The sequence below is a fragment of the Salvelinus fontinalis genome, chromosome 17 (genome assembly GCF_029448725.1).
Source record: "Salvelinus fontinalis isolate EN_2023a chromosome 17, ASM2944872v1, whole genome shotgun sequence".
In the NCBI taxonomy this organism is placed as follows: domain Eukaryota; kingdom Metazoa; phylum Chordata; class Actinopteri; order Salmoniformes; family Salmonidae; genus Salvelinus; species Salvelinus fontinalis.
The window spans coordinates 45083098-45649821 of NC_074681.1; the positions used below are offsets into that span (position 1 = coordinate 45083098).

General features: G+C 42.2%; 8 protein-coding genes across 13 annotated transcripts; 4 read left to right on the forward strand and 4 right to left on the reverse strand.

Moving 5' to 3' along the window:
• Positions 1–29637: 29637 nt before the first annotated feature.
• basp1 (brain abundant, membrane attached signal protein 1) lies at positions 29638–74842 on the reverse strand. The gene is made up of 2 exons (XM_055867577.1): positions 74565–74842; positions 29638–33589 (listed from the first exon to the last, which is right to left on the reverse strand). The coding sequence occupies exon 2, from the start codon at positions 33579–33581 to the stop codon at positions 32895–32897; it is 687 nt and encodes a 228-aa protein (XP_055723552.1). The 5' UTR covers positions 33582–33589; positions 74565–74842; the 3' UTR covers positions 29638–32894.
• A 27220-nt stretch (positions 74843–102062) lies between these two features.
• Positions 102063–365036, forward strand: myo10 (myosin X). Its single transcript, XM_055867578.1, has 41 exons — positions 102063–102477; positions 172596–172694; positions 217699–217857; positions 249233–249420; positions 272795–272929; positions 276408–276532; positions 277039–277052; positions 277264–277348; positions 287283–287386; positions 287991–288120; positions 289447–289565; positions 291107–291253; positions 292260–292360; positions 292621–292687; positions 293152–293244; positions 295916–295984; positions 299781–299863; positions 300192–300300; positions 300724–300804; positions 317182–317306; positions 322025–322139; positions 328173–328279; positions 333803–334018; positions 336992–337031; positions 337306–338307; positions 338518–338638; positions 339274–339517; positions 341336–341435; positions 348082–348171; positions 348618–348673; positions 351074–351216; positions 351390–351581; positions 355502–355659; positions 355861–355984; positions 356360–356657; positions 357747–357954; positions 358215–358351; positions 359804–359924; positions 360142–360633; positions 361039–361230; positions 361441–365036. Exons 1-41 carry the CDS (start codon positions 102457–102459, stop codon positions 361549–361551), a joined length of 6321 nt encoding a protein of 2106 aa, XP_055723553.1. The 5' UTR covers positions 102063–102456; the 3' UTR covers positions 361552–365036.
• An 18579-nt stretch (positions 365037–383615) lies between these two features.
• Positions 383616–392666, reverse strand: znf622 (zinc finger protein 622). Of its 2 annotated transcripts, none has more exons than XM_055867581.1 (8): positions 392559–392666; positions 391910–391975; positions 391056–391637; positions 390583–390858; positions 389389–389551; positions 389040–389155; positions 385512–385655; positions 383616–385056 (listed from the first exon to the last, which is right to left on the reverse strand). In XM_055867581.1, the coding sequence occupies exons 2-8, from the start codon at positions 391959–391961 to the stop codon at positions 384923–384925; spliced, it is 1467 nt and encodes a 488-aa protein (XP_055723556.1). In that variant the 5' UTR covers positions 391962–391975; positions 392559–392666; the 3' UTR covers positions 383616–384922. The 2 variants fall into 2 exon arrangements, with proteins under 2 accessions (XP_055723556.1, XP_055723555.1); XM_055867580.1 differs by having other exon boundaries at positions 390583–390861.
• Positions 392667–407497: 14831 nt separating this feature from the next.
• retreg1 (reticulophagy regulator 1) lies at positions 407498–475005 on the reverse strand. Of its 3 annotated transcripts, XM_055867582.1 has the most exons (9): positions 474737–475005; positions 473249–473367; positions 465992–466022; positions 422881–423007; positions 422505–422589; positions 416579–416701; positions 416414–416484; positions 411642–411765; positions 407498–411456 (listed from the first exon to the last, which is right to left on the reverse strand). In XM_055867582.1, exons 1-9 carry the CDS (start codon positions 474859–474861, stop codon positions 410927–410929), a joined length of 1335 nt encoding a protein of 444 aa, XP_055723557.1. In that variant the 5' UTR covers positions 474862–475005; the 3' UTR covers positions 407498–410926. The 3 variants fall into 3 exon arrangements, with proteins under 3 accessions (XP_055723557.1, XP_055723560.1, XP_055723558.1); XM_055867585.1 differs by lacking the exons at positions 465992–466022; positions 473249–473367; positions 474737–475005 and adding an exon at positions 442548–442808; XM_055867583.1 differs by lacking the exons at positions 465992–466022; positions 473249–473367; positions 474737–475005 and adding an exon at positions 438979–439357.
• Positions 475006–489941: 14936 nt separating this feature from the next.
• rnf182 (ring finger protein 182) lies at positions 489942–493685 on the forward strand. The gene has a single exon (XM_055867786.1). The coding sequence runs from the start codon at positions 490148–490150 to the stop codon at positions 491009–491011; it is 864 nt and encodes a 287-aa protein (XP_055723761.1). The 5' UTR covers positions 489942–490147; the 3' UTR covers positions 491012–493685.
• Positions 493686–509776: 16091 nt separating this feature from the next.
• ranbp9 (RAN binding protein 9) lies at positions 509777–531716 on the forward strand. The gene is made up of 14 exons (XM_055867586.1): positions 509777–510359; positions 515841–515952; positions 516474–516526; positions 519599–519766; positions 520355–520377; positions 524116–524300; positions 524556–524668; positions 524983–525091; positions 525382–525536; positions 526914–527070; positions 527655–527776; positions 528148–528299; positions 529777–529888; positions 530640–531716. The coding sequence occupies exons 1-14, from the start codon at positions 510143–510145 to the stop codon at positions 530768–530770; spliced, it is 1809 nt and encodes a 602-aa protein (XP_055723561.1). The 5' UTR covers positions 509777–510142; the 3' UTR covers positions 530771–531716.
• Positions 531717–535271: 3555 nt separating this feature from the next.
• On the reverse strand, positions 535272–544230 carry nol7 (nucleolar protein 7). Its single transcript, XM_055867590.1, has 8 exons — positions 544015–544230; positions 542060–542120; positions 539087–539142; positions 538960–538985; positions 538731–538839; positions 538177–538298; positions 536279–536356; positions 535272–536080 (listed from the first exon to the last, which is right to left on the reverse strand). Exons 1-8 carry the CDS (start codon positions 544200–544202, stop codon positions 536007–536009), a joined length of 714 nt encoding a protein of 237 aa, XP_055723565.1. The 5' UTR covers positions 544203–544230; the 3' UTR covers positions 535272–536006.
• Positions 544231–550427: 6197 nt separating this feature from the next.
• Positions 550428–563153, forward strand: epdr1 (ependymin related 1). Of its 3 annotated transcripts, none has more exons than XM_055867587.1 (4): positions 550428–550957; positions 555511–555715; positions 556417–556625; positions 560361–563153. In XM_055867587.1, the coding sequence occupies exons 1-4, from the start codon at positions 550441–550443 to the stop codon at positions 560549–560551; spliced, it is 1122 nt and encodes a 373-aa protein (XP_055723562.1). In that variant the 5' UTR covers positions 550428–550440; the 3' UTR covers positions 560552–563153. The 3 variants fall into 3 exon arrangements, with proteins under 3 accessions (XP_055723562.1, XP_055723564.1, XP_055723563.1); XM_055867589.1 differs by lacking the exon at positions 550428–550957 and adding an exon at positions 554526–554614; XM_055867588.1 differs by lacking the exon at positions 550428–550957 and having other exon boundaries at positions 555307–555715.
• The last annotated feature ends 3571 nt before the right edge of the window (positions 563154–566724 follow it).

Genomic DNA, 566724 nt, shown 5'->3' on the forward strand with positions numbered 1-566724 from the left:
GTTGGAAAGACACCTATTTTTATCAAAAGCTATTCATAAACTTGACTAAAAAAATAAAAGTTGGATATCAATTGAAAGACAAATTAGTTCTTAATGCAATCGCTGAATTACATTTCTAAAATTATCCTTACTGTGCAATACAGGGTTCGCCAAAGCGAAGCTACACAAAACAAAATGGCGATATATGCGTTTAACATTTTTCAACAGAACAACGATTTATCATCATAAATAGTTCTTACTATGAGCTGATCTTCCATCAGAATCTTGGGCAATGTATCCTTTCTCCGGTCTAATCGTCTTTTGGTCGAAAGATGTCCTCTTGTCCCGTCGAAATGGCCACTAACGTTCGGCATCTACAGGAAAAGTGTCCAACTCTTCAAAGTGCGTCACAAAGAAATGCCTCAAAATCGCACTAAATGGATATAAATTGCTATAAAACGGTTTAAATTAACTACCTTATGATGTCTTTAACACCTATAACGAATAAAAATATGACCGGGGATATAGAAGTGCCTAAACCAAAGCTTGGAAGGAGGCCAGTCCGACGACCACTCTGCGTCTAGCGCACTGTTGAAAAGGACGGTCTTTCCGCTCCAGGGTCTATTTATAGAGCCCAGATTGCGCAATCCACTCCATTCAAAATCTCCCCGCTTACTGACATCTAGAGGAAGGCGTAGGCAGTGTTTATAGCATCATAGCATTCACAGGGACTTATGAACTGACCTGGGAGCAGGGGCCAAGAGTTCTGAAATCTCACTCCCTGTCAGGAAAAGTGCTGTAGAATGAGTTCTGTTCCACTCAGAGACATAATTCCAACGGTTATAGAAACTAGAGAGTGTTTTCTATCCAATAATAACAATAATATGCATATTGTAAGAGCAAGAATTGAGTACTAGGCAGTTAATTTGGAGACGAATTTATGCTAAGTCGAAACAGCACCCCCCATAGGCTCAAGAAGTTAAGACCTTGAGCGTGGCTGAGGTGCACCCATGACCAGCTCTGAAACCAGATTGCATAGCGGAGAAGGTACGGTGGGATTCGAAATGGTCGGTAATCTGTTTGTTGACTTGGCTTTCGAAGACCTTAGAAAGGCAGGGTAGGATAGATATAGGTCTGTAGCAGTTTGGGTTTAGAGTGTCTCCCCCTTTGAAGAGGGGGATGACCGCGGCAGCTTTCCAATCTTTGGGAATCTCAGACGATACCAAAAATTGTCCAGATTGTCTAGCCCGGCTGATTTGTAGGGGTCCAGATTTTGAAGCTCTTTCAGAACATCAGCTGACTGGATTTGGGAGAAGGAGAAATGGGGAAAGAAAAGGCTTGGGCGATAAGATTTTGTTCTTATTAACTGACTTGCCTAGTTTAATAAAGGGTAATTAAAAAATGTAAATGTAAAATGACATGGTGTGCTCAGTCTTTTTATTCAACACATACAGTGCATTCAGAAAGTAGCACTGGCTGGGCCACTCAAGGACATTCAGAGACTTGTCTCGAAGCCACTCCTGCGTTCATTTTCCCCTCAATACTGACTAGTTTCCCAGTCCCTGCTGCTGAAAAACATCCCCACGGCATGATGACAGGTTTCCTCCAGACGTGACGCTTGGTATTCAGGCCAAAGAGTTCAATCTTGGTTTCATCACACCAGAAAATATTGTTTCTCATGGTCTGAGAGTCTTTAGGTGCTTTTTGGCAAACTCCAAGCGGGATGTGATGTGCCTTTTACTGAGGAGCGGCTTCCGTCTGTCCACTCTACCATAAAAGCCTGACTGGTGGAGTGCTGCAGAGATGGTTGTCCTTCTGGAAGGTTCTCCCATCTCCACAAGGAACGCTATAGCTCTGTCAGAGTGACCATCGGGTTCTTCTTCACCTCCCTGAGCATGGTCCTTCTCCCCCTATTGCTCAGAAAGAGCTGGCCACCCAGCCTAGGAAGAGTCTTGGTGGTTCCAAACTTAATCAATTTAAGAATATTGGAGCCACTGTGTTCTATGGGACCTTCAATGCTGCAGAAATGTTTTGGTACCCTTATCCAGATCTGTGCCTCAACACAATCCTTTCTCTGAGCTCTTCGGAACAATTCCTCCGACCTCATGGCTTCGTTTTTGCTCTGATATACACTATCAACTGTGGGACCTTAAATAGACAGATGTGTGCCTTTCCAAATCATATCCAATCAATTGAATTTACCACAGATGGACTCCAATCAAGTTATAGAAACATCTCAAGGATGATCATTGGAAAAAGGATGCACCTGAGCTCAATTTCGAGTCACAATACAAAGGACCTGAATACTTGTGTAAATAAGGTATTTCAGTTTTTTGTTTTTTTAACACGTTTGCAAAAAATTCTAAACCTGTTTTTGCTTTGTCATTTTGGGGTATTGTGTGTAGATTGATGAAGATTTGTATTTTTTTTCATCCATTTTAGAATAAGGCTGTAACGTAACAAAATGTAGAAAGAGTAAAGGAGTCTAAATACTTTCCAAAGGCAATGTATATATTGCAATGTACTGAAAGATGTATACAATTTTGCACACAGCCATGCAATCTCCATAGACAAACATTGGCAGTAGAATGGCCTTACTGAAGAGCTCAGTGACTTTCAACGTGGCACCGGCATAAGATGCTACCTAGCCAAAAAATTATTTTGTCAAATTTCCATCCTGCTAGAGCTGCTCCGGTCAACTGTAAGTGCTGTTATTGTAACGTTTAAACGTCTGGAGCAACAATGGCTCAAAAAACGGGACTGCCAAGTGCTGAAATTGCTAAAAATTGTCTGTCGTCGGGTGAAACACTCACTACTGTGTTCCAAACTGCCTCTGGAAGCAACGTCAGCACAAGAACTGTTCGTCGAGGAATTCATGAAATGGGTTTCCATGGCCGAGCTGCCACACGCAAAACTAAGATCACCATGAGCAATGCCAAGCGTCGGCTGGAGTGGTGTAAAGCTCGCCGACATTAGACTCTGGGGCAGTGGAATCGCTCTAGAGTGATTGATCATGCTTTACCATCTGACAGTCCGACGGACTAATCTAGGTTTGGCAGATGCCAAGAGAAAGCTACCTGCCCGAATGCATAGTGCCAACTTTAACTTTTGCTGGAGGAGGGATTATGGTCTGGGGCTGTTTTTCATGGTTCGAGCTAGGCCCCTTAGTTCCAGTGAAGGGCAATCTTAATGTTACAGCATACAATGGCATTCTACACGATTGTGGCAACATTTTGGGGAAGGCTTGACAATGCACCTGTGCACAAAGTGAGGTCCATACAGAAATGGTTTGTTGAGATCGGTGTGGAAGAATTTGACTGGCCTGAACAGAGTCCTGACCTCAACCCCATCGAACACCTTTGGGATGAATTGGAACGCCGACTGCGAACCATGACTAATCAACCAACATCAGTGCCCGACCTCACTAATGCTCTTGTGGCTGAATTTCCTACAACAATGTTCCGACATCGAGTGGAAAGCCTTCCCAGAAGAGTGAAGGCTGGTAAAGCAACAAAGCGGGGACTAACTCCATATTAATGCCCATGATTTTAGAAGGATATTTTTGACGAACAGGTGTCCACATACTTTTGGTCATGTACTTATATTCCGGCCTCGTTCTGACATTTCTTGATTTACATTTTTGGGGATTGTGTGTATTGTTTTACATTGTTAGGGATTACTGAACTGTTGGAGCTAGAAACATAAGCAGTTCACTGCACCTGCGATAACATCTGCAGAGTATGTGTAATATTTGACTTGCACATCCTTATGTTATTGAGAAAAACGTGGCAATACTTTCACAGAATGCACATAAAGGAAGATAGTTCCTACATGACGAGTGCCTGATTTGTTATCCAACTGACCTTGTGTCCTTTCTGTCATCCTGTGAACCCTGTTCATTGCTACACTCATCTCTAATGAACAAGAATGTAAACGCAACATGTAAAGTGTTGGTCCCATGTTTCATGAGCAGAAATAAAATATCCTTGAAATATTCCAAACACAAAAAGCGTATATTTCTCTCAAATTACTGTATGTGCACAAATTTGTACACATCCCTGTTTGTGAGCATGTGTCCTTTGCCAAGATAATCCATCCACCTGACAGGTATGGCATATCAAGAAGCTGATTAAACAGAATGATGACTGCACAGGTGCACTTTGTGTTGGGGACAATAAAAGGCCACTCTAAAATGTGCAGTTTTGTAAAGCCACACAATGCCACAGATGTCTTACGTTTTGAGGGAGTGTGCAATTGGCATGCTGACTGCAGGAATGTCCACCAAAACTGTTGCCAGAGAATTGAATGTTTATTTCTCTACCATAAACCACCTCCAACGTTGTTTTAGACAATTTGGCAATAAGTCCAACCGGCCTCACAACCACAGGCCACGTGTAACCACGCCAGCCCAGGACCCCCACATCCAGCTTCTTTACTTGCGGGATCGTCTGACAACAGCCAAAAGGACAGCTGGTTTAACTGAGGAGTATTTATATCTGTTATAAAGTTCTGATTGGCTGGGTCTGGCTCCCCAGTGGATGAGCCTATGCCCATCCCAGGCCCACCTATGGCTGCTCCCCTGCCCAGTCATATGAAATCCTAAGGTTAAGGCCTAATGGATTTATTTGAATGGACTATTTCCTTATATGAACTGTAACTCAGAATGCCAAGAGTGTGCAAAGCTGTGATCAAGGCAAAGAGTGGCTACTTCCAATTTGTAAGTCGCTCTGGATAAGAGCGTCTGCTAAATTACTTAAATGTAAATGTTAAATGTAAGAATCTCAAATATAAAAAATATTTTGATTAGTAAATTTTTTTGGAGGGTCTACAAGTGTCACGGTTTTCTAAAGTAGAACCCAGAAGCAGACCAGGACAAGGAGAGCAGGACGAAGGTGAGTATTTATTTACAAGTTTAAACGTAGAGGTAGAAAGATCCAGGTGGCGGAGCGGGCAGTGGAGGTGAGTTGATGGGAGTGAATAGGCAGATCCAAGGGAGTAACAGAAGCCACTGACGACCAGGCAGGAATGGGGTGAGTGTTCCGGGTGAATTACTGTAGACAGAACAAACAGAGGTAAGTTCAAGGCAAGCAAGACGTACAAAACAACAAAACAAACTCTTTCAAACTGGAGGCTGATACACTGGCACAACATACTGTTCATGGCTAACGATCCGGCAGGGAATGGATGTCAGGTCAGAGCTTATGAAGTGGAGGTGTGATGATCAGGACCAGGTGTGCAGATAGCTGATGGGATACAGGTGCGGGTAATCAGAGATCTCCCAACTAGCTACGTCGCCCGGTAACCAGACAGGGTGCGTTCTAGGACACCGGAAAAACACTCCAGGACAGAACACAGGCAAAAACAGACTCAGGAAGCGGGATTCGTGACAAGATTGTGTAATTCATCGTTTTGATGTCTTCACTATTATTGTACAATGTAGGAAATATTCAATCGTTTTTCTTTATTTTGACTGAGTCGGAGTGTCCAAACTTTTGACTAGTACTGTAGGTGTAGGGTTGGTTTCTGGTGCAATTTCTTATTTTTTCATGTTTGTATCACAACTGTGACGTAATTGAACAAACAGTACCACACAGTAGGTGGCGGCATGCACAAAAAAAATGTGTGAATTCCATGACACCAAAGAAGAAGAAAGGCATTATTGAATCTCGATTTTAACGGGTGTATGGCGCCTGCTAGATAGACACAGAATTATGATCGTTTTCAACCGTTCTTTAACCATTCTTTTTACCGCTTCATTTCATCCTTTTTACCTTGATAACTTTTTACCTTCAATATCAATTGGAACCTGTCTATGCATACTTTCTTTAACCACTCATCAACAACGAACTGTGACAAACCTGGACATTCTTTTTGTGAGTAGCATACACTAAATAGGATTTTGTTGACACCAATACATTATACAGGTATATCATGCCTTTTCTTAAACATACAGGATAAAGAAATATGTAAACCTGTAAAGTGTCTAAAAGAAATGGTCCTTTTTAGAATGTTGGGACATGTTTGATGCCACTACAGCCACCATCACTCTCCATATTCCCCTTATAGTGGTGATATAGCGCCCTTTATCCTCCTGCTATGGTATCAGTCATGGATGTGTCAACGGTTTCCCTTTTTTCTAGTACGGTGGATGTGCATTCACTCTCACAGTGAGAGAATGAGTTAGTGACTATGAGTAAAGCTGTTACCAAAGCCACTTATACCTGTAACGGTAGTCCTCCTCCTCTTCATCCGAAGAGGATGAGCATGGATTGAACCAAGGCGCAGCGTTGTGAAATGACATGATTTATTTAAGACACGACAAAACAACGAAGACAGAAAACGAACTATACTTAATTAACTAACAAAATAACAAAAACGAATGTGTAGACAGACCTGAACTATACGAACTTACATATAACACGAAGAACGCACGAACAGGGAAAACTAACTACACAAAAAGAACGATGTACAAACAAACCGAACAGTCCCGTATGGTGCGACAAACACTGACACAGGAGACAACCACCCACAACGAACACTGTGAAACAACCTACCTAAATATGACTCTCAATTAGAGGAAACGCCAAACACCTGCTTCTAAGTGAGAGCCATACCAGGCAACCCTTAAACCAACATAGAAACAGAAAACATAGAATGCCCACCCAAACTCACGTCCTGACCAACTAACACATACAACAAACTAACAGAAATAGGTCAGGAACGTGACAATACCACCCACCACTGAGACCTGTATGCTCTAGTCGGCTGGCCCTCGCTACATATTCGTCGCTAGACCCACTGGCTCCAGGTCATCTATAAGTCTATGCTAGGTAAAGCTCCGCCTTACCTCAGCTCACTGGTCACGATAACAACACCCACCCGTAGCACGCGCTCCAGCAGGTATATCTCACTGGTGATCCCCAAAGCCAGCACCTTCTTTGGCCGCCTTTCCTTCCAGTTCTCTGCTGCCAGTGACTGGAACGAATTGCAAAAATCGGCTGAAGCTGGAGACTTACATTTCCCTCACTAACTTTAAACATCAGCAGCTAACCGATCGCTGCAGCTGTACATAGTTCATCTGTAAATAGCCCACCCAATCTACCTAACTCATCCCCATTTGTTTTATTTACTTTTCTGCTCTTTTGCACACCAGTATCACTACTTGCACATCATCATCTGCTCAACTATCACTCCAGTGTTAATCTGCTAAATTGTAATTACTTCGCTACTATGGCCTATTTATTGCCTTACCTCCTCACGCCATTTGCGCACATGTAGACATTCTATTTTTCTATTGTGTTATTGACTGTATGCTCGTGTAACTCTGTGTTGTTGTTTGTGTCGCACTGCTTTGCTTTATCTTGGCCAGGTCGCAGTTGTAAATTAGAACTTGTTCTCAACTAGCTTACCTGGTTAAATAAAGATAAATAAAAAATAAAAAAGCATCTGCACATAGCAGTAAATATGTTTGAAGTAGCCTAACCCAGTGGTTCTCAAACCTCTCCTCTGAGATCCACAGACATTTCACAATTTTTTGTAGCCTTGAACTAGTTCACCTGATTCATCTAGTCAAGGGCTTGATGACAAGTTGAATCAGGCATGCTATCTTTGGAATCAAATACATGGAACGGCTGGTTGTTTCAGAGGAGAGGTTTGAGAACCACTTGCCTAACCTATCGGAACTATTGTGAGTCTCTTCAGAACTTAGTGGGTGACATTATTACAACAAATGAAAAGGCTCAGCTGTTGTCCAAATAGACTTTCAAAGGGTGTTTGGATTGGAATAATTTTGTGATTACATTACGTTTCGGTTTAATTCTAAAGCATAAATGATCCGGTCTGCTAAGTAAATGCCAACACAAGTCCCTTCTGACATTAAAATCAGTGAATATCTATGATACCGTAGTTTTGAAGAGTCCCTATTACTCTATGGGTCGATTTCCCAGCACAGATTAGGCCTACATTGAGAAGGATGAAAATTGAGGTTGATGTTTAGACTTAATCTGGGTCTGGGTAACCGGCCCGATAACGTGAGCATATCTATGTGATTTACCTAGTGTTTCATAGGAAATTGTATGGTAATAGGCACTTTCTGGTACTTGAAAGAATTCAACATCGGTAGCTACCTGGTGCCAAAATAGTGCCCAGTTGTGTTCTCAATTAATCAGATTGGAACAAACAAGTAAATCATAGATTATTACTGTGTAAATAATATTTTACCATTTCATTTTTCCAGAAATATTGCTCTGAAAATACCTAGTACCTAGTACTTCTGCAATACGAGAAAGTCTTAATTTATTGTATACAATTCTCTAAATGGGTGATTATAGTGACAGTACAGTTAACAGCACCATATATATCAAATACACATTCAGTGTCTTTAATACGGTAAATATAGTCTTTCCACTCTCTCTGTTTAGAGAGAATTTCTCCTCCTTGCAGAACTGCCTCAGTGACAGCCTATCACGCCAGTTTACATCACCACATCGCTATGGCAACACCATCTCGCAACAGGCCGAGAGGGGGTGAGTATGCGCTCAGATCAGTTGCCAGGGAATGAACTCACTCACCCCATCAAGTATCCACAGGTCCGTAATAGGCCCTAAATGTCGATCTGCATCCACTGATCTCGGATCAGCTTGTTCTGATAGACAGGATTGGAGGTGCACCTCTAACGCTGGTTCAAAGTCAGTGCTCGTGGTCGTGGGTAAGAAATTCCCTCTTTCATTCATGTACGGCTGCACAGCTGGGCCTTTTATTTTTATGTCAAAGATGATCTGTCCTTATGTGGCTAAGCTTAAGTCATCCCTGTCCAAATCAAAATCAAATGTATTATGATCAATGGTCTCGGAGATGCTTTATGAACACCAGGCCCAGAACTTTACTTTCCTTAGTGTGTGTGTTTAGAGACTGAGGTGTATTTCATGTATAGATAGGACACATATGGACGACAAAGGGATCTCTCTATTGTTACGTCTCAGGTGTGAACACTGTGTGCGTGTGAAAAGCACTTTATGCGAAAAATCAAAGCTCACTGGCTCAAGCACTCTAGTCTTTGCTGTGTGTGTCCTTCGACTCCTTAGCAGCCAGTGTACACACAGACAATTCTTTCTCAGCTGTCATTTTGAAATACAGCCATTTCCAGCTAAGGAGTTTGCCCCAGCTCTGTCAATTTGGGAGTTGTCAATTTGGGGGTGGGGGGTGGGGGGGCACTGATGGTAAGTTTCATAGGAGGCAGCTGTTGGTGTAGTGGCAAGGCCTTGAGCGAAGTTCAGTGGAGTGCCCTGCAGTTATTGTTTCAGAGACATGTTCAGTACACAAATCCCCCACAATAGCACACACACTCAGATGCCATATCTTCTCGGTGTCTTTGCACTAGTCAATTTAATCTTTTGTGTTTTTCATAACCTTACTGTTGTTTAAACATATTATAGATAGATATACACTGCTCCAAAAAATAAAGGGAACACTACAATAACACATCCTAGATCTGAATGAATGAAATATTCTTATTAAATACTTTTTTCTTCACATAGTTGAATGTGCTAACAACAAAAATCACACAAAAATGATCAATGTAAATCAAATTGATCAACCCATGGAGGTCTGGATTTGGAGTCACACTCAAAATTAAAGTGGAAAACCACACTACAGGCTGATCCAACTTTGATGTAATGTCCTTAAAACAAGTCAAAATGAGGCTCAGTAGTGTGTGTGGCCTCCACGTGCCTGTATGACCTCCCTACAAGGCCTGGGCATGCTCCTGATGAGGTGGCGGATGGTCTCCTGAGGAATCTCCTCCCAGACCTGGACTAAAGCATCCGCCAACTCCTGGACAGTCTGTGGTGCAACGTGGCGTTGGTGGATGGAGCGAGACATGATGTCCCAGATGTGCTCAATTGGATTCTGGTCTGGGGAACGGGCGGGCCAGTCCATAGCATCAATGACTTCCTCTTGCAGGAACTGCTGACACACTCCAGCCACATGAGGTCTAGCATTGTCTTGCATTAGGAGGAACCCAGGGTAAACCGCACCAGCATATGGTCGCACAAGGGGTCTGAGGATCTCATCTCGGTACCTAATGGCAGTCAGGCTACGTCTGGCGAGCACATGGAGGGCTGTGCGGCCCCCCAAAGAAATGCCACCCCACACCATGACTGATCCACCGCCAAACCGGTCATGCTGGAGGATGTTGCAGGCAGCCGAACGTTCTCCACGGCGTCTCCAGACTCTGTCACATCTGTCACATGTGCTCATGTGCTCAGTGTGAACCTGCTTTCATCTGTGAAGAGCACAGGGCGCCAGTGGCGAATTTGCCAATCTTGGTGTTCTCTGGCAAATGCCAAACGTCCTGCACGGTGTTGGGCTGCAAAGCACAACCCCCACCTGTGGACGTCGGGCCCTCATACCACCCTCATGGAGTCTGTTTCTGACTGTTTGAGCAGACACATGCACATTTGTGGCCTGCTGGAGGTCATTTTGCAGGGCTCTGGCGGTGCTCCACCTGCTCCTCCTTGCACAAAGGCGGAGGTAGCGGTCCTGCTGCTGGGTTGTAGCCCTTCTACGGCTTCCTCCACATCTCCTGATGTACTGGCCTGTCTCCTGGTAGCGCCTCCATGCTCTGGACACTACGCTGACAGACACAGCAAACCTTCTTGCCACAGCTCGCATTGATATGCCATCCTGGATGAGCTGCACTACCTGAGCCACTTGTGTGGGTTGTAAACTCCGTCTCATGCTACCACTAGAGTGAAAGCACCACCAGCATTCAAAAGTGACCAAAACATCAGCCAGGAAGCTTAGGAACTGAGAAGTGGTCTGGGGTCACCACCTGCAGAACCACTCCTTTATTGGGGGTGTCTTGCTAATTGCCTATAATTTCCACCTTTTGTCTATTCCATTTGCACAACAGCATGTGAAATGTATTGTCAATCAGTGTTGCTTCCTAAGTGGACAGTTTGATTTCACAGAAGTGTGATTGACTTGGAGTTACATTGTGTTGTTTAAGTGTTCCCTTTATTTTTTTGAGCAGTGTACATATTACAACACATACCCAATTCTGGCCAGGTTGATAAGCTTAGATACAGTATATGGCAGTGGCAATATGAGAGTTTCAGTTCCCCACCATAGTCTTCATAAACACTCATATTTTAAGCATGCTCTAAAACTAATTTGCTTCCTTCAGTGTCATAAAACACAGCTTGGTCTTTGTTTGTTTGGTCTTTGTATGTTAGCTTAAGTGCTACACCAGAGATTCAAGTCATCTTGTGTCCCAAGTCTGAATCAGTCCCTTTATTTTTGTTAACTTAATGAAGTTGAACAAACATATCTAGAGTTGTAGGCCTGTTGACAGCAAGTCCGTTTTTTGGGGCTTGGCAACTTTATATTCCATTTTGTTGGACTCGAGCAATACATTTCCACGTGTGAGATGCAAGTGTGTGCTTTTACAAACATAGTTCACTGTTTTATCTTTTGTTTCATATGTAATGTGGGTGCTTTGGTGTGTTTGGATCCCAGGAAGAGTAGTGGGGATCCCTAATAAATACAAATACATGCTTTCTCGTATCACTAGAATGGGAGCGAGAAAGCATGCGCATGCTCGAACACAGAAAAGTATCACTCAAGTCCAATAAAAAGGAATAACGTGGCAAATAAAGTAAGGAATTACACAATGTCATGTGTACAACATCTAAAGACCTGCATCACTATACTGAGAGCTTTGCTGTTTCTAAAAGGACGTATGTGGGTGTTTTTGGAACTGTTCGTCATGTTTATCAGTGGCGCCATACTGCAGAACGAACAATGAGGCCTGGCCAAGTCTATTGCGCTTTCCGGTCTAAATCAGTCCGTGATAGGAAAAGAACCAGGGGCCATATGTATCAAGCGTCTTATAGTTGGAGAGCTGATCTACAGGATCAGGTCCCACCTGTCCATTTTATCTAAAAGACAAAACTGATCCTACATCAGCACTACTGAGACGCTTGATACCCAGGGTTGGGTAGATTACTTTCTAAATGTAATCTGTTACAGTTACATGTTGGAAATTGTGATCAGTGTATTTTTTATTTTACCTTTATTTAACTAGGCAAGTCAGTTAAGAACAAATTCTTATTTTCAGTGACGGCCTAGGAACATGGGGTTAACTGCCTTGTTCAGGGCCAGAACAACAGATTTTTACCTTGTCAGCTCAGGGATTCGATCTTGCAACTGTTCGGTTACTAGTCCAATGCTCGAATCACTAGGCTACCTTCCGCCCCAAGTAACTTTTGGATTACCCATACTCAGCTACTATTAGATTGCTATCCCCTAAAGAGGAATTAGAAGACAAAAATGAATATTACCAACTGAATGACATCTATTGCAGGATAAATCAATGTTAGTTTACATAGCTGGCCATAAATGAATGTTGCATTTTACTTAAGTAAGCTTCTTCTAACCCATTGCTTTCTACTATAGATATTATTAGGTTATTTCTTTACATTAAAAACCAAAGTCTGTCAGATTTCCAGTCATTCCAATTAATTTAATACCGATGGAACTTTTTTCAAAAGTATTTGTTATCGGATTGCAATATTTTTACTGGTAACGTAACGGATTCGTTTTTTGTTGTTGTAATCTGTTACCTGTAATCCGTTACTCCCCAACCCTGTTGATACCTATGGCTCTAGAAGTATAACTGGATTCAAGGGCCAGATTTCAGTAGCCCTAGTATTATAGAGTTCTAGGGAAGTAGAACGCTTCAAGTTCCTCTGTGTACACATCATTGACTGTCTGAAACGGTCCACCCACACAGACAGTGTGGTGAAGAAGGCGCAACACTGTCTCGTCAACCTCAGGAGGTTGAAGAAATGTAGCTTGGCACCTAAAACCCTCAAACTTTTACAGATGCACAATTGAGAGGATCCTGTCGGGCTGTATCACCGCCGGGTATGGCAACTGCACCGTCCGCAACCGCAGGACTCTCCAACGGATGGTACGGTATGCCCTACACATCCCCTGGGGCAAACTACCTGCCCTCCAGGACACCTACAGCAACCGATGTCTCAGGAAGTCCAAAAAGATCAAGGACAACAACCACCCGAGCCACTGCATGGGTACCCTGCTACCATCCAGAAGGCGAGGTCAGTACAGTACAGCTGGGACCGAGAGACTGAAAAACAGCTTCTATCTCAAGGCCACCAGACAGTTAAATAGCCATCACTAGGCGGCTTCCACCCGGTTACGTAATCCTGCACCTTAGAGGCTGCTGCCCTATTTACATAGACTTGAAATCCCTGGCCACTTTAATAATGGAACACTAGTCACTTTAATGTTTACATATTTTTGCTTTACTCATCTCATGTACTGTATTCTATTCTACTGTATTTTAGTCTATGCCACTACGACGTCGCTCGTCCTAATATGTATATATTTCTTAATTCCATTCTTTTCCTTTTAGATATTACTACACTGTTGGAGCTAGAAACACAAGCATTTCGCTACACCCGCAATAACATCTGCTAAACATGTGTATGTGACCAATACAATTTGACATCAATAACATATACTGATCTCCAGCAGAGCTCTTGCCTGGTGTGTACGTCTTCCTCGCTAATACTTTTCCCTACGTCCTAGCTTTGAAACTGAGAAAAAGAGCCTCAGTAAGGACCTGCTCAGTCAGTCAGCTAAATGACATGGCTGCTTTGAAACTGCTCTCCACCGTCGCTCATGTTGCCTTCAAAGCACAGACACATCAGGGAGAAAAAGGGAACCAACTCCTCTGTGAACAAGAAAAAGAAGAGACTGAAGGGGTCCTCGGGAAGTGAAGGAGTAAAATGGAATAAAATAGCCTGTTTCTCCAGCTGGTTTTGAGATTTCTGTATTTGACATTCCGTTGAGGTCTTTGATTGCATTTGCAGACACTACAAGGGCTTCTGCCATGGGGGTTTGAGGCTTGTAGTCACATAGGATGTGTCCCAAAGGTCAAAACCTGCTGTCTCGTATCATTTCAGCATTTGTATTTCTGGCTGGTTATAGTCAGTTTGAGCTGCAGTCATTTTACAACTGAATAATTGAACAGGAATGATTTGTATCGTACCGCTTGTACCACAATGAATCAGACCGTACTTATGGTTTGGGAAAGAGGATTCAAACTGGGGTACCCGGAACAGTGTTGAATGGGCAGGTATGGTTTGCGAGTCCATCAGGAGTGATTACACGAGTGATTCGGGAAGGAGTGGAGGGGTGTAACAGAGCTGACGTGTGTGCATGCGCACGTGCATGTGTTTAGGATCTAGATAAGGATAAGCTTCAGCATATAGACAGTGAGCGCAACAACTGCACAATGTCAATGAACATTGTCAATTCTGCATCAGACATCACATAGGCTGTGTCCCAAAATGGCACCCTATTCCCTATTTAGTGCAGTACTTTTGACCAGGACCCACAGCCTAAACGGATGTTAACTGCTCCGTGATTAAGAGCTTGATTTACTGTCGTCCTTTCCTGAGAGACAGAGAGAGAAAGGCAGACAGAGTTGTCAGTAATCTACCTCCTGGCGAGGATTTTTCTCCATCCCTCCTGCATCCTCTCTTTTATGCAACAAGGGAATAGTAATTATTGCTGGAATGCCTCATGCTAACAAATGGTTGCTAGGGCCTTAGAATCTCTGGGACTGTTTCTAGGAGCCAAGGGGAGTCAAACCTAACCTCCTTCGTAAACTAGTCAACCCGCTCATCCCAGTGCCTATGACACATACAACGGGGGCGAGATGTGTTCCATAACACTAGTAGAGACATGGGGTTTGTTGACACAGACTAGTGTGTTATACAGAGAATTCGGAAAGTATTCACACCCCTTGACTTGTTCCAAATGTTGTGACGTCAGTCTTATTCTAAAATGTATTAAATTGTTTTTTTCGTCATCAATCTACACAGAATACCCCATAATAATAATGACAGTGTATTTTATAACAATTTTTTTTAATGAAATATACATTTACATACAGTACCAGTCAAAAGTTTGGACACCTACTCATTCAAAAGGTTTTTCTTTATTTTTACTATTTTCTACATTGTAGAATAATAGTGAAGCCATCAAAACTATGACATAACGCATGTGGAATCATGTAGTAACCAAAAAAGTGTTAAACAAATCAAAACATATTTGAGATTCTTCAAAGTAGAAGAATCTCTTGCTTTGATGGCAGCTTTGAGGGAATGCCACGAGTGTGCAATCAGCTTAATGAAGTAGTCAACTGGAATTCATTTCAATTAACAGGAGTGCCTTGTTAAAAGTTCCTTTGTGGAATTTCTTTCCTTCTTAATGCATTTGAGCCAATCAGTTGTGTTGTGACAAGGTATGGGTGGTATACAGAAGATAGCGCTATTAGGTAGAAGACTAAGTCCATATTATGGCAAGAACAGATCAAATAAGCAAAGACAAATGACACTCCATCATTACTTTAAGACTTGAAGGTCAGTCAATCTGGAAAAGTTCAAGAACTTCGAAAGTTTCTTCTTGTGCAGTCGCAAAAACCATCAAGCGCTATAATAAAACTGGCTCTCATGAGAACCGCCACAGGAAAGGAAGACCCAGTTACCTCTGCTGCAGAGGATAACTTCATTAGAGTTACCAACATCAGAAACTGCAGCCCAAACAAATGCTTCAGAGTTCAGGTAACCGACACATCTCAACACCAACTGTTCGGAGGAGACTGTGTGAATCAGGCCTTCATGGTCAAATTGCTGCAAAGAAACCACTACTAAAGTACACCAATAAGAAGAAGAGACTTGTTTGGGCCAAGAAACACAAGCAATGTACATTAGACAGGTGGAAATCTGTCCTTTGGTCTGATTAGTCCAAATTTGAGATTTTTGGTACCAACCGCCGTGGCTCAATGAGACGCAGAGTAGGGGAACGGATGATCTCCGCAGATGTGTTTCCCGATAAGGAAGCGTGGAGGAGGTGGTGTGATGGAGTGTTGCAGGTGACACTGTCTGTGATTTATTTAGAATTCAAGGCACACTTAACCAGCACGGCCACCGCAGCATTCTGCAGCGATATGCCATCCCATCAATTTTAGAATAAGACTAACGTAACAAAATGTGGAAAAAGTCACAGGGGTTGAATACTTTCTGAATGCACTGTACCTAAGGCCAGGCATTTTGGTTGTTTTCTTTCTACAGCGCATTTTGATCATCTGACCTCAAGGCCGATATCAAGGCCGATATGGCACCTTCTCATACCATGTGTGAATTCATTATCACGTGTGAATAACATTATCCTCTAACATAATTATCAAATTAGTAAAAAATAAATTCCCAACCATGTCGATTGACTTCAAATGAAATGTTCTGCCGACAATTCTCATCAGCAGCCTACGCTTTAGCCTAATGCACCAAATTATTAGCCTATTTTAAGGACATTATCAACATAAATATGACCTTATTCATTGTCTGTTATCAATCTTATATGGGAATAATAGGCATTCTACTGTATCTAAGAAAATGTAGCCTATTTCCTAACAAAGTGGACATTTTTATTTGCTATAGAAATACAAAAATACAAAATAGTATTATTACATAAGGCGGAACCCAGATGCAGATGGTTGGAGTCTTACAATATTTATTAATCCAATAGGCTAAGGCAAGAGAATGGCCGTGTACAGGCAAAAGGGTCACCAAACTGACCAAACTGACCATCCTACCAATCCTCGACTTCGGTGATGTCATTTACAAAATAGCCTCCAAAACCCTACTCAATAAATTGGATGCAGTCTATCACAGTGCCATCCGTTTTGTCACCAAAGCCCCATATACTACCCACCACTGCGACCTGTACACTCTCGTTGGCTGGCCCTCGCTTCCTACTCGTCGCCAAACCCACTGGTTCCAGGTCATCTACAAGACCCTGCTAGGTAAAGTCCCCCCTTATCTCAGCTCGCTGGTCACCATAGCAGCACCTACCTGTAGCACGCGCTCCAGCAGGTATATCTCTCTAGTCACCCCCAAAACCAATTCTTCCTTTGGACGCCTCTCCTTCCAGTTCTCTGCTGCCAATGACTGGAACGAACTACAAAAATCTCTGAAACTGGAAACACCTATCTCCCTCACTAGCTTTAAGCACCAGCTGTCAGAGCAGCTCATAGATTACTGCACCTGTACATAACCCATCTACAATTTAGCCCAAACAACTACCTCTTTACCTACTGTTTTTATTCATTAATTTATTTTGCTCCTTTGCACCCCATTATTTCTGTCTCTACTTTGCACTTTCTTCCACTGCAAACCAACCATTCCAGTGTTTTTTTTTTTAGTTTTTATTTGACTCGCTGTGTTGTACTCACTTCGCCTCCATGGCCTTTTATATTTTTATTTATTTATACATATATTTGTTTGCCTTCACCTCCCTTATCTCACCTCACTTGCTCACATTGTATATAGACTTATTTTTTTTTTTTCACTGTATTATTGACCATATGTTTGTTTTACTCCATGTGTAACTATGTGTTGTTGTATGTGTCGAACTGCTTTGCTTTATCTTGGCCAGGTCGCAATTGTAAATGAGAACGTGTTCTCAATTTGCCTACCTGGTTAAATAAAGGTTAAATAAAAAAAATAAAAAAAATAAAAATAAAAAAAACAAGGGAGGACGAGTTGTGCGTTCCGAGCTGCCACAGTTGTACTGCGCCGTTATTTACCTTCTTGTGGCCAGCCGGTTAGCTTGCAATATTCTTGCCATTCTCCTTCGACCTCTCATCAATGAGCTGTTTTTCATTGTTGTGTATATCCATTGTTTTTTGTGAAAATTGCTTAAGTTCAATAAACTTACTTGGGGATTATTGATATACAGCAATATTCAAACCTACGTCAAATTGAAGTCAGGACTGAAACTGAACCACTCATGAACACGTAAACACCTCTTGGAAAGACATTATGGTGTGTTTTTGGCATTAAACTTTTTGTAATTGTCCCCTGAAAAGTATAAACTGTATCCCAGGATAAACTGTATCCCAGGATAAAGGTGCTAGTTAGTACCAAAAAAGGGTTCTTCATTTTGTCCCTGTAAGGGAACACTTTTTTGGGGCTAATGAAAACCTTATTTTGCTTCTTCGAATAACCATCCGCGGAGGGTTCTTCATTACACTCTAAAACATTGAAGTGAACATGTGACTCTTCAGGAAACTAGGCATATGTCGTGCGTCACTATTTCACAGGAGCGCCATTTGAATGTCAACTTTTTTTTTACAGAAATGCCTTCTGGAACATGTGAACTTTCATGTGCCTTAATAACAAACATGTATGCCATCTGTAAATACGAATAATTGTTAAATTACGAGCCTAGTTGGTTTAGCAATGGAAAAAGTCAGCAACCTTCCATGATTAGCTGAGATAATGAGTGGGCTGGACATTCCGAAAGATGAATTCTGATTGGTCTGCCATGTAGTGGCTTCTGTCTATAATATGAGCTGGTCAGTATGTGTAGATAATCATTTCTAACACAGATTTTTTGAAAGATTTCACATAGTAGAACTGCATAAGTGTTGCTCTCCAGTTTCTGGAAGTTCTGGCGTTTGATTGCAAATATGCAGACGGAGTCGAAAAGAACACAAGGCTCCGGATTACATATTCAAACTAAGGGCAACCATGGCACCCGTGACAGAGATGGAGAAGTGTCCGTCCATGTATATGTGTAGGCGAGTCCAGCTAGCTACCTTTTTCAGATAGTACATGGTCTTAATTTTGTCAGAAAGTCGTTTTCATTTAAAGTTAGTGTACTGTTTGCTAGCTAGCTAATGTTAGCTGGCTGGCTAGCTAGCTAACATTATGTATATTATCTGTGTAGTAATATTATATATATTAGTAATATTATAATATATCTCAGAGCCATTTGCATTGCTAGTTATAGCCTAATGTTAGTTAGCTAGATAACATTGAACCTGATTGGTTAGCTACCTGCAGATTCATGCATGGTAGTAACATTATAGTTGGGATTATAGTTCATTGTTTAGCTAGCCAGCTATATGTCTAAACAAAAGACTCCACTTTGCAAGTAACTATTTCAATAGAATGTTTGATTTCACTGCGACAACTGTCGATAGACGTAGCTGGTAAATTCGCTCTAGCTATCTACTCCGATTGTGCCAGAGCGTGCCAGAGCGCAGAATAACTTACAAATTTATGAACGCTCAAGACCCGTTGTCAGTAAAAGTTGGCAAAAAAAATGTAATTAATTTGTTGACAGCAGCACAGTTGCTCTGGATAACATAAAAACAGCCTAACCAGCTCTGCTAGGGTGAGTAAAATGGTCAGAGTGAGTTGTTCTCTCATTTGTGTCTGGAAGTAGCTAGTAAGCTAGCCAACGTTAGCCAGTCAGGTTGGTGCTTGACTTCTGTTGTTAGGTCAGAACACTCGGATCAACCCTACTTGTTGCACAGAGCTCTGTGTGCTCTTCGAGAGTGAAATGCTCTGATTTTACGAACGGCCAAACTGACAAGTTTGCGTACGCCCATTGAACACTCTGGCACTCCAGATTAAATTTAAAAACACACCTGTAGTATAAGCCAGACTTTAGTCTTGAAATATTTGGTTGTTTAGTACATAGCCTCACATGTGAATCAATAAAGATATGGGTAGGGCTAAAGCTTAAAAGGGTGTGAACGATGCTGAATGGGTGTAGATGAGGAAGAGCTCTCCGGTACGTACCAAATAATTCAAGGGTCATTTTCTCAAAAGTGAGCTCACGAGTTTATCAACATTCAAAGCAGAACTTCCGGTTGAGCGCGGAAGAACTCGGTTTTGTTGTTTTGACAAAGTTTGTCGCTTGTTGTTTTGAAAGTGTATTGGAAAGTTCTAAGTAGCTAGCTAACTTTTTAGTTTGGATCCCGCGACATAGTTGGCATCAGTTGATGGGACTGCTCATCTCTGTCCAGTGATCCTGCCAATGAAGGACGGGTCTGAGGAGCTATTTGGGCTTGCAGCTAGCGGGGTTTTCTTGAGGGCTTCAACGCCATTGCGGCTGGGACCGCGGATTGTCCCAGTTTTATGGCTGTCTAGATCCCTGCTATTTGTTGTTTTCAATCTTCTCTGTGACCTGCCCTGTCTGGAACTGAGGAGCAACAGCGTAACCTACATTGCTAGCTGACATGACAAAGACCAAAGCCGGCAGGAGTACCATTGAGGAAAGTGGTGTCTCTCCATCACACATTAAGGATATTTTAAACAAACAAAAAAGAGTTCTAAACTCAGCAAAAAATAAACGTTCTCTCACTGTCAACTGCGTTTATTTTCAGCAAACTTTACATGTGTAAATATTTGTATGAACATAAGATTTAACAACTGAGACAAACTGAACAAGTTCCACAGACATGTGACTAACAGAAATGGAATAATGTGTCCCTGAACAGAGGGGGGTTCAAAAGTAACAATCAGTATCTGGTGTGGCCACCAGCTGCATTAAGGACGGCAGTGCATCTCTTCCTCATGGACTGCACCAGATTTGCCAGTTCTTGCTGTGAGATGTTACCCCACTCAACCACCAAGGCACCTGCAAGTTCCTGGACTTTTCTGGGGGGAATGGCCCTAGCCCTCACCCTCCGATCCAACAGGTCCCAGACGTGCTCAACGGGATTAAGATCCGGGCTCTTCGCTGGCCATGGCAGGAAATCACGCACAGAACGAGCAGTATGGCTGGTGGCATTGTCATGCTGGAGGGTCAGGTCAGGATGAACCTGTAGGAAGGGTACCACATGAGGGAGGAGGATGTCTTCCCTGTAACGCACAGCGTTGAGATTGATGCTGTCATTGCAGGCATAGGACTGAGCTTGTTGTGATACGACGGACCCTCCACCTCCAAATCAATCCTGCTCCAGAGTACATTGCAATTTATTGCCCACATCTGCAGTCCTCGTGCCTCCTTGCAGCATGCCTAAGGCACGTTCACGCAGATAACCAGGGACCCTGGGCATCTTTCTTTTGGTGTTTTTCAGAGTCAATAGAAAGGCCTCTTTAATGTCCTAAGTTTTCATAACTGTGACTTTAATTGCCTATCGTCTGTAAGCTATTATTGTCTTGACGACCGTTCCACAGGTGCATGTTCATTAATTATTTATGGTTCATTGAACAAGCATGGGAAACGGTGTTTAAACCCTTTACAATGGGTTTAAAAAAAGTTATTTGGGTCCTGAAAAAGGGTTGTTTCTTTTTTCGCTGAGTTTACAAGCAGTTGTTACAACAAAAAAATAGCTGTTTTGTACAAATACTGATGGATTCAACTAATAAAAGAATGGACGATCTGACCAGAGAGGTCTGCTCGATGAGTTGAAACAGGAGAACGGCAAGATGACAGCAATCTGTAAGTCATTGAGAGAGGACATCAGTTCTGTATGTGAATCCATGATAACAATGACGGATAAATCAGATCGAGGCGGAATCAATGCGGAAAAACATGGTTGTGGACGGAATTGCAGAATCCTCATGAGACCTGGACGGAGTCTGAGGACAAAGCGAGGGAAATGATCTCTGAGAAATGAAAGATGGACCACATTAACATTGAGGTGGAGCGTGCCCACAGGACTGGAAAACCCACCACCGGCCCAGGTGACAGGCCGATAGTGGTCAAGTTCCTGAGGTTCAAGGGCAAGGTAGCTGTTCTGGAAAGAGCCAAGAACTTGAGAGGAATGTATATCTTCCTCAACGAGGACTATCCTGAAACTGTGCGCTAGAAGAGGAAAGAACTGTCCCCGCCATGAAAGCTGCCAGAGCAAGTGGGGACATTGCAACTATCCGCAATGACAGGCTCATTGTCCACCCTCCAAAAAGCCTGGAGGGGATGAGAGAGCCATGGATTCGTAGCTTCAACCCTGCCTCTCACACACACACATACACCAATTGATTAATGGACTGCTGAATGTAAATATTTTTTTATCTTGCTTTGTTTGCTCTTTTCAGTATTATGACTATCTCTAATAAGATACCAGGAAAGGGCTGAAAATAGCACAGATTAATATATGTAGCCTTAGAAATAAGGTTCATGAAATCAATAACTTGCTGACATCAGATAACATTCATGTATTAGCCATTTCTGAGACTCACTTAGATAATTCATTTGATGATACAGCAGTAACAATACAAGGATATAACATATATAGAAGAGACAAATGCTTATGGGGAAGGTGTTGCTGTATATATATATATATATATACACATACATACAGTGGGGCGAACAAGTATTTGATACACTGCCGATTTTGCAGGTTTTCCTACTTACGAAGCATGTAGAGGTCTAATGTTTATCATAGGTACACTTCAACTGTGAGAGACGGAATCTAAGAGTGGGCCAAAATCCCTGCTGCAGCGTGTGCAAACCTGGTCAAGAACTACAGGAAACGTATGATCTCTGTAATTGCAAACAAAGGTTTCTGTACCAAATATTAAGTTCTGTTTTTCTGATGTATCAAATACTTATGTCATGCAATAAAATGCAAATGAATTACTTAAAAATCATACAATGTGATTTTCTGGATTTTTGTTTTAGATTCCGTCTCTCACAGTTGAAGCGTACAGTATTATATAGAGCCATTATTGCATGGAACTATATACATTCTGTCATTTGTCCCTATGGAGGAAACCTTTTGGGTGCCATGTAGAACCCTTAGCTTTTTAGTACCTTCTCACAAGGAACCCTAGGTGGTGGGTGCTTTGTTTTCGCCCTGTAGGGGAACCCAATTGGGTTCTGTGTGTAACCGGTGTAAAATAGCTATCTAGTTAGCAGTACGTGCTAATAGTGTTTCAATCGGTGTCATCACTCGCTCTGAAACCATGAATTTGTTTCCTTTGCTCTTTGCTTCATTTGCTCTGCAATGGCTGTGGCTTTTGTGGAGTGATAGGTAACAATGCTTCATGGAAGGCAATAGTTGATGTGTTCATTAGCAAATTTGGGGGCATGGTTTAAATTATTTATGCAAAACATTAGTGGAAGTGTTGTACGAGTTTAAGTGTTTTAACCATTATGTTGATAAAGGTTGAGCACCTCATTTGTCCACTGCCAGTTATACAATCTTTGTAATCGCTTGTGTCAATCAAGAGCTGCACTGTTAAGGGGTTACTATTGGTAACCAGGAAGTTCATGATTATTTTTAAATAATTTACTGTCAGCTTGCCGCAAGTAATTATTGTAAAATTGACTAACTTTCTGTAGCTGATCTGTCACGCTCACTGATTTGATGGTGTGGTAGGAAGGTCAGTTTGCTGCCAACCAAGGGGTTGAGGCCAGGTGAGGCTCACCCAAGTGCTCACCACAAAGAATTCTTAGTTGCTGTCAACAAATATCTTGTAATCAGAAAAGTTCAGTGAAAGTACAGTTCGTTACTGGCTATTAAGTTACTCTGAATTTTACAATAAATTACTGACAGCTAGTTGCCAGTTAAGTAGCGCAAAATTCACAGCAACTTCCAGGCAACTAACTGCCATTAAGTTACTGTGGAATGCACAGTAACCTCTTGACAGTGCAGCTCTGTCACATGCTCTTACAAAGATGGTAGAACAGACAGTGTTAAGAGGTGCTCAACATGACAACATAACCATCAACCACTTAAACTGGTACAACACTTCCACTGACAGCTGGCACAAAATGTAGTAACTTGTTTTTGCGGACCAAACATTCACTGCAACCAATAGCCTGTAGTGTTCGGTAAAATTACAGGAACTTTCTAACAGTGTAGCATTTCATGGCATAAAGGATAACATGGTAGAGATGTAAAGGACAGGATGCTTTATCACAACCATCAAAGCAGTAAAGAACATTTGCTGACATAAAAACCATTTGATGGAAATGGTTACACATATCACCCATACCCCTGAAAAAGAACCCCTCAAGAACCTTCTTTTCGGGGTTGACATGTGGGTTTCCTCTAACTTTTTACCTGGGTTTAGCTCCTTTCATATTTATTTTGATCCTAACAAACTCCCCAGTCCCTGCCTGTGACAAGCATACCCTTAACATGATTCTGCCACCACAATAATTGAAAATAAAAAAGGTTTCACATCAAACCTGTCGTTTTTCATTTAAGCCAAAAATGTAATTTCTTTGTCGTGTTGTCTTGCAGTATTACTTAATGGCCTTGTTGCAAACAGAATGAATGATTTGGAGTGGATGTTTTAACACAGGGTTTTCATCTTTTCACTTTGACATACAGGCCAGTAATGTGGATATACAAATAATTTGTGACATTGTGATTACAATAAAGAATGTAAACAAGATGCTGTGTTTTTATTTACCGTAGTGATGGACAGCTGGAGGCATTTTGTATTTTTTTCATCAACATCTTTATGCTTTCGTTAATGAAATAACGAGAAAAAAATACATTCAAAATGTAGATGTTTATTTAAACAACATTTTAGTTGCACTTCCACCTAGCTCCACGACCACGAGTAAAACCTTGCTGAGATGATCAATGTATTTGTTACATTGTTGTATCGTCAATTTCTCTAGCTAAAATGTCCTGATGGCATTGACCAGTTCATCTTTGCTTGTAGGCTTGGCAGAGTTACGGATGAATGTTTTCAGTTGATGCCAAACAAGTTCAATCGGGTTTAAATCAGGAGACCTACATGTAGAGTTAAAAAAAAACATTTTTAGATATACTGTAGGTCTTTTATTTGGTTCCTCCTTGGGAGCAATTTCCAAACGCCTGAAGGTACCACGTTCATCTGTACAAACAATAGTAGGCAACAAGAAACACCATGGGACCACGCAGCCGTCATACCGCTCAGGAAGGAGACGTGTTCTGTCTCCTAGAGATGAACGTACTTTGATGCGAAAAGAGCAAATAAATCCCAGGACAACAGCAAAGGACCTTGTGAAGATGCTGGAGGAAACAGGTACAAAAGGATCTATATCCACAGTAAAACAAGTCCTATATCGACATAACCTGAAAGACCTCTCAGCAAGGAAGAAGCCACTGCTTCAAAACTGCCATAAAAAAAGCCAGACTACGGTTTGCAACTGCACATGGGGACCAATATCGTATTTTTTTGGGAAATTTCCTCTGGTCTGATGAAACAAAAATAGAACTGTTTGGCCATAATGACCAACAATATGTTTGGAGGAAAACGGGGGAGGCTTGCAAGTCGAAGAACACCATCCCAACCGTGAACCACGGGGGTGGCAGCATCATGTTGTGGGGGTGCTTTCCTGCAGGAGGGACTGGTGCACTTCACAAAATAGATGGCATCATGAGGAGGCAAAATTATGTGGATATATTGAAGCAACATCAAGACATCATTTACATTACATTTTAGTCATTTAGCGGACGCTCTTATCCAGAGCGACTTACAGTAGAGTGGATACATTTTATTACATTTTACATACTGAGACAAGGATATCCCTAGGATATCCCTAGGATATCCCTAGGACATCAGTCAGGAAGTTAAAGCTTGGTCGCAAATGGGTCTTCCAAATGGACAATGACCCCGGGCATACTTCCAAAGTTGTGGCAAAACGGCTTAAGGACAACAAAGTCAAGGTATTGGAGTGGCCATCACAAAGCCCTGACCTCAATCCCATAGAACATGTTGGGCAGAACTGAAAAAGCGTGTGCGAGCAAGGAGGCCTAGAAACCTGACTCCAGCTCTGTCTAGAGGAATGGGCCAAAATTTACCCAACTTATTGTGGGAAGCTTGTGGAAGGCTACCCTAAACGTTTGACCAAAGTTAAACAATGTGTGTAATAACGTTGATAATTAAATAAAGGTTAAATAAATAAAATAAAAATGGTGTACCAAAAACGTGAATGTGTTTTTGCAGAGCAAAAAAAAGCAGTTCGTTTTGCTAGAATGTGTACACAGCATTTGCAGTGTTGGAGTCACTTAATTGATCTACCGTTTCTATCATAGGCCACTGTAATCGATGGGGGCTCAGGGCGGCACCATTCTGCTCATCTGATGAAGGTGCACATGGATCAGATTCAAACTTTGAAGACCGAGTTTGAGTCATTGAAGGCAGACCAGCATAAAGAGAAACATTAGTGGCTTGCGAAAGTATTCACCCCCTTGGCATTTTTCCTATTTTGTTGCCTTACAACCTGGAATTAAAATATATATTTTTGTGGGTTTGTATCATTTGATTTACACAACATACCTACAACTTTGAAGATGCAAAATATTTTTTTATTGTGAAATAAACAAAAAAAATAATATTCACCCCCCAAAATCAATACATTGTAGAGCCACCTTTCTCAGCAATTACAGCTGCAAGTCTCTTGGGGTATGTCTCTATAAGCTTGGCACATCTAGCCACTGGGATTTTTGCCCATTCTTCAAGGCAAAACTGCTCCACCTCCAAGTTGGGTGGGTTCTGCTGGTGTACAGTAATCTTTAAGTCATACCACAGATTCTCAATTGGATTGCGGTCTGAGCTTTGACTAGGCCATTCCAAGACATTTAAATGTTTCCTCTTAAACCACTCGAGTGTTGCTTTAGCAGTATCCTTAGTGTCATTGTCCTGCTGGAAGGTGAACCTCGGTCCCAGTCTCAAATCTCTGGAAGACTGAAACAGGTTTCCAATCAAGGATTTCCCTGTATTTAGTGCCATCCATAATTTCTTCAATTCTGACCAGTTTTCCAGTCCCTGCCGATGAAAAACCATGCCTACAGAATGATGCTGCCACCACCATGCTTCACTGTGGGGATGGTGCTCTCGGGGTGATAAGAGGTGTTGGGTTTGCGCCAGACAAAGCATTTTCCTTAATGGCAAAAAAGCTCAATTTTAGTCTTATCTGACCAGAGCACCTTCTTCCATATGTATGGGGAATCTCTCACACGCCTTTTGGCAAACGCCAAATGTTTGCTTATTGTTTTCTTTAAGCAAATTGCTTTTTTTCTGGCCACTTCCGCTAAAATTCCAGCTCTGTGGAGTGTACGGCTTAAAGTGGTCCTATGGACAGATACTCCAATCTCCGCTGTGGAGCTTTGCATCTCCTTCAGGGTTATCTTTGGTCTCTTTGTTGCCTCTCTGATTAATTCCCTCCTTGCCTGGTCTGTGAGTTTTGGTGGGCGGTCCTCTCTTGGCAGGTTTGTTGTGGTGCCATATGCTTTCCATTTTTTTTATAATGGATTTAATGGTGCTCCGTGGGATGTTCAAAGTTTCAGATATTTTTTTATAACTCAACCCTGATCTGTACTTCTCCACAGCTTTGTCCCTGACCTGTTTGGAGAGCTCCTTGGTCTTCATGGTGCCGCTTGCTTGGTGGTGCCCCTTGCTTAAGTGCGTGTGGGCGACCGCAAAATGTCAGATAAAGCATATACTCTACAGTACTGTATTTCTTCATCAGGATGTTTTCTTCAGGATGTCATCTTAATGTTTTCGTTAATAAAATAATGAAAAAAATTCTGTTTCAAAATACAGATGGTTATTTAATTATGGATCCATAACGATTTACTATGGGAATAAATATCACTGAATGACAGAAATATTGGAACAAAGTAGGTTAATGAAGGTAAAGAAATAGTTGCTTACTGGAAAATACTTTTTCAAAACACACAGACACGTTGTACAGCGCCATTATGGCTATTAACAGGGCAATAGACTTGCCTAGGAGGAGGGTGGGGGGGAACTATATCGTCAAATGTATTTCTTAGTTAGGTTGGGTGTATCACAACCGGCCGTGATTGGTTGCAATTTCAGTTTAATCCACCAGAAAAGACAAAACAAATAATACAACAAATATTATGGTTAAACTCAAATATACTAATTGATCAATTGGAACCTTTAATATGTGGAACGGGGAAAAAAGCATTATTATTAACCCTGTTTTTCACAGGCTGTGAGTGTTTGGCTGGCCGGGATGTCGTCCAAAAAATAGGCAATGTGGGCTAATGTTTTCTCTCCCTTTAAAAATAGAAATAGAAATTTTGGCCTTTATAAATATTATTTGGGCCTTTATTCAGATTACAATCGCTCACTTTTGTTTTTTTGGAAAAAAAATAATGTCCAAAATATCATTATATATTGCCTGAAACTTTGTGCAAGACAATTGATCAGCATTAAAGACTCCGCTGCGCCAATCTAAGCCACTGCGTCGCAGTGCAAACTGTGTTGCTACAGATGCTGGTTCGATACCCGTGCCGGCCACCACCGGGAGACCCATGAGGCAGCTTTTGGTTTCTCTCTCTCCAAAACCATAAATAAATAATTCCAAATAACAAACTGGATTTATTTAGTCTCACCCCATGTTCAAGAATGGCCTTTTCTCTAGGGTAAATGATAACGAAATCTCCAAAATATCATTATTTTTTAAACAAAGCAATAATAATAATAATACAATTACATAAAAAATAACCTGAATTAGGGCCAGACTAGTTACCAAAATTCTCACATTGCCATTGACAGTTTTTTCTATTGTCTCTTTTTGGTCCATTTAGATTGTATACAAAACAAATGTTTAAAAAATGGCTAAAAATGTTCATGTTTTACTATGACTTGTAGGCTCCTAAGTGGACCATAAGGTTAAAACCAAACCAAATTGAGAAGACTAAAAAACAATAAAATAAAAAAGTAACTCCGTCAGAGTGTCTCTTTTAGGTCACTTTCTTTTAGGTCTCCTTTTGAGGAGGGTTAGAATTGCGACAAAAAAAAAAACAAGAATCGACAGAAGAAAGTTCATTTGTAGTTCTAAACATATTATTTCGGGTGTTTTTTACTCACTTTGTCTTTCCCACGACGTTATTCCTCTCTCCTACAGCATCCATCACAATTACATGCACATGGCCAATTATACAAATCAGGTATTGACTTCATTTAGCGACTGTTAGAACAGCCAATAGCTACTTTCCTTACTGAGGAGTTGGCATCACTGGTCACGAGAGAGGAAAGTAACAACGACGAGAGGGATAGAGACAGTTCGTGAGGTAGCTCTACCCAATTGATAGTTTCAGTAGTTCGTAATAAGCAGTCTCGTAAGTATGCCTTATGTACTTTGAAGAACTAGTAAAATTATCTCTGCAGCACACTTAGGAAGCTACTAGCTCAAAGACTGTACAGTATGGGGAGCACAGAGATGGCTGGCTGGCTGCTAATGCCCGAGCAGAGATGAGATGACTATGGAATTAAAGATAGTCTTTAAATAAAAGCAATAAACACAACTGAAATATTTTATTACTTTCGTAATTTCCTATTTTTCTGTTGATGTATATGTCCACATTGGTAGACAAGGGAAAGTTAATGTTTTTGCAAATTAAATCTTCACTATTTTGGGCTATGGAATTTCCATGAAAAAACTCCTAATGATTTAAAAAAAAAACTGAAATCGAAAACTATGCTTATTTTTTAATAACCGAAACGACCTCAAAAAGCACTAATCGCTCAGCACTATAGGACAGTGTACCTAGATAGGGAAGGAAGCAAAGCTGCTAAGCAAACAGTGACATCCGTCATATCTACAGCCCAGGAATTATACACAGCAAATACAGTAGGTCTGCGGTCAAAAAGTTGTTTCATTGCTTACTTAGCCTGAGCAGAACTAAAAGCTTGAATGCAAGTGTCAAGCTCTCTCTTTCCAAGCCCGACGCCAAATACTGATCAGACAGAGACAGTTCAAAAGGTGAAGGCAGGCCCGATAGTATTTTGAGTTGTGACAAAGCTGAAAAAAAAAAAAAAAATGGGTCTTACTAGAGGCCTGAAGTTTCAATCAATTTCTTCAATTTTATTACTGCTGCACCATTTATACAAGTACATATCATTTGAATGCTTACATTTTTATTTTACTTGGTTTGAATTAGAGGTGTTGTGAAGATAGCGGTAAGACATGGAATGAAATATCAACTGTAATTGCCATGAATGCAGACTTCAAAAAAGCTATTTTCCACTTCACCGAAAGACAGGACTACACAGGTTTACCCAACCACGGACATGCAATTACTTTGTCAAGAGAGGAAGAGACAATCCCCCAAGTGACACACAACATTCTCGCAACGTTTCTGCTACGTTTCTACATTGTTGGGCAAAAATAATTGTTGTGTGTCAACTGGGAGAAACTGACCGAAAGGTACTGTACTCAATGAATGAATGAAGTGAATAAATCTACATATAAAGCACCAGTTAAAAGTTTGGGAACCCAACTCATTCAAGGGTTTTTCTTTATTTGTACTATTTTCTACATTGTAGAACTATAGTGACGACATCACAACTATGAAATAACACATATGGAATCATGTAGTAAGCAAAAAAGTGTTAAACAAATCAAAATATATTTGAGATTTGAGATTCTCAAAGTAGTCTCCCTTTGCCTTGATAACAGCTTTGCACACTCTTGGCACTCTCAACCAGCTTCATGAGGTAGTCACCTGGAATGCATTTCAATTAATAGGTGTGCCTTGTTAAAAGTTAATTTGTGGCATTTCTTTCCTTCTTAATGTGTTGTGTTGTGACAGTGGTATACAGAAGATAGCCCTAATTGGTAAAAGACCAAGTCCATATTTTGGCAAGAACAGCTTAAATAAACAAAGAGAAACGACAGTCCATCATTACTTTAAGACATGAAGATCAATCTGGAAAATGTAAGAACTTTGAAAGTTTCTTCAAGTGCAATTGCAAAAACCATCAAGCGCTATGATGAAAGGACCGCCAGAGGAAAGGAAGACCCATAGTTACCTCTGCTGCAGAGGATAAGTTCATTAGAGTGACCAGTCTCAGAAATTGCAGCCCAAATGCTTCAGAGTTCAAGTAACAGACATCTCAACATCAACTCTTCAGATAAGACTGCGTGAATCAGGCCTTCATGGTCGAATTTCTGCAAAGAAACCACTACTAAAGGACACCAATAACAAGAAACTTGCTTGGGCCAAGAAACACGAGTAATTAGACCGGTGGAAATCTGTCCTTTGGTCTGATGAGTCCAAATGTGAGATGTTTAGTTCCAACCGCCGTGTCTTTGTGAGACGCAGAGTAGGTGAACTGATGAGCTCCGCATGTGTGGTTCCCACCGAGAAGCATGGAGGAGGTGGTGTGGGATTTGCTGGTGACACCGTCAATGATATATTTAGAATTCAAGGCACACTTAACCAGCATGGCTACCACAGCGTTCGTTTGTGCTTAGTGGGACTATTTTTGCTTTTCAACGGGACAATGGCACAGCACACCTCCAGGCTGTGTAACAGCTATTTGACCATGACGGAGAGTGATGGGAGTGCTGCATCAGATGACTTGGCCTTCACAATCACCCGACCTCAACCCAATTGAGATGGTTTGGGATGAGTTGCACTACAGATTGAAGTAAAAGCATCCAACCATGTGGGAACTCCTCCAAGACTGTTGGAAAAGCATTCCAGTGAACCAGTGAAGCTGGTTGAGAGGATGCCAAGAGTGTGCAAAGCTGTCATGAAGGCTGTTTGGCTATTTGAAGAATCTCAAATATAAAATACATTTCGGTTTGTTCAACACTTTTTTTGGTTACTACATGATTCTATATGTGTTATTTCATAGTTTTTGATGTCTTCCTTATTATTCTACAATGTAGAAAATAGTAAAAATAAAGAAAAACCCTTGAATGAGTAGGTGTCCAAACCTTTGACTGGTACTGTATACCTACATATATGATCAGAAAGAGGAAAAATGCATGGTGGGTGGAGATGACAAGATTAGAGACTCCCTTCCTTGTGCGGGTTTCTTCCATCTTACTACTCGAACATGTCACATTGTAGCCATGGTTACAGGGACCATGGCAGCTTGAGTAGGCTGTAGATGCCTCATGCAGTATCATTAATTTAGAACCCCCATCCCCAGACAACACTACTACTGTTGTCAGCTGGGCACAATCCCTTTTTAGAGTGTATATGTATTGCACCTTTGTGATATAGGCTGAGAGCCATTGAGTTACATTGCTTAAAACACAGTTGATATGTCTTATTTTTCAATTGTAATAAGATACAGTGGGGGGGGGGGGGGGGGTAAGGAAGAGAGAGACTATGCTGCAGTCAGAGTGGCCCAAAGGGACTGAGAATTCCCGATGTCTGCGAATTCAGAGCTGGAACGTCTGAGAACAATCTACAAAGCTTTTCAGGATTTCTAGGAACATTTAAGAAATGCATCAAAAACGGTCCTGATCATCTACAACTAATGTTTTTCTTAGAAAAACTAAGAAGGCAAAAGAATGTTGTAAAAAAAACAACAAAAAACTTCTTAGGGCATTTTCATATGCCTAAGAATGCATCGACATATTGTACCTCTAGGAAAGTCTCAGAATTTCCAAAGTACCTCCAAAGTACCCCACAGGCATGAACCTGTGGGGAAACAGGCGGCAAGAAACTGAGTGACCATATACAGCACGAACAACCCAAAAATACCAAATAAACTGCCGACTATGGGTACAGCAAAGGGAACTCACTTGGCGCCAAAACAGACGTGCCAGGTACGGTAGCAGAGAACACGGCACTCTGGAGAGGAGCGAGTTTGGGGCATGGGGGAGGGGGCGAGTCGAGGATGGGACAGACAGAGTGCATGTCCAGCTGGTAAATAGATTCAACCCCCTTTTTCCACTTGGTTTTCAGACATCAGCAGCACACTGTCGAGGGGAAATGTACGTGTATGGTTCCAGACTACAGAGGTCTCAGAGGACTGTGAGCGAGATGAAGGCGGAGAATGCTGAATCCCAGAAATGGATGGGGGAAGGATGCTGTGGAATGGAGGGGCATATGGCTGACACAGACTTTTATTTAAGTTCAAATACTACAGCAGAAAAAATAGAATAACCATAACAATAATAGTAATAATAATCATCGGCATCAGCAGCATCATCCTTCTCAAGGTTGTCACAATCCTCCTCCTCCAACAAATCATTATTATTATTATATTAATATGGGTGGGCTATTTTATTAAATTCTTTCTCTATTTTACTTCATTTTTGTTGTTTAATGCAATTTATTTTCTTAAAAGAGGTGTCCATTAATCTTGAACTTCTACGGTTTGATCCTTGCTTGGAACTGGGGCCTCTGTGGCATTGGCCTCCTTGACCAGTGCAGCAGGCTCAGTGGCAGCCAGTGGTGCTGCTGTTGAACTAGCAGCTGGGGCCTCCTTGGCCGGGGCTGCCGCTGCTGCTTCTGTGGGCTTGGCCTGGGGGGCAGCGGCAACAGGGGCCGCCTCGGCTTTAGCCGCTGGTGCTGCCGGGGCCTCAGTCTTTTTAGCGTCGGCCTCGTCTTTGCTTTCAGCCTGGGCTGCGGGTGGTGCAGGCGCCTGGGCCTTGACCTCTGGAGCTTGGGCAGCTTCCTTAGTGGAGGGGGCTGGCTCTTTCGCAGGGGCGGCTGGTTTCTCCTTGGCTTTGGGGGCAGGGTCGGTGACTTCCGCAGCCTTAGACACCTCCGCTTTGGGCTCCGCTGCAGGTTTTTCCGGCTCCTTGGCGGGAGGGGAGGCACCCTTTTCTTCCTCCTTGGTCGTCGTGGTATTGGCTGCGGGCACATCCTTTGTGTCATTAGCTACCTCGGTGGTCTCGGCGGGAGCAGGGGCATCGTCCTTTTTGTCGTTCTGAGGTTCGCTCTCCTCGGCTGTTGCGCCCTCTGGTTTGGCATCCTTGTCCTTGGCCTTCTCATCGTTTACATTGTATCCCTTCTTCTTTTTGCTGAGCTTGCCTCCCATTTTAGTCTCTGAAAGATCAAAAAGAGAGGAATTAATATAGACTTTGGAAAAGCTTGTGGTGATATACTGATGCACTGCACTCTGGTACTCAGCATTGATGTACCAAGTACGATGTATGTACATGTATTTCGGCAATTACAATACAAGTCATGAAAAATTAACAGTTGAAAGCAGTACATTATGAACCAACGGAAGGACGGATTTCTAAAAATCTGCTGCAGCAATGCTTAAGATTTTTCACAATGCTACTGCCTGCAAACACAAAGGTTGTTTAGCGTTGACTGTTGATCAAGAATCAGGTCCCCCCAGTCCCTGTAATGTTATTTATTGAGATCTGAAAGGCAAAACTGATCTTAAAATCAGCACTCTTATTCTGAGACCATTGCTATACGGCCACTGATCCGCATGTGGCTACTTCTACCTCTCAGTATGCAGACAGATTTTTTTCAGCAAGATTCGCCTTACACATCTAGACTTCACTCGCTTCATATGTGCTAGTTACATCCATCTCAAAACATCACTGTCCCTTCATTGAGTATGCAAAAAAGCACTCCCGTCACTCAGACGCCAAGAGCGAGTGGAAATTAAAATATATATATCTTACTCCTAACAACTTGCACTCCTATTAAATAGCCCCTTAAAGTCCATCTGAAGATTATTGCAGCCAGCTAATGGAATTCTCAGCAACAGATGATGCAAAGCTATACATTCCTCATGCACACATTCAACCCTTCGTTCATATTGGTGAAACACTGATTCAGATGACTGGGGAGCGAGGGAGAAATTTCTACTACAAATACTAATAAACATCTGCCAAGGTGTCAAGTTGATGACCAACCTTCTGTAGTACCAACGGACTTGAAACTCCTGTCATGAAACTGCAATTATACTGTAATAAGCATGATATAATCGTTATCATGCACAGCCAAGGAGGCTTAAGTCTATATTTATTTTCTAATATTGTACAATATTGCATGTGGCTTCCATGGCAACTTCATCAGCTAATAACATTGCTAGACTTAGTGATCAGTGGCATTGTCATGACTGTCTGAAAGTCAGTTGTCAAATCTTGACTAGGAATGCTTATGACGCGTTACATCATGCTAACAATGTCAAAAACATGTTTTTAAAAATGGTGGATGGTCCAAATAAAGGGTTATTAATACCTTTCCATTGAACAATGAGTTGGATTTGGGATAAGAGGGCACTTCAGGTAACTCCTCCTCTAACAATTGAGTTATATAAGAAGTCAGACAGTGTCTGACTAGTGTCTGACTTGGCTTCTGCTGAACACATACCTGCAGGCTCTTGGCTCTCTCCATCTATTATAACGCAATTGAACCTGAGTGACCATCTGCCTCCGCTACGGGGAAGAGGATTTCTCAATACCTGTATAACAAAATGTATCCAAATAGTGTACATCCATATGCACATCCAATAGACCTAACAGGTTCCGAGTAATTTATATATATATATATGACAGAATATTATATAGATATTACATATTATATAGCAGAGTATTACATAAATTCTCCACATCACAGTTCATGTAGAGAGATACAAAGACACTATGATGAACTCAAAAAGTGTTTAAAAAGCCAGCTGATTGATGAGAATCAATCGATATATCGACCAATATATGCATCGTCCCAGTAGGGTAATTCATTGTGCAGCCTAGAGGTTTCAAACACTTTACAAACTCTTGACTGAATAACGTATTTCACAGTGTACTGGTGGAAAATTCAGTTGAATGTGCACTGTGCTTCACATCAAAACTGAAGACGTTGAGAGGTGTAGACAGATGTTTAAGATATGTGGCCCATTCGCTAAAGGCCCATGAATTGTGATGTAACCTCATGTTAATCCATACTCCTATCCCTAAGATTTCACTGTCATGTGAATTGCTCTGAATGTCTACAGACTCCATACCGTTCCTATCACGAGTTATTACAGATGACAATAGGGACTCTTTTCTACCCTGTACCATTTGACTGGCAGCCTGTGTGGCCACAATCCCTGACAAACATCCTCACACACAATGAATCCTCTTCACAAAGACACAGTGGCTCTCTGCAGTACATGTGGTTTAGTGTCTGCAGGGGCTGGAACCGGACTGAGGGAACCGCTCCAATTCAGACACAAACAAGTCCATTTAACCTGCAAACAGCAGCTACTACATACGGATCCAAGAGAGATCGGACTTGTTCAGGTATGTAGTCACTGTTCACGACCGTTCCTCTATGACAGAATTTTGTCATGGAGCCATAGAAAATGCAAGCTTTGTCTTTAACTACAGGGCTCAGCAAATTCTATTTCCATTGAAATTAAACCAATATTTCATGGTTATTTTTGACTTAAATTTGGTTACGTTACAGCCTTATTCTAAAATGTATTAAATAGTTTCCCCCCTCATCAATCTACACACAATACCCCATAATGACAAAGCAAAGCAACTTCTTCCATTTAAGAATGATGGCGGCCACTGTGTTCTTGGGGACCTTCAATGCTGCAGAATTCTTTTGGTACCCTTCCCCAGATCTGTGCTCTGACATGCACTGTCAACTGTGGGAACTCAGAGACAGGTGTCTGCCTTTCCAAATCATGTCCAATCAAGTTGTAGAAACATCTCAAGGATGATCAATGGAAAAAGGATGCAGCTGAGCTCAATATCGAGGCTCATAGCAGAGGGTCTGAATACTTATGTAAAAAGTATCTGTTTATTATTTTAATACATTTGCAAACATATCTAAAAACCTGTTTTCGCTTTGTCATTATAGGGTATTGTGTGTAGAATGCTGAGGATGTTTTATTTTAGAAAAAAAGCTGTAACATAACAAAATGTGGAACAAGTCAAGGGGTCTGAAAACGTCCGAAGGCACTGTATATATACACAGTACCAGTCAAAAGTCTGGAGACTTACTCATTCCAAGGTTTTTCTGTATTTGTACTATTATCTACATTGTAGAATAATAGTGAAGACATCAATAATATGAAATAACACTTTTTGGTTACGACATGATTCCAGATGTGTTAAACAAATCAAAATATATTTCATATTTGAGATTCCTCAAAGTAACCACCCTTTGCCTTGATGACAGTTTTGCACACTCTTGGCATTCTCTCAACCAGCTTCATGGGGTAGTCACCTGCAGGTGTGCCTTGTTAATAGTTAATTTGTGGAATTTATTTCCTTCTTAAATGAGTTTGAGCCAATCAGCTGTGTTGTGACAAGGTGTGTGTGGGGGGGGGGGGGGGGGGGGGGGGGGGGGGGGGGGGTATACAGAAGATAGGCCTATTTGGTAAAATACCAATTACAAGAACAGCTCATCTAAGCAAAGCAAAACGACAGTCCATCATTACTTTAAGACACGAAGGTCAGTCAATATGGAAAATTTCAAGACCTTTGAAAGTTTCTTCAAATGCAATCGTAAAAACTATCAAGCTCTTTGATGAAACTGATTCTCATGAGGACTGGCACAGGAAGACCCAGAGTCACCTCTGCTGCAGAAGATACATTCATTAGAGTTATCAGCCTCAGAAACTGCAGCCCAAATAAAACGCTTCCCAGAGTTCAAGTAACAAACATCAACTGTTCAGATGAGACTGCGTGAATCAGGCCTTCATGGTCGAATTGCTACAAAGAAACCACTACTAAAGGACACCAATAAATTAGAGACTTGCTTGGTCTGATTAGCCCAAATTTGAGATTTTTGGTTCCAACCGCCCTGTTTTTGTGAGACACAAAGTACTTGAACGGACGATCTCCGCATGTGTGGTTCCCACCATGAAGCATGGAGGAGGTGTGATCGTGTGGGGGTGCTTTGCTGGTGACACTGTCAGTGATTTATTTAGAATTCAAGGCACACTTAAGCAGCATGGCTACGACAGCATTCTGCAGCGATATACCATCCCATCTGGTTTGTGCTTAGTGGGACTATCATTTGTTTATCAACAGGACAATGACCAGACACATCTCCAGTGTGTAGAGCTATTTGACCAAGAAGGAGAGTGATGGATTGCTGCGTCAGATGACCTGGCCTCCACAATAAACCCACAACACAATTGAGATGGTTTGGGATGAGTTAGACCGCAGGGTGAAGGAAAAGCAGCCAACAAGTGCTCAGCATATGAGGGAATGCTTTCAAGACTAATGGAAACGCATTCCAGGTGAAGCTGGTTGAGAGAATGCCAAGAGTGTGCAAAGCTGTCAAGGCAAAGAAAGTAAAATCTGAAATATATTTTGATTTGTTTAATACTTTTTTGGTTACTACATGATTCCATATGTGTTATTTCATAGTTTTGATGTCTTCACTATTATTTTACAATGTAGAAAATAGAAAAAATAAACTCATTAATGAGTAGGTGTGTCCATATTGTATAATATATATTTTTTACTTAAAATTAGTCATTGATTGTCGGAAATTCTCACACACACACACACACACACAAACACTTACAAACAAACAAAAACAAAAAAACACCCCAAAACTCTATATGAATGACCACTTAGTGAAAGTGCAAGTATTTTGTCTCTGGAATCACTGCAAGAACAAATAGCAGTTAACGTCAATCAGTTTCAACTTCCAAGTCGTGAGTACTTGAGTCACCACATATAAATCTCAAAATGACCACCGAGGTCAAACAGCATCTGTTATCTACCAATTGATGTCGTCCTCATTTCCCTCATCTGGAGGACCAATGTATGACAAGCATGGTGGTTGAAAGGGTAGAGAGCAAATCTTTCCTTGTGTCAAGTCTTATACTCAAGGCGCCATTTTAACAGCACAAATTAGCAGCACTAATGTCATATGACTGCATACTACCCCCCTTCAGTGAAGTAGTGGAATTCAAATCAAGTTTATTTTATATAGCCCTTCGTACATCAGCTAATATCTCAAAGTGCTGTACAGAAACCCAGCCTAAAACCCCAAAGAGCAAGCAATGCAGGTGTAGAAGCACAAATTGTATTTTAAAACATTTTATTTTGTGATGTCCATGGGTGTCAATGATTTATGAATGTTTAGGATGTAGCTAGCTGTGCACTTAACTATTGTATTCCAATCGCGTATTGAAAATAAATGCAGCGCTGAGTACTTTGAAGTGAGTTGATGTGTTGACATAGCGTCCTGTTTCATACGGTCACAGGGATATTGAAAAAATTGCATATTTTATAGGAAGGACTAAAATGTTGAAAAAAACATTTCCTAAATGTTTAACATATTTATGTTTTATTATATCCTTCTCAATGTCTAAACCTGAAAAATTATTTATACATGACAGGGAACTTCTTACAGGTATTAATTCCTTATTAATGTCTTGTTACGGGCTTATTCGTGCCTTATAACACATTATAAACTGTTGTTGGCTGTGCCTTTCGCTGTCTTTATCTGTGACAATACTGGTAACTTCTTTACACATAAATGCCTTGTTAATGGATTATTAAGGGTTTATTCATGCTTATAAGGCCTTATAAACCCTTGTTAGCATGGAACTTTGGTGCCTCATTGTGTCTGTGCCTATTGTATTTCCCACAGCACTGTAACATGACTGGCTCATGGTCATGACAGTAGCGTAGCCAGACAGGAAGGGAGGGCATCTCAGGATGGCAGCCTTGACCTTCAGTGTGTCATCCTAGACCACCGGTGAAAGGAGCCGCCGCCCCAGCCTGCCACGGCCACCGGATTACTGAGACCTCTGGGCCTCCTGGAGAGAAGTCCATCTGCCCAGTACCAGAAAGAAAGGAGGAAGGAAAGAAAGGGGTAAAGAGGAGAGAGGGACAGGGAAGCAATAAGGGAGATGACAAGAAAAAGGGAGACGGTGGAAAGTGAGGGATAGAGAAGCAACAAAGGAGCCAGTACGGAAGAGAGAGTGAGAGGAGGAAGAGGGGAGGAAGAGACCAAGCAGTTAAAAAAGAGAAACAGGTAAATGAGATGCGGACAGAAACAGTGTGAAAGATGGACATTGTGAAAGGAGACGACGAGAGGGAGAGGCGGCAAGAGAGAGAAAGAGATAGGAGAGAGGTTGATATGATTGCAAGGGACAAAATAACAGGAGAGAAAAGATTGTCCTAATCAAGGAAAAACACTATCCAACCTTAATGCTGAATCACCATCTCTGGAGTCTTCTGCATATAATCCTCAGTGAATACTTTAGTGTATACTGTAGTACACTGTAGTATTTACAGTTGACTATGGTATCGATACTGTAGTAAAAGAAAACTGTAGTATTTACTATAGTGTTTTTGTTTTATTATCTGACACACATGGAATCTTACTCCTTCAGGAAACCTACTGGAGTAATACTAATAGAGCAAGTTTTCCATTACCTGTAGGTAAGTAGGACTGGGGTCAATGGATAGTTCAGCGCTTCTGCTCTTTTCTATATACTGTCTGGAACACATTAAAGTCTACACTTGGCATGTAGGTTTCTCACTTATGGGTGGCACAAATTACGATAAGGGGAAGGGGAAGTATATATGCAAATGTAGTACTGTAGGATTTGCTATAGTTAAAGTGTAGTGTTTTTGCAGACAATAGTGTTTGTGGGATATTACTGTGGTATTTACAACAGTTTTTTTTTCTTCAGATAATATGTTAGTGTTTACTGTAGTATTCTACAGTATAGTACTAGTTTCTATAGTAGGTACTACACATGATTGAGGAACACTACAGTGTGTAGTATAGTATTCTACAGTTTACTATAGAATTCTATAGCAAGTACTGTAGTATTCTATGATATTTTCATATTGTTTCTGGTCCATACGGTTTGACCGAAAGTGCATTACAAGGAACGCTATTTTAAAAAATGGTTAGGCAACAGGGATTTTGATCCAGGAGAGGATTGAATGTCTCAAGACTGGGTAACAGTGTTTTTTAGCTAACAGTCCACTCTTTGCCACTCCATGTCAGTGCCAAAGAGATTGGTCTTTCGGCAATCTCAACGTTCAATATACACCTGGATGAACGGCGGAGTTACTCGTCGGTTGCTTGAAATACAGAACCGTCAAAAAGTATTCATACCCCATGATTTATTCTCAATTTAGTGGTGCTACAGCCTGAACTAAAAATGTATTAAATAAATTTAAAAAAACGTTGTGTAAATATCTGATTTACATAAGTATACACAACCCAGAGTCAATACATTAGAATCACCATTGGTGGTGATTACAGCTGTGGTTCTATCAATTTACGCTTGATCGGAAAATGTGGTCAGAGGCTCCGTATGAAGGGTGTGACGCTATTGAGCAACCTCCGAAGACATGCAGAGGCCAAATTGAGCTCTGTAACGCATCTCCGTGCACCTCCCAAATTGTGTAACAATGCGGAGGGCTCCGTATTTACATGATTGGTTGACTGTAGGTGGGGGCTGGAGGTCCTGTATAAACTAACTCATTTCTGTGACAACTTCCTTCACAAAAGCTCTGCCCAACAGCTCTGTGCTGCTTCGCAAAGCACACGAATTATGAATGCCCTGACTTCTGCAGTTGCCGCATCACCTTAAATGCTGCACAGCCAATGCAGACGTCATATTGACCATGCATAGCCTTTTATGTCTCTAACAGCTTTGCACACCTGGATTGTACAATATTTGCCCATTATTATTTTCAAAATTCTTCAAGCTCTGGTAAATTGTGACCCGATTCAGGAAACTAGTATATTCAAATAAAATAGTTACATTATGAGCCTAGCTGGTTTAGCCACAGATCAAGTGAACAACTTTCCCGCTAGCCATGATTGGCTGAGATAATGAGTGGGCTGGACATGCCGAGACACGAGTTTGGATTGGTCTACCATATAGCACGCGTCTGTCTATTGGAGCTGGTCAGTATGTCTAGGTAATCGTGTCAAGTGACTTTCTTATAAAAATGTATCGCGTAGTAAAACTGCATAAACCTAATGTTAAAGTGTAATGTTAGCTAGCTAACGTTAGCTGGCTGGCTCGCTAGCTAACATTAAGTGTATGTTCTACACTTTCTGGAGGACCGAGTTTTGAAAACAGCAGAATTCGAGAATGATAGCTAAGGAGATGGCTATCTACTCCGATATCAGACCACGGGTAAGATAGTCTAGCTAGCTACATTTTTAGATATTACACATTTCTAATGTGACAGAAAGTGGTTTCATTTCAAGTGTACTGTTAGCTAGCTAACGTTAGCTGGCTGGGTCGCTAGCTAACGTTATGTGTATGATCTTATTCTTTGTATCTCAGACACATTTGCTAGACTAGTTATAGCCATAGAACCTGGTTGGTAAGCTACCTTCAAATTCATGCTGTCTAGTAACGTCATGATTTGTGAGTATGGTCCATTATTTAGCTAGCTAGATGTCTTAACAAAAGACCACTAATTTTGAGAAAGTATTTTCATTTCAAGTTAGGGTACTGTTAGCTAGCTAGCTAACATTAGCTGACTGGCTCACTAACTAATGTTACCTCATGCGTAGAGATTCATTGTTTACCTAGCTAGCTACATTTCTTAACAGACTCTCATCTTAGTGTGCTAGAGCGCAGAATAACTGATTCATTTTAAAATCGCTCAACACCTGTTGAATATCTCCAGTGTCAGTAAACGTCGGCAACAAAGCGTAATTCAATTGTTGCCAGCAGCACTGTTACAGTCACCAATGCTCTGGATAACATGAAAAAAGCCTAACCAGCTTTGCTATGGCGAGTAGAATGGTCAGAGTTGAGTGTTCTCTCATTATGTGTCTGGAAGTAGCAAGCCAATGTTAGCCAGTTAGCTTGGGTGCTTGACAGTAGTTGTGAGGTCAGAGCTTTGGGAACAACCCTACTTATTGGCCAGAGCGTCCAGTGTGCGTTCTGAACGCAAAACCACAGATCGGGCGAGTAATGTTCAGTGAGCTGTTCTCTCTTAGATGTCTGGAAGTAGCTGGCAAGTTAGTACAGAACGCACAGATCAACTCTTAAAGAGATGGGTGGGGCTAAGGCTTAAGAGGGTGTGAACAATGCTGCATGGGTGTAGACAAATTAGGGCCCTCCAATAGTAGGCCAATGGTAGTACCAAAATATTTAAAAGACAGTTTTCTAAAAAGTGAGTTAAGTTGATCAACTTTCAAAGCATAATTACCCTCCCATTGTTTCCTCAAATGCAGTGTATGATGTACCATTTTGTAGCTCTGTCTCTACTTTTAGCCAATGTAAGAATACAGAAATTGAAATGATGCTACATAAGACCAAATCCAGGTGTTGAGTAACAATTGGCTGTTGATCATTGCTAGACAACCATTTTCAAGTCAGCCCATAGATTTTCAGGCAGATTTAAGTCAAAACTGTAACTCGGCCACTCAGGAACATTCACTGACTTCTTGATAAGTAACTCCAGCGTAGATTTGGCCTTGTGTTGTAGGTTTTGTCCTACTGAAAGGTGAATTAATCTCCCAGGGTCTGGTGGACAGATGACTGAACAAGGTTATTTTTGTTGTTGTCTGTGCTTAACTCCATTCCGTTTCTTTTGTATCCTGAAAAACACCAGTCCTTAACAATTACAAGCATACCCATAACCAATGTTCCCTTTTACGGGATCCGTAGCGCAGAGAAGTTAACACATTGTTATGGATGTATCCAAATAAATGTCACTAGAATACAGCTTGAACAAAGGCAAATGCGTCTACTTTGCTGTTATTCTGGCCTCACTTTTTGACGTGACTAAGTTAGCCGTAGTTGGCTAGCTAGAAAGAAAGGGATAAGACCGTTTCCAGCCAGTATGGCAATGGAACATTTAGAACGAACGACTGGGTTGCGTCCATAGATACAGAACAAAAAGGCAACTGGGTCGCGTCTCTAGCAACCGAACCTATAGAACGAACAACCAGCCAGCTTGGGTAGCAACCCTAGATGTGGCAACCTTCTTGTGGAAGGATGAAATAGTATGAATAAATTCATCAAAATAATGTTTTTAATAAAAATGTTAATATGTTGGTAACCCGTATAAAGTGACAATGCCCTCAGTCTTCTCAGGCATTATCACTTAAATGACCTTCCCAACCCGGGTTGACTTCAAAGTGCCAATGGAAACAGGGCTTTATTGCACACAGAGTGAGTCCATGCAACTTATGTGACTTGCTAAGCAAATTTTATTATTTAGGCTTGCCATAAGGGGTTGAATAATAATTGACCCAAGAAATGTCAGGTTTTTCATATTTAATTTGTAAGAATTTTGAAAAAAATAAAAAACACACTTTTGCATTACAGACTATTGAATGTACGCCAGTGACCAAAAAAATCTAAATGTAATACATTTTTAAATCAGGCTGTAACAACAAAATGTGGAAAACGTCAAGGGGTGTGAATACTTTCTGAAGGCACTGTAACATTCATATTTTCCATGACAATAGGTGAAGCTTCAAATATAATTAGAATTAATACAAAGTCAAAAATAAACATTTAGCTGTTAGCTAGGCAAGTTGTTGTAATTTGAGGGTTAAAATCAAAGCAAATAGGTTTTGTGATTGGAATTCTAGTATTATTTAGTTTGAGACTTTGAACATGAGCGAGCAACTTTTGACAGACTGGTTTCGTTTGGACAATCAAAAAATGGTTGCTTAGCAGCCAGAAACCAACTTGTTCTGTGAAGAGAGAAAAAAGTGATAGAGTTCCAAATATTTGGATAATGTTGTGATTGGAGGATAGCTGTGAGGGTTATCGAATCAGGATCAACTCCACTGTTCCCCTCGAGCTCATTAATGATAGAATGTTCATATTTGAAGATTGCCAGTCTGTCTATGGCAAGGAGTGGCAAGGAGTAAAATGTTAGCGAAAGAATGGTTAGATTGCGCTCTGATCGAGATGCGGCGACATCGTCGAATAAACGCCTCGGCTGAAGGCAAACCCAAACTGACACTTGAATGGCGACAGTTCAGTGGACGAGTTCGGTAGTGTGTTGTGAGCATACTCTGCCCAGACGAGGTACTTTCTCCAGTTGCTGGTCTGGGTGGAGACGAAACAGCAGATGAACTTCTCCAGCTCCTGGTTGGCCCGCTCAGTTCGCCCATTCGACTATGGGTGGAATCCAGAGAGACTCACTGACACCCCCAACAGGGAGCAGAAGGCTTTCCAATACCGTGCGACAAACTGGGGCCCATGATCCAAGACAATGTCCTGGGGAAGTACGTGTAGTCGAAAGACATGGGTAATCATGAGATTAGCTGTCTCCTTCGCCGAGGGCAACTTGGGTAAAGCGATGAATTGGGCTAAATCCTGATTGCTAGTGTTATCAGGGACTCAAGGTCCTCTCCCAGTTCCCGAGCGGCTAGTTCATCCTTGACGGAGTTAGACAGGCCCTGGTGGAAGGCGGTAACCAGTGCCTCAGTATTCCACCCACTCTCGGCAGCGAGGGTGCGGAACTCAATGGCGAAATCAGCCACTGGTCTGGCCCCCTGGCGGAGTCTTAACAGTCGTCCACTGACTGAAACAGGTGGTCGAAGACTCGACACTACTCGTCAGTGAAGGCTAATATGGAGTTGCAGGATGGTGGCTGCTGTTCCCACACAGCTGTTTCCCATGCCAGGGCCTTGCCCGAGAGTAGAGAGATGATTTAGGCGATCATGGCCCGATCGGTGTGGCACGAGGAGGACTGTAGCTCGAACACCAGAGAGCACTGAGTGAGGAAACCCTTACATCCTCACGGGTGGCCTTCATACCGCTCTGGGGCTGGGATCTTGGGTTCCCGGTGCAGGTTCCCTTGAGGAACTACGGCGACACCTGTAACACTGGGCGATGAGACTTGGGCATTGGCTGCTCCTGGGTTGGGGGCGTGCCGTGGTTGAAGGGAATCAGTAAGTGCCTGGAGGGTCTCTGTGATTTGGAAGAGTTGTTTTTGCTGCCGTCCCAACAATGCTCCTTGATGGGTTATGATGTTCCTGATCTGGGTGATCTCGGCTGGATCCATGTTTTGGACAGAAGCTTGCTGTGACATGATGGGGTTGCAAACCAGGTGCAGAGAATGGATCAGATGAGGAATCAATGGTTTAGGATCAACGGAAATACTTTACTGAAAATAAGGTAACATAAGGATCACAGTAACACAGAAAAAAACAACAAACACTAGAAAACTTACTCAGGCGACAAACGCACAAATGCGTGCGTGCGTAGGTGTGTGTTCGTGCCTGCTTTGTGAATAAAATATACAATTAAATGCAATGTAAAACATCAACTTTCATTACTATAGATAGCACTGTTCAAAAAGGGAATATTCACATTCCGAATGTATAGTTAAAGTGAATATGCATATATGACAACAGAGTAGCAGCAGCGTAAAAAAGAGGGGCTGGGGGGGGGGGCGGGGGGGGGGGGGGGGGGGGGGCACACAATGCAAATAGTCCAGGTAGCCATTTGATTACCTGTTCAGAAGTCTTATGGCTTGGGGGTAACAACTGTTGAGAAACCATTTTGTCCTAGACTTGGCACTCCGGTACTTCTTGACATGTGGTAGTAGAGAGAACAGTCTATGACTGGGGTGGCTGGGGTCTTTGACAATTTAGGGCCTTCCTCTGAACCGCCCGGTGTAGAGGTCCTGGATGGCAAGCTGCTTAGCCCCAGTGATGTACTGGGCCGTATGCACTACCCTCTGTAGTGCCTTGCGGTCAGAGGCCGAGAAATTGCCGTACCAGGCAGTGATGCAACCAGTCAGGATGCTCTCGATGTTGCAGCTGTAGAAACTTTTGAGGATCTCAGTGATCAGACACTGTTGTGTCATCTGCAAACGTAATGATAGTGTTGGAGTCGTGCCTGGCCATGCAGTCGTGGGTGAACAGGGAGTACAGGAGGGGACTGAGCACGCACCCCTGGGGAGCTCCAGTGTTGAGGATCAGCGTGGCAGATGTGTTGCTACCTACCCTCACCACCTGGGGTGCGGCCCGTCAGGAAGTCCAGGATCCAGTTGCAGAGGGAGGTGTTTAGTCCCAGGATCCTTAGCTTTGTGATGAGCTTTGAGGGTAATATGGTGTTAAACGCTGAGCTGTAGTCAATGAACAGCATTCTCACATAAGTGTTCCTTTTGTCCAGGTGGGAAAGGGCAGTGTGAAGTGCAATAGAGATTGCATCATCTGTGGATCTTTGGGCGGTATGCAAATTGGAGTGGGTCTAAGGTTTCTGGGATAATGGTGTTGATGTGAGCCATTTCAAAGCACTTCATGGCTACGGACTAGAGTGCTACGGGTCTGTAGTCATTTAGGCAGGTTGCCTTTGTGTTCTTGGGCACAGGGACTATGGTGGTCTGCTTGAAACATGTTGGTATTACAGACTCGGTCAGGGACATGTTGAAAATGTCAGTGAAGACACCTGCCAGTTGGTGAGCACATGCCCGGAGCACACATCCTGGTAATCAGTCTGGCCCCGCAGCCTTGTATATGTTGACCTGTTTAAAGGTCTTACGTCTGCTATGGAGAGCGTGATCACACAGTCGTCCGAAACAGCTGATGCTCTCATGCATGCCTCAGTGTTGCTTGCCTCGAAGCGAGCATAGAAGTGATTTAGCTCATCTGGTAGGCTCGTGTCACTAGGGAGCTCGCGGCTGTGCTTCCCTTTGATTTGTCACAGTGCCTGAAAAGAACAATAACCAGGTATACTATTTTTTACTTAAAAAGTTTATAATTTCTAGTGATATTGCATTTAAATAACTAACAACAAGTTGGATTTCCGTGACAATTTATTTTGTAATGGCTTTACAAAAATATAAATTTTATTTTTAAGAAGCTATAGAAATATCTGGACAAATGTGTAAACGAGTCATGTGCAGTTCAAACGACTCTTATTACTGACTCGAGACTCATGACTAGTTTTTATGAGTGACTTGTTCATTTTAGTTATTCGTTTGACCTGCTAGTGCTGGCCTACAGCAGGATTAATGCATGCCCCTCCGGCTCAGCTGCTCCAGAGATGTACTCCGACCACATATGCACGCAGGAAAATAGATCATGAGCATAGAGAAGATAAAGACATGTTTCGAGCTGATAATTGATCTCATGGTGCAAGAATAACTACAATTAATTGATTATTGAATGTTATGATAGACACCGTTTTATAGAACCAAAACATAAACAGCCCAACAAACTCGAACTCGAGAACAAACCATTTGAAACTGCAGTCAAGCAATGCATTCTGCCAAGAGTTGTTCACAATCTAGTCCGGTTGCGGCCACAACTAGACCTCGTTTCAAGTGTATCAAGAAATAATATTTTTTGGTGTGCCTAGCAATCAACAAATGTACATTGTTTAAAGCACATGAATCGAATGACAGCTCTAATAAGCCCCCTATGGTGAACGACATGTGAACGAGAGGCCTGTAGAATCATGACTCTTTCGAGTTTTCAGTTCATCATTCCCCGGTAGGGGGTCCTGTGTGCTCTGGGCATTACTGACTTAAACAAAATGAGTTGAAAGATGAGTTATTTTGACTGAACGTGTCGAACAGATCTGAGTCAGTAAAAAGAGGTGAATTTCCCATCACTAGTCAACTTTTAAACCATTGTCAGCGTGGCAAACTTCAAGAAGGACCACAAGCAGTTACATACTTGCAAATGACCTCTCGTGCTCCAATTCTCTAGACTTCATTACCATTTAACCAAGATTAGTTACCAAGTATCTATGGCGATTTCATGAAAAATCCAGTAGAACGCCCTCAGTCATCGAGAACTATCCACAGGACACACAGGCTATTTAAATGTGTAATGATTCAACTCAAACAGCGCTAAGTTGTTAAAGACTGGACCGACCATTTGCTCGTATTTAAAAGGGATAGTACTTTGTTAAATCAGTCCACCGTTAATATAATCCCCAAAAGTGTAGCATGTCAGCAGTCAAGTTTGCGATAAAATAGTTCCAGTACAGAGCAAAGAGTGGACTAATGAACAAAGTACTTAAATTGATCTATTCCGTGAACTACTCCTTTAAGGTTAACGCTGATGATGCAAAATTCCAGAAACCTTTCCCAAAAATCACAGGTTTCCTGATATCTTTGTTGGAATATTCTTGTAATCAAGATGGAATAAGCATCCTACAAGCAGGATTTATTTAACATTTTGCAACCCTATAAACCAGTATTATCCATCATGTATCACTGAAAAACACACTGTAATGCCTAGGTTTTTTTCTGCAGAAGGCACTCTGGTTTTACATGAACTTCCACTAATCAATCATGACTTTTTGTAGTTCAAGTCCACCGTCTAGTATTGCTTAGACATTGAAAAAAGGAGAGTATTTTCCATACTGTGCATTTAGACTGTGTCAACTGCTTGTTTTGGCCCAAGGCCTTACACACACACACACACACACACACACACACACACACGCCCTCCCACACACACAAACATGCGCAAACACACAGACATACACACAATTTGTTGGTGTTTACTGGATCAATTCCCAAATTGACAGAGCTGGTGCAAACTCCTTAGCTGGAAATGGCTATTGATCAAAATGGCCGCCGAGAAAGAATTGTCTGTGTGTTCAGTGGCTGCTTAGGAGTCAAAGGACAGACTCAGCAAAGACGAGAGTGAGCGAGCAAGCTTTGACTTTTCGCTCAATGCGCTTTGAGAGCTTCGGTTTGAATGCGAATTCACCCAAAATGCCAGAAACAAATGGCAAACAACAAAACGGGAAAGCAAGCAACAGAAGGGAAATGAAATACATGCACTAAAATCTCAGTCCCGCAAGATACTGTGGCATTTCCGTTTGAAAATCCTTTCCCTCTAGACTTGTCAGCGTTCTAACGTCCATCCTCACCAAGCTGGCATAACCTTGCACGACCACCATAGGAAAAAAGACCAGTCATACCACAGATCCACTACTATGCTTATTACCATTACAAGAATGCCAGTGCAGTAGGTGATAGCCTAAAAGAGAATCAGGTTGCTGTAATCTACAATGTTTGTCATTAATAGTTCAGCAAAACTTTCCTTGTATTCTGGAATGATAGAGAAATTTCCATGTGCATTTCATCACACTATTATACACTTTTTACATCTTATTTGGTGTGCTGTTCACAGGTTTGACATATAGGCCAACACTTTACATTGAATAGTACAGATATTCCAACCCAACCGACATTCAGAACACACGCAGAAATATGTCTAAACACTTTGACAAAGTGAGCACTTCAGAGAACCTCATTTGACATCCCATCTTGGGTTATTGTGAATTTAAGCGAGCACTCCAGGCGTCGTTTCCCCTTAAAGTGGGGGAAAGATTTCAGCGTCGCGCTACGCTGTCTGACACATCCAGGTCAGGCTTTCAGGGCATTTAAACTAATGGACAGGTGTAATCAAACCTCGGCAGCGGGATAACAGCATATACAAAATATTCACTAGACCTTGTAAGGGCTTGAATCCACAAGAATGCAGATATTTGTTGCACTATTATCGCTTCAAGATTATTTTAGTGTATTGAGGTAATACATGACAATCATTTGGACACAGGCGGCGCAATTTTTTGGGCACCTTGAATGGCTGAATAGGGCAGACATTCAGAAGAACTAACTTAGGTTTTTATGCAAAGTCAGTTATGGTTAAGCACAGAGTTAGCCATGAAATAGAGCAGGGCCATGTCTGTGCAATTAGCCACAAAGTACAAACATCACACTGTAACAACAAGTAACCTCAATGTGCAGCAACCATATACAAACGTAGACCCAAACGCCAAATACTGTCAATAGAGCATAATCACATAGGAACGGTAGCGTCGGTAATGTATTGAATTCCGTATCAAAGTGTCCAGTGACACCCAGATAGGGACAGGATTGTTCCGTCGTCCGCAACGTCTCCTTTAACACTTCAGCAGCTCTCCTGTTCCACGCTCCTGAAGCTTCCAACACATCCGAGGGCTATATGGTATTTACGACCCCCCCATACCAAACCACACAACCATCTACTATCCTTACAAGCTGGACTAATCAGCTGTGTCTGACTATAACAGTGAGTGTTCAAGAACTCAAAATCGGAGATGGTTTGCTTTTCACTCGTGTGATTCATTTCCTACAGCAGACAATGCGGTGGATTTGGAAGTAAGGCTGGTTAATGTATTGTGATTTGATAAGGACATGTTGGATGGAGGAAACACTTAGTTCCCATTAAATGTTATTTTTCTTGAACTTGTAATGCTACAGATATAGGATGTTAATTTGACCCGTTTCTCACAGCAGTAAAAAAAAAAAAAAAAACTGAAACTATCGTAAATGGGAATTATTGTGTGGATTATAATTAAATGAACATTTTTGTAGGGGATGATACATTTTTAGTTAGGGCTAATCAAGTCTGACATTTTAAAGTGGAAATCACAAACTTTTGAAGCCTTTAACCTTGAACAAAAGCAACTGGCAACACTGGTTGGCCATATTTTTTAATAAAGTTTCCAGAATTTTTACAACCCTGGTCTGAAAGGTTCTTGCTTTTTTTGGTGGGTAGTTACAGTGACTATAGTGTCTCTAAACCAATGCTGTCATTTAAACCCATGTTTATATATGCACACACACAGTACATTAAACACACTCGTGTAACAAAAGCCATAGACCATATTTCATTTAACCTTTAACTAGGGTGATTATTATTTCACATAGGAATTTAATCACATACTCCGACACATTATTGCTCCTTTAGTGCTACTGAGCCATTGCACATTTGAGGCCGTTGTTGACACCTTGTAAAACTGGCATCACATGCACCGTAACTGCGCTAACAAAGCCAGAATGGCCACCCCTAGGGAGCCATCACCTGTTCAAATGACGCGCCTCAGATGGTGCATCTTCTGTGTAATGGTCTAGCTCCAGGACACACAAAGGGACTGATCCTCAGCCTGTATCCCAGAACAAGGCTTTGTACCGGTGCACGATCCAACTTGCCTACTGGGTCTCCTGGGGATGGTACAATGTTAATGATGTCAAAGAGCTGAGGCATCAAGATGGTCCTTCACAGTTTAACTGTGCCAGTTATTTGTATCCTCCTACACCTTTAAACTGAGATGACACATCCATTCGATTTAAGCTCATGTCAATTCAGGAAATCGATTGGCATATAGTCTCGATCAAAACTCTGATCAACACCATGTCAAATATTACCTCCAAAAATCGATTCCAGATGTCAGCCATTTCTAAAAGAATGTATGCAGTCTAGAAAAGAAAAAGAGCTCCTGTAGGACCAACTATGAGCAGAGCTGGGGAAAGACAAAACATATCTGAGTTGCAGGCTAGCCCTCTATGTATGTCAACTCAATAGGCCGTTTGATCCATCTTGTAGGCTTGGCACAAAGCATAAGTGGGTTGAATGATCGACACAGAGCTGTCTGAAACCAGTGATAAGGTGTCCATTTTGAACAGGCGAGTGAGCTTACTGCTGTGCTCATGGTCAAAATCATGTTTTCAATGCAACGCGCACATTGAGCAACACAATTTATGTATTTTGAAATGTCATGTAACTCCATTTTATTCTGTTCTTCAGGGCATCAGGTGCACAGTGGTTCACATCTAGAACCAAACTGAGTCCAACTAAATTGACCTGTGGCCTTATTTTATAATTACAATGTATATTAAATAAGTATTTATCGCAACTTTTCCATTGGTATTAGACATAATTTGACATGTTTGACCCCTCACCCATACACAGCCCTTTCTTTTAGGTTTATTGGATCTTCTCTGCTTTTGTTCTATAGATAATAATCTAATATTGGCCGTTTTCGAGATTCCTTGGGCTGGAAGGAGAGGACTATCTCAACTCTACAAATGGGTGGTCAATATAAAAGCCTATATGACAATCTTTGAACAACGAAATCCAAGTTCACTTTGTGAAAATCCTGAACGCCTCGAACTGTGTTTTAGATTTAAACAATGCTCTGTGCATTACAACTCAAACATTTCAGAAATGCATCAGAAAAGAGCTGGAATAGATCATATGAACACAGTCAAACATCATGTTTGTCATCCCCCCCATGACAATGACTTTGACCTCCAGAACACAAATCAAGAGATCACAAAAAAGAGCGCACTTAAGGCAAACATGACCTGTTAAGATGTTAATGTCACTTTGCTGTAGGGAGCAGATGTTCAAATCTCCCAGAGTCAATAGAAAATGTACACTTGAGAGCAGGAGGTGGAGCGCAGAGCAGCCAACTTATCTTAAATACACACTATAGGAGCAAAACTGCCTGTCCATTGGTCTCTAACTGTATTGGTATAATGGAAGGCATGAGTTGCCTTCTCCCGAAATGGCACAAAATTCCCTATATATGGGCCGACCAACCAGTGCTCCCGCACTTTGGCTAACCGGGCTATCTGCATTGTGTCCCACTCACCAACCCCTCTTTTACGCTACTGCTACTCTCTGTTCATCATATATGCATAGTCACTTTAACCATATCTACATGTACATACTACCTCAATCAAATCAGCCTGACAGGTGTCTGTAAGTAGCCTCACTACTTTTATAGCCTGTCTTTTTACTGTGGTTTCATTTCTTTACCTACCTATTCTTCAACTAATACCTTTTTTGCACTATTGGTTAGAGCCTGTAAGTAAGCATTTCACTATAAGGTCTACACCTGTTGTATTCGGCGCACGTGACAAATAAACGTGATTATATATTACAGTACTTTTGACGAGGGCCCATAGGGCTCTGGTCAAAAGTAGTGCACTATGTAGGTAATAGGGTGGTTGAAAGTAGAAATTACCCAAGGCTTTATCGATCTTTGCTGATGCTGCTCCACTGATTAGATGCTTCTTTAACAACGTTGAAGCAATTCTCTGTGCGATTGCTTTTTATTAACTTCTTATGGCTGCAGGGGCAGTATTGAGTAGCTTGGATGAAAGGTGCACAGAGGTGCCCAGAGTAAACGGCCTGCCCCTCAGTCATAGTTGCTAATATATGCATATTATTATTAGTATTGGACAGAAAACACTCTGACGTTTCTAAAACTGTTTGAATTATGTCTGTGAGTATAACAGAACTCATATGGTTCTACTTCCTGTTTGGAAAAATCTACCAGAGGCTGGTAGATTTACAACCAAGCTCCCATTGAAATTACAGCGAGATATGGATGAGTTTTCACTTCCTACGGCTTCCACTAGATGTCAACAGTCAATAGAATTTTGTCTGATGACTACTGTGAAGGGGGGCCGGATGAGAGGAGAATTAGGTCTGCCATGACCTGACCATGCACGTTCACATGTGAGGGAGCTCTGTTCCATCGCTCATCTGAAGTGAATGTATTTCTCCGGTTGGAACGTTATTCAAGATTTGTTAAAAACATTCTAAAGATTGATTCAATACATCGTTTGACATGTTTCTATGGACTGTTACGGAACTTTTGGACATTGTCAGCTTTTAGGTAACGCGCTTCCCTGGCGTTGGATGTGTTTAAACACGCTACAAAAATAGCTATTTGGACATAACCGAAAAAAAGGAACATTTCTTGTGGAAGTGGGAGTCCCGGGAGTGCATTCCGACGAAGATCAGCAAAGGTAAGTGAAGATTTATAATGCTTTTTATGAGTTTTGTTGACTGCACAGTTTGGGCGGGTAACTGTATGGCTTGCTTTTGTGGCTGAATCCTGTTTTCAGATTATTGAATATTGTGTTTTGTCGTAAAGCTTTTTGAAATCTGACACAGCGGTTGCATTAAGACCAAGTGTATCTTTATTTCTATGTAAAACATGTATCTTTCCTCAAAGTTTATATTTCTGTTATTTGACGTGGCTCTCTGCAATTTCTACGGATATTTTGGAGGCATTTCTGAACATGGCGCCCTTGTAAACTGAGGTTTTTGGATATAAATATGAACTTAATCGAACAAGACATATATGCATTGTTTAACATGAAGTCCTATGAGTGTCATCTGATGAAGATCAAAGGTTAGTGATTAATTCTCTATTTGGGCTTTTTGTGACCCCTCTCTTTGGCTGGAAAAATTGTTGAATTTTTATGTGAGTTGGTGGTGACCTAAATCGTTTGTGGTGCTTTGCCTGAAAAGCCTATTTGAAATCGGACACTTGTGGGATTAACAACAAGATTACCTTTAAAATGGTGTAAGACACATGTATGTTTGAGGAATTTTAATTATGAGATTTCTGTTTGAATTTGGAGCCCTGCACTTTCACTGTCCGTTGTCATATCGATCCCGTTAACAGGATTGCAGCCATAAGAAGGTAACTACTTCACAGGAGAGCCATTTGAACATAAACTTTAAGTGTTGCTCTCCACTTTCTGAAGGACCAAGCTCTCCACTGAAATCAGTGGAATTAGAGTATGATAGCTAAGGAGATGAAGAAAACACCAGTCTCCGGATTTACATCTTCAAACTAAGGGCAACCGTGGCATTCGTGACAGGCAGAAGTGTCCATCCATTATGTATACAATTGTCTATCTAGCTACATTTTTAGATATTACACATTTCTAATTTTGACAGAAAGTTGTTTTCATTTCAAGTTAGTGTACTGTTAGCTAGGGAGCGAACGTTAGCTGACTGACTCGCTAGCTAACGTTACGTGTATGATCTTATTATTCGTATCTTCAGAGCCATTTGCTTTGCTAGTTATAGCCTAATGTTAACTAGGTAACATTGAACCTGGCTGGTTAGCTACCTACAGATTCATCTAGCTACATGTCTTAACAAAAAGAGTCCACTATGCAAGTATCCATTTCAATAGAATGTCACTGCGACAACTGTTGATAGACAGAGCTGGTAAATTCGCTCTGTCTATCTACTCCGATTTCAGAGCACTCGTCTGAGTGTGCCAGAGAGCAGAATAACTGACAAATTTACAAACGCCAAACACCTGTTGACTATGGCCGGGGTCAGTATACATTGGCAAAAAAGCGTAAATTGTTGCCAGCAGCACAGCTGCAGTCAACAACGCTCTGAAAAACATAAAAACAGCCTAACCAGCTATGCTAGGGCAAGTAAAATGGTCAGTGAGCTGTTCTCTCATTTGTGTCTGGAAGTAGCTAGCAAGCCAGCGAGTGTTAGCCAGTTAGATTGGGTGCTTGACTGCTGTTAGGACCGAATGCTCAGATCAACCCTTAAAACTTCTTCAGGATCGGTGGGTCCCTTGCGGGACGTTGAGCTAACGTAGGCTAATGCAGTTTGCACGAGGTCGTAAGTAACAAGAACATTTCCCAAGACATAGACATATCTGATATTGGCTAACTGCACCGTCCAATATAAAGTAGCTATTACAGTGAAATAATACCATGCTATTGTTGGAGGAGAGTGCACAGTTTTCATGTTCAAAAGTTATTAATAAACCAAATTAGGCACATTTGGGCAGTCTTGATTCAATTTTGAACAGAAATGCAATGGTTCATTTGATCAGTCTAAAACTTCGCACATACACTGCTGCCAGCTAGTGGCCAAAATCTAAATTGCAGCGGGGCTGGATAATACTGGATAATAATAATAATAATACATGATGGCCTCTTGCATGTCAAAGATGGTACAAAAAAAAATACAAGAACGGTTGGTTTTTTCTTTATATTATCTTTTACCAGATCTATTGCATTATATTCTCCTACATTCCTTTCACATTTCCACAAACTTCAAAGTGTTTTCTTTCAAATGGTACCAAGAATATGCATATCCTTGCTTCAGGGCATGAGTTACAGGCAGTTAGATTTGGGTATGTCATTTTAGGCGAAAATTGAAAAAAGGGTGTGAACGATGCTGAATGGGTGTAGACAAAGAGCTCTCCAGTATGTGTACCAAAATATTAAAAAGGCCATTTTCTCAAAAGTGAGGTTACAAGTTTAGCAACTTTCAAAGCAGAATTACTGTCTCACTGTTCCTCAAATGCAGTGTATGCTATACCATTTTGTAGCTCTGCTTTTATCCAATGTAAAAAATAAAAAAATAACATTTCCAATTTTGCTACATAAGATAGAATCCTAGCGGTCGGTCACAATGTAAACACTGTTTGAGGCACACTTCTGTAAATCTCAGTCACAAAATGACTGCTCCAATAAGCCCTCTATAGTGAACGAGAGACTTGTCAAATCAGGCGTCTTTTGAGTTTAGGTCATTGTTCATAGAAAGGATTCAAGATTTGTTATTTTGACTGATCGTGTTTGAAAGGTCCGAGTCTGTAAAAAGAATCGAGCTTCCGATATTATCTACACATACTGTTCATATGAAGCATGTAAGTGTATAAGTATTGCATATCATCATATCATTTATGTATGTATGTATGTGTGTTTGCACATGGAACTGCATGTATGTATGTATGTGTTTTTGCACATGGAACTGCATGTATGTATGTATGTGTGTTTGCACATGGAACTGCATGTATGTATGTATGTGTGTTTGCACATGGAACTGCATGTATGTATGTATGTGTGTTTGCACATGGAACTGCATGTATGTATGTATGTATGTGTGTTTGCACATGGAACTGCATGTATGTATGTATGTATGTGTGTGTGTTTGCACATGGAACTGCATGTATGTATGTATGTATGTGTGTTTGCACATGGAACTGCATGTATGTATGTATGTGTGTTTGCACATGGAACTGCATGTATGTATGTATGTGTGTTTGCACATGGAACTGCATGTATGTATGTATGTATGTATGTATGTATGTATGTATGTATGTATGTATGTGTGTATGTGTGTATGTATGTATGTATGTATGTATGTGTGTATGTGTGTATGTATGTATGTATGTATGTGTGTTTGCACATGGAACTGCATGTATGTATGTATGTATGTATGTATGTATGTATGTATGTATGTGTGTATGTATGTGTGTATGTGTGTATGTGTGTATGTATGTATGTATGTATGTATGTATGTATGTATGTATGCATGCATATATATGATAAAATACAAATCATTTTAGACCCCAGTGTCATCTATTGGCACCAAATCAAAAACAAACCCACTATATTCACAATATGTCTAACGTTCCTATACAAATTATATATACACACTGAACAAAAATATAAACGCCACATGCAATAATTTAAACGATTTTACTGCGTTCCAGTTCATTGAAGGAAATCTGTCAATTGAAATAAATTCATTAGGCCCTAATCTGTTTTTAATTTAACCTTATATTTAAACAGCGAGTCACATTGAGATTAAAAATCTATTTTATAAGAGCCCTGTATACACTACAACATATTGTATAACACAATAACAAAATAAACATTTAATAAAAGCAATCACATTCAACTACATAGAGGTCCTCAATCAATAATTTAAACTGCCTGAGTGGCAGTTAACTCTGCAGATTGTTCCACAAATTAGGGGCAAAAAAAAACAAACAAAGACTTTCCCAAATCTGTGGAGACTGAAGGGATCTCTAGTAATACGCATTCCTGAGAACGGGTTTGGTAACTTATGATTCTCAACTTCATTAATGAAGTTACATATGGAGGCAGTCTCTGTAAGAATGCTTTGTAAATAAGAGAATGCAGCTCTCTTCTTACAGACAGAGAGGTCCAACCCACATTTTTATACAGACTACAATGAGTCCTAAAATTGTCACCTGTGATAAAACGTATTGCGGAATGGTAGACTGTGTCCAAAGGTTTCGAAACAGAGGTTGCCGCATGCATGTAAACAATATCACCAAAATCCAATATAGGGAGAAGCGTTGTTTGAACAATCTTTCTCCTATTTTCAATACGGAGGCATGATTTATTTCGATATAAAAAAAACAATATTGGATCTTAGCTTCTTAGTCAGATTTTCTATATGCGTTAAGGACAACGTGTCATCAATCCAGACACCCAGGTACTTATATTGAGAAACGAGCTCAATTTGGGCTCCATTTGTGGCGCAAATATGCAGGTCCTCAGGGTCAACATTTCGTGACCTAGAGAACCGCATGAGCTTGGTTTTACTTGTGTTTAACACTAATTTAAGATGTGTAAGTGATTTCGGAATTGAATCAAAGTCTTGATGAAGTTCACAAATGGCCTGCTGCACCGAGGTGGCACAGGACCACAAATCCGTGTCTGCATAGAGATGAATGTTACAAGTATTAACGGTGTTTCCTATGTCATTAATATGTAAGGTGAACAATAAATGGACCCAAAATCAAACCAAGGAACACCTTTTTGAATGTGAAGAAATTCAGATTTAACCCCATCTGTTAAATCTGTGTCCTGGCGCTAAGATCATTCTGAAACCGTAAACAGGCTGTATATCCCAGGCCTATTTTTGATAACTTCTTCAGCATAACAGAATGATCAGTGTCGAACACATTCGATATGTCAATAAACAAGGTAGCAAAGATCTTTTTAGCATCCAAGGCATTGACAAGATCATTAACAACTAGCCTGGCTGCTGTGATAGTAATATTCCCAGGCCTAAACCCTTATGGCTTTATATTAAAAATACAATTATCAGATTAAAAAAAGGAACAAAGTTGTACATTAGCTAGGATTCTTGAATCCTTGGTTAAAGAAGGTAGTCTTGAAATGGGGCAATAGTTGTCAAGATCGTTTGTAGCTCCACCCTTATGGAGTGGCAGCACATATGTGGATTTCCATGCTTTTGGAATACTTCCTGACAACATTGTTCAATAAAAAATGTGGACTACTGAGCCAGCAATAAAAGGGAGCTGCACACTTAAGTACACTAGGCTCCAAATGAATTTCCGAAAAAATCAACTCATTATCATTCAATAGATTTTCACCATCAACATCCAAACTACTCTTTTCAAGAGTTGGCTTTGAAATACATAACCCGCTGAGATAAAATGGTGATTAAATGCATTAATGATATCAATTTTGTCAGTAATAGGGCCAGAATCTAAATACATTTTTGGGGGGGGGGGGGGAGAAGAGACGACACCCCGTAAGCGACATAACAGCTTTCCAAAATGTATCTGGGTTCCCTGTACGTTCAGATAGTGTATTAACATAAATCAGATTTTGCTTTATTAACTAGTTTTACTGACAGAATTCTCAAAATAGCCTGACTGTTCCCCATGCAAAATTAAAATCTCCAGCGATCAACACCTCTGGGATAGTAAAAATGGCAACTAAAATCAGTGAGTTTGTTCAGTACACACTTCTTGTCAGAGGGTGGACGATAGATTCCCAAAAAATGTTTTAACCCAACTGAAGACTTAAAGCCAACAATTCAAATTGTTTAGGAATAGAGGTAGCCTTTAACAGACACAGAAAGAAGATTATTTGTGGAAATAGCAACACCTTTGCCTTTCGTATCAGGCCTAAACACATTGTAACCATCTATAAAACCCTGGACTCTGAGGTTGCTATCAGTTAACCAGATTTCAGATTTCTTTAAATATCAGGGTCTGCCTGAGAGGGCCAGATCTTGACACTATCCATTTCATGTAATAAACTATGAATGTTAAGATGTAAAAATGTCAAACATTTTCTGCATTTAAAATCAGTTTCAATAAAAGTCAGATTACTTTGAGATTTCAGGAGACACAAAGATTGGATTACACCTATTAGGGGGGAAAAACTAAGTAGGAATAGCAATCAGATACAACATGTTGAACTCCCATAGTGACCAAAGAGAAGATGGTAAAAACTGACTTGCATATAATGCTAATATTGTCCTCACATTAATTTAGTAGACAAAGAACCTTTCCAATTTGACGACAACAGCCGGGAGCCATTTTCACCTAGGTGAATTCCGTCTTAGAAAGTAGCCAGGCCTATTCCAGAGTCAAAATTGTCAATGAAGGACATGCCCTAGTCCTTGGTCAGGTGCATTAACCATGGGTGAAGACACCAAAGACGGCTAACAGACTCCTGCAATGGCAAGGAGATGGAATTGGGCCCGAGACAATTAGATGTCCTGCTAATTTCTGAGCATTCTCCAAGAGCTGTAAGAATTTGTCTCTTAGCTTCACAGATTTCACACACGTATGCAACGCAACTGTTTTCAGAGCAGGAATCTGTTTCTTGACTTCTGATACCTCCAATACCCTAGCTCCAGGAAAACAAAGTGTACAGGTATTTCAGACTTCCAACAATCTAAACATGGAGCTTCCCATAATGGTTGATGGCTGTTGTCCATGTCGAGCCGGAGCCCTCAGCATAACCATAGCCCCACCAGGGGCTCCTCTTAACTCGCCCTGCACAAATGACAGGAATAGCAGAGCCCGCCGTTGACCCCGGTAAAGCAGAACCCACCTTACACCCCGGCGATGCCATCACAACGTTGGCCGATACGGAAGGAACATCCGACGCTACATGAGAAGATGGCGCCGGGACATCAGGCTCCAGAGCAGCGAAGCTATTCGATAATGTCGGCAGCCCAGTCAGGAATCCCGTCACCGCAGTGGGCTCAAAGAGGACGACGCCACCCTTGACTTTTGATGAATGATGACGTGTGGAGTTGCTTGATACACAGGAATTTGGCATATAACATTCAAACATAGGCTTAGGCCTAATGATAAAACGGATGCATTTGCTGTTGGTAAGATAGCAGAATGTAGCCTTATGTGTTTATTCAATTGGCCTAAATAATAATAATCATATTGCAAGACATGTCTCTCCTTTGACATGACTGGTTTATTCCCACTACACAAATAAAAGGCCACCATTTATCTAAGTAAATAGACTTTTAGTTTATTTAAAATATTTGACAGTATGGATAGGCTACAGTATTGTGTGCAAGGAGCATGACATCATAGCCTATTTAACAATAGAGCCTTTATCAAGGCAGGAGATGGTGTTTCTATCTCTTGTTGAACAAAATATTGAACAATTTTGTGTGGGCTGTAGTGTGGATGTAGCATGTATGGGCTGTTACATATACTTTAAAAAATTGTCCGAATAGACAATCTTGAGGAATGCGCAGCCAGTGTTTGGCACTCGCTATAGGCAAAATGATTTTCTTTTTTTTAATGGAAAAAAATTTACTACAAAAAGAAACATTCTGCCTATACCTCTACAGAAAATGTCAAATTTGCCAATTGCGCTTTCTCTTAGAAACTGTCATGGCCCAGTTTCAAAATCTCCAAATTATATAGCAAATGAGGCAGTTTTGTTACCATAAAAGGTGAGTGGAAGGAGTTTCAGGCGGGGTTGTAACGTTTGTTCAAGCCCACAAATATGGTATGGCTAGGGCTGTTGCAGTGACCTTATTACCGCCTCACAGGAAATTCCACATGACTGTTGAGTCCCGGTAAACTCCATTTATGCACTCTGTACATGTGTTGGTAGTACCCAACTCGCTAGCAACTGTTAGAGCGCTGAGTACCATGCCATTAGCGAGCTATTGTCCCTCTATCCACTGACATCAATGCAAATGCAATCGAAAAATCACATCAAACACTTATGATCAAAACAGTATCATAAAAGAAGTTCAACAACAGGTTGAAACTGAGTGGGAAATGAACAGTGCTTTCTAAGGTGATGATTAATTCAAAAACACCCATACGCATATTAGAGCTTATGCATACGCATAGGCCTATACAGTTGAAGTCAGAAGTTTACATACACCTCAGCCAAATACATTTAAACTCAGTTTAACCATTTAATCCTAGAAAAAAATTCCCTGTCTTAGGTCAGTTAGGATCACCACTATTTTTAGAATGTGAAATGTCAGAATAATGGTAGAGAGAATGATTTATTTCAGCTTTTATTTCTTTCATCACATTCCCAGTGGGTCAGAAGTTTACATGCACTCAATTAGTATTTGGTAGCATTGCCTTTAAATTGTTTAACTTGGGTCAAACGTTTTGGGTAGCCTTCCACAAGCTTCCCACAATAAATTGGGTGAATTTTGGCCTATTCCTCCTGACAGAGCTGGGACACGCTTTTTCAGGTCTACCCACAAATTTTCTATAGGATTGAGGTCAGGGCTTTGTGATGGCCACTCCAATACCTTGACTTTGTTGTCCTTAAGCCATTTTGACACAACTTTTAAGTATGCTTGGGGTCATTGTCCATTTGGAAGACCCATTTGCGACCAAGCTTTAACTTCCTGACTGATGTCTTGAGATGTTGCTTCAATATATCCACATAAAATTTCGCTTCCTCATGATGCCATCTTTTTTGTGAAGCGCACCAGTCCCTCCTGCAGAAAAGCATCCCCACAACATGATGCTGCCACCCCCGTGCTTCACGGTTGGAATGGTGTTCTCTGGCTTGCAAGCCTCCCCCATTATCCTCCAAACATAACGATGGTCATTATGGCCAAACAGTTCTATTTTAGTTTTATTAGATCAGACCAGAGGACATTTCTCCAAAAAGTACAATCTTTGTCCCCATGTGCAGTTGCAAACCATAGTCTGGCTTTTTTTATTTATGGCGATTTTGGAGCAGTGGCTTCTTCCTTGCTGAGCGGCCTTTCAGGTTATGTCGATATAGGACTCGTTTTACTGTGTATATAGATACTTATGTACCCATTTCCTCCAAGTCCTTTGCCGTTGTTCTGGGATTGATTTGCACTTTTCGCACCGAAGTACATTCATCTCTAGGAGACAGAACACGTCTCCTTCCTGAGCGGTATGACGACTTTGTGGTCCATTGGTGTTTATACTTGTGTACTATTGTTTGTACAGATGAACCTGGTACCTTCAGGCATTTGGAAATTGCTCCTAAGGATGAACCAGACTTGTGGAGGTCTACAATTTGTTTTGAGGTTTTGGGTGATTTCCCCATGATGTCAAGCAACGAGGCGCTGAGTTTGAAGGTAGGCCTTGAAATACATCCACAGGTACACCTCCAATTGACTCAAATCAGAAGCTTCTAAAGCCATGACATTTTCTGGAATTTTCCAAGCTGTTTAAAGGCACACACAACTTATTGTATGTGAACTTCTGACCCACTGGAATTGTAATACAGTGAATAAGTTAAATAAAATTGGTCTGTAAACAATTGCTGGAAAAATTACTTGTGTCATGCACAAAGTAGATACTATAGTTTGCTACCAAGAAATTTGTGGAGTGGTTGAAAAACGAGTTATTGACTCCAACCTAAGTGTATGTAAACTTCTGACTTCAACTGTATATGAGCCCAAGCCCCCACAAAAAAAACAGAATTAAAATAATGATTGTCATTATACAATACAGCCTACCACATATTACACACAGCATAAATATGTTTTTAAAAAATGTTTTACGATGTCTTTGGGACATTATTGGTCTAGCCTTTACTCCAAAATTAAACACATTCTAGTAATCGCCTTTGAGTGTGGACTGTATTATTACTGGATGGACTGGTTACCTTCCGCTACGGTCCAAACTTTCTAGCCATAAGTCTGGAAGAGTCTTGACCCTGCCTGCCTTTGAGGAAAACTGCCTGTGGTTACCTAGGTTACACCAGTGGTTCACTGCAAAAACGTCACCTTTTTCAAACGCAATTTTCTCTTTGTCTGCTGGGTTTGTCAACTACAACATGTTACGGGTCGTACAACATGTCTAAATATCACTACTACGCAGCATGACGATCCTAATTGCGTTCTTGCATTGCATTTTTGCGTAAGGTACACATTTTTCTTCAGGCCTACTGCTTTTATCCACTAAAGATGTGACCGAACATCAATCGATAGGATCTACAGAAGGAAAATAGAGTTGTACGGTACGTTCGCAATGTTTGCGAATTCAGGGTTGGATTAAATCTGTACCACTGATGTTCGGCGTGATTTAAATTTAAAGGCAATGTTCCCGCGTTAGCACATTTTTCATGGGAAAAGCTGCATATGTAGGCTCAATCGGATAAGACCTTGACATTTCGATCGCACAATCTGTAACGCTTCCGCGATACAGATTGAGTCGAGCCCTCACTCTTAAAATAGCACATCCCGCACTACCCTCTTTTTTTGAATATCAATCCCTTAGGCCTGTTGCCTTTTAACCCAAACTAAAGCTTTGTTTATACCTGGCGCTAACATGCATTCCTTTGTCCTGATCTTGTCCACATTCTGGTTGTGCCCACATTTTCATGTATGCATCTATACATGCTAGATGTCCTGGTGCCTCCCTGTACGTAAATTATTTGACGGATATTCTTAAAAATGATACTTATTTATGTCATAAGTCAATGGTGCCACCTGTCAATGATTTTAGAAAGCGGGATAATGATGATTTAAATGGTTTAACTGTCTACAATGTGTGCCTAACTACATCTGGAGGTAGTTAGGCACAAGATCAGTTGGACAAGATCAGGACAAAGGACGCATATTAGTACCAGGTATAAACGGGGCTATAGACAGCATACCCCCACCCCACTTCCTTCTCTCATTCCCTAGACATTAAAATAAAATGTGCTGCTTTGTTTGTGGACCTGTCAAGAGCTTTTGATATTTTTTATCATGCTACTTTATTGAATAAGTTGTCCTTGATAGGCCTGAGCTCTGAGGCCTGTTCATGGTTTCATGATTATCTGAGTGACAGAACGCAGGCTATCGTGATTGCTGGGTTTAAGTCCTAATTGCTTGAAGTACATAAAGGTGTTCCACAGGGGGTGATACTAGCACGTGTTTTTTTTCACTATTTATATAAATGCCATTGGTCAATCTGCAACAATAAAAAATAAAAAAATAGCGAATTCTACTATTATGAACGCAATTACCCTAACTGCTTACCTGTGACAAGGCTACAGTCCAATTTTGCAGGAAGCCCTTACTGATTTAAAACTCTTACTTAATACGTGCAAAACTAAATACATGTTGTTTTCATGTTCTCATAAGTCGTCTCAGATGGATTACATCTTTACTCATCGGATGGTTCTATAAATCGAACGAGTCCCTGCATACAAATATCTTGATATTTGGATTGACAATGATTTTTTTTTTTTTTTTTTTAAACATACGATTGAGCTTGTTAAGAAACTAAGTTTTAAAGTGGGCTTCATTTACAGAAACAGATCTTGACTCTAGTCAACAGGAAGCAGATCAACCTTTCTACCTGTTCTTGTTCATACTGACAAGTGATACTATTTATCAATGTGCAGCTGCCTCTACTCTTAAACCCTCGGATGCCGTTTTACTACTCATCACTATATTCTTTACCAAAAGGTTGGCTGGACCTCTGAAGTCACGTAGATCACATCATTACGCACTTCTGGTTTACAAAGCCCTGCTCCACAAACTTTCCGACTTACCTAACGTCACTGTTAAGATGTAAAATCGTTCACAGGGTTGGTTAACTCTGGAGACTCCTTTGGTGTCTAAAGAGTTACGTAAAGCAGCCTTTAATTTCCTTGCACCGTACTACGTGTGCAATGATCTACAATACACTTTAAAAAGGGGAAGAATTGGTGCCTCTAAGGACCTTCTTACTGTGTTTTTCTGATTGTATTTTGCTTTTCATGTGTTGTGAATAATAATGTGTATTCAGAACCACATTCCTATAAAGCTTAGAGAAGATCTCATGTTAAATACTGTCAAAGTAATATGGCTACAGGTTCATCTGGGAAGCTGCTATCGACCACCAAGTGCTAACAGTTAGTATCTGTATAATGTGTGTGAAATGCTTGACAATGTATGTGATACCAACAGAGAGGTATATTTTCTGGGTGATTTAAATATTGACTGGCTCTCAAGCTGCCCACTCAAGAAAACAACATCAAACTGTAACTAGTGCCTGCAACCTCGTTCAGGTTATCAGTAAGGGATGTTACAAACAGCACAGGAATGAAATCAACAACATGTTCTGATCACATCTTTACTAATGCTGCAGATATGTGCTTTAAAGCAGTATCAAAATCCATAAAATGTAGTGATCACAATAGAGTTGCCATGTCTAGGAAAATCTAAGTTCCAAAGGCTGGGCCTAATATAGTGTACTTATTCTATGTTGATGATGTAAAGAATATTTGCTGGTTTGTGGTGTGTAATGAGGAGCAACCAGACACTGCACTTGACACATTTATGAAATTGCTTATTCCAGTTACTAATAAGAATGCACCCACTAAGACAATGACTGTAAAAACTGTTAAATCCCCTTGGATGGATGAGGAATTGAAACATTGTATAGTTGAGAGGGATGAGGCAATAGGAATGGCAAATAAGACTGGCTGCACAACTGATTGGCAAATGTACTCCAAATTGAGAAATCATGTGACTAAACTGAATAAAAAGAAGCAACTATACTATGAAACAAAGATCAATTTTATAAATAATGAGGAAAACCTTTGGAGCACCTTAAATTAAATTTGACAAAAAGGCAAACTCAGCTCCATCATGCATTGAATCAGATGGCTCATTCATCAAAATCCACAGATATTGACAATGACTTTAATTATATTTTTTATTGCCAAGATTAGCAAACTTAGGCATGACATGCCAGAAACAAAACGCTGAAACTACACATCCAAGTTTAACTGGTCAAATTATGAAAGACAAGCATTGTAGTTTTGAAATCAGTAAAGAGAGAGTGGAAGAGGTGAAAAAAGTATTGTTGACTATCAGCAATGACAAGCCACCTGGGTCTGACAACTTGGATGAAAAATGAATGAGGATAACACTCGGACAATATAGCCACTCCTATTTGCCACATCTTCAATCTAAGCCTACTAGAAAGTGTGTGCCCTCAGGCCTGGAGGGAAGCAAAAGTCCTTCCGCTAGAATAGTAAAGCCCTGTTTACTTGATCAAATAGCCGACCAAAATCAGCATGTTACCCACGCTTAGTAAGCTTAGGGATGAAAAAATGGTGTTTGACCAGATACAATGCTATACTACAGAAACAAATTGACAGACTTTTAGCACCCTTATAGGGAAGGACATTCAACAAGCATGGCACTTACACAAATGACTGATGATTGGCTGAGAGAAACTGATGATGAATAGATTGTGGGGGCTATTTTTTTAGACTTCACTGTGGCTTTTGACATTATCGATATGGCTTTACACCCCATGCTATATTATGGATACACAGTTACCTGTTTATTAATAGAACACTGAGGATGTTCTTTAAAATGGAAGCCTCTCCAACATAAGAGTCAGGTATTCCCCAGGGCAGCTGTCTAGGCCCCTTGCTTTTTTCAATCTTTACTAAAAACAGCTGTCTAGGCCCCTTGCTTTTTTCAATCTTTACTAAAAACATGCCACTGGCATTACTAAAGACATGCCACAAACAGATCCTACAGGCTCTAGTTTTCACACTTACACTACTGTTCAGACGTGTGGTCTGGTGCCACAGAGGGACCTTGGAAAACTACAAATTGCTCAGAACAGGGCAGCACGGTTGGCCCTTAAAAGTACACAGAGAGCTAACATTAATGACATGCATGTCAATCTCTCATGGCTCAAAGTGGAGGAGAGATTGACTTCATCACTAAAAAGTGTTGACATGCTGAATGCAGAGGTGTCTGTTTAAACTACTAGCACACAGCTCAGACACCCATACATACCCCACAAGACATGTCACCAGAGGTCTGTTTAAACTACTGACTGTGAGGCATGCAGTACTACATAGAGCCATGGCTACATGGAACTCTATTCCACATCAAGAAACTGATGCAAGCAGTAGAATCAGATTTTAAAAAACAGATGGAAATACACCTTATGGAACAGTGGAGACTGAAGAGACACAGGAACAGACACACACACGGACATTGTAATATTGCTGTATGGTGGTATTATACATTTTTGTATTGTAGATATGTAGTGGTGTAATAATGTTTAACTTTTGTTTTACTAGCAGCTAATGGGGTTCCCTAAAAAATACAAATATTTTACTGTGTATATGAATGTGTAGTTTAATGTATCTTGTGGTGCTATACAGGGCTCATCTGGAAAAGAGACCTTTGTCTCAGCATTGACTCCCTGTCAAAATAAAGGTTATAAATAAATAAATTCCCTGTACCTCTGTCTGTCTGACTGGGCTGGTCCTATTAAGACAGCTTCTCATTGACCCTTTCACTGTGTGGTTGAGTGGGCAGCATCAGGGCAGACATGGGCAAAGCCACAACACAGTGGTCAGGTATGCACAGAGTGGCCAGGCAGATAGGGGAGGCGCTGGGAGACCGGGTACTGTCCTCCAAACCCCCTGCTACAGAGGGGTCCGGACACACGCACACTTTCTTGTTAACACAGATACATTAGCTCTCTCTCAAAGCACACAATGTGCATGTTGGGGTGAGTGAGCATCTATAACCCCTGCCCCACACACAATTGAATGTTTTTGACAAGCCTTCGATTCCCCTCTTGCCCTATAAAAAAACCGGTGAGAAAATGACTAATATTCTCTTCAGCACCCACTCTTGAACACACACACTAAATGAAAGCCGACTTAACTAGGACTCAACGTTATCCATCATATCTTACATGATGTAAGCCACTGATCTCTCTCTCTCTCTCTCTCTACCTCTAAACTAGGACCAGATTTGCTAAGCTTTTTACCGAGCATTTGCACCTTGTATTTTCAGAAGGGAATAAGACATTTGGTTCCACTTGATTTGGATCATCCATCTGTAGATGCTCTACACACATCCAAAATGGGACCTGCATGGCTAAAATTAGGTGGGCCTGCCTACAATGCATAGATAAAGGGAATGTCAGCTCACTGTTTTACTCTCAAACTTGATATTTTATTAAAGCTTTGGTGACTAAGATGTATTTCCAAGCGGTCTCAGGAGCCAAACCCTTTATCGACAGTCTTGACTACTTTGCGATTGCATTGGGCAGACAAAAAAAAAGCCTTCATTGAGGAGAGGGGAGGCTATGCTTGGTTTTATAGAAAATAAAATGAAATGTGAAAAAAAAAATGTTTTTAAAAATGAAGTATACAGGCAACGAAAGCACATTAGGTTACTCCTATTCCATCTGCATATGGGCACCGTCTCACGGCTGGATAGGCTGCGATTACGCTGTCAAAATCCATGCTATAACGAACAGCGTTACCACTAAAAGCAGCGTTTGGTTGGTCTTTAAATACCCATCAGCGCTGCTTGAAATTAGCACTTTGGATCATGTTTAAAGGGCACACCTCAAATATTTCCACCCCGCCCATCTGAGCGCAAGCAGGCTGATGTAAGACAGGTAAATTACCAAACCTGGCATTAGGGCTGGAAAATGCCAGTTACATGACGATTGCAAAGTAACGTGCATTTGACACTAGTGCCGCCTTAATGCCAGACGAAAAATAGAGCCCATAGTATGTAATGATAAACTTGTCACCAAATGCAGAGCAAATTTGGCTGAAAGTTAGGCTCTATCTTGGATATGGTCACATCAAGGTATCTTGAATTGGTTTGATGGTATGCCAATTCTGGCTGCATTAAATAGCATTGTCAGTTTGTATTGCAGTCATGATTTCTTGGCAGACAGGGTGTTGTGTGACAGATGGTGCTCACAGTATAAAGACTGGGGACGAGGAAATGTTGCGTTGCCGTTATATCTGAAGCATGACCGTATTGGGCATAAAACATACACTACTGTTCAAAAGTTTGGGGTCACTTAGAAAGGTACTTGTTTTTGAACAAAATAGCAAACATTTTTGTCCATTAAAATAACATTAACATTGTCCATTAAAAAATAACATTGTCCATTAAAAAACACAGAACACAGGAGTGGTGGTTGCTGATAATGAGTCTCTGTACGCCTATGTAGATATTCCATATAAAAAATCAGCCGTTTCCAGCTACAATAGTCACGTACAACATTAACAATGTCTACACTGTATTTCTGATCAATTTGATGTTATTTTAAAAAATGGACAACAAAAAAAGATCTTCCAAAAACAAGAACATTTCTAAGTGACCCCAAACTTTGGAATGGTAGTGTATATATTTTCATTGTGTACTTTTCATTTAGCCATTTTGCAGGAGAAGGGAATCATATTGCCTATAGGGTACGATAAGTGCAGGATACTATTTGTTCAATTGTATTTTTTTTATAGATCGAGAAACAAACATTAAATGATTAAATACTCCCTATGATTCCTAGTAAATTCTAAGGAACCCATCCCATTAACTGTAAAATGGTCTAATGTAGTAGTCAAAGGGCCATTTTATATTATTTCAACATTGGTTTGGGATTTTTGTTTGGTCTTTATTTTGTCAAAGACTTGTACTTATCTAAATGAATATACTTACATTCTGCCTATTTGCATGAATCCCAGCCAAAAGCTAATTAGAGGTTTAGTGGGTGCGGCTAGAGTTAGCAGTGAGGGCAATGTCCTGAGCACCTGTCTACGTTCCTACTACATTCTCTGTACCCTCTGTCCAAGTGTGCTAACTGCTTGGTTTTTAATTAAAACAGAAACAGTATTATGTGAACGTGAAACACATAATCCCATTCATTGGCAGTTCAACAAAGAAGCCATGTGTGTTAAATTTTCTGCTTCCACCCGTGGAACTGGATCCCTTAAATAAGACATACCATTGCACTCTACCGGTAACATCAAAACCTCAAAAATAAATAAGATCATATGCAGCTAGCCATAAGCTTACCACACCATTCCTGTATTCGTAATCATTTAGTCTACGTTGCAACAGTTTTCACAATTTATCAGTAACGTTCTCCGTAACAGTTAGAAATGTTTTTCTTGCTATGAATATGATATGTGGTTATTTATCTACCTTAGTTGAATGCACGGACTGGAAGTCGCTCTGGATACATTTCTGCTAAAAGCCTAAAAAGTAAATGTACTCTTTCAAAGCATGCCGAGTATTATTCTAAATGAACTCACCCCCAAACAAGACCACATTTGGTCTGCCTGGACTCCAGGCCAAATCTGAACCAATCATAGATTAAGTACAATACAGTAGAGTTTACGTCATAGAGTACAGTCAAGTAGAGTGGAGTTCAGTACATTACACTGAACTTTACTATACTCACACTTAATTTACTGTATGAACATTACTGTACTGTACTCCACTGTACAGGGCCCAGTTTCCCGATAGCGATGGATCTTAGGCTTACGAGTGTTTTAACAATGCATCTTGCCTACAATGACTGAATATGTAACATGCATTTCCCAAAACACCACACAGATAGTGACCATTCTAAGTGCATCGTTGGAGCATATGTCGATACTGACAGGGTCTCTCTTCAGCTTTCTCAATTCAAATCTTACCTTAACATTAGAATTATTTCACAATACTGATGACAGATCAGCTCCTAGAGAAATATTTCCACAACAGTTGCAAATATTGACCTGGCTTATTCTAATGCTTACCCAATAAAAATGCATTAAATCACAGTTTTGGCACGTTAGGCTACACATCATTAAATATATTGAGACAAATTACAGACAGTAGCCTAGCTTACAAGTAGCAAAATAGAACTCGACTGAACATGAAATGTATTTTAATATAATTAAAATAGCCTACTGTTTATTTTAATGCCGTCATCTCAGTTTTCATTTAAAGCATTTTTTTTTTAATACTTGTTTGTATCAATTGCAAAGACATTGGCAACTTTGTATTTGCAGTCAACTTTGTTCTGAAGTTATCGGCGGTCACAGATAGAAAAATAAATCAAGTGACACAGGAGGGTAAAACAGTATATAACAATGCGCTGTGCATCAAGGTGTCTGAGGCAGGCATTCGTTTGCGTTCATTTTGAAGTGCAACGTTAACGCTGGTTCTGGGAAACAGCTCGGAGATTTAACGATGATCCTACGAAGGTTCTAATGGTGAACTTAACATGCTTTTGGGAAACCGGGCCCTGAACTATAGCCCTTATATCAGTGTGAATGCTATTGTAAGTAATAGCATGGCTTCAATGTGGAGTGCAAATGGGTTCAAGTTAACCTATGTAGGGATAGGTCTACATTTAGATCTTGTTTCTGTAAGCCATTTAACAAACTATAAAACGGACTAACATTGGAAATGGAGTTGATTCCAAGGAAATGCATAAAAGGCCGTAAAAACACAACCTGAAGCAACCACTGAACAAAAATATAAACATGCAAAGTGTTGGTCCCATGTTTCCTAAGCTGAAATGAAAGATCCCAGAAATGTGTTTACATCCCTATTAGTGAGCATTTCTTCAATATAATCCATCAACCTGACAGGTGTGGCATATCCAGAAGCTGATTAAACAGCTTGAATATTACACAGGTGCACCTTGTGCTGAGGACAATAAAAGGCCACTCTAAAATGTAAACTTTTGTCACACAACACAATGCCACAGATATCTCAAGTTGAGGGAGCGTACAATTGGCATACTGACTGCAGGAATGTCCACCAGAGCTGTTGCCAGAGAATGCAATGTTCATTTCTCTACCATAAGCCACCTCAAATGTCATTTTAGGGAATATGTCAGTATGTCCAACCGGCCTCACAACCGCAGGCCACATGTAACCACGCCAGCCTAGGACCTCCACATCCAGCTTCTTCACCTGCCGAATCAGGAGGGGGGGAGTATTTCTGTCTGTAATGGCCTTGATTTGGCCCAAACATAGACGTTTATGTTTCACAAGTTTTGACAGCACAGTAGATCACAGCAGAGTACAGTATAGTGAAGTACCAGACGGCTGTGGAGTTTGAAATTAAGGCCGGATCCCAATCGGAAAATAAATTATTACTTTGGATGTTGAAATCAAAGCCAGGGTGGACAGACCAAATTTCCAGATCAAACTTTGGATGGTGCTCACTAGACTATAGCTTTGTTTATGGGATGAGTTATTCAGCCATAATTTCATAGCAGCATTGAATAGACATCAGGTTGCCTTCAATGTATAGCCAATTCCCCTCCTGCAGATGTAATGATGATACCCAAATGATGCGTTAAAATGATATGCATCCATAGCAGAGCAGTTATTGAAATGCATTATGCTGCTTCTTGACAGGTGGCTTAAGTATAGGCGACAGTGTAGCTTGATGCAGAAAAAAAAATGCATTGCCTACAAACATGCATTAAAGCAAACCGAACACTAGCTATTTTTATTGTCATTGAATAATAGCCAAATGTTTAGGTCATACATTTGATAATATAATATGTCAATACGAAACGTCTCATTCCCGCCCTAATCACTGTCGTAAAAAAGAAGCCGTGCACATTCTCACATCTCTCGATTTTCGAAATAAAGTAGTCTTTTAGGCTATCGATAAGGATACCGAACTACGGGACAGCCAATTGATAAGCAAGGTAGAGAATATCATGCATCCAGCAATCCACACCCTAAAAGCAATGCGCATGCGTCCCAGCCAAACAAAGGACTTGGCATTACCAATCGAAGTTTCACTCCAACCCAATAGTATTTGAGATGTAATTGCAACGATGGACACTAAAAACGATAACGATATTTTACTTATTATTTAACCGAATCAGATATGATGCTACATATTTTAATGATGCTAAAGAGTCTTGCGAAAGGATAAGCGCTCTAGTAGCCTACACCCCCCCCCCACATCACACATGCATACAAGAACTGAGCATCTCCTATTTGTGCACATTCAGATGAAACATGATATTAATAAATCAGTCACCTATGACATAATTCCGTCGCGTTCAGATGATAAGACTGTGTGTGTGTGTGTGTGTGTGTGTGTTACATGTAGCACAGTTAATGTGTCACACCTCCATACACAAAGAGGTGGGGCAAAGAACCTTATTTCTGGAATTACTATAATTTCCATTTGGAGATGTTCCGCAATCTCTATAAAATTTGGAGTTTCTGTGCATTTGGTCAGCCTAAATTGTGATATTTGTGCATCATTAGCACACAATGTTTGTAATTAGTCATATTTACTTTTAAAGAGCTCATACATCAATAAACTACACTATTATCAAGACATGTAAAATACTTGTATGGCGGAAAAGGTCCATACTCCACCAGACATTGTGCACGAGAAAGAGAACACACCCCTTTATAGAATTGCATAGAAGGGAAAACGGACAAATTATGACATTTCCATTGCAAACAAGGTTACTCATACATTCTTAGGATTTTTCCACATAAATCATTGTCAAGTCAATTTGCTCAGAAGTGCTCCTTTTTTGTCAAATACACACCATTATCCAACGTGCGCTCTAGCTATCCAAATGGATAGGTGAAAAGCACAAATCTACACACCCAGAAAATAAAACGCTTTAAAAAAAGCGCACTTGAGCAATTGTTAATTATTTTCAAAAATAAATCTTCAATGGAGTAATTCTTACCGTTGACAGTGAAGTTACAAAGCCCTCCTTTCAGTAAGTGTGTTTTATCAAGCGGCTTCGCCTGTGCGCGTGGTAGCTTGTGCCTATTATGGTAGTGTTCTGCGTGGCTCACTCTGCATTTCCCTGGCGCCACGCGCACGTACACGCACGCACACGCACGCACACGGTTCACTCCATTCTGGCGATCATTTGGGCGCGCGACGCTGCTGAGAAGTGGAGGGCTGATCTACAAATGGCTAAAGGGGCTTTCACATGGGCCACGATAAACAGCAATTGAACCGCGAGGCAGGCATTCGATTATGTGTAGAGACCAGCGGTCCCGGTTGTTATCAGCTCGAATGTCCTCGTTAAAACATTGGTTGATTGGTTTACAAGATGCACTCTGCTCATTGGTCAAACATGCACAGCACCTGCTCTTGACTTCACCTAATTTCATACTTTGGAGCCTAGAGTGCTGATCCATTAGCCACGTCTCACAGGCATGAGAAACACAAACCACACTGCTTGTAAAACTGCTTGCGTTTTTGGGCAGCCCTCTGCCCTACTCCCAATGATGTCTGTGAAACCGTTGCCCTTACCACTGCCCACCTGTAAGCTCTTTACAAAGCCGCTTACACAGCCCCCTTAAACGTGAGCTTACACATCTTGTACAATTATCATCTTTCATTCATCAAATCAAATGTTATTGGTCACATACTCATATTTAGCAGATGTTATTGTAGGTGTAGCGAAATGCTTGTGTTCCTAGCTCCAACAGTGCAGTAATATCTAACAATTCACAACAACACACACAAATCTAAAGTAAAGAATGGAGATAAGAAATATATAAATATTAGGAAGAGCAATGTCGGAGTGGCATTGACTAAAATACAGTAGAATATAACACAGTATATACATATGAAATGAATAAAGCAGTATGTATTAAAGTGACTCGTGTTCCATTATTAAAGTGACCGGTGATTCCATGTATATGTATATAGGGCAGCAGCCTGTAGAGTGCAGGGTTGAGTAACCAGGTGGTAGCCGGCTAGCGATGGCTATTTAACAGTCAGACGGCCTTGAGATAGAAACTGTTTTTCAGTCTCTCGGTCCCAGCTTTGATACACCTGTACTGAACTCGCCTTCTGGATGGTAACATGGTGAACAAGCCAAGGCTCGGGTGGTTGATGTCCTTGTTGATCTTTTTGGCCTTCCTGTGACATCGGGTGCTGGAGGTGTCCTGGAAGGCAGGCAGTGTGCCCCCGGTGATGCGTTGAGCAGACCGCACCACCCTCTGGAGAGCCCTGCGGTTGCGGGCAGTGCAGTTGCCGAATTTCTTCAGCCTCCTAAGTGTAACAGGGTTGGTTATGTTTCCACTTGAATCTAAAGAAAGGTGTATTTAATGTTCAAGCATTCTTATTGGTTGGTTCAACTCTGATGACAATAAGGGGCGTTGTGATTGGCCCCGTATGTAGATAGGGGGAGATCGCGAACGTCAGGTCTTCCCAGTATGAAAATGTGATGCAAGGGGTAGGTCACGTTCTATATACTGTTTTATAATTTCTATTTTACAATGTGAACAAGTTTGCTGTACATTACTGATTTATACATGTGTGGGTATATGGTACCTGTTAGGGATTGAGGGGCTTTCTGGGATGTGCTTTGGCATATGATTGCTGTAACTAAGTGTGTTAGCTAGTATACACCGACGTAATGGTCACATAAGCCCACTGCTAACACAGTTGTCTTCATGCTACAGATTTTGTCATCGACAGCCATCAATACCATTAAGCCCTGCACAACTAACGTGCTGTTTCCTATTTAACAACAGGTATTTACACATGTTTCATTTTGTATTGTATTTTTGTATTTTGTTCGCCCAGTATGGAAATGTGATGCAAGGGATTTTGCCATCGGCAACCATCAATACCGTTAGGCCCTGCACAACTAATGTGCTGTTTCATATTTAACAACAGCAACAGAAATAAATTATGCTCAACTGGGACCACTGGCTGATGTGATTTATTTGGACAAAACACAATGCAAGGAGAGTACGAATTACATCTGTTACATAAGGTTGAAGAGTACGACCCTGCCTCACACAGGAAGCGGCGCAGGTCCTAATCCAGGCACTTGTCATCTCCCGTCTGGATTACTGCAACTCGCTGTTGGCTGGGCTCCCTGCCTGTGCCATTAAACCCCTACAACTCATCCAGAACGCCGCAGCCCGTCTGGTGTTCAACCTTCCCAAGTTCTCTCACGTCACCCCGCTCCTCCGCTCTCTCCACTGGCTTCCAGTTGAAGCTCGCATCCGCTACAAGACCATGGTGCTTGCCTACGGAGCTGTGAGGGGAACGGCACCTCAGTACCTTCAGGCTCTGATCAGGCCCTACACCCAAACAAGGGCACTGCGTTCATCCACCTCTGGCCTGCTCGCCTCCCTACCACTGAGGAAGTACAGTTCCCGCTCAGCCCAGTCAAAACTGTTCGCTGCTCTGGCACCCCAATGGTGGAACAAACTCCCTCACGACGCCAGGACAGCGGAGTCAATCACCACCTTCCGGAGACACCTGAAACCCCACCTCTTCAAGGAATACCTAGGATAAAGCAATCCTTCTGCCCCCCCCCCCCCCCCCCCTTAAAATGATCTAGATGCTCTATTGTAAAGTGGCTGTTCCACTGGATGTCATAAGGTGAATGCACCAATTTGTAAGTCGCTCTGGATAAGAGCGTCTGCTAAATGACTTAAATGTAATGTAAATGTAAGAGGCGCTGTTGCACCTTCTTCACCACACTGTCTGTGTGGGTGGACCATTTCAGATCATCTGTGATGTGTACGCCAAGGAACTTGAAGCTTTTCACCTTCTCCACTGCGGTGCCGTTGATGTGGATAGGTGCCTGCTCTCTCTGCTGTGTCCTGAAGTCCACAGTCAGTTGTTTCGTTTTGTTGACATTGAGGGAAAGGTTATTTTCCCGGCACCACTCCGCCAGGGCCCTCACCTCCACCCTGTAGGCTGTCTCGTCGTTGTTGGTAATCAGACCTACTACTGTTGTGTTGTCTGCAAAGTTGATGATTGAGGTAGAGGCATGCGTGGCCAAGCAGTCATGGGTGAACAGGGAGTATAGGAGGGGGCTGAGCATGCACCCTTGTGGGGTCACTGTGTTGAGGATCCTAACTTCACCACCTGGGGGCGGCCCATCAAGAAGTCCAGGACCCAGTTGCACAGAGCGGGGTTCAGACCCAGGGACCCGAGTTTAATGATGAGCTTGGAGGTTACTATGGTGTTGAAGGCTGAGCTATAGTCAATGAACAACATTCTTACATAGTGTATTCCTCTTGTCCAGATGGGATAGGGCAGTGTGCAGTGCGATGGCGATTGCATCGTCTGTGGATCTATTGGGGCGGAATGCAAATTGAAGTGGGTCTAGGGTGTCAGGTAAGGTAGAGGTGATATGATCCTTAACTAGCCTCTCAAAGCACGTCATGATGACAGAAGTGAGTGCTACGGAGCTATAGTCATTTAGTTCAGTTACCTTTGCTTTCTTCGGTATAGGAACAATGGTGGACATCTTGTGTCTGCGACGTGGCTGGTTATCCCTTTGTAATCCGTGATTGTCTGTAAACCCTGCCACATACACTACCGGTGAAAGTTTTTAGAACACCTACTCATTCAAGGGTTTTTACTATTTTCTACATTGTACAATAATGGTGAAGAAATAAAAACTATGAAATAACACATTTGGAATCACGTAGTAACCAAAAAAAGAGTTAAACAAATCAAAATATATTTTATATTTGAGATTCTTCAAATAGCCACCCTTTGCCTTGATGACAGCTTTGCACACTCTTGGCATTCTCTCAACCAGCTTCATGAGGTAGTCACCTGGAATGCATTTCAGTTAACAGGTATGCCTTCTTAAAAGTTAATTTGTGGAATTTCTTTCCTTCGGATCTGAACCTTTTTAACATTTTCGCCTGCAATGACATACCCAAATCTAGCTCAGGACCTGAAGCAAGGATTTGCATATTCTTGATACCATTTGAAAGGAAACACTTTGAAGTTTGTGGAAATGTGAAATGAATGTAGGAGAATATAACACATTAGATATGGTAAAAGATAATACAAAGGAGAAAAAATACATATTTGTTTTGTACCAACGTTTTTGAAATGCAAGAGAAAGGTCATAACGTATTATTCCAGCCCAGGCACAATTTAGATTTTGGCCGCTAGATGGCAGCAGTGTACAGTTGAAGTCAGAAGTTTACATACACCTTAGCCAAATACATTTAAACTCAGTTTTTCACAATTCCTGACATTTCATTTCAGTAAATATTCCCTGTCTTAGGTCAGTTAGGATCCCCACTTCATTTTAATAATGTGAAATGTCAGAATAATAGTAAAGATAATAATTTTTTTCAGCTGTTATTTCTTTCATCACAATCCCAGTGGGTCAGAAGTTTACAGACACTCAATTAGTATTTGGTAGCATTGCCTTTAAATTGTATAACTTGGGTCATACGTTTCGGGTAGCCTTCCACAAGCTTCCCACAATAAGTTGGGTAAATTTTGGCCCATTCCTCCTGACAGAGCTGGTGTAACTAAGTCAGGTTTGTAGGCCTCCAGAAGACATTTCTCCAAAAAGTACAATCTTTGTCCCCATATGCAGTTGCAAACGGTAGTTTTTTGGGGGGCGGTTTTGGATTGGTGGCTTCTTCCTAGCTGAGCAGCCTTTCAGGTTATGTCAATATAGGACTCGTTTACTGTGGATATACGTAGATACTTTTGTACCTGTTTCCTCCAGCATCTTCACAAGGTCCATTGCTGTTGTTCTGGGATTAATTTGCACTTTTCGCACCAAAGTACGTTCATCTCTAGGAGACAGAAGGTGTCTCCTTCTTGAGTGGTATGACGGCTGCGTGGACCCATGGTGTTTATACTTGCGTACTATTATTTGTACAGATGAACGTGGCACCTTCAGGCATTTGGAAATTGCTCTCTAGGATGAACCCGACTTGTAGAGGTCTACAATTCTTTTTCTGAGGTCTTTCTTTTGATTTCTTTTGATTTTCCCATGATGTCAAGCAAAGAGGCACTGAGTATGAAGGTAGGCCTTGAAATACATCCACAGGTACACCTCCAAATGACATCAATTAGCCTATCAGAAGCTTCTAAAGCCATGACATCATTTTCTGGAATTTTACAAGCTGTTTAAAGGCATAGTCAACTTAGTGTATGTAAACTTCTGGCCCACTGGAATTGTGATACAGTGTATTATAAGTGAAATAATCTGTCTGTAAACAATTGTTGGAAAAATTACTTGTGTCATGCACAAAGTAGATGTCCTAATCGACTTGCCAAAACTATAGTTTGTTCACAAGAAATTTGGTTGAAAAACTAGTTTTAATGACTCCAACCTAAGTGTATGTAAACTACCGACTTCAACTGTATGTGTAAACCCTGGGTGTCGGAGTGTGAAGGAAAAAGCGCAGGAGCAGCAATTGCAAAACAAATGCTTTTTAATGAAACAAGGACAAACTAGGCCACCTTACTAACACACTGGGTGTACACTAATAAACTACCCCAGACACGTGGGGAATGAAATAATGTCCAGAAACATGAAGCACAAAACCAACACCAACTTACATACAAACAATCCCGCACAAAGAAACGTGTATGCCGGCTGATTAAATAAGCCCAACTAATTAACCCTCATACAAAACAGGTGCGCCCAATAAACACATTGGGAGGGGGAGAAAAGGATCAGTGGCAGCTAATAGGCCGGTGACGACGACCGCCGAACGGGAAGGAGAGCCTGCCTCGGTCGAAGTCGTGACAGTATGTGCAAAGTTTTATGCCGATCCAATGAACCATTGTATATCTGTTCAATTTTTTTTATCAAGACTGCCCAAATGTGCCTAATTGGATTATTAATAACTTTTCAAATTCATAACCGTGCACTCTCCTCAAACAATAGCATGATATTATTTCACTGTAATAGCAACTGTAAATTGGACAGTAAAGTTAGATTAACAAGAATTTAAGCTTTCTGCCAATATCAGATATGTCTATGTCCTGGGAAAGGTTCTTGTTACTTACAACCTCCTGCTAATCGCATTAGCCTACGTTAGCTCAACTGTCCCACGGGGGACCCACCGATCCTGTAGAGGTTTTAATACGTTTGAGCCAATCAGCTGTGTTTTGACAATGTAGGAGGTATTGACAAATGGTATACAGAAGATAGCCCTATTTGGTAAAAGACCAAGTCCATATTATGGCAAGAACAGCTCAAATAAGCAAAGAGAAGCGACAGTCCATCATTACTTTAAGACATGAAGGTTAGTCAATACGAAACATTTCAAGAACTTTGAAAGTATTTTTAAATGCAGTCTTAAACACCATCAAGCGCTATGATGAAAATGGCTCTCATGAGAACTGCCACAGGAATGGAAAACCCAGAGTTATGTCTGCTGCAGAGGATAAGTTCATTAGAGCTACCAGTCTCAGAAATTGCAGCTCAAATAAATGCTTCACAGAGTTTCAAGTAACATACACATCTCAACATCAACTGTTCAGAGGAGACTGTGTGAATCAGGCCTTCATGGTCAAATTGCTGCAAAGATACCACTACGAAAGGACACCAATTATAAGAAGCGACTTGATTGGGCCAAGAAACATGAGCAATGGACATTAGACCGGTGGAAATTTGTCCTTTGATCAGGAGTCCAAATTGGAGATTTTTGGTTCCAACCGCCATTTCTTTGTGAGATGCGTGTGGGTGAACGGATGATCTCCGCAGGTTTTGGTAGGTTTTAATAGTCACAGTGGGAACAACATCCGCTATGCACTTCCTGATGAACTCAGTCACTATATCAGTGTATACGTTGATGTTATTCTCAGAGGCTACCCGGAACATATCCCAATCAGCGTGATCAAAACAATCTTGAAGCATGGATTCTGATTGGTCAGACCAGTGTTGAATAGACCTTAGCATAGGTACTTCCTGTTTGAGTTTCTGCCTTTTGGAAGGGATGACCAAAATGGAGTAGTTTTGCTCATACCTAGTCCGACTCAGGAGGCGTGTACACCATCCACCGTTTCTGAGTATATTACTCGCTAATGTTCAGTCTCTGGACAATAAAGTAGACAAGCTCAGGGCAAGGATCTCCTTTCAGAGTGACATCAGGGACTGGAACATACTCTATTTCATGGAATCATGGCTCAATACGGATATACTGTCCCGGTCCATACAGCCAGCTGGGTTCTCAGTTCATCGCGCCGACAGGAATAAACATCTCACCGGGAAGAAGAAGGGCGGGGTGTATGTTTCATGATTAATTACTCATGGTGTAATTGTAATAACATACAGGTTGGCTTCTAAACAAGTTGGACAAAGTGGGTTTGGTGTCAGTATTATATCTTATTGACTGATGGATGGCTGACTTTTGTCCATTTCCAATAAGTTTGATGAACCATCACCTAATGGACAGGCTGAAATCAACACTGAAAGTGTTGGCAAATGGTGTCACCATATTCTCTAGGCCGTGCTGAGTTCAAGGAGATGCCCCACTTGACCGTAGCTCGCTCGGTCTGACCGCAGCGACCGAGCAAATAGTAGGCCCGAAATGAAGCCTGACTAGTAGTGATTTAATGATGCTTTAGACATATTGTGACCTCTGGGTCACACAGAGACACACCATTTTCGATGGGCTCATCATGGGGGGGGGGGGGGGGGGGGGGGTGGGGTGGATAAAACACAGAGTTATTATAGCTGCGCGCACCGGTTCATGTAGTCTGACACATCCAAGTTTCTCTTTAAGGATAACATGGGTTCACAGGTTATGCTCTAACTCTGCTTCTGTGCAAAATTCCTTTTGCCACATGGTCAGGGTCACCTGTACCTCTACAGATTTCAACATGAAAAGATTGAATGGTCCCCTTCATATTCTAAAGGGGAAGTATGAACTTTACCATCAAATAGGGCTGAAATCCAGAAATGGGCAGGCTTAAATCATCACAGAAAAAAATGGCATCACCCTAGTCTCTAGGCCGTGCCGAGTTCAACGAGATGCCCCACTTTACCATAGCTCGCTCGGTCTGAGCGCAGCGAGCATGCAAACAAGTAGGCCCACAATGAAGCCTGACCTAAATTTGAGATGCTTTTGGGTGACAACGGCAGAACCGTTGAGGCTAGAAACACAATTCAACAACAGGAACGTTCCTAAGGTCCTCCCAATCTGCGCAAACCTAATCTCGACTGTGTGGAATTAACGCTTAAGAGTGAAAACAGGGTGTTTTATTCTAACAGTTTACATTGACATCTCTCCCCATAGGAATACATTGCCTCCTCCCCTGACTTCAACCTGATGCCTATGTGGGTTATGATTGCCATATATCAAACTGTCTTCAATGACAACCCATCAGGCCACTCTCAGGATTACCTGTGTTGATTTTAAGCTTCCTGGAGCAACCGGAAGTGGTTAAATTGACCTAAAAGGGGTTTTGATTTCACAACCTAAGGTTAGTGAAAAACACTGCATTCAACCCACTCTAAATCAGTCAGTTCTTAACATAAAGCCTGCCCCAAGGAGGATATGTGTTTACTTTCAGCTTCCTGTGACAAACGGGTTCATAGGAGCTGTTTCGAACGTTTAAAAAGGTCACATCTTTCCAAAATGTCATATGTGTGATTATGAACTGTAAATCAGTAATTTCTCCTATGAATGGAGAAATTACTGATTACGGATGGAGTGACACAGTATGGGGCTTACAGACACACAGATCCTGCAATAGTTACTGGCGTTCGCGTCCACCTCGTCCACTTGCAATATATTCAATACATTTTTAACGCCGCAAAAATGACAACATTTAGAAAAGTCCCAGAATCACAAGACGCCTCGGCCCATAGAAAACGCCTCGGCCCATAGAGACTGACCCTAAACGTTTCTGTCCGATAACTCGTTCAAGGACCCCGTAGCATCCCCCGAAAGACGTGCATTTTCAGCACTAATTAAGGTCACTGCTCAGGCTCCGAATGACCTATCGAGTCGAAACATAATGTCAGAACTGGACCCACAGCTCGAATGTAACTATGTTTTATGTGTTTTTTTATGGTTTTAACTTCTTGCGACTACAGGGGGTGCTGTTTTCTCATTAGCATAATTGCATTACAGATTAAACAGCTTCCTACTAAATTCTTGCTCGTACAATATGCATATTATTACTATTATTGGATAGAAAACACTCTCTAGTTTCTATAGGCATTGGAATTTTGTCTCTGAGTGGAACAGAACTCATTCTACAGCAATTTCCCTGACATGGAGTCAGATTTCACACATTTTGGCCCCTGATCTGGAGTCAGTTTAAAGGCCACTGTGAACGCTATCAGGATACGGACACTGCTTACGTCTTCCCCTGGATGCCTTTACGTGATGACGATTTGAATGGTATCGATTGCGCAATCACAGCCACTATAAATTAAAAAAACCTGTAGGTAGGAACTCTTTTCCAGATGCGTCGGGCGCGCGGTGGACACCGACCTGCTCTTTCTCCAAGCATTAGTGTAGCCAGTAATATTTCTCAGGTCATGTTTTTACTCGTTATAGGAGTTAAAAACATCATAAGGTAGTTAATTTAAACCGTTTTATAGCAATTTATATCCGTTTAGTGCGCATTTTGGGACATTTATTTCTGAGACACTTTGAAGCGCCGGGCACGTTTCAAGTTCATGCCGAACGCAGTTGGCATTTCCACATGGCAAGAGGACAGCTTTCGACCAAAAGACGATTAGACCCAAGAAAGGATTCTTTGCCCAAGATTCTGATGGAAGAACAGCTCAAAGTAGGAACAATTTATTATGATAAATCGTGTTTCTGTCGAAAAATGTTAATCGCTTATGATGCCATCTTGTTAGACGTAGCTTCGCTTGGCGCAAACTGTATTGAAAAGTAAGGATAATTTAAAAAATGTAAATCAGCGATTGTATTAAGAATTAAATTGTCTATCAATCGCTGTCCACCCTATATTTTTTAGTCACGTTTATGAGTATTTATGTATACGACTAGATCACTGTCTAATATGGCGCACGACATTGTCTGACCAGCTGGGCAACTTTTGTCATTGTCTAACCACGATTTTGGTGGCTAAATATGCACATTTTCGAACAAACTGTATATGTATGTTGTAATGTGATGTTACAGGAGTGTCATCTGAAGAATTCTGAGAAGGTTAGTGAAAAAATTTATATATTTTGGCGATGTTTACGTTATCGCTCTCTTTTGCTAGAATCAATGCTCTGGTAACGTTTGCATATGTGGTATGCTAATATAACGATTTATTGTGTTTTCGCTGTAAGACACTTAGAAAATCTGAAATATTGTCTGTATTCACAGGATCTGTGTCTTTCGATTAGTGTATGCTGTGTATTTTTACGAAATGTTTGATGATTAGTAATTAGGTAAACACGTTGCTCATTGTAATTATTCTAGTCCATTTGTGATGGTGGGTGCAATTGTAAACTATGCCATATACCTGAAATATGCACTTTTTTCTAACAAAACCTATCCTATACCATAAATATGTTATCAGACTGTCATCTGATGAGGTTTTTTTCTTGGTTAGTGGCTATCAATATCTTAGTTTAGCCGAATTGGTGATGGCTACTGGTGTTGGTGGACAAATAAAAGATGGTGGATTATGCTAATGTGTTTTTAGGTAATAGATGTACATCTTTACATATTGTGTCTTCCCTGTAAAACATTTTAAAAATCGGAAATGTTGACTGGATTCATAAGATCTGTGTCTTTCATTAGCTGTATTGGACTTTAATGTGTGAAAGTTAAATATTTAAAAAAAAAATTTTTTTTGAATTTCGCGGCACTGGTTTTTCAGTGGGAGGGGGGGGGGTGTGCCGCTAGCGCCACGCTGATCCTAGACAGGTTAATGATATTTAGATGCTACTATTTAATTGTGACGCTATGCTAGGCTATGCTACTCAGTGTGGGGGGGGGGAGGGGGGGGGGTGCTCCCGGACCCGGGGTAGATACTCGTGAAAGGTTAAACCTGTTATGGCTGCACGCTGAATATTGAAAAAACTGGAAAATGTGTGCACATTTTCAAACGGCCTCCTAAGAAACTTTTTATTTTCCAATATGCATATATTTACTACTGTTGGATAGATAACAGTCTGTAGTTTCTAAAAAGGTTTGAATTGTTTCTCTAAGTCGAACAGAAATATTTTTACAGCCATTTTCCCAGCCGAATTGAGTTTCCCAAAATGCGATGTGTCTCTTTAAGACCTTCTCTATAAAAGGCCATTTGACTTAGGACCATAGGGACACGTCAGAGGCGTACCTCAGACTGTAATGCGGAAGTGAGAATTGAAAGGGGTCGAATATCTCGTCCCTGGACTGAATAACAGAACTTCTTGTGAGACATGCGCAGTTAAAATAAAAATCCGGGCGCGAAGGATAATTTGATCTCGGCTTCTGGAACAAGGTAGGTTACTTTGAATATGATGCCTGACTACGATATTATTTGCTACATGTCACAAAATCATCCTAAAGGTTGTTTTTTCAATATACTTTAATTATATTATTGCAATTTATTCTGGACTTTAGATGTGAAACGACGGAAGAATTTTTTGAAGAAACGCTTTCTGGCGCAGCAATGCTACCGTGCTAGCTAACCAAAGAGGGGAATCCTTCGTTCTGGAACCCAACTAAAGACTCTACTGGACATTGGACCCCGTTACAACATTCTGATGGAGTACCAAGAAAGATAAGACCCAATTTGGGATGCTTTTTCATATATATGTCGAACTGTTGAATGCTAACGCTGCTAACTATGCTAGGCTAGCGCTTGACTAGAATCAATGCTGCCTTATGCTAGCTTATGATGTTAGCTAATATAACGATATATTGTGTTTTCGCTGTAAAACACTTCAAAAATCGGAAATGTTGTCTGTATTCACAAGATATCTGTCTTTCATTAGTTATCCACCATATGTTTTTCTGAAATGTTTTATGAGGTGTAATTAGTAGCCGACGTTGGTGTATGTATTTTCTCTGGCTACTCCCGGCTGGATTCAGACTCTAGCTATGTGTTAGCATTTTTGGGTAGCATCAATGTAAAACAGATTTATAGCTAAAATATGCACTTTTTATGAACAAAACATAGATTTATTGTGTAACATGTTATATGACTGTCATCTGAGGTCGTTTTTTCTGGGCTCTTTAGGTTGGTTTTAGTTTATTTCGGTTGGTTGTGCATGCTACTTCAATCATAATTCATACTTCATAATCATAATTCATACGTGTCTGTCCACTTTTGTATTTGGTGGTGAGCTAACATAAATATATGTGGTGTTTTCTCTGTAAAACATTTAAAAAATCGGACATGTTGGCTGGATTGACAAGATGTTTATCTTTCAAATGCTGTATTGGACTTGTTAATGTGTAAAAGTTAAATATTTTTAAAAAATAGATTTTGAATTTCGCGCTCTGCAGCTGTTGTCATTTTTGGTCCGAGGTCGGGCTTGCACCCCAAACAGGTTAACAGAAGGCGCTATAAGTTGTGGGCCGGCTTGGAGTTTGGTGTCAGTATGATATCTTACTGACTGATGGCTGACTTGATGGCAGTATAATATATTGGCATTGTACATGTTATATTGCAAATGGACAATGTACATTTCCAATGTATTTAATGAGGGATTTTCCATCATCAAATGGACAGGCTGAAATCAACACCAACGAGCGATGGAGAGGAAGCTGCACCCGGTAAATCACCTCCCCTACCCTCTCCAGGACGCTGCAGGGTCCCACCCAGTGACTGTCCAACTTGGGGCACCTTCCTTTTTTCCTTAGGGGGCTGTAGACCCAGACCAGCTCCCCAGCCACAAAGTGCCTTCCCCGGGTGTGCACGTCATAGTTCCTTTTCTGCCTCACACCAGCTGCATTCACCAGCTGCTCTCTGGTGAAGATGTGGGCTGTCTCCTGGCGATCCCGGTGTCTCCGGGCATACTCCGGCCCCGGGTGAACATGAGGGCTATCCAGGGGCCGACCAAACGCCATCTCCGCAGGGGTGCGGATCTCTCTCCCCAGCATGAGGAGGGCAGGCGTGCAGGAGGTGGAGTCTTGGACAGCAGAGCGGCATGCCATGAGGACCATAGGTAGGTGCTTGTCCCAGTCACGCTGGTGTTTGGCAGAGACGATGGCCAGCTGGCTGTCCAAGAGTTTTGTTGAAGCGCTCCACAAGGCCACCACTTTGAGGATGTACTGCGGGTCTTGTGCATACCCAGCCTCTCACACATGGTGGCGAACACACTCAAAGTTTCTTCCTTGGTCGCTGTGGATGGACTCCGCAGCTCCAAACCTACTGAACATCCCCGCTGTCAAGGCGTCGACCATGGTCTCTGCCTCCTGGTCAGGCAGAGCATAGGCCTCGTGCCATTTTGTGAAATAGTCCATGGCCGTGAGCACCCAGCGGTTTCCACTGTCTGTGGTGGGGAACGCCCAACTACATCCACTCCCACCCTCTCCATGGGAGCCCCCACTGGGAACTGTTGGATATGAGCATGAGAGCGGCCTGGGGGACCCTTTCTTGCTGTGCAGTTGTCACAGCAGCGGCAAATGTCCTCCACATCCCTCTTGTGCTGCCCCCAGTAAAAGCCCTGACGGAGGCGGCGCAGTGTTTTTGTGACCCCAAAGTGTCCAGTCCCCACCCCCCCATGAGTACTCTGGAGCACAGCCTCCCGCAATGCTTTTGGGACCAACACCTGCCACCTCTCCTCTCCCGTAGCTGACTCCTTCCATGCTCGCTGTAGCACGCCATCAGCCAGCCGCAGTCTCTCAAACTTTGACCACAACTCTTTGGTCGCGAGTGAGAGCGCTGTCACCTCTTCCCATGGTGGCCTCACCTGCGCCTCTACCCACTGTATCACTGGCTGTAGGTCTGTGTCCCGTCTCTGCTGCTGCCTCCATTAAGCCACGTCGACAGTCTGCAGCTCACAGCAGACAGGCCCGCTCGCCCGACACACTGTGGCACAGACCCCCTCCTCTGCACACAGCTCTCTCTCTCGTCCCTTTCTCCGCTCGCAGTGGCGGCAGCAGTACAGGGCCGACGGGACATGGCGTCGGCGTTGGCGTGGCGTGCCCCTGCCCTGTGCACCACTGTGAAGTGATACGGCTGAAGCTCCTCCAACCAGCGTGCCACCTGCCCCTCTGGCTCTCTGAAAAACATGAGCCACTGGAGAGCAGAGTGGTCAATCCTTACAGTAAAGGGCAGGCCACCCAGGTAGTACTTGAAGTGTTTGACGGAAGCCACAACAGCCAAGAGCTCCCGCCGGGTGACACAGTAGCGGCGTTCATGTTTGTCAAATGTTTTGCTGAAGTACGCCACCACTCTCTCGCCTCTCCTCAGCCTGATCCTCCGACGTCCATGCCCACGCACCTCCTTGGCCATAATCGTCCCCTACCTCCACTTTCACTTTCGGATTCCCTCGATGCATTTTCAATCCTCGTTCTCACCTACGGTAGCTAGCCACAGAAGTCAGCTAGCTAGCTGGCTAACTTTTATCAACGTTTTTACTTCTGACACCAATGTAATGACCTGACTAGATCATGAAGTAACAATTGTCCAGACAGAGGATTTAGTTTACGAATTGACGGTTTATTAACCCAACTTTACACAGGCTACTGTTTGGCCGTAGCCCACGCTAAATAAATGAAAGATACCCCACAAGCCAACCGTGATCTTCTCGTGTGAAGGTCAGATGTAAGAGAAAGAACAATGGCTAAACCTGGTCTTAACTTCCAATGCTCCATCCCCCTGCCCAACCCCCCTCCACGCCACTCCGCCAACCACCAGGATGCCCGGCATCAGAACACTCAGGCATTCCCGTGATTGGCAGATAGCAGGTTGATTGGCATGCCGGACCCCGTGAACACTGGTAAGTACAACACAGCCCAATAATAGCCTAACACATAACACACCGCTGTCTGTGCGGGTCGCTACACAATTACAAATTAATTAAAAATGAAAAGCTGAAATGTCTTGAGTCAATAATTATTCAACCCCTTTGTTATTGCAAGCCTAAATAAGTTCATGAATCACATCATTAGTTGCATGGACAGACTGTGTGCAATAATAGAGTTTAACATGATTTTCATTTCATTTCTGTACTCATGCAATTATGCACATGCAATTATCTGTGAGGTCCCGCAGTCGAGCAGTGAATTTCAAACACTGATTCAACCACAAAGACCAGGGAGGTTTTCTAATCCTTCTCAAAGAAGGGCATCTATTGGTAGGTAGATTGGTAAAAAAAAAAGATATACATATTGAATATACCTTTGAGCATGTTGAAGCTATTAAGTATAATTTGGATGTTGTATCAATGCACCCAGTGACTACAAAGATACAGGCATCCTTCCTACCTCAGTTGCCAGGGAGGAAGGAAACTGCTCAGGGATTTCACCCTGATGCCAATGATGACTTTAAAACAGCTTTTAATAGATGTGATAGGAGAAAACTGAGGATGAATCAACAACATTGTAGTTACTCCACAATACTAACCTAAATGACAGAGTGAAAAGAATGAAGCCTGTACAGAATAAAACCAAAGGAAACCTACAAATAATAACTTAAAACACAAGGCCAAATATACACTGTAGTTGATTACCAAGAATACGTTGAATGTTCCTGAGTGGCCTAGTTACAGTTTTGGCACAGCTTGAAGAATTCTAAAAAGAATAATGTACAAAAAATATTGTACATTCCAGGTATGCAAAGCTCTTAGAGACTTTCCCAGAAAGACCTTCAACTGTAATCGCTGCCAAAGGTGATTCTAACATGTATTGACTCAGAGGGTTGAATACTTATGTAATCAAGATATATTAGTGTTTTCTTTTTTTTTCTTTTTTTACAAATGCTATCTGTACCTGATGTGTGGAGGAAGTAAGTTGTCTGGCGTGAAAGACTCGGAAACAAGAGCAGACCCAGATGATCTGAATGAACGCACATTTAATCCCCCCCAGGACGGTCCATTTACTTTGTGGTGTTAAAATATATGCTATGAAATCCTGCGATTTCATTGGGGCCGTTCCCCCTGATAGCAAATAGCTGACAAAGCAATCCAATGGCCTATGAGCCCATGGAGGCGGAGCCGCCTGGCAGTCACTGAGGGGCAGAGTAGTAACTAACGAAACAGCTTGTTTTTAACAACATATCTTTGAAACATGAACATTTACACATTTTCCACACTTTTATGAGCAATTAAAACATAATCCATTAATTATATAATAACTATATGTTTTTTACAAAAATGGTTTTACTTTTCCAATGACGAGTGGAGTGCCCTTATGGTGGGGCCCCGCTGGGTCTTGGATGTGTTTTGATAGATGATGTTACCATAGTCCAGGAAGCAGCAGTTGGGTTACTAAGGTCTTTCTAATGGATACAGTAAAACAATTCTTAGATCTGTATAGTAACCTAAGCTTACAGTTAACTTCTTATGGCTGCGGGGCAGTATTGAGTAGCTTGGTGCCCAGAGGTGCCCAGAGTAAACTGCCTGCTTCTCAGTCCCAGTTGTTAATATATGCATATTATTAGTATATTTGGATAGAAAGACCTCCAAAGTTTCTAAAACTGTTTAAATGATGTATGTAGGTTAAACAGAAATTATATGGCAGGCAAAAACCTGACAAAAAATCCAACCAGGAAGTGGGAAATCTGAAGTTAGTAGTTTTTCAACTCATCGCCTATCGAATACACAGTGGGATAGGGGCCATTTTGCACTTCCTAAGGCTTCCAATAGATGTCAACAGTCTTTAGAACCTTGTCTGATGCTTCTACTGTGAAGTGGGGCCGAATGAGAGGGGATTGAGTAAGGTCTACCATGAGCTGAACATGCGCTGACCATGCGCGTTCATGTGAGAGCGAGCTCTGTTCTATCGCATTTCTGAAGACAAAGGAATTTTCCGGTTGGAACATTATTGAAGATTATTGAACATTATTGAAAAACATCCTAAAGATTGATTCAATACATCGTTTGACATGTTTCTACTGACTGTAACGGAACTTTTTGACATTTCGTCAGCTTTTAGTGAACACGCTTCGTGACTTTGGAGTTGTTTACCAAACGCCCGAACAAAAGTAGCTATTTGGACATAAATGATGGACATTACCGAACAAATAAAAATTTATTGTGGAATTGGAATTCCTGGGAGTGCATTCTGATGAAGATCATCAAAGGTAAGTGAATATGTATAATGTTATTTCTGACTTCTGTTGACTGCACAATATGGCGGATATATTTTTGAAACTTTACTTGAAGGAAAAAGGGGAAAAGCAAGCCATGCAATAATCTGAGGTCGGCGCTCAGAGCCCAATCAAGACAGATGAGCTAATAGGTAAGAAATTCTGGTTAAAATCATAATCTATATCTACTGGCTCTTGAATGACATGGTCATTTAGGATTATTTGATTAATTTAAAAAAGGGTGTGTGTACTGGTAGCAGAGTCAGGTGCAGGAGAGCAGAGAGTTGTGAACAGGCGCACACTTTATTGAGGCAGGAGAAACCAACAGACGGACGCCACTGCGTCAAAACCTCCAGCCAATTGGCACAAGTGCAAAAAGCGCAAACAGTCACAATAATTATGTTCAAACAAAATAAACATACCTCGTGACAAAACACGGAATATTACGAACACCAGTCTGGCTTGTCAAAATTGACATGTAACACAAACAATTCTACACAAGGACATGAGGGGGAACAGAGGAATAAATACATGCAGTGTGATTAGGGAATGAAAACCAGGTGTGCAGGGAACAAGACAAAACAAATGGATAAATTAAAAATGGAGCGGCGATGGCTAGAAAGCTGGTAACGTCGACCGCCGAACGCCGCCCGAACAAGGAGAGGAGCCGACTTCGACGGAGGTGTGTAGAGACCGTGTGTAGAGACGGACCAATGGCGCAGCGGAGGTTGAGTTCCACATCTTTATTTCTAAGTGAAACTTAAGCAAAACAGAAACAACAAAACATGACTAAGTGATGCACAAAACACAAAATAGTATCCCACAAACACAGGTGGGAAAAACAGCTACTTAAATATGATCCCCAATTAGATACAACAATTACCAGCTGCCTCTAATTGGGAATCATACAAATCACCAACATAGAAAATAAACTTAGAACACCACATAGAAATAAATAAACTAGATCACCCCCAGTCACGCCCTGACCTACTTCACCATGGAGAAACAATGGCTCTCTATGGTCAGGGCGTGACACTTTCACTGTTCTCCAAGGTCCATGTTTATCACATACCTTTGTGAATTCAGTGGGAAAGTAAGCCCATGTATTTTAATCAATTTGGGTGGTGCTTTAGGTATCTTAATTTTCCAAACACAGCAGATCATTGAAACCGCCTGGAGGAACACCTGGATTTCTAATCCTGTCAGGAAATAATCCTGTCTGTAAATATATAATTTTTATATAGTGTTTAATAAAGAGCAAGTTACACAAGAAACAGACTCTTAGTATGCTGTCTCAACGTAGAACTAAGAAAAGCATAGTACCGACGTGTTCCCTACACTAAATAACCTTATTTTTACTTGCAGATTTTTTTCCCCCAGAAATGACCACTTTGGAAGAAAAGAAGCACATCTCCCCACACTCGTGAGCAAAAGCATATGTTTGTCTGAAACACAGGATTTGTGTAGTGTCATGATATACTAAACTTCCAAAGTATATCTTTAAATTGTTTGTGTTTTAGTACTATATCTCTTGACACAATGATGAAAATAATCATGGACTCTAAACCTTCAAGCTGCATACTGGACCCTATTCCAACTAAACTCCTTAAAGAGCTGCTTCATGTTCTTGGCCCTCCTATGTATGAACATAATAAACAGCTCTCTATCCACCGGATGTGTACCAAACTCACTAAAAGTGGCAGTAATAAAGCCTCTCTTGAAAAAGCCAAACCTTGACCCAGAAAATATAAAAAACTATCGGCCTATATCAAATCTTTCATTCCTCTCAAAATTTTTAGAAAAAGCTGTTGCGCAGCAACTCACTGCCTTCCTGAAGACCAACAATGCATACGAAATGCTTCAGTCTGGTTTTAGACCCCATCATAGCACTGAGACTGCACTTGTGAAGGTGGTAAATTACCTTTTTATGGCGTCAGACCGAGGCTCTGCATCTGTCCTCGTGCTCCTAGACCTTAGTGCTGCTTTTGATACCATCGATCACCACATTCTTTTGGAGAGATTGGAAACCCAAATTGGTCTACACGGACAAGTTCTGGCCTGGTTTAGATATTATCTGTCGGAAAGATATCAGTTTGTCTCTGTGAATGGTTTGTTCGGACAAATCAACTGTAAATTTCGGTGTTCCTCAAGGTTCCGTTCTAGGACCACTATTGTTTTCACTATATATTTTACCTCTTGGGGATGTCATTCGAAAACATAATATTATCTTTCACTGCTATGCGGATGACACACAGCTGTACATTTCAATGAAACATGGTGAAGCCCCAAAATTGCCCTCGCTAGAAGCCTGTGTTTCAGACATAAGGAAGTGGATGGCTGCAAACTTTCTACTTTTAAACTCGGACAAAACAGAGATGCTTGTTCTAGGTCCCAAGAAAAAAAGAGATCTTCTGTTGAATCTGACAATTAATCTTGATGGTTGTACAGTCGTCTCAAATAAAACTGTGAAGGACCTCGGCATTACTCTGGACCCTGATCTCTCTTTTGACGAACATATCAAGACTGTTTCAAGGACAGCTTTTTTCCATCTACGTAACATTGCAAAAATCAGAAACTTTCTGTCCAAAAATGATGCAGAAAAATTAATCCATGCTTTTGTTACTTCTAGGTTAGACTACTGTAATGCTCTAGTTTCAGGCCACCTGGATAAAGCACTAAATAAACTTAGGTTAGTGCTAAATACGGCTGCTAGAATCCTGACTAGAACCAAAAAATGTGATCATATTACTCCAGTGCTAGCCTCCCTACACTGGCTTCCTGTTAAGGCAGGGCTGATTTCAAGGTTTTACTGCTAACCTACAAAGCATTACATGGGCTTGCTCCTACCTATCTTTCCGATTTGGTCCTGCCGTACATACCTACACATACGCTACGGTCACAAGACGCAGGCCTCCTAATTGTCCCTAGAATTTCTAAGCAAACAGCTGGAGGCAGGGCTTTCTCCTATAGAGCTCCATTTTTATGGAATGGTCTGCCTACCCATGTGAGAGACGCAGACTCGGTCTCAACCTTTTAGTCTTTACTGAAGACTCATCTCTTCAGTGGGTCATATGATTGAGTGTAGTCTGGCCCAGGAGTGTGAAGGTGAACGGAAAGGCTCTGGAGCAACGAACTGCCCTTGCTGTCTCTGCCTGGCCGGTTCCCCTCTCTCCACTGGGATTCTCTGCCTCTAACCCTATTACTGGGGCTGAGTCACTGGCTTACTGGTGCTCTTTCATGCCGTCCCTAGGAGGGGTGCGTCACTTGAGTGGGTTTAGTCACTGACTTGATCTTCCTGTCTGGGTTGGCGCCCCCCCTTGGGTTGTGCCGTGGAGGAGATCTTTGTGGGCTATACTCGGCCTTGTCTCAGGATGGTAAGTTGTAGGTTGAAGATATCCCTCTAGTGGTGTGGGGGCTGTGCTTTAGCAAAGTGGGTGGGGTTATATCCTTCCTGTTTGGCCCTGTCCGGGGTATCATCGGATGGTGCCACAGTGTCTCCTGACCCCTCCTGTCTCAGCCTCTAGTATTTATGCTGCAGTAGTTTATGTGTCGGGGGGCTAGGGTCAGTTTGTTATATCTGGAGTACTTCTCCTGTCTTATCCGGTGTCCTGTGTGAATTTAAGTATGCTCTCTCTAATTCTCTCTCTCGGAGGACCTGAACCCTAGGACCATGCCTCAGGACTACCTGGCATGATGACTCCTTGCTGTCCCCAGTCCACCTGGCCGTGCTGCTGCTCCAGTTTCAACTGTTCTGCCTGCGGCTATGGAACCCTGACCTGTTCACCGGACGTGCTACCTGTCCCAGACCTGCTGTTTTCAACTCTCTAGAGACAACAGGAGCGGTAGAGATACTCTTAATGATCAGCTATGAAAAGCCAACTGACATTTACTCCTGAGGTGCTGACTTGCTGCACCCTCGACAACTACTGTGATTATTATTATTTCACCATGCTGGTCATTTATGAACATCTTGGCCATGTTCTGTTATAATCTCCACCCGGCACACCCAGAAGAGGACTGGTTCCTCTCTAGGTTTCTTCCTAGGTTTTGGCCTTTCTAGGGAGTTTTTCCTAGCCACCGTGCTTCTACACCTGCATTGCTTGCTGTTTGGGGTTTTAGGCTGGGTTTCTGCATAGCACTTTGAGATATCAGCTGATGTAAGAAGGGCTATATAAATAAATTTGATTTGATTTGAAATTAGAATGACCGCAATGTATTAGTACTTGCTGCATGTTTACAATGCTCTCCATATGTATTTGGACAATGATGCTACATTTTTTACTTTGTATTTATTTGCCTGAGTTTCAATGAGGGAAAGTCTGCTTTTGTTGATTTGTATGTTTTAAATGTGTTTGTACGGGGTGTGCGAATAGTTGACACCTCATCGACACCTTAATTCAGGCCTAATATATGGCTAATAGGACATACTAAAGGCCTTGTTAGCTACAGTGCCTTCAGAAAGTATTCACACCCCATAAATTATAACACATGTTGTTGTGTTACAGCCTGAATTCAAGATGGATTACATTTTTTTTACCCATCTACAAACAATGTGCCATAACGACAAAGTGAAAACATGTTTTTAGAAATGTTTGCAAATTTATTGAGAATGAAATACAGAAATATCTAATTTACAGAAGTATTCACACCCCTGAGACAATGCATGTTAGAATCACCGAGTCTTTCTGGATAAGTCTCTAAGGACTTTGCACACCTGGATTGTACAATATTTGCTCATAATTGTTAAATTCTTCAAGCTCTGTCGTTGGTTGTTAGACATCTTGCCATAGATTTTCAAGCCGATTTGTGTCAAAACAGTAACTAGGCCACTCAGGAACATTTCATGTTGTCTTGTTAAGCAACTCCAGTGTATATTTGGCCTTGTGTTTTATGTTATTATCCTGCTGAAAGGTGAATTTGTCTCTCCGTGTCTGTTGGAAAGCAAACTGAACGAGATTGTCCTCTTGGATTTTGCCTGTGCTTAGTTCTATTCCATTTCTTTTAATTCCCCATTGTGTGTAGGCCAGTGACACAAGATCTCAATTTAATCCGTTTTCAATTCAGGATGTAACGCAACAATGTGAAAAAAAACTCAAGGGGTGTGAATACTTTCTGAAGGCACTGTATACTTTTGCACCTTAAAATAAACTGCTACCCATAATTATGTTTTTGTTCAAACACTGCATATTGATATTTTGAATCTTAGCTATTGATATACAGTAGATATATTTCCAATGTAAATTGTATATCCTCCACTATAAATTTGCTCATAGTCTCCTATGATGTGTAATTGTTCTATCTTTTCTGTACCTATGTGTATATACTGTATGTAGACTATGTGTAAATTCCTCTGTCTTTATTTATTGTGTCTTTATATTTTGTCTATTGCTCTCTGCACCATTTCACCAAGTCAAGTTCCGGCTATATGTAAATGTTCTTGCCGAATAAAAGTGATTCTGATTCTGACTAAAGAATGTATATTCAACGTGCTTAAGTGTTGTATTTGTTTCACTGTTTTAAAAGAGAATAAAAAACAGTTATTTTATGAAAAATAAATTCATCAAATTGATAGACCAATAATTTGCATAAAAATGTATGCCATGCACTATGAACAAGAAACGTATTCGATGCATTTCATTGTTAGTATTCTGATTGGCCAATAGATGGCGATTCATACCATGCCATGAAACCAAGTAAAATTGTCCATTGTTAACTGTAGTCTGTAACACATGGCTCTCCAACCCTGTCCCTGGAGAGCTAACTTCCTGTAGGTTTTCGCTCCAACACCAGTTGTAACTAACCTGATTCAGCTTATCAACCAGCTAATTACCATGTGGGCTAGATTAAAGTTGGCGTGAAAATGTACAGGACGGTAGCTCTGAGGGAACAGGGTTGGAGAGCCCTACTGTAACATGATTCCCCTTGAAGCCAAGTCCAAACAGATACACAGAGCAACATTTGGAATATCCTATATGTAAAGAATCTTCATTTTCACATCACAAAATGAAAAGTGAATGTAGTCGTACATAGAATATGGGGGAGGGGGCATGAGCTCTGGGGGCCAATGCGACTTTCATCAATGTCTATTTTTGTTGTTGTTAATAAATAATTTAACTGATTGAAAGCAAGGAGATATCGGTGAACAAATTCCGTGGTCAGGCTATGAGGCCAGTACAATAAGTGGTGCTTACTCAGATGTTCAAAACGTAGCAGACCAAAAACCTAATGCTCCTTTGGTAGTTCTTTATGAGTTTTAGTGTAGAAAACGATCTCTCCGCAGAAGCGACAGTCGTAGCAACATCAGGGAAACTGGGCAGAAGGGAGTGGTGCAAATACAGCAGTTATGCAACATCTTTAATTGAGCCTCTCGCATTCTCCTTATTTGGCAACCTCACCACATTACGGAAAGAGACGAACTGTATAGGAAGTTCTGGGACAGGTCGTCTGGAAACTGGACAGCCAATAAATTGGTAGATGCAAACAGATGATCATCTTTAGCGGACAACAGTTCTTTTGGGCTCAAACAAAAGAAAGCAGTTTACAATTTTGATCATACTGGTAAACCAGCATTTGAGTTGTGGTTGCAATATCAACAAACCCTTATCTCTGGTGCTTGGCGTGCATAATTCAAGACTCATTTTAAATTGTAAGCAGCGCAATGGACATATAATGCACAATGTCTCAGAAAAGACTGTCTGGGTTGGTAATACTCAGAATGGAAAACAGTCGGGCTCGCAACCTGGACCTGCGGTTGTGAGGCTGGTTGGATGTACTGCCAAATTCTCTAAAACGACGTTGGAGGCGGCTATGTTAGATTAATGAACATTCAATTCACTGGCAACAGCTCTGGTGAACATTCTTTGAGTCAGCATATCAATTACACGCTCCCTCAAAACTTAAGACATCTTTGGCATTGTGTTGTGTGACAAAACTGCACATTTTAAAGTTTACTTTTATCATCCCCAGCACAAGGTGCACCTGTGTAATGATCATGCTGTTTAATCAGTTATTGATATGCCACTCCTGTCAGGTGGATGTATTATCTTGGCAAAGGAGAAACGCTCACTAACAGGGATGTAAACAAATGTTGTGCACAAAATGTGAGAGAAATAAGCTTTTTGTGCATATGGAAAATTTCTGGGATCTTTTATTTCAGCTCATAAAACATAAGACCGATACTTTACATGTTGCATTTATATTTTTGTTTCCTGTATATAGTTATAGATGATAGGCTATTGCATAATCTAACAATAGTAAACTAGTGTTTTGAGGGTGGACTGACTGTATTTTTTGGCATTAGTAGACTGGTTTTACACACAACAATCTTTTGAAACCTTCAAATAGACTAGATACTTGCCTGGCTACCCAAACTCCTTGCTCCAGCCAAACGCTACACCACACCCACAGACTTTAGTTTCTTCTCTGCAATGAGTCTGAATCTGAGTACCCAGAACGCAAACACATTCTAACCGCTCTGATTGGTCCCAGAAACCAATGGGTTGAGCCAAAGCCAGAACACACGTGTGTAAAGCAGCATTTTGAAAATTGGTCATTGCCTTTGATTCTCTAATTGGTTAGAAATGATCCAATCGCGGATGACTTTTGTACAACACACCTCATTTTGACATCACCACAAACTACTTAAATTATGTCAGTCTCAGACTGAAGTATGTAGCGAACATAGAGCAGCGGAAGAATTCAGATTGAATTGTCAGGCAAACTAGATGCATAAAGTGCTTTCATTTCTAAATTGTAAACCAGATACAGTATATATACAGTACCAGTCTGGGTACAAGTTTGGGCACAGCTACTCATTCAAGGGTTTCTCTTAATTTTACTGTTTTCTACATTGTATAATAATAGTGAAGACATCAACACTACGAAATAACACATACAGAATCATGTAGTAACTAAGAAAAGAGTTAAACAAATCAAAATATATTGTATATTTTAGATTCTTCAAAGTAGTCACCCTTTGCCTTGATGACAGCTTTGCACACTCTTGGCATTCTCTCAACCAGCTTCATGAGGAATGCTTTTCCAACAGTCTTGAAGGAGTTCCCACATATGCTGAGTACTTGTTGGCTGCTTTTCCTTCACGTTGCGGTCCAACTCATCCCAAACCATCTCAATTTTGTTGAGGTCAGGTGATTGTGGAGGCCAGGTCATCTGATGCAGGTCATCACTCTCTCTCCTTCTTGGTCAAATAGCCCTTACACAGCCTGGAGGTGTGTTGGGTCATTGTCCCGTTGAAAAACAAATGATAGTCCCACTAAGCGCAAACCAGATGGGATGGTGTATCGCTGCAGAATGCTGTGGTAGCAATGCTGGTAGTGTGCCTTGAATTCTAAATAAATCACAGACAATGTAACCAGAAAAGCACTCCCACACCATCACACCTCCTCCTCCATGCTTCACGGTGAAAACCACACATGCGGAGATCATCTGTTCACCTACTCTGCGTCTCACAAAGACATGGCGGTTGGAACCAAAAATCAAAAATTTGGACTCATCAGACCAAAAAACTGATTTCCACCGGTCGAATGTCCAATGCTCATGTTTCTTGTCCCAAGCAAGTCTCTTTTTCTTATTGGTGTCCTTTAGTAGTGGTGTCTTTGCAGCAATTTGAACATGAAGGCCTGATTCACGCAGTCTCTTCTGAACACTTGATGTTGAGATGTCTGTTACTTGAACTCTGTGAAGCATTTATTTGGGCAGCAATCTGAGATGCAGTAGAGGTAACTCTGGGTCTTCCTTTCCTGTGGCGTTCCTCATGAGAGCCAGTGTCATCATAGCGCTTGATGGTTTTTGCGACGGCACTTCCGAATTGACTGACCTTCATGTCTTAAAGTAATGATGGACTGTCGTTTGTCTTAAATTATTTGAGCTGTTCTTGCCATAATATGGACTTGGTCGTTTACCCAATAGAGCTATCTTCTGTATACCACCCTTACCTTGTCACAACACAAGCGATTGGCTCAAATGCATAAAGAAGTAAAGAAATTTACTTTTAACAAGGTACACTTGTTAATTGAAACGCATTGCAAGTGACTACCCCATGAAGCCTGTTGAGAGAATGCCAACATTGTGCAAAGCTGTTATCAAGGCAAAGGGTGGCTACTTTGAAGAATCTTGAATATAAAATATGTTTTGACAGTCGTTGGTTACTACATGATTCCATATGTGTTATTTCATAGTTTTAAAGTCTTCACTATTATTTTACAATGTATAAAATAAAATAAACTTAGAATGAGTAGGCGTGTCCAAACTTTTGACTGGCACTGTATATCTGGAAATCCCAGCTCGTTGGCTATCTACCTAGCTATGTTTCAAAACAATAGGTGGTCATTGGACCAAGACACTATCAATCAAGTGAATGCTGCTCGTCCATTGGTGCGTAATGATGTCTGATCTTCATGGGCTAATTGACATGTTCTGTAGACAAAATGTAACATGGAATGATGAAACATGTTTAGTTGCCTTCTACAGTGTCTAAGGTTTGCACAGAAACCAAACTTGACCGGGTTAAGATTGTGAGGTTTCTGGCTGAGGATAGCTGAACGGCACCAGAGTTATTAGCCTCTCACTTTGCCAGAAGAAATGCAATTCTAATCATAGCTAAAGCATTCCTTTAAAACGTGCTTTTTTGACATCTGAAATCCAGGAAATGGCTTCTTGATATAAACTGAGTGGGACAGTGCAGGAACTCATCATTGGCAGATATCAATGGACTGTCCAATGGCAGGCATCAATGGGCGTTTCCTGATATCAAGGAAAGCCCACATCAAGAAACGCCCCAAATTGTGGTCTGCAATTGCACTATATTGCAAAGTCCTACTGGGCAGACTTCAATTCAATGTCTATTTTATGTTGATACAACATAATGTCATTGAAAAGACGTGGAGACAATAGTCACTCAACCAGTGTGTGCCCAGTGCGATAGGCCTATGTCAGTTTCCGTTTCATAAGATGATTGTGAGCTGCACACTCCATTATTTGATTACACGCGATGGAATCCATGTGCATATGCCTATTGCCTACTTATATAGAAAAACTCAATTGACATAGACTGTTACTTTTTCACACTGTTTTATTTCACACTATTTGAAAATCTCCGCAGCGGCAGTCCGCAGTCAGGTTTCAAACGTTAGGCTACTTTGGACGGCAGGCGGGGGAAGAGAGGCAATCCTGGGGTGAGATTTACTTTACCATTCAAACCAGTGCTGGGTGGAGCTACAGTATCTACGGATGGAGTCACTCCAAACTTGGCTCGCCAGTCGCCACAAATACTTTACTTAAGCAAGTTGGACTATTTACCAATGTGAATGTCCGGCAGACAAAGTGTCCAGGTGAACAGCATTTGATCTCCCTCCATACTGAGTTTTATCGCGCAGCAAGTCCCGTTTTTCTCCAATATCGGAAGACTGATTTTTATTTTATTTTAAATAACAAATGCTGATTTTCCTGGAAATGTAATCTATGAAACAAAGGCAGAAGTTGCAGGCGAATTGATTCCTTTTTTCCCTGTCCCGAGAACTATTGGAAGAGATGTATTTCTGATCATGGACTAAACAAGATGCATTTGCCCTGTACATCAAAACACATGTTTTGCCTGCGCGATTAGCATACAGAGATCCTTGTGGATTAATTTAAGGACGATGGATAATTTTTTCACCGAGGTAAGTTGACTATTAAAACTTTGTTCTAATAAAAACGCATCATTGTTGGTTAAAACAAGTCTGTAGTAGGAATTATATTTCAAGAAAGTGATGGGAAACAACTTTAATTATTTTGGGGGGGGCTGAAAGTTGATGCCATGTAACCTATAGGAAAAATACTTGTATTTATGCGCTCTAAGGAATACGAATGAATAGCAATTTTTCTTATTTCTGTAACGTCGTTCCTTTATAATGCAATAATGTGAGAGAGTTCATCAAACAGTGGGTCGTAACGCTAGCTCATAGATTTATGCTGTGTGTCAAATGCTTCTGGATAAAACAGGGGTTTGGACCTTTTCCAAGTAGAACTCTGGCATTTCCGTACCTTCGTTTTTTCACGTTTCCTCCTCGAAGACATCCTGCGAAAGCTAATAATAGAAGCAATAGAATATGGATTCAACCTACACCACTTGAGTAAAGGGAAACTGTAATTAGCCGACAATTAACTCTTGTTGATTTGACAATAGGCATGCATATTTATAGCCTATAGAAAACCCAAACACTATGATCCTCGTTACTACGTCTGCTTGTTATTACAGTTTAATCATGTTCGTTAAAGAACTGATAATGCTTTATACCTTTCAATATTTTCAATATTGTTATCCCACAGTTGCTATTAGCTTACTGCTCTATATTGATCCTCTTCATAAAAACCTGAGATCTTAAATGGGATAAAACATGGGATAAAACACAAAATGCTTGTAAGTTTAACCTGCATACAAAATGATCCAGTGTTAAATCAACACTGATGGTGTTCAATTCAACATTGGTCCAGTGTCTACACAACACGTGTGGCAATAGGCCTAGCTGATTATTGAGATGATTAGCAATGCATCTAAAATATGTGTGTGAAAAAAAACTGTGTCTTGAGTATCATTTGAAATGTTGAGACAAGAAGAAGGGGAGGGGTGTGTTGCACTTTAACCGTTCGCTTTCTCGGTGTGGAAACGTTATTTGGAGAGTTCAGAACCTGCTACACTTATGAAAAAGAAGTTTTGATTTATTTCATACCATTTACAAGTTTGGTCAATTTGTTCATTGGGTTTTGTTTGTGCGCAATCAGCATGTGTCTTGTTTCTCTGTCCTCTTAATGTTGACAGAGCATGCGCAACTGAGCACACATAGAAGTGGGCTAACTAGCCTGCTGCGCACAAATGTAGGGATGTCTGATTTTTGAGATTCCTTCTCAGTAATTTTTTCTTCATCCATTGTGAATGATAATACAGTGCCTTTGTAAATTATTCAGACCCCTTGACTTTACATTTTTTTTGGTTACGTTACAGCCTTATTCTGAAACGGATAAAAAAAAAAATCCTCAGCAATCTACACACAATACCCCATAAAGACAAAGCAAAAACAGGTTTTTAGAAATGTTTGCAAATGTATTAAAAACAAAAAACAAATACCTTATTTACGTAAGTATTCAGGCCCTTTGCTATGAGACTCGAAATTGAGCTCAGGTGCATCCTATTTCCATTGATCATCCTTGAGATGTTTCTACAACTTAATTGGAGTCCACCTGTGGTAAATTAAATTAATTGGACATGATTTGCAAAGGCACATACCTGTCTATATAAGATCTCACAGTTGTCAGAGCAAAAACCAAGCCAAGAGGTTAAAGGAATTGTCTGTAGAGCTCTGAGACAGAATTCTGTCGAGGCACAGATCTGGGTGAAGGGTACCAAAAATATTCGGCAGCATTGAAGTTTCCCAAGAACACAGTGGCCTCCATCATTATTAAATGGAAGAAGTTTGGAAGCACCAAGACTCTTCCTAGAGCTGGCCGCCAGGCCAAACTGAGCAATCGGGAGAGAAGGGCCTTGGTCAGGGAGGTGACCAAGAACCCAATGGTCACTCTGACAGAGCTCTAGAGTTCCTCGGTGGAGATCAGAGAACCTTCCAGAAGGACAACCATCTCTGCAGCACTCCACCAATAAGGCCTTTATGGTAGATTGGCCAGACGGAAGCCACTCCTCAGTAAAAGGCACATGACAGCCCGCTATCAGTTTGCCGAAAGGCACCTGAAGACTCTCAGGCCATGAGAAACAAGATTTTCTGGTCTGATGAAACCAAGATCAAACTCTTTGGCCTGAATGCCAAGCGTCACGTTCTGGAGGAAACCTGGCACCATCCCTATTGTGAAGCATGGTGGTGGTGGCGGCATCATGCTGTGTGGATGTTTTTCAGCGGCAGGGACTGGGAGACTAGTCAGGATTGAGGCAAAGATGAACGGAGCAAAGTACAAAGAGATCCTTGATGGTAACCTGCATCCATGTTCAGCCTGGTGGCCTTCAACAAGTGAGATCCTAAGTGAATATGTTATAATTAAAATTAAGTTAAATTAAGTATTTGATGAGGCATTATTTTGAGGGCCTAGTTTTACACAAATACAGTGGCCTGAAACTCATGGTTTTCAGGGATACGAGTCACATTATGATGGCTTGCAAAGTAATGTGTAATTCCTATTGGAATCCAGCCAGTGGGGATATCCAACACTTTTATTCACCCGCAGCCTACATTTAGAATGGCTGCCAGGTTGAAAATGATAAGATATGAGACTACCTAAACCATTTAATCTGGAAAAAACATTTCCAAGTAACAGATTGAATTAGTTTTGAAAAATGTATGTTATTTATATTTGAGTAGCATATGATTAATTAATCAGTCAAAGTACATGCAAAAACATAGATATTGAAACAAACAATTCTAATGAACATCCTGCAATAGAACATGCTGGGAAATATGATAATGATGGTATGGATGTCATAAGGTGAATGCACCAATTTGTAAGTCGCTCTGGATAAGAGCGTCTGCTAAATGACTTAAATGTAAATGTAAATGTGTGGTTTCGGTTTAACACGGGTTATTAACAGCACAACTGATGTTCTTTTTAACCAATGAGTGTTAATTTAACACTTAAAGAGTTAATTTAATACCTGAATCAACACGAAAAAATGGGGAAGGGTACATTGAAAAATCAGCACTAGGTAACACTTGCTAATTTGCTGTGTGAGTCAGGGAAATACTGTGTCGAAACCACAGTGTACATACAATTTTGGTATTTATTAGGATCCCCATTAGCCACTGCAAATGCATCATCTACTCTTCCTGGTCCACAATGACAGTTGATTTGTGATACCTGCATGATGAAAAGAACACCACTCCCTTTTGATGATGCAGGTATAAGCTCCACCTGAAAAAGTGTTGATGTTTGAGTCACACCTGAATATCACTTTGCCCCAAGCGGTTATTGCACCACCACTGACAGTTGGGAAAGTTGACTTCACCTATCTATCTATCATTACGTATGATGTGTTTGTTTATTGGCGTGGGTGTGGCTGAATGTGGCTGAATATCATTTCAAAACCCATTTCCCCCTCAGGTAGAAAAGGCATGATCATTACCATAATCAACCAAAGTAGGCAAACAAGTAGAAGCAACAGTTCGTTGATATCCTTGTTGCATGACAACAGGACGATCGCCAAGGATCTAGAAATTCTGAAAAACAATGAATATTTCTCATTGCCAGAAGTAGGCAGGCTCACACAGAGTAGTCTCAAATATCGGCCTGCCTGCCTTTATATCTCTCAGTTAATCTCTGCCTGAAACAAAGCCCCCAGTCTTTAAGGAAAAGGGCATTTGACAAGGAAACAAACTCGCTTCCAACCAGTAAAGGTTGTGCAGAGAATGTAGATTAGCTTATTTCCCAAAGGTAGATACATATAGATATATCCTTTTCGGTCATGATGTTCAAAAGTCAAAACACTGACTGGCTTCGAGGTTGAGTGCTCATTCATTTAGTGGTAATAGACGGCACTCACCACTGGCCATTTTATTGTACGTTTCCATAGATTGGTAAGATAACATTCACAAGTAGGTTTTCCTGTAGACCATGGCTCATTTTTAGTAGCCTACAACCTTATCCAGTGGCCAGTCGGTCTTGACACAGCAGAGTCAGACGGTTCAATGTCTATCAGCACTGTCAGTTGAATGGGCTTGTGTTTATTTGAACTGCTGTGTTGTGAGCGGACTTGTTTCAAGATAGCTTAGGCAGACTTCACTTTCCACCTACAGTACCTTCAGAAAATATTCCTATCCCTTGATTTATTCCACATTTTGTTGTGTTACAGCATGAATTCAAAATTGATTCAAATGGATGACACACAATACCCTATAATGACAAAGTGAAACATGTATTGAAAATGTATTGAAAATGAAATACAGAAATATTGCATTTACATAAGTGTTCACACCGCTGAGTCAATACATGTTAGAATCACCTTTGGCAGCGATTACAGCTGTGAGTCTTTCTGGGTACGTCTCTAATAGCTTTGCACACCTGCATTGTACAACATTTGCCCATTATTCTTAAAATAATTCTTCAAGCTCTGTCAAATTGATGGTTGATCATTGCAAGACAGCCATTTTCAAGTCTTTCCATAGATTTCCAAGCAGATGTAAGTCAAAACTGTAAATCGACCGCCCAGGAACATTCTGTGTGTTCTTGCTAAGAAACCTTGGCCTTGTGTTTTAGCTTATTGTCCTGCTGAAATGTCATCTCCCAGTGTCTGGTGGAAAGCAGACTGAACCACGGTTTCCTCTAGGATTTTGCCTGTGCTTAGCTCCCTTCTGTTTGTTTTTTGTATCTTGAAAAACTCCCCAGTCCTTAACTATTTCAAGCATACCCATAACATGATGCAGCCAACACTATGCTTGAAAATATGGAGAGTGGTACTCAGTAATGTGTTCTATTGGATTTTCCCCAAACATCACTTTATATTCAGGGCAAAAGTTTTATTGCTTTACCACATTTTTTGCAGTATTACTTTAGTGCCTTGTTGCAAATAGGATGCATGTTTTGGAATACTTTATTCTGTACAGGTTTCCCTTTTTTCACTCTGTCAATTAGGTTAGTATTGTGGGGTAACTACAATGTTGATCCATCCTCCGTTTTCTCCTATCACAGCCATTAAACTCTGTAACTGTTTTAAATTCACCGTTGGCCTCATGGTGTAATCTCTGAGCGGTTTCCTTCCTCTCTGGCAACTGAGTTAGAAAGGACGCCTGTATCTTTGTAGTGACTGGGTGTATTGATATGCCATCCAAAGTGTATTTAATATCTTCACCATGCTCAAAGGGATATTCAATATCTGCTTTTTTTTCTTCTTCTTTGTGTTTGAAATGTTCTGCTTGACTGAGGGACCTTACAGACAATTGTATGTGTGGGGTACAGCGATGAGGTAGTCATTCAAAAATCTTAAACACAATTATTGCACACAGAGTCCATCCAACATATTATGTGACTTGTTAAGCATATTTTTACTCCTGAACTTATTTAGGCTTGCCATAACAAAGGGGTTGAACACTTCTTGACTCAAGACATTTAAACTTTACATTTTTAATAAATGTGTAAAAATGTCAAAACTATTTCACTTTGACATTATGGGGTAGTATGCATAGGCCAGTGACACATACACATTAATCCATTTTAAATTCAGGCTGTAACAAAACAAAACATGGGGAAAAAGTAAAAGGGTGTATACTTTTTGAATGCATTGTATCAGGTCCAAGGCTACCTGATGTGTCACTAATAACACTAGCACTTTACTGGTAGAAGTTTCCCCCTAGTGCAGCTCCGGGTCAACTAGGCTGATTTCCCCTATGCAAATCTTAAACTGAAGAATGAAAACTGTTAGAAAGTGAAACTACATCCTGGGCACTGAGGGACAACTTTATTCTACACTTGTGGCAGGTCTGTGGGACTGAGTGCTGACATGACCAATGGCCATTTGAATCATGGAAGCATTTTTTGATAGATACGGTATGTCTCAACATTTGAAACCCATAAGAGATTTAAGACAGTGTCAGCTCACTTCACTAAAGAGGGTTTCTTTCATATCATTTTATCAGTATAACTATTTTGCGAGGGTACTTCTTGTACAGTTGCTGATAAAACGATCATCGGTGATCGTTAAAAAAAAAATCTCAAACACCGAATATACTCTTTCAATGCATCAGTCACTTATTGAGGACACTGTGACCTAACTGTTTCATGAGCAAAATATGTTGAGCCTCTGTGAATACAACCTCGTGAAATCATTCTAGAATACCTCTGCTTTGCAGGCTACTCCCATAGCCCGCAACTGTCTGCATTTCTCATTAAGGGCATAAAATATAATAGCCTAATCATGATGTTAATAGTGTTACCACAACAAACACAGTCTATATACCCACATTATACTGAAACGCTCTCATGATGAATTCAAAGCAGCAGTGCTGTGTTAGATGTTGAAGTGGCTTTCTTTCTTCCGGCTTCTTCAAGGGTTGAAACATGACACCTGTGAAACGGCTAGATGGAATTTAAGATCTTGCAGATTTATAATTTTGTGCTCAGCTGCCTTCTTTGTCTTCTATCCAATGCGGTTAGCGTGTATTCCTGTTCTTACTGAACATGTGCTTAGTCTGAAGCTTCATTATGTGGACAATTGTCGAGATTAATTACAAGTTAATAAACTGGACACAAGACAAACAGCCATACAAGTGAATATTTGGGAACACTTAACTTGACGGGTACCTACTTATGTACTTCATAACACAGTTATAAACCATACATACCAGCATTCATAAGCAACAACTGCAAGGCAACAATGGCAAAACATAACAAAAATATCAACTTGGTGGTTGTTGGCTCAAGTCGACATAAGCACGTGTGAAACTGCTAATGAGTGTGGTATGTATGGGTTATTAATGTGTTACGAAGTAGGCTTGTAAAGGTTTGAATGTCAGGACATGAAATTTGTTGGAGCATGTACAGTTGAAGTCGAAAATTTACATACACCTTAGCCAAATGCATTAAACACAGTTTTTTTTTACAATTCCTGATATTTAATCCTAGTAAAAAGTCCCTGTCTTAGGTCAGTTAGGATCACCACTTTATTTTAAGAATATGAAATGTCAGAATAATAGTAGAGAGAATTATTTTTTTCAGCTTTTATTTCTTTCATCACATTCCCAGTGGGTCAGAAGTTTACATACACTCAATTAGTATTTGGTTGCATTGCCTTTAAATTGTTTAACTTGGGTCAAACATTTCAGGTAGCCTTCCACAAGCTTCACAGAATAAGTTGGGTGAATTTTGGCCCATTCCTCCTGACAGAGATGGTGTAACTGAGTCAGGTTTGTAGGCCTCCTTGCTCGCACACACTTTTTCAGTTCTGCCCACAAATGTTCTATAGGATTGAGGTCAGGGCTTTGTGATGGCCACTCCAATACCTTGACTTTGTTGTTCTTAAGCCATTTTGCCACAACTTTTAAGTATGCTTGGGGTCATTGTCCATTTGGAAGACCCATTTTCGACCAAGCTTTAACTTCCTGATTGATGTCTTGAGATGTTGCTTCAATATATCCACATAATTTTCCTCCCTCATGATGCCATCTATTTTGTGAAGTGCACCAGTCCCTCCTGCAGCAAAGCACCCCCACAACATGATGCTGCCACCCCCGTGCTTCATGGTTGGGATGGTGTTCTTCGGCTTGCAAGCATCCCCCTTTTTCCTCAAAACATAACGATGGTCATTATGGCCAAACAGTTCTATTTTTTGTTTCATCAGACCAGAGGACATTTCTCCATGTGCAGTTCCAAACCGTAGTCTGGCTTTTTTATGGCGGTTTTGTAGTGGCTTCCTCCTTGCTGAGCGGCCTTTCAGGTTATGTCAATATAGGACACGTTTTATTGTGGATATAGATACTTTTGTACCTGTTTCCTCCAGCATCTTCACAAGGTCCTTTGCTGTTGTTATGGAATTGATTTTCACTTTTCGCACCAAAGTACGTTCATCTCTAGGAGACAGAACGCGTCTCCTTCCTGAGCGGTATGATGGCTGTGTGGTCCCATGGTGTTTATACTTGCGTACTATTGTCTGTGCAGATGAACATGGTACCTTCAGTCATTTGGAAATTGCTCCCAAGGATGAACCAGACTTGTGGAGGTCTGCAATTGTTTTTCTGAGGTCTTGGCTGATTTTATTTTGATTTTCTCATGATGTCAAGCAAAGAGGTACTGAATTTGAAGGTAGGCCTTGAAATACATCCACAGGTACACCTACCAGTTTCATGAAGTTGGCCTTTGACAATTTGTAACATCTGAAACAAAAACAAGGGTCCTGTCTTAGCACACTTTTAGGAGGGTTGTATCGTATTTCGCCCTTCATTTTAGTGCATGTAACCCTACCAAATTAAATAAGGAAGAATCTGTGAGCCAGCCAGTCAGTCAAGTTTCTCCTGAAAAATGGCTGCTGGATCATTTAACACTTTTTCACGCCACTCTTGAAATAACACCTCCTCAGGAGGCAGATATTTTGGATCGAAGCCAGAACAATGTATCTCGAAGCGTTTTCTCCGCCCTGAACCGACAGAGTAAGGTCACAGAGCAACTGTGACGGTGACAAATTAAACATGATCCAATCCTGCATCTCCTACGAACTGATTGAACCAACTGTTTACATACCCAATGGCTTAATACACTTTTGGCCAAAATCTGCTCCCTTTTGGAGACAGCCCCCAAACATCCCAAATACAAAGGTCAGTGTCCACAAAATTCCTCAAAGTCTTTTGACTTTACGGTTTTCTAGGTTAATCCCTGCTTCAAACATCACGATACAGCTCAGTATGTAGATCTCTATAGCATCTAGACTGGGCATGTCTTCACCTCGCTGCTAACCGTAAGGATATACTCACTGAGCCACTGTGTGTTTCTGTTTACCATGTCAAGGTGTAAATTAGTGTGGAATATAAACCACTTTTACCCACACTCTTCAGTGCGGATGGATGAGCTTGAGAAAAACAATCTGGGTTGTGTTCATTAGGGCAGGCAACAGAAAACATAGAGAACTCTTTGCAATGTAAAACAAAAATGTGTTTCTTATTTGACCATTTCAGGTAGTCCCTCCCTGTTTCGCATTCTTTTCCATTTGGTATGCAATAAAAAAAGGCCCAATTTCCTGCCTGATTGCTGGTAACATTCCATACGGCTCTGAAACATCTTACCTCTACCGTCCTCCTGCTTGAGTCAATATGTGCGCCTGTATACAGGCCATGGTTGTGTTCCATCACTTCATACTTCATAACACATACTACTTTTGGTTCCTTGTCACCTCTTTGCATGTTTTTGGTTCACGCATTTTTTTTGAGGTTTTTGCGATCAGTGGTGCAGCTTTTTTGATTCATGATATTAGCTTTGCTTCTTGTACGAAAATACAGTTATGCAGTCTGTTGTCTTTAGTACAGAATGCTGAGGATACCCACTGGGCACAGACTTCAATTCAACGTCTATTCCATGTTGGTTCAATGTAATTTCAATGAAATTACGTGGAAGCAATCTTGATTCAACCAGTGAGTAGTCACTCAGTAAGCTTTTTTTAATGTAATATCCCATTTGAAAAAAAATGTAAAGCTTTTCAGCATAAAATACATAAGCAATATATCAAAATCATCAGGAGAAATAGAAAATGGCTTCCTGACACTAATGGCTCCTGTTGGGTCGGTGTTCCAGACAGTCTAGCTGGTCAATTATAAACAGCATAAAAATATCTCAAACGTACCGTGTTTCATTTATGTGCAGTGACAAGCTGTCTCCTATATGCGGTAAGAGCTACTGAACAAAGAAAAGCCCGATGCATTTTAACCTTGCCTTTTTTTTACCAACTGCTTTTATCGTTCATCGTTCCGAGCAGATATGAGGTGTGATTAAAGTACTTGTGAATGGTCGAATTGGTTTCTAGGTTATGCCTAGTTTTATTTATCAACTGCCCCTTCTTACTTTTTCTATAGAGAGATAAAGACACGAGGTGAGATCATGTGGGAGTTGTAAGATGGATTCATGATGGATAAAAGCTTGTCTTGTCTGGACATTCTGTTTGATTATTTAGTTGTATTATCTCCTGGTCATGCAACCCTGTTACGGTGGAGGAGCTACTGGACTTTTTCTCTAAGAGCACTACTCAACTGCTTAATGATTCAACAGTTCTTTTTTTTTTTATACACGCTGTTGGGAAAGCGTTTAATGTTAAGCGTTAAAGGCTTAAAGGGACACTGCGGGATTTTTGCAATGAAGCCCTTCATCTACTTCCCCAGAGTCAGATGCATTCACGGATACCATTTTGTATGTTCAGATAGTGAGAGAGTGTGGCAGTAGGAAAGATAGAGGTTGTGTCAAAAGGCATTAGGCCGGATTTGAAACTATGCCAATACTGCAGATGTGTGCCAGAGGCTGCCGCGTTACAGCCAAACCAGCCAGGTCACATGATCCTTGTTCTATTTGCTGTGGGAGCTCCCTTATCAATGACATACATTGTGGTTCGAATGTCGTTGTAAGGTCAAGGCGATTTAAGAATGTATTCGCTCTTTTCCAAAAGGCAAGGGCTTCTGTTCCTAGGTTTTAATCAGCCATTTCTATTCAACGCCAAAATAGGTTCCAACTCATATCCAAAATGTCCATATCTTCCAATAAAAATACTTGCGAGATGTATTTATTGCAACTATCACACATTTATTACTCACAGTCCTAACGTTAGCCACAACCAATGGGAATGTGTGTCGTGTACACGAATGGGTTATAAAGAAATCAAATTGTGTAATACACATGAAATGCGTTGTGAAGAAAATTGTGTAATACTTTTTCGTGTGCCTGTCAAGAATTTTGAATAAGTAATTAGTGTCATTTCAAAAAAAGCTGTAATAGTGTGTTTGGGTAGATGGGTACGTTAGGCTTTGAGGTGTTTTTTTCATGAAACTAAGGACATGAGGATCCGGTCAGGTAAACAATCTTCAGAGGTTGTTTATACGTCGTCACCCGAGTGATACCTCACCACTTCTGCCAACATTATTAGCAAGACTACGAAATGGCACTCAGTGCCTTGAAACCGTTCCAAAAAGGCTATGAAGTCATCAGATGACCAGGGTCATATTCACTAGAAGTGAAATGGAAGAAAACAGACAGAAATGGGGAATGAATACCTGAACACGTCCATTGCAAAGTGTTTTGCTCCGGTGTGCACTAATGAATTACGACACAGATTTTAAACGCCGAGAGGGTTGGACTACCTCCCATTTTTTTCTCGTCTTCTTCACATCGCTGACTGAACAAACAGCATTGAGACCAAATAAATAACTTTATCTTCGTTGTTCAGTCCGTTTTTAGTATGTCCTGCCTAATGCCATAGCTCAATGTAACAGATCACGGTGTCTTGAGTATAACAAGGGTGACTCTTGTTACCACTAGAAGAAAGCCAGAAAGGGAAGCCGGTATTTACATTCACCCCCCCCCCCCCTCCCTTCTCCTGCATTTGCCCTTCTCCGCTACAATTTTGCAAAACTCTGGATATCCGCACCGGGGGACCACAGCTGGCCAACACATGGCAACACTGGCCTCAGCTGCCAGTCTGTAATATACACACGCACACAAACACACATGGAAAGTAGGTCAGCAAGTCTTTGAGTGTGGGGCCACCGGTTGCTAAGCGAAGGGGCAGAACGAACCCTGATGACTCGGTTGCGCACGATGCGTACAAGGCAAGCAGGTACGAGCTCCATTAAGGATGCAAAAAGACAATACAGACTCAAACTTGAATCAATGTTCGATAACAATGCTCCCTGTAGTCCCCACATCAAGGTCTGCATGCCATACACAGTGGACCAGAGTCAGAGTGTGAATTATACTGTGACATTCAGGGGGTCTCTATTTTTTGGGGGGACCTCCTATGTAATTTTGAATGGGCCTGATAGTAAAGACATGTCATATAACTGTAAACATTTTGTATTAGATTTTAATTGGGCAACAACACAGCCAGTCATGATGTTTTCATCTTATTGTCAAACAAAAAACTTCACAAAGTAGGCTACCTGCGGATGTTTGTCCACCCCAAATAATAACCCCCCCCCCCCCTCCCCTCGGGCCCCTGTATATTCGCACTCTGCACTGGACCCACTCCATTTTGCCTACAGCTCCAACAGATCCACAGAAGATGCCATGTCCATTGCAATTCACAATGGCCTAACTCCCCTGGAAAAGAGGAACACCTACTGTATGTGAGAATGCTGTTAATTGACTACAGTTCAGTATTCAACACTATTGTTCCCTCCAAGCTCGTCACCAAGCTCAGGGCCCTAGGCCTGGAGACCACCCTCTGCAAATGGATCCTGGACTTCCTGACAGGCAGACACACAGGCTGTGAGGACTGGCAACAAACTTCTCCTCCACACTGACTCTGAACACTGGGGCCCGTCAGAGATGTGTCCTCAGCCCTCTGCTATACTTCCTGTTCAGCCACGACTGTGTGGCTAAGCACGACACCAACTCCATCATCAAGTTTGCTGATGACACCACGGTGGTAGGCCTGATCACTGACAACGACGAGGTAGGAGGTAAGTGAACTGGCATTGTGGTGCCAGGACAACAGCCTCAACGTCAGCAAAACAAATGGGTTGATTGTCGATTTCAGGAAGCAGAGGATAGGATACGCCCGATCCACATCCACGGGGCTGCAGTGGAGAGAGTCAGTGGTTTTAAGTTCCTTGGCGTCCACATCATTAAGAACTTGACATGGACCAACAATACCACCACCAATTTTCAGACAGCTAAAAACAATTGCTATGCCTCCGGATCCTCTCCAAATACGTCCGCTGCACCATCGAGAGCGTCCTGACTGGCTTTATCACGGCCTGGTACAGGAACTGCTCCGGTCTTGGATGGTCTTTGCTCGTGAACTCAGACAATACGCCTTGCCGTGCAGAAGTCCTCAGTGAGGTCATCGGACATAAGTCTAACTTGAAGGCTCTCTCTGAGTCCTCTAATGAATTTGGTCGAGAGGTACTGAGCAGAAATGTTAAGTTGTACAGTATATTCCATTTAGCAGACGCTGTTATCCAGTGGTGTGTGAATATTTTTTTTTTGTATGGGTGGGCACAGCGGTAATCAAATCCACAACCCTGGCTTTGTGTTTGCCAAACGGTAGCAACTGAGCTACACAGAATCATCACAACTTGCGCTTTCGTTCAGTGTTCATGTTAGCCCTGCGTTCATTGAAGTTTCTTTTTATTCTGTTCTTTTCCCCAACAAAAATTGCCAGGGAACAAGAACAACATTGTCTTTTGTCTTTATCCAGTTGCAATATGTGTTCCACGGCTGCCATGAAGTCTCTGGCTCAGGTGAATCATACTGTACTGTCTCTGCATGCAAAGCAAGTACTGCTGATTTGTGTTTGTTTGTAGCTCAGTTGGTAGAGCAGGGCACTTCTAACACCAGGTTAGTGGGTTTGATTGCCAGGACCACCCACATGTAAAATTTATGCACGGATGACTGTAATTTGCTTTGGATAAAAGTGTCTGCTGAATGGCATATACACTGCTCAAAAAAATAAAGGGAACACTTAAACAACACACTAACTCCAAGTCAATCACACTTCTGTGAAATCAAACTGTCCACTTAGGAAGCAACACTGATTGACAATAAATTTCACATGCTGTTGTGCAAATGGAATAGACAAAAGGTGGAAATTATAGGCAATTAGCAAGACACCCCCCAAAACAGGAGTGATTCTGCAGGTGGTGACCACAGACCACTTCTCAGTTCCTATGCTTCCTGGCTGATGTTTTGGTCACTTTTGAATGCTGGCAGTGCTCTCACTCAAGTGGTAGCATGAGACGGAGTCTACAATCCACACAAGTGGCTCAGGTAGTGCAGTTCATCCAGGATGGCACATCAATGCGAACTGTGGCAAAAATGTTTGCTGTGTCTGTCAGCGTAGTGTCCAGAGCATGCAGGCGCTACCAGGAGACAGGCCAGTACATCAGGAGACGTGGAGGAGGCCGTAGGAGGGCAACAACCCAGCAGCAGGACCGCTACCTCCGCCTTTGTGCAAGGAGGTGCACTGCCAGCGCCCTACCCGGGAGGGTACAGGCCCACCCACAGACGATCCCGCAGGTGAAGAAGCCGGATGTGGAGGTCCTGGGCTGGCATGGTTACACATGGTCTGCGGTTGTGAGACTCATTAGATGTACTGCCAAATTCTGGAAAACTACGTTGGAGGAGGCTTGTCTGGCAACAGCATTGGTGGACATTCCTGCAGTCAGAATGCCAGTTGCACACTCCCTCAAAACTTGAGACAAATGTGATATTGTGTTGTGTGATAAAACTGTAGGAAAACTACACCGGGTGGCTTTTTATTGTCCCCATCACAAAGTGCAGCTGTGTCATGGTCATGCAGCTGTGTCATGGTCATGCTGTTTAATCAGCTTCTTGATATGCCACACCTGTCAGGTAGATGGATTATCTTGGCAAAGGAGAAATGCTCACTAACAGGGATATAAACAAACTTGTGTACAACATTTGAGAGAAATACACTTTTTGTGCGTCTGGAACATTTCTGGGTGTAACGGGTTTCTAGTTCTTCCTCCTCCTCAGACGAGGAGAGGAGAGAAGGATCGGAGGAGCAAAATGCAGTGGGTTGTGAATACATACTGAATTTATTGAAAGACGAAAACGAAAACACGAAAAAACACTTGAATCAACTACAAAACAAATAAACGATGTAGACAGACCTGACTTGAGAACTTACAAATAGACGAAGAACGCACGAACAGGAACAGACTACATACATGAACGAACAAACCGAAACAGTCCCGTGTGGTGCAACATACACAGACACGGAAGACAATCACCCACAAACAAACAGTGCGAACAGCCAACCTTTATATGGTTCTCAATCAGAGGAAAACGTAAAACACCTGCCTCTGATTGAGAACCATATAAGGCTAATTACAAGTGACCTAAACATAGCAACACAAAACATAGAATGCCCACCCCAACTCACGCCCTGACCAACTAAACACATACAAAATAACAGAAAACAGGTCAGGAACGTGACACTGGGATCTTTTATTTCCCTTTACATGTTGCGTTTATATTTTTGTTCAGGGCCCCCTTGGCTAATACACACACACTTTTGTATCCTGTCCAGACACACATGCACACCACTGCTCCTGACTCTGTTCCGCTATACCCGCCATTGGGACACACAGACACACACACACACACATGTTGTCCAGACTATACATGCACTTGCCCACACTCACACACCCGAGGGCCTAGTCTCACTCAACACACCCTGGTTGACAAATATTGATAAACACTCAATCATTTTTGCATTTCTGCAGATGCAGCATGAGGTGGCCCCCAAAATGCCTGACCAAAAATACATGCAAAAACATACTCCCTTTTCTATGTAAACTGCATATATGACTTAGCAAGCACATCTGAGATTACAGCCTTGGCATTTGGAGTTGTTTTGTTCAAAGTAATTGGTATGAGAGAAAACCAAAATGGCAGCTTGTCGATTTAATATTCTCTCCGATGAGGAGGATGAAGGCAGTAACACCATTCCCGAGTCCAAACAGGAAAACGAAGTAGGATTTTAATCTTCACTTCAAAGCCGTTGGGGTTTTCAAAAGTTTTTTTTTTTTAATATTTTTGTTTGAAATGTAGGTTCATCTTTCTTATGCACAGGATAAGCGGGTTTATGTTTTAGTTGGGCCTAGCAAGGCTCAGAACTTCTTTTCTTCTCTGTTATTTCATGTGGCTGTCTTGAAATGAGATGCCAAAAGCTTCTTAACCTCTTCGGTCTCCCTTGTGCTTTCTAGCGAAGTTACGTTATTGACACAATATTGTCCTGAGTGGCTCAGTTGGTAAAATCATGGCGCTACCAAGGTCGTGGGGTTCAATTCCAGCAGGGCTCACAAACACGTACTAAAACTGGATGCACTCACTGTAATGTGAATTGGATAAAAGAGCCTGCCAACTAGAATAATGCAGAAATGGATTTATAAGACTTGAAACCCTGGATTATTGGGAAATTACTATGTTATTTATATGTACAAGACTGCAGTGATGACCATTTAATATTGTGTCAAGGTCAAGGCTATAGCGTACAACCACAAACACCTGTTTTCTACATTGCTTCCAAATGTACCTCCCAATGAACATTCTGGGGGGAGTAGAGGCATTTGTGATTGTTTTAAGAGCTTAGATTATTTTTGGATTGGTGCACAGAGAGGGATTTGATCTTTTTTAACACTTTAACATTTTGTAATAAGATGTTTTAATTTGATTTATGGATTACTTTCAAAAGAAATATGAGGAAAATGTATAGGTTTCATTTCTGTCGAGTAATCAGTTGAGATTGAACATAAAAGATCAAGTTAAATGCTGCCTTTAAGGAGCCTCATTGATGATAATTCACGGTTGCAGCAGAAAAGAAATACCGTATCACGCTGTTCCAACAGCTAGAATGTAGCTTTGTGTTCCTTTGACAGCAAATGCATTGTACAGTTCCATGACATTTGGAGACATAAACTAGGTTTCCATCCAACTGGGGGCAGATTTTCATGTGACTATTCTAAAGTCTGCATAGAAAGAATATGTGCATTTTCCCACCAAAAGGTTTGTTTCCGTTAGTGATGTACAGTTACGCGTACGATGCGTTGTCTTTGAACAAATCTTTTTACTGACTCGGAAGAGTCACGATTCCTTTTTTTCTGAGTGACTCGTTCAGTGTAGTAGTTCATTTGACCTGCTTGGCTACAATGAGTGCTCCAGCAGGATTGATACATGCTCTGTCTCCTCCAGTTTAGCGGGCCACAGAGACGTTCTCTGACCAACCACTGTCATATACGCACAGGAAAATAGATTATCTTGCTGCAGGCAGTATAGAGAAGAAAAATTCATGTTTACAACTGATCATTGATCGCATGGTGCAAAAATGAATGCAATTAATTGTGTATTGAACATTATGATGAACACAGCTTTGTCGAACCAAAACATACACAGCCTCTGCTCAACTTGAAAACTAATAGTTTGGCGGGCTGCAGCTCGCAAATTATATTGTGCTTATCATCACCCTCACTGCAGTCAAGCAATAGATTCCGCCAAGAGTCTTTCGTAATCTAGTCCGGTTCTGGCTACAACTAGACCCAGTTTCAAATGTGTCAAGAAATAATTGTATTTGTATGCCTAGCAGTCAACAAATGTGGCCTGCATTGTTTAAAGCACATGTTTACAAGTCTCAGCCACAAATGACAGCTCCAAAAAGCCACCCAATGGTGAACGAGAGGCTTGTAGAAATGGGATGACTCTTTCGAGTTTTCAGTTCATTTTCCGCCGGTAAGGGGTTCCTGCGCGCTCTGGGCATTACTGACTCAAATGAACGAAATGAGTCGAAAGATTTGTTATTTTGACTGAACGAGTCAAAAAGATCTGGATTCCCATAATTTTGGCAGATTTGCTTCTTTCTGCTTTGTTATCTCACATTTTAGAGTAGAGTTGCAATTCAAAGGCTCAGACACAAGAGGTATGTGGCAGGGTCTACAGTCAATCACGGATTACAAAAAGAGAACCAGCCCCGTCGCGGACCAGGATGTCTTGCTCCCAGACATACTAAATAACTCCTTTGCTCGCTTTGAGGACAAAACAGTGCCACTGACACGGCCCGCTACCAAAACCTGCGGACTCTCCTTCACTGCAGCCGACGTGAGTAAAACATTTAAACGTGTTAACCCTCGCAAGGCTGCAGGCCCAGACGGCATCCCCAGCCGCGTCCTCAGAGCATGCGCAGACCAGCTGGCTGGTGTGTTTACGGACATATTCAATCAATCCTTATCCCAGTCTGCTGTTCCCACATGCTTCAAGAGGGCCACCATTGTTCCTGTTCCCAAGAAAGCTAAGGTAACTGAGCTAAACGACTACCGCACCGTAGCACTCACGACTACCGCCCCGTAGCCGTCATCATGAAGTGCTTTGAGAGACTAGTCAAGGACCATATCACCTCCACCCTACCTGACACCCTAGACCCACTCCAATTTGCTTATCGCCCCAATAGGTCCACAGACAACGCAATCGTAACCACACTGCACACTGCCCTAACCCATCTGGACAAGAGGAATACCTATGTGAGAATTCTGTTCATCGACTACAGCTCGGCATTTAACACCATAGTACCCTCCAAACTCGTCATCAAGCTCGAGACCCTGGGTCTCGACCCCGCCCTGTGCAACTGGGTACTGGACTTCCTGACGGGCTGCCCCCAGGTGGTGAGGGTAGGTAACAACATCTCCACCCCGCTGATCCTCAACACTGGGGCCCCACAAGGGTGCATTCTGAGCCCTCTCCTGTACTCCCTGTTCACCCACGACTGCGTGGTCATGCACGCCTCCAACTCAATCATCAAGTTTGCGGACGACACTACAGTGTTAGGCTTGATTACCAACAACGACGAGACGGCCTACAGGGAGGAGGTGAGGGCCCTCGGAGTGTGGTGTCAGGAAAATAACCTCACACTCAACGTCAACAAAACAAAGGAGATGATTGTGGACTTCAGGAAACAGCAGAGGGAGCACCCCCCTATCCACATCGACGGGACAGTAGTAGAGAGGGTAGTAAGTTTAAGTTCCTCGGCGTACACATCACGGAAAAACTGAATTGGTCCACCCACACAGACAGCGTTGTGAAGAAGGCGCAGCAGCGCCTCTTCAACCTCAGGAGGCTGAAGAAATTCGGCTTGTCACCAAAAGCACTCACAAACTTCTACAGATGCACAATCGAGAGTATCCTGTCGGGCTGTATCACCGCCTGGTACGGCAACTGCTCCGCCCACAACAGTAAGGCTCTCCAGAGGGTAGTGAGGTCTGCACAACGCATCACTGGGGGCAAACTACCTGCCCTCCAGGACACCTACACCACCCGATGTCACAGGAAGGCCATAAAGATAATCAAGGACAACAACCACCCGAGCCACTGCCTGTTCACCCCGCTATCATCCAGAAGGCGAGGTCAGTACAGGTGCATCAAAGCAGGGACCGAGAGACTGAAAAACAGCTTCTATCTCAAGGCCATCAGACTGTTAAACAGCCACCACTAACATTGAGTGGCTGCTGCCAACATACTGACTCAACTCCAGCTCACTTTAATAATGGAGATTGATGGGAATTGATCAAAAATGTATCACTAGCCACTTTTAACAATGCCACCTAATATAATGTATATGTGTATAGTGTACTCTATATCATCTACTGCATCTTGCCATCTTTATGTAATACATGTATAATTAGCCACTTTAAACTATGCCACTTTTATGTTTACATACCCTAAATTACTCATCTCATATGTATATAATGCACTCTATACCATCTACTGCCTCTTGCCTATGCCGTTCTGTACCATCACTTATTCATATATCTTTATGCACATATTCTTTATCCCTTTACACTTGTGTGTATTTGGTAGCGGTTGTGGAATTGTTAGGTTAGATTACTCGTTGGTTATTACTGCATTGTCAGAACTAGAAGCACAAGCATTTCGCTACACTCGCATTAACATCTGCTAACCATAACCATGTGTATGTGACAAATAAAATTATTTTATTTTATTAAAGAATGGTTGCTATTAGTCCCCCTGTAGCACTTTCCCTGTCCAACAATCAGACATTCCAGCCTTCTCCCAAGTTGCTTGTAAATTCGCATGGATACACCCTACATCTGCATTCCAGATCCACTACTGATACAACAATAGACTCAGCATGCTTCAGTTCGGTTGGCGCCTATTAGGGGAACCAAACGAGTGTGCTTGTATACTCCCTTAAAAGATCTTTGCTTGGAAAACTAGAAAAAAGCAGCAATAGTTCTGTTTGTCCATTTTGAGATGCTGTAGCTGGTAGACACTTCCTCAAAATAGTCAGAATGAATCTAAGATAACTCGCGCAATTTTACATCTTACTAAGATGTTTGGTGTAGTATTTTCTCAATGAAACAATGTGCATGAAAATGAATTGTTTCTCATTGAATGACGACAAAGACTTTATTAAAAAATCCCTTCTGTTGCCTAATCACCGACGAAGGGGTGTAGACTTCTGCTACCGACTTCGGCTTGCCCTCCTATAAAACGTTGTGTGCCCGATCAGCCTAAAAAAACTTACCGAAGTCCAAAATGAACAATAAATTCACAAATTGTCGTCATAATACAGTATATGCACAAACTCTTCCAAACTGTTTCGGCTGGGAAGCTTGCCTTTTACTTAGAATCCCCAGGTCCCACTTCGAACTAAACATAACTAATGAAGGCTTTATGGAACATTCATAAAGTCTTCATAAGCACTACATAGATGCTTCACCAATCATTTACATCTGTCTTTTTGATAAATGCGACATAATATATTTGCCACCTTTTATATAACATTATATTTTCTTCAAATTATTTAGGTAGTATCCTTATATGCCTAATAAAGGGTTTATGAAGGCTTCATTTAACATGGGACCTATCACTTGTATGAGAACATATGACCATGCCTTTGCAAATATTTTTTTTTTTAAAAGACCATGCCTTTGCTATGGCAAACATCCAAGAGCCTGTTGTCAGGAAGGGTATGTGAGACTGATACCTGTAGTGGTTGTTGTCACTGAAAGCGCCAAGCGTTTTCTGATAACCTGATCAAAACAAAAGCTTGATGAGCTCATCGACAGCTGTTTCCTGTGTTGAGGGGAGTGTAGCAAACCCCTCTAGCTGCCCCCGCCTCCTCTGAAACCAGAGCACAGTGAGTGACACGATGCCCCTTGACCCTTCCACCCCCTTACTGTGTTAATAATTCAATCATGCCAGGTGTCTCGACAATGGCTCCTGGGCTCAAACTCATTGTGTTTTTTTTTAGGACTGTACTGTGAACCTTTTTGGTCACGATTTACATGAACTGTATCTTTATAAAGCATAAAGGATAGAGTTAGTGTGAATCATTACCGCACCTTCTTATGATGTGTTATGCCTGATAGAAACGCTCATTTCACCTTTTAGATGCAGTATAAAACATTATAAAACATTATATGGAAACAATAAGACACGAGAGGCCCCTTAGCTTTATTCAGGATATACACATTACAGTATTTACAAAAGTATGTGGACACCCCTTCAAATTAGTGGATTTGGCAATTTCAGCGTGTGTAAAATCTAGCACATAGCACAATCTGCATAGACAAACATTGGCAGTAGAACGGCCTTACTGAAAGCTCAGTGATTTTCAACGTGGTCCATCATAAGATGCCACCTTTCTGCCCTGCTAGAGCTGCCCTGGAAAACTGTAAGTGCTGTTGTTGTGAAGTGGAAACGTCTATGAGCAACAACGGCTCAGCCTCGAAGTGGTAGGCCACACAAGCTCACAGAACAGTACCGCCGAGTGCTGAAGCGTGTAGCGTGTAGAAATCGTCTGTCCTCAGTTGCAACTCTCACTACCGGACTATGGAGCAGTGGAAACGTGCGGTCTGGAGTGATGAACCATCAAACAAGCAAAGCGTCAATGCAGGGTTAAGATTGAATTCTACTACACCGGCTTGAAAACTATTACGTACTACAAAGGGAAACCTCAGACCTGAGCTGCCCAGTGACGCGAGTCTACCAGACAAGCTAAATTCCTTTTATGGTCACTTCGAGGCAAGCAACACTGAAGCATGCACGAGAGCACCAGCTGTTCTGAATGACTGTGTGATAATGCTCTCGGTAGCCAATGTGAGCAAGACCTTTAAACAGGTCAACATTCACAAAGCCCCGGGGCCAGATGTGTACTCATACATTTTCAACCTCTCACTGACTGAGTCTGTAATACTTACTTGTTTCAAGCATACCATCATAGTCCCTGTGCCCAAGGAAGCGAAGGTAACCTGCCTAAATGATTACCGCCCCGTAGCACTCACGTCGGTAGCCATGAAGTGCTTTGAAAGGCTGGTCATGGCTCACATCAACAGGATCGTCCTGGATACCCTAGACCCACTCCAATTTGCGTACCACCCCAACAGATCCACAGATGACGCAATCTCAAATCGCACTCCACACTGCCCTTTCCCACCTGGACAAAAGGAACACCTATGTGAGAATGCTGTTCATTGACTACCACTCAGCATTCAACACCATAGTGCCCACGAAGCTCATCACTAAGTTAAGGACCCTGGGACTAAACACCTCCCTCTGCAACTGGATCCTGGACTTCCTGACGGGCCGCCCCCAGGTGGTAAGGGTAGGCAACGCTGATCCTCAACACTGGGTCCCCTCAGGGGGGTGTACTTAGTCCCCTCCTGTACTCCCTGTTCACCCACGACTGTTGGGCCAAACATGACTCCAACACCATCATTACGTTTGCTGATGACACAACAGTGGTAGGCCTGATCACCGACAACGATGAGACAGCCTATAGACAGAAGGTCAGAGAACTGGCAGTCTGGTGCCAGGACAACAACCTCTCCCTCAATGTGAGCAAGACAAAGGATCGTGGACTACAGGAAAAGGCGGGCTGTACTGGAGCGGGTCGAGAGTTTCAAGTTCCTTGGTGTCCACATCACCAACGATCTATCATGGTCCAAACACACCGAGACAGTTGTGAAGAGGGCACAACAAAACCTTTTCCCCCTCATGAGACTGAAAAGATTTGGCATTGGTCCTCAGATCCTCAAAAGGTTCTACAGCTGCACCATCGAGAGCATCCTGACCAGTTGCATCAACACCTGGTATGGCAACTGCTCGGTATCTGACCGTAAGGCGCTACAGAGGGTAGTGCATACGGCCCAGTACATCACTGGGGCCAAGCTTCCTGCAATCCAGGACCTATATAATAGGCGGTGTCAGAGGAAAGCCCATAAAATTGTCATTGACTCCAGTCACCCAAGTCATAGACTTTTCTCTGCCACGACACGGCAAGCGGTACCAGAGCGCCAAGTGTACGAAAGGCTCCTTAACAGCTTCTACCCCCAAGCCATAAGACTGCTGAACAGTTAACTTCTTACGGCTAACCGTTAACGGGATCGATATGACAATAGCCAGTGAAAGTGCAGGGCACAATTCAAACAACAGAAATCTCATAATTAAAATTCCTCAAACATACAAGTATTTTACACCATTTTAAAGATAAACTTGTTGTTAATCCCACCACAGTGTCTGATTTCAAAAAGGCTTTATGACGATAGCATACCATGCAATTATGTTAAGTCAGCACCTAGTCACAGAAAAACACAGCCATTTTCCAGCCAAAGAGAGGAGTCACAAAAAGCAGAAATAGAGATAAAAGTAATCACTAACCTTTGATTATCTTCATCAGATGACACCCATAGGACTTCATGTTACACAATACATGTATGTTTTGTTTGATAAAATTCATATTTATATCCAAAATCTCAGTTTACATTGGCGCGTTATGTTCAGTAATGTTTTGCTTCCAAAACATCCAGTGATTTTGCAGAGAGCCACATCAATTTACAGAAATACTCATCATAAACATTGATAAAAGATACAAGTCTTATGTATGGAGCTTTAGATGAACTCCTTAATGCAGCCGCTGTGTCAGATTTCAAAAAAGCTTTACCGAAAAAGCACACCATGCTATAATCTGAGTACAGCGCTCAGAGACCAAAACAAGCCATAAAGATACCCGCCATGTTGTGGAGTCAACAGAAGTCAGAAATAGCATTATAAATATTCACTTACCTTTGATGATTTTCATCAGAATGCACTCCCAGGAATCCCAGTTCCACAATAAATGTTTGTTTTGTTCGATAAAGTCCATAATCTATGTCCAAATACCTCCTTTTTTTGTTCGCGCGTTTAGTACACAAATCCAAATTCACAACGCGCAGGCCAGACGAAAATAAAAAAAATCATTACAGTTCATAGAAACATGTCAAACGATGTATAGAATCAATCTTTAGGATGTTATTTTTTTATTTTTAATTTTACCCCAATTTCGTGGTATCCAATTGTTAGTAATTAATATCTTGTCTCATCACTACAACTCCCGTACGGGCTCGGGAGAGACGAAGGTCGAAAGCCATGCGTCCTCCGAAACACAACACAACCAAGCCGCACTGCTTCTTAACACAGCGCAATGCGTCGGAGGAAACACCGTGCACCTGGCTACCTTGGTTAGCCACTGTGCCCGGCCCGCCACAGGAGTCGCTGGTGCGCGATGAGACAAGGATATCTCTACCGGCCAAACCTTCCCTAACCCGGACGACGCTAGGCCAATTGTGCGTCGCCCCACGGTCCTCCCGGTCGCGGCCGGCTGCGACAGAGCCTGGGCGCCAACCCAGAGTCTCTGGAGGCACAGCTAGCGCTGCGATGCAGTTCCCTAGACCACTGCGCCACCCAGGAGGCCCTTTAAGATGTTTTTAACATAAATCTTCAATAATGTTTCAACCTGAGAATTCCTTTGTCTATAGAAAGGATAAGGAACGCAGCTACCTCTCTTGGGCGCACGCCTGACTGAGCTCATAGCACTCTGCCAGACATCTGGTTGAAACAGCTCTCATTCTTTCCCCCTTCACAGTAGAAGCCTGAAACAAGGTTCTAAAGACTGTTGACATCTAGTGGAAGCCTTCGGAAGTGCAATATGACCCCATAGACACTGTATATTGGATAGGCAAAGTCTTGAAAACCGATAAACCTCAGATTTCCCACTTCCTGGATGGATATTTTCTTAGGATTTTGCTTTCCATATGAGTTCTGTTATACTCACAGACATCATTCAAACTGTTTTAGAAACTTCAGAGTGTTTCCATCCAAATCTACTAATAATATGCATATCTTAGCTTCTGGGCCTGAGTAGCAGGCAGTTTACTCTGGGCACCTTATTCATCCAAGCTACTCAATACTGCCCCTAACCATAAGAAGACGGTAGCGTCCCACCTGGTCAACATCCGGTGAAATTGCAGAGCGCGAAATTCAAACTACAGTATTATAAATATTTAACTTTCATAAAATCACAAGTGTAATACATCAAAATAAAGCTTAACTTCTTGTTAATCGAGCCGCTGTTTCAGATTTCAAAAAGGCTTTACGGCGAAAGCACACGATGCGATTACCTGAGGACAGCGCCCCACATACAAAACCATGAAAAACATATTTCAACCAAGCTGGTGTGACACGAAAGTCAGAAATTGCGATATAATAAATGCCTTACCTTTGATCTTCTTCTGTTGGCACTCCAAAAGGTCCCAGTTACATCACAAATGGTCCTTTTGTTCAATAATGTCCTTCTTTATATCCATAAAACTCAGTTTAGCTGGCGCGCTTCAGTCAATAATCCACCCAGTTTCCCACCATCAAAATGCATACAAAATGAATTCCAAACGTTACTAATAAACTTTTCCAAACAAGTCAAACAACGTTTTTTAATCAAACCTTAGGTACCCTAATACGTAAATAAACGATACAATTTAAGACGGAGAATTGTTATTGTCTTTACCGGAGGAAAATACCAAAGAACGCGCTCTCATTCACGCGGTTGGAAACACTAAGTTAAAATGGGAGCCACCTTGAAAAACTATAATTTCTGTTGACATCGCCTTATAATAAAGGTGACAGCCATTGAAAACAGTGGTAGGCTGAATTTTTGGGGGGGATGGTTTGTCCTCGGGATTTCGCCTGCCATATCAGTTTTGTTAAACTCACAGACATTATTTTAACAGTTTTAGAAACATTAGAGTGTTTCCTATCCAATCCAATCTACCAATTATATGCATATCCTGGGCCTGAGTAACAGGCAATTTACTTTGGGCACGGTTTTCATCCGGACGTGAAAATACTGCCCCCTACCCAAGAGAGGTTAATCAAATGTCCACCGAACTATTACATTGACCCCCATTTGTTTAGTACACTGCTGCTACTCGCTGTTTATTATCTATGCTTAGTCACTTTACCCCTACCTACATGTACAAATTACCTCTAACCTGTACCCTAACACTGACTCGGTTCCGGTACCCCCTGTATATAGCCTCCTTTATTGTTATGTTATTGTGTTACTTTTTATTATTTTTTACTTTAGTTTATTTGGTCAATCTTTTCTTCACTCTTCTTGAACTGCACTGTTGGTTAAGGGCTTGTAAGTAAGCATTTCACAGTAAGGTCTACACTTGTTGTATTCGGCGCATGTGACAAATAAAGTTTGATTTGATTTTGATTTGATGAATCACGCTTCACCATCTGGCAGTCCGACGGACCAATGAATCTGGGTTTGGCGGATGCCAGGAAAATGCTACCTGCCCCAATTCATAGTGCCAACTGTATATTTTGGTGGAGGTGGAATAATGGTCTGGGGCTGTTTTTGATGGTTCAGACTAGGCCCCTTAGTTCCAGTGAAGGGAAGTATTAACGCTAAAGCATACAAGAACATGCTAGACGATTCTGTGCTCTCAACTTTGTGGCAACAGTTTGGGGAAGGCTCTTTCCTGTTTCAGCATGGTAATGCCACCATGCTCAAAGCGAGATCCAAACAGAAATTGTTTGTTGAGAACGGTGTGGAAGAACTTGACTGGCTTGCAGAAAGCCCAGTCCTCAACCCCATTGAACACCTTTGGGATGAATTGGAACACTGACTGCGAGCCAGGCCTAATCGTCCAAAATCAGTGCCTGACCTCACTAATGCTCTTGTGGCCTAATGGACCCAAGACCCCGCAGCAATGTTCCAACATCTATTAGAACGCTTTCCCAGAAGAGTGGCAGCAAAGGGTGGACCAACTCAATATTAATGCCCATAATTTTGGAATGAGATGTTCGACGAGCAGGTGTCCACATACTCTTGGTAATGTAGTTTATCTCAACCTCCTTTACTTTATTGCTTTATTAAACAGTTAAGTAATGCTTTGTGATCTTCTGTGACAAATTTTTGTGAATGGAGGAGTAGGCCTTTAAACTCTTAAATGTAACTAAATATAATTGAAAATGTAATCTACATAATCCCCCCCAAAATTACTATTTATCATGAGAGGGCCATAACAAAGTGATGTCAGATTTCACATCCTGATTCACACAGGCAGAAGACAAATACTCCTGTGTCACTAAGGAGCAAGGCTACCGCTCATTGCAAGCCATTTCAGTCTACACTGTCCACAGATTGATTTATAAGCTAAAATTGTCTGTTAGAACCGGTACCAGAACCACGCAGGTCCTGTAAACAGGAGACTTAACATCAAAGGGTTTTTTAAAGGTCTTTACTGTGAAGTCCGACTAAATGGCTTTTGCCCTTACACTCTCACAGTCTCTAAACCTTCATGCACCTAAAGGCCTGTTTACTGTCTTCCACAGCTCACCAGATTTTTTTACTTTTCTGTTTACATTAGCTATCCTTACCTTGGCTTTGGTGAAGCTACATCTCCCTGCACAGCTTCAAAGTACGGTAAATATCACAGTACTTGGGAAGCTAGAATGCCAAGCGAGCGATTTCTAATCTAAGCCATTACATACTTAAAGAATTCAACAATTCGCAAGCATGTGCAGACAATTTAAAAGGATTTATTTTCCCATTCACAAACTCTAAATGCAGAACGAGTCAGACATTAGAACATCTAGCTAGCTAACAAGATTATGACTGCTACCAAGCTTTGTTATGAAAAACGATTAGCTACAGCTCTCATACAAATACAGAAGTAGTCTACAGTGACATTATTTTACAGTATCATCTGTCTTATTCAGAGTTAGGTGGCAAGCTATAAAAATAATCCATGCATCAAATCATTACATTGCTAGTTCTGAATAAAACATAGGATAATGTAGCTAATCGTTTTTCATTACATGAGTGCCTTCAGAAACTTTCATACACCTTGACTTTTTCCACATTTTGTTGTGTTACAGCCTGATTTCAAAATGTATTTAAAAAAATATCACTCATCTACACACAATACCTCATAATAACCAGGTTTTCCTCTAGGATTTTGCCTGCGCTTGGCTCCAATCCCTTTTTTTTATCCTGAAAAACACCCCAGTGATGCAGTCATCACTATGCTTGAAATTATGCTTCTACACCTGCATTGCTTGCTGTTTGGGGTTTTAGGCTGTACAGCACTTTGAGATATCAGCTGATGTACGAAGGGCTATATAAATACATTTGATTTGATTATGTGACCGACGGGCTGGATTCGGTCTTTATGTAGCAACATTTGAAATTGTGTTTTTAACATTGGATAAAAGTAAAGAGATAGAAAATGGTATATTATACACTGCAGTTGAGGAACAATGGGAAAGTAATTCTGCTTTGAAAGTTGATAAACTTCCAACCTCACTTTTGAGAAAATTACCCTTGAATATTTTTGGTACCTACTGGAGAGCTCCTCTTTGTCTACACCCATTCAGCGTCGTTCACACCATCTTAAAATCTTTAGCCCCACCCATCTCTTTAAGGATTCGCATGTGAGGCTATGTACTAATCAACCAAGGATTTGGTTGGCTAGTTTATACTAAGGGTGTGTTCCAAAATGTAATCTGGAGTGCAAGAGTGTGCTCTGGGCGTTTGTAAACTGAGAGAGTTGTCAGATGTTTCGCTCTGGGAGTGTTCAGAGCGCACACTGGACGCTCTGCCCAAAAAGTAGGTTTGATCCAAGCATTCTGACCTAACAGCAGCAGTCAAGCACCCAAGCTAACTGGCTAACATTGGCTAGCTCCTTCCAGGCACAAATGAGAAAACACCTCACTCTGACCATTTTACTCGTCCTAGCAGAGCTGGTTAGGCTGTGTTTATGTTATCCATAGCGTTGGTGACTGCAACTGTGCTGCTGCCAACAATTTAATTACGCTTTTTGCTAATGTTTACTGACACTGGCCATATTCAGCGGTTGTTGAGCGTTCGTAAATGTGTCAGTTATTCTGCGCTCTGGCAGACGAGAGTGCAGACGAGAGTGCTCTGAAATCGGAAGTAGATAGCCAGAGTGAATTTACCAGTTACGTCTATTGTCGCAGTGACATCATAAGCATTCTATTGAAATAGTTACTTGCATAGTGGAGTCTTTTGTTTAGACATAATCCCAACTCATAACGTTACTAGCTAATAAACCAGGTTCAATGTTAGCTAGCTAACATTATGCTATAACATAGAAATGCAAATGGTTCTGAGATACGAATAATATTATTACATATATCATACACGTAACGTTAGCTAGCTAACAGTACACTTTAACTTTAAATTAAAACAACTTTCTGACTAAATTAGAAATGTGTCATATCTGAAATGTAGCTAGCTAGACTATCTTACACATATACATGGATGAACGCTTCTCCCTCTTTGTCACAGATGTCATGATTGCCCGTAGTTTGAAGATGTAAACCGGAGACAGGTGTTTTACACAACAGCCTTCTGTGTGTTCTCTTTTTCGACTCCCTCTGCATATTTGCAATAAATCGCCAGAATTTTCACATTTTCTCAATCTCCTTAGCTAGCATACTCTAATTCCATTGATTTCAAAATGCGGTCCTCCAGAAAGTGGAGAGCAACAGTTTTTCTACTTTGTGATATCTTTCAAAAAAGCAGAGTTAGACAGGGTTACCTACACATAATGACCAGCTCATATTATACACAGAAGCTTGCTACATGGCAGACCAATCCGAACTCATCGTTTGGCATGTCCAGCCCACTCATTATCTCAGCCAATCATGGCTAGCGGGAAGGTTGGTGACTTTTTCCATGGCTAAACCAACTATGCTCATACATTTTAAATTGTATTATTATTTACAGATGGCAAAACAAGTTTGTTATTAAGGCACATGAAAATTCACATGTTCCAGAAGGCATTTCTGGCAAAAAAACGCATTTTAATATTTAAAAAAAAGTTTGCGTTCAAATGGCGCACCTGTGAAGTAGTGACGCTACATAAGCCTAGTTTCCTAAAACGAGTCACATATGGAGAGTGGTACTCAGTAATGTGTGGTATTGGATTTGCCCCAAATGTAATACTTTGTATTCAGGACAAAAAGTTAGTTGTTATGCAACATTTTTTGCAGTTTTACTTTCGTGCATGTTTGAAAATATTTTAATTCTGTACAGGCTTCCTTCTTTTCATTCAGTCAATTGGGTTAGTATTGTGGAGTAACTACAATGTTGTTGATCCATCCTCAGTTTTCTCCTATCACAGGCATTAAACTCTGTAACTGTTTTAATGTCACCATTGGCCTCATGGTGAAATCCCTGAGCAGTTTCCTTCCTCTCCGGCAACTTATTTAGAAAGAACGCCTGTGTCTTTGTGTACCATTCAAAGTGTAATTAATAACGTCACCATGCTCAAAGAGATATTCAGTGTCTGCTTCTTTTTTTTAACGTAGTGTATCTACCAATAGGTGCTCTTCTTTGTGAGGCATTGAAAAACCTACCTGTTTTTTGTGGTTGAATATGTGGATGAAACTTACTGGTACTTACAGATAATTGTATGTGTGTGGTACAGAGATGAGGTAGTCATCAAAACATTTTGTTAAACACTATTATTGCATACAGAATGAGTCCATTCAATTTATCATGTGACTTGTTAAGGACATTTTTGAGTAAATAAGTTGAAATGAATACTCAGTTTGTCATTTGTAATTATAATTTTTTTTTTAATATAAAAACATAATTAAACTTTGACATTATGGGGTATTGAGTGTAGGCCAGTGACCAAAAATATACACTTAAATAATTTTAATACAGGCTGTAAAACACAACAAAATGTGGGAAAAGTTTGAAAATTTTCTAAAGGCACTATGAGGATTTAGCCAAAGAATCGAGACAGGCTTGAAATTATGCCCCACACATGGTTGTAGTTTTCACAATAGCAATGTTTTAAATTAACATTTCCGCAAAAGCTAGTGCGTTGCATTTTATGTGCTACGACAACAAGCAGAATGAGTGTGATATAGAGTGTAATATAATCTGATGGTTGTGTTTGTTTCTATGTGGTCTCTAGCCGCTTCAAAGGCCTGCAATTACTTCTGGTTGGCTAAATCACAGTTTTGGAATAATTGTGGAATGTTACTAATTCATCGTTTGTTTTTCCTGTTCTTATTTTTTCCCATCTTCTCTTGCCTTCTATAGTGGTCCTCTTACCTTGATAGTACAAAAGCTCAAAGGGTTGCATGTACTATATGTCTTTCAGGTAAACTTAGTGTGCCAGTTTCCATCAAATATACAGTACGTGGCTTGATAATATTCCAGGATTAACACACTTAGAGCCAATCTGATTTTTTATATATATTACATATATATTCAGTACCAGCCAAAAGTTTGGACACACCTACTCATTCCAAGGTTTTTCTTTATTTTTACAATGTTCTACATTGTAGAATAATAGTGAATACATCAAAACAATGAAATAACACATATGGAATCATGTAGGAACCAAAAAAGGGTTAAACAAATCTAAATATATTTTATATTTAAGATTCTTCAAAGTAGCCACCCTTTGCCTTGATGACAGCTTTGCACAATGTTGGCATTCTCTCAACAGGCTTCATGAGGTAGTCACCTAGAATGCATTTCAATTAACAGGTGTGCCATGTTAAAAGTTCATTTGTGGAATTGTTTTCCTTCTTAATGCGTTTGACACAATCAGTTGTGTGGTGACAAGGTAGGGTTGGTATACAGAAGATATCCCTATTTGGTAAAAGACCAAGTCCATATTATGGCAAGAACAGCTCAAATAAGCAAAGAGAAATGACAGTCCATCATTACTTCAAATACTTTGAAAGTTTCTTAAAGTGCAGTCACAAAAACTATCAAGCTCTATGATGAAACTGGCTCTCATGAGGACCGCCACAGGAAAGGAAGACCCAGAATTAGACCTGCTGCAGAGGATAAATTCATTAGAGTTAGCAGCCACAGAAATTGCAGCCCAAATAAATGTTTCACAGAGTTCAAGTAACAGACACATATCAACATCAACTGTTCAGAGGAGACTTTGTGAATCAGGCCTTCATGGTCGACTTGCTGCAAAGAAACCACTACTAAAGGACACCAATAATAATAAGAGACTTGCTTGGGCCAAGAAACATGAGCAATGGACATTAGACCGGTGGAAATCTGTCCTGAGATTTTTGGTTCCAACCACTGTATCTTTGTGAGATGCAGAGTAGGTGATGTGTGTGATTTCCACCGTGAAGTATGGAGGAGGAGGTGTGATGGTGTGGGGATGCTTTGCTGGTGACACTGTCTGTGATTTATTCAGAATTCCAGGCACACACAACCATCATTGCTACCACAGCATTCTGCAGCAATATGCCATCCCATCTGGTTTGCTCTTAGTGGCACAATCATTTGTTTTTCAACAGGACAATGAACCAACACACCTCCAGGGTGTGTAAGGGTTATTTGAAGGAGAGTGATGGAGTGCTGCATCAGATGACCTGGCCTCCACAATCACCCGACCTCAACCCAATTGAGATGGTTTGGGACGAGTCGGACCGCAGAGTGAAGGAAAAGCAGCCAACAAGTGCTCAGCATATGTGGGAACTCCTTCAAGACTGTTGGAAAAGCATTCCAGGTGAAGCTGGTTGATAGAATTCCAATAGTGTGCAAAGCTGTCATCGAAGCAAAGGGTGGCTACTTTGAAGAATCTCAAATATAAAATATATTTTGATTTGTTTAACACTTCTTTGGTTACTACATCATTCCATATGTGTAATTTCATAGTTTTAATGTCTTCACTTTTATTCTAAAATGTAGAAAATAGTACAAATAAAGAAAAACCCTGGAATGAGTAGGTGTGTCCAAACCTTTGACTGGTATAGCGAGAATACCACAAATATATTCCTTACCTATGTCAAAATTCATAGGAAGTCACACAGTATCTCTATCTAATGGATAATTGGTATGTCGAGAGCTTGGGACTATAAAGTTCTATCTGCATTTTTTTCAAAATGTAGTTGTTGACAAGCCTTGTTTTGTGTTCTCTACTTATATAGTACTGAAAATACCTCAATTAATGTTCAGTTCAAAAGAATACAATATAAAAACTGCTGACACCAGTCAAACCAATGACGGGTTTTGAACTTTAAAGCCAATTATCTCAGAATCATCTTTTTTTCAGATAGAACGTTACACTCTCAAGCTCAAGCTCGATGTGCTGATGTTGCACACGCTGGCTGATTTGTTAAAATGTGTTTGATTTTTGGCAAATAACACCCAACCCCTCTCTGAGCCCCTTCATATTTAATATAGTGACTAGAAAAGCCGTCTCGGACAGAGCTGCTGCATAGCTAAAATGCCCCTAATTGCAATTCATGAACGGACGTTAAAAGCACACTCTTGCATCTAGCGTAATATCTGGCGTGACATATTGAGCCCAGAAGTGTTTAAGTGGTATCTAACATCTTATTAAAGGGCATGAAGTAGTGGAAACTCAATAAGAGCGGCAGAGTTGAGGCCTAACAGTTACTATGGCAGACACTGTGTATTCATTATGATCAGTGCTGCTGTCAATCATTCTGGTGGATCTGTTGACACCAGTGTGCTTCAATTGGATCATTTGAATACTCTAAAAGTGCACCCATCCTTCCTTCTTTCCTTGAGGAAATCAATATTGTAACATGGCAAGATTGGTGAAAGCATTGACATGGAAACCATGTCTTCACCTATCCACTCACTTAAAGGAAAAACTGTATCAACAGTGGACAATTCTTTTTTTCTTTAAAAAAAAACATTTGATCGTTTTTTTTTTAGATCAATGAAAGGAGGAATAGAGCATGTTAAAGATATTGGACATCCAAACAGGGTACTTTAAAAGTGTTGTTTAAAGTGTGTTGGAATATATAAATGCATAGCATAATTCAAAAAGGGAAATTATATCGGACCTCTCTGACGACGGTTGGGAAACTGAAACGTTGGCAAACGCTAGAAGGGTGCAGTTAGCTTTTCACTTAAATCCCTCTATTTAAGGCCAAAATGACTGAACCTTGTCTTTACCACGTGATTGGATTGAGAGTCTGAGAAACAGTGCTGTTTAAAATGAGGGAGGATGATTTTGTTTTCATGAGCATGGACTTATTTCTATTACAACATATTGGATGAATCTCATTCATATTCCATTCTCCCCAGTTCAATATAACAGCGATAGGTTTAGGCTACTACATGATACTCACATTTTCATGCAATACCACCTTGCACACTCTTGCCTGCATCTAGCTTATATAGGGTGTAATCATTAGTCCACCAGTTGCAAACGAGAGTTTCTATTGGACAAATTCAGGTATGTTTATCCCCGTTTTTGTTCTGTTTCCGTCTGTTTAAGAAACGTTTTTTTCAACAGAATTCGCACAAGGATTACAACCCCGTAAACACAGTTCACTTTCATAGCAGCCACATTATATTCCTTCTCGCATCTATGCGCTCTCCTCCTCTCACCTCTTCCCTTCGCTTGTGGACTTCAGGGCACAACACATCAGCTGTATGTAACCAGGCGAAAATAAAACTTTCAAAGCCAAACCGCTGCACACAGCCTACATCGTTGTCACCATATTAGCTAAAGTAACGTCATAGTCAGCATAGCGAATACAAATGACACTTTAATAAACCCGCTATAACCATGCAGTAATGCTAGTGTACAGTCAATAAGCAGTTACACTGGCGGGCCCCGGTGGCAATAAATTAGTAATACCAAAAACGTACCTTGATTTGGGCGAGTTCCTGTGTTGTGTTGGAAAGTCATAGCCAGCTAGCTAACATAGCATCCCTCTATTTGAGAAGGGTGTTTAAGTAGGCTAAACTAGCGAGCTGCATTTGCTAGCTAAGTAACTGAAAGTGAAACTCTCTATTTCTTTCTTGCTTCTCCTTCATTTTGGAAGAAATGTATTTGTTCAAAACTGTTCAACTTTTGTCTTTCTCTCTCTTTGAGTCAACTACTCACCACATTTTATACACTGCAGTGCTAGCTAGCTGTAGCTTATGCTTTCAGGACTAGATTCATTCTCTGATCCTTTGATTGGGTGGACAACATGTCAGTTCATGCTGCAAGACTGGAGGACGTCCTCTGGAAGTTGTCATAATTACTGTGTAAGTCTATGGAAGGGGGTGAGAACCATGAGCCTCCTAGGTTTGGTATTGAAGTCATTGTACCCAGAGGAGGACGGAAGCTAGCTGTCCTCCGGCTATACCATGGTGCTACCCTAATAGAGTGTTGTTGAGGCTGCTGTAGACCTTCTTTGTAAAATAATGTATTTTAATCAGTTATTTGGTGATTTGGGATTATATTTATTATAGTTTTATCTAAAATTGATACATTTTAAAATGTTTTTGTGAAATTCACTGAGGAGGATGGTCCTCCCCATACTCCTCTGAGGAGCCTCCACTGATCACAAGATGCCAACCTCTCCTGACAATGTTTGAAAGGAAGTGCGATGATTTTGTCACTTCTTTACTGAAAGTATATCTGGTAACTGTAAAGCAGTCTCAGGTCATGGTGTGGGGGTGTATGGACAAAGTCTTTAGCTGTTTTTATGTTCTGCATGGTCCATCGTGTTCCTCCATCTCCACGGACCACAAAATAAGTAATCGTGTGTGTGTGTGTGTGTGTGTGTGTGTGTGTGTGGTGTGTCTTTCTTGTTGGTGTGGCATTTCCCACACACCACAAAGAATTAATACAGGGAAGCAATAAGTTCCCATAGTTCTCAGTCTTGACCTATGGTGTGTCCGATAATTCAAATCCAAACACCCTTTGTCTGTGAACAAATGTTGATTGGCGCTCGACACTGGCAGTGGGAGTTGATTGGTTCGTGCCACATGCTGGTAGAGGTTGAAGGTTCATTTTTATTAGTATGCAGACTTTCCCCTGCCTAGCTTTAGCAACCTTTCCCACTAAATACTTCTGCAGGCTTTGTCTCTATTGTATGTTTCTGATGACCATAATATTCGGGCAAATTTTTACTGCATGTGTTCAGTGATGTTTTGGTACTCATATACCTACCTTCAAAGTACCAATTCTTCAGCTAATTTCGGTAAAACTCACACATAGTAGGAACCAATGCCCCAAAACAGCTTTATTTTTGGGAAGCAAAATGTGTAAAATTCGCCTTTTGAAGGCTGCGAACACATATACAGTGGCAAGAAAATGTATGTGAACCCTTTGGAATTACCTGGATTTCTGCATAAATTGGACATAAAATTTGATCTGATCTTCATCTAAGTCACAACAATAGACAGACATAGTGTGCTTAAACTAATAACACACAAATTAGTGTATTTTTCTTGTCTATATTGAATACATCATTTAAACATTCACAGTGTAGGTTGGAAAAAGTATGTGAACCCCTAGGCTAATGACATCTCCAAAAGCTAATTGGAGTCCAATCAATGAGACGAGATTGGAGATGTTGGTTAGAGCTGCCTTACCCTATAAAAAACACTCACAAAATTTGAGTTTGCTATTCACAAGAAGCATTGCCTGATGTGAACCATGCTTCAAAGAAAATAGATCTCAGAAGACCGAAGATTAAGAATTGTTGACTTGCATAAAGCTGGAAAGGGTTACGAAAGTATCCTTAAAAGCCTTGATGTTCATCAGTCCACGGTAAGACAAATTGTCTATAAATGGAGAAAGTTCAGCACTGTTGCTACTCTCCTGAAGGAGTGGCCATCCTTCAAAGATGACTGCAAGAGCACAGCACAGAATGCTCAATGAGGTTAAGAAGAATCCTGGTGTGTCAGCTAAAATCTCTTGAACATGCTATCATCTCTGTTGAAGAGTCTACGATACGTAAAGCACTAAACAAGAATGGTGTTCATGGGAGGACACCATGGAAGAAGCCACTGCTGTCCAAAAAAACATTGCTGCATGTCTGAAGTTCGCAAAAGAGCACCTGGATGTTCCACAGCGCTTCTGGCAAAATATTCTGTGGACAGATGAAACTACAGTTGTGTTGTTTGGAAGGAACACACAACACTATGTGTGGAGAAAAAAAGGCACAGCACACCAATATCAAAACCTCATCCCAACTGTAAACTATGGAGGAGGGAGCGTCATGGTTTGGAGCTGCTTCGCTGCCTCAGGGCCTGGACAGCTTGCTATCATCAACGGAAAAATGAATTCCCAAGTTCATCAAGACATTTTGCAGGATAATGTTAGGCTATCTGTCCGCCAATTGAAGCTCAACAGAAGTTGGGTGATGCAACAGGACAATGACCCAAGGTTATTGCTGCCAAAGGAGGGTCAAGCAGTTATTAAATCCAAGGGTTCACATACTTTTTCCACCCTGCACTGTGAATGTTTACACGGTGTGTTCAATAAAGACATGAAAACGTATAATTGTTTGTGTGTGTTATTAGTTTAAGCAGACTGTGTTTGTCTAGTGTTGTGACCTAGTTGAAGATCAGGTCAAATTTTCCGACCAATTTATGCAGAAATCCATGTATTTCCAAAGGGTTCACATCATTTTTCTTGCCACTGTAATTTCACCCTCCAGTTCAGATTTATAATTTAGCAACCTCGCACAGACTACCCCTCCAAGGGGAAGAGACTTCAGACAAATTTAGTACACACATTTGAAAGGAAAACCCCAAAATAAAGGCTTGGAGTTAGTGAAAATGACTATTGTTTGGGTACAGTAAGCAATAACAGACCGTCGCCTCTGTTTTTGAAACTAATCCTACTTGAACTCAGGTGATTTTGTTTTATTGCTTTTTATTGGCTAGTGGGATCCAATCAAATTCAAATACATGACGAACGGTGTTTGCTCAAAGCGAAACATACTTTTTACTGTTTGTTTACTCCTGACAGCCATTGTAAAAAAGCATTTCCCCATTAATTATTAATGAATTGTATCCACTCCTCTGGATGTATCTTTTTTTCCAGACTAAATGTCTGGCTGGTCTTTGTTCTCTTACCATTAGTGTATTTTTGTTCTGAAATCAACAAATCTGTTCTTATAGAATGACTATTTGGAGTAGACTGAGAAATTATAAAATTACATGTCGGAGCAAACCTATTGCCACGGATCCCTCCGGAACTTTCATTACGCACACCTGTCCCATATTCCCACTGATTAGTACTTGTATAAGTGTGCCCTTCGGTTTCCATTGGGCTGTCCATTATTGTTACTATGGCCGTTGGTGCGTGTGAGTACCTGTGCTGTGTGTTTTGGCTTTCGTGCCATTGTGGATTGCGCAGATGATTACTGGTCTCGCCTGCGCCTGTCTCCCGAATCTCTTCATACCAACGTGACAGAATAATCGACCATTAAGGGAGACAGCGGGAATGGCCCGTCGAGCCGCCGCAACAACTTCGGCAGCTGCAACTGGATCGTCTGACGTCGCCACTTCAGCAGCTACAACTGGCCCGTCCGACGCCACCACAACCGGTCCGTCCGACGCAATTTCGGCAGTGGCAACTGGCCCGTCCTACGGCGACGCAACTTGGGCAACTGCATCAGGTTCTGATCAACCCGCACTGTGCCTTTACACGGCACGCCGTAATTTGGGCTTAATAGAAAAAACTATTACACATTCCTGCGCCTGTCTCCCAAATCATTTATACCAACGTGAGACCCATCATAGAATAGAAAATAATACAATTTGAAAAACTTTATTGTCCACACATTCATTTCCCATTCCTTCAGGATTTTTGTTAATCTTTTCACTCAAAAAAATACATCAAATGAATGATCTTCACTGTAAAGTACTACTCTTGTCTGTAGACTGTAGTAAGACGGTTATGGCCTCCTCTCTCTCTCCTCTCTCCTGGCCAAATGTTGGAGTGAAAGGACACGATTAGGATATTTGGCTTGTACAAACAAGCAGTACCTAATCTGTTCCACACGGTTGACCACGAGGAACTTGTTGTTTGCCTGGGAGAGGAACCTTTGAGCTAACCCTAACCCTAACCCAAACTATACATGAGGAGGAGACGGGATGAGGTATAGCTGTGCCTAAATAGGCAGTCCTTGAGGACACATTCTTGTAAGATTAATACAGTTAACAAAAATATTTTGAAAATGAAACAAGCCATAAAATATTGTCTGAACTAGGGTTGAATATTTTCAACCCTAATATTTTCAAACCTTTTCTGAAGCGAAATACTGATTTATATAATCCTAATCGAAGTGTATTTGTATTTATTATGGATCCCCTTAGCTGCTGCCAAGGCAGAAGGTACTCTTCCTGGGAACCGTCAACATTAAGACAGCTATACAATTTTAAAAACATTACAATAGATTTATAACAGATTTCACAACACACTAAGTGTGTGCCCTCAGGCCCCTATTCCACTACCACATATCTACAACACACAATCCATGTGTACCTGTGTGTATAGTGCATATGTTATCATGTGTGTGTATGCATGTGTCTGTGCCTATGTTTGTGTTGCTTTTTTGATTAATTTTTTATTTCACCTTTATTTAACTAGGCAAGTCAATTAAGAACAAATTCTTACTTACAATGATGGCCAAACCCGGACGATGCTGGGCCATTTATGCGCCGCCCTATGGGACTCCCAATCACTGCCGGTTGTAATACAGCCTGGAATCTAACTAGGGTCTGTAGTGACGCCTCTAGCACTAAGGTGCTGTGCCACTCGGGAGCAGAATCACAATCCCCGCTGTTCCATAAGTTGTATTTTTATGTTTTTTAAATCTGATTCTACTGCTTGCATCAGTTACCTGATGTGGAATAGAGTTCCATGTAGTCATGGGTCGGTGTAGTACTGTGCATCTCCCATAGTCAGTACTGGACTTGGGGACTGTGAAGAGAACTCTGGTGGCGTGTCTTGTGGGGTATGCATGGGTGTCTGAACTGTGTGCTAGTTATTTAAACAGACAGCTCGGTCCATTCAGCTTGTACAATACCGCTCATAAAAACAAGTAGTGATGAAATCAATCTCTCCTCCACTTTGAGCCATGAGCAATTGACATGCATATTATTAAAGTTAGCTTTCTGTGTACAGTGCCTTGCAAAAGTATTCATCCCCCTTGGCGTTTTTTCAATTTTGTTGCATTACAACCTGTAATTTAAATAGATTTTTATTTTGACTTCATGTAAATGGACATACAAAAAAGAGTCCAAATAGGTGAAGTGAAATGAAAAAAAGAACTTGTTTCAAAAAAATTCTAAAATGTAAAAACGGAAAACTGGTGCATGCATATGTATTCACACCCTTTGCTATGAAGCCCCTAAATAAGACCTGGTGCAACCACACCACCAAGCAAAGGGCACCACCAAGCAAGCAGCACCATGAAGAACAAGGAGCTCTCCAAATAGGTCAGGGACAAAGTTGTGGAGAAATACAGATCAGGGTTGGGCTCTAAAAAAATATCAGAAACTTTGAACATCCCACGGAGCAACATTAAATCCATTATTAAAAAATTTAAAGAATATGGCACCACAGCAAACCTGCCAAGAGAGGGCCGCCCACAAAAACTCACGGACCAGGCAAGGAGGGCATTAATCAGATAGGCAACAAAGAGACCAAAGATAATCCCGAAGGAGCTGCAAAGCTCCACAGCGGAGTATCTGTCCATAGGACCACTTTAAGCCGTACACTCCACAGAGCTGAACTTTATGGAAGAGTGGCCAGAAAATAGCCATTGCTATTTTGCTAGAAAAAAATAAGCAAACATGTTTGGTCTTCACCAAAAGGCTTGTGGGAGGCCTCCCCAAACAAATGGAAGAAGGTGCTCTGGTCAGATGAGACTAAAATGTAGCTTTTTGTCCATCAAGGAAAAGACTATGTCTGGCGTAAACCCAACACCTCTCATCACCCTGAGAATACTATCCCCACAGTGAAGCAAGGTGGTGGCAGCATCATGCTGTGGGGATGTTTTTCATCGGCAGAGACTGGGAAACTGGGCATAATTGAAGGAGTGATGGATGGCGCTAAATACAGGGAAATTCTTGAGGGAAGCCTGTTTCAGTCTTCCAGAGATTTGAAACTGGGATGGAGGTTCACCTTCCAGCAGGACAATGACCCTAAGCATACTGCTAAAACAACACTTGAGTGGTTTAAGAGGAAACATTTAGATGTCTTGGAATGGTCTAGTCAAAGGCCAAAACTCAATCCAGTTGAGAATCTGTGGCATGACTTAAACTTGAGCTGGAGCAGTTTTGCCTAGTTGCTTTATGGGTGCTGTACGTTACGGCATGACACATCACGATGTAACGTAGGGTCCGTTTTTTTCAACTTTTCTCCAATACTATAGAGCCATTACCATGTGGATCAACGCTTGAATAGAAACATAGTTCCCACCCCCGATTTTGAAGTCAACACAGTCGCTACAGTCCCATCAGTTTTCTTTGTAGCCTCATTTGAATGTTTCGGTTGCGCACATTTGTACGGAATGGGGTGAGTTTACGTTACTGGCTAAAACTAATATCTGACTACCACAGATGAAAGGGTTTTCACAATTTTTGCTAAGACCCTAGGTAGTTAGTAAGTTAGTCTTAACATTGGAGCCACTCATGTTAATGTGCTGACAAAGGCTACTAGCTAGCTAGTTAGCTAACTTACCAGCTACCTAGCTAGGGACTGAACCTGAGGTCAAAGGTTAGATAGCCAGCTAGCATGCTAATCCAAACAGCTAAACAAATTGCAGGTAAACTCTCATGTCGATGTTAGCTAGCTAGCTGGGAGCAAGACACATTATGGGAGTTGACCACTGGTCTGAAAACAACCATTTCTGTTCCTTGGACAGAGCAACAATGCATCACACCCAAAAGTGAGAAAATAACAATTGTTTAACTGTGCAACCATTGAAAAGAAGGTTTCATGTTGATACATAAAGGTTCAATATTATTCACATTTGTAAGTGGATTTATAAATGGTTAATAGCTGGAGGTAAATAGTGGCCCACTATTTGGCAAGAACTGACAGGCTATCGCACGATGTTGACCAATTTGTTATAATGCATTTAATAATGATTAAATAAAAATTAATACACCCTTTATAAACCCTTTACAAATGGAACCTCATTGTAAAGTGCTACCAATTCGGTAATAATCGTCATTTCAAGCTGTTGGCTTTGGGAGTCCCTTTTCAACACACTAGCAGTGCTTGACTTGGGCAGGAGCTCACCGGCACATCATATTTTCTACTGCTTGATTTCCTGCACCTCTTGTAAACCTAAATATAAACAGTACCGGCATTTATTTTGTCCAAGCCTAGCACTGCACACTAAAACAATATATGTAAATCAACATTTCAAAAGGGGGGGGGTCACGTGAGATTCGAACCCGTGCCACAATCTGCAACAATTACATGCACTTTACACAGAGAGCAATTTGACCAGTCAGTCAAATACATGTGATAGTTGCTTTGATGATCAGAACATGTTGTTGGACTTTGTATGTTAAGGACACGTCCATTCATGAACAAGTGATGGAACCATAGAGATACAAAAAGAGGACTCATCTTTTTATCTGTGCCATTATAGCATATGTTATAGTATGGGCAGCGCCATTTGAGGTCATCTCCATTTTGAAGTAGTCAATTTTATTCTTCATGATTGGCTGATCACTCCTGATGACCCGGATGGACATTACTCCAAGAGGGTCACCAGGAGGGATCAGCCAATGAAGTTGGAAGTCCCACCCAGTTCACTACAGTAGATTACAATGGTGGGTCCTGTTAACCTGTTTTAAAGATACTCCTTAATCACTGTGATCAATAAAAGTTTGTATTAAGTGTACTTTTAACAGAGCTCAGATTTACTTCAAAGTGCATTCACCCTATTACTTACACCTATCAAATTGTTTCAGATCTTCACAAGTGCCTAGGGATGATGTCATTATTTGGCAAAAGTTACAACACACCTATCTGTTCGAATTAAAATGAGTTTCACAAGAGCCCCCCCCCCCTCTTGACAGCAGAGAGTAAAAGTTGTAGAGTTCATTTCCTGCAATTCTACACATTTTGCTATGGGGCGTAGAGAAAATGTTGCAGTTTTAAACCACGTTTTCTGAAATTCTCCACAGTTTGCCACGGGGTGGACAGTTTTGAGGAATAATCTTAAAATATAGTTTACCAAGCTACTTCACACTGGAAGAAGTTAAGCTACACTAAAGCAACCCCCTAAGAAAATCTATAGTTTACTATATTGTACTGATTGCTGTTTTGTTTTATACTGTATTGGTTGGTGTAGTCAGGGCAGCCTTGGGAATGAGACCATGGTCTCAATGGGTTTTCCCTGAATCAAGAAAGAGAGAAGATTTTGCAATTGTATAACTCATTTCATGCAATTCTACTCATTTTGCCATGGGGTGGAGAGACATGTTTGCAGTTTTTAATATGATATCTGAGTGAGCGTGACTAACAAAATCAATGGAGACTCCCCGGTCAGTAATTCGACCATGAGTTTAGTTTAGATAGCTGTCTAGACTAATTTACCAATCTAAGAAACGTTAGCTGACATGGGCTAATTGAATGACTTTCAGTGACTGACATAAGAGAAAAACTGCTTATGCACAACACTATTTCAAAATGTCACTTAGTGTGTTCCACAATTCTAAGTGTCACCGGTGATATAGCTAAATAGCAACAAAAAGTTGCCCATCCCTCAGTTAAAATAAAGTACGTTTTGTTGTTGTTAACTTCGTCATCGTAGCGACATGCTTGAATAATATCGGACTAGAATAAGATGAGGACGGCTTTCACTTCTCTTCATGACGATTTGAAGTCTAAACAAATACCTGCAATAGCCTACCTCCATCATGCGTTCTCTCTTCTTTTAAACTCCCCGGGAGTGCTATTAGATGCTGTATTTAACAATCAGCAAAGAATAGCTTTCATCCCTCTTTAGTCTATTAGTATAAGAAAAGCCAGCAAGCTATTCTAGTCTAGCTTTTCCTTTCACTCCAAGAGCTAAGGAGCGTTTTTTTTAAAGGAGAGAGGCCAGCGGATCAGAGGTGAATATTGCAAACAAAAGACAGAGGCTATAGGTTAAAGCTTATGCATAACCCATCATTCATTACCTAAATATAAGGCTAATGCTGCATTGAATTTACAGTGGCTTGCGAAAGTATTCACCCCCTTGGCATTTTTCCTATTTTGTTGCCTTACAACCTGGAATTAAAATGGATTTTTTGGGGGGCGTTGTATCGTTTGATTTACACAACATGCCTACCACTTTGAAGATGTAAAATATTTTTTTATTGTGAAACAAACAAGAAATAAGACAAAAACATGGAAACCTTGACCTCGCATAAGTATTCACCCGCCCAAAGTCAATACTTTGTAGAGCAACCTCTATAAGCTCGGCACATCAAGCCACTGGGATTTTTGCCCATTCTTCAAGGCAAAACTGCTCCAGCTCCTTCAAGTTGGATGGGTTCCGCTGGTGTACAGCAATCTTTAAGTCATACAACAGATTCTCAACTGGATTGAGGTCTGGGCTTTGACTAGGCTATTCCAAGACATTTAAATCTGTAACGGCTGTCGCTCTCCTCATCCTCAGACGAGGAGAGGAGAGAAGGATCATCAGACCAAAATGCAGCTTCAGGGAAATAAGCCATCTTTATTATAAATACGACGATGGCAACACGAAACACAAAACAAGAAAACGACGTTGACGAAACCTGAACATAAACTTACATAACTACACGTAAACTCACGGACAGGAAACAGACGACATCGAAACGAAAACGAACAGCCAAACAGTCCCGTATGGTACATACATCGACACGACACAGGAGACAATCACCCACAAACAAACAGTGAGAACGCCCTACCTAAATATGACTCTTAATTAGAGGAAAACGCAAACCACCTGCCTCTAATCAAGAGCCATACCAGGCAACCCAAAACCAACATAGAAACAGATAACATAGACTGCCCACCCAAAACACATGCCCTGACCATAAACACATAAAAAACAACATAAAACAGGTCAGGACCGTTACAGAACCCCCCCCTCAAGGTGCGAACGCCGGGCGCACCAGCACAAAGTCCAGGGGAGGGTCTGGGTGGGCAGTTGACCACGGTGGTGGCTCCGGCTCAGGACGCTGTCCCCACACCACCATAGTCACTCCCTGCTTCTGTCTTCCCCTCCCAATGACCACCCTAAAACTCACATCCCCTAAATAAACGGCCAGCACCAGGAGAAGGGGCAGCACCGGGACAAGGGGCAGCACCGGGACAAGGGGCAGCACCGGGACAAGGGGCAGCACCAGGATAAAGACCAGCACCGGGACAAGGGGCAGCACCGGGACAAGGGGCAGCACCGGGACAAGGGGCAGCACCGGGACAAGGGGCAGCACCGGGACAAGGGGCAGGTCCCGGCTGATATACTCTGGCAGATCCTGGCTGAGGGACTCTGGCAGGTCTATGCAGGCTGACGGCTCTCGACGCTCATGGCAGGCTGACGGCTCTCGACGCTCATGGCAGGCTGACGGCTCTCGACGCTCATGGCGCTCTGACGGCTCTCGACGCTCATGGCTCTCTGACGGCTCTCGACGCTCATGGCTCTCTGACGGCTCTGGCAGCTCATGGCTCTCTGACGGCTCTGGCAGCTCATGGCTCTCTGACGGCTCTGGCAGCTCATGGCTCTCTGACGGCTCTGGCAGCTCATGGCTCTCTGACGGCTCTGGCAGCTCATGGCTCTCTGACGGCTCTGGCAGCTCATGGCTCGCTGGCGGCTCTGGCAGATCCTGTCTGGTTGGCGGCTCTGGCAGATCCTGTCTGGTTGGCGGCTCTGGCAGATCCTGTCTGGTTGGCTGCTCTGGCAGATCCTGTCTGGCGGGCGGCTCTAGCGGCTCCTGTCTGGCTGACGGCTCTAGCGGCTCCTGTCTGGCGGATGGCTCTGTAGGCTCATGGCAGACGGGCGGCTTTGCAGGCTCATGGCAGACGGGCGGCTTTGCAGGCTCCTGGCAGACGGATGGCTCAGACGGCGCTGGGGAGACGGATGGCTCAGATGGCGCTGGGGAGACGGATGGCTCAGATGGCGCTGGGGAGACGGATGGCTCAGATGGCGCTGGGGAGACGGATGGCTCTGGCCGGATACGGCGCACTGTAGACCTGGTGCGTGGTGCCGGAACTGGAGGCACCGTGCTAAGGATAAGCACCTTCCTACTAGTGCGGGGAGCAGGGACAGGGCACACTGCATTCTCAAAGCCCACTCTATACCTGATGCGAGGTACCGGCACTGGTGACACCGGTCTGAGGACAAGCACATCAGGATTAGTAGGGGGAGAAGATACAGTGTGTTCAGGGCTCTGGAGACGCACAGGTGGCTTAGTGCGTGGTGCCGGAACTGGAGGCACCGGGCTAGATACACGCACTACAGGGAGAGTGCGTGGAGGAGGAACAGGGCTCAGGATACGCACTGGTAGCCTAGTGCGTAGTGTAGACACTGTAGGTACTAGGCTGGGGCGGGGAGGTGGCGCCGGAAATACCGGACCATGGAGGCGTACTGGCACTCTTGAGCATTGAGCCTGCCCAACCTTACCTGGTTGAATGCTCCCGGTTGCCCGACCAGTGCGGGGAGGTGGAATAACCCGCACCGGGCTATGTAGGCGAACCGGGGAAACCATGCGTAAGGCAGGTGCCATGTATGCCGGCCCGAGGAGACGCACTGGAGACCAGACGCGTTGAGCCGGCCTCATGACACCTGGCTCAATACCCAATCTAGCCCTACCAGTGCGGGGAGGTGGAATAACCCGCACTGGGCTATGCACTCGTACAGGAGACACCGTGCGCTCTACTGCGTAACACGGCGCCTGCCCGTACTCCCGCTCTCCACGGTAAGCCTGGGAAGTGGGCGCAGGTCTCCTACCTGCCCTTGGCCCACTACCTCCTAGCCCCCCCCCCAAGAAATTTTTGGGAATTACTTACGGGCTTTTTGGGCTTCCGTGCCAGACGCGTTCCCTCATAGCTCCGGTTCCTCTCTCCGGTAGCCTCTGCTCTCCTCAGTGCCTCCAGCTGTTCCCATGGGAGGCGATCTCTACCAGCCAGGATCTCCTCCCATGTGTAGACACCTTTTCCTTCCAATAAATCGTCCCATGTCCATTGCTCCTTCTTCTCCTGTCCCTTACTCCGTTTATTTTTCCCTTGCCGCTTGGTCTTAGCGTGGTGGGTGATTCTGTAACGGCTGTCGCTCTCCTCATCCTCAGACGAGGAGAGGAGAGAAGGATCATCAGACCAAAATGCAGCTTCAGGGAAATAAGCCATCTTTATTATAAATACGACGATGGCAACACGAAACACAAAACACTTTCAAATTTACAAAACAAGAAAACGACGTTGACGAAACCTGAACATAAACTTACATAACTACACGTAAACTCACGGACAGGAAACAGACGACATCGAAACGAAAACGAACAGCCAAACAGTCCCGTATGGTACATACATCGACACGACACAGGAGACAATCCCCCACAAACAAACAGTGAGAACGCCCTACCTAAATATGACTCTTAATTAGAGGAAAACGCAAACCACCTGCCTCTAATCAAGAGCCATACCAGGCAACCCAAAACCAACATAGAAACAGATAACATAGACTGCCCACCCAAAACACATGCCCTGACCATAAACACATAAAAAACAACATAAAACAGGTCAGGACCGTTACAAAATGTTTCCCCTTAAATCACTCAAGTGTTGTTTTAGCAGTATGCTTGGGGTCATTGTCCTGCTGGAAGGTGAACCTAAAATCTAAAATCTCTGGAAGACTGAAACAGGTTTCCCTCAAGAATTTCCCTTTCTTTAGCGCCATCCATCATTCCTTCAATTCTGCCCAGTTTCCCAGTCCCTGCCAATGAAAAACATCCCCACAGCATGATGCTGCCACCACCATGCTTCACTGTGGGGATAGTGTTCTCGGGGTGATGAGAGGTGTTGGGTTTGCGCCAGACATAGCGTTTGGCCAAAAAGCTACATTTTAGTCTAATCTGACCAGAGCCCCTTCTTCCATATGTTTGGGGAGTCCCCCACATGCCTTTTGGCGAACACCAAACCTGTTTGCTTATTTTTTTCTTCAAGCAATGGCTTTTTTTCTGGCCAGCTCTGTGGAGTGTACGGCTTAAAGTGGTCCTGTGTGGACAGATACTCCAATCTCCGCTGTGGAGCTTTGCAGCTCCTTCAGGGTTATCTTAGGCAACAAAGAGACCAATCTGATTAATGCCCTCCGTACCTAGTCCGTGAGTTTTGGTGGGCGGCCCTCTCTTGGCAGGTTTGTTGTGGTGCCATATTCTTTCAATTTTTATATATTGGATTTAATGGTGCTCCGTGGGATGTTCAAAGTTTCAACTTTGTCCCTGACCTGTTTGGAGAGCTCCTTGGCTTCATGGTGCCACTCGCTTGGTGGTGTTGCAGAGTCTGGGGCCTTTCAGAACAGGTGTATATATACTGAGATCATGTGACAGATCAGATCAATTCCAAATAAAAATCTATTTAAATTACAGGTTGTAATGCAACAAATATAGGAAAACCGCCAAGGGGATGAATACTTTTGCAAGGCACTGTATTACCTGAAAGAGGTAAGACAGGAGGTCTTTTTTTGATACCGGCCTTGATTTCTACATCCAAATCTGAACCAATGATAGACATCTATATTTGGTTCAGATTTGGTCCAGTACGGACCGTCCTTGATTTGACCCTCAAAAATATGTTTTTGATTGGTTTGGATTCGGTCCGATCGGGACTGGCCTTAATTTGGCCCAAATATAGACATCTATGTTTCCTTTCACGTAGTGTTGAGCGATTAACGCCTGCTACACAATAGGGTTAGATACACACAGACTGCATAGACCGCATGGGAGAGGAATGTACACAACACAAGGAGAGGGATAGAGACAGATTGTGAAAGTATGCCTTATCTACAGTTGAATTCGGAAGTTTACATACACTTAGGTTGGAGTCATTAAAACTATTTTTTCAACCACTATAGCATGTGACAAATTAAATGTCATTTGATTTGTGAATCTTTCCCTCAGTGTTTTGTTGTCTACGGTAAGTCTGTGTGTCTGTGTGTGTGTGTGTTCTCATGCATTTTTTGCTCCAGACAACTGGCAGTCTGTGCAAGCAACTGTATCCCCATTACGTGTTTTACATGCAAATGGTGGTGAGTGCACAGCTGCTCATTCCGAACCCCTACTATGTAACTGCGCTCCCAGACCCAAGGATTCCCATCAGCGTCCCTATGAAGGGGAATGCTAGCCACACATGTTGCATGAATAAAGTGGTTAATGTTTAGAAGGAAACATATTTAGGGGAAGGGTCAGTGGCTTCATTTTCACTTAATTTCCCACCTGACTTGAAGAGTGTGTCAGGGTGAGAGTTGTGTAGGTGGGTGTGTTTGTGTGTTTTGGTTTTGACTGCAAGATATATCGATACTGGGATCAGGTCAGGAAGTGCCTCAGAGCCTTTCTAAGAATAGGGATGTCTCCTGACCAAGAATAGGGATGTTACGGTGACCATATTACCGCCACACCGGAGGTCACAAGTCATGATGGCAGTCAAATTCCATGTGACCGTTCAGTAACGGTAATTAGGCTTCTCCAAGCTCTGATGCTGCTGACGGTCATTAGTAGCCTACCAAACTTGCTAACTGCCTGGTACCCCACACTCTATTGTTCCTCTAATCACTCTGACATCAATCGAATCAAAAATCGAATCAAACACTTCATGAGAGCCCATGAGCTCATACTGCGCAACATTCCTGTAGGCTATGCAATTGCGTGAGAAAACAGAGTGATGGCCTCTATTAAAAAGAGTGGGTTCCCATCAGCTTTCTATAGACTAGGCCTGCTCTATTTATTTCTCAACATTCCTAATATTAAGCACATTGCTTCTCTTTAAAACAGGAGTATAGCCTACCTGGCATGAAAATGAACCACGGAAATGCTTCCTCCATTCGCTATTTTAATGTATAGATGACATATCTTTTTTCGCTGCCCCTGTTTCGATACAGGTGCATGATAATGGTTCATTCTAAATCAAAACAAATTTCACACATATATTATTTAGAATAGGTAAAGACCATATTAATAAAATTTTAATGTGATGGGTGACAATATTAACCTATTACTTGTGATTCATATATTATCACTTGTTAATGATGCCCAGCTTAAGGCAAACAACGCCTGTTTTTTTTGGCAACTTTTTCAAATCATAGTCACACACCTCATGTAGCCTAGCCCATAGGCCTATATGTTTTGATAAGATTCGTATCACAACTAAAGTGGCCAAATAACTTGTTAAAATTAAGCACATTAATCCGCTTTACAAGGGGTGTAGAGCCTACCTGACATACATACGCAGCACTTGAGTTTGAGGGGGAACACATTATCACCATAAAAATGCACCTTTATAATAAAAGCATTACATGCATAATCACATTTGTGGTCACTTTTGAGAATGGTGTTTTCCTGCTAGTGGAACATACGCTTATAGCCTACTGCTGTGTGCGCATTGCTGCCCTTATAAATGTGAAGAAATAACCTAATAGTTTATCAACATTTTAAGCTAAACGTTTTCATCTGTTGCGTCAGGTTCATTGCATAAAACAAGTTTTGTTATGCTTATGTTTGGAATATTTATTTCTCGCACAGAATGGCGGATGAAAAGTAAATGAGGACTGTTCTTCCAACGTCTTCAATATGCGCCTCGGAATTTGATAAGGACGCGCGCAGTTGCGTCCCTGATGTGTCTGTCTTCACTTGTAGCCTGTGAGAAAGACCCGATCAGTGACTGAGAGCCATGAGAGTGAGAGGTGCTTTGGCACACAGCCGGGAGAATGGAATTATAGTTATTATATTCAGCCCAAGGGCACAACGGCCACTGGTCGCAAAAGGCATGTGATTTTTTTAGGGGTCATTACGGCCACACAAAGGGGATGCAGCCGGGAAATTCGAAGAATTATCAAGTGCTTGTCAAATTGTGAATGAGAGACTGATGAGGTGTGTGCAGCCTGCAATCATCAATAGTCGCAACATGCAGCCTTGGAATGTATTAAAAATCAAAACATATAGCCCAACATTTGTATCACAACTAAAGTTAAGTAAATAACTCCAAATTAAGCATATAGGAGTACCTGTTTCTTTGTTAAGCGCTCAACACAGAATAGCCGCATGTGCACAGTCCCTTAAATCGCTTGGAGAAAATATCCTTTCTATTTTATTCAGCTATGTTCAAATGTATTCTTCATACTATAAAATAATGTACAATTATCTAAAATAATGCCATAAAATTCTAAGCAAGTCTTGTCTGCTAAATGAACTAGTGTAGCCTACAGCCATATGACATAGTCAGATCAGATCAGTGTAGGCTATATTACATGGATTTATTAGACTTTTTAAGATGTAGATGTTCCAAAGGTCTGCATCAGTGGCCTGTAGGCTATGCGTGGAAAACAGCAGATGCTACATGTGTTTATGTTAATTACCGGTCAATTACCGTGAGACCGGCAGTTATTTGCTTGGCAATCCCCGGCTGACAAAATGTCATGACCGCCACAGCCCTATCCATGAACATGTTATCTGTACAAGCCTTCCATAAAGTACACATCAACTCTATTCTGCATTCAAGCTTCTTCATGTTACACAAACGGGAACATCACATACAGAAGCATTTGCATGGCTAGATTGGAGCTGCTCTATTGCATGGTTGTGCTTGCCTTGCCTGGCTAGGACTGACGGTACTTAAGAGACTCTCGTGGGGCATTAGCCTGCTGGTGTCTGCAACAGCTTGCCTCTAACCTGCTTGTCTGAGACAAGAGTCCTCAGTGGTCTCTGTGAAAGAAACCTTGGGCCGTGTCCCATTGCTCTTCAACAGTTCCCTTCCTGTTCCATAGAGGGTGCGTCTCAATACTATTTCACATGCAGCTTCCTGTCCTCGTCTCCTGTCCCTTATTACATCAAATTGGTAGGTAAAGCTAGCTAGGTAAAGCCCCGCCTTATCTCAGTTCACTAGTCACGATAACAACACCCACCCGTAGCACGCGCTCCAGCAGGTATATCTCACTGATCATCCCAAAAGCCAACACCTCATTTGGCCGCCTTTCCTTCCAGTTCTCTGCTGCCTGTGACTGGAACGAATGGCAAAAATCGCTGAAGTTGGAGACTTTTATTTCCCTCACCAACTTTAAACATCTGTTATCTGAGCAGCTAACCGATCGCTGCAGCTGTACATAGTCCATCTGTAAACAGCCCACCCAATTTACCTACCTCATCTCCTTACTGTTTTTATTTATTTACTTTTCTGCTCTTTTGCACACCAGTATCTCTACTTGCACATGTTCATCTGATGATTTATCATTCCAGTGTTAATCTGCTAAATTGTAATTATTTGCTCCAATGGCCTATTTATTGCCTACCTCCTCATGCCTTTTGCACACAAAGTATATAGACTCATTTTCCCCCCCTACTGTGTTATTGACTTGTTTATTGTTTACTCCATGTGTAACTCTGTGTTGTTGTCTGTTCACACTGCTATTCTTTATCTTGGCCAGGTCGCAGTTGTAAATGAGAACTTGTTCTCAACTAGCCTACCTGGTTAAATAAAGGTGAAATAAAATAAATAAATAAAACATCAAATTGGAAACGGGATCAGATAACCTTTCAACATATTTAATTCACCTATTAGTACATGCCAGATCAGTGATCATATAGAGCATGGATGGGCAACTGCCGGCCCGCCACCCTTTTGTAGGAACTCAGTCGGGGTCTCAACTTACTGTTGAGAGTTAGAACAATAGAATACACATTTGGTTGTGCATCAGCAGTCATTCAATTAGCCCATGTTAGCAAACCTTTTTTTGATAGCTAGCCACTAGACTAACTTACCTATCTAAACTTGTAGAAGCACGGTCAAATTACCGACCCGGGTGGTCATTGATCATCAGTTATCATACTAAAAACTGCAAACATTTGCCTCTACCCTATAGCAAAATGTGTAGAATTGCAGCAAACTCGCTTTAAAACGGCAACATTTTCTCCACGCCCAATGGCAAAATGTGCAGAATTGCAAGAAATTAACTTTAATTTATTTAGTTCTCTCTTTCTAGTGGGGAGCCACTAAAATGTTTTGCTCGCAAGGTGGGGGGGGGGGGGTTATGGATGTGGGTACACAGACCCACGAGCCACTGTGGCCCCTCAGAGTTCCGTTTTTTTTGTGGCACCCTCCCCCGACAAAGTTGTCCATCCCTGATATAGAGGATATGAAAAGGAAATAAGGCCACTTTTGATATGCACCCTCAGAAACATACAGTTAGGAATATAACTACTGTTCCCTGAAGGAGGGAACGAGGTGTAACATACTACGGATAGTCAACGACAGATCATTTTCACCTGAAGAAAACTGAAATCACACCCAGCGGGCCAATGGATGCCGAGCCCAACACTCAAAAGCCCCACCTTCCTGGCTATAGTACTGGGACTCGCATCCATTTCCTCAATTGGGACTCACCACCTGGATTCGGTCTTATGTAGCAACATTTGAATTTCAGTTTTTTTACATTGGACAAATGCGGAGACTCAGAGCTACAAAAGGGTATATCATACACTTGATTTGAGGAAACAATGGGAAAGTAATTCTGCTTTGAAAGTTGATCAACTTGTAAACTCACTTTTAAGAAAACCGTCTTTCAATGTTTGGGTACTACTATTGGAGAGCCCTTCTTTGTCTACACCCATTCAGAATTGTTCACACCTTCTTAAGCCTTAGCCCCACTCATCTCTTTAAGGTTTGATCAAACCGTTCTGTACTAACTTGCCAGCTACTTCCAGACATCTAACACAGAGAGAGAACAGCTCACTGAACATTACTCGCTCTATCTGTGGTTTTGGGTTCAGAGCGCACACTGGACGCTCTAGCCAATAAGTAGGGTTGTTCCGAAAACTCTGACCTCACAACTGCACCCAAGCTAACTGGCTAACATTGGCTTGCTACTTCCAGACACATAATGAGAGAACACCCCACTGACCATTTTACTCGCCCTAGCAGAGCTGGTTAGGCTTTTTTATGTTATCCAGAGCGTTGATGACTAACTTTGCTGCTGGCAACAATTGAATTATGCTTTGTTGCTGACTTTACTGACACCTGACATATTCAACAGTTGTTGAGCGTTCAAAAATGCATCAGTTATTCTGCGCTCTGGCACGCTAAGATGTTTGTCTTCTGTTAATAGCTAGATTTTAAAATATATATATTTTTGTTTTGTTTATTTCACCTTTATTTAACCAGGTTGGCTAGTTGAGAACAAGTTCTCATTTACAACTGCGACCTGGCCAAGATAAAGCAACTGCAAAAATCGGGGCTTTACCTTTACCTTTTACCTTTACCTTTAAGGCAGGGCTTTACCTAGCAACGACTTACAGATGAACTGGAGCCAGTGGGTTTGGCGACGGATATGAAGCGAGGGCCAGCCAACGAGAGCATTCAGGTCACAGTGGTGGATAGTATATAGGGCTTTGGTGACAAAACGGATGGCACTGTGATAGACTGCATCCAATTTGCTGAGTAGAGTGTTGGAGGCTATTTTGTAAATGACATTGCCGAAGCCAAGGATCGGTAGGATAGTCAGTTTTACTAGGGTATTTTTGGCAGCATGAGTGAAGGATGCTTTGTTGCAAAATAGGAAGCCGATTCTAGATTTAACTTTGGATTGGAGATGTTTGATGTGAGTCTGGAAGGAGAGTTTACAGTCTAACCAGACACCTAGGTATTTGTAGTTGTCCACATATTCTAAGTCAGAACCGTCCAGAGTAGTGATGCTGGATGGGTGGGTAGGTGTGGGCAGCGATCGGTTGAAGAGCATGCATTTAGTTTTGCTTGCATTTAAGAGCAGTTGGAGGCCACGGAAGGAGAGTTGTATGGCATTGGAGCTCGTCTGGAGGGTTGTTAACACAGTGTCCAAAGAAGGGCCAGAAGTATACAGAATGGTGTCGTCTGCATAGAGGTGGATCAGAGAATCACCAGCAGCAAGAGCGACATCATTGATGTACACAGAGAAAAGAGTCAGCCCAAGGATTGAACCTTGTGGCACCCCCATAGACTGCCAGATGTCCGGACAACAGGCCCTCCGATTTGACACACTGAACTCTGTCAGAGAAGTAGTTGGTGAACCAGGCGAGGCAGTAATTTGAGAAACCAAGGCTGTTGAGTCTGTCGATAAGAATGTGGTAATTGACAGAGTCAAAAGCCTTGGCCAGGTCGATGAATACAGCTGCACAGTATTGTCTCTTATCGATGGCGGTTATGATATCGTTTAGGACCTTGAGCGTGGCTGAGGAGCACCCATGACCAGCTCGGAAACCAGATTGCATAGCGGAGAAGGTACGGTCGGATTCGAAATGGTCGGTGATCTTTTTGTTAACTTGGCTTTCAAAGACCTTAGAAAGGGCGGGTAGGATAGATATAGGTCTGTAGCAGTCTGGGTCTAGAGTGTCTCCCACTTTGAAGAGGGGGATGACCGCAGCAGCTTTCCAATCTTTGGGGATCTCAGACGATACAAAAGAGAGGTTGAACAAGCAATTAATAGGGGTTGCAACAATTTTGGCACATAATTTTAGGAAGAGAGGGTCCAGATTGTCTAGCCCTGCTGATTTGTAGGGGTCCAGATGTTGCAGCTCTTTCAGAACATCAGCTATCTGGATTTGGGTGAAGGAGAAATGGGGGAGGTTTGGGCAAGTTGCAGTGAGGGGTGCAGGACGGTTGACCAGGGTAGAGGTTGCCAGGTGGAAAACATGGCCAGCCGTAGAAAAATGCTTATTGAAATTCTCAATTATCGTGGATTTATCGGTGGTGACAGTGTTTCCTAGCCTCGGTGTAGTAGGCAGCTTTATAGTGTCCCAGAGCTTTTTGGAGTTAGTGCTACAGGATGCAAATTTCTGTTTGAAAAATCTAGCCTTTACATATTGGTTCCTAACTTCCCTGAAAAGATGCATATCGCGGTGGGTATTCGATGCTAATGCAGTATGCCACAGGATGTTTTTTTGCTGTTCAAGGGCAGTCAGGTCTGGAGTGAACCAAGGGCTATATCTGTTCCTGGTTCAACATTTTTTGAATGGGGCATGCAGATAGCTAGCTAGGTAAACAATGAATCCCAACGCATGACACAACGTTAGTTAGCGAGCCAGCTAACAGTACACTGTACCTTGAAATTATACACATAACATTAGCTAGCTACCAAGCCAGCTAATGTTAGCTAGCTAACAGTACACTTGAAATGAAACCACTTTGTCAAAATTAGAAACATGAAATATCTGAATATCTTACCAGTATACATCATGGTTGGACGCGTCTCCTGTCTGATGCCATGCATGGATGCCAAAGTTTGACGATGTAATCCAGACTGGTGTTTTCTCCATCTCTTAGCTATCATTCTCGAATTCTACTGATTTCAGAACTCAGTCCTCCATAAAGTGGAGAGCATACACATAACTTTAGCTCAGAGTGTCCCAAACCGGCTCAGAGGGTCCCAAACTTGGAGGTCCATGGCAGCCCAAGCACACACAGGTTCCACAGGCTCCAATAAGGGCTTACAGAACCTTCCACCTGTTTCCCTAATACTTACCCAAGAAGCCTGAACTCTCAGAGCCTCATGAGGCCTGAACTGTCATTCCCATATAGGGAACCAGAACCTGCTGCAACTTGGCTATGCGCACTGACATGCTGCCACTGCAGCCCAAGTTACTCCACAGTTCCAAGAATAATACTTACCTTGTAAGCCTGAAATATAAGAACTCGTACAAGGAACCGCAAGTCCAAAACCACAGAACACATGTTGCGACTTGGTAAAGCCGACGCGCTTACTGCATAGCATCGACCAGAGTCGGTGAACCACGGCAGCCTGAGGCTCAAACCCACATGGAATTGTGGTAACCCCGATAAATGCGCAACCTGCGCACTGCCTAACACCCACTCTCGGACCCAGCCATAAGAACACTATGAGTCACACTGGGAGCGAGCAGTTACATCCGAGCGATAAAACCTCACGAAGGTATGTCGGGAATGCCAACTCACTGCAGAACAAATATCATCATGCCCCTGAACAATGCCCAAGCAGCCGACAAACCCCTAGTGGAGTATTTGTATTTTTTATTGGTTCCCCATAAACTGAGCAGCAACTCTTCCAGTGGTCCAGCAAAATAAATGCATTTATAAACCATTTTAAAAACATCACAATATATTTCACAGCGAATTTCAAAACACATTGTGTGCCCTCACATCACTACTCTACTACCACACAAAATCCATGTATATAGAGCAAATGTTATCATGTGTGTGTGTGTATGCGTGTCTGTGCCTGTGTCTCTTCATAGTCCCCCATGTTCCATACAATGTTTTATAAATCTGATTTTACTGCTTGCATCAGTTATGTGGAATAGAGTTCCATGTAGTCATGGCTCTATGTAGTACTGTAAACCTCCCATAGTCTGTTCTGGCTCCCTATTTGGGAACCTCTGATGGCATGTCTTGTGCAGTATGCATAGATGTCCGAGCTGTGTGCTAGTAGCTTAAAGTTCGGTGCATTCAAAATGTCAATACTTCTCACAAATACAAATAGTGATGAAGTCAATCTCTCCTCTACTTTGAGCCAGGAGAGATTGACATTAATGTTATTTATGTTAGCTCTCTGTGTACATTTAAGGGCCAGCCGTGCTGCCCCGTTCTGGGCCAATTGTAATTTTCCTAGGTCCCTCTTTGTGGCACCTGACCACACGACTGGACAGTAGTCCAAGTGCGACAAAACTAGGGCATGTAGGACCTGCCTTGTTGGTAGTGTTGTTAAGAAGGTGCTTTATTATGGACAGACCTTTCCGTACCTTAACTACTGTTATATCAATATGTTTTGAACATGACGGTTTACAATCCAAGGTTACTCCAAGCAGTTTAGTCTCCTCAACTTGCTAAATTTCCACATTATTCTTTACAAGATTTAGTTGAGGTTTAGGGTTAAGTGAATGATTTGTTCCAAACACAATGCTTTTAGGACTAACTTATTTCTTTCCACCCATTTTGAAACTGACTGAAGCTCTTTGTTAAGTGTTGCAGTGATTTCACTGGCAGTGGTAGTTGACATGTATGGCGTTGAGTCATCAGCACACATAAACACAAAGGCTCTTCTCAAATCAAATCACATTTTATTTGTCACAGATGTTAATGCGAGTGTAGCGAAATGCTTGTGCTTCTAGTTCCGACAATGCAGTAATAACCAACGAGTAATCTAACCTAACAATTTCACAACAACTACCTTATACACACAAGTGTAAAGGGATGAAGAATATGTACATAAAGATATATGAATGAGTGATGGTACAGAACATCATAGGCAAGATGCAGTAGATGGTATAGAGTACAGTATATACATATGAAATGAGTAATGTAGGGTATGTAAACATTATATTAAGTGGCATTGTTTAAAGTGGCTAGTGATACATTTTTTACATACATTTTTCCAATATTAAAGTGGCTGGAGTTGAGTCAGTATGTTGGCAGCAGCCACTCAATGTTAGGGGTGGCTTTTTAACAGTCTGATGGCCTTGAGATAGAAGCTGTTTTTCAGTCTCTCGGTCCCTGCTTTGATGCACCTGTACTGACCTCGCCTTCTGGATGATAGCGGGGTGAACAGGCAGTGGCTCAGGTGGTTGTTGTCCTGTTGTCTTTATGGCCTTCCTGTGACATCGGGTGGTGTAGGTGTCCTGGAGGGCAGGTAGTTTGCCCCCGGTGATGCGTTGTGCAGACCGCACTACCCTCTGGAGAGCCTTACGGTTGTGGGCGGAGCAGTTGCCGTACCAGGCGGTGATACAGCCCGACAGGATGCTCTCAATTGTGCATCTGTAGAAGTTTGTGAGTGCTTTTGGTGACAAGCCGAATTTCTTCAGCCTCCTGAGGTGGCTGCTGCGCCTTCTTCACAACGCTGTCTGTGTGGGTGGACCAATTCAGCTTGTCCGTGATGTGTACGCCGAGGAACTTAAAACTTACTACCCTCTCCACTACTGTCCCGTCGATGTGGATAGGGGGGTGCTCCCTCTGCTGTTTCCTTAAGTCCACGATCATCTCCTTTGTTTTGTTGACGTTGAGTGTGAGGTTATTTTCCTGACACCACACTCCGAGGGCCCTCACCTCCTCCCTGTAGGCCATCTCGTCGTTGTTGGTAATCAAGCCTACCACTGTAGTGTCGTCTGCAAACTTGATGATTGAGTTGGAGGCGTGCATGGCCACGCAGTCGTAGGTGAACAGGGAGTGCAGGAGAGGGCTCAGAACGCACCCTTGTGGGGCCCCAGTGTTGAGGATCAGATGTTGTTACCTACCCTCACCACCTGGGGGCAGCCCGTCAGGAAGTCCAATACCTAGTTGCACAGGGCGGGGTCGAGACCCAGGGTCTTGAGCTTGATGACAAGTTTGGAGGGTACTATGGTGTTAAATGCTGAGCTGTAGTCGATGAACAGCATTCTCACATAGGTATTCCAGATGGGTTAGGGCAGTGTGCAGTGTGGTTGCGATTGCGTCGTCTGTGGACCTGTTGGGGCGGTAAGCAAATTGGAGTGGGTCTAGGGCAGGGGTGTCAAACTCATTCCACGGAGGGCCTAGTGTCTGCAGGTTTTTGGTTTTTCCTTTCAATAAAGCCCTAGACAACCAGGTGTGGGGAGTTCCTAACTAATTAGTGATGTTAATTCATCAATCAAGTACAAGGGAGGAGCGAAAACCTGCAGACACTCGGCCCTCCGTGGAATGAGTTTGACACCTGTGGTCTAGGGTGTCAGGAAGGGTGGAGGTGATATGGTCCTTGACTAGTCTCTCAAAGCACTTCATGATGACGGAAGTGAGCTTTCTTGGGAACAGGAACAATGGTGGCCCTCTTGAAGCATGTGGGAACAGCAGACTGGGATAAGGATTGATTGAAAATGTCCGTAAACACACCAGCCAGCTGGTCTGCGCATGCTCTGAGGAAGCGGCTGGGGATGCTGTCTGGGCCTGCAGCCTTGCAAGGGTTAACACGTTTAAATGTTTTACTCACGTCGGCATCAGTGAAGGAGAGTCCACAGATTTTGGTAGCGGGCTGTGTCAGTGGCACTGTTTTGTCCTCAAAGCGAGCAAAGAAGTTGTTTAGTCTGTCTGGGAGCAAGACATCCTGGTTCGCGACGGGGCTGGTTTTCTTTTTGTAACCCGTGATTGACTGTAGATACTGCCACATACCTCTTGTGTCTGAGTCATTGAATTGCGACTCTACTTTGTCTCTATAATGACGCTTAGCTTGTTTGATTGCCTTGCGGAGGGAATAGCTACACTGTTTGTATTCGGTCATGTTTCCGGTCACCTTGCTCTGGTTAAAAGCAGTGGTTCGTGCTTTCAGTTTCGCGCGAATGCTGCCATCAATCTACGGTTTCTGGTTTGGGAATGTTTTAATAGTTGCTGTGGGTACGACATCGCCGATGCACTTGCTAATAAACTTGCTCACTGAATCAGCGTATTCATCAATGTTGTTGTTTGACGCAATGCGGAACATTTCTCAATCCACGTGATCGAAGCAATCTTGAAGCGCGGAGTCAGATTGGTCGGACCATCGTTGAACAGACCTGAGCACGGGAGCTTCCTGTTTTGGTCTCTGTCTATAGGCAGGGAGCAACAAAATGGAGTCGTGGTCAGCTTTCCCGAAAGGAGGGCGGGGGAGAGCCTTATATGCGTCGCGGAAGTTGGAATAACAATGATCCAGGGTTTTACCAGCCCTGGTAGCACAATTGATATGCTGATAGAATTTAAGGAGTCTTGTTTTCAGATTAACCTTGTTAAAATCCTCAGCTACAATGAATGCAGCCTCGGGATATGTGGTTTCCAGTTTACATAGAGTCAAATAAAGTTCGTTTAGGGCCATCGATGTGTCTGCTTGGGGGGGAATAAATGCGGCTGTGATTGTAATTGAAGATAATTCTCTTGGTAGATAATGCGGTCGACATTTGATTGTGAGGAATTCTAAGTCAGGTGAACAGAAGGACTTGAGTTCCTGTATGTTGTTATGATCACACCACGTCTCGTTAATCATAAAGCATACCCCCCCGCCCCTCTTCTTACCAGAAAGATGCTTGTTTCTGTCGGCGCGATGCGTGAAGAAACCAGCTGGCTGCACCGACTCCGATAGTGTGTCTCGAGTGAGCCATGTTTCCGTGAAGCAAAGAACTCTCTTATGAACAGTCTCTTATGTCTCTCTGGAATGCTACCCTTGCTCAGATTTCATCAACCTTGTTGTCAAGAGACTGGACATTGGCGAGTAGTATGCTCGGGAGCGGTGCGCGATGTGCCCGTCTCCGAAGCCTGACCAGAAGACCGCTTCGTCTGCCCCTTTTACAGCATCGTTGTTTCGGTTCGCCGGCTGGGATCCGATCCATTGTCCTGGGTGGTGGGCAAAACACAGGATCCGCTTCGGGAAAGTCGTATTCCTGGTCGTAATGATGGTGAGTTGACGTTGCTCTTATATCCAGTAGTTCCTCCCAACTGTATGTAATAAAACCTAAGATTACCTGGGGTACCAATGTGAGAAATAACACGTAAAAAAACAAAATACTGCATAGTTTCCTAGGAACGCAAAGTGAGGCGGCCATGTCTGTTGGCGCCGGAAGTTCCAGAGCCAGTGGGAGGTCATTAGTAAACCTGAGTTCCTTTGTGACATCACAGGATAACTTTGACAGTTAACATAACTGTTAACACTAATGTTAGCACAAAGTATTTTGTAACACGTTTACAGTGCATTCAGAAAGTATTCACACCCCTTGACTTTTTCCACATTTTGTTGTGTTACAGCCTGAATTTAAATGGATTCGATTTCGATTATTTTGTCACTGACCTACACACGATACCCCATGAAGTCAAAGTGGAATTATGTTTTTGAAAAGCTGAAATGTCTTGAGTCTCAACCCACTATTTAACCCACTTTGTTATGTAAATTCAGGAGTACAAATGTGCTTAACAAGTCACATAATAAGTTGCATGGACTGTGCAATAATAATGTTTAACAGGATTTTTAAAATGACTACCTCATCTCTGTACCCCCCATTACAATTATCTGTAAGGTCCCTCAGTCGAACAGTGAATTTCAAACACAGATTTAACCACAAAACCAGGGAGGTTTTCCAATGCCTCACAAAGAATGCTAACATTGAATATCCCTTTGAGCATTGCAAAGTTATTAATTACACTTTGGATTGAGTATCAATACACCTATTACCTAGAAAGATACTCAGTTGCCGGAGAGGAAGGAAACTGCTTAAGGATTTCGCCATGAGGCCAATGGTGAGTTTAAAACAGTTACAGAGTTTAATGGCTGTGATAGGTGAAAACTGAGGACGGATCAACAAAATTGTAGTTAGTCCACAATACTAACATAATTGACAGAGTGAAAATAAGGAAGCCTGTACAGAATAAAAATATTCCAAAACATGTATCCAGTTTGCAACAGGGCACCTAAGTAATATTTCAAAAATGTGGCAAAGCAATTCACTTTTTGTCCTGAATACGAAGTGTTATTTTTGGGACAAATCCAATAAAACACACCAGTGAGTACCACACTCCATATTTGCAAGCATAGTGTTGGCTGCATCATGTTATGGTTATGCTTGAAATAGTTAAGGACTGGGGAGTTTTTCAGGATAAAAAACAAACAGAATGGAGCTAAGCACAGGCAAATTCCTAGAGGAAACCCTGGTTCAGTCTGCTTTCCACCAGACACGGGGAGATGAATTCACCTTTCAGCAGGACAAGAACCTAAAACACAAGGCCAAATCTAGACTGGAGTTGCTTACCAAGAAGATAGTGAATGTTCCTGAGTGGACGAGTTACAGTTTTGACTTAACTCTGCTTGAACATCTATGGCAAGACTTGAGAATGGTTGTCTAGCAATTATCAACAACCAATTTGACAAAGCTTGAATAATTTTGAAAAGAATAATGGGAAAATGTTATACAATCCAGGTGTTCAAAACTCTTACAGACTTACCCAGAAAGACTCACAGCTTTAATCGCTGCCGAAGATGGTTCTCACATGGATGCTCAGGTATGTGAATACCTATGTAAATGAGATATTTAATGTTTTCACTTTGTTTTCCAATGGGTGAGAAGGAAATCTATTAAGCCCATTTTGAATTCAGGCTGTTGCATAACAAAATGTGGAATAAGTCAAGGGGTAGGAATACTTTCTGAAGGCACTGTAGATAGTTTGATTTTGTGAGGCACCGCAAACCTCCTAATACTTTCCCTTAGCAATTCTGTTTATTCTCATACAGTGATATACACTGAGTATACAAAACATTAAGAACGCCTTCCTCCGCTTGCACCTCAGACCAGCCTAAATTCTTCGGGGAATGGTCTCTACAAGGTATTATTAAAAACGTTCCACAGGAATGCTGGCCCATGTTAACTCCAATGCTTCCCACAATTGTGTCTAGTTGGTTGGATGTCCTTTGGGTGGTGGCCCATTTTTGATACACATGGCAAACTGTGGAGTGTGGAAAAACTCAGCAGTGTTGCAATTCTTGACACAAACCCGTGCGCCTGGCACCTACAACCATACCCTGTTCAAAAAGGCAACTCTCAATTGTCTCTAGGCTTAGAAATCCTTATTTAACCTGTCTCCTCCCCTGCATCTACACTGATTGAAGTGGATTTAACAAGTGACATTAACAACAGATAATAGCTTTAACCTGGATTCACCTGATCAGTCTACAGTGGCTTGCAAATGTATTCACCCCCCTTGGCATTTTTCCTATTTTGTTGCCTTACAACCTGGAATTAAAATAGATGTTTGGGGGGTTTGTATCATTTGATTTTCACAACATGCCTACCACTTTGAAGATGCAACATATTTTTTATTGTGAAACAAACGAGAAATAATGCACAAAAAACAGAACTTGAGCGTGCATAACTTTTCACCCCCCCCCCAAAGTCAATACTTTGTAGAGCAACCTTCTCTATAAGCTCGGCACATCAAGAAACTGGGATTTTCGCCCATTCATCAAGGCAAAACTGCTCCAGCTCCTTCAAGTTGGATGGGTTCCGCTGGTGTACAGCAATCTTTAAGTCATACAACAGATTCTCAACTGGATTGAGGTCTGGGCTTTGATTAGGCCATTCCAAGACATTTAAATGTTTACCCTTAAACCACCCGAGTATTGCTTTAGCAGAATGCTTAGGGTCATTGTCCTGCTGGAAGGCGAACCTCCGTCCCAGTCAAATCAATGGAAGACTGAAGCAGGTTTCCCTCAAGAATTTCCCTGTATTTAGCGCCATCCATCATTCCTTCAATTCTGCCCAGTTCCCAGTCCCTGCCACCACCATGCTTCACTGTAAGGATGGTGTTCTCGGGGTGATGAGAGGTGTTGGGTTGGCGCCAGACATAGTGTTTTACTTGATGGACAAAAAGCTACATTTTCGTCTCATCTGACCAGAGTACCTTCTTCCATATGTTTGGGGAGTGTCCCACATGTCTTTTGGTGAAGACCAAACGTGTTTGCTTATTTTTTTCTTTAAGCAATGGATTTTTTTCTGGCCACTCTTCCATAAAGCCCAGCTCTGTGGAGTGTACGGCTTAAAGTGGTCCTATGGACAGATACTCCAATCTCCACTGTGGAGCTTTGCAGCTCCTTCAGGGTTGTCTTATGTCTCTTTGTTGCCTATCTGATTAATGCACTCCTTGCCTGGTTTGTGAGTTTTGGTGGGCGGCCCTCTCTTGGCAGGTTTCTTTTGTTGCCATATTCTTTCCATTTTTTAATAATGGATTTAATGGTGCTCTGTGGGATGTTCAAAGTTTCTGATATTTTCTTATAACCCAACCCTGATCTGTACTTCTCCACAACTTTGTCCCTGACCTGTTTGGAGAGCTCCTTGGTCTTCATGGTGCCACTTGCTTGGTGGTGCCCCTTGCTTGGTGGTGTTGCAGACTCTTGGGCCTTTCAGAACAGGTGTATATATATATATACTGAGATCGTGTGACAGATCATGTGACACTTAGATTCCACACAGGTGGACTTTATTTAACTAATTAAGTGACTTCTGAGGGTAATTGGTTGCACCAGATCTTATTTAGGGGCTTCATAGTAAAGGGTGTGAATACATATGCACGCACCATCTTTCCGTTTTTACATAGATTTTTTTTTTTTACTAATTATATTTTTTTCATTTCACTTCAACAATTTGGATTATTTTGTGTATGTCCATCACATGAAGTCCAAATAAAAATACATTTAAATTACATGTTGTAATGCAAAAAAATATTAAAAAACGCCACGGGGGATGAATACTTTTGCAAGGCACTGTATATCATATAAAGAGCAGGTGCTCTTAATGTTTTGTAAACTAATTTTAAAATACTTATTTTTCTCTAAAATCTCTGAAATCCTATTGCTTTGAATAAAGTGAATCAGTCACATTTCTCATATCGAAAGATGTGTTCCTTTATGAGTTTCCCCTGTAGTCCAGATGTATCTCTTCCGAGGTGATCCCTTGTTCTTCTAACGTGTGTGTTTTCTCTCTTCAGCGGGAGTCTGTCGAGGGTTTAGATTAGAACAACTTACTGCTCTCCATTGATACACTGCTGATAGGGTAGACATGCAACCTGCGTGGGTTGGTGGTTGGCTGGGTGGGTGGGTAGGTGAAGGGGAAACAGTTGGAATCCCTCTCTATCTCTCTCTTCCTTTCATCTCTTCTCAGTCAGATGCCGGTTCAGACAGAACTCAGCTAGTCATCCTAGTCAGTCAGGTGTAGGGCTTATTGGTCAGGGGTCAGGGGTCAGGGGTCAATCATTGGCCCAGTTCAATAGGGGGACCCCCCTGGCCCTTGCCAAACCATTCTTCAAAAAGCACAGTATGTTTTTCTCATTGACATTGGCCGGTCACAGTAATGGGTACGGCACACATATGGCTATGCATTTAAGAGGCATCACCGGAGGCCTTCTAGTTATTTGGTTTGGTACAAAGCAACTCTCTTCATGGGCAGGGGGGAACTGCTAGAGGGCGGCTTGAGCTTAAAACAGAAGAAAAAAAGAACGACATCCATTAATTTTCATTTAATTCAAAGATATGAGATTATTGACTGCCTGACTGATAGTGGTCATATTATGTGCAAAGTGAAACTCGTTGTCTGAGAGTCAAAGAGAGGGCAGTGGATCGCTCTTGGCAGAGATTGCCTCTATAAGCTCTTATCTAGGATCAGTTTTCCATATCCCAAGTGTAGCTTTGGCATCAGGCGGTGAATAGCTAAAGAGACCTCCGATCAGCTGGAATTAAACATTTGAGAACAGTAATATTTTACACACTTCTACTTCTGTTCATATACACCCAGTAAAAACGTATGTCCAGTGGGTTGCCAGTTCCAAGTTGGGCTCACGGAGAAAAAAACAACTTGAGTAATTAGTAATTATCCAGCTGTAAAGATGTGAACATTCACAACAACAAAAAAAGCACAAAACCTCTAGGTCACATTAGATAGAAGCCTCTTCGGAAGTAGTGTTCCACCACAATCGTCCACGCTCATTAAAGGCCTCAATATACGACAATGTTTACTGCTCTCCTGAGTGTGCTGAAGTGTGCCCCAGGTATCAACCTCCTGTAACCTGAATCCGTAATACGTTTCCCAGTTCCCGACAGCTGTGACCCTATTGGCTAAGGGAAAGGTCAACGCTATGCAGAGAGGGCAATGCAGCTGCCTGTCAAAAGCGATTAGTCATCAGCCGCTGTGACATACACGGGAGTTTTTGATAATGAGCATTCCGTGTAAGGGGGTTCAGAAGTTCAAAGCTGCAATGTGTAAGAGTTTCATTCCAAAATGCTATATACAGTGCATTCGGAATGTTTTCAGACCCCTTGATTTTACAGCCTTATTCTAAAATGGATGAAATCATTTTTCCCCCTCATCAATCCACACACAATACCCCATAATGACAAAGCAAAATCAGGTTTTTAGAAATGTTTGCAAATTTATTTAAAAAATATTTTAAAAATGAAATATCACATTTACATAAGTATTCAGACTCTTTACACAGTACTTTGTTGAAGCATCTTTAGCAGCGATTACAGCCTCGGGTCTTCTTGGGTATGACACTACAAGCTTGGCACACCTGTATTTAGTTTCTCCCATTCTTCTCTGCATATTCTCTCAAGCTATGTCAGATTGGAAGTGGAGTGTCACTGCACAGCTATTTTTAGGTCTCTCCAGAGATGTTTGATCGTGTTCAAGTCCGGGCTCTGGCTGGGCCACTTAAGGACATTCAGAGACTTGTCCTAAAGCCACTCCTGCGTTGTCTTGGCTGTGTGCTTAGAGTCGTTGTCCTGTTGGAAGGTGAACCTTTGCCCCAGTCCGAGGTCCTGGGCGCTCTGGAGCAGATGTTCATCAAGGATCTTTCTGTACTTTGGTCCATTAATCTTTTCCTCAATCCTGACTGGTTTCCCAGTCCCTGACGCTGAAAAACATCCCCACAGCATGATGCCTGCCACCACCATGCTTCACCGTAGGGATGGTACCAGATTTCCTCGAGACATTCAGTCCAAAGAGTCCAATCTTGGTTTCATCAGACCAGAGAATCTTGTTTCTCATTGTCTGAGAGTCCTTTAGGTGCCTTTTACTGAGGAGTGGCTTCCGTCTGGCCGCTCTACCATAAAGGCCTGATTGGTGGAGTGCTGCAGAGATGGTTGTCCTTATGGAAGGTTCTGCCATCTCCACAGAGGAACTCTGGAGCTCTGTCAGTGACCATCGGGTTCTTGGTCACTTCCCTGACCAAAGCACTTCTCCCCCGATTGCTCAGTTTGGTCAGCTCTAGGAACATTTTTGGTGTTTCCAAACTTCTTCCATTTGCCCAGATCTGTGCCTCAACACCATCCTGTCTCGGAGCTCTACTGACAATTTCTTTGACCTCATGACTTAGTTTTTGCTCTGACATGCACTGTCAACTGTGGGACCTTATATACACAGGCGTGTGCCTTTCCAAATCATGTCCAATCATTTGAATTGACCAAAGGTGGACTCAAGGATGATCAATGGAAACAGGATGCACTTGAGCTCAATTTCGAGTCTCATACCAAAGGGTATGAATACTTATGTAAATAAGGTATTTCTGTTTTGTTTTTTTATACATTTGTAAAAATTTCTCCAAACCTGTTTTTGCTTTGTCATTATGGGGTGTTGTGTGTAGATTGATGAGGATTTTTTATTTATTTAATTCAGTTTAGAATAAGGCTGTAACGTTACAAAATGTGGAAATAGTCACGGGGTTCGAATACTTTCTGAATGCACGTATCCATTTTCAGAAATGTTGGTAAATTATATTTTATTGTTTAAAGAAATTATTTATCCACCTAAAGTCACTGAACCCCCAAGCCATAAGACTGCTGAACAATTAATCAAATGGCCACCCTGTCACACCCTGACCTTAGAAAGCCTTTTTTAGTCTCTATTTGGTTTGGTCAGGGTGTGATTTGCGTGGGCATTCTATGTTCTTTATTTCTAGGTTTTGTATTTCTTTGTTTCTGGCCGAGTGTGGTTCCCAATCAGAGGCAGCTGTCTATCGTTGTCTCTGATTGGGGATCATACTTAGGCAGCCCTTTTCCCTCCTTCTGTGTGGGATCTTGTTCTTTGTTTGTGTGCAGGGAGTTTGCACATCGAAGCTGTTCGGTCGTTGTTATTCTTTATTGTTTAGTCCTTTCTAAGTTTCACTTCATTATTCAATTATGTAGAACTCAAAGAACGCTGCGCCTTGGTCTCTTCCGACGACGACACCCGTTACTATTTACATTGACCCCCCCCCCCCCCCCCTTTTGATTTTGTTTTTACACTGCTGCCTCTCACTCTTTATTATCAATGCATAGTCACTTTACCTACATGTAGAAATTGTCTCGACTAACCTGTACCCCCGCACATTGAATCGGTTCTACCCCCTCTATATTGCCTCGTTATTGTTATTTTATTGTGTTACTTTTATTTAAAAAATGTACTTTAGTTTATTTGTAAATATTTTCTTAACTCTATTTCTTGAACTGCATTGTTGGTTAAGGGCTTTTAAGGAAGCATTTCCCGGTAAGGTCTACACCTGTTGTATTCGGCGCATGTGACAAATACCATTTGATTTGATTTGAAAGATATTGGTGTGTTTTTTCACTATCTAATCGTGGAATGGGGTTGTTCAATGACAGATTTTAAACAAATACATGTCTATCACTTGATGGTTTCATTTCAGAGAGACAAATAATCATGTTTTTTTTTGCTAAATGCTATACTACATGACCAAAAGTATGTGGACACCGGTTGTCGAACATCTCATTCCAAAATCATGGAATCATGCTTGGATAACAGCCTCCAGTCTTCTGGGAAGGCTTTCCACTAGAAGTTCAAACATTGGGGACTTGCTTTCATTCAGCCAAAAGAGCATTAGTGAGGTCGGGCACGGATGTTGTCAGTTGGTTAGGTCTGGCTCGCAGTTGGCATTCCAATTCATCCCAAAGGATTTCGATGGGGTTGAGGTTATGGCTCTGTGCAGGCCAGTCAAGTTCTTCCACAACGATCTCGACAAACCATTTCTGTATGGACCTTGCTTTGTTGGGGCATTGTCATGCAGGAAACAGGAAAGGGCATTCTCCAAACTGTTGCCACAAAGTTGGAAGCTCAGAATCGTCTAGCATGTCATTATATGCTGTAGCGTTAATCGGGGCAGCTCTAGCAGGGCAAACATTTTACGAACTGACTTGCTGGAAAGGTGTCATCCTATGACAGTGCCACGTTGAAAGGCACTGTCATCAAGGCAATGGGTGGCTACTTTGAAGAATCTCAAATTTTATTCGTTATTTCGTCACTTGTTATTTCATGGTTTTGATGTCTTCTCTATTATTCTACAATGTAGAAAATAGTATGAATAAAGAAAAACCCTTGAATGAGTTGGTGTGTCCAAACTTTTGACTGGTACTGTATATCTGAGGTGATAAAACAAAGACCAGTGTGATTTTATTGTTATACTGGGCAGTTTGTTTTTTGCTATACTAAAAGTTTGTTTTTTGATCGTTTGATGTTGTGGTCTGTGATGTTGAGTTCTGCAAGATTATATCAGTTGATTTATATTCATTACAAGTTTAGGAACCTTACTTTCCAGTTGTTTAATGTTCCTATTAAGACGTTCCAGTTGCTGAGTGAATACGAGTCGAGGAAGTATGGCCATGTGAATTTACAGTAATTTAGTAATTTGTGCAATTTGTGCAATTTGTGTTGTGCTGTATTTTACTCTATTCTATTGTATTCCATTTTTTTGTTCTATGAAATTGTATATGCAGTGCTCCCTTGAAAAAGAGACACTAGTCTCAATGGTGACTATTTGTCTTTTCTACACAGGGCGCTCGTGTGTGGTTACGCGAGGAAGAACAGTACCTTCCCAGCACCGTTTCCTCTTGCTCTGGAGGCGTGGTGGTTTTCGCTACTGAATATGGACAGGTAAGACCATAACACTCCCCTTTTTAAAGACAAAATGATTCACCCAAGTGAGTTACGATACAAATTTAACAACACCTCAAGAATGTGCTTACCTACTTTTGGGGCTGCCAGAATTCTGTTTTTATTGGTTGGGATCCCCCTTTTTTCCCAAACTTGCCAGCATTGAAAGTATCTGGCAGCCAATATACATAACATGTTATAAACACAGGGCAGCAGACCTTGGGGTAAAAAAAAGGAAGATATGTCATTTCAGAATCTAGTAACCCCTTTTTTAATGCTTTGATGCATATATTGTGAAAATAAGGGATAGACAGGTTTGTAGCTCGTTTCGGGGTCAAAGCTCAAAAAAATCGAATTAACCAATGGAATTTGAAATTCTAAGGCCAAAATGATCAACAATGTTTACGGAATATTCAGACTGGGGAAAAAATGTGTTTTTGTTGTTGCAACGTATAAAGCATGAGTTCTCTAAAGAGGATGGTCCTGGAAAGGACTCAAATAAAGGCTGGACACTACTATGCCTATAAACCTCAATATAGGTTACTTGAAGAGTGTTTTTCTTACATGACTGACAATGGTTTACTTGAAGAGTGTTTTTCTTACGTGACTAACAATGGTTTAATGATGAGCACTACAGAGGAGGCAACCAGCATACAGGGAAGAGCATACTGGTAGTGCAGGCTGATACACCCATAAAACGCCGTGGACAGGCTCTTGAAATGCCTGGTTTACTGCCTATTAAACACTCTGTAAGGTCACTTTGAACACCCCTGTGTTTTGGTGTGTACTTTGGGTTATACTTACCCACAACTCAAAACACTGTTGGGTTTGTGATTAAGGCTGTTGGGTTCAGTTGCTAACAACACCTTAGAAAGAGGGAATTGATGCCACTGAAGTTGACAAAGTCCTGTCAACGAATTTAGCCACCGTAACGGAGGTGGGTGGTGAACCATGCTTGTGTGAGGATTCACCTTGACTGAAACCTCAAGAAAGGAAAGGGGGATACCTAGTTAGTTGTACAAATGAATGCATTCAACTGAAATGTGTCTTCCGGATTTAACCCAACCCCTCTGAATCAGAGAGGTGCGGGGGGCTGCCTTAATTGACATCCACATCATCGGCGACCGGGGAACACTGGGTTAACTGCCTTGCTCAGGGGTAGAACAACAGATTTTTACCTTGTCAGCTTGGGATTCGATCCAGCAACCTTTCGGTTACTAGCCCAAGACATGCAGGCTTTAGCTCAACTGGCTAACATTGCCACAATATTACCAATCCTTTTTGCCATCTCTTCGATCTAAGCCTACAGGAAAGTGTGTGCCCTCGGGTCTGGAGGAAAGAAAAAGTCATTCCGCTACCCAAGAATAGTAAAGCCCCCTTTACTGGCTCAAATAGTCAACCAATCGCCCCGTTACCAACCCTTAGTAAACTTTTGGGAAAAATTGTGTTTAACCAGATACAATGCTATTTCACAGTAAACAAATTAACAACTGACTTTCAGCACGCTTTTAGTGACGGACACTCAACATGCACACTTACACAAATGACTGATGAATGGCTGAAAGTAAGACGATTGTTGGAGCTGTTTAAGTGAGGTTGATATGGTAGAAATTGTGTTTTTATACTGAACAAATAGCATTTAGGGATTGCAAATATGTAATAGCACTGGAATTATCTAATTTACTTACATATGCCACTTTGGAGAGGTTTAGGGACACTTGGAAACGTCCCGTGACCACACTTGACACCACTTACTAAAACATCTGCCCATTTCTAGTTGTTAGGTCTATCAATCCCATTTTTTTCTGATATTGTTCACATTGTGGAAATCTGATGTGTTTCCAGCTCTGGGCATCAATAATTCATTTATATCTTGTCAATGAAAGATTCCTTTAAAAATAAAAATAAACTGTTATTTTGTGTGTGCTTGATCTTATGTATTCTGAACTATGTAACTCCTATCTATCTTCTGATAATTTCCTCATAAACTCCCAGATGTTTTCTTTCCAAATATACCAAGTATTGGCATGTCAGAATCATGTAATTACACATGAATAGCAGTTACTTTTGGGTATGTCTATTTAGGCGGAAATCTACATTTCCCAAACTTCGGCGAACTTTAGCCATCACTAGCTAGCAATCAATGGAAGTGATAAAGGCATGTGTTTGCCTTTTAATTAATGGCCAAAACAAACCAAGTATGGAGTTGATTTGAATTGATTTCAGTTGATTTAGATGTTTAGCTAATGTGGATAAAGTTAGCTGAATTTTGTAGTGGCTATTTACAGAAAACCGAAGCATGGTTCCTCCTGGCCAATAGACTACCCTGAGGGTGAGGCAACATCTAACATCAACTTGTAAAATCCCGAACTTCCCCTTTAAACCCGTGTTAATTTTGTCAGATATTTTAGGTATAGTTTTAGTCTTAAACTAAGTTCGAATACGTATACTAACCGCACTAACCATACTATTTGTGATGCAAATTGAGTATATAGTTTGCTTATTGGTCATAGTATGGATATAGTTAGTATGCCAAAAGTTCCCGGATGTTGTACTAGATTCGCCAAAATACAAAGTATACATGCAGTAGACACTATTTCTGTGCTTTTAGGCCCCATAATGCAATTCTCCAGAAAATGTGCGTGGTTTTCAGATTTGAAGAAAATGGCGGAAAATATGCAGCCGAAGTCCGACAAGAGCGGATACAAATTCATTGCTTTAACTAATTATGACAAATGTTAAGAAAATGTTGAGCAATGTAATAAAGTATTGACTTTTCAAATTAGTTACGTTACAGATTATTTTGTCTGACAATTTGTTAGCTACGCTATCCTTACGAACCACATAGCATTACAGTATGTACCGGTATGTTAGCTACTTACCTATTCTTAGTTGGCTACTAATACATCAAACTTGCCAGAAAGTATATTTACTATCTGCTACCAAACATTTATTGACTTGATTATTCACATAATTCTTAGCTAAGTGGTATAGTCCTTGTGTGTTTCAATGGGCATTGTTAATTCTGGCTATCTACTCCGATTTCAGAGCACTCTCACGCAGAATAACTGATGAATTTACGAACGTTCAACACCCGCTGAATATGGTCGGTGTCAGTAAATAGCTCTGCTAGGGAGAGTAAAATGGTCAGAGAGGTGTTCTCTCATTTGTTTGGAAATAGCTAGCCAACGTTAGCCAGTTAGCCAGTTAGCTTGGAGGCTGTTGAACGCTCAGATCAGCGCTACTCCTCGGCCAGTGTGTCCAGTGTGTGCTCTGAACACTTCGAGAGCGAAATGCTCTGAATTTACGAACGGACAATTTAACAACGCTCTGGATTTACGAACGCCCAGAGCACGCTCTGGCACTCCAGATTGAATTTACAAACACACCCGAAATCTTAAAATGTTTAGCTAGTAATTTGTTATGCTAACAAGCTAGCAAAAGGTTACATAGCAACAGCATCAACTTCCTATAGACAGGCAAAGCTCTAGTACGCTCAACTGAAATGATACCGTTAGTTTACAGTATACTAAAATAAACTAATGGTATATAGTATGTAATATATACTCATTAAGTATGCAAACTCAGCAAAAAAAGAAACGTCCCTTTTTCAGGACCCTGTCTTTCAAAGATAATTCGTAAAAATACAAATAACTTCACAGATCTTCATTGTAAAGGGTTTAAACACTGTTTACCATGCTTGTTCAATGAACCATAAACAATTAATGAACATGCACCTGTGGAACGGTCGTTGTCCAGGTGGGAAAAGGCATTGTGGAGTGCGATAGAGATTGCATCATCTGTGGATCTGTTGGGGCGGTATGCAAATTGGAGTGGGTCTAGGGTTTCTGGGATAATGATGTTGATGTGAGCCATGACCAGCCTTTCAAAGCACTTCATGGCTACGGAAGGCAGTGAAATGGGTCATTAGTCATTTAGGCAGGCTACTTTGGTGTTCTTGGGCACATTAACTATGGTGGTCTGCTTGAAACATGTTGGTATTACAGACTCAGTCAGGGTCAGGTAGAGAATGTCAGTGAAAACACTTGCTAGTTGGTCAGCGCATGCTCGGAGTACATGTCCTGGTATTCCGTCTGACCTTGCGGCCTTTGTGAATGTTGACCTGTTTAAAGGTCTTGCTCATGTTGGCTACGGAGAGTGTGATCACACAGTCATCCAGAACAGCTGATGCTCACGTGCATGCTTCAGTGTTGCTTGCCTCGAAGCGAGCATAGAAGTTATTTAGCTTGTCTGGTAGGCTCGTGTCACTGGGCAGCTCTCGGCTGTGCTTCCCTTTGTAGTCCGTAATTGTTTGCAAGCCCTGCCAAAACGACGAGCATCGGCGCCGGTGTTGTACGATTCAATCTTAGTCCTGTATTGATGCTTTGTCTGTTTGATGGTTCATCGGAGGGCATAGCAGAATTTCTTATAAGCGTCCAGGATAGAGTCCCATTCCTTGAAAGCGGCAGCTCTACCCTTTAGCTCAGTGTGGATGTTGCCTGTAATCCATGGCTTCTGGTTGGGGTATGTACGTACAGTCACTGTGGGGACGATGTCATCAATGCACTTTTTGATGAAGCCAGTGACTGATGTGATGTCTTCCTCAATCCCGGAACATATTCCAGTCTGTGTTAGCGAAACCATCCTGTAGCTTATCATCTGCGTCATCTGACTACTTGAGCGAGTCACTGGTGCTTCCTGCTTTCGTTTTTGCTTGTAAGCAGGAATCAGGAGGATAGAGTTATGGTCAGATTTGCCAAATGGAGGGTAAGGGAGAGCTTTGTTCGCATCTCTGTGTGTGGGGTAAAAGTTGTTTTGAGTTTTTTTCCTCTGGTTGCACATTTAACATGCTGGTAGAAATTTTGGTAAAATGGATTTAAGTTTCCTTGCATTAAAGTCCCAGGCCACTAGGAGCGCCACCTCTGGATGAGAATTTTCTTATTTGCTTATGGCCTTATACAGCTATGAAAAATATAGATGAAAACTCTCTTGGTAAATAGTGTGGTCTACTGCTATAGTGTGGTCTACTGCTTATCATAAAATACTCTACCTCAGGCGAGCAAAAGCTCGAGCCTAGGCTATAAAACATTGGCTACAGGTTAAACAATTTAGGCATACAGCTCTTTTATTCCCATTGTAACCTTAGGATTGGGGTAAATAACATTGATTCCCATAAATAGGGTACAGTCTGAGCTTTCGAACAATGCCAGAAATATTCCTGTACTCCTAATATTCATAAAATTGATATTTCCAAATTTTTTCAAAACAACTGCACTCGCATTTGCGGACCGCAATAACGGCAACACAGATGTGATCAAATAAAAAATGCCCTACATGAAAGTAAGAGAAAGTAAACATTATTGTTTTTAATTTAGGTTAGTTACAATTGAAGTGTCCTTGCTGCGCCTCAGTTCAAAAGATTGATGAGTGACTGAAGTGACCGCCCAGGAGCTGGTGGGAGAGCCAGGCATGTTAATTCTGCCAATGAGAGGATTGCATTAAATATTCTGCAAAGCCATGCATGCTTATGATTGGACAAAACAGATGAAAAGGTGCTTCATGTCAAATTGACTGTCCGTTAGACTCGCATGGAATTCTCATCTTGTCACATTTACGTCAACTAAAATGAAAATAATTGTGTTTATATTAATTGTTTATTCAATGCATCTTGTCTCATTATCTTCATTAGTTTTCGTCAGGGAAGATATGTTTTGTCTTAGTTATTGTTGCCAAAATTAACACTGCTGTAGCACTTTCCTGCAATCAGATGACCAAGTGGCCTCAAGGGGGAAATGTTATTCATATATTAATAAACACTTTTTATTTTTTACACAGAAAATCCGATGTTTTTATGTCAAACAGCTTTGTTTATATTTCAGTCTCCTGTGAGGTATATAAAGTGTAAATTTGGGATGCAAACTCAAAATGTAATACATTTCAACTCTATATCTGACATTGTACAGGTGTCTTCTTTCTTATAAGCCCATAACCATCTTTGTGAGGTGTTTACTTTTGTTCCACAGTAGATTTGTTAAAGACTACCAAGAAACACTGTGTGACCCTGTTTTAGCTCACTGTAGTAAAAGGTTAAAAATGGTCCATCCGACAATGACCTCAAGGCCATTAACCAGCTAACAATATGTGTTAGGTTTTATATCAGTCTTGGCTCAGCACAAGGCAGTGTTTCACGGTCAATCCCTTTAAGGGCTTAAGGTGTCTCACTGCTGTCAGGTTGACTGACACATAGAGCGGTTTAGTTGGTAGATATCATGTAAAGATGTCACAGGCACTCTGCTGGGGTATATGATTTAGGTCAATTATATTGGCATTGTCTGTTTTACAGGAGAAATGAAGCACAGTAAGAATTGTTTATGATATTGAGTTGTTATTCCATGTAAGAAATGCCTTCCTAATACTGTATACATAGAGTTAACTGAATGGGTATTGTTTGTGTAAGAGATCGAGGTAAATGCAGTGTAAAGGGAACTTTTTTATGTCTGTTTCTTATCATGGAACAGCGTTGTAAAGGATATTGTACTGGTGTACAACACAGGGGCGCAACTTTGAACTTTAGAAGAGGGGGGGCATAACCTGGCGGTGGGTCTGGGTGTCCTCCCTTAGAATTGTTTTGGGCATCTACAACTAATTTCCTGCATTTCTACTAGGGCTGTTCCCGACAACACCATCAAAAAATGTGTCGACCACAAGAAGTCGTTTCTTCGATTGGTCGAAATTTTTAAACGTGTATTTTTCCATATATGTTTTAAGAAAATCAACTAGGCTATAAGTACTGAATTTGTCTGATGCTTTAATCCGGCTGTTGCATTAAATAATTAAGACACAAATGACTCGAGAGAGCCAGAGATCAAGATAGCCTAACAAGAAGAAAAAAACCTGTTCCGAACCCTCCTCCCGCTGCTGCTGGCTTTCACAGATTCTGCCGTTATGCTCCTGAAGTTGTAGGTAATAGGCTTAACCAGTGGCCGACAACCTTTTCCATTTAGAGTGCCAATTTATCTTACCATTTCTACCAATCTGCGTGCCAGTTATGATTTTCATATGCACATTTTCGTGGAACAGTTAAATTAAATGTATAATAGTCTTGTATCTCTAGATCATTGTCTGTGGTTAATCTGCAATATCCCCGCACCAGCTGTAGGCTATTTATGCAAGGGATAAGAAATAATCAGGTATTTTAGGACGTTTCCACTGGATCAGATATTACATTTTCCCTTTCATGCGGAGTGGTCATTGAAACGGAGAGAGCTGGAAATATTGTTCAAATACTTTTAGGAATTATTGTGATTCTCAGTAGATTCTAAAAACAGTCTTCATTTACGTGCTGTTTGAGGTGAAGAAAAATATACTTCTAGAAGCTGCACAGTTTATTAGTGGTGGTGAGTTAAGACAATGAAAATATCATCAGATATCTCCAAATTGGCACATTTATAGGCCTACATTTGCACGCAGGTCATGTAGACTAGTCCTACTTTTTTTTAACCCTTTTTCTTGGTATCCAATTGGTAGTTACAGTCTTGTCCCATCGCTGCAACCCCCGTACGGACCTGGGAGAGACGAAGGTCTAGAGCCGTGTGTCCGCCGAAACACATCCCTGCCAAGCCGAACTGCTTTTTGACACAATGCCCACTTAACCGGGAAGCCAGTCGCACCAATGTTTCTGAGGAAACACTGTACACCTGGCGACCGTGTCAGCGTGCATTGTGCGCCACAGGAGTTGCTAGTGTGCGATGGGACAAGAACATCCCTACCGGCCAAACCCTCCCCTAACCCGGATGACGCTGGGCCAATTGTGCATGGCACCGCGGGTCTCCCGGTCGCGGCCGGCTGCAACAGAGCCTGGACTTGAACCAGGATCTCTAATGCCTCAGCTAGTACTGCGACACTCGGGAGGCTGACTAGTCCTACTTCTGTATGCATAATCAGGTTTGTGTACTAACTCAACATTGACAGGAGCATTTCAAACAAAAGACAATGAATACATGTTCTGAACTATCGCACCGTAGCACTTACTTCTGTCATCTTGAAGTGCTTTGAGAGGCTAGTCAAGGATCATATCACCTCCACCTCACGTGTCACCCTAGACCCACTTTAATTTGCTTACCGCCCCAATAGGTCCACAGACAATGCAATCGCCATCAAACTGCACAGTTCCCTATCCCATCTGGACAAGAGGAAATCCTATGTAAGAATGCTGTTCATTGACTACAGCTCAGCCTTCAACACCATAGTACCCTCCAAGATCATCATTAAGCATTAAGCTGGGTCTGAACCCCGCTCTGTGCAATTGGGTCCTGGACTTCCTGACGGTCCGCCCCCAGGTGGTGAATGTAAGAAACAACATCTCCACTTCGCTGATCCTCAACACTGGGGCCCCACAAGGGTGCGTGCTCAGCCCCCTCCTGTACTTCCTGTTTCCAATTTTTGACTGCGTGGCCATGCACGCCTCCAACTCAATCATCAAGTTTGCAGACGACACAACAGTAGTAGGCTTGATTACCAACAATGATTTCTATACCATCTATGGCATCTTGCCTATGCCGCTCTGTCATTGCTCATCCATATATTATATGGATATATTCTTATTCCATTCTTTTACTTAGATGTGTGTGAATTAGGTAGATGTTGTGGAATTGTTAGATTACTTGATAGATATTGCTGGACTGTCGGAACTAGAAGCACAAGCATTACGTTACACTCGCAATAACATCTGCTAACCATGTGTATGTGACCAACAAAATTTGATTCGATTTAAAATTGACAAAACTCATAAATATAATTTTCACTAGTGCAGCACAGGTTATGAGATCTTCAAAACACATGTCCACTCCGACAATGAGAAATGTAAATTACTGTAATAATGATACAATAAAATGAACACCTGCCACCTGCGGGTCGATATTGGCATTGGTGGGTAAGATGTCTGTTTCACCAGCCACCTTGGCGGTTGGTCACGGCTCCACAGCATGAGCATTTCACTCGCATTTGTGAATACAAATAGTAATGTATGATCTAATTTGGAGCAAAGTAAATGCTGCAGTAGCTGTTTTCAAAGTATTTCTGCCATTTTGTTTAATAGCTGGTAAAGTCAACAAACTACAAATCCTATCTCACCTCGAGCTGCAACACTGCCTGGCAAGGGGCTGTGCGTATGTAGAGAGCTGAGTGAACGATTCATTTTTAGAAGTGCTGTGCACAGGCATAAGTTGGTCTAATTTACTTGAAATGAAAGTCTACTGAAGTGGGACTTTGTCCTTATCTTTCTTGGCTATTTACATTGTTTTGTTCACATACTAGGTTGTTTTTCTATGTTTGAGTTTCAACTGATAGGGAAGAGAAGACAATACAGCTATTAGTCAGACTCTCACTCTTACAGGGACATGACTCTCCAGTAGTGTTACCACGGTAACCTCCCTCCCTTAAAGGGCCAGGTGAAAATGTTTGTTTCATCTTGATATTCTGGTTAAAAGGCTCAGGTCACAAAAAAATGGTATGTTAAACAATATACCACATGACTTCTTACTAGTAATACATGTTTGTTTTTGAAACATTACAAAGCATGCTCATCTGTTTTTTGTTTTGTTGGTGTAATTTTAGCTGGAGAAAATATGGTAATTAAACAAAAAGTACATTTTCAGGCCTGATAATACATTGAATGTATTAACAGAAATTACTGTAACCAAACAAACCTTGTAGATTAGAAATTATGGGAATTAACCTTAAATATAGGCTACAACTGGTGATCTACTGTGTGTGTATATATATATATATATATATATTATAGGGAATTGATAGACAGAAACAATGCACACAAGGAAGTTATGAGACAATGAATACCCATGAAATGGAGGGAGAGAGCACATTCTGGAGAGAAACTTGTGCATCTGAGCCACAATCCCCATATTCTTGGACCGTGTCATCCCTGTGGCCTTCTCAATGGATTAGTCCACAAAGACAGGCACAAATTTGACAGGTGTCTTATGTGCCATGGAAAAAATATATATTTGTGACTGCTGGACAAAAAAAATCTCATGATTTCAATACAGCCTTCACAGGATCATAACATCTAAATATCTCTACTTTTGTATTTTACACATTCAGCAGAGGAATTACATTTCTGAGTGCATGATATTCAGTTTCATTGGCATATACTGTAGTATGTTCTATGGATGGTCGTAAAATGCAGTAATTTATGTCTGAGATAAGTATCTAAGACACCTTGACTTCCATCACATTTCGTTACTTTTCAGCCTTATTCTAAAAGGGATGACAATTTCCCCCTCATCAATCTACTCACAATACCCCATAATGACAAAGCAAAAACAGGTTTTTAGAAATGTTTGCAAATGTAATAATTATTATTTTTTTAAACGTAAATGTACAATTTACATACAGTACCAGTCAAAGTTTGGACACACCTACTCATTCCAGGGTTTTTATAAATTGTTTCTATAATAACACATATAATCATGTAGTAACCAAAAAAGTGTTAAACAAATCAAAATATATTTTATATTTGATATTCTTCAAAGTAGCCACCTGTAACGGCTGGTGCTCTCCTCATCCTCGGATGAGGTGAGGAGAGAAGGATCTTCAGACCAAAACGCAGCATTTGGGAAATAAGCCATCTTTATTATGAATACGATGGCAACACGAAACGAAACAAAACACTTTCAAAACTACAAAACAAGAAAACGACGTTGACGAAACCTGAACATAAACTTACATAACTAAACATAAACTTACGTACAGGAAACAGACGACATCGAAACGAAACGAAACAACCAAACGCTACAGTCCCGTGTGGCACGAACATACATACTGACACAGGAGACAATCACCCACCACGAACACTGTGACAACGCCTACCTAAATATGACTCTTAATTAGAGGAACGCCAAACACCTGCCTCTAATTAAGAGCCATACCAGGTAACCCAAAACCAACACAGAAACAGAAAACATAGAATGCCCACCCAACCTCACGTCCTGACCAAAACACACATAACAACTAACATAAATAGTACAGGAACGTGACACCACCCTTTGCCTTGATTTCAGCCTTGCACACTCTTGGCATTCTTTCAACCAGCTTCATGGGGTAGTCACCTGGAATGCATTTCATTTAACAGGTGTGCCTTCTTAAAAGTTCATTTGTGGAATTTCTTCCTTCTTAAAGCGTCAGTTGGGTTGTGACAAGGTAGGGGTGGTATATAGAGGATAGCGGAACATTTCAAGAACTTTAAACGTTTCTTCAAGTGCAGTTGCAAAAACCATCAACCGCTATGATGAAACTGGCTCTCATGAGGACCGCCACAGGAAAGAAAGACCCAGAGTTACCTTTGCTGCAGAGGATAAGTTCCTTATAGTTACCAGCCTCAGAAATTGTAGCCTAAATAAATGCTTCACAGAGTTCAAGCAACAGACACATCTCAACATCAACTATTCAGAGGAGACTGCTTGAATCAGGCTTTTATGATTGAGTTGCTGCAAAGAAGCCACTACTTATGGACACCAGTAATAAGAAGAGACTTTGTTGGGCCAAGAAACACAAGGAATGGACATTAGACCGGTGGAAATCTGTAATTTGGTCTGGTGAGTCCAAATTTCAGATTAGAAATTTTGAGAACTGACGTATCTTTGTGAGACGCAGAGGAGGTGAACGGATGATCTTCACATGTGGGGTTCCCAATGTGAAGCATGGAGGAGGTGTGGGGTTGCTTTGCTGGTGACACTGTTTGTGATTTATTCAGAATTCAAGGCACACTTAACCAGCATGGCTACCACAGCATTCTGCAGCAATACGCCGTCCCATCTGGTTTGCGCTTAGTGGGACTATCATTTGTTTTTCAACAGGACAATGACCCAACACACCCCCAGGCTGTGTAAGGGCTATTTGACCAAGAAGGAGAGTGATGGAGTGTTGCATCAGATGACCTGGCCTCCACAGTCACCAAACCTCAACCCAATTGAGACGGTTTGGGATGAGTTAGACTGCAGAGTGAAGGAAAAGCAGCCAACAAGTGCCCAGCATATGTGGGAACTCCTTCAAGACTGTTGGAAAAGCATTCCAGGTGAAGTTGATGGAGGGATGCCAAGAGTGTGCAAAGCTGTCATCAAGGCAAACTTTTTTGGGTTACTAAATTTTGCCATATGTGTTATTTCATGGTTTTAATGTCTTCACCATCATTCTACAATGTATAAAGTAGTAAAAATAAAGAAAAACCCTTGAATGAGTAGGTGTTCTAAAACTTTTGACCGGTAGTATGTATGTTAAAATTTTCTACATTACAACCACAACAATCTCTTTATTCAATCAATACATCTGCAACTCTTAAACCACCCTGGCGGCACCAGGGAATTAAGATGCAAGGAGTTCTGCAGGCTATTCCAAGAATCGGGGGAATTAAAACCGTAACTAGATCGGCATGGACGAGTGTAACCTGAGAATGAGGGAATTACTGTTATTGTTAGAGATGGGATCTTGTTGTTCTCTTACAGGGTAATGAGATGATTGGAAGAGAGGGGGGTGGGGTATTTTGAAAAGAGGTAGGGAGAGAAGAAGGAAAGGAGAAGGTGTGCAGGTATAATGCAGAAGGATCTTCAGCTATTTGGGGTTGGGCGGGAGGAGGGGTAGAGGAGATTGGTCTCCGCCGGCCGCCTGTTCGTATTACCTGGGTAACACGAATGCAGAGACACCTGTTGTTCACTGATCATTGTGCGAAACAGCCCTGCTCTTGGAGCAGATGTTGTTCAGCTGGGGCTTGTACAGGCACACTCTTATCCCAGCGGCACCCGCCGTTGTCTACACGCTCACTCCCTTACCTAAACAACCCCAAAAACAAAGCCAGGAGTCCTCATGTAGACCCAAAGTAGTTTTTAGTTTAATAGAGGACAAGCAAAAGTGTTTGTGTGTGTCTGTGTTTGTTCGCGTGCGTGTGTGTGTGCGTGCGCTTATGTCGGTTGGAGCAGGCCTAGCGGGCCTAGTAGGTTCACCGTTGTCATGGCAACTGTCAAATTGTGTCAATGGTAAGATGGTTTTGGTCTCGGAGGGGGGTTTTAAGTGTGCACCGGGTCATATAGCCCGCTCTCTTGATCAAGTTTCAGCCCTTTTGACAGTGGAGACAGTCTCTTATGAGTTGAGTTGAGAACAATACAGGGAAAGATGAATGGTGACTTGAACCACCTGGTGCTTTTGATGATGAGAGGAGTGATGGGGACTTATCTGTGCAGTTATCTGTCCAGTTAATGGGTCTGAAACCATAAACAATCCCCAAAGGCAAAGTGTAGATGTTTTACCTTTATTATTTCAATTTGTTTTATTTTGCACATCAAATGTTCTATGGCATTCCAAAAGTCTAGCACAGGGGCTACAAATGCTAAAGAATAATTATTTGGTTAATAAGCGTAGTATTTCATTGTGGTTCTATCTTCACGTTCTTCACTCATCCAGTTTAAAACAAAACTACAGTAATTGAGTTCAAATTAAAGCAAATCAAATGTTATTTGTCACATGCGCCGAATACAACAGGTGTAGACTTTACAGTGAAATGCTTACTTACAAGCCCTTAACCAACGATGCAGTTTTAAGAAAAAATAAGTGTTCAGTAAAAAATAGGTGAGTAACAAATAATTAAAGAGCAGCAGTAAAATAACAATAGCGAGGCTGTATACAGGGGGTACCGGTACCGGTACAGAGACAATGTGTGGGGGAACTGGTTAGTCAAGGTAATTGAGGTAATATGTACATGTAGGTAGATTTATTAAAGTGACTATGCATAGATCATAACAGAGTAGCAGCGGTGTAAAAGGGGGGGGGGGGGGGCAATGCAAATAGTCTGGTTAGCCATTTGATTAGCTGTTCAGGAGTCTTATGGCTTGGGGGTAGAAGCTGTTAAGAAGTATTTTGGACCTAGACTTGGCACTCCGGTACCGCTTGCCATGCGGTAGCAGAGAGAACATTCTATGAATAGGGTGGCTGGAGTCTTTGACAATTTTTAGGGCCTTCCTCTGACACCGTCTGGATAGAGGTCCTGGATGGCAGGAAGCTTGGCCCCAGTGATGTACTGGGCCGTACCCACTACCCTCTGTAGTGCCTTGCGGTCGGAGGCCGAGCAGTTGCCATACCAGACAGTGATGCAACCAGTCAGGATGCTCTCGATGGTGCAACTGTAGAGACTTTTAAGGATCTGAGGACCCATGCCAAATCTTTTCAGTCTCCTGAGGGGGAATAGGCTTTGTTGTGCCCTCTTCACGACTGTCTTTGTGTGTTTGGACCATGATAGTTTGTTGGTGATGTGGACACCAAGGAACTTGAAGCTCTCAACCTGCTCCACTACAGCCCCGTCGATGAGAATGCTGCTGTGCTCGGTCCTACTTTTCCTGTGGTCCACAATCATCTCCTTTGTCTTGATCACGTTGAGGGAGAGGTTGTTGTCCTGGCACCATATAGCCAGGTCTCTGACCTCCCTATAAGCTGTCTCATCGTTGTTGATGATCAGGCCTACGACTGTTGTGTCATCGGCAAACTTAATGATGGTGTTGGAGTCGTGCCTGGACATGCAGTCGTGAGTGAACAGGGAGTAAAGGAGGGGACTGAGCATGCACCCCTGAGGGGCCCCCGTGTTGAGGATCAGCGTGGCGGATGTGTTGTTACCTACCCTTACCACCTGGGGGCAGCTCGTCAGGAAGTACAGGATCCAGTTGCAGAGGGATATGTTTCGTCCCAGGGTCCTTAGCTTAGTGATGAGTTTGAGGGCACTGTGTTGTTGAACACTGAGCTGTAGTCAATGAATAGCATTCTGACATAGGTGTTCCTTTTGTCCAGGTGGGAAAGGGCCGTGTGGAGTGCAATGGATATTGCATCATCTGTGGATCTGTTTGAGAGGTATGCAAATTGGAGTGGGTCTAGTTTTCTGGGATAATAGTGTTGATGTGAGCCATGACCAGCCTTTCAAAGCACTTCATGCCTACAGACGTGAGTGCTACGGGTCGCTAGTCATTTAGGCAGGTTACCATAGTGTTCTTGGGCACAGGGACTGTGGTGGTCAGGGACATGTTGAAAATGTCAGTGAAGACACTTGCCAGTTGGTCAGCACATGTTTGGAGTACACGTCCTGGTAATCCGTCTGACCGTGCGGCCTTGTGAATGTTGACCTGTTTAAAGGTCTTACTCACATTGGCTGTGGAGAGCGTGATCACACAGTCGTCCGGAACAGCTGATGCTCTAATGTATGTTTCAGTGTTATTTGCCTAGAAGCGAGCATAAAAGTAATTTAGCTCGTCTGGTAGGCTCGTGTCACTGGGCAGCTCTCGGCTGTGCTTCCCTTTGTAGTCTGTAATAGTTTGCAAGCCCTGCCACATCCGGCGAGCATCGGAGCCGGTGTAGTACGATTCAATCTTAGTCCTGTATTGAAGATTTGCCTGTTTGATGGTTCGTCGGAGGTCATAGTGGGATTTCTTATAAGCTTCCGGATTAGAGTCCCGCTCCTTGAAACTGGCAGCTCTACCCTTTAGCTCAGTGCGGATTTTGCCTGTAATCCATGGCTTTTGTTTGGGGTATGTACTTACAGTCACTGTAGGAACGACGTCATCGATGCACTTATTGATGAAGCCAGTGACTGAAGAATCGGAAGAATGGCGGAACATATTCTAGTCTGTTTTAGCAAAACAGTCCTGTAGCTTAGCATCTGCTTCATCTGACCACTTTTTTATTGATCTAGTCACTGGTGCTTCCAGCTTTCGTTTTTGCTTGTAAGCAGGAATCAGGAAGATAGAATTATGGTCAGATTTGCCAAATGGAAGGTGAGTGAGAGCTTTTTTCGCATCTTTGTGTGTGGAGTAAAGGTGGTCTAGAGTTTTTTCCCTCTGGTTGCACATTTAACATGCTGGTAGAAATGAGGTAAAACGGATGTAAGTTTCCCTGCATTAAAGTTCCCAGCCACTAGGAGCTCCGCCTCTGGATGAGCGTCTTCCTGTTTGCTTATGGCTGTATACAGCTCATTGAGTGCGGTCTTAGTGCCAGCATCAGTTTGGGGTGGTAAATGGACAGCTACGAAGAATTTCGATGAAAACTCTCTTTGTAAATATTGTGGTCTACATCCACCCCTTGTCTTACCAGGCTGTTCTATCCTGCCGAAAAAGTGTCAAACTCGCCAGCTGTATGTTATTGATGTCGTTGTTCAGCCACGACTCGGTGAAACATAAGATATTACAGTTTTTAATGTCCCGTTGGTAGGATATACATGCTCGTAGTTTGTCTGTTTTATTATCCAGTGATTGTACGTTGGCTAATAGGACCGACCCACTCGGCGTCGGATCCTTACAAGGCACCCAGACCTACGTCCCTGATATTGCCACCTCTTTGTCCTACGAAATACTGTCATAAAGGCCTTGCCGGGTGTCTGGAGTAAATCCTTCACATCCAACTCGTTACAGAAAAAATCTTCTACCAGTACGGGATGAGTAATTGCTGTCCTGATATCTAGAAGCTCTTTTTGGTCATAAGAGACCGTGGCAGAATCATTATGTACAAAACACACACAATAGCACAATTGGTTAGGGGACCGTAAAACAGCAACCATCTCCTCTGGTGCCATCAGTTAGTAGTCATAGCAGTTAGTAGTCATAGCTTTGTCCGAGATTTACTTACGCTAGCATCTGTCGCTCGGCTTAACAATGGGCCTCATGGGCAGTGTGCCTTATCACGTGACCAGGAAGTAGGAAGGAAAAAGTTTGGAGTGGCAATACAATGCTTCAGGGTTTATATATTTTTAAAACACTTATCTTGACGTTTTATATTTCTAAGACACATATCAGAATCAAAATCACCTTTATTCATCAAGTACATTTATACATACTCTGAATTTTACTTGGTAATATGGTGCTGCTATTTACAGATAGAATACAGACAGCAGAGTTTAAACAGTTTACAAACAAATACAACTAGGTAGAGTGAGAGTAGAGCTATAAGGGAATGAGCTGTGGATGTACACATTTACAGTATCAGTGTGAATATATAGCGCCGTTTTTTTGTGAACAAATCAGAGATGGCTTGATGTGGTGTGCAGCAGAGAGTGCATAGCCCTTTAGTCTTTATGGGCAAGATGGCCGGTTGCTGAGGGCCACAGCTCGGGGATAGAAACTGTTCACGTGGCGGGTGGTTTTGGTCATGATTGACCTGATCCGACTGCCAGAGGAGAATTTTGGAAGAGGGAGTGACCGGGTGGGAAGGGTCAACAATGATTTGTCCTGTACGCTTCCTTTCTCTGGAGTGGGGCAGGACCCCATGGAGGGCAGATGCATTGTTGGAGGTTCAGTCAGTGGTATAGGCTTAGTAGAGTAGATTGTCCTGGTGATTGAGGGGGAAATCTGCAGTAAAACTGGTTGTTTATTCAGCTTTTATACATTTAAAACTGGAGTTTTATTTTGGGACCACGTTGTTCGTGCTGTTCTTAACACACTGTGTTGTTTGGCTGGATTTTACGGTCTCCTGGAGCTAGCTCCGACTGGCTAGTAGCCGGGGCCACTGTTTCTGACCTGAGTATAAGCATGTCAGACTTCTCTGTTTTTGAGTCGGATCCGGATAGTAAAGCCATAAAATGTGAGACCTGTGGTATGTTCGCCGTGGTGAAAGAGGAATAATTGACTGATTCATACCTTTGTGAAAGCAGTGTAAGCAGTTTGTTGCCTCAAAAGACTGGGTCATTGAACTACTTGAGGAGAACAGGCTCCTGGAAGATCGTCTTGCTCTGGGTATGGAGACTTCAAGACTACTTGCTGTTTTTGAACGCAACAATTCTAAATGATCTCGGGGATAATCCAGAGTGCTCAACGAGATTGGGCTCCTCTGCAGTAGCTACTGAGGATACAACCTTGGACCACTTTCCCGTATTAACACATGCCACTGCCACTTGCTCTACACCATCGGAGGCTAAGTGGAATCGAGGTTAGAGGTAGGAAGGGAGGAATATTGCAACGTGTCATCCCTCTGCCCTCTCGTCCAGACCTACGGCTCTTAAATAGTTTTAAAGCTCTGAGCCCCCTGACTTCGCCGAGGCCCTTCAACAAGGTCCTCCGCTGCTCCCCCGGTCTTTTCCACTCCACCTCAGCACCCAGCGCAAGCTCCTCTGAATCTGGTCCTGGTTTACTAAGCCAGCCATCCCCTGAAGGCATGGATGAGTCTCTCTGTAACAGCCTGAGAGAGAAACGGCTGCACCTTGGCAATGTTCCTCAGGTAGTAAAAAGCTATTTTGGTCACATTCTTAATGATTCGAAATTGAGTTCAGAATCTAAAATAACACCTAGGTATTTTACCTGGTGTTTTATCTTTATTGCCTGTGAATTCAAATGTGAGGCCAGGTTCTCGCTCTGTGCTTTTGCTCCAATAATAAGTGCCTCTGTCCTGTTTTGATTTAGCTGGAGGAAGCTGTGTGACATCGAAGTAATTCAATCAGCAATACAGTCAATTCATTTATCGGTGGAGCTAAAATCCTCTGGTGACACAGACATGTAAAGTTGTGTATCATCTGAGTAGCAGTGATAATCAATGCTGTTCTGTCTGATAACACTGCCAAAGGGTTACATATATAAACTGAACACTACTGGTCCCAATATCGAACCTTGTGGAACGCCACATGTGATGTGTATTTTCTCTGAGATACAGTATGTTCACCAAGGGTGACGGAAAACTCTCAACCGGTTAAATAGTACCTAAACCAATTTAGAACTGGACTGGAGAGGCCAACCCACCTCTCCAGTATGTCCTGAAGGACATCTTGGTTGACAGTGTAGAATTCAGCACTTAAATCCAAGAGTACAAGGACAGAGAGCTGTTTGGCATCTGTGTTGGCTCTAAGATGATTTACCACTTTAACTAAAGCTGTCCATGTGCTTTGGTGAACTGCAACGCAACTGGGTTTTTAACGCTTAACAGTTTCCCGTGTGTAACAAGAATGGTCCATCTTACAAAGAATATCCAGCCAATTTGACACAACTGTGGGAAGCATTGGATTCAACATGGACCAGCATCCCTGTGGAACTCTTTCGACACCTTGTAGAGTCCATGCCCCGACGAATTGAGGCTGTTCTGAGGGCAAAAGGGGGGGTGCAACTCAATATTAGGAAGGTGTTCCTAATGTTTGGTATACTCAGTGTATCAGTGGCGTGTATTTACATTTACATTTACATTTAAGTCATTTAGCAGACGCTCTTATCCAGAGCTGTATTCATTGATGCCAAGGGGAGCCAGGCTTCCCCAAACTTAATTTGAATCGCGGGAAAGTCAAATAAAAAGTGTGTAAGAAAAGGCAATAAAGTTTATCATTTTTCAAGTCCAAAAATCCTGTTCCTGACAGTTCCTGATGGCGATGCTAATCCCGCCAGTTCAGCATCACCACCGGCACCTCCACTTGCCAGTAGGCCGACTACCGAGTCAGACTCAGTGGGAGAGGGAGACGGGGAGCTGGCGGGAGGGGTGTTCAAGAACAACGTATAACCCCTAGTTCGTCATGCAGAATTCAAAGTTGGGCTGTGCAACATGCAAAAAGGTTGGGAGCTTCAGTCTAGAAACAGAACTATAATGCTCTTTTTCTCAATGTGTTCCGGTGCCTCAGAGCCCCCTAGATAACACCCCCCCAACCCCCCCCCCACCCCCCCCCCCCCCCCTCCTTGCACTCACTATGTGTTCTGGGACCTTCCGATTTTCCAAATTATGTACTGACATTATTTTGGTAGTCTACGAAAATGAGTATGGAAGCTGATACATTTTTTTATGATTTGACATGATAACTCAGCTGAAATGAACACATCTTTTTTTCAATGCCAAGCAGTGTACATAGAGGTAGGCATCTGGATGGTACTCTCGTTCTCACTGAAATGCATTACTCCTCATATAGAAGCAACTGTTCAAGCAGGAATTTTTGAACTATGGATTCCCATTTTATTTCAATATACCTCTTTATTTAGGTTGATGGCATGACGTTGAAATAATGACGTTTATTCAAACATACCTTTTTATGATAAACATTGATACAAGGTCAAATAAAATATGTCTAATAAAATATACAATTCAACATGATATCAACCACCCAGTATTTGATAGAGGATGAAAAAGATTTGGAATGATTGTGCGTGGAGTTTTTGAACACAATTTCAACGTATACATACTTGATTGATGATTATGTTGAAATTATATACTGTAGATTGATTATATCGATTGATGTAACAACCTCTTAGTCAGGTTAAGTCATTGTATTTAAGTTGAAGTTTTACCCTAATTTTAAATGTTTACAATGCTGGTTGATATTAGATGAAAACAGTACTGGTTGATGACCTTTTGCAAAACTAAACGTGTTTTCCACATAGATGCCACGTCACAATAGGTTGACAAATGACATTGAAACAACGTTGATTCAACCAGTGTGTGTCCAATGGGTGGCTAATTTAACTGTTTTAAAGGGAACTGGCAAATAGTTCTGTTAGATTCCCAACATCTCTCTTTGTTATCAACTGAGCACCATAAAACGTGTGTTTACATTGGTTAACCATCTCTTTAGTGCTAACCCCACATGTTAGATTGTTGTCTGTAAATATATCCAGACTGGTGTGACATCATGTGTACAATTCCAAACAGAAACTCCATCGCTCACACGCATCCCACAGTTGCTTTATATTATGTAAATAAATGAAACAGCATGACATATATCCAAGACTATTACATTAGAAAAATGAAATATCCAAGATTATTACATTATAAAAAAAACAAGTAACCGAAGTACAGTAATTCCATTGAAACACCTGAAAAGCTTAGTAAGTATTCTTAAAAACAAACATGGGGAAATAGCACAGAAAACGTACACACAACACGTTTAATGTCATCTTAAACTTAATCTAAATCTCCACCCTTGTCTGAGAGATGCATCTGTGATGTTAGGCCTCGTCTCACAGAGGCGTTGCAAACGCAAGAATGCAGCAATGAGCCCTGGCAGAATACTGGGGGCTACAAGAGGGAAACATAGGAGGGGGTCACATGTGTTTGACTTGTTGAACAGTAACTAGCCTTCTTCACAGCTCCTGATGGAAATGTCACAATGAGTGCCAGGGTTACTGGGGTCATTGACAGGACACAACACCAAGCTCTCTGGTGCTGGACAATCCCCACTCGAACGTATGTGTGTAAACTGCACACACACACACACACACACCAAACCCTGGGTTGGTGGGCACACATACACAAACACACAACACACACCAAACCTTGGGATAGTGGGCGCACACACACACACCCACACACCTCATCACCGAATCAGGAACATAACACAAGGGGTATTCCTCTCAAACAAAGAAGTCCTTGATCTCAACTATAACACACAGCACACTGGTGGACACACGCTTTAGGTATGCCTTTCATGTGTCGTCTCTCTTTCTCTGTCCTCTGTGCTTCTTCTTTGCCCCAGGATTACCCTGGCCTTTCAGTCAGGAGAAACATACAATAATGTATTTTGTTGACTAGTAGAGCTAACAGCCATGTTTGCAGTTTGAATTGGGTATTTATGCTTTGTCTGTTTTGGAGTGAGCTACCTTTTTCGGCACCTCTCTGTACAAAATACAATCATGTTTATGCTGTAGATACTATATTCCCTTACAAAGATGAAGGCTAACACTTTTCGGACATTGGCTCCTTTGTCAGAGCATTGACGTTGTATAGTTAAGGCTGAATGCTACTCAGTTGACAAGTCACGTGTGTGTGTGTGTGTGTGTGTGCGTGCGTGCGTGCGTGCGTGCGTGCGTGCGTGCGTGCGTGCGTCTGTTTGTCAGTTATTGAGGAAAAAGAGCATGTGTTTAGACATAGTTTTCAAGATACTCATGTGGCTGAAAATATTTAATTAATTGTTTAAGTGTTAATGGCGAACAATTTAATTAGGGGGTCTTGTGGTGTTGCCATCTGGAGCTTTGTGGAAAAGGCTGAGCCAGCATAGGATTTGGCAGTGGCAGCATTTCTCATGACTTAGGCCTAGTTATTATATGGACCATGTTACACTTTCCACTTCAATGCAAAAAGCCTTCATAAGTACATTAAAAAAAAAAAGTGTTCAATATAGTGCCAAATAATACATGTACCGTAATTGCTGGACTATTAAGCGCACCTGAATATAAGCCGTACCCACTGAATTTTTTACAAATATGTATTTTGTACATAAATAAACCGCACATGTCTATAAGCCGCAAGTGCCTACCGGTACATTGACACAAATTAACTTTACACAGCCTTTAAACGAAACAGGGCTTGTAACAAAAATAAATAGGCTTTTAAACGAAACACGGCTTGTAACAAAAATAAATAGGCTTTAACGAAACACGGCTTGTAACAAAAATAAAAAGTAAACAGTAGCCTACCAAGAAAGTCAAACTTCATTGCGGTGGCGATTGTTATGGCTTTCAGTCGGATCTGCACAGTTCCAACGTCTTATCATCGACTCATTAAGGCTCCCGTGCAGCAGCTCTATTTCCTTTTCCAACAGCCAGATCGATCGCCTTCAAATTGAAAGCTGCATCATATGCATTTCTCCGTGTCTTTGCCATGATGAGGGTGACAAAATGACTACCTTAATCAGAATGATGGCAAGTTTGAGCGCGCTCGATTTACGTCACATTGTGTGACGGTGCTCAGTTTTTTGGCGGCATGAATCTTGTGGGGGAAAAAAATAAAAAATTAGCCGCGTCATTGTATAAAGCGCGAGGTTCATAGCGTGGGAAAAAAGTAGCGGCTTATAGTCCGGAAATTACGGTAACCATTGGTGCTTTATAGAACCCTTTTTTGAAGGTTCTATAAAGAACCATGCTCACATGGTTCTAAATGGAACCGGTATGGTGCTATAAAGAACCTTTTCCAGGGTTCTGTAAAGAACTATTTAAAAAAAGGTTCTATAAAGCACCAAAAAGGGTTCCGCTATTGTTATAACCTTTTTGGTTCTATATAGAACCCTTTGTAGAACCTTTATGGAGAAAGGTTCTTTATATAACCATTCTCAATATCAAAGGTTCTACAAAGAACCGTATGAAAAACGATATAGGGTAATTTTTTGGGTTAGTCATATTATATTGTTATAATTCAATAGGTATTACTATTGACGCACCCGTCCGTCACACAATGACGTCATTTTGAATATTGAATAACTCCCGTGTCACGCCCTGACCATAGAGAGCCTTTTTATTCTCTATTTTGGTTAGGTCGGGGTGTGACTAGGGTGGGTGATCTAGTGCATTTATTTCTATGTTGGCCTGGTATGGTTCCCAATCAGAGGCAGCTGTTTATCGTTGTCTCTGATTTGGGATCATATCTAGGCAGCCATTTCCCCACTGTTTTTTGTGGGATCTTGTTTTCGTGTTGATGCCTGTGAGCTCTACCATACGTTACGTTTCGTTGCTCTTTATTGTTTTTGTGAGTTTCAATTAATAAATATGTGGAACTCTACGTATGCTGCGCCTTGGTCCGAGTATGATAACCATGACGATCGTGACATCCCGTGAGTTTATGCTAGATACTTAGCGTGTTTTGTAATGGCTGCAGCTCAATCCCCTCTTTCCACCGATATAAAGTTTGCTTTTTTTTATATATACTGTATATCTCTCAGATATAGGACAAACACTTCAAAACCTTATTCCTTATGATTTAGTTGGTGACTGTCTGTTTTGCCATGTATAAAAATGTGTTAATCAAATAACTGTTTTATATATATATTATTTTTTATACCTACAGGGGTCCTAAAATTCTAAATCAAATGGCTAAATTATTAATTTCATATGTTAGCTCAGAAGATATTGCGACCTACAGGGATTATTGACAAGTTGAATCGGGTGCTCAGGAATGGCTGTGGGTCCCCGAGGAGAGAATTGAGGAGCACTGATTTACACAACAATTGACAAGGCCATACGTGAGTCTTTCACACAACACTGTCACTGGCCATAACATTTTTAACATGCAATAGTGTAACATAATGGTATAACATTAGATATACTGGATTGACACTTTCACTCATGGTTGCACAAAAAGGCGCCACTACAGACCCTTGTTCAATCCTGGGCTGTATCACAACCGGCCGTGATCGGGAGTCCCATAGGGCGGTGCACAATTGGTCCAGCGTCATCCAGGTTAGGGGAGGGTTTGGCTGGGGTAGGCCATCATTGTAAAATAAGAATTTGTTCTGAACTGACTTGCCTAGTTAAATAAGGTAAAACATTTAAATAAATAAATAAATTGTTCTAAATGAAGGGTTTTCCATGTGGCTCCCCCAGTGGTTAGATATGTTGGTCGCCATCTAAAAATGACCCCTTTTTTTCAAGACGTCACAAAATTACGATACATCCAAATAAATGTAAAATGGGCTCTCGGTTTCAAAACAACATATTTTCAATTGCAAGTCAGTTCAGAGATATTTGACTGCGGGCTACACACACACACACACACACACACACACACACACACACACACACACACACACACACACACACACACACACACACACACACACACACAATGGAGATTCTATATACTGGAGCGGGGGACTGTGCCAGGATTGTGATTTAATGACAGACGATGCTTGAGAGCTGGCAGGAAATGGAGAAGGGGAAAGTTTTATGACCTCAGTCTATTTAATATGGGGGGCTAAAGCTTCTGGAGCCGTTCTGTAGCCGGAGAAGGGAAGGGAAACGAAATGCGGGAAAGGAATGATTGGAAACAGACCCATCCAGTAGTGTAAAAGTGTGTGTGTGTGTGTGTGTGTGTGTGTGTGTGTGTGTGTGTGTGTGTGTGTGTGTGTGTGTGTGTGTGTGTGTGTGTGTGTGTGTGTGTGTGTGTGTGTGTGTGTGTGTGTGTGTGTGTGTGTGTGTGTGTGTGTGTGTGTGTGTGTGTGTGTGTGTGTGTGTGTGTGTGTGTGTGTGTGTGTGTGTGTGTGTGTGTGTGTGTGTGTGTGTGTGTGTGTGTGTGTGTGTGCACGTGCATGTCTGTCCATTTGTCTGCATTTCTGAATGTCTGTCTGTCTGCGTGTCTCATAAACAGTTCCAAATGCTCCTGTGATACAAATGACAACATGCATACAACATTAAGACACGTTTTTATTCATTTAAACACTTATACCAACTCCCTCCTCTACTATATCAAAGCACAAACCGTATTAAGGCCGTATGATCTCTCTGTAAACAATGTATCCTCTCTGGTTATACCGGTCTTTGTTTGTAGGTCTAAACCACCCAGAGTGACTGTTTACCAGCTAAGTATAGACACCCCCCCAGTGCCCTGATGTCTGTCTTTGTATTGTAGACCGCCTGTAGTCCGGTGATAATTTGAGGACTGTTGTTAATTGCCCTTTGCTCTCACTCTGCGAAAGTGCGCTGTTGCCCCCATCCACATTGACGGGGCTGTAGTGGAGCAGGATGAGACCTTCAAATTCCTTGGTGTCCACATAACCACATGTAACGTATGGATTTTCATCAGTAAACGCATCAAAAGTCCCAATTCAAAGTTACACCACACTTTTCTACTTCTCGAGTTATTACATAAAACTGATCAGAATTCCGAAAGTCATGCCGGAAAATTTATTTGAGGTGTGTGACATAATATGGAGGAGCCAGCCTATTCCCTATAATGTAAACTCCAACAGAAATAACGCGTGACTAATAGTATGAATGACATACTTCAGCCAATAAGCAAATGCTTTATGAATGTATTACAAACCAGCTTGCAAGGTTGCTAGCCAACTGGCCTAATAACTTAGCCCAACATTACGTGACCGCATGAGTCAGCCAGTTGCTATCAAAACCTATTTTACAGCTACATTAAAGTAAACCAAAGTTTTTGAAATACTGAAGGCCATCTAACCAGTTATCAAAAAATAGTAGATCAGCTTTAATATTGCAGATAGATTGTGGCTTCCATCAATGTAATTGTCTGCATCATTTCCAATCCCACATATATATATATATATATATATATATATATATATATATATATATATATATATATATATATATATATATATATATATATATATATATATATACATACATATATATATACACTGCTCAAAAAAATAAAGGGAACACTTAAACAACACAATGTAACTCCAAGTCAATCACACTTCTGTGAAATCAAACTGTCCACTTAGGAAGCAACACTGATTGACAATAAATTTCACATGCTGTTGTGCAAATGGAATAGACAAAAGGTGGAAATTATAGGCAATTAGCAAGACACCCCCCAAAACAGGATTGATTCTGCAGGTGGTGACCACAGACCACTTCTCTTCCTATGCTTCCTGGCTGATGTTTTGGTCACTTTTGAATGCTGGCGGTGCTCTCACTCTAGTGGTAGCATGAGACGGAGTCTACAACCCACACAAGTGGCTCAGGTAGTGCAGTTCATCCAGGATGGCACATTAATGCGAACTGTGGCAAAAAGGTTTGCTGTGTCTGTCAGCGTGGTGTCCAGAGCATGCAGGCGCTACCAGGAGACAGGCCAGTACATCAGGAGACGTGGAGGAGGCCGTAGGAGGGAAACAACCCAGCAGCAGGACCGCTACCTCCGCCTTAGTGCAAGGAGGTGCACTGCCAGAGCCCTGCAAAATGACCTCCAGCAGACCACAAATGTGCATTGACTTGGAGTTACATTGTGTTGTTGTTTAAGTGTTCCCTTTATTTTTTTGAGCAGTGTATATATATATATATATATATACATTACCTTTCAAAAGTTTGGAGTCACATAGAAATGTCCTTGTTTTCCATGAAAACATACATCAAATGAGTTGCAAAATAAATAGGAAATATAGTCAAGACATTGACAAGGTTATAAATAATGATTTTTAATTTAAATAATAATTGTGTCCTTCAAATGTTGCCTTCGTCAAAGAATCCTCCATTTGCAGCAATTACAGCCTTGCAGACCTTTGGCATTCTAGTTGTCAATTTGTTGAGGTAATCTGAACTGATTTCACCCCATGCTTCCTGAAGCACTTCCCAAAAGTTGGATTGGCTTGCTGGGAACTTCTTACAGTGGATCGTGCTTTAAAAGTTGCAGCGTACTGCAGCACGGCTTGCATGGTGCCGCAGAATTCTATGGCACACACTGGTACCATTAATGCTAGTTCGTGCTAGTTTGACAACCAGAGGGAATCTTTGAGAAACATTTGATAGCCTTTATTAATAGAGACTGTACTAGAGAATTTAAAATCTTTTTTGTAAGAACATAGTATATGGGACTGATTTTAAGAAATTCTGATTAATTAATTAGATTAATATTATGGTGTTTCAATTCCAAGAAAAACGAAAAACCCTCCGTGTTTTCGTTAGGATGGAACCGAAAATATGGCGCTGGACAACATGACGATTGGGAGTAGGCTACAGTACTGGGCTATTTAGCTAAAGATTCCCTGTGTCGTGCGGGCATGTGGAAGACCGGGGTTCAATTCCCCAATGGGGAGGAAGGAATAGACTGTCCTTGTGAATAAGAATTTGTTCTTAACTGACTTGCCTAGGTAAATAAAAGTTACACCAAGAGCATAACATTTATACACCATAATTGTAGTCTAACCAATACCCAAACGGAGATTCAGTTAAAATAAAAGATCATTGGTTTATCAAGACCAGTCCCCATGCTTGTCTCAGAGCAGTGTGAAACGGTGATAAAATAGTAGTAGGCTATTGCTTCAAATCCTATTGCTTCTAACTTCAATATGCTCTTTAAATAAATAAGGTAAGAGCACATTACTCAACACTAGTGAAACTCATGTCACCTACGGTAGGCTTACAGTATATCGAAAAATATGACGTGACTCTCCGCCAATGATTACATATAGAGGATTGACGGATTGGGCAATTCTAAATTAAAACCAAAAGCCGCCTCATGGGTCTCCCGGTGGTGGCCGGCATGGGTATCTGTAGAAACGCATTTTGCATTGGGATGCGGTGACTTAGACAGCTGCACCACTGGGGAAGCCCCATGCACAAAGTATCAAAATACAGAGAGGTGTTGGTAAAGGTATATTGTCCTGCTAATAGCCCATAATGGACTATTATAATACTGTACATGGTGTCCAGGTCAGGATAACAAAACATTTCTTTATTAAAGACTATCAGAAAGAATGTTGGTACTTATTTATTTTGATACAAAGCCATGAATGAGTGAGTCACTCAGCTTTAAGTAGGTGCCTGGCTATATGACTGTGCCATCAGCAGCAGCGCCTCTTCAACCTCAGGAGGCTGAAGAAATTCGGCTTGTCACCAAAGGCACTCACAAACTTCTACAGATGCACAATCGAGAGCATCCTGTCGGGCTGTATCACCGCCTGGTACGGCAACTGCTCCGCCGACAACCGTAAGGCTCTCCAGAGGGTAGTGAGGTCTGCACAACGCATCACCGGGGGCAAACTACCTGCCCTCCAGGACACCTACACCACCCGATGTCACAGGAAGGCCATAAAGATCATCAAGGACAACAACCACCAAGCCACTGCCTGTTCACCCCGCTATCATCCAGAAGGCGAGGTCAGTACAGGTGCATCAAAGCAGGGACCGAGAGACTGAAAAACAGCTTCTATCTCAAGGCCATCAGACTGTTAAACAGCCACCACTAGCATTTAGCGGCCGCTGCCAACATACTGACTCAACTCCAGCCACTTTAATAATGGGAATTGATGGAAATTATGTAAAAATGTACCACTAGCCACTTTAAACAATGCCACTTAATATAATGTTAACATACCCTACATTACTCATCTCATATGTATATGTATATACTGTACTCTATATTATCTACTGCTTCTTGCCATCTTTATGTAATACATGTATCACTAGCCACTTTAAACTATGCCACTTTATGTTTACATACCCTACATTACTCATCTCATATGTATATACTGTACTCTATACCATCTACTGCATCTTGCCTATGCCGTTCTGTACCATCACTCATTCATATATCTTTATGTACATATTCTTTATCCCTTTATCCCTTTACACTTGTGTGTATAAGGTAGTAGTTGTTAGTTAGATTACTTGTTGGTTATTACTGCATTGTCGGAACTAGAAGCACAAGCATTTCGCTACACTCACATTAACATCTGCTAACCATGTGTATGTGACAAATAAAATTTGATTTGATTTGATTAACTGCCCTTTCTCGAAAGTCAGACTCTTCCCACAAGCCAACACATTTTTCTCAGCTTCAGAATCAAGATTATTTAAAAAAAATAATAATAATTGACAAAAATTTTACGCATAGATTTTACAGATAGAAAGAATTCAAAAGTATTTATCCACAGTCTGCTCTGGACAAGTACGGTCCTAGAGTGTCTTAATGAGATGTTCATAACTTTAACATGAGCTTATTTCCCAAATATTCTAGTTTAAGAATGATCAAGAATGAAAGTCTATACCCTAAGCTTAGGCATACACTATTCTCAATCACAGCTTTATGAGAGAACAAACAATATAATTTATTTACTATTATTTTATGAGTTAAATAAAGCAATTATTATCCACTTCTGAAGATGTGAGACTGCTTAGATCCAGCCCATGATGTATAACCTAACTCACTAAAACCCTGTTTATACCTGGTGCTAACATGGGTCCTTTATTCTAATCTTGTCTATATTCTGATTGTGCCCACATTTCCAGTAATGTGTCTAAACACATTATCCATCCACTGTGTCTGCATTGTGACCACATTTCCTGGTCACTTCGTTTATGCAAATTATTTCACAGCTACTCTTTCAAACATAATATGTATTTATTTATTGTATGACACATATTTATGTAAACAGTCAATTGTGCCACCAGTCATGGATTTTAGAGGGCGTCATAATGATGATTTAAATGGTTTCTTTGTCCAGATCTTTCTACACTTGTAAGATATCCAGACACAATGCATGTCTGATTACCTCCGGAGGTGGGCAGGAGGATCGGATCACAGTGTGTCTTTTGATTGTGCCCACATTTTTAGACAGGTGTAGACAATCAGAATGTGGACTAGATCAGGACAAAGGGTGCAAGTTAGAACCAGGTATAAACAGGGTTTATGTCACTGCTCCATAATTTGCGCGCCACACACACGCACAAAAACACACAAACCTGTTCCATGCTGAAGCTCCTCCACCAGAAATAAATATTAGAAAAGATTTGCCCGCATTTAGCCTCAGCCCAGGCTTTCAAGAACATTATCTTTCATCATTATTCTTCAAGATGTAGCGTTTAGATTTCGCTGAGCAAATGTTTTTTGCTTGGTCAATAAGGGATGATACCATCGTATATCACAATGTTTTATGGGTACATAATCACGATAGGACAAAGGTTGACATCGCCCAACCGTAATCAACTATCTGGTCTAATTTTCACAGCTGTAAATCTGAACTGTACATCTGACCATGCAGACACCAGTAGTTCTAACCAGCACTTTTGTCAAATTTAACAATGACAAACCCTGGTTCAATGCCGAACTCAGAGCCCTGCGCTCAGCCAAAGAGGGGGCACATAGGAGCAACAACAAAGAGGCCTATAGAACTGCGAACAGCTGCTCAACAAGGGGATTAAAGTTGGCAAAAGTCATTACAAGGAGTGGCTAGAACAACAATTTGAGCCCAACGACAGCTCGTCTGTCTGAATGGGTCTCCAGCAGATCACAAACTACAAATAAAAGACCCCCCAGGCACTAGACGACCCACTACTGTCAAACCAGCTGAACGAGTTCTACTGTCGTTTTGAATCTCAAAAAGCCCTCAGCCATCAAGAGTTTCTTCTCCGCCATCTTGCCCCTCAGCTGACAACACTTTCAGCCATCAGGACTCTACTCCCTTCCTCCAACCCCCTCACTTCCTCCCCCTTACTCTCGCCTACCCCAGGCTGCCCCCCCCCCCTCGTCATCATAGAACAGGAGGTGAACAAGCTCTTCAAGAGGCAAAACAGCAGGAAGGTTGCAAGCCCAGACCGGGTCTCCTCAGCCACACTAAAGCACTGCGCTGACCAGTTTTCCCTTGTTTTCACGGACATATTCAATCAGTCTCTGGAACTATACCTGTACCTGCCTGCTTCAATTGCTCCACCATCATCCCCGTCCCGAGGAAACAAAAGGTAACCACCTGAATAACTCCAGACCTGTAGCACTCACCTCGGTCATCATGAAAACCTTTAAGCACCTTGTCCTGTCCCATCTCAAAACCACCACTTGACCCCATGCGGCTAGCCTACAGAGCCAGTCGGTCTGTGGATGACGCCGTCGACATGGGCCTTCACTACATCCTCCAACACCTCGACAACGCAAGGACATACGTGAGGATCATATTTGTGGACTTTAGCTCAGCCTTCAACACAATCATTCTGGAACTGCTACAGCACAAATTTACCCAGCTGAAAGTATTTGACTCTATCTGCCGGTGGATCACCAACTTCCTAACCAACAGGACACAGTACGTTAAAGATGGGGAAACATATTTCAGACTCGATATCTCTCAGCACGGGGGCACCGCAGGGTTGCATGCTCTCCCCCCTCCTCTACTGACTCTACATCAATGACTGCACCTCCAACGTCGCATCTGTCAAACTACTCAGGTTTGCTGATGACACCAACCTGGTTCGTCTCATCTCCGACGGCTACGAGTCCATGTTTTATTTTTATTTAGTTATTTAACCTTTATATAACTTGGCAAGTCAGTTAAGGACAAATTCTTATTTACAATGACGGCCTACCAAAAGGCAAAAGACGGGGGCTGGGATTAAAAATAAAAATTATTTAAAAAATAACATATAAATATAGGACAAAACACACACATGTATCTTGGAGAGGTTCACTGCCTGGTGGCCTGGTGCAGTCGCAACAACCTGGAACTCAACACAGTCAAAACCGTAGAGATGGTGGTTGACCTCGAGATTGATGGCTCCGCCGTCAGCATGGCCAAGTCATTCAAATTCCTGAGGACCATCATCTCCCACAAACTCAAGTGGGAGGACAACATCACAGCCGTGACCAAGAACGCTCGACAGAGGATGTACTATCTGCGCCAGCTGACGAAACTCAAACTGATTCGGTTCTACATGTCCAGCACTATCTGGTTTGGGTCCTGGCAAACTGCAGCGCATTGTCCGGTCTTCAGAGAAGGTCATCGGCTGTCACCTGCCCACCATCAAGGACCTTTACGCCTCCAGTGCAAGGAAGCGTGCAGGTAAGATCATCGCCGACCCTGCCCATCCTGGACACCCCATGTTTTCAAAACTCTGCTCTGGCAGATGATTTAGGTCAATCATGACCAAAACTTCCCGACACCTCAATTGGGCTGATTACTGCACCTTGTCATCAATGAGCTCAAATACTAATCTACCCTACTGCATTTGGACTATGTTCACCTCCGCACAACACTGTATATGCACTGCAGTGGGGGCTGGTGGGGGGAGCTATAGGAGGACATGCTCATTGGAATGGCTAGACTGGAATGAATGGAACGGAGTCAAACGTGGTTTCCATATGTTTGATACCGTTCTATTTATTCCATTCCAGCTTTTAAAATGAGCCTGTCCTCCTATAGCTCCTCCCACCAGCCTCCACTGACGTGCTGTATATATTTGCCATGGCAGCATCCCTCCCTCTGCATATATAGATATTTCTCCTCTGTAAATTGTACTGTATATTCCCACTGCAATCAGCCTAAACGCCAGAGTTATGTTTAGTGTTCCAATATTGTATATTCTGTATGATGTTTTTGTGGACTTGTGTCTGTATACTATTTGTATATTGCCTATTTTTTCCCCCAAATCAAAACATTTAACCTGGAAGGTGTTTTCAAGGTACTTCAGGTCTGTCAAATCTATTTTACCCATACATACAGTATAGCAGGACTGGAATCTATCCATTTAGAGGTTACAGAAGGTGTATATTGTGTGTGGATGAAATGGGGGTGGTTCAGGTAGTTAGTCACAGTCACAAAATAATCTCCCTCTTGCTATTTTCTGCATTCACTACGCCCAAGGCTATAAACTCCTACCGCCAGCGGGCGAATGGAGTATGCCGTTCAAGACGTGATTTGCATCTCTTGCTGGTAGCCTCGACTCATAGGACCACTATAAGCCCTTGGCAGTCCGCTTTTGCATCTCTGGCATTTAGCCTCCAGGCAGAGGACCGCTATAAAACCTAGGCAAGCCATCTAGCCATGAGTTCATTTGAAAGCCAATGCCAAAGAATTTCTCTGATCTCAAATTCAGCCTGCCACCTTCCAGTTACCTACTGTCAGCCAGAAGATGTAAGCTGTTTTGTTTTTGTTCCAATACTTTACATTTGTTTTTGTCAATTTGAAAACACAATACAACCACACATGTGGACATAATGCATTTACAATCATTGAGGATGACCCGAAAACGTGATAGAACTACACCTAATAATTTACAGTTGAAATAGATTTATGCCTCAAAATAGTGTACATTTTGCCATTGATTTAATGTAGGCTACTACAGTGGAAGTGGGAAGTTTACATACACCTTAGCCAAATACATTTAAACTCAGTTTTTCACAATTCCTTACATTTAATTTACATTCCCTGTCTTTCTTAGGTCAGTTAGGATCACCCTTTATTTTAAGGATGTGAAATATCAGAATAATAGTAGAGAGAATTATTTATTTCAGTTTTTATTTCCTTCATCACATCCTTCATCACATTCCCAGCGGGTCAGAAGTTTACATACACTCAATTAGTATTTGCTAGCATTGCCTTTAAATTGTTTAACTTGGGTCAAACGTGTCGGGTAGCTTCCCACAATATGTTGGGTGAATTTTGACACATTCCTCCTGACAGAGCTGGTGTAACTGGGTCAGGTTTGTAAGGCCTCCTTGCTCGCACATGCTTTTTCAGTTCTGTCCACAAATTTTCTATGGGATTGAGGTCAGGGCTTTGGGATGGCCACTCCAATACCTTGACTTTGTTGTCCTTAAGCCATTTTGCCACAACTTTGGAAGTATGCTTGGGGTCATTGTCCATTTGGAAGACCCATTTGCGACCAAGCTTTAACTTCCTGACTGATGTCTTGAGATGTTGCTTCGCTATATCCGCATAATTTTCCTCCCTCATGGTGCTATCTATTTTGTGAAGTGCACCAGTCCCTCCTGCAGCAAAGCACCCACAAAACATCATGCTGCCACCCCCGTGCTTCACGGTTGGGATGGTGTCTTCAGCTTGCAAGCGTCCCCCATTTTCCTCCAAACATAACGATGGTCATTATGGCCAAACAGTTCTATTTTTGTTTCATCAGACCAGAGGACATTTCTCCAAAAAGTACAATCTTTGTCCCCATGTGCAGTTGCAAACCGTGGTCTGGCTTTTTGATGGCGGTGTTTTGGAGTAGTGGCTTCGTCCTTGCTGAGCGGCCTTTCAGGTTATGACGATATAGAACTTGCTTTACTGTGGATATAGATATTTTTGTACCTGCTTCCTCCAGCATTTTCACAAGGTCCTTTGCTGTTGTTCTGGGATTGATTTTCACTTTTCACACCAAAGTATGCTCATCTCTAGGAGACAGAATGCGTCTCCTTCCTGAGCGGTATGACGGCTGTGTGGTCCCATGGTGTTTATACTTGCGTACTATTGTTTGTACAGATGAGCGTGGTACCTTCAGGCATTTGTAAATTGCGGTCTACACATTTTCTGAGGTCCTGGCTGATTTCTTTAGATTTTCCCATGATGTCAAGCAAAGAAGCACTGAGTTTGAAGGTAGGCCTTGAAATTCATCCACAGGTACACCTTAAATTGACTCAAATTATGTAAATGAGCCTATCAGAAGCTTCTAAAGCCATGACATCATTTTCTGGAATTTTCCAAGCTGTTTAAAGGCACAGTAAACTTAGTGTATGTAAACTTCTGACCCACTGGAATTGTGATACAGTGAATTATAAGTGAAATAATCTGTCTGTGAACAATTGTTGGAAAAATGACTTCTGTCATGCACAAAGTAGATGTGCTAACCGACTTGCCAAAACTATAGTTTGTTAACAAGAAATGTGTGGTGGTTGAAAAACGAGTTTTAATGACTCCAACCTAAGTTTGTGTAAACTTCTGACTTCAACTGTATATTTTTGACTCAATACAAATGGTTCCTTTCTAGCAATAAATGTCACTCCCTAAACCGCCTCACCCACTTGAAGAAAAGAAGAAGAAGCCGAAAAGCCTCAACAGGAAGTTATTTATTACCATCCTCCATTGAGTTTTGAAATCTGTCTTTGATACTTGATAGCTAATATCCAGTAGCTTTTGGTAAATTAAATTTCACAGGCTTTTGGAACTAAAGAACAGTTTAATTGTTTTTATTTATCACTGCCGAAAGATTGGAAATACCAAAAAATAATACGCTTGTGGCACCCATGGAGCACCAATTCGCTAACCTGAATTTTGAGTCATGCATAGAGTGGATCATTTGTGGGAGACAACAGACCTCATTAGCTATCTAACGTAAACTCACTCACTTTTGTACATCGCCTTGGTCCGTACAATTGACCTTATTTTAGCGCACCAAAAACGTAATACTTCCAGATCAACTGTAATGTCAAAACCATTGTAAAGCACAATTTCTCCCCTTTCCAACAGAATCAATTACATGACCCCCACGCTGCCCGTTTCTGCATAATTCAACAAGGCAATGAGCTCCGACGGGTCTTTTTAAAAATGGCGGGTGGGGAATCGAAACTAATGCGTGATAGTGAGAAGGACAGTTGTCGTGTGGGAAAACTGCTTTTTTTTCACTCGATCTGTCCAACTTATCACCTTATCGCCTCTAAAATGTAAATAAAACACTATAAAGAGTTTATATAATGTGTCATTACACACCTATTTGAAGGTTTGTGTCGAATTTGAATCGGGTTTTTAGGGCGGTGCTAAAGTGATCTTAGAAGTAAACAGCGGCTTTGAGAGTCATGATCGCATGCAGTGATGACGCAAAAAATGACTAGGTATCCCCCCTAACCCCCTTCACTGTCCATTTCTTGTTTTTAAACGATGAGAGAAGTGCTACATCTGGTGGAGAGAGATTGTAAGACAGAAATAGTTGCTATATGCTTTTTTCAACTTTTCTCCAATACTATAGAGCGATTACAATGTCGATCAACGCTTGAATAGAAACGTAGTTCACACCCCAGATTTTGAAGTCAACACAGTCGCTACAGTCCTATTAGTTTTCTTTGCAGCTTCGTTTGAATATCACGGTTGCGCACATTTGTACGGAATGGGGTGAGTTTACGTTAGCTAGTTGTTTTTCATTTTTAAAACCAATGCGTTTGAAAAATGTTTCTCGTTTCTAGTCCTCATCTGTTCATGCACCAGATTGGAATGCAAAGTTTGTTTGCTCAAGTAAGTAATATTACTGCGTTCCTTCATTTGTGAGTAGTTTTATTGTGTAACGTTAACATCAACGAGGACAATAATGCAAGCTAGCGAGCTTAGATAGCTAGTTAACATTACTTTGCTAGTTTGCTAACTTTAGCTAGCTAGCTAAATAGAAACATGAACTTAACCGTTGCTAGCTAGCTAAATTATGATTGTGTCCTTGCTAGCCACATTACTTAGCTAGCTGGCTAACATTTGATGGTTTACTAATTATCAAAATTGACTAACATTATATGTAACTATATTCACAGGAGACAAATCCCCTTTAGTCATGTAGCTAGCTAATCTGGTGTGTCTTTCAATTAGGGCAATGGCCAGCCTCAGCATTGTATTCACCACAGCACCATGTGGATGTGATAGTCATGGAGGTATGTATCGTTACATTCACTTAGCCCAGATGAGACTCTGCCTCTCTGTTCTTTCTTGTACAGTATTTAATTCATTTCAATGTAACGTTATTTTTTTCAAACAGGGCCAGGAGTGAGACACTCCATCGGTGCCAAGTTTGGGCCGCAGACATGAAGGTAAGAATATAACTGTTACCAACTTGAATGTAAATACTTATTGGAAATATCTGCCATCTGTCTTTAGACCCAGGCCTGGGCAAAGGCCGGCTCCAGAGCCCTCAAATTAAAAGCCTAATGAATACTCGCCTTTGTGTAATGATTTAACTCCCACCGCTTGTGGGACATTTATATTGAAGGCACGTATAAATAACAACTGCACGAGGACAGACAGTGTCTGCCAGGCTGACACACACGTCACAGTAACAAATAGTAGCTAGCTAGAAATTCTCAACAATTAGTTTTTCAAAGATTTAAAAGAAAAAGGAAAGCAGACAATGAATGTAGGGTGTTCCAGGAAGAGTGGACATTGAAATATTTATTTATTGAGGTATCAGGGAAAGCTGTGTGCTTAGTGTGCAAAGAGTGCATCGCTGTCTTGAAAGACTACAACTTGTCCCGACACTTCCAGACGAAGCATGCAGAGAAATATAGGAATATGCCTTCTAAGCAGAGGGCAAGTGCATCAAAATAGTTGCTTTCTCAGTTGCAAAAGCAGCAAGGACTTTTCACAAAACTGCATTCAGCAACGTCGGAATTGTGAGAGCTAGCTATGTACTGTCCCACAAAATCGCTAAACATAGCAAGCCATTCGCTGAGGGCGAAATCATTAAAGCATGTTTAATTGACTCTGCAGCAATACTTTGCCCCGACAAGAAAGAGCTGTCTAAGCCTTCAAGGAAAAATTACTCCTCCTGACCCGCCAAGTACCAGCCAACAATCTCACCCACCTTTCGACACTACTAATATATTCCCTATCAGATGACCAGCAGGAGAAGTATACATCGCTGCTCCGTTCTTTGAACTGTGAGTTTTCTCTTCGTTTTGAGGATTTCAAAGTGTTGCAAAATGACATGCTTTTGGTTTCCTCTCCTTTCACCTTTAATGTGGATAACGCTCCCACTGACCTGCAACTTGAGCTTATCGATCTTCAGTCTGATGCAGTAATTTAAAACAATGTCACTGACCAGGTTCTATGCATCTCTCAATGAACAAAACTTTCCAAAGATTACGAGTCATGTTCAGAAGATCTTTGGGTCAACCTATGTATGTGAGCAGTGATGAAACACATTTTCAGTGATGAAATATAACAAGTCAAAAGCACAGATCATCTCTTACTGACTCTCACCTCTCTGCAATCCTGCGCATAGCGACGTCAGAAACTATACCTGACTTCACTGCTCTAGTCAATGCCCATCAGAGACTTCACTCCTCACACTGGTTGAGTAGTTTAAATGTAATGTTAAGCTCTCTCTTTCTTGTGTTTTTGTGCATACCCTAAAGAGTCCTGTCCGTGGTGCTGAATGCAGTGTACTTTTCCCTCCGTGTAGTTCATTGCATGTTTAATAATGAAAATACCTACCAAAAGGAGAACATGGATGTGGTTTATTTCTGTGCATGTTAAAAAAGTAAAATAAGTAGCATATCTGGAGGTGATTTGCAGTAGATATATCTGTCTACACAGTCATACACATGATGTATAATCCTGTAATATGATTCTGGCACGCGATGGCAAAAATATATTCTAATGTCGCCCTCCTTGGAGAATAATTGTCCAGGCCTGCTTTAGACTGTCACAATAAATGTATTTAAAATATAGGGAGTTGGGGGAGGCAAATATGTTAACATAGTGTATGATTTCTAATACCTCTCTTGCATTTTGTAGCTTTTGTAGGTTCTAGCTGTAATGGGTGCCAAGGACCTGAAGTCGACAGTGTGGCGGATGCTACCTTGCAATCTGTCAAACCGTCTCGCCATCGTCATAACCTGGATTGGGGCAGGGGATAAGGCCTGTGTCAGGGACTTGTTTCTGAAGACCATTCTATTTGTAAATGTGTTCCATTTGTTTTCTGTACTTTTTAAGTTTAAAAAAAAAAGTCACTACGACACTTCAGGAGAGTCACCAAGAAGGTAACCCAGTAGGATCAATAGGATGTAAAAAGTGAAACAGCAAAGGTACTAAATATGGGTCAACATTTTTTGTGGTGGAGGTTTTTTTTATCTCCTAGATATAGGACAAACACTTCAAAACGTTATTGCTTATTATTTATTTTTGGACTGTCTGTTTTGCCATTTTTTTTGTGTGTTATACAATGTGTTTCTATGGGCTATAGCAGTAAAGAACACATGTAATATTTTATCAAATCATTTTTGTATATATTTTTTATACTGACAGGGGTTCTAAAATTCTACATCAAATAGCTAAATGATCCATGGTATGACCATCTTAAAACAATTCCATATGTTAGCTTAGATATCCCGAACACTGGGCTTAGACTTACACTCACAGGTTTTTAATGCAGCAGCAAACATTGTCACTAATTCTCCCTCTTCCTGGTTTCTTCTGTGGAACCTAAACCTTTCAGAAATAACTAGTGGTTTTGGTGAAAAGTGTCCTTTCAGTATTTCCACAATATCTTCATATAGTGACTTGGGAAAGTATATAGTCCCTTGGACTTTTTCAAAAAAATTCTACATTACAACCTTATTCTAAAATGGATTAAATACTTTTTTTCAGCAATCTACACACAATACCTCATAATGACAAAGCGAAAACAGGTTTTTAGAAATGTGTGCAAATGCATTAAAAATAAAAAAGTATAAAAACGTATTCAGACCCTTTGCTATGAGACTTGAAATAGAGCTCAGGTGCATCCTGTTTCCATTGATCATCCTTGATGTTTCTACAACTTCATTGGAGTCCACCTGTGGTAAATTCAATTGATTGGACATGATTTGGAAAGGCACACACCTGTCTATACAAGGTCTATACAATAATATTGAACTATCTGTTAAAACTTGTAATATTAATCTCTATACAGATGACACTGTTATGTTTGCCATTTCCTGAACTGTTGACCAGGCTATGTTAGAGCTGCAATCTGACCTTTTTGCATTGACTTACAGAAAGCACTAGTTAGTTTAAAATGTGTACTTAATGCGGGCAAGATTAAATACATAATAAATAATAATAATAAAATAATTCTGGCAAAAATATTTCAAATGGACTACATTTTTATTAATTGGATGGTTCTCCCATTTGGATTGACAAAGATGTATTGTTTAAAAAATATATGGATGAACTAGGTAAAGAGCTAAGATTTAAAGTAGGCTTTTTTAGAAATAAATGTTGCCTCTTCCTAAATAGCAGGAAGTAGATTGTACAGTAAATTTTCCTGCCAGTTCTTGACTTTATCACAGGTGATATTTTTAGTGCATTGTTGGAATAACCTGCAAAATTCCTTGCATCTTGATTCCCTGCTGCCACTAGTGTAGTTTAGGACTCTGGTGTTAAATGAATTCATAGAAGATTGCAGTTGTTTCTATCGATTCTAATGGTTTATTTGTTGTAATTGTAGTATTGCAATTAAACCTTGTAGTTTATATATATATATATATATATATAGACGCACGCACGCACGCACGCACGCACGCACGCACGCACGCACGCACGCACACACACACACACACACACACACACACACACACACACACACACACACACACACACACACACACACAGCGCACACACACACGCACACAGTACCAGTCAAAAGTTTGGACACACCCACTCATTCCAGGATTTTCTTTATTTTTACTATTTTCTACATTGTAGAATAATAGTGAAGACATCAAAACTATGGAATAACATATATGGAATCATGTAGTAACCAAAACAGTGTTAAACAAATCAAAATATATTTTATATTTGAGATTCTTAGTAGCCACCCTTTGCCTTGATGACAGCTTTGCACACTCTTGGCATTCTCTCAACCAGCTTCATGAGGAATGCTTTTCCAACAGTCTTGAAGGAGTTCCCACATATGCTGAGCACTTGTTGGGTGCTTTTCCTTCACTCTGCAGTCCACCTTATCCCAAACCATCTCAATTGGTTGAGGTTGGGGGATTGTGGAGCCCATGTCATCTGATGCAGTACTCCATCACTCTCCTTCTTGGTCAAATAGCCCTTACAAAGCATGGAGGCGTGTTTTGGGTCATTGTCCTTTTAAGAAACAAATGTAAGTCCCACTACGCGCAAACTAAATGGGATGGCGTATCGCTGCAGAATGCTGTGGTATCCATGCTGGTTAAGTGTGCCTTGAATTCTAAATAAATCACTTAGTGTCGCCTGCAAAGCACCATTACACCTCCTCCTCCATGCTTCGCGCAGCATGATTCACACAGTCTCCTCTGAACAGATGATGTTGATGTGTCTGTTACTTGAACTCTGTGAAGCATTTATTTGGGCTGCAATCTGAGGTGCAGTTAATTGCCCATTTCTGAGGCTGGTAACTCTAATGAACTTATTGTAACGGTCCTGACCTGTTTTATGTTGTTTTTGTATGTGTTTATGGTCAGGGCATGTGTTTTGGGTGGGCAGTCTATGTTATCTGTTTCTATGTTGGTTTTGGTTGCCTGGTATGGCTCTTAATTAGAGGCAGGTGTTTTGCGTTCTCCTCTAATTAAGAGTCATATTTAGGTAGGGTGTTCTCACTGTTTGTTTGTGGGTGATTGTCTTCCGTATCTGTGTTATGTCTTGCACCATACGGGACTGTTCGGTTGTTCGTGTCGTTTCGATGTAGTCTGTTCCTGTCCGTAAGTGTTACGTTTAGTTATGTAAGTTTACGTTCAGGTTTCGTCTACTTCGTTTTCTTGTTTTGTATTTTTGAAAGTGTTTTGTTTTTTCGTGTTGCCATCATCGTTTTCAAATAAAGAGATGGCTTATTTCCCTACTGCTGCATTTTGGTCTGATGATCCTTCTCTCCTCTCCTCGTCCGAGGATGAGGAGAGAGACAGCCCTTACACTTATCCTCTGCAGCAGAGGTAACTCTGGGTCTTACTTCCTGTGGCGGTCCTCATGAGAGCCAGATTCATCATGGCGCTTGATGGATTTTATTACTGCACTGGAGGAAACTTTCCAAGTCCTTGAGATTTTCCGGATTGACTGACCTTCATGTCTTAAAGTAATTTCTCTTTTGTTATTTGAGCTGTTGTTGCCATAATATGGACGATCTTTTAGCAAATAGGGCTATCTTCTGTATACCAACCCTACCTTGTCACAACACAACTGATTGGCTCAAACGCATTAAGAAGGAAAGAAATTCCACTATTTAACTTTTAAGAAAAGACACCTGTTAATTGAAATTCATTCCAGGTGACTACCTCATGAAGCTGGTTGAGAGAATGCCAAGAGTGTGCAAAGCTGTGTTCAAGGGTGGCTACTTTGAAAAATCTCAAATATAAAATATATTTTGATTTAACACTTTTTTCAGTTACTACATGATTGATTCCATATGTGTTATTTCATAATGTTGATGTCTTCACTATTATTCTACAATGTAGAAAAACTATTGAATGAGTAGGTGTGTACAAACTTTTGAATGGTACTTCTGTGTGGCAGCTTCATTAAATAGTACCCGCAAAACACCATTCTCAACGTCAACAGTGTCTCTGGGAAACTCGGAGTCGCCTCTTCACTGTTGATGTTGAGACTGGTGTTTTGCGGCTACAATTTAATGAAGCTGCTGGTTTACGACTTGTGAGGCGTCTGTTTCTCAAACTAGACACTCTAATGTACTTGTCCTCTTGTTCAGTTGTGCACCGGGGCCTCCTACTACTCTTTCTATTGTGGTTAGAGCCAGTTTGCGCTGTTCTGTGAAGGGAGTAGTACACAGAGCTGTACGAGATCTTCAGTTTCTTGGCAATTTCTCGCATGGAATAGCCTTCATTTCTCAGAACAAGAATAGACTGACGAGCTTCATAAGAATGTCCTTTATTTCTGTCCATTTTGAGCCTGTAATCAAACCGACAAATGCTGATGCTCCAGATACTCAACTGGACTAAAGAAGGCCAGTTTTATTGCTTCTTTAAATCAGGATAACATTTTTCAGCTGTGCTAACATAATTGCAAAAGGGTTTTCTAATGATCAATTAGCCTTTCAAAATGATAAACGTGGATTAGCTAACACAACATACCATTGGAACACAGGAGTGATGGTTGCTGGTAATGGTTCTATGTACGCCTATGTAGATATTCCATAAATCTGTTGTTTCCAGCTACAATAGTGATTTACAACATTAACCATGTCTACACTGTATTTCTGATCAATTTATGTTATTTTAATGGACTTTTTTTTTTGCTTTCAAAAATAAGGACATTTCTAAGTGACCCCAAACTTTTGAATGGTAGTGTATATATTATTCTTGTTATGTTTGGAATGTACATTTCTCTTGATTGTGAAAATGTTTGTACTCAGGTCACCATTGTAAATGAGACCCTGGTCTCAATTGGGCTGACCTGAATTAATAAAACTTTTAATAAAGAAAAAACAAATACACTGATAAATAAAATCGTTTTTCCTGAGTGTACCTTTAATAGAGCTGAGATTTACTTTGAAGTGCAAAGTGTAGCAATACAGGTGAAATCAGTATTTTACCCAGACATGGTGGCGTAAAAGAAAGATTTAAATGCTGTGAACCAAGAGGTTGTGAGTTCAAATCCTAGGTGAGGACATGTTGAATTATAACAACTGTTTAAATGAACAAAATGTAATCATGTGGGTCAAATTTGTAAGTTGCAAATGCTTTATATTGAAAGACGTGTGTGTGTCTGTTTCCCTAACCTTGTCAACAGACAAAGAGCTGGGAATGGATCAGTGTTCGCCAATCAGGGCTTTGATGGGCTTAGCAACAGTAACAAGGGGTGATGTGTAATGAGGCACATATTTTGGGGGGGAGAATGTTTCTTTAGGGCCATCAGGCAACGTCCTAAAAACCTCTTTATGGACATCCCCGGAAACAAGTGAGGAACTAGACAAAAACCTCCAGGGGACCATGACAGAATATTCTATGTTTTAAACGTCTTTGATCCCCGGAATGTACTTGCAACGTTCCAATAAAACATTGGAGCATTAATATCTTATATTCCGAGAATATGGCAACCATTTGCTCTGTATGTTTGGTGTGACGTTGATTGAATATTCTCCTAATACATGTAAAACCAAGTATATGCTATTTTCTAAATCACGTGAAAATATATCTGATGATTTTTGCATATGTAACATTGGATGGTACCCTCATTGATTGTGTCCTCACTTATACATTTCTAGGCATCTGGATTGATAATAGGCTTTCCTTCAAGACTCATGTTGATGAGTTAGTTAATTAAGAAGTTAATCGTTCAAATGGGCTTTTATGGGAATAGGTCATGCCTTTCCTTAAATAGCAGAAAACAAATAATTCAGTCAACATTTATTTCCGATCTTAGACAATGGGGATATCGTCAATATGAATGCAGATGCCACAGTTATCGTAGTGCGTTGTGCTTTTTTACGGGTGATAGTTTCAGCACACATCACTGCACTCTGTATCAGAAAGTAGGCTGGCCCTCTTTGAAGTCTGGTAGATCGATGCATTGCACCCTTGTTGTTTATAAAGCCCTGATGCATAACCTGCCTCCGTACCTAGCTTCTCTGTTACCCTACGGAAATATAAGCTGTCAGACACAGTCTAAGGGATGGCTAACTTTGGAGATCCCTTCCATCTCAATAGAGTTAGGTTAGCCTTTAGCTATTTTCTACCTTGCATGTGGAATGGTGTACAGAGTTTGCTGAAAGTGGATGAATTAGTGCCTCTGAGGCATGTCAGACGGTTGTGTGAGGACCTTTTTAGGGAAGAATGTGTTTGTTTCTTATGATTCTATGCTTGGATCTTTTTGTGTGTGTTTTTGCTTGCTTACATATTTTGTATGTTAACTATGTATTTTTACGATGTTTTGTAACTTTCCACAGGTCATTGCTGTAAATGTGAATGTATTCTCAGTCAACTCACCTGGTAAAACAAGGAATAAATCCATAAAGACAAAATTAAATCCTCTGTTTCAAAAGATTTTCATCCATTTGGTGACTTCAATAGAACCACATGACATGAAGTCAATTATGAACAAGTGTTCCGGATAATTGTAGTAAAGGAGAATGTTTAGTGAACTGTCCACTCACAACCTACCCTCTGTGTTTTGAACCAGGTGTACACCTACAAGCAGAATGCCCTCACCAGACAGAAAGTGCAGCCCATGCACCCCAGCAGCTCAGGGGGAGTGGAGGATATGGCCAACTTGGAAGACCTTCATGACGGGGCCATCATGCACAACCTGTACCTTCGCTACCAGCAGAGGAACATTTATGTGAGTCATTCATATTAGAATGATACTCAGGCACTCCTCACTTTGTGCAAATCAAAGTACCTCAATATCTTGATCACAAAGACAGTTAAAACCCACAAAAGTATGCATTAACAACACTGCTGTGCCTTCTTCCGAGTGTGTGAAATCTATGTGAGTGTTTACGAAGCCTTGTAAAGTAAAGATTAACACACTTTGCCATGCTGTCTCCCCTTATGGTGAGAGTAAGAATACAAGAGAATGAAAGCCCAATTGTTTAGTTCATCCAAGATACATAGATTTGCCATTGATTGATACACACATTTACCTCTGTAGCTTATATTGTGTCAACATTTACAAATCAGTCAGACAATATTTCAAGTAAACTAGACCAGAATGGTTCATAAATGTCAAGTTTCTTGTTCCGAAATAACTTCATATAGTACATTCCCAGCCCCTAAAGTAGTCCATAGTTCATCTCACTGTGACATTGTGCTAAAACAGTCAGGACGAAAACCAATGAGGAACTTTAATGTCTCATCGGACCATTTCAGAAAATAAATAGTTATTTTGTTTATCAGAATGAATGGATCACCTCTATGGTCCATATTTTGTCCCACTGTGATATGGCGTTAAAGTCAGGATGAAAAGCAATGAGGAACTTCAATGTCATATTTGGTATTTTTGTTATGAGATTTGAAAATAGCCATGTCCAGATGTAGACACATACCTCTTCTTGTTTCACATTATCAGTTGAGAAGCAGAAAGTGCTGAGAAATGATCTGAAGTCTGTTTTTCTCACACAAACACTAATGAGGAATGAAGAGGTCAGTTTATGAAGGAAACCGAGAAGAAAAGTCACACGTACAGTACACACTTTACTAGGCCTAGAGTTGTTATTCATGCATCCATTAGGCCACACATTACTGTCAAGTCTTAGGACAGTGAATCTCTCCAGTACTGTGACATCAAACACTTTATTCATTTTGAAGACTGTGAAAGAGTGCCCGTTCATGGATGGAGGACCTCCATCCACGTGAGGACCTTTGCCACACACTCACATCATTCACTTCAATACACCACCCACTTAACCTTGTACACAAACAAAAAGATATCCAGGACACAAAACTACAGGTTAGAATGCAGGCATCCATTTTGTTAGCCGTTATCTAGTCATTATCTATTCCCACTATGTCTGTCAAGATAAATCACCAGCCTGCAGATTTACTATTATACTCCCATTGCTAGGATGTTAGGGGGGTTAAATGTATTAATATAATTTTTTACTAAAGCTCAAATCATACAACAGACTCTCAGAAGCACAAGTCTGTAGGCCTTACCATTGCTGAGATATAACAATTTGTGTGTCCAAATTCTGGATCAAAAGGTCATGGAAGATCATGCACATGGCTTGGTTTCCCAATAGCATCTTAAGGCTAATAACCGTTGTAGGTCCATCGTTAAATCTCTGAGCTGGTTCCCAAAATCATTATTACTGAAGTTGCACTTGAAAATGATTGTTATTAACCGACTGCTTCAGACCACTTGTGGAACAGCGAAGTACGTCGTTAGGTGCTTTTTTGCCCTTCACTTTGCATTCAGAAGATATCCCGCTAAACATAGAGTCCAGATGTTTATCCAGCCTCTCTGTGACCGCCGATAACTTCACCACCAAGTTGACTACAAATACAACGTTGCCAATGTCATTGCAATTGTTACACAAGTGAAGGATAGGCCTAAAAATAGTCTTAAAATAAAGACAGAGATAACTGCATTCAAATATAAATACAGTAAAGGCTATAGATCTATATAATGTATTTCAATCATATGAAATCCTTTTAATGTTCAGTCGATTTAGTTCTATTTCGCTAATAACAGGCTACTGTAATTTATATAAATATTTTTCTTGATGTGCATATCCATGATTTTGTGTATTATTATTATTGGGTAAGCCGCATCAATATTTGAAGCCATATGTGGTAATATCTTTCTAGGAGCTGATACGTCGTCAGTATTGTAGATTTTTTTAAATAAAAGATAATTTCTATCTCTTTACTGAAATTGGAGCTAATATCTTTAAGTCTTTGTCTGGAGTAAAATGTATCCATAACCGTTATAGGGGTCTACCGTCCCCCCGTGGCTAACCTTTGTGCACTTGAGGAATGCTTCGAGGAGTGCTTTGTCGTCTTCTCTTACTAAATCAGATGTTATTATCCTGGGTGACCTAAATTCTGATTGGGAAATGGAGTCTTCAGACAATCTAAGACTTGTAATGATCTAAACCAGCTGGTGACTAAGCCTACACGACCCAACCCTTAAGATCTTTCAAAGTTAACTTTGATCTTATTTTAACAAATACTCCAGATAAATATGTTACTAGTGGGGTTTCCCCACTGGATATTAGTGACTATTACCCAGTTGTCGGTGTCAGAGATGTATAAGGGCACAAGGCGAGACCCAGATGCAGACACAGGAGGCAGATGGTTTGAGTCTCTGATATTTATTATTATCCAAGGGGTAGGCAAGAGAATGGTCATGGACAGGCAAAAGATCAAAACCAGGTCAGAGTCCAGGAGGTACAGAGTGGCAGGCAGGCAGAAATGGTCAGGCAGGCGGGTTCAGAGTCCAGACAGGCAAAGGTCACAACTGGGAGTAATAGCAAAACAGAGAGAAGGAAAAAGCAGGAGAACGGGGAAAAACACACTGATTGACTTGACAAACAAGACAAACTGGCAACAGACAAGCAGGGAACACAGGAATAAGTACCCAGGGACTAATGAGGTAAACAGGTGACACCTGGAGGTGGGTGGAGACAATCACAAAGACAGGTGAAACAGATCAGGGCGTGACAAGATGTGAAAATGCATTACTAACCTTGTTTCATCACTAAGAGGAACTTTAAAAACTTTAGTGAACAGGTTTTTTTTACATGATCTTTATTTTAGTGACCTTGATTGTATTACAGATATCCCTGAACCTGATTTAGCTTTGAGCATTTTTTCAGATGTCTTGTGGATAAGCATGCTCCCTTCAAAACATTATGGGTTAAAGGGAGATCGAATGCCTGGTACACTCCAGAATGATCAGAAGTCATTCATAAAATAGATGATGCTTAGGTCAAGACCAGGAACACAGGCTTAGGCACATACTGGCAAGCTTCTTTTTGTACCCCTTTTTGTGATTTGCAATTAGTTAGTCTTGTCCCATCGCTGCAACTCCCGGACGGACTCAGGAGAGGCAAAGGTCGAGAGCCATGCGTCCTCCGAAACACGACCCTGCCAAGCCACTGCTTCTTGACACACTGCTCACTTAACCCAGAAGTCAGCTGCACCAATGTCTTGGAGGAAACACTTTACAACTGGCGACCGAGGTCAGCGTGCATGCGCCCGGCCCGCCACAAGGAGTTGCTAGAGCATGATTGGACCAGAACATCCCAGCCAGCCAAACCCTCCCCTAACCCAGACGACGCTGGGCCAATTGTGCGCCGCCTCATAAGTCTCCAAGTCGCGGCCGGTTGCGACACAGCCTGGGATCAAACCCGGGTCTGTAGTGATGCCTATTGCACTGTGATGCAGTGCCTTAGACCGCTGCGCCACTCGGGAGACCATATTGGCAAACTTTTAAGCAACTGAGGAATCATTGTGTAAGACATCAGAAAGGCTAAATCTGATTATTATGTAACCGCATTTTCGGATTGTAATGGGAACCCTGCTAGATTCTGGGAAACTCTCAAATCCCTGAAGGGCTCTACTTCCTCCTCACTTCCACAACAAATGAATTCAGACATTAGCCTCATAACGGAACAAAATGCCATCATTCTACATTTAACTTGTTTGGGATAGGGGGCAGCATTTTCACGTTTGGATGAATAGCGTGTCCAGAGTGAACTGCCTCCTACTCAGTCCCAGATGCTAATATATGCATATTATTATTTGTATTGGAAGAAAACACTCTGACGTTTCTAAAACTGTTTGAATGATGTCTGTGAGTATAACGGAACAAAAAAAAAAAAAAAAAAACCTGAGAAAAAATCCAACCAGGAAGTGGGAAATCTGAGGTTGGTCGTTTTTCAACTCATTCCCTATTGAAGATACAGTGGGATATGGGTCATGTTGCACTTCCTAAGGCTTCCACTAGATGTCAACAGTCTTTAGAACCTTGTCTGATGCTTCTACTGTGAAGTGGGGCCGAATGGGAGGGGAATGAGTCAGAGGTCTGGCAGAATGCTTTGCGCTCGTGACGCTCGTTCACATGAGAGCGAGCTCTGTTCCATTTGCTTTTCTGAAGACAAAGGAATTCTCCGGTTGGAACATTATTGAAGATTTATGTTAAAAACATCCTAAAGATTGATTCTATACTTAGTTTGACATGTTTCTACGACCTGTAATATAACTTTTTCGACTTTTGGTCCGTACATTCCGCTGGACTTGCACGTGCGTCGTGAGTTTGGGTGCGTCGTGAGAATTTGTTTACCAAACGCGCTAACAAAAGGAGGTATTTGGACATAAATTATGAACTTTATGGAACAAATCAAACATTTATTATGGAACTGGGATTCCTGGGAGTACATTCTGACAAAGATCATCAAAGGTAAGTGAATATTTATAATGCTAATTCTACACATCTACACAACCTGCTCCACATTTTCACACTGAAAGAAAAGTATATAACATTTTCTAAATTAAAGCTGAATTATGTAACTTTTTGTATACATTTTATTGTATGTTCAAAAGCTCCAATAAGTTGCTAGTGGTCATCCATTGTGATACAACAGTAACAATATTGAGCCTCTAGCCTGCCTGAGAACAGTTGTATTCATTGTTTTTCATTTTCTCTGTCGGGTCGGATTTTCCCGCCAGATTTTGTGCTGCGCATAGGGGTAAGTAGAAGTTGCCCTTAACAACTGATAAAGGGTTACATGTATTTTTTATGCACCTAATGATGAAAGTTAGGATTGTAATCTGATCCTAGATGTGTTGTTAAAAGCCCTACCTCAAGCCCCCATCCTCACTTTAATGTGGGCCTTAAATATACACACATCCAAAGTACTGGAAACTGTCAAGTTTCCACTACAACATTTCCACGACTACCGGGTTGCCCGGGCGATGTAACACTAAAAGGTGCAGCCGCTGAAGTTTTTGTTCGTGATGGCAGAGGTTCAACCTCAGTCTCGAACTATCCCATTTTCAAACTAATTCCCCTTTTAAATCAGGCATTCGACCAGGTCTACTCTGAATCGTGTCCTTGTTTAGCAGCCAAGAGCAATAGATTGCATAGTGGGAGGGAGATTGACAAGGGCATACGTTTGTTTGCTTTGACGCTCATTTTTAGAGGCTGGTATTCGGGTGGTATTCTCAGTGGAAGCTTGGCACGGTGGTTGTGGCTATAGCCAAGCTAAGAAGACAACCTTACGTTTTCCATCCCCTGATGCAGGCTAGTTAGTGTGTTAGCTTTGGAGCTGGCGCACACCCAGAGAAAATTATTTTGTGTCGAGGTCCTGGAGAATGCACAGTGATGCCAAAACATTGGTGTTTTAACTAATACATTACTGGGAGTTTATATATATATATACAGTATATATATAGAGAGAGAGAGTGTGACTCTCAATGTATTTATATAGCTTTGGAGCGAAACCACAAGAGAGAACTGTACAAAAATGATTTTACCTGTAGACCCAGACCATATGGCTATATTTGTTAGAAGCAATGTAAAAGGTTTTCTTTGTCTTTTTCACTCAAATTATAAGAGAGAAGTCATGAGATAAAGCAAATGAAATGTCCAAAGTGGAACCAAACAGTAGCAAGAGACAACTCGCCTCATATTCGAGTAGATACTGTAGATGCAATTTACAGATATGAAGGCCAAGAGTGAGGGTTGGAATACATTATCAAAGATATGGAAGGGTCATTCTTGGCAACACAATTTAAGTTAAGTTATTTCCTAATTCAATTGATAAGCGCATGATGACCACCAATGGTTTTGAACTAGAAAATTGAAGATTACTGGAAAATTAAACAGTCATATGACAAGATTAATAAGTAATTCGCTCAGGCAAATTCTTTGATATTGTTGTTGTGGCAAAGGTTTCTTTTGCTCATGTGAGAAACTACATTAGATGACCAGAAGTAGGTGGACACCTGCTTGTCGAACATCTCATTCCAAAATCATGGGCATTATGGAGTTGGTCCATCTTTGCTGCTATAACAGCCTCCAATCTTCTGGGAAGGCTTACCACTAGATGTTGGAACATTGCTCCAGGGACTTGATTCCATTCAGCCACAAGAGCATTAGTGAGGTCGGGCACAGATGTTGGGCAAATTAGGTCTGTCTCACAATCGGGGTTCCAATTCATCCCAGAGGTGTTTGATGGGGTTGAGGTCAGGGCTCTGTGCACACTGATCTCGACAAACCATTTCTGTATGGACATTGCTTTGTGCACGGGTGCATTGTCATGTTGAAACAGGAAAGGGCCTTCCGAAATTGTTGCCACAAAGTTGGAAGCACAGAATCGTCTAGAATGTAATTGTATGCTGTAGCGTTAAGATTTCCCTTCACTGGAGCTAAGGGGCCTGAACCATGAAAAACAGCCCCAGATCATTATTCCTCCTCCACCAAACTTTACAGTTGGCACTATCCATTTGGGCAGGTAGTGTTCTCCTGGCATCCGCCGAACCCATTTTCATCCGTCGGACTGCCAGATAGGGATGTGTGATTCATCACTCCAGAGAATGCGTTTTTACTGCTCCACAGTCCAATGGCGGAGCGCTTTACACCACTCCAGCCGATGCTTGACATTGCTCATGGTGATCTTAGGCTTGTGTGCAGCTGCTCGGCCATGGCAAACCATTTCATGAAGCCCCCGATGAACAATTATTGTGCTGACGTTGCTTCCAGAGGCAATCTGCAACTAGGTAGTGAGCGTTGCAACCGAGGACAGACGATTTGTATGCGCTACGCACTTCAGCACTCGGCGGTCCCGTTCTGTGAGCTTGTGTGGCCTACTACTTCTCAGCTGAGCCGTTGTTGCGCCTAGACGTTTCCACTTCACAATAACAGCACTTACAGTTGACCGGACAGCTCTAGCAGGGCAGAAATGTTATGAATTGACTTGTTGGAGCGGTGTCATCCAATGACGGTGCCACGTTGAAAGTCACTGAGCTCTTCAGTAAGGCCACTCCTATACAGTAAGATTGCATGGCTGTGTGCTCGATTTTATACACCTGTCAGCAACGAGTGTGGCTGAAATAACCGAATCCACTAATTTGTTCGCATATTTTTGTATATGTAGTGCATCTGAAAAGTAGATAGCTTATCTCAGGCTTTGCCTACTCTGCATGAGATACATTTGGTTCCTCACCTTTGAAAGACTGTCCCTTTTGGTCATGGTGTTATGGTTATTTCCCTGTCATATCATTCACTGTCCCCAGTTGAAAGCTAAAGACAGGACAAGGTAACCATGCCTTTACAAACATCAAGAACAACTTGTGTTTCACTGTGAAGTAAGGCGGCCACTTCATATTTTCAAAGCAGAAGCAGTTTCTTGGCTTTAGAGACATATTTCTCATCATTGTTAGTTGTTCTCTATTTTACCAATGACCAATCCCATCTCTCCTAGTCTATCCTCTCGTTTTCCCTGTGCCATGTTTCTGGTAAAACAGTCATTTAGGGCCGAGATGGGACAGCCAATGCGGGCATGATCCATTGATTGGATAATTCTAACCATACGGGACCGTTCAAACATGATTATCGTAACGAGATGGCATTTGTCAGAGGTTATCCGGGCTAATACGTGGGGATGACGACACAAGGCTCCCTTTGTCTCACGCTTGTTTTGCATGGGGGGAAATGCTGGGTCAGATTCGTTCATTAGTGTAGACAGAAACCTAGACGGGAATGTTGCAACTATTTGTCCTACATTTGACCCCTTTCATGTGTGACTGCATTCCATAGGTTGCTTCTCTCAATTGTACTGATTTATCCCAAAAGTTTCCTTTGTTTGGTCATTGTCTAAGCAGATACAGCTTGTTGTGATGGACAATGTATGGCACTGTACTGTACATTATATAAGCATACAATATCCTCTGCTAAAAGGTCTGGATCTTTATGGTACAGGGTTGTTGGTTCAAGCCCTATTCCACCTGATCCCCCTCTATCGCCACACTAGTTTCTAATTTGAATTGACCCTATAGGCGCTACTTTACTTTATGGGCGAGTTTCTTCCTCACCGATTAAGCCTAGTGCTGGATAATGGAGAATGTCCATTGAGATAGCTTTTTAGTCTAAGACTAGGCTTAACCTGTGTCTTTGAAACCGCCCCTATTCGATTTTCATATGACAAGGACATACACATTTATAAACATTTCTGTAAATGTTTCAGATTTAGCTAAACATAATTTGTAACTGTTGTCCTTGTGTTTACGTATAGAGCTCTTACTTTTATTACCGTCTGATATTTAACCCATCTTCATCCACATGTCCCCTAAAAATGAATGATTTATTGCCACTGTGCTTCATACGGACAGCCAGAAGCTTGAAATGTTGTCAGTGTTGTATTCCAAAGAGGCCATTGCATATTCTTACATTCCCATGTTAAAACCGAACAGTGAACAATATTCCAAATCCCTGCTTTCAGCCAGCTGTCTGTCCCGGGTGCTGTTGAACCTGAATCTTAATGGTCAGTTCCAGGAAGAGGTCTTACAGACCAAGGCCTGAAGTTTATCTCATGCTTTTTTGGCACTATTTGCCATGAGTTTTTGTCTCCAGTGATAACTGAGTAAGTTGCTAAGTATAGTCTTTACACCTAACATATTTATAGTGAATGTAGGCTAGCTGTTGTTATTACGCTCCAAATGTAGCCTAGGCACTTTACGCAGAGGTTCTAGTTCTCTGTCACTGCATCGGATCTCCGTCATGGATTCTGGAGAGGTCATTTTTGAGATCAGTGTAGATCCGCAATAAAAAAGTTGCAAGATCCATAGTGAGGGAAACATGTATTCTGACAAGCAGTCAATGCACAACAATTCTTAATGCAATCGCGGGACTAACACTTTTGAAAGCAGTTTCGGCCTTTGTTAAAAAAAGACGGCTTTCTATTGCTCCCACGGGTATGTCTCTACTCCTGCAATTGCACTCGTGCCATCGTTTTACAAATGCAGTTACAACCAAAGTTTCAAGCATGGTTCAGGTACAGCTGCACAACATAGCTCTTAAAGGGGCTATGGTATATTAAAATGGTGATTACATACTTTGTCATAAAAAACAGGAAAGTGAATAATAATGTGTATCTATTAATAATAATTATTAATAATTATAACAATCAGGATGGGGTAAATGCAGATGGACACTATGCTGCATCATCTGGGCTACAGGTGATAACGCTTATTGCTAATGGCACATCTGACAATATAGACCATGCATAGGCTATATTTAAACATAATTATTACCAATATGTTATTGGGCTCATTTCTGGAGGAAGAAATTTATATTTGAGATGGTGTCAGCGTCATTTTATTTCCATTCATTTTGATGTAGAATGTCCTTTTAAAACGTCGCCAGAACTGAACTTCTCAGTCCTTCTACATACAAATTCACCGGGTGAGAACCCTGGACCCCTTAAGCTAAGAGACTGGAATTGGTCAAACTCAGTTTAATACATTTACAACAAAAGGATCCTCTTTCCCTAAAAGCATGATGGTCATGACTTTTGTACATGTCCCCAGACAATCGATCTTGTTGCTTTAACCCCTGGCTCTCCGTCACTGAGCTAAACTGAGTAAGCCAGACCTGGCATAGAGCTATGTCACTGGTTAAATTGAGAACTTAACTCAATGGACTTATAAATGGGTAATGTAGCCCAAGTGCTAAATCAATAGCATGTAGTTGAGAATTTAGCATTTATTTTTTAGCCATGATGACGCAGTGATGTCAAACTAACTGTGCCTATAAGTACTCTCCCTCTCATAGTTTAATTTCAGGATGTCGCCTTGTCGCTAACTCATTGAGGTGAACCTGAGATTTTTGCTCAGTGTTACCCTCAAATGCTTCAACGTAGCTTCAAAGAGATAAACTAGCCTCATTGCTAATTAGTGGTAGCATTAACACTCCTACACAGTAAGTTCAATTGAGAATGTTAGCCTCAGTGGTACTAACTCACAGAAGTTTGATTGGGAATGCAGCCTTAGTTCTCAGGCTTTGATTGTAACCAGCTGTGCCGTTGAGTGGTTCCCTTACTCTTCTCCTATGGAGATTCCAAAGTTAATCTCTCTCTCTACTCTCTACTCTCTACTCTCTCTCTCTGCTCTCTCCCCCATCAGACATTCACAGCAGGGCATTGGTCAAACAGGAGATTTTTCATTTCATAAGCTTTGGGACAGTTGTATTGAGTGTGTTTTTTTTGTACAACATAAACACAGACGGTGTGTGTTTGTTTTTGTACTGTATATGTAGATTACATTTGTGTAGAGGTTACTTGCCAACTTCAGTGTGTGTGCGTGCACACTTTCATTTATTTTCATTTGTAAGATGTGTAACGGCAGGCAATACCTTTTTCAGTTACAGTTTGGGCTCCATTCTAGTGGTCATGTTTCAGAGCACAGCTGCTTACATTTAGAGAATATATACGACTATTGTCATTGTTCACGCTCAGGTGGGAAGACAGTCTTCTCTGACAGACATTTAATGATGAGATCGATTTAGTTCCCGTATCCCTAATACAGTAGACCCATCCAACTCAGTTCAGTTACATCCATCTTCTATACTGAGCTATCCGTCTGCGGCTCACGTGTGACATACACAACACCTTTCCACATCCTAAGCAAATATAGATTTTTCATAGCCGCCCTAGTTGGCTCCAAACTCCAGGTGTGGCAATGGCCAGGGTTGCCAAGCACTTCAATACAGTTCAACACAGTTCAAATTCCGGTTAGTCAATAATTAAACATTTGTAAAAAAATATATATATATATAGCAAAAATTGAAGGCTAAACATTTGAAAGAAATAGCTTCTTCTCTTCAATATCCCCTGAGAGGTCATTGAAAATTAAAATAAATATTTTCCATTATTGAATTGGAATTTCAGTTTCCTTCCTGAATTGACTAAATTAAATTTGAATTCACCTCAATCCTGCTACAACGGCATGGTTGACTGGCTATGTTGTAAGAGAAGTGCTTAAAGTAAACCAGAGACTTGACTATGTCTTCTTGGAGTTTATCCCATTTAAACTTGACCCTTTTACAATGTAGTTAGGGCTTGAGATACTGTATCAGGACTCTACTGTCCAACCGTTTTACTCGCATATGAGCCTAAATATTTTGTTCTGCGACCTGGAATTATTATTTAGGGGCACCAGAAATGAAGGATTCTAACTGTAATACCTCAAATATTTTTCATTGTGCTCCTAAATTTATTTGTGTCCCCAACATTTTTCAAGGAGGTCAGCGTAGAACCCTGTTTTGTTCCTATAGCTCAAACGTTCGATCACATCTCCCTTCTTAGACTTCAAAGCATATTTTGTATCCATGATTAAGTTCTGAACACATTTATCATGTTAAGGTCTGGCCCACAGTCAGGCCCTACCTTCAGGTCAATCACATTAGTCTTCGACTGACGACTAACGTTCTGTGTCTCCTTCCTTATCACAAGGGTAAACATTTCTGTATGAGCACACACTCACTTACACACACATACACACACACTCATATTACCAAACAGACATCTGTGTCTCCCATTTTAAACAAAGACTAAAATCCCCAGCGAGAGATTCTCAGATTCCTTAAAAGAAAGCACCAGTCTTTCAGTGCTGTATGAACGCTTATTTTAAGTCTCCATGTCTGTGCTAGGGCCATTGATAGATGCAACTGCCAGCTGCCACTCTCAAGTCATTTCAAAAGCACTTGCCTCTAATAGCGTGAACAAATGTATGCTTACGCGCATGGACACACACGCAGACGCACACATACAATTGCGCACACGTATTCAGAGATACATACACACACACTTTCTCTCTTTCACAGATATACACACACACACACCCTATTTACCCTCTTGTTAACTGCCGAGCAACTCTGTGCGCCCTCTCATGTCTTTGCTGAATCACAGTCTCTCTCAGTCGTCTGTGAGTCTACTGACCTATTTCTGGTTAAGGAGGCAACCACATGGCACGGCTCCACCCGCTGATCACAGTCAGATGTGGAAGTCTTTGTTCCAAATGGCACCCTAGTCCACATATAGGGCACTACCCCATACTTCTCTGTCAAAGTAGTGCACTATATAGGGAATAGTTTCAAGTTTTAATGTTACATGCAAAAGTATGATGAAATGCCTTTCTTGCAAATGCAAAACCCAACAATGCAAGAATCAATAACAATGTAATATTAGAAAACACACAAGAAATATGAATAAATATGAAGAACACAATAACTACGTAAGTAAGCATACTACACTGAACAAAAATATAAACGCAACATGTAATTTGTTAGTCCCATGTTTCATGAGCTGAAATAAAAGATGCCAGAAATGTTCTATACCCACAAAAAGCTTATTTCTTTCAAATTTTGTGCACAAATGTGTTTAAATCTCTGTTAGTGAGCATTTATTATTTGCCAAAATAATCCATCCTCCTGACAAGGTGTGGCATATTAAGAAGCTGATTAAACAGCATGATCATTACACAGGTGCACCTTGTGTTATGGACAATAAAAGGCCTCTCTAAAGTGTTCAGTTTTGTCACACAACACAATGCCAAAGATGTCTAAAGTTTTGAGGGAGCAGGCAAATTCGCATGCTGACTGCAGGAATGTCCACCAGAGCTTTTACAAGGAATTAAATGTTAATTTCTCTACCATAAGCCACCTCCAATGTCGTTTTAGAGAATTTGGCAGTACAACCGGCCTCACGTGTGGGCGAGCGGTTTGCTGATGTCAACGTTGTGAAGAGAGTGCCACATGGTGGCAGTGGGGTTATGGTATGTTCAGGCATAAACTACAGACAACAAACACAATTGCATTTTATTGATTGTAATTTGAATGCACAGAGATCCTGTGACGAGATCCTAAAGGTATCCTAACAGATACCTTTACTCCCTGTCATGTGAAATCCATAGATAGGGCCTCATGAATTTATTTCAATTGACTGATTTCCTCATATAAACTGTAACTCAGTAAAATCTTTGAAATTGTTGCATGTTGCGTTTATATTTTTGTTCTGTATATATACAGGGTCAGTTCCAATACCATATTTACAATGTGCAGGGATACTGGAGTGATGGAGGGAGATATGTATAAGGTTAAGGTGACTAGGAAACAGGATTTAAAATAAACAGAGTAGCAGCAGCTTGTATGTGAGTGGATGTGCGTGTGTGTAGTCAGTATAAATACATGTGCATATTATGTGTGAGTAAGCCGATGATGGAGTGAGTGTGTGCTTGAGTGTGTAGGGCCCTGTCAGTGTGCATAGAGACAGTGCAAAAATAAAAATAAAAGGTCAATAAAGATACAAGGTTAACTTAAAAAGTATTTGTATACTCAGCAAAAAAAGAAACCCTGTCTTTCAAAGGTAATTCGTAAAAATCCAAATAACTTTACAGATCTTCATTGTAAAGGGTTTAAGCACTGTTTCCCATGCTTGTTCAATGAACCATAAACAATTAATGAACATGCACCTGTGGAATGGTCGTTAAGACACTAACAGCTTATAGACGGCAGGCAATTAAGGTCACAGTTATGAAAACGTAGGACACCTTTCTACTGACTCTGACAAACCAAAAGAAAGATGCCCAGGGTCCCTGCTCATCTGCGTGAACGTGCCTTAGGCATGCTGCCAGGAGGCATGAGGACTGCAGATGTGGCCAGGGTAATAAATTGCAATATCCCTACTGTGAGACGCCTAAGACAGCGCTACAGGGAGACAGGACGGACAGCTGATCGTCCTCACAGTGGCAGACCACGTGTAACAACACCTGCACAGGATCGGTACAGGATGGCAACAACAACTGCCCGAGTTACACCAGGAATGCACAATCCCTCCATCAGTGCTCAGACTGTCCGCAATAGGCTGAGAGAGGCTGGGCTGAGGTCTTGTAGGCCTGTAGTAAGGCAGGTCCTCACCAGACATCACCGGCAACAACGCCGCCTATGGGCACGAACCCACCATCGCTGGACCAGACAGGACTGGCAAATAGTGCTCTTCACTGACGAGCCGCGGTTTTGTCTCACCAGGGGTGATGGTCGGATTCGCGTTTATTGTCGAAGGAATGAGCGTTACACTGAGGCCTGTACTCTGGAGTTGGATCGATTTGGAGGTGGAGGGTCCGTCATGGTCTGGGGCGGTGTGTCACAGCATCATCGGACTGAGCTTGTTGTCATTGCAGGCAATCACAACACTGTGCGTTACAGGGAAGATATCCTCCTCCCTCATGTGGTACCCTTCCTGCAGGCTCATCCTGACATGACTCTCCAGCATGACAATGCCACAAGCCATACTGCTCATTCTGTGCGTGATTTCCTGCAAGACAGGAATGTCAGTGTTCTGCCATGGCCAGCGAAGAACCCATTGAGCATGTCTGGGACCTGTTGGATCTGAGGGTGTGGGCTAGGGCCATTCCCCTCCAGAAATGTCTGGGAGCTTGCAGGTGCCTTGGTGGAAGAGTGGGGTAACATCTCACAGCAAGAACTGGCAAATCTCGTGCAGTCCATGAGGAGGAGATGCACTGCAGCACTTAATGCAGCTGGTGGCCACACCACATACTGACTGTTACTTTTGATTTTGATTCCCCCCTTTGTTCAGGGATACATTATTCAATTTCTGTTAGTCACATGTCTGTGGAACTTGTTCAGTTTATGTCTCAGTTGTTGAATCATGTTATGTTCATACAAATATGTACACGTTATGTTTGCTGAAAATCAACACAGTTGACAGTGAGATGACGTTTCTTTTTTTGCTGAGTTTAGCTATTTTGTTAGCTATTTATCAGTCATATTCCTTGGGGATAGACACTGTTCAAGAGCCTGTTGGTGTCATACTTGATGCACCAGTACTGTATGGAAGCAGAGAGAATAGTCTATGGCTTGGGTGGTTGGGTCTTTAACAATTTCCCGGGCCTTCCTGATATAGATGTCCTGGATGGCAGGGAGCTCGGCCCCAGTGATGTACTGGGCTGTCCGCACCACCCTCTGCAGCACCATGTGATCAAGGGCATTGCTATTGCCATACCAGGCAGTGATGAAGCCAGTCAAGAGGTCATTTTTTAAAGTCTTAAGGGCTTGGACACTAAGGAACTTGAATCTCGCGACATGCTCCACTTGAGCCCCATCGATGTGGATGGGCGTGCTCACCCCGCCGTTTTCTCCTTGGTCATCAGCTCCTTGGTCATACTGACATTGAGGGAGAAGTTGTTGCTCTAGCACCACACTGCCAGGTCACTGACGTCCTCTCTGTAGGCTGACTCATCGTCGCCAGGGATCAGGCCTACCACTATCGTCAGCAAACTTGATGATAGTGTTGGAGTCATGCGTGGCCAGGCAGTTGTGGGAGAACAGGGAGTACAGGAGGGGACTAAGCACACACCCCTGTGGGGCCCCTCTGTTGAAGGTCAGCTTGGGGGAGGTGATGTTACGTACCCTCACCAGCTAGGGTTAATGTGAGCAATAACCAGCCTTTCAAAGCACATCATAATTACAGGAGTAAGTGCTAAATGGGCGGTAGTCACTGTCGCATGGCGCCTTAGAGTTCTTGGACAGGAATGATGGTAGTCATTTTAAAACATGTGGGGATTACAGACTGTGACAAGGAGAGGTTCAAAATGAATGTGAATATGCCTGCCAGCTGTTCTGCGCATGCTCTGAGAACGCTCCCTGGAATACCGTTCTGCCCCGCGGCATCTGGGTCGGTGACGACCTGGTAGAGAGGTATCGTTGGGAAGATCACGGTTGGGTTTTTACCTTTGTAATCCGTAATGGACTGTAGCCTCTGCCAAACGTTGCCGGCGTCAGAGCCTATGTAATATGATTCCACCTTATTCCTATATTGTCTTTTTGCTTGTTTGACGACTCTGTGGAGGTCATAGCAGGACTTGTCTACGATAGCTCTGTGTGCGCTAGCCCTGTCCTTAGTTTAGCGTCAACCACAGTGTTATTCCAGGGCTTTTGATTGGGGAAGCAGCGAACCCTCGCCGTGGGGGCAAAGTCACCGATGCATTTTCGAATGAACCGGTGACGGAGGTGGAAGAATCTCTAAACATATTCAGCAGAATCTCTTAACATATTCCAATCAGCGCTAGCAAAGCAGTCCTGTAGCATAATCTCTGATTCTGCTGACCATTTCACAATGGACCGAGTCACGGGTACTTCCTGTTTGAGTTTCTACTCGTGAACAGGAAGCAGAATAGATAAGCAGGTCTAGTAAAGGACAGTGATGAGATCAATTATAACAGGATTATGTATATGCTGCACTGCCTACAGGAACTGATCATGCTAGGCACGGGGTCAAGAACAGATGCCGGCTAGCTGTGGCCATTCTTCCAGGCAATGCAATCTATTAGGCCTCTGAATATGATTTCCTCATGCACTGCCAGGGAAGAGACCATGCCGTCTGCTGTGGCCTCAGATGCAGAGCAGGCCAGCCAGGAGACCAGCGAGGGGACCAGCCAGGGAAGAGCAGGGCCAAGAAAGAGGCAGAGCAGCAATGTGCTAATAGGTTATTGGGCAAATTTAGATTTTTGTTTGTACACATCTACTCATTCAAGGGTTTTTCTATGTTTTTACTATTTTCTACATTGTAGAATAATAGTGAAGACATCAAAACTATGAAATAACACATATGGAATAATGTAGTAACATAAAAAGTGTTAATCAAATCAAAATATATTTTTGATTCTTCAAAGTAGCCGCCCTTTGCCTTGAAGACAGCTTTCCACGCTCTTGGCATTCTCTCAAACAGCTTCACCTGGAAAGCTTTTCCAACAGTCTTGAAGGAGTTCCCACATATGATGAGCACTTGTTGGCTGCTTTTCCTTCACTCTGCGGTCCAACTCATCCCAAACCATCTCAATTGGTTGAGGTCAGGTGATTGTGGAGGCCAGGTCATCTGATGCAGCACTCCATCACTCTCCTTCTTAGTCAAATTGTCCTGTTGAAAAACAAATGATAGTCCCACTAAGCTCAAACCAGATAGGATGGTGTATTGCTGCAGAATGCTGTGGTATCCATGCTGGTTAAGTGTGAATTCTAAACTAAACACCGACAGTGTCACCAACAAAGCACCCCCACACCATCACACCTTCTCCTCCATTCTTCGCGGTGGGAGTCATCCGTTCACCTACTCTGCATCTCACAAAGACACTGTGGTTGGAACCAAAAATCTCAAATTTGGACTCCACCGGTTCCACCGGTCTAATGTCCATTGCTCGTGTTTCTTGGCCCAAGCAAGTATCTTCTTCTTATTGGTGTCCTTTAGTAGTGGTTTCTTTGCACCAATTTGACCAAGAAGGCCTGATTCACGCAGTCTCTTCTGAGCAGTTGATGTTGAGATGTCTGTTACTTGAACTCTGTGAAAACATTTTTTGGGCTTCAATTTCTGAGGCTCGTAACTCTAATGAACTCATCCTCTGCAGCAGAGGTAACTCTGGGTCTTCCTTTCCTGTGGCGGTCCTCATGAGAGCCAGTTTCATCATAGCGCTTGATGGTTTTTGCGACTGCACTTGAAGAAACTTTAAAAGTTCTTAAAATGTTCTGAATTGACTGAATTGACTGAATTGACTGAATTGACTGATGTCTTAAAATAATGATGGACTTTCGCTTCTCTTTGCTTATTTGAGCTGTTCTTACCATAATGTGGGCTTGGTCTTTTACCAAATAGGGCTATACCACCGCTACCTTGTCACAAAACAACTGATTGGCTCAAATGCATTAAGAAGGAAAGAAATTCCACAAATGAACTTTTAACACCTGTTAATTGAAATGTGTTCCAGGTGACTACCTCATGAAGCTGGTTGAGAGAATGCCAAGAGTGTGCAAAGCTGTCAAGGCAAAGGGTGGCTACTTTGAAGAATCTCACATTTTTTTATTTGTTTAACACTTTTTTGGTTACTAGAAAGGATTAAATAATGAATTGGAAGTAAATTAGTTGTGATTCAATTCAAATAATTGAAGCCACTTTGAGCCATGAGAGATTGACATGAATATTATTAATGTTAACTCTCCATGTACATTTCAGAGCCATCTGTGCTGCTCTGTTCCCTCTTTGTGTCCCTCTTTGTGGCTCCTGACCACACGACTAGACAGTAGTCCAGGTGTGACAAAACGTGGGCCTGTGGGACCTGCCTTGTTGATAGCGTTGTTAAGAAGGCAGAATAGCACTTTATTATGGACAGACCACTCCCCATCTTAGCTCCTGTGGAATCAATATGTTTTGACCATGACAGTTTACAATCCAGGGTTACTCCAAGCAGTTTAGTCTCCTCAACTTGCTCAATGTCCACATTATTCATTACAAGGTTTCGTTGACGTTTAGGGTTTAGTGAATGATTTGTCCCAAATACAATGCTTTTAGTTTTTGAATTATTTAGGACTAACTTGTTTCTTGCCACCCATTCTGAAACTGATTGCAGCTCTTTGTTAAGTGTTGCAGTGACTTCACTGGCTGGGGTAGCTGACATGTATAGTGTTGAGTCATCAGCATACATAGACACACAGGCTTTACTCAGAGCCAGTGGCAGGTCATTAGTAAAGATTGAAAAAAGTAAGGAGCCTAGACAGCTGCCCTGGGGAATGCCTGACTCTACCTGGATTATGTTGGAGAGGCTTCCATTAAAGAACACCCTCTATGTTCTGTTAGACATCAGATTGTCATTAAGGCATGTATGAATTGGAGATGACATCAAGTGATATCAACACACAAGAAAATAAGACCAGTCGCACACACCAATCAAGTAATGCACAAACAATTGGTGAACACTCGGGTGATAAATGACAAGTAACTGATTATTGATGAACACTCAGGTTAATAGCATGTGATAAAATGACAAGGAACTGATTGTTGATAAACACTCTTGATAAAATAGCAATGAACGGATTGTTGATAAACAACACTGAATAGGTAGAAAAAATTACACATACAGTAAAGTAGTTCAAAAACAAGAAGAAGCCAGGTGGTGGGTTGAAAGGTAGAAAGTGCTATTCTTCAGGACCCTGGTGTCTTGGGCTGACCCTGCATAGCCCGCAAAGTTGTCCAGGAACCTTCCTGTCACATCACAGATGGCCTGTTTACCATCAGGGTGAGATACGTCTGACCAAGTACTCTAGGTTAAATATAGTAAAATCAGTTAAATTTTGGTAACATTATGACCCATGTGTCATTGTAATTTAAGTAGTCCTGCTTGTCCAGGGCTGGTGGCTTGATGCATATGTTGCAGCCATTGATGACCCCGACTGACTTGTTGAACACATCGCTCCTCGCCAACCTCCCGAATCTCAGCCCGATGTCCTCCACATCTTCTGGAGCAGGGAAGTTGATGACTTTCTGCAAATTGTTCCTGCCTTTCAAACATTTTTGTGAACTATTCTGCATACAGTTGGTTTCGGGACACTGCATTTGCTGCCTACTACCCTATATGAAAGGCCGTGGGCTAGCCAGTATACAAAGATCAAGACGTCAAGGTGCCATGGTCTTTTTCCTGGTGAAGCAGTCTCATGAGCCCCATCAGAGACTGCTTCATGAGGCGAAAGTCATGCCTGAGACACCGCTATGTGTCACAGAGTCGGAATGCAGACATTCAGCCTGGAAAGAGAGAGGGGGAAAAAACAAAATGTAATTGACAGAAAAGCTGACTTCACACACATTTAATTGATTAATCAGCTAAAAACTAAATAGACTTTATTACCATAATGAATTAGAAATAATAATGTAGGCTACTTAAGTACTTATATATTGGGTAGTGAAATTAATAGACTCCTCACTCATTGGAGACCAAGGTATTTTCGTTGCGCTTTTATTGAAATTATTGTAATTTAGAGCAACATACACTACAGTCATTCTCTATTATGTTGTCTACTTATTCTGAAGATGATGACAGGTAAATACTTTTCATTGTGGATTTTGTTGGGGGGGGGGGGGGGGGGGGCGAGCTGATACACAGTGAAACGACAGGTGGATAGCCTACCTGTATAGCAGATGATTAGCCAGCGACACCTACATGGTTCTAGCTAATACCTGCTATATCACAGCTATCTAACAATTGATTTACTATTCAACCAAATTAGCTAACTGATTAGTCAGTATAGCTGGACTAGATGATTACCTTCCTGTCCCCCAAAAGGGCAACGGAGAAACCTCCGCAGACGATTCCTGTGATCCAAGTCAGGGATCCTTCTGCGTGATGCTCGGATCACCTGGAACAGGATCAAGGCGAACGCAACCTCCGGTGTGATCAAACAAATTGAATTCGATTTTTTTTTAAGTATAAAAACTACAAAAAGGTGGTAAAAAGTTGGCTAGCTATAGGAATAGTCTGAGGTGATTTGTTGATTCGAGCTATGTGAAAAGAGTGAGGTGATTTGCTGCTCTCAAGAACAAAATGGGAAGATAAGACTAGACTGTAGCATTTCTAGCCCAATGTGAGATTAAGAAAGGCTTCTACTGTAAACGTTCATATGATTAAGTGAGTGTCACATAAATTGATAATATGGCATTGGTCTGGACTAGGAGATTCAATTGTTTACGCTTACACTGGATTAAACACATTTTTGCTTTTATGTTTAAGCCATAAACCATCCTCAGTCTTGAGTTGAACCATCGGATAAGACATTTGACCAGAGCTCACGTCTCAGTGAAAATTAAGACTTTCTAGTGTTTCAGCGCAATGTTTACATTACCGGCACTTACAGTTAAACCAGAACCGTATCGCACACTTCATTGTGATCATTTATGTTATAAGCCCCTTTTTTTGCCCCTTTCTCTATTGTGGTCTAAACGACTTCACAAAACCAGGTTGGAGTTTGAGAACCGATATTTGCTATGTAAATATTGTCATCTCAACTGCCATTCACATGTATTTGCATAAAGTGTCATCCAGCCAGAAGTGGGTCAGTCAGTGAGAGGCACATTTGACTGCCTGTGCTCTGGGGTAAAATTTCCCCCAGCTTCACCTCATCTAGTCCTAACTTTAACCAAAACTGACCCAAGATCAGCAACTAGGGGCAACTTCAATCTACACCGTAGAAGCTTAGGTCGGGGCTTCATTGGGGTCTGAGGTGACACAGACATTTAAGAAATAATTAGAGGTAGTTGTATATACTGTAAACAGTATTTTTGTAAATAAAGTTATGTCTAGCATGACAAGACTCAGCCTTAGCACTAGATAGAAGGGAAAGTTTACAGTTCTTACTCTGGTACGACTCAGATACTTCAGAGATATTGGTAGATACATTAAATTGTATAATATAAACTCAGAAAAAAAAGAAACGTCCCTTTTTCAGGACACTGTCTTTCAAAGATAATTTGTAAAAATCCAAATAAATTCACAGATCTTCACTGTAAAGGGTTTAAACACGCTGTCCCATGCTTGTTCAATGAACCATACATAATTAATGAACATGCACCTGTGGAACGGTCGTTAAGACACTGACAGCTTACAGACAGTAGAAAATGAAGGTCACAGTTATGAAAACGTAGGACACTAAAGAGACCTTTCTACTGACTCTGAAAAACACCAAAAGAAAGATGCCCAGGGTCCCTGCTCATCTGTGTGAAAGTGCCTTAGGCATGCTGCAATGAGGCATGAGGACTGCAGATGTGGCCAGGGCAATAAATTGCAATGTCCGTACTGTGAGACGCCTAAGACAGCACTACAGGTAGACAGGATGGACAGCTGATCATCCTCGCAGTGGCAGACCACGTGTAACAACCTCTGCACACCTGCGGGACAGGTACAGGATGGCAACAACAACTGCCTGAGTTACACCAGGAATGCACAATCCCTCCATCAGTGCTCAGACTGTCCGCAATAGGCTGAGAGAGGCTGGACTGAGGGCTTGTAGGCCTGTTGTAAGGCGGCAACAACGTCGCCTATGGACACAAACCCACCATCGCTGGTCCAAACAGGACTGGCAAAAAGTGCTCTTCATTGACGAGTTGCGGTTTTGTCTCACCAGGGGTGATGGTCAGATTGAGCGCTACACCGAGGCCTGTACTCTGGAGCGGGATCGATTTGGAGGTGGAGGGTTCGTCATTGTCTGGGGCAGTGTGTCACAGCATCATCGGACTGAGCTTGTTGTCATTGCAAGCAATCTCAACACTGTGCGCAATAGAGAAGACATCCTACTCCCTCATGTGGTACCCTTCCTGCAGGCTCATCCTGACATGACCCTCCAGCAGGACAGTGCCACCAGCCATACTGCTCGTTCTGTGCGTGATTTCCTGCAAGACAGGAATGTCAGTGTTCTGCCATGTACAGCGAAGAGCCCGCATCTCAATCCCATTGAGCACGTCTGGGACCTGTTGGATCGGAGGGTGATGGCTAGGGCCATTCCCCCCAGAAATGTCTGGGAGCTTGCAGGTGCCTTGGTGGATGAGTGGGATAACATCTCACAGCAAGAACTGGCAAATCTGGTGCAGTCCATTAGGAGGAGATGCACTGCAGTACTTAATGCAGCTGGTGGCCACACTAGAGACTGATTGTTACTTTTGATTTTGACCCCCCCCTTTGTTCAGGGACACATTATTCCACTTCTGTTAGTCACATGTCTGTGGAACTTGTTCAGTTTATGTCTCAGTTGTTGAATCTTATGTTCATACAAATATTTACACATGTTAAGTTTGCTGAAAATAAACACAGTTGACAGTGAGAGGATGTTTCGTTTTTTTTTGCTGAGTTTATATATTGCACAACACAAAGAATCTTTAGAGATAGTTTGTGGTAGATTCAACAAAATGTATAATAATATTTTTGTTCGTCAAGCACTCACATATCACTGAGACTCAGACATAACAGTACACTCTTAGAAAAAAGGGTTCCAAAAAAGTTATTTGCGGATGGACAGGGCTTTACCAAAAACATTTTTCATCTGAAGAACCCTTTTTGGAAGACGAGGGTTCTTTACAAGGCAAAGGGTTCTTGAATAAATTGTTCTATTGAAGGAATGAAGGATTCTTTGGAAGGCAAGAAAGGTTCTACATAGAATCCTTTTGAATCTGAAAAGTCTTTTTTTTATTGTGTTTTTTTCTCTTTCTTTCAAATAGTGCCTGAGCATTAGTGTTTACTTCAGTGTATAAACTTTAACATCAGTAGTTTTAATAATCTGATCAATTTAACATGTGAGAATATTTGAAATTGACCATGACTGTCTTTTTGTGTTTTAATGTTTCCATGGCTCAGTTGGTAGGGCATGGCAATTGCAACACCAGGGTTGTGGGTTTGATTCCCACGTGGGACCAGTATGAAAAAGTAAAACAATTTATGCACTCACTACTGTAGCTCTGGGTAAGAGCATCTCCTAAATGACTCAACTATATATATATATTTTGTGTATAATGTGCATTTGTATATTGTATTATACAGGGCACATTTGAAAAAGAGACCTAGGTCTCAATATGTATTCCCTGTCAAAATAAAGGTTAAATAAGCATTTTAAATAAATGTACCTATATGGGAATATGTGTACTATAATCTGCCATTCACTTGATCATTTTACATATACAGTACTGACATAGTTGATATTTTTGCCACGATTTCTTTCTTTCAAATAAGTGTTTTCTGTGATCTTATTGAGAAGAGAAGGGAGTCTGAGTGAAGCAGCAGTGTATTGTATGGTAAACAGCAAATTGGCCACTTGGCCGGTGTTACCTACTTGTTGATTGTTTAGTGTAACATTTGTAGTGTTGATTCAGGAGTTGAATTAACTCTGTAAAGTGGTGTAAAAGAACCCTAGTGTTTGGTGTTAACAACGAGAGGGAGTGTGATTGTGTCATTTTTACTCAGTGCCCATCATTGTCATATTTCCCAGCATGCTCTATTGCGGGTTGATTTTCAGAATTGTTTGTTGCTTCACAAAGGTATGCCGCACAAAGATAAACAACTTAGATATTTCTAACCTAATCCACTCTGTTAGTATTTGGACTTATTGCAACCATTACTGATTGCACCAGTTCCAGTTTAGATGATTTAGGTACTCTCCATTATCAACCTTCAGTCATTCTGAATGCAGGTTTGCTGGTGATCAAAAGTTCCAATTGTTGGATATCCTCACTCTAGCTGGATTCTAATAGGAATAACATATCACTTTGCAAGCCAGCATAATGTGACTTGCAGGTCTGATATGGCCTGTAAACCAGGAGCTTCCGACCACTGTGTTAGGGTATCACTGGGCTGTGAAAAAGGCCTTATGATATATGTGATGTATTGTCATAAAAAATATGCAAATAAGACTGGTAGAACTGTTCATGGAGGGTTCTAGGAAGAACCCTTGAAAGATAAAAGGGTTCTTAGTAGAACCCTTCATAGTGGGTTCTAGGTAGAACCTTTAGAGGATAAAAAGGTTATTTGTAGAACCCTTTATTGAGATTTCTACAAAGAACCCTTCTTAGATGGTTCTAAGTAGAAGCATTTACAGAAGGTTCGTCTACGGAGACAAACCGAAGAACCCTATATGGTTGTACTTAGCACACACTAAGTAGAACCCTATATGGTTCTACATAGTGGAGATAGCAAAGTACGTGTTCAGCTGTTATTCCAATGTATATACAGTAGGAAAGTTTGTGGGAGACAGAAAGATGTATTCTCTTAACTATTGCATGGTATTTCTTTGCTTGTGCTTAGCTTAAAATTTGTACTTGGAGTTTTTAGATATGGGTCAAATATATTTCAGTCTCTCTCGCTTTCTCTTTGTCTATATAGGGGATGTTTGAGGGAAGGGAATTTTGCTTCTGAATGCTCAGCCTCTGATCAACCATCACACACACCAAGGTTATTATAGTTTGTTCTGGGGGTTTCTATTGGTTTTAAGATTTTTATTTGAAATTCATTTTAGTTTCAGTTAGTTTTCAGATCTGATTTACACATTTTTATTTAGTTAAAGTTTTATAAAAAACATTTATTTAATTTTTATATTATTTAGTTTTAGTGTTAGTGTTAGGAACAGAAAGTAGCCTGTGCGTGGGTGACTAGGAGCCATTTATGTGTTCTATAGTTTGTGTTTTTGGGGATGTCACTTCTTGCCACTGCGTATGGTGATGGGTCATTTCATAGGTTAGGTTATGTTTAAAGGTAGACTCAGCGAGTTAACGAAGATGCACAAAGTAAACGGTAATAGTGGGTAGGGCAGGGAATTGCCAGGGACCGCACGATACAATATCACAACACGTGGGTGCCATTACGATATGTATTGCGTTTCTCACGATTCTATAGTGTATGTATTGCGATTCAATACTGTGATTTTATTGCGATTCCGTGGTCCAAACATATTGCTCACCATATGTCTGCTTGCAGAGGGACAAGAGAGAGCCACGAGAAAACAAATCAGTCATGGAAATAAGTGCTAAAAACAAATTGGCCCCTTATTTAAAACAGAGATAGAGAACCAGTTATGAAGGAAAAATACTGGAGTTTTGTGCAGGTACAGCCAACTATTGCAACAATTGCGATATTGTCAAAACAATATGATACGGTATATCATAAAAAATAATATCCCCAATTTGTAACTGTTTCTATTTTTTTCCCTCATCACTAGCAGTGGGTCAATTTCCTCAACAACCAGGAGCGGTGAAGCGCGAGGCTAAACTTCTCCACTGTTTCGGTCCCATATCTACCACGTTGTAGCAGCGCGGGCCTGAGCACATGCGCAGATGCTCTGTGTGACTGTGTGAGAGCAAAGTCTCGCATCTCACTCATCTCAATGGGCACGTTTCTCTGCTCAGACGTTGCTGATATCTGCCAGATCTTACAACAACTGGATAGACGTTGCATGCATCAACCAATTGTTGCGTGCCAAGTCATCAACAGTGCAGTTGGGCACCAGACTGGTATACTAAATGATGTGGTTAGCTGATACATATAATATCTATCTAGGCGTTGTAAGATCGGGCATGCGTCAGCAACGTCTGAGCAGAGGAGCACGACCGACATGTTATAGCAATCTGGTGCCCGACTGCACAGTCGATGATGGCATGCGTTCCACTGCTTAGACGTTACATACGTCAACCAATGGTTGCGTGCCAAGTCATCGACTGTCGTCGACTGACAGATTGCTATAACATATGTGTTTAGCTGATAGGTAAAATAGCTATCCAGACATTGCAGTGGAACACGACCAGTATCTGCGGTGCTGCTAATCTCCCTGACACACACACTGGTCAGCTCCAAGTAGGCCCTGTGTGTGGGGAATGGCTCACATCTGCTCTCTGTCAAACAAAACGGAAAACACCAAATCCAAATCAAATCAAATGTATTGGTCACATACACATAGTTAGCAGATGTTATTGCAGTAGCTGTAACAATGTACGCTGAGAATCGGGAAGCAAGTTCAGGGAGTGAATACATTTAATTAATAAATGAACAAAGCCAGAAACAAACAGCTCATGAAACAGTAACAATGACGACTGGGGAAGAAGCCAAAGGGAATGACATATATAGAGCAGGTAATCAAGGAGGTGATGGAGTCCAGGTGAGTGTCATTATGCGGGTACCGCTGGTGACAGGTGTGCGTCCTAACGAGCAGCCTGGTGACCTAGAGGCCGGAGAGGTATCGAAATGCTTGTGTTCCTAACTCCAACAGTGCAGTAGTATCTAACAATTCATAACAATACACAAATCTAAAAGAATGAAATTAATACAAATATAAATATTAGGATGATCATTGTTGGAGTGGCATTGACTAAATACAGTATAATATTATACATACTATACATATGAGATGAGTAAAGCAGTATGTAAACATTATTAAAATGACTAGTGTTCCATTATTAAAGTGGCCAGTGATTCTATGTCTATGCATTTGTATTTATTAGGGATCCCCATCAGCTACTGCCAAGACAGCAGCCACTCTTTCTGGGGTCCAAACACACCAAAGCACACACATTACATATAAAACAAAAGATAAAACAGTGAACTATGTTTGTACTGAATTGAGAGACGAGAGTACATCATATAACATCCTTACACCACCACATATCCACAGCACAACATGATAGAATACCACCATATAGGGCGACAGACTCTACGGTGCAGCGTTGAGTAGCCGGGTGGTATCCGGCTAGTGAGGGCTATTTAACAGTCTGATGGCTTTGCGATAGAAGCTGTTTTTGATGCACCTGTACTGACCTCACCCTCTGGATGATAGCGGGGTGAACAGGCTGTGGATCAGGGGGTTGATATCCTTGATTATCTTTTTGGCCTTCCTGTGACATTGGGTGCTGTAGGTGACCTGGAGGGCAGACAGTGTGCCCCCGGCGATGCGTTGGAGCAGACCGTTCCACCTTCTGGAGAGCCCTGCGGTTGAGGGTGGTGCAGTTGCCGTACCATGCGGGGATTCAGCCCGACAGGAAGCTCTCAATTGTGCATTTGTAAAAGCTTCTGAGGGTCTTAGGGGCTAAGCCAAATTTCTTGAGCCCCTTGAGGTTGAAGAGGCGCTGTTGCACCCTCTTTACCACACTGTCTGTGTGGGTGGACCAATTCAGATTGTCAGTGATGTGTACGCCGAGGAACTTGAAGCTTTCCATCATGATACATTCCAAATGGCACCCTATTCACTATATAGTGCACTACTTTTGACCAGGGCCTAGGGATAGGAATACGGTGCAATTTGGGAGACAACCATGATTTACCTCTTTATAGTGAGGATGAAGGAAGCCGGAGATCCAGAGTTTTTAATTTATCTGCTTGTTTTATAAAGAATCTAATAATTCAAAGCTCCGCTGATTTCAGTAGAACAGGAAGTTGCTTTCGATCATGGGCCCGGCCATTTAATTGCCTTTCCCACAATGCATTTGTGCGTTTACACTGGCCATTTTTTTTCTCATACACTCTCGGTTAAAAGTTCTGTTACAGTTTGCGGGAGTAAGATACTGTAGATAGTGCTGTTAGCAGGGAGCTGGGGGGAAGCTTTCATTTACATCTGGGGAGCAGTTGTTGTTGGGGGTTAAATGCCTTGCTCAAGGCCACCTTGCCGGCTCGGGGATTCAAACCAGCGACCTTTCGGTTACTGGCCCAACGCTCTTAACTGCTAGGCTGCCTGCCACCCCTGTCTATGGGAGAGGTCTTGAAAAGACTATGGGATTTCTCAATTGGCCTCGGTGTAACTCTAAGGGCCGGTTTCCCGGACACAGATCCATTTTACTCCTGGACTACGTAGCACCTTTTTATCCAGGTTTATTCTTAATCTGGGTCCAGGAAGAACCAACCCTCATAGAGCCAGTTTCCCGGACCCAGATTAATTCATTTACGACCACTTCTTGACTAACAAGCACTCTCAATGGAGAATCTGTATTAAAAGTGCTTTTTATTCTAGGAATATGCTTCATTTTGGTCCAACCCTAAAACCTAGTTATGTGGACATACAGGTAACTGCCAAAATAAAGGAAACCCCAACATAGTGTCTTTATAGGGGTTGGGCCACAACGAGCCACCAAAACAGCTTCAATGCGCCATGGTGTAAATTCTACAAGTGTCTGGAACTCTATTGGAGGGATACAACACCATTCTTCCACAATACATTTTATAATTTGGTGTTTTGTTGATGGTGGTGGAAAATCTAAGACGGCCATGGCATATCTTGAAACATCAGGAAGTTGAACAGTCTTTGTCACTGAAGCTCCTGCCAAACGTGCCCAAACAATCACCTCTCATTCAAAGTCACTGAGATCTCTTTTTCTAGCCATGGTAGCCAACATAATGGCCAATTTTGTCCACTCAGGTATTCAAACCAGCAACCTTTCAGTTACTGGCCCAATGTTCTAACTGCTCGGCCACCTGCCACCCAAATAGGCTGGATGTTGATACCCAATAGGCTGGGTAGCACCTTCGACTAGAGAGTGTATCTACAGCTATCCCTTTGGTCTCCCATCCAGGGTTTTAACCAAGCCCAGCCCTGTTTAGCTTTGATAATTGTCACTGACCATAACCAATGTGGTATTGTGAGAATTATTGTTGAGGAATCTCCACTTAATAGATTCACTTGTCGCTGTCAAAGTCATTCCAAATGGTAGGTTCAACAGAGCAAATGAAATGGAACCATATATCATCAATTATGCTATTTAGGCCTATATAGCATCTGGGAAGTCATCAACAGCTATTGTTTTCCTTCAGCCCAGGATTCAACAAAAAATTGTCAATACATACACTGTAGGTCTAGGGTTTCAAGCTTCGGTTGATATTAAATGGAACTTACAAGTTAATAATAAATATGTTTGATTCACGTCTCAATCTCAACCAAAAATGTAAGTTAAAGAATAGACAAACTGGATTTAAAGACTCAGTGGCACAGATGGAGCTATCTAAGCAGAAGAAACATCTTCATATGTTGATATTTGGTTGCATTGAGAACCAAACACAATTCAATATCATTTTTGCGATACGGTAAATAGCGTATTAATTGTCGACAAGTTAACAAATAATATGTTGTATTCACGTCTCCATCTCAACCAAAAATAAAAGTAAAATAAATAAAATAATAGGATTAAGTCAGTGGCTCAGATCTAGCTATCCGAGCAGTAGATACATCTCCTTTAAATGTTGATATTTGGTTATGTTGTCAACCAAACACAATTCAACATTACTTTTGTAAGACAGTAAATAGCAAAATGTTAAGGCTGTCTTAGAAACGAATGTAACAGTATTTATTTAACCTTAAAATGAGTAATACATCCATGGCCACATTTTGAGGTTACTGTGCCAATAAATGTCTTCTTATGTAATCATAGAAAGTGTGTATGTTCAGGATCGCAGGTCTGTGGAAGTCTTCACAATTGCTATAATAATCTGCACAGAATCTCAAACGGCATTGATCACATGCACCATGTACTTTAATGTAATTTCATCTGCAATCCAGGTTATTTGGAAGTGCTATTAGATGAATCACAGTGATAACATTTACATTTACATTTAAGTCATTTAGCAGACGCTCTTATCCAGAGCGACTTACAAATTGGTGCATTCACCTTATGACATCCAATAATGATAACACATTAAGTTGTTGTATAAATAAATACAATATATGGCATTGTATTCCCAATTGAACTTCGAAATGGTTGACATTGCAGTGATAACACATTTAGGTGACAACTAAACCAAAAATGAGACCTACATTTTCCGTTGGAATTTGGTTGTGCTTTTAGATTATTGAAAGCATAGTGATAATACATTGGGCATTCAACAAACGTTTGGCTGTCTTTTTGAGTGGGTGAAAAAAGGGTTGTAATGTCATTGATCAACGTATCTACCAAATATGACCAAATTCTCCACGTTGAAATGGCGTGGTGTGCTCAGCGTTTAATATTTTATTTTGTGTCATCCACTTGCACCCCAAACATGCTTTCTCACCACAACTGCATCACCCTCATCCAGTTTATTCTCAGGGTCATCAGCACTGTTAACTGTAATCGGTGTATGTACCGAATTGAAGTACGTCAAGTTGCTTTCCCCTCAGATGTATCTGTGTTTCTTCCAAAATGCTTCATTATCCATTACTCATTACCACAGAACTGAGGGATCTGCCGAAATACCTTTTCTCTGGCTGAAGAAGTTTCTATTTCAGCACTTTGGTTTATTTGGCTTTGAACTTTTAAACATGAAGCGGGTTTTCATGAAAACTGGAGTGGGCCTAAGAAAATGAAGGGGGAAAGGTCAAATAAACTTAGCGTTGTGTTCTGAAGCAAATCCAGACCGACTGTTCACAATGACGTTGTTGTTCATGTTGGTTTGCAATGACTTTACCTGGCCTACTTATTTTTCCCTCACGGAAGGTTATGGCCGATTGTTATCTTCCAAGGCCCTGGAAAATAAGTTAAAGGTTTTTATGGCCTGTTCTTTTTTGTCTTAAGTTAAGTTATCTATGGCCTTTGGGCTGTCTGAAAAAAAAAGTTTTTTCTCACATTGGAACATGGACAAAGGACTGTTCTCCCAAGACTTCCCTTGTTCAAGTCCGGTCATTCCCTGGGGAGTGTTGCAGACAAAACCTTAATATCATTCCATTCCATGTGAATTATGCTATCTGTTGATGAAAAAGCATATTCTACATGGCTTTTAGATTTTTTTCCAGCAACCGTGCTATACAGGGCAATGCGGATGTATGTGTAACCAGGCCAGCGCAGTACAGCTCAGCATGGCTGGGCTTGACCCGGGCTCAGTATTGTGAATCAACCCTATTTCTCTCCATGTGTTTCATGTCCCTTTCCCATCTCTATCTTCCCCTACAACAGACATACATCGGCTCCATCCTAGCTGCGGTGAACCCGTACCAGTCCATCCCTGACCTGTACGACCGGCCGGCGGTGGAGAGGTACAGCCGACACCACCTGGGCGAGATTTCCCCGCACATCTACGCCGTAGCAAACGAGTGTTACCGCTCCCTATGGAAGAGACTGCAGAACCAGTGTGTGTTAATCAGGTGAGTGGTGATTGTTATGAGGCGTTGTTTTGCTTGACTTTGTTTGAATGCACTGATTGTAAGTCACTCAGGGTTAAAGCATATGCTATGAGGAACACTAAATGACTGAAATGATGTTGGGTTATTTGAAGAGAAATGAATGAGAAATGTGATTGGGTAGGCCGCCATCGGGTGAGAGAATGTAGAGAAGTCATTGGCTTGTCATTTTGTGAGCTGTGAATGGTGGGCAATTGACAGTGGTGGAATAAGTACCCAATTGTCATACTTGAGTAAAAGTATAGATACCTTAATAGAAAGTTACTCAAGTAAAAGTGAAAGTCAGCCAGCCAGAAAGTCAGCTACTACTTGAGTAAAAGTCTAAAAGTATTTGGTTTTAAATATACTTAAGTATCAAAAGTAAATGTAATTGCTCAAATATACTTAAGTATCAAAAGTAAAAGTATAAATCATTTAAAATTCCTTATATTAGCAGACAGCACCATTTTCTTGTTTTTAAAATTTACGGATAGCCAGGGGCACACTCCAACACTCAGACATTATTTTCAAAGATGCATTTGTGTTTAGTGAGTCTGCCAGGCCAGAGGCAATAGGGATGACCAAGTGCTTGAATTTGACAATTTTCCTTTCCTGCTAAGCATTCAAAATGTAAGGAGTACTTTTGGTTGTCAGGGAAAATGTATGGAGTATAAAGTACAATATTTTCTTTAGGAATGTAATGAAACAAAAGTAAAAGTTGTCAAAAATGTAAAGTACAGATACTCCAAAAAATGACTTAAGTAGTAGTTTAAAGTATTTTTTACTTTACACCACTGGCAGTTGGACATGCCCTTTGCAGGTATTGAGTATTGATATCTGACTGGCCAATTGTATGCTGTGAAAGAATCTCAGAAGCCAGTATGTTACCTGTCAATAGAATGAATACAGATGATTGGTTGTTGGTCCACAATTGGCCACTTGTGGACTTTACAACTTTATGCCCTTTGGCATCCACAGCGAACCGATTCAATTTCAAGTCTCAGTCTTGGTGCTATTGGCTCTGTTTCTATCTCCATGCTCCTTTGGTTCTTCCCGAACATCCTTCCTCTGCGTTTGTAGTTGGCCAACTTTCTCATCCGGCCTCGCGCTATTGTGTTCAGACAGACAGGCACTGTTCTCATCGCCCACATCAAACACACAGAGTTATTTTTACAGTTTTGGAACGATAATATTCAGTCCACATTTAGCAGAGAGAGTGGATGCCAAAGGACTTTTTTCTCAGTTGGATTATTCTTAGCTTTGTAGAGTGAGCAGCTCAACTCTGTCAATGCTGAGTTTGAATAGGATGGGATAGAATAGGAAGAGAGGAGAGCAGAGGTGCCAATAAGTGTATTAAAGCAGAAGCATAAGAAAATGTTCACGTTCAATAGGTATGAAGGAGAGAGCTATTACCTGAATTTGTCCAATAAGAACACCCATTTTGGTTTTCCGTTTCATGCTTACTTAACATGACAGATACGGGGATGCCTGGGGGTGAAAGGCCACACAAACTGGGCATACAAATAGTGTTGTCAACATACATAGTTATGGGTCATGGAGTACATTATGGCTCAGTTGCGCAAGTCCCCATTTAGGTGACACAGTGGTGGCTCTTGTGCCCTTAAGCAAGTCGGGGCATGCTGTTTTAGATACAAGTGCTGCAGTTACCCAGCAATTCGCCCACATTAGTTTACAGCCCTGTTTGACGGCCACTTATGGAAGCCCTGAGATGCTGAGGTAACGAGAGACACATGTATCCTTATAAACTGCTCCTATTCAGAGGTCCTCGACTACTTAGGTTACTTAGGTTATGTTCCAAATGGCACACTATTCTCATAGGCCTCTGGTCAAAAGTAATGCTTTAATGTAGGGAATAGGGTGCCATTGGGACGCAGTTATGCAATTACATATAAAACATTTAGGCCTCATAATTGTTGTTATTTAGATGTAGGTGATTTGATTAATTTGAGATTAATTTGATACAATTAGATAACTTGTAATAGGGTTGTGTGTGCCACTGTTCAGTTATATAGCTTGCCACTTGAAATTGCAGGGGAAACTGATTACCAGTGTCATGAAGCAAATGCACTTTTGTTCAATACAAAGTCCTATACCATACATGTTCACATTTATTCCAGCTGTTTGGTGTTAGTTGCGCTGTATTCCTTTGATTAGTTGTATTGCAGTGCATTTTGTTTTTCTTAAGCTCAAATTTTTTTTAAAGCAGATTTTTTTAGGGCGCGAATGAGCGTGCTCACGCTGGAAATAGAATACGTGAATGCGAGAAAACAGATGGGCCGTGAGCGTCAACGATGTCTACGGCTTCATAGTGCGTCAAATTAGAAAGCAAGTCTTTTTTTCTCGTGTCTACGTGGAACAATGCTGGTAGAGTAAGCAGACAAATTTTGTAGAAAATGAATTTTTATGATCTTCCCTATGCTAAGTAGATTAAAGATGTAGTTAACAATGTATTGGGCTGTAAACTAAGGTTTATCAGTCAAATAGGCTATATATTTGAAAACAACTGCAGTGTACCTGTGTGGATGTTGATTATTGCCTAGACAGGCTACAGCTGGAAAACTTGAGGATCTCCGATTTCAAGAGAGAGCACTGTTTATGTAGAAAGAACGAGATGTACTGTAGTTTATACATGGCTCTGGTTTATTAGAAACAAACAACATCCTCATGAGGAGCTAACTGTTTAGCCCAGGTACGGTGGATCCCGTAGGACATTTAAGGTCAGAATGAACTCACAACATTAAATCTCTGGGGCTAAATAGTAAACAAAAACAACGGTTTATTATGGATTTTCATAACAATTACGTTGTCATGTGAATTGACACTCACTACTCTCGCACGCAAATGTCATGTTGTTGAAGGGCGTCTCACCGTGTGATTTCGGCAAAAGACTGAACCCAAACCGGCGGCGCGTGCACCATCGTGCGCGTATTGATTTTGTCCCCCTGCACCAAACGCGATCACGACACGCAGGTTAAAATATCAAAACAAACTCTGAACCAATTATATTAATTCGGGGACAGGTCGAAAAGCATTAAACATTTATGGCAATTTAGCTAGCTAGCTAGCTTGCAGTTGCTAGCAAATTTTTCCTATTTAGCTAGCTTGCTGTTGCTAGCTATTTTGTCCTGGGATATAAACGTTGAGTTGTTATTTAACCTGAAATGCACACGGTCCTCTACTCTGACAATTAATCCACACATAAAACGGTCAACCGAATCGTTTCTAGTTATCTCTCCTCCTTCCAGGCCTTTTCTTCTTTGGACTTTATATGGTGATTGGCATCTAAACATTCACATGCTGACTACACCGCTTGTGTTGCGTGCGTGAGCGTTGCAAAATAAATGTAAACATAGATGTCATTCAATTATTGCACCCACATTGCTCACGAGCAGCGAGGGTTAAGCATGTTAGGGTTACTGTATACAGCATAACGCACGATTGTATTTGACAATAGATGGAATGTGGGAGGACTATGCATCAAGGTGTGTGAAGTGGGGAGCAAACACAAACATACTATATTATGTACTTGGATGTTGGGAGGGACAGACAATGGTGCCATTCTGTTCTAGCCTGGAGTTAGGGTTACACATGAAAAGGGAACCAAACCCAAAAAGAATTGTGGAAACCAGGCTAATGACCTTGCGGTGCTGTTATACCGTTTAAATGTTAGGCTTTCATTTTGAGCTGGTGAAAGACTGAAAAGTACAATAGTTTGAATGTGGAATTTACTAAGACTGTGAAAGAGAACACTGATTCTGACACATAAAAAAGGCTTTATTGCTCATTTCTGAAAATGTATCAAATTCGGAGAATTTGATGGTGCAACATTGATAAGCAAGTGTTTCCACTTTCGCAATACGCTTTTGTCAGCACATACTGTAACTCTCCGAATACTCATCAAGAATAAGTAGCCTGAACATACTGGAATCATTGTCAACACTCTTTCTCTCTCAAGTGTTTGACACGTCACTGATGAAGTACTCTCTTCATGTGTTCAACACAGCAATTTCACATCACAGCTGTGTTTTCTGATGTTTAAACACCTCCCAGCCCTAACCTAGACGTGTAACTGGTGTATCTCTTCAGAAGTAGGGTGAAGTTGCTCTTAGACACTGATCTTATGTCAGTTTTACATTTTCTCCACTTTGGTGGAGGGGAAGCTGATCTTAGATCTGTACCTAGGGGAAATTTCACCCCAGAGGTGTGAGTCTGTGAATAATTTAAAAGTCCAACACTAGAATGGAGTGGTAATTACTTCTTAGTGTTTATCCTAAGGGCGCCTAGGTAGCTTACTGCTAAGTAGCTGTCCTGAGGGTGTCTGCATACGGCTAGCTGCTAACCGATTGTCCCTTAGAAGCTTGGACTCACTGTTCCGTTGGTTAGTCATTAGTGGGATTCATAGGGGTGAAAATGGCTTCCTTTGCTACATCCTTTGCCCCTTGTACTACTCCTCGTTCTCACTGATTTGAAGGAACTGGATAGGAGTGGCACTGAGGATGTTAAGTTGCTCCCATATTGTGCTCAACTATCTGTTTCATTTCGTTCAGTGAGGACGAGGAAAGAGAACAAAGGGAAGGGAGCCATATATTGGGATGCATCCAGTCAGCTTATGGGATATCTTGGTAAAGGTGCAATGTACAAGGCAATTTAACCCTAAAAGTGCCAACCTGTTTTTGCCCCCCAAATTGATAATAATTGCAGAGACACAAGCCTAAACACTTATTTTATTAACCTTCTGCAACACAAGTTACTGGTTTTAATTCCCCAAAACAAGCATATATTGTAACTTTTTCACACAGTTATAGTAAAATTGGATATTTAAAATGTATTTTTTTATTTTTGATCAACTTCATCCATAGCAACAACATTTTTCTTCTATTCATTCAAAGTGTTATGTTTCTGTGATACTCAGAGGCTGAGAAATGGGTCAATTCAGGGGTAAAAAAATATATATATTTTTAGAGGCCGAGGCAACCCTGTAATGTCAAATGATTAATGTTGTATGACAGCCAAGCCGACTGTGGTTCAGTGATTGACAGAGGATCACCCCAGGCGACTCCTCAGGTGCTTGCTGCGCATCAGCCATTTAATCTGTCAGGTTAGCCATTTCTCACCTGTGTTTAGAGAGCTCATGTTGGCTCAAGATCGAATTTTCTGATTTTCACTGAGAAATCTTAGTAAGACTGTCAGGAAAAACCTGCATTAAATAGTTATTTGTTATAAAATGTACAGTTATTGACACTTTGAAGTGTTGGTATTGGCTACAGAGCACAAAAGTGTCCACATTTTAAAACCACAGCCTATGCACTAGTCCCATCGTTCCCAAACTTTTCTGGGTCACGACAACCCACCGTTAAACCTTTTGAAGTTCCATGTGACCCAACAAATAAACATAATTATTTAACCTGTGACCAGAGTCGTCATGCACCCATTATTTTTGAGAGGGCACAAGGTATGTGAGGATGGAACAGCTTTATCTAAGCACACCTCTTTACCTGTTCAATTGTAATTTTAATGAGGGTGTCATTCTGACTGTTGTAAATCACACATCTTAATATACTGCAATAACAAGCCTAGGATATTACATCCAAATTACATCACGGTACACATCATCAATACAATATCTTGTCATCATTATAAATGCACAAATATCATGATATTATATAATAAGGTGCCAGATTACATTTAAACCAAGTATTTTTCTGCAAATCTAATCATAGCCCCCTTTACTGGCTCAAATAGCCGACCAATCAGCCTGTTACCAACCCTTAGTAAACTCCTGGAAAAATGTGTTTGACCAGATACAGTGCTATTTCACAGTAAGCAAATTGACAACATAATTTCAGCAATCTTATAGAGAAGGACACTCAACAAGCACAGCACTTACACACAGGACTGATGATTGGCTGAGAGAAATTGATGATAAAATGATTGTGGGGGCTGTCTTGTTAGACTTCAGTGCAGCTTTTGACATTATCAATCATAGTCTGCTGCTGGAAAAACGTATGTGTTATGGCTTTACACCCCCTGCTATAATGTGGATAAAGAGTTACTTGTCTAACAGAACACAGAGGGAGTTCTTTAATGGAAGCCTCTCAAACATAATCCAGGTAGAATCAGGAATTCCCCAGGGTAGCTGTTTAGGCCCCTTTCTTTTTTCAATCTTTACTAACGACATGCCACTGGCATTGAGTAAAGCCAGTGTGTCTATGTATGCGGATGCCTCAACACTATATTTAGGACAAATCATTCACTAAACCCCAAACCTCAACTACATCTCGTAATGAATAATGTGGAAATTGAGCATGTTGAGGGTTTGGTCAAAACTGGCATGGTCAAAACATATTGATACAACAATAGTTAAGATGGGGAGAAGTCTGTCCATAATAAAGCGCTGCTCTGCCTTCTTAACACTATCAACAAGGCAGGTCCTACAGGCCCTAGTTTGGTCGTACCTAGACTACTTTTCAGTCGTGTGGTCAGGTGCCACAAAGAGGGAAAATTGCAGTTGGCTTAGAACAGGGCAGCACGGCTAGCCCTTAAATGTACACGGAGAGCTAACATTAATGACATGCATGTCAATCTCTCATGGCTCAAAGTGGAAGAGAGATTGACTTCATTACTATTTGTTTTGTAAGAGGTGTTGACAAGCTGAATGTACCGAGCTGTCTGTTTAAAATACTTGCACACAGCTCAGAAACCCATGCATACGCCACCAGAGGTCTCTTCACAATCCCCAAGTCCAGAACAGACTATGGAAGGCGCACAGTACTGCATAGAGCCATGACTAAATGGAACTCTATTCCACATCAGGTAAATGATGCAAGCAGTAGAATCAATTTTTTTTTTTAAACAGATAAATATACACCTTAAAGAAAAACGGGGACTGTGAAGTGACACACACAAAAGGTACAGACACATGCATACGCAAATATTGTGATATTGTTGTATGGTGATATTAATCATTTTGTATTGTAGATATGTAGTAGTGTAATAATGTTGTATGATGTATTGTTTTGTCTTTTGTTTTATATGTAATGTAAGTGCTTTATTATGCTTGAACCCCAAGAAGAGTAGCTGCTGCCTTGGGGATCCCTAATAAATACAAATACAAATACTACTATCAGCTAAAAACAAGTAGAAGCGGCTCCAGTGGGCACACAATCTCCAAAACTGGACAATTGAGAAGTGGAAAAACATTGCCTGGCCTGACAAATCCAGGTTCCTGTTGTCATGCTGATTGGCAGAGTCAGGATTTGGCATAAGCAGCAAGTTCATGGACCCATCCTGCCTGGTGTTAATGGTACAGCCTGGTGGTGGTGGTGTTCCGGCGTTCAATCTGCAGTGTGATGCCCGCATAGATCAGCATCCCTGTGGAACATTTCCAACTTGTAGAATCCATGCCCCAATTAATTCAGGTTTTTCTGGAGGCAAAGGGGGGTTCGAAACGGTTCTAGATGGGTGTACCTAATAAACTTGCCGGTGAGTGGATATGCCACTCCCATTGCCCCCAAGCTGAGCTGAGATAGTTTCACTGGGTTGGTGAGTGTGTGGGAGGCTGGATAGGGCAGTAGAAGGACAGTAAATTGTTTAGGCTGGCACTTTTAGGCGGGGCAGGAAGCTTTCTGCTCAGATTTAGGGATTGTAAGTAATCAGATCCAGGCTAGCCCGGTGAAGGGAAGCCAAGAATGGGAGCTGGAGGAGGAGGGTAGGTGGAGAAGAAGGAGGAGGTAGGAAAAGAAGGAGGAGGAGAAAGAGGGGACCTGCCATTATACACTTAATAAAAAACACCTGGTCATTAATGATGATAAATGTCACATTGCATTTTCGTTTATGTTGATGCCTCCATACTACAAACTATCATGGGTTTTAAAAGCAAACTCCCTGTGATCTTTTTTGTACAATGTTGTTCATCCACTGGTGTTTTATCTGCTTTCTGTTTTGTTCTGTTGTCGAGTCCAGTCATGGTGAGAAGCGAATGTTACAAAGGAATTCGGCTTTTGGGGGTGTATTTGTATAAAATCTCTGACCTTTTGACCCCAGAGCTGTTATGGGGTCAAACTCAAGGCCCCCCTAACCCTTTTAATTAAATTCACAGAGGTCACGAAGGGTACTTGTGCACAAAACATACCTGTGAGCGTTTGACTTTGATTCTTTTCTGAGTTTTGTGTGTAGGGACTTGGAATGCAATTTAAGTTCAACCGTGAATTTACACAGTGAATTTAGTAGAAAAGCAGGAACAAAAAAGGTGTTGAGGTTGAAAGAAGGAATAAAATCACACTGAAGTGTATGGCTATTTTGCTTTTTACCTTTTTACCTTCAAATTTTATTTTATTTTATTGTTTGTTGGTTGATTTGATTTGATTGTTTGTTGGTTGATTTGATTTGATTGTTTGTTGGTTGATTTGATTTGATTTGATTGCTGCTGTTGTGTTCCCTAACTTCTCTTTTGGGAAAAGGGTGCAACCTTTAAACTAGTGCAATCACTGGTGCATTCTGGCTTTGAGGTCTTTCCTGTATTTGTTGTGCGATTATAGGACAAGAGTCGGGCTCCTTTGCGTTACTTTCTCATGACTTGTGTGACAGCGGGTCAACAGCAATAGCATACTGTGTACTCGATCCTTTGCACTCAAAGGCAAACAAAGTATTTGTTGGTGCTCTTTCCGGCATTTTCAATCAATTAAACACAGACTTACTGTTACAGTGTGTGCTGCTTTTTGTCGCGTTCAGAGGCATGGTAACGCAGTAGGAAATGTACAATACATTATCTCGGCTTTAGACTCTTGTAACTTGTGTTCTAGCCCTCTTCCCAAAAACCTCTTATGATTTAGCCCATTCCTAAAGCGTTACCATTTGTGTTGCATGTTCTCAGTTTCATCAGAACTTCTTATCGACTTTATCACAGTACTAAAGTATTACATTGAAAGACTCATTGTAGCATTGCAGTAGCAATGAAGCTTTCGTGCCAATAAAGCAGTATACACACACCAGCTTTCCCTACAGGGGACCAGAGCATTAGATCTTTTACAACTCTTTCCCTCCTTCCTCTCTCCTTCTCTTGATGTGAAAACTCACTGTGTCGGAGTCCTTTAGTCGTTTTCGGACTCTGTGGTACTCTGTGGTGTTCTTCAGGGGCACAAACGTGTTGGGGCAGTGCCAGTTGTGTTGGTATGCTCTGACAGTGTGCCCACTGACTCTGATATAAAGAATCCACAGTGCCCGCTGGCCTGTGTAATAGACTAGGATTGTAGAGCCATGGGGAGGGCCAGGGCTTTACACAAAGGCAGAGTGCCTTTCAGCTCTGTGTTTGCCTCGTTTGGGCCTCCTGGCACACTGCCAAGGCCATTTTAAATGAGTTACATGCACTAGTCCCTTTAAAAGGAGGTCCCGTCCCTTTAAATATGCTCTGAGATACTTAAATGAGTTACAGTTGCCCGTCTCTGTGCCATTTTCTTCTGACATTATTAGTTCTTTTTTTTATTGAATTCCATCCTCTTATGTACCCCAGCTATTAAAAGTTGTTACCAATCCTTCTGAAAATAGATTTCCCTTTCCTTTAAATGTACCCCATTAATTTTAAAGGATCAGTAAGTTATTTCAGAAGCTAGCAGATTCGTTATTTACCAACAACAGCTACAAATCCCAATAAAAACGACATGACGTTTTTGGAGTTCACTTTCCTTGCTTTGTCTTACAACACTATCATGAATCAAGCAGATATGTTTTATGGGTCAGAGTGCAGTATTTTTTGTTTGTTTCCAAGCATAAACATTTCCTAGCAAGTTTTTTACACTGTTTTTTGCCCATAGGTCTAGGGGGTTGCCTTGCAGCACGTGCCTTGGAGGGAGGCAACGTCTGCATAGCGCAACAAATTCCCGTGATACAACTCTAGGTTTGGACTGAACAGCCAGTATGACAGCTAAAACAATGAAAATAAGATTTCAGCTAATAGGGAGAAGTATCTCACCAAATAACTATATTATGGCATTCACTAATCATAAACGATTTACACGTAATAGAAATGTGGGTACATTTGTGGACACAATTCTAACTTAGTCAACGTTTAAAAATGCAATAGCCAACTTTCCCTCGCTGTAAAAAAGGCAACTTAACTAAATTGCTTAATCAGCGTTATTATGTGAGTTGAGCGGACTTCAAAAGGATAAGAATTTGAGCTAATGTGTTAAAGTTTGTTTACTCACTCTGCTCGGAGTGAGCTGAATTTGATTGTTGAGTAAAATGACAAATTCATGTTTGCTCAAACCTACTCAAAACCATGCCGATCATTATCATATCTCCCAGCATGCTTTACTGCAGATTGATTTTCTGAATTATTTGTTTCAATTCATATGTTTTTGCATGTACATTGATTGGTTGATTCATCTTATTCTACACAAACATAAATAACATGCATTTTTCTAAACTAATCTAATCTGTTAGTAGTTGGACTTTTTGTATTCGTTACTGAGGTGGCTGTTCCAGTTTATATTATTCAGGTAGTCTCAATAATAAATCTTCACTACCCCAGCAGACATTCTCAATGCAGTTTACGAGTGATTTAAGCTTCCAATTGTTGGATGTTCTCACTCTGGCTGTATCCCAATAGGAATTACACATAATTTTGCAAGCCAGCATAATGTGACTTGCAGGCTTGATGTGGCCTGTAAACCAGGAGTTTCAGGAACACTGCATTGGGGTGTAACTAAGCCCTCAACGAAAGGCCTTATGGTATACATACCAGTCAAAAGTTTGGACACTTTATTCTTTATTTTTACTATTTTCTAAATTGTAAAATAATAGTGAAGACATCAAAACTATGTAATAACACATATGGAATCATGAAGTAACCAAAGAAAAGTGTTACACAAATCAAAATATATTTCATATTTTTGATTCTTCAAAGTAGCCACCCTTTGCTTTGATGTTAGTTCCCACATATGCTGAGCACTTGTTTTCTGCTTTTTTTCACTCTGCGGTCCAACTCATCCCAAACCGTCTCACCACTCTCATTCTTGGCCAAATAGCCCTTACACAGCCTGGAGGTGTGTTGGGGCATTGTCCTGTTGAAAAACATATGATAGTCCTACTAAGTGCAAACTAGATGGGATGGTGTATCGCTGCAGAATGCTGTAGTAGCCATGCTGTTTAAGTGTGCCTTGAATTCTAAATAAATCACAGATAGTGTCACCAGCAAAGCACCATCACACCTCCTCCATGCTTCACGGTGGGAACCACACATGTGGAGATCATCCGTTCACCTACTCTGCGTCTCACGAAGACCAGGCGGTTGGAACCATAAATCGCACATTTGGACTCATCAGACCAAAGGACAGATTTCCACCGGTCTAATGTCCATTGCTTGTGTTTCTTGGCCCAAGCAAGTCTCTTCTTCTTATTATTGTCCTTTAGTAGTGGTTTCTTTGCAGCAATTCGACCATGAAGGCCTGATTCATGCAGTCTTCTCTGAATAGTTGATGTTGAGATGTGTCTGTTACTTGAACTCTGCGAAGCATTTATTTGGGCAGCAATTTCTGAGGCTGGTAACTCTAACGTATCCTCTGCAGCAGAGGTAACTCTGGGTCCTCCTTTCCTGTGGCAGTTCCCATGAGAGCCAGTTTCATCATAGCGCTTGATGGTTTTTGCGAATACACTTGAAGAAACTTTCTAAGTTCTTGAAATTTTCTGGATTGACTGACCTTCATGTATTAAAGTAGTGATGGACTGTCGTTTCTCTTTGCTTATATGAGCTGTTTTTGCCATAAAATGGACTTAGTATTTTACCAAATAGGGCTATCTTCTGTATACCACCGCTAAATGTCACAACACAACTGATTGGCTTAAAAGCCTTAACATGGAAATAAATTCCACAAATGAAATGTTAACATGGCACACCTGTTAATTGAAATGCATTCCAGCTCATGAAGCTGGTTGAGAGAATGCCAAGAGTGTGCAAAGCTGTCATCAAGTCAAAGGGTGGCTACTTTGAGGAATCTCAAATATAAAATATATTTTGATTTGTTAAACACTTTTTTGGTTACTACATGATTCCATATGTGTTATTTCATAGTGTTGATATCTTCACTATTATTCTACCATGTAGAAAATAGTAAAAAAAATAAAGAAAAACCCTTGAATGTGTAGGTGTGTCCAAACTTTTGACTCGTACTGTAATCTCAGACATAAATTACTGCAGTTTAAGACCATCCATAGAACATACTATATGCCAATGTAACTGAATTACATGCACTCAGAAATGTCCTTCCTCTGCTGGAGGTGTACAACACAAAAGGGAACACATTTTCATAATGTTATGGTCTTGTGAAGGCTGGCTGAATTCTGGCAAAGAGTATGTTCTTTTATCTCAGCATGTCTACAGATTCTTCCTTCTCCCTGTTTTTGTTTACTTGGAAATGTTGATACTGGAGACTGTCATCAGGAGAAACTGTGTAGCCTAGCATTTATTGAGGCTAAGAAATGCATTGCCAGGATTTGGAAGGTTGGTTATCCTCCCACAATGTCACGATGGATGGCAGAAATGTCAAGTTGTGTATCACTAGATTTGATATATTACAAGATTAAGGGTATACTGTGCAATTTCCATAATGTCTGGATGCCTTATATGGAATACTGTACAATAAAAGGAGCCTGCATTGGAAACATGCCCATGTCAGGGGAGATACCTATTTAAGCAATCCCTAGCTGCTGGGCTGCTCAGTCCTGTCCCTGGGGCTCTGCCGTACTGTTTGTTTGTCACTCTGGCCTTGGCCTTACACACCTGAAACCAATAATGAATGATTCACTGAGATCCTAAAGCTGAGTGGGGTGTGTTGGGTCGGGGCACTGCAGGGCGGTGGACCCCTAGGGGCAGGATGGGGCGATCCAGCTATATTGTGTGGAAATACAGCCTTCTTCTAAAATGGATGAAATAGTTATTTTTTTACCTCATCAATCTCCACACAATACCAATAACAAAACGAAAACAGTTTTTTTGACATTTTGCAAATTCAATGAAAAAAACAACTTAAATATCACATTTACATAAGTATTCAGACACTTTAGTCAGTACTTTGTTGAAGCACCTTTGGTAATGATTACAGCCTCGAGTCTTCTTGGGTATGACGCTACAAGCTTGGCACACCTGTAATAGGGGAGTTTCTCCCATTCTTCTCTGCAGATCCTCTCAAGCTCTGTCAGGTCAAAATCTAATTAAATCAAATCAAATGTTATTGGTTACATACACATAGCTAGCAGATGTTATTGCGAGTGTAGCGAAATGCTTGTGCATGTTGGATGGGGGAGCGTCACTGCACAACTATTTTCAGGTCTCTCCAGAGATGTTCGATCGGGTTCAAGCCCGGGATCTGGCTAGACCACTCAAGGACATTCAGAGACTTGTTCCAAAGCCACTCCTGTGTTGTCTTGGCTGTGTGCTTAGTGTTGTTGTCCTGTTGGAAGGTGAATCTCCACCCCAGTCTGAGGTCCTGAGCACTCTGGAGCAGGTTTTCATCAAGTATCTCTCTGTACTTTGCTCTGTTAATCTTTCCCTCGATCCTGACTAGTCTCCCAGTCCTTGGCGCTGAAAAAAGTCTTTAGGTGCCTTTTGGCAAACTCCAAGCGGGCTGTCATATGCCTTTTACTGTCATATGCCTTTTACATATGCCTTTTACTTTTACTTCCATCTGGCCGCTCTACCATAAATGCCTGTTTGGTGGAGTGCGGCAGAGATGGTTGTCCTTCTGGAAGGTTCTCCCATCTCCACAGAGGAACTCTGGAGCTCTGTCAGAGTGACCATCGGGTTCTTGGTCACCTCCCTGACCAATGCCCTTCTGCCCGGATTGCTCAGTTTGGCCAGCGGCCAGCTGTAGGAAGAGTCTTGGTGGTTCCAAACTTCTTCCATTTAAGAATGATGGAGATCACTGTTTTTTGGGGGACTTTCAATTTTGTAGATAGTTTTTGGTACCCTTCCCCAGATCTGTGCCTCGACACAATTCTGTCTCGTAGCTCTGCGGACAGTTCCTTAGAACTCATGGCTTGGTTTTTGCTCTGACATGCACTGTCAACTGTGGGACCTTATATAGACAGGTGTGTGCCTTTCCAAATCATGTCCAATGAATAGAATTTACCACAGGTGGACTCCAATCAAGTTGTAGAAACATCTCAAGGATGATCAATGGAAACTGGATGCACTTGAGCTCAATTGTGAGTCTCATAGCAAAGGGTCTGAACTTATGTAAATAAGTAATTTCTGTTTTTAATTTGTATTCAATTTGCAAACATTTCTAAAAATCGGTTTTCACTTCGTCATTATGGGGTATTGTGTGTAGATTGATGAGGATTTTGTTTTATTTAATCCATTTTAGAATAAAATTTTAACGTAACAAAATGTGGAAAAGTCCAGGGCTCTGAATTCTTTCCGAATGCACTGTATGTGTATTAAAATAGTACAAAGTTAAGTATTTGGCCCCACATTCATAGCACGTATTGACTACATTGATGGTATAAGATTCAGTTTATACATATGAGATGAGTAATGTAAGATATTATTAAAGTGGCATTATTTAAAGTGACTAGTGATCCATTTATTAAAGTGGCCAATGATTTGAGTCTGTATGTATGGCTATTTAACAGTTTGATGGCCTTGATATAGAAGCTGTTTTTCAGTCTCTCGCTCCCAGCTTTGATGCACCTTTACTGACATCGCCTTCTGGATGGTAGTGGGGTGAACAGGCAGTGGCTCAGGTGGTTGTTGTCCTTGATTATCTTTTTGGCCTTCCTGTGATATCGGGTGCTGTAGGTGTCCTGGAGGGCAGGTCATTTGCCCCCGGTGATGAGTTGTGCAGACCACACCACCCTCTGGAGAGCCTTGCGGTTGAGGGCACTGCTGTTGCCATACCAGGTGGTGATACAGCCTGACAGGATGCACACAATTGTGCATCTGTAAAAGTTTGTCAGGGTTTTAGGTGACAAACCAATAAGAATATAATATGTTTCTAAACACTTCTACATTAATGTGGATTATACTGTGATTACGGATCATCCTGAATGAATCGTGAATAATGATGAGTGAGAAAGTTCCATGCGCACAAATATCATACCCCGAAGACATGCTAACCTCTCACCATGACAACTACACACAGTTCAATATCACAAAATATTATTACATTTTAAAATCACCCAGAGCTTTAAACCCTAGGCGTATTGTGTTATCTATTTTCAGTTGAATTCTGGGTTGAATTGAAACAATAGCTGTTGATGACTTTGAAAAATCCTATACTGTGTAGGCCTAAATACTGTAGTATGATTGTTGATATATGTTTGATAAAGTATGGTCACATTTCATTTGCTCTGTTAAACCCTTTGGAATGACTTCATTAGCAACAGTGAATCCATTAAGTGTTTATATGGACATCTCTCAACACTTATTCTCACGATAGCACATTGGTAATAGTCAGTAACAAATATTATAACCAAGCGGGGTTGGCCCTGAATGGGAGACCGAAGGGTAGCTGTAGACGGAGATATTATCCAGTAGGAGGGTCTTCCCAGCCTACAGATTTTTTTTGATAGTGTACTTAACATTGAAGATCTGACGTTGATTTAAAGGTACAATTCAACATACTTTATACAAGGTTTGTCTATGTTGAAAATGTATTTTGTTACCATGATGACATAGTCCTGTGGTAGAAATTTCCACATAAATTCTATGTCCCAATTCGTTGACAAATTACATTGAAACAATTTTCCAGTTTGTGCCCAGTGGGATCCTCTCTCCAATTCAACAGTTAACAATGTATTTAAAAGAAAAGAATGACAATGTGGTCTCAAATGTTATGGTTATAGACATTCATAAAAAAGTGAGTTTGTGAAATAAGTCATAAAGCCCTCAGCTCATATGTTCAACCTTCCTCTGTCGCGTGTCTCAAACGTAAACAGCGCTATCAAAACAGTGTCAACTCTACAGTCACGTTTACTAAATCGTAATCCACACTGGTCTCAGACTTCTGTTCTCTGTCACTAAAAACACCTAGCTGCCGCGCCCCCCCCCCCCCCCCCCCCCCCGCCCGCTAAAGAAGGTTTGACCTCTCAGCACTCTTGACACGCAGGTTATGAATGTGAGGGATCACAAATATTGTGTGACGGGCGATATTAAATTCGACCTACTCCCCGGCTCAGAGTAAATATTTCTGTTAGAGAACATTCCAGATGTCCCACTGGACTGGCCTCTTCTTCTCATGCCTTCCGGTGGAGACAGAACATGGAATATAGAGCTAATAGAAAAACTCTCAAAGCTGTGGCTTTGGTGATAAAAATGTAGACTTCATAGAAATCTTTGTCAGGTGACCTCACTAGAAGCACTCCGGAGTAAGGTTTCCCAGGTACAAATCTAGAATCAGCTTTCCCACCCCCAATCCTAACCTTAAACATTAGTGGAGAAAATGCTAAACTTATCCTAGATCGGCATCTTGGGGCTACTCCACCATACACCAGAAGCACTGGATATTAGCCTTTTCTTTATTTTCTGTGTGGGTCTCAGTTTCTATGTGGTTGTCTATGTGGCTCTCTGTAGCCTACAGTTGCACAAATGCCCCAGTAGTCTAACGCTTTGCAGTGGTAGTCACAAGTAATTGCACATGGGCGTGCATAGTAGCGATGTCTCTGTAGGGACAAGAAGTTTCCCGATTTGACACTTGAAGAGTTAGTGGACTCTTGTGTCTTAATGTTTGGTGTGTGTGATGTGCATCGTATTTTTGTCTGTTGACCTTGGCCTTGCCAACAGGGACCACAGGGAGGAGGCTGGAGCAGACAGGCTAGTAGCTGGCAGCTATTATTTTTGCTCTGTCACCACAGACAGCACTTCCTGTGTGGGCCCCTGGCCCATTGTTTAGGCAAACATGTAGCCCTGTCTGAGGCGAACAAGTTATCTTGAAGTAATGCTACTGGAAGCTTCGGCTGAGGGTTGCCATGACTTTCACTTCTAATTTGAGACACCACTATGAATGTCTGTGAATTAGCTTTGGGTATCGTTAAGGTTTGTATGTGTCTTTGAAAATGTGTTAACTAGTTTTACATTTGACACATTCATTCTGGAAGTTTCTTAGAGTCTGGCTGAGGGTTGTCAGATTTCTTAACCCTGGAGATTTTGGAATGACATTGCTATTATGCGCCTTTCTAATTATTTCTGTCTTGTCACTGAGTGTTCGGTTTGAGAATAGTTTCACAGCTTTTTTTGGGCTTCACTATTTGTAATGAATTCCATTTGACCCCCTATATGGAGACAATGAATGCTTTCTTGGGCCAGGGTTTTTTTCGATCATGCATTCAATTGCAATTATGTATTTCCTGATTTGACCTCGTTGAAGTAGAATTGGCCTAAATGATCATGGCATTGATACAGGTTGTTGATTGTGGAATAGAGGTAACGAGCAGGGTTGAACACAACCATGCTATTATCCCACATACAGTCTATGTGGTTCATATGAACCCCGAAATGAGCTGTTTGTCTCCAGCTCAACACTTTTCGTGCCTGGGAATTCGATTGAATTACAATTGCCCCTGTCTGTTACCACAGAAGGGGTCTTGTTTTTCAGAGAGTGGTGGAAACAGAAAAATAACCAATCTTTCCCATCTAAAAGGTGGCGTCCCGCCCCTTCAAATAGCAGTTGATGGGAGGCTAGCTGTTTGATCTGACCAAAGGCACAATGTTGCTCCTAGATCATCCGAACAGTGACATTGGGGTACAGGCTACAATTTGTTGTGTGTCCCCCTCGCTTCTGTGGCATCATCACGTGGACTGTTCACGAAGCCTTTAGCGCCCGTTTTGAGGGAGGAAATATCCTCCCTTCTCCAGAAGCAAGCAATCCAAGTGGTTCCTATGTCGGAGATACAGGGGTATTTCCTGGATCCGAAAAGGGATGGAACTTTGCAAACCCATTCTAGACGTCCATGCCCTCAACAAACACCTCAGAGTCTACAAATTCAGAATACTCACAAGGCGCTGGCTATTGGAGTCGATTGGCTGGTGGTGGCAGAGTCGAGGGAGCAAACTGTATTACACATCCATTCTACTGTCCTGTATTCAGTCTCTAGGCTTCATAAGAAACCAAAGAAAGAGCTGTTTGACTATCTCAGCGCATTCCCCTTCTGGGTCTCGAGCTAGACTCATTCGCGTATCGTGATCTTCTATCCCCACAGAGGGTGTCCGGCCCCTGCTCAGACAAGTGTTTGGCTGGGTCACAGTGCGTTTTCGACAGTGCCTACGCCTACTGGGGATGATGGCCTCTGTGATGGAAGTCGCTCCCCTGGGGCTATTGTTGATGCAGCCTTTCCAGCACTGAGGCTAGCCACTCACCTGGACGCATCTCACCTGGTCGCTTCAGGTGTGACCTACTGGGCCCAGTGGTGGGAATCGATGTCGCCACTCATCCCCCTAAAATGGTGTGCACCGGCTCAGACCAGTCTCTACATGGGCTGTTACAGTGATCGTATTACCTGTTTCATGACAGCAGTCAAATTCCACTTGACTCTGTAATCTCATCTTATGCACTCTGGACATGCGTTTGTAGTACCCAACTCGGTACCCGGCCCTCTATTGTTCCTCTAACCACTCTGACATCAATGCAAATGCAATCAAAAATAACATCAAACCCTTATCATCAAGACAGTGTCATGCTTTTAAAACTCACCTCACTGTGATTTATCCATTTTAAGAAAGAAGTTCAACAACAGGTTGAAACTGAGTGGGAAAACATGGTCGTTGTGGATGTTGTTTCAAATCCTAACACATCCTAGCTACAGAATATCTCACCACCATGTGTATCCTCTCTCTTCTTCATTCCTTTCTCGATAGCACAGGGAGAGGGGCTATCAACGGTTTAATTAAGTATGTTTTACTATCGATGTTCCCGGACAGATTTCACTTGGTTTCCCAAATTAAACATGGACAAGCTCCCAATGTACCGTGAGACTGTATAGCCTGCATGAAGCCCAGCCTTATGGGAGCAGGGGTGTCCGGCAATGGCTGACATAGTAAGAAATGTGGGGGGCACTGTCATCACAGTAATGTTTTTGTGGAGGGGTGCACTGGTTGCTCAGACCCGTGCTAAGGCCCCTCGCTCTAGGATGGAACTGCTTCCTCATCGGAGGTGCATGCAAACCCCACTTCCTCCAATCCCTCCAACTCCAGGATTTGGAAATAGGAATGGGGCTGCCGTAATGCAGGAGGAACACTAGTAAACTTCATCCGCCGGAAGTTATGCATGCAAGCCAATGTTAGCCATGAGGCTTTTAGTCTAAGCTAGGCTAGCTAGCTAGCACGGTCCGTTTAGAATAACCAAGTGACTTAACGCTACGTATACTAAGTATGAGAGCTACCCAAGCAATTCCACCGTGGGGAGGCATGAATAGCTGGCAGTAGCTAACCTGGCTAGTACGCTATGCAGCGATTGTTTAGCTAGCCTGGTCTCTAAAGTCTACGTAGGACCGGATCACCGAGGTGGGACTGGATCCTTCATTGACAAGTCTGGGAATAGAGGCAAGCGGGGATTGACTAAGGCAGACCAAGGTGGCGGGGGGGTACCCATGGCCGACCCTCTCTGATCGAGTAGCCTCCCATAACCCCGGCAGAGCGCACAGAAGCCGGGTTGAGGGCGGGCAGCTACCGCATACACCATGCCCAGGTAGACAACATTTGTTTCGACCAAACAAAGACCTAATCCATCTCCGCATCCCGCAACTCAGCCGAGGTATGGTGCCCGGGAGAAGAAGTCACTATCAGACACACCAAGCCCCCTCAAGAATGCTACACGATTGCCAAGAGAACCTGCGCTGTGGACTAGGGGAACAGTGCCAGCCGCGGACGGTGTCACTGTTACTGACACCGTTCCCTAGTCCCGCACACAAATTGATTTGAGCGAGGGCAGCCAGAGCACGCCCCGAGCTGAGACATACAAGACAACAAACATGAGTATCTTTTTATCCATTTGGGCATGGTCGCAAACTCAAACCCGGCTTGCTAGCCTTCGTCGTTTCAGTCATTGCTAAAGCCAGGTCAAGCAATCCGAAGAATAACTCATTGGTTTGTGGTTAGGAAACTAGGAGAACAAATACAAACTCAAGCACACAACATCCAGGGGGTGAGCACGCTCCACCACAAATGGACAGTTTAGTTGGCAAAGTCAGATAGTCTGTTCCTCCGCGCCAAAAAATTGTAGCGTGAATCTTTCCTGCTAAGCCCAAGGTAAAGAGAGGAAGAATTGAATGAATGAATCTGAGCATCACGGTTATCACCTGTGGAAGGCGGAGATTCCAGTGAGGCATGATTTTCTTTGGCATTGTCGGGCATGATTTTAGTTATTCAGTCAGTCGCGAGAGAGCGACTCCCCATGGTTGTGTTGTACGGAGAGTACCGACTGAAAGGGAACCATGCAAGCAGTCTTTTGAATGTTTAACTTCTTCTTGTAAATCAACACTCGAGCAACTCTATTGCTCTCTGCACAGTATTTTTTGTTCAGGGTGTGCAGGCTTTTGTTGTAGCCGATCAATAATACGCATGATTCAATTAATTAAAATCCAGATGAGCAAGGAATTAAAATAAAATGTGTATTTTTATTTCTGGCCTGGAGCAAAAGGTCTGCGCACCCTGTAGTTCATCTGCACAAGGGTTGGTGAGCAATGGTACAGTATACACTGAGTGTACAAAACATGAAGAACATCTTCCTAATATTGAGTTGTATCCCCCTTTTGTCCTCAGACCAGTCTCAATTCGTCGAGGCATGGACTTTACAAGGTATCAAAAGCAATCCATAGGGATGCTGACCTATGTTGACTCCAGTGCTTCCCACAGTTGTGTCAAGTTGGCTGGATGTCCTTTGGGTGGTGGACCACTCTTGATACACACGGGAAACGGTTGAGCGTGAAAAACCAAGCAGCGGTGCATTTTTTGGACACAAACCGGTGTGCCTGGAACCTACTACGACACGTTATTCAAATGCACTTACATTTTTTGTCTTGCCCATTCACCCTATGAATGACAAACCTACACAATCCATGTTTCAATTGTCCCGAGGCTTAAAACATCTTCTTTAACTTGTCTCTTCCCCTGATTGAAGTGGATTTAACAAGCGCCGTCAAAAAGGGATTATAGCTTTCACCTGGATTCACCTGGTCAGTCATGGAAAGAGCAGGAGCCGTTAATGTTTTGTACATTCAGTGTAGTCTACTTACTAATGTTTTGTAGTGTGCAATGAAACCCCTAGTGGTAAAATGGTGAATATCCTGTATGTTGAGAATGTTTCAGATGTGCAAAAAGCTTCAGGAAGTGAATGCAAAACCTATTTGTCAGTCAGTTAGTAATTTACATTTGACCCATATTGTTAACATGTGTTTATTCACACAAATGCAAACACATACATACATACATACATACATACATACATACATACATACATACATACATACATACATACATACATACATACATACATGAAAGCAAGCAAGGCATTGTTTTAAATGCCATATGAAGAGTACAAAGCATTCTTGAAACACATCCGGCTTATCATGCATTATCACCATCATTGTTATGGCTAGACTCAATCAAGGACATGCTATTAAACAAGAAACCCTTGATATAGCTGAAGGCTGGAGACTAAAATGTAAGGGATATGGTGTCAAGGACATGTGTGCATGCGTGCATTAGTGGAGGCTCCTCAGAGGAGGAAGCGGAGGACCATCCTCCTCAGTGAATTTCATTAAAAAAATGTGAAACATTAAAGTTACCCTTTTTAGATAGAACTATAATAAATATATTCAAATGTCACCAAATAATTGATTAAAACACACTGTTTTACAATTAAGGTCTACAGTAGCCTCTGCAGCACTCTGTAGGGTAGCACCATGGTGTTGCCGGAGGACAGCTAGCTTCTGTCCTCCTCTGGGTACATTGACTTTAATACAAAACCTAATTATGACAACTTCCGGAAGACGTCCCCAACCTATCAGAGCTCTTGCAGCATGAACTGACATGTTGTCCACTCAATCAAAATATCAGAGAATGAATCTAGTACTGAAGCATACGCCACAGCTAGCTAGCACTGCAGTGCATAAAATGTGATGAGTAGTTGACTCAAAGAGAGAGAAAGACAATAGTTGAACAATTTGAACAAATATATATTTTCCAAAATTAAGGAGAAGCAAGAGAGATAGAGAGAGAAAGCTAGATGTATTTTTTTTTCACTTTCACTTAGCTAGCAAATGCAGCTAGCTAGTTAAGACTACTCAAACACCCTGCTCAAACAAAGGGATGCTATGTACGCTAGCTGGCTTTGGCTATCCAACACTGGAACTCTTTCAAGTCAAGGTCAACTTTTGGTTTTATACAGGTATTGCCACAGGGGCCCGCCGGTGTAACTGCTAAACTGCTTTCTGACTGTACACTGTCCTGTGTAATTGGTGCGGGTTTACTAATACATTAGTGCTAGTAGTCTAGTTTACTATGACATGACAATGATGTAGGCTGTGTGTCGCCGTTAGCAGTCATGATATGAAGGTTTGGCTTGGAAAGTGTTTTTTCCCCTGGTCACAGAAGTCCACAAGCGAACGGAAAAGGTGAGAGGAGGAGAGCGCGTAGATAGTTGCGAGAAGGAATTGTATATACAACGAGCAAAGTCATCATGCTGTTGTGTGGCTGCTATGAACTGTTTGCATGTGATCAGGGCTGTGTTCATTTAGCCGATTCTGTTGAAAAACATTTCTTAAACGGAACAAACGGGGATAAACATACCTGAATTTGTTCAATAGAAACTGTCATTTACAACTCTCGGACTAATGATTACACCCTAGATCAGCTAGATGCAGGCAAGGGTGTGCAAGGCGGTATTGAATTTGTCACTGTCTGTCACTTTGATTACTCCAAATTCTCTCGATCTGTGCACCTACGTTGTAAAATAGCCTAGGTTGAAGCAACCTCATGATGGGTACAGGGGAAAAATGTAGTATCATCTAGTAGCCTAAACCTATCGATGTAACATTGATCTGGGTGAATAGAATATGAATGACAGTCATCCAATATGCCATAATAGAAATAAGGCCATGCTCATAAAATAAAAAGCATCCTCCCTCATGTTAAACGGCATCGACCGCTACTGACGTGCATGTGTGTGTGTGTGTGTGTACGTGTATTCATGACACAAAACCATACGGAAGTGTATCAACTAACATCACTCCTTTCCCATTTCGACATGCCTTTTACATTATGTACCAGTCCCATTCTACAGCGTTGACTGAAGAAAGATGAAATACATCCAAATACATCTGATTTCTTTCTTTCTCCTTTCCTCCCCAGCGGAGAGAGTGGAGCGGGTAAGACAGAGAGCACCAAGCTGATCCTGAGGTTCCTGTCGGCTATGAGTGAGCACTCCCTGGAGCTCTCCTCAACAGGCAGGACGTCTCACGTGGAGGAGGACCTCCTGGAGAGCAGGTATGTGTTTACATAGCTAAGGACGGGTGAAGAGCAGAATCAAAAAACCTCTGAGTAACCTCTAAACACTTGCTTTTGAGAAGGAAAAGGCCTTATCATTTCTATTCAGTGAGTCAATCATCGTTGTCGTAACGCAAACCCCCGAAAAGTCCCAATGGGCCAGTCTGGTCTCAAGTAAGGTAGATCTTTTTTGGGCCAGGGTAGGCTTTTTGGGGGACAGGTCTCAGAGGTGGAAACACAAAAGTTTGTGTCTTTAGGCCAAACACTGGGGTAAAGTTGTATGGTGTAAGCAAGCCATAAGTAAAAAGGTGTTAGTACTCATTTTAGGTGTTGGTACTTATTTACATTTTACAGTATTTGTATTTTATTAGGGATCCCCATTACTTCCTGCCAAGGCAGCTCTTCCTGCTCTTCCTGGTGTCCAAACACATTAAGACACTTATATTACATATAAAACGGTACTTCGTATAACACTGTCACACCACCACATATCCACAACACAAAATGTATGTTACCACTAAACAACAATATTACAACATACGTGTGTGTAGAGTGGGTGTGCTAGAGCCCTTGTGCGTCTGTACCTGTGTGTCTCTTCACAGTCCCCGCTGTTCCATGAGGTGTATTTTTATCTGTTTTTTAAAATCTGATTCCACTGCTTGCATCAGTTACCTGATGTGGAATAGAGTTCCGTGTAGTACTGTGCGCCTCCCATAGTCTGTTCTGAACTTGGAGATTGTGAAGAAACCTCTAGTGGCATGTCTTGTGGGGTGTGCATGGGTGTCTGAGCTGTGTGCTAGTAGTTTAAACAGAAAGCTCAGTGCAGTCAGCTTGTCAACCAACACCTCTTACAATAACAAGTAGTGATGAATTTAAATCTCTCCTCCACTTTGAGCCATGAGAGCTTGACATGCATATCATTGATGTTAGCTCTGTGTACATTTAAGGGCCAGGCGCGCTGACCTGTTCTGAGCCAAATGCCCCGCTTTTGGAACCTGACCAGTCATGTGTGTGTGTGTGACAAAACTAGGGCCTGTAGGACCTGCCTGGTTGATAGTGTTAAGAAGGCAGGGCTTTATTATGGACAGACTTCTCCCCATCTTAGCTACTGTTGCGTCAACATGTTTTTATCATGACAGTGTACAATCCAGGGTTACTCCAAGCAGTTTAGTCACCTCAACTTGCTCAATTTCTACATTATTCATTACCAGAAATAGCTGAGGTTTAGGGTTTACTGAATCATTTGTCCCAAAAACATTTCTTTTTGTTTTTGACATATTTAGGGCTAACTTATTCCATGCCACACATTCTGAAACTAACTGCAGCTCTTTGTTAAGTGTTGCAGTGATTTCCCTCGATGTAGTAGCTGACGTGTATAGTGTTGTCATCAGCATACGTAGACCCTAACACCCTCTGTGTTCTGTTAGACAGGTAACTCTTCATCCACATTATAGCAGGGGGTGTAAAGCCACAACACCCTCTGTGTTCTGTTAGACAGGTAACTCTTCATCCACATTATAGCAGGGGGTGTAAAGCCATAACACCTTCTGTGTTCTGTTAGACAGGTAACTCTTTATCCACATTATAGCAGGGGGTGTAAAGCCACAACACCCTCTGTGTTCTGTTAGACAAGTAACTCTTCATCCACATTATAGCAGGGGGTGTAAAGCCACAACACCCTCTGTGTTCTGTTAGACAGGTAACTCTTCATCCACATTATAGCAGGGGGTGTAAAGCCATAACACCTTCTGTGTTCTGTTAGACAGGTAACTCTTTATCCACATTATAGCAGGGGGTGTAAAGCCATAACACATACGTTTTTCCAGCAGCAGACTATGATCGATAATGTCAAAAGCCGCAGTGAAGTCGAACAAAACAGCCCCCACAACCTTTTATCATCAATTTCTCTCAGCTAATAATCAGTTATTTATCTAAGTGGTGTGCACGTTGAATGTCCTTCCCTATAAGCGTGCTAAAAGTCTGTTGTCAATTTGTTTACTGTGAAATAGCATTGTATCTGGTCAAACACCATTTTCTCCAGAAGTTTACTCAGGGTTGGTAACAGGCTGATTGGTTGGCTATTTGATCCAGTAAAGGGGGCTTTACTGTTCTTGGGTAGCGGAATTACTTTTACAGAGTGGCAAGTAGCCTAGTGGTTAAGAGGTTGGGCCAGTAACTGAAAGATTGCTTGTTTGAATCTTCGAGCTGACTAGGTGAAAAATCTGTTAATGTGCCCTTGAGCAAAGCACTTAACCCTATCCAGTCGCTCTGGAGAAGAGTGTCTGCTAAATGACTAAAATGCAAATGTAAAATGCTTCCCTCCAGGCCTGAGGGCACACACTTTCTAGTAGGCTTAAATTGAAGATATGGTAAGTAGGAGTGGCAATATCGTCCGCTATTTTCCTCAGTAATTTTCCACCCAAGTTGTCAGAACCCGATGGCTTGTCATTGTGGATTAGACAACAATGATTTGTTCACTTCTTCCACACTCACTTTACAGAATTCAAAATTACAATACTTGTCTTTCGTAATTTGATCAGTTATACTTGGATGTGTAGTGTCAACGTTATTTGCTGGCATGTCATGGCTAAGTTAGCTAATCTTGCTAATAAAAAATCATTAAAGTAATTGGCAATATCAGTGGGTTTTGTGATGAATCTGATTCAATGAATGATGGAGCTGAGTTTGCCCTTTTGCCCATAATTTCATTTAAGGTGCTCCAAAGCTTTTTAATATCATTCCTTATGTAATTTATCTTTGTTTCATAGTGTAGTTTCTTCTTCTTATTATTCAATTTAGTCACATGATTTCTCAATAGCAGTAGGTTTGCCAATCGGTTGTGCTGCCAGACTTATTTGCCATTCCTTTTGCCTCATCCCTCTCAACCATGCCATTTTTCAATTCCTCATCACTCCACCGGGATTTACCAGTTTGTACAGTCATTTTCTTAATGGGTGCATGCTTATTAAGTAACTGGGATAAGCAATTTCATAAATGTATCAAGTGCAGTGTCTGGTTGCTCCTCATTACACACCACAGACCAACAAATATTCTTTAAATCAACAACATAGGAATCACTACAAAATGTATTGTATGACCTCTTATACACTATATTAGGCCCAGCCTTTGGAACGTTGGTTTTCCTAGATATGGCTATTATATTGTGATCACTACATTCGATGGATGTGGATACTGCTTTAAAGCAAATGTCTGCAGTACAATATTCTATTGGCTCTATATGAATTATTGGACAGCACCTGCCTACTTAATGTACAGATTGTAAACCATTTTCAGTAGTTTTAACTTTTTGGAAAGAAAGAAGTTTTCAAACCTTATCTAGTTGCAGGTGCATGGAGGATATAAAAAAAACAATATTTGAAAAAGAAACTCCAGCTCGCTGCCAATATTCTTACTTCAACCATTTAGTGGACTTTCTCTATCTCTCTCTCTCTCTCTTTCTCTCTCTCTACTCCTTTAGCCCAATCATGGAAGCCTTCGGCAACGCCAAGACCGTCTACAACAACAACTCTAGCCGCTTTGGGAAGTTTGTTCAACTGCACTTCTGTCAGAAGGGCAACATCCAAGGCGGTAAAATCGTGGACTGTATCCTTTCCTACGCTATTAACAACCATAGTGTGGACAGAATGATGTTTTCTACATGTCCTGTTCAAGTTCCTATAGGAAATGCTCCAAACTGCTGCCAAGCACTCTTCAGTGAAGGGTTTGGGTGATGATTTATTAGCGTGCTTTATTAGTGTGCAGTGTGCTGTTCTAGTAACAAACGTATGACAATCTCTGTTCTGGTGAGTTAGAGAAGGGGACAATCAATGACTAGGTGTAGAGATAGAAAACTCTGCTTTCTCTCTGTCTCTCTGGAACTATTTTCCCTCCTATTTTTTCATCCACTTTGAGGTGTCACTCTCCCTCTCTCTTTTCTCTCTCCCCTCTCTTTCTCTCATCTGTCTGTATATTTCTCTCTCCTTTGTCTTACCCTCTTCTTTCTCTTTCTAAAAGTCTATGCCAGATAATTGTCATATATGAATCTCAATGTGGAGCATCCGACTTTCTCAAGGTAATATATTCCTTAACTGCCACCTCTCTATGCAAAGACCTCCTAGAGAAGGTAAATATTATATCTGTCTCTCTCTCTCTCTCTCTCTCTCTCTCAATCTCTCTTTCCCCATTATCCCATTATCCCCTCTCCCTCTGCCTCTGGCAGTCGGTCGGTCTCTCTCTCTCCCTTTGTCTCTGTCTCTCTCTCTCTCCAATGTCATTGTGTTGCTATGTGTCCTGTCGGAGGTGTGCAGTGATGGTTGTGTCCTCTGCCCTATCAGAATCGAGTTGTTAGGCAGAATCCAGGGGAAAGGAACTATCACATCTTCTATGCACTTCTGGCTGGAACCAATGCAGAACAGAGGGGTGAGTGACAATATGATACATGGGTCAAACCAAAACATAACAGAAGGGTGTAGCTATCTCGTAGTTTATTTTCTACATGGGGCAAAAAGGCCCCCAAAGTAAGATCCAAGCCCACTTTAGCATCAAAACTGAACATTGAAACCAATAATAGCCGAACTTTATAAGATCTGGTGGCCTGCCTAAATCGAATAAAATGTTATTTGTCACATGCTTTGTAAACAACAGGTGTAGACTAACAGTTAAATACTTACTTATGGGTATTTTCCCAACAATGCAGAGTTAAATATTATTAAATTCCATTAAAAAAATATATATATTGACACGAGGAATAAATACACAGTGAATAACAATACCAAGTAAAAAAATAACATGGTTATATAAGGGGTGTGTGTGTGTGTGTGTGTGTGTGTGTGTGTGTGTGTGTGTGTGTGTGTGTGTGTGTGTGTCTGTGTGTGTGTGTGTGTGTGTGTGTGTGTGTGTGTGTGTGTGTGTGTGTGTGTGTGTGTGTGTGTGTGTGTGTGTGTGTGTGTGTGTGTGTAGTCAGTGCAAGAGAGTTAGTGCAAAAAAGGGTCAATGCAGGTTAGTCCGGGTAGCCATTTGATTAGCTTAGCAGTCTTATGGCTTGGAAGTAGAAGCTGTGCACGGTCCTGTCGGTTCCAGACTTGGTGCACTGGTACTGCTTGCCGTGCGGTAGCAGAGAGAACAGTCTATGGTTTGGGGGGCTGGAGTCCTGGATGGCAAGGAGCTCTGTACTCACCACCCTCTGTAGCGCCTTGCGGTCGGGTACTTTGCAGTTGTCGTACCAAACGATGATGCAGCCAATATGCGCTCAATGGGGCAGCTGTAGAACCGTTTGAGGATCTGAGGGCCCATGCAAAATCTTTTCAGCGTCCTGAGGGGGAAGAGGCGCTATAGTGCCCTCTTCACAACTGCGTGGGTGTGTGTGGACCATGTTAATTCCTTAGTGATGTGGACACCGAGGAACTTGAAGCTATCGATCCTGCTCCACTACAGCCCCATGTGGATGGGGGCGTGCTCGCCCCTCCGTTTCCTGTAGTCCACGATCAGCTCCTTAGTCTTGCTGATGTTGAGGGAAAGGTTGTTGTTCTGGCACCACACTACCAGGTCTCTGACCTCCTCCCTATAGGATGCCTTATCGTTGTCAATGATCAGTCCTACCACCATCGTGTTGACAGCAAACTTGACGATGGTGTTGGAGCCGTGCGCAGCCATGCAGTCCTGGGTGAACAGGGAGTCCAGGAGGGGACTAAGCACACACCTCTGATGGGGCCCCCATGTTGATGGTCAGCTTGACGAATATGTTGTTGCCTAGCCTCACTACCTGGAGGCGGCCATCAGGAAGTCCAGGATCCAGTTGCAGAGGGAGGTGTTTAGTCCCAGGGTCCTGAGCTTGGTGTTGAGCTTGGAGGGGACTATGGTGTTGAATTCTTATCTGTAGTCAATGAACAGCATTCTTACATAGGTAATTATTTTGTCCAGGTGGGTGAGGGCAGTGTGGAGTGCAATAGATATTGTGTCATCTGTGGATCTGTTTAGGCATTATGCGAATTGGATTGGGTCCAGGGTGTCTGGGATGATGGTGTGCATGTGAACCATGATCAGCCTTTCAAAGCATGTCATGCAATATATGTAGATATAATGTGTTTCTCCTACAGTGGTTCTTCCTTTAAAAATGTTGAGCTTATGCTGCGACCATTTGTGGTAGATGGTGGCATTCTGTCATTGCACCACACTATCACAAGGGGGAGGTAGAACGCTAATCTATCGGTAGTCTAAACTGCGGCAATTAATGGAGGCGTTTTCAGTCTGAGAGTCTCTCCTCTGGCACTAGAGTCCTGCATCAGGCAACAACAAAAAAACTGTTGATGGTCTTGGAATTAAGAGAGAACTTGGGTAAATACAATGGGGAAATTTCACTTGACATGTGGACTGACGATTATTGTAAAATAGGCATGGTGGGCTTTTGGTTTCTCTCCCTTTTGGTTTCTCTCTAAAAAAAACTGAAATAAATAATTCTAAATAACAAACTGGCTTTATTTACGAATTAGTAAGAATGTCTCACCCCATGTTCAAGAATGGCCCTTTTCCCTTTATTCAGATTACAATCGCTCACTTTCGGTTATTTGAAACGAAGCCATAGAAAGTTGGTTGCAATTTCAGTCGAAAATAAAAAGTAAGGAACTTGTCTGTCGGCCCTGCATTAAAGACCAAAATTGGTTAAAGAAAATTGGGATAAATAAAAATATATACCAGTTTCATTTAAGGATCAAAAAATTGACAGCTGTGCCATATAGACGGCAAAATAGTTGGGAAGCGATTTTTGATGTACCAATTCCATGGCACGTGGTTTATGAATTGACACGCAATTTTCCATTCCTCCTGAAAGCCCTAATATTAAAAACAGCCTAATGCATTCTCTCTGTCCCCCACACGCACTTTAAACATTTGGATAATAAAGCATTTAAAGGCTGACATTGGTGGATTTTAATACTTCTGACAGACAAAATTCTAACTCCACCCATAACTTTTGGACTTTTAAACATTCCCAGAAGGCATGGATTATTATAACCGACTGCAGGCCTAAAACCTATGGGGGGAAAACAACGTTTCCATGATGGGCTATTAGCAGGACAATAGACTCTTCAACCTTTCCAAAATGATAGCTCGGCTAGGTGTGAACAAAAATCCCCACAACTTGTAATGTATTAAGTACTCTAAAGTTTTACATTTCAAACTACAAACATCATGCAACTGCAAAAAGTCAGGTAAAGCATATACTGATCAGTATTTCTTCATCAACATCTTTATGCTTTCATTAATAAAATAAGGATAAAAATACTCTTTCAAAATGCAGATGTTTATTTCAACTATCAGCAGGGCAATAGACTCTTCCCGAGTTTAGGGACTTTAAGTATATTAATGGATCCATAACGAATTACTATGGAAAAAATATCATTGAATGAAATAGCATGGGGACTGGTCTTGTTAAATCAATCATGGACCTATTTATATAATGAATATGAATTCGGAGGGCAGAAAGTATTAAATATTAAAGCATTGAGACCTCTCACTAAAGTCGTCAGTCATACATACTTAAATCCAAACTGGTTTTGCAGCACGCCAGGTTCTTTGTTTGTCAGATGAATCATTGGGTCGAAACTACAGAACAGTACAAAACAAGAGAACATATATGGTTAATGTTCTGAAAAAAATATATATATAAAATGTCTTACAGAGCCTTTCTATAAGTCCACTCAAGTTTCTTCAACTGTCTTCTGACTGTGATTAGAGCGATGTTGATGTTGTGCGGTGATGCCAGCAGATTCCAGATTGCCTTTGCCGAGATTGCTCATCATCTTTAACCATCATCGATGGCTTGAATAGTTTCACTGGAAATGGAATACATATATAGATGCTGTGTTTTTGGTTGATGGCCAATATTAACAACAGTCAAATGCATTTGTGAATTCAATCCCTTTATTGTTTAATTATTTAAGGATCCTCTCTCTTCTCTGTGCTAGAGTTATTTTAAGAATAAAGTCGGCTAATGAAGGCCTACTTTACAGTATTGTAGCCTACAGTACCTGTTCATTTTCCTGGGTTTTCGCGTTCGGCGTAACACAGGCAAATACCACTGTCCGTGACCATAATCCCCAAGTCTAACAGTATTTTACTGACATGTTTACTTATTCAAGACTCCTTTCTCTTCTCTGTGCTGGAGTTCTTTTAAGAATGCTTACTGGAACACCCAAAGTCATCCAGTTGTTATAATAGGATTTGAAGCAAAAGCCTACCAGCGTGTGGTCAACTATTTCAGCACCGCTTCACGCTGCTCTGAGACAAGCATGGGGTTAAGTTGGCGCTGGAGAAGAAGGCTGACGTTTTATGTGTTCCTATCCAATTATGTTTTGTTTGTTTGTTTCTTTGTGTTGTTTTTAACTTATTTTGTACATAATGTTTCTGCTACCGTCTCTTATGACCGAAGATATCTTCTGGACATCAGAACTGTGATTATTCACCACGGACTGGGAGAATCCTTTTTTTCCTTTCATGAGTCCGATGAACCCGACGTGAATGACATACTGCTTTCCCGGGAACAGATCCAGATCCCCGTCATTTGTGTGAAGAGAAGGCCGAGAAAAAGGGGCCAGAGGGCGAGCTGCCTTCTGAGAATTAGTAGGCGATTGAATAAACCCCCACTGCCTTCCATTCTGCTAGCAAACGTGCAATCTTTGGAAAATAAATTAGATGACCTACGCGGAAGATTAAACTACCAACGGGACATTCAAAACTGTAATATCGTATGGTTCACGGAGTCATGGCTGAATGACAACATTATCAACATACAGCTGGTTGGCTATACGCTGTTTCAACAGGATAGAACAGCAGTGTTTGGTAAGACAAGGGGCAGCGGACAAAGTATTTTTGTAAATAACAGCTGGTGCACGATATCTAAGGAAGTCTCGAGGGTTTGCTCGCCTGAGGTAGAGTACCTCATGATAAGCTGTAGACCACATTATCTACCTAGAGAGATTTCATCTGTATTTTTCGTAGCAGTCTACATACCACCACAGACTTAGGCTGGCACTAAGACTGCACTCAATGAGCTGCATTCCACCATAAACAAACAGGAAAACGCTCACCCAAAGGCAGCGCTCCTAGTAGGACTTTAATACAGGGAAACTTAAATCTGTTTGCAAAATTTCTATCAGCATGTTAAAAAACTCTGGACCACCTATACTCCACACACAGAGACGCATACAAAGCTCTCCCTCACCCTCCATTTGGCAAATCTGACCATAATTATATCCTCCTGATTCCTGCTTACAAGCAAAAATTAAAGCAGGAAGCACCAGTGACTAGATCAATAAAAAAGTGTTCAGATGAAGCAGATGCTAAGCTACAGGACTGTTTTGCTAGCACAGACTGGAATATGTTCTGGGATTCTTCCGAAGGCATTGAGGAGTACACCACATCAGTCATTGGCTTCATCAATAAGTGCATTGATGACATCGTTCCCACAGTGACCGTACGTACATACCCCAACCAGAATCCATGGATTAGAGGCAGCATCCGCACTGAGCTAAAGGCTAGAGCTGCCGCTTTCAAGGAGCGGGACTCTAACCCGGAAGCTTATAAGAAATCCCGCTATGCCCTCCGACGAACCATCAAACAGGCGAGCGTCAATACAGGACTAAGATCGAATCATGCTACACTGGCTCTGATGCTCATTGGAGGTGGCAGGGCTTGCAAAGACAGACTACAAAGGGAAGCACAGCCGAGAGCTGCCCAGTGACACAAACATACCAGACGAGCTAAACTACTTCCATGCTTGCTTCGAGGCAATTAACACTGAAACATGCATGAGAGCACCATCTGTTCCGGAAGACTGTGTGATCACGCTCTCCGCAGCTGATGTGAGTACCTTTAACTTCTCTAGGATAGGGGGCAGCATTTTCACGTTTGGATGAAAAGCATACCCAAATTCAACTGCCAGCTACTCATCCCCAGAAGATAATATATGCATATTGTTAGTAGATTTGGATAGAAAACACTCTGAAGTTTCTAAAACTGTTTGAATCATGTATGTGAGTATAACAGAACTTATTTAGCAGGCGAAACCCAGAGGACAAACCATTCAGATTTCTTTTTTTCTTTTCAATGGATTTTCATTGGGAATACAGATTTCTAATTGACCTTCTTGCAGTTCCTATTGCTTCCACTGGATGTCAACAGTCTCTAGACATTAGTTGAGTGTTTTTCCTTTGTGTAATGAAGAAGTACGGCCATTTTGAATCAGGGTCACTTGAAGTGTCCTGTTGGATAGAGGCGCGTGACCAGAAAGCATGCTACAGATTGTTTTAATCCTGTATTGAACACAGATCATCCCGTCTTCAATTGTATCGATTATTTACATTAAAAAATACCTAAAGTTGTATTACAAAAGTAGTTTGAAATGTTTTGGCAAAGTTTACAGCTGACTTTTGAGATATTTTGTAGTCATGTTTCACGAGTTGGAACCGGTGTTTTTCTGGATCAAACGCGACAAGTAAATGGACATTTTGGATATATATCGACGGAATTAATCAAACAAAAGGACCATTTGTGATGTTTATGGGACATATTGGAGTGCCAACAACAGAAGCTCGTCAAAGGTAAGGCATAAATTATATTTTTATTTCTGTGTTGTGTCGCGCCTGCAGGGTTGAAATATGCTTATCCAACTTTGTTTACAATGGTGCTAACTCAGATAATAGCATTGTTTGCTTTTGCTGAAAAGCCTATTTCAATTCTGACATGTTGGCTGGATTCACAACCAGTGTAGCTTTAATTTGGTATATTTCATGTGTGATTTAATGAAAGTTAGACTTTTATAGTATTTTATTTGAATTTGGCGCGCTGCATTTTCTCTGGCTTTTGACCAAGTGAGACAGTGACCTTAACTCAGATTTTTGGATATAAATATGAACTTTACCGAACAAAACATACATGTATTGTGTAACATGAAGTCCTATGAGTGTAATCTGATGAAGATCATCAAAGGTTAGTGATTAATTTTAACTCTATTTCTGCTTTTTGTTACTCCTCTCTTTGGCTGGAAAAATGGCTGTGTTTTTATGTACTGAGCTAACATAATCGCAAAGTGTGCTTTCGCCGTAAATCCTTTTTGAAATCAGACACTTTGGCTGGATTAACGAGAAGTTTATCTTTAAAATGGTGTATAATACTTGTATGTTTGAGGAATTTTAATTATGAGATTTCTTTTATTTCTTTTTTTGGCGCACTGCAATTTCACTGGCTGTTGGTTAGGTGGGATGCTACACTCCCACATATCCCAGAGAAGTTAAAAGGGTAAACATTCACAAGGCTGCAGGGTAAGATGGATTACCAGGACATGTACTGTGAGCATGCGCTGACCAACTGGCAAGTGTCTTCACTGACATTTTCAACCTCTCCCTGACCGAGTCTGTAATACCAACATGTTTTAAGCACACCACCATAGTGCCTGTGCCCAAGAACACTAAGGTAACCTGCTTAAATGACTACCGACCCGTAGCACTCACGTCTGTAGCCATGAAGTGCTTTGAAAGGCTGGTCATGGCTCACATCAACACCATTATCCCAGAAACCCTAGACCCACTACAATTTGCACACAGCCCCAACAAATCCACAAATGATGCAATCTCTATTGCACTCCACACTGCACTCCCTTGCCCTTTCCCACCTGGACAAAAGGAACACCTATGTGAGAATGCTATTCATTGACTACAGCTCAGCGTTCAACACCATAGTGCCCTCAAAGCTCATCAAAAAGCTAAGGACCCTGGGACTAAACACCTCCCTCTGCAAGTAGATCCTGGACTTACTGACGGGCCGCCCCCAGGTGGTAAGGGTAGGTAACAACACATATGCGACGTTGATCCTCAACACAGGGGCCCCTCAGGGGTGCGTTCTCAGTCCCCTCCTGTACTCCCTGTTCACTCATGACTGCACGGCCAGGCACGACTCCAACACCATCATTCAATTTGCCGATGACACAACAGCGGTAGGCCTGATCACCGACAATGACGAGACAGCCTATAGGGAGGAGGTCAGAAACCGGGCCGTGTGGTGCCAGGACAACAACCTCTCCCTCAACGTGATCAAGACAAAGGAGATGATTGTGGACTACAGGAAACAGAGGACCAAGCACGCCCCCATTCTCATCGACGGGGCTGTAGTGGAGCAGGTTGAGAGCTTCATGTTCCTCGGTGTCCACATCACCAACAAACTAACATGGTCCAAGCACACCAAGACAGTCGTAAAGAGGGCACGACAAAACCTTTTCCCCCTCAGGAGACTGAAAAGATTTGGCATAGGTCCTCAGATCCTCAAAAGGCTCTACAGCTGCACCATCGAGAGCATCCTGGTTGCATCACTGCCTGGTATGGCAACTGCTCGGCCTCCGGCCGCAAAGCACTACAGAGGGTAGTGCGTAAGGCCCAATACATCACTGGGGCCAAGCTTCTTGCCATCCAGGACCTCTATACCAGGCGGCGTCAGAGGAAGGCCCTAAAAATTGTTAAAGACTCCAGCCACCGTAGTCATAGACTGTTCCCTCTCCTACCGCATGGCAAGCGGTACCGGACCACCAAGTCTAGGTCCAAGAGGATTCTAAACAGCTTCTTCCCCCAAGCCATAAGACTCCTGAACATCTAATCAAATGGCTGCCCAGACTATTTGCATTGCCCCCCCCCCCCCCTCTTTACACCACGGCTACGCTCTGTTGTTGTCAACTATGCATAGTCACTTCAATAACTCTACCTACATGTACATACTACCTAAACTAACCGGTGCCCCCGCACATTGACTCTGTACCGGTACCAACCTGTATATAGTCTCGCTATTGTTGTTTTACTGCTGCTCTTTAATTACTTTTTACTTTTATCTCTTATTCTTGTCCATATGTTTTGATACTGCGTTGTTGGTTGGGGGCTCGTTAGTAAGCATTTCACTGTAAGGTTGTACCTGTTGTATTCAGCGCATGTGACTAGTAAAAGGTGATTTGATTTGATGCACCAGATACTCAACTAGTCTAAAGAAGGCCAGTTTAATTGCTTCTTTAATCAGAACAACAGTTTTCAGCTATTTTAACATAATTGCGAAAGGGTTTTCTAAGGATCAATTAGCCTTTTGAAATGATAAACTTGGATTAGCTAACACAACATGCCATTGGAACACAGGAGTGATGGTTGCTGATAATGGGCCTCTGTACGCCTATCTAGATAGACGTTTCCAGCTGCAATAGTCATTTACAACTTTAACAATGTCTACACTGTATTTCTGATCAATTTTATGTTATTTTAACAGACTTTTGAACGGTAGCGTATGTACATAATGTATTTCTGCAGATTTGTGTGAATTTTTGTGCGTTTTTGTGTGGCTTTGCCATGTTTACTATGTACTGTAGGCTATGTTTACTTGTCAGACTGCATAGTAGCCTAATAACATATGCATTTTGAAAAGAATTACTACGGTATATTCTATGTTTTTGGTTGTTGGCCAATATTAAAAACAGTCAAATGCATTTGTGAATTCAATCACTTTATTGTTGAATCATTTAAGGCTCCTTTCTCTTCTCTGTGCTGGAGTTCTTTTCGGAATGAAGTCGGCTAATGAAGGCAACAAATGGTTGCTTACTGGAACACCCAAAGTGTGGTCAACTATTTCAGCACCGCTTCGTGCTGTTAGGATTTGTTTTTATTATTTTGCTCTTCACTCGCAGTCACTTAGTAGCCTACGTCCGACCGGTCACATTGTTCAGTGCCAACTTTTGAAAGCCAGTCACTGCTTCCCCCCCACCCCCCCAAGTTAACAAAGCGTATTCTCCTATTTTCTTCTCGCTAAATAAAAGGTACTGTAGTTGCCCAGATTCTTCCCACCTTTTCCTCAGCTATACATCCATCGCTCTTCCTATAACATCTGCCTCCATCTAATCCTGGTTTAGTGTTACTGAATCAGGCACTGAGGTCAGGTCTGTCAGATGTATAATTTTAATTTTTTCTTGGAATAGAAACACCATTATATTAATCAAATTAATGAAGCTAAATTTCTTAAAATAAATCCTGTATGCTATGTTCTTACAGAAAAAAGGGTTTAAATTTTCTAGTACAACCAATATTAAAAACAGTCCACTGCTTCTCAAAGATGCCCTCTGGTGGTCAAACTAGCATTAATGACAACAATGGTATGACACTTACAGTAAATAACGTGCCATAGATTTCTGCGGCAGCGCGCAAGCTGTGCTGCAGTACGACTCAACTTTTAAAGGAAGAACCACTGTGTATAATGTTAGGTGAAACACTGGGTTATAAAACAATTACAGCAATTACACTTTTAACCCATTATTGAGTCTTTCTTTTTTCCATGACAGAGGCCTTCAGTTTTTCCCCACCAGAGAATTACTACTACCTAAAGCAATCTGGCTGTGTGGCAGACAAGACAATCAACGACAAAGGCACTTTTCAGGACGTACTGGTATGGCCCTCCCATCTAAATCAATGGTTTATTGTTGATGATACAGTTCAGGGCATTCAAAAGTTACTTTTCAAAATGCCTTGCTGCAGCAAGCAGTACATTTTTAACCGAACACTCGTGAGGTGATGCCAAGTTCATTAGCAATCATCTAACAATAACCCATACATTTAAATACATTTCTGAAATATGCCCATGGCGATGTTACATCCCCTTTGAAGCAAATGTCATTTTTTTGCTAATATACAGTACTTTTTTTGTTCACTTTTTATTACCCAGAACTGTTGTACAAATTGCCATTAGTGGAACTACAATTTGGAATTGTCAATGACAGGGTCTTGCTACAGGGTCTTACAGCTGCACCTCATACCATAGAGACACTAAAGCAGCAGATTCCACTTATAGTGGTCTGGATTCAACTTTACTCGGTTTGTACAGGGATATGGTAATGAATTGAATTAAATTGTGTCTGGACAGATTGAATACATGGGAAAACTCTGAGATATTGTGTTATTTCATTTCTTATTAGATATTTTTCTTGGGGGCACAACTGCCTTTTTTTTGGCAGCATCAACATTCTGTTCATTTGTGTTGTTTTCCATCCCAGAATGCAATGCGGACCATGCAGTTCACAGAGGAGAACATCTGGGAGATCCTTCGGCTCCTGGCGGGAATTCTTCATGCCGGGAATATTGAGTTTATGACGGCCGGAGGAGCTCAGGTCTCTTCCAAAACAGGTTAATGTCTCTCCTCTTTTCTTTCCTTCCTCTCCTCCTCATGTTCCCCCTTTCCCTTGAGGTACTACCTATAATATGGTACTTTCCTTGAGATTCTCCCTATCCCTGTCCTAGTTCTGGGTTGTCCAAGTTTAAGAGCTACTCTGAGATTAGCTCTCCCCTATGTCTTAGCGCTAGGGTGACCTTAACCTTTTGCCTCAGCTGAACAATAATATTCCGCCTAGTGCCCACAAAGCTTTGAAATGCGATATGTAATGAACACACTCGTATATCCACCTCAACTGTCAAAGCAAGATTGGTGTTTAAAAATAACCTTGATTTAATCACATTATGAGTAAATGCATCTGGAGCAGTGGTCACCGACCTTTTCTGAGTCAAGATACGTTCGCAGTCAAATAAGATCTACCACTTCGATTATTTTTTTTTAACATGATTTAAAAAATATAACATTAACCCAATAAAAACAGTTCTGTAGGAATGAGGTTGGTGCAGTAGGCCTAACATTATCACAGCATATTGGATATATGCCTGTCCTGCCAATATTGTTCTTCTCAGAACATTTTATATTTCAAAACTCGAGCTTTGATTAAAAAATAAAATCAGTTGGTGTAGCATTTGCGAGGCACAACTGAGTATAAGTGGAAATAATTCGTAAATAATTTGCTTTTTTATTTTACTGGACTGATGGTACTTGAATCTGATGGTCATGGTGCTTTCAAGACAACTGGGAACTCGGAAAAGACACAAGGTCAAATCATGATGTCAGTGATCTTCAGGTAGGAAAGTCAGAGCTCTAGAAAGATGCCTGAGTTTCCGACTTGGAATTCCGAGTTGGATGACCGTTCAAAACGATTTTTCCCAGTCAGATCTAGTTTTTTTCAGAGTACCCAGTTGTTTTGAACATGACGTTAGTCTCAGTGGAGGGAGTGAGGGAGAGAGCAGCAGAGGGACCGCCCTCTGGTTCAAGATGGGAACACTTTGATTACCCGGTGAGCACGGTTTCAGAATCAAGTGAACTTAACACCAACAGCGCAACACACACTCACACAAAAAAGGCGGGCAATCCTTGATCATTGGCTTTTCTACAGAAATGTTCGGGGATCGACTAGGAATGCCTTGAAGATCAACCAGGTTGATGACCACTGATCTAGAGGGGCATAGACTGACATCAAATCTAATTTTATTGGTCACACACACATGGTTAGCAGATGTTATCGCGAGTGTAGCAAAATGCTTGATGACAGCACAGCAAAGGATATCTATTGTACAGTACTTATTACACCCCCACATCCCTTTTCTAAAATACCAGTGTCTGTGTGTTTGTAGCACTGGGCAGGACAGCAGACCTCCTGGGCCTGAACTCAGAACATCTGGCCGAGGTACTGACCCACAAGTCCTTGATCCTACGGGGTGAGGAGATCTGCACGCCGCTCACCGTAGAACAGGTAACCTATAACCATGATGACAGAGGGCACCAGTTGACCCCATTGTTTAACATCAGGTAGTGGCTTCACTCCTTTGCGACGCTAATCCCTTCGACACACAAATATTTGACCCCATGGTCAACACCTGCCATTAGGGCAGATAGATAGGCCAGGGGCATGAGTTATGCCATAGGGAAACATTTAGGGCTGGGGTTTCATAGTCAATTGGCGCCTGCCCAACTGTGAGTCTAGCCACCAACTTTGTGAAAAAATACTTTGGTTTCAAAGTCAATGGTGGCTTATCTCTACCTCGTTTACATAGGTCCTGCTAGACAAAACAAAGCATTCATTGTCTCTTACAGTTATGTGTGACCGCCGTTGTTGTTGTCAGCTTTTGAAGGCTGGGGTGTGTATTGGCCACTGACCCTGAACCATTTCCCCTTGCACGACCTGGGTTGTGTTGACTAGGCACTAAACTTAAAACGTTTTTAAAACATTTGCAAAAGAAAAACATAAAATACAGTTTAGTCCCTCACTGTTTCACTTAGTTGTCTTGCAGTTGGTGCCTAATGAACCCCGCCCCCATCATGTGTCTGATATAATCTCTAAAGCTAGGAGTGTAGCTGACCAGGCTAATCACATTTGACGCTGATTCAGCAGATATGGTCAGCAGATGAACATGAGACACAACTAGTGCCAGACTGGATTATCACAAATGCCGTTGCCACAAGCAGCACTGCAGATATTGAGATGAGCGAGATGCAAGACTTCGCGCTCACACAGTCACACACACAGTATCTGTGCATTTGCACGGGTTCGCTGTTGGGTGCCATGGCCTGTGCACTGTGTATGAGGGCATGTGACTGTGTATGAGGCATGTGGGCATGTGACTGTGTATGAGCTGTGTATGTGACTGTGTGAGAGCGAAGTCTTGTATCTCTCTCATCTCAATGTTTGCAGTGCTGCTTGTGGCAGTGTCATTTCGCTGAGTTTACCTTTATGGTCAGGCGGGTGATGGTCTACTTGTGATAATCCAGTCTGGCTCAAGTTGTGTCTCCTGTTCATCTGCTGAATCAGCGTCAAAGCCTCACGCTTCAACGCTCTTAGCGGAAATGCTGTTTCTTTTCTGCATCTACGTCATATCGCTGAGTCTATCTTTAATAACTTGGCTTATGTAGGAGATCATATGTAGACTATTTAGGCTAGCTTTTATACATAATTTATGCCTCGAGGGGGTGCTCTGTCTAAATGGACAGAAAATGTTTCCAGAAATGACTACATTGGACAGAAAGGAGCACACCTCCCTATCCGAAGTGCAGGTTTTTTGCAATCAGAAAAAGCAGAAGCAGATTGTGGAAGTCACCTTTAAAAGCATATGGCAAAGCACATGTTGCGTATGTGCGTGTGTTTGAATCCCAGCCACGGTATGAATTAATTAATGGTTACACCAAGGGATAGTCAATTTAAAGGTCATCCAGAGTAATTTATACTCCTATTTTACTTGAACGAGAACAGGGCAGCTTCCTTTTTGTAAAACTGTGATGTCATTTCCTTTTTCCCAGGCGGTGGATTCCAGGGACTCCATGGCGATGGCACTTTATTCCCAGTGTTTCACCTGGATTATCCGGAAACTCAACAACCGTATCCGAGGGAAAGAGGACTTCAAATCTATTGGCATCCTAGACATATTTGGATTTGAGAATTTCGAGGTTGGTTGGACAAAAACAATTTTGGTGGTTCAAGATACATTTTCTAAATGATCATGTCTTATATTTATTTATTTTTATTTTTATTGTGAGCAACATATGTCTTAGTCAGGAAAGTCACTGATCACAAGCAATGATGTACGTTCATCTTAATGTTGATTTCTCATATTGGCTGTCACCATCAGTAATGAATAAAAATGGCCTCCAGCAAATCCAGCCAAACTAGTTCAAATCAACTATCAGTCATCCATGAGACAGTTCATGACCTAGATAACTCTCAAACTTAAGAAGTAGATTTGCACATTCATTATGTGATCTATGATCTTAGTGTTCCCTATAGGAGGCCCTGCATTTACAAAACATCCTAGAGGAGGAGGGCTGACAAATTCAGTTTTGCATTTTAAATCATAATGCATGATAGGGGGGACTGATCCTAGATCAGCACTCGTACTCTGAGTTGCTTTGTGAATACAGGCGCAGATTTACAAAAGTTCTGGCTGTTTTAACAGAGGGAATGAATTAGAGATGGTGGAAGAAAACTGCAGGTAGCCTAGCGGTTAAAGTGTTGGGCCAGTAACTGAAAGGTTGCTAGTCCAAATCCCTGAGCTGATCATGTGAAAATCTGTTGATTTGCCCTTGAGCAAACGACTTAACCCTAATTGCTCCAGGGTCGCCGTTGGTTAAGGCAAACCTGGCTGTGACGCCACTCTCAGGGAGAGTTGGGGTATGCAAAAAACACATTTTGTGACGTGTGAAATAGGACAAATATAAGCATCCACCAAGTTATTATAATAATACTTGTAAGTAAAGTGAAATTGTAGAGTTTCATGTTGTAAAGTAGAGTTACAACATGAAACCCTGTTGGAAAAATCATCAGGAGCAAACCATTACAAAAAAATCACTTGGGGGGGGGGGGGGGGGGGGGGATGTACCCCGTGATCCCCCCCCCCCACCAAATTTTTTTTAATATTTAGTATGTGAGTCTTACATGGGTCTATCTCTCTGACAGGTCAACCGCTTTGAGCAGTTCAATATTAACTATGCAAACGAGAAACTTCAGGAATACTTCAACAAGCACATCTTCTCGCTGGAGCAACTTGAATACAACAAGTGGGTAGACCTCAAACATGAACCTTCACAGTAAATTTAGATTGGCTTTTTTTTATGGTTAACTGTAACACTGTATCATTTTATATAAATGTGTATTCTATTTACAGTTCATCAGAATGTATAACACGTACGCTAATTTATAAAGCATTTATAAGCACGTGTAAAAAATAAGAGCTTATTCATGAAGGTTATTATAAAGTGTTACCAGTTGACTTCAATTTCAATTTGATTGGCTTACCTTTTAGTTTTTCTTCCATCAGGGAAGGGCTTGTATGGGAGGACATCAACTGGATGGACAACGGGGAATGTTTGGATCTGATTGAGAAGGTATGTCTTTGTCATTCCCACTTGAATGGGATTTTTCTCATGTTGACACTGCTAGAATTTACACTTGTGAAGCAGGTTTCATATTATGGTGACAAGGCGCAATGCCTGCCACAAGGTTGGGCACAGGAGCATTGTAAAATGTAAATCATTTGAAATTTGACTGTAGCAGCCTGATATACGCCACTTGTAAGCGCAATTACAACCCTTTGGAATTGTAGTCCCCTTCAATTGGGAACCAATGGATAGCTCAGTGCAATGCCATTCTTGCCGTTATAATGTGAAATCCCTTTGACCTGGCGACAAGGTTATCCAGACAAATGCTGTGTGGTCTTGATCTACCAGAAATAATAATTTATATATATAAAAATACGCTTATTTCTATACATAGAAATATGTTGTAAATCCATTGATTAAAGTTGTCAGGAAAAAAGTATACTATTTCGGACTGTCTATTTTCTTCACAGAAACTGGGTCTCCTTGCACTGATGAACGAGGAGAGTCATTTTCCCAAAGCCACCGATGGCACTCTACTGGAGAAACTCCACAGCCAGCACTCGGTGAGTCAAGTCCCATTGTTATGACATCACCAGTCGATAGCTTTAGTGGGCCTGTTGAAATACTTGAGAGAGGCATTCTTATACCCACACGTCGGTCTGTCCATCCAGCCATCCTTCTATCCTCTCTTCTTTCTTTCCATCCGTAAGGTGATCACTGATCTGATCAAGTTGGATTGGTGGAAACAATCCCTGATCTATGATTACTTGAAGGAAGGGAGGAAGGATTCATCTCTAAAGTATTCAAACAGCTTTGTATATATATTGAAGACCCCCATGTCGCTTTTCCTCACTGATTTGAAAGGATTGTAGGTGAAAGCAATGTGGCAGAAGCTACTGTAAACCTAGATGGAGTTTTCCAACACTGCAAAATCATACGACATACTTTAAGAGAGGGTGGCTACTTCTTCATCTTAGTCACAACAATAGACAAACACAGTGTGCTTAAAATAATAACACACAAATTATTGTATTTTTCTTGTCAATATTGAATACATCATTTAAACATTCACAGTGTAGGTTGGGAAAAGTATGTGAACCCCTAGGCTAATGACTTCTCCAAAAGGTAATTGGAGTCAGGATTCAGTTAACCTGGAGTCCAATCAATGAGACAAGATTGGAGATGTTGGTTAGAGCTGCCCTGAACTATAAAAATCACTCACAAAATTTGAGTTTGTTATTCAGAAGAAGCATTGCCTGATGTGAACCATGCCTCGACCAAAAGAGATCTCAGAAGACCTAAGATTAAGAATTGTTGACTTGCATAATGCTGGAAAGGGTTACAAAAGTATCTCTAAAAGCCTTGATGTTCATCAGTCCACAGTAAGACAAATTGTCTATAAATGGAGAAAGTTCAGCACTGTTGCTACTCTGGCCATCCTTCAAAGATGACTGCAAGAGCACAGCACAGAATGCTCAATGAGGTTAAGAAGAATCCTAGAGTGTTAGCTAAAGACTTACAGAAATCTCTGGAACATGCTATCATCTCTGTTGACGAGTCTAAGATACGTAAAACACTAAACAAGAATGGTGTTCATGGGAGGACACCATGGAAGAAGCCACTGCTGTCCAAAAAAACATTGCTGCATGTGTGAGCTTCGCAAAAGAGCACCTGGATGTTCCACAGCGCCACTGGCAAAATATTCTGTGGACAGATTAAACTAAAGTTGTGTTGTTTGGAAGGAACACACAACACTATGTGTGGAGAAAAAAAGGCACAGAACACCAACATCAAAACCTCATCCCAACTGTAAAGTTGGTTGGAAGGAGCATCATGGTTTGGGGCTGCTTTGCTGCCTCAGGGCCTGGACAGCCTGCTGTCAGTGACGGAGAAATGAATTCCCAAGTTTATCAATACATTTTGCAGGCAAATGTATGGCTATCTGTCCGCCAATTGAAGCTCGACAGAAGTTAGGTGATGCAACAGGACAACGACCCAAAACACAGAAGTAAACCAACAACAGAATGGCTTCAACAGAAGAAGTGGCCCAGTCAGAGTCCTGACCTCAACCCGATTTAAAATGCTCTGGCATGACCAAGAGTGGTTCACACCAGACATCCTAAGAATATTGATAAACTGAATCAGTTTTGTAAAGATGAATGGTCTAAAATTACTCCTGAACTTTGTGAAGGTCTGATCCGCAACCACAGAAAACATTTGGTTGAGTTTATTGCTGCCAAAGGAGGGTCAACCAGTTATTAAATCCAAGGGTTCACATACTTTGTCCACCCTGCAATGTGAATGTTTACACGGTGTGTTCAATAAAGACATGAAAAAGTATAATTATTTGTGTGTTATTAGTTATTTGTGTGTTTGTCTATTGTTGTGACTTAGATGAAGATCAGATCAAATTGTATGACCAATTTAATCCGAAATCCAGGTAGATCCAAAGGGTTCACATACTTTTTCTTGCCACTGTACCTTGGATGGTAGCCTACAAAAGCCTATTCCTGAGCTTTTCCCGCGATCAATCAAACACATTTGGTGTGTCATCATAGTGGTCTCTGACTTATGGTCAGACTCGCTCAGGTGGAACAAATTTAAACTTGCGCCTTTTTTAAATGCTGATTTGAATGTGATTGAGTACAGAGAAAAAAGTGAACGATTTTTTTTCGCAAACGTCCTTTATGAATTTAAAAGTAATCCCTGAAGTAATCATCTAGTTTTTCAAAAGTATCTGTAAACAAAATTTTTGCTTGTAACGTAACAGATTACAGTTACCGTTTTTTGTAATCCCTTACATGTAACACCGCTGGATATAATGAATGGGTTTTATGATATTTTGAGATATCCAGAATGCTTAAAGGAGTTTGAAAGGGCACATTTTTGGCTTAACAGTTCCAGTTTCTTTATCTGAAATTGAATAATTTTGCTTATTTAGATTTCATTGATTCAACTACTTTTTCCTCCCAGTTACTGTACGTAACAATAAAGCTAATGTAGTATATAGGCGTGCAGATCTCTTAGACTTTGTTTCTGAGTCTGAAATTATGATAAAGAAAAATATGTGAATTCATTCAATTCTTGTCTATTTCATTGATCCTTCTTTGTAGGAGATGTTATCCACACAATTGTCATATTCTAAATAATGTTGGCTCAGTTGCATTTTGTGGCTAGTAGCATGATGTGGTGAATAGCCGATAATGCTAACGCAAATCTTTTCTCATGTTACAGAAAAACCAATTTTATGTGAAACCACGCGTTGCTGTGCACAACTTTGGCGTGAGACACTATGCAGGCGAGGTAAGAGTTGTCCCTGTCTGTAACACTTTAGTTAAAACCGCAAGTATAATGCAATATGATGCCTGTACATTTTAAGACTTGTCAGGAGCTTATTATCATCTCATAAGGATCCTCGCTAAATACAGAGCATTTTGAGTTTAAATTCGGACACATAGAGAAACATAACATCTTATAAGCCCCAGGATAGGACATTATTTAGGCTCCTACAGGCTAATACCATGTTATATAGCATCATTCCTTTAGGTTTAAAGTGTTACCATGATGACACAGGAGCACGTAAGACACAACAAGACAGCTTTTGCAAAGCAGACAGCAGCTCTGACAAGCAACACGTACTGCACTTAGTAGACAAATGTGTGTGCTATTGAATGTTGCATTCATCTCACCACTATTTGCTACCCTCTGGTGGTGTATTTGTATTTATTAAGGATCCCCATTAGCTGCTGACAAGGCAGCAGGTACTCTTCCTGGGGTCCAGCTAGGGTTGCACATTTTAGGGAATATTCAGAGGTGGAAATTTCCGTGGGAATTAACGGGAATATATGGGAATTAACAGGAATATATGCAAATTAATTGTAATACCATTTAAATGTAGATGTTTTTTGCAATGGCTATATTTACCATATCATATGGAGACAGAAACATAAACCTTTTACCTTATCATAAGTAGACATAATTGCAATGATTAAATCCTTCCTATAGAAATTTTTAAAAACGATTTAGTTACGAATGTAACTTTAATTAAATTAGTTGACTCTTCACATGTGATGATTTCACTGAAAAACAAAAGAAAGGGAATATTGAATGATCCCCAATGATCCATCGCATCTCCCAAAAACGTTTTCAACATACTTTTGTAAAATGAGTCTCGAAACTACAGCTTTGTTTGTCTTCCTCTCAGGCTTCCATGTCTTCTCCCTGGGTCTCCTCAATGTCCACCTCTTGAACATCAGACTCTGAGGCCTCCTCTTCACTGTCACTTTCCAACCTTGTCGAGGGTGGCTCGTTGTCAGGCTCAAAAAGCCTCAAATTTGCCCAGATGGCCACCAATTTTTCAACCCTTGTATTGGTCAGCCTGTTGTGTGCTTTAGTGTGTGTGTTTCCAAACAAGGACTAGTTGCGCTCTGAGCCAGCTGATGTTGGTGGGATTTGGAGGATGATGGAGGCAACAGGGGAAAGAGCCTCAGATCCACAAAGTCCCTTCCACCAGGTGGCTGATGAGATATGTTGGCACGACTGCCATATTGCATCTCCATCCCTAAGCCCTTGCTTGGAAGTGTACTTTGCCAGACTGCCAAGAACCTTGCCCTCATCCAGGCCAAGGTGGCGGGACACGGTATTGATGACACCATAGGCCGTGTTGATCTCTGCACCAGACAGGATGCTCTAGCCAGCATACTGGGGGTCCAACATGTAATCTGCGGCGTGTACGGGCTTCAGGCAGAAGACTTCACGCTTTTTGATTTATTTCAGAACTGCAGTTTCCTCTGCTTGAAGCAACAGTGAAGTGGGCAGGGCAGTACGGATTTCTTCTCTTACATCTGCAAGTGGAGTCTGAACATCAGACAGGATGGCATTGTCTCCCTCAATCTGTGCAATGGCTACTGCTATAGGTTTCAGGAGTTTCAGGCTGCTTACCACTCTCTCCCAAAATACATCATCCAGGAGGATACTCTTGTTGGGGCTATCCATATTGGCAGACTGATGTGGCCATTTCTTGGAGAGACTCTTTCCCCTCCAGAAAACTGTCAAACATGATAACAACACCACTCCAAAGGGTGTTGCTGGGCAGCTTCAATGTGGTGCTCTTATTCTTCTCACTTTGCTTGGGCAGGTAGATTGCTGCTATATCTTGATGACCCTTCACATACCTAACCATTTCCTTGGTTCTCTTGTAGAGTGTATCTATTGTTTTCAGTGCCATGATGTCCTTGAGGAGCAGATTCAATGCATGAGCAGCACAGCCAATGGGTGTGATGTGAGGGTAGGACTCCTCCACCTTAGACCAAGCAGCCTTCATGTTCACAGCATTGTCTGTCACCAGTGCAAATACCTTCTGTGGTCCAAGGTCATTGATGACTGCCTTCAGCTCATCTGCAATGTAGAGACCGGTGTGTCTGTTGTCCCTTGTGTCTGTGCTCTTGTAGAATCCTGGCTGAGTGGTGGAGATGATGTAGTTAATTATTCCTTGCTCACAAACATTTGACATCCCATCAGAGATTATTGCAATACACTCTGCTTTCTCTATGATTTGCTTGACCTTGTCTGGTTGGAGGGGTGTATGCTGGGCGAAGAACATTCAGAAATCTCTTCCAATACACACTGCCTGTGAGCATCAGAGGTGAACTAGTTGCATACACAGCTCGAGCAAGACATTCATCAGCATCTCTGACTACGTTCCTCCATTCAGCCAAAACAACGTCTGATTCCAGGAGGACCATGAGCTGTTGCTATCGATAAGGTGTCTGATTCATCATTTCCACCTTGAATAGAAGTAGAGGGACTTTTGTCAGAGGTTGCTTGTTGTGAGCGCTGTGGGAACTTTATGCACTTGGCCAGATGATTCTGCATCTTTGTTGCATTATTCACATATGATTTGGCACAGTATTTGCAAATGTACACAGCTTTTCCTTCTACATTAGCTGCAGTGAAATGTCTCCACACATCAGATTGTGCCCATGGCATTTTACTGCCAAGATTAGATTTATTTTTAATTTTTTACCCCAAATACAATTCCATGTACAGATAAATAGTTACGCAGTTAGATTAAACAACTCCTTTGTAAGATAAATGTTTTAATATTAAACATGTATGGAAATAGGTGAATTAACACTCAGTTAGCAGGCTCAAGCAAGCTAAAACCCACATGGTAGCAAAAACTAACTAGCAGAAATTGTTAACAAGTTCGAAATGATTTAAACACACTTTGCTGAAGGCTTCCATTTACTAGTTAACAAAAAAATCATGTATGTCCTATAAAATATATTCACCCCACCCAGTATTGCAATCAAAACTTATCTGAAAGCATGTAGTCCTTGGCTCAGACAGTGTAGTAGTGTGGGCTCAATAGCATCTCATTAGTGTGCAAGATCTTGAGATTCAGCTGTACATGTGATGGAAGAATGCACTGTGCATGCAGAGGGTTGCAATTCCATTGAATTGGGGATAGTTTAACCAACATATGCCACAAGACCTAGAATTGCCTTATGTGAATCCCAGAAGAAAAGGTTCACTGTTTTAAGCTGACTTTTTAGATGAATTTAAGCAAAATTCCCGAGTTTAAACTTCCCATGGAAAGTTTCCGACCCTTTGCAACCCTAGGTCCAGCAACATTAAGTCAGTTATATACAATTTAAAATATGACATTACATATTTAATAACACTTATCACAACAACTAAGTGTGTGTAGAGTGCGTGTCTTATCATTTTCTTTGAGCAAGTAAAGGGGGCTTTTCTGTTCTTGGGTAGCGGACTGACTTTTGCTTCCCTCCACACACTTTCTTGTAGGTTTAGATTGAAGATATGGCAAAGTGGCAATATCGTCCTCTATTATCCTCAGTCATTTTCCATCCAAGTTGTCAGACCCAGGTGGCTTGTCGTTGTTGATAGTCAACAATCATTTTTTTCACCTCTTCCACACTCACTTTTCGGGAAATCAAAATTGGATTGCATTTCTTTCATAATTTGGTCATTTATACTTGGATGTGTAGTGTCGGCATTTGTTGCTTGCGTGTCATGGCTAAGTTTGCTAATCTTGCCGATGAACAAAATCATTAAAGTAGTTGGTGTGCTCTAGGTGGTGTATGACGTGAGGGGCATTCTGGAGAAGAACCGAGACACTTTCAGGGATGACATCCTCAACCTGCTTAGAGAGAGCAGGTAAGCGGCAATTCTATAATGTTCAATCTCGAATTGCACCATATTCCCTATGCAGTGCCGATATTTTGACCATAGCGTAAAAGTAGTACTCTATATATGAAATATGGGGCTATTTGAGATGTAAGTGAACAATTCATACATTCTGCACTACTGTTTTGAATTAATTGAATGGGGGTTTTATTTTTCATTGAGGGTCATGCAGAGCTGGGTAAAGTTGGATATTCAAACGTGCACTTTGTAACGCTTATTCTGTGTGTGTGTGTGTGTGTGTGTGTGTGTGTGTGTGTGTGTGTGTGTGTGTGTGCGTGTGCTTGTGCTTGTGTGTCAGGTTGGACTTTGTGTACGACCTCTTTGAGCACGTCTCGAGCCGTAACAAGCAGGACACCCTCAAATGCAGCTCGAAGCACAGGAGACCCACTGTCAGTTCCCAGTTTAAGGTCAGTGACGATAATTGTCTTACATAAGATAGTGCAACTTTTATCTGCACTAACCAGTCGAGGGACTGTATACAGTACCAGTCAAAAGTTTGGACACACCTACTCATTCAAGTGTTTTTCTTTATTTTTACTATTTTCTACATTGTAGAATAATAATAAAGACATCAAAACTATGAAATAACACATATGGAATCATGTAGTAACCAAAAAATATTTTATTTCAGCGCAATGAAAATGGGACCAACACTTTGCGTTTATATTTTTGTTCTGTACATAATGCAGTGACCATTTTATTGACCCTTGACCCTTGTTTGTATTTGCCTTTATATCATGAACATGGAAAGTGCATAATAATCAGCATCCCTAACAATACTGACTGTAACAGTGTCAGAGTTAGCTAACAATTTATATTTCTTTACCCAGAATTCTTTGCACTCACTGATGGCCAACCTCAGTACTTCGAACCCATTTTTTGTGCGATGCATCAAGCCAAACACTCACAAGGTAAGCTCCTACATATACAAACTTTACATTATACTATTCTTTCTTGAAGACAATCTTTTTAACATAAGGCAAGGCCATCAATGAATAAAGGAAAAATCCATATATTTAGTGTGGAAATCCTATCATTGAATGCATCTAAAAAGGCAACACTCCTCTTCCCTGACCACACACAAACTAACACAATATAGCATTAAATGGGAGTCCGGCTCTTTGCTGCCCTCTGACCTCTAGGGAATTTGCAAGGCTTGGTTAATGTACACACATGAAATACAGCCCAGAATGAGGAGTCAAACTGAGTCAGTGGCTCCTGTCAAAGATTAAAACATGTTCAGCATGATACGGAAGGAAAGGAGGAAAGGAAAGGAAGAGGCGGTGGAAACAAATGGTTCAGCTGGTGTACATTTTCTCCCTAACCCTTTATAGATCTATAAGGTTGAAGCAATATGGAAGTCCCACCAATACACTGCAAATACTTACCCAGACATTACATATCTGCAAACATCAAAGGGTTAGGGCCAAGGACAAGGGGTACATTTGGACCGATTAGGCGTCCATTAGTCAACTGATCAATGAAGTCCTAATTGGTTCTTCCATTAGTCCTGATACATTCATTGATACATCGTGTTGCTGCGGGGAACAATTGACTGTGGCCCATTGTTTCAATGACAAGTACATTGTCTATTTGTGACTGACTGTGAATTAACCAATGAACGAACAAACAAACGATGTAGTATATTGTATCGCTATAGTATACACTATTGTTATTATACCATATACAGTACCAGTCAAATGTTTGGATACACCTACTCATTCAAAGGTTTTTCTTAATTTGTACTGTTTTCTACATTGTAGAATGATAGTGAAGACATCATAAGTATGAAATAACACATATGCAATCATGTATTAGCCAAAAAAGTGATAAACAAATATTTCATATTTTAGATTCTTCAAAGTAGCCACCCTTTGCCTTGATGACAGCTTTGCACACTCTTGGCATTCTCTTAACCAGCTTCATGAGGAATGATAGTGAAGACATCATAAGTATGAAATAACACATATGCAATCATGTATTAGCCAAAAAAGTGTTAAACAAATATTTCATATTTTAGATTCTTCAAAGTAGCCACCCTTTGCCTTGATGACAGCTTTGCACACTCTTGGCATTCTCTTAACCAGCTTCATGAGGAATGATTTTCCAATAGCCTTGAAGGAGTTCCCACATATACTGAACACTTATTGGCTGCTTTTCCTTCACTCTGCGGTCCAACTCATCCCGATCCAACTCATCCCAAACCACCAATTGTTTTGAGGTCGGGGGATTTTGGAGGCGAGGTCATCTGATGCAGCACTCTATCACTCTCCTTGGTCAAATAGCCCTTACACAGCCTGGAGGTGTGTTTTTGGTCATTGTCCTGTTGAAAAACAAATGATAGTCCCACATAGCGCAAACCAGATGGGATGGCGTATCGCTGCAGAATGCTGTGATAGCCATGCTGCTTAAGTATGCCTTGAATTCTAAATATATTACCTACAGTGTCGCCAGCAAAGCACCCCCACACACTCACACCTCCTCCTCCATACTTCGCGGTGGGAACCACACATGTGGAGATCATCCGTTCACCTACTCTGCTTCTCACAAAGACACGGCAGTTGGAACCCAATCTCAAATTTGGACTCCAAGGGTCTCATGTCCATTGCTTGTGTTCCTTGGCCCAAACAAGTCAATTCTTCTTATTGGTGTCCTTTAGTAGTAGTTTCTTTGCAGCAACTCGACCATGAAGGCCTGATTCACGCAGTTTCCTCTGAATAGTTGATGTTGAGATGTGTCTGTTACTTGAACTCTGTGAAGCATTTATTTGGGCTGCAATCTGAGGTGCAGTTAACTCTAATGAACTTATCCTCTGCAGCAAAGGTAACTCTGGGTCTTCCTTTCCTGTGGCGGTCCTCATGAGAGCCAGTTTCATCATAGTGCTTGATGGTTTTTGCGACTGCACTTGAAAAAACTTGCAAAGTTCTTAACATTTTCCAGATTGACTGACCTTCATGTCTTAAAGTAATAATGGACTGTCATGTCTCTTTGCTTATATGAGCTGTTCTTGCCATAAAATGGACTTGGTCTTTTGCCAAATAGGGCTATCTTCTGTATACCACTTCTACCTTGTCACAGCACAACTGATTGGCTCAAACGCATTAAGAAGGAAAGGAATTCCACAAATGAACTTTTAACAAGGCACACCTGTTAATTGAAATGCATTCCAGGTGACTACCTCATGAAGCTGGTTGAGAGAATGCCAAGAAACCACACACTACTGCAGAGACTTTGATATTTCTAGCCCCAATTGATATGGTGAAAACAATGTGTGGGGTGGCAGAGGAACAAAAACTCACATCAATACCTTTGTCAGATAACACTGTGAAACTAAGAATTAATTCTATATTAATTCTCCATAGGAAAACAATGTGGGGAGCTCAGCATTCCAAGAATAAAAAGTATTTTGGGGCTAGCATTTGATGACAATTGAGTTAGCTGCCCAGGCTTACATAATTAGAAAGAGATTAAAATGTCGTCCGACTTGAAAAAAATCTAAATATACACATTGTGAGATATTTTGTGAAATAGACAGACATGCCTATATTTCCTCCATAGGAAACAATGGGAAGACCGTAGAGTTCCAATATTACTTTTAATGTTTACATTTTAACTATAAAACAACGTGAGCAGGTCTCATTGCCAACAATAGTGAAGCAGGCATTATGACGTTGAGCAATAACCTTGGAATAGAATGTTTGGAAGGCGAGTTTGTGCCACCGTGCTCAATAGAACTAATAGGAGCTGGCAGGGTGAAAAATGCACTAAAATAAGGCCTGTTGTTTTGCGATTACTTCAGAAAGACAGCAAGCAGCTGGGACATATCGTCATATTATGAAACTGGGCTCCACGGCAGATGCAATGAACTCGTTTTTATCAGAAAAGAACGTTGTTAAAAATTTGATGTGTCCAGGCTACGATCTACACGGATTTCACGGCACTCTCGTCTATGTGTACCAGAGCGCAGAATAATTACTTTACAAGCGTTCAACACCAGTTGAATATGGCCAGTGTCAGTAAACGTTGGGAAAGAAGCATAATTAAATTGTTTCCAGCAGCACATTTACAGTCACCAACGCTCTGGTTAACACAAAAACTTCCTTACCAGGTCTGCTAGGACGGGTAAAATGGTCTGAGTTGTCTCATTTGTGTCTGGAAGTAACTAGCCAACGTTAGCTTGGGTGCTTGACTACCGTTGTAGGCAAGAACGCTCAAATCAACCCTAGTCCTCGTCCCGAACGTCCAGTGTGCGCTCCGAGAGCGAAACAGTCTGAATTTACGAACTGACAATCTTACAATGCTCTGAATTTATGAGCGTCACGTTGTACAGAGTCATATTGTCACACTCGTCGTACGAACTGGAAGCATACTCGGACCAACGTGCAGCGTGATCTGGGTTCCACATCTTTATTTATTTAAAGTAAGTGAACCACAAAACAATAAAGAATAACGAAACGTGACGACAATGGAGTGCTGACATACAACTACACATAAACAATATCCCACAAACACAGGAGGGAAAACAGCTACTTAAATATGATCCCCAATTAGACACAACGATTACCAGCTGCCTCTAATTGGGAATCAAAACTAGAACCCCACATAGAAAATATAAACTTGACTAACCCCCCAGTCACGCCCTGACCTATTCTACCTTAGAAAATAAGGGCTCTCTATGGTCAGGACGTGACAGTACCCCCCCCCCCCAAAGGTGCGGACTCCGGCCGCAACACCTGAAACCAAAAGGAAGGGTTAGGGGTGGTGTCTAGTGTCGGTGGTGGCTCTGGTGCGGGGCGAAGAACCCGCTCATCCCGCGGATCCAGCCATGGACCCTGGCCGAACACTGGGCCTGGACTGGACCTCGGTGCAGAGGAGCTCTGGACTGTGAACCATCACCGGAAGCTCTGGACTGTGGACCGTCGCCGGAAGCTCTGGACTGTGGAACTGAACTGTCGCCGGAAGCTCTGGACTGGGAACTGTCGCAGGAAGCCTGTTATAGTTAATGTGGGGTTGAAAGACATTAAGTTGGCTAGATCAGAGCAGATTAAAAAAATATTTTATAGACCTTGTTAACCTGTCTAGCCTCGGGGTGCCTCTAGCGGCACCCCCCCCCCACACCCACTGAAAAGGCAGAGCCGCGAAATTCAAAAACAATATTTTTTTTAAATATTTAACTTTCACACATTAAAGTCCAATACAGCTAATGAAAGACACAGATCTTGTGAATCCAGCCAACATGTCCGATTTTTAAAATGTTTTACAGGGAAGACACAATATGTAAAGATGTAAATCTATTAGCTAAAAACATTAGCATAATCCACCATCTTTTCTTTGTCCACCAACACCAGTAGCTATCACCAATTCGGCTAAACTAAGATATTGATAGCCACTAACCAAGAAAAAAGCTCATCAGATGACAGTCTGATAACATATTTATGGTATAGGATAGGTTTTGTTAGAGAAATGTGCATATTTCAGGTAGATGTCATAGTTTACAATTGCACCCACCGTCACAAATGGACTAGAATAAATACAATGAGCAACGTGTTTACCTAACTACTAATCATCAAACATTTCGTAAAAATACACAGCATACACTAATCGAAAGACACAGATCCTGTGAATACAGACAATATTTCAGATTTTCTAAGTGTCTTACAGCGAAAACACAATAAATCGTTATATTAGCATAGCACATGTGCAAACATTACACCAGCATTGATTCTAGCCAAAGAGAGTGATAACGTAAACATCGCCAAAATATATTAATTTTTTCACTAACCTTCTCAGAATTCTTCAGATGACACTCCTGTAACATCACATTACAACATACATATACAGTTTGTTCGAAAATGTGCATATTTAGCCACCAAAATCATGGTTAGACAATGAGAAAAGTAGCCCAGCTGGTTAGAAAATGTCCTGCGCCACATTAGACAGTGATCTAGTCGTATACATAAATACTCATAAACGTGACTAAAAAATATAGGGTGGACAGCGATTGATAGACAATTTAATTCTTAATACAATCGCGGATTTACATTTTTTAAATTATCCTTACTTTTCAATACAGTTTGCGCCAAGCGAAGCTACGTCTAGCAAGATGGCGTCATAAGCGATTAACAATTTTCGACAGAAACACGATTTATCATAATAAATTGTTCCTACTTTGAGCTGTTCTTCCATCAGTATCTTGGGCAAAGAATCCTTTCTTGGGTCTAATCGTCTTTTGGTCGAAAGCTGTCCTCTTGCCATGTAGAAATGTCCATTGCGTTCGGCATGAACTGGAACCGTGCCCAGAGATTCACAGTGTCTCAGAAATAAATGTCCCAAAATCGCACTAAACGGGTATAAATTGCTATAAAACGGTTTAAATTAACTACCTTATGATGTTTTTAACTCCTATAACGAGTAGAAACATGACCGGAGAAATATTACTCCCTACACTAATGCTTGGAACAAGTGCGGGTCGGTGGCCACCGCGCGCCTGACGCAGCTGGAAAAGAGTTCCTACCTACAGGGTTTTTTCATTTATAGTGGCTGTGATTGGGCAATCGACACCATTCAAATCGTCATCACGTAAAGGCATCCAGGGGAAGACGTAAGCAGTGTCTGTATGCTCATAGCAATAACAGTGGCCTTAAAACTGACTCCAGATCAGGGGCCAAAATGTGTGAAATCTGACTCCATGTCAGGGAAATTGCTGTAGAATGAGTTCTGTTCCACTCAGAGACAAAATTCCAACGCCTATAGAAACTATAGACTGTTTTCTATCCAATAATATTAATAATATGCATATTGTACGATCAAGAATTTTGTAGGAAGCCGTTTCAAAAATTACACGATTTACATAAATAGTGACAACAGCACCCCCTAGCCTTAACAGGTTTTAACAAGCTGAAAGACTTAAAGAAGTGTCCGTTCATCTCTGCTTGGTCTGCTTGATCTCTCTTCCTCTGCTTGGTCATAGAAGTCATAGAAGCACTCCATGACTGGCTGAAAGTCTACTGTCTATACGCAGGCATTACTTTTATTGACAATTTTGATATCTTTTGGAAACAGAAGATACATTTCAGGGATGATGGAATTCACCCAATTCACCTTGGCGCGTGAACACTATCTAATCAGTACAAGGCATCTCTAAGAAATTGATTCTTATGGTCTTTTACTAGTCCTGCTATGGCTAGAAAGGAGGGTACTGCCATTAGCACTTTTACTAATTTGCATCGTAAAATGAAGCCGCTGCTGTCTCAGGTAATCCCTACTATAATTACGTCTCAATGCCCCCAGCAAACAGCGATAGATAAGCAACATGTAGGGCGGATTGAGGTCAATTTCAACAATTACATTTTCATTGCTATGCAGCCTTTTGTTAAGAATAATAGGTTGGCAGGTAATGATCTGGCTTTTATTGACACTGCAGGTGATTTCAAAGCCAAAAATGGTTTGAAATTCATACACCTAAAGGTGGTTGTCACGATCGTGTGGGGGATTGACGGACCAAAACGCAGCAGTTGGAAAATAAGCCATCTTCTTTTATTTTAAAAGATGACAAAAATAAACACGAAACACTTTAACAAAACGAACAAAACAACAAAACGACCGTGAAGCTACAAACGTTGTGCACATACATACAGGCTACAAACGTTCTACATAGACAATTACTCACAACCAATGAGAGCCTATGGCTACCCTAAATAAGGCTCCCAATCAGAGACAACCGAAATCAGCTGTCTCTAATTGGGAACTCATTCAGGTAACCATAGACTCTCCTAGACAACTAAACATACATAGACAACACTAGACATCTACACTCAACACAAAACCATATACTACACCCCATAACCCCTTTACCATATAAACACCCAAAACCAACAAAACATAAACATTCCCCATGTCACACCCTGACCTAACTAAAATAATAAAGAAAACAAAGAATACTAAGGCCAGGGCGTGACATAACCCCCCCCTTGAGGCGCGAACTCCGGGCGCACCATACACAGTCTAGGGGAGGGTCTGGGTGGGCTTCCCTCCACGGTGGCGGCTCCGGCTCTGGTCGTGGTCCCCACTTCACCACAGTTCCTAACCACCTCCTTAGCTTCTTCAAAATGACCCCTCTCCACATTAATCCCATTGCATTAAGGGGGAGTTCCGGACTAAGGGACAGCTCCGGACTAAGGGCCAGTACCAGGGTAAGGGGCAGTACCAGGGTAAGGGGCAGTACCAGGGTAAGGGGCAGCACCAGGGTAAGAGGCAGCACCAGGGTAAGGGGCAGCTCCGGACTGAGGAATGGCAGCTCCGGACTGAGGAGTGGCAGCTCTGGACTGAGGAATGGCAGCTCCGGACTGAGGAACGGCAGCTCCGGACTGAGGGACTGCAGCTCCGGACTGAGGGACTGCAGCTCCGGACTGAGGGACGGCCCATGGCTGGCTGACAGATCTGGCTGCTCATGGCTGGCTAACGGATCTGGCTGCTCATGGCTGGCTGACTGATCTGGCTGCTCATGGCTGGCTGACGGATCTGGCTGCTCATGGCTAGCTGACGGATCTGGCTGCTCATGGCTAGCTGACGGATCTGGCTGCTCATGGCTAGCTGACGGATCTGGCTGCTCATGGCTAGCTGACGGATCTGGCTGCTCATGGCTAGCTGACGGATCTGGCTGCTCATGGCTAGCTGACGGATCTGGCTGCTCATGGCTAGCTGACGGATCTGGCTGCTCATGGCTAGCTGACGGATCTGGCTGCTCATGGCTAGCTGACGGATCTGGCTGCTCATGGCTGGCTGACGGATCTGGCTGCTCATGGCTGGCTGACGGATCTGGCTGCTCATGGCTGGCTGACGGATCTGGCTGCTCATGGCTGGCTGACGGATCTGGCTGCTCATGGCTGGCTGACTGATCTGGCTGCTCCTGTCTGGTTGGCGGCTCTGGCAGATCCTGTCTGGTTGGCGGCTCTGGCAGATCCTGTCTGGTTGGCGGCTCTGGCAGATCCTGTCTGGTTGGCGGCTCTGGCAGATCCTGTCTGGTTAGCGGCTCTGGCAGATCCTGTCTGACGGACGGCTCTAGCGACTCCTGTCTGGCTGGCGGCTCTAGCGGCTCCTGTCTGGCTGGCGGCTCAGTAGGCTCATGGCAGACGGGCGGCTTTGCAGGCTCATGGCAGACGGGCGGCTTTGCAGGCTCATTGCAGACGGATGGCTCAGATGGCGCTGGGGAGACGGATGGCTCAGATGGCGCTGGGGAGACGGATGGCTCAGATGGCGCTGGGGAGACGGATGGCTCAGATGGCGCTGGGGAGACGGATGGCTCAGATGGCGCTTGGCAGACGGGCAGTTCAGTCATCGCTGTGCAGACGGCAGACTCCTGCCGGCTGAGGCGCACTGTAGGCCTGGTGCGTGGTGCCGGGACTGGTGGCACCGGGCTGGGGACACGCATCTCAGGGCTAGTGCGGGGAGAAGAAACAGGGCATACTGGACCCTGGGAGCGCACATTAGGCCTAGTGCGTGGTGCCGGAACTGGTGGTACCGGGCTGGGGACACGCATCTCAGGTCTAGTGCGGGGAGCAGGAACAGGGCATACTGGACCCTGGGGACGCACATTAGGCCTAGTGCGTGGGGCCGGAACTGGTGGTACCGGACTGGAGACACGCATCTCAGGGCTAATGCGGGGAGCAGCAACAGGACGCACAGGACTCTGGGTACACACAGGAGGCTTGGTGCGTAATTTAGGCACTGGTGGTAAAGGGCTGGAGACACGCACCATAAGGCTAGTGCGTGGAGGAGGCACTGGTTGTACTGGGCTGGGGACCGTCACAGGAGAGTTAGTACATAGGGCTAATATAGGAGGTGCAGGACTAGGAAGGCGTACAGGAGGCCTGGTTCGTGGGACTGTCCTTTCCAGACGGTTAGCACGCACATCAGGACGAGCATGGAGAGCTGACTCAGGTAACCTCACATCCCGCACACGCTCTGTCGAGTGGATCTTGTGCCTCACGCACCAACACAGCAGCTCCCTCATTTCACTCTCTTCCAACCTCCCCAATAAATCCTTAACAGTCTCTGCATCATTCCCATTGCTCCCCTCCAATCTCAGCCCGACTGGCTCAGGTTCCCTCTTAGAGGAAGCACGGGAAGCACGGGAAGTTGACGCAGTTCTCCCATCTGAACTCGCCACATTCCCCATGAGCCCCTCCCCAATAAATTTTTGGGTATTACTCACGGGTCTCCAGCCTTGCTTCCGTGCTGCCTCCTCATATCGCCTCCTCTCGGCTTTCGCTGCCTCCAGCTCTTCACGAGGGAGGCGATATTCTCCAGGTTGATCCCAAGGTCCATCTCCTTCCAATTCTTCCTCCCATCTCCAGAAATCCTGTGTAGGTAGGTCCTGTTGCCGCCTTCCATGCCGCTTGGTCCTATGGTGAGTAATTCTGTCACGATCGTGTGGGGGATTGACGGACCAAAACGCAGCAGTTGGAAAATAAGCCATCTTCTTTTATTTTAAAAGATGACAAAAATAAACACGAAACACTTTAACAAAACGAACAAAACAACAAAACGACCGTGAAGCTACAAACGTTGTGCACATACATACAGGCTACAAACGTTCTACATAGACAATTACTCACAACCAATGAGAGCCTATGGCTACCCTAAATAAGGCTCCCAATCAGAGACAACCGAAATCAGCTGTCTCTAATTGGGAACTCATTCAGGTAACCATAGACTCTCCTAGACAACTAAACATACATAGACAACACTAGACATCTACACTCAACACAAAACCATATACTACACCCCATAACCCCTTTACCATATAAACACCCAAAACCAACAAAACATAAACATTCCCCATGTCACACCCTGACCTAACTAAAATAATAAAGAAAACAAAGAATACTAAGGCCAGGGCGTGACAGTGGTGGTGTTGCTATCTATACAAAAAGTTACCTTTCTGTGTCTCTTAAAGGCTACTTCTAGTCCTAAACTATTTTAATTTCTAGTTTAAACTAGGTTCTACTCTTCAACTAGGTTCTAATTCTAAAGTAACTCATCTGGGAGTCTACCGCCCTCCCTCCACTAAGAAATGGTTGTTAACTAGTCTCACTGACTTAATAGCTTATTTTCTACTTATAAAATGTTTGTCAAAGGTGACTTTAACCTGTCCTGGAGAAACCAAGACTCAGACTGTTTAAAGGATTTTTCTAATAACCTAAATCTCACTCAGTTGATTACCAAGCCCACACGTCCACATCTGAGGGATCCTACTAAATAAACATGAATTGAACTTATGTTTACAACACTCCTGAGAAATGTGTGGCTAATGGGGTTTTCTCCTAGGAAATTAGTGGTCACTGTCCTATTGTTCGTATTATAGATGTTAGGACTGATAAGGCAATAAAACTACTGACCACTCAACTACTGACCACAACTACTGACCACAACCTCACAACTTCTCACCACAACCCCACAATTGCTGACCACATCTAGTGACCACAACCACACAACTACTGACAACAGCCACACAACTTCTGACCACAACCACACAAATACTGACCATAACAACAAAACTACTGGCCTACAACTTTTGACAACATAACTACTGACCACAACCACACAACTTTAGACCACAATCACACAACTGCTGACCACAACTACTGACCACAATCACACAACTACTAACAACAACCACACAACTTCATAACACACAACTACTGACCCCAACTACTGACCACAACCACACAACTTCGTAACACACAACTACAGACCATTAACACTGACCACACCGACTGACTCGACTACTGAACAACTCCTGACCACAGCCACACAACTACTGACTACAACTACTGACCACAACCACACAACCACACAACTACTGGCTACAACTACTGACCACAACTACTACACCACAACTACTGACCACAATTACTGTCCACAATCATATATCTACTGACCACAACCACACAATCACTGACCACAGCTACTGTCTACAACCACAAAACTTATGACCACAACTGCTGACCATAACCACCCAATGGCTGACCACAATTAATGAAGACAACCACTAAACTACTGACCACAACCACATGACTACTGACCACAACAACATAACTTTGTAACACACAACTACTGACCACAGCCATACAACTTCTCACCACAACCACACAACTACTGACCACAATAACACCACCAAACACCAGGAAGCAACCTGGTGATATCCTGAACTTTGCCCCAGGAAAACACAGTCCTTGACCCAGGTACAGAATAATGTGCACCATAGAACTATCACAATCGCCGAAATGTTCCGACCTCTGCCATGTCTCGTAGCAGATTGAGAGGCCAGAGCCACATATCTTACCCGAGAGGAGGGCCGCTGAACCACCCGCTGTGTGCAGGCCGCAACAGCCAGGGGAGGGGCACAGGGGTCCAAGCAGTTGATTCACTAGGACAGTAGCTTTCACAGCCATGGAGGGAACATCTACGTCCCCGGTAGAAGACAGACGGGACAGGGGCTCAAAGCGATTTGAGTCTTAAATCCGTACGCAGGGTAACAAGGCAGGCGCGCCGAGAACGATTCTTCTCTTTCTTTCTGGTTCCGAAAACACATCAATTCACACTCACCTGGAGTTGAACAATGAACAGACATTATCTGGTTCAAGCTAGTAGAGGGGTACAATGGCGGAAACGGATCATATCCCAGGAAGGTCCCATTATAATCCTCTTGGATGTTTTGATAGGAAGCATTTAAAGATGCCGATAGTCTCATAGAATCCTTATACAATTCAAGCCTTATTCAGTTCAATAATCCTTTCTTTAGCTGCATCGAGTTCAATACATTTTTCACACATGAAGGTATCCATCTGACCTTTCCCGTTGACATCTGCAAACATGTCGCAGATCGTACACTTAATAGCGTGTGAGTCCCCAGCAGATTCAAAAGAGTTTTCACTGCATAACACCTTCAGTCCAAGGGAACAAACATTGCCCGCCTCCGCCATAATATCCATGTAGATCTTAGTGAATTGACTGTTTCTCCATGTAACCCACATACAAATTAGCATAGTTAGGAGCCATGGGGGATTCCATAGCAGTACCCTTAATCTGGATAAAGAAATCGTTTTGAAACATAAAATAGTTATGTGTGAGTACTATTTCAGACAATGTTACAATGCATGCACTGGAGGGTAACTCGTTTGGGTCGCGTTTCAAAATAAAGTATTCCATGGCTTCAATGCCTGCCCAATACATTGATTCATTCTACGTGGGTATGCTAGTGTGGATATTGGAACATAGTCCTACTTGAGTCAACCATGTTTGAAAATAAACAGCTTTTGTTCCCAGATGCCCGCTCCTCTTGTTTCCAGAGTGCACTGCTTTTGTCCAGTATTCCCTTTCCCCCCCCTGTGCGCACACACAAACACACAGGCAAAGACATGCACACACACATATGTACTTATATAGAACACACACACACAGGCACAAAAATGTTCACTCACACATACACACACACTTTCCCCCACCCTCCCCAATAGTCCCTACAAGTGGCCGCCCATACAAATTAGCCTCAGCATGGGATGCATCTCCATGGTAACCGCCCCCACACATAAAGAGGAGCAGAGCTGGCAAAATGCTTTGTTCATTCTCTGCTTGTGTTTAATCTTGTGTGTGTGTGTTGGAGAGAGAGACCCAGCTTTTAGGAACTTCTGTCATCTTTCTCTCTACCTTGATACGGACCTCTTGGCTTATTGTTAGAGATGGAATGAGAGACTACGCTGCATTGCATGGTAAGAGGCAATGTAGTTTAAATGGAAAGCGTTATCGCTCGGCTAGTGTGCATTAGGCTTTGTTTGTGGTACTGGAGTATGTTTTACCTGAAAGATTGGCTTTCGTGGTGGATTGGAAATGGAAGACTGAAAAGGTGCACGGTACAGTGTTGGCATGGCGAAGGGCTTTCTTGTTGCATTTGCTAGCTATAGTTATTGATTGTTGTGCCATCACATTCATTATCTAGGGCTAGCATTTTTTTTGGCGAGGACACAGCATTTGATTGGCTGGCGAAAGGGACAACTCTTCTGATATTGCCAATTATATGTCATTATTAGATGTGTATTGGTTGTGTGCTGTTGCAGTCCATTGATTTTGCTCACGGCATGACCAAAATGAATTGATAAGGAGATTGATAAAAAATGTGACATTTCGGTTAAAAACAAAACAGAGGTGTCACCACAGCTCACTCTATTATTCATCTCTGAACCTTTGAAATGCACTGCTCTTTGGGACACTGTTAGTTTAAACAATGCACAATTTATATGTGTGATGCTTTTTGCAAACCTAGTTTTTACCAATGTTTGATTTTTGGGTTATTTACAGAGAGAAAATACCTGTTGATATTCTCATCAACTGCGATGATGGATTCTCTTATTGATTCTATTTACAATCATTGATATAATACTGTATGTATACTAATAATTCAGCTTTTTGTTGCTCTACGTATGATGATTTGTAAGGGGGTGGGGGGACATGCTTTCCTCTTTCTTGTCCGTATTTGACTTTTCCCTCAGAGTTCCCAACCCCCATGACCACCTGTACACACCCTCTTTTGTCCAACTGAATGACCAGCTTGGTCTTTGGTGAGACATTTGGTGTGAAGAGATAAGGTTTTGCTTTCTCAGACTATACGTTCCCTTCAGAGAGAGAGAGGCCGTGGCTGATGCTGTTGTGCTTGTTTGTAATCATGCCTACTGATTCAAGTTTGGGAACTTTGACTGGAAGATTCTGGATCTAGATTTACATTCACATGCTAGATTTTTAAAGGTGCAATATGTCACTTTAATTGACGGGCAAAAGGGCTGACCCTGCACTTTTTTGTAAAGAGGTTGTGGGTCTTCTGGTCTATAAGAATTATTATTATAATTTTTTTGCCTTTTGGCCAATTGTGTTAATGTAGCGCCCCTGAAGTGAGGGATAAGCGCCACTGAAGTGAGGGATGTAGCGCCCCTGAAGTGAGGGATGTAGCGCCACTGAAGTGAGGGATGTAGCGCCCCTGAAGTGAGGGATGTAGCGCCCCTGAAGTGAGGGATGTAGCGCCCCTGAAGTGAGGGATGTAGCGCCACTGAAGTGAGGGATGTAGCGCCACTGAAGTGAGGGGTGTAGCGCCCCTGAAGTGAGGGATGTAGCGCCCCTGAAGTGAGGGATGTAGCGCCCCTGAAGTGAGGGATGTAGCGCCCCTGAAGTGAGGGGTGTAGCGCCCCTGAAGTGAGGGGTGTAGCGCCCCTGAAGTGAGGGGTGTAGCGCCCCTGAAGTGAGGGGTGTAGCGCCCCTGAAGTGAGGGGTGTAGCGCCCCTGAAGTGAGGGGTGTAGCGCCCCTGAAGTGAGGGATGTAGCGCCCCTGAAGTGAGGGATGTAGCGCCCCTGAAGTGAGGGATGTAGCGCCCCTGAAGTGAGGGATGTAGCGCCCCTGAAGTGAGGGATGTAGCGCCCCTGAAGTGAGGGATGTAGCACCCCTGAAGTGAGGGGTGTAGCGCCCCTGAAGTGAGGGATGTAGCGCCCCTGAAGTGAGGGGTGTAGCGCCCCTGAAGTGAGGGATGTAGCGCCCCTGAAGTGAGGGATGTAGCGCCCCTGAAGTGAGGGATGTAGCGCCCCTGAAGTGAGGGATGTAGCGCCCCTGAAGTGAGGGATGTAGCGCCACTGAAGTGAGGGATGTAGCGCCCTCACTGAGGGAATTAAAACAAAAGAGACAGAATGCACCTTTTACCGGGTTAGTTCTGAGTGTGCCGTAGGCCTACAGTAGTTGTTTCATATACATGGTGTAGCTCTTGCTCTCCCTGAGCCCATACTCACTATCTGTTTAGATATAGGAACTGAATGTCAGAGAGAGTAGCCCACTGTGACTTCTTGAAATGACAGCTGTGGGGTTAAAATCAGACTGAGGGAAAATAAAGAGTACTTTATTAGAGTAAAATTTGCAACACAGAGAGCGGGAAAGAGAGATATGACCTACAACAGAGGCAGCTCTCTGACAAACAAGCAATGTTTCAAATGTCAGAAAGTGACAGAGGAAGAGAGAGCGGGAGAGCAAAAGAGAGACAGAAAGAGAGGGCAGCTGTCGGACAGACCAACTGCTTTTTAAAATCAGAGACTTAAAAACAGATGGAAGAGAGGCAGAGCGATATACAAAGAGAGGTAGCACATCTGACATACAGACAATCGGGTTGGTCAAAACCTGACAACGACAGTCAGTCAGGAAAAGAAAGAAAGAAAGAGTCAGACGGCAGCTTCCTATGACACGGGGCTTTGTGACACAACGACGGCTGGTCCGGCTCATTATGCAAATACAATTATGCTAATTAGGTGTCCCCCTAGCCTATTGCTCTTACAGGGCGTCATTCAGCCAGTGATCTGTGTCCATTGGTGAATCTGATCACTTCTTCTCTTGGCCAGAATGGGTCTATCTAGATCTCTGCCCTTTCAATGAAATTGAAATAAAAGGGGCAATACATGGGGTATGAAAGCGCCCTCTTATTGCTACCCCCCTACGCCCACTGAGGTTAAGGGTGAGGGGTACCACATAATGACTTCCACTAGGCTTTCGCTCACACACTCCCCTTCCTTCCCCCAATGCTTTCGTATCTGTTGCTGGGTGGAGACGTCTCTCAATGGTCGAGCAAATGAAAGGGCTTTGATTTGTAAATGACAGATGTGCCTGTGTGCGCGTGCCTGTTTCGTGTTAAAGGGCTTAGATGTGCATCGTATGAGGGTCTGAATGGAGGATTTACAATAGGGGTCTGTGTGAGAGTTGTGGACATCATCAGTCATGTCATCTCAACTTGTTCGATTTGTGACATTTGTTAAGAAGTCAGGGCTGTGCCTCTGGTGGTCTCAAACTAAACGTATGTATTTTCTTAACACACACATATGAAAACTGGTTTTCCAGTTGCCTAATGACATCGGATGTATTGTCTGTGACAATGGTGTTATAAAAAGCACTCTACAAGTACCACGTCATCTGATTGAGCGACTTATCGAGGAAGAGTTACATGAGTACGACTGCATGTAAGCGCCAAATCATTTCGGATTTGTCAATACTAGGTTATGTTGACATAACTAATAGCGACTGGGTTCAAGGTTTCCCTCTGCACGGTGTGTGCCAACTCATCTGCTGCACTACTCATGTGTAACGTCAAAAGAACACACCAAAACAGTATGTACAGCACCCGCCTGAGTGATGCGATGTGGCTGCCATTTTGTGCCCAAGCAACCACCGCAGTATTACTTATTTCCGTCCACTTTCCTGCCCTCAGATGCCTGAGCAGTTTGACCAGACGGTGGTGCTGAACCAGCTCAGATACTCAGGGATGCTGGAGACGGTAAAGATCCGCCGTACAGGCTTCCCCATCAGGAGACCTTTCCAAGACTTCTGTACCAGGTGAGTACAGAGCTGGGGCCGTATGTGTTCAAGTGTTTTATAGTAGAAGTGCTGATCTAGGATCAGCTTTCCCCTGTCCAGTTATTCTTATTCAAGTTATCTAAAAGGCTAAACGGATCGTAAACCAGCACCCTAACTCTGAGATTAGGGCTGTTATGGTGACCATATTACCGCCACACCGACAGTCAGGAGTCATGACCACAGTCAAATTCCACATGACTGTTGAGTCACGGTAACTAGGGTTCTCCAAAACTGTGCTCTGATGCCTCTGATTGTCGTTAGTAGCCTACCAAACTTGCTAACGGACAGTTGCTAATGCTAATGGGTCTCTATTGTCCCTTTATCATTGAAAGTCTGCTGTCAATTTGTCTACTGTGAAATAGCATTGTATCTGGTCAAACACATTTTCCCCAAAAGTTTACTAAGGGTTGGTAACAGGCTGATTGGTCAGCTATTTGAGCCAGTAAAGGGGGCTTTACTATTCCTGGGTAGCAGAATTACTTTTGCTTCCCTCCAGGCCTGAGGGCACACACTCTCTAGTAGGCTTAAATTGAAAATATGGCAAATAGTGGCAATATCATCAGTAATTTTCCATCCAAGTTGTCAGACCCCGGTGGCTTGTCATTGTTGATTGACAACAATATTTTTTTCACCTTTTCCACACTCACTTCATTTGTAATTGTAATTCAAAATTACAATTCTTGTCTTTCATTATTTGGTCAGATATACTTGGATATGTAGTGTCAGCGTTTGTTGCTGGCATGTCATGCCTAAATTTGCTAATCTTGACAAATAATAAATTATTAATTCAGTCATTTTTTTGATGAATGATCCAATGAATGATGGAGCTGAGTTCGCTTTTTTCCCCAAAATGTCATTTAAGGTGCTCCAAAGCTTTTTACTATCATTCTTTATATCATTTATCTTTGTTTCATAGTATAGTTTCTTCTTCTTTTTATTATGTTTAGTCACAAGATTTCTCAATTTGCAGTACGTTTGCCAATCGGTTGTGCTGCCAGACTTATTTGCCATTCCTTTTGCCTCATCCCTCTCAACCATACAATTTTTCAGTTCCTCATCAATCAAAGGGGATTTAACTGTTTTTACAGTAATTTTCTTAATTAATGGGTGCATGCTTATTAGTAACTGGAATAAGCAATTTTATAAATGTGTCAAATGCAGTTGCTTGACATTACACAACACAGACCAACAAATATTCCTTACATCAACAACATAGGAATCACTTAAACACTTTATTAGGCCCAGCCTTTGGATTTGGTTTTCCTAGATATAGCTATTATATTGTGACCACAACATCCAATGGATTTGAATACTGCTTTAAAGAAAATGTCCGCAGCATTAGTAGAGATGTGATCAATACATGTTGACGATTTCATTCCTGTGCTGTTTGTAACTACCCTGGTAGGTTGACTGTTAATCTGAACCAGGTTGCAGGCACTGGTTACAGTTTGAAGTTTTTTCTTGAGTGAGCAGCTTGATGAAAGCCAGTCAACATTGAAGTCACCAAGAAAATATACCTCTCTGTTGATATCACATACACTATCAAGCATTTCACACATTTATCCAGATACTGACTGTTAGCACTTGGTGATGTATAGCAGCTTCCCACAAGAATGGGCTTTAGGTGAGCCAGATGAACCTGTAGCCATATTAATTCAACACTATTTAACATGAGATCCTCTCTAAGCTTTACAAGAATGTGGTTCTTAATATAGACCGCAACACCATCCCCATTGGTATTTCTGTATTTTCTGTAGATGTTATAACCATGTATTGCTACCACTATATCATCAAAGGTTAATGAAGTCAATAATTTGCTAGTGAATCTAGTTTCAGAGATTGTCAGAATGTGAATGTAATCTGTTACTAGCAAGTTATTGACTTCATTAACCTTGTTTCTTAGGCTACATATGTTAGCACTTTTCTGGGATGTTTGACTGTTTTCATTGCTTTACTGGGAAGTTTAGCAGAAGTAGAAATGCTCGTGTTATTTATGTCAGTGCGGGGTGAGCTGCACACAGTGGACTTCCTACTAGGGCACACCGCCTCAGTATTAATAGTATAAATCGGATTCATAGGCACATGATTACTGCGTACAATAGCTGTAGGATCAGCAGAGGCATTCAGGACGGTAAGAGGGACATAAATTAGGTTACTTACATTGTGTCTACCAACGCCCCCTGGGATAATGTACATTTGCTGAAGCATTATGACAACTCAGGGACACAATGGTAGGATTAACTGAGCTGGGCTTGGGTCGTTGATAAGTCATTGTCTCAACGCAGCCTTATAATGCTGTGTATGGATACAGGAACCCAAAGGATTTGGGTGGATCCCATCCTCCTTATAATACAAGCTTTGTTTCCAGAAGGTATCAGAAATTGTCATTAAATGTTACGCCCACAGAGCTGCAATAGTCTCGTAGCCAGTTATGGAGGGCTAAACGTCTGCTGAACCGTTCAATGCCACGATTTAAGGAAGGCAGAGGGACAGATATTAAGGGGTGTTTGTTGGTGTCAAGCAGTGACCCAATCAGTTTGTTAAAACCCATCTTCAGCTGTTCAGAGCTGCCCTTCATAATGCCATTGAATCCCACATGAACTATGATAGACTCCATTTCCTGATGCTGGTTTTAAACGTTTGGTAGCAGCTGATTGATGTCACGTACTCGTGCTCCTAGATAGCACAACGTTTTTGCTCCTGGGACTGAGACATTTCGTACCATTGAACTGCACAGCACAACGGCCGGAACAGGGAAAAGAGAAATCCGCTCATTCCTAACCCTCACACAATTTGTTGAAGCAGGATAGAGTACGCCCGCTGCTCTTGGCGATTGGTTCAGATCTCCCACAGCAGGCAGTGCCCCGTCAGATCCAGAGAGCGGGAAAGGAGCCGAACTCGACGAAGCCGCTGCCGGAGTCAGCGTAGTTGGAGTCAGTACCGCCGTCGCAGACACAGGCAATCCCAGCATTGAAAGGGCAGGTAGATCAGGCACCAGTGCAGCAAAGCTATTGCTTATGTCAATCTGCTCCGAACCTCTCGCAGTCACTCCCGTCCGCTTAGCAGCATGCCGTTGCCGTCGGTTTCCACGACTTGTGACATGGGACCAGCGCTGACTGGAACAATCTTCTCGCTGTTCTCCGTCTACTTCACTACAAGATGGAGGAGGAGAAGCAGATGGAGATGACTTCCTTGGCAGGCAAGTTCCAGGTAGCACAGGGCATTCGAATAGGGACAGATGACAAGGCGGGGAAACATCCATCGGGCCCGAGCGGCGTCCAGCCATAGGAGTTGAGAATGTTCGCGACAGGAAATGACATGATACAGGAGGGCCTGTTTCTTTGTTAACTGCTCAACACAGAATAGATGCAAAAACATTTGCGGAAAAATATCCGTTCTATTTTATTCAGTTATGTTCAATTATATTGTTCTCACTATAAAATAATATGCCACAGGAATTAGAAGCAAATCTTGCCTACTAAATGAACTAGTGTAACCCACAGCCATATGGCATAGCCAGGTCAGGTTAACATAAGGAAGAATTTTTTTTACCCACTTTTTCTCCCCAATTTGATCACGATCTTGTCTCATCACTGCATCTCCCAAACAGGCTCGGGAGAGGCAAAGGTCGAGTCATGCGTTCTCCGAAACCGTGCTTCTTAACACCCGCTCACTTAACCCGGAAGCCAACTGCACCAATGTCGGAGGAAACACTGTTCAACTGACGACCGTAGTCAGCCTGCAGGCGCCCGGGCCACGAGGGCGGACTAGAGCGTGATGAGCCAAGTAAAGCCCCCCCCCCCGGCCAAACCCTCCCCTAACCCGGATGACGCTGGGCCAATTGTGGGCCGCCCTATGGGACTCCCGGTAATGGCCTGTAATGACACAGCCTGGGATCGAACCACCGGCTGTAATAACAGTGCCTTAGACCGCTGCGCCTATCGGGAGGCCCCAGAATATGTTATTCTGTTCTTCTGAAATATGCAACATTTTCTTCATATCATAATGTTTATTTAGACCTGCCTAAAATAAATAATGGGTTTACTGTGATGGTGTAGGCTATATTAAATGAATTTATTAGACTTTTTAAAATGTAGATGTTCCAAAGGTCCGCATCAGTGGATTGTAGCCTATGCATGGAAGCAGGAGATACTAAATGTGTTTATCTTAATTAACGGTCAATTACCGTGAAGCAGTTATTTGAATGACAATCACTGGTTGACAAAATGTCACAGCCCTATCTGAGACGATTGTATGCTGTTTTCCTTCCACTTGACTATCAATTATTTTACAATACAGTACGTTCTTCTACGAGTTACATCCGAAGATTTTAATACATTATGAAAATGGATACATCACAATTGTAAAAATGTAAAAAATACCTGGAGCCACAGTGTCCTTTTTGGAGGCATGACGTTATGGTAGCTAGGAAAGAAGTGTAGGAACAGTAACTGTGAAGAATATGTAAATAGCTCCAGCTAGCTAGGAAGCTAACTTGGCTAACGGTGGGGCGAAAACAATTCACATATTTACTTTAAATGAACTACCACACCCTCTCTCTTTGCTTGCAACTGCAACGATGTTTCATCTCCCGAAAACTGACAACGGGAATGTTTATATTTTGACATATTTTGCGTACCAATTGATTCCGAGCCATGTATACGCTAACATTCCATTCGGTCCCATCCCTTTCTTAGGTACAAGGTGTTAATGAGGACTGTGTCTACACCAGAAGACCCAAGGGGACGGTGCGTCCAGTTACTCCACCTCTACGACAGCACCAGTGCAGAATGGGAGATGGGGAAGACCAAGGTGAGAGATGACCCGGCCAATGTTGTTTTAGCCTAGAAATTAGGTTTAGCTGCATTCATTGTTTGCAGGGAACATGACAAGATAACTGGTGACTATAGGCCCCTCCCTAAAACATGTTTTACCATGTTTTAGGCAAGGAAACATAGAAAAGGGAAACGTGCTAGATATGGTATAACCTAGGATACAGTGTATCCTTAACATAGTAATGATTCAAAGGGATTTGAATTATAGAATTCAATAGAAAGCGAGAGAGAGAGAGAGTGTGTGTCTGTCTGTGCACATAGATTTGTTTGTATGTACCTACAGTATACAGTATGTGTTTCCTTGTTTAGATCACCCTCATGAAATATTACCTTTGCAGACAATAGGCTAACCAGGATAAATAAGGAGACAGGATCAAAATTCTGTTTGACTTTTCTTTAATGGATTAGGCAAAGATTCATGTTCAAACCATTCAAATTTAGACTCAACGCAGCGCCGGCGCAGGATACCCTGGACCGAAACGGGGCACCGGAGACCAAATGCGCTGCGCAGGCACAATCCGCCCTGGCTGGATGCCCACTCTCGCATGGCACTTGCGGGGGGCTGGCATATAGCACTCCGGGCTTTGAGCGCGCACTGGCGACACCGTGCGCTTCATCACATAACACGGTGTCTGACCAGTGCCACGCTTCTTCCGGTAAGCACGGGGAGTTGGCTCAGGTCTCTCGCCAGACTCCGCCAATCTCCCCGTGTGCCCCCCCCCCCCAAAAGAATTGGGGGCTGCCTCTCGTGCCTGTTGCGCTGCCGTGCTAACTCCTCATAGTGTCTCCGCTCAGCCTTCGCTGCCTCCAATTCCTCCTGCGGACGGCGATACTCCCCAGCCTGTGCCCTGGGTCCCTTTCCGTCCAAAATCTCCTCCCATGTCCATGAGTCCAGATAACGCTGCTGCTCCTCACCACGCTGCTTGGTCCGTTTGTGGTGGGTAGTTCTGTCACGATCGTCGTATAGAGGAGAAGATGAGGACCAAGGTGCAGCGTGGTGCGTGTTCATATTTAATTTAATAACAACCGAACACTAAACACGAAAATGACAAAAAGAATAACCGAAACAGTTCTGTCTGGTACAGATACAAAACAAAAAACAACTACCCACAAACACTGGTTGGAACAGGCTACCTAAGTATGGCTCCCAATCAGAGACAACGATAGACAGCTGCCTCTGATTGGGAACCACACCAGGCCAAACACATAGAAACACAACAACATAGAAAAAAGAACATAGACTGCCCACCCTAGTCACACCCTGGCCTAACCAAAATAGAGAATAAAAAGCCTCTCTATAGCCAGGGCGTGACAGAGGTTGTTTGGGGATGCTGTCCAAAGTAGGTGGTAAACTCCATCTAAGGCTAAATATCGGCACGAGATATCGGCACGGCACAATGTCAATATGTTTTCCAGCTTGGTCAATAAACATGACAAAATTGTTATAAAACTTATGAAACGTTTAGTTAACAATGTTATTTCCCTATTTTGATACTTGCATTGCACTTTTGCACATTACAAACCTTTATAAACAGGACAAATTTAGAGACAGAAAAAGCATGTGGCTTCCATTTTGGCTGAAGAAGAGAGTGTAAGAGGTGAAAGGTCAGAGTGATGGCACTTTGTGCACACACACCATCCCACAATTCCATGGGCAGAGACAGAGATGTTGTCACTGCTTGAGGGAGACTGCAAGTATTGTATGCAGATGTCCGGCCCCCTAGTAAACTCCTTACCAACCTGTCAGGGCACAGGTCAGAGAGAGTTTGAGAGGCAGGTTTATGGTACCCCCTAGAATCTCAGGCTCAGGCTGTGAGGGATGGGGAGTGGATTGCAGCTCAGGGTTGTGAGGTGCTCCTAAGAGTCACTGGCAGGGAATTGGAAACACAAATTTAACACAATGTAATAATTCCATGCGGAAGCGTACAGAAATAAACGAATTAATTGAACCAGCACCAGAGCAAAAATGACTGTAAGTGGAAGTTAGCAATCCAGAACGTTCGCCATCAAAGTGGAAAGTAAACAGAATCGTAGTAAATTTCAGCTAACTACTCAGCAAACACTTAGCATAACTGCTTTACTTTCATTTCAACATTTAATTATCTACAGCCACTTTATTACTTTATTTCCCTACTGCTGGTCACATTTTCAATGCTAATCCTGTATAATCAGCCACAGCGCTGGTCCGATGAATGTGTTAGTTTTCTAACACTCCACATGGAATTATTACGCTGTCTTAACCTGTATTTCTTCGACCTTATTTTTTTGTTTTGAATGTGCAAATGTACAATATCAGTCACTAAATAGTGAACATAAAGGTTAACTAAATGTTTCATTAGGTTTTTTTTTTAAGATTTCACCAGAAAGTGATGTCACACTGACCTTTCACCTCTCAAACTCTCCTCTGCAGCCAAAATGGAAGCCTCATGCTAATTCTGTCTCTTCATTTGTAGTGTTTATAAAGGTTTGTAATGTGCAAAAGTGCAATGTCAGTCTCAAAATAGTGAAATCACATTGTTAACTAAATGTTTAATACATTTTATGGCGATCTTGTAAAGTTAATTGACCGAGATGGAAAACTGTTGACATTGTGACAGTGTTCCACTAGCTACATTAGTGAAAAATTGGAAAATGCTAACTATGTAGCTAGTTTTACCACCCTATGTTAGTCAATTTTACTAACTAGTAAAATAGTACCAATAGTTATAGAATTTGAATGGTTAGAATATTATTCTTTGTCAAATCCATTAAAGAAATGTCAAACTGAAAAATGTTCTCCTTATTTCTCCTGGTTTCCTACTGTTTTCAAAGGTTGTTACATTGTAAACACAAAGTAATAAAACATGTCACTTCACTTTACATTAAGTTGCTTGCTCTTGGGTAGAACATTGTAAATACATGTATATCCCTTGTAACAACATTGTAACAACAGAGATGGTTGTTAAAGATTGTTCCAATGTAACTTAAAGGGTTATACCTGATGTTCTCCTGTCTCCTAATTTCTCCTGCAAAGGTTGTTACATTCCAGCTACATAGTAATTATAAAGGTTATGCCTCTCCTGGGTTTCACTTTACATTAAGTTGCTTGCTACTGGGTAGGTACCTGGTAATAACAAGTATATCCTATGTAACTACATTGTTCTTACATTACCCTTGATTCGGTACAGCTTTTGAGCCAGGTCAGAAATAATCACATTTAAAATGACCTGTAGTTAATGACAGGGTGTGCCTTGTTACAGTTGTTGTTACGGGGTCCTGGCTTATTTATCAACCCTGGTATTATATGTGGATCCGATTTGTAGTGGCACCTTGTAGTTGCACGTAAGGTCAGATTTTGGTTTGTGTTATTAACATGGTAATTCATATAGGTGACTTTCATGTAGTTACAAAACATGAGTTACTTAGTGGAACCAGAAAATGTGGAATAACATCAGTAACTACACAGGTGGAATAACCTTCAGCAAGTGGAGGTGTAATTACACATTCCTTGTTCCAATTGTGAAATAACGGATAGCGCTACAACCTTATTGCCATGTAATTACGTCGTACCAAGTCTGGAACCAACCCTGAACAGCTTCCACCCCCAAGCCATAAGACTGCTAAATAGTAAGTTAAATAGATACCCAAATAGCTACTCGGACTACCTGCATTGACCCCCTTTTTGCACTAACTTTTTTGAGTCGTCACATGCTGCTTCTATCATTTATTATCTATAATGCTGCCTTGTCACTCTATTGTCACTCCGGTGTCCACATCACCAACAAACTATCACGGTCCAAACACACCAAGACAGTGGTGAAGAGGGCACGACAAAACCTATTCCCCCTCAGGAGACTGAAAAGATTTGGCATGGGTCCCCAGATCCTCAAAAAGTTATACAGCTGCACCATCGAGAGCATCCTGACTGGTTGCATCACTGCCTGGTACGGCAACTGCTCGGCCTCCGACCGTAAGACGCTACAGAGGGTAGTGCGAACGGCCCAGTACATCACTGGGACCAAGCTTCCTGCCATCCAGGACCTCTATCCAGACGGTGTCAGAGGAAGGCCCAAGAAATTGTCAAAGACCCCAGTCACCCAGGTCATAGACTTTTCTCTCTGCTACCGCACAGCAAGTGGTACCGGAGTGCCAAGTTTAAGTCCAAAAGGCTTCTTAACAGCTTCTACCCCCAAGTCACAAGACTAAACAATTAATCAAATGGCCACCCGGACTATTTGCGTTGACTTTTGTTTTTACACTACTGCTACTTGCTGTTTATTATCTATGCTTAATCACTTTACCCCCACCTACATTACATGAACCCCCTTTATATAGCCTCGTTATTGTTATTTTATTGTTACTTTTTTTAACAACCCGGGTTGTGTCACAGCCGGCCGCGACCGGGAGACCCATGACCTTCGCCTCTCCCAAGTCCCATGGGCCAAGACTGGAACTACCAATTGGATATCACGAAATTGGGGAGAAAAAGGGGTAAAAAGTACCAAAAAAACAATAAAACTCTACAGCTGTTGTATTTGGCACATGTGACAAATTCTATTGGATTTATTCCTTGGAATATATACACATCTACCTCGATTACCTCATACCCCTGCACATCAACTCGGTACTGGTACCCCGTGTATTTAGTTATCGTTACTCATTGTGTATTTATTATTACGTGTTTTTGCTTTTCTATTATTTCTCAATGTTCTTTCTCTGTGCATTGTTTGTAAGTAAGCATTTCACTGTTAGTCTACACCTGTTGTTTATGAAGCATGTGACAAATACAATTTGATTTGAATAACATTCATGTACTGTTACTACTGTGTAGTTACATAGTAAAACTGGCAACTTAATGTACAGTGTTACCTAACATGCATTGATGAGACATTCTATCCTATATCTCAATACCTTGTTTAATGTAGTTCTAGTTCTGTTATAATCTTCACCCGGCACAGCCAGAAGAGGACTGGCCACCCCTCATAGCCTGGTTCCTCTCTAGGTTTCTTCCTAAGTTTTGGCCTTTCTAGGGAGTTTTTCCTAGCCACCGTGCTTCTACACCTGCATTGCTTGCTGTTTGGGGTTTTAGGCTGGGTTTCTGTACAGCACTTCGAGATATTAGCTGATGTACGAAGGGCTATATAAAATAAACTTAATTGATTGATTGAATGTCCCCTCCTATATCATTCACAAGGATAGAGCCAAGCCAAGACAACTTGTTCAGCAATACCCCTGTAATTCTGACATTTCTCCACTGATTCACCTGAGACAACATCCCACATCTACATTTCTACAGTCTCTAATTGGCTTAACCTCAAGGCCCACAATTGAGGTTGGTTTCCCTATAGAAATGGAAGACAGCTTGGGTCTTAAAAAGGGCGGTCGGACTGCCCGTAGATTAGACCATTCCGAAACGGAGAGACTAAATGCCTCGCCCTCGTTATTTTTGCAGCCTTTAACGGTGGCTCCCGCAGTTTGAACAAAATTGTGAGACTCGAACAAAAGAGTGAATCATTGATTTGATGAACTTTGCGGTGTGTTGGGCTGTGTCGTTCTTCTGTGTTGGGTTTTAAACTGATTTTAGATGTACGTGAGTGTGTTTTTGAAGTTGTCGGCTTATGTATTTGTAGTGGGTCACAATTTATTTTGAGCCTTTTCTCAGGCAGTACGGCTGTTGATTGTCTAGCTATACTGGTCCATGTGTTCAATGGAACGGAATGACATAGAGTTGCATTCAATCAAACATCACTGTTACGAATAATACGTGTTCATTCAGAAAACTGGAACTATCTGCCTATTAGCAGTGTACCTGGTATTTGCAAAGAGCCCAAAACCATTCTACTATGTACAGTACAAAAAAAGTACATTTGTAATATAATGTAAATCTATTATGTAGTGTAGGTTTGATCAAATTGCAGGCAAATGTATTTTTTTTAAATGGATCCCATGGTAACCTTCCTCTTCTCCTTTTTTTCTTCTCCTTTACTGTATCCCCCCTTCCTCTCTTTCCTCCCTCTCTATCCCCCCACAGGTGTTTCTACGGGAGTCTCTGGAGCACAGGTTGGAGAAGCAGCGAGAGTCGGAGGTGCTAAAAGCAGCCATGGTCATCCAGGCTCACGTCATGGGCTACATGGCCAGGTAAACTTGCCACATATCCTGTATGTGCACCAGGTTTGAGGTCATTTCAGTTTAAGTTATACAATTCATGAATCGAAAATTGCTGCCCATAATCTTTTTTCAGTGTATGAATTTACATTTGGAGATTCACTTCCTAAATTGACGAATTGGATGCTGAATTGACCGCAACCCTGATAGGCATATGCCATACAGCGCACACACACACAAGTATGGGTAGCTGCAGCCCAATATGGTGACCGGACTATGGGTGAGTGGGTGTGTCGAAAGGAGTGGGTGTATGGAAAAGCGAATCAGCTAATTGGCCAGATTTGTTGCCACTCAAGATCGTTTTGCGTGGCTGATTGGGCCGAACTACAAGTCCATAATAGGCCACCAGTGCTCTGCCGACTTGAAGTGCTTTCTACTTTGTAGCATGGTCGTGTTTCCGGCAGTAGCTACGTGGTCCTTTAAGATTGTCTAGATCAGAGGTGCACAATTGGCGGACCTCGGTCCAAGTCCGCACCAAGTGAAGGTTCTATCTGGACTTCGTCACATTTCTCAGAAATAATTGTTAAATTAAATACTGATGAAGCAACCCTTTTTTACAATGTACACGTACTGAGCTGGCTCAGCACAGCTGGGAAGGTTCTAGACAGCGCCCCATTCTACTGTGTGTTGTCCAATCACGTGCGTTATTTAAATCACGTCACGAAACTCAGCCAATCAAAGCGAATGTTTACAATGCATGTTAGGAGACTGATGTTGTCAGAGAGAGAGGCAGCGAGAGAAGCAAAAGCGGAAGCGAGAGGAGAAATTATAGAGTGGCGTGCGCAAAAGTCAGGAAAGTCAATAAAGGAAATTGAGCATTTAAAGAGGAGTGGCGAAACAAATATGCCTTTGTCCTTCCCGCAGCGAATGTCAAACCACTCTGCCTGATATGTTCAGAGACCGTGGCTCCAATAAAAAAGTTCCAACGTGAAGCGCCACTACGTGACAAAGCACAAATCTTTTGAGCAAACATATCCACAGCAGTCTGAGGTGAGGGCACGCCAAATAAACGTACTCAAAGCCCAGTATGATCGGTCCACCAGAGTCCTCTCTGCATTCACTGCCCAACAACGTGCAAACGAATGTTCACTAAAAATAGCTTGGATTTTGGGTCAACACCAAAAGCCATTTGTGGTGATGGAGTGCATGAAAGCTGTTGCTGAAACTTTACTTGACGATAAAACAAAAAGACAAGCTGTGTGAAAAGATCAAGCAAATCCCAATGTCACGTACAGCAACAGCAAGAAAGAGTGAAAAACTAACAGAGGAATTATTAACACAGCTTGATTGAAGCTATTCGGAGTGCACCATGCGTAGCATTAGCTGTTAATGAATCTACTGATGTGAGTGATAATGCCCAGCTTCTGGTGTATGTTAGATTTTACCACACAGGGAAGAAGGAATTCTGTGAAGACCTGTTAGGTGTAACACCACTCGAGACACATGCAAGAAGAAAAAGACATATACAGTGGCTTGTGAAAGTGTTCACCCCGCTTGGCATTTTCCCTATTTTATTGCCTTACGACCTGGAATTAAAATGGGATTTTATGGGGGTTTGTGTCATTTGATTTACACAACATCCCTACCACTTTGAAGATGCAACATATGTTTTATTGTGACACAAACAAGAAATAAGACAAAAAACGGAAAACTTGAGCGTGCGTAGCTATTCACCCCCCCCAAAGTCAATACTTTGTCGAGCAACCTTTTGCAGTGATTACAGCTGCGAGTCTCTTGGGGTATGTCTCTATAAGCTTGGCACATCTAGCCACTGGGATTTTTGCCCATTCTTCAAGGCAAAACTGCTCCAGCTCCTTCACGTTGGATGGGTTCCGCCAGTTTCCAGAGGAAAGGAAGATCTTCAAGGAGACTGTGCACACTTCCCAAAAGTGCAGGAACAGATTCAGGGTGAGAGAGATGTTTCTCCTCATATTGACTTAATAGATAAACCGATTGGAAACTTCAGAAATCGCTTTGACATCTTTAGCCTTGGAAAGCAGCTCCTTCTCCTAATTGAGAATCCATTTCTCATCACAGATGTCAGGGGATTTTCAAAGGATGTGACACAGACCTTCAAGTTGCTGGATCTCTACAGATGGAACTGATTGATCTGCAAGCAAATGTTGCTCTAAGAGAGCACTTTCAACTTACTGATCATGACACTTTCTGGCTGCAGGCTGTGTCTGAGACTGGTTTCCCTGGTCTATCCAAAGTAGCACCACACACATTGACCATGTTTGGCTCCACATACAATTGTGAGTCTTCTTTCTCCACTATGGGCATCATTAACAATAAGTACCGTTCTAAAATCACCAATGAGCACCTACATATGTGCATGAGAATGACAAGGACTCCAGCCAAGGTTAAAATTACTGGCAGGGCAAGAAACAACCCATTTCTCTCACTAAAGAAGAGAGATTGAGAAGAGAAGTGGGAGAGAGTTTGAAAGATCAATATTAAACCTGTGGTTTCTTATTTTTTCAGAAACAAATCACTTTTGTTCTTGTTTTGTGAAGATGCAGTCTTGTTTTGCTTGAAATGAGAACATTTGTGATAGGCCTACTTTTATTTATGATTGGGCTGCATATTTATTTTACCTCATGTTTAATGTGTCTGCATTGGAAATGTGCAATAGATATTGTTTAAATGTTATTGAAATGTAGTACTTTGTTTATTAGCTACACATATACAGTACTGTGCAAAAGTTTTAGGCGGGTTAAAAAAGGCTGTAAAGTAAGAATGCTTTCAAAAATAGACACGTTAATAGATTATATTTATCAATTAACTAAATGCAGTGACCAGAGTAAAAATCTACATCAAATCCATATTTGGTGTGACCACCCTTTGCCTTCAAAGCAGCATCAATTCTTGTAGGTACACTTGCACAAATTCAGGGATTTTGTAGGCATATAGTCAGGTGTATGATTAACCAATTATACCAAACAGGTGCTAATGATCATCAATTCAATATGTAGCTTGAAACACAATCATTAACTGAAACAGAAACAGCTGTGGAAACAGGAGGATTAAAACTGGGTGAAGAACAGCCAACCCCAGTTAAGGTTGCTGAAGACAGTTCACTGTCAAAAGTCATACGCCATGGCAAGACTGAGCACAGCAACAAGACTGCATCAGCAAGGTCTCTCCCAGGCAGACATGTCAAGGCAGACAGGGGTTTCCAGATGTGCTGTCCAAGCTCTTTTGAAGAAGAACAAAGAAACGGGCAACGTTGAGGAACGTAGAGGTGGTAGCAGTGGTCGGCCAAAGAAACTTCCTGCAGCAGATGAAAGACACGTCACGCTTACTTCCCTTCACAATCGGAAGATGTCAAGCAGTGCCATCAGCTCAGAATTGGCAGAAAACAGTGGGACCCTTGTACACCCATCTACTGTCCGGAGAAGTCTGAGAAGTCTTCATGGAAGACTCACTGCCAAAAAGCCATACCTCTGACGTTGAAACAAGGTCAAGCGACTCAACTATGCAAGAAAACACAGGAACTGGGGTGCAGAAAGATGGCAGCAGGTGCTCTGGACTGATGAGTCAAAATTGTAACCATTTGGCTGTAGCAGAAGGCAGTTTGTTCGCCGAAGGGCTGGAAAGCGGTACACAAATGGGTGTCTGCAGGCAACAGTGAAGCATGATGGAGGTTCCTCGCAAGTTTGGGGCTGCATTTCTGCAAATAGAGTTGGGGATTTGGTCAGAATTAATGGTCTCCTCAATGCTGAGAAGTACAGGCAGATAATTATCCGTCATGCAATACCATCAGGGAGGCATCTGATTGGCCAAAATGTATTCTGCAGCATGACAATGTATCCAAACATACAACGAAAGTCATTAAGAACTATTTTCAGTGTAAAGAAGAACAATAAGTTCTGGAAGGGATGGTATGGCCCCCACAGAGCCCTGATCTCAACATCATTGAGTCTGTCTGGGATTACATGAAGAGAGAGAAGCTCCTGAGGCTGCTTAAATCCACAGAAGAACTATGGTTAGTTCTCCAAGATGTTTGGGCCAACCTAACTACCGAGTTCCTTCAAAAACTGTGCAAGTGTACCTAGGAGAATTAATGCTGTTTTGAAGACAAAGGGTGGTCACACCAAATATTGATTTGATGTTGATTATTCTTCTGTTCACTCACTTTGCGTTTAGTTAATTGATAAATATAATCTATTAACGTATCTATTTTTGAAAGCATTCTTACTTTACAGCATTTTTTTCACAGCTGCCTAAAACTTTTGCACAGTACTGTACAAGAACTACATATGCCCCCAAATCATAGCGCACGCTAGACATTTTAATGGTTTGGACCTTTAGGGGGAGACCTCTTTGAATTCTAATTGTGCACCCCTGGTCTAGATGGTTATCAGTTATTTCTTGTTTAGACTGCTATCCGACTTGAAATAAAATCATGCAACTCAAGCATTCTCTGGCTTAAAAACACATGTCCAAACTCTCGCGGTATGGCAGCTCAATGTACGGTAGTTGCATGGTAAGAAACAGAAGAAGAAGAAAAACAGTTCAATCAAAACCGTCATGCCGAAAGCAGAGCGCTTTCGACACACCCACTCCTTTCCACACGCCCACTACTTTCCTTTCGACACACCCACTCCTTTCCACACGCCCACTACTTTCCTTTCGACACACCCACTCCTTTCCACACGCCCACTACTTTCCTTTCGACACACCCACTCCTTTCCACACGCCCACTACTTTCCTTTCGACACACCCACTCCTTTCCACACGCCCACTACTTTCCTTTTGACACACCCACTCCTTTCCACACGCCCACTACTTTCCTTTCGACACACCCACTTCTTTCCACGCGCCCACTACTTTCCTTTTGACACACCCACTCCTTTCCACACGCCCACTACTTTCCTTTTGACACACCCACTCCTTTCCACGCGCCCACTACTTTCCTTTTGACACACCCACTCCTTTCCACACGCCCACTACTTTCCTTTTGACACACCCACTCCTTTCCACACGCCCACTACTTTCCTTTTGACACACCCACTCCTTTCCACACGCCCACTACTTTCCTTTCGACACACCCACTCCTTTCCACACGCCCACTACTTTCCTTTCGACACACCCACTCCTTTCCACACGCCCACTACTGTGTATAATGTGTATATTTGTGCAGGGCACGTTTGGAAAAAGAGACCTAGGTCTCAATATGTCTTCCCAGGTCAAATTTTTTAAATACTTTCCTTTTCATACACCCACTCTCCCATACTCCAGTCACCATATCGGGATGCAGCTACCCCCTTCTCTACACACATCCTCTTCGGGGGAAACGATTGGGCCAAAGTCAGACCCTGGGGGGGACCACTTCCCTGTTACACACTTGTCAGTAATTGTATATATGATTATGCATACATACTTACTGAATACCTATTGTGATGTTTAGCTATTCCAGGATGAGAACACACTAAGAGATACGATTCTAAGACGATCTATATCAATTTCCTTTTCATTGATGTCACTCCACAGGAAGCAGTACAGGAAGCTGCTGCAGTGCATTGTGGTCATTCAGAAGAACTACAGGGCGTTTTATTGGAGGCGGAAGTTCTTGCTCCTGCGCTGGGCCGCCCTCACCTTCCAGAAATGCCTGAGGGGCCAGTTGGGACGAAAGATCTACTGCCAGCTCCTGGATGAGAGGAAGATGGAGGAGGATAAGAGGAGGAGGAGGGTGGAAGAGCTGGATAGGTGGGCTATTTGCAGTTTCTGTGTGTGTGTGTTTGTGTGCTGACGGGTTGGATTTGATTATTCCACTTTATTCATTTATGTAGAAGACACTGTTGTGTATGCTATTGCCCACGCGGCTGACTAGGTTATTTCTGAGCTTCAATCGGCCTTTATCGCCTTGCAAAAAATAACTATAAATAAACAATAACTGTTAAATCATTGTCAACACATAACACCATATTAAGGTGTGGGATTTTGACAGTATTACAAAACAAAACTAGCAATTCTCTTTTACTCCAGTACCTAGCGTAATCTGTCCGTCCACAATTCCCCTGTGGGAACATGGCGATTCTCAACACCCGACAACACCCGCTACTATCCAAGAGATTGTTCGTGAGGAAATTGCCTCAGCCTTCAGCACTTAAAACCAGTAAATGAATATCTGCACTGCTTACTCAACTAAAGTGGACAGTTTGGAAAACAGCGGCCAGTGTGACAGAGGTGCGACTCCGTGACAAGGACACAGCGCAAACTAAGCTAGAAGGGGAGTCAATCTCCTGAAAAAGATAACAGAATCCACTCAGACGTCATTCCCGCAATTTCAATATGCGGCTCACAGGACTTGAAACTGGTGTGGAAGCGGGAAATCCAACTTCCTTCATGAGCAAAATCTTTTATATGAACTGTTTGGGCAGGAAAAGCTTGGTCCCATGCCGCTGATTAACATTGCTCACCGCACGAGTCCTATCCACAACGAAGCTCGGCGTATGATTGTACGAATACCACAGTTTTGACGTCTAATGGCAAATTGTTCGCCTCGCAGCGGAATTGGTGGCTTTGAAGAGGATCAGCATCTACCCAGACCTGAGTGCCCAACTGCTGAAACAGAGGGCGACCTACAACTAGGTGAGATCACAGATACGCAAGCTAAACCTGAGATGCGACTCATCTTGACTTTCCAGAATACAACACAAACGTTTTCCACTGCCAAGGAGGCTCACTAGTTCTTTGAGAGGCACATCAAGCCAACACACAAGGGGACGAGCCGACAGATCTGGGCTAACCCCAATTTGACTGGCTCAATATTCAGGTATGCTATCCCATGCACAATCCTGCCCTCACCATAAGACAATGATGAGGACAACCCCTCAATTGGGTAAAATGAAAAAATATTATTTTTATTATTATTGCTGAACATTGGACTTTGTTATTATTTTATTGCCTATGGTTCAGGACATTTAGACAATGATGACATCACATCAATTAATGAACAATGGACAATATTTTTTGGGGGTGACCAACTTATTTTGTTTTTTGAGGGGTTCAGATCACAGGCAATAATATTCTAAAAGTACATAGATCCAACCTCTCGGCGACCAGAGAAAACCCTCCCCATACCACCCCTTCCCTGTGGGTCTGAAAGCAAAGGAAGTTTAAAAAATATGAAAATACTTATCCTATGCCTTCAGAAACCCCTTGACTTTTTCTACATTTTGTTGTGTCATTTTTGTCACTGGCCTACACATAGTGGTGTAAAGTACTTAAATACCTTAAAGTACTACTTAAGTTGTTTTTTTTTAGTATCTGTTTTTTACTTTACTATTTATATTTTTGACAACTTTTACTTCACTACATTCCTAAAGAACACTTTTTACTCCACACATTTTCCCTGAATGCTTAGCAGCACAGGACAATTGCCCAATTCACACACGTATCAAGAGAACATCCCTGGTCATCCCTACTGCCTCTGATCTGGTGGACTCACTAAACACAAATGCTTTATTTGTAGATGTGCATTGGGGGCCACAATCGGAGATGATATTCTCAGGATATCATCATAGTGCCGGAAGACCTGCTGGAACAGTGCCTGAGCGACCTGGATAGCGGTAGAGAGACCAGAGAGAGGGATGAAACGGCATGATTTAGAGAATCTGTCCACTATCAGCAAAAATGGTGGCAAAACCATCAGAAGAGTGGAGATCAGTGACAAAATCAATGGACAGATGTGACCAGAGATGCTGAGGCACGGGAATGGGAAGGAGTTTCCCTGCTGGAGTGTTCTGGGGGTATTTGGATTGGGCACATACGGAACAGAAGTTGACATAACGAGTGACGTCCTACGCCAAGGTGGGCCACCCATACTTTCCAGAGATGGACTGAATGGTGCAGGTGATACCTGGATGTCCAGAGACAACAGCTGTGTGCGACAAGGTCAACAGCCGATCCCTTATCCCCGTGGGAACATAGGTGCGCTCAGGAGGACAGGTAGAAGGTGCGGGTTCTCCCTCCAGGGCCTGGTGAATTTCCACATCTACATCCCAGAGCACAGGGGCTACAACTCGAGAGGGCGGAATTATGGGTGCACTGAAGACAGGAACCTCTCCCGATTCGTATAGCTTTGTGTGTTTTTTTCAAATCTTGTGAAGAAAAGGGCCCACCCTGCTTGGCGCGGGTTCAGTCATCTCGCTGTGCGTATGTACTCCAGGTTCCGATGGTCAGTGAGGATGAGAAATGCGTCCTTGGTGACCTCCAGCCATTTGGCTTCACTCCTATCACATCGAATCAACAGAAATATGTCATTGCCAGAAACAACTTTAATTGTTGCTAACTAGCTAAAATTGTCCCTTTCCTAAATTAGCCATGGATGGAGATAAGGATTTGGACTTGTGGTTTTACTTAATTCTCCGTACTGACCAATTATTACAATGGTGATTCTGAACCAATGATAAATTCAGGATGGAAGTTCAATATGTAGCTAGCTGTTAACTATATAGCTAGCTCATCATTGCCCAAGAAAGGAAGTTAGGCTAGCGAGCAAGTTATAATACTGTTTATTTTGTTTATATATTATTTTACCTTTTATTTTGTTAGGGAGTAATGTTTAGACCAAGGTTTCTTTTTCAAATGAGCCATGTAAATACAAAAAATGCACACATGAAATACGTGGTAATATGTAATGTTGTTGCTGTTTTCTGTGTGTTTTTTTTATTACAGGGAAAAGAAGAGGCTGGAGGCTGAATGGCTAGCACAATATGTAAGAGTATCTATTAATCGCATAACATTAATTTATGATTTGCTTCTAAATTGGGCTTTATAGTATCACCCCTTTCTCAATGCATGTTGCATGATTATGTCTTTCACTCTCGGTGCCTGTTGGATAAAACCGAGGTAAACATTTTGCCACTGCGCTTTGTGTTGTGCTATCTCTCTCTGCCTTAGTTGCCTTTTGCTTAATAGCTTGCTGACCACTCTCAGTACCAGTCTCTCTCGAAACATTAGTTTTTGCGCTCTCTTTTCTTTCTCCATAGGCAGAGAAAGCCAGGAAGGTTGAGGACCTCCATCAGGCCCAAGAGCTATACCTTCTGACTCAGACACAAACACAGAAAACTACACAGACACAACAAGCAACATTGCCGGCAACCCAGGCAGTGCAGCAACAGCTGAATGAAATGGAGTCTTGCAAAATGTTCAAAGAGATCTCTACGGAGGAGTTTTCCGAAGAGGCGGTGCGGCCCGAGGACGCATCCCAGGACGCCTCGCAGGTGGAGGAGATCCTACGTCTGGAGCGGGAGATCCAAGAGCTTCAGCGGCAGAAGGAGCAGCAGGAGCTGTCCCTGACCGAGGCCTCCCTCCACCGACTGCAGACCCTCCGTGACCAGGAGCTGCAGCGCCTGGAGGACGAGGCGTGCAAGGCCGCCCAGCAGTTCTTGGAGTCGCTCAACTTCGACGAGATTGACGAGTGCGTGCGCAATATCGAGTGCTCGCTGGGCGTGGAGGAGGAGGAGAAGATAGGCGGAGAGAGGGACGAGGGCGAGGAGGAAGAGGTGGATGAAGGCTTTGGTGCCGATGATGAGGGATACAAGGACTCACCCAACCCCAGCGAGCACGGCCACTCAGACGGCCAGCGCACCAGTGGCATCCGCACCAGCGACGACTCATCCGAGGAGGACCCGTACGCTAATGACGGAATGCAGATCCCACTCCTGCCACCAAATACACTACTCCACCAGCAGCTGCCCCTGCCGCCGCTGTTCCAAGCCTGCCACAGCGCCTCCTCTGGCGGGGACTCGGTCTACTGCCACCCCCAGGTTTCGGAGGCCCACTCCGATGATCTGGTCGAGCTCATTCCTCCGGATGAAGACTCGGACTATGACCAGGACGACTATGACGAGGGCGCCATAGTGTCCAGTGGCAGCATGGCGTTCTCACAACCCTGCAAAGGGCAGTGGTCACCTGACTACCACGGCTCTGTGGGCACCTACAACAGTTCGGGGACCTATCGCTTCAGCTCGGAGGGGGCCCAATCATCGGTGGGTACCAGCAGTGGGTGACATCACAACCTATTTCAGGGGTCGAAGCAATAATATGGTTAATGGTTTTCATCAGTAAAAGTGAAACCAATACATATTTTACTTATGATGTTGACATAATAACATGTTTATGTTAAACCTCAATATGTCTCTTATTGCAATATTTTTCAATATCTCTCTCTCTCTCTTTTTTTCCTTCTCTCTGCTCAGTTTGAGGACAGCGAGGACGATTTCAACAGGTTCGACATGGACGACGAGCTGTCCTACCGGCGAGACTCGGTCTACAGTTGTGTCACACTGCCATACTTTCACAGCTTCCTCCACATCAAAGGTAACACATTTTTGTTCTAGCCCAGCACTAACACAACTAATTGATAAACTCGTCATCAAACCCATGGTTAGTTGAATCAGGTGTTTGCTTTTCACTGAGTCACACTTTGCCATTATTACAATTTACCACTAGGTTACACTGCAGGCATTTGGGAAGAGCACGGCAGTGTTCCTCCATATTGGCAAAATGAGTGCATGGGGGTCTTTCCAACTCGCTGCTCACCATTATCCCTCTCTCTCCCTCTATCCACATCACACCATCTTTCTTTAGGGGTCAGAGGAGCAGCTACTTGTGCTTGTTGTGACTTTGTCCCTTCTCTCCCCTTCACTCTCACTTTCTTTCTCGCTCTATGTCCTTTCCTCTCTCATTCCCTGTCACTTGCCCTTACTCTTTAATATTGTATGAACACATTAAATGTTTTTTCATTGAAACTCAATCATTTGTTTCTGGTTTATATTCCAAGTTATTTTGTTCAAGAGTCAATGGGGAAATGGCATTAATTGAAATGACCGTTGAACTTTAATGGATGTTCATCTCTTTGACTGTGTTACAGCCACACGGTCTTACCTCTACACTTTCATTTAATAGTTTCCTATGACTAACGTCTCCCCCTCTCTCTCCCTTCCCTACCCCAGGTGGCCTGATGAACACGTGGAAGCGGCGTTGGTGCGTGCTGAAGGACGAGACCTTCCTGTGGTTCCGCGCTAAGCAGGAGGCCCTGAAGCAGGGCTGGCTCCACAAGAAGGGTGGCGGCTCCTCGACGCTGTCACGTCGCAACTGGAAGCGCCGCTGGTTCGTCCTGCGCCAGAGCAAGCTCATGTACTTCGAGAAAGACGGCGAGGACAAGATGAAGGGCATGCTGGACATGCATGCAGCCAAGTAAGGAGTGAACTATAGAAGGGCTATGTTAAAATGCATCCTTCCTGCTGCCATTCCTTGAGGTAATCGGTGTATTTGTATTTATTATGGATCCCCATTAGCTGCTGCCAAAGCAGCACCTACTCTTCCTGGGGTCCAGCAAAATTAAGGCAGTTAATACAATTTTAAAAACATTACAATACATTCACAGATTTCACAACACACTGTGTGCCCTCAGGCCCCTACTCCACCACTACCACATATCTACATTACTAAATCCATGTGTATGTATAGTGCGTGTGGGTGTGTGTGTGTCTGTGCCAATGTTTGTGTTATTTCACAGTCCCCACTGTTCCATAAGGTGTTTTATAAATCAAATTTTACTGCTTGCATCAGTTACTTGATGTGGAATAGAGTTCCATGTAGTCATGGCTCTATGTAGTACTGTGCACCTCCCACAGTCTGTTCTGGACTTGGGGACTGTGAAGAGACCTCTTGTGGCATGTCTTGTGGGGTATGCATGGGTGCCAGTAGTTCAGACAGACAGCTCGGTGCATTCAACATGTCAATAGCTCTCATAAATAAAAGTAGTGATGAAGTCCATATCTTCTCCACTTTCAGCCAGGAGAGATTTTATTTATTTATTTATTTCTCCTTTATTTAACCAGGTAGGCAAGTTGAGAACAAGTTCTCATTTACAATTGCGACCTGGCATGCATTGATTGACATGCTTATTAATTATAGCTCTCTGTGTACATCCAAGGGCCAGACGTGTTGCCGTGTTCTGAGCCAATTGCAATTTTCCTAAGTCCTTTTTTGTGGCACCTGACCACACGACTGAACAGGAGTCAAGGTGCAACAAAACTAGGGCCTGTAGGACCTGCCTTGTTGATAGTGTTGTTAAGAAGTCAGAGCATCGCTTTATTATAGACAGACTTCTCCCCATCTTAGCTACTACTGCATCAGTATGTTTGACCATGACAGTTAACAATCTAGGGTTACTCCAAGCAGTTTAGTCATCTCAACTTGCAAATTTTCCACATTATTTATTACTTATTCCTTGCCACCCACTCTGAAACTATCTGCAGCTCTTTGTTGAGTGTTGCAGTCATTTAATTCGCTTTAGTAGCTGCTGTGTATAGTGTTGAGTCATCCACATACATATAGACACTCTGGCTTTACTCAAAGGCAGTGGCATGTCATTAGTAAAGTTGGAAAAAAGCAAGGGGCCTAAACAGCTACCTTGGGGATTTCCTGCTTCTACCTGGATTATGTTTGAGAGGCTTCCATTAAAGAACACCCCCTGTGTTCTGTTAGACAAGTAACTCTTTGTCCACATTATAGCAGGGGATGTAAAGCCATAACACATATGTTTTTCCAGCAGCAGACTATGATCAATAATGTCAAAAGCTGCACTGAAGTCTGACAAGACAGCCCTCACAATCATTTTATCATCAATTTGTCTCAGCCAGTCATCAGTCATTTGTGTACGTGCTGTGCTTGTTGAGTGTCCTTCCCTATAAGCAATGCTGACATTCTGTTGTCAATGTGTTTACTGTGAAATAGAATTGTATCTGGTCAAACACCAATTTTTCCAGTGATCTTACTTGACATGTTTATTGACACAGTGAAAACCTTGCTCCTATCAAATCATGTTAGATCAGTGATTTCCTCAAAGATCGGAGGAAGGAAGGATACATTTTAGAGTATTTAAATAAAAGAAAATATTATACAAAGCTGTCTTTCTTAATGCCTATCTGGCTAGTTTGGGGTTTCGTCTCTAGTTTTTATATCTGAAGAGAGGGAACTGATCTAGATTGATGTACTTCTATCTTGCAGAGAGATTGTGGACAACACAGGCAAGGAGAACGGAATCGACATCATCATGCCAGAGCGCACCTACCACCTTATTGCTGAGACCGCTGAGGATGCCAGGCAAGTCTAGTGTGTGTGTGTGTGTGTGTGTGTGTGTGTGTGTGTGTGTGTGTGTACATGTGCATGGTCATCTACTAGGATCAGTTATTGACCAAGTAGAGACCAAGCCATTCAGTCTGGTCTTCCCAAGAAAGCCATTGGTCAACTGCAAAATATACAGCATGCTGCAGCACGGGTACAGACCAAGATCAGATGGAGAGCATACATTACACCGGTTTTAAAGGTCTCTGCACTGGCTGCCTGTGAGTTTTATAATTAGTTTTAAGATTTTTCTATTGGTCTCTTTCTATTGTCCATATCAAAACAAATGAAATCAAGCTTTATTTATACAGCACATTTCAGACATGGAATGCAACGCAATGTTCTTCACAGGAAAAAATTATAATAAAAAACAATGAAAACAAAAGCTGAAATATTTACTACACAACAAACTTAAGATAAAAACAAAATAATTATAAAAACTGAATGACTAAAAACCACCCTAAGGAAGAGCAAAGCTAAAAAGTTTTGTTTTAAGGTCTCTTTTAAATACGTCCACAGTTTCAGCCCCCCTCAGGTTCTCTAGCAGGCTATTTCAGAGGCTGGGGGCATAATAACTAAAGGCTGCCTTTTCATGCCTATTGGTCCTAGGGTTTGGGATAGTTAAAAGGCCAGACGACCTGAGGGACCTACTGGGTACATAATGTAAAAGCATGTCTGACATGTATTGGGGTGCACAATCGTGGAGTGATTTAAAAACCAATAGAAAAATCTTAAAACTAATTATAAAACTCACAGGCAGCCAGTGCAGAGACCTTTAAAACCGGTGTAATGTATGCTCTCCATCTGATCTTGGTCTGTACCCGTGCTGCAGCATGCTGTATATTTTGCAGTTGACCAATGGCTTTCTTGGGAAGACCAGACAGGAGGGCGTTACAACAGTCACGCCTGCTTGTAATAAAAGCATGGATGAGTCTCTCTGTATCACCCTGAGAGAGAAACAGCCGCACCATGGCAATGTTCCTCTTGTGATAAAAAGCTTTTTTGGTCAAATTCCTAATGTATGAATGGAAATTTATTTCAGAATCTAAAAATAACACCTTGGTTTTTTTACCTGGTGTTTTATCTTTATTGCCCGTGAATAAAATGTGCAGCCAGATTCTCTCTCTGTGCTTTGGCTCCAACAATAATTACTTCGGTCTTGTCTTGATTCAGCTGAAGGAAGTTGTGAGCCATCTAAATATTTAAATCACGAATACAGTCTAATAATTTATCCGTAGAGCTAAAATCCTCTGGTGACACAGAAACGTTAAGTTGTGTATCATCTGGGTAGCAGTGAAAATCAATGTTGTGTCTTCTGATAACGCTGCCAAGGGGTAACATATATAAACTGAACAGTACCAGACCCAAAATCTAACGTTGTTTTCTCTGAGTTATGTTCACCAAGGGTGACAAAAAACTCTCAACCGGTTAAATAGGTCCTAAACCAATTTAGAACTGGATCGGAGAGGCCAACCCACCTCTCCAGTCTGTCCAGAAGGACATTATGGTCAACAGTGTTGAATGTAGCACTTAAATCCAAGATAACAAGGACAGAGAGCTGTTTGGCATCTGTGTTGGCTTAAAGGTAATTTACCACTTTAACTAAGGCTGTCTCTGTGCTGTGGTGTGAATGAACATCAGATTGGAATAAAACATTTTTAATTACAGTTGGCACTTAAAAAATAATTTTGCTGTTTGAAAAACCAATTTCTCCAGAATTTTGCATAAAGAATGGAAGGTTGGAGATTCTCCGAAACTCGCTAACTCTAGATTACTTTTCTTCAGAAGGGGTTTCCCCATAGCAGTTTTTAATACTGTTGTCAATTCTTTTACTGTAAAATAGCATTGTATCTGGTCAAACACTATTTTTTCCCAAAGTTTACTAAGGGTTGGTATCAGGCTGATTGTTCGGCTATTTGAGCCAGTAAAGGGGGCTTTACTATTCTTGGGTAGCGGAATGACTTTAGCTTCCCTCCAGGCCTGAGGGCACACGCTCTCTAGTAGGCTTAAATTGGTTGTTGTCCTTGATGATCTTTTTGGCCTTGTTGTGACATTGGGTGCTGTAGGTGTCATGGAGGGCAGGTACTTTGCCCCCGGTGATGCCTTGTGCAGACTGCACCACCCTCTGGAGAGACTTGCGGATGAGGGCAGTGCAGTTGCCATACCAGGCTGTGATACAGCCCAACAGGACGCTTTCGATTGTGCATCTGTAAAAGTCTGTCAGAGTTTTGGATGACAAGCCAACATTTCTTCAGCCTCCTGAGTTTGAAGAGGCGCTGTTGCGTCTTCCTGTTGGGACGGTATGCAAACTGAAGTGGGTCTAGGGTGGCCGGTAAGGTGGCGGTGATATGATCCTTGACTAGCCTCTCAAAGCACTTCATGATGACAGAAGTGAGTGCTACGGGGCGGTAGTCATTTAGTTCAGTTATCTTTGCCTTCTTGGGTACAGGAACAATGGTAGCTATCATGAAGCATATGGCGACAACAGACTGGGATATGGAGCGATTAAATGTGTCCATAAACACATCAGCCAGCTGGTCTGTGCATGCTCTGAGGACGCGGTTAGGGATGCCATCTGGGCCAGCGCCCTTGCGAGGGTTAACAAGTTTAAATGTTTTACTCACGTCAGCCACTGAGAAGGAAAGGGGGTGGGGGCCGCAGTCTTTGTTAGCAAGCCACGACGGTGGCACTATATTATCCTCAAAGTGGGTAAAGTAGGTGTTTAGTTTGTCTGGAAGCATGACGTCGGTATTCGTGATGTGGCTGTTTTTGTTTTTGTAGTCTGTAATTTCCTATAGACCCTGCCACATACGTCTCGTGTCTGAGCTGTTGAATTGCGACTCCACCTTGTCCCTGTACCGGCATTTCACTTGTTTGATTGCCTTGCGGAGGGAAAAACGACACTGTTTATATTCAGCCATATTTCCAGACCTCTTGCCATGGTTAAATGCGATGGTTCGCACTTTCAGTTTTGTGTGAATGCCGCCATCCCTCCATGGTTTCTGGTTAGGGTAGGTTTTAATAGTCACAGTGGGTACGACATAGGGCCTTTGCGTGGTAGGCACAAATAATCAAACTTCTCATCAGGTCTTGCTGGACTGATACCCAGCCTAATGTTGGTTATATTATCTCTGAAATATGCCGCAAACTCATCAACATTTAGATTTGGAGGAAAGTTCACATAGGTTTGAGGGGGTAGGATTTATCAGGCCATCAGTGGTAGAGAAGGGTACTCTCAAATTATTCTGGATCGTAGTGATCAAGTTAGAAAAATTTGCCCATCTGACATTTTAATTGCCTTGTTATATATGTCAAGTTGATCTCTCAGAGTATCCTAATGGACCTGCAGTTTTGACTGTCTCCACTTCCGCTCTGCCTTTCTGCATTTCTCTTTAATTGATTTGTTTCCTTGTTCATCCAAGTTTGAATGTGACCTTTATCAACTTTACTGGAGCATTGGCATCAATGGTTGCCCTTAATTTTCTATTAGAGTTATCAACTAAATCATCACAAGAGAAAGGCAGAATTGGCGATGGAGAATTGTTCATACACTCAATCAAATCTGCAGAAACTTCAGAGGTAAGACAGCGTTTCTTAATAATGCGGTAGTCAAAAATACACAGTGGTGATCAGATAAAGCAACATCAACAATAGAGGATATGTGAATAGAAAGCCCCTTGGTAATAATCAGATACAACGTATGATGGTGGTTATAAGTGGGCCCAGTAACATGTTGGTTAAAGTCCATAGAGCTCAAAAGATTCATGAATTCAATGGCCTTGGAGTCAGTCTCTTTGTCAACGTGAATATAAAATTAGCCTAAAACAATGATTTTATCATAGTTCTCTAAGACAATAGAGAATTGTTCAGATAAATCAGGAAAGAAAGTGGGGCAGTGCTGGTGACCTATACAGGGTTATGGTCAGAACTGGTAGCTGACATTTAAACAGTATAGCATGATTCTCAAAAGACCCAAAGTCACCAAAAGAAAAAATAACCTTACAGCTGAGAGCATTAGTAAAAATAGAGGCCTTTTCCACTTTTCTGATAGAGTATGGAAAGCTGTAGTCCGAAGGGAAGGCTTCAATAAGAGCAGCACTACAGTCTGATGACAGTAATCAACTTTGCGCTCAGTAATGAGGTCATTCGCGAGAAAAGGTTTATTAGGGATTGCTTTAACATTTAAAAGTGCGATATTCAATGAGTGTGGGCCACTCTGCCCCTCGGGCATCTGCCTCGAGGTAACCAATGGAATAACAACCAAATGATTAACGTAACAACCATGTTTTCTGACCGTCTCCAATCTAACAGAATGACTTGTATGAACTCACTAGAACGCGGAGTTAAAGGAACATAAATTAGGTTTCTCACAATAACCATAGTGCCATTTCTACAGGAGTTGATATGCTTTCCAAGTCCTCTGTTGCTTATTCTGACAGGGAGGACTGGAGCACTCTGTCCATCAGTCTCTAAAACAGTTTGATGTTGCTGGGACTGGAGCACTACCAGACCCTGTCTGTCAGTCTCTAAAACAGTTTGATGTTGTTGGGACTGGAGCACTACCAGACCCTGTCTGTCAGTCTCTAAAACAGTTTGATGTTGCTGGGGGACTGCTACCAGACCCTGTCTGTCAGTCTCTAAAACAGTTTGATGTTGCTGGGACTGGAGCACTACCTGCCCCTGTCTGTCAGTCTCTAAAACAGTTTGATGTTGCTGGGACTGGAGCACTACCAGACCCTGTCTGTCAGTCTCTAAAACAGTTTGATGTTGCTGGGATTGGAGAACTACCAGACCCTGTCTGTCAATCTCTAAAACAGTTTGATGTTGCTGGGACTGGAGCACTACCAGACCCTGTCTGTCAGTCTCTAAAACAGTTTGATGTTGCTGGGACTGGAGCACTACCAGACCCTGTCTGTGAGTCTCTAAAACAGTTTGATGTTGCTGGGGGACTGGAGCACTACCAGACCCTGTCTGTCAGTCTCTAAAACAGTTTGATGTTGTTGGGACTGGAGCACTACCAGACCCTGTCTGTCAGTCTCTAAAACAGTTTGATGTTGCTGGGACTGGAGCACTACCAGACCCTGTCTGTCAGTCTCTAAAACAGTTTGATGTTGTTGGGACTGGAGCACTACCAGACCCTGTCCGTCAGTCTCTAAAACAGTTTGATGTTGTTGGGACTGGAGCACTACCAGACCCTGTCTGTCTGTCTGTCTCTAAAACAGTTTGATGTTGCTGGGACTGCTACCAGACCCTGTCTGTCAGTCTCTAAAACAGTTTGATGTTGTTGGGACTGGAGCACTACCAGACCCTGTCTGTCTGTCTCTAAAACAGTTTGATGTTGCTGGGACTGCTACCTGCCCCTGTCTGTCAGTCTCTAAAACAGTTTGATGTTGCTGGGACTGCTACCAGACCCTGTCTGTCAGTCTCTAAAACAGTTTGATGTTGCTGGGACTGGAGAACTACCAGACCCTGTCTGTCAATATCTAAAACAGTTTGATGTTGCTGGGACTGGAGCCCTACCAGACCCTGTCTGTCAGTCTCTAAAACAGTTTGATGTTGCTGGGACTGCTACCAGACCCTGTCTGTCAGTCTCTAAAACAGTTTGATGTTGCTGGGACTGGAGCCCTACCAGACCCTGTCTGTCAGTCTCTAAAACAGTTTGATGTTGCTGGGACTGCTACCAGACCCTGTCTGTCAGTCTCTAAAACAGTTTGATGTTGCTGGGATTGGAGAACTACCAGACCCTGTCTGTCAATCTCTAAAACAGTTTGATGTTACTTCAGGTAAAGTTTCTTCAGGTACTCGTTCAGGGCAAAGAGTCGGCTAAAATGTAAAGCTGTTTGATAGCTGGATCGAATCTTCTCGGATAGATGAAGGGTGGCCAGACTGCCTCCCCATTCTTATTAAAACTAGCATCACAAGAGATAAGCTTTTCTTTGAGCGCACCTGTTTATAATGCATTATGAATTAATTCATAGGGCCTTAAGGTCTTTCATACCACTATCGTAAGACTTGCTATAATCGTTCATAATGGCTTCTTTTAGCTGCTTTTATTAATTCTTATAGCATTTTAATCGCTCTTTTTCGTTTTCCATTTCAAACACGCCCCTAGTAAAAGGTGTTTGATAGGCTTGACCCCTGTGACAGACCATTAAAATAGATGTTAATCCAGCGCAGACAAGATTTACAGTTCTTTGTTCCGCTGTTGTAGGCTGACACTCTTCGGTGGTAGTTAGCCCAACGGCTAAGGAGTTGGACCTGTGGCCAAAAGGTGGCCGTTTCGAATCCCAGGCCGGGTGCTGGACAAGGGGCGGAATTGATCTGGCAACTGGAGGGCTGCTGGGTTTATATCCTCAAGACATTCCCATATTGGGCCCTTGAGCAAGGCGCTTAACCCCACAACATGCTTTCCATTCAGGGGTGCTGCACTGCAGCTTCACCCTGTGCTCGTCTCAACTGTATGTGTGACGTGTGCTGCCTGGAGGGGTGAGAACGGAGCAGAAGACACATTTCTGTTGTTCTCTGTAACTAATGGACCATAAATATGTATTGTGTGGTTGTTGTATTGTTCCTGTGTGTAGTTTCTGTGGTTCCTATTGGCTGACACTCGTCTCTGTGTTTTCAGTCAGTGGTTCAGTGTGCTCAGCCAGGTGCACACCTCCACAGAGCAAGAGATCAGGGAGATGCACGACGAACAAGCCAACCCCCAGAACGCAGTGGTGAGTACTACAGGAAGCAGAGGAGGATGATGGGTAATAGAGTTCAATTCGGGAGCTTTGGTTATACAGTATGTAAAGGGAAAGCTGGGTATACAGAATGCTGGAAAACATTGTGAGCAGATGGGGGGGATGGTTTTTGGGGGACGGCGTCTGATTCAGAACAGGTAATTATTACGATCCCCAAATAGCTGTTGCTGAGGCAGTGGCTACTTTTCCTGGGGGGGGGGGGGGGTCTGTGTGTGTGTGTACGTGTGCGTGTATTTGTGCGTGTGTGTGTGGATGTGTGGAAGTAATGAGAGCCTAGGGAGTTGGAAGAACGTCAAACTCACATCAGACCGCCAGTCACACTGAACCGTATCTTTTGTGTAAAGTGACTTTGTGCTCGGACTGGTAGTTGAAGGACATCTATTCTCTCTCTTATAAAGACTTTCTCTCTCTCTCCTCAGGGAACCCTCGATGTTGGCTTGATCGATTCAGTCTGCGCGTCAGACAACCCTGAACGGTAAGATTCACATTACACCAACAGTGGGGTCCAAAATGATGGACACCCTTGATAAAGATGAAGAACAATGACTGTATAAAATAAATAGTTCAAGTACTGAGCTACATTGTATAAAAAAATTTAAATTATATTATTTTATACTGAAACAATTGCTCAGAGAAGGAGATTTGTTGAACAAGTAGTACTTTTTTTCTCAAAAAGATAGGGGTCAAAATTATTGACATCCCAGTTTGCAATACCTTTCAATACCTCACCTTACGAGGATTAAAAAAAAAAAAGCTTCAAACTTTGCACCCATTAAAACGTGAAAATGGTTAAATCCCCATGGATTGAGGAGGAATTTAAAAATTATATGGTTGAAAGGGAGGAGGCAAAAGGAATGACAAATAAGTCTGGCTGCCAACTGATTGGCAAACGCACTGCAAATTGAGAAATCATTTGACTAAACTGAATAAAAAGAAGAAGAAACTATACTATGAATCAAAGATAAATTATATAAAGAATAATAGTAAAAAGCTTTGGAGCACCTTAAATGACATTTTGGGCAAAAAGGCAAACTCGGCTCCATCATTCATTGAACCAGTTGGCTCATTCATCACAAAACCGACTGATATTGTAAATTACTTGAATGATTTTTTTTTCATTGGCAAGATTAGCAAACTTAGGCGTGACATGCCAGCAACAAACGCTGACATTACACATCCAAGTATAACTGATCGAATAATGAAAGACAAGCATTGTAGTTTTGAATTCTGTAAAGTGAGTGTGGAAGAAGTGACATATTGTTGTCTAATCAACAATGACAAGCCACCGGGGGACAACTTGGATGGAAAATTGTCACTCCTATTTGCCATATCTTCAATCTAAGTCTACTAGAAAGTGTGTGCCCTCAGGTCTGGAGGGGAGTAACATTAATTCCGCTACCCAAGAATAGTAAAGCCCCCTTTACTGGCTCAAATAGCCGACCAATCAGCCTGTTACCACCCCTTAGTAAACTTTTGAAAAATGTGTTTGACCAGATACAATGCTTTACAGTAAACAAATTGACAACAGACTTTTAGCACGCTTATAGGGAAGGACATTCAACATGCACGCCACTTAGATAAATAACTGATTATTAGCTGAGAGAAATTGATGATAAAAGGTTGTGGGGGCTGTTTTGTTCGACTTCACTGCGGCTTTTGACATTATCGATCATAGTCTGCTGCTGGAAAAACGTGTGTGTTATGGCTTTACACCCCCTGCTATAATGTGGATAAAGAGTTACCTGTCTAACAGAACACAGAGGGTGTTAGGGTCTATGTATGCTGATGACTCAACACTATACATGTCAGCTACTACATCGAGTGAAATCACTGCAACACTTAACAAAGAGCTGCAGTTAGTTTCAGAATGGGTTTCAAAGAATAAATTAGTCCTAAATATTTCACTTAATCCTAAACCTCAACTAAGTCTTGCAATAAATACTGTTGAAATTAAGCAAGTTGAGGTGACTGGATTGTACCTTGTCATGGTCAAAACATGTTGATATAACAGTAGCTAAGATGGGGAGAAGTCTTCCATCATAAAGCGATGCTCTTCCTTTTTAACAGCACTATCAACAAGGCAGGTCCTACGTCTTACCTGTACTACTGTTCAGTCAGGTGCCACAAAGAGGGACTTCGAAAAATGAATTGTCTCAGAACAGGGCAGCACGGCTGGCCCTTAAATGTACACGGAGAGCTAACATTAATAATATGCATGTCAATCTCTCATGGCTCAATGTGGAGGAGAGATTGACTTCATCACTACTTGTTTTTGTACGAAGTGTTGACATGCTGAATGCACCGAGGTGTCTGTTTGAAATTACTAGCTCGGACGCCCATGCATACCCCACAAGGCATGCCACCAAAGGTCTCTTCATAGTCCCCAAGTCCAGAACAGACTATGGGAGGCACATAGTACTACATAGAGCCATGGCTACATTGAACTCTATTCCACATCGGGTAACTGATGCAAGCAGTAAAATCTGTTTTAAAAAGCAGATAAAAATACACCTTATGGAACCGCGGGGACTGTGAAGAGACACACACACAGGTACAGACACACGCTTACACATACACATGATAAGGCACGCACTCTACACACACGTACACATGGGTGTTGTATTGTAGATACTGTATGTGATAGTAGAGTAGTGGCCTGAAGGGAGCACACGTAAGGTGTTGTGAAAAGTGTTATGAAATGTAATGTCATGTAATATTTGTTATTGTCTAAAACGGTCTTAATGTTGCTGGACCTCAGGAAGAGTAGCTGGCTCGGCAGCAGCTAATGGGGATCCTTAATAAATACAAATACAAAGACACATTCAACTATACATAGTTGAACTAAATCTACAACTTCACTCCTCTTCCTTCCCAGGACCAACTCCTTTGTGATGATCACAGCTAACAGGGTGTTACACTGCAATGCCGACACCCCCGAAGAGATGCACCACTGGATAACGTTGCTACAACGTTCCAAAGGAGACACGCGAGTGGAGGGACAGGAGTTCATCATCAGAGGTCAGACATTGTTACGTGACATTAACGGCCAGAGGTCTGACATTATATTACGATAGTATGTTACAGCGTATCTGACCAGATCGTTATATTATGCTACAACTTTAGGGATACATTTCAGTTGATATTTGATTTTTGATTGAGTTGTTAAACGGTGCAAATATCTGCCTCGTTAGGCTGGCTCCACAAGGAGATGAAGAACAGCAGCAGAGCCTCTCTGAAGCTGAAGAAGCGCTGGTTCCTGCTTACCCACAACTCCCTGGACTACTATAAAAGCTCGGAGCGCAACACACTCAAGCTGGGCACCCTGGTGCTCAATAGCCTGTGCTCAGTGGTGCAGCCTGACGAGAAGGTCTTCAAGGAGACAGGTAAGAACTGGATTAGCTACATATACCTTTTTCACGCTAATGAGCTGAGCCGAGCTGTATTGTACTTTGCTGGCTTGGTTACCCATCCAGGTGGTAGCCTCTTCACACTACTGAGTTGAGCCGAGCTGTATTTTACCGCGCTAGCCTGGTTTCGCATGCACCTGATAACATTTTCACACTACGAGCTGAGCCGAGCTGTGTTGTACTTTGCTGGCTTGGTTACACACCCAGGCGATACCCTTTTCATACTACTGAGCTGAGCCGAGTCAAGCCGAGCTGTGCTGTGCTGTGCTGGCTTAGTTACGCATTTCATCATAGTTGTGCAAACCTTGCTAGAAAGGACTATGTGAAAACAGAATATCCGAGGCAGGACAGTACGATTCGTGTAAGAATGAGTGAAAGATAGCTTAATAAAACTGATCAGGGATGGGTGGGAGGTAACACAATGTGAGAGGAGGGTAACCGTTGACCAATTTGTTTTACACAGGTTTGTCTTCTTGGTCTTGATATTTTAAGCTTCGATGTTGGTAAAGGAAGATGGTACGGATGTAAGGACGAAAGTGGGATGGATGTTTTCTGGGAAATAAACCATATAAAGAATAGATATCTAATTCAGTACAGCAATAAAAGGATAAGTAGATACTGAGGACAAATACCTATATAAGAGGATACGGCTAGGCTATGGCTAGCAAACTAGGCAATGGTAAGTAAAACGCTGGTTTCCTGTTTTACCTGATAATAAATTGCACACGCCTGGTGTCCCATGTCTAGATCAGTCCCTGATTATAGGGGAACAATGGGAAATGCAGTGGAACTGGCTTCGAGGTCCAGAGTTGAGTTTGAGGGCTCTGAACCTCATCAGATACATATGTAAAAGGAAAGAGGACACACTTAATCAATTGCGCATCAAAGGAGAAACAGGAAATAAACTTCAGGTATGTAAGGAAGGAATCTAACCAAAACACTTCTCCAAACACTTCGCTCAGTCCATGAGGTAGCCACACTGATCAGGATGCAGATGTGCTGAGGGAGGAAGTCCCGTCCCTGCAGTGCCTTTTTCTTCCTGGCTTGTGTTTTATTTGATTTTGTATTACAAATGCTTGGAGAGTCTGGAAGTGGGTGGGGAATTTTCCAAAATGAGAGTGAAAGTGTGAAAACCCAATGATGTGTCGTAATATGTAGTCATGGAAATGCTGCTATTATCTCATACTAACAAGATCACTGTAGAAAAGGCCTTTATATTTATATTTCCCTACGACGCACCCCTAGTTTGTCCCTTTAGTTCGAATAACCGACAGCTCATTAGTCGAACCACCCCTAACTTTCCATCCAATCAGAGACGTTCTCTTTAACCAGTCAGTTAAAGGTTCGATTCCTTCCTTACATACCTTAAGTTTATTTCCTGTTTCTCCTTGATGCGCAATTGATTAAGTGTGTCCTCTTTCCTTTTACATATGTATCTGATGAGGTTCAGAGCCTTTACTCTTTAGTTCCAGTGTACAGGCAACTGACTGACTGTTTGGTTTGAGGTGTTTCTGTAGCACATGAGATGGAGTTTGCAAAAAAATGGTCTCTAGATTGTTGAAAATAATCAGGATATCATTCTGCCAGGTAGGCATAGGCTAGTTAACATTTAATTCTTAAAAGCCATTGGGGGGGGTTCTAAACATGTGGAATTGTTTTAAGATGTTCATAGTTTGGATAATTTAGCTATTTGATTTTGAATTTTAGGACCCCTTTAGGGATCAAAAAAATATATTAATTTTTTGCGGGGATAAAATATTGAATATGGCCTTTACTACTATAGCCCAGAGAAACACATTGAATAACACATTCATAAATGGCAAAAAAAAGACATTAAAAACAACATAAAAAACAAGGTTTTGAAGTGTTTGTCCTTTATCTAGGAGACATAAGAATGCTCGTATTTAGTTTTTTGTTATTTTTACACATTTAACCACTTTTTTTGGGTAAGCAAAAAACTGCCTTCGTACATTTTCACAGACATAAAAAGTGGTGTCCTGGTGTGGTTTAAGCATTGTTGTGGGCTTCCAATGTTGCTGTGTGATTGAGAGCAAAAAACTGAAAAAAACTGAAAGAAATTGTAAAATAGAAACTTAGAAAAACAAAACTAAGAAAACTGAATTTGGGGAAAAACTAAACAAATATTTTTTTTATAACGAAAACAGATTTATGTAAATGTATAGTCAGGAGATTATACTTAACCTCTACAGAGTACCTAACCCGGATCCGGGAGCACCCCCCCCCCCCACACACTGATTAGCATCGCTAGCATAGCGTCACAATTAAATAGTAGCATCTAAATATCATTAAATCACAAGTCCAAGACACCCAATGAAAGACACAGATCTTGTGAATAAAACCACCATTTCAGATTTTTTAAATGTTATACAGGGAAGACACAATATGTAAATCTATTAGCTAAACACGTTAGCAAAAGACACCATTTTCTTACTCCAACAGTTTCTTACTCCATCAGGTGCTATCACCAATTCGGCTAAACTAAGATATTGATAGCCACTAACCAACAAACAAATTCATAAGATGACAGTCTGATAACATATTTATGGTATAGCATAGTTTTTTTTTTTTAAATGTGCATTTTTCAGGTATAAATCACAGTTCTACATTGCAGCTGCAATCTGATATAGTGCTGATGCAGCTAGAACAATTACAGAGACCAACGTTATATAACTAATTACTTGTCTTAAAACATTTCAGAAAAAATACACAGCGTACAGATATTGAAAGCCCAACATCTGGTGAATCCAAACAATATTTCAGATTTATTAAATGTTTTATAGCGAAAACAAAATGTAGCGCTAAATTAGCATAACCACGCCAGCCAGAACCAGCTGGGCGCGCCCGACCAGTTCACATGCACGACAGATATATGAAATAACATCGTAAATTGGGTCTTACTATTGCTGATCTTTCATCAGAATGTTGATCAAGGTGTCCTTAGTCCTGATGAGTCGTTCAATCCATTCACAATGGCAACTTTCCCTCTTCAATTAGCCTGGGTACTGGTCGACTGGCACGGTTCCTGTCCAAAGTTAAAAAACTCACAGAACGGAACACGGCAAAACTCCCGAAAAAATTCAAATAATCTGATTAAACTATATTGAAAAAACATACATTACGATGATATGGTCACATGTATCAAACAAACTTCGAGACGGAGATAGTTTTCATCCGTAACGTCAGCATAACAAAAGACAATTGCACCTCTAAAACGCGCGTTTCAGAAAACCGGAAGTTGTCGGTCACGCTAAAGAAATAGGTCTTATTTCACGTCAGTACAAGATAAACAAAAAAATTCTCCTCTGACAACTTCCTGACACCCAGAGGAAGACGAATGAAGTGTGTTTCGGGTCATAGGTGGCGTGACCATATATAGGCAGAGCGTTGAAGCGAGCATACACATCTTGCAATCTTCTTCTGGCTCAGGGAAAGTGCTGTCAAATGACCTGTGTTTCACTCAGAGACAAAATTGAAACGGATTTAGAAACCATAGCTTGTTTTCTATCCAATGGTATATGGTTATATGCATATAGTAACAGCAATAATTGAATAAGAGGCAGTTTAAACTGTAGAGGCAATTATGCTAATGCGAAAACAGCACCCCCTGTATTCTCAAGAAGTTTTTAAGATACCCTTACTTCATTTTTCTGTTTAACTAAAAAGCATAATTTTTTCTGTTTTAATAAAATACAAAGACAGGTTTAAAATCAAAGACAGGTTTAATGTTAAAATGATTCATGTTGATCTTACTTAGAAAATAGTCCTGCTCATATAGGCCTGGATCTAGATGATATCCAAAACAACTGAGACTGAATTCATAAATTTTCAGTAAATATAATTGTAATTTTAAATCCTCCACTCTTTTCGTTTCCCAGGTTACTGGAACGTCACAGTTTACGGCCGGAAGCACTCGTACCGTCTCTACACCAAGCTCCTGAACGAGTCCACGCGCTGGGCCAGCGCCATGCAGAACGTCATCGACACCAAGGCCCCCATCAACACCCCCACCCAGAAGCTCATCCAAGACATCAAGGTTTTTCAATCATTTTTAAATAAAAGTTAAATAAAAAACTAAGTCACTCTGGAAACATCCAAGTGCAAAATAGGAACATCTATGACAGCCATGATTATGTGTATTTAAATAATAGTGATAGATTTATTTGCGAGAAATAATTAGATTGTATCATCCTTTACTCCTCTCCGATGTGATTCTCATGTCATTCTGTATCCATAGGAGAACTGTCTGAACTCTGAGGTGGTGGAGCAAATCTATAAGAGGAACCCAATCCTGCGCTACAGTCACCACCCGCTCCACTCGCCACTGCTGCCCCTGCCCTACGGAGACATCCACATCAGCTGTAAGATCGCATGCTCCTTTCATTATGCACCCGCTCCCTCCCTCACCAACATCACCAACTGATAGCAACCTCTTTCTTTCCCTCTACATGCACACACATGTATCTCTCTCTCTCTTCTTCTCTCTCTCTCACACACACACACACACACACACACACACACACACACACTTTTTATTTCTCTCTCTCTCGCTCTCTCTCTCACTTTTCACCAACTGACAGTAATCTCTTCCCTCTCCCCTAAACAGCGTTGAAAAACTAGGGCCACACACAAACACACACACACACACACTATAAGTACATTAGACATGTCCTGTTTTGAAAATATTGAGTTAATATCTATAATTGTCCCTTACCTACCCCTTTTCCCCTCTGCAGCCCTGAGGAACAAGGGCTACACGACGCTCCAGGACGAGGCGCTCAAGATGTTCAACTCGCTGCAGCACCTGGAGGGTGTTACCGACCCCGTGACCATCATCCAGGGTGTGCTGCAGACGGGCCAGGAGCTGAGGCCCCTGAGGGATGAGCTCTACTGCCAGCTGGTCAAGCAGACCACTCGCCCCCCACAGCCCTGCAGCCCTGGGAACCTGTGCAGCTGGAGGATCCTGGCATGCATGTGCTGCACGTTCATGCCATCGCGCGGAATCCTCAAGTACCTCAAGTTCCACTTCAAGAGGTGAGAGGGCCCAGTGTTGTAGCAAATATGAGATTTGGTCCGTCTTGATTTCTGTTGAACGACACATAAGAGGGATCAGAGTGTTGTGGGCCACACATGCTGGGTATTTTCGATAGCTGGTTGTAAAACACTTTGCATAAAACCATCTGCTAAATGAGCAGTGGCACTTTATATGAAGGGGGTAACACCTTATTGGAACACGTCATAACACCTTTATGAGTGTTGCAATATTATTCATAACACCTTTATGAGTGTTGCAATATTATTCATAACACCTTTATGAGTGTTGCAATATTGTTCATAACACCTTTATGAGTGTTGCAATACTATTCATAACACCTTTATGAGTGTTGCAATATTATTCATAACACCTTTATGAGTGTTGCAATATTATTCATAACACCTTTATGAGTGTTGCAATATTATTCATAACACCTTTATGAGTGTTGCAATATTATTCATAACACCTTTATGAGTGTTGCAATATTATTCATAACACCTATGAGTGTTGCAATATTATTCATAACACCTTTATGAGTGTTGCAATATTATTCATAACACCTTTATGAGTGTTGCAATATTGTTCATAACACCTTTATGAGTGTTGCAATACTATTCATAACACCTTTATGAGTGTTGCAATACTATTCATAACACCTTTATGAGTGTTGCAATACTATTCATAACACCCGTCATAACACATTTATTTATCATCAATCATAAAACATGTTTAAATAAAAGTCCCTTCGAATAGCTCTTTAGTCATCAGTATAACGGAAATTCATGTTTTTACTGTCACAGTACCCAACCTCCTGACACACTATTTACGCACCAGTCTGAGTGCACCGGCTATGTTATGAGGGCATTATGTATACCCCCTTCATATAAAGTGTTACCAAATGACCACGTCACATTCATAGACGTAAAATATGGTGTTAGCTAGCAGGTCAGGTAGAATTCACATCTGGTAAAGCGCACCCTGAAATGTTATTTCCAGGTCATGAAAGTAATGCTTCATTAGTATCGCAGAGCCTTAAAACTCAACAAAAGCACCAGCATAACAGGGCTCTCCCTCTGTTTCTCCTCCAGGACTCGGGAGCTCTTCCCGGGCATGGAGATAGAACGCTACGCCTCATTCGGCCTGGATTCCCTGAAGAAGACGCGTGGCCGGGAGTACGTACCCTCCCAGGAGGAGATCCGGGCAGTGGTGGCGCGCCAGGATATGACCACCACGGTGCACTGCCATGGCGGAGGCTCCTGCAAAATCACCATCAACTCTCACACCACCGCCGGAGAGGTGAGAGCCGGGGAGGGAAACAAGTTGGGAGTTTAGGGTGGCGGTGATCCAAAGGCAATGTTAATGGGTAACGGACTGCAATAACCTTAAACAAAATCAAAACATATCTGTGTACGGGAGGTAAGTGAGCTGAAGATAACCACCGTAAAATACAAAAAGTTTACTTTTTTGTCCCATTTTTGTTACTTTGACTCATTTGGTTTTTTTTCGCTTACTTCACAGTTGATAACTGTGTGTGTGTGTGTGTGTGTGTGTCCCAGGTGGTGGAGAAGCTAATACGGGGCTTGGCCATGGAGGACAGCAGGAACATGTTTGCCCTGTTTGAGCACAATGACACCACTGACAAAGCCATTGAGAGCCGCACAGTGGTGGCTGACGTCCTTGCCAAGTTTGAAAAGTACGTTTGTGTGATTAAAGTGTGTGTGTGTCAGTGACGTGCGGTGGCTGAGTAGGCACACGCTATTATCAAAGCCAGATTTCTCCAATAATAAACCTTGATGAAGCCCAAGTTTACCATACAACAGATAGCTCCAACAATAAATCTATGTTGAAATAAAAGGCAGAAATAAAAAATATGACATACTTTATCAAGGTAAATAAAGCAAACTCGACCAAACAATGGCGAAAATGAGAAAAGTAAGCTATACAAAGAAAAATATTTTATAACGGTAGCTGAGGATTCAGCACTGATGAATGGATAGCGCTGGGGCAGGTTAACTCTGTGGTGCTCAATGGACAGCATCTTTGTCACGCCGGCTATAATTCGTTCCGTTTGTGGACAAGCCAGGAGACTGTTTGTGGGCACAGGTCATTTCACACATACTGTTTACGTTTTACAAGTTTGAATACACCAATAAACCGTTACTCTAATGTTCATTCAACAGTAGCCTAACCCGCAAATTGCAAAAGAAAATGCATTTAGTCCTACCTTTACTTGTAAATTAGGTCCATTCGTCTGTCCTTACATCACTGGCTGCGTCAATCAAATCCTTCTGTATTCTGTTTGACGTAGTCCTACCCGAAAACACCCAAGTGTCTGCGTTCATCATTACCCCAAAATACTAACTCTTGTTTCCCTAAACATGTTGCTCTCTCTAATAAGGTCCTTCTTCAAAATCTTACGGTTTGCCTTTATGCTACCTTGGATTGTGCATGGTGACATGTTGTTTTTCGCTGCTCATTTAACGGCAGATCGATCCGTGATCTGATCCGTGATTGTTGAGGTCGCAGTAGCAGTCTTCTGTTGTACCCTGTTGAAAAGCTGAAACAGCGGAGGCAGCTATAGGTAGCGCAGCCATTCAGCAAGTCTTTTTGTTCACCCCACTCTCGTCTAAAGGATCAGATGATTTTCTGTCATTTCCTCTGATAGCACTTCCCTGTTATGACGTAACCTACACCAACTTGGAATTTCTTTTAGGTGCTGTATAGTGTCCATTTTGTCCGGTTGTTTTTGCTCACTGGCTAGCTTTTAGACACGCCCAAATTAGGTTGACGCTTTAAAGACAATACGAATGCGCAGAATCTGAACTCTGCTCAATGCAACAGGTGAAGCTAGTAGAAACAGCAAGGCCTATGCATTGAGTGGAGTAAGGAAGGGCTGCGCATGTCAACGATGTGACTCGATGGGAAGGTAGGAACAGATCAACGAGAGATTTGGATGTAGTAAAAAAACAAAAAACATTGAGAAAAAAACATTAGATAACCAAAAGGGATGGCAATTATTTTTGTCTTTTTTCTTTCATTTAACACCTATTTTATTAGCCTACCCTGACTGCCCTTAACTGGTGTGAGAATGTGTGTGTGTGTGAGTCTGTGAACAGTACTAGTAACACTCACTCATCTTTTCCAGGCTCTCTGCAAGTCAAGATGAGACCCAGACAGGCTGGAAGTTCTATTTTAAGCTTTACTGCTTCTTAGACACAGATAATGTACCCAAGGACTGTGTTGAGTTTGCCTTCATGTTTGAGCAGGTATGAACCAGCGGAAAAAAAACATCCATCCACACTGTTTCTGTCTGTCGGTCGGTCTACAGACTTTCAATTGTCAAGATCCGTAATTGTTGTGTTGGCTGTGTGTCTGCCAGTCTAAACGTTAATCCGATGATAACAGCTTGTCAAAGACAATCTCTTTCACTCCCCCCCCTCTTTTTCCTCTTTCCTCCTCTCTCTTTCTCTTGTCCTCCTCCAGGCCCATGAGGCGGTGATCAGAGGCCATTACCCAGCCCCGGAGGAGACCCTCCAGTTCCTGGCTGCCCTGAGACTACAATACCTCCTCGGAGACTACAACCCCCAAGCTACCGTGCCCGAAATGTCTCAGGTGTTCCCTATGACTCGGTTGCGTGCCCGCGTCCAAAATTCCGCCAAGACTTTCTCCCCGGCCACTGGTTTGGGCATGGGGTCAGTGGTGGACCGTTCCGATGGAACCTCGGAGAAGAAGCGCTCCAGCTTCCTGGAGGGAACGCTAAGGCGTAGTTTCCGGAGCGGCTCAATGAGCCGCCAGAAGTTGGAGGAGGAGAACACGCTCGAGGCCTGGATGAGGGAAGAGATAGCAGCAGCACGAACCAGCCTGGTGGACAAGTGGAAGAAGCTGCAGGGGATGAACCAGGAGCTGGCCATGGTAAAGTACATGGCACTGGTCAAAGAGTGGCCCGGCTACGGATCCACGCTCTTCGAAGTGGAGGTGAGTGGCCCTTACCAAATAGTGGTTTACATTTCAATTTTAGCACAGGGTTTCTTAAGCCGTTTCGTCTGGGACCCTCAGTCATTTCGCATTTTTGTTCTACTCTACCACTATCACACCTAGGTTGTGTTCATTAGGGCACACAATGGAAAATATAAATAAATACAAATCCGGAAAACTAATTGATTTGTATTTCCCTGTGGTTTCAGTCCGTTTTGTTACGTTTAGTGCCTTGTGAACTCAATCCTGATTGAAGAGCTTGATGAGGATGCATAGTGTTGGACTGAAACCAAAAAGTAACGCCCAGATCCGGTCCGAAATGGAAAACTCTATAAGTGAATCTATCACCATCGTTGACCCATTTCTCCTACTCATACCATGTCTCCTTCTTGTCTCCTTTCCTAGTCCTGTGACGGGGCCTTCCCAGTGGAGCTGTGGCTGGGAGTGAGCAGGGAGGCCATCTCAGTGTATAAGCGTGGCGAACCCTGGCCCCTGGAGGTCTTCCCCTATGAGCTCATCCTTTCTTTTGGGGCCCCACTGCCAAATGCCTACAAAATAGCCGTGGAGGGCCGCGAACTGCTCTTCGAGACCAGTCTGGTATGTTAAGCCACCCATGATCCCATTTGTGCATTATATAGGCTGTTATAAGGAGCCATGGTGGTAATGGAATGTTTTTTAATGCAATGTAATAATGGTACACGGTATTATAATTATCCGTCCATAGAATGTGTTGCAAACCATTTTCTGTTATACAGCGACTGTGTCAACTGTAAGGTCCTAACCGCGCCTCCTTCACTCTTTCCCCAGGTTATGGACATTGCCAAGCTGATGAAAGCATACATTAGCATGATCGTAAAAAAGCGCTACAGCAACTCTGCATCCATCAGCAGCTACGGTAGCCAGTGTAGCAACTGGTGACGTGTCGTCCAAGACCTTTCACCTTTCATCACTTAGCAGAGGGCTGGGGGAGGTTGAGTCCTGCGACAGCCTTGTCAGGGCACCTTTCCCTCAATGTTTTGGAGAAACGTGATTTTGAACACTCTGGGCCAGACTGACTTTCTCGTGGCTCTTATTGCTAACCAGCTAGCTTTGTCTTTCTTATGCTAAGATGCTAACGTGCTACCATGACAAGGGCTTTTGTTACAGGGTGAGACTAGTGTTACTGGGGTGGTTCCTATGAGTGTGCGGAGTTGGGGCATGGCCAGTCAGAATCTATAAAGGCTCAAGGTAGAAGTTGTCCCTAACCACAGATCTAGGATCAGATTACCCAACCCCAGATTTAAAAAAAATCTGATCCTGAACCAGCGGTTAGGAGAAACTTCTACCAACTCATGAGTACCATGTTTGGTTCTTCTAATGGATGAAACCTCAATTGGACGCCCACTTCTAAGCTTTGGGATACTCGGGGCCTGCCGATTGTTAAGGAAGCATCTCTTTTATTATCAAGAAATTGAAATATGCAACTCAATACTCAAATTATTTTCAAGTGGCATTTTTAAATATATAATGATTGTTGAAAGGGGAACATTGACAGTGATTAAAGGGTTAAAAGTGCTTGAAATAAACCCTTAAAATAGCAGACTGCTTACCGGCACCCCATCCTTACAGACGGTAAATCGTTGGAAATTAATTATTTGATTTCATGAAAATTTCCCCCTCCTACAAATCAAACATTTGTTCGGCTTTCTGGGTATACCAATTTTCTCAACTGAAGTTGTGTCATCTAACATGTCCAAGCAGGAATGCATGATAAATAGATTTTGATGTGAAATAGGCATACCTAAACCAGTGAGTGATTGGCATGAATTTTGGATTGACAATTAGGCTATTGTTGCTAGAATATTACTATCAAAATAGGGCTTCAGAATTGCAGATTTATTTTGTTTAATAGAGAAAAATTTACTTTTGTACAAATAAGCTATCACACTTGGGGCTAATCACTGAGAAAGGGGAAACTCGAAACCAAAACTACAATAGTAGCCTACGGTTTCTTCTTGCGATTGGATTTTTAAATGCTCCACAATTATTGCATTCTTCTCTTCCCTTGTCTCCATCTAGACTACTCGGAGCACACAGGGAGAAACGGGGCAAGGCAAACACTTTCATGCAGGAATCAATATTGTACTGTTTGACCAAATCAGAGTTTTAGCTGCCCCAAAAATATAAAGTTTTGCGTGAAGTGACCTGCTAAAATTTGTAGTTTGCATGTAGGTTGCATTCAAAGTGTGGAAGTGGAATTTCCACCTCTCCAGTGTGTCTCCAAAGGACGATGTTTCAGGCCTAGTGCTTATTTGACTCATTATATACCTCGCTTTATTTGACAGCATTATTTGAAAGGATTTTAGGCCTAGTGCTTATTTGACTCGTGCTTATTTAACTCATTATATACCTCACTTTTAAGAGTTGGGGGAAAACAGGGCAGTGGGTCACCATGAGATACTGTTGAAGATTTTACCCACTGCCTGCCATAGACTATAAGCGTAGCAGTGCTGCTTATACTGTACTGCATGTTGCAAATGTAATATTACTATTGTGAGGCCTAATTGCCATGGTAATTAGGAATGTAGAGTCAATTATTATGGCCCACAAATGTACATCTTAACTTACATCAAATGCTTTATGACAGCATCATCTCCCATAGCGGTGGCAATCCAAACCCAAAAAAATATGAAAATATTCAAAAGAGAAAGGGCCCAATTTATTCAGATCCGCTTCAGCCGACATTTGCATATCGGTTGTTTTGGCTATGTCGGAGCTAGAACCACATCAAATCCACGAGCAGCTCTGTGCGGTAGGCGATTGTGGAAATTGCCATTGGATGGACCGAGTCGCATTTGTAATAATCCCATGCAGCCTCTACACCTCGATTAGGCTGATACAAATCCTTATTGTGGCTTGACAGCTCTTAATGTAGTTACACCTCAGACACCGCCAAAACGCCAGCTAGGCAGGTGTCAGCTGTCGGCTGAAGCAGATCTGATTGAATCCTAGCCTGAGAGCTCGTTTGAATCAGATCCGATTTAGCCGACATCTGCATAGCGGCTGTTTTTGCTGTGTCGGAGGTGGCACCGGCATTAGAGCTGTCAAATAAAGAATTGGATCCCAGCATTACTCCTAAAGCGTACATCGCCAGGTGCTGCAGAGTCGCATGAACAGAAATCCCATATGCATCTGTGTTTACAAGTTCGAACACTGGAATGAATGTGAGATGTTATCTACACCTCAAATAGGATGATAGAAATCCTCATTCATTTTAATGATTTTTCAATTTGAGGATAATCAGTTCTATATAACCTACACATTCTCGTTCGGAACTTCTAACATGAGTGGGGCGGGTGTGGCTTCATGACAATGATCACAAGAGCAGCTGCTTACCAATCACAAGAGCAGCTGCTTACCGCAGCTGCTTACCGCTTACTCCAATGCAGTTCCACCTCCAACACCGCCAAAACATCCACTATGTGGATGTCTGCTATTGCCGGTTAACACTTAATCTGATTGAGCATACTGTAGGTCGTAGTTAGTTTAAAGTCCTCCTTTTTATTTAGAAGACTTTTGCCTAGTGAGCTTTGCAGCCCAAAGGACACTTACCTGATGGGCTAGTAAGGGAAGGGACTTAACTTTCTAACTAGGGACCTAAGAGTTCTTTACGCCTCCTGCGGACTGGGCGAGAAGTAGATCGTCTGCGTCTGGGCATGATTATTGCTATACCCACTGAGTAGCTGAACCCATGCTTTTATAGGCTTTGCCTTGGGAGTGAAATTACTTCGTAATGGCATTGACATGATGCAATAGCAACAGTGCCATTCCAAACACAAAAATCTGGAAACAAGACAAAAATTCTGAAAATTTGCACAAAATGTTAGTAGACCCTCCCGCAGCTTAGAAAGCTTAGTGTATTATAATATAGATAGGGCAGCTTGGTCCAAAATAATCACGTCTACTTTAAACATCTGGACCAAAAACATATGGCAGTACATACTCAAAGATCTCCAGCTTGGAAGGTGCTTCATTATTTCCCTCTACCAGCAAAGTTCTCGTAAAGTTCCTGCAAGGTTGCTTTAACATAAGCGACACCCCACAGCATTTCACTGGAACTCCGCGGGCGGTAGCTCCACCCAAAGATATGCAGGATTCTTACTCAGTGCCTTGTTGTATATTATGTACTCGTGTCCTTTTTCAATGGATTTGGTTTCAAACGTCTATAAAATGATCTCTAACTGAACCACAAAGAAATATATGAGAGAACCATGTTATTTTTCTCCCAAAGTCAATTACAAAGCATACAGAAAGTATAACAACGGTATACAATACTGGTCTCGGTCGGTGTATCTTTTTTTCCATTTGTATTAGCTGTGTTATGTATTAAAGGATGATTCTAGCAAGAAATGAATACCTATTTACTCAGGTGTCTGTGTTTTGAGTTATTTTATGAGTATTTTATGTTCCCCTGTATTTTGGCTGTATTTAGGATAAGAGGAAACAATCTGAACGACTTGTAATCAGACAAAGAAATGACACAACATGAATTGATTCACTCTCCTCATCTCTGCACTGTGATAGCTGATGTGTGAGCTGTCTGGTGCATAATGGCTACCATGGCATCACCCAGGTGGTTACGACATATTGCTCATGGATGTAGTGTTTCCCCCGTACAACGTTAATGAAGTGCTTCGAGCATCAAGGAAATTTGTATATAAATCCAACCAACCAATAACATAAAACAAAATTGTAAGACTAAAAAATCTGGTAGTTAAAGACCAGATACTACATATGTAAACCACCCAAAGTGCATTTGTTTGCTGATTCTGTACTTAATGAGCAGAATGCAGTGCTTATTCCTAAACAAATGCTCAACCTTGAGCAGAATCCCATCTCTAACATACTAGAAAAAGTATTTATCAATCACCATTCAACAAAAGGTTTGTAGAAAAACACGTATCACCTTTGACCTGGAAATGAAGTGAGAGAGAAACTTTAAGAAAAATACATTCCAGGAGTGGAATTTTCCTAGATGAAAAATAACCATGAATCGTCAATCAGATGCAAAGATGTATCTTCTTCTACAGCCTCTTCTTGATAGGTAAACTACTCATAGCTTACTCAGCGCTTTCCACCCAATGAGAAGAGCTCTATACATAAACACATTTTTAACCAAACCTATTCTAGTGTATAAAAAAACAATCACAGTCTAAGTCATCAAAAGCATGTCAAAATATGTGCTTAAAAGGAGTGTGCACGTGCGGCTATTCTGTGTTGAGCGATTAACAAAGAAATAAGTACTCCTATATGCTTAATTGCCGCTTATATTCCACTAATGGACTGGATGGTTCTTGAACTTCATTTGCATGGAAGAATGTGCCTTAAATGAACAATATACACTACATGACCAAAAGTATGTGGACACCTGCTCGCCGAACATCTCATTCTATATCAGCGGCATTAATATGGAGTTTGTCCCCCCTTTGTTGATATAATTGCCTCCACTCTTCTGGAAAGGCTTTCCACTAGATGTTGCCAGATAAGACCAGTGGGCTGCCGGCCAGTAACAGTCAGCCTGCCATATAGTACTAGTCGTTCAGCCACATTGGACCAGTCGCCTAGGTTTCGCAGGCCAGACAGGTAGGTCTGGCAGGCCACACATAGGGGGCTATGGGCTACATGAGGCCACACATATAGGGCTATGGGCTACATGAGGTGTGTGACTATGATTCTAAAAGTCGAGAAAAAAAAGGCATCGTTTCTTGCCTTACGCTGGGCATCATTCACAAGTGATAATATATCATTCACAAGTCATAGGCTAATATTGTCACCCATCACACTATTCTTGATTTAATCTTGTCTTTAAATATACGAAATAGTATATGTGTGAAATTTGTTTTGATTTAGAATGGACCATTATCATGCACCTGTTTTGAAACAGGGCCAGGGGGGAAAATACATGTCATCTATGCTCTTAAATAGCGAATGGAGAACGCTTTTCCTGTGGTTTATTTTCATGCCAGCCAGGTAGGCTAAACTCCTGTTGTAAAGATAAGCAATGTGCTTAATATTAGGAAAGTTGAGAAATAAATCAAGTAGGCCTAGCCTATAGAAAGTTGATGGGAACCTCTTCTTTTTAATAGAGGCCATCACTCTGTTTTCTCACGCAATTACATAGCCAATAGAAATGTTGAGCAACATGATCTCATGGGCTCTCATGAAGTGTTTGATTTTACATTACAATTGCATTGATGTCAGAGTGATTAGAGGGAGAATAAGGTACTGAGTACCAGGCAGGCAGTAAGCAAGTTTGGTAGGCTACTAATGACTATCAGCAGCATCAGAGCTTAGAGAAGTGTAATTACTGTGACTAAACGGTCACGTGGAATTTGACTACCTTCATGACTCGTGAGCGCAGGTGTGACGATAATACGGTCACCGCAACAGCCCTAGTGGACACCTGCTCCTCGAACATCTCATTCCAAAATCATGGGTATTAATATGGAGTTGGTCCCCACTTTGCTGCTATAACAGCCCCCACTCTTCCGGGAAAGCTTTCCGCTAGATGTTGGAACATTGCTGTGGGTACTTGTTTCCATTCAGCAACAAGAGCATTAGTGAGGTCGGGCATTGATGTTAGTCATAGCTGGCAGTCAGCGTTCCCATCATACACCTTTGGGTGGAGGTCAGGGCTCTGTGCAGGCCAGTCACGTTCTTCCACACCAATCTCGACAAACCAATTCTGTATGGACCTTGCTTTGTGCACAGGGTCATTGTTATGCTGAAACAGGAAAGGGCCTACCCCAAACTGTAGCCACAAAGTTAGAATCACAGAATCATGTAGAATGTCATTGTATGCTGTAGTATTAAGATTTCCCTTCACTGGAACTAAGGGGCCTAGCACGAACCATGTAAAACAGCCCCAGATTATCATTCCTCCTCCACCAAACGTTACAGTTGACTTTACTATGAATTGGGGCAGGTAGCGTTCTCCTGGCATCCGCCAAACCCAGATTTGTCTGTGTTACGTATGCCTCTTGGTGGAGGGAACACAACAACACCATGCTACAACTCAACTCCCAGTGGAGTGAAAGAGGTATGTGTTCGTAGGTGCGGGGAAGGACAACAGAGGCTGAGAAAAGTTACCGTTTACAGGAAATGTAATGGCTTGTGTGCGACTGCTCTGCCATGAACACTCATTTCATTAAGCTCCCGACAAACAGTTATTGTGCTGACGTTGCTTCCAGTGGAAGTTTGGAACTTGGTAGTAAGTGTTGCAACCGAGGACAGATTATTTTTACGTGCTATGCACTTCAGCACTCGGCGGTCCCATTCTGTGAGCTTGTGTGGACTACTTGGACGTTTCCACTTCACAATAACAACACTTAAAGTTTCACAGTGAAAGTCACTGAGCTCTTCAGTAAGGTCATTCTACTGCCAATCTGCTCGATTTTATACACCTGTCAGCATCGGGTGTGGCTGAAATAGCCAAATTCACTAATTTGAAGGGGTGTCCACATACTTTTGTATATGTAGTGTAGCTTCTGCTGGCCAGATTGGTCTGGTCGGCCCAGACCGATCAAGTTTCTTGCACAAACGTTGTCTCCTCTGACCTATCTGGCCAGCTGGCCGACTGGACCTATGTGGCCAGAAAACTGGTCCTATCTGGCCAGCCAACCAGAACTATCTGGCCTGCTAACTCGATCCATCTGTCTGGCAGACTGGTCCTATCTTACCAGAACGATCTGGCCGGCCGACTTGTCCTATCTGGCAGGCCGACTGGTACTAAACTCAGCAAAAAAAGAAACGTCCCTTTTTCAGGACCGTGGAACGGTCATTAAGACACTAACAGCTTACAGAAGGTAGGCAATTAAGGTCACAGATGTCTTGCGATGTTGCTTCAATATATCCACGTAATTTTCCTTCCTCATGAAACCATCTATTTTGTGAAGTGCACCAACCCCTCCTGCAGCGGAGCACCCCCACAACATGATGCTGCCACCCCCGTGCTTCACGGTTGGGATGTTGTTCTCCTTTTTCCTCCAAACATAACGATGGTCATTATGGCCGAACTGTTCTATTTTTGTTTCATCAGACCAGTGGACATTTCTACAAAAAGTACGACCTTTGTCCCCATGTGCAGTTGCAAACCGTAGTCTGGCTTTCTTATGGCGGTTTTGAAGCAGTGGCTTCTTCCTTGCTGAGCGATATAGGACTCGTTTTACTGTGGATATAGATAGTTTTGTACCTGTGTCCTCCAGCATGGTGTTTATACTTGCGTACTATTGTTTGTACAGATGAACATGGTACCTTCAGGCATTTGGTAATTGCTCCCAAGAATGAACCAGACTTGTGGAGGTCTACAATTATTTTTCTGAGGTCTTGGCTGATTTCTTTTGATTTTCCCATGATGTCAAGCAAAGAGGCACTGAGTTTGAAGGTAGGCCTTGAAATACATCCACAGGTACACCTCCAATTGTCTCAAATTAAGTCCATTAGCCTATCAGAAGCTTCCAAAGCCATGACATAATTTTCTGGAATTTTCTAAGCTGTTTAAAGGCACAGCCAACTTAGTGTATGTAAACTTCTGACCCACTGGAATTGTGATACAGTGAATTATAAGTGAAATAATCTGTCTGTAAACAATTGTTGGAAAAATGACTTGTGTCATGCACAAAGTAGATGTCCTAACCGACTTGCCAAAACTATAGTTTGTTAACAAGAAATTTGTGGAGTGGTTAAAAAATGAGTTTTAATGACTCCAACCTAAGTGTATGTAAACTTCCGACTTCAACTGTATATACCGTTATGTTTTGAGTTACTACCTACTCTTTTTTTTGTTGCATATATTATCAATTGGTCAGTTAGAGAGAGTTAGAGAGAGCCTCAAATATCACATTCATTTATCCACTGTATATGTGAATAGCGCAAAGTTGGTTTCTGTCACGTTCAAACAAAAACCCACTAATGAATTGTTGACAATAGACCCTCAGACAATGCAGGCATGAAGTTTGTGAAGAGCAACTGCAGAAATGTACAGTCAACTGAAGTAAAATCTTCATGGCCTTTAATCAGATGGTTTTGGTGAAATTCAGTCGTCATGGAAGCTGAAATTGGTCACTATTGATTCCCATAATGCAACACACTTTGGAAGGCGGTGACCGATATTGACCAAGTGAGACATATCTAGACAGAAACTATTTATGGCAGTAACTTTACAAGGACCAATTATGTTAAATTTAGCCTGAGAATATTTTCTAGTTATGGTAAAGCAGGTATAATTATTTAGCAGATTATAAGAAAAGACCAGTCTTTACATGGTCAAAAGAAAAGGAATATAGCCTATACTGTTTACAGGAAACTCACTATACATCCTTAGATCTGTGTGGATGAAGTAATGGGGTGATTAAATATTTTTTGTAATAGACAATGGAACTCAAAAGGTGTGATGTGGATTAACAAACAAATCAGAATGTGCAAATAGTCAGAAATGATTTGCAAGGAAGATGGATCCTTTTGAATATGAAAGTGGATGAAAAACAGATTTGGCTCATTAATCTATATGGTCAAAATCAGGATTATCCATACTTCTTGGAAAAGATGTACACCAATTTATTGAATTTATAGGCAACAAACGATAAAATCGTTATGGTGGGAGACCTTAATGGACCGTAAAGGAAATCACCCTACAAACTATCATCACCGTGCCCTGAAGAGATCAAAAATATTAAAGACACAGAAATAGCAATATTTGGAGATTTCCACATGGACGGGGATATTGGAAAGTGGACAAAATCGTTTGTAAGTGAATTTTTTCAGTACAATTAAGTGTGAACGGACCAAGTCGTTTGAGGTTGCTTTGAAAGCGGAAAGGTGGATTAAATGAGTCAGGAGCAGGTTCTTAATTGAACAAAGTTCTCTATTGAGGTATTTCTTTCTCAAACCCTCCAACACAATCAAGGATGATCTCACAATGAAAACACAAATCTTCTTCTTTGCAAGAACAAGGAACACAAGACGAGTATCTTCAAACTATAACATAAATCACGGGTGTGTCACCGCCTTAAATATCTGTTCGTGGAGAGCTCCCTTCGGGTGGTGGTCCGGATCCGTGGTGGCCATTCCCAAGAGGTAGTTTGTCCTCTTCTTCTCCCTTCCGAAAGGTACGTCCTCTCCTTTGTAGAAGCAAACACTCTTCTCTTCCTCCAGTCCCCCTCACTGCCGGTTCCCTCCTCTCTTGTAGGGGAAAGAGAATAGATCATTAGTACCGTCAGCTGTGCTTAATTGCCACTGATCACCTTGACTCACATGCCGGGCTGTGCTACTATTCGTGGAACCAGCCTGCCCTCTGGTGGTCCTTCCACATACCTCCCCCCTCAGGACCGGACCAGAGGGCCGGGTGCTAGACGCACGCGCCATCAAAGTGGCGTCGGGACAGCTCGTCCGCATTCCCGTTCCTCAATCCAGCCCCGTGGATGACATGGAAAGAGAACGGTTGTAATGCAAGAAACCATCTGGCTATTCTGTTGTTATTGTTTCTCTTACCGGCCATCCACGCGAGGGGAGCGTGGTCAGTAACGAGGGCAAACCTACGCCCCAATACGTAGTACCAGAGATAATCAAGGGCCCACTTAATGGCCAGGGCCTCTTTCTCTACGGTAGCATATCTCTGTTCCCGATCACTGAGCTTCCTACTTATGAAGAGAATAGGCCTCTCTGCTTCACCTTCACCCTGAGCTAGGATGGCCCCGAGCCCCGTATCCCAGGCCTGCACAATGAACTCTTGGGAGAAGTCATTAGCCTGCAGGATGGGATCAGAGCACAGGCTATCTTTTAGAAACTGTAAGGCGTCTTCCGTCCTGTCCTTCCACGCTACACGGTTTGGCAGGTTTTTCTTGATGAGGTTTGTGATGGGGGTGGCAATGGTTGCATATCCAGGGATGAAACAACGATAATATCCCGTTATCCACAAAACGGCTCGGACGTCCCGCTTCGTCTGGGGCCGAGGCCAGTCCCGAATTGCGGGTGCCTGTGGGTGTATTTTTCCATTTCCCACGGTGTATCCCAAGTATTGCGCTTCGGACAGACCCAGGCAGCATTTTTGGGGATTGGCTGTCAGCCCTGTAGCCTCTAGGATCACGAGCACCGCCCGCAGTCGCAGGAGGTGACTGTCCCAGTCCTCGCTGTGGATTACCACATCATCTATGTACGCTGCTGCATACTCTTGATGGGGCCATAGAATGGCATCCATGAGGCGTTGGAAAGTTGCCGCAGCACCATGCAGTCCGAAGGGCATCCTCACATACTGAATAAGCCCCTCCGGTGTGGCGAATGCAGTCTTTGGGCGGTCCTTCCGGAGACACCGGCACTTGCCAATATCCCTTCGTCAAATCCAAGGTGATGATGAACTTGGCCATTCCTAAGCGCTCCAAGAGTTCATCCACGCGGGGCATGGGATACGCGTCGAACATAGAGATGGCGTTTACTCCCCTAAAGTCATTGCAGAGGCTCATATTACCGTAGGGTTTGAGGACGAGGACTATGGGACTGGACCACTCACTCGTAGATGGCTTGATCACCCTCATCCTCAGCATCTCCCTAGTTTGAGACAACATTGTCTACTAGCCCAGCCTGAAAAGTACTAGCCTCAGGCTAGCTTAATTTCCATCCCTGCATTACATTTCTAACTGACTTCATAGGTCATTTGATTAGTCATGTACAACAGATGGACTCGTGGAACAATTTCTGTGTTTTGTATGGGGAAAACATTGAACCCACAAGTCCTTTGTAAGCTAGCTTGTCAACTTTAGCTAACTAGCTAACTAGCCAACCAAGGTGCCTAACATGCTTGCCCACCAGGTGATATTTAGCTAGCTCACTGTTCGTGCAGTCAGACTTTTCTAAGTCGTGACATGCTAACCAACTATCATTGCCATGGTGCTAGCTTAGTATTAGCTAACAATTTTTACGACAAGAATTGTGAGTTAACGTTAACTAGCTAGCTAAATATCCCTTCCCTGGTGGGCTAACGCTAGCTAGCATGTCACCACGTGAAAAAGTAGCTGGCTAGCTCACTAAAGACTAACTGTGGTTATCTAGCTAATTTTCATAAGCACATAGCTAACCACAGATCTTTAACCAAACCAAAATTGCTTGTTAGCAGCTAGCAAACAAGGCTTACCTTATCAACTGCTCCAGCGATCCCTCTCACTTACAGAGGTCAGAAAACAATCAAATGCATGTGTGCTTATCTGAACAGTGGTTACAATCCGGTACATAGCACAGAACCATCCTTGCTTCTGATTGAAGGAGAGACCTAAGGTTAGCTAGTTCACTACAAAGGCAGAGGGTAAGAGAAAACCAGCCACGTCGCGGACACCGACGTCTTGCTCACGGACAAGCTAAACACCTTCTTTGCCCGCTTTGAGGTTAACACAGTGCCACCAACATGGCCCGCTCCCAAGGACTGTGGGCTCTCGTTATCCGTGGCCAAAGTGAGTAAGACATTTAAGCATGTTAACTCTCACAAGGCTGCTGGCTCAGACGGCATCCCTAGCCGCGTCCTCAGAGCATGCACAGACCAGCTGGATGGAATGTTTATGGACATATTCAATCTCTCCCTATCCCAGTCTGTTGTCCCCACTTCCTTCAAGATGTCCACCATTACCCAAGAATGCAAAGCTAACTGAACTAAATGACTATCGCTCTGTAGCACTCCTGTCATCATGAAGTGCTTTGAGAGGTTAGTTAAGGATCATATCATCTCTATGAGCCTTGACTAGCCTCTAAACTGACACCCTAGACCGGGGGGGGGGGAGTACAGCCCGCAGGCCCTTGAGCCAAAAGGTTTGCCTACGCTTGCCCTAGACCCACTTCAATTATATTACCGCCCCAATAGATCCACAGACAATGCAATCTGGACAAGAGGAATACCTATGTAAGAATGTTGTTCATTGGCTATAGCTCAGCCTTCAACATCATAGTACCCTCCAAGCTCATTATTAAGCCCGGGTCCCTGGGTCTGAACTCTGACCTGTGCAACTGGGTCCTGGACTTCCTGACCCCTAGGTGGAGAGAAATCACGCTTGCTCAGGCCCCTCCTGTACTCTCTGTTCACCCATGACTGCGTGGCCACGCATGACTCCAACTCAATCATCAAGTTTGCAGATGACACAACAGTAGTAGGCCTGAATACCAACAATGACGAGACGGCCTACAAGGAGGAGGTGAGGGCCCTGGCGGAGTGGTGCCAGAAAAATAACCTCTTCCTCAACGTCAACAAAACTAAGGAGCTGATCGTGGACTTCAGGAAACAGCAGAGGGAGCATGCCCCTATCCACATTGACAGGACCGCAGTGGAGAAGATGACCAGCTTCAAGTTCCTCGGCGTACACATCACTGACAATCTGAAATGGTCCACCCACACAGACAGTGTGGTGAAGAAGGTGCAACAGCGCCTCTTCCACCTCAGGAAGCTGAAGAAATTAGGCTTGGCCCCTTTAGACCCTCACAAACGTTTACAGATGCACAATTGAGAGCATCCTGTCGGGCTGTATCATTGCATGGTCTGGCAACTGCACCGCCCGCAACCGCAAGGCTCTCCAAAAGGTGGTGTGGTCTACCCAACGCATCACCGGGGGCACACTGCCTGCCCTCCAGGACACCTACAGCCCCCGATGTCACAGTAAGGCCAAAAAGATCTTTGGGGACATCAACCTCCGAGCCACGGCCTGTTCACCCCGCTATCATCCAGAAGGCAAGGTCAGTATAGGTACGTCAAAGCTGGGGCTTAGAGACTGAAAAACAGCTTCTATCTCAAGACCATCAGACTGTTAAAAGGCCATCACTAGCCGGCTACCACCCGGTTACTCGACCCTGCACCTTAGAGGCTGTTGCCCTATATACATAGACATGGAATCACTGGCCACTTTAAAAATGAAACACTAGTCACTTTAATAATGTTTACCTACTGCTTTACTCATCTCATATGTCTCTACAGTATTCTATTCTACTGTATTTTAGTCAATGCCACTCTGACATTGCTCGTCCTAATATTTATATATTTCTTAATTCCATTCTTTTATTTTTATATTTGTGTGTATTGTTATGAATTGTTAGATAATACTGCACTGTTGGAGTTAGGAACATAAGCATTTCGCTACACCCGCAATAACATCTGCTTAAAATGTGTATGTGACAATCTAGTAATTAAAACATGCTAATGTAGCTAGCTAGGTAGTTTGAAAAGCACTAAACGAGAATACACACAAGAAATACACAATATCAAGTATTTACACGAGAAACTAAAAAGGCTATAATATCTACGTTAGTTGCTAGGTTACTTGCTACTTGTCAATGAGTTTGAACAGAGAAATGTGCCTTGAGGGATGAGTAGTTGAAGGATGAGTAGTTCTGTGTGATAGCCACATTAGCGGCTAATTTGCATTTATTTTTTACAGGTGCATATATTGATAGAAGTTACCGTGTCCAAGATATTTGCGCGGTTATGAAAACGCCATGCCAGGGTAAGCCTACACAAAACACAGACCTTATATGAAGTAGTTCTAAAATCCCTGACACAAAAATTAATGATGAAAAAACTATTGGAACCATTTCCAGGTTTTACTGCTAGGTTTTATGGGTATTATGACTCATACTGTGGTACTCAATTTGCCCAGTATTTTAGCTATCGATGTGACGTTTCGCGGCACCTAATCAGTCAGTTCTGTACCTGCCTGGCTGAGTGGCAGTGTTGGTGGAATGAGCGAGCTCACCTGGCAACCAGAGCGTGAAACGTGAGGAAATAAAACTCGGTAGTCTGTCTGGAATTTAATTTGTAACACTGTGAGTGAAAATGTTATGTTTGTGTATCAATGCTACTTTTCTAATAACCCAAGGGGGGGTTGGCGCCCCCCCTTGGGTTGTGCCGTGGCGGAGATCTTTGTGGGCTATACTCGGCCTTGTCTCAGGATGGTAAGTTGGTGGTTGAAGATATCCCTCTAGTGGTGTGGGGGCTGTGCTTTGGCAAAGTGGGTGGGGTTATATCCTGCCTGTTTGGCCCTGTCCGGGGGTATCATCGGATGGGGCCACAGTGTCTCCTGACCCCTCCTGTCTCAGCCTCCAGTATTTATGCTGCAGTAGTTTATGTGTCGGGGGGCTAGGGTCAGTCTGTTATATCTGGAGTACTTCTCCTGTCTTATCCGGTGTCCTGTGTGAATTTAAGTATGCTCTCTCTAATTCTCTCTTTCTCTCTTTCTTTCTCTCTCTCGGAAGACCTGAGCCCTAGTACCATGCCTCAGGACTACCTGGCATGATGACTCCTTGCTGTCCCCAGTCCACCTGGCCGTGCTGCTGCTCCAGTTTCAACTGTTCTGTCTGCGGCTATGGAACCCTGACCTGTTCACCGGACGTGCTACCTGTCCCAGACCTGCTGTTTTCAACTCTCTTGAGACAGCAGGAGCGGTAGAGATACTCTCAATGATCGGCTATGAAAAGCCAACTGACATTTCCTCCTGAGGTGCTGACTTGTTGCACCCTCGACAACTACTGTGATTATTATTATTTGACCATGCTGGTCATTTATGAACATTTGAACATCTTGGCCATGTTCTGTTATAATCTCCACCCGGCACAGCCAGAAGAGGACTGGCCACCCCTCATAGCCTGGTTCCTCTCTAGGTTTCTTCCTAGGTTTTGGCCTTTCATGGGAGTTTTTCCTAGCCACCGTGCTTCTACACCTGCATTGCTTGCTGTTTGGGGTTTTAGGCTGGGTTTCTGTACAGCACTTTGAGATATCAGCTGATGTAAGAAGGGCTAAATAAATAAATTTGATTTGATTTTGATTTGATAACCAATTAGATAGGTTCATGCAGGTGACTGACTGCTCATGTATGGAGGAATCCTCACTATCACTGATAAGGAACTTGGCAGTACGCCCAGAACATTGCTATGGGAACTGAGGTACAAGTCCAAGTCATTTTATAAGTCGAGTCTCAAATAATTAAGTTGTGACTCGAGTTCACAACTCTGTTATTATGTGCAGAAGCATAAAAAAAAGACACAGCGGCGCAGAATATGGATGTGCAAATGGTTGGGTAGATATGGACTTATATTGTACATAGGGAATTGGAGATGAAAACTTGTATTGAAAAGACAGCTGCATTCTTTCCACAACTCTACCAATCTGTCATAATTATGGCTAAACCAGTAAATAAAGGTTAAATATATATTTTTTTAAATAGTTAGCCCCACCTATTCTACAATTTATCTTCCTAAAATCTGATTTTAAACCTAACCACATTGCTGACCTTATGCCTAACCCCCAACAAGTTTGTTTTTATAAATGTTTATAGCCAAAGTTTTGGCTGTGGTAACTAGTGACAACCTGCTTGTTGTTGCTTTCCACTTCACTATAATTGTTTTGGTCTCACATGCTGAGAGCTTATCGGCTATTGGTAGTAGTCCTTGTCCAATCGCGTCGTAGCACTGCTCATACTACAAAGACCGATCATTTTCTGACATTTCAGAACGGACATCGACAGGAGTCTAGAGAACGGAACAGCCATTTGTGTGTCATTGACCTGCTCAAACTATGCGATTCCTGGCGGACTGATCCTAGCCCAAGTTCATAGCTAGGATTTCACCCCAATCATGAAAATGTGTCTGGGACAGCAACAACGTGGTGAAATCGTGTAGTGTATGCCCAGCACAAATACTGTTAATGTTACAAGCCTGAAACTTACGATAGCAAATAACTTTTGTCTGTGCGGATTGTTTGCTAACGCTAGCTAAATTTGTAGCCAACTAGCCAGCTAGATACCGAGCTACCGTTAGCTAGTTAGGAATATAGCTAAGCTAGCTAAACTCAGCAAAAAAAGAAACGTCCTCTCACTGTCAACTGCGTTTATTTTCAGCAAACTTAATATGTGTAAATATTTGTATGAACATAACAAGATTCAACAACTGAGACATAAACTGAACAAGTTCCACGGACATGTGACTAACATAAATGAAATAATGTGTCCCTGAACAAAGGGGGGGGGGGAGTCAAAAGTAACAGTCAGTATCTGGTGTGGCCACCAGTTGCATTAAGTACAGCAGTGCATCTCCTCCTCATGGACTGCACCAGATTTGCCAGTTCTTGCTGTGAGATGTTACCCCACTCTTCCTCCAAGGCACCTGCAAGTCCCTGGACATTTCTGGGGGGAATGGCCCTAGCCCTGACCCTCCGAGCCAACAGGTCCCAGACGTGCTCAATGGGATTGAGATCCGGGCTCTTCGCTGGCCATGGCAGAACACTGACATTCCTGTCTTGCAGTAAATCACGCACAGAGCGAGCAGTATGGCTGGTGACATTGTCATGCTGGAGGGTCATGTCAGGATGAGCCTGCAGGAAGGGTACCACATTAGGGAGGAGGATGTCTTCCCTGTAACGCACAGCGTTGAGATTGCCTGCAATGACAACAAGCTCAGTCTGATGATGCTGTGACACACCGTCCCAGACCATGATGGATCCTCCACTTCCAAATCAATCTCTCTCCAGAGTACAGGCCTCGGTGTAACGCTCATTCCTTCAACGATAAATGTGAATCCGACCATTACCCCTGGTTAGACAAAACCGCAACTCATCAGTGAAGAGCACTGTTTGCCAGTCCTGTCTGGTCCAGCAACAGTGGGTTTGTGCCCATAGGTGACGTTGTTGCCGGTGATGTCTGGTGAGGCCCTGCCTTACAACAGGCCTATAAGCCCTCAGTCCAGCCTCTCCCAGCCTATTGCGGACAGTCTGAGCACCGATGGAGGGATTGTGCATTTCTGGTGTATCTCGGGCAGTTGTTGCCATCCTGTACCTTTCCCGCAGGTGTGATGTTCAGATGTACCAATCCTGTGCAGGTGTTGTTACACATGGTCTGCCACTGTGAGGACGATCAGCTGTCCGTCCTGTCTCCCTGTAGCACTGCCTTAGTCGTCTCACAGTACGGACATTGCAATGTATTGCCCTGGCCTTGGTTTCTCAAATGATTGCCTCACATGGTTCAGCAACTACTTCTCTGATAGAGTTCAGTGTGTCAAATCGGAGGGCCTGTTGTCCGGACCTCTGTCAGTCTCTATGGGGATGACATAGGGTTCAATTCTCGGGCCAACTCTCCTCTCTGTATACATCAATGATGTCGCTCTTGCTTCTGGTGATTCTCTGATCCACCTCTATGCAGACGACACCATTCTGTATACTTCTGTCCCTTCTTTGGACACTGTTTTAACTAACCTTCAGACAAGCTTCAATGACAAACAACTCTCCTTCCGTGGCCTCCAACTGCTCTTAAATGCAAGTAAAACTAAATGCATGCTCTTCAACCGATCGCTGCCCGCACCTGCCCGCCCGTCCAGCATCACTACTCTGGACTAGAGGTCGACCGAAAAATCGGATTGGCCGATTACTTAGGGACAGTTTTCATAACAATCGGAAATCGGTATTTTTGGACACCGATTAGGCCGTTTTTTTTACACCTTTATTTAACTAGACAAGTCAGTTAAGAACACATTCTTGTTTTCAATGACGGCCTAGGAACGGTGGGTTAACTGCCTTGTTCAGGGGCAGAACGACAGATTTTTACCTTGTCAGCTCGGGGATTCAATCTTGCAACCTTGTGGTCCAACTGTCACGCCCTGACCATAGTAAGCTGTTTATTCTCTGTGTTGGTTGGGGCGTGATAGTGACTTGGGCCATCTAGGTGTTTTGTATTTCTATGGTGGCCTGATATGGTTCCCAGTTTATTAAAATTATGTGGAACTCTAAGCACGCTGTGCCTTGGTCTACTCATTTCAACGATTGTGACAGAAGATCCCAACTACAAAGGACCAAGCAGCGTGCCCAAGAGGAGGAAGTATCCTGGACTTGGGAAGAGATCCTGGACTTGAGAGGAAATCCTGGCAGGACAGGATCGCCTTCCTTGGCGGGAGTCGCCTAGGAGCATGAGAGGACAGCAACGATGTCGGGGAGGAAGGCCCCAGAAACCCCAAGAACATTTTTGGGGAGGGCACATGGAGCAGTCGGCGGAGCCAATGAGTGAACCAGAGCCAGTCGGGGAGTCGAGTGAGGAGCAAGATTCCGGAGAGAGGTGCTGGCGTTGAGAGCGCTGCAGAGTGGGCGTCCTGAGGTGCGTGTCATCAGGCCGGTGCCACCTGTACCGGTCCCATGCATCAGGTCTCCAGTGCGCCTTCACAGCCCAGTGCGTCCTGTGCTAGCTACCCGCACTTGCCGGGCTGGAGTGAGCATCCAGTCAGGAAGGGTTGTGCCAGCTCTGCGCTCTAGACCTCCAGTGCGCCTCCACAGTCCAGTACGTCCTATGCCTCCTCTCCGCACTCACCCTGAGGTGCGTGTCATCAGCCCGGTACCACCTGTACCGGTCCCACGCATCAGGTCTCCAGTGCACATCCACAGTCCAGTACGTCCTGTGCCTCTTCCCCGCACTCACCCTGAGGTGCTTGTCATCAGCCCGGTGCCACCTGTACCGGTCCCACACATCAGGCCTCCAGTGCGCCTCCGCAGTCCGGAGCCTCCATCGGCGGTCCGCAGTCCGGAGCCTCCAGCGACGTTCCCCAGTCCGGGGTCTCCAGCGACGGTCTGCAGTCCGGAGTCTTCAGCGACGAGCCGCAGTCCGGAGCCTCCAGTGGTGGTTCCCAGTTCGGAGCCTCCGGCGTTGATCCACGGTCCGGTTCCTCCGGCAACAATTCACGGTAAAGAGCCTCAAGCGACGGTCGGCGGTCCAGAGCCTCCAGCGACTGTTTATCGTTGTCTCTGATTGGGGATCATATTTAGGTAGCCATTTTCCTCATTTGTGTTTGTGGGATCTTGTCTATGTTTAGTTGCCTGTCAGGTGCTAGTTGTATAGCTTCACGTTTCGTTTGGTTATTTGTTGTTTTGTTCAGTGATTTTCAGTTTATTAAAATTATGTGGAACTCTAAGCACGCTTCGCCTTGGTCTACTCATTTCAACGATAGTGACAGTAAACACCTGCCACCTGCCACTCCATGATGAGCCTGCCTGTTACGCGAATGCAGTAAGAAGCCAAGGTATGTTGCTAGCTAGCATTAAACTTATCTTATAAAAAAATCAATCAATCAATCATAATCACTAATTAACTACACATGGTTGATGATATTACTAGTTTATCTAGCGTGTCCTGCGTTGCATATAATCGATGCGGTGCGCATTCGCGAAAAAGGACTGTCGTTGTTCCAACGTGAACCTAACCATAAACATCAATGCCTTTCTTAAAATCAATACACAAGTATATATTTTTAAACCTGCATATTTAGTTAATATTGCCTGCTAACATGAATGTCTTTTAACTAGGAAAATTGTGTCACTTCTCTTGCAACAGAGTCAGGGTATATGCAGCAGTTTGGGCCGCATGGCTCAATGCGAACTGTGTGAAAACTATTTCTTCCTAACAAAGACAACCAACTTCGCCAAATGGGGGATGATTTAACAAAAGCGCATTTGCGGACAAAGCACAATCGTTGCACGACTGTACCTAACCATAAACATCAATGCCTTTCTTAAAATCAATACACAGAAGTATATATTTTTAAACCTGCATATTTAGCTAAAAGAAATCCAGGTTAGCAGGCAATATTAACCAGGTGAAACTGTGTCACTTCTTTTGCGTTCATTGCACGCAGTCAGGGTATATGCAACAGTTTGGGCCGCCTGGCTCGTTGCGAACTAATTTGCCAGGATTTTACGTAATTATGACATAACATTGAAGGTTGTGCAATGTAACAGGAATAGTTAGACTTATGGATGCTACCCGTTAGATGAAATACGGAACGGTTCCATATTTCACTGAAAGAATAAACGTTTTGTTTTCGAAATGATAGTTTCCGGATTCTACCATTTAATGGCCAAAGGCTCGTATTTCTGTTTGTTATGTTATAATTAAGTCTATGATTTGATATTTGATAGAGCAGTCTGACTGAGCGATAGTAGGCAGCAGGAGGCTCGTACGCATTCATTCAAACAGCACTTTCGTGCGTTTTGCCAGCAGCTCTTCGCAATACTTCAAGCATTGAGCTGTTTAGAGATTATGCTGGTGTAACCGATGTGAAATGGCTAGCTAGTTAGCGGGTTGCGCGCTAATAGCGTTTCAATCGGTGACGTCACTCGCTCCGGGACTTGGAGTAGTTGTTCCCCTTGCTCTGCAAGGGTCGCGGCTTTTGTGGAGCGATGGGTAACGATGCTTCGAGGGTGGCTGTTGTCGATGTGTTCCTGGTTCGAGCCCAGGTAGGGGCGAGGAGAGGGACGGAAGCTATACTGTTACACTGGCAATACAAAAGTACTTATAAGAACATCCAATAGTCAAAGGTATATGAAATACAAATGGTATAGAGAGAAATAGTCCTATAATTACTATAACTACAACCTAAAACTTCTTACCTGGGAATATTGAAGACTCATGTTAAAAGGAACCACCAGCCTTCATATGTTCTCATGTTCTGAGCAAGGAACTTAAACGTTAGCTTTTTTACATGGCACATATTGCACTTTTACTTTCTTCTCCAACACTTTGTTTTTGCATTATTTAAACCAAATTGAACATGTTTCATTATTTATCTAAGGTTAAATTGATTTGATTTATGTATTATATTAAGTTAAAATAAGTGTTCATTCAGTATTGTTGTAATTGTCATTTTCACAAATAAATAAAAATCGGCAGATTAATCAGTGTCGGCTTTTTTGGTCCTCCAATAATCGGGATCGGCATTGAAAAATCATAATCGGTCGACCTCTACTCTGGACGGTTCTGACTTAGAATATGTGAACAACTACAAATACCTAGGTGTCTAGTTAGACTTTAAACTCTCCTTCCAGACTCACATTAAGCATCTCCAATCCAAAATTAAATCTAGAATCGACTTCCTATTTCGTAACAAATCATTCTTCACTCATGCTGCCAAACATACTCTCGTAAAACTGATCATCCTACCGATCCTCGACTTTGGCGATGTCATTTACAAAACAGCCTCCAACACTCTACTCAACAAATTGGATGCAGTCTATCAGAATGCCATCCATTTTGTCACCAAAGCCCCATATACTACCCACCACCGCGACCTGTATGCTTGCATTGGCTGGCCCTATTTTGCGCTTCATACTTGTCGCCAAACCCACTGGCTCCAGGTCATCTGCAAGTCTTTGCTAGGTAAAGCCCCACCTTATCTCAGCTCACTGGTCACCATAGCAGCACCCACCTGTAGCACACGCTCCAGCATGTATATCTCACTGGTCACCCCCAAAGCCAATTCCTACTTTGGCCTCCTTACCTTCCAGTTCTCTGCTTCCAATGACTGGAACGAACTGCAAAAATCACTGAAGCTGGAGACACATATCTCCCTCACTAGCTTTAAGCACCAGCTGTCAGATCACTGCACCTGTACATAGCCCATTCAACTACCACATCCCCATACTGTATTTATCTTGCTCCTTTGCTCCCCCAGTATCTCTACTTGCACATTCATCTTCTGCACATCTACCGTTCCAGTGTTAAACTGTTATATTGTAATTACTTTGCCACTATGGCCTTTTTATTGCCTTACCTCATTTGCACACACTGTATATAGACTTTCTACTGTATTCTTGACTGTATGTTTGTTTATTCCATGTGTAACTCTGTGTTGTGTGTCAAACTGCTTTGTTTTACCTTGGCCAGGTCGCAGTTGTAAATGAGAACTTGTTCTCAACTAGCCTACCTAGTTAAATAAAGTTGAAATAAAAAATTAATCCGCAGTCCTCATGCCTCCTTGCAGCATGCCTAAGGCACGTTCACGCAGATGAGCAGGGACCCTGAGCATCTTTCTTTTGGTGTTTTTCAGAGTCAGAAAGGTCTCAGTGTCCTAAGTTCTCATAACTGTGACCTTAAATTGCCTAGCGTCTAAGCTGTTAGTGTCTTAAAAAAACTTAACAGGCTAATTTCGTTGTGAAATTACAATGTAACATTGAATGATTCAAGGAAATTAGCCTATTTTTATTTTCTAGGGCATCGGAATAACATTATACACTTCACAAAAATATAAAACACAACAGGAAACAATTTCACAAAATTACATTTTCAGCTTCCAAGAATTGTGTACAGATCCTTGCAACATTGTGTCATGCATTATGCTGAAACATGAGGTGATGGCAGAGTATGAATGGCACAGGATAGTGTCACGGTATCTTTGCATTCAAATTGCCATTGCTAAAATGTAACTGTGTTCGCTATCTGTAGTTTACGCCTGCTCATACCATAATCTGACCACCAACATGGGGCACTCTGTTCACAACATTGACATCAGCACATCTGCGTTGTTGTACTGCCAAATGCTCTAAAATGACATTGGAGGCGGCTTAATGGTAGAGGAATTAACATTAAATTCTCACAACTCATCACCAATAGGGATGTAAACAAATTTGTGCTAAAAATTGGAGAAATACATTTTTTTTGTATATGGAACATTTCTGGGATCTTTTATTTCAGCACATGAAACCAACACTGTACATTTCATTTCTATTTTTGCTCTGTGTATTAAACAAAACCAGTGTGGATTGCAGTTTCTCCTTGTCCTTAGACTGCAAGTTAAGGAAGCATACCGTTGACTTCTAAAAATGTTGTAGCGACCTTAGCAAGGTAGCTAGGTGTTAAGAGTTTGAGACCTCTTGGCTTGACATCACTGGACCTGGGTTATAATTCCGGTCATTGCTTCCTCCTGAATTTGCAGCAATATGTTTGATTAATTTTGCTGGCAAAAACCTGTCCAAAGTGACGGATCCCTCTTTCTGCACAAATACCCATAACCTCAATAACTCACAAACCAAATGGGCATAAAATTGTCATATTTACCCATGGAATCAATTAAACTTGGCATATGTGAAACAGAAAGTTGAGAAACATAACAATTCCTTAATGTTTATTACTCAACCTCAATTATATTTTATAAACAATTACTTGCTGGGGGGAAAAAATCCAAGTCAGAATTTCATGATGTGAAATATACAGCCATTTGTCAAAATACAAAACAGAAACTCAGTATTTTGTATATGACCTCGGATCATGAATAGAATGACATATCCAGTAAATATTAACGGCTCTGAAAATAATTATTTCATGGTGAAGTCCTTTGCAATATGCAGCAGATATAACGAGCGCTAAATGTTTACAACAGATATCTTTGAACGGGGAAAAAGACATTAGCCGTAAAAAGTTTAGGGACTGTCTTAATATGAGAATCAGCTATAAGGGGGTCTGACGCTGCATTTTCTGTCTAAGGACTAGAACATGACTTGGAGCCTGAAGTGGGTCTGTTTGTTAGAGTTGTTGCCCATGCCTATCTTCAGCATCCACCTTGACTTCATCTTCTGGACAAACTTCATGTCCTTCTGGTTCTGATGGAAAGAGTTTTTACCTAGACAAAAAGCAAGCAATGAATGAATGACCAAACCCATTCACCAATTAATTGTATTCAGCTTTTCGCATGTTACTGCTGTGGTCACATGCTCCACATCGTCCTTGGTCAAACACCTTCAAAATAGTCATGTGGGAGATAAAAAATATCTCCCAGTTTTTTTTGTGTGTGGAAAATTGAGGTCTCTAAACCGCATTTTTTTCCATAAGGGTAGAATAAAAAGGTATACACTGAAGGTTTGAATGAGAGTTTAAAGACTATCGGTTCATCTCTAAATCAAATTTAGTGAACTCAGGATTATCCCTAAATTAAGCTGAATTAAATGTATATAATGGCTTAATTTCTATATGCACGTGTTAAGTAATGTACAGGTTCACTCAAGTACAGAGCTCAGTAGTGAATGTGTAGGTGCAACCCTGCATGGATCATGGGTGACGTGTAGTGTTGACCCTTACCCATGTCTCCGCCCCAGCCCAGGGCCTTGTACTGCCTGAGTACCCGACCCACTGCGTTCCTGTTGTGTGCCAACGCCACAGTCCTGGGCGCGCCAAAACGCTGCTTGTAGTATCGCATCAGAGAGCGGTGGCCGATCTTAGCACCTGAGGAAAAACAGCGAGAGGTAAGAAAATATGTATTCGTTTAATATGGCGCGGCACTGCTTTGGCCTGCACACACACCGGCCCTTTGCGCATAAGATTGCAAACCTCTGGTCTAAAGGGAGTTGAGGACAGCCCATCATGACTAATTCTAAAGATATGTTAAGGTGTCCAAGACAAATGGCAGTTCATAATTGCGTACATTGGGTCAGATAGCGGAAATCAAAATTTACAAGACATTCATTAGACAGTGTTTCCTGAGTTTGAATACTTCATGATAATCTGTAGACCGTACTCTTTAGCAAGAGAGTATCTATATTTTTCATAGCTTTCCATTTACCACAAACCGATGCTGGCACTAAGACTGCACTCAACGAGCTATATTGGGCCATAAGCAAACAAGAAAATGCTCATCAAGGAGGTGGCACTACTAGTTGCCGGTGATTTTAATGCAGGAAACAAATCACGGATTTCAAATAGGAAACCCAGCTGAGAGCTACCCAGTGACGCGAGCCTAAAGGCAAGCAACACTGAACCATGCATAAGAGCACCAGCTGTTCCGGGTGACTGCGTGAACGCGCTCTCCGTAGTCGGTGAGTAAGAACTTTAAACAGGTTAACATTCACAAGTGAGCCGCAGGGCCAGACGGATTACCAGGCTGCGTACTAGAGCATGCTCTGACCAGCTGGCAAGTGTCTTCAGAGACATTTCCAACCTCTCCCCGACCCAGTCTGTAATATCTACATGTTTCAAGCAGACCACCATAGGTTACCTTGGCATTCTTTGGCACAGGGACTGTCTAAATGACTACCGCCTTGTAGTACATGAAATGCTTTGGAAGACTAGTTATAGCTCACAACACCCCAAATAGAGCCCAGATGACGCAATCTATTGCACGCCACATTGCCCTTCCCCACCTGGACAAAAGGAACACCTACGTGAGAATGCTGTTCATTAACTACAGCTCAGTATTCAACCCCATAGTGCCCTCCAAGCTCAACACGAAGCTAAGGTCCCTGAACACCTCCCTCTGAAACTGGATCCTGGACTTCCTGACAGACCACCCCCAGGTGGTGAGGGTAGGCAACAAAGAAATGCCAATGGTGGTGTTGCTGTTTATACTCAGAAGCTTAGAGGATTTCAAGTTAAACTTGAAGAAATATGGCTAAAGGTTCATCTGTCTCACACCCATTCTTGTGGGAAGCTGCTATAGACCACCAAGTGCTAACAGTCACTACCTGGATAACGTGTGAAATGCTTGATAATTTGTGTGATAGAGGTATACTTCCTGGATGATTCAAATCTTGACTGTCTTTCATCAAACTGCCCACCTGAGAAAAAGCTTCAAATTGTAACTAGTGCCTGCAGCCAACCTACCAGGGTAGTTACAAACAGCACAGGAATGAAATCATCAACATGTATTGATCACATCTTTACTAATGCTGCAGAAATTTGCTATAAAGCAGTATTAAAATCCATCAGATGTAGTGATCACAATATAGTAGCCATATCTAGGAAAACCAAAGTTCCAAAGGCTGTGCCTAATATAGTGTATAAGAGGTCATACAATACGTTTTGTAGTGATTCCTATGTTGTTGATGTAAATAATATTTGTTGGTCTGGTGTGTAATGAGGAGCAACCAGACACTGCACTTGACACATTTATGAAATTGCTTATTCCAGTTACTAAAATCAGCATACACCTGCTAACGGACACAAAACTTAAATGCCTGTAGATTGACGAGGAAATTTAAAAATTGTATGGTTGAGAGGGATACGGGAAAAGGAATGGCAAATAGGTCTGGCTGCACAACCGATTGGCAAAGGTACTGCTATTGGGAAATCATGTGACTAAACGGAATAAAAAGAAGCAACTATACTGTGAAACAAATAAATTATATACTGAATGTTAGTAAAACGCTTTGGAGCACCTTAAATGACATTTTGGGGGGGGGGCAAACTCAGCTCCATCATTCATTGAATCAGGTGGATCATTCATCACAAAACCCACTGATATTGCAAATTACTTATGATTTTTCATTGGCAAGATTAGCGAATTCAGGCATGACATGCCAGCAAATAACGCTGACACTACACATCCAAGTATAACTGATCAAATTATCAAAGGCAAGCATTATAATTTCCAATTCCATAAAGTGAGTGTGGAAGAGGTGAAAAAAATGAATGTCTATCAATGACAAGTCACCGGGGTCTGACAACTTGGATGGAAAATAACTGAGGAGAACAGTGAATGATATTGCCACCCCTATTGGCCATATCTTCAATTAGAAAGTGTGCCCCCTCAGGCCTGGAGGGAAACTAAATTAATTCCGCTACCCAAGAATAGTGTTTATGTATGCGGATGACTCAAAACCATACACGTCAGCTACTACAGCGACCGAAATGACTGTAACACTTAACAGAGCTGCAGAATAAGTTAGTCCTAAATATTTCTAAAACTAAAAGCATTGTATTTGGGACAATTAATTTCACTAAAGCCTAAACATTGTAATGAATGTGGAAATTGAACAGGTTGAGGTGACTAAACTGCTTGGAGTAACCCTGGATTGTAAACTGTAATGGTCAAAACATTGATAAAAAAGTAGTTAAGATGGGGAGAAGTCTATAATAAAGCGCTACTCTGACTTCTTAACAACACTATCAACAAGGCATGTCCTACAGGCACTAGTTTTGTCACACCTGGACTGCTATCCAGTCAGAACAAACAGAAACTTAGGAAAATTACAATTGGCTCAGAACAGGGTAGCACAGCTAGCCCTTAAACATACATGGGGAGCTAACAATGATATGCTCATGGCTCAAAGTAGGAGAGATTGACTTCATTACTACTTGTTTTTGTAAGAAGTGTTGACAAGCTGACTGCACTGAGCTGTCTGTTTAAAAGAGAGACACACCTGTCTATATAAGGTCCTCTGGAGAGACCGCCCTATCCAACCTGACCAAGCTTGAGAAGAAATGGGGGGGGAACTCCACAAATACAGGTGTGCTTGTAGCGCCATACCCAAGAATCAAGGCTGTAATTGCTGCCAAAGGTGCTTCAACAAAGTACTGAGTAAAGGGTCTAAATACTTGTGATATTTTATTTAAAAAACTTTTTGTTTTGTCATGGGGTAGTGTGTGTAGATTGAAGGAAAAAGAGGATTTAATCCATTTTAGAATAAGGCTTTAATGTGACAAAATGTGTAGAAAGGTCAAGGGGTCTGATTACTTACCTAATGCACTGTATATATCCAAGCTATCATTGCATATTTATTCCTTGTGTTCATTTTTTAAATTCTGCATTGATGGGAAGGGCCCGTGAGTACGCATTTCACTGTTACTCCACACCTGATGTTTACGAAGCATGTGAAAATAATTTGATTTCACCTGAAGGAAGGGTGAGCTCCAGCGTATCATCATCGTAGTCTATGGTCTTCCCGTCCGGCAACTCTTCATCCTCCATCTCAGCATCATCTCCCTCTTTCTGGTCAGGATAACTTGTCCTGCAAACAACATTTCACAAAATGGCCACTTGAGAAATTGCTAATATATAATTACAATCAAGATAAAATGTGCGGGGCAGAAGACCCCCTTTCCTACTACGGTGCATACTCGAATTCTGTGCTGGCTCTGATTTTTCTTCATATTGTCCTTTCCAGCAACTACAGTACAGCTTGGTTCAGCTCAGTAGTGTGAAAAAGGTTAGACTATAGGAGCCCTGGTATTTGACATCTACCTGAAGTCGTAGAAGTCGGCAAACTCTAGCGACGCGTCTCCGTCGGTGAAGAGCTTGCAGTGGCTTTTGTCGGTCATGTGGCCCTGTACTGCCTCAGTGGAGTAAAAGGAGCGGCCTTTCTCATTACACCACAAACACACCTTACCAGCGCCCACTTTCTCTCCTGCAACACAAAGAAAGAACAAGAGTATGTTTAAGATTTTTGAGTGAGATTTCAATAGCAGAGAAATGACTCAAGACAGATTCCTCCGATTCAGGTTTAGAATGACCTAAAAGTAAATGAAAAACTTTTGGCAGACATTCTTATCCAGAGCAACTTACACTCAGTGAATTCAACTAAGGTAGATAAAACAACCACACCTGAAACTTAATGAGGTAAGATATGGCATAAACACCCGCCATACCTTACCCCAGACCCAGGGATGGCCAACTCTGGATCCCTTCAATCACCACAGAGTTAGGTAAATCTGCTTTTAGTTTTTTTGGACGTCATATGGAATGATCTCAAAGGCCTTAAAGTTTGTGTAGTTGATGCCTCTAGGGCAATTCAGGTTAGATGTTAGAGGGCTTTTTACTGAAGAAAGCATTTGTTTCATACAATTGTGTTTGCTTTTCATGCATTGTGTAATTGATGTGTATATAGACATTTAAAAAAATAAATACATTTAACTAGGCAAGTCAGTTAAGAATAAAATGTTATTTACAATGACAGCCTACCCCGGCCAAACCCGGACGATGCTGGGCCAATTGTGTGCCGCCCTATGGAACTCCCAATCACAGCCGGACGTGATACAGCATGTATAGTGTAATTGCTGTTTATTGATGTGTTCATGCAGGACTAATTTGCAAAATAGTCAAGTGGTCTCAGCATGATTCCCCGGCTAAAAATACATAAATGAAACAAATACGGTCAAGACAGACAACAGGTGTTAATTGTTTTTGTTGCTAGGGGGTTCAACCAAGGTGCTCTTTGAAGACAAAGAATACGTGGTCAGAAAAACATTCAGTTTCACGTCTGAAAACCTGACGAGGAAAAACTCTAAACCCTAGCTACAGGTTATTTTCCCTAGTCAAGACATGATTATAGAAAAAGGCATGCTTTCCAACCAAGGTGCAAGCTCACGGTGTAAAGATATTCAGCCACTCTTGGTAGAACAATGGAGGACCTGATGACACTTATGTACTTCCACTCACCCAGGTAGCAAATTAGTCCCTTGAGGTTGATTAGAAATTCCAGGTCAGGCAGGAAGAAGCTGTGCACTTTTGTCATGTGAGCCAGGTTTTTGAGGAGTGAGTGAGAGTGGTGGGGGCAGAACAAACAGTCTGTGGGGGGGATGGCCCCTGGTAGAACGGCGGGGTGGGGAGAGGCCGAAGCAGCACCATCCCCTTCCTCGTGCTCCATGGTTTCGTCAGCATCTTCCTCGAAGTCATCATCATCCATGTCATTGTCGCCATCTACGTCCTCCCACTCTTCTGAAATAAAGAAACTGAGTGACAATGGAGACACAGAACACCCAAGACAACCACAGCAACGCTGACAAAAAGGGATGGGGTTTTGATATTACAATCATCTTCACAGAAGTCGACACATTCTTGGCCACCTCTTCATGCAGTCCAGACAGATCCTACACAAGTTAATTCAGGCCTACTTGAGTCAGACATCATACCTTCCTCTGCTGTGGCCAATTCCTCTCCCTCCATCTTCTTAGCTTGCCCCTCAAACCATTGCAGCCTGGGCGGTTTCTCCGGCTTGGCCTTATTCGCTGCTGGCCCCTCCACTTCTGAAGCCTGGGCATTTTCCGGATTGGGCCGTTGTGGCGGCTTTAGGGCCTGCTGCAGCGCTTCGTTCTTGGCATTGTGGTCCACCTTGCCGTCATCCCCGAGGCCCTTCTCCAGGTTTTTCTCATTCATCATCTCCACTTTCCTCTGGGCTGCCAGCAGGGCCTGCTTCTCTAACTGCTGGTGCTTGTGGGACTGCAGGTGGTTCTGGTAGGCATTGGAGCTGGAGAACTTCTTGTTGCACGTGGGGCAGCCCTCGCTGACAGTGGCGCCAGTCACCTGTTGTTCGGTGGCGACCCGTTGCGCCAACACACGCTCCTGGAAGTTCTCTGCAGTCACAGGGGGCATGACGGCAACTTTGCGTTTCAGGTTGTAACGGTGCCAGTCGGTTTTGTAGTGGGCTCGCTGGACCTCACCATCTGCGAAGGCCACACGACAGCTGATGCAGGTGTACGAGGACATGGTGGTGGCTAGAAAGATAAACAAGAAGATTAGCCTTTTATATAATTTATTGAAATGACCGTTGACCAACAATAACTATTGCAGATGTGTACCATTGAAGGATATATATATTGTAATGAAACAGGCTGGGAGCAGGTCTCGAACCCTCCGAGGTATCGACTGTGCCGCAAAAGCATGCTCGAGCGGCAGAGTCGATTTCCGCGCTTATAAACCCAGGGTCGTGACACTATTCATCTTTTGGACTATACGAGACTTACGTTACCTCTATATTTCCACTTACCATGAACTTTTGTGGTGGCAGGTTCGTCGTCGTAATTAATCGGGGAATTCATTCTAAAAAGTCAACCTGAGCACAAAAAAGTAAGTAGTTAGTCCCAAATGTAACCACTTTCAAATTAATGGTTTAACGTTAGCTACAGACCTGGCTACATGCAGTGGTAGCTTACTAACTAGCTATGCTTCAGGAGTACAAACGGCTATCACTGCATGAAAAAGGTATTTTTTTATTGGTAGGATGAACAGGACTTTGTCAACCAGATATACCTCTCATGAAAAACAAATCGCTGTAACGTTTAAATTACACCTTTCTAGCTGACTAGCTAACGTTACTGGCAGAGAAGGGCCCGTACGAATTTCACTGTTATTCCACACCTGTTTACGAAGCATGTGACAATTAAAATGTGATTTGCTACAGGTGACAATATCATTTTGATAACGTCATGAAACATATTTTGACTAGGCAAGCGCAGCCAGCAAGGCATTAGCGAAATCCTATTTATACGTGAGCAATGACGTGCTAATGCTAGGCTAATAGGTAGCTAGCTATTTGGCCACTAATTAACTAGATGCCTAAAACTTCAGTTAACTTCTAGCTAGAAAGGATATCACAAACCATTTACACACTTGACAAATAAAATCAGTTTTCTTACCAATTCAAAGCCCTCCTTGAAGAAAATGTGGAAGCTAACTACGTGTTTATGCCAACGACTGCAAACTTGTCTTCCTCCTCACGTGGGTTTCAGCGCCTCGTCAGCGACACTAAAAAAGTATTTCCAGGTCATGGAATTTCGGACATTTTCAAAATAAAAGTAATCCACGTAACAGTAGAAACGTTTTAATACCCTGTATTTATTAATGATAAATTAAACATAATGTCTAAACATTAACAATGATTCATATTTAAGTGATATTTGCATTACATTTGGGTTTTACAACATGTTCCCAGGTCAAATAAATGCCCCCAATGCAAATCACTACATATGAAATATATTTATATTTTATAACCTTTAATTAGGCAAGTCAGTTAAGAACAAATTATTATTTACAATGACGGCCTACCCCAGCCAAACCCTAACCTAGATGACACTGGGCCAATTATGAGCCGCCCTATGGGACTTCCAATCACAGCCGGTTGTGATACAGCCTGTAATTGGTGTCTGTAGTGACGCCTCTAGGACTGAGATGCAGTGCCTTAGACTGCTGCGCCACTCGGGAGCCCCTGAATATAATGTATATTGGCTTATAGAGCAAAAACGATTGTAAGTGCATAGTAAAAGTATTGTAGGGAATACTCAGTAGGGTCTGTAGGATCCATATATGGTGTCATTTCATGGGGAACTGAATTAAATGGAGTGTTGCTGGTCTTTTACTGCGTGCCTCCCATAGTCTTTTCTGGACTTGGGGACTGTGAAGAGACTGGCATGTCTTGTGGGGTGCATGGGTGTCCGAGCTGTGTGCCAGTAGTTTAGACAGACAGTGCATTCAACATGTCAATACCTCTCAAAAATACAAGTAGTGATGAAGTCAATCTCTCCTCCCCTTTGAGCTAGGAGAGATGGAAATGCATATTATTAATGTTTGTCCTCTGTCTACATCCAAGGGCCAGCCGTGCTGTCCTGTTCTGAGCCAATTACAATTTTCCTAAGTCCCTCTTTGTGGCACCTGAGCACACAACTGAACAGTAGTCCAGGTGTGACAAAACTAGGGCCTGTAGGACCTGCCTTGTGTATAGTGCTGTTATGAAGGCATAGCAGTGCTTTATTATGGACAAACTTCTCCCCATCTTAACTACTGTTGTATCAATATGTTTTGACCATGACAGTACAATCCAGGGTTATTCCAAGCAGTTTATTCACCACGTGATCGATTTCCACATTATTCATTACAATATTAAAGGTTTGGTGAATGGTTTGTCCCAAATACAATGTTTAAAAAAAAAGTAAACAAATCTGACACATTTATTCCTAGCCACCCATTCTGAAACTAACTGCATGTCTTTGTTAAGTGTTTCAGTCATTTTAGCCTCTGTAGTAGAAAACATGTATAGTATTGAGTCTTCCGCGTACATAGACACACTGGCTTTACTCAAAGCCAGTGGCATGTCATTAGTAAAGATTGAAAAAATTAAAGGGCCTAGACAGATGCCCTAGGGAATTCCTGATTCTACCTGAATTATGTTGGAGAGGCTTCCATTAAAGAACACCCTCTGTTTTCTGTTAGACATGCAACTATTTATCCACAATATAGCAAGGGTATCACGCCATTACACATATGTTTTTCCAGCAGCAGACTATGAGCGATAATGTCAAAAGCTGCACTGAAGTCTAACAAAACAGCCCCCACAATCTTTTTATCATCAATTTCTCTCAGCCATTTGTATACATGTTGTGCTTGTAGAATGTCTTTCCCTATAAGCGTGCTGCAAGTCTGTTGTCAATTGGTGTGCCTGAACCCCTCCAAAATTGGCCTCATCTGACAAAACACATTAACCAGCAAGCTGTTCGACACGGCTCCCCTGAAAAACTGAACATATTTGGTTAGTAGAACCCCAACTGAGTATTTTCAACCCCAGTTTATTTGAGACAGGTAGTAACGTTTTCTATTTATGAGTGTGGTCTTGCAATGACTAAAATATGAAATTACAATAATATTGTCACGTTCCTGACCTTATTTCCTTTGTTTAGTCTTTGTTTAGTTGGTCAGGACGTGAGCTGGGTGGGTATATTCCATGTTATGTGTTTTCATTGGTTTAGGGTTGTCTAACTAGCCTGATATGGTTCTCAATCAGAGGCAGGTGTTTTACGTTGTCTCTGATTGGGAACCATATTAAGGTAGGCTGTTCTCACTGTTTGTTTGTGGGTGATTGTTGCCGTGTCTGTGTTTGTTCGCCACACGGTACTGTTTTCGTTCGTTTGTTGTTTTGTATTTTGTCAGTGTTCTGTTTGTTGGATCATCATTAAAATTCATCATCATGAACATTTACCACGCTGCGCCTTGGTCCTCCTCTCTTCCACCTAACGACGATCGTGACAACTATGCGTTTGGGCCAAACATTTGCCACATGTTTGGAGATTTTGTTGTGCTGTGGAATTAGTGAATTTTGTCTCTTGTATAATAAATTAGTTTATACTGAATTAAGTGTACATTTTTGCTAACTTAGTTATGTTTCAACATTCCCAATATCAGTTATTTTTGTCTTGGTTCCAATAGTTAATATTTTTTTCTAGGAGATTTTCAGTTGGATGTACTATCTACAAGGTTTTCTATATCTTACTTATCATGTGAATATCCTTTTCTGACTCCAAATAGGATTCCCTCAAAATTTCATGATATTAAACTTTTAAGGTGCATGTATTTGAAAATATCTACATTGGACAGTCCAAAATTGCTTTTTAATTCTGTCATGGAAATGCTTTTAGTTTTCCATGTAGACCAATTTATTGGTTCTTGTAGAATATATTATATTTTCTTCCATATTGTTATAGTGTTCTTAACTATGAAGTTGTCAATGTTCTTAGCTTTATCCTTTGAAAATAGACAGATGAAAATATTCTGGGGATGTGCATGCACATCTTCAAAATTTACCATTGTTCCTCTTTAGTGAATTTAACTAGAGGTCGCAAGTAAAAGCGCGTTGATACAATTCCAAGTCTGGAAGATTATAACCACCCTCAGATTTAAGAAGATGTAAAACGTTCCTTTTTATTCTATGAATTTTATTAGACCATATATAAAGTCTGTTATGACTGAGTACACTTTTTTAAAGATTGTCTTCGGTATTACCGAGAGTAAATATAAAAACTTTGGCAACCATGCCATTCTGAAGTTTATTCTACCTATAAAATGTATGCTTTCATATTGTTGAGTAATAGGATAGTTATCTTTATAAAGTTGTTTATTGTCACTTATTAAGCATCCTAAGTATTTGATATTTTTTTGTGGTCGACTTAAAGGATCGCTGTAGACCATGTGTTATGGGTCCTGTCTAATTCTTTCTGCAAGCGGTTCAATTGCCACTGCAAAAAGGAGGGGGGAGAAAGGACATCCCTGTCTTGTACCCCTTTCTAAAGTATCAGATAATGTATTATTTGTGTATATTTTTGCTTTAAATAATATTTAATTTCAATGTATTATTTCAGCTGGAAAGTTGAAAGCTTCCAACATTTTGAATAGAAAAGGCCATTCAAGACGGTTGAAAGCCTTTTCGACATCAACAGCCATTATTGATGAATCTATATCTTGTTTTTTAGCATATTAAACTGAAACATGTTCTTGTATGTGTAAGTGTCTATTTTTTATAAACCTTGTTTGATTGATATGAATCAAGTCTGGTAAGCCTTTTGCCATTCTATTGCTTATGAACTTTGCTATCATTTTATTGTCACCATTTATTAAACTTATGGGTCTGTAATCAGCAGGGGACTCTCCAGATTTTCCTGGTTTTAATATAACTGAAACAACTGTTTAATACATGGAACTAGGAAGTACTGAATGGAGTGACGTGTGGTGTCATTTGTGTGAATAGGGGTGCTACTTTGTCACAAAATGTTAATAAGAATTCTATGGGAAAGCTGTCCATTGCTGTTGCTTTTCTCAACGCAAAAGTTTTAACAGTGTCTAATATCTATTTTTGGGTGATCCCTGTTTTTAGGTATTTTGTTGTCTGCTGATTATTGCTTCAGGGTTGTTGAGTCTCAGAAGGCTGTAGGATGAGTCCAACTGTTATATAACTGTGATTTATATCGATTTTTGTAGAACCTTTTAAAATTGTAAGTAATCACATTGTTGTTTCTAATTAACGCATTTGTATCTTTATCTTTTAAAAACATAAGTGTTTTGACATGTATTCGTTTTGTGAGGTCTGTGAGATGTTTACCAGGTTTATTTGCCATTAAGTAGTATGCTTTATTTGAGTTTAACCTAGTTGTTGGCTCTCTTCAAAAGTAACACATCATATTCCTACTTAAGTTCTGACATTTTATTATTTTCTGTACCTTGTAAAGATTTTTAATGGTCTTTTTCTAAGATTGTGATTTATTTTTCTTTAATTTTAATTTCTGAGATTTAACTTTTGCCGAGCATGAGATTATCATTCACCTAATGTACAACTTAAAAGCATTCCAAATTATATCTGGGGTCAGCTTTTCTCCTCAGTCTATGTCTACTATTTGTAATGGTTTTTATTTTTCCGTTTATACAGTTGAGGTTGGAAGTTTACATACACCTTAGCCAACTACATTTAAATTAAAAGTTTTTCACAATTCATGACATTTAATCCTAGTAAAAATTCCCTGTTTTAGGTCAGTTAGGATCCCCACTTTATTTTAAGAATGTGAAATGTCAGAATAATAGTAGAGAGAATGATTTATTTCAGCTTTTACTTCTTTCATCACATTCCCAGTGGGTCAGAAGTTTACATACACTCAATTAGTATTTGGTAGCATTGCCTTAAAATTGTTCAACTTGGGTCATTTCTGCCCACATATTTTCTATAGGTTTGAGGTCAGGGCTTTGTGATGGACACTCTAATACCTTGACTTTGTTGTCCTTAAGCCATTTTGCCACAACTTTGTTAAGCCAACTTTGCCACAACTTTGTCCATTTGGAAGACCCATTTGCGACCAAGTTTTAACTTCCTGACTGATGTCTTGAGATATTGCTTCAATATAGCCACATGATTTTCCTGCCTCATGATGCCATCTATTTTGTGAAGTGCACCAGTCCCTCCTGCAGCAAAGTACCCCCACAACATGATGCTGCCACCCCCGTGCTTCACTGTTAAGATGGTGTTCTTCGGCTTGCCTCCTCCTTGCCTCCCCCTTTTTCCTCCAAAAATAACGATGGTCATTATGGTCAAACAGTTCTATTTTTGTTTCATCAGACCAGAGGACATTTCTCCAAAAAGTACGATCTTTGTCTCCATGTACAATTGCAAACCGTAGTCTGGCTTTTTTATGGCGGTTTTGGAGCAGTTGTTTCACCTGTCCTCGTTATTGTCTCCACCCCCGCCAGAAGTCGCTTGTTTTCACCAGTGTATTTATCCCTGTTTTTCCTGTCTCTCTGTGCCAAATCGTCTTGTATGTTTCCAAGTCAACCAGCAGTTTTCCCGTTCTCCTGCTTTTTGCATTCTCCTTTTTATAGTCCTTCCGGTTTTGACCCTTGCCTGTTTCTGGACTTTGTACCCGCCTGCCTGACCATTCTGCCATCCTTGACCACGAGCCTGTCTGCCACTCTGTACCTCCTGGACTCTGATCTGGTTTTGACCTTTTTGCCTGTCCACGACCATTCTCTTGCCTACCCCTTTGGATTAAGACTCCAATCATCTGCCTCCTGTGTCTGCATCTGGGTCTCGCCTTGTGCCTTGATAGTGGCTTCTTCCTTGCTGAGCGGCTTTTCAGGTTATGTCGATATAGGACTCGTTTTACTGTGGATATAGATTATTTTGTACCTGTTATCTCCAGCATCTTCACAAGGTCCTTTGCTGTTGTTCTGGCATTGATTTGCACTTTTCGCACCAAAGTACGTTCATCTCTAGGAGACAGAACGCGTTTTCTTCCTGAGCGGTATGACGGCTGCGTGGTCCCATGGTGTTTATACTTGTGTACTATTGTTTGTACAGACGAATGTGGTACCTTCAGGCAATTGTAAATTGTTCCCAAGGATGAACCAGACTTGGTACAAAAAAAATTCCGAGGTCTTGGCTGATTTCTTTGGATTTTCCCATGATGTCAAGTAAAGAGGCACTGAGTTTGAAGGTAGGCCTTGAAATACATCCACAGGTACACCTCCAATTGACTCAAATTATGTCAATTAGCCTTTTAGAAGCTTCTAAAGCCGTGACATAATTTTCCAAGCTGTTTAAAGGCACAGTCAACTTAGTGTATGTAATCTTCTGACCCACTGGAATTGTGATACAGTGAATTATTAGTGAAACAATTTGTCTGTAAACAATTGTTGGAAAAATTACTTGTGTCATGCACAAAGTAGATGTCCTAACCGACTTGCCAAAACTGTAGTTTGTTAACAAGAAATGTGTGGAGTGATTGAAAAACGAGTTTTAATGACTCCAACCTAAGTGTATGTAAACTTCTGACTTCAACTGTATAGTTAATACATTTCAGGTCTTGATGATGCTCTCTGTTCATTCTCCCTATTCTGCGCTAAGTGCTGGTTGGTGTAATTAATAATAATCCAATATCACTATGTCATGGAGTTTTTTAACCTAGTAAATTGTTGAGTGAAGTTTTTTAAATAAAAAGGTAGTCAGTCCTTGAATAGGTTTTCTTACTTTGAGAAAAAAAGGAGTAGTCTTTTGTAGTTGGGAATAGTAATCTTTTTTAATTTTACCTTTATTTAACTAGGCAAGTCAGTTAAGAACAAATTCTTATTTTCAATGACGGCTTAGGAACAGTGGGTTAACTGCCTTGTTCAGGGGCAGAACGACAGATTTGTACCTTGTCAGCTCGGGGATTCAATCTTGCAACCTTTCGGTTACTAGTCCAACGCTCTAACCACTAGGCTACGCTGCCACCCCGCCTCTCCAGGTGTCCTGCAAATTATTTGTAGGGATTACATTTTTCAGCCTCTTTGGAGGCTCCTTAAATTTGTCCTTTTTTTGCTACGTCTGTCAATCTTATCGAATGTTTGATTTAGGTTGCCTACTAAAATAATAGTTCCTGTCTGAATTTGATCTACTATAGCTTGAATTCTATCTAAAACACCAGATTTGCCCCTGGTGGGGGCACCCCCACTCTCACCAATAACCATCATTGAATCTTAGTTATAATGACAATGGAATAATAATGACTCGACATCCTCCCCTAATCTGTCCAAAACTCTTATTCATTTTACAGAAGTTTTGCCCAAGCCAAACGCATTCCTCTCCACCTCCTCCTCACAGTTTTCTCCCCCCTTTACCCCACCTAAGCCTAGCTTTTCCCAACCTCTCATCTTTTCCCACCCTTCCTACCTCTCGATCCCTCCATCGACTTACTCATCCATTCTCATTCATTCTCTCCCAACATATACCCTATGTATCCACACACCCATTCTCTCCCACCCTCCCAAACATTTTCATATTCACCATCCCTCACTCTTCCCTGAAGAGTACAAAAACACACATACCTACATGCCCACAAACACACACATCCATTGAACAGTTATTGACATACATGCTATATTTCTCCCTTTGAATTGTCTTTTCAGTGTCTATGTAGCCCATTGGCATCGGCTACTTCTACTGTTACTTCATAGAGATGAACAGTTACTTGGGGAAAGTAGAGTATAGATTGTATTTGGGGAAGGGGAAAGGATATTGTCTCAATTTAAGATAAGCTGGTCTTAGGCATCCCTGTGTTGTATATAGCCTACTGCGCTCATCGTTTTTCTCAAAGTATCCTTCAACTGTAAAGGTTTGTGTAGCTTGATTACGGCTTCATCAGTGCTTGTGAATTCTATGCATTGCATTCCCTTCCATACCCACAGCACTGCCTGGAAGCGGAGCTGAGACTTGATCCCCTTTTCCTCCAGTGACTGTCTGATTGGAATGCATTCCTTGTGTCTCTCTTAGCCTAGCAAACAGGTCCTGTACGACTCGAATGGATCGGCTCTGTATTTTGATCTCCTTTCCCCCCTGTGCCCTCAATGTTTTTTGGGGGGCTGATAATTCCACAGTTTTAAGATTACCATGTGTGGGTACATTATTTAGCGTTCTTCTGTTTCAAGACGATCCTATGGCATCGTTCCAGATGTTCATTTTAAGTTCCTCTGAAATTAGTTTGGCCATGTAGCTGGAAAGGTCTCCTGTTTCCTCATCTTCCAGTAAGGACAATATTCTCATGTTTCGTCTCATTCTGTTTTCTTACTGGTCCAATTCATCTTCTAAAGTTTGCAGCTTTGTTTCCAAAAGGCACATTTTGTTGTCTTATTTGTTCATGCGCACACCTGATTTGTACGTGCCTGACACAATAGCCTCGACTATATTTTCGAGCTAATCTACTTTTGTAATAACAGATTGTAGCAGTTTGTTTGTTTTGGTGTGCATTGGGAGCATTTTTGCTATGTTTTCCTGGATATCCTTTAACTCTTACTCCTCTTTGTGTCTCCAAGTTGCTCCTTGTCTTTTCCTTTGGGGGAAGCCATGGCTTGTTGGATTTGTCACCGTGCCGCTTTGCCAACTGATTGATTCGCTGTTGTACATAACTGATTCCTCACACTCTCCCAGTTGCTTGGGGATATGTTAATTTATCGATTTTAGAGGCTCGATTTAAACTTTTATCTGGTTTCTATATATCAACCACAGTTTTCTCAGAACAAAATGAAGCTACTCACACACCATGCGTTCTATCGGTCCGTACATGCCCTCCGCAGCCCCACCATAAATGGATTCTACAGACCCTACTGAATATTCCCTACAATAGTTTTACTGTGGCCCATATGTAATGTATATACAGTGATTTGCATTGTGGCCAATTTCATGGGTGGAGTAAAAGTCCAGCAACACTCTGTATTATTAACCCCGATGAAATGACACTATACATAGATTCTATAGACCCTAGTGAGTACTCCCCACCCCATATCGGCACAAATTATAATTTGTCCTGTACAGTGCTATATTTGTACCACATGCATGTTAACATTAGAAGCCTCCTCCCTAAGTTTGTTTTATTCACTGCTTTAGCACACTCTGCCAACCCGGATGTCCTAGCCGTGTCTGAATCCTGGCTTAGGAAGACCACCAAAAACTCTGAAATCTCCATTCCTAACTACAACATTTTCAGACAAGATAGAACGGCCAAAAGGGGCGGTGTTGCAATCTACTGCAGAGATAGCCTGCAGAGTTCTGTCCTACTATCCAGGTCTGTACCCAAACAATTTGAACTTCTACTTTTAAAAATCCACTTCTCTAAAAACAAATCTCTCACCGTTGCCGCCTGCTATAGAACACCCTCTGCCCCCAGCTGTGCTCTGGATGTGAACTGATTGCTCCCCATCTATCTTCTGAGCTTGTGCTGCTAGGTGACCTAAACTGGGACATGCTTAACACCCCAGCCATCCTACAATCTAAGCTTGATGCCCTCAATCTCACACAAATTATCAATGAACCTACCAGGTACCACCCCAAAGCCATAAACACGGGCACCCTCATAGATATCATCCTAACCAATTTGCCCTCTAAATACAACTCTGCTGTTTTCAACCAAGATCTCAGCGATCACTGCCTCATTGCCTGCATCCGTAATGGGTCAGCGGTCAAACGACCTCCACTCATCACTGTCAAACGCTCCCTGAAACACTTCAGCGAGCAGGCCGTTCTAATCAACCTGGCCCGGGTATCCTGGAAGGATATTGACCTCATCCCGTCAGTAGAGGATGCCTGGTTATTTTTTTTAAATGCCTTCCTCACCATCTTAAAGAAGCAAGCCCTATTCAAGATATTTAGAACCAGGAACAGATATAGCCCTTGGTTCTCTCCAGACCTGACTGCCCTTAACCAACACAAAAACATCCTGTGGCGTTCTGCATTAGCATCGAACAGCCCCCGTGATATGCAACTTTTCAGGGAAGTTAGAAACCAATATACACAGGCAGTTAGAAAAGCCAAGGCTAGCTTTTTCAAGCAGAAATTTGCTTCCTGCAACACAAACAAGTTCTGGGACACTGCCCACTGCACTGAGGATAGGGAACTCTGTCATCACCGATAAATCCACTATAATTGAGAATTTCAATAAGCATTTTTCTACGGCTGGCCATGCTTTCCACCTGGCTACCCCTACCCCGGTCAACAGCACTGCACCCCCCACAGCAACTCGCCCAAGCCTTCCCCATTTCTCCTTCTCCCAAATCCAGTCAGCTGATGTTCTGAAAGAGCTGCAAAACCTGGACCCCTTCAAATCAGCCGGGCTAGACAATCTGGACCCTTTCTTTCTAAAATGATCTGCCGAAATTGTTGCAACCCCTATTACTGGCCTGTTCAACCTCTCTTTCGTGTCGTCTGAGATTCCCAAAGATTGGAAAGCAGCTGTGGTCATCCCCCTCTTCAAAGCAGAGGACACTCTTGTCCCAAACTGCTACAGACCTATATCTATCCTACCCTGCCTTTCTAAGGTCTTCGAAAGCCAAGTCAACAAACAGATTACCGACCATTTCGAATCCCACCGCACCTTCTCCGCTATGCAATCTGGTTTCAGAGCTGGTCATGGGTGCACCTCAGCCACGCTCAAGGTCCTAAACGATATCTTAACCGCCATTGATAAGAAACAATACTGTGCAGCTGTATTCCTTGACCTGGCCAAGGCTTTCGACTCTATCAATCACCACATCCTCATCGGCAGACTCAATAGCCTTAGTTTCTCAAATTATTGCCTCGCATGGTTCACCAACTACTTCTCTGATAGAGTTCAGTGTGTCAAATCAGAGGGCCTGTTGTCCGGGCCTCTGGCAGTCTCTATGGGGGTGTCACAGGGTTCAATTCTTGGGCCGACTCTCTTCTCTGTATACATCAATGATGTCGCTCTTGCTGCTGGTGAGTCTCTGATCCACCTCTACGCAAATGACACTTCTGTATACTTCTGTCCCTTCTTTGGACACTGTGTTAACAACCCTCCAGACGAGCTACAATGCCATACAACTCTCCTTCCGTGGCCTCCAACTATACAAGTAAAACTAAATGCATGCTCTTTAACCGATCGCTGCCTGCACCTGCCCGCCCGTCCAGCATCACTACTCTGGACGGTTCTGACTTAGAATATGTGGACAACTACAAATACCTAGGTGTCTGGTTAGACTGTAAACTCTCCTTCCAGACTCACATCAAACATCTCCAATCCAAAGTTAAATCTAGAATTGGCTTCCTATTTCGCAACAAAGCATCCTTCACTCATGCTGCCAAACATACCCTCATAAAACTGACTATCCTACCGATCCTCGACTTCGGCGATGTCATTTACAAAATAGCCTCCAATACCCTACTCAACAAATTGGATGCAGTCTATCACAGTGCCATCCGTTTTGTCACCAAAGCCCCATATACTACCCACCACTGCGACCTGTACGCTCTCGTTGGCTGGCCCTCGCTTCATACTCGTCGCCAAACACACTGGCTCCAGGTCATCTACAAGACCCTGCTAGGTAAAGTCTCCCCTTATCTCAGCTCGCTGGTCACCATAGCAGCACCCACCAGTAGCACGCGCTCCAGCAGGTATATCTCTCTGGTCACCCCTACTTTGCACATTCTCCCACTGCAAATCTACCATTCCAGTGTTTTACTTGCTATATTGTATTTACTTCGCCACCATGGCCTTTTTTTGCCTTTACCTTCTTTATCTCACCTCATTTGCTCACATTTTATATAGACTTATTTTTCTACTGTATTATTGACTGTATGTTTGTTTTATTCCATGTGTAACTCTGTGTTGTTGTATGTGTCGAACTGCTTTGCTTTATCTTGGCCAGGTCGCAATTGTAAATGAGAACTTGTTCTCAACTTGCCTACCTGGTTAGATAAAGGTGAAATCAAAAAATACTGTCAAGGCACATGATTTTAAGCTGTGTGACCACAGTAAAAGTCCAGCAACACTTCCTATGATCTAGCTTTTTGTTCAAACGCATCTGTTTTGTATTCTAGGAACTCTAGTGAGTAGACTGGATCCTGGTTTTATCGACACACAATCAATAGTTTGTCCTGTACAGTGCAATTTGTTTGTGCATTACAACAAAAATACAGTAAGACTTTCCTTAAACATTACATTTCAAAATTGCATCCTTGAACAATAGTACCAGTAAATGTAAAAGTATCATACAATCAAAATAAAGATTTTTAACATTTATTTGAATTATATATGTATATAGATTTTTACCAATAGGCTATTATTATGTTCTTGACATTCATTTACTTCAGCTCCAACAATTTCTCAATGTGCTCCACCTTAAAATATTCTTTATCTTATATAAAGTATAGTCTTTATTTCAGATTTCCCCCCATGTAGTTATCATTTTTATTTGTTATCTTAATTTGTTACATAATTGTAACATTATGCACTATGCAAAGCTACAAGAAAATACTGATTTCGTATCAAACATACAGCGTTTTACACGCTGACTTTTATTTTGAAGGCAAATCCAAAAACCAGAAGTCTTAATGTGGATAGGAGCCAGGCTAGTGTTGCTTTCCATGACCCTAATCACGTGCATAGTGTTTTCTTCATGAACTTCAAACTCTGCTACCTCATGACATTTTTAAAGCTCCTTTGCTAAAGTCAAAACTACACTACCACCAAGTGGTTTATTTGGGATATTGGTTGGGCATGTATGACAAAGTGAAAAGAAGCGTTAAAATCATCTTTTCTATTTGCAAAAAATCTGTTATGCCAGACAACACAGCAAATAAATATACTTTTGGCCTTAATTAAAAATTACAGGTTTGGGTCAAATCCAATGCAACCCAACACAGAGTGAACCCTTCTGTATTTTCAAGCATTGTGGTGGCAGCATCATGTTATCGGTATGCTTGTTACTGGCAGGGACTGGGGGGTTTGTCAGGATAAAAAATATGAAAGGCTCAAAGCCCAGGTAAAAATTTAGTGTAACGCTCGTCTGAAGAAGTGGACCAAGATGCAGCGTGGGGTAGGTTAATCATATTCTTTAATGATAACCAGCAAAACCAAGAAAGAGAGAACCAACGAAACATACAGCCTTGTAGGGCTCAACAGCAACAATACAAGAACAAGATCCCACAACATAGGTGGGAAAAAAGGCTACCTAAGTATGATTCCCAATCAGAGACAACAATAGACAGCTGCCTCTGATTGGGAACCACACTCGGCCGAACACAAAGTAATACAAAACATAGAATGTCCACCCCACATCACACCCTGACCTAACTAAATAGAGAAATAAAACAGCTCTCTAAGGTCAGGGTGTGACAGTTAGAGGACAGCCCTTGTCAGTCTTCTGAAAACCTAACCCTGTGATATAGTTTTATTTTTCAGCGGTAGAATTACGCAAATGTTAATGCCAAAGACACAACAGAATGGCTTTCCAAGAGGAGTTGAGTGGTCCTGAGTGGTCCAGTCTCAGTCCTGACTTTTGCTTGAAAATGGCTGTCCTTCAATGATTCCCAACCATTTTTACTGAGCAATTTTGACAAAAACAATGGATATATGTTGCACTAAGAGTTGTTTAAAGTTGTTAGAATAGTATTCAAAATGATTCTCAGCTGTAATGACTGCAAAAGGTGCCTCCACCAAGTATTAATTCAGGGGTGTCAAGACATTTAGTTTTTTTAAATTATTGTTACTAATTCAGAAAATGTTCTATACATTTTCTTTCACTTTGAAAATGTGGACTAGGTTGTGTAGATCTGTGGGGGGGAAATCAAATTCAATCCCTTTTTAGATTTTATTTGAAGGCATCAAAATATGAAGACTATGGGGGGAGGGACTTCCACTAGGCACCGTATAACGGTGGGAACCACACATGCAGAGATCATCCGTTGACCTACTCTGTGTCTCAAAGACACGGCGGTTGGAACCAAAAATCTAAAATTTGGCTCATCAGACCAAAGGACTGATTTCTACCAGTCTAATGTCCATTGCTCGTGTTTCTTTGCCCAAGCTTGTCTCTTCTTCTTAATGTTGTCGTTTAGTAGTAGTTTCTATGCAGAAATTCTACCATGAAGGCCTGATTCACGCAGTCTCTTCTGAACAGTTGTTATTGAGATGTGCCTGTTACTTGAACTCTGTGAAGCATTTATTTGGGCTGCAATCTGAGGTGCAGTTAACTCTAATGAACTTATCCTCTTCAGCAGAGGTAACTCTGGGTCCTCCTTTCCAGTGGCGGTCCTCATGAGAGCCAGTTTCATCATAGCGCTTGATGATTTTTGTGACTGCACTTGAAAAAACTTGCAAAGTTCTTAACATTTTCCAGATTGACTGACCTTCATGTCTTAAAGTAATAATGGACTGTCATTTCTCTTTGCTTATTTGAGCTGTTCTTGCCATAATATGGACTTGGTCTTTTACCAAATAGGGCTATATTCTGTATACCACCCCTACCTTGTCACAACAGAACTGATTGGCTCAAACACATTAAGAAGGAAAGCAATTCCACAAATTAACAAGGCACACCAGTTAATTGAGATACATTCCAGGTGACTACCTCATGAAGCTAGTTGAGAGAATGCCACGAGTGTGCAAAGCTGTCATCAAGGCAAAGGGTGGCTACTTTGAAGAATCTCAAATATAAAATATATTTTCATTTGTTTAACACTTTTTTGGTTACTAGATGATTCCATATGTGTTATTTCATAGTTTTGATGTCTTCACTATTATTCTACAATGTAGAAAATAGTAAAAATAAAGAATCCCTGGAATGAGTAGGTATGTCCAAACTTTTGACTGGTACTGTATATATATATATATATATTTTTTTTTTATAGTATTTTGATATTGACTACTGCATTGTTGGGAATGGCTTGCAAGTTAAGCATTTCAGTGTACTTGTGCATTTGACAAAAAACACAAATACAAGTTTATAGAAATGTATGGCTTGTTCTGACGAGAATTCACACACACAGAGAAATCACAAGGTGTTACATTTTCACACTTTATTAATAATATTCTTGATCATTTACATACAACTACATTTTGCTTATGCTTCACTTCAGACAAATAGCTAACAACTCACACAAGTGTGTAAGATGAACTTTCTAATGTGAAGAAACTATTGAGCAGTTTAAAGAAGACACAGTTCAGTGAATTTGTCACTGTAAGGCAATCACATACTGCCATGATTTGACATGATAGCGAACAGAATGCATATTAACTCATGGCTATTGTAATCAATAAATGACTTGTTTAAACTCCTGATTATATGTTATATGTTCATATTCCGTGGTGTAAAATGCATATATTTGTCTTGACAGTCATAGCATATATTTAGAAAAAGGCAGGCTATATGATGGAGAATCTCTTCGGTTAGTTTTTAATGGTTATTACACGTTGTCAATCTTGTTTTTAGCACAGGGGTTTATTATTGGCATATTCAATAATCAATTAAATGTTGCGCAGTATGAAATATATTTTCCCCCAGGATGTACCTCCTACCCTTGTCAATCATCGGAAACACAAGCTTGGTCTGATAACTTTTATTATTTTGTTTGGATAGTCCCAGTCGGTATTAGATAGAACGCAGCAGCCATGCCTGCCTGTTGGCAAACCAACCTGTGGTTACCTAGGTTACCAATTGGCTCACAGCAAAAACTTGACTTTTCTCTTGTCTGCTTGTTTACGTCAATTACAAAACTACATTTAAGAAAAGTACATGTCTAAAGATACATTTTTAACATTGCCTGTTCCCGTGCATTGTCACTACTTAGAAGAGCACATTATAGGGATTCCTTCATGGCCCTTTTCATTATGGTGCTAGCAGCCACATGAGAGTGAGTGCTAGCTAGCTACCGCCCGAAACATTAAGTTAGCCAATACCAAAAACGCAAACAAATGGACTATACAGCTAAAAATAGTTTGGAGTTACAAACTGACTATACTAATCAAGTTAAATGTCTTTATCTGTCATTAAATGTTTCCCACACACATAGCTACGTGTAGCCTACTTTGACACAGGGTCCCCACAATTTCCCACTCCGAATAGATTGAACCCAAAGGGCTCTTCTCGCAGGCTCTATTTTCCTACATGGGAGCATTGCAAACTGTAGGTCGGGATTTTTGACCTGGTTACAGCTTTTCGGGCATAACAAAAAATCTATGACGAAGTTGGCTCTTTTACAATGGGGGTCAATAGGAAATAATGTTTGTTTTTCCCAATTTGTGGGCTTGGTCAATTCCTTATGACATATTGAGCTCAGTTAGCCCTTCAACTTTACTCAAGAAGGCGAACACTAACTTCAAACAAATTACACAGTAACTATGGCAACTTGCAGCTGCATATCCCCACCTAAACATTTTGGGGTGAATTTTCTAAATTACCCCTTCTCTTTGCGATCGACAGACAATCTCAATAATGTACCGTGCAAGCTGTTAGGGTGAATTTTTCATGTCCAATGAAAGAGATCTTACATTCTGTTTGCATGAAGTTTAAAACTGTCACTACTAAGTGATTATGTCCCAAGTGCCTAGTAGCATTGTCAAATAATAAGGTACAAGTACAAATAAAATGTGGAGCAACATTTTTGCTTGAAGTGTGGAGAGCTATAACTCCTTTATAATACTGCCACCTGACTGACATGGATTCTGTCATAACACTTAATAGACACTGACTTCATAGTTTGTGACAACTGACGAAACATTCACAAGCAGAATGAATCAAGTGCTATGTCAGTTCAATTACTTTGTCCTGACCAAGTCACTAGACAAGGAAACATTGACAGGAAAAAAAGTCAGGGCCCAATGAACTTATAAATGGTTTGTCACAAAATGTTCAAAGAGAAATTACAACATTCTTGTGTCAGTCATATGTCAGCATCCCAGACAATGAACTTTAAAAGGATGTTCCACTCAAAATATAAGGTTGTATGTTAGATTTGAGAGGAATATCCCTTTAGGTACAGTGTTACTGAACATCCGTTAAAAGTCAAAAGATTACCATGCATAATATCGTGAGACCAATTGCATGTCGTAAAATGTGAAGTCCCTCACCTATATTATGGCTTAATGAACAATATACAAAATTAGAAAAACGAAAAAAATGATACAAAATATAATGTATACTATTATCTGTCATCACATCGTTGCATGTTCCAGTTAACTACAGGATTTGTTACCTTACTTGTGCTTCAGTAAGAACCAATATGCACAAACAGTATGGGTTTGAACAATTGGTTCCATTGTTAGCACAGATGATTGTCATCGTCGTAGGTCTGGTCGAATTAAGCTGTACTGTTGATTAATGGGTGATGGAGTTGAATGGGCCCAATCGGGCCAGTGTATGAATCTTGAAACTAAAGAAGGTTAAACCAAGGCCTCATACCTTTTAAAGGGTTAATAAATTATGTTATGATAAATTGTAAGGTCTCCTCAGGAGACCTCTGTCTGTGTTAAAACCTGTTTTTAGTGTTGTGACCTTCAGACACTATCAGAAGGCGTCTACATTCAGACTCCACCAGTCTGGATCCCACCGTGGTTATCGGGTTTTCTGAGAACACAAGGCTGCCACAGACCTGATGAAACCAGCCACCTGTCAGAAGATGATTATACTCGTTCACATTGCTATGACTCTATACTTGTGATGAAAGGTCAAGTTTTGGTCAAACCCACTTCTGAGTTTTTACTTGCTGATAAAAAGGTTCCTGCTGTCAGGGGGGGGGGGGGGGGGTAGATTTATTAAAATGTTGTTGCTAGGGAAAGTTATGTAAGGGGGATTGGGGAGGCTGTGAGTTACAGGATGTCTTAGCCATTTTGCAGAACTTGGGGAGAACTAGCATATACTGTACTCTGCATCAACTTCTGCCTAAATTGTATTACTAAAATGAGTATTTTAATACTTAAACAAAGAGTGAGTTTCCTTTCCATTACTAATATATGTTTGATAATTACATAGACCTGATCATTTGTTGAAGAAATTGACCAACAAAACACAAATGTAGTCCTTTTGGCAGCAAATCAGAAACACCACCACATTCCTTTCCATTCCTACCCATAACTTTACTACAGGTTGATGATGTGAAAATCGTTAAATAAAAGTCACAATCTCACCACACCAATACTGACACAGCCCCCTGACAACTCCACATCTCCAATCTCCATATAGCATCATGCTTGCTGAACACCCCCTTCCTCTCGCTCTGGAACATATCGATCATGTAATGCAGGAGTATTCATTTTTAGTACAACTGGAAATAGAATGCAACACCATATTGTTTCGCCAAACCCCCACAGTCTCTGCACCCCTAACCACCCCACCCACCACCCCCCAAACAAGGCCCCTCTCTGTCTCCACGTGCCCTCTACCCTCTAACCCCCTACTAGACCTGCACCACATCCTCCTGACACCCCTGCTCTAATCAATGGCGGCCCAGGAGTTTTGAAAAGAAGCCACTGGAAGAAGACAATGATTTTTTGGGCTCTTTGGCCGCCACTGCTGCGCTCGCCCCAAGGCCCAGCTCCCCTTCCAGCTGCTCCAGCTCGGACTGGTCCAGCAGCTCAAATTCCTCCACATCGCTGTCCGATGACGACTCCTCTGCCAGGTCCAGGGGCAGCAGTGTTGTGGGGTTGGGGTACAGCAGGGACCTGGGGTGGGGGTCTGTGGTTATGATGCTACCGATGGCGGCCTCCAGCCTCTCCTGAATGACAGCAGTGGCGGCGGCTGCAATGACATTGCCTGCCATCTTGTGGACAAACTCCATGGCCTGGGTGGAAGGGTCCCCCTGGAGGGGGGGCTCGGACCCCCCCTTGGATCTGCTGTGCTGGGGTGGGTGGATAGGGGGGGTGGGTAGGCCGATGCTCAGGTCGTCATCGTCCTCCCCATTGGTGCCGTTGTCCAAGGAGGGGAATTCCGGGAGGCCCCCTATGAATAGTTCTTCTCTGTCTAGGTCTGCAGGAAAATAAAAACCACCATGTTCTTCACGTGAATTACAGTTACTTTGTATTATAGGGTGACATTTTGAGTTGACAAAAACGATCACACAATTGAAAATACTTGTCACGGCACTTGATTCTAAATGTTTGGAATATTGCATATGTACTCACACTGGAATACACACACACAGTAACACTCACCATCTGAGTTCTCAGTCTGGGGCGTATGTCCCTCAGACAGGTTAAATGTTCCGTTGTCTGTCCACGTCACATCAGAGGCCTCTGTATCCGATATAGACATCTCCTTACAAACTGTGGAGTCCAACTGTTGCAAGTACAGTAACATTATTAGGACCTTACTTTTTTTTCTGGGTAATGTTCGGTAGGACATTTGTTTTTGGAAACAGAAAGTTACTTCCTGAACAGTCAAATAAGAATACATACAGTACATTGGTTTGTCCTTTAAAAGTTGCAGCGTACTGCAGCACAGCTTGTGTGGTGCCAAAGAATTCTATGGCATGTTATTTAAGTGCCACTGGTACCATTAATGCCAGTTAGTGCTAGTTTGACCACCAGAGGGCATCTTTGAGAAGCATTTGATGGCCTTCAATAGTGGCTGTACTAGAGAATTTAAAACCTTTTTTGTAAGTATATGGGACTGATTTTAAGAAAATATGCTTAATTAATTTGCTTAATATTATGGTGTTTCTATTCCAATTAAAACGAAAAACCCTCTGGGTTTCCGTTAGGATGAAACGGAAAATATGACGCTGTACAACGTGATGGTCGGGAGTAGGCTACAGTACTTGGCTATTTAGCTAAAGAATCCCCGTGTCGTGCGGGCACGCGGGAGACCGGGTTTCAATTCCCCGATGGTTAGGAAGGAGTAGGCTGTCCTTGTAAATAAGAATTAGTTGTTAACTTCTTATGGCTGGGAGCAGTATTGAGTAGCTTGGATGAGTAAGGTGCCCAGGTGCCTGCTACTCAGTCCCAGAAGCTAAGATATGCATATTATTAGTATATTTGGATAGAAAACACTCTGAAGTTTCTAAAACTGTTTGAATGATGTCTGTGAGTATAACAGAACTCATATGGCAGGCAAAAACCTGAGAAAAAATCCAACCAGGAAGTGGGAAATCTGAGGTTTGTAGTTTTTCAACTCATCGCCTATCGAATATACAGTGGGATATTGGTCATATTGCACTTCCTAAGGCTTCCACTAGATGTCAACAGTCTTTAGAACCTTGTTTGATGCTTCTACTGTGAAGGAGGGGGGAATGAGGGCTCTTTGAGTCAGGGGTCTGGCAGAGTGCCACGTGATAGTTAGCTTGCATTTCTGAAGACAAAGGAATTCTCCGGTTGAAACATTATTGAAGATTTATGATAAAAACATCCTAAAGATTGATTCTATACATCGTTTGACATGTTTCTACGGACTGTAACGGAACCTTTTGACTTTGTGTCTGCTCGCTGATCATGAATTTGGATTACTGGGCTAAACGCGCTAACAAAAAGGAGGTATTTGGACATAAATGATGGGGATTATCGAACAAATAAAACATTTATTGTGGAACTGGGATTCCTGGGAGTGCATTCTGATGAAGATCATCAAAGGTAAGTTAATATTTATAATACTATTTCTGACTTTGTTGACTCCACAACATGGCGGATATCTGAATGGCTTGATTTGTTGTCTGAGCGCTGTACTCAGATTATTGCATGGTGTGCTTTTTCGGTAAAGCTTTTTGAAATCTGACACAGCGGTTGCATTAAGGAGAAGTGTATCTATAATTCCATGCATAATAGTTGTATCTTTTATAAATGTTTATTATGAGTATTTCTGTAAATTGATGAGGCTCTCTGCAAAATCACCGGATGTTTTGGAACTACTGAACGTAACGTGCCAATGTAAACTCCGATTTTTGTATATAAATATGAACTTTATCGAACAAAACATACATGTATTGCGTAACATGAAGTCCTATGAGTGTCATCTGATGAAGATCATCAAAGGTTAGTGATTAATTTTTTCTCTATTTCTGCTTTTTGTGACTCCTATCTTTGGCTGGAAAAATGGCTGTGTTTTTCTGTGACTAGGCGCTGACCTAACATAATCGTTTGGTGTGATTTCGTCGTAAAGCCGCTTTGAAATCGGACAATGTGGTGGGATTAACAACAAGTTTATCTTTAAAATGGTGTAAAATACTTTTATGTTTGAGGAATTTTAATTATGAGATTTCTGTTGTTTTGAATTTGGCGCCCTGCACTTTCACCAGCTGTTGTCATATCGATCCCGTTAACGGGATCCCAGCCATAAGAAGTTTTAACTGACTTACCTAGTTAAATAAAGGTTACACTAAGAGCATAACATTTCTACACCATAATTGTAGTCTAACCAATACCCAAACGGAGATTCAGTCAAAATAAAAATCTCATTGATTTATCAAGACCAGTCCCCATGCTTGTCTCAGAGCAGTGTGAAACGGTGCTAAAATAATTGTAGGCTATTGCTTCAAATCCTATTGCTTCTAACTTCAATATGCTTTTTAAATAAATAAGACCTACACCACTTTTAACAGCACATTATAAGAAATAAATGTTTTGATTATCCTGACCTGGACACCATGTACAGTATTATAATAGCCCATTATGGGCTATTAGCCCATTATGGGCTATTAGCAGGACAATATACCTACGTTGCCTACGGTAGGCCTACAGTATATCGAAAAATATGACGTGACTCTCCACCAATAATTACATTTAGAGGATTGGAGGATTCTAAATTGAAACCAATCTATCTGTAGAAATGCATTTTGCATGCGGTGACTTGGACAGCTGCACCACTGGGGAAGCCCCATGCACAAAGTATCAAAATACAGAGAGGTGTTGGTAAAGGTATATTGTCCTGCTAATAGCCCATAATGGGCTATTATGATACTGTATATGGTGTCCAGGTCAGGTTAACCAAAACATTTCTTTATTAAAGACTCAGAAAGAATGTTAGTACTTGATCCAAAGCCATGAATGAGTGAGTCACTCAGCTTTATGTAGGTGCCTCTATATGACCGTGCCATCAACTTGATAATATATAACGATATTTTGGAGGTTATTTCATTTTCAAAAAAATGAAAGTGAGCAATTGTAATCTGAATAAAGGCCAAAATGATATTTGTAAACGCCAAAACATTTATTTCTGTTCTTAGAGGGAGATAAACGCTGGGCTAATTGTGCGCCGCCCTATGGGACTGCCAATCATGGTCGGATTTAATACATAATAATAATAATAATACTTTTTGTTGTATTATTTGTTTAGTCTTTTCTGGTGGATTAAACTGAAATTGCAACCAATCACGGCCGGTTGTGACACAGCCAATGTAACTGAAGAAATACATTTGACAATAGAACTCTCCCCCTACCCTCCTTCTAGGCAAGTCTATTGTCCAGCTACCTGCTAATAGCCATAATGGCGCTATACCACGTGACAATGTGTGTTTGAAAGAGTGTTTTCCAGTAAGAAACAATTTGTGCACCTTCATTAGACAACTTTGTTCCAATAGTTCTGTAATTCAGTGATATTTATTCCCATAGTAATTCGTTATTGATCCATAACTAAATAAACATTGGCATTTGAAACAGTATTTTTATCATTATTTTATTAACGAAAGCATAAAGATGCCATTATTAGTTACATTGTTTTCGTTTGAACGTGCCAACTGGCACTAAGAACAGTGGGAACGTTTCCCTAGTCAGCGCCATTATTAGTGCAATGCCCCATCCCGTGCCCCCTGCACTCGTGCCTTGAACCTTGCGCTTTCAGTGAATACAGCTGGAGAACTGCAAGGCAATCCCATTGTGTGCCACTCAGGAGCCACTACCAATATGACCAATATATATTGTCCTGCTAATAACAGGGTTAATAATATATCTGTGAGAATATCCAAACGGCTTTTATATAATTCTAAATTAATAATAATAATAATAGCTTTGTTTAAAAAAGAACAATATTTTGGAGATTATTAATTTTCAAGTAATGTAAAATGAGCAAGAAAAAGGCCATTCTTGAACATGGGGTGTGACATTGTTACTAATTTGTAAATAAAGCCAGTTTGTTATTTAGAATTATTTATTTCTGTTTTTAGAGGAAGAGAAACCAAAAACCGACAGTCATCTCATGGGTCTCCCAGTCGAGGTCAGCACGGGTATTGAACCAGCATCTGTAGAGTGTCTTAGACCGTTGCACCACTCATGCGCTGTACAACGTGACCGGCCGTGAGTGGGCTACACTACTACAGTAAGAGCAAAATAATCCTAACAAAATAAAATAATAAAAACCTAGTGTAACAAAAGTTTTATAAAGTAATATTGAAGTTGTGCACAATTATCAGTTTCTATTTAGGTTTATGTCGCCCATTCATTGTCAGTTAGAGACACAGTAGGACCCAAAAGCATAATCAGTGCTCTAACTCCCCCTTGCGCTGGTCTGGAGCAATGAAGTGGTGACGCAGGGTACCGTACTAAACCACAAATTACCTCTAAGTACCGCAGCATAATCGCAAAACATTTGGTGGAGCAACCACTGTATGTACTTTTCCTTTGTACAACATTTGCTACGGTGTGCCCTTCTGAACCTGGCCTGGTAAAACTGTAGACCCTTTTCCTTGTCAGGCCACATGGTCATAATTAGGGCCCAGAGTCAGGTGATGAGGTCATAGCTAGGGACCAGAGTTTTTTTTGTGGCTAGATCATCTGAGTCATGATCAGTAGGGCACCCCACAGCCAAATGTTTTGACATCTGTGTTCTTATTGAACATGATCTGATAGAACTTTCCCATTTCCAAAATGGTTCCTTCCTTCTTCCTCCCTTTACAACTAACTAACCCCACTATTACAAAACCCAGATATGGATCATGAGCATTGAATTTAAATGATTGTCAACAAATGTCTAATTAGATTACAGCAAAGGATGAACCAACCTTGGGGAAAAGGGAGGACAGATCGGCTTCAATACTCTCCCGGTCAGCTTGTGCCAGAAGGAGTCTCTTTTCTGAAACAGAAAACACAGAATAAAACATCTGTGGATCTGCTATTATTGTGTGTGTGTGTGTGGGGGTGCGAGCAATCTTGGAGTGGTTAGTTACCATGATTCTCTCTGATATTCTGAAGGAATCTTTCCAGTCCGAAGTCCAGCTTCTGCAGAACTGGCTTCATCCACAACCCACAGTCATGCGCTGACATCAGTGGCCACAGGAAGACGCCCAGCACTAATAATAGAGGGAGACCGGGGGGGGGGGGGGGGGGTGCAAGAATATGGGGGCGACATAGTTAACAGATGGAGGAGCTAGGGCTGTTACGGAGATCGGATTACCGCCACACCGGCGGTCACGAGTCATGATGGCAGTCAAATTCCACGTGACCGCTTTATCACTGTTATTAGGCTGATGGTCATTAGTAGCCTACAAAACTTGCTAACTGCCTGGTACTCAGCACTCTATTGTCCCTCTAGTCACTCGGACATAAATGCAAATGCATCGAAAATCTAAACAAACACTTCATGAGAGCCCATGAGCTCATACTGCGCAACATTCCTGTAGGCTATGCAATTGTGTGAGAAAACAGAGTGATGACCTCTATTAAAAAGAGGAGTATCCCATCAGCTATCTATAGGCTAGGCCTACTTTATTTATTTCTCAACTTTCCAAATATTAAGCACATTGCTTGTCTTTACAACAGGAGTACAATATTAGCCTACCTGGCTGGCATGAAAATGAACCATGGAAAAGTGTCCTCCATTCGCTATTTAAGTGCATGATAATGGTTCATTCTAAATCAAAACTAATTTCACACATATTTTATTTAGTATATGTAAAGACAAGATTAAATCAAGGATAGTCTGATGGGTGACAATATTAGCCTTTCACTTGTGAATGATATATTATCACTTGTGAATGATGTCCAGCTGGTGTGCAGTAAGGCAAAAAAAACATATGCCTTTTTGTTAACGATTTTTTCAAAATTATGGTCGCACGCACACCTCATGTAGCCTAGTCCACAGGCCTATTTTGTTTGTTTCAAAACTACAGTGGCCAAATAACTTCTTAAAATTATGCACATTAATCAGCTTTACAACAAGTTTAGAGCCTAACTGGCATATATAAGCAGCATGTGTTTCAAGTTTGGGGAAAATAGTTTTCTCCATAAAAATCCACCTTTATAATAAAAGCATTCCATGCATAAATGCATTTGCGGTCACTTTTGAGAATGGTGTTTTCCTGCTAATGGAACATTACGCTTATAGCCAACTGCCATGTGCTCATGGCTGCGCTTATAATGTTAAGAAATAGCCTAATTGTTTATTCACATTTTAAGCTAAACGATCTGATCTGTCGTGTCAGCCTCATTGCTCAAAAACGTTATTTGATGCTAGTTGTATTACTATGGGATCTATCCCATCCCACAACTGTCCCAGACCAGGTTTGGAATATATATTTCTCGCACAGAATAGGTCAACTTTTGTACTATGAGGGAAATAGATTGATGTTTGTTAGGCCTACTCATCTTGTTGGCTGACAAAAAGAAAATGTGGACAGTTCTTCCAATATCTTCGATATGTGCCTCGGGAATTGGATAAGGACATGCGCCTGTGAGAAAGACACGATCACGTGACTGAGAGCCACGATCACGTGACTGAGAGGTGGTTTGAAGCATGCAGCCTGGAGAAGGGAATTATAATTATTATATTCAGCACAATGGCCACACAAAGGGGATGCCGCCGGGAAATTCCAGGCATTATCAAGTGCTTGTCAAATTGTGAATGAGAGACTGATTAAGTGTATTCAGCCTTCGCAAGAAACAAAGCAGAGCTCAAGCCTTTCATGCAACTTTTTTGAAATCATCATTAGAGTCGCATCATGCAGCCTTAGAATGTTTTAAAAATCAAAACATATACAGTTTAAGTCGGAAGTTTACATACACTTAGGTTGGAGTCATTAAAACTCGTTTTTCAAACACTCCAACCACTGTTTGGCAAGTCGGTTAGGACATCTACTTTGTGCATGACACAAGTCATTTTTCCAACAATTGTTTACAGACAGATTATTTCACTTATAATTCACTGTATCACAATTTCATTGGGTCAGAAGTTAACATACACTAAGTTGACTGTGCCTTTAAACAGCTTGGAAAATTCCGTCATGGATTTAGAAGCTTCTGATAGGCTAATTTACATAATTTGAGTCAATTGGAGGTGTACCTGTGGATGAATTTCAAGGCCTACCTTCAAACTCAGTGATTCATTGCTTGACATCCTGGGAAAATCAAAAGAAATCTGCCAAGACCTCAGAAAAAAAATTGTAGACCTCCACAAGTCTGGTTCATTATTGGTAGCAATTTCCAAATGCCTGAAGGTACCACGTTCATCTGTACAAACAATAGTACGCAAGTATAAACACCATGGAACCACGCAGCTGTCATACCGCTCAGGAACGAGGCGCGTTCTGTCTCCTAAAGATGAGCGTACTTCGGTGTGAAAAGTGCAAATCAATCCCAGAACAACAGCAAATTAACTTGTGAAGATGCTGGAGGAAACAGGTGCAAAAGTATCTATATCCACAGTAAAACGAGTCCTATATCGACATAACCTGAAAGGCCGCTCAGCAAGGAAGAAGCCACTGCTCCAGATCCGCCATAGAAAAGCCAGACTATGATTTGCAACTGCACATGGGGACCAAGATCGTACTTTTTGGAGAAATGTTCTCTGGTCTGATGAAAGAAAAATAGAACTGTTTGGCCATAATGACCATCGTTATGTTTGGAGGAAAAAGGGGGAGAAGAACACCATCCCAACCGTGAAGCACGGGGGTGGCAGCATCATGTTGTGGGGTAATTTGCTGTAGGAGGGACTGGTGCACTTCACATAATAGATGGCATCATGAAGTGGAAAATTATGTGGATATATTGAAGGAACATCTCAAGACATCAGTCAGGAAGTTAAAGCTTGGTCGCAAATGGGTCTTCCAAATGGACAATGACCCCAAGCACACTTCAAAAGTTGTGGCAAAAGGGCTTAAGGGCAACAAAGTCAAGGTATTGGAGTGGCCATTACAAAGACCTGACCTCAAACCTATAGAAAATTTGTGGGCAGAACTGAAAAAGCGTGTGTGAGCAAGGGGGCCTACAAAGCTGACTCAGTTACACCAGCTCTGTCAGGAGGAATGGGCCAAAATTCACCCAACATTGTGGGAAGCTTGTGGAAGGCTACCCGAAACGTTTGACCCAAGTTAAACATTTTAAAGGCAATGCTACCAAATACCAATTGAGTGTACCGTAATTTCCGGACTATAAGCCGCTACTTTTTTCCCACGCTATGAACCTTGCGCTTTATACAATGACGCAGCTAATTTATGGATTTTTCCCGCTTTCACAAATTCATGCCGCCAAAAAACTGAGCACCGTCACATAATGTGACGTAAATCGAGCGCGCTCAAACTTTCCATCATTCTGATTACGGTAGTCATTTTGTCACCCTCATCATGGCAAAGACACGGAGAAATGCATATGATGCAGCTTTCAATTTGAAGGCGATCGATCTGGCTGTTGGAAAAGGAAATAGTGCTGCTGCACGGGAGCCTTAATGAGTCGATGATAAGACGTTGGAAACAGCAGCGTGAGAAACTGACTTAGTGCAAAAAGACAACAAAAGTTTTCAGAGGAAAGAAAAGCAGATGGCCCGAACTAGAAAATGAGGCTTGGATGAGTTTGCCTCCGGATGAAAGTGAGGAGAGCGCAATGAAAACGATCCAACATCGGATGAAGCAATTCTGAGGCTATTCAACTCCGACACCAAAGGAGATGACTTCAGTGGTTTCAGTGCACAGGAGGAAGATAGTGACCAAGGACTTTCTTGGTAGGCTATTGTTTACTGCTATTTAAAAAAAAAAAAATGTTACAAGCCTGTTTCGTTAAAGCCTATTTATTTTTGTTACAAGCCGTGTTTCGTTTAAAGGCTGTGTAAAGTTCATTTGTTTCAATGTACCGGTAGGCACCTGCGGCTTATAGACACGTGCGGCTTATTTATGTACAAAAAAAAAAAAAAAATTAAATTCAGTGGGTGCGGCTTATATTCAGGTGCGCTTAATAGTCCAGCAATTACGGTATGTAAACTTCTGATCAACAGGGAATGTGATGAAATAAATAAAAGCTGAAATAAATAATTCTCTACTATTATTCGGACATTTCACATTCTTAAAATAAAGTGGTGATCCTAACTGACCTAAAACAGGGATTTGTTTGTATTTTGAAAAACAGAGTTTAAATGTATTTGGCTAAGGTGTATGTAAACTTCCGACTTCAACTGTAGCCCAACGTTTTGTATCACAACTAAAGTTACATAAATAACTCTAAATTAAGCATATAGGAGTAGATGTTTCTTTGTTAACTCCTCAACACAGAATAGCCGCATGTGCGCACTCCCTCAAATCATTTGGAGACAATATCCTTTCTATTTTATTCAGCTATGTTCAATTGTATTCTTCATACTATAAAATAACGTCATAGAATTCTTGTCTGCTAAATTAACTAGTGTAGCCCACAGCCATTTGGCATAGCCACATCAGGACCTAACATAAGGACAACTCAGAGTATGATATTCTGTTCTTCTGAAATAGACTAGATTTTCTTCATATCATGCTTCTTTAGACCTGTCTAAAATAAATAATGGATTTATTGTGATGGTGTAGGCTGTATTACATGGATTTATTCAACTTGTTTTTTAAATGTAGGTGTTCCAAAGGTCCAAAGGCTATGCGTGGAAGACAGGAGCTGGCAAATGTGTATATGTTAATTAACGATCAATTACCATGAGACCGGCAGTTGTTTGCTTGACAATCACCGGCTGACGAAATTTCATGACCGCCACAGCCCTAGGAGGAGCCGTTTACATGCAGATATGTCACACGTAGCAACGTGTGTGAATCTGCTGACGGCGGGGAATTAAACTGCCGCAATTGGAGGCGGCGTGAGACTGACGGAAGGACTGCATTTCCAGGGATCCACAAAACCATGTCAATCCTGGAAAATTCTGATACTGTAGGGAAAACTAGGATAGGAACATCCTTACGCAACCCCTTGGCGAGGCAATTTGGAATTACCATTCAATTCTTCGAAAGAGGCTAGTGTGAGAGCAAAATTACAAGATTATGTTATACTGTTTATGCATTGAATAGCTTTGATGAGTAATTTCTCATCAAATGTCTTTGTGAACTGAGAGGATCCTAAAAACCTACAGCTGGCATTCCATAGATAAGATGTGGTGGGTGTAACCGAGATTGGGGGAGTAGAACATAATTGATATTGTGTCTAATCATCCTTGCATCTGGGAAATAGCACCGGGTGCAGATGACCACAGGATAAATCCAAAGTGGCTTATGTTGCCTCCCAATCTGCATGGGAGAGGTGGAACCAGCCATGACTAACCATTCTTAGTGTATATAAGAAACAGCATTGTCTGTAAAGGTTAGACTCGCGGTCCAATACTCAAAGGTGTTGGGTCGACCAGCCTCATTATTGCAATAATTAATCAATATTGAAAAAAGAAGATTTTTTGAAGAAATGACAAAGTCTCTCTTACCTGATTAGAATATTCCACCACACTAGCGTGTATCCTCCGAGGTATTTAGAGAGCTGAATATTTCGTTTTTGGAGTCATTATTAAGGCATTGGACAAAGCACTTCACTTGCATACTTCAAGTGAATGATGATCAGCAGTAATAAATTCATCCTTTGGTCATTAAAATAGTGAATCAATATCATTGGATGAAGCTAAGATACTACATGTCAAATATTAACCACCATAGTTCAGCTCAGAATTGGAGGAGGACAATTTATTGAATGTCAACTTCTTCCTAAAGCTGGGTTCACGAGTTGTAACATTCCGCTATAAAAGACATTTCATAATCTCAACTAAAGTGATGATACATCAGTTTCAATCAACACATTCTCCAGATTATTTTGTGCCTTGCATATTGGCTAGTTGCCAAAAGATACGGTAGGATGATGCCAACAACTTACCTAAAACATATAAGATGAGAGCACCTGGAATGTAGCGTCCTAAGACAGCCAAAAAGGTGCACAAACTGCAGACCAGCAAGCAAAACTAAGATGGGGAAGAAGGAAAGAGAGCAACATTTATTAGGTTGCAACCAGGGCCGGCTCCAGCTTTTTGGGGGCCCTAAGCAAGATTTTGCTGCAAGGATGAGGAGAGAAGGGACTCAAGTTTTATAATTGATTTAGAACTTGACATACAATGCAGGAGTCGGGCTGCATCTAAAATAATTAAGGTAAATTGAGTGTATCAATCATACTTTCAAATTGGATTAAAGGCAAATAATGAATATCCAGTCATATAAAATAATGCATCAGTTATTACAAACCACATTTGCCTCACCTTGCCTGGATTCTGCTGCTTGAAGGAGGAGGTCTCCTGCAGAAAGAGCTTGAAGCTCGTCCAGGAGTCTGTGACCTGTAGCCCAGCTCCAGATCTGCTGTCCTGTTCCGCATCAATGATCTCCCAGCTAGAGTCAGAGAGAATTAGAATTATCCATCACTGGTGACCACAAGCACAGCCTCTTTTCTCCTGCTAACAAGGTTGTAAAACCATCCTGTGACTTCCCTGGTTAAATAAAGGATGAGTAAAATAACATTAAAAAAAGCCAAATCTGGTATCAGGAGTTTTGTAGCATGTCAATAGCATATATTATAGCTGTTGTTGGCACAGTCATAGAAATGGATCAAACCAACATCATAGAGTTGAATCAGTAGTATGTGGGTCATATGAGCACCCCTTCTAGAAACAGTTGCAAAGGGAAGGTTAGCACCCCAACATGAGAACTGTATCCTACTCCATTTGGGCTATCTGTAGATCATCACATGCTCTAGTATATACTATAAGGTATGGGCGGCAAGTAACTTAGCGGTTAAGAGCGTTGGGCCAGTAACAAAAAGGTCACCGGTTCGAATCCCCGAGCTGACGACGTGGGGAAAAGAACAGTTGATGTGCCCTTGAGCAAGGCACTTAACCCTAATTGCTACTGTAAGTCACTTTGGATAAGAGCGTCTGCTAAATGACTAAAATGTACATGTCATCAGAGGTGACTTTATAGGCCCTACAGTCACATGCTTTACTGCTACGACATGCCAGGATATGGAGCTGGGGGCCTTGGGATCTGTCAGAATGTAAATGGTGGACAGCGCTGACTCGCAGAAACAGACAGAAACTAGGGTAACCCCCATTGGTTCCAGCTCAACTCAACATAAATAGCAGGCCAATTTGGAATACGTTTCAGGGTAAATTACAAAGCAGCTAGCATGCTAATGGATCATTTCAGGTAACAACACTGGTAACAAATGACCCTCGAAGTCTGACAGAGACATTTTCATGGTGCAAAAGAGCAAAGATTGAGTTTGGTCTTTGCTCTTTTGCACCATGAAAATGCCAACCTTAGACTTCAAGGGTGATTTGCAGGGTCAGTTGTTACTGTAATTTGAAAACCAGCATTGTTATTGGAAATTAGCTGTTAGCGTGCTAGCTGCTTTGTAATTCAACATGAGATGGAGTCCAAATCGGCCTTTGCTGCTATTTATGTTGTTGAGCTGTAACACTTGTAACCCTAGTTCGAGCTGAAGCCATAGTTCATGTTTGTTTTTCTGACTCTCTGTCTGTGCTAAAAATACAATCAATATCACTAAAATCTGGGATTGTGATTTCATTTGTAACTTTTCTTCAACAACGTGCGACTAGTAATGCATTGCTCAGTTTACTTAAAGTGGCAATCAACAGTTGAAACAATAACACAGTGTTTTCCCCGGTCCTGTTTCAGTAAAAAGCTGAAGGATGGAGCTTGAGAAATGTAACCACTCTCAAATTCATAGACAAAGCTATGGATGCAAGGACTGACCATCCATATAAAATTTATAGTTTTAATCATGTTTTGAGGCTATATAGTGTTTGTTTACATTTATTTTGTTAAAAAACAGAGTAAAATAAGCAAAAACAATGTTCTGATGGGGTACGACAGTTGAACTAAGCTCATGAGGCATTTATACGCTATATTCTTCAAGAATCAATGTGTACATATCATACATTTTTAAGTCCAAAAAATGGGCTGATTACCCCTTTAACTTCAGTCAAATAATCGCTACCTTATAACACAAATTGCTGTAGTCGTTACAGCCGTTAACATTCTAGCTGCTCTGTAAATTAGTTTGGTTCAGTGCGTAGAGGGTTGAATACATCAGTGAAGGTAAAGGTGAGTTTTGGTTTGATGTGTAACAAAATGAATAATGTTTGAGTAGAGAGAGTTGGGGAAGGGGGTGAGCAGTAGAGCAAACTTATCTGTTTGTTTGTTTCGCATAAAAACATAGGGAAGTAAGTAGGGCTGTTGTGGTGACCGTATTACTGCCACACTGGCAGGCACGAGTCATGAAGGCAGTCAAATCCCACGGTAATTAGGCTTCTCCAAGCTCTGATGCTGCTGATGGTCATTAGTAGCCTACGGAACTTGCTAACTGCCTGGTACTCATCAATGCAAATGTAATCAAAAATGTAATCAAACACTTCATGAGAGCCCATGAACTCATGTTGCGCAACATTTCTACAGGTGTTGCAATTGAGGGAGAAAACGAGGATCCCATCAGCTTTCTATTGGCTAGGCCTACTATATTTATTTCTCAACTTTCCTAATATTAAACACATTGCCTATCTTTACAACAGGAGTATAGCCTACCTGACTAGCATGACAATGAACCACGGGGAAAAGCGTACTCCATTCGCTATTTAAGTGCATAGATGACATGTATTTTTCCCCACTGCCCCTGTTTCGATACAGGTGCATGATAATGGTCCATTCTAAATCAAAACAAATTTCACACATTTATTATTTAGTATATGTAAAGACAAGATAAATAAAGAATAGTCTGATAAGTGACAATATTAGCTCATCACTTGAATCACTTGATTTATATATTATATATATATTATATACTGAATTATATATTATCACTTGTGAATGATGCCCAGCATAAGAAACAATGCCTTTTTTGGCGACTTTTTTTAATCATAGCACACCTCATGTAGCCTAGCCCATAGGCCTATATGTTTTAATAAAGTGGCCAAATAACTTCTTAAAACTAAGCACATTCATCCGCTTTACAGGGGGTATAGAGCCTAACTGGCATATACAGTATAAGCAGTGTGTGAGTTTCAAGTTTTCACCATAAAAATGCACCTTCATAATAAAAGCATTACATGCATGATTGCATTTGCGGTCACTTTTGATAATGGTGTTTTCTGCTAATGGAACATTCGCACTTATAGCATTTTACCATGTGTGCATTATGCTAGTGGTTGTATTAATTTGGGATCTATTGCATCCCACAACTGTCCCAGACTATGTTTGGAATATTTATTTCTCGCACAGAATAGAATGGGTCGACCTTTGTACTAAGGGGGATTGTAGATTGACATAGCCTAGTGGTTTCCTTGTTCGTTAGGCCTACTCATCTTGTTGGTTGTCGATGTGGAATGTGGAACGTTCTTCCAGTATCTTCAATATGCACCTCGGAATTGGATAAGGACGCGCGCAAATTGCGTCCCCGATGTGTCTGTCTTCAGTTGTAGCCTGTGAGAAAGACCCGATCACATGATGGAGAGCCATGTGAGTGAGAGATGCTTCGGATTGCGGAGCACACTCAGGGAGAAGGGCACAACGCAGTACTCCGGGCCTCGAAAGGCATGGATTTTTTTAGTGTGCATTACGGCCACAAAGAGGATGCCGCCGTGAAATTCGAGGCATTATCCAATGCTTGTCAAATTGTGAATGAGAGACTATTGGAGTGTGTACAGCTTATGCAAAAAAATAAGCAGGGCTCATGCCTTTCAAGTGACTTTTTTCAAATCATCATTAGAGTCTCATCATGCAGGCTTACAATGTATTACAAATCAAAACATATAGCCCAACGTTTGTTGAACAACTAAAGTTACATTAATAACTCTAAATTAAGCATATTGGAGTACCTATTTCTTTGTTAACCGCTCAACACAGAATAGCCGCATGTGCGCACTCCCTCAAATCGTGTCGTGGAGAACATATTTATATTTTATTCAGCTTTGTTCAATTGTATTTTTCATACTATAAAATAATGTAACGAAATTAGAAAGAAATCTTGCCTGCTCAGTGAACTAGTGTAGCCCACAGCCATTTGGCATAGCCACATTAGGACCTAACATAAGGACAACTCAGAGTATGCTATTCTTTTCTTCTGAAATAGACTACATTTTCTTCATATCATGCTTCTTTAGACCTGTCTAAAATATATAATGGATTTATTGTGAAGGTGTAGGCTATATTACATGAACTTATTAGACTTTTTAAATGGCTTGTAGGCTATGTGTGGAAGCCAGGAGATGCTAAATATGTTTATCTTAATTAATGGTCAATTACCGTGTGACCGACAGTTATTTGCTTGACAATCACCGGCTGATTCAATTTTGTGACCGCCACAGGCCTAGAAGTAAGTCTTCCTTCCGCACACCTACCCTTTAGCTAACTTGTGGGATACAGTCAATTTTGACATGACACTGGTATTGGCATGCACCACTGACCCTGCACTGTACATAGTCAGCATACACACTGAAGGTACTCTCTGGTGATACCACAATAATCTGCTGGTGCATAAGGACAGTGACAAAGGGACTATTTCTCTGGGTCAACTTTCAACAGGGTCAGTGTTGGACAGCTAGAATGGGGGGGTGTCAGAAGGGGGCTTGTCAGATTAAATAACAATAAGTTTAAAGTGTTGGCGGAGGCCACATGTCTTGTGAAAGCAGCTGTCCTGGACACCGGCGGTGTGAAATCACTTACAGTCACCATCAAGATCTGGTTGCGCCCCAGAACAGGCAGATTCTCTTTTGACAGGTCGTCATTGTAAATAAGAATTTGTTCTTAATGCACTTACGTGTATAAATAAAAGGTGATTTAAAAAAATAAATAAAATCATTCTCGCCACTTAACACTGCTTTGAGGCTCCCGCCTTAATTTAAAAGTGGGTAGTCTTGAACCAGAAAGGGCCATAAACATAGCAAAGAGGCAATAGTGGCGTAAAGCATCAAATGCAGATAACTTAAAGGGAAACTTTAATTAGACACATTTTATAAACTGTAAGTCACATCAATAAATGTGTTATGATCCGTATCAGAAAGTATTCACACCCCTTAACTTTTTGCACATTTTGTTGTGTTACAGCCTGCATTTAAAATGGATTAAATTGTGATATTTTGTGGTGTGACTGGCCTACACACAATACCCAATGATGTCAAAGTGGAATTATGTTTTTTGAAATGTTTATAAATGTATTAAAAATAAAATTCAATAAGTATTAAAGTATGTGGACACCTGCTCGTCGAACATCTCATTACAAAATCATGGGCATTAATATGGAGTTGGTTGCCCCTTTGCTGCTACAACCGCCTCCACTCTTCTGCGAAGGCTTTCCACTAGATGTTGGAACATTGCTGCTGGGACATGCTTCCGTTCAGCCGCAAGAGCATTAGTGAGGTCGGGCACTGATGTTGGGCGATTAGGCCTGGCTCGCAGTAGGCGTTCCAATTCATTCCAAAGGTGTTCGCTGGGGTTGAGGTCAAGGCTCTGTGCAGGCCAGTCAAGTTCTTCCACAGTGATCTCGACAAACCATTTCTGTATGGACCTCACTTTGTACACGGGAGTCTTGTCATGCTGAAACAGGAAACAGCCTTCCCCAAACTGTTGCCACAAAGTTGGAAGCACAGAATCGTCTAGAACAGTGGTTCCCAACCTTTTTTAGGTTCTGTACTCCTAAAACACTTTGACCTGCCTGAGGTACCCCCTCATGCATTTGCGACCGGCGTGATTCCTAGATTTGCTGTGAAGTTTGGCAGACTTGTTTTCAATGTCAGGGAAGTAGGAGTTGAACTCACTGTTGAGTTTGGATAAATGTGAGCTTACTATTTGCACTATTGTCAACATCACCTGTTAAAAGAGGTGTAAAGCTTCTGAAAACCACTTACTTCCCCATCTTCACATTTCCTCTCCCAGAGTTTGAACTTCTTCATGAATCCACACACTTTGTCATACATCTTTAGGATGTGTGTGTCTACCTTGCAGAGTTCGATTCAGGTTTTTCAGTTTGCTCAACACATCAGCAAGTTCGGCAAGGCAGGCTCTCCAGTCTGTGTCCTCAAACACAGACACAAGGGGGTGTGAATGCTCAGACAGAAAATCACTTAGTTCGGCACGCAGCTCAAAAAGCCGCTAGCATTTCCCTCTGGATAGCCAACGGACATCGGTGTGAAGCTGTAGCTGCCTGTGCTCAGTCCCGCTGTCATCACAGAGCTGTTCAAACAACCGGTTATTCAGAAGCCTGGACATGATAAAGTGAATCACTTTCACTGCGTTATTCAAAACATCATGTAACTCAGGACTCATTCTCTTGCTAGCCAATGCCTCTCTGTGAATGATAGAGTGGGATTTACCTTCTTTATGTGGGCATTTCATAATTTCACTCTCCCAGGCATTGATACAGCATGATCCGTGCACACAGGAAAACAGGATTTCCAATCCAGATAGTGCTCTGAGAAAAAGTTGTCAATAACGTGAAACGCATCCTCACCTGTAGATCTCCCCGTTAGCTTCTTGCACAACAGTATGTGCTCATTAATTTCCGAAATGTCTTTGTATTGCACAAACGTAATCAACTGGGCTTCCCCACTGACATCAGTCGATTCGTCCAACTGCAGAGAAAATGGGCCGGAATTATTATAGTTTTTTCACCAATTGATAAATAATATCAACGCCCGTGTCATCGTCCCTACGGCACACAGTGTTATTTGACAATGGTACAGCATTCAGTTCATCAGCATCATAGTTTCTGTGAGGATAACAGCAGCAGGCAATCTAGCGCATGGAGCAAAGGATCACGTGCACTTGGAACGAGCAGAGGATCAAACATTGAGCCAACGGGCGGGCGATCACCCAGAGGCCAGGTCGACAGAGCATTGCTCACACCCCAAAAGTAAAGTCAAAAACTAGGCCTATAAAATAACTAGAGATTTCACACCAGTGACCTCAGTAAATGTTTTCTGCCTATTCAAATGTAATTAAATTGAATATATTTTTTGTGGGGTAATATTTTTCCTTCACATTTTTGAAAATCTTCCCACATACCACCTGGGGACTGTCCACGTACCCCCGGTTGGGAAACACTGGTCTAGAATGTGATTATATGCTGTAGTGTTAAGATTTCCCTTCACTGGAACTAAGGGGCCTAACCCGAACCATGAAAAACAGCCCCAGACCATTATTCCTCCTCCACCAAACTTTACAGTTGGCACTATGACTTGGGGCAGGCAGTGTTCTCCTGGCATCCGCCAAACCAAGATTTATCTGTCAGAATGCCAGATGGTGTCAATTAGCAAGATGGCGCCAACAGAGATGATCGCCTCGCTTCGAGTCCTTCGGAAATTATGCAGTATTTTGTTTTTTTATGTATTATTTCTTACATTATTAGCCCAGAAAATCTTAAGTGTTATTACATACAGCCGGGAAGAACTATTGGATATATGAGTGACGTCAACTTACATTACGACCAGGAATACAACTTTCCCGAAATGGATCCTTTGTTCAGACAGCCACCCAGGATATTGGATTTAACCCCAGAGGCCGACCCAAAACAACGTCGCCGCAGAAGGGGTAGATGGAGCGGCCTCCTGGTCAGACTTCGGAGGCGTGCACACCACTCACCACTTCTGAGTATATTACTCGCCAATGTCCAGTCTCTAGACAACAAGATGGACGAAATTAGGGCAAGGGTAGCCTTCCAGAGAGACATCAGAGATTGTAACATTCTGTTTCACCGAAACATGGCTCTCTCGGGATATGTTGTCAGAGTCGGTACAGCCACCGGGTTTCTTCATGCGTCGCACCGACAGAAATCTCGCTGGGAAGAAGAAGGGCGAGGGTGTATGCTTCATGATTAACGACTCATGGTGTAATCATAACAACATACAGGCACTCAAGTCCTTTTGCTCACCTGACCTAGAATTCCTTACAATAAAATGCACATTATCTCCCAAGAGAATTCTCTTTGATTATAGTCAAAGCCGAGTATATCCCCCCCAAGCAGATACCACGACGGCCCTCAAGGAACTTCACTCTATGTAAACTGGAAACTATATATCCTGAGGCTGCATTTATTGTAGCTTGGGATTTTAACAAGGCTAATTTGAGAACAAGGCTACCTAAATTCTTTTAGCACATTGACTGTAGCATGAGCGCCGGCAATACACTGAATCACTGCTACTCTAACTTCTGCGATGCATACAAGGCCCTCCCCTGCCCTCCCTTTGGCAAATCCGATTACGACTCCATTTTGCTCCTACGGTCCTACAGGCAGAAGCTCAAACAGGATGTACCTGTGACTAGAACAATTCAACACTGGTCTGACCAATCGGAATCCACGCTTCAAGATTGTTTTGATCATGCCGACTAGGAAAAGTTCCGGGAAGCCTCAGAGAATAACATTGAAATATACGCTGACTAGGTGAGTGAGTTTATAAGAAAGTGCATTGGAGATGTTGTACCCACTATGACCATTAAAACCTACCCTAACCAGAAAACGTGGATAGATGGCGCTACTCGCGCAAAACTGAAAGCGCGAAGCACCGCATTCAACCATGGAAAGATGACTAGGAATAAAAACAGTATTGTTATTCCAATTAGGCAATTACGGACTACAAAAGAAAAACCAGCCACGTCACGGACACCGACGTCTTGCTTCCAGTAAACTAAAACACATTCTTTGCCCACTTTGAGGATAATACAGTGCCACCCTTCCTACTCCGTGGCCAACGTGAGTAAGACATTTAAATGTGTTAACCCTCGCAAGGCTGCTGGCCCAGACGGCATCCCTAGCCGCGTCTTCAGAGCATGCGCAGACCAGCTGGCTGGTGTGTTTACGGACATATTCAATCGCTCCCTATCCCAGTCTGCTGTCCCCACATGCTTCAAGATGGCCACCATTGTTCCTGTACCCAAAAAGGCAAAGATAACTGAACAAAATGACTATCGCCCCGTAGCACTCACTTCTGTCATCTTCTATCACCTCCACCTTACCTGCCACTCTAGACCCACTTCAGTTTGCATACCGCCCCAACAGGTCACAGACGATGCAATCGCCATCACACTGCACACTGCCCTATCCCATCTGGACAAGAGGAATACCTATGTAAGAATGCTGTTCATTGACTAAAGCTCAGCATTTAACACCATAGTAACCTCCAAACTCATCATTAAGCTTGAGACCTTGGGTCCCAACCCTGCCCTGTGCAATTGGGTCCTGGACTTTGACAGGCTGCCCCCAGGTGGTGAAGGTAGGAAACAAAATTTCCCCTTTGCTGATCCTCAACACTAGGGCCCCACAAGGGTGCGTGCTCAGCCCCCTTCTGTACTCACTGTTCACCCGACTGCGCGGCCATGCACGCCTCCAACTCAATCATCAAGTTTGCAGACGACACAACAGTAGCGGGCTTGATTACCAACAACGACGAGACAGGGAGGAGGTGAGTGTGGTGTCAGGAAAACAACCTCTCACTAAACGTCAACAAAGGAGATGGTCGTGGACTTCAGAAAACAGCAGAGGGAGCACCCCCAATCCACATCAAGGGACAGTAGTGGAGAAGGTGGAAAGTTAAGTTCCTCTGCGTACACATCACGGACAAACAGAAATGGTTCACCCACACAGGACGTTGAATAAATTTGGCTTGTCTCCTAAAACCCACAAACTTTTACAGATGCACAATTAAGAGCATCCTGTCGGGCTGTATCACCGCCTGGTACGGAAACTGCACCGCACTCAACCGCAAGGCTCCAGGGGGTGGTGCGGTCTGCATAAAGCATCACCGGGGGCAAACTACCTGCCCTCCAGGACATATTACTGCACTGTCAGAACTAGAACCAGAAGCATTTCACTACACTTGCATTAACATCTTCTAACCATGTGTATGTGACCAATACAATTAGATTTGATCACTGTAGTGTGATTCATCACTCCAGAGAATGGGTTTCCAATGCTCCAGAGTCCAATGGGGGCGAGCTCTATACCACTACAGCCAACACTTGGCATTGCACCTGGTGATCTTAGGCTTTTGTGCGGCTACTCGACCATGGAAACCCATTTCATGAAGCTCCCGACGAACAGTTCTTGTGCTGACGTTGCTTCCAGAGGCAGTTTGGAACTCGGTAGTGAGTGTTGCAACTGAGGACAGACAATGTTTACGCGTTACGTGCTTCAGCACTCGGCAGTCCCATTCTGTGAACTTGTGTGGCCTATCACTTCCCGGCTGAGCCGTTGTTGCTCCTAGACATTTCCACTTCAGAAAAACAGCAGCTCTAGCAGGGCAGAAAGTTTTACGAACTGACTTGTTGGAAAGGTGGCGTCCTATGATGGTGCCATGTCGAAAGTCGATGAGCTCTTCAGTAAAGCCAGTGTTTGTCTATGAAGATTACATGGCTGTGTGCTCGATTTTATACACCTGTCTGCAACAGGTGTGGCTGAAATAGCCAAATCCACTCATTTGAAGCTGTCATAATAAACTGAGGATGGATCAACTACATTATAGTTACTCCACAATAACCTAATTGACAGAGTGAAAAGCTTGTACAGAATAAAAATATTCCAAAACATGCATCCTGTTTGCAACAAGGTAAAGTAATACTGCAAAAAATGTGTCAAAGCAATTCATTTTTTGTCCTGCATAGTGTGTCATGTTTGCGCCAAATACAATAACTGAGTACCACTACATATTTTCAAGCATAGTGGTGGCTGCATTATGTTATGGGCATGCTGATAATCGTTAAGGACTGGGGAGTTTTAAAGGATAAAAAGGAAACGGAGCTAAGCACAGGCAAAATCCTAGAGGAAAACCTGTTTTAGTTTGCTTTCCACCCGACACTGGGAGATGAATTTATCTTTCAGCAGGACAATAACCCAAAACACAAGGCCAGATCTACCCCTGGAGTTGCTTACCAAGAAGACAATGAATGTTCCTGAGATGCCGAGTAACAGTTTTGACTTAAATCTACAGTGCATTCGGAAAGTATTCAGACCCCCTTGACTTTTTACACATTGTTACTAAAGCCGTTTTCTAAAATTGATTCAATTGTTATTTTTTTCTCATCAATACCCCATCATGACTAAGCAAAAAACAGGTTTAGAAATTGTTACAAATTTATTAAGATAAAAAAATTGAAATTACATAAGTTACATTACATTTACATACGTTTTCAGACCAATTACTCAGTACTTTGTTGAAGCACCTTTAGCAGCGATTACAGCCTCAAATCTTCTTGGGTATGACGCTGCAAGCTTCACAAACCTGTATTGGGGGAGTTTCTCCCATTCTTCTCTGCAGATCCTCTCAAGCTCTTTCAGGTTGGATGGGGAGCGTTGCTGCACAGCTATTTTCAGGTCTCTCCGGAGATGCACAAGTCCGGGCTCTGGCAGGGCCACTCAGGGACATTCAGAAACTTGTCCCTGAAGCCACTCCTGCATTGTCTTGGCTGTGTGCTTACGGTTGTTGTCTTGTTGGAAGGTGAACCATAGCCCCTGCCGGAGGTCCTGAGCACATTAGCATCAAGGATTTCACTGTACCTTTCCCTTGATCCTGACTTGTCTTCTAGTGCCAGCCACTGAAAAACAACCCAAGGGGATGATGCTGCCAACACCGTGCTTCACCGTAGAGATGGTGCCAGGTTTCCTCCAGACGTGACGCTTGGCATTCAGGATAAATAGGCCTGACTTGGTTTCATCAGACCAGAGAATCTTGTTTCTCATGGTCTGAGTTCTTCAGGTGCCTTTTGACAAACTCCAAGCGGGCTGAGGAGTGGCTTCCGTCTGGCCACTTTACCATAAAGGCCTGATTGGTGGTGTGGTGCAGAGTTGGTTGTCCTTCTGGAAGGTTCTCCCATCTCCACAGAGGAACTCCGAGTGACCAGGTCACCTCCTTGACCAAGACCCTTCTCCCCCGATTGCTCAGTTTTGCCGGGCGTTCAGCTCTTGGAAGAGTCTTGGTGGTTCCAAACGTCTTCCACTTCTTGGGGAACACACTGCTGCAGAAATAGTTTAGTCTCGGCGCTCTACCAACAATTCCTTTGATCTCATGGCTTGGTTTTTGCTCGGACATGCACTGTCAACAGTGGGACCTTATATAGGCAGGTGTGTGCCTTTCCAAATCATGTCCAATCAATTGAATTTACCACAGGTGGACTCCAATCAAGTTGTAGAAACATCTCAAGGATGATCAATGGAAACAGGATGTACCTGAGCTCAATTTCGAGTCTCATAGCAAAAGGACTGAATACTTATTGAAATAACGTATTTCTGTTTAGTTTTTGTTGCAAAAATAAATAAAAAATTGTTTTTGCCTTGTCATTATGGGGTATTGTGTGAAGATTGATTAGGAATAAAATGGTTTTAATACATTTTACAATGAGGCTGTAACTTAACATATGTGGAAAAAGGGAAGGGGTCTGAATTCTTCCAGAATGCACATACATGAAAATCTATGGCAAGACCTGGAAATGGTTGTCTAGCAATTATCAACAGCTTGAAGAATTTTGAAAAGAATAATGAGCAAATGTTGCACAATCCAGTTGTGGAAAGCTCTTAGTGACATACCCCCAAAAAAATCATAGCTGTAATCGCTGCCAAAGGTGATTCTATTATGTATTGACTCAGGGGGTTGAATACTTATGTAATGAAGATACTTTGGTATAAATATGGTGTATGTGGACACCCCTTAAAATTAGTGGATTCAGCTATTTCAGCCACACCCATTGCTAACAGGTGTATAACATTTATCACACACAGTCACACAGTCATGCAATCTCCATAGAGAAATATTGGCAGTAGAGTGGCTTAACTGAAGGGCAGAGTAACTTTCAATGTGGCACCGTCATAGGATGCCACCTTTCCAACAAGTCAGATCTTTACATTTCTGCCTTGCTAGAGCTGCCCCGGTCAACTGTAAGTGCTGTTATTGTGAAGTGGAAACGTCTAGGAGCAACAACGGCTCAGCTGCGAAGTGGTAGGCCACATAAGCTCACAGAACGGGACCGCCGAGTGCTGAAGTGTGTAATGCGTAAAAGTTGTCTGTCCTCGGTTCCAACACTCACTACCGAGTTCCAAACTGCCTCTGGAAGCAACGTCAGCACAATAACTGTCCGTTGGAACCTTCATGAAATGGGTTTCCATGGCTGAGCAGTCGCACACAAGCTTAAGATCCCCATGAACAATGCCAAGAATCAGCTGGAGTGGTGTAAAGCTCGCCACCATTGGACTCTGGAGCAGTGGAAACGCATTCTCCTGAGTGATAAATCACGCTTCACCATCTGGCAGTCCGAGGGACGAATCTTGGTTTGGTGGATGCCAGAAGAACGCTACCTGCCCCAATGCATAGTGTCAAGTGTAAGGTTTGGTGGAGGAGGAATAATGGTCTGGGGCTGTTTTCCATGGTTCGGGCTAGGCCCCTTAGTTCCAGTTAAGGGAAATCTTAACATTACAGCATACAACGCTCACCCAGAGGCGGCGCTCCTAGTAGCCGGGGACTTTAATGCAGGGAAACTTAAATCCGTTTTACCAAATTTCTATCAGCATGTTAAAAGTGCAACGAGAGGAAAAAGAACTCTGGACCACCTATACTCCACACACAGAGACGCATACAAATCTCTCCTTCCCCCTCCATTTGGCAAATCTGACCATAATTCTATCCTCCTGATTCCTGCTTACAAGCAAAAATTAAAGCAGGAAGCACCAGTGACTAGATCAATGAAAAAGTGGTCAGAGGAAGCAGATGCTAAGCTACAGGACTGTTTTGCTAGCACAGACTGGAATATGTTCCGGGATTACTCCGATGGCATTGAGGAGTAAACCACATCAGTCATTGGCTTCATCAATAAGTGCATTGATGATATCGTCCCCACAGTGACTGTACATACATACCCCAATCAGAAGCCATGGATTACAGGCAGCATCCACACTGAGTTAAAGGCTAGAGCTGCCGCTTTCAAGGAGAAGGACTCTAACCCGGAAGCTTATAAGAAATCCCGCTATGCCTTCCGACGAACCATCAAACAGGCAATGAGTCAATACAGGACTAAGATCGGGTTGTACTACACTGGCTCTGACGCTCGTTGGATGTGGCAGGGCTTGCAAACCATTACAGACTACAAAGGGAAGCACAGCCGAGAGCTGCCCAGTGACACGAGCCTACCTGACGAGCTAAACTACTTCTATGCTCGCTTCGAGGCAAGTAACACTCCGCAGCCGATGTGAGTAAGACCTTTAAACAGGTCAACATTCACAAGGCCGCAAGGACAAACGGATTACCAGGATGTGTACTGCGAGCATGCTCTGACCAACTGGCAAGTGTCTTCACTGACTTTTTCAACCTCTTCCTGTCTGAGTCTGTAATACCAACATGTTTTAAGCAAACCACCATAGTCTCTGTGTCCAAGAACATTAAGGTAACCTACCTAAATTACTACCGACCCGTAGCACTCACGTCTGTAGCCATGAAGTTCTTTGAAAGGCCCCAACAGATCCACAGATGATGCAATCTCTATTGCACTCCACACTGCCCTTTCCCACCTGGACAAAAGGAACACCTATGTGAGAATGCTGTTCATTGACTACAGCTCAGTGTTCAAAACCATAGTGCCCTCAAAGCTCATCAATAAGCTAAGGACCCTGGGGCCAAACACCTCCCTCTGCAACTGGATCCTGGACTTCCTGACGGGCCGCCTCCAGGTGGTAAGGGTAGGTAACAACATATCCGCCACGCTGATCCTCAACACGGGGGCCCCTCAGGGGTGCGTGCTCAGTCCAATAATGTACTCCCTGTTCACTCATGACTGTATGGCCAGGCACAACTCCAACATCATCATTAAGTTTGCAGATGACACAACAGTGGTAGGCCTGATCACCGACAACGATGAGACAGCCTATAGGAAGGAGGTCAGAGACCGATCCATGTGATGCTAGGATAACAACCTCTCCCTCAATGTGATCAAGACAAAGGAGATGATTGTGGACTACAGGAGAAGGAGGACGCCCCCATTCTCATCGACGAGGCTGTAGTGGAGCAGGTTGAGAGCTTCAAGTTCCTTGGTGTCCACATCACCAACAAACTATCATGGTCCAAACACACCAAGACAGTCGTGAAGAGGGCACGACAAAGCCTATTCCCCCTCAGGAGACTGAAATTATTTGACATGGGTCCTTAGATCCTCAAAAAGTTTGACAGGTGCCCCATCGAGAGCATCCTGACTGGTTGCATCACTGCCTGGTATGGCAACTTCTCGGGCCTTCGACTGCAAGGCACTACAGAGGGTAGTGTGTAAGGCCGAATACATCACCGGGGCCAAGCTTCCTGCCATCCAGGATCTCTATATCAGGCTGTGTCAGAGGAAGGCCCTAAAAATTGTCAAAGACTCCAGCCACCCTAGTCATAGACTGTTCTCTCTGCTACCGCACGGCAAGCGGTGCCGGAGCGCCAAGTCTAGGTCCAAAAGGCTTCTTAACAGCATCTACTCCCAAGCCATAAGACGCCTGAACAGCTAGTCAAATGGCTACCCAGACTATTTGCACCCCCCTCGTTTATGCTGCTGCAACTCTCTGTATATTATCCATGCATTGTTACTTTAACACTACCTACATGTACATATTACCTCAATTACCTCGACTAAGCGGTGCCCCTGCACATAGACTCTGTACCTGTACCCCATGTATATAGCCTCGCTACTGTTATTTTACTGCTGCTCTTTAATTATAATTTTTTACTTATCTATTTTTTACTTAACACTTTTTTTTCTCTTAAAACTGCATTGTTGTTTAAGGGCTTATAAGTAAGCATTTCACTGTAAGGTCTACACCTGTTGTATTCGGCGCATGTGACAAATTTTGTATTTCTCTTCCACTTTGACATGACATAGTATTTTGTGTAGCTCGTTGACAAAAAAAAATCGAATTAAATCCTTTTTAGTCCCACTTTGTAACACAACCACATTTTGAAAAAGTCAAAGGGTGAAGGGGTTTACCAGGATTTGCATGGTGTACTATCATGAATGGTCTCTCCATCTCTCGAGGTGTACTTGCTCATAGTGGATAGGCAATAGGTACTAAAGTGCTATGACCCCAAGAACCCTAACACCGTGCCCTTAAACACTAATCGCGTTGACAGATGCGGTTACTGAACACTACCTAACTCTTTACAAATCTCCACCTCTTTAATCTGACATTTTCTAACGACAGGAAAGTAGGTCGAGTTTTATGAGCCGCTCGTAATTTAATCCCCCATGTGACCCTGGAAAACCTGACAACTGCATCACACTGTATTAGCTTCAAGGAAATTCCAAAGCATAGAGTAGGTGGAAAATTATAGATAAAACTACATTACCCAGCATGCCTTTCAGAAATTCTCTCTTCGTTTGTCGTGGGAGCGTTTGACATATGATGGAGAATTGGCATCACTGGACTTTAGCTCTCAAAGAAAACGCTTGGCTTTCAAAGTCAGCGCAACACAGGATTTCTTGGCAGGTTGCGGACATCTATTAACTGAAGTTCATTTGAGCGGTGCCCTTTCCCAGCTCGTTACCCTCGCTCCCAAACCCACCTTCCACCCCCACACAGCTGTCCCTTTCACATTTGTTTTGGTTGCGGAGATTTTTCCAATATCCACCTTAATGCACCCCTTTGCCTGCTTCCTCTTAAGCTCCATTCTAGGGTTGGGTGGTATACTATATTTTACATATACCGGTATTGATGCACGAACCGGTTTGAGTTTTTACATTACCTTCTATAACGGTGTTTGGAATGTTACATTTTATACACCGTGTTTTATAGTTTACTCCGCTACTTGAGTCCTCTCTCGCAGCTCTTTCCTCTCAATGCCGCTTTCCACACAGACCTAGCCCCGCCCCCTGTCACTTACGGAGCACATTTGTTGCTCCTCAACCATGACACACTTGCGTTCAGTCTGCAGGGTCAGTGCAGCGCATGCAACAATGTTGATGACAACGATGCTGTTTTCACCTTGCTTCTTAATATTAAACAACTAACGTTCTAGCGGCCTTTAATTACACTATTAGTTTGTGCTTCTTACATCTGAAAAAACGACTCGTTTGTCTTTTCTTAGTCAGTTGGGCCTAAATCGTGTTAGCCGCTAATGCTAATCGCTGGTTAGTTGGCTAGCTAGCTAGCTAATAAATGTACTGAGTCAGAGCAAACGTAGCTAGCTATCCAGCCTGATAATCCCAGTGATGGTGTAGATATAAATCAGTATGTTGTTTGTGCAACAGTATCGTCTAAATCAAAAAGGAATACGCGAAGCATCATTATGTTAGCTACATGAAGTAGCTAAGATAAAGAATATAGGGTCCAATAGGAAACACGTATTAACACTTTGGTTCCTACCCTGTCACAATAACTTCTGGCATTTTCCTTCATTGACATGGCAAACAGCACTGTATTCAAAGTGCCCACTATTATATTCTAAGTATAGAATTAGAATAATCATTATATTTCCATGATTCCAACAGTTCACCCAAGTGTTTTGCTCTAAATCGCAATTGCAATATCGTGCAGCCCTACGTGGCAGTGTGGAAATGACCTCAAATGAGTGGAGGAAATGCAGAAATTGAAAAAGTATAGTGATATTATATTTTGGCCATATCGCACAGCCCTACTCCAGACCCCTCTCACTCATCAGCCTGGAAAAGAGCAACAGGCCAGGGTAGGGTCTCCTGAACTCCACCCCCAGCGCCCCACCAAATTTACGCCATGTCTGACATATACCTCTGTCAAGAAAGGTCAGATTGCTATTCCCCTCTCACATTCCAGGCACGTGCTTCCCAGGGAGACAGGTTTCCAGGGAAACCATAACAGGCGCACATGTGACAGCGTGACTGAATGCTTGTCTGTGAGGCAATGAATCCTGATAAAGGTTTCCCCATTTCCTGTAAAACTGCCCTGCTCCTTAGAACCGCTTAAGTACAGTGCCCTAGTATGGGATGTGGTCTACTGGTAAACACTTTTGTCAAACGTTCTGGTACTGAGCAAATTCCTTTTGGGAAAACACTCCTAAGGGAAACCCAAGGGAGAAAGACTGGTTCCAAGTTAACACCCAGAAGACATTGGTGATGTTGGTAAACTCGAAGGATACAATGCGCCGCTCACTAGGCAATACCCTCTGTATAACAGTATCCAGCTTTTGTACTGTAATGCAGTAATAGGGGCATCGTATCTTCCTTAGTAGACCAAAAGGGACAGACCAAACTAAACTTCTGTGGGACAGTGGTATTGACTGTCATGGGTAAACCCCTTCAGGGGAAAGTCCTAGAAAATCCTGGCACTCCATTCAACGTGGAGCGCAACATTTAAAAGACTTCAGATCACACTGGCTCAACCCTGCGTGATCTCTCAGAGCCTATAAAAGCCCTTTATGTCATGTCCTTGTACCTCAGTATCTTTCATCCACTGCTACTAAATGACATTTGATCTATCTACCTTTGTCTGCCTTTGGTATCCTACACTTTGGTATCCAACCCAGTGAATGATGACTGGAAGATTATAACCCTGACTATGCTAATACTGCATTATTCTTCGTGATTACTTCAACCTTAATCTTGAGCCTAACAACAGTATTTCTTGAGTTAATTGCCGTTATGCCATACATACTCCTGATATGAAATACCTTTAGTACTTCCCTCAGGCTTCTGTAAAATGAGTCCTTTCCTATCTTTAACGGCATCCAAACCTAACAGTAGACACATTGCTCTGTTATTCCCAACTCATCTGGGAAAACCATGGGGATCATTCCATGACAACAATCCTATCGAGAGACCAGAGGAGGGGCATCCAAAGCAGTTGTTAGGCAGACATGTCATTTCAACCTATTGGTAATCTCTAAAATAACATGGGGAGGTACATGTCTGAGCCTCTAATGAGTCCAGTGACGGCACCGTAAAAATTATATTTAACAAACTGCCAAACAATGTGAGGAATGGAGGCCAAAAAAATCCAGAGCATCCACATATTTCCGAGGGATATACAGAGGGAGTAATATGTTTACCAGTCTGTGTGTGTGTGTGTACAAGAGAAAACTCCAGACGCAACACTCCAGATACAACATATATCTTTATGCCAAAGCCCCTCCGCAAGAACTTTGTGGGGATTTGTTGTCAACTTGATAAATTATATTGGCTGCTATTCAAAACCCTAAGGCAAAGTCTTGACCAGTTCACTTAAACCTCCATTTCAAAAGAGCCATCATGCACGTCTAAACCAGATAGAGCCCAAGCCCAAATTAACATTTGAGTCTTTTAACAAGCGCTCTTATCCAGAGCGACTTAGAGTAGTGAGTGCATACATTTTTGTAATATTTAATACTGGTCCCCCATGGGAATCAAACCCACAACCCTGGCGCTGCAAGTGCCATGCGCTACCAACTGAGCCACACGGCACCCATGTGGCTCTGTTGATATCACTGATATCGTGACATTTTATGCAACGATGTTGACACCTTTCCAAGTGAATACAGACTGTATTCTTTCTGTTACAGAGCTTAAGTGTATTTGAATCCAAGTTTATTTGCCTAGCCATGTTGGGTTTTGAGTTGAGAAAACTAGAGTGAATTGTAGACCTCTAACTCTTAGCAATATGGATACCATAATCTTAAGGCATGCCACACAATATAATCACAACCAATTACGTGACATGAGGAGTGTAGCACCGTATCTAGAAGACTGTTTTTTAAATCACTGACACACAGTGCCTTCAGAAAGTAGTAATAGCACAACAATATGTGGAATAAGTCAAGTGGCGTGAATACTTTCTTAAGGCACCATGAACAGAAAACTGTAACCGCATTCAAAACTCCTTTAAACCGTTTGGTAGACTGTCAGTGTCTCTCACTTTCTCTTATTACACACTCAAAAGATGTCAAAACAAACAGACATACTCGTGTACCTCATTCCTGCCCCACGGTCTTCCGGAGACATCTTAGGAGCTCTAGTTTGGTTCTGTCACGATATTAAGGTAGTCCGGAGAAGATGTGGTTTTGGATATAAGTACTTGTCTGTCACAGCAAAGCTCTACAAATCGTTCAGGTCAAGTCAAGACACAGTTGACGTGCCATTCAGCGCGAGACCAGCTAGTGTTTATCTTCAATGAAGCCTGAGCTTGACTATTTCAACCAGGCCCATCTAAAAATAACACAGGTCACACAGCATTTCACCAGGCAACTATCAAGAGGACAGAGAGGTTGGGGCAAGGTGGTGGGTGGGTGGGGTACGAATACACCAGTGACAGGGTGGGAGCTGCCCCCCTATGTCAGTGTCACTGCTCCCCTCTGTAAAGTTGGGGGCACAATCTGTTTATCAGATATCTTTGAGTGTGTGTGTGTGTGTGTGTGTGTGTGTGTGTGTTTGTGAGTGTGTGTGTATGTGGGAGGGGGGATGTATCTGTTTCAGAAGTAGAAAGCAAGCACACGTCATTGTTGTCTTTGTCGCATGTTGACGCCATATCCGGTGTAAACTGCTCAGAGGTTGCGCAAATGCTAGCTCTCCCCTGCTAACAACAGTTCAGTTACAGTCTTTATTTAGCCGTAGCGGAGTAAACATTATGTTGCAAAGTTATGCAAACACGATAATGATTGTTTTGGTAGTTTTGGCGTTTTTTATAATGTTAAGGATATTTTAAGTTGAGGAGCACTGCTGGGGCTGAGTTCTGTGACTAACTGTAATCAGGTACGTTACTAGCAAAAATGTTGTAATCAGATTACAGATACTTTTGAACAACTAGATTACTTCTAGGATTTCTTTTAAATTCAGAAAGGATGTTTGCGAAAAAATGGTTGACACCTTTCTGTTTTCCCAATGACATTCAAATCAGCATTGAAAAAAGGTTTAAGTTTGTTCTGCCTGAGCTAGTCTGACCACAAGTCAGAGAGCACTTTTATGACACACCCAAGTGCGTTTGATTGATCACGGAAAAACAGAAAAGAGCATGAATTGGCTTTTGTAGGCCACAGTCCAAGCAATGTCTTCAAATGGTGTGACTGCTGTCGGCATCCAAAGATTATCCAACTTGAATAAACGCTAAAATGGAAAGCTGTTTTAACATGTGAATTTTTTATATCAATAAGTGCACCTCCCTGACCAAGGCCTTTCTCCCCCGATTGCTCAGTTTGGCCGGGGGGCCAGCTCTAGGAAGAGTCTAGTTGGTTCCAAACCATTTAAGAACGATGGAGGCCACTGTGTTCTTGGGAACTTTTCAACGCTGCAGAAACGTTTTGGTACCCTTCTCCAGATCTGTGCCTCGACACAATCCTGTATTCCTCTCGACGTCATGGATTGGTTTTTGCTCTGACATGCACTGTCAACAGAGGGACCTTATATAGACAGGTGTGTGCCTTTCAAAATCATGTCCAATCAATTGAATTTACCACAAGTGAACTCCAATCAAGTTGTAGAAACATCTCAAGGATGATCAATGGAAGCAGGATGCACCTGAGCTCAATTTGTTAGTTGTGAATGTTGTGAAAATAGATGTCATTCTATTGGTCATATAAATGTTTGTCTTCTTCTAATGCCGCTTAAAGGTGGAGGTAATCTAAAAGTAACTGAACGTAATCAGATCACTTTACTGAGTTTGGGTAATTCAAAAGTTACATTACTGATTACAATTTCGGACAGGTAACTAGTAACTGTTAATGGATTACATTTATATAGTAACCTACCCAACCCTGATTGTGTTGTATTGTATTTATGCCACAATTTATGCTACATTTCACCATGTTTTAACTACGAAATAAAACATATTAGACAAACATGGTAACAGAAAACATTTATAGTTTCATCCAAAGCACTTTAAGAACATCAACAATTTATTATAGATTTTTTTATCCAAATGACTTATGCAAATCATTTGACTGTGACGAAACACTCATGACTAGTATTTTTGGTCCAATGACAGGTTTCCTTCAGAAGCACACCCCCTGCTAGTCTTCTGACCTGACAGGCTGCTTGTAGAGTTCAAAGTAACTGCTGTCTTAGGATAAGTTCCTGTAACACAGAATTAAACAAACTCTCTCTGTTTCTCTCTCTCTCTCTCTCTGTCACGCACGCACACACACACGCACGCACGCACGCACGCACGCACGCACGCACGCACGCACGCACACACACACACACACACACACACACACACACACACACACACACACACACACACACACACACACACACACACACACACACACACACACACACACACACACACACACACACACACACCATATCAGATTTCACAACCCCACAAACATCACGGTTGTCGTGGGAACAAACAACACGTGTGTCCTATCTCAAAGCAGATTTATGGTCCAAGCACGAAGCGTAACAGGTGTTGTGATTCAAACACATAATATAACACATCCAAGTCATATTCCTTGACAGCAATAGCTCGCTATAGATAACTTCTCGTTATGACTCAGATCCAGTTTTACATGTTGATTTGAGTTGAAGATTTGAATTGTTGACGTAAATGGGGGATTTGAAATGTTGTGTATACACACAAAGACTGACAAAAATAGGTGTTGAGAAATGTTGCGTAAACACTATTCAATGGGTGATTTCAAAAATGTGTGTGTGTGCAGAGAAAGTGATGTATATAGGACCATTAAAAAACATCAAATCAAATGTTATTTGTCACATGCTTCGTAAAAAAACAGGTGTAGACTAACAAAGAAATGCTTGTTTGTGTTTGTCTAAGGTCAAGCTGTGAAAGCGTGGGTGTTTCTGGGAGTGGAGGTATTTTTGGTCTATTTCCTCGGCACGTGCAGCCCATGGATCAGGGTTAAGTAATCTCTGGCCTGTGTCGTCATTTTGACAGCTGCTCTGACTTCAAAACGACAGCGTTCCTCAACACACCAGCATGCCAGCAGCCATGAACCCAAAACAGTAATATTTATCATTTTTTCAACTGATATCTATGAAAGATACATAATACTCATAGAATGTAAATTAATGTGCGTTTTAGTCCTACATTTAAACATTTATTACAGCCCCCGTCCACCCAACAGTAGGCCTTTTGCCTCTTGGTAGGCCGTCATTGTAAATCAAAATTTGTTCTTAACTAACTTGTCTAGTTAAATGAAAGTAAAAAAAAAAAAAAATTGTTGTATGACAATCAGGGTTGGAATCACTTCCAATCATTTTGCAGACACTATTATCCAGAGCAACATACAGTAGTGAGTGCATATGTTTTCATATTGGTCCCCCATGGGAATTGAATCGACAACCCTAGCGTTGCAAGCATTGTTCTCTACCAATTGAGTCACACTTGTCCACAACCCTAAATTCAAATAAAATTCTTGAATTCACACATGAAGTGGATATTTTACGTGGAATTAAATTCGATTTGCAACAATCTTCTGGTTATTGAACTGGAATACATATTGTAATTGTAAAAAAATATATATATTTGGAATTCAATTCAATTCATATCATAATGGGTTTAGTATCAAAATAAACTTCAGGATTTGTTGTAAATCATTTCAACTTGAAGTTATGTATTTCCAGTATAGCTGGGCTGTCTGAACACTCACATGATCAGCCCGATAGCCATAACGAATTGAATGGGAATTGGAATTTGTGGAATTGTTAGGGATAATATTGAATTATCCACATTTTTTTTTTTTAATTGAACTAACATTGAGAAGAATTTAATTAACTCTGAATTACAACATTGACATGGAATTTGAATTGAATTGATGGAATTTACATGGATAGGAAATTTAATTTGTGGAATTGACCTCATAAATGTCATGGAAAATTAAGAGGGGTATGTGTGTGCGTGCGTGTGTGTGTGTGTGTTGTATGCTTTTTCCCTATGTATTCAAAACTACACACAGTATACTGAACAAAAATATAAACGCAACATGTAAAGTGTTGGTCCCATGTTTCATGAGCTGAAATAAAAGATCCCAGAAATGTTCCATACATAAAGCTTATTTCTCGCAAATGTTGTGCATAAATTTGTTACATCCCTGTTAGTGAGCATTTCTCATTTGCCAAGATAATCGATCCACCTGGCAGGCGTGGCATATCAAGAAGCTTATTAAACAGCATGATCATTGTACAGGTGCACCTTGTGCTGGGGACAATACAATTTTATCACACAACACAATGCCACAGATGTCTCAAATTTTGAGGGAGCAAGCAATTGGCATGTTGACTGCAGGAATGTCCACCAGAACTGTTGCCAAAGAATTTAATGTTAATTTCTCTACCATAAGCCAACAGCATTTTAGAGAATGTCCAATCGGCCTCAGAAGCGCAGACCACGTGTAATCACGCCAGTCCAGTACCTCCACATCAGGCTTCTTCACCTGCTGAGACGAGCCACCCGGACAGCTGATGAAACTGTGAGTGTGCACAACCAAATAATTTCTGCACAAACTGTCAGAAACCGTGTCAGGGAAGCTCATCTGCATGCTCGTCGTCCTCACCAGGATATTAACCTGACTGCAGTTCAGCATTGTAACCAACTTCAGTGGGCAAATTATCACCTTCAATGGCCATTGGCACGCTGGAGAAGTGTGTTCTTCACGGATTAATCCTGGTTTCAACGGTACAGGGCAGATGGCCGACAGCGTGTATGGCTTCGTATGGGCGAGCGGTTTGCTGATGTCAACGTTGTGAACAGAGTTCCCCATGGTGGCGGTGGGGTTATCGTATTGGACACGAACACAATTGCATTTTATCGATGGCAATTTGAATAAACTGTGACGAGATCCTAAGACCCATTGTCGTGCCATTCATCAGCCGCCATCACCTTATGTTTCAGCATGATAATGCACGGCCCCATGTCGTAAGGGTCTGTACACAATTCTGGAAGGTGAAAATGTCCCAGTTCTTCCATAGCCTGCATACTCAGACATGTCATCCATTGATCATATTTGGGATGCTCTGGATCGACGTGTACCACAGCGCGTTCCAGTTCCCACCAATATTCAGCAACTTCGCACAGCCGTTGAAGCGGGGTGGGACAACATTCCACCGGCCATAATCAACAGCCTGATCAACTCTATGCAAAGGAGATGTGTCGCACTGCATGAGGCAAATGGTGGTCACACCAGATACTGACTGGTTTTCTGATCCATGCCCCTACCTTTAAAACATTTTTAATTTTTAATCTGTGACCAACAGATGCATATGTGTATTCCCTGTCATGGGAAATCCACAAATTAGGGCCTAATAAATTTATTTATTTCAATCGACTGATTTCCTTATATGAACAGTAACTCAGTAAAATCTATGACATTTTTACATGTTGAGTTTATATTTTTGTTCACTGAACATAGAATTACTATTGTATTTTAGTGATCCCATTTGAATGAGACATAAAGAAAAACCCTTATCAGGTTCCTATCATTCTATGAAGTACTACTCTGCAAGGAGTGGGCTATTTTAGTGGCTTTTTTACATGCTCCCCTCAAGTCTCCAATATCTTAGTACCTGGAAGTCCTTGAGCATAGAGTCTTGTGATCAATATAGGCAAAGCTGATTGGCAGCAACTATTTGGATAAGGGAGGGAAGTAAGCGGGGCTACTGATAAACAGCACCTTGCTACAAAGTAGTTGGTGGTGTAAAAAAACGTGCAGTAAGAGCTGCCCCAGAACCAGTATTGTGTTCTGTGTCCTAATGGTTGATGTTAGGTACAGCTGATTCTAGAGCAAACCTTAAGAGACTACTTGGACCACTTTAGTAGAAGTAGTAAATTAGGAGATGAAGAGGGTTAAACCAAGGCCTCATACCTTTTTAAAGGGTTAAACAATTGTGTTATGATAAACTGTAAGGTCTCCTCTTCAGGAGACCTCTGTGTGTTCAAACCTGTTTTGAGTGTTGTGCCCCTTCAGATACTATCAGAAGATGGACACAGTACGTTCATACTCCTCCTGTCTGGGCCCCACCGTGGCTATCTGAGGTTCTGAGAATACGAATGATTTTCGTATTAGAAGGCCAGCATCCCCGAGTCACCTCTTCTCTGTTGATGTTGAGACTGGTGTTTTGCGGGTACTATTTAATGAAGCTGCCATGTTGAGGACTTGTGAGGCATCTGTTTCTCAGTAGAGCCCTGGGTAGAGCTCTACCGTGGTGACTTGACCCACTACTACTATCCTGTAGTCCCTTTAAAAAATACATATCAACTCACATTGATGTCTTTTTACAGATCAACTGCACCGCTGACGTGTCTCACTCCACTGTGTGGGAGTTGTTAAAAGCATATCTGGTGCCAAATTATTTCATACACAGCGTATGACAACAAACAGCGCACCAAACACTTATCGGAGCCATATCAACTCATTCTAGATGTGGACAACAGATATGCCTCTTCTCCGACTCCTGAACTCTAGAAAGAGAGCGTGCTACACCAATCGGAATTTGACAATCTTTCCACCGAACAAATGGAGCATCTCTCTTGATGCTGAAAAGGCTTTCGACCGGGTTGAGTGGGAATATCTATTTACAGAACTAGAGAGATTTGGGTTTAGTCATTCCTTCCTGGATTATGATTTTGTACTCGTCCCCAGTGGCTTCTGTTCGCACCAACAATATTACCTCCAGCTACTTCCCTCTCCACAGGGGGGCCAGGCAAGGTTGTTGTTTATCCCCTTTCCTATTTGATATGGCTATTGAGCCTCTTGCTATTGCACAGCGAGTGGAGAAGAGGATTAATGGAATATTAAGGGGCAACATAACTCACAAGGTGTCCTTATATGCAGATAATCTTATTTTATACATCTCTAACCCTTTGGAGTCTATACCCTATCTCTTGGACATGCTACAAGGTTTTGGGACATTCTCTGGTTATAAGTTAAACATAACAAAAAGTGTTCTCCTTCACATTTCCACTCGAGCCTACTAAGTGTCCAGTCGAGAGGTGCTTAGATCTTAACCCTTATCTGAATTGCACAATCTCCAGATTATACGACATAATACAGAACATTAATCCACCTTCCTTTGCAAATACAACATCTGCATGGGAGCCAGACATGGGTGTCGAGAAACCCGATGATATATGGCAACAAAGTATTTTGCGTATCCACTGTTGGATTCGGGGTTAAACTTCAAACATTGTTATACTCAGAAGTATAGGAACATTAGTTACAAAAGAGACATGAGGGGTGCCATAATGAAGCTTGGGTGCAGGGAACAATCAATCAAGTTTATTTTATATAGCCCTTCGTACATCAGCTAATATCTCGAAGTGCTGTACAGAAACCCAGCCTAAAACCCCAAACAGCAAGCAATGCAGGTGTAGAAGCACGGAACACAATCGCATGTGACAGTTCTGATAAGGGGAGAAACCATTGAAGGCTCATATCACTTAGTTCCCTGCTTAGCAAGAATGATGCAATGTTTAGCGATAAGGAGGAGACCCCACCCAAAGTAGGGTATGAATACCACCACGGGGGGAGGCCATGTCTGTGTCTGAATTACAGCTGTATCGACCCTTTGGAAACGATTAAACATAGTTCAGCTTCTCTAGTGTCCGTGAGTTATTTACTCAACATTAGAACCTAATAGGCTGACCACGCCGCTCGCGTCGCGTGCAAAATACATTTAGAAATCCATGTTATTCAATTATTGCACCCACACCGCTTGCGCGCATGCACCAACAAGCGTCTGCGTTGCCAAGGGCTAAAATAGAAATCAGTTCTATTTCTGAAGCAGATCACGCTGCAAGTCCTGCCTCTCCCATCTCCTCATTGGTTTATAGAAGCAGGTACCCACGTGCCATCTCCTCATTGGTTATACCCATGTGGGTGACTGAAAGACGAACAAGGTCAGTGGTGGTAATGCACCTAATTTATGAAAGTTGCCAATAGCAATATGAAGTCAAGAGAATAAAAAGCCTGGAAGGAAGAGAGATGACTAGAAACGATTTGGTTTTATGTGTGGATTAATTGGCGGAGTAGAAGACCTTGTACATTTCAGGTAAAATAACAACTCAATGTTTATATCCCAGGACAAATTAGCTAGCAACAGCAAGCTAGCTAAATGGGACAAATTAGCTTGCAAGTGCAAGCTAACTAGCTAAATTGCCACAAATGTTTCATGCTTTTCGACCTGTCCCCAAATTAATATAATTGGTTCAGTTTATTTTGATATTTTAACCTGCGTGTCGTGATCGTGTTTGGTGAGGGGGGACAAAATAAATGTATGCACAATGGCACACGATGGCGCACACGCGCAGCCAGTTTGGGTTCCGTGTAACACTACACATCATAATTTTGCATAAGGCATGGGTTTATTCAGTTGAAGGTTTTGCACCAGCCCCATTACTCAAATGACAGATTGGCAAAAATATACCCAAATGTTGACCCCAAGTGTTTGAGATGCCACCAGAGTCCAACGACTGTGGAACACATGTTTTGGTCATGCCAATCTTTGAGGGCCTCTGGGACTCCATTTTTTAGGCATTCTCACATATGTGTAATACAACTGTTAGCCCCAACCCAGTCACTGCCATTTTTGGGGTACTTTTCCTAGACCAGAATGCTACCATGCATCAGGCAAATGCGAAATAATTTTTATTGAACTTTTTCTTCTCCATTGTTTTTGTTTCTATGACTGTTTGTTTCTGTTTGTTTCTTTCGTAGGGGTGGGTGGTTTGGAGGGAGGGAGGGAGTGGAGGGTGGAAGGGAGAGAGGGAGAGAGGGAGGAAATGAATGGATGGATGGATGGGTGGGTGGGAGAATGAGGGGTTGGGGTTGTACTATTTTGTTATGTCTGAAAATCTAAAATAAAGTTTTAAAAAACTTGAATGGTCATTCTGGAAATCTGACTTTTTAAATCTAGACTAGTGCAAATCTGAGACTATTTTAAACCATGTCTGAGAAATGCCATTTCAGTTAGTCAAGTTTAATAGTGCAATTAAGAATAGGATTAGGCTTAATCTGTGTCTGTGAAACCACCCCTCAGTGTATATCATACTAAATGAAGGGTGCAGATTTAGGAACCAAATCCTACGAATTGCCTTGAGACCAGCTTGATCACACAGACAACAATATTATTTTCCTCCTCCTCTCCATCCCAGCCCCCAGCTGTCAGCGGCCATTCTGACCTGGCTAATCTCCAACTAAGCCTCGCCAGACCCGGAGCCCGCTTTACAATTACCCACAACGCACCTTTGTCTGACGGACAGCGGCAGATGACACCAACACAATAGCTAAATGTCAGACAGGAGATAGAGACAAGAGCCCAGTAGCCCACCATTATGAGGCGATTCTGGAATACCAACAAGGCAAAGCATCATGGGTATCTATTATGGTATCTGGCTTTTCCCATTCACTGCAATTGAGGTCTTCGGTCTCTAAACGCGTCTCTGTGCAACTGTACGTGATGCTGCAGGCCAAATTGTCCCGTTTATTTATATAGCCAATGCACAACCGCCTAGTTCTGCAGTTAGGGACAGCCAATTTAAAACAATGTATTTAAATGTATTTTTACCCCCATTTTTCTCCACAATTTCATGATTTCGATCTTGGTTTATTGCTGCAACTCCCCAATGGGCTCGGGAGAGGTGAAGATCGAGTCATGTATCCTTCGAAACATGACCCGCCAAACTGTGCTTCTTAACACCCGCTCGCTTAACCCGGGAGCCAGCTGCACCAATGTGTCGGAGGAAACACTGTTCAACTGACCACCGAAGTCATCCTGCATCGCCCGGCCCACCACAAGGAGTCGCTAGAGCGCGATGAGCCAAGAGTGGGGATATCCAACCGTTGGAATTTTTGATAAGCCGCAACCTACATTTAAAAGGACTGCCAGGGTTGGGAAGACTAAGATATGAGACTACCTATAGCAGGGTGCCCCAACAGGCAAGTTATTTGGCCCCCAAAGTTTAGACTATTTAAAAAAAGTATTTTTGTTTTCATTGTTGGGCATAAAAGACTGTAAAAAAAAACAGCAAATCAGCTACAAGTGATAAACATGTTGGAATTCTGAAATCTGTCCAACTCATCCAAACCATCTCAATTGGGTTGAGGTCGGGTGATTGTGGAGGCCAGGTCATCTGATGCAGCACTCCACTCTCCTTCTTCGTCAAATAACCCTTACACAGCCTGGAGGTGTGTAGGGTCATTTTCGTGTTGAAAAACAAATGATAGTCCCACTAAGCGCAAACCAGATGGGATGGCGTATCGTTGCAGAATGCTGTGGTAGCCACATGGAGCCATGAAGGCCTGATTCACGCAGTCTCCTCTGAACAGTTGATGTTGAGATACAGTGGGGCAAAAAAGTATTTAGTCAGCCACCAATTGTGCATGTTCTCCCACTTAAAAAGATGAGAGAGGCCTGTAATTTTCATCATAGTTACACTTCAACTATGACAGACAAAATGAGAAAAAAAATCCAGAAAATCACATTGTAGGATTTTTAATGAATTTATTTGCAAATATGGTGGAAAATAAGTATTTGGTCACCTACAAACAAGCAAGATTTCTGGCTCTCACGGACCTGTAACCTCTTCTTTAAGAGGCTCCTCTGTCCTCCACTCGTTACCTGTATTAATGGCACCTGTTTGAACTTGTTATCAGTATAAAAGACACCTGTCCACAACCTCAAACAGTCACACTCCAAACTCCACTATGGCCAAGACCAAAGAGCTGTCAAAGGACACCAGAAACAAAATTGTAGACCTGCACCAGGCTGGGAAGACTGAATCTGCAATAGGTAAGCAGCTTGGTTTGAAGAAATCAACTGTGGGAGCAATTATTAGGAAATGGAAGACATACAAGACCACTGATAATCTCCCTCGATCTGGGGCTCCACGCAAGATCTCACCCCGTGGGGTCAAAATGATCACAAGAACGGTGAGCAAAAATCCCAGAACCACACGGGAGGACCTATTGAATGACCTGCAGAGAGCTGGGACTAAAGTAACAAAGCCTACCATCAGTAACACACTACGCCGCCAGGGACTCAAATCCTGTAGTGCCAGACGTGTCCCCTTGCTTAAGCCAGTACATGTCCAGGCCCGTCTGAAGTTTGCTAGAGAGCATTTGGATGATCCAGAAGAAGATTGGGAGAATGTCATATGGTCAGATGAAACCAAAATATAACTTTTTGGTAAAAACTCAACTCGTCGTGTTTGGAGGACAAAGAATGCTGAGTTGCATCCAAAGAACACCATACCTACTGTGAAGCATGGGGGTGGAAAAATCATGCTTTGGGGCTGTTTTTCTGCAAAGGGACCAGGATGACTGATTCGTGTAAAGGAAAGAATGAATGGGGCCATGTATTGTGAGATTTTGAGTGAAAACCTCCTTCCATCAGCAAGGGCATTGAAGATGAAACGTGGCTGGGTCTTTCAGCATGACAATGATCCCAAACACACCGCCCGGGCACCGAAGGAGTGGCTTCGTAAGAAGCATTTCAAGGTCCTGGAGTGGCCTAGCCAGTCTCCAGATCTCAACCCCTTAGAAAATCTTTGGAGGGAGTTGAAAGTCCGTGTTGGCCAGCAACAGCCCCAAAACATCACTGCTCTAGAGGAGATCTGCATGGAGGAATGGGCCAAAATACCAGCAACAGTATGTGAAAACCTTGTGAAGACTTACAGAAAACGTTTGACCTCTGTCATTGCCAACAAAGGGTATATAACAAAGAATTGAGATAAACTTTTGTTATTGACCAAATACTTATTTTCCACCATAATTTGCAAATAAATTCATTAAAAATCCTACAATGTGATTTTCTGGATTTTTTTTCTCATTTTGTCTGTCATAGTTGAAGTGTACCTATGATGAAAATTACAGGCCTCTCTCATCCTTTTAAGTGGGAGAACTTGCACAATTGGTGGCTGACTAAATACTTTTTTGCCCCACTGTATGTCTGTTACCTGAACTCTGTGAAGCATTTATTTGGGCTGCAATTTCTGAGGCTGGTAACTCTAATGAACTTATCTTCTGCAGCAGAGGTAAATCTGGGTCTTTTCTGTGGCGGTCCTCATGAGAGCCAGTTTCATAGCGCTTGATGGTTTTTGCGATTGCACTTGAAGAAACTTTCAGAGTTCTTACATTTTCCATATTGACTGACCTTCATGTCTTAAAGTAATGATGGATTGTCATTTCTCTTTGCTTATTTGAGCTGTTCTTGCCATAATATGGACTTGGTCTTTTACCAAATAGGGCTATATTCTGTATACCACCCCTGATTGGCTCAAACACAAAGAAATTCCCCAAATTAACTTTTAACCAAGGCATACCTGTTCATTTAAATGGATTCCAAGTGACTACCTCATGAAGCTGATTGAGAGAATGCCAAGAGTGTGCAAAGCTGTCATCAAGGCAAAGGGTGGCTACTTTGAAGAATCTCAAATAGAAAATATATTTTGATTTGTTTAACACTTTTTTGGTTACTACATGATTCCATATGTGTAATTTCATAGTTTTGTTGTCTTCACTACTATTCTACAATGTAGAAAATAGTAAAAAATAAATAAAAACCCTGGAATGAATAGGTGTGTTCAAACTTTTGACTGGTACTGTATGTCTTTCTATCCTGTAGGACCTATATGGTTGACTGAGATATCAAGAAAGAAAGCAGAGATCATGGACAGACCTCTTCCCATTTTAGTAACCATTGAGTCTATAAGTTTTGACTATGATAGCTTACTATCTATGGTGACACCCAGCAGTTTAGTCTCTTCAACTTGCTCAATAGCCACATTATTTAATAACAGATCCAGATGAGGTTTACGGTTGAGCAAGTTATTTGTCCCAAAAATTATGCTTTTAGTTTGCGATATTTAGCACCAGCCTATTGCTAGTTACCCGTTCTAAAACTACCAAGAGCTCTATGTTAATGGTGTCAGTTATTTATTTGACTGTTTCAGCCAATGTGTTTACTGTTGAGTCGTCAGAGTACATGCACACACAGGCTTTAGTCAAGGTCATTGGACAGTCAATAGTAAACACAGTAATGGTCCAACTACACTCAAATTAATTTGCATTAGAGATGCTTCCATTAAGGAAACCCCTCTGTGTTCTATTGGATAGGTACAGTGCCTTGCAAAAGTATTCATCCCCCTTGGGGTTTTTCCTATTTTGTTGCATTACAACCTATAATTGAAATCGAATTTTATTTGGACTTCATGTAATGGACAAACATAAAACAGTCCAAATTGGGGAAGTGAAATGAAAAAGATAACTTGTTTCAAAAAATTCAAAAAACGGAAAAGTGGTGTGTGCATATGTATTCACACCCGTTGCTATGAAGCCCCTAAATAAGATCTGGTGCAACCAATTACCTTCAAAAGTCACATAATTAGTTAAATAAAGTCTACCTGTGTGCAATCTAAGTGTCACATGATCTGTCACATTATCTCAGTATATATACACTTGTTCTGCAAGGCCCCAGAGTCTGCAACACTACTAAGCAAGGCGCACCACCAAACAAGCGGCACCATGAAGACCAAGGAGCTCTCCAAACAGGTCAGGGACAAAGTTTTGGAGAAATACAGATCAGGGTTGGGTTATAAAAAAATATCAGAAGCTTTGAACTTCCCACGGAGCACCATTAAATCCATTATTAAAAAATTGAAAGAATATGGCACCACAACAAACCTGCCAAGAGAGGGCCGCCCACCAAAACTCACGGACCAGGCAAGGAGGGCATAAATCAGAAAAAAATGCTATGTCTGGCGCAAACCCAACACCTCTCATCACCCCGAGAACACCATCCAAACAGTGAAGCATGGTGGTGGCAGCATCATTCTGTGGGAATATTTTCCATCGGCAGGGACTGGGAAACTGGCCAGAATTAAAGGAATGATGGATGGTGCTAAATACAGGGAAATTCTTGAGGGAAACCTGTTTCAGTCCTCCAGAGATTTCAGACTGGGACGGAGGTTCACCCTCCAGCAGGACAATGACCCTAAGCATACTGCTAAAGCAACACTCAAGTGGTTTAAGGGGAAACATTTAAATGTCTTGGAATGGCCTAGTGAACGCCCAGACCTCAATCCAATTGAGAATCTGTGGTATGACTTAATGATTGCTGTACACCAGCGGAATCCATCCAACTTGAAGGAGCTGGAGCAGTTTTGCCTTGAAGAATGAGCAAAAATCCCAGTGGCTAGATGTGCCAAGCTTAGAGAGACATACCCCGAGAGACTTGCAGCTGTAATTGCTGCAAAAGATTGCTCTACAAAGTATTGACTTTGGCGGAGTGAATAGTTATACACGCTCAAGTTCTGTTTTTTTTGTCTTATTTCTTGTTTGTTTTACAGTAAAAAATATGTTGCATCTTCAGAGTGGTCGGCATGTTGGGTAAATCAAAATATACAAACCCCCCAAAAATCAATTTTAATTCCAGGTTGTAAAGCAACAAAATAGGAAAAATGCCATGGGGGTAAACACTTTCACAAGCCACTGTATATCACGTTTCAGGTAAGACCCAAGTAACAATTTGAAGTAACAATGTTTATTGCAACAACAGGGGCAGGCAAACGACAGGTCAAGGCAGGCAGGGGTCGATAATCCAGAGTAGTGGGGCAAAGGTACAGGACGTCAGGCAGGCTCAGGGTGGGCAGAAAAAGTCAAAACAGGAAGAATCAATAGACAGGAACAGAGGGGAAAACGCTGGTAAGGCTTGACGAAATAAAACCAACTGGCAACAGCCAAACACAAGTATAAATCCACAGGGGATAATGTGGTAAATGGGCGACACCTGGAGGGAGGTGGAGACAATCACAAAGACAGGTGAAACAGATCAGGGCGTGACAAGGTAACTGTCCATTCATTTGTATTTGTATTTATTAAGGATCCCCAATTTCAGCAACATGTTATGATCAACGATATCAAAGGCTGCACTGAAGTCTAACAAAACAGCTCGTAACTTCTTGATATCAATTTCTTTCAGCCAATCATCAGTCATTTGTGTCAGTGCTGAGCATGTTGCATGCCCTTCCCTATAAGCATGCTCATGTTGATTTGTTTTCTGTAAAATAACATTGTATTTGGTCTAATGTGATCATTTCCAAAAGTTTGCTAACAGGCTGATTGGTCTGCTGTTTGAACTATTAAAGGGTGCTTTGCTATTTTTGAGCAGCAGAATGACCTTTGCCTCCCTCCAGGCCTGAGGGCACACTCCGTCTTCTAGGCTTAGGTTGAAGATGTGGCAAATAGGAGTCGCAATGTATTCCACTACCAACCTCAGTAATTTACCATCCAGGTTGACGGTTCCGGGTGATTTGTCCTCATAAATAAATATCAATAATTTTTCACCTCTCCACACTAACTTTGCAGAATTCAATTCTACTGTGCTTGTCTTTCATTATTTGGTCCATTATGCATGAATACGAAGGCTCCGCATTTTTTGTTTGCATGCCATGCCTAAATTTGCTAATCTTGTGAACAAAAAAGTTTTTAAAGTGGTTGTAAATATCAAAGGGTTTTGTTTTGAATGAGCCGTCAGCCTCAATGAAGGATGGAGCTGAATAAGTTCATTTAGGGTACTCCAGAGCTTTTTTACCGTCATTCTTTATGTAATTTATCTTTGTTCCATAGTATAGTTTCTTATTTTTGTTTAGTTTAGTCACGTGATTTTGTTTGCCAATCTGCTGTGTTGCCAGACTTGTTGTCTGTTGCAAAGAAAAAGCCATATCTCAGACTGGCCAATAAAAAGAAAAGATTATGATGGGCAAAAGAACACAGCCACTGGACAGAGGAACTCTGCCTAAAAGGCCAGCATCCCGGAGTCGCCTCTTCACTGTTGACGCTGAGACTGGTGTTTTGCGGGTACCATTTAATGAAGCTGCCAGTTGAGGACTGCTGAGGCGTCTGTTTCTCAAACTAGACACTCTAATGTACTTGCCCTCTTGCTCAGTTGTTGTCGTTCTATTTTGGTTACAGCCAGTTTGCGCTGTTCTGTGAAGGGAGTAGTACACAGCGTTGTACCAGATCTTCAGTTTCTTGGCAATTTCTCGCATGGAATAGCCTTCATTTCTCAGAACAAGAATAGACTGATGAGTTTCAGAAGAAAGTTATTTGTTTCTGGCCATTTTGAGCCTGTAATCGAACCCACAAATGCTGATGCTCCAGATACCTCAACTAGTCTAAAGAAGGCCAGTTTTATTGATGCTTTAATCAATACAACAGTTTTCAGCTGTGCTAACATAATTCTAAAAGGGTTTATAATGATCAATTAGCCTTTTAAACTGATAAACTTGGATTAGCTAACACAATGTGCCATTGGAACACAGGAGTGATGGTTGCTGATAATGGGCCTCTGAACGCCTATGTAGATACTCAATTAAAAATCAGCCGTTTCCAGCTACAATAGTCATTTACAACATTAACAATGTCTACACTGTATTTCTGATCAATTTGATGTTATTTTAATGGACAAAAAAATAGCTTTCCTTTCAAAAACAAGGACATTTCTAAGTGACCCCAAACTTTTAAACGGTAGTGTACATTTGGGGCCTTTTCCTGATAACTAAGCAACAAATGTCTGGATTGGCATTGGATGTCATGTCCAAGGCCTGGTGATTGGATATTAGTCCTCTGATCAGATTAGCTGACAGTAAACTCCATGTTACAGTGATATCGCATGATGGATGCCAGGAATCTAATGCGGAGGAAACTGTTAGTAACAACTAACCAGCTCAGAGAGACAAAAATGAGTAAAAGTACAGAGAACCTCAATCTCCAAGTTTCCCCTCCTGTTCCTCGAGCGAATTGTGAGACTGGCTTTAGAATACATCATTGTCAATTTTGTCAGAAACACAAAGTGCCCAGTTTGCTGCCTAATGAACACGACTCGGGTGGCATTTTCCCTAGCATGAGTCCTTTAAGTGTATCACTGTAACTCAGACGCCAGTAACAAAGACCTGTTGTAAAATCAACATCAGGTGTCAGTGTTGTAATACTCGAGACCGAGATCAGGTCTCGACATCACATTATTGAGTGTCTTTGTCTTGTCTTGGTGTCGGATACATTTGACTCATTCTTGACTCGGTCTCGAACAATGAGGACTTGTAATTTATTCCCGAGACCAGCCGAGACCAGATAAGGGAATCCCCATTCAGACCAGTGTCTCTTTTACCTCCACATTCAATTTGATAAAAACATAAAAAATTAAATACAATATTAAACAAATAAAATACAGCACAACACATATTGCACAGACAAACATATATTTACACAAAACACAGTCAACTAAAACAAACATATTCTTCATTATAAAAATCCTCTTTCCACTGCCTGAACTGCCCTAGAGACACTAACGCATCTATTCTAAATGTATTTTGGAGATTATTCCAAACAAAACTAAAGGCTAACGTACCTAACACTGTAGACACCAAAGCAGTCTCCAGAGTTAACCAACCCTGTGAACGAGTTTAATGACTTGTCATTTTAAATCTTAACAGTGAAGGTAGGTTTGCGGAAGTTTGTGGTGCAGGGCTTTGTAAACAAAAAGAGCGTAATGATGTGGTTTACGTGACTTCAAAGAGGTTCCGACAACCTTTTGGTAAAGAATACAGTGATGAGTAATAAAACTGTCTCTGTGATAAAACCGAAGGGCGCTATGAGAAACAGCATCCAAGGGTTTAAGAGTAGAGACAGCTGCACTTTGACAAATAGTATCACCATAATCAAGAACAGACTAGAGCGAGACAAGCTCATTTGTATGTTTTTTAAACAATAAATCATTGACACTCCAAGTACCAAGGTATTTGTATGCAGAGACGTGTTTGATTATAGAACCATCCGATGAGTGAATATGTAATCAATCTGAGACAATCTCACGAGAACTTGAAAACAACCCCTTAATTCTCTGGCAAGAGCTCTGGTGGACATTCCTGCAGTCAGCATGCCAATCGCACGCTCCCTCAAAACTTGAGACCTCTGTAGCATTGTGTTGGGTGACAAAACGGCACATTTTAGAGTGGCCTGATATTGTCACCAGCACAAGGTGCACCTGTGTAATGATTACGCTGCTTAATCAGCTTCTTGATATGCCACACCTGTCAGGTGGATGGATTATCTTGGCAAAGGAGAAATGCTCACTAACAGGGATGTAAACAAACGTGTGCACAAAATTTGAGAGAAATAAGCTTTTTGTGCATGTGTAACATTTCTGGGATCTTTTATTTCAGCTCATGAAAAATGGGACCAACACTTTACATGGTGCGTTTATATTTTTGTTCAGTATAGATTACATTTGTGACTCACCACCTGGATTTGGTCTTATGTAGCAAAATTTGAAGTGGTGTTTTTTTACATTGGATAAAAGTAGAGACTCAGAGCTACAAAATGGTAGATCATACACTGCATTTTTGAAGGACAATAGGAAAGTAATTCTGCTTTGAAAGTTGATAAACTTGTGAACTCACCTTTTAGAAAATGTCCTTTGAATATTTTGGTATCTAGTGAAGAGCTCTTTGTCTACACCCAATCAGCATCGTTCACACCCTCTTAAGCTTTAGCCCCACCCATCTCGTTTCGCTATCGGAGCGTTCAGAACGCACACTTGACCAATGATTTGTTTACCTCTGGATAACATGAAAACAGCCTAACCAGCTCTGCTGGGCAATAATTTCATTACGCTTTTTTGCCAACGTTTAGTGACAGACCACTTTAGTGTAAGACATGTAGCTAGCTAACTAGGTAAACAATGAACCTAGCTAGGTAACAATGTGTAAGATCACACATGTCACGTAACGTTAGTTAACGAGCCAGCCAGCTAACGTTACCTAGTTAAACAACAATGAACGTAGTGCCAAATCATGTCATGACTACCCTGCATGAATCTGCTGGGAGCTAACTGTTAATGGAATTTATATGTTTAAATTAATGATTAGAATATTCCACCCTGAAACCATATAATCATACAATTATTATTAATGATGTGTGTAGTTTTAGTCAGTAAAATTATAATAAATGATGTGTGTAGTTTTAGTCAGAATTAGGGTAAAACAATATATCTGTACAATATGTCTTTATAGTATCTTAAACACAGACTGTCTGAGCAAAATTCGGTGCCGACCTTGGCTAGGGGCCACTGAGAGATTTGGGAGAGGGCAGAGAGTACTTCTCACGGTTTCCCTAATCTTGGGGGAGGACAGGGAGTGCTTCTCACGGTCTCCCTAATCTTTGTCGACTGGGTAGTGATACAGTATGTGTGTAGGATACCTACTGTTCGTGTGTATGTATGTGCGTATGATATCTACTGTTTGTGTGGAAGTATGTGCGCCGCTATAAAATGGATGTCTTTGTATTGTGGACTTCAGAATGTTCTCGTGAATAAACATTTGACTATTGTAGGCTGGGCCTCTGTCTGTTTTCATTTCAACCAGTATCTTATAAATTCTGGGTTGCAGACTGAGTAGTTAATTGAAGTTCAGTTTATGAACATTGAAAACATAATTCTCTTAACACTAACCAACCAGGTTCAACGTTAGCTAGCTAAAATTAGGCTGTAACTAGCAAAGTAAACGGTTCTGGGATATGAAAAATAACGTCATACACTTAACGTTAGCTAGGGAGCCAGCCAGCTAACGTTTGATAGCTAGCTAGCTAACAGTACACTTTAGCTTGAAATTAAACCACTTTGTCAAAATAAAAAACATGTAATATCTGAAAATGTAGCTAGCTGACGCTAGACTATCTTACCTTTATACATCATCATGCATGATGGATGCGTCTCCCTGTCAGGAATGCCATGCCACAGTTTCCCTTAGTTTGAAGATGTAATCCGGAGACAGGTGATTTCTCCATCCCTATAGCTATCATACTCTAATTCCACTGATTTCATAACTCAATCTTCCAGAAAGCAGAGAGCAACACTTATGCAGCTCCACTACACATTTGAAAAAAAATCTGCGTTCGACAGGATTACCAACACAGACTGACCAGCTCAAATAGACAGAAGCCTGCTATATGGCAGACCAATCCGAACTCCTCTCTCGGCATGTCCAGCCCACTCATTATCTCAGCCAATCATGGCTAGTGGAAGGTTGCTCACTTTTTCTGTGGCTTAACCAACAAGGCTCGTAATTTAACAATTCTTTTAATATTTACAGATGGCATACAAGTTTGTTATTAAGGCACATGAAAGTTCACAAGTTCCAGAAGGCATTTGACAAAAAAATGCATTTTGATCAAAATTACGAATAAACGTTAAAAGGGCTCTCCTGTGAAGTAATGATTTGTGACATAGTTTCCTGAAACGGGTCACGTTTCAAATGTTTAACAGATTGACCAAGAGCATTTATATAAATGGTGAAAAGAAGAGGTCCTAACTATCGACCCCTGCAGAACACCTTTATGTACTTCAAGAAGTTCAGACTTAACCCCATCAATCACGATTGCTTGAGTTCTGTCACTAATGTAACCGATGTGAAATGGCTAGCTAGTTAGCAGGGTGCGCGCTAATAGCGTTTCAATCGGTGACGTCACTCGCTCTGAGGCTTTGAAGTAGTTGTTCCCCTTGCCCTGCAAGGGCCGCGGCTTTTGTGGAGCGATGGCTAATGATGCTTCGTGGGAGGCAGTTGTTAATGTGTGCAGAGGGTCTCTGGTTCGAGCCCAGGTAGGGGCGAGGAGAGGGACGGAAGCTAAACTGTTAACAGTATTCCGTCCCTCTCCTCACCCCTTTCTTCGTCTGTCCCTCTCCTCGCCCCTACCTGGGCTCGAACCAGGGACCCTCTGCACACATCAACAACTGCCAAATAGCATGATAAGCGGTATCAAACGCTTTTGACAGGTCCACAAACTAGGCAGCACAATTATGCTAAAGCATTGACAATATCATTATCAACTAATGTGGTTGCTGTAATAGTGTTGTGCCCTGGCCTAAACCCAGATTGATTTATATTCAAAATACCATGCTCAGATAAAAAAAGAGCAAAGTTGCTTATTTACCAAAAATTCGAGAATCTTGGCTAGACATGGAAGCCTCATAATTATCAGCTCCCATTCAGTCAGCGCATAAAAAGGCTTTGCCATGCAAAATATACACACTCCTTTCATGATACTGTAATGACCCGGCTGGGTCATTAAAGGGAAAAGAGACGGACTCCAGGTGTACAGGTCAGAACACAGGTTTATTCCTAAACTGGGCTATTGTTCAGGCCACAGCCCACGCCGCTAATGCCGAACGTACACAATTATACAGAATACCACTTGCCAACGCCTTTAATGATTCCCCCTGAAGTCTCTTTTTGTTACACAGTTCAATACGCAGCATGTTGGGCTGCGCGTCGCTGCCGAAACGGCCCCCCAATGCCTCCACTAGCGCACCGTAGTCGCCCCTATCGCCCGGGGCTAGCGTTAGCAGGCATTCCGACGCCTCCTCCGCCAGGCTCAGGGCAAGCTGTAACGCTTTCGTCTCGTCAGACCACCTCCCGGCTCTAGCCAACAACTCGAATTGAGTGAAAAAAACTTCCCATTTACCTTGTCCATTGAACTTTGGTAGTTTAGCCGCTACCGTGGCTAATGGCAATAGGTCGCCGCCATCTCTGTTTACATAAGCAGGCCCAGCCATTTCCGCACCCGGTGACGTCGATATCCCCGTCGCCGTGACGTCTGCTCTCGAGCGATGTGAAGGAAAACCCGCCAGTTCTGCCATCTTGCTGACTGACAATTTAACTCCCGCCAAGTGGCTCTCAAGCCCCTCCACGGCAGTCGCCGCCTGACCCTCCCGACCGGGTACCCCCGAGCTCACAACGGACACTTTGTCCGACTCTTCCTTAATTTTCCGCCTCGCCCCAGGCATCATGACCGTAGATGCGAGTCACGCTAAAGCCAACCCGGCCTATACTGAACAGCTAACTCGCCTAGTCTCGATCCCTTAGTTCGAAAGCACTTCTGACACCAATGTAATGACCCGGCTGGGTCATTAAAGAGAAAAGAGACGGACTCCAGGTGTACAGGTCAGAACACAGGTTTATTCCTAAACTGGGCTATTGTTCAGGCCACAGCCCACGCCGCTAATGCCGAACGTACACAATTATACATGTCGAGTTAAGGTCACTCTCATAGGAACAGATCAAGGCCCGAACAGAAGAGAGAGATATGAGACACTCATCCCTCTTTATGCATTTCCAAATCCCGCGGGATTACCCATCATACCCCCCCAACCTTTCCATCTGTCCTGACATATTTAACCCCTGCTAGTAGCCATGAGAACCATAACACACAGAACACAATACCGGGTCGTTACAATACATTACCATCTTATTGCCTATTAAAAGCTGAGTTTCCTACTTTACTCATAACATTACTGTACTTTACTTTAGTTTAAAAATAGCTTAAAAAAAACTTGTTTCGCTCGTCTGAATTTCCTTGCTCAGCGAGTGCAGCTTGGCATTTATTGGGATGACTCATGTACAAGAGGCAGCTCTGCAGGGTACTCACTAGTTGGTACAGCTACACAGTCAAAATGTTAAACCTAACCCTAACCCTAACCTTGACCACACTGCTAACATTATGCCTAACCCTAACCTTAAATTAAGACCAAGCAAATTTTTGTTTTCATAAAATGTTACTATATAGCCAATTTTGACTTTGCCGCTGGCCCATCTAGTGGAAATCGCTCAGCTCTGCCTACAGGACAAGCTTCATCCCAATAAACATCAACCTGCTCCATGCAGCTAGTAGGAAAGAGTGGGGAAAGTTGCGTGCTCACTATTAGTAAGGACAGACCGAGGAAGTTGTTACATATTTTGTATTTTTATCTATTATTTAGAGACCAGTTTGGGTTAGTAATAAAGTTTTCAGCATTCTGAACATCTAAAGAATCTATATGTTCGTCTGAAATATGAATACAGAAATAATGGGAATTTTGAACTCTTATTATGGGGGCAATTTGAAACAATTACAATCATGGTCTTGAATTGGACTAGCTTTAGACGGTCTCGAACACAACACTGTCAGGTGCTTTGTCTCACAGCTGAGCAAATATAGCGGGATGCGGGGACACACAGGTAACATTAAAAGGAATACTTCAGGATTTTGGCAATGAGGCCCTTCGTCTACTTCCCCAGAGTCAGATGAACTTGTGGACACCATGTTTATGTCTCTGTGTCCAGTATGAAGGAAGTAGTTTTGTGAGCCAATGCTAACTAGTGTTAGCACATTTAATGGAAGCCCATAGACTTCCAGTCATTGCACTAACGCAAGTTAGCAATTGCGCTAGCGCTGGTTAGCAATTTCCTTCAAACCGCCAGACATAAAAATGGTATCCATGAGTTCATCTGACTCTGGGGAAGTAGATCAAGTATCCCTTGAAGGGGAGTATTCAATACAAGCCATATTGTGAGCTCTCTCTCTCACACACACACACAAGCGCACACACATATTACACACAAACAATGTGTTGATAATACAACAGAGCTCCTACCTTCCAGTCATACTGCGCCATAAGTGGGCCCCTATAAGTGAGAGAACAGACATTTTAGTGTTCAACATTTTCTGTCCAATAGGCTGCCAATGTTCTCCTGACATGCTTCATAAAACCAACCGAACAAACGCAACCTACCCAGTCCATTCAGACCTCAAGGTTGAAAGTTGAGCTTGAGAACAAAGGCAGAAGCAACAAGGGAGAGATTGCTCATGTTGAATCAAATCAACCCCCAGACCATACCCCTTTACAGCACAATTCACCTTATTCACAACGAGGCCATTGTTCGCTGACCAACGTAAACGTTTTACTGTTCAAACGGGGTAGGGAGTGAACTGCTCCATTTAAACCAATACAAAAACCTTCTTTAAGTGTGATCTGAAGATAAAACACAGTTGAATAAAATAACGCCATTAGTTTATGATACTCAAAAGAACATTACTAGTGCATTGTCATTGTCATCTGACAACTGTTTATCAGCTACCCTTTCGAGCCGTCTACAGTAGAACGCTCAGCTGTGAAAAAGGTTTAATACCCATATTGCTTCTATCTTTTCTGCAGTTTTCAGAACTACCTGGATTGGCTAGGGAGTATGGTTAAGGGGTCCATTTGGGATTCAGATTGCAAAGCAGCCCAGAGTGAGACACAGCCACTTCTATTTCTTGGTGGCTCTATTTTGTATTATTCAGCTGCTGCCAATGCAGCACTCTTCCTGGGGTCCAGCAACATTAAGGAAGGTATACACAATTTAAAATATTACATGACATTACATTTCATAACACTTTTCACAACACATTACGTGTGTTCCCTCAGGCCAACACTCTACTACCACATATCTACAATACAAAATCCACGTGTACGTGTGTGTAGAGTGCGTGTCTTATCATGTGTATGTGTGTCTGTGCCTGTGTGTGTGTCTCATCACAGTCAGCGCTTTTACATAAGGTGTATTTTTAAATCAGATTTTACTGCTTGCATCAGTTACCTGATGTGGAATAGAGCTCCATGTAGCCATGGATCTATGTAGTACTGTGCGCCTCCCATTCTCTGCTCTGGACTTGGGGATTGTGAAGAGACCTCTGGTGGCATGTTTTGTGGGGTATGAATGGGTGTCCTAGTTTAAAACAGACAGCTCAGTGCATTCAGCATGTCAATACTTCTTACAAAAACAAGTAGTGATGAAGTCAATCTCTCCTCTACTTTGAGCCATGAGAGATTGACATGCATATTATTAATGTTAGCTCTCCGTGTACATTTAAGGGCCACCCGTGCTGCCCTGTTCTGAGCCAAATGTAATTTTCCTAAGTCCCTCTTTGTGGCACCTGACCACAACGACTGGACAGTAGTGCGACAAAACAAGGGCCTGTAGGACCTGCCTTGTTGATAGTGTTGTTAAGGCAGAGTAGAGCTTTATTATGGACAGACTTTCCACATCTTAGCTAGTATTTGCATCAACATGTTTTGCCCATGACAGTTTACAGTCCAGGGTTACTCCAAGCAGTTTAGTCACCTCAACTTGCTCAATTTCCACATTATTCATTACAATATTTAGTTGAGGTTTGGGGATTAGTGAATGATTTGTCGCAAATACAATGCTTTCAGTTTTATAAATATTTAGGACTAACTTATGTATTGGCACCCATTCTGAAACTGACTGCAGCTCATGTTAAGTGTTGCAGTAATTTCACTCGCTTTAGAAGCTGACATGTATAGTGTTGAGTCACCTGCATACATAGACACTTTACTCAAAGCCAGTGGCATGTCATTAGTAAAAATGGAACAAAGTAAGGGGCCTAGATAGCTTCCCTGGGGAATTCCTGATTCTACCTGGATTATGTTAGAGGCTTCCATCAAAGAACATCCTCTGTGTTCTGTTAGATAGGTAACTCTTTATCCACAATATAGCAGGGGTGTAAAGCTATAACAAACCTTTATCCAGCAGCAGACTATGATCGATAATGTCAAAAGCCACAATGAAGTCCAATAAAACAGCTCCCACAATATTTTTATCATACATTGCTCTCAGCCAATCAGTTATTTGTGTAAGTGCCATGCATGTTGAATGTCCTTCCCTATAAGCGTGCTGAAAGTCTGTTGTCAATTTGTTTACTGTAAAATAGCATTGTATCTGGTCAAACACAATTTTTTGGAAATGTTTACTAAGGGTTGGTAATAGGCTGATTGGTCAGCTATTTGAGCCAGTAAAGGAATTCCAGGAATTCAGGATTACAGCCAGGAATTCAAAATTATAATGCTTGTCTTTCATAATTTGGTCAGTTATACTTGGATGTGTAGTGTCGGCAGTTGTTGCTGGCATGTCATGCCTAAATTTGCTAATCTTGCAGATTAAAAAAAATATTAAAGTAGTTGGCAATATCAGTGGGGTTTGTGATAAATGAGCCATCTGATTCAATGAATTATAGAGCGGAGTTTGCCTTTTTCCCCAAAATGTCATTTAAGGTGCTCCACAGCTTTTTACTATCATTATTTATATAATTTCTTTGTTTCATAGTATAGCTTCTTTTTCTTTTTATTCAGTTTAGTCACATGATTTCTTAAATTTGCAGTACGTTTGCCAATTGGTTGTGCAGCCAGACTTATTTGCCATTCCTTTTGCCTCATCCCTATAAACCATAGTTTTTTAGTACCTCATCAATCCACAGGGATTTAACCGTTTTTACAGTAATTTCCTTAATGGGTGCATGCTTATTAGTAACTGGAATAAGCAATTTCATAAATGTGTCAAGTGCAGCATCTGGTTGCTCCTCATTACACACCACAGACAAGCAAATATTCTTTACATAATCAACATAGAAATCACAACAAAATGTATTGTATGACCTCTTATACACTATATTAAGCCCAGCTTTTGGAACTTTGGTTTTCCTAGATATAGCTACTTTATTGTTATCACTACAGCCAAATGGATTTGGACACTGCATTAAAGCAGATTTCTGCAGCATTAGTAAAGATGTTATCAATACATGAGTGGCGCAGCGGTCTAAGGCACTGCATCTCAGTGACAGAGGCGTCACTACAGACCCTGGTTCGATTCCAGGCTGTATCACAACCGGCCGTGATTGGGAGTCCCATAGGGCGGCGCACAATTGGCCCAGCGTCGTCCAGGTTAGGGTTTGGCAGGAGTAGGCTGTCACTGTAAATAAGAATTTGTTCTTAACTGACTTGCCTAGTTAAATAAAGGTTAAATAAAACATTCAAAAAGTGTTGATGACTTCATTTCTGTGCTGTTTGTAAATTCCCTGGTGACATGTGTCACAAAACAATGCCCACAAGTTTGGAACCACCAAGACTCTTCCTAGAGCTGGCCGCCTGGCCAAACTGAGCAATCGGGGGAGAAGGGCCTTGGTCAGAGAGGTGACCAAGAACCTGATGGTCACTCTGGCAGAGCTCTAGAGTTCCTCTGTGGAGATGGGAGAACCCTGCAGAAAGACAACCATCTCTGCAGTACTCCACCAATCAGGCCTTTATGGTAGAGTGACCAGACGGAAGCCACTCCCCAGTAAAAAGGCACATGACAGCCCACTTGGGAGTTTGACAAAAGGCCCCTAAAGACTCTGAGACCATGAGAAACAAGATTCTCTGGTCTGATGAAACCATGATTGAACTTTTTGGCCTGAATGCCAAGCGTCACTTCTGGAGGAAACCTGGCACCATCCGTACGGTGACGCATGGTGGTGGCAGCGTCATGCTGTGGGGATGTTTTTCAGTAGCAGGCAGACTAGTCAGGAGTGAGGCAAAGATGAACAGAGCAAAGTACAGAGAGATCGTTGATGAAAACCCGATCGAACAGCGGGCTGTCATGTGCCTTTTACTGAGGAGTGGCACTCTACCATAAAGGTCTGTTTGGTGGAGTGCTGCAGAGTTGGTTGTCCTTCTGGAAGGTTCTCCTATCTCCACAAAGGAACACTAGAGCCCTGTCAGAGGACCATTGTGTTATTGGTCACCTCCCTGACCAAGGTTGTTCTCCCCCGATTGCTCAGTTTAGCCGGGCGGCCAGCTCTAGGAAGAATCTTGGTGGTTCCAAACTTCTTCCATTTAAAAATTATGGAGGCCACTGTGTTCTTGGGAACCTTCAATGCTGCAGACATTTTTTGGTACCCTTCCCCAGATTTGTGCCTCGACACAAACCTGTCTCTGAGCACTATGGACAATTCCTTCAACTTCATGGCTTGGTTTTTGTTCTGACATGTACTGTCAACTGTGGGACCTTATATAGACAGGTGTGTACCTTTCCATTTCATGTCCAATCAATTGGATATACCACAGGTGGACTCCAATCAAGATGTATTGGCGCAAACGCTAGAAAGAAACTTCCTTCAAACTACACGCAGAGACATAAAAATGGTATCCACGAGTTCATCTGACTCTGAGGAAGTAGTTAAAGGAACATTCCCTTTAACACCACTCAACCGATTATAGTCTTCAATTGTCAGGCCCTGACCTTGCCTGGTATGGTTCCCAATCAGAGGCAGCTGTCTATCGTTGTCTCTGATTGGGGATCATACTTAGGCAGCCTGTTTCCCACCTTAGTTTATGGGATCTTGATTTTGTTAGTTGCTGTATAGCCTGCAGAACTTTACGTTCGTTTTGTATTTTGTTGGGTTTTGGTGTTCATTTTAAATAAAAGTAAGATGTTCGCCTACCACGCTGCACCTTGGTCTCATTCCAAGGTTTGGTTTGGTGTCTGGAGCAAGACAGTCGCCGTGAGGAGCTTGGGACCAGTCAGACACCGTGTTTTGCGGAGATACGCATTGTGTCTCCAGTGCGCATCCACAGCCCGGTACGCTCTATGCCAACTCCTCGCACTTGCCGTGCGAAAGTGAGCACCCAGCCAGGACTGGTTGTGCCGGCTCAGCGCTCCTGGTCTCCAGTACGACCCCTCGGTCCAGGATATCCTGTGCCGGCTCTTAGCACTGTGTCGCCAGTGCGCCTTCACAGCACAGTACGTCCTGTGCCAGCGCCCCGCACTTGCCGGGCTAAAGTGAGCATCCAGCCAGGACGGGTTGTGCCAGCTCTACGCTCCAGACCTAAAGTGCGCCTCCACGGCCCAGTATATCCTGTGCCAGCTCCACACTCCAGGTCTCCTGTGCGTCTCCCCAGCCCGGTACGTCCTGTGCCAGCTCCACACTCCAGGCCTCCTGTGCGTCTCCCCAGCCCGGTACGTCCTGTGCCAGCTCCACACTCCAGGCTTCCTGTGCATCTCCCCAGCCCGGTACGTCCTGTGCCAGCTCCACGCTCCAGGCCTCCTGTGCGTATCCCCAGCCCGGTACGTCCTGTGCCGGCTCCATGCACCCGTCCTCCAGTGATGATCCAAGGCCCGAAGCCTCCAGTGATGATCCATGGCACGAAGCCTCCAGTGATGATCCATGGCACGAAGCCTCCAGTGATGATCCATGGCACGAAGCCTCCAGTGATGATCCATGGCACGAAGCCTCCAGTGATGTTCCATGGCCCGGAGCCTCCAGTGATGTTCCATGGCCCGGAGCCTCCAGTGATGATCCATGGCCAGAAGCCTCCAGTGATGATCCATGGCCAGAAGCCTCCAGTGATGATCCATGGCCAGAAGCCTCCAGTGATGATCCATGGCCCAGCTGGCTGGAGTGTTTACAGACATATTCAATCTCTCCCTATCCCAGTCTGCTGTCCCCACATGCTTCAAGATGGCCACCATTGTTCCTGTACCCAAGAAAGCATAAGTAACTGAACTAATTGACTGTCGCCCCATAGCACTCACTTCTGTCATCATGAAGTGCTTTGAGAGACTGGTCAAGGATCATATTACCTCTACCTTGCCTGACACCCTAGACTCACTTCAATTTGCTTACCACAGACGGTAAATCCACAGACGATGCGATCGCCATCGCACTGCACACTGCCCTATTCCATCTGGACAGTAGCGGGCCGCATCGGTGGCACTGTGTTATCCTCAAAGCGAGCAAAGAAAGTGTTTAGCTTGTCTGGCAGCAAGACTTCAGTGTTCGCGACGTGGCTGGTTTTCCCTTTGTAGTCTGTGATTGTCTGTAGACCCTGCCACATACGTCTCGTGTCTGAGCCGTTGAATTGCGACTCCACTTTGTCTCTATACTGACATTTTGCCTGTTTGATTGCCTCACGGAGGGAATAACTACACTGTTTGTATTCGGCCATATTCCCAGTCACCTTAAAGTGATTAAATGCGGTGGTTCGCGCTTTCAGTTTTGCGTGAATGCTGCCATCTATCCACGGTTTCTGGTTAGGGTAGGTTTTAATAGTCACAGTGGGTACATCCTGATAAACTCAGTCACAGTCTGTCATCAGTGCATTCGTCAATGTTAATTCGTCAACGCTATCCGGAACATATCTCAGTATGCATGATCATAACAATCTTTAAGCGTGGATCTGTTGCAGTCATGACGCAAGTTGCGCTATGCTGTCAAATACTCCCACGTTTCTAGTTTGACCAGCTGTTTTCAGCAACTGATATTTTTTAACTAGCTTGTCATATTGGCAGGTTTGCTAGCAAAATAATATTTACCTAGCTTCTAGTCTAGAGTTTGATATTCAACGCGATTTCCTCGTAATGAACAGTGTCGAGTGTCCTGACGAAAAGGCAAACTTTTCTAGCTATGCCAGGCAAAATCGGGCATTATCAGCTCATTGTTATGGATGTATCCAAGTAAATGTAAATATAAAACAGCTACTCGGCTTTTATTTTGGCTGCAAACGTTGTGAATGTGTTAGCCGTAGCTAGCAAGCAAGGGATGAACGACTGGGTCGCATCCATAAATATTGAACTAATCGAACGAACGACTGGGTCTAGCAACCAAAAGATGAGAAAGCATGAATTTGCTTCTAAAAAAATATATATAAATGAAGAAAAAAAAGTATTTATATCGCTAAATATTTTTGGGGGCAGCTGTGGTATAAGCTGGATAAACGCCTCTGTTCTGTATATTACCAGCAGGTAACCTAGCAGTTAATAGCATTGGGCCAGTAACTGAAAAGTTGCTGGTTTGAAAAATTGAGGTGAAAAATCTATCAATGTGCCCGTGAACAAGGCACTTAACCCTAATTGCTCCTGTAAGTCACTCTGGATAAATGACTGAACATTTAAACAAACAAACGCCGATGTTCTGTACATTACCTTGGAAAAATGAACTCTGCAAAGGGATTCTGCGCTGCGTTGTCCATTATTTTCAAGGTAATGTACAGAACATCGGCGTTTATCCCTTAAATATTGAGCGATGCACTACATACCTTTAGAGAAAGAGACACATCTGGAGAGAGCCACATCTTTAACAAGCAGCACTGTCACCATCAGAGCCAAGGAAAGGGCAAGAAGACAATACGCTCTATAGGAACTGAGGGCCACAAACCTAGAGGATCAGAAATAAACAATGTCATCATGGGTCATTATCTGTCTTTTATCTCTCATCCTGATGCCATGTTGTGAGCTTGCACTGTACACGGAGAAGAATTAAACAAATCATCAAGGATTGCAGCTAACTAACTAAAGAACCAAGTCACAAAATGAAACAGACAAACATATTGTCTAAACCTGGTGTTGGGCTGAGCGAGAGAAATGCATTACACATTATCATCACCCTTACGAAAAAAGATTGTAGTCAGAGTGCAGCATAACTGCAGTACCTTGCAGTATAACTGCAGTACCTTGCAGTATAACTGTAGTTAAAATGGCAGAATAACTGCAGTATGCTGCAAATACTGTGTCCAAAATAACACCATTTTTTAAACTGCAGTAATTTTGTAGTGTAACTGCATTTAGAGTGCAGTTATTCTGCAATTACTGCATCCAAAATGCCACAGTTATTGCACTTTTACTGCAGTTTCAAAACTGCAATCTTTTTTTGTAAGGGCAATATGCATGCAATACCACTCAATGCCCTTCACTGTAAAACCATGACTATGGAAACCTCTTTTACTTTCTCTCTTCTGTTCCCATTTTCTAGTCATAACATGCCTTGTTTTTGTGTTGTTGAAGTTGAGTTAAACTTGCTTGGCCAAGGCAATAGCACAGCTATAATCTTTACACGTTCATAGTCCAAGCAACAGCCTACTGTGAGGAACAAAACAAAACAGGATTTGAGCTTTTGCATAAAATGTCCTGCAGACATAGTTAATGTGAGAATAATTTATAGGTGGGAGAGGACAGTTGCTTATTCAATGCTTAACACTATAGGCACGCACTTGCACGCGCACAGTCGATATTGTTGTTGTTCCCACTCCCTATCCAACACAAATTATGAATTTGACATTATACACATCCGGGTTATTTTTTATTTAACCTTTATTTAACTACTCAAGTCAGTTAAGAACAAATTCTTATTTACACTGACGGCCTACCGATGGCCAAACCCTAACGACGCTGGGCCAATTGTGCACCGCCCAATGGGACTCCCAATCACAGCCGGTTGTGATACAGCCTGGAATTGAACCAGTGTCTGTAGTGACGCGTCTAGCACTGAGATGCAGTGCTTTAGACCGCTGCGCCACTCGGGAGTCATGATATTGCATCATATTGCAATTGCATTCAATATGCACTCACTCCAAATATCTTATTTGTAAATCATGATACCGTAGGCTATAAAATACATAACATTTCACCACAATTCAAATTTTATAGCTATGCTATAATAATGGAGGAGAACAATTGTAAAAGCACTCAATGGTTTCAATAGGTTGTTTTCAACGACGGACACATCATTTCCACTACGTCATACTTACCAGTGCACTGCAGTGGTGGCAGCAAAAAGTGTCGTGGTCCTAAAAGGTTTATTCCAGTTGATCACGTTTGAAATGCGACAGTCCGCTATAACAGCCTGCCCTTCCTCGTGCCCAGCCGCCGCCATCGTCCCACCTGAGTGTCTAGCCCTGGCCAAACTCACCGCTGCAGCCTCCGGTCCAGCCACTATGGCTGCATCCTCGAATCTGTGTCGATTCTGACGTGGGAGAGGCTGAATGCCTGGTGCCCAAAGGGATGACGTATGTCGCGCATCTGAGTCGAGTGCGGAGACTAATGTATTCGGTTCAGTCAGTCAAGTCGTTCTGATAAACCCTTCCCATATAGTTTATGCTGGTTAGCTGATAACAATAACAGCATAGTGCTACTTAAAATAAAGTGATGTTCATTTCGATGGAAGTAACTGTATTAGTCACCATCTGGATTTTTATTTCCAGTAGGATAGTAGCCTACATGATACTGTCACGATCGTCTATAGGAGAGAGAGATGACCAAGGCGCAGCGTGTGGAAAGTACATCTTCTTTTATATGGAGAGGAAAAAACACGAACACGATACACAAAACAAACCAAAACAACACAACAAACGACCGTGAAGCTAATGACGGAAGTGCATGGACAAGCAACAAACGTTCAACATAGACAATTCCCCACTAACAGCTAAAGCCTATGGTTGCCTTAAATATGACTCCCAATCAGAGACAACAATAACCAGCTGTCTCTAATTGAGACCCAATTCAGGCAACCATAGACTTTCATAGATACCTACACTCAACCATAGACACAGCTAGACTTCTATACTAAACATAAACCCAACTACTCTAATAAACCCCCTAAACCTTACAACCACCCTAGACACTACAAAAAACACATACATTCCCCATGTCACACCCTGACCTAACTAAAATAATTAAGAAAACAAAGAAATACTAAGGCCAGGGCGTGACAGATACATAACTTCTAATACTGGTAGTAACAATCTGGATGTCACCTAGGCCCAAGATGTACTCAAAAGGAGCCAAACGTTACTTCCTAAGGTCCAAGGACCTTATGTTATTTTCAGAGGTAGACTGGATCTGACAAGTAAAACAGCTAAATACTAATCTTCACGTTAATCGATTCTTAATTGCGATATGGTTCTAGAAACATAAAGCAATTTAGTTTCAAATCATATCATAATAATTTCACAAATGCAAAATATACACTTACTGTACACAGTAGCAGTGCGTGGGTAAAATGACTGGGGAAGACAAACCAGAAAAAAAAGCCAAAATACAAGCTACTGTATGTGTTATAATAATTGTGTTGTTCGCTCTATAAATCCTGTTAGTACATATGCCTTACCACCTTGATATGTAGGACTAAGGCAGAGACAATAAGAAGACACAGCGGCAGAATAAATTCAACCACGCCTTTGTTTCATCAAAAAAACAGGAGAGCAACATCTGTCTGGTGAAGTCTACAAAGCATTTTGTGTGTAACAAACAGTTACATGACCTACAGCATGGTCAAGCAAGTTCATGTTTTCAACATTTTCGGACCACTAAACAACTATTGATTTAGAACCACGGGGTTAGCGCAAGTCACAAAGAAAACAGGACCTGCCTCCACTATTCAGCATCATTTCAACTTACCTATGCTTAGTCTAATACAGTGACAACTAAAATACACCAAAAACAATTTAGTCCAATCAACATAAGCTAAATATGATTAGGCTGTCCATGGTTCTGATTTGTGTGTGTGTGTGTGTGTGTGTGTGTGTGTGTGTGTGTGTGTGTGTGTGTGTGTGTGTGTGTGTGTGTGTGTGTGTGTGTGTGTGTGTGTGTGTGTGTGTGTGTGTGTGTGTGTGTGTGTGTGTGCAAATAGAAGAAAACATGCTGACTCACCCTAGAGCAACGCCAATGCCATTATTCTCTCTTTCATGTTGCTGAAACACTCTATGACTCAATACACGCTTTTTGTTTTTGTTGTCCTAGGCTACCTGGCTAAAATGCTTGCCCGCTTTCATGAGCAAAGATGATCTAGCTAGCTAGTTAACATTAGCTTACTAGCTATATCTAGCTACATATTGAACTTCCATCCTCTCAGGCCAGGGGCACAAATCTCTAACTCCATCCATGGCAAATTTAGGAAAGGGACAATTTTAGCTAGCTATCTAGCCACTGGAAGACAACAACACAACGAGATGCAACAATTCACGTTTTTTTTCACCAATTACCTTTGCTTTTGATGTGATGTGATTGGTGTGAAGCCAAATCCTAACTGGCTTCCCTTGACACCATTTTTTGGTGCGCCAGGACCATTCACAGTTGAGCTCACTCAGTTATCTCAACGCTGATTGGCTATTGTTGTATTCTTTTTTATTATTAAGGGAGGCTCACTTGGATGCTTTCTCCGATGAGATCAATTCACAAGAGGCTGAATCTAAGGAAAATTATTAAACACAGAGACAAAGATAAATTATTTGATATGTTTTTACTTTTTTTCTTAGTCAATTATTTTGGGGAACCCATCCATGAATACACAGCTTTATCACAGTTGCAGCCGACAGTATTTTTCAGTGACAACAGGTTTCTGGAGGCCTTCTTACATTACACACAGGTGTTCGGAGCATGCTAGATAGCTAATTGGCACAGGTGTGCCATATGCCTTCCGTCTGTCTTCTGTAAACATGCCTGTAGCAATGGAGATGTGGCCGTGTGGAAACACTAACCAACCCTAAACCTATAAAGGTGTGTATCAATTTAACCTTATTTGTATTATTATTATTATTTCTCACTGATATGAAAGGTAAGGTCCTTATGCTTCCAAAACTGTACCCCAAGCAATGCGTGTTAATGATCAGATCGAGTGTCAGGGCTCTTAACAAAACTCCCCTGTACAGGAGATGCCTTTGTCCAATGACTCTTATGTGTAATGTAATGGAACTGTGATATAGTCTAGTCTCCAGTGGCCTGCTGGAGGTCATTTTTCAGGGCTCTGGCAGTGCTCCTCCTTGCACAAAGGCGGAGGTCCTGCTGCTGGGTTGTTGCCCTCCTACGGCCACCTCCACATCTCCTGATGTACTGGCCTGTCTCCTGGTAGCGCCTCCATGCTCTGGACACTATGCTGACAGACACCGCAAACCTTCTTGCCACAGCTCGCATTGATGTGCCATCCTGGATGAGCTGCACTACCTGAGCCACTTGTGTGGGTTGTAGACTCCGTCTCATGCTACCACTAGAGTGAAAGCACCGCCAGCATTCAAAAGTGGGGCCTCCCGGGTGGCGCAGTGGTCTAGGGCACTGCATCGCAGTGCTAACTGCGCCACCAGAGTCTCTGGGTTCGCGCCCAGGCTCTGTCGCAGCCGGCCGCGACCGGGAGGTCCGTGGGGCGACGCACAATTGGCATAGCGTCGTCCGGGTTAGGGAGGGTTTGGCCGGTAGGGATATCCTTGACTCATCGCGCTCCAGCGACTCCTGTGGCGGGCCGGGCGCAGTGTGCGCCAACCAAGGGGGCCAGGTACACGGTGTTTCCTCCGACACATTGGTGCGGCTGGCTTCCGGGTTGGAGGCGCGCTGTGTTAAGAACCAGTATGGCTGGTTGGGTTGTGCTTCGGAGGACGCATGGCTTTCGACCATCGTCTCTCCCGAGCCCGTACGGGAGTTGTAGCGATGAGACAAGATAGTAATTACTAGCGATTGGATACCACGAAAAAAATGGGGAGAAAATGGGATAACATTTAAAAAATAAATTAAAAAATAAAAAAGCATTCAAAAGTGACCAAAACATCAGCCAGGAAGCATAGGAACTGAGAAGTGGTCTGTGGTCACCACCTGCAGAACCACTTCTTTATTGGGGGTGTCTTGCTAATTGCCTATAATTTCCACCTTTTGTCTATTCCATTTGCACAACAGCATGTGAAATTTATTGTCAATCAGTGTTGCTTCCTAAGTGGACAGTTTGATTTCACAGAAGTGTGATTGACTTGGAGTTACATTGTGTTGTTTAAGTGTTCTTTTTATTTTCTTGAGCAGTGTATATATATGTATATAACTTAGCAAAAAAATAAATGTCCTTTCACTGTCAACTGCATTTATTTTAAGCAAACTGAACATGGGTAAATATTTATATGAACATAACAAGATTCAACAACTGAGACATTACTTGAACAAGTTCCACAGACATGTGACTAACAGAAATGGAAGAATGTGTCGCTGAACAAATGGGGGGTCAAAATCAAAAGTAACAGTCATTATCACTTCTATGCTCGCTTCGAGGCAAGCAACACTGAGGCATGCATGAGAGCATCAACTGTTCCGGACGACTGTGTGATCACGCTCTCTGTAGCCGACGTGAGTAAGACCTTTAAACAGGCAACATACACAAGGCTGCTGGGCCAGACGGATTACCAGGACGTGACAAAAGGAACACTTATGTGAGAATGCTATTCATTGACTACAGCTCAGCGTTCAACACCATAGTACCATCAAAGCTCATCAATAAGCTAAGGGTTCTGGGACTAAACACCTCCCTCTGCAACTGGATCCTGGACTTCCTGATGGGCCGCCCCCAGGTGGTGAGGGTAGGTAGCAACACATATGCCACGCTGATCCTCAACACTGGAGCTCCCCAGGGGTGCGTGCTCAGTCCCCTCCTGTACTCCCTGTTCACCCACGACTGCATGGCCAGGCACGAGTCCAACACCATCATTAAGCTTGCAGACGACACAACAGTGGTAGTAGGCCTGATCACGACAACAACGAGACAGCCTATAGGGAGGAAGTCAGAGACCTGCCCGGGTGGTGCCAGAATAACAACCTATCCTTCAACGTAGCCAAGACTAAGGAGATGATTGTGGACTACAGGAAAAGGAAGACCGAGCACGCCCCCATTCTCATTGACGGGGCTGTAGTGGAACAGGTTGAGAGCTTCAAGTTCCTTGGTGTCCACATCAACAACAAACTAGAATGGTCCAAACACACCAAGACAGTCGTGAAGAGGGCACGACAAAGCCTATTCCCCCTCAGGAAACTAAAAAGATTTGGCATGGGTCCTGAGATCCTCAAAAGGTTCTACAGCTGCAACATCGAGAGCATCCTGACTGGTTGCATCACTGCCTTGTACGGCAATTGCTCAGCCTCTGACCATAAGGCACTCCAGAGGGTAGTGCGTACGGCCCACTACATCACTGGGGCAAAGCTTCCTGCCATCCAGGACCTCTACACCAGGCGGTGTCAGAGGAAGGCCCTAAAAATTGTCAAAGACCCCAGCCACCCCAGTCATAGACTGTTCTCTCTACTACCGCATGGCAAGCGGTACCGGAGTGCCAAGTTTAGGACCAAAAGGCTTCTCGACAGTTTTTACCCCCAAGCCATAAGACTCCTGAACAGGTGATCAAATGGCTACCCGGACTATTTGCATTGTGTGCCCCCCAAATCCCCCCCCCCCCAACCCCTCTTTTAAGCTTCTGCTACTCTCTGTTCATCATATATGCATAGTCACTTTAACCATATCTACATGTACATACTACCTCAATCAGCCTGACTTACCGGTGTCTGTATGTAGCCTCGCTACTTTTATAGCCTCGCTACTGTATATAGCCTGTCTTTTTACTGTTGTTCTATTTCTTTACCTACCTCTTGTTCACCTAATACCTTTGTTGCACTATTGGTTAGAGCCTGTAAGTAAGCATTTCACTGTTGTATTCAGCGCACGTGACAAATAAACTTTGATTTGACTTGGAAAAAGGAATCCTTTGTAGTAGTAATCCTTCCGGGTAACTTTGTCCAAAATTAGGTTGTAGGCTTTGCAATACATTATACACAATAAACACAAAGTCACAAGATTCCCGTTTGATTTAAATCGGTACTGATGCCGGTAAATAAAAGGCTCTCTTGGTCTTGCGAGGTAGACCTGGAGAACTAGGAGTTAGAATAATAGTAATTTAATAGGATCTCTACGGGTAGATCCCTGTGTCTCAGTTCTGATGGTAATATCTAATATGCTATTCGAAAAGAGTATGTTTTGATAAGAAGAGATTATTCACAATTCATTATTGATGAAATGAAAGATTAAGTACACGAAAAGAGACCACTAGTCAAACTGTGGTGGGTAATTTAATATTTTACTTGGACAGTGCGAAGACTTACCACAGGGTGACACTGAAGTTGCACTATATGGCTTTTTCACTACAGTATTGAAGCCCCAATCCTTGTATTTTGTTCAATTCTAAATCAGACCTTAGCCCCTACTCCACAGCACTTCTTGTAGATTGAAAACTATTTGATAGGAAGAAGCAATATTGTATTAGCTCCACATTTCCCAGACATATTGCTTATACCTATCCAATTTTTTAAAAATCTAACATTACACAAGGCACGCGCTGGTAGGGTCTAAGTAGGGACTATGGGTAGATTTGTTGTTAAACGACTCTTGTTCTTAACAGTGTTGTGAGTCCTAAGCAAACAGACCTATTTTAAGCAATTTATGTACATCATTAAAACCTGCTTAAATTTGACAATGTTTATGTACACCTGTCGCCGGTTGCAAGAAGGCGAGTAGGAAAGCTGCCGTTACCGTCAATATTACTCGCCAACGTGCAATCATTGGACAATAAACTAGACGAGGTACGATCACGAATATCCTACCTACGGGACATCAAAAACTATAATATCCTATGTTTCACGGAATCGTGGCTGAATGACGACATGGATATTCAGCTAGCGGGATACACGCTGCACCGGCAGGATAGAAAAGCACACTCTGGTAAGACGAGGGGGGGGGCGGTCTGTGCATATTTGTAAACAACAGCTGGTGCACGAAATCTAAGGAAGTCTCTAGATTTTGCTCGCCTGAAGCAGAGTATATTGTGATAAATTGCAGGCCACACTACTTGCCTAGAGAGTTCTCAGCTATACTTTTTTGTGGCTGTTTATTTACCACCACGATCAGATGCGGGCACTAAGACCGCACTCAGTCAGCTGTATAAGGAAATAAGAAAACAGGAAACCACTCACCCAGAGGCGGCGCTCCTAGTGGTCGGAGACTTTAATGCAGGGAAACTAAAATCAGTTCTACCAAATCTCTATCAACATGTTAAATGTGCAACCAGAGGGAAAAAAATTCTAGATCACCTGTACTCCACACACAGAGACGCGTACAAAGCTCTCCCTCGCCCTCCATTTGGTAAATCCGACCACACCTCTATCCTCCTGATTCCTGCTTGCAAGCAAAAATTAAAGCAGGAAGCACCAGTGACTCGGTCTATAAAAAAATGGTCAGATGAAGCAGATGCTAAACTACAGGACTGTTTTGCCATCACAGACTGGAACATGTTCTGGGATTCTTCTGATGACATTGAGGAGTACACCACATCAGTCACTGGCTTTATCAATAAGTGCATTGATGACGTCGTCCCCACAGTGACTGTACATACATACCCCAACCAGAAGCCATGGATTACAGGTAACATTCGTACTGGGCTAAGGGTAGAGCTGCCGCTTTCAAGGTGCGGGACTCTAACCCGGAAGCTTACAAGAAATCCCGCTATGCCCTGCGACGAACCATCAAACAGGCAAAGTGTCAATACAGGGCTAAGATTGAATCATACTACACCAGCTCCGACGCTCGTCGGATGTGGCAGGGCTTGCAAACTATTACAGACTACAAAGGGAAGCACAGCCACAAGCTGCCCAGTGACACGAGCCTACCAGACGAGCTAAATCACTTATATGCTCGCTTCGAGGAAAGCAACACTGAGGCATGCATGAGAGCATCAGCTGTTCCGGACGACTGTGTAATCACGCTCTCCGTAGCTGATGTGAGTAAGACGTTTAAACAGGTCAACATACACAAGGCTGCTGGGCCAGACGGATTACCAGGACGTGTGCTCCGGGCATGTGGTGATCAACTGGCAGGTGTCTTCACTGACATTTTCAACATGTCCCTGATTGAGTCTGTAATACCAACATGCTTCAAGCAGACCACCATAGTCCCTGTGCCCAAGAACACAAAGGCAACCTGCCTAAATGACTACAGACCCGTAGCACTCATGTCCGTAGCCATGAAGTGCTTTGAAAGGCTGGTAATGGCTCACATCCACAACATTAGCCCAGAAACCCTAGACCCACTCCAATTTGTATACCGCCCAAACAGATCGACAGATCATGCAATCTCTATTGCACTTCACACTTCCCTTTCCCACCTGGACAAAAGGAACACCTATGTGAGAATGCTATTCATTGACTACAGCTCAGCGTTCAACACCATAGTACCATCAAAGCTCATCACTAAGCTAAGGAACCTGGGACTAAACACCTCCGTCTGCAACTGGTTCCTGGACTTCCTGACGGGTAGCCCCCAGGTGGTGAGGGTAGGTAGCAACCCATCTGCCACACTGACCCTCAACACTGGAGCTCCCCAGAGGTGTGTGCTCAGTCCCCTCTTGTACTCCCTGTTCACCCACGACTGCATGGCAAGGCACGAGTCCAACACCATCATTAAGTTTGCAGATGACACAACAGTTGTAGGCCTGATCACCTACAACGACGAGACCACCTATAGGGAGGAAGTCAGAGACCTGGCCGGGTGGTGCCAGAATAACAACCTATCCCTCAACGTAACCAAGACTAAGGAGATGATTGTGGACTACAGGAAAAGGAGCACCGAGCACGTCCCCATTCTCATTGACAGGGCTGTAGTGGAGCAGGTTGAGAGATTCAAATTCCTTGGTGTCCACATCATCAACAAACTAGAATGGTCCAAACGCACCAAGACAGTCGTGAAGAGCACACGACAAAGCCTATTCCCCCTCAGGAAACTAAAAAGATTTGGCATGGGTCCTGAGATCCTCATAAGGTTCTACAGCTGCAACATCGAGAGCAGCCTGACCGGTTGCATCACTGCCTTGTACGGCAATTGCTAGGCCTCTGACCATAAGGCACTTCAGAGGGTAGTGCTTACGGCCCAGTACATCACTGGGGCAAAGCTACCTGCCATCCAGGACCTCTACACCAGGCGGTGTCAGAGGAAAGCCCTAAAAATTGTCAAAGACCCCAGCCACCCCAGTCATAGACCGTTCTCTCTAATACTGCATGGCAAGCGGTACCGGAGGGCCAAGTCTAGGACAAAAAGGCTTCTCAATTTTTACCTGCAAGCCATAAGACTTCTGAACATGTAACCAATGGTTACCCGGACTATTTACATTGTGTGCCCCCCCCAACCCCTCTTTTACGCTGCTGCTACTCTCTGTTTATCTTATATGCATAGTCACTTTAACTATACATCCATATACATACTACCTCATTTGGCCCAACCAACCAGTGCTCCCGCACATTGGCTAACTGGGCTATCTGCATTGTGTCCCACCTCCCGTCAACCCATCCTTTCATGCTACTGCTCCCCTCTGTTCATCATATATGCATAGTCACTTTAACCATACCTACATGTACATACTACCTCAATAAGCCTGACTAACCGGTGTCTGTATATAGCCTTGCTACTCTTATTTTCTAATGTATTTTTACTGTTGTTTTATTTCTTTACTTACCTACACACACACACAGACACACACACACACAGACACACACACACACACACACACACACACACACACACACACACACACACACACACACACACACACACACACACACACACACACACACACACACACACACGCACACACACACACACACACACACACACACACACACACACACATACCTTTTTTCGCACTATTGGTTAGAGCAGGGGTCGGGAACCTATGGCTCCCGAGCCAGGTGTGGCTCTTTTGATGATTGCATCTGGCTCGCAGATAAAACAAAATATTCTCACTTTAAAAAATAAAAAAAACAATTATTTTAAATTTTCTCCCCTTTTCTCCCCAATTTTCGTGGTATCCAATCGCGCGAACCCAGAGACTCTGGTGGTGCAGCTAGCACTGCGATGCAGTGCTCTCGACCACTGCGCCACCTGGGAGGCCTATTCTCACTTGTTTTAATCCATCCATCGATTTTTCACTGCCCATGTCCTGTTCAGGGCTGCAGGAGCAATTGTCCATTATTTTAATTAAATGATACTGGCCTACGTTGGCCGTTGCTAGGTAAAACAGGTAAACGCCTCCTTTTTAATCAGTCTGCTCGGTCATTAGCTCAAAGCTAACCCTTCGACGAAGAAGATGGCGAAAAGAAAAAAAGATGACGAGTGTCGTACATTTCAGGACGAATGGACCGAAGAATTCGCCTTTGTGGAGAGAGCAGGTTCTGCGGTGTGTCTAATTTGCAATGACAAAATTACATCGATGAAACGGTCGAATGTAAAGCGGCACTTCGACAAATTCAGAGGCTTATTATACTGACATTTAGTTGAATTCACTTTTTAAATATATTATATGGCTCACTGAAATAAATTTCCAAATTTTTTGCTTTCATGGCTCTCTTAGTCAAAAAGGTTCCCGACCCCTGGGTTAGAGCCTGTAAGTAAGCATTTCACTGTAAGGTCTACTACACTTGTTGTATTCGGCGCACGTGACAAATAAACTTTGATTTGATTTGGAATACATTAGAAATCATGCCACTGACTGTGTGTGTGTGTGTGTGTGTGTGTGTGTGTGTGTGTGTGTGTGTGTGTGTGTGTGTGTGTGTGTGTGTGTGTGTGTGTGTGTGTGTGTGTGTGTGTGTGTGTGTGTGTGTGTGTGTGTGTGTGTGTGTGTGTGTGTGTGCAGAGATAGGCAGTATTTAATGTATTTGAAAGTCTTTTAGAAGATCATCTGTTATTTGTGACAAAATACTCCAGAGAATTATGTTTTTTTATTCTCTAAATAGTTTTCTATCATTTCTTAAAGCGGTTCAAGATTTTGTGGCCCCATATCACCCCAAATTTGCTGCATTGGTATTAGAAGTGTTACACTTCTTACAAACACGATTGCACCTCCATCTGCACCTCTGGTTATGTCCCGCTCATGGTAATGTACAGTATCTAATTTCCGACACCATTGCAGCAAATATTGAGTAATAGGTGGCCACAGAGACTAACACTGTGAACGGTGCCAATTGTCTGGGGCTGGGCTATTGGTACTGTTCACAGCGTGTTAACCAAGTGTCACAGGTTGTTTTACAACAGTTTTCAAATGTGCTAACATAATTGCGAAAGGGTTTTCTAATGATCAATTAGCCTTTTAAAATTATAAACTTGGATTAGCTAACACAACGTGCCATTGGAACACAGGAGTGATGGTTGCTGACAATGGGCCTCTGTACCACTATGTAGATAGTCCATACAAAATCAGCCGTTTCCAGCTACAATAGTCATTTACAACATTAACAATGTCTACACTGTATTTCTGATCAATTTGATGTTATTTTAATGGACAAAAAATTTGCTTTTCTTTCAAAAACAAGGACATTTCTAAGTGGCCCCAAATTTTTGAATGGTAATGTGTATAAATATTTACAGTTGAAGTTGGAAGTTTACATACACCTTAGCCAAATACATTTCAACTCAGTTTTTCCCAATTCCTGACATTTGATCCAAGTAAAAATTCCCTGATTTAGGTCAGTTAGGATCACCACTTTATTTTAAGAATGTGAAATGTCAGAATAATAGTAGAGAGAATGATTTATTTCAGCTTTTATTTCTTTCATCACATTCCCAGTGGGTCAGAAGTTTACGTACACTCAATTAGTATTTGGTAGCATTGCCTTTAAATAGTTTAACTTGGGTCAAATGTTTCGGGTAGCCTTCCCCAACCTTCCCACAATAAGTTGTGTTACTTTTAATTACATTTTTTACTTTAGTTTATTTATTAAATATTTTCTTAACTCTATTTCTTGAACTGCATTGTTGGTTAAGGGCTTGTAAGTAAGCATTTCACGGTAAGGTCTAACTACACCTGTTGTATTCGGCACATATGACAAATACAATTTGATTTGATTTGTATTTTTTACATTTTATTTCACCTTTTTTTTGACAGGTAGCAAATGCTGAGACAAAGGTCTCTTTTCCAGATGAGCCCTGTATGGCACCACAATACAACATCAAAATACAACAAACACATTCAACTACACATTCATATACACATTAAAATACACATTATTGTGCACAACAAGACACAAAAAGCAAAACACAATCATAAAAACAGACAATTCTCCAGTAAAAAGGTCCCCTAACAACCGTCTGAAATCGCTTAGAGGCACCACTTCCTCCAATTTTAAAGTGTATTGTAGATCATTCCACTGTTAATTATCATTCCACTGGCTGATTTACGGATTTGATAACTTCTCATTTAAAATCTTAACAGTGTAGTCAGTATTCTGCCACGCCCATTATCTGAAATCAGCTCTGCCTGCCCTGGCACGTCTTCCTGCCCCGAACCTCTCCGCCATGCCCGCGAAGTACCAGGACCTCCGGGAGGGGTTCAGTAAGGCCCAGGCCCCTTCGCTTCCACAACACCGACCGGTACCCAAGGAGGTTAAGCCGGATGCGCTGGCACGTCGCTATAGCCCCGCGGCTACACCCCCGGAAGCCGAGACCTTACCCCCCTGCTCCAAAATCAATAGCCCTTCTCCTGTTTGTCCTCTGTTGCCCCATACCCTCTGTACACTTCTTACCTTTTCATGTGTCTAGATCTAAACCCATGTCTCACAGCCCTTTGTCTCCTGTTTCCTCCCTGGTTGACTGGGAGGGTTATGGCCCACAGGAGAGGTGCTGGGTCTCCGCTAGGGACATCCTGGACCTTGGCCTCATCTCTGAATTCTGATGCCGGCACCCCACTCAACGGGGTATGCGTCCAGGGAGGACGCCAGGTGGCGTCCCTAGAGGTGGGGGAACTGTCACACGCCGATCTGTTTCACCTGTCCTTGTGCTTGTCCCCACCCCCCTCCAGGTGTCGCCCATCTTCCCCATTATCCCCTGGGTACTTATACCTGTGTTCTCTGTTTGTCTGTTGCCAGTTCGTCTTGTTTGTTCAAGTCAACCAGCGTTTTGTCTCAGCTCCTGCTTTTCCCCAGTCTCTTTCTTTTTCTCGTCCTCTTGGTTTTAACCCTTGTCTGTCCTGACCCTGAGCCTGCCTGCCGTCCTGTGCCTTTGCCCCTACTCTGAATTACCGACCTCTGCCTGACCTGACCTGACTCTGGGACTGCCTGCTGTCCTGTACCTTGGCCCCACTACTCTGGATTATCGACCCCTGCCTGCCTTGACCTGTCGTTTGCCTGCCCCTGTTGTTGCAATACACATTGTTACTTCAACAGTCTGCACTTGGGTCTTACCTGAAACCTGATATTTATAAATATTGAAAAGAACATGTCCGAGTATCGACCCCTGCAGAACACCTTTATGTACTTCAAGAAATGCGGACTTAACCCCATCAATCACTATGGCCTGAGTTCTGTCACTAAGATAACCATGAACAGTCATCAGAGCTCGCGCCTATCGAGGACCATTTTTTTTTTTTTTATGTATTTATTTATTTCACCTTTATTTAACCAGGTAGGCCAGTTGAGAACAAGTTCACATTTACAACTGCGACCTGGCCAAGATAAAGCATAGCAGTGCGACAAAAACAACAACACAGAGTTACACATGGGATAAACAAACGTACAGGAGGTAAGGCAATAAATAGGCCATAGTGGCGAAGTAATTATAATTTAGCAATTGACGCTGGAGTGATAGATGTGCAGATGAGGATGCACAAGTAGAAATACTGGTGTGCAAAAGAGCAGAAAAAAACTAAAAAACAAATATGGGGATGAGGTAGGTAGATGGTTGGATGGGCTATTTACAGACGGGCTGTGTGCAGCTGCAACGATCGGTAAGCTGCTCTGACAGCTGATGCTTGAAGTTAGTGAGGGAGATATAAGTCTCCAACTTCAGTGATTTTTGCAATTCGTTCCAGTCATTGGCAGCAGAGAACTGGAAGGAAAGGCGGCCAAGAGGTGTTGGCTTTGGGGATGACCAGTGAGACATACCTGCTGGAGCGTGAGCTACGGGTGACATAGCAACACCCAATACAATAGCATGATCAACAGTATCAAACGCTTTTGACAGGTACACAAACCTAAAGCATTGACAAGATCATTAACAACTAAAGTGGTTGCTGTAATAGTATTATTCCCAGGTCTAAACCCTGATGGGTTTACATTCAAAATGCATTTCTCAGATAAAAAAGTTGTACATTTACCAAGGATTCAAAAATCTGAGATAGACAAAAAAAACTTGAAAGGGGGCAATACTTAATAGATCCCTACTATCCCTGCCCTTATGGAGTGGCAGCACAAGAGCTGATTTCCATACTTTTGGAATATTTCCTGATAACAATGTTAGATAAATAAATGTGGGTTATTGAGCCAACAATGCTAGGTGCTGCACACTTAAGCATACTGGGATCCAATTGGTCGGCCCCTGTGGATTTCTTGTTGTCTACTGCTAGAAAAGCATCCAGGACTTATTTTTCTGTAAATAACCTCAAAGAAAATCTTTGACTATCTTTTCTCTTATCATTCAGCAAGTTTCCCCTTTCAGCATCCAGACCAACATCATTGTGATTAGGATTAGAAGTTCTTTCAAAGAGAGCACAAGAGCACAGTCTACTGCCAAATCACTATCCCCAACAATGACATGCTCCATTTTCCCTCCCAATCACAGAAGTCTTTACTGGCCCATAAATGGCCCACCTCCTCCATGCTATCTTCACTTCAAGAATAATGATCATCAACATTGAGTTGATCAGTACATCCTGTCACCTCCTTCAGACCAAAAACTCTCTGGAAGATTCTTCATGACACACACACACACACACACACACACACACACACACACACACACACACAGACACACACAGACACCATTAACAGACAGAGTACCAGAAAACGAAAGGGAACCCACCACTAATTGGACAGAATTTAAACTGGCAACAAAAGGCTGGGCTCGAAAATTCCAGTCCTGGTTTGTACAGGCCCTGCTTTGTTGTTCATTGCCCCTGTTTTTTCTGTTCTAATGCTGTGTTAACACAAATGTGTTTTTTTTCAATGATGGCCTCTCCCCTCCATCTCTCTCTCGCTCTCTTTCTCTCTCTGTGGTGCATGAAAGGCTTTTGGCCCTGCATGACGCGTAGTTAGGCCTACCCCAAACTGCGCCGAGGCGCGTACCCCGGAGGCTAGAACGCGCTAGGCTTCCCATACACACACCCACACCCACACACACATACACACACCACAGGAGCAGCACAGACAACCAGGATGACCCTGAAACCTCCTTCGGAGCGGAGCGTTGCTACTGCTCGTCGCCAATAGAAGGCTGCTGCTGCCTCTCGCCATGTCTTCCAACGCTGAATTTCACCAAAAGCTTTGGACTGTCATCTTCCTCCGTTGATCCTGTGGGGAGCTGAGAGACAGAGTTGAGAAAGAAAGAAAGAAAGAGGATGATGGGGAAGTTATGGAACATGGAGGAAGGGGGGATAGTGGAGGGCTTCAGCACGGAGGAGCTGGAGTGCATGATCTGCTACTGCCCGTATAGCCTGGGCAGCCGGCGCCCTAAGGTCCTCGAGTGCTGCCACCGCCTGTGTGCCAAGTGCCTGGCCAAGATCTTAGACCTAGGCGAGTCGCCACCCAATGCTGTAGTGTGCCCATTTTGCCGGTTCGTCACTAGTTTCCCGGGCGAGGCGGTGGGCAACCTGCCAGATGACTGCAACTTGGTGGCAGCGCTGGCCCTCCAGACCCGGAACCAGAGGAACTTGCACTACCACAATGAGGGCCCCACCGAGCTACTGCTCAGCCCCAGGCACCTAAGCTCGCTCATGGGCAACCCTCCCAGCGGCTCCCCATCCTCCTCCACTACCACTACCACCACCACCACCCACACATACTCCTCCATCCGCGGTTCACCCAACTACATGGTCATCACCATCATGGAACCGCCTCCATCCCCTCAGGACCACCACCCCTACCAACTTCACTCCCACCCCCCTGGAGTGGCCACCATCCAGGGTAGGGATTACCACTCCTCCAGTCTGGACTCCATGGCCTCAATCAACCAGAGGTGGGCGGTGTGGAACTGCGCTGCCCGTGCGCTGGTGTGGGTGTTGGGGCTCCTCTACTTCAGCTCCTTGCCCATGGGGGTCTACCTGCTCATTATGCAGAAGACCACCCTGGGGGTCCTTCTGGTAAGCCTGGTCCCGGCAAGCCTCGTCATGATCATGGTCTACGGCTTCTGCCAGTGCCTCTGTCACGAGTTCTGGGACCTTATGCCCCATAGCAGCCAAAGAACGATCATCCGAGGAGGTTAAGAACGGGTTGCAGAAATGTTACATTTTTCCGAATGAGATCGTTACTACTGACAATGGAAATTGGCATCCTGGATACCATAGAATATTTCATTTTATTTTATTTTTTACTCAGACTCAAATGACTTGGCGGATTGTAAATGGGAAGAGAGCAGGTACAAGAGATGTACAGTTTAGATCAATGTTAAGTTTGGGCATTTTCAGTTCTAGTCATTAATTTAGATGATGTAATTTGTGTACTGTGTAAACAAAACGGTCCACCAAATATCCAACTATACTTAAATAAGAAGTCGCAGTAAGTATCGGGTATGCTTTCGCAACCAGAAAAAGTATGAAGCATTCTTTTTTCATTTTGAGGTATTAACAATAGAACTATCTGGCCATAATTGGCACAGTAGAAATGTATACATTTGTATTGAAAGCACTTAGAGGGAGGAACAACGGTCTAATGCTAAGCTTTGGCAAGTCAGTGTAAATAATAATTTGTTATAAAGGACGTGAATAATGTGGAGGACACCAAGGATATGAGTTAGTCATAATGTAACCGCCACCATAAATGTATGTACTATCGTCATACTATCATCATCATTCTGGTGTATGTGACAATAAAAAATCATTAAAACATTTTTTAATGATTTTTTTCCCTCAAATATAAAGTTAATTTGACTTATGCATATCACCTTCAGCATGTTTACGGTATAATCCACAATCCATACAGGAGAGTAAATGGATGCTTCTCATTTAGAATTGGGTGCAAATGACAAATTGACCACGGCAGTCAAGGGTTGTGATCATTACAGCACGCAACAGATTTTCTTTGTAATTGAACACAACAGGTCTCATTCATTAGGGCACACCAGGAGCAAAAAATGCTTTGCAACGGGGACACAAAAATAAGTGTTTCTTATTGGACAAGTCCAGAAAGTTCCTCCTCGTTTCAGTCCGTTTTCTTTCAGTTGGGGCCTAATGAACACAGCCCAGGTGTTATGAATCACCCCTTTGTTTTAATAATCTCAATATCTTAAGGAGATGTTTGCACATATCGAAGGACAAGTGCAAAACGGAGATGTGGATTAGCTACGTTATTAACACAACTAGTTTCACGTAGATGTACTTTTTGGAATGATTGTGTAACAGGATAGACTATCTATACCCAGCAAGAGATGTTACTGATGTTGTTGCATTTTCTCAAATAGAATAACAAATGTAATGCTTTATACGCATTACATTGCCAGGCTTTCTTCTTTTGTAGTCCTAATGTACAGTTGGGGGAATTCAAAAGTTAACCTGTAGGGGAGTGGAGTAAATTGAGACATTACATTCAGCATAATTCCGTCAAGAGAAGAATAGTTTCCTTTCTAACAAAGATATCTACATATACTGAACAAAAATATGAACGCAACATGTAAAGTGTTGGTCCCATGTTTCATGAGCTGAAATAAAAGATGAACAGAAATCACAAAAAGCATATTTCTCTGTAATTTTGCGCACAATTTTCTTTACATCTCTGTTGTTGAGCATTTCTCCTTTGCCAAGATAATCCATCCACCTAAAAGGTGTGGCATATCAAGAAGCTGATTAAACAGCGTGATCATTACACAGATGCATCTTGTGCTGGGCACACTAAAAGGCCACTCTAAAATGTGCCATTTTGTCACACAACACGTCTTAAGTTTTGAGGGATCGTACAATTGACATGCTGACTGCAGGGATGTCCACCTGAGCTGTTGCCAGAGAATTCTATGTTCATTTCTCTACCATAAGCTGCCTCCAACGTCGTTTTAGAGAATTTGGCAGTACATCCAACCAGCCTCACAATCACAGACCAAGTGTAACCACGCCAGCCCTGGACCTCCACATCCGGCTTCTTCATCCGGCTTCTTCAGCACCCCCGTCGGTGGCAGAGGGTGCTGAAATTGTTGCATGTTGCGTTCGTATTTTTGTTCAGTATATATTTCAGGATGTTGTGTATCTCTGGAAAAAATCAGAATTCATTTCAACATTACCGTTTTGAAAACATAGCATCCAGAAAAGTGGTCTCTTAGCACTACCTACAAATTTCTGTACCGAATGAAATATTACCACTTCCTTTTTAAAAAAACGTATATATATTTATTTCCCAAACACAATTTAACACAATATCACATTTTTTTCTGAATCATCTTGAAGAACGATCTGAAATTAATAATGGGCATTTACTCTTACAATCTCCACCAGGCACAGCCAGAAGAGGACTGGCCACCCCTCAGAGCTAGGTTCCTCTCTAGGTTTCTTCCTTAGTTCCTGCTTTTCTAGGGAGTTTTTCCTAACCACCGTGCTTCTACATCAGCATTGCTTGCTCTTTGGCGTTTTAGGCTGGGTTTCTGTATAAGCACTTTGTGACATCTGCTGATGTAAAAATGGCTTTATAAATAAATGATACATCTTTCAACCCAGATGTAACACCTAACAAACACTTTGTACTTTGTTAAACATATTTAACATAGGCCAGGCCCTGTTGTTACCTTATATCCTGGCAATAATGCCTTGTATTACGGCCTGGCAAGAAAATACTCCAATTTGCTCAACATACCATTAGCTCAACCATTGGCTCAACTTACCCCAAGGCAAAAAAAATTGACGATATTAGTCCACATAGCTTCAAGGATCTTCAACGGTTTTGCAAAGTTGCTGGATAATGGCGGGAACTGGAACACTCTGTCTTAAACGTCGATCCAAAGCACCCCAAACATGATCAATGGATGACATGTCTGTTGAGTGTGCAGGCCATGGAAAAACGTTGACATGTTCAGCTTCCAGGAATTGTGTACAAATCCTTTTGATATGGGGCTATGCATTATCATGCTGAAACACGAGGTGATGGCGCCGGATGAAAAGCACGACAACGGGCCTCAGGATCTCGTCATGGTATCTCTGTTCATTCAAATTGCCATCAATAAAATGCAACTGTGTTTGTTGTCCGTAGTTTCTGCCTGCCCATACCATAACCCCACCATCACCATGGGGCACTCTGTTCACAACGTTGACAACAGCAGACCGCTCGCCCATAGACGCCAAACACACTGTCTGCCATCTGCCAGGTACAGCTGAAACCAATTAATCAGTGAAGACAATTCTCTAAAATCATGTTGGAGGCGGGTATGGTAAAGAAATTAACATTACATTTTCTGGCAACAGCTCACAGCTTGCACACTCCCTCAAAACTTGAGACATCTGTGGCATTGTGTTGTGTGACAAAAAGGCACATTTTAGAGTGGCCTTTTATTGTCCCCAGCACAAGATGCACCTGTGCAATGATCATGCTGTTTAATCATCTTTTTGATATGCCACACTGTCTGGTGGATGGATTATCTTGCCAAGGAAAAATGCTCACTAACAGGGATGTAAACAAATGTATGCCATTTTTGGGGGAGAAATAAGCTTTTTGTGTGTATGGAAAATTTCTGGGCTCTTTTATTTCAGCTCATGAAACATGGGACTAACACTTTATACATGTTGCGTAAATATTTTTGTTCAGTGTACATTTGAAAGTTATCTAAACACTTAGTTTCGAAAATCGACAAATTCAGCAATTGCGTTCTTCTCATATTTTGTCTCAGGAAAGCTCATCTGCATGCTCGTCGTCCTCACCCAGGTTCTTGACCTGACTGCAGTTTCTCATCGTAACCAGCTTCAGTGGACAAGTGCTCACATTCGATGACCATTGGCACACTGCAGAAGTGTGCTCTTCACAGATTAATCCTAGTTTCAACTGTACCGGGCAGATGTCAGACAGCGTTGTGTGGGCAAGCAGTTCGCTGATGTCAGAGTGCCCCATGTTGGCGGTGGGGTTATGGTATGGGCAGGCAGAAATTACAGACAATGCATACTCAGACATGTCACCCATTGAGCATGTTTGGGATGCTCTGGATCGCCGTGCACGACAGCGTGTTCGAATTCCCGCTAATATCCAGCAACTAAGCATAGCCATTGAAGAGTGGGACAAAATTCCACAGGCCACAATCAGCCTGATCAACTCTGTGAATGAGATGTGTCGTGCTGCATGAATCAAATGGTGGTCACACCAGATACTGACTGGTTTTCTGATCCACCTCTGTGAAAAAAATTGTCCAGATGCATATCTTTATTCCAAGTCATGTACAATATATAGATATGGGCCTAATTAATTTGTTGTAATTGACAGATTTCCATATGAATTGTAACTAAGTGGAATCTTGTTGTATGTTATGTTCATATTTTTGTTCAGTGTAGTAACAGTGTAATAAACATTTTACATATTACCACAGAAGCATTGTTCTGCTAATATAACAATGTGCACCTTTCATCTCCAGTTGATACAGATACTATGCCTATCGACATTATGTCTGGTGGTAATGGGGTTACTCCAGCAAACATGTCAAAGTGGTCATTGCTTCCTATCAGGTTTCAGGTAAGACCCAAGTGCAGAAGTAACAATATTTATTGTAACAGGGGCAAGCAAACGACAGGTCAAGGCAGGCAGGGGTTGATAATCCAGAGTAGTGGGGCAAAGGTACAGGACGGAAGGCAGGCTCAGGTCAGGCAGAGGTCAGTAATCCAGAGTAGATGCAAAGGTACAGGACAGCAGGCAGGCTCAGAGGCAGGCAGAGTGGTCAGGCAGGCGGGCTCAGAGTCAGGACAGGCAAGGGTCAAAACCAGGAGGGCAAGAAAAGAGAGACTGGAAAAAGCAGGCACTGAGACACAAACCACTGGTAGGCTTAAACAAACAAGACAAACTGGCACAGACAGAAAACAGGTATAAATACCCAGGGGATAAGTGGGGAAGATGGGCAACACCTGGAGGGGGGTGGAGACAAGCACAGGTGAAACAGATCAGGGCGTGATACTTCCAGCGTGGTGTCCTGTATACAACAGGAGTTCCCTGCTCCAACCTGATGGCTGCATTCACCTTTCTATTTCACTTTAGATATCATGATATGTGAAGTGAAATAGAATGATTAACACAGCAATCAGGCTAACCTACTAGTTCATCAAACTGGCAAACTTTTTTTGTACAACTTTTCACGTAACCCATATGTTATGTATCCTTTTGATAGGAGTCAATGGAGATTCTGGCAACAACTGAGGTGGTGACACAAGGGTATGTGTATCACATGATGTACTTTTATTCTGAGATCTTGCCTGACAAGCTGTAAACATCAAGTGAACAGTGAATTACATGTGGTCCCGTTTAGCTCAGTTGGTAGAGCATGGTGCTTGCAACGCCAGGGGTGTGGATTCGATTCCCGCAGGGGACCAGTATGAAAATGTGTGCACTCACTACTGTAAGTTGCTCTGGATAAGAGCGTCTACTAAATGACTATAATGTTATGATACCCACCTTTGCTCCTTCTGGTAGGTTCTGGCATCCAATCATAACCAGGGTATTATTCTAGCACCCAACTGTGCACTTTGTCTAACGGGAAAAACAAGGTCAATGATTATCATTCAATTATAAACAAAGTTTGAGAAATAAGTCTCAATTCAAACCAGTCTAATTTGAATGAATGGCTGTAGGGGCATAATCCTGATTTTACATACAGGAAAATAAGTGAGGCATGTGATATATCAGCAATTGTGTAATATATTGTCATATAATTATAAAAACGGTATACCGGTTTTATACCAATTTTCTGTGTAATTAACCTATAAAATATGTAAACATACCGTAAATGTAACAGCTTTTGTTGGTGGAAAGAGAGGACCAAAATGCAGCGTGGTACGTATCCATAATATCATTTAATCGAGAACGAATACAAAATAACAAGAGAATAAATGAAAAAAACAAAAGAGTCCCGTATGGTACTAACACATGAAACAATCACCCACAAAACTCAATAGAAAACAGGCTACTTAAATATGGCTCCCAATCAGAGACAACGACTGACATCTGCCTCTGATTGAGAACCATACTAGGCCAAACATATAGAAATATAAATACAGAACAAAACATAGAAAAAAAACATAGAATGCCCACCCCAACTCACACCCTGACCAAACTAAAATTTTATCTTAGTTTTAAAAATAAAACCAAGATAAAAAAGGAACTAAGGTCAGAACGTGACAATAAATGTCCCAATTTTTGTTTACTTTGAAAGCTGTGAGTGCTTGTTGCATTTTTGTTAGGATTTTATTTTATTTCACCTTTAATTAACCAGGTAGGCAAGTTGAGAACAAGTTCTCATTTACAATTGCGACCTGGCCAAGATTAAGCAAAGCAGTTCGACACATACAACAACACAGAGTTACACATGGAGTAAAACAAACATACAGTCAATAATACAGTAGAAAAATAAGTCTATATACAATGTGAGCAAATGATGTGAGATAAGGGAGGTAAAGGCAAAAAAAGGCCATGGTGGCGGAGTAAATACAATATAGCAAGTAAAACACTGGAATGGTAGATTTGCAATGGAAGAATGTGCAAAGTAGAGATAGAAATAATGGGGTGCAAAGGAGCAAAATGAATAAATAAATACAGTAGGAGGTGAGGTAGTTGTTTGGGCTAAATTATAGATGGGCTATGTACAGGTGCAGTAATCTGTGAGCTGCTCTGACAGCTGGTGCTTAAAGCTAGTGAGGGAGATAAGTGTTTCCAGTTCCAGAGATTTTTGTAGTCCGTTCCAGTCATTGGCAGCAGAGAACTGGAAGGAGAGGCGGCCAAAGGAAGAATTGGTTTTAGGTGTGACCAGAGAGATATACCTGCTGGAGCGTGTGCTACAGGTGGGTCCTGCTATGGTGACCAGCGAGCTGAGATAAGGGGGTACTTTACCTAGCAGAGTCTTGTACTGTTCTGCCTGCGGTTATGGAACCGCCACCTGTCCCAGACCTGTTGTTTTTCAACTCTTAATGATCGGCTATGAAAAGCCAACTGAAAATTATTCATGATTATTATTTGACCATGCTTGTCACTTATGAACATTTTTGAACATCTTGGCATAGTTCTGTTATCATCTCCACCCGGCACAGCCAGAAGAGGACTGGCCACCCCTCATAGCCTGGTTCCTCTCTAGGTTTCTTCCTAGGTTTTGGCCTTTCTAGGGAGTTTTTCCTAGCCACCGTGCTTCTACACCTGCATTACTAGCTGTTTGGGGTTTTAGGCTGGGTTTCTGTACAGCACTTCGAGATATTAGCTGATGTACGAAGGGCTATATAAAATAAACTTGATTGATTGATTGATTGTAGATGACCTGGAGCCATTGGGTTTGGCGACGAGTATGAAGAGAGGGCCAGCCAACGAGAGTGTCACGCCCTGGCCTTAGTATTCTTTGTTTTTCTTTATTATTTTAGTTAGGTCAGGGTGTGACATGGGGAATGTTTGTGTTTTGTTGGTTTTGGGTGATTATATGGTAAAGGGGGTGTTGGGTGTAGTGTATGGGTTTGTGTTGAGTGCATGTGTCTAGCGTTGTCTATGTTGGTTTAGTTGTCTAGGAGAGTCTATGGTTGCCTGAATGAGGTCCCAATTAGAGACAGCTGATTTCTGTTGTCTCTGATTGGGAGCCATATTTAGGGTAGCCATAGGCGTTCATGTGATGTGGGTAATTGTCTATGTTATACGTTTGTAGCATGTATGTGTACTACGTTATTAGCGTCACGTTTGTTTTGTAAGTGTTTTGTTTTCGTTTTGCCGTCATCAAATAAAAGAGATGGCTTATTTTCCTACTGCTGCGTTTTGGTCCGTCAATCCTCCACACGACCGTGACAGAGAGCGTACAGGTCGCAGTGGTGGGTAGTATATGGGGCTTTGGTGACAAAACGGATGGCACTGTGATGGACTGCATCCAATTTATTGAGTAGGGTATTAGGCTATTTTGTAAATGACATCGTCGAGGATCGGTAGGATGGTCAGTTTTACAAGGGTATGTTTGGCAGCATGAGTGAAGGATGCTTTGTTGTGAAATAGGAAGCCAATTCTAGATTTAACTTTGGATTGGAGATGTGTGATGTGAGTCTGGAAGGAGAGTTTACAGTCTAACCAGACACCTAGGTATTTGTAGTTGTCCACATATTCTAAGTCAGAACCGTCCAGAGTAGTGATGTTGGACGGGCGGGCAGGTGCAGGCAGCAATCGGTTGAAGAGCATGCATTTAGTTTTACTTGTATTTAAGAACAATTGGAGGCCACAGAAGGAGAGTTGTATGGCATTGAAGCTCGTCTGGAGGGTTGTCAACAGTGTCCAAAGAAGGGCCAGAAGTATACAGAATGGTGTCGTCTGTGTAGAAGTGGATCAGACTCACCAGCAGCAAGAGCGACATCATTGATGTATACAGAGAAGAGTCAGTTTTACATTTACATTTACAAGTTGTCCTATCATCAACTGATTTCCGCCAGTTTATGGCTGTGGGTTGACTGCATTGTTGAAACGGAATGTTGGCAGTTAACTAAAAAATAATTATGGAATCATTCCTCCAAAACTGTCTGGCTAGCTAGGTGACAAACATACAGTGCAGATAAATTGTTCAAATTTATTATTTTACACAATATCTTATCACAGTGCTGGCAAACCATGGTTGACCAATTCCCTGACTAAAATGGCTGACCTTATCCCATCGTAAGAAGGTTTATATCCATTCTAGTATTCTAATTCCAGATTCTATGGCTAGTGCACTGTTGACTAATACCACCATAGCTGCATCCAATATGAATGTGTAGACATGGGTTGGACCTCAGGGGCTAATGTGGCTGTTTAGTCTAAATTACACTAACTTACAGTGCCCTGGAAATGCGATCACATTGTTAACAACTTATTATGTCGACAAATTCACTTTAGAAAGGTGGCAATGTTGTCATTACTGTTACTAGCAAAGTTTGTCAAAAATAGTTAGCAATGCTAATGTTAGCTAGCTAAAATACAGTGGTCCCCTCAATTTTCTTTAGCTGGCTAAAGGTATACTGCATCTAAAGTCAATCTGGCAACATCACAATCATGAAAAACGGTTTTCCAACTAATTATTTGCCTTCTTTTGAAATGTTATCGTGTTTCCAAACCAAATCAGAGTTGTATTGAGGTAAGCTAGTTAGGTAGCTAGCTAACGTCAGCTATGCTAGTGATGATAATGATTATCAAATATACATAACCAGAACCATAACCAGCAGTTTATGGTCTAGCTACCGGTATACTCCCCACCATTGGGGACCAACAAATTCCAACCACATATTCTGCATGGAAGGGAATTAGGGTCATTCGGTAGGGCATGCAAACCATAGTTTGATGTGCATCCTTAATCCAAACCCAACCTTAATTTACTCGTGATGCAGTCAGGTTCCAAACTCCGTTTTAGACGAGACTGACTTGATGACCAAAATGATCCTATTTGCACTTTGTAGTCAATTTGGACAGTAGAATAAATGTTTTCAACTAATGTCAATGGGACATAGGCCGCTTTCAAAGGGATTACCATGGTTTGCCAACGCCGTGATAAGATATTGTGTAAAATAATGAAGTTAGTTGTTTTTTAGGAGCAGTTGCTCTTTAATCACTTATTCTCCCTAGTAAGTGGTTCCTTCCAAGGTGCACCACGGAGCAAAGATATGCGAGACAGGACGCTAGATACTCTAGTTAGTGCGTACAGACAGTAACGTCAGTGGAGGAGAAAGAGTGTCGAGTGACACACAATGTTTGATCAGTAGCGGTGAGTGCGTAAAATCACTGGGGAAGCCAGAAAAAAATGCCATATTACAACGTAATGTATGTGTTGTGATTACGTTGTTTGCTCTATAACCTGTGATATATAGGCCTAAAGGCCGAGATAATAAGAACACAGTTGCAGAAAAAATTTGTTTCATCACAAAACCGGAGAGCAACTTCTGTCCTGTGAAGTCCACTAAGCATACTGCATGTAACATTTACATGACCTACAGCATGGTCAAACAAGTTAATGTTAACATTGTCGGACCACTAAACAACTATTGATTTAGAACCACGGAGAGTAGTAACTCATGCAATATGCTTTGTGTGCATGTGTGTATGTGTTTGCGTGTGCGTTTGAGCAAGTAGAAAAAAACATGTTGACTCAAGCCAATGCCAACCTCCTCTCTTTCATGTTAACGAAACAGTCATACAGTACATGCTTTTATTTTTGTTGTCTTATGCTACCTGGCTAAAGTGCTTGCCTTTTTCATGGGCAATGTTAGCTAGTTAACATTAATTAGCCTTCTACATCTAGCTACGTATTGAACCTCCATCCTCTCAGGCCAGGGGCACAATGTATGAATGGATCACTAATGATTGGATCAGGATTGCTGTTATAATTATTGGCCAGTACAGAAAATTAAGTAAAACCACAAGTCCAAATCTCCATCCATGGCTAATATAGGAAAGGGACCATTTTAGCTGGCTAGCCACTGGAGGACAACAACGTAACAAGATGTAACAATTCAAGTTCTTTCTGTCAATGCTCTCAATGTGATTTGATATGAGTGATGCCAAATCCAAACTGGTTTCCCTTGACACTTTTTGTTTTGTGCGTCGGGACCATTCACAATTGAGCTCACTCAGTCTCGCTCAATGCTGATTGGCTATTATTATATATTGTTTTTATCAAGGGAGGCCAAATGCTTGCAGGCTTCCCTTGCATTCAATGCTACTGGTGGCAAGAATGTCTCTTTTGGATCAGACAGCATCAGACAGATGGCCTACACATACAGAGACAGAGTGGCCCTGTTTTGCTCGCTCGGGTGCTTTCTCCAGAGAGATACATTCAGCCTCTTGCAAATTGAAGGGAAATTATGAAACACAGACGAAAGATAAATTTTTATTATATATATTTTTTTATTGGTACATTTTGAGGGAAGCCTGGCTTCCCTTGGCATACATGAATACACGCCACTGCATTTGATTTGATTTTAGCTGCCGGTAATGGCCAGGACTCGCAGGAGGTAGGTTTGCAAATGAATTTGATCAAGCTATGTAGCCTATTGATTTTGTCTTATTGTTGTTTCTCTAATTCTAGCCACCCAGACATTTTATGAATTTGGCTTTAGCTAGCCACCTAGATAGGTTCCCAATTTCACGACTTCATGACTAGCTACCAAGCCATTTCAGGCAATCAATCAAGATAGAGTAGATTGTCTAACTATCTTAGGGACAAATCGACATTTCCTGGGGGGAGGATGGTCCAAAATAGGGGAGTGTTGTGTGGTCTTTTTATTGGGAACAGGGGAGAGTAGTGAGTTTTTTCCATGGTTTAAATTCGCTTGACTGCTTTTGATATTAACCTAATAAAAATGAGAAACATTTGTGAAGGTTTAGTATGGTGTGGCCATTATTAAGCTTTAGTTACTGTAGGCCTATAATATGAAGGCAGTGTGCCCCGGCACTCCAACTGACCCCTGCAGTTGAACTAGAGTTGAGGAAGTCTGTTTCAGGCCTACCAGAGTTACTCCTATAATCTAACAATATAATGCTAATCTTTAAACAAAATATTCTGATTGAAAATTTACGAATGAACTTTTAACTTGTATGTCAATATCTGTATACTAGCCTTCTGACATAAATAAATTCATGTCTGTCTCGTAGCACGCCCCCGGCATAAACCTATCTCTCTGGGACTTCTTATCCATATATATAGAGTACCAGTCAAAAGTTAGGACACACCTACTCATTCCAGGGTTTTTCTTTATTTTTTATGTTTTCTACATTGTAGAATAATAGTGAAGACATCAAAACTATGAAAAAACACATACAGAATCATTAGTAACCAAAAAAGTGTCAAACAAATCAAATATATTTTATATACACTGCTCAAAAAAATAAAGAGAACACTTAAACAACACAATGTAACTCCAAGTCAATCACACTTCTATGAAATCAAACTGTCCACTTAGGAAGCAACACTGATTGAGAATATATTTCACATGCTGTTGTGCAAATGGAATAGACAAAAGGTGGAAATTATAGGCAATTAGCAAGACACCCCCAATAAAGGAGTGGTTCTGCAGGTGGTGACCACAGACCACTTCTCAGTTCCTATGCTTTCACTCTAGTGGTAGCATGAGACGGAGTCTACAACCCACACAAGTGGCTCAGGTAGTGCAGCTCATCCAGGATGGCACATCAATGCGAGCTGTGGCAAGAAGGTTTGCTGTGTCTGTCAGAGTAGTGTCCAGAGCATGGAGGCGCTACCAGGAGACAAGCCAGTACATCAGGAGACGTGGAGGAGGCCGTAGGAGGGCAACAACCCAGCAGCAGGACCGCTACCTCCGCCTTTGTGCAAGGAGGAGCACTGCCAGAGCCCTGCAAAATGACCTCCAGCAGGCCACAAATGTGCATGTGTCTGCTCAAACGCTCAGAAACAGACTCCATGAGGGTGGTATGAGGGCCCGACGTCCACAGGTGGGGGTTGTGCTTACAGCCCAACACCGTGCAGGACGTTTGGCATTTGCCAGAGTACACCAAGATTGGCAAATTCGCCACTGGCGCCCTGTGCTCTTCACAGATGAAAGCAGGTTCACACTGAGCACATGTGACAGACGTGACAGTCTGGAGACGCCGTGGAGAACGTTCTGCTGCCTGCAACATCCTCCAGCATGACCGGTTTGGCGGTGGGTCAGTCATGGTGTGGGGTGGCATTTCTTTGGGGGGGCCGCACATTCCTCCATGGGCTCGCCAGAGGTAGTCTGACTGCCATTAGGTACCGAGATGAGATCCTCAGACCCCTTGTGAGACCATATGCTGGTGCGGTTGGCCGTGGGTTCCTCCTAATGCAAGACAATGCTAGACCTCATGTGGCTGGAGTGTGTCAGCAGTTCCTGCAAGAGGAAGGCATTGATGCTATGGACTGGCCCGCCCGCTCCCCAGACCTGAATCCAATTCAGCACATCTGGGACATCATGTCTCGCTCCAACCACCAACGCCACGTTGCACCACAGACTGTCCAGGAGTTTGCGGATGCTTTAGTCCAGGTCTGGGAGGAGATCCCTCAGGAGACCATCCGCCACCTCATCAGGAGCATGCCCAGGCGTTGTAGGGAGGTCATACAGGCACTTGGATGCCATACACACTACTGAGCCTCATTTTGACTTGTTTTAAGGACATTACATCAAAGTAATTGGATCAGCCTGTAGTGTCGATTTCCACTTTAATTTTGAGTGTGACTCCAAATCCAGACCTCCATGGGTTGATAAATTTGATTTCCATAGATAATTTTTGTGTGATTTTGTTGTCAGCACATTCAACTATGTAAAGAAAAAAGTATTTAATAAGAATATTTCATTCATTCAGATCTAGGATGTGTTATTTTAGTCTTCCCTTTATTTTTTTGAGCAGTGTATATAGTTGCCACCCTTTGCCTTGATGACAGCTTTCTACACTCTTGGCATTCTCTCAACCAGCTTCATGAGGTAGTCACCTGGAATGCATTTCAATTATTAGGTGTGCCTTGTTAAAAGTTCATTTGTGGAATATCTTTCCTTCTTAATGCGTTTGAGCCAATCAGTTGTGTTGTGACAAGGTAGGGCTGGTATACAGAAGATAGCTCTATTTGGTAAAAAGACAAAGTCCATATTATGGCAAGAACAGCTCAAATAAGCAAAGAGAAATGACAGTCCATCATTACTTTAAGACATGTCAGTCAATGCGGAAAATTTCAAGAAGTTTCTTCAAGTGCAGTCGCAAAAACCATCCAGCGATATGATAAAACTGACTCTCATGAGGACCGCCACAGGAAAGGAAGACCCAGAGTTACCGCTGCTGCAGAGGATATGTTCATTAGAGTTAACTGCACTTCAGATTGCAGCCCAAATAAATGCTCCACAGAGTTCAAGTAACAGACACATCTCAGCATCAACTGTTCAGAAGAGACTGCATGAATCAGGCCTGCATGGTCGATTTTGCTTTAAAGAAACCACTACTAAAGGACACCAATAAGAAGAAGAGACTTGCTTGGGCCAAGAAACATGAGCAATGGACATTAGACCGGTGGAAATCTGTCCTTTAGTCTGATGAGCCAAATTTGACATTTTTGGTTCCAACTACCGTGTCTTTGTGAGATGCAGAGTAGGTGAACGGATGATCTCTGCAAGTGTGGTTGACACCATGAAGCATGGAGGAGGAGGTGTGATGGTGTGGGGGTGCTTTGCTGGTGACACTGTCAGGGATTTATTTAGAATTGAAGGGACACTTAACCAGCATGGCAACCAAAGAGATACGCCATCCCATCTGGTTTGTGCTTAGTGGGACTATCATTTGTTTTTCAACGGGACAATGACGCAACACACCTCTAGGCTGTGTAAGGACTATTTGACCAAGAAGGAGAGTGATAGAGTGCTGCATCAGATGACCTGGCCTTCACAAACACCTGATCTCAACTCAATTGAAATGGTTTGGGATGAATTGGACCGCATAGTGAATGAAAAGCAGCCAACCAGTGTTCAGCATGTGTGGGAACTCCTTCAAGACTGTGACTGTTGGAAAAGCATTCCAGGTGAAGCTGGTTGAGAGAATGCCAAGAGTGTGCAAAGCTGTCATCAATGCAAAGTATGGCTACTATAAAATATATTTTGATTTGTACACTTTTTTGGTTACTACATGATTCCATGTGTTCTTTTGTAGATTTGATGTCTTCTACAATATAGAAAATAGTACAAAAAAAAGAAAAACCCATGAATGTGTACGTGTGACACACCTGCTCATTCAAGGGTTTTTCTTTATTTTTATGATCAAATTTTCCTAAAGGAAACTCTGAAATGCCATGTTGTTTTTATAAAGATTTTTGAATATTTGCATTAAAATCTGTTGCCAATTCACAAATCAAATCAAATTGTATTTGTCACATGCGCCGAGTACTGTCACGGATCCCCCCCGGTACTGCTACTCATTCTGTTCACCAGTTCCGGAGGTCTACGTCACCGGCTTTCTAGGCTTCACTGAAAGGGATTCATTATCATCAACCCCGGACTGTCTTGTCTGATTACACACACCTGGTTTCCATTTACCCTGATTAGTATGTTATTTATGTTCCCTCTGTCTTTGTCGGTTATTGTTCCCATGTCTGTTGGTCGTGTCAGTACCTATGCATTGGTGCAGCTTTTATGCTGCATGCTTTATATATTGTGTATTAAGGGTATAGTGTCGTTCAAGGTTTACCCTCGCTTTTTTGTTTGTGTATGTAACGGATGTGAAATGGCTAGCTAGTTAGCGGGTACGCGCTAGTAGCATTTCAATCAGTTACGTCACTTGCTCTGAGACTTTAAGTAGGGTTGCCCCTTGCTTTGCAAGGGCCGCGGCCTTTGTGGAGCGATGGGTAACGACCGTGCTTCGTGGGTGACCGTCGCTGATGTGTGCAGAGGGTCCCTGGTTCGCGCCCGTGTCGGGGCGAGGGGACGGTTTAAAGTTATACTGTTACATTGATGCTGTTGACCCGGATCACTAGTTGCTGCGGAAAAGGAGGAGGTTGAAAGGGGGGTGAGTGTAACGGATGTGAAATGGCTAGCTAGTTAGCGGGTACGCGCTAGTAGCATTTCAATCAGTTACGTCACTTGCTCTGAGACTTTAAGTAGGGTTGCCCCTTGCTTTGCAAGGGCCGCGGCTTTTGTGGAGCGATGGGTAACGCTGCTTCGTGGGTGACTGTTGTCGATGTGTGCAGAGGGTCCCTGGTTCGCGCCCGTGTCGGGGCGAGGGGACGACGTAAAATCGGCACTGCCGATTTTGCCGATTTTCCTACTTACAAAGCATGTAGAGGTCTGTAATTTATCATATGTACACTTCAACTGTGAGAGACGGAATCTAAAAAAAAAATCCAGAAAATCACATTGTATGATTTTTAAGTAATTAATTTGCATTTTATTGCATGACATAAGTATTTGATTACATCAGAAAAGCAGAACTTAATATTTGGTGCAGAAACCTTTGTTTGCAATTACAGAGATCATACGTTTCCTGTAGTTCTTGACCAGGTTTGCACACACTGCAGCAGCGATTTTGGCCCACTCCTCCATACAGACCTTCTTCAGGTTTTGGGGCTGGATCCAGTTGCAGAGGGGGGTGTTTAGTCCCAGGGTCTTTAGCTTAGTGATGAGCTTTGAGGGCACTATGGTGTTGAACGATGAGCTGTAGTCAATGAATAGCATTCTCACGTAGGTGTTCTTTTTGTCCTGGAGGGAAAGGACGGTGTGGAGTATCAGGAATCAAGGTAAGACCCAGATGCAGACACATCGAATTGACAAGGGTTTAATATTCCAACAGGGACAGGCAAAAGTTAGGGCAGGCAGGAGTCAGTAGTAAACCAGAGGTGGGCCAAAGGTACAGGTCGGCAGGCAGGGTCAGGGGTAGGCAGAGTGGTCAGGCAGGCAGGCTCAGAGTCAGGACAGGCAAGGGTCAAAACCAGGAGGGTGAGAAAAAGAGAGACTGGGAAAAGCAGGAGCTGATAACAAAAATGCTGGTTGACTTGACAAACAAGACGAACTGGCAACGGACAAACAGAGAACACAGGTATAAATACACCGGGGATAATGGGGAACGTGGCACACCCTCTAGGGTTGCCACCTGGCGTCCTAACTGGGCGCATACCTGGTTGACCCGGGTGTCGTCTTTGAAAATCTGCGATGAGGCCTGGCGGGGACCCAGCACCTCTCCTCCAGGCCATAACCCTCCTAGTCAACCAGGTACTGGAACCCCCTGCCCCAAGTTCGAACCTTCTGGAGACGACTCACCGTGTAAGCCGGTTGGTCATCGATGAGATGGGGGGAGAGGGGTGGGACTGGAAACACGAGACAAAGGGCTGTGAGACATAGGTTTGACTCTGGACACATGAAAGGTGGGATGTATACGAAGGGTTCGGGGCAACAGAAGACGAACAGCAGAGGGGCTAATTCTTGCCTCCATTCCTCCAACGCCATCTTCACCGCCAGAAGCTCACGATTCCCTACATCGTAGTTATTTTCCGTGGCGTTGAGGCCGTGGGAGAAGAAGGCGCAGGGATGTAGCTTGACGTCCAGGGCAGAACGCTGGGAAATGACCGCCCCCACTCCGACATCAGAATCATCGGCCTCCACCACAAACTGACAGGAAGGGTCCTGTGATGGGAGCTGTGGTGAAGCGATGTTTGAGGTCCCGGAACGCCCGGTCAGCAGCTGGAGACCACGTGAACGGAACCTTCACGTGGTGAGGTGAGTGCGGACAGGGGGAAGGTAAAGAGGTATGCTTAGATAACCTATGCAGAAAAATAGGTGTTTCAGGTGTTTGAAAAATGCTAATTTCTCCTACATCCGGAGGAGTGTGGTGTGGGGGCTGTGCTTTGGCAAAGTGGGTGGGGTTATATCCTGCCTGTTTGGCCCTGTCCGGGGTTATCATCGGATGGGGCCACAGTGTCTTCTGACCCCTCCTGTCTCAGCCTCCAGTATTTATGCTGCAGTAGTTTGTGTCGGGGGGCTAGGGTCAGTCTGTTATATCTGGAGTATTTCTCCTGTCTTATCCGGTGTCCTGTGTGAATTTAAGTATGCTCTCTAATTCTCTTTCTTTCATTCTTTCTTTCTTTCTCTCTCTCGGAGGAGCTGAGCCCTAAGACCATGCCTCAGGACTACCTGGCATGATGACTCCTTGCTGTCCCCAGTCCACCTGGCTGTGCTGCTGCTCCAGTTTCAAATGTTCTGCCTACGGCTATGGAACCCTGACCTGTTCACCGGATGTGCTACCTGTCCCAGACCTGCTGTTTTCAACTCTCTAGAGACAGCAGAAGCGGTAGAAATACTCTCAAAGATCAGCTATGAAAAGCCAACTGACATTTACTACTGAGGTGCTGACCTGTTGCACCCTAGACAACTAATGTGATTATTATTATTTGACCATGCTGGTCATTTGTGAACATTTGAACATCTTGGCCATGTTCTGTTATAATCTCCACCCGGCACAGCCAGAAGAGGAATGGCCACCCATCATAGCCTGGTTCCTTTCTAGGTTTCTTCCTAGGTTTTGGCCTTTCTAGGGAGTTTTTCCTAGCCAACGTGCTTCCACACCTGCATTGTTTGGTGTTTTAGGCTGGGTTTCTGTACAGCACTTTGATATATCAGCTGATGTAAGAAGGGCTATATAAATACATTTGATTTGAGTGGGGGGGGGGGGGGTCGACCACCTCCCGTCCATCCTCATGTACGTCGTGTACCACCTCTAAAATAATGGGGTCATGACGCCCCTGCATCCAGGTTTCATTTATTCAGACTCAGGACAGTTAGACTATATTAAGCCACAGTTAATACTAGCTTCAAACATATTCATTGTAAACGAGCTGCAAATTGTGAAAGTATCTCTGTTGTGTAGGAAGAGTTGGCCTAATCATCCTGGGGGATGACAGCATTTGAAAAAATTTAGTAGGTGAGCTAGGTTCAACTTGGATTAGGTGATTATTATATAGATTTTTATTTCATTTGTGTGACCACAGTGTTAATACTAAAACAAATGTTTGTTCGATTCTTTATTCATTTATATAACTTTTTCATTTTCCACAGTGATGGAAATGTAGGACTATACCTCAAATTACCCCACTTTCTACAGTCATTGCTGGCATTGCATTAGCTACCCTATTTGATGAAGAAATTACAATTGAACTACTTCACCATTTTCCAAGAGAAAACTACTTCATATAGAGTTGGGGTTTCTGCAGACCAATTAGCCTAAAGATAATAAACTGTTGAGAACATTGTGAGGATAGAACCCCTGGTAGAACATTGAGGGATACATTGATGTTTGTTATGTGTCTGAGCATGTACTTTCCAGTCCTTAAGGAAATGTGACTGGACCTCCTCTAAACCAATCAAATGTGTGGATTAGCACCGACAACAAACAAAAGATCGAGGTTAGCCATACTGTGTCGATGTCTACCAGCTCTAATCATATCTGCGAGATAAATCGTGTCGTATATTTTCAGTTTGTCCTAAAAACGCTTTAGCGAGATGGGTTTTCTTCGTTAAATTTGTCGTTGTATGTGTTTAGCGAATGTCAGATATTGAGCCATTTTTGCAATACGCGTATTTAGTTTGCTAGCTTGTTTTGTGGCTAGCATTAGCTAGCAGCGTTAGCTTTTAAAATACTTGACAGTTTGTGGAGGCGTTTGACTTATAGTTACGTTATTTGAATCGGTGGCTGACACGTCTTTCTAACTTAAATAAACCCGTTTGTTCGCCATGTCAGGACAGTCATCGGGCTGTGGGTTTCTTATGTCGGTTGTTGTTCACGGAGACTCGGCTCTGAACGAACAGGAAAATGAGCTCAACCAGCAACTCAGACGGCTCTATCCAGCGGTAAACGAACTTGAAACCCCGCTTCCTCGATCCTGGAGCCCGAAGGACAAGTTCAGTTACATTGGCCTCTCTCAGAACAATCTTCGAGTGCACTATAAAGGTAACTATCTATGACGCGTGAATGAAATTAAATATGAGTGCTAACGTTAGCTAGCGTCAATCGCTTACTTTGCTAAGGTTACATGTCAGTGGCTAACTAGCCGTACTCTTAGCTAACTACGTTACCTTAGCTAGCCAACGTTCGCAGTTAATCTTAGCAGTTATCGTTCTCAAAACGAATTGACAGCACCAGTTGGCTAAAAACAGTCAAGCTAATGTTAACTAAGTTAGGTTGGTAATGATCAACAACAATACGTTATCTTGTAAACCAGCTGGCGAAATCCCCAGCCAAAACAAGAACGTTAAGTAGCAACGTTACGCCAGCGAGCTTTCCAGTTGGACGAACTGCAGTCCTAGCTAACTGTTTGTCAAAACTAGCAAAAGTTGATAATTTTTTTTTTTTTTAAACATAATTGACATGTCAGTTGTATTTTGCTACCTAACTGGCTAACTTATTTGTTTTTCAGCTGTTTAGCATAGATGGACTCGACCAGGTCCGTAAATAACATGTCACAACCGCTGATTTGTAATTTTTATTTTATTTAACATTAATTTATTTAGGCAAGTCAGTTAATTAAGAACTAGTTCTTATTTTACAATGGCGGCCTACCCCGGCCAAAACCTCCCGTAACCCTAGCTGATTAGGCTAACTGATTTATAATGCCAGGGCCCACTGCTAGCTTGTTTTTTTATTTTATTTATCAAGGGCCCAGGGATCACAAATTAATTAATATACTAGTTAACCTACTAGTTAAATTGGCACATAAATCAGCAAGCTAGCTTTGTCAAGCTAGCTTTGTCAAGCTGACAAAACAAAAAAACGACACCTAAAGGCAAAGCCCTTATCCTGTGTAGACTGTCGTCTAGCTATAGGCCTATAGTTAGCTAGCTAGCCTAGATGTGCTTCTTCAGCATTACCCATTTCGGATCTGTATGCCCTATATTCAATCGGTTGCTATGTCATGGTGGATTTTTAGGAAGTAGCAACTGTAAGTCAATGGCTGGAGTGAAAATCAAGGCTCTTGCTTTGTACCTCAACCAACTAAAGGTATCTGAAGTGTATTTTTCCCCGTGTTTGATGTGGGCCTACTACATCAAGGTGTAACAGTGTATTTCCTTTCTGGGTGTGTAGGCCATGCATTTGACCCTTTAAACAATCTCTTCATAGTATGTGATGTGTCTAGAGAACATCGTGGCTTTACACATCCTCTTGTGTTTATACATACCACTGAGGTTATAATATGAATAAGAACTAGACAATGCCTGACCTTTTGTTTTCAAAGTAATCTATTCGCGTTTGCATATGCCGATTCATGGACCGTTTTTATATCCGGTTTACACAGCCCAACTTGACATGCGCACTTGAACTCGGTGCGCACAGGGGAGCAGCCACGATCCAAAAACATTGCCACATATTGGATGAATATAAAATGTTAAAGCTGCGATATGTTTTTTTGGGGCCACCTGACTAAATTCACATAGGAATGACTTATAGATCTGTCATTCTCATTGAAAGCATGGCTAAAAAGCCGTTGCTCTGTTCTGTGCTCTATTTATATGCTTCACATTAAGTCTAATTTTTGCTTCTTTCTGTTTTGTGCAACAGCTTCAAACAGCTGAAAATACAATATATTTCCGTGGTTTAGATGGTACAATGATTCTCTACACTAGCTCGTTTTGTCACAAACTGAAATTAGGCGAATTATTAGAATTTAACAACCAGGAAATGGCTGGGGGAAATAAGCCTCTGTGACAATTTGAATAATTCAATTAATGTTTTGTGCACAAAGGTGATGACTGTCCTTATTAGGAATGTTCAAATCTGATTTTCTATGGAAATTGTCTTTCTGGGCAAGTACTGACGCAAAACTGTAGGAGCAGTCAACTGGAACCCTGGCTCCTTGACGCATCAGCCAGGCAGACATAGCGCAAACTTTAAACGAACACACTTGGATGACAACGGGTCACTTGAGACTGACACTTTAGGGCATGTCATTATGTTCACAGGGATGGGTGGGCCAAAGATTATAGATATACTGACAAGATGTATGTCTCTTCGCCCAAACAATGGGAGTCGTTGACCACAAAGCGGCATGGCGGGTTGTCTAGCTCCCGCCTATCCTTTCTTTGTGTTGGTGGATACATCTCATTATCGAAATCCTTTTTGTTATTATTCGATGAGGGTTGTTGATTTCAACCACCTGTATTCAATGGCGAGGGATGCTATACTACTAGCCTCATGCCATGAATAGTCATCTCCAGACAACTCCGATAAAGTTTTCTCAATGTTGCCGGGATGTCACGTGTCCTACTTAGCAGTACACTAGTAACCACTTAAGCAATATGAAACTTCTATTAGATCAAATAAACCTCATGTAGGAAATAAGCCATACATTCTTTGTTGTTGGCCAAATTCAACACTCATTGGCCTCCATACAAAACTCCACGTTTGGGCGAAACAACAAAACCTTCACCTGCAGGAGGGAGAAATTTTCACAGAGTTGGCCCTCTTCCTCTCTGGTGAAGTTAGCCACAATAGTGGAATTTGCAGTATGCCTTCAAATTTAAATTCCCCCATTGAAACTGATGGATACATAGTGTTTAGCATCATCTAGTCCAAGTAAGGTTTGCATGTTATATAAATTCAACAAAAGACAATGTAGTTAATTTGACATCTGAAATCGCACTGTGGATGTATTAGACTTCAGAATTACATTACGGGCATACCTGTAGACTATGCACTGTATAGCCGTACCTATGGATCTTGCAGGGCTAGACATGGGCTGCTGGCCCAGGTAGGTTTTGGAAACCATCTGGGCAAGTCAATCATTCATAATGCTATTTTCAATCTAGGCTATATGATTGATGAGGAAAGTCTGTTCCCAAAGCTGTTAGGTTATGTACAATGTTACCTCTAAGCTGTGCACATGCGCAAAGCTCCACTGGGACTTCCGCGCAGAAGAAATATCAGCCCACGCAGAGAAGCAAGAGATTGAACTTCATTCAACTTTCTACATCCCTCCCCCGTTAACACTATCAACGTCTCCCTTAACTGTGGAAATTGTGATTGAGTCAACATAATATTAGCCACTTCAATGCAACAAAACAAACTATGCGAGAGATTTTGGAGTAGCCAGAACGCATCGGCGTTGGATTCTATTGCATTGACAGGCACCACTCGGGGCCCGTGCGCCATAACCAATCGGTGCTGCAGTAGGCCAATATGCAAATAGAACATTGCCATATATGGATCTGTGCCTTTTTTTTTTTGTCTGAAAGGGCCAGTTGAATTTTGCATAAGCTAAGTAGCCAATAGGCAGAGGGTAGCATACATGGTCTGATTCTCTGTAATAATGATAATGGAATAATTGTGTTTTTATAAAGTGGCTTCTTGCATCAAACAACACATTTTCGGTCACCTTGTCTGAAGGACAAGTGGATAAACAGGTTAATGTCAATCACTTTTCAAAACTGATCGTCAGGAACTTCATGAAATGGGTTTCCATGGCCGAGCAGCCGCACACAAGCCTAAGAACACCATGCTAAGCGTCGGCTGGTGTGGTGTAAAGCTCGCGGCCATTGGACTCTGGTGCAATGGCATTGCTTTCTCTGGAGTGATTAATCACACTTCATCTGTCAGTCTGACAGACTAATCTGAGTTTGGTGAATGCCAGGAGAACGCTACCTGCCCCAATGCATAGTGCAAACTAAAGTTTTTAATGGAGGAGGAATTCTGGGGTTGTTTTTATGGTTTTGTTAAGTGAAATCTTATTGCTCCAGCATACAATGATGTTCTGTGCTTCCAACTTTGTGGCAACAGTTTGGGGAAGGACCTTTCCTGTTTCAGCATGACAATGCCCCCATACACAAAGCTAGGTCCATACAGAAATGGTTTGTCAAGATCAGTGTGGAAGAACTTGACTGGCCTGCACAGAGGTCTGACCTCAACCCCATCGAACACCTTTGGGATGAATTGGAGCAACGACTGCGAGCCAGGCCTAATTGCCCAACATCAGTGCCCGACCTCACTAATGCTCTTGTGGCTGAATGGAAGCAAGTCCCCGCAGCAATGTTCCAACATCTAGTGGAAAACATTCCCAGAAGAGTGGAGGCTGTTATAGCAGCAAAGGGAGACCAACCCAATATTAATGTTCATGATTTTGGAATGAGATGTTCGATAAGCAGGTGTCCACACACTACATGACCAAAAGTAGATCTACCGCTAAATGTTAAGTTAACAATGGATATTTAAACCAGAAATCTACTTTTTGGTCTGCAATCTTTCCAAAGCGTAATTCGGTCATCTTGCGCTGTTTTGAATGAACAATTCTAACGGCTTTCCCAAAACAACCTTCCCAAATGAATGTTGTTGAAATCGAAGTAGGTCGAGCTGGCAGAATGTTCTTATGAGTTGCACAGTATCAATCGGGTGGGTGTTAATAAAAACTCTGCTGTCACATGTAGGTAAGATGTATAAATAAGAATTTTCTCCCACACCTCATTAGTGGTCTCCTAATGTGGGCTAACCATTGTTGTGGATCAGAATCCCCCCCCCCCCCCCCCCCCCCCCCCCCACACACGCAATAAAAAAGTGGTTTTGAATGAACTGAATTTTTTTTAACTACTTGAACATCTCGTTCTATTTGTAATTTTTCCTGTGAGCTCAAAGCGCACATCATGCAATTTCTCTACAGGAATTAGATTAAACCTTAACTGTGTGACGCAGGGAGTTGTAGTTCACAACCGGCCAAATAGTCGACATACAGTAGTTTAGTGCAGAAGAAATGGTTATGAACTACAATGACCGTAATCCATTGCGCGCCTACTTGTCTGATTTTGTTTCTTTCACACCTGCCTTGTTAGGCAGACGAAGGAAGCCAGAATGCCCAATTGAGAGGGATAGAGCAGTTGCTTCAAGGTATCTACCTGAAATGCACGGTTTAAGTGATTTTGATAGTTGGTATTCAGCATTCATGAAAGTAATTTTGTTAGGGCATAGACAGCAGTTCTATAGATGACTTGGAATTAAATAATAATAATAAAAAAACAAATGTAAATATTTTATTAAAGTCATGTGAATAAATGATGGTTAAGTGATAAGCATTCACTACCATCATGGGACTTTTTATGAATTGTTCTGTTACAGCATTCAACCTGCATCGTGCAATTAATGTTGAAAAAATAATTCCAAAGTGATTTAAAAATGTATAATTGACCTCAAAAGTAACTAATCGCTCAGCGCTAGTGCTGAATTCCAATTTCTCCGCCCACACCTCTCGGCGTTCTAGTAGATCTGATAGGTTTAAGCAATATGGTAGTTGTAATTGCTGCCGTCTGATTGGCCAGAGGGCATTTCTGCCATACTACTTACGCCTATCCAATTGTTTCAGATCTAAAGTGGTGCCTACGGGTAAGAGCTAGGGGTTGAATTGATTACAGGGTGTCTTGTTTCATTCATGCCCTCGCTTCCATCCACCCACAGGTCATGGAAAGACCCCTAAAGATGCGGCATCCGTACGAGCCACTCATCCCATCCCAGCTGCCTGCGGGGTCTACTACTTTGAGGTGAAAATCATCAGTAAAGGCCGAGATGGGTAAGATGGATGCACAGAATTGGGCTCTACCCACGCAAACCCCTTTTGACTTCACTAATCATAGTCTACAGTTAACATTTTGTTCAATCGAGGACGTCTCATCAGTTCCCTGTAATGGTTAACGATTCTGAGATTAGACCCCCCCCCCCCCCCCCCAACTAATTGGCCTATTAACTCTTTCCTAGGGTGTATTCACTAGGAACCAAACGGAACAAAAACAGGGGGGGGGGGGGGGGGGGGGGGGGGGGGGGGTAAATTGAATTTGTCTAAGACACACTTTTTCATTTGCAATTCAACTTTTGCTATGTTGTGCACTAATGAACACACCCCTGATTTCCATTGCCTATCACGTCTCTGGACAGTTAGGAATTGACCTTTGCATGAGGGTGTCATCATGTTGGTGTGATTCATGAAATTCCCTTGAGGCAGTTTAGATATCCGTAGCCAGCGGAACCAATACTTTATAACTGTTAACATGCCTGGATCACACATTTTGACCCTGCTGTCTTTCTGTTTATCAGGTACATGGGTATTGGTCTCTCGGCTCAAGGTGTCAACATGAACAGACTCCCTGGTAAGGCGACTCTGTTGAAAGCTTTAGCTTGTGTGTCAAGGTTGACTCTGCCTTGGTCTTCGGGTGTGTTGGAAGAGGGTTTGGTTTGTGAATTGTCCCTGTCTGCGATGGGGCATTATGTGAATTCGTTTTTGTGTGTGTGTGTATTGTCTGGAAGACGTGCTGGTGATGAACATACTCTTGTGTGTGTTTCAGTGGATTGTCTATTTTCTTTTGAGTATGTATTGTCTGAAACTCGTGTGGGTGTGCCCTTAGAAGCCAGACAGGCTGCTTATTATCTGGCCTGACATGACACCATTGGGACAGGGTCACATGTTGGAGGGGGGGGGGTTGTTTATCTGGCAGTGCAGGGTGTCTCTCTCTGACACTGGCCTGCATCCAAAATGGTAGACTATTTCCTATATAGTGCCCCACATGCTCTGGTCAAAACTTGTGCACTATATAGGGTGCAATTTGAGATGCATCCTGTAACACTTCAGGACACAGGGCGGGCCCAGCAAAGGGCCACGGCATAGCAATGCAGCGCAGTCGTATAAAACAGCAGACAGAGCAGTGCCAGATCATGGCTAAGTAATCACTAATGGCTAGTTGCTAACTTGCTATAAAAAAAAAACTGTTACCCACATAAGTGTCAAATGTAATGTGGCTAATTCTTAGGAAACCTAATACATGTATGAGTTTTCAAGTGAGAACATTATTAAATTATTTTGACATTTATAGCAGAAGACCTAATTAGCGTAACACTCCAATACACATGTTAGGTCATAGCTTTTAAAAACCTATACTAAAATAAATGTGAGCTTCTAATCTAACCAGTGCCATGGCAGATTGATAGGCCTATATTTTACCCAGGTGTAAAACGGATACTCCTTATCTTCTGCTGTGAGGCTTTTTAATCTGAACATTTAGTTTAAGATGCATTGGTGAAGTGTTGCTTCTAGTGTGTGTGTGATGGTTAGTGCAAACACATTTCCTCTTTGGGGTTTAATAAAGTACTATCTTATAGAGAAGAGGTACTTATACTGAAAATATACACTGCTCAAAAAAATAAAGGGAACACTTAAACAACACAATGTAACTCCAAGTCAATCACACTTCTGTGAAATCAAACTGTACACTTAGGAAGCAACACTGATTGACAATAAATTTCACATGCTGTTGTGCAAATGGAATAGACAAAAGGTGGAAATTATAGGCAATTAGCAAGACACCCCCCAAAACAGGAGTGATTCTGCAGGTGGTGACCACAGACCACTTCTCAGTTCCTATGCTTCCTGGCTGATGTTTTGGTCACTTTTGAATGCTGGCGGTGCTCTCACTCTAGTGGTAGCATGAGACGGAGTCTACAACCCACACAAGTGGCTCAGGTAGTGCAGTTCATCCAGGATGGCACATCAATGCGAGCTGTGGCAAAAAGGTTTGCTGTGTCTGTCAGCGTAGTGTCCAGAGCATGCAGGCGCTACCAGGAGACAGGCCAGTACATCAGGAGATGTGGAGGAGGCCGTAGGAGGGCAACAACCCAGCAGCAGGACCGCTACCTCCGCCTTTGTGCAAGGAGGTGCACTGCCAGAGCCCTGCAAAATGACCTCCAGCAGGCCACAAATGTGCATGTGTCAGCATATGGTCTCACAAGGGGTCTGAGGATCTCATCTCGGTACCTAATAGCAGTCAGGCTACCTCTGGCGAGCACATGGAGGGCTGTGCGGCCCCACAAAGAAATGCCACCCCACACCGTGACTGACCCATCGCCAAACCGGTCATGCTGGAGGATGTTGCAGGCAGCAGAACGTTCTCCATGGCGTCTCCAGACTCTGTCACGTCTGTCACATGTGCTCATGTGCTCAGTGTGAACCTGCTTTCATCTGTGAAGAGCACAGGGCGCCAGTCGCGAATTTGCCAATCTTGGTGTTCTCTGGCAAATGCCAAACGTCCTGCACGGTGTTGGGCTGTAAGCACAACCCCCACCTGTGGACGTCGGGCCCTCATACCACCCTCATGGAGTCTGTTTCTGACCGTTTGAGCAGACACATGCACATTTGTGGCCTGCTGGAGGTCATTTTGCAGGGCGCTGGCAGTGCACCTCCTTGCACAAAGGCGAAGGTAGCGGTCCTGCTGCTGGGTTGTTGCCGTCCTACGGCCTCCTCCACGTCTCCTGATGTACTGGCCTGTCTCCTGGTAGCGCCTGCATGCTCTGGACACTACGCTGACAGACACAGCGACCCTTTTTGCCACAGTTCGCATTGATGTGCCATCCTGGATGAACTGCACTACCTGAGCCACTTGTGTCGTTTGTAGACTCCGTCTCATGCTACCACTAGAGTGAGAGCACCGCCAGCATTCAAAAGTGACCAAAACATCAGCCAGGAAGCATAGGAACTGAGAAGTGGTCTGTGGTCACCACCTGCAGAATCACTCCTGTTTTGGGGAGTGTCTTGCTAATTGCCTATATTTTCCACCTTTTGTCTATTCCATTTGCACAACAGCATGTGGAATTTATTGTCAATCAGTGTTGCTTCCTAAGTGGACAGTTTGATTTCACAGAAGTGTGATTGACTTGGAGTTACATTGTGTTGTTTAAGTGTTCCCTTTATTTTTTTGAGCAGTGTATTAACGCAACAATTTCTAAGATTTTACTGAGTTACTGTTCATATAAGAATCAGTCAATAAAAAAAAATATATATATATTTAATTAGGCCCTAATCTATGGATTTGACATGACTGGGCATGGGTGGGCCTTTATTGCATAGGCCCATCTAATTAGAATATGTTTTTTGCCACAAAGAGCTTTAATACAGACAGAAATACTCCTCAGCAACCCCTCCTCCCCCTGCGTGGTTACATGTGGTTGTGAGGCCAGTTGGACGTACTGCCAAATTCTCTTAAACAATGTTGGAGGCGTTGTGTTTTGACAAAAATGCACATTTTTAAAGTGGTGTTTTATTTTTTTATTTTTTTTCTCAGCTCATGAAACATGGGAACACTTTCTATGTTGTGCTTACATTTTTGTTCAGTTTATATTGTAAGTCGCGGCGTCTTTCAGAGTGACGACAATGTCTGTGTGGTTTTTCTCAGGCTGGGACAAACACTCGTATGGTTACCACGGAGATGACGGCCACTCGTTCTGCTCCTCCGGCACGGGGCAGCCCTACGGCCCCACGTTCACTACAGGCGACGTGATTGGCTGCTGCGTCAACCTCATCAACAACACCTGTTTCTACACAAAGAATGGCCACAGCTTAGGTATGGAACACACCTCCTCTAGAACATAAAAATGAATTGAATTAATGTAATAATTCGAAATGGAACTTAAGCCGTGTCATTCAGTTGAACTTTTTGTGGAGTTATTGTGGGGATTTCCTAAATTGGATAACGGTCTCTTACATTTAAGTCATTTAGCAGACGCTCTTATCCAGAGCGACTTACAAGGCTAGTTCTGGTGTTTGGAACCGGAAAATGAAAATGTACACACTCTGAGCTAACACATAATGCCTGCCCCACCTTTTTTAGTTTTTATAAACAATTATTTATTTACAACATATCACTATCAAACAACACGCCACATGTAAACACATGACACACAATATTGTTCTGTCTCATCCTGGTCTGAATCATTTGACTCGTAAAGGCACATTTCTATACTTTTCTTAGCATATCACATTTCATCCCACCCTTTAATGTATTTTAGAGGCAACATTTTGTCCAATTGAACATCCATGGTTTGAATAGAATAGATATGCTGCCTCATGCATTCCTGTACCCAACATAGGATATTCAGTCAGAGATGAAGAAATATATGTTGATGTTTTTATCTTCTCTCCTGTACTCTAGGAATAGCCTTTACCGATCTACCGGTAAGTATTATCCCACCGGCCATTTTGTCTTTAAAAGCTACATTCTGGGATTTGAAAAAAAAAACTAGGTGACACCCCTGCCACTTGTTTTGGTCCACAGCTGAGCTGAGGGATGGGGTTATGGCAATGTAATCCCCCTCATTCATTGATCACACTCCCGCTGCATGGACTAACATTTCACGATATCCAAGAGATGGTATCACATTTTATCAACCGACAATACAGTTTTAAGAAAAATACCTACAAAAACAAGGAATTAAAGGGCAGCTGTAAAATGACAATAGCGAGGCTATATAGGGGGTACCGGTTAGTCGAGGTAATTGAAGTAATACATGCATACTACCGTTCAAACGTTTGGTCACTTAGAAATGTCCTTGTTTTTGAAAGACAAGCACTTTTTAAATAAAAAAACATAAAATTGATCAGGAATACAGTGTAGACAATGTTGTAAATTACTATTGTAGCTGGAAATGGCTTTTTAAACATTTATTATTGAATATCTACAGAGGCCCATTATCAGCAACCATCACGCCTGTGTTCCAATGGCACGTTGTGTTTATAATTTTAAAAGGCTAATTTATCATTAAATCCTTTTGCAATTATGTTAGCACAGCTGACAACTGTTGTGCTGATTTTAAAGACGCAATAAAACTGACCTTTAGAGTAGTTGAGTATCTGGAGCATCAGCATTTGTGGGTTCGATTACAGGCTCAAAATGGCCAGAAATAAAGACCTTTTTTCTGAAAGTCGTCAGTCTATTCTTGTTCTGAGAAATAAATGCTATTCCATGTGAGAAATTGCCAAGAAACTGAAGATCTGGTACAAAGCTGTGTACTCCCTTCACAGAACAGCGCAAACTGGCTCTAACCAGAATACAAAGAGGAGTGGAAGGCCCCGGTGCACCTCTTTCTATTCTGGTTAGAGCCCGTTTGGGCTGTTCTGTGAAGGGAGTAGTACCCTGCGTTGTACCAGGTCTTCAGTGTGCTTTTCTTTCAAAAACCAGGACATTTCTAAGTGACCCCAAACGTTTGAATGGTAGTGTACATGTGGGTAGAGTTATTAAAGTGACTTATGCATAGATAATAACAGTATCAGCAGTGTAAAAGAGGGGGGGGGGGGGGGGTGCAAGTAGTCTGGTAGCCATTTGATGTTCTTATGGTTTGGGGGTAGAAGCTGTTTAGAAGCCTCTTGGACCTAGACTTGGCGCTCTGGTACCGCTTGCCGTGCGAACAGTGTATGACTAGGGTGGCTGGAGTCTTTGACCATTTTTAGGGCCTTCCTCTGACACTGCCTGGTATAGAGGTCCTGGATGGCAGGAAGCATGGCACCAGTGATGTAGTGGGCCATACGCACTATCCTCTATAGTGCCTTGCGGTCCGAGGCCGAGCAGTTGCCATACCAGGCAGTGATGCAACCAGTCAGGATGGTCTCGATGGTGCAGCTGTAGAACGCTTTTGAGGATCTGAGGACGCATGCCAAATCTTTTCAGTCTCCTGGGGGAGGAATATATATATATTTTTTTGTGCCCTCTTCACAGCTGTCTTGGTGTTCTTGGACCATGTTAGTTTGTTGTTGATGTGGACACCAAGGAACTTGACGCTCTCAACCTGCTCCACTACAGCCCCGTCGATGAGAATGGGGGTGTGATCGGTTCTCCTTTTCCTGTAGTCCACAATCATCTCCTTAGTCTTGATCATGTTGAGGGAGAGGTTGTTGTCCTGGCACCACACGGCCAGGTCTCTGACCTCCTCCCTATAGGCTGTCTCGTTGTTGTTGATCAGGCCTACCAGTTTGAACCCTATTTGAAGATGAACATTGTTTACAAACAACAAAGTAAACAATGGGTGGAGTAATAAAACGTGATAGTTTGGCTTATGATGGACAGTTCTAATTTCATTTGGATTTTTATGCATTCAATTCTTAAAGAATCAATGGGTAAATATCAATAATTTTAATTGTACAGCTTCCCAAATCCCAGACTGTAGCTTTAATGTTAACAATGCATATTTTGAATGGTGTTTGCTGCCTGGAGGATCTGAAATATAAAACTAATATGTGAAGATTGAATAATTTATGCCATTTGAAAGTTCCCAAAAAATGTGTAATTTACATGTCTGCTTTTTTTTCGCTACACTGAGGTGGGGGTGAGCGCTGGCTGCGCCGTCCCCCTACCAGCAGAATGACCCCTTGTTTGAGGATAAAATACGACTGCTTTAGCCAAAACAATAATCCATTGAGCAGAAGCTGTTGGCCACAAGCCAGCATTCATGTTTCTCTGGGCTCTACGGTGATGTGCGTCAACTCCACTGGAGCTGACCGTTCTCTGTTAGACCATGAAACGGGCTTTGAGAAATCCCTCCGCTGCTAACTCCAGGGTCATGTTCGTTAGGCATGAAACGGGGCGGGAACTACCAGAGTATGCCGAATGAGAATGCAACCCAAGTCGTCATGGGATTGTTTTTATTTCTTGAATATGCCAATGTAGAACTCGCATTCCATAACTTCCACTTAATTTCCTGAACTGCTTTTTTTGTTGTGACCAACCTTTTCTTCAGTCGTCATTTTTCAGAGGGGGGTTACAGGTACAAAAACAATCAAATAAATGCATACATAACCCCCCCCTCTGCCAGAGGCAAATTTCATCGTAAAATGTTTCCTTGGTGTGATACTGTCTGAACAAATTTAAAATGAATAAGTTGGTGGTTTGGATTATGGGATGTCAAGGTCATATTTTTCCATATTCTGTTCCAGTTAATGTGGGGGTTTATATTCGATTAGTTAAGTGGACAATCATCGTTCTTTTTTTAATCGTTAATTTAAAAAGCTTTGCGGCAAATAGAAATTGTGAGCAATAGTATCACCAAAGCGTTTTAAGGGTCATATCAGTGAAGACCACCTCTACCAGGCCAATATGAGACACCATATTTGTCACTACTCAGCCATGGGGGAGAAGAATCATGTTTAAATTTTGTATTTCCAGGCACAATTTGTCCCATCTTAAATTTGGTACGGATAGTCCTATGTCTTTCTCTCTTTGTAAATGTTATCCGGGATCGTTTACCTTGCCATATACACTGGGTCTACACAACATTAGGAACACCGTCCTAATATTGAGTTGCCCCCCCCCCCCCCCAATGCAAGTAATGGTTGAGTCTTTCTTGATGGATGGCAAGTTCTGCTCTTTTTTAACGGTATATTGTCTTGACTTTGGAAAGAGCAATAGCTACCTGGTCTGAAGCGTTTGTTGAATGCTCAAACACAGCTGACAACGTAAAGTTCTTTTGACTCCAACTTTGTCAGCTAAACTAAGATACTGTGTGTGTGTATATGTATCAGTTAGATGAGGATCCTGAACCATGTCGCTATGGTTTTGTTTATCTGGTCCTTATAAAACAACCCGTCCTGGAGTGTGTTCATTATTGCGCACTGTAGTGAAATGTTTTGCAACGGAGAACAAAAACGTTTCTTAAGCGGACAAATTCAGGTAGGTCCCTCCCTCCCAGTTTCGTTTGGTTCCTTGTGAATGCACACCTGGTATCAACTCGGCTCCTTGATCTATCTTGCTTGTGAAATTGTATTATATACACTCACTCACTCATTTGTGGTTGAGGCTATATGGAACTTTTCCCCTCGAGTGGTTTGATGAAAATAAGAGCATATGTTTGAACCATACATCCAACATTTTAAGAGAATTTGTTAGTGATTTAACAAATCATCGTAGTATATTTGTGCCCCCAGCCCAACCTGTACCCCACAGTGGGGCTGCAGACCCCTGGGGAGGTGGTGGATGCCAACTTTGGCCAGCACCCATTTGTGTTCGACATCGAGGACTACATGCGCGAGTGGCGGACTAAGATCCAGGCCCAGATCGACAGGTTCCCCATAGGGGACAGGGAGGGAGAGTGGCAGTCCATGATCCAGAAGTAAGTACCTTCCCTTGTAGCTGTACACACCAATGGAAACTACATTTCCCATCTTCCTTTGCAACTGGTTTGACTTGTATTATTGCCACCTTTTTTTAAATCTCAAATTTTCCAACTTGTTTTTAAGTGGTTATTTCCGAGTCTGAACCTCGTATTTCCAAATTCCCAACAGCATTTGAAGGCAGCATATCATTATTTGTAATCTGTATTTTCTCTCTGAGCTGTTCTGTTTCTCCCACCTCTTTGTCTCCACAGAATGGTGGCATCCTACCTGGTCCACCATAGTTACTGTGCCACAGCCGAAGCCTTTGCCAAATCCACAGACCAGGCTGTGCATGAGGAACTGGCCTCCATTAAAAACCGACAGAGTGAGTCATGCTTGTGTGAAAGATGTGTTTAGGGTGTGTCCTGTCATTGACTTGTGTATTTGCTTTGAGTATATTAGAATTATATGCTACATTCACAAAATGTAAAAGTACTTGATGGGTAGTAGGCATAGGTGGAGCCATTACAATATTTCTTAGGGACACGTCTGCCTAGGGGTCAAAATGGAATGGGCCTAGAATAAATTATTGTCCGTAACACTTTAAAATGTTGCCGCTCTCGTACCCTTGGAGACGAATGGGGAAATGCCATGTCACACTAAGTCTCCTCCCAATATGTAAATGGGATGTGCTTGCAGAGATCCAGAAGCTGGTGTTGTCAGGCAGAATGGGAGAGGCCATTGAGACCACCCAACAGCTGTACCCCAGCCTACTGGAGAGTAACCCCAACCTCTTATTTATGCTGAAGTGAGTAATGGCGAGGGATAGGCAATCTTGCCACATTTAGGAACTGTACCTTCTAAGGGGAAGCTCAGGATATTACAACTTGTTGTTAGATGGTTCCTCACCCTGGAAGTGGTTGTAAATTCCTGAACTTACCCTTTAATGGCAAGACTGTACATTGATGTGCAGCCTTGTCTGTTGGTATTTCTGTACTTAATTGATGCTGTATTTTTAATGTGGTGGTTGACGGTTGTATTGGATAGGCCTAATCTTTGTAACCCTCCCCCTGTCCACTTAATCCCACTGTCTCTCAGGGTGAGACAGTTCATCGAGATGGTGAATGGGACGGACAGCGAGGTGCGCTGCCTGGGAGGCCGCAGCCCCAAGTCCCAGGACAGCTACACGGGCTCGCCCCGCCCCTTCAGCAGCCCCAGACAGAAAGCAAGCGGCTCCCAGGCCTACCTCACAGGTATGATACACTGAACAATCTGTGGATTTCCCATGACAGGTATGCATTGGTTAGTCACAGATACCTTAAAAAATATATCTATCTGGTGTGATAACCATTCGCCTCATGCTGCGCGACATCTCCTTCACATAGTTGCTCAGGCTGTTGATTGTGGCCTGTGGAATGTTGTCCCACTCTTCAATGGCTGTGCGAAGTTGCTGGATATTGGTGGGAACTGGAACACGCTGTCGTACACTTCGATCCAGAGCATCCCAAACATGCTCAATGGGTGACATGTCTTGAGTATTCAGGCCATGGATGAACTGGGACATCTTCAGCTTCTACGACTTGTGTACTGATCCTTGCGATATGGGGCCATGTATTATCATGAGGTGGATGAACAGCGCGACAATGCGCCTCGTCCCGGTATCTCTGCGTTCAAACTGCCATCGATAAAATTCTATGGTGTTCATTGTCCGTCGTGTTTATGCCTGCCCATACCATAACCCCTCTGCCACCATGAGGCACTCGCTACAACGTTGACATCAGCAAACCACTCTCTCACACGGTGCCGTACTCTGTTGTCATCTGCCCAGTACAGTTGAAACTGTGATTCATCCATGAAGAGCACACTTTCCCAGCGTGCCAGTGGCCATTGACGGTGAGCATTTACTCACTGAAGTCGCTTACGACGCCAAACTGCAGTCAGGTCAAGACCCTGGTGAGGACGAGCACGCAGATGAGCTTCAGAGGGTTTATGCAGAAATTCTTTGGCTGTGCAAACCGAGTTTCATCAGCTGTCCGGGTGACTGGTCTCAGGCGGTCCCACAGGTGAAGAAGCCGGGTGTGTAGGTCCTGGGCTGGTGTGGTTGTGAGGCCGGTTGGACATACAGACAAATTCTCTAAAACAACGTTGGAGGCAGTTTATGGGAGAGAAATTAACATTACATTCTGGCTACAGCTCTGGTGGACATTCAGCTCATGAACCATGGGACGAACACTTTACATGTTGCATTTTTATGTTTTTGTGCAGTGTATATTCACATCTGGTTGTGTTCATTAGGCACTTAACAGGCTGAAACAGGAAGGTACTTTTTCATGTTTTCCCGTTCCATGTTCTGCTACAGTGTGCTGTTATAACTATGACCCTGGGGCGTGTTCAATAGGTACCAAACGGAAGAACACTAACAAACATGGAGGGACTACCTGCACTTGTCCAAAAGTATTGCATTTCTTGTTTTGTTGCAAAACATTTCTAAACCTTATCCATGAACATGACCCAGTCCTGGATCAAATTAATTCAGTCAAATACTTAAGGTGCACTTTATTTAGCTTGCCATTCATCTTTTTGTGTCTTGTATGGTGTTTTTTCATCTGACTGTCCTGGTTGCTTCCCAGGATTTGACGGCGGCTGTTGTAATGGGGTGATGTCCAGTAAGGCCCACCCCTCCCCCCACAGTCACAAGCCCTGCCCCCCGGGCCCAGCCCTCCTTGCACCCGCTGCTGAGCTCAGCTCCCTCAATGGCAGCCACAGCCTGCAGCAGCCCAACGCCAGGTACTGAACATGCACAAGGCTATAATGTACTGAACATGAGCATAAGACTATGTACTGAACACCCTACTCAATACTAGGTAGCTTGTAAACGCCTCAACATGCATCCAACACGAGATAAAATAAACAACAATAAACACCAACAGTCTTGCACAGCCTGCTTAACTTCTACCAAAACAAGGTATTGACACAACGTATCACAACCCAAAAACGCAGGTTTTAAGATCGACCTACATTGCAGTGGGACTGCGCAAAACTTTGAATTTACAAATCGGCTTGCAGTCCTAATAACTAATTTGTTATCAAGATTATAAGTACTAGAACTCAAATGATACTCCAATGTTACAAGAATGGAAGAATCAAATGCTTTATTGAAATATAAATTATTTTGGGGGGGAGCTAAAGACAAACAACTGAAGTCTTATGGGGCAGAGACTTGGAAATGTGAATCTGAGGAAGTGTGATGTCAGTGTGTGTTGAAATGTATGAATGTTAAGTTGTCTATTTGTCTGTCAAATAAAATAGAATTTCTAATCTTTTAAAACGGATCCACTAAAACACACCTACTGTTTCCCCCCCCCCCTCAGTACTGATGTGGACATGGAGGTTGACCACTTCACCAACGGAGTGACCGAGTCCTCCTCCAATGGCTTCTTCAATGGCACTTCTAAACACGGAGCCCAGACAGAGGACTGTGACGCAGACATGGGTGAGTGACAGTCCATGACATGCACATGATAGTTTTTAACATTTTGAAGCTATACATTGCTTACAAATGAATTTCAACAATGGAGTAATGCATCTTTTGGGGGTTACGATAAGACGGTTGTGCTATACTCACGAGGCATAACTTATTATTCAAGATACCAATGGGTGTATATAGCCAAAATTGAAATGATCATCGCGTAGATTCCCAGATTGCACTTTTGTTATATTCCGATGTACAGCCTCTTTTTTTTGTAAAAAAAATTACACTGACATGAATGACTCTTGTCTGCATCTTTTCAAAGCAACCCTCTGAGTGGCTGAATGCGTTGTCCTCGTGTGACGTGCAGGATTTGATTGGTTCTGTGTCCACAGAGGTGGAGTCAGCCCAGTCCAAGAGGCAGCTGTGCGGGGGAAGCCAGGCAGCCATAGAGAGGATGATCCACTTTGGCCGGGAGCTCCAGAGCATGAGTGAGCACCTACGCCGAGAATGCGGCAAGAACTCGGTCAACAAGAAGATGCTCAAGGTACTCTCCATCAATTATGTTCAAATGACTTCCGATCAATGGCTCCAGGTACTCTCCATCAATTATGTTCAAACGACTTCAGATCAATGGCTCCAGGTACTCTCCATCAATTATGTTCAAATGACTTCCGATCAATGGCTCCAGGTACTCTCCATCAATTATGTTCAAATGACTTCCGATCAATGGCTCCAGGTACTCTCCATCAATTATGTTCAAATGACTTCCGATCAATGGCTCCAGGTACTCTCCATCAATTATGTTCAAATGACTTCCGATCAATGGCTCCAGGTACTCTCCATCAATTATGTTCAAATGACTTCAGATCAATGGCTCCAGGTACTCTCCATCAATTATGTTCAAATGACTTCCGATCAATGGCTCCAGGTACTCTCCATCAATTATGTTCAAATGACTTCCGATCAATGGCTCCAGGTACTCTCCATCAATTATGTTCAAATGACTTCAGATCAATGGCTCAATGTAATGGCTGTAAAACCTTGGCTGTGAATGTTTTGCGTGTACGTCGCACCACATTGCGTCACATAGCCTACAACTACATCACATATCTCAAAACAGTATTTGTCTAGCAGTACACTACCACACTGAATAGTTTCAAAGATTTTACTAAATTATAGTTCCTATAAGGAAGTCAGTCAATTGGAATGAATTCATTAGGCCCTAATCGATGGATTTCACATGACTGGGCAGGGTGCAGCCATGGGTGGGCCTGGCTCTCCAGTGGGTAGGGATATGCCCACCCATGGCTGCATCCAAGGTTTTACAGCCAATCCGAATGAGTTTCTCCCCACAAGGGATTTTATTACAGACAGAAATACTCCCCCCACCCTCAGACGCCAAGAAGCCATATGTGGAGGTCCTGGGCTGGCGTGGGTACATGTGGTGTGAGGCCGGTTGGACATACAGCCAAATTCTCTAAAACAACGTTGGAGGCAGTTTATGATAGAGAAGTTAACATTTAAATTATCTGGTAACAGTTCTGGTGGCCATTCCTGCAGTCAGCGTTCCAATTGCACCCTCCCTCAACTTGAGAGATCTGTGGCAAAACTGCACATTTTAGTGACCTTTCATTGCACCTGTGTAATGATTATGCGGTTTAATTAGCTTCTTGATATGTCTGTCAGGTGGGTGGTTTAATTTAACAAATTTGAGCAAAATAAGCTTTTTGTGCATATGGACCAATTTTTTTTATTTCAGCTCATGAAACACAGGACCAGTACTTTCACATGTTGCATTTACATTTTTGTTCAGTGTATGATCTGTTGTCAACATTGAACTTAGTGTACAATTTGAGGTTACTGTACCATGACTCACTGTTTCCATCTCTCATTAACAGCTGTTTCTGCTACCCTGCCTTTTCCCTGCGACGATTTTTACATTCTTCCAAATTCTTGTTCTTCTTGGCTGTCTTTTTCCTCTATTTGTATGTCCCTTATCACGTCCCCATCTCCCTCTGTAGGATGCATTCAGTCTGCTGGCCTACTCGGACCCGTGGACTAGCCCAGTGGGCTACCAGCTGGACTCTATCCAGAGGGAACCGGTGTGTTCCACACTCAACAGTGCAATTCTAGGTAGCTACACCACTTCTTGTTGTCACTTCAGAGCCTCTCCTCAACCAATTCCTAGGCCAGCAGTCAAGTGTTGTACATCATTGGGTCATACACTCTTGGGTGGTTTCCCAGACACCGATTTAAAGACTGGTCTTGGACTAAGAAGCACTTTCGATGGAAAATCTCCATTGAACATGCTTTTTAGTCTAGAACTTGGCTCAATCTCTGTCTGGGAAACTGGCCCTGTAAATTTAGCATTTTGATTAGAATAATGCTAATTCTGAATAGCTTTGCGTTGACTGGGGCGTTATCGTTTTCCTTTGAAAATGCCAACGAATGAGGGAGCGGTTAATTACCAACGTGGTCATAAATGGAAAGTTATCATTTTTTGATTTGAGTCATGGTAAAGAAGTAATTTGGCGGTGTCCATAGCTACTGTTTTGTGTATGTGGAGGTGTTATGCGTTGCCTATGGGTGTGCTATGTGGAACTGACTTATTTAGTGTCCTTAGTTACTAGGCCCATGTCATGGATATGATGTGTAATGCATTGCCCAATGATGTTAGAAATGTATGAGTCTCGAAAATTGGTGTTGAATCAGTCTTTTATTAATTTTAATAAGATGTGCACACAAAGGCCCTTACACAGCCCCCCCCAAGTTACTCATTCAGCTGTGTCCTTAGCTACCTTCATTTTCTGTGAGTGTTATGCATTGCCTATGGGAGTGATATGTAGTCCTTACATAGATGTTTTCTACCCACCCTCCCCCACAGAGACTCATAACCTGCCCAAGCAGCCCCCTCTGGCCCAGGCTGTGGGACAGGCTGCCCAGTGCCTGTCCATCATGGCACACTCTGGAAGTGGCTCCTGCGCCTTCGCTGCTGTGGACGATTACCTGCACTAGCCCCCCACACACAGGTCCCCCACCTTCACACAAACTCAATCTGGATCCCTCCACTCCTCGGGCTAGCCAAGGCTACTTTCAGATTCTCCAACCTCCTGAAGTGTTCACTCATGCATTGGATTGGTGCAAGAATGCCTGGAAGGAGTTTCCACCATATTTCTCACAGCAGTCCATTCCTTTGAAATCCATGAGGGGGAGTGTACGAGTGCACTCTTTGGGATAGGGTGGAGAATCGGGACGTCGCCCAAGTCTCACAGGAACCCTGATGCAGTCACGCAAGTCTGCCCACGTAATTTTAGTTGATAGGGAGAAGGGGAAAATTGCAAAGACTAGTCAACTAGTAAATTCACCTCTCTGATCTGTGTGACTGTGGCAAACCATGCAGGATTTTCATATGCCCAAACTACTGTGCGAAGGTGGAGCACCCTGGTCTGAAGAACAAGGAACGGCTTTCCAGTGACCGCATAACCCAGTCAACATATGTTGACACTCCATTTGCCAACCCAAAACGTGGTCCGTTTAAACCCCTGACCAACTATACCAACCAGACAAGCCAGGCCCACAGAAGACGTGAATATTCCGACCCATTCTAGTGCATTTGCACCTGGGTTTGGAGTACGCTAGCCGATCCCACCTCGAGAAACCAACTCCTTGGTGGCGCGAAAGACACACCCAAACCCCATGGCATCAGTGACTGGTGACACATGTGGATTGAAGACTGAAGAAGCCAGTGAGAGAATCTAGTCTTAACTTTTGTCTTTAAAAAAAGAAAAAATCTTGTTTATTTTGGGGAGGGTGGGTAGGCTCTGTTAACACTTCCTGGTTTACAAGGCATGGTGATTTATTATTCTAGCTAATTATATTCTTACTTGCATAAACAGTATATTTGTTGCGCGCCGGCAAGAGTGAATTCCACCAAATAATAAAGGTCCCAATCCCACCACTCCTTACTAGTGACAAGTGTCAGCGTGTGTACATGTTAACTTTTCTATGAATAAAATATCAATAATTAAATATTTAGCTACCAAAAGAAAGGAAAAAATATATATATATACCCTCAAATCTTCACACTGAGTGTTTAGAATCCTTTGTGGTGTTAGTCTCTGAAACGTTGTTATACTGTGGTTGAAGTTTGATTAACCCTTTCCATGGCTACCCCAGTACCCCCCCCCCCCCCCCCAACTGCACAGCAGGTCTGATAAGTTATGACATTTTATTTCCTAATGTATTCATTCATGGCATTACATATCCTTTAGCCACGAAGAACTCATGAGCCATAAGCCCTTTCTTGATTTGCCTGCTGAGATTGTCTCAGTTAATAAGTTCTAAATGAACATGTGTCTGTAATGAAGGGCTTTTCAGGCTTTTAAATCCCTCAAAATGTTTAGCAGATTAGCCTTGTGTTGAACCAGTAGCGAGCTAGCGCCTAAGCTCTCTTGATGAATGTTAGCCTCCCAGAATAGGTATTGTCCTGGTTTGGGGCTAACCATAGCAGCTTGTGATGGCTAACTTGGTCAAGAGCAGGCTTGTTTAAGGTTAACCTTTGCCCCCCCCCCCCCCATTAGCCTTTTCATAGCTGACCACATCCCAGGGAAGCAAATGTTGGGATAATGGCATGTTTGAGATGGCGTCAAGATTCTGCAGAGATCTTCACAATACCTGGAGAAGGGATTTAACCTACAAATTTACTATAGTGATCCTATACTCTGCAAAATCTGTATATCAAACATGCACATTTTCAGGTGTGAAAAGCCCTTATAGGCTGCTTTTGTCAGAACACTTGTCAACAACATCAACCCAACAAAGACTTGGGCCGGGAATCAAAGGCGACAGCATAGCACTTGAGCCAACATCCGCAGCGTCTGAGACTTTGCCTTTTAACAGGCAAATTGTTCCCTTGCAATGAGCTTTCCTACAACGCGCCTTTGATTGAATCCCGGCCTTACTCTTTCCTAGTTTTTGTTTACCGGATCTCCTTTAGTACTCTCAACAGCAAAATGGAAAATAAAATAGTATTGTCAACTGCACTGTGGTTACCACGTTTACAATAAAAAAAAACGTACCTAGGAAGGCGACATTGCAACTGTGTTTTAGTGCTTGCGGCCGCAGGGGCCATATGGAGCATCTCACAGTAGTTGTGATTTAGGATCGGTTTTGCTTTTCAGATCACAATGAATAATATCACATGGACATGGGGGATCTAATCCACAGAACTTTCTCAGGCTGTATGTATTATGGCTAAAAGTAAATGCAAACGCATTGGGTATTTGTAATCTGTCTTGGAAACCGTCCCTCAGTGTCTGACCATCACACCATTCTTTCCTTTAGCACATCTTTCAGTTTAGAAATCATTTTGCACGATATACAGTATAAAAACATTTGGGACTTTGGCCCAATTACCTTCAGAAGATCGATCTTACATAGGTCTGTCCCAAATGGTACCTTTTTTTCCTATATAGTGCACTACTTTTTTACCAGAGCCCTATGGGCCCAGGTCAAAGTATTGCACTAAATGGGGAATAGGGTGCCGATCCAAGATGGCACAACCATATCTGGGACTCAGCTTTGACACATCCACTTGGGCTGCAGTTTCATCACATGCTTCAGTCTGGTCTCAGTTGATTCAGATTCGCCCGGTTGCCGCTGAAGACAAATCCTCCTTTGGATTAAATCTGAAATTTCTCCCTGGCCTTTTTTTTTAGCCAGGTAGACCTACTGAGACCACAAGTCTCTTTTGCAGCGGAGCGCTGCGTGAACAGCAAACAATTGCTCCTATACTGAACAAAAAGAAACAACATGCAACAGTTCATATAAGGAAATCCGTCAAATAGGCCCTAATGGATTGCACATGACTGGGAAGAGGTGCAGGCCCAGACAATCAGAATGAGTTTTTCACCCACAAAAGGCTTTATCACAGACCAAAATACTCCTGTTTCATCAGTTGTCCGGGTGGCTGGTCTCAGACGATCCTACAGGCAAAGAAGCCAGATGTGGAGGCCCTGGGCTGGCATGGTTTGTGGTTGTGATGCCAGTTGGTTGTTCGGACAAATTCTCTAAAATGACAGAGGTGGCTTATGGTATAAAAATAAACATTACAATTTCAGATATTGATATAGTTCTATTATGTAAAAATAATGGTGCAACACATTTTAAAACAAATGCGCTTTCTCCCGCATTGGATACGGTCACTGTTTCAGAACCGGCGGATAATCTTCAGTTCGCTGTAGAATTGGCGCCTTTCCCTATGTTACTATGTGCATAATAGGAAAATGAACCAGCATATCTGGATTGAGAACAATGCGGTGGAGGGAGCAGCAGCAGAGATGAGGAAACAGCCCTTGCTTTAGCCAATTTGACGAAGCAGATTGAGGAAACCAACTTAATTAGGTTGAGGTCTATAATCAATAGCCTAACTTAAATGTGCCTTGCTTTATAAATCATCCATATATCTGACATAAGACAGATCTGGCTTCTGTTGCCTGTTTGAGTGTAATAGCCTACTGATTCCGTGGGCACCAAGTCTCATGCAATGGCAAAATGTCGGAAAAAGCGATTTCACAGATTCGGCTGTTTTTAATCTTTGCTATGCTGTAAAAGGCATTAAAAAATGTTCCCCCCTTAGAACAGACTGGTATTACTTAGTGTTTACACTTTTCCAAACAGGCAGAAAAACTATATTGTAATCTAACAGCACATTTTTCTTGATATTATTATAATAAAGTAACGTCATCATTAGTAGGCTTTGTATAGTAGTCTTGTATAACCACCATGGAGCTCTAGGCCTAAGAACATGTCCTGTTTAGTCTTAATACTGTAACTTACTTAGGCCTCTATTTGAATACATCGGAAATATCAATCGTTCATGCCAACACACAGCATACGATACATTCATGTTTTGAAATGCAATCAACCATTTTTTGTTTTAAAATTAAACATTAGCCTAAACAAACCACAATTCACGAATGCATGCAACTGTTTGGTCTGCTGTAATAAAGTATCTTATATATTGTAATCTAACAGCAACTGTTTGGAACACAATACTCATGCAACGCTTACTCTTATACCCTCCTTTTTCTTGATCTCCAGTAGTTTCCATAAGTAAGTCAAATGTCTTCCACAGATCGGACTTCCCTCCTGAGCAACCAGTAAATATTCACCCATTTTGATTTTCACATCCTCTGCATCCATTTTGCAGATTTCGGAGTAAAATCATTTGATATGATTATGATAGGTTAGGCCCTATTGGTTGCATGCGATGCTGTCATGTTTCACGTAAAATGAGCAAGAGTTGAGGGAATAGGGAAGTTTTTTGGTAACAACCTTTCAAACAAAACTAAATGGCTGAAATTGTAGCGTCAGCGCAATAAACACTTGCTGTGTTGCCCTTTTGCTGCAGTAGAGAAGATGGAGACAACATGCGCCGGTCAGTCATTTTTTAAAAACATTGACCATCGTCATTTGTCTTATTTAATCAAACAGTGTGCTTAAAGCATCAGCCCAGTTCAGTGCATATGTAGTTGATTTTATTCAAACATAGGGTGTGTGACTGTGGAACAATACATTTAAACATTGACAGAACGACTCTCGATCGACCAAGATTTCTTTTAGTCTGGGACAGCCCTAGTAATGATCATGCCGTTTAATCAGCTTCTTGATATGCCACACCTGTCAGATATGCTCACTAACAGGGATGTGCACACAATGAGAAGCTTTTTGTGTGAATTTCTGATCTTTTATTTCAGCTCATGAAACATGTGACCAACACTTTACATGTTGTGTTTACATTTTTATTCAGTGTGTCTCACACCAATTACACTATATGGGAAAAATAGCATTCTTCAGTAAAAAGGCCCTCTAACATCCACATGAATTGCCCTAGAGGCTACAACTTCAAGGAGTTTGAGCTCATTCCACATAAGGTGCAACTATTTAAAAAATCATTAAATCTGGTCTACTTAACTCAGATTGGCGGTCATATTTATATCAGAGTAGTAGTTCTGATTCAGGTTCGGTTTCCATTTTACATCACAATGACAAATTACATAATCAGCACTCCTACTCTGAGATGCTTGATCCAGCTCCTCAATGGCCTGGATAGGTGAAAGCACTTTGACCCAAATCAGAAGGCTAGTTTGATCTATAACCATAATTATTCAACCTATCCAGCGCTTTCAGATCAGGGCAGAGTGAAAGGGCGATTACCCGATAGGTGTCTACCCCATATTTCCCCATTTGCTCAGCTTGATGGAACCTTCTGTTTGTGAATCCATTGCTTCTTCAACTTCTCCGCCTTTGCTTTCTTCTCTGTGCCTGTAAGGATATGACATCATGGGTAAGTAATCCTTCCCAGATAACATACTTTATACAAAACCATTTAGTAAACTGAGTAGCAGTGTGACCCAAAGAGAGCCAGATGCAATTCCATAAATCACATTACTACGGATGCGTTTTGGCAGCTATCTAAAAATTGAGCCAACCACAGCTTGTTGAAGGATGTAGGAAACTCACCCCATTTCTTATTCACAAACTGCATGGCCGCACTTTTATTTGGGCCCCTCTTATTTTGAAGGGAGAGAAGTTCATTGTCTGCAGCAAAGAGAGACAAATGCTGATATTAGAACAGGAGTATACTACAGTGGAAGCTAGATCTACTCACAATTTTCTAAAGCTAGCCAGGTTCAGGCTTCCTCCGCACTACAAAAGTGGATATTGCTCGCCTGCCTGCCGCTAACCGAAGCAGGCTTGTAACTGCGCGTGCTAGCGCAGGTGGTTGGTCGAACGCCGAACTCTTCATTGTGACAATGCTGAAACCTTAATCCATGGGCGAGTCAGTGCCACATTTTCATTTGTGCCAAAATCTAAATGGAAAAAAACTCAAATTCAGCAGGCTATGGTGTGAAATAGGCTTTTATAAGTGCACTAGCACTTTTCCCCACACTCCTATCAATAAAATAATTGTATTAAGTCAAGCTTTACTGTGTGAAGTTTCAAATGCATTCTGTCATTACTAAATGTGTAATGTGATAGGTATTAACATTACAACGGAAAAATATAAAACGTAACGATTTCTAAGATTTGACTCGTATAAGGAAATCAGTAAATTGAAATGAATTCATTAGGCCCTAGTGTATGGATTTCACATGTCTGGGCAGGGGTGCAGCCATGGGTGGGCCTTGAAGGGCATAGGCCCACCCACTGGAGAGCCAGGCCCAGACCAATCAGAATGAGTTTTTCCCCCACGAAAGGGCTTTATTACAGATAGAAATACGCCGCACACAGATGTGCTTCTTGATATGCCACACCTGTCAGATGGATGGATTATCTTGGCAAAGGTGAAATGCTCACTAACAGGGATGAAACAAATTTGCACACGAGAGCTTTTCGTGCGTACATTTCTAGGATTTTTCCCCCATGGGTCTCGGCCAGCTGCGACAGAGCCTAGACTCGAACCAGGATCTCTAGAGGCACAGCACAGCCTTAGACCACTGCGACACTCGGGAGGCACACAAATCAACTCTTTCGTCAACCAGATCTCCCCTCTCTAAATTTCAAACAGATATTTTCATCTGTCACATGAAACCGCTCGCATGTGCGGTGCGCTTTTGACAACGGTTTTCCCGCTAATTGCATTTGCCTATGGAACGAACATTCACTTATCATGAAGAAATTGTTATTCCATTTTTTTAAGCTAAACATTCTGATCTGTTGCATCAGCTGTTAAGATGAATACCCATCGTCGAAATGTAATCTGTCATTGTGAGCACTCTGGATGGGCGCTCTAATCAGGTTACGCACCCAGGTCCGTAAAATGTCTCAAATGAGGGCCTCCCGGGTGGCGCAGTGGTCTAGGGAACTGCATCGCAGCGCTAACTGCGCCACCAGAGTCTCTGGGTTCGCGCCCAGGCTCTGTCGCAGCCGGCCGCGACCGGGAGGTCCGTGGGGCGACGCACAATTGGCATAGCGTCGTCCGGGGTAGGGAGGGTTTGGCCGGTAGGGATATCCTTGTCTCATCGCGCTCCACCGACTCCTGTGGCGGGCCGGGCGCAGTGCGCGCCAACCAAGGGGGGCCAGGTACACGGTGTTTCCTCCAACACATTGGTGCGGCTGGCTTCCGGGTTGGAGGCGCGCTGTGTTAAGAAGCAGTACGGCTGGTTGGGTTGTGCTTCGGAGGACGCATGGCTTTCGACCTTCGTCTCTCCCGTGCCCGTACGGGAGTTGTAGCGATGAGACAAGGTAGTAATTACTAGCGATTGGATACCGCGAAAATTGGGGAGAAAATGGGATAAAATTTATAAAAAATAAAAATAAATAAAATAATGTCTCAAATGTCCGTTAAATTAAAATGCTATGGGTCAAATGTCCAGCGCCACATTTTTCCAAATGGAAACTCTGGTGAGTACTCATACTTGTCGTCCTCCGACTTCCCGGGCCATACAGTCTGGCCTGTATGAAATCCTTGGCTGTCTGCTGTTGGGAGTTGTTTGAAGATTGGTCCGCCACCCTCATTACCATGTAGTTCCCCTTCAGACTGAAACAAGAGGCGTGAGTCAGTAAAGAAGCATTAGAATGGAGTTTTCCAAAAGGATGCTTGCCTAGTGGTGAACCTTTACAGGGGAGCTGTGAAAAACAGTAGGCTCTTAGCTTCTACACTGGATTAGTAACTTTTGCAGAGCGTGAGCCACGTGTGAAAATTCTTAATAATAGAACCACCACAAGCTTCTTACGGAGCTACGCTTCTTATCTCTGGGTTTCAATTAAATAAATGGCCTCATCTCACGCAGGGCAAATGTTACACATCCAGTGTCTAGCGTGTTAGACATCCATCTAGCGTGTTAGACATGCCTTTATGGCTGCATTTACACAGCCAGCCCAAATATGACATTTTGCCCAATTATTGTCAAAAGATCAAATTTGGGCTGCCTGTGTAAATGCAGCCTGTGGGACCAGGATTCAGTTTTACCTCCGGATATTTCCCTTGAGTCGTTTCTTCGGCTCTTTCTCATACCCTTCTTTCGACCCTTCGCTCCCCTCCTCCCTTAAACAGCTTGCCTCTTCATTGTTGCTTTCAGCTGGGATTAAGGATAAAAAGCCAATTTAGTTTCACAAACTGAAGCAATAGCCATTTAACAACTTGTCGAAAGGTAAATGAGACGGCTACTTTAATAATCTGAGGTGATTAACATATCTACCTTGATCTCCAGGTAGCTTCTGTTTTCTAAAGAGATGAGTTAGGAAGAGTTAGTTTCATATGCCAATATAAAGGTATATCATAATTGTTACATATTGGGATATAGGCTTATTGGAATATAGACTTACTTTGAGGGAGCTGTGTCAATTTCTTCTAGAATATGTGCAGGGAGAAGTCTTCTTTTCTGTACAGAACAACATGGAAGAGAAATTCACTCAAAATTATAACCCTTTGAGCCCTTGGCAACTGAAAGTTGAGAGAAATAGAACATCTCAAAACACTGCCTTAATGCAAGTGAACTTATTTTGCTATAACTTCTGACACAAATGGGCGGCAGGTAGCCTAGCGGTTAGAGTGTCGGGCCAGTACCCGAAAGGTCGCTTGTTCGAATCCCAGAGCCAACAAGGTTAAATCTGTTTGTGCCCTTGAGCAAGGCACTTAACCCTAATGGCTCCAGGGTTGCCGTGGATAACGGCTGGTCTCAGGGGGAGTTGGGATATGCAAAAAAAACATATCTAGTTCACACATGCGTATAGTACAAACTTGTACATGTGTGAAATAGGACATGTATGAGCAACAGGGTAATAGCCGGCTTTTGGCTGTAACAAAATAGAATAGCTGGTTAAACACAATTGTCCGGGAGAAGAAAAATAAAATAAAAAATGCGAAATTCTGCTTTTTAGCCTATTCATTTATGGAGATACCAGTTGATGTAAATACATTTGACCGGTCATACTTATCGTTCTATAGGTTCATTTGTATAATTTAGTGGAATAAAATTGGCACGCGTGTATATTTGTTATGCATCTTGCTTATTACAGGCACACAGCATGAATATCTGGCAGACAGCTATTTTAAGCCCAATAAAGTTTTGGCCCCAATTTAAAAAGATACTATTTTTATTTCTCAACTGGTAACTAAAGCACACTTCCCATTCAAATGCATAAGCAACGTAAGGGAGGGGGCTTCATTAATGCGTCACACACCACTTTGCAATTAGCTGGAGGCAGTATGCATCTTGAAAACATGTCTACTTGTTTGAAACCTGAACGTTTTACTACATACAGTATGAGGCATGCTTCACCTTGCTTTAATGTAGCCTAGGCAATAGCCGAACATATCCGTGGAGGCAATTACTTTATAAAGACCCGCCGTGTGCCACTGAAACAAGTAGTCTATTTCTCAAACGTTCTATTGGTTTTTAACTTTCTTTCATTGTCAGGTAGACAAATGCACATTAGCGCGTAGACTACTGCCTTGTGTGCACTGCTACGCTAATGTTAAGAAATAATAGGTAAAAAAATGCAAGCATGTTGCATCAGATTCTTTATTTTTTACCCTTTCTCTCTCTCCAATTGGCAGTTACACTCTTGTCCCATCGCTGCAACTCCCGTATGGACTCGGGAGAGGCGAAGGTCGAGAGCCACGTGTCCTCCGAAACATGACCCTGCCAAGCCGCACTGCTCGCTTAACCCGGCAGCCAGCTGTACCGTACAACTGGCGACCGCGTCAGTGTGCATGCGCCCAGCCTGCAACAGCAGTCGCTAATGCGCGATGGGTCAACCCTAACGACGCTGGGCCAATTGTGCCCCGCCTCATGGGTTTCCAGGTTGAGGCCGGCTGCGACACAGTCCGGGATCGAACCTGGGTCTGTAGTGCCTTAGACGGCATCACCACCATTTGATTCATTGCTTTTTAACATTGTTTTTAAAAAGAATGTAGACTAGACCTACTGGTTATATGAATTTGGGATCTATTGTCCAACAACTGTCCCAGAGTCTGTTTGGGCTATTTCTTTCTCAACAAGCTGACCAATAGAATAGATCAACCTTTCTACTATGGGGGATAGTAGATTGACATATGGACATGTCGCCTATGAGCCTCAGGCTAGGGGAAGCTTTTTCTTAAGTAAATTGGCACAATTCTAAAGCCTAATTAGCCTATACAGAAAGAAAGAAATCAAAATAGCCTACTAAAGCATAATTTGGCCAGAGAATCATTAGCTTCACCTAGCCTTAAAAAACAAAACAAGTTATGGATCGTTTGAAATTACATTGCCTGCAGTCGGAAGGAAAGGCAGCGTGCGCAATTTGGGTTAATACCACATAGATGATTGTTGAGTTGTGACTGTCAGTCAAAAGTAGAGGCCCAGCCAGACATATCACCATATTTCAAAACATAATCGTGGGAAAATATAGTTTGGAAAGCAAATGGCTATTGGTGTAAAGAGAAGACTAAATCCTTCTAATACGGCGAGTGCGCACATTCACTCATTATTGTTAGGTCAGTGACACTTACATTTGTTTTTGGACAATCATTTTCCATATTTGATGTTTCTCCCCTTCTCATAGGCATATTATATGGACAACACAGTTTCTATTGATCTGTTAGTCAGTGTCAGCAGAGTAGGCTACTGTGTCATTTGTCATATTAAAAATGATTCTGCCAATGTGTCCGGTCATATAAAGTATAGTAGAATTTCATGAAATGTGTTTTTATTTTGCCACGCAGAAAAGAATCTGATATAACCTATAACACAGGCCTCTACGCTATCCGTGCTCAGCCATGCATTAACTGTTTTTTTTTGCACAGTGATATAGTTATATTAGCCTAAATGATGACTATACAATCTACTCCTCACATTACATAAGTCTGCAAATCCAATGATCCATGGAATGCTTTATCAGAAAAGGTGCATTTTTGCTGCTGAAAATGTGCTTCCCCAAACTCTAAACGCACGAGCCGACTATGCATAGGCTAGTGATTCCGCTGTTCGTTACTCGCCTTGTTGGCCGAGGAAAAGTACACGAGGACAGTCCTTCGAGCATCTTCAAAGTGTGCGGTGAGGACACGCGCCATCGCATCCTCCACCTGCATGTTCTGTTGAGGTGAATTACCGTCATTCTGAACACCGTGGGCCGACTCCCTAATCGGGTTACACACCCAATGCATATGGGTCCGGTAAATTAAAATGCTGCCAGACCGCGGCCACATTCTCAGAACGGAAACCTTGATAAGCGCCCACCAAATGATTATGATTCAATTGTGACAGACGTAACCTCGCCGTTACTGTGCTAATAATATTGACGACATGGACTTACCTTCTGTTCTTGAAACAGCTCCTGTCTCTTCCTTCGCTTTTCTTTGAGAAAATCCTTTTCTCTGTGAACAAATGAATGCGTTACCTCAGGCCGGCCATTGAAGGGTAACTCTCAACCCCAATTTCAGCCTTTGCCCAACCCCTTAACATTTTCCAAAAACGAATTCAGGTGAGAAGTTGTGGGTGGAGGGGGAATTGCTCAAATATCCCAATACTCTCTCACTAAAGCATACTTACCAGAAGTCCACTGGCACCCTCTGATAATAAAATGATGTGCATTGTGAGGAAATATGGCTCTGGACAGTTAGCTCACAGTGGTAAGGTGCCGAGTTCCTAGACATCTACTGCCACTTGCAGTGTAAATTCAAATCCCCCATGGGGTGCAATAAATCTTTGAAATGTGGACTCACATTTATCGCGGTATCGTGTTGGAAAGAAAATGCAATCATAGCTTAAATTAAGGGCTCAATTCAATCCAACCCGGACTGCAGTATTTACGGACTAGCGCTTTTTTCAATGGTTACATTTACTCAGATTGGTCTTGGGTACTGTGTAAAAACCTAAAACTACTACCAGGGTGACCCCTCACAGGTATGCGATCACTTTTCAGAATTAGAAATGTGTGGGCACGGGATATAGTAAAAAGATTTGAAAAAAAGATCTTCCCCATGTCGGATTAGAACTCAACCATTGAACCATGAGCCAACTGTTTGAGCAGACCAATCAGTCATAGCGGTTTGGAAAAATATGAGTTACCATGACCACCACTGACATCAATTTCTTATGATGGATGTAGCTACAAATATAAAAACAAACAAATCCTCAACCTCATAGTATGAAACGGTAAGCAAAAACATTGAATTTGGTCATAGGCAGAAATGTGCCTTAATGCCTTTTGAATTTTGTGTAAGGTCAGTGGTCTAGTCAAGGAAGCATCATGCAGAATATATTTGCACACTTCATTTACCAAGACCATTACCAAATAAGGCCCGCTGTCACCTGCTTTTATAGCAAGCCTTGAGGCGGTACCACTCAGCATATATAGATGGAAGTGTATTTCATACCGAACTCCTCCACTGAGATGAATATGATTTATAGCAGGGATCATCAACTAGCTTCAGCCACGAGACAATTTTCTTTATTGAGCAGATGGTCAGGGTGCCAGAACATAATAAAAAACTATTTTTAGACTGCAAATTGACCTTAAGAAGCCTAAAAAGATAATATTTGACGAAAACAATCATTTCAAACCTTGATTACATTTGGATACATTGTCCTGCGTAGGGTGCCGTCTATCGGATGGGAGGTAAAAATGGGTGTCCTGACTCGACGGGACATGACGCTTTTTGTGAGAGATGGGGTGTTTGCCCCAATTCCCAACCTGGCCACCTAATCATCCCCCTCATTCCTAATTGGCATATAACTCCTCACCTCTCCTCCTGAGAGCTGATGTGTGTTGAGAGTTCTGGCACAAAAATGTAAGGGCTATATAAATCCAATCAATTAGTATTAGTATAAGATCACGTCTCTTACGCGTGGGAATACTTGGGAACAGATTGTAAAAAAAACAGGAAATAAACTCCAAGTGATTTACATTTGGAAGTATTTTATGCCCAACAATAAAAATGTAACAATGTTTTTTGCTCAGAAAACATGGGGGCCAAATTGGGGAACCCTAATTTAGAGGCACCTTCTCTACATCACGATTTTAAGAGTAGAGTTGAACCGCTATGTGGGCAAAATTAACCATTTACTACTAAAATACCAAAATATCACTTTTGCAATGTACTGTAAAAAATTAAGACCAGAATTGATGTGTTTTACTAGAAATAAGCCTAAAACATCTGGTTTTCGATTTTAAAAAACGTGATTTCATCAACGTTACTCTAACTAAACAAAATACTACTGTACCATGAGGCGATAGTTAGCATTAGCAGGTAGGTAGCTAGCCTGTACCTTTTGGATGTCTCCAACGCATTTTTCATGCTCCGTAGAGCAGAAGCCTTTGACTCTTCGAAGGTCAGCTCTTCTGGAGCAGCGTCGTCGTCGCTTGAGTCGAGATATAATTGAAAATCATCCGTCATGTTTGCACTATTTAATTTATTTGAGGACGAAGGAGAATTCCTAACCAGTTTTTTCGCCATCTTAGGTCAATACGTCATCAGTCCACTTCTTCTTCGATGAGGTTTAACTTCGTCTTCAACCAATTTTTTTTGCATTACCGCCACCTACTAGACTGGAGTACAACTCCCTTCTACTTTGCTTGAAAAAATAAATAAACAAATACCCTGCCATCTAACACAACACGCACCCCAAAAAATCTCACATAATAAACAAGAACACCACTATTTAAAATTATTTAGTTTCAGGCCAAAAACCTGAAAGGATGGGACTTAACACACCCTGTAACTCTTATGATGTCAAGTCTCGCACACCCAAATACCTCTCTGGAGCTGCCACCAAAACCTCAATCCCTGCAGTACAGTTGATAGCCATTGCTATAAATGCTAAAAATCCAATCTTACTGAAACATATATCACTTGTTGGTTTATCACTCTAATGGTACAGCTTTACTACTCACACCACTCCTCTCAGGATCCCCCCCCTTTGACCCATGTTCCTCTACTTTCTTCACTGCCTCAGCATATGACAACTTCTGCACTACTCTAACCCTGGAAACCTCAACCTGCCTCTCCCACACCTGACATTTCTGATCCCTAGCCCCATGGGCACCCCTACAATTAACACATACCACTACTTTCCCCAATGCTACACATTCCTTTGTGTCATGCCCTTCTGCACATTTCTCACGCCTAGAAACCTCCCTCCTACACACTGCTGCCACATGCCCATAAGCTTGACACCTGTAACAACGTAATTTATTCGGCACAAAAGCACGTACAGGATAACTTATATAGCCTAATATCACTTTGTCGGGCAAAGACTCAACATTAACTTTCAAAAGAACAGACAATAATCTTCTGTTTCACCACTCACGCCACCCTGTCTGCGTCGCACCAAACGACGAGAATCACAAACACCGGGAATCTTCCCCTTCAGTTGGTCAACTTTTACATTTACTGCTACCCCAGTAATCACTCCTTTCAATGGCACCTTTTTCTTGAGAGAAAAACAATTCACATCTCTTTCCCCCATTTGTTTAATGCGGAGCGCCTTCTCCCTCTGACCAGCAGAAACACAAAAAATTACCACAAGACCACTTCTGGTTACCCTCACCGATTCCACAGCATCCAACTCTGTTATCACCCCCCCTGAAACCACAAATGGATCAGCCAAAAGGCAAGGGTCCACTTTTTCCAAAAACTTCACTCCTACTGTCAGACTCATCTTCATCCTGACCCTCGGTGCAAGCCTCGAGCTCCGAGAATTTCACCACTCCTACCACCTCCGATACTTCGCCCTCATTTACTTTCATTTCACCTCCTGTCTTCAGCTCACTCTGCTTACACTTTCTACCATTCCTCTTTAACAAACCATCTCCCCTTTTCCTGCCAATTTTAATACTCAAGCTCACCCTCTTCCTCCCTCTCTCTCTTAGATCTCCTCTGCCTCTCTTTTTCACTCCATTTCCCCTCCGTATTCCAAGTATACGTCTCCTTATGATAATACTGCACTTCTCCTGACATACATTTTGTTCTTGCCTTCTCAAGGGACGCCATTTAACCGTCTGTCACAATCTCCGTAGCGCTCCCACTTGTAAAGCAGCTGCTTCGCCTTGATGTTCTTCTTTATCAATAGCTACCGCAACGCTTTCCAATTCAAACAAGCGCGCTCTTCCAACCACATCCACGGTCTCCTCATTAGTCCACGTCGGGGCGAAACCAAAGATTTTCAAGACAACTGGTGCCGCATTCAAAACAACTGGGAACTCAGAATCTCGGACTTCTGATTTCAGTTTGTTCAAGACACTGCGGAAAAAATGAGTTCCGACTGTGGAAAATATTTTCTAACAGTCATTCAACTCAGAATTCCAACTTAGTAACTCAGGCTTCTTTCTAGAGCTCCGACTTTCCAACCTGAAGATCACTGAAGTCATTATTTGACCTGGTATTTCCCAGTTCCCAGATGTCTTGAACTCTGGAAAAAAAGAGGTCAAATCATGATGTCAGGTCAAAAGGTCAGTGTCGTTAAAGAGGTGGAAGGACCTTTTTTTTATGAGCATGGCCTTATTTCTATTACAGCATATTACATGACTCTCATTCATATTCCATTCACCTAGTTCAATGTAAAAGCGATAGGTTTAGGCTACAACATGGTCCTGTGTGGCTCAGTTGGTAGAGCATGGCGCTTGCAACGCCAGGGTTGTGGGTTCAATTCCCATGGGGGGACCAGGATGAATATGTATGAACTTTCCAATTTGTAAGTCGCTCTGGATAAGAGCGTCTGCTAAAAGACTTAAATGTAAACATGATACAACATTTTTCCCTATACCCATCATGAGGTTGCAACAACCTAGCCTATGAATGAAAGTTTACAACGTAGGTGCACACAGGTCGAGAGGCAAATTTGAGGTGACAGAGAGTGACACATGGACAGACAGTGACATTCAATAAAGCCTTGCACACTCTTGCCTGCATCTAGTTGATATAGGATGTAATCATTAGTTCAACAGTTTCTATTGGACAATTTCAGGTAAGTTTTTGTTCCGTTTGCTTCCGTTTAAGAAATGTTTTTCGGCAGAATGAATACACCCCTGATCACGCGTAAACACAGTTCACTTTCATTGCAGCCACGTTGTATTCATTCTCACATCTATGGCTCTCCTCCTCTCACCTCTTACCTTCGCTTTTGGACTTCAATGCCCAACACATCAACTATATGTGACCAGGTGAAAAAAACTTTTCAAGCCAAACCGCTGCACACAGCCTACATCGTTGTTACCCTATTAGTCCCCATATTAGCTAAAGTAACATTATAGTCAACATAGCTAATAGAACTAACGCGTTAGTAAACCCACTACAATCATGCAGCAACGTTAGTGTACAGTCAGTAAGCAGTTACACCGGCAGGCCCCAGTGGCAATAAATTAGTAATACCAAAAGCTTACCTTGACTTGGAAGAGTTCCAGTGTTGTGTTGGAAAGTCATAGCCAGCTAGCTAACATAGCATCCCTCTGTTTCAGCAGGCTAAACTAGCTAGCTGCATTTTCTAGCTAAGTAAGTGAAACTGAAAGTGAAAAAGAATGACAATCTCTCTCTTTCTCTCTTGCTTCTCCTTCATTTTGGAAGAAATTAATTTGTTCAAAAGTGTTCAACTTTTGTCTTTCTCTCTCTTTGAGTCAACTACTCGCCACATTTTATACATTGCAGTACTAGTTAGCTGGAGCTTATGCTTTCAGTACTAGATTCATTCTCTGATCTTTTGATTGGGTGGACAACATGTAAGTTCAAGCTGCAAGAGCTCTGAAAGACGGAGGACGTCCTCTGGAAGTTGTCCTAATTACTGTGTAAGTCTATGGAAGGGGGTGAGAACCATGAGCCTCCTAGGTTTTTGTATTGAAGTCAATGTACCCAGAGAAAGACGGAAGCTAGCTGTCCTCCCGCTACACCATGGTGCTGTTGAGGCTACTGTAGACCTTCTTTGCAAAATAGTGTGTTTTAATCACTTATTTGGTGACGTGATTATATTTAGTATAGTTTTATCCCAAATGTCTAACTTTTTGAATGTTTTACAATTTTTATTTTTATGAAATTCACTGAGGAGGATGGTCCTCCCCTTCCTCCTCTGAGGAGCCTCCACTGTCACGAACACTCGGAAGTCGGCATATTTCCGAGTTCCCAGTTGTTTTAAATGCGGCATTATAACCTAACCCTCCCACATAGAGATCAATAGCAAAGATTTTGGATATACTGACAGGATGCAAGCTACTGCTACTCTGTTTATCTTATACCCTGTTGCCTAGTCCCCTTACCACTATACATATCTACCTCCATCACTCCAATATCCCTGCACATTTAAATATTGTATTGGAACTGACTTTTAAAATATTTCCTGTATATAGTATGCGCACTTACTTACTTACTTTATTGTGCATTTCATATTCTTATTTCTCGTGTCTTTTTTTCTAGTAATTCATTGTTATTGAATATTGCATTGTTGGGTTTTGAGTTTGCAAGAAAGGCATTTCACTGTACATTGAAACTAGATACTAGATACATGTCTCTTCACCCTAACAATATGAGTCGGTGTCCACAAAGTGGCCCAGCGGGCTGTCTATCTCCCGCCTATCATGTCTTTTGATTGGTAGATACATCTCATTATAGTGATATTATTTTGAATATTTCATGAGGGTTGTTGACGTCAACAACCTGTATTCCATGGAGAGAGACGCAATGCTACTATGAATATGCATAGCAATCTTGAGACAATTCCGTTATAGCGTGTTTTCTCAAAGTTGCTGGGATGTTACGTGTCGTACTTATATCAGTACACTAGTAACAACTTAAGCATTACGAAACTTCTATTTGAGCAATAAACCTCACGTAGCAACAAGCCATACATGTTTTTGTTTACCAAATTCGACACTCTCATTTACCTCCATACAAAAACTCATTGGTTAGTGGGCGAAGAAAAAAAAAACGCCACCTACTGGAGGGATACAGATTTCCCACTGAGTTGGCCCTCGCTTCCTCTCTGGCAATAGGTAATGGCGTCTTTTTGTAGGCACCAACTCCGCAATGGTTCGTGGAATTAAGCCTATTGGGAAATATAGTTTTTGTAGGGTTTTGGATAAATGCCCAAAATAAAGTATGTGGTAAACACAAGTTTAGGAGATCTTATACGTTTTGTTCAATTAGATCATCTTAATCAGCAAACGTCACTTTTTGTGAATTATGAAGCAATTTATGTCATTTAAAAAGGCACATAAAGCACAAAGCCTTCATCAATCATAAAGGTCATGTTAACCAACTGATATTATCTCATAGAACAAAACGTATAAAAACTCCCAAACCTGTGTTCATCTCAGACCTTATTTCGCTATATGTCCCAAAACCCTATTATTTCCCTATAACAATGGCTGAACAAACAAGAGGTAGGCTAACTAATGTCCGGGTTTTAGGACTACAAGCTGGCGAGCTCTATTGTCAAAGACAGTACATGATGGTTTAGAAATTTTGCTATTGTTTTATCTCTGGCAAAACTAGCGATCAGCTGATTTTTTACATTTATTTATTTTTAATTTTACTCCCATTTTCGTGGTATCCAATCGCTAGTAATTACTATCTTGTCTATGCCAATTGTGCGTCGCCCCACGGACCTCCCGGTCGCGGCCGGCTGCGACAGAGCCTGGGCGCGAACCCAGAGACTCTGGTGGCGCAGATGCACTGCGATGCAGTGCCCTAGACCACTGCGCCACCCGGGAGGCCGCGATTAGCTGATTGATGGAACCAAAACTTTTACAAACCCGCCCTCTCGTTACAAGTATGATAAAAAAAAAACATGCACATGAACAGATCTAGATAACAGTAAGATAGAAATAAAAACATAATGTAATTTAGCCTACGCACTATTGTACGGAACGCCGTTTGGGTCTTTGCGCGTTAAAGATACCTGACGCGTCAAATAAGCTTTTAATTTGACACGTCAAATAACACAATTCTATTATAGAATGTTGTGTGTGCTGAATTTGCACGTGCAAGCCAAGCGCAACCATTACGATCACTGTCAAAGCTATACAATACCGCGTTGGTAATAAGGCATTATTTGTTCGACCGAATGTGAAAACGTCTGTATAAGCATTCGATATTATTTGATATTAGATCAGGATCAAACGAGCAGGATCAAAAATGTTTGCAAATATCTTTGATACAGATGTTATCAGCAACTTATGGGATAACTAGCTAGCTTTAGCTTGGTACCTAGCTAGCACCAATACAACCAGCCTGAAAACAATGAACAGTAGAAACTGGAGTCATTTTCAATATTCTTAGCAATGATTTGGGAATCCATGTGAGTAAGTATTAGCTAGGTAGCCACTTCTTGTTCTGCTATTGAAAAAAATAGCTAGCCTGCTACTTAACCCTGTTGCCCAAAACTAACGTTATAAGCATCTAGCTAGCTTTATCTAACTACTATACTATGGCTTGACCGTACCGGGTTATGTGTTGTGAAGATAGCCACAATAAGGGTTAGCCACAATAGTGGAAATTGTGGTTCGCCTTTAAAATAAAAGTCCCTATTTGAAAGTGATGCAGAAGGTTACAATTGTTGATATCATGCCATATTTAGACTTCATAATGTTAAACATGGTTGGAGTGTTGGAATGTGGAGCAATGAAATGGGGTATCAGTCTACTTGGAGACAACCAGAGAAGACAACTTTGAAGAGTTTACGGACTTCCTACTTCCGGCGCCGAGCGAGATGGCAGCCTCGCTTCGCGTTCCTTGGAAAATATGCAGTATTTTGTTTTTTTATGTGTTATTTCTTACATTGGTACCCCAGGTGATCTTAGATTTCATTACATACAGTCGGGAGGAACTACTGAATATACGAGTAACGTCAACTAACCACCGTTCCTACCAGGAATATGACTTTCCCGAAACGGATCCAGTGTTTTGCCTTCCACCCAATACAATGGACCTGATCCCAGCCGGGGAGCCTACGCGACGCCGTAAAAGGGGCAAACGTAGCGGTCTCCTGGTCAGGCTTCGGAGACGGGCACATCGCGCTCCACTCCCTAGCATACTACTCGCCAATGTCCAGTCTCTTGACAATAAGGTCGATGAAATCCGAGCACGGGTAAGATTCCAGAGAGACATCAGGGATTGCAACGTGCTCTGCTTCACGGAAACATGGCTAACTCAAAAGACGCTAACGGAGTCGGTGCAGCCAGCTGGTTTCTTCACGCATCGCGCAGACAGAAACAAACATCTTTCTGGTAAGAAGAGGGGCGGGGGGGTATGCCTCATGATTAACGAGAGGTGGTGTGATCATCATAACAACACTCAGGAACTCAAGTCATTCTGTTCACCTGATCTAGAACTCCTCACAATCAAATGTCGACCGCATTATCTACCAAGGGAATTCTCTTCGGTCATAATCACAGCCGTATATATTCCCCCCCAAGCAGACACATCGATGGCCCTGAACGAACTCTATCTGACTATCTGTAAACTGGAAACCACACACCCTGAGGCTGCATTCATCGTAGCTGGGGATTTTAACAAGGCTAATCTAAAAACAAAACTCCCTAAATTCTATCAGCACATCGATTGTCCTACCAGGGCTGGCAAAACTCTGGATCACTGTTATACTAACTTCCGCGACGCATATAAGGCCCTCCCCCGCCCCCCTTTCGGAAAAGCTGACCACGACTCCATTTTGTTGATTCCAGCCTACAAACAGAAATTAAAACAACAAGCTCCCGCACTCAGGTCTGTTCAACGCTGGTCCGACCAATCTGATTCCACGCTTCAAGACTGCTTCGATCACGCGGATTGGAACATGTTCCGCATTGCGTCCAACAACAACATTGAAGAATATGCTGATTCGGTGAGCGAGTTCATTAGGAAGTGCATTGACAATTTCGTACCCACAGCAACGATTAAAACATTCCCAAACCAGAAACCGTGGATTGAAGGCAGCATTCGCGTGAAACTGAAAGCGCGAACCACTGCTTTTAACCAGGGCAAGGTGACCGGAAACATGACCGAATACACACAGTGTAGCTATTCTCTCCGCAAGGCTATCAAACAGGCAAAGTCCCAGTACAGAGACAAAATAGAATCGCAATTCAACAGCTCAGACACAAGAGGTATGTGGCAGGGTCTACAGTCTATCACGGATTACAAAAAGAAAACCAGCCCCGTCGCGGACCAGGATGTCTTGCTCCCAGACAGGCTAAATATCTTTTTTGCCCGCTTTGAGGACAATACAGTGCCACTGACACGGCCCGCTACCAAAACCTGCGGGCTCTCCTTCACTGCAGCCGAGGTGAGTAAAACATTTAAACGTGTTAACCCTCGCAAGGCTGCAGGCCCAGACGGCATTCCCAGCCACGTCCTCAGAGCATGCGCAGACCAGCTGGCTGGTGTGTTTACGGACATATTCAATCAATCCTTATCCCAGTCTGCTGTTCCCACATGCTTCAAGAGGGCCACCATTGTTCCTGTTCCCAAGAAAGCTAAGGTAACTGAGCTAAACGATTACCGCCCCGTAGCACTCACTTCCGTCATCATGAAGTGCTTTGAGAGACTAGTCAAGGACCATATCACCTCCACCCTACCGGACACCCTAGACCCACTCCAATTTGCTTACCGACCCAATAGGTCCACAGACGACGCAATCGCAACCACACTGCACACTGCCCTAACCCATCTGGACAAGAGGAATACCTATGTGAGAATGCTGTTCATCGACTACAGCTCAGCATTTAACACCATAGTACCCTCCAAACTCGTCATCAAGCTCGAGACCCTGGGTCTCGACCCCGCCCTGTGCAACTGGGTCCTGGACTTCCTGACGGGCCGCCCCCAGGTGGTGAGGGTAGGTAACAACATCTCCACCCCGCTGATCCTCAACACTGGGGCCCCACAAGGGTGCGTTCTGAGCCCTCTCCTGTACTCCCTGTTCACCCACGACTGCGTGGCCATACACGCCTCCAACTCAATCATCAAGTTTGCGGACGACACTACAGTGGTAGGCTTGATTACCAACAACGACGAGACGGCCTACAGGGAGGAGGTGAGGGCCCTCGGAGTGTGGTGTCAGGAAAATAACCTCACACTCAACGTCAACAAAACAAAGGAGATGATTGTGGACTTCAGGAAACAGCAGAGGGAGCACCCCCCTATCCACATCGACGGGTCAGTAGTGGAGAAGGTGGAAAGTTTTAAGTTCCTCGGTGTACACATCACGGACAAACTGAATTGGTCCACCCACACAGACAGCGTTGTGAAGAAGGCGCAGCAGCGCCTCTTCAACCTCAGGAGGCTGAAGAAATTCGGCTTGTCACCAAAAGCACTCACAAACTTCTACAGATGCACAATCGAGAGCATCCTGTCGGGCTGTATCACCGCCTGGTACGGCAACTGCTCCGCCCACAACCGTAAGGCTCTCCAGAGGGTAGTGAGGTCTGCAGAACGCATCACCCGGGGCAAACTACCTGCCCTCCAGGACACCTACACCACCCGATGTCACAGGAAGGCCATAAAGATCATCAAGGACAACAACCACCCAAGCCACTGCCTGTTCACCCCGCTATCATCCAGAAGGCGAGGTCAGTACAGGTGCATCAATGCAGGGACCGAGAAACTGAAAAACAGCTTCTATCTCAAGGCCATCAGACTGTTAAACAGCCAACACTAACATTTAGCGGCCGCTGCCAACATACTGACTCAACTCCAGCCACTTTAAAAATGGGAATTGATGGAAATTATGTAAAAACGTACCACCAGCCACTTTAAACAATGCCACCTAATATAATGTTTACATACCCTACATTACACATCTCTTATGTATATGTATATACTGTACTCTATATCATCTACTGCATCTTGCCATCTTATGTAATACATGGACCACTAGCCACTTTATACTATGCCACTTTATGTTTACATACCCTACAGTACTCATCTCATAGGTATATACCGTACTCTATACCATGTACTGCATCTTGCCTATGCCGTTCTGTACCATCACTCATTCATATATCTTTATGTACATATTCTTTATCCCTTTACACTTGCGTGTATAAGGTAGTAGCTGTGGAATTGTTAGGTTAGATTACTTGTTGTTATTACTGCATTGTCGGAACTAGAAGCACAAGCATTTCGCTACACTCGCATTAACATCTGCTAACCATGTGTATGTGACTAATAAAATTAGATTTGATTTGATTTGATTTTAAATATTAGCGTCGTAGCTCATATTGCAGGACTTTGACTGTGGGAAATCACCTGCCCAGTCAGACTATTGTGCGTTTTGACATTCATATTGCACTGTACAGCCTTACCTAACGATTGGGGATCAATGAAATGGAGTATCAGCCTACTCAGTACTCAAGTGCTTTTTCCCCCAAAGTCCTCCTCAAGAGTTATCAGGCTCCAGAACATCCACGTTGTATTGGTTTTCCTCTGGATCAGTGTTCAATACAGATAGTAGTTTGACTGGTACAATACATGAGGCTCAATTCACAGTTGTTTCAGAGTCACGCAATAAGAGCTACGACGCTAATGTTCCCTGGGTGTCACTGAGTAGACTGATACCCCATGTCATTGATCCACAATCGATAGGTAGGTTGTACAGTGAAATAAGTATGCCCCCAACGCAATTCTAAAGTCTAATACATCCAGTGTGATTTCAACAGATCTTTGTGAAATTAATAAGAAATTATTGTATTTTGTTGATTTGATATAACAACATTCCAACCTCGTTTAGCACGATCTATTCAAGTATGGCATAATTCTACTATTTGTATTCATTTGCATTACTCTCAATGACATTTTGTTTTGAAGGCTAACCGCAAAGTCCACTATTGTGGCTAATCCTTATTATGGCTAGCTTCACATGGATGGGTCCGACCACCATAAATCAAGTAAGAACTGTCTTACAAATTAGGGTTATTTTAGATGATTACACCTAGCTACTTGATCTGTCCCCCTTAGCTAGCTAATTATAGCTATTGAAACATATTATGTATTTTTGCTGTGTTTTTGGGGAAGAACATTGTTTGCATCCATCAGCTAGCTAGCTTTTTTATGACAAGCACTGTCCAGAGCTTGGGGAAGGGCAGGTGCGCGAGACAAGTTTACCAGCATCATATCATACGTATCGATGAATCGTTGTGACATATGAAATACGAGTTATAGTGTAATCAATGTGTAATAACTACGTAAAAAATGAATGAACGCGATAAATTGTTATGTGACTGCAGTCATATTCAGGTCCTGATTGGTCAACAAGCTTATTTGACACGTCAAAAAGTGTTATTTGAAGTGTATATTTTTTGACACGTAAAGACCCAAACGGCGTTCCATACTATGTATGGGCTATTATTTGTTGGCTATTATTTATGTTTATATCATTTATATAAATACGTTGTAAAGAAATAAAGATAAGTGGCAAATATCCATTTTAAACATGTACATTTCAAAATGCTAAATGTTCCTGTGTTTGTTAAATTCTAAAGATACGACTGCATATCATGCTATATATGTTTACAATAATTAATATAACATATTACCTTAAATGTATCCTTTTTATACAAACATGTTTATTATCATATGACTGATTTGCGACTGCGTGAGCTGCTATGAAAAAACAAAAGGGCTTTTTATTTGAGTGTAACGGTATCAAAGACTCAGCGGTGTTATCAACCTGCTGCCACATATCAAATGGAATCAACAGTTCATGGTTTTTACCTTCACTTGAATGAATTCCATATCTCCAGGATGACTCATTTTGTACCTCTTGTGTTTGCATTTTGCTTAGGAGCGGTGGTACCTGCTCTGAGCTACCCGGAGACAGCTTTCGCACCACCGGCTCAGCCCTGTCTTGCGCCCTTGCAATGGGAGGGCAGATCCGTCGAATACAACCACGACACTGGGCGAAATGCACGGGCCTCGGTGTCGTATGATGCACAGAACCACAGAATAAGGCTTCTTCAACAGAATAAAAGACATACACCATGCCAGAAGTAAGCAGGCTACTTTGAAACATTCGTTTTTATTCATGAATAGCGTTTGTCCAACTGCTGAGGTCAAATAAACAAAGCTTAGGTATTGTGGATACTGATGCTATACCGATGATGGCCGCTACAAAGCGTCAATATGGCTTGAGCTGTCCCTCTACCATCGTGATTGCAGACCTAAATAGACAATAACAGCAAAATGATGAAACAAAAATACATTGTGTGATATTGAACCTTTACCAACATAATAAGACTATAAATGTTTTTATATTCATATTTGAAATAATAAGCATATGTGTTCTTTATGAACTAGAACTGTTTTATGTTCAGACCTATGACATTGTTGCTGACCTTCATGAAAGTAGTTGATCCAGTGCCCTGTTTTTGGATAAGCTCTCCGTACCCCTAATAGGCCCAAGTAAAACAAATGACAACAGCCAGAGCCAAAAGAGGAGAAGTGTTTTTCCTCACAGCATAGATAGACCTTGAACAATAATCAAATTACTTGGTTATCATCAATGATCAATCAGTAATGCAAAAGGCAATATAATAGGCCTAATGTTAAAAGGACCAACCCTGTGGTTCTTATGTTGAATAGCTACTATTTACCTAGCTACAGTATGATTGATTCAAATCACATGCATTTTCTCCTATTATTACAAACTTGACATTTTAATATTTCCTTTTTTTCCCCACTCACTCTCCAGATACTTTGAGTTTATCTACCTGTACAACAGTGGCCTGCTGTTCCAGATCGAGCAGAAGACGAAGCAGTGTTCTAAGATCCCCTTGACCCAGGCCTGGGACCCCTTTGACATCCCTATGAACTCCACCTATGAGGACCAGTACTTTATCGGTGGACCTGGAGACATGATCGAGGTGCAGGAGTGGTCAGATAGGAAACCAGCCCGCAAAAGTAAGTGCCTTTAAACAGGGTATGGTAGTAGGTTCCAGGCGCACCGGTTTGTGCGTCAAGAACTGCAATGCTGCTGTGTTTTTCACACTCAACAGTTTCCCGTGTGACTCAGAAATGGTCCACCACCCAAAGGACATCCAGCCAACTTGACACAACTGTGGGAAGCATTGGAGTCTACATGGGCCAGTATCCCTGTAGAACGCTTTCGGCGCCTTGTAGAGTCCATGTCCCGTCGAATTGAGGCTGTTCTGAGGGCAAAAGGGGGTGCAACTCAAGATTAGGAAGGTGTTCCTACACTCACTCCATTGTGTTACCAGGTGCTTGTAGAAAAAACTGTATACTTAGAAGGAAGCGAAGGCCCCTGATGAAGGTCCATTGAAGACCAAAAAGTTGGTTTATAAATGTTTGGAAGTATCAAGCTCACCAGTGGGCTGGCAAACGCCATCTTATTTAGAAGAAAAAGGAAATGCTTCAATGTTTACTTTTATTTTCTAATGTTCATATACAGAGCAATGTTAAATGTCCACACCAGTAGAAATCAACTTTTTCGAGATGAAAGCCAGAGCTTACCCATAATGTTGCACAACGATTTAAGTCAACGACAACGATTTAAGTAATTGTTTTAGTCAAAGTATGATATATTTGTGTTTGAGTGACAAATCCAAACTGCCCACTGCAAATCCGTGTGATTGTGGTGTCTTTTCCTATGATATACAAATCATTTTCCGCCTACATTTTGTTTCAGGGCTGGGTTTTATTTGAATGTTACCACCCACCAGCATGGCATTGTTTTTTTAATTGTACCTTTTATTTAACTAGGCAAGTCAGTTAAGAACAAATTCTTATTTACAATGACGGCCTAAGAACAGTGGGTTAACTGCCTTGTTCAGGGGCAGAACAACATATTTTTTTTACCTTGTCAGCTCGGGGATTCGACCTTTCGGTCACTGGCCCAAAGCGCTAACCACTAGGCTACCTGCCGCCAGAATTATTATTAATCAGAAACATCTGTAAAGTTATTCTTCTTATCGACTCAGATGAACCAAACAGCCTTGTGTTTCACTTGGCCACCTGAGCAATGGAGCAAATTTAAAATAGAGGGTGCAAACGTATGTTTTTTTTTAGTTAGTTAGTCTGTTTAAAAAAAATATATTACAATTTTATAAATGGTATATATATGTGTGATATGCTGAATGGTTTTGATCATTAAAGTTTTGTTTCATTATGTGCTCCACTGCAATTTATAGAAGATGCCAAAACTTTGGATATAACAATAGGCCAGTGTGGCAAAGTTTTCTCTAAATCAATGCTTATGACATATCCTGCTCCAGAACCAGCCATAGAGCCAGTTGACTAATATTTTGAATACGGTGTAGTAAAAAAAAAAAAAAACTGCAACAACCGATAACATTAGCTATCTAGATAATGTTAGCAAGATAGCTAGCTAGATAAGGTTAGCATTCAAGCTAGCTTCACTGACAGCTTTCAGTGCCCTATTTGTTAATGTTTATCAACTCCACGTGGAAATTCTCATACCCAATTTGTGAATATGTATAAGTAGCCTTCATCATTCTTCGGTTGACCCTAAACATGCATTTCCTCTCTAGGACAGGAAATTACAATGAAATAGTGGCGGCAACTTCCTCTGGGGAAGTCCGTTAGCGTCCCACGTACCCTAGAGAGGTTAACGTCCCACCTGAACAACATCCAGTGAAAGTGCAGAGCGCCAAATTCAAATAACAGAAATCTCATAATTAAAATTCCTCAAACATACATCTATTATACACCATTTTAAAGATAAACTTGTTGTAAATCCAGCCACAGTGTCCGATTTCAAAGGCTTTACGACGAAAGCACACCAAACGATTATGTTAGGTCAGAGCCAAGTCACAGAAAAACACAGCCATTTTTCCAGCCAAAGAGAGGAGTCACAAAAAGCAGAAAGAGATAAAATTCATCACTAACCTTTGATGATCTTCATCAGATGACACTCATAGGACTTCATGTTACACAATACATATATGTTTTGTTCGATAAAGTTAATATTTATATCCAAAAATCTCAGTTTACATTGGCGCCATGTTCAGAAATGCCTCTAAAATATCCGGAGAAATTGCAGAGCCACGTCAAATAACATAAATACTCATCATAAACTTTGATGAAAGATACATGTTTTAGATAGAATTAAAGGAACACTTATTCTTAATGCAAGCGCTGTGTCAGATTTCAAAAAAACTTTACGGAAAAAGCTAACCATGGAATAATCTGAGACGGCGCTCAGAAAATAAATAAAAAAATCCGCCATGTTGGAGTCAACAGAAATCAGAAAGTACATTATAAATATTCCCGTACCTTTTATGATCTTCATCAGAATGCACTTCCAGGAATCCTAGTTCCACAATAAATTGTTGTTTTGTTCGATAATTATTTATGTCCAAGTAGCTACTTTTGTTAGCACGTTTAGTACACATATCCAAACGCTCGTGCAGGTACAGCCGAACGTCGGACGAAAACTTCAAAAAGTTATATTACAGGTCGAAGAAACTTGTCAAACTAAGTATAGAATCAATCTTTAGAATGTTGTTATCATAAATATTCAATATAACGTTCCAACCGGAGAATTCCTTTGTGTGTAGAGAAGCAATGGAACGCAGGTCGCTATCATGTGAAATGCGCGTGACCGGGACCTGGCTCTCTGCCAGACCACTGACTCAAAGAGTTCCCATCCATCTCCACATCACAGTAGAAGCCTCAGTGAAGGTTCTACAGACTGTTGACATCTAGTGGAAGCCGTAGGAAGTGTAAACAGATCCATATCCTACTGTGCATTCAATAGGGATTGAGTTGAAAATCGACCAACCTCAGATATCCCACTTCCTGGTTGGATTTCTCGCAGGTTTTTGCCTGCCATATGAGTTCTGTTACGCTCACAGACATCATTCAAACAGTTTTAGAAACGTCAGAGTGTTTTCTATCCAATACTAATAATAATATGCATATATTAGCATCTGGGACAGAGTAAGAGGCAGTTCACTCTGGGCACACTATTCATCCAAAAGTGAAAATGCTGCCCCCTATCCCCAAAACGTTTTAAGGGTGCTCAGTGCAAAGTGCTTGTCAAGAGATGACAAGCAACTTATTTCAAAAGGTCAAGGGCATCATGTGAGTCACAACGGTTAATACAGATTTTGTCCACTTGACCCTTGGTGGCGATTTCCTAGTTGTCTTGCTGCAAATTGGCTCTTGGTGAAATGGGATCGTTTTCACCACTCTGAGAATACAGGCCCTTGCAAAGTATCCTATTTGTATGTTGTGATGTCTAACTGATAATTGTGCATTATTGTGGAAGATATCCATGTGCATAGTGTTTATTCAAGTATACATTTTAAGGGATTTTCAGATTTTATTGAAAATATAGTGATAGAGGTTGTCAAAGGGCAGTTGACCAGATTCAAACATATGCAGACACTGTAGATATGTGTCAAATGCTGTGCCAGTACTAGACCAACTAGGCCACTTTATGTGACTAATGTTTGACTTATTAAATCATGTGGAACTGACCACCGAGTCACAGCCTTGCCATGGACTGATTAACCTTTGTGTGTGTGTGTGGGGGGGAGCTCATGTTTTTAACCTATGCTATTCTATGTAGACGTAACAGCACATTTTAATGTACAAATTTCCCCTCAGGGACAATAAAGTAAATCCTAATCCTACCTCTCCCTGCTACACCAGATGAGGCGTGGGTGGGCGTCTACACAGTGAAGGACTGCTACCCTGTCCAGGAGACCTACACCAGGAACAGCAGCGTCACTACCTCTACCCGCTTCTTTGACCTCCAGCTGGGCATCAGCGACCCGGAAGTCTTCACACCGCCCAGCAGCTGCCAGTCGGCCCACCCAGAGATGATGGACTCCGACTGCTGAGGCCTTCACCTTTCCCCTTTGACCCCATGCGCCCAGTTTTCACATTTCCCCCACTTTTTGTTTTATTAGGCAAGTCAGTTAAGAACTAATTCTTATTTTACAATGATGGCCTACCCCGGCCAAACCCACCCCTAACCCGGATGACGCTGGGCCATTTGTGCACCGACCTATGGGACTCCCGATCACAGCCGGTTGTGATACAGCTCGGGGTTGAACCAGGGTGTGTAGTGAAGCCTCTAGCACTGTGATGCAGCGCTTTAGACCGCTGCGCCCCTCGGGAGCCATAAATGGGGGAGGAGAAGCTGATCCTAGATCTGTACTCAGGGGAAACTTTACCCCGGAGGACTACATCATCTAAGGGGAATGTCCATAGTCTAAAATGGCTTCCTCTCCTTGCCTTATTTTATTAATTCATTTGTCAGGGACCATGCACAACAAATGCTGCACCAGATTTAGCTACATATCCAATTTTGATATGTGGTCTCCTTGACTCTTTTCCTTCATTTACACCCATCTTGTCTTTTTAGACCAATGCAAGAGATGAAGGAGAAGAGCTGAGGAGAAGAAGCCTCTTTGGACTATTGAAATACACCCCTGTTCTCTCAGCATAAAGCTACACGGTGATCCAATTTAGATGTAGCAGTTACAGGAACAGGCCCAACCTTGTCCTGGAAGACCACCATATCGGCACCAAATCAGCACAATTTCCATTTCCATTGACAAAGTATCTTGACTAATAACATGTCTTGAACATGGTTTATAAAAGCCATTGAAAAAGAGTGCTACCAACTGGTGGTGGACTCCGATAGAGGTGCCGGTTTAGGTGTAGGTCCAACCCGGTTAGAGGATGTAGAATGACCAGCAGGAGACAGGGAGACGAGGCACACTTTATTTACAAACAGCAAACACACACGGCAAACAGGAAAAGGAGACTATTAGTAGTGTAAGTGTTGTAGTGGTTGTCTACAAGAGAAGACAAGAGAAGAGCATGTATTACATAATGGCATTACAGGCTAATGAATGTAATAGCAAAGAGAATGACACGTGTACTATAATGGTCAGGTATTAGCATAGGCTAATGTGGTACACAGTAGGGCACAATAGTACACTATGGAGAGCTACTAGCATGTATTAGCAGCTAGGCTAACAGTATGGCTTACTGACAGTATATACAGGTGGGCTAGCATAGCATAGTATACACAGGATACAATTAATGGCTAGCATATATAAGGTTTACAAGAAAAGCTAGCATGCTAGGCTAGCAGGCCACAGGCTGTGGGTAGTAGCACACAGTATATACATTGGAGGCTAGCACACTAGGCCAGTAGGCTATATGTACAGCATACAGCACTATGTACAGTAGGGATGAGTTTGCATTAGGGTTAGCAGCTAGGAGTTAGCATGCGATTTGGCTAACAATGGACAATCTTGGTAGAGGCTACGATTCGTATGAGGAAGTGACCGGATGTTATGACGTCACCGGTCGGCCATTTTAGGTGAGTAACTAGAAGGACTAACTGGTAGCCATATTGGGTTCCATAACAACAATGAAGGGATTACTCATCATGGCCTGGATACTGTATTGTAGCCAGAACTATGCCAAGCGGGTAGATAACCTGTTTTATTTTACATGGGATTGCAGGCAGAAGTAATCCTGACATATAACAACTAATGAAACATGTATAAGCATACATATATATAAGCAAACATAATAATATCAGCCTATAACATGTAAACAGATGTTTTGTAGTGATTCCTATGTTGAAAATGTAAATAATATTTGCTCGTCTCTGGTGTGTAATGAGGAGCAACCAGATGCTCAATTTGACATATTTATTCATTTGCTTGTTCCAGTTACTAATAAGCATGCACCCATTAAGAAAATAACTGTAAAAACTGTTAAATCTCTGTGGATTGATGAGGAACTGAAAAATGTTATGGTTGAGAGGGATGAGGAAAAAAGAATGGCCAATAAGTCCGGCTGCACAGCCGATTCGCAAACAATACTGTACATTAAGAAATCATGTGACTAAACTGAACAAAATAAGAAGAAACTGTACTTTGAAACAAAGATAAATAATATAAAGAATGATATTAAAAAGCTTTGGAGCACCTTAAATGAAATTTGGGGCAAAAAGGCAACCTTGGCTCCATCATTCATTGAATCAGATGGCTCATTCATCACAAAACCCACTGATATTGCCAACTACTTCAATGATTTGTTAATTGACAAGGATAGCAAACTTAGGCATAACAACATCAAATTCTGAACCTACATGTCACGTTCCTGACCTGTTTTCCTTTTTCTTGTATTTATTTAGTTGGTCAGGGCGTGAGTTGGGTGGGTTTGTCTATGTTTGATTTTCTATGTTGGGATGTTTGTGTTTGGCCGGTATGATTCTCAATCAGAGACAGCTGTCAATTGTTGTCCCTGATTGAGAATCATACTTAGGCAGCCTGGGTTTCACGTGTGTTTTGTGGGTGTTTGTTTCCGTGTCTGTGTTTGTTGCACCACACGGTACTGTATCGGTTTATGCACTTCGTTTATTTGTTTTGTAATTCAGTATTCAGTTTCGTTTTAATAAATCATTATGAACACTAACCACTCTGCGTATTGGTCCGATCCGTCTCGCCTCTCCTCGTCCGAGGAGGAGGAAGAATATGACGATAGCCGTAACACTACACATCCATGCATAACTGACCAAATTATGAAAGACAAGCATTGTACATTTTTATTCCGTAACTTGAATGTGGAAGAGGTGAAACAATTATTGTTGTCTATCAACAATGACAAGCCACCTGGGTCTGACAACTTGGATGGAAAATTACTTAGGGTGATAGCAGACGATATTGCCACTCCTATTTGCCATCTCTTCAATCTAAGCCTACAGGAAAGCGTATGCCCTCAGGTCTGGAGGAAAGCAAAAGTCATTTCGCTACCCAAGAATAGTAGTGCACCATTTACTGGCTCAAATAGTCGACCAATCACCCCGTTACCAACCCTTAGTAAACTTTTGGAAAAAATTGTGTTTGACCAGATACATTGCTATTTCACAGTAAAAATAATAAAAATTTGGTCTCTTCACAGTCCCCAAGTCCAGATCAGACTATGGGAGGTGTACAGTACTACATAGATCCATGACTATATGGAACTCTATTCCACATCAAGTAACTGATGCAAGCAGTAAAATTAGATTTACAAAACAGATACAAATACACCTTATGGAACAGCAGGGAATGTGAAGACGCACACAGACACAGACATATGGATACACTCACACATGATAACATACACACATGTACACGTGTGCATTTTATGTTGTAGATATGTGGTAGTGAAGTATGGGACTGAGGGCACACACATAATGTGTTGTGAAATCTGTTGTGAATTGTATTGTAATGTTTTTAAAACTGTATAACTGCCTTAATTGTGCTGGACCCCAGGAAGAATAGCCGCTGCCTTCGAATTAATTTGGGAAGGGTCCATAAGTGTGTTGGAAGTGGAGGACAGATAAGTGGTTGGCCGAAGCCTGAAGGGAGGAACACATTTTTTTTGTATATGACAGTAAAACATTCTTGTGACACAAATTTGTTGGCCCCTTCAATTCTTACACATTTTCTCCTAAAACATACACTGCTCAAAAAAATAAAGGGAACACTTAAACAACACAATGTAACTCCAAGTCAATCACACTTCTGTGAAATCAAACTGTCCATTTAGGAAGCAACACTGATTGACAATACATTTCACATGCTGTTGTGCAAATGGAATAGACAAAAGGTGGAAATTATAGGCAATTAGCAAGACACCCCCCAAAACAGGAGTGATTCTGCAGGTGGTGACCACAGACCACTTCTCAGTTCCTATGCTTCCTGGCTGATGTTTTGGTCACTTTTGAATGCTGGCGGTGCTTTCACTCTAGTGGTAGCATGAGACGGAGTCTACAACCCACACAAGTGGCTCAGGTAGTGCAGTTCATCCAGGATGGCACATCAATGCGAACTGTGGCAAAAAGGTTTGCTGTGTCTGTCAGCGTAGTGTCCAGAGCATGCAGGCGCTACCAGGAGACAGGCCAGTACATCAGGAGACGTGGAGGAGGCCGTAGGAGGGCAACAACCCAGCAGCACGACCGCTACCTCCGCCTTTGTGCAAGGAGGTGCACTGCCAGCACCCTGCAAAATGACCTCCAGCAGGCCACAAATGTGCATGTGTCTGCTCAAACGGTCAGAAACAGACTCCATGAGGGTGATATGAGGGCCCGACGTCCACAGGTGGTGGTTGTGCTTACAGCCCAACACCGTGCAGGACGTTTGGCATTTGCCAGAGAACACCAAGATTGGCAAATTCGCCACTGGCGCCCTGTGCTCTTCACAGATGAAAGCAGGTTCACACTGAGCATATGAGCACATGTGACAGACGTGACAGAGTCTGGAGACGCCGTGGAGAACGTGCTGCTGCCTGCAACATCCTCCAGCATGACCGGTTTGGCGATGGGTCAGTCATGGTGTGGGGTGGCATTTCTTTGTGGGGCCGCACAGCCCTCCATGTGCTCGCCAGAGGTAGCCTGACTGCCATTAGGCACCGAGATGAGATCCACAGACCCCTTGTGAGACCATATGCTGACACATGCACATTTGTGGCCTGCTGGAGGTCATTTTGCAGGGCGCTGGCATTGCACCTCCTTGCACAAAGGCGGAGGTAGCGGTCCTGCTGCTGGGTTGTTGCCCTTCTACGTCCTCCTCCACGTCTCCTGATGTACTGGCCTGTCTCCTGGTAGCGCCTGCATGCTCTGGACACTACGCTGACAGACACAGCAAACCTTTTTGCCACAGTTCGCATTGATGCGCCATCCTGGATGAACTGCACTACCTGAGCCACTTGTGTGGGTTGTAGACTCCGTCTCATGCTACCACTAGAGTGAGAGCACCGCCAGCATTCAAAAGTGACCAAAACATCAGCCAGGAAGCATAGGAACTGAGAAGTGGTCTGTGGTCACCACCTGCAGAATCACTCCTGTTTTGGGGGGTGTCTTGCTAATTGCCTATAATTTCCACCTTTTGTCTATTCCATTTGCACAACAGCATGTGAAATTTATTGTCAATCAGTGTTGCTTCCTAAGTGGACAGTTTGATTTCACAGAAGTGTGATTGACTTGGAGTTACATTGTGTTGTTTAAGTGTTCCCTTTATTTTTTTGAGCAGTGTATATTCCAACACTCAGCCGCTAAGAAAAATTTGCTTAACTACTAAACTTAAAACCAATCAGACATCCCGTACATACCCCTCGTGATGAAGGCTATGCTTCTATCTATGATGTAAACACAGCCTCTTGCGAAAATGTGAGCTGCTGTCTGATGAAGAGGAACATACATAGCTAGCTAGCTCGCAGACTGAAAAAAATATAAATATCTGTTTTTGAGTGCACTTGAAATATGTAGCATGCAATACCAATTGTCTTGACAATATGAAGAGGTAATTCCATTGACCATTTAGCCAATTTATTGAAAGCTAGCCAATGTTACAGACTAGCCTACTGTAAATGCCAACTTGTGTTTCATTAACCATCTCTCTGTCAGTTAATTAAATTGTTGAATCATGTTTTGGCATGATACAGTATGTCTCAATTCAAGTAACTAGCTGCAGCCTTAAAAGAAACATGTACTTTGCATAGAAACCCAAATAAAAGCATGTAGATAGAAAGATGTGTGTGTGTGTCATGTATGCTAGAATGAGGGTTAGCCTACACATAAAGCATAGCCTACACAAAGCATACCTTGTAATACAATACTTTCTAAAAACAGTTGTACAATGTGCTCTGCAATAAGATAACTAGAGTTTGATTTGTAGACCAGATGAGTTCTCAAATAGCATGTGCCAAATACCATGGTGGGCATGCATACTGTGGTTGCTTTGGAATATAAAGTACAGAAAATGATAAAGAGCATGTAGGATTATAGATAAAGCAGTTGGGAAATTAATGTTTTAGTTTCAAATACAACATTTTTAATGAATGCGAGTATATTTAGGTGGTTAAAATGAATAACTTTCCTACTAATAGTGCCGTGGGGGGCACAATCGTACAGTCCAGAAATGAGAGCTTTGCCATCTATGCCAAAAGCCTGGGCCTCTGATGGAGACTTTAGAACTGCCATCAATACATGCTTCCTCTCTAG

Excerpts from the sequence above, each read along its gene's own strand:
- rnf182 (XM_055867786.1), top strand. The coding sequence starts at position 490,148 with ATGATGGGGAAGTTATGGAACATGGAGGAAGGGGGGATAGTGGAGGGC.
- ranbp9 (XM_055867586.1), top strand. The coding sequence starts at position 510,143 with ATGTCAGGACAGTCATCGGGCTGTGGGTTTCTTATGTCGGTTGTTGTT. Across the intron at positions 516,527-519,598 it reads CAACATGAACAGACTCCCTG|GCTGGGACAAACACTCGTAT; the intron begins GTAAGGCGACTC and ends GGTTTTTCTCAG. Across the intron at positions 527,071-527,654 it reads CTGCAGCAGCCCAACGCCAG|TACTGATGTGGACATGGAGG; the intron begins GTACTGAACATG and ends CCCCCCCCTCAG.
- basp1 (XM_055867577.1), bottom strand. The coding sequence starts at position 33,581 with ATGGGAGGCAAGCTCAGCAAAAAGAAGAAGGGATACAATGTAAACGAT.
- myo10 (XM_055867578.1), top strand. The coding sequence starts at position 102,457 with ATGGATAATTTTTTCACCGAG. Across the intron at positions 293,245-295,915 it reads AACTCCACAGCCAGCACTCG|AAAAACCAATTTTATGTGAA; the intron begins GTGAGTCAAGTC and ends CTCATGTTACAG. Across the intron at positions 348,172-348,617 it reads CCAACCCCCAGAACGCAGTG|GGAACCCTCGATGTTGGCTT; the intron begins GTGAGTACTACA and ends CTCTCTCCTCAG.
- epdr1 (XM_055867587.1), top strand. The coding sequence starts at position 550,441 with ATGGCAGCCTCGCTTCGCGTTCCTTGGAAAATATGCAGTATTTTGTTT. Across the intron at positions 550,958-555,510 it reads CAGAAACAAACATCTTTCTG|GAGCGGTGGTACCTGCTCTG; the intron begins GTAAGAAGAGGG and ends CATTTTGCTTAG. Across the intron at positions 556,626-560,360 it reads TAGGAAACCAGCCCGCAAAA|ATGAGGCGTGGGTGGGCGTC; the intron begins GTAAGTGCCTTT and ends CTGCTACACCAG.
- znf622 (XM_055867580.1), bottom strand. The coding sequence starts at position 391,961 with ATGAATTCCCCGATTAATTACGACGACGAACCTGCCACCACAAAAGTT. Across the intron at positions 390,862-391,055 it reads ATTGGCCACAGCAGAGGAAG|AAGAGTGGGAGGACGTAGAT; the intron begins GTATGATGTCTG and ends TCTTTATTTCAG. Across the intron at positions 389,156-389,388 it reads GCCGACTTCTACGACTTCAG|GACAAGTTATCCTGACCAGA; the intron begins GTAGATGTCAAA and ends TGTTGTTTGCAG.
- retreg1 (XM_055867582.1), bottom strand. The coding sequence starts at position 474,861 with ATGGCGGCGGCTGGGCACGAGGAAGGGCAGGCTGTTATAGCGGACTGT. Across the intron at positions 422,590-422,880 it reads AGCAGCAGAATCCAGGCAAG|TTTTGCTTGCTGGTCTGCAG; the intron begins GTGAGGCAAATG and ends TCCCCATCTTAG. Across the intron at positions 416,702-422,504 it reads TCTCATCTTATATGTTTTAG|TGCTGGGCGTCTTCCTGTGG; the intron begins GTAAGTTGTTGG and ends CTCTATTATTAG.
- nol7 (XM_055867590.1), bottom strand. The coding sequence starts at position 544,202 with ATGGCGAAAAAACTGGTTAGGAATTCTCCTTCGTCCTCAAATAAATTA. Across the intron at positions 538,299-538,730 it reads CTCAAGGGAAATATCCGGAG|TCTGAAGGGGAACTACATGG; the intron begins GTAAAACTGAAT and ends CTCTTGTTTCAG. Across the intron at positions 536,081-536,278 it reads GTTTGTGAATAAGAAATGGG|GCACAGAGAAGAAAGCAAAG; the intron begins GTGAGTTTCCTA and ends ATATCCTTACAG.